General features: G+C 36.5%; 99 protein-coding genes, 5 long non-coding RNA genes and 4 pseudogenes across 143 annotated transcripts; 67 read left to right on the forward strand and 41 right to left on the reverse strand.

The window, feature by feature from the left end:
* Positions 1–23,796: 23,796 nt before the first annotated feature.
* On the reverse strand, positions 23,797–60,198 carry LOC148171843 (lachesin-like). The gene is made up of 8 exons (XM_088041859.1): positions 60,000–60,198; positions 30,726–30,863; positions 30,426–30,677; positions 28,490–28,762; positions 27,118–27,215; positions 25,287–25,408; positions 24,451–24,905; positions 23,797–24,401 (listed from the first exon to the last, which is right to left on the reverse strand). The coding sequence occupies exons 1-8, from the start codon at positions 60,061–60,063 to the stop codon at positions 24,256–24,258; spliced, it is 1,548 nt and encodes a 515-aa protein (XP_087897985.1). The 5' UTR covers positions 60,064–60,198; the 3' UTR covers positions 23,797–24,255.
* Positions 60,199–81,885: 21,687 nt separating this feature from the next.
* Positions 81,886–102,092, forward strand: LOC148171844 (histamine H2 receptor-like). Of its 3 annotated transcripts, none has more exons than XM_088042447.1 (6): positions 81,886–81,932; positions 85,601–85,672; positions 96,179–96,341; positions 99,166–99,423; positions 99,998–100,207; positions 100,255–102,092. In XM_088042447.1, the coding sequence occupies exons 3-6, from the start codon at positions 96,237–96,239 to the stop codon at positions 101,491–101,493; spliced, it is 1,812 nt and encodes a 603-aa protein (XP_087898573.1). In that variant the 5' UTR covers positions 81,886–81,932; positions 85,601–85,672; positions 96,179–96,236; the 3' UTR covers positions 101,494–102,092. The 3 variants fall into 3 exon arrangements, with proteins under 3 accessions (XP_087898573.1, XP_087898575.1, XP_087898574.1); XM_088042449.1 differs by having other exon boundaries at positions 81,888–81,932; positions 96,179–96,335; XM_088042448.1 differs by lacking the exon at positions 81,886–81,932 and adding an exon at positions 82,006–82,024.
* On the reverse strand, positions 86,352–105,342 carry LOC148171845 (uncharacterized). 2 transcript variants are annotated; one of them, XM_088042450.1, is made up of 11 exons: positions 105,252–105,342; positions 104,831–104,905; positions 92,287–92,354; positions 92,142–92,242; positions 91,910–92,095; positions 91,706–91,820; positions 91,597–91,657; positions 91,117–91,249; positions 90,555–90,837; positions 90,300–90,460; positions 86,352–86,545 (listed from the first exon to the last, which is right to left on the reverse strand). In XM_088042450.1, the coding sequence occupies exons 1-11, from the start codon at positions 105,268–105,270 to the stop codon at positions 86,368–86,370; spliced, it is 1,380 nt and encodes a 459-aa protein (XP_087898576.1). In that variant the 5' UTR covers positions 105,271–105,342; the 3' UTR covers positions 86,352–86,367. The 2 variants fall into 2 exon arrangements, with proteins under 2 accessions (XP_087898576.1, XP_087898577.1); XM_088042451.1 differs by lacking the exons at positions 104,831–104,905; positions 105,252–105,342 and adding an exon at positions 92,472–92,606.
* On the forward strand, positions 105,247–116,919 carry LOC148171846 (scoloptoxin SSD14-like). Of its 4 annotated transcripts, XM_088042444.1 has the most exons (11): positions 105,247–105,330; positions 105,403–105,456; positions 108,958–109,179; positions 114,886–115,106; positions 115,153–115,339; positions 115,393–115,590; positions 115,635–115,884; positions 115,938–116,128; positions 116,179–116,419; positions 116,538–116,651; positions 116,699–116,919. In XM_088042444.1, the coding sequence occupies exons 2-11, from the start codon at positions 105,404–105,406 to the stop codon at positions 116,843–116,845; spliced, it is 1,824 nt and encodes a 607-aa protein (XP_087898570.1). In that variant the 5' UTR covers positions 105,247–105,330; position 105,403; the 3' UTR covers positions 116,846–116,919. The 4 variants fall into 4 exon arrangements, with proteins under 4 accessions (XP_087898570.1, XP_087898569.1, XP_087898571.1 ...); XM_088042443.1 differs by lacking the exon at positions 105,247–105,330 and having other exon boundaries at positions 105,364–105,456; XM_088042445.1 differs by lacking the exons at positions 105,247–105,330; positions 105,403–105,456 and adding an exon at positions 105,473–105,652.
* LOC148171847 (uncharacterized) lies at positions 111,960–112,412 on the forward strand. Its single transcript, XM_088041050.1, has one exon. The coding sequence runs from the start codon at positions 112,038–112,040 to the stop codon at positions 112,233–112,235; it is 198 nt and encodes a 65-aa protein (XP_087897176.1). The 5' UTR covers positions 111,960–112,037; the 3' UTR covers positions 112,236–112,412.
* Positions 116,920–117,572: 653 nt separating the features above from the next.
* Positions 117,573–120,951, forward strand: LOC148171848 (uncharacterized). The gene is made up of 2 exons (XM_088042363.1): positions 117,573–117,951; positions 119,909–120,951. Exons 1-2 carry the CDS (start codon positions 117,609–117,611, stop codon positions 120,949–120,951), a joined length of 1,386 nt encoding a protein of 461 aa, XP_087898489.1. The 5' UTR covers positions 117,573–117,608.
* Positions 120,952–121,045: 94 nt separating this feature from the next.
* Srp68 (signal recognition particle 68) lies at positions 121,046–123,063 on the forward strand. Its single transcript, XM_088040558.1, has 2 exons — positions 121,046–121,220; positions 121,275–123,063. The coding sequence occupies exons 1-2, from the start codon at positions 121,130–121,132 to the stop codon at positions 122,873–122,875; spliced, it is 1,692 nt and encodes a 563-aa protein (XP_087896684.1). The 5' UTR covers positions 121,046–121,129; the 3' UTR covers positions 122,876–123,063.
* On the reverse strand, positions 122,944–125,357 carry Reps (RALBP1 associated Eps domain containing). The gene is made up of 3 exons (XM_088040557.1): positions 125,117–125,357; positions 124,656–125,067; positions 122,944–124,609 (listed from the first exon to the last, which is right to left on the reverse strand). The coding sequence occupies exons 1-3, from the start codon at positions 125,264–125,266 to the stop codon at positions 123,279–123,281; spliced, it is 1,893 nt and encodes a 630-aa protein (XP_087896683.1). The 5' UTR covers positions 125,267–125,357; the 3' UTR covers positions 122,944–123,278.
* Positions 125,358–125,422: 65 nt separating this feature from the next.
* LOC148171851 (uncharacterized) lies at positions 125,423–127,411 on the forward strand. 2 transcript variants are annotated; one of them, XM_088040559.1, is made up of 3 exons: positions 125,423–125,651; positions 125,698–125,849; positions 125,896–127,411. In XM_088040559.1, exons 1-3 carry the CDS (start codon positions 125,511–125,513, stop codon positions 127,235–127,237), a joined length of 1,635 nt encoding a protein of 544 aa, XP_087896685.1. In that variant the 5' UTR covers positions 125,423–125,510; the 3' UTR covers positions 127,238–127,411. The 2 variants fall into 2 exon arrangements, with proteins under 2 accessions (XP_087896685.1, XP_087896687.1); XM_088040561.1 differs by having other exon boundaries at positions 125,710–125,849.
* A 264-nt stretch (positions 127,412–127,675) lies between these two features.
* LOC148171852 (uncharacterized) lies at positions 127,676–129,416 on the forward strand. 2 transcript variants are annotated; one of them, XM_088040563.1, is made up of 4 exons: positions 127,676–127,768; positions 127,811–127,974; positions 128,019–128,883; positions 128,933–129,090. In XM_088040563.1, exons 1-4 carry the CDS (start codon positions 127,730–127,732, stop codon positions 128,996–128,998), a joined length of 1,134 nt encoding a protein of 377 aa, XP_087896689.1. In that variant the 5' UTR covers positions 127,676–127,729; the 3' UTR covers positions 128,999–129,090. The 2 variants fall into 2 exon arrangements, with proteins under 2 accessions (XP_087896689.1, XP_087896688.1); XM_088040562.1 differs by having other exon boundaries at positions 128,019–129,416.
* Positions 129,417–129,474: 58 nt separating this feature from the next.
* On the forward strand, positions 129,475–137,285 carry aPKC (protein kinase C iota type). Of its 3 annotated transcripts, XM_088040436.1 has the most exons (8): positions 129,475–129,636; positions 129,708–129,996; positions 133,918–133,968; positions 134,286–134,371; positions 134,424–134,679; positions 135,047–135,957; positions 136,114–136,229; positions 136,277–137,285. In XM_088040436.1, the coding sequence occupies exons 2-8, from the start codon at positions 129,723–129,725 to the stop codon at positions 136,362–136,364; spliced, it is 1,782 nt and encodes a 593-aa protein (XP_087896562.1). In that variant the 5' UTR covers positions 129,475–129,636; positions 129,708–129,722; the 3' UTR covers positions 136,365–137,285. The 3 variants fall into 3 exon arrangements, with proteins under 3 accessions (XP_087896562.1, XP_087896561.1, XP_087896563.1); XM_088040435.1 differs by lacking the exons at positions 129,475–129,636; positions 129,708–129,996 and adding an exon at positions 130,856–131,574; XM_088040437.1 differs by lacking the exons at positions 129,475–129,636; positions 129,708–129,996 and adding an exon at positions 133,502–133,711.
* A 20-nt stretch (positions 137,286–137,305) lies between these two features.
* On the reverse strand, positions 137,306–138,811 carry AQP (aquaporin). Its single transcript, XM_088040438.1, has 4 exons — positions 138,611–138,811; positions 138,314–138,504; positions 137,729–138,142; positions 137,306–137,562 (listed from the first exon to the last, which is right to left on the reverse strand). Exons 1-4 carry the CDS (start codon positions 138,673–138,675, stop codon positions 137,366–137,368), a joined length of 867 nt encoding a protein of 288 aa, XP_087896564.1. The 5' UTR covers positions 138,676–138,811; the 3' UTR covers positions 137,306–137,365.
* Positions 138,812–138,995: 184 nt separating this feature from the next.
* Positions 138,996–141,239, reverse strand: LOC148171855 (uncharacterized). The gene is made up of 2 exons (XM_088042364.1): positions 139,099–141,239; positions 138,996–139,050 (listed from the first exon to the last, which is right to left on the reverse strand). The coding sequence occupies exons 1-2, from the start codon at positions 141,003–141,005 to the stop codon at positions 138,996–138,998; spliced, it is 1,962 nt and encodes a 653-aa protein (XP_087898490.1). The 5' UTR covers positions 141,006–141,239.
* Positions 141,240–141,425: 186 nt separating this feature from the next.
* Positions 141,426–143,073, reverse strand: LOC148171856 (glyceraldehyde-3-phosphate dehydrogenase 2-like). The gene is made up of 3 exons (XM_088040431.1): positions 142,989–143,073; positions 142,370–142,614; positions 141,426–142,321 (listed from the first exon to the last, which is right to left on the reverse strand). The coding sequence occupies exons 2-3, from the start codon at positions 142,607–142,609 to the stop codon at positions 141,563–141,565; spliced, it is 999 nt and encodes a 332-aa protein (XP_087896557.1). The 5' UTR covers positions 142,610–142,614; positions 142,989–143,073; the 3' UTR covers positions 141,426–141,562.
* A 110-nt stretch (positions 143,074–143,183) lies between these two features.
* On the reverse strand, positions 143,184–144,957 carry Sting (transmembrane protein sting). Its single transcript, XM_088040430.1, has 7 exons — positions 144,818–144,957; positions 144,623–144,770; positions 144,267–144,571; positions 143,942–144,220; positions 143,705–143,873; positions 143,547–143,660; positions 143,184–143,497 (listed from the first exon to the last, which is right to left on the reverse strand). The coding sequence occupies exons 1-7, from the start codon at positions 144,854–144,856 to the stop codon at positions 143,403–143,405; spliced, it is 1,149 nt and encodes a 382-aa protein (XP_087896556.1). The 5' UTR covers positions 144,857–144,957; the 3' UTR covers positions 143,184–143,402.
* Positions 144,958–145,064: 107 nt separating this feature from the next.
* l(2)SH0834 (lethal (2) SH0834) lies at positions 145,065–145,776 on the forward strand. Its single transcript, XM_088040434.1, has 2 exons — positions 145,065–145,257; positions 145,314–145,776. Exons 1-2 carry the CDS (start codon positions 145,155–145,157, stop codon positions 145,748–145,750), a joined length of 540 nt encoding a protein of 179 aa, XP_087896560.1. The 5' UTR covers positions 145,065–145,154; the 3' UTR covers positions 145,751–145,776.
* On the reverse strand, positions 145,777–146,874 carry TFAM (mitochondrial transcription factor A). Of its 2 annotated transcripts, none has more exons than XM_088040433.1 (2): positions 146,713–146,874; positions 145,777–146,665 (listed from the first exon to the last, which is right to left on the reverse strand). In XM_088040433.1, exons 1-2 carry the CDS (start codon positions 146,778–146,780, stop codon positions 145,993–145,995), a joined length of 741 nt encoding a protein of 246 aa, XP_087896559.1. In that variant the 5' UTR covers positions 146,781–146,874; the 3' UTR covers positions 145,777–145,992. The 2 variants fall into 2 exon arrangements, with proteins under 2 accessions (XP_087896559.1, XP_087896558.1); XM_088040432.1 differs by having other exon boundaries at positions 145,777–146,671.
* Positions 146,875–147,910: 1,036 nt separating this feature from the next.
* Positions 147,911–149,505, forward strand: LOC148171860 (mitochondrial coenzyme A transporter SLC25A16-like). Its single transcript, XM_088040870.1, has 3 exons — positions 147,911–147,995; positions 148,042–148,394; positions 148,799–149,505. The coding sequence occupies exons 1-3, from the start codon at positions 147,935–147,937 to the stop codon at positions 149,333–149,335; spliced, it is 951 nt and encodes a 316-aa protein (XP_087896996.1). The 5' UTR covers positions 147,911–147,934; the 3' UTR covers positions 149,336–149,505.
* Positions 149,506–149,597: 92 nt separating this feature from the next.
* MFS3 (major facilitator superfamily transporter 3) lies at positions 149,598–151,493 on the forward strand. Of its 2 annotated transcripts, XM_088040868.1 has the most exons (4): positions 149,598–149,687; positions 149,747–149,877; positions 150,061–151,325; positions 151,374–151,493. In XM_088040868.1, the coding sequence occupies exons 2-4, from the start codon at positions 149,829–149,831 to the stop codon at positions 151,491–151,493; spliced, it is 1,434 nt and encodes a 477-aa protein (XP_087896994.1). In that variant the 5' UTR covers positions 149,598–149,687; positions 149,747–149,828. The 2 variants fall into 2 exon arrangements, with proteins under 2 accessions (XP_087896994.1, XP_087896995.1); XM_088040869.1 differs by having other exon boundaries at positions 149,598–149,877.
* A 2-nt stretch (positions 151,494–151,495) lies between these two features.
* On the reverse strand, positions 151,496–152,771 carry LOC148171862 (uncharacterized). Its single transcript, XM_088040871.1, has 3 exons — positions 152,453–152,771; positions 152,216–152,401; positions 151,496–152,169 (listed from the first exon to the last, which is right to left on the reverse strand). The coding sequence occupies exons 1-3, from the start codon at positions 152,560–152,562 to the stop codon at positions 151,545–151,547; spliced, it is 921 nt and encodes a 306-aa protein (XP_087896997.1). The 5' UTR covers positions 152,563–152,771; the 3' UTR covers positions 151,496–151,544.
* An 856-nt stretch (positions 152,772–153,627) lies between these two features.
* Positions 153,628–163,464, reverse strand: step (cytohesin steppke). 4 transcript variants are annotated; one of them, XM_088040802.1, is made up of 5 exons: positions 163,274–163,464; positions 163,100–163,173; positions 156,036–156,128; positions 154,469–155,068; positions 153,628–154,417 (listed from the first exon to the last, which is right to left on the reverse strand). In XM_088040802.1, the coding sequence occupies exons 1-5, from the start codon at positions 163,314–163,316 to the stop codon at positions 153,932–153,934; spliced, it is 1,296 nt and encodes a 431-aa protein (XP_087896928.1). In that variant the 5' UTR covers positions 163,317–163,464; the 3' UTR covers positions 153,628–153,931. The 4 variants fall into 4 exon arrangements, with proteins under 4 accessions (XP_087896928.1, XP_087896927.1, XP_087896930.1 ...); XM_088040801.1 differs by lacking the exons at positions 163,100–163,173; positions 163,274–163,464 and adding exons at positions 157,293–157,556; positions 160,367–160,493; XM_088040804.1 differs by lacking the exon at positions 156,036–156,128.
* A 458-nt stretch (positions 163,465–163,922) lies between these two features.
* INPP5E (Inositol-3-phosphate synthase) lies at positions 163,923–166,057 on the reverse strand. Its single transcript, XM_088040589.1, has 7 exons — positions 165,592–166,057; positions 165,421–165,547; positions 165,202–165,373; positions 164,724–165,154; positions 164,444–164,670; positions 164,175–164,398; positions 163,923–164,127 (listed from the first exon to the last, which is right to left on the reverse strand). Exons 1-7 carry the CDS (start codon positions 165,829–165,831, stop codon positions 164,016–164,018), a joined length of 1,533 nt encoding a protein of 510 aa, XP_087896715.1. The 5' UTR covers positions 165,832–166,057; the 3' UTR covers positions 163,923–164,015.
* Positions 166,058–166,202: 145 nt separating this feature from the next.
* Positions 166,203–167,851, forward strand: LOC148171865 (protein no-on-transient A pseudogene; annotated as a pseudogene).
* A 34-nt stretch (positions 167,852–167,885) lies between these two features.
* Agps (alkyldihydroxyacetonephosphate synthase) lies at positions 167,886–171,679 on the forward strand. Its single transcript, XM_088040588.1, has 5 exons — positions 167,886–168,280; positions 169,644–169,736; positions 169,782–169,983; positions 170,030–171,022; positions 171,070–171,679. The coding sequence occupies exons 1-5, from the start codon at positions 168,201–168,203 to the stop codon at positions 171,508–171,510; spliced, it is 1,809 nt and encodes a 602-aa protein (XP_087896714.1). The 5' UTR covers positions 167,886–168,200; the 3' UTR covers positions 171,511–171,679.
* Positions 171,680–176,094: 4,415 nt separating this feature from the next.
* Positions 176,095–227,169, forward strand: LOC148171867 (uncharacterized). 4 transcript variants are annotated; one of them, XM_088040917.1, is made up of 19 exons: positions 176,095–176,582; positions 184,540–184,591; positions 184,649–184,701; positions 207,501–207,826; positions 207,870–208,085; positions 210,692–210,882; positions 211,004–211,116; positions 214,378–215,165; positions 219,762–220,266; positions 220,312–220,646; positions 220,694–221,218; positions 221,270–221,663; positions 221,707–221,941; positions 221,990–222,133; positions 225,534–225,763; positions 226,136–226,315; positions 226,363–226,750; positions 226,797–226,932; positions 226,977–227,169. In XM_088040917.1, the coding sequence occupies exons 2-19, from the start codon at positions 184,570–184,572 to the stop codon at positions 227,026–227,028; spliced, it is 4,833 nt and encodes a 1,610-aa protein (XP_087897043.1). In that variant the 5' UTR covers positions 176,095–176,582; positions 184,540–184,569; the 3' UTR covers positions 227,029–227,169. The 4 variants fall into 4 exon arrangements, with proteins under 4 accessions (XP_087897043.1, XP_087897042.1, XP_087897046.1 ...); XM_088040920.1 differs by having other exon boundaries at positions 176,096–176,582; positions 220,312–220,604; XM_088040919.1 differs by having other exon boundaries at positions 176,096–176,582; positions 207,882–208,085.
* Positions 192,279–194,816, reverse strand: LOC148171868 (glucose dehydrogenase [FAD, quinone]-like). Its single transcript, XM_088040894.1, has 3 exons — positions 194,645–194,816; positions 194,383–194,598; positions 192,279–194,336 (listed from the first exon to the last, which is right to left on the reverse strand). The coding sequence occupies exons 1-3, from the start codon at positions 194,805–194,807 to the stop codon at positions 192,868–192,870; spliced, it is 1,848 nt and encodes a 615-aa protein (XP_087897020.1). The 5' UTR covers positions 194,808–194,816; the 3' UTR covers positions 192,279–192,867.
* Positions 197,712–199,686, reverse strand: LOC148171869 (glucose dehydrogenase [FAD, quinone]-like). The gene is made up of 3 exons (XM_088041195.1): positions 199,493–199,686; positions 199,233–199,448; positions 197,712–199,186 (listed from the first exon to the last, which is right to left on the reverse strand). The coding sequence occupies exons 1-3, from the start codon at positions 199,653–199,655 to the stop codon at positions 197,712–197,714; spliced, it is 1,854 nt and encodes a 617-aa protein (XP_087897321.1). The 5' UTR covers positions 199,656–199,686.
* On the reverse strand, positions 204,052–206,040 carry LOC148171870 (uncharacterized). The gene is made up of 3 exons (XM_088041118.1): positions 205,847–206,040; positions 205,587–205,802; positions 204,052–205,540 (listed from the first exon to the last, which is right to left on the reverse strand). The coding sequence occupies exons 1-3, from the start codon at positions 206,022–206,024 to the stop codon at positions 204,069–204,071; spliced, it is 1,866 nt and encodes a 621-aa protein (XP_087897244.1). The 5' UTR covers positions 206,025–206,040; the 3' UTR covers positions 204,052–204,068.
* A 38-nt stretch (positions 227,170–227,207) lies between the features above and the next one.
* On the forward strand, positions 227,208–228,934 carry LOC148171871 (uncharacterized). Its single transcript, XM_088042365.1, has 7 exons — positions 227,208–227,243; positions 227,322–227,406; positions 227,485–227,806; positions 227,853–227,992; positions 228,025–228,317; positions 228,368–228,679; positions 228,723–228,934. Exons 1-7 carry the CDS (start codon positions 227,208–227,210, stop codon positions 228,900–228,902), a joined length of 1,368 nt encoding a protein of 455 aa, XP_087898491.1. The 3' UTR covers positions 228,903–228,934.
* On the reverse strand, positions 228,900–230,239 carry LOC148171872 (alpha1,4-N-acetylgalactosaminyltransferase 1-like). Its single transcript, XM_088040975.1, has 2 exons — positions 229,572–230,239; positions 228,900–229,525 (listed from the first exon to the last, which is right to left on the reverse strand). Exons 1-2 carry the CDS (start codon positions 230,063–230,065, stop codon positions 228,979–228,981), a joined length of 1,041 nt encoding a protein of 346 aa, XP_087897101.1. The 5' UTR covers positions 230,066–230,239; the 3' UTR covers positions 228,900–228,978.
* Positions 230,240–232,411: 2,172 nt separating this feature from the next.
* LOC148171873 (alpha1,4-N-acetylgalactosaminyltransferase 1-like) lies at positions 232,412–234,137 on the reverse strand. Its single transcript, XM_088041908.1, has 3 exons — positions 234,006–234,137; positions 233,206–233,775; positions 232,412–233,161 (listed from the first exon to the last, which is right to left on the reverse strand). The coding sequence occupies exons 2-3, from the start codon at positions 233,727–233,729 to the stop codon at positions 232,618–232,620; spliced, it is 1,068 nt and encodes a 355-aa protein (XP_087898034.1). The 5' UTR covers positions 233,730–233,775; positions 234,006–234,137; the 3' UTR covers positions 232,412–232,617.
* Positions 234,138–237,030: 2,893 nt separating this feature from the next.
* LOC148171874 (uncharacterized) lies at positions 237,031–239,378 on the forward strand. 2 transcript variants are annotated; one of them, XM_088041023.1, is made up of 5 exons: positions 237,031–237,131; positions 237,182–237,295; positions 237,367–237,907; positions 237,967–239,162; positions 239,212–239,378. In XM_088041023.1, exons 2-5 carry the CDS (start codon positions 237,217–237,219, stop codon positions 239,361–239,363), a joined length of 1,968 nt encoding a protein of 655 aa, XP_087897149.1. In that variant the 5' UTR covers positions 237,031–237,131; positions 237,182–237,216; the 3' UTR covers positions 239,364–239,378. The 2 variants fall into 2 exon arrangements, with proteins under 2 accessions (XP_087897149.1, XP_087897148.1); XM_088041022.1 differs by having other exon boundaries at positions 237,032–237,131; positions 237,949–239,162.
* A 674-nt stretch (positions 239,379–240,052) lies between these two features.
* On the forward strand, positions 240,053–240,888 carry LOC148171875 (uncharacterized). Its single transcript, XR_015770521.1, has 2 exons — positions 240,053–240,737; positions 240,782–240,888. It is a non-coding gene; the product is annotated as an uncharacterized LOC148171875 (long non-coding RNA).
* Positions 240,889–240,935: 47 nt separating this feature from the next.
* Positions 240,936–243,225, forward strand: LOC148171876 (monocarboxylate transporter 9-like). Its single transcript, XM_088042471.1, has 6 exons — positions 240,936–241,799; positions 241,847–242,050; positions 242,102–242,353; positions 242,400–242,603; positions 242,648–242,933; positions 242,980–243,225. The coding sequence occupies exons 1-6, from the start codon at positions 240,936–240,938 to the stop codon at positions 243,132–243,134; spliced, it is 1,965 nt and encodes a 654-aa protein (XP_087898597.1). The 3' UTR covers positions 243,135–243,225.
* Positions 243,226–244,485: 1,260 nt separating this feature from the next.
* LOC148171877 (monocarboxylate transporter 9-like) lies at positions 244,486–253,975 on the forward strand. 4 transcript variants are annotated; one of them, XM_088042470.1, is made up of 5 exons: positions 244,486–244,834; positions 250,575–252,428; positions 252,489–252,771; positions 252,818–252,952; positions 253,013–253,975. In XM_088042470.1, the coding sequence occupies exons 2-5, from the start codon at positions 250,737–250,739 to the stop codon at positions 253,045–253,047; spliced, it is 2,145 nt and encodes a 714-aa protein (XP_087898596.1). In that variant the 5' UTR covers positions 244,486–244,834; positions 250,575–250,736; the 3' UTR covers positions 253,048–253,975. The 4 variants fall into 4 exon arrangements, with proteins under 4 accessions (XP_087898596.1, XP_087898592.1, XP_087898595.1 ...); XM_088042466.1 differs by having other exon boundaries at positions 252,818–253,975; XM_088042469.1 differs by lacking the exon at positions 244,486–244,834 and adding an exon at positions 246,344–246,447 and having other exon boundaries at positions 252,818–253,975.
* Positions 253,976–254,014: 39 nt separating this feature from the next.
* Positions 254,015–254,676, forward strand: Rrp47 (Ribosomal RNA processing 47). The gene is made up of 2 exons (XM_088042472.1): positions 254,015–254,387; positions 254,435–254,676. Exons 1-2 carry the CDS (start codon positions 254,082–254,084, stop codon positions 254,567–254,569), a joined length of 441 nt encoding a protein of 146 aa, XP_087898598.1. The 5' UTR covers positions 254,015–254,081; the 3' UTR covers positions 254,570–254,676.
* A 9,114-nt stretch (positions 254,677–263,790) lies between these two features.
* On the forward strand, positions 263,791–264,720 carry LOC148171879 (uncharacterized). The gene is made up of 4 exons (XM_088042001.1): positions 263,791–264,001; positions 264,047–264,240; positions 264,328–264,566; positions 264,622–264,720. The coding sequence occupies exons 1-4, from the start codon at positions 263,868–263,870 to the stop codon at positions 264,694–264,696; spliced, it is 642 nt and encodes a 213-aa protein (XP_087898127.1). The 5' UTR covers positions 263,791–263,867; the 3' UTR covers positions 264,697–264,720.
* Positions 264,666–266,254, reverse strand: tzn (hydroxyacylglutathione hydrolase tenzing norgay). Of its 2 annotated transcripts, XM_088041998.1 has the most exons (3): positions 265,923–266,254; positions 265,498–265,613; positions 264,666–265,453 (listed from the first exon to the last, which is right to left on the reverse strand). In XM_088041998.1, exons 1-3 carry the CDS (start codon positions 265,990–265,992, stop codon positions 264,731–264,733), a joined length of 909 nt encoding a protein of 302 aa, XP_087898124.1. In that variant the 5' UTR covers positions 265,993–266,254; the 3' UTR covers positions 264,666–264,730. The 2 variants fall into 2 exon arrangements, with proteins under 2 accessions (XP_087898124.1, XP_087898123.1); XM_088041997.1 differs by lacking the exon at positions 265,923–266,254 and having other exon boundaries at positions 265,498–265,831.
* A 66-nt stretch (positions 266,255–266,320) lies between these two features.
* PGS1 (Phosphatidylglycerophosphate synthase 1) lies at positions 266,321–268,411 on the reverse strand. Its single transcript, XM_088041994.1, has 3 exons — positions 268,150–268,411; positions 267,064–267,885; positions 266,321–267,017 (listed from the first exon to the last, which is right to left on the reverse strand). Exons 2-3 carry the CDS (start codon positions 267,878–267,880, stop codon positions 266,404–266,406), a joined length of 1,431 nt encoding a protein of 476 aa, XP_087898120.1. The 5' UTR covers positions 267,881–267,885; positions 268,150–268,411; the 3' UTR covers positions 266,321–266,403.
* Positions 268,412–268,440: 29 nt separating this feature from the next.
* Positions 268,441–295,441, reverse strand: stet (rhomboid serine protease stem cell tumor). Of its 2 annotated transcripts, none has more exons than XM_088041996.1 (9): positions 295,268–295,441; positions 294,860–295,131; positions 294,752–294,775; positions 294,543–294,707; positions 272,218–272,330; positions 271,682–271,799; positions 270,045–270,187; positions 269,602–269,870; positions 268,441–269,548 (listed from the first exon to the last, which is right to left on the reverse strand). In XM_088041996.1, exons 2-9 carry the CDS (start codon positions 295,088–295,090, stop codon positions 269,247–269,249), a joined length of 1,365 nt encoding a protein of 454 aa, XP_087898122.1. In that variant the 5' UTR covers positions 295,091–295,131; positions 295,268–295,441; the 3' UTR covers positions 268,441–269,246. The 2 variants fall into 2 exon arrangements, with proteins under 2 accessions (XP_087898122.1, XP_087898121.1); XM_088041995.1 differs by having other exon boundaries at positions 294,860–295,134.
* A 41-nt stretch (positions 295,442–295,482) lies between these two features.
* Exo70 (exocyst complex component 7) lies at positions 295,483–298,441 on the forward strand. The gene is made up of 12 exons (XM_088041993.1): positions 295,483–295,802; positions 295,846–296,011; positions 296,073–296,272; positions 296,320–296,431; positions 296,478–296,707; positions 296,752–297,111; positions 297,157–297,336; positions 297,384–297,618; positions 297,668–297,884; positions 297,934–298,042; positions 298,092–298,225; positions 298,273–298,441. The coding sequence occupies exons 1-12, from the start codon at positions 295,752–295,754 to the stop codon at positions 298,373–298,375; spliced, it is 2,097 nt and encodes a 698-aa protein (XP_087898119.1). The 5' UTR covers positions 295,483–295,751; the 3' UTR covers positions 298,376–298,441.
* A 29-nt stretch (positions 298,442–298,470) lies between these two features.
* On the forward strand, positions 298,471–299,476 carry LOC148171884 (uncharacterized). Of its 2 annotated transcripts, XM_088042000.1 has the most exons (2): positions 298,471–299,122; positions 299,181–299,476. In XM_088042000.1, the coding sequence occupies exons 1-2, from the start codon at positions 298,560–298,562 to the stop codon at positions 299,317–299,319; spliced, it is 702 nt and encodes a 233-aa protein (XP_087898126.1). In that variant the 5' UTR covers positions 298,471–298,559; the 3' UTR covers positions 299,320–299,476. The 2 variants fall into 2 exon arrangements, with proteins under 2 accessions (XP_087898126.1, XP_087898125.1); XM_088041999.1 differs by having other exon boundaries at positions 298,471–299,476.
* Positions 299,477–300,155: 679 nt separating this feature from the next.
* Positions 300,156–304,787, forward strand: rad50 (DNA repair protein rad50). The gene is made up of 3 exons (XM_088041334.1): positions 300,156–300,390; positions 300,479–300,551; positions 300,826–304,787. The coding sequence occupies exon 3, from the start codon at positions 300,829–300,831 to the stop codon at positions 304,750–304,752; it is 3,924 nt and encodes a 1,307-aa protein (XP_087897460.1). The 5' UTR covers positions 300,156–300,390; positions 300,479–300,551; positions 300,826–300,828; the 3' UTR covers positions 304,753–304,787.
* LOC148171886 (defensin, isoforms B and C-like) lies at positions 304,776–305,094 on the reverse strand. Its single transcript, XM_088042374.1, has 2 exons — positions 304,992–305,094; positions 304,776–304,946 (listed from the first exon to the last, which is right to left on the reverse strand). The coding sequence occupies exons 1-2, from the start codon at positions 305,092–305,094 to the stop codon at positions 304,795–304,797; spliced, it is 255 nt and encodes an 84-aa protein (XP_087898500.1). The 3' UTR covers positions 304,776–304,794.
* Positions 305,095–307,440: 2,346 nt separating this feature from the next.
* LOC148171887 (defensin, isoforms B and C-like) lies at positions 307,441–308,101 on the forward strand. Its single transcript, XM_088041580.1, has 2 exons — positions 307,441–307,699; positions 307,751–308,101. Exons 1-2 carry the CDS (start codon positions 307,621–307,623, stop codon positions 307,900–307,902), a joined length of 231 nt encoding a protein of 76 aa, XP_087897706.1. The 5' UTR covers positions 307,441–307,620; the 3' UTR covers positions 307,903–308,101.
* A 43-nt stretch (positions 308,102–308,144) lies between these two features.
* Positions 308,145–309,398, forward strand: LOC148171888 (alpha-tocopherol transfer protein-like). The gene is made up of 5 exons (XM_088041581.1): positions 308,145–308,294; positions 308,340–308,475; positions 308,511–308,775; positions 308,823–309,036; positions 309,086–309,398. Exons 1-5 carry the CDS (start codon positions 308,162–308,164, stop codon positions 309,232–309,234), a joined length of 897 nt encoding a protein of 298 aa, XP_087897707.1. The 5' UTR covers positions 308,145–308,161; the 3' UTR covers positions 309,235–309,398.
* An 83-nt stretch (positions 309,399–309,481) lies between these two features.
* Positions 309,482–310,565, forward strand: LOC148171889 (retinol-binding protein pinta-like; annotated as a pseudogene). Its single transcript, XR_015770431.1, has 5 exons — positions 309,482–309,626; positions 309,671–309,830; positions 309,876–310,111; positions 310,158–310,371; positions 310,416–310,565. The product of XR_015770431.1 is annotated as a retinol-binding protein pinta-like (transcript).
* Positions 310,566–311,248: 683 nt separating this feature from the next.
* Positions 311,249–312,596, forward strand: LOC148171890 (alpha-tocopherol transfer protein-like). Its single transcript, XM_088041396.1, has 5 exons — positions 311,249–311,611; positions 311,666–311,825; positions 311,872–312,115; positions 312,161–312,374; positions 312,419–312,596. The coding sequence occupies exons 1-5, from the start codon at positions 311,479–311,481 to the stop codon at positions 312,565–312,567; spliced, it is 900 nt and encodes a 299-aa protein (XP_087897522.1). The 5' UTR covers positions 311,249–311,478; the 3' UTR covers positions 312,568–312,596.
* Positions 312,597–312,911: 315 nt separating this feature from the next.
* On the forward strand, positions 312,912–314,005 carry LOC148171891 (alpha-tocopherol transfer protein-like). Of its 2 annotated transcripts, none has more exons than XM_088041574.1 (5): positions 312,912–313,044; positions 313,091–313,250; positions 313,296–313,539; positions 313,585–313,811; positions 313,856–314,005. In XM_088041574.1, the coding sequence occupies exons 1-5, from the start codon at positions 312,912–312,914 to the stop codon at positions 313,989–313,991; spliced, it is 900 nt and encodes a 299-aa protein (XP_087897700.1). In that variant the 3' UTR covers positions 313,992–314,005. The 2 variants fall into 2 exon arrangements, with proteins under 2 accessions (XP_087897700.1, XP_087897699.1); XM_088041573.1 differs by having other exon boundaries at positions 313,585–313,798; positions 313,843–314,005.
* Positions 314,006–315,244: 1,239 nt separating this feature from the next.
* LOC148171892 (retinol-binding protein pinta-like) lies at positions 315,245–316,432 on the forward strand. Its single transcript, XM_088041427.1, is given in 5 exon segments — positions 315,245–315,405; positions 315,450–315,609; positions 315,656–315,899; positions 315,944–316,193; positions 316,196–316,432. Coding segments are annotated over 5 exon segments (942 nt in total). The 5' UTR covers positions 315,245–315,272; the 3' UTR covers positions 316,351–316,432.
* A 2,696-nt stretch (positions 316,433–319,128) lies between these two features.
* On the forward strand, positions 319,129–320,350 carry LOC148171893 (retinol-binding protein pinta-like). The gene is made up of 5 exons (XM_088041676.1): positions 319,129–319,402; positions 319,446–319,605; positions 319,654–319,897; positions 319,944–320,157; positions 320,202–320,350. Exons 1-5 carry the CDS (start codon positions 319,270–319,272, stop codon positions 320,348–320,350), a joined length of 900 nt encoding a protein of 299 aa, XP_087897802.1. The 5' UTR covers positions 319,129–319,269.
* A 1,790-nt stretch (positions 320,351–322,140) lies between these two features.
* Positions 322,141–323,354, forward strand: LOC148171894 (retinol-binding protein pinta-like; annotated as a pseudogene). Its single transcript, XR_015770522.1, has 4 exons — positions 322,141–322,331; positions 322,375–322,534; positions 322,581–322,824; positions 322,874–323,354. The product of XR_015770522.1 is annotated as a retinol-binding protein pinta-like (transcript).
* On the reverse strand, positions 323,279–342,787 carry LOC148171895 (alpha-tocopherol transfer protein-like). Of its 4 annotated transcripts, none has more exons than XR_015770523.1 (7): positions 325,242–325,497; positions 325,031–325,190; positions 324,743–324,986; positions 324,586–324,696; positions 324,438–324,540; positions 323,478–323,758; positions 323,279–323,424 (listed from the first exon to the last, which is right to left on the reverse strand). XR_015770523.1 is itself a non-coding variant. In XM_088042502.1 (7 exons), the coding sequence occupies exons 2-7, from the start codon at positions 325,372–325,374 to the stop codon at positions 324,299–324,301; spliced, it is 843 nt and encodes a 280-aa protein (XP_087898628.1). In that variant the 5' UTR covers positions 325,375–325,415; positions 342,771–342,787; the 3' UTR covers positions 324,225–324,298. The 4 variants fall into 4 exon arrangements, 3 of the variants coding, with proteins under 3 accessions (XP_087898628.1, XP_087898627.1, XP_087898626.1); XM_088042502.1 differs by lacking the exons at positions 323,279–323,424; positions 323,478–323,758 and adding exons at positions 324,225–324,390; positions 342,771–342,787 and having other exon boundaries at positions 325,242–325,415; XM_088042501.1 differs by lacking the exons at positions 323,279–323,424; positions 323,478–323,758 and adding exons at positions 324,225–324,390; positions 325,561–325,650 and having other exon boundaries at positions 325,242–325,415.
* Positions 325,977–327,288, forward strand: LOC148171896 (uncharacterized). Its single transcript, XM_088042504.1, has 6 exons — positions 325,977–326,334; positions 326,384–326,543; positions 326,590–326,833; positions 326,880–326,990; positions 327,037–327,139; positions 327,187–327,288. The coding sequence occupies exons 1-6, from the start codon at positions 326,202–326,204 to the stop codon at positions 327,276–327,278; spliced, it is 843 nt and encodes a 280-aa protein (XP_087898630.1). The 5' UTR covers positions 325,977–326,201; the 3' UTR covers positions 327,279–327,288.
* LOC148171897 (retinaldehyde-binding protein 1-like) lies at positions 327,555–328,810 on the forward strand. Its single transcript, XM_088042503.1, has 6 exons — positions 327,555–327,800; positions 327,850–328,009; positions 328,055–328,298; positions 328,346–328,456; positions 328,505–328,607; positions 328,655–328,810. The coding sequence occupies exons 1-6, from the start codon at positions 327,668–327,670 to the stop codon at positions 328,744–328,746; spliced, it is 843 nt and encodes a 280-aa protein (XP_087898629.1). The 5' UTR covers positions 327,555–327,667; the 3' UTR covers positions 328,747–328,810.
* LOC148171898 (uncharacterized) lies at positions 330,151–331,686 on the forward strand. Its single transcript, XM_088042375.1, has 7 exons — positions 330,151–330,155; positions 330,211–330,234; positions 330,325–330,338; positions 330,430–330,681; positions 330,735–330,894; positions 330,938–331,395; positions 331,443–331,686. The coding sequence occupies exons 1-7, from the start codon at positions 330,151–330,153 to the stop codon at positions 331,532–331,534; spliced, it is 1,005 nt and encodes a 334-aa protein (XP_087898501.1). The 3' UTR covers positions 331,535–331,686.
* LOC148171899 (retinol-binding protein pinta-like) lies at positions 331,857–333,133 on the forward strand. Its single transcript, XM_088042508.1, has 5 exons — positions 331,857–332,169; positions 332,218–332,377; positions 332,423–332,777; positions 332,825–332,927; positions 332,974–333,133. The coding sequence occupies exons 1-5, from the start codon at positions 332,037–332,039 to the stop codon at positions 333,063–333,065; spliced, it is 843 nt and encodes a 280-aa protein (XP_087898634.1). The 5' UTR covers positions 331,857–332,036; the 3' UTR covers positions 333,066–333,133.
* LOC148171900 (retinol-binding protein pinta-like) lies at positions 334,746–335,859 on the forward strand. The gene is made up of 4 exons (XM_088042499.1): positions 334,746–334,941; positions 334,988–335,147; positions 335,191–335,648; positions 335,695–335,859. The coding sequence occupies exons 1-4, from the start codon at positions 334,803–334,805 to the stop codon at positions 335,781–335,783; spliced, it is 846 nt and encodes a 281-aa protein (XP_087898625.1). The 5' UTR covers positions 334,746–334,802; the 3' UTR covers positions 335,784–335,859.
* On the forward strand, positions 336,138–339,808 carry LOC148171901 (retinol-binding protein pinta-like). The gene is made up of 7 exons (XM_088042507.1): positions 336,138–336,189; positions 338,651–338,788; positions 338,836–338,995; positions 339,042–339,285; positions 339,331–339,441; positions 339,489–339,591; positions 339,636–339,808. The coding sequence occupies exons 2-7, from the start codon at positions 338,659–338,661 to the stop codon at positions 339,737–339,739; spliced, it is 852 nt and encodes a 283-aa protein (XP_087898633.1). The 5' UTR covers positions 336,138–336,189; positions 338,651–338,658; the 3' UTR covers positions 339,740–339,808.
* Positions 342,788–342,796: 9 nt separating the features above from the next.
* On the forward strand, positions 342,797–345,583 carry LOC148171902 (sodium-independent sulfate anion transporter-like). Its single transcript, XM_088042506.1, has 9 exons — positions 342,797–342,931; positions 343,146–343,319; positions 343,364–343,573; positions 343,974–344,194; positions 344,240–344,408; positions 344,460–344,624; positions 344,672–344,974; positions 345,019–345,326; positions 345,371–345,583. The coding sequence occupies exons 1-9, from the start codon at positions 342,892–342,894 to the stop codon at positions 345,548–345,550; spliced, it is 1,770 nt and encodes a 589-aa protein (XP_087898632.1). The 5' UTR covers positions 342,797–342,891; the 3' UTR covers positions 345,551–345,583.
* Positions 345,584–345,919: 336 nt separating this feature from the next.
* Positions 345,920–348,724, forward strand: LOC148171903 (sodium-independent sulfate anion transporter-like). The gene is made up of 9 exons (XM_088041616.1): positions 345,920–346,077; positions 346,122–346,286; positions 346,373–346,582; positions 347,056–347,279; positions 347,319–347,652; positions 347,698–348,000; positions 348,046–348,353; positions 348,428–348,578; positions 348,626–348,724. Exons 1-9 carry the CDS (start codon positions 346,026–346,028, stop codon positions 348,646–348,648), a joined length of 1,770 nt encoding a protein of 589 aa, XP_087897742.1. The 5' UTR covers positions 345,920–346,025; the 3' UTR covers positions 348,649–348,724.
* A 3-nt stretch (positions 348,725–348,727) lies between these two features.
* LOC148171904 (sodium-independent sulfate anion transporter-like) lies at positions 348,728–351,129 on the forward strand. The gene is made up of 8 exons (XM_088041615.1): positions 348,728–348,910; positions 348,953–349,123; positions 349,169–349,378; positions 349,563–349,783; positions 349,826–350,159; positions 350,206–350,508; positions 350,556–350,866; positions 350,912–351,129. Exons 1-8 carry the CDS (start codon positions 348,904–348,906, stop codon positions 351,101–351,103), a joined length of 1,749 nt encoding a protein of 582 aa, XP_087897741.1. The 5' UTR covers positions 348,728–348,903; the 3' UTR covers positions 351,104–351,129.
* Positions 351,127–354,283, forward strand: LOC148171905 (sodium-independent sulfate anion transporter-like). The gene is made up of 10 exons (XM_088042376.1): positions 351,127–351,175; positions 351,207–351,371; positions 351,416–351,625; positions 351,670–351,890; positions 351,938–352,247; positions 352,292–352,594; positions 352,643–352,950; positions 353,001–353,144; positions 353,405–353,413; positions 354,191–354,283. The coding sequence occupies exons 1-10, from the start codon at positions 351,127–351,129 to the stop codon at positions 354,281–354,283; spliced, it is 1,812 nt and encodes a 603-aa protein (XP_087898502.1).
* Positions 354,284–355,715: 1,432 nt separating this feature from the next.
* LOC148171906 (sodium-independent sulfate anion transporter-like) lies at positions 355,716–357,799 on the forward strand. The gene is made up of 8 exons (XM_088042377.1): positions 355,716–355,743; positions 355,788–355,949; positions 355,994–356,424; positions 356,469–356,754; positions 356,799–357,101; positions 357,151–357,452; positions 357,501–357,651; positions 357,701–357,799. The coding sequence occupies exons 1-8, from the start codon at positions 355,716–355,718 to the stop codon at positions 357,739–357,741; spliced, it is 1,704 nt and encodes a 567-aa protein (XP_087898503.1). The 3' UTR covers positions 357,742–357,799.
* Positions 357,800–357,920: 121 nt separating this feature from the next.
* LOC148171907 (sodium-independent sulfate anion transporter-like) lies at positions 357,921–365,030 on the forward strand. Of its 2 annotated transcripts, XM_088040697.1 has the most exons (12): positions 357,921–358,205; positions 359,812–359,996; positions 362,597–362,801; positions 362,848–363,068; positions 363,113–363,284; positions 363,339–363,665; positions 363,715–363,855; positions 363,904–364,046; positions 364,094–364,255; positions 364,302–364,455; positions 364,831–364,891; positions 364,946–365,030. In XM_088040697.1, the coding sequence occupies exons 2-12, from the start codon at positions 359,826–359,828 to the stop codon at positions 364,992–364,994; spliced, it is 1,806 nt and encodes a 601-aa protein (XP_087896823.1). In that variant the 5' UTR covers positions 357,921–358,205; positions 359,812–359,825; the 3' UTR covers positions 364,995–365,030. The 2 variants fall into 2 exon arrangements, with proteins under 2 accessions (XP_087896823.1, XP_087896824.1); XM_088040698.1 differs by lacking the exon at positions 364,946–365,030 and having other exon boundaries at positions 364,831–364,925.
* On the forward strand, positions 364,940–370,893 carry LOC148171908 (sodium-independent sulfate anion transporter). 2 transcript variants are annotated; one of them, XM_088040695.1, is made up of 7 exons: positions 364,940–365,103; positions 367,687–367,871; positions 367,977–368,172; positions 368,221–368,441; positions 369,465–369,807; positions 369,853–370,301; positions 370,349–370,893. In XM_088040695.1, exons 2-7 carry the CDS (start codon positions 367,695–367,697, stop codon positions 370,820–370,822), a joined length of 1,860 nt encoding a protein of 619 aa, XP_087896821.1. In that variant the 5' UTR covers positions 364,940–365,103; positions 367,687–367,694; the 3' UTR covers positions 370,823–370,893. The 2 variants fall into 2 exon arrangements, with proteins under 2 accessions (XP_087896821.1, XP_087896822.1); XM_088040696.1 differs by lacking the exon at positions 364,940–365,103 and adding an exon at positions 365,317–365,512.
* On the forward strand, positions 368,454–369,449 carry LOC148171909 (protein Nazo-like). Its single transcript, XM_088040701.1, has 2 exons — positions 368,454–369,099; positions 369,155–369,449. Exons 1-2 carry the CDS (start codon positions 368,940–368,942, stop codon positions 369,421–369,423), a joined length of 429 nt encoding a protein of 142 aa, XP_087896827.1. The 5' UTR covers positions 368,454–368,939; the 3' UTR covers positions 369,424–369,449.
* Positions 370,894–370,956: 63 nt separating the features above from the next.
* Positions 370,957–371,714, reverse strand: mRpL12 (mitochondrial ribosomal protein L12). The gene is made up of 2 exons (XM_088040700.1): positions 371,529–371,714; positions 370,957–371,482 (listed from the first exon to the last, which is right to left on the reverse strand). The coding sequence occupies exons 1-2, from the start codon at positions 371,588–371,590 to the stop codon at positions 371,002–371,004; spliced, it is 543 nt and encodes a 180-aa protein (XP_087896826.1). The 5' UTR covers positions 371,591–371,714; the 3' UTR covers positions 370,957–371,001.
* Positions 371,715–371,946: 232 nt separating this feature from the next.
* bur (GMP synthase burgundy) lies at positions 371,947–378,604 on the reverse strand. Its single transcript, XM_088042379.1, has 27 exons — positions 378,344–378,604; positions 377,908–378,291; positions 377,683–377,859; positions 377,356–377,635; positions 377,256–377,306; positions 377,164–377,225; positions 376,961–377,032; positions 376,826–376,929; positions 376,691–376,706; positions 376,564–376,599; positions 376,426–376,511; positions 376,301–376,376; positions 376,102–376,143; positions 375,986–376,037; positions 375,707–375,719; positions 375,502–375,625; positions 375,428–375,431; positions 375,322–375,365; positions 375,150–375,243; positions 375,065–375,101; positions 374,953–375,013; positions 374,599–374,902; positions 374,437–374,554; positions 373,209–374,270; positions 372,856–373,162; positions 372,473–372,661; positions 371,947–372,424 (listed from the first exon to the last, which is right to left on the reverse strand). The coding sequence occupies exons 1-27, from the start codon at positions 378,554–378,556 to the stop codon at positions 372,323–372,325; spliced, it is 4,110 nt and encodes a 1,369-aa protein (XP_087898505.1). The 5' UTR covers positions 378,557–378,604; the 3' UTR covers positions 371,947–372,322.
* A 2,242-nt stretch (positions 378,605–380,846) lies between these two features.
* Positions 380,847–381,911, forward strand: LOC148171912 (uncharacterized). Its single transcript, XM_088041183.1, has 5 exons — positions 380,847–380,958; positions 381,004–381,183; positions 381,239–381,373; positions 381,418–381,579; positions 381,626–381,911. Exons 1-5 carry the CDS (start codon positions 380,875–380,877, stop codon positions 381,875–381,877), a joined length of 813 nt encoding a protein of 270 aa, XP_087897309.1. The 5' UTR covers positions 380,847–380,874; the 3' UTR covers positions 381,878–381,911.
* Positions 381,912–383,676: 1,765 nt separating this feature from the next.
* LOC148171913 (uncharacterized) lies at positions 383,677–408,921 on the forward strand. Of its 3 annotated transcripts, XM_088041548.1 has the most exons (6): positions 383,679–383,910; positions 385,632–386,061; positions 392,110–392,223; positions 399,221–399,382; positions 407,768–407,914; positions 408,071–408,921. In XM_088041548.1, the coding sequence occupies exons 2-6, from the start codon at positions 385,659–385,661 to the stop codon at positions 408,526–408,528; spliced, it is 1,284 nt and encodes a 427-aa protein (XP_087897674.1). In that variant the 5' UTR covers positions 383,679–383,910; positions 385,632–385,658; the 3' UTR covers positions 408,529–408,921. The 3 variants fall into 3 exon arrangements, with proteins under 3 accessions (XP_087897675.1, XP_087897676.1, XP_087897674.1); XM_088041549.1 differs by lacking the exon at positions 392,110–392,223 and having other exon boundaries at positions 383,677–383,910; XM_088041550.1 differs by lacking the exon at positions 399,221–399,382 and having other exon boundaries at positions 383,678–383,910.
* A 438-nt stretch (positions 408,922–409,359) lies between these two features.
* On the forward strand, positions 409,360–410,978 carry LOC148171914 (putative inactive peptidyl-prolyl cis-trans isomerase-like 6). Its single transcript, XM_088042380.1, has 7 exons — positions 409,360–409,554; positions 409,598–409,798; positions 409,842–409,904; positions 409,946–410,244; positions 410,278–410,711; positions 410,793–410,815; positions 410,883–410,978. Exons 1-7 carry the CDS (start codon positions 409,360–409,362, stop codon positions 410,976–410,978), a joined length of 1,311 nt encoding a protein of 436 aa, XP_087898506.1.
* LOC148171915 (F-box/LRR-repeat protein 4-like) lies at positions 410,936–413,354 on the forward strand. Its single transcript, XM_088040925.1, has 10 exons — positions 410,936–411,238; positions 411,288–411,388; positions 411,434–411,634; positions 411,679–411,883; positions 411,931–412,056; positions 412,176–412,306; positions 412,351–412,457; positions 412,502–412,660; positions 412,710–413,137; positions 413,188–413,354. Exons 1-10 carry the CDS (start codon positions 411,005–411,007, stop codon positions 413,266–413,268), a joined length of 1,773 nt encoding a protein of 590 aa, XP_087897051.1. The 5' UTR covers positions 410,936–411,004; the 3' UTR covers positions 413,269–413,354.
* A 121-nt stretch (positions 413,355–413,475) lies between these two features.
* On the forward strand, positions 413,476–415,740 carry LOC148171916 (protein-lysine N-methyltransferase SMYD4-like). Its single transcript, XM_088040954.1, has 7 exons — positions 413,476–413,719; positions 413,763–413,934; positions 413,982–414,447; positions 414,483–415,016; positions 415,061–415,276; positions 415,321–415,530; positions 415,576–415,740. Exons 1-7 carry the CDS (start codon positions 413,537–413,539, stop codon positions 415,682–415,684), a joined length of 1,890 nt encoding a protein of 629 aa, XP_087897080.1. The 5' UTR covers positions 413,476–413,536; the 3' UTR covers positions 415,685–415,740.
* Positions 415,741–417,234: 1,494 nt separating this feature from the next.
* On the forward strand, positions 417,235–420,289 carry swi2 (Protein singed wings 2). Its single transcript, XM_088041419.1, has 5 exons — positions 417,235–417,313; positions 418,881–419,293; positions 419,335–419,813; positions 419,862–420,062; positions 420,107–420,289. Exons 1-5 carry the CDS (start codon positions 417,297–417,299, stop codon positions 420,287–420,289), a joined length of 1,293 nt encoding a protein of 430 aa, XP_087897545.1. The 5' UTR covers positions 417,235–417,296.
* Positions 420,290–421,707: 1,418 nt separating this feature from the next.
* Hsdl2 (Hydroxysteroid dehydrogenase like 2) lies at positions 421,708–423,843 on the forward strand. Its single transcript, XM_088041045.1, has 6 exons — positions 421,708–421,885; positions 421,956–422,119; positions 422,167–422,380; positions 422,426–422,631; positions 422,678–423,092; positions 423,575–423,843. Exons 1-6 carry the CDS (start codon positions 421,872–421,874, stop codon positions 423,795–423,797), a joined length of 1,236 nt encoding a protein of 411 aa, XP_087897171.1. The 5' UTR covers positions 421,708–421,871; the 3' UTR covers positions 423,798–423,843.
* On the forward strand, positions 423,842–427,601 carry PGAP1 (GPI inositol-deacylase). The gene is made up of 13 exons (XM_088041044.1): positions 423,842–424,050; positions 424,105–424,252; positions 424,297–424,520; positions 424,567–424,818; positions 424,868–425,041; positions 425,091–425,353; positions 425,400–425,816; positions 425,862–425,978; positions 426,029–426,247; positions 426,295–426,477; positions 426,522–426,684; positions 426,731–426,999; positions 427,044–427,601. The coding sequence occupies exons 1-13, from the start codon at positions 423,910–423,912 to the stop codon at positions 427,363–427,365; spliced, it is 2,892 nt and encodes a 963-aa protein (XP_087897170.1). The 5' UTR covers positions 423,842–423,909; the 3' UTR covers positions 427,366–427,601.
* A 7,955-nt stretch (positions 427,602–435,556) lies between these two features.
* On the reverse strand, positions 435,557–441,836 carry LOC148171920 (polycystin family receptor for egg jelly-like). The gene is made up of 7 exons (XM_088042381.1): positions 441,790–441,836; positions 441,601–441,741; positions 441,287–441,557; positions 438,411–441,241; positions 437,803–438,376; positions 437,551–437,759; positions 435,557–437,505 (listed from the first exon to the last, which is right to left on the reverse strand). Exons 1-7 carry the CDS (start codon positions 441,834–441,836, stop codon positions 435,738–435,740), a joined length of 5,841 nt encoding a protein of 1,946 aa, XP_087898507.1. The 3' UTR covers positions 435,557–435,737.
* Positions 441,837–442,006: 170 nt separating this feature from the next.
* Positions 442,007–443,733, forward strand: LOC148171921 (dietary and metabolic glutamate transporter-like). Its single transcript, XM_088042382.1, has 6 exons — positions 442,007–442,084; positions 442,128–442,665; positions 442,710–443,012; positions 443,059–443,297; positions 443,342–443,563; positions 443,680–443,733. Exons 1-6 carry the CDS (start codon positions 442,007–442,009, stop codon positions 443,731–443,733), a joined length of 1,434 nt encoding a protein of 477 aa, XP_087898508.1.
* Positions 443,734–443,766: 33 nt separating this feature from the next.
* On the forward strand, positions 443,767–447,178 carry LOC148171922 (DIS3-like exonuclease 2). The gene is made up of 5 exons (XM_088041707.1): positions 443,767–444,608; positions 445,035–446,107; positions 446,151–446,287; positions 446,336–446,769; positions 446,817–447,178. Exons 1-5 carry the CDS (start codon positions 443,895–443,897, stop codon positions 447,057–447,059), a joined length of 2,601 nt encoding a protein of 866 aa, XP_087897833.1. The 5' UTR covers positions 443,767–443,894; the 3' UTR covers positions 447,060–447,178.
* A 1,774-nt stretch (positions 447,179–448,952) lies between these two features.
* On the forward strand, positions 448,953–451,142 carry ninaB (neither inactivation nor afterpotential B). The gene is made up of 7 exons (XM_088041126.1): positions 448,953–449,160; positions 449,205–449,410; positions 449,458–449,816; positions 449,864–449,944; positions 450,007–450,102; positions 450,147–450,448; positions 450,495–451,142. Exons 1-7 carry the CDS (start codon positions 449,146–449,148, stop codon positions 451,044–451,046), a joined length of 1,611 nt encoding a protein of 536 aa, XP_087897252.1. The 5' UTR covers positions 448,953–449,145; the 3' UTR covers positions 451,047–451,142.
* A 2,341-nt stretch (positions 451,143–453,483) lies between these two features.
* On the forward strand, positions 453,484–481,058 carry LOC148171924 (putative G protein-coupled receptor CG31760). The gene is made up of 10 exons (XM_088040841.1): positions 453,484–453,602; positions 465,026–465,129; positions 465,398–465,508; positions 465,554–465,740; positions 471,393–471,762; positions 478,708–478,843; positions 478,893–479,013; positions 479,065–479,676; positions 479,723–479,861; positions 479,908–481,058. The coding sequence occupies exons 3-10, from the start codon at positions 465,416–465,418 to the stop codon at positions 480,338–480,340; spliced, it is 2,091 nt and encodes a 696-aa protein (XP_087896967.1). The 5' UTR covers positions 453,484–453,602; positions 465,026–465,129; positions 465,398–465,415; the 3' UTR covers positions 480,341–481,058.
* LOC148171925 (uncharacterized) lies at positions 469,106–471,223 on the reverse strand. The gene is made up of 3 exons (XM_088040842.1): positions 471,113–471,223; positions 470,239–470,589; positions 469,106–470,192 (listed from the first exon to the last, which is right to left on the reverse strand). Exons 2-3 carry the CDS (start codon positions 470,579–470,581, stop codon positions 469,141–469,143), a joined length of 1,395 nt encoding a protein of 464 aa, XP_087896968.1. The 5' UTR covers positions 470,582–470,589; positions 471,113–471,223; the 3' UTR covers positions 469,106–469,140.
* LOC148171926 (oxaloacetate tautomerase FAHD2B, mitochondrial-like) lies at positions 474,978–476,020 on the reverse strand (annotated as a pseudogene). The gene is made up of 4 exons (XR_015770348.1): positions 475,848–476,020; positions 475,584–475,800; positions 475,221–475,538; positions 474,978–475,172 (listed from the first exon to the last, which is right to left on the reverse strand). The product of XR_015770348.1 is annotated as an oxaloacetate tautomerase FAHD2B, mitochondrial-like (transcript).
* A 672-nt stretch (positions 481,059–481,730) lies between the features above and the next one.
* Positions 481,731–482,719, forward strand: crok (crooked). Its single transcript, XM_088040825.1, has 3 exons — positions 481,731–481,929; positions 482,075–482,233; positions 482,279–482,719. Exons 1-3 carry the CDS (start codon positions 481,863–481,865, stop codon positions 482,503–482,505), a joined length of 453 nt encoding a protein of 150 aa, XP_087896951.1. The 5' UTR covers positions 481,731–481,862; the 3' UTR covers positions 482,506–482,719.
* Positions 482,720–482,748: 29 nt separating this feature from the next.
* LOC148171928 (UPAR/Ly6 domain-containing protein crok) lies at positions 482,749–483,633 on the reverse strand. The gene is made up of 3 exons (XM_088040824.1): positions 483,443–483,633; positions 483,115–483,297; positions 482,749–483,068 (listed from the first exon to the last, which is right to left on the reverse strand). The coding sequence occupies exons 1-3, from the start codon at positions 483,510–483,512 to the stop codon at positions 482,860–482,862; spliced, it is 462 nt and encodes a 153-aa protein (XP_087896950.1). The 5' UTR covers positions 483,513–483,633; the 3' UTR covers positions 482,749–482,859.
* A 1,047-nt stretch (positions 483,634–484,680) lies between these two features.
* On the forward strand, positions 484,681–485,203 carry LOC148171929 (uncharacterized). Its single transcript, XR_015770350.1, has 2 exons — positions 484,681–484,855; positions 484,911–485,203. It is a non-coding gene; the product is annotated as an uncharacterized LOC148171929 (long non-coding RNA).
* Positions 485,204–485,254: 51 nt separating this feature from the next.
* LOC148171930 (uncharacterized) lies at positions 485,255–486,876 on the forward strand. Its single transcript, XM_088040902.1, has 3 exons — positions 485,255–485,386; positions 486,269–486,487; positions 486,547–486,876. The coding sequence occupies exons 1-3, from the start codon at positions 485,332–485,334 to the stop codon at positions 486,750–486,752; spliced, it is 480 nt and encodes a 159-aa protein (XP_087897028.1). The 5' UTR covers positions 485,255–485,331; the 3' UTR covers positions 486,753–486,876.
* Positions 486,877–487,684: 808 nt separating this feature from the next.
* On the reverse strand, positions 487,685–488,142 carry LOC148171931 (uncharacterized). Its single transcript, XM_088041594.1, has 3 exons — positions 488,091–488,142; positions 487,925–488,044; positions 487,685–487,875 (listed from the first exon to the last, which is right to left on the reverse strand). Exons 1-3 carry the CDS (start codon positions 488,137–488,139, stop codon positions 487,685–487,687), a joined length of 360 nt encoding a protein of 119 aa, XP_087897720.1. The 5' UTR covers positions 488,140–488,142.
* A 2,148-nt stretch (positions 488,143–490,290) lies between these two features.
* On the reverse strand, positions 490,291–490,943 carry LOC148171932 (uncharacterized). The gene is made up of 3 exons (XM_088041755.1): positions 490,810–490,943; positions 490,603–490,722; positions 490,291–490,550 (listed from the first exon to the last, which is right to left on the reverse strand). Exons 1-3 carry the CDS (start codon positions 490,853–490,855, stop codon positions 490,345–490,347), a joined length of 372 nt encoding a protein of 123 aa, XP_087897881.1. The 5' UTR covers positions 490,856–490,943; the 3' UTR covers positions 490,291–490,344.
* A 2,363-nt stretch (positions 490,944–493,306) lies between these two features.
* Positions 493,307–493,893, forward strand: LOC148171933 (uncharacterized). Its single transcript, XM_088041756.1, has 3 exons — positions 493,307–493,440; positions 493,487–493,600; positions 493,648–493,893. Exons 1-3 carry the CDS (start codon positions 493,392–493,394, stop codon positions 493,830–493,832), a joined length of 348 nt encoding a protein of 115 aa, XP_087897882.1. The 5' UTR covers positions 493,307–493,391; the 3' UTR covers positions 493,833–493,893.
* Positions 493,894–493,976: 83 nt separating this feature from the next.
* Positions 493,977–494,479, forward strand: LOC148171934 (uncharacterized). 2 transcript variants are annotated; one of them, XR_015770452.1, is made up of 3 exons: positions 493,980–494,054; positions 494,136–494,212; positions 494,270–494,479. It is a non-coding gene; the product is annotated as an uncharacterized LOC148171934 (long non-coding RNA). The 2 variants fall into 2 exon arrangements; XR_015770453.1 differs by lacking the exon at positions 494,136–494,212 and having other exon boundaries at positions 493,977–494,054.
* Positions 494,480–497,429: 2,950 nt separating this feature from the next.
* LOC148171935 (uncharacterized) lies at positions 497,430–498,551 on the reverse strand. The gene is made up of 2 exons (XM_088041592.1): positions 498,411–498,551; positions 497,430–497,949 (listed from the first exon to the last, which is right to left on the reverse strand). The coding sequence occupies exons 1-2, from the start codon at positions 498,457–498,459 to the stop codon at positions 497,606–497,608; spliced, it is 393 nt and encodes a 130-aa protein (XP_087897718.1). The 5' UTR covers positions 498,460–498,551; the 3' UTR covers positions 497,430–497,605.
* Positions 498,552–498,689: 138 nt separating this feature from the next.
* On the reverse strand, positions 498,690–499,788 carry LOC148171936 (uncharacterized). The gene is made up of 2 exons (XM_088041593.1): positions 499,655–499,788; positions 498,690–499,087 (listed from the first exon to the last, which is right to left on the reverse strand). The coding sequence occupies exons 1-2, from the start codon at positions 499,701–499,703 to the stop codon at positions 498,750–498,752; spliced, it is 387 nt and encodes a 128-aa protein (XP_087897719.1). The 5' UTR covers positions 499,704–499,788; the 3' UTR covers positions 498,690–498,749.
* A 1-nt stretch (position 499,789) lies between these two features.
* On the reverse strand, positions 499,790–501,608 carry LOC148171937 (uncharacterized). Its single transcript, XM_088042383.1, has 10 exons — positions 501,560–501,608; positions 501,337–501,510; positions 501,024–501,287; positions 500,908–500,971; positions 500,680–500,860; positions 500,514–500,618; positions 500,461–500,470; positions 500,309–500,398; positions 500,084–500,206; positions 499,790–500,037 (listed from the first exon to the last, which is right to left on the reverse strand). The coding sequence occupies exons 1-10, from the start codon at positions 501,606–501,608 to the stop codon at positions 499,844–499,846; spliced, it is 1,254 nt and encodes a 417-aa protein (XP_087898509.1). The 3' UTR covers positions 499,790–499,843.
* Positions 501,609–504,189: 2,581 nt separating this feature from the next.
* On the reverse strand, positions 504,190–504,922 carry LOC148171938 (uncharacterized). Its single transcript, XM_088041232.1, has 3 exons — positions 504,645–504,922; positions 504,468–504,593; positions 504,190–504,422 (listed from the first exon to the last, which is right to left on the reverse strand). The coding sequence occupies exons 1-3, from the start codon at positions 504,694–504,696 to the stop codon at positions 504,238–504,240; spliced, it is 363 nt and encodes a 120-aa protein (XP_087897358.1). The 5' UTR covers positions 504,697–504,922; the 3' UTR covers positions 504,190–504,237.
* Positions 504,923–507,878: 2,956 nt separating this feature from the next.
* LOC148171939 (uncharacterized) lies at positions 507,879–508,696 on the forward strand. Its single transcript, XM_088041227.1, has 3 exons — positions 507,879–508,016; positions 508,064–508,195; positions 508,244–508,696. The coding sequence occupies exons 1-3, from the start codon at positions 507,974–507,976 to the stop codon at positions 508,453–508,455; spliced, it is 387 nt and encodes a 128-aa protein (XP_087897353.1). The 5' UTR covers positions 507,879–507,973; the 3' UTR covers positions 508,456–508,696.
* Positions 508,697–510,506: 1,810 nt separating this feature from the next.
* On the reverse strand, positions 510,507–511,587 carry LOC148171940 (uncharacterized). Its single transcript, XM_088042384.1, has 5 exons — positions 511,546–511,587; positions 511,464–511,482; positions 511,229–511,369; positions 511,010–511,183; positions 510,507–510,963 (listed from the first exon to the last, which is right to left on the reverse strand). Exons 1-5 carry the CDS (start codon positions 511,585–511,587, stop codon positions 510,770–510,772), a joined length of 570 nt encoding a protein of 189 aa, XP_087898510.1. The 3' UTR covers positions 510,507–510,769.
* Positions 511,572–512,178, reverse strand: LOC148171941 (uncharacterized). Of its 2 annotated transcripts, none has more exons than XM_088041321.1 (3): positions 512,068–512,178; positions 511,851–512,021; positions 511,572–511,791 (listed from the first exon to the last, which is right to left on the reverse strand). In XM_088041321.1, exons 1-3 carry the CDS (start codon positions 512,111–512,113, stop codon positions 511,646–511,648), a joined length of 363 nt encoding a protein of 120 aa, XP_087897447.1. In that variant the 5' UTR covers positions 512,114–512,178; the 3' UTR covers positions 511,572–511,645. The 2 variants fall into 2 exon arrangements, with proteins under 2 accessions (XP_087897447.1, XP_087897448.1); XM_088041322.1 differs by having other exon boundaries at positions 512,071–512,169.
* A 503-nt stretch (positions 512,179–512,681) lies between these two features.
* Positions 512,682–516,039, reverse strand: LOC148171942 (uncharacterized). 2 transcript variants are annotated; one of them, XR_015770406.1, is made up of 3 exons: positions 514,813–516,039; positions 514,588–514,759; positions 512,682–514,531 (listed from the first exon to the last, which is right to left on the reverse strand). It is a non-coding gene; the product is annotated as an uncharacterized LOC148171942 (long non-coding RNA). The 2 variants fall into 2 exon arrangements; XR_015770405.1 differs by having other exon boundaries at positions 514,588–516,039.
* A 1,528-nt stretch (positions 516,040–517,567) lies between these two features.
* On the forward strand, positions 517,568–518,687 carry LOC148171943 (uncharacterized). Its single transcript, XM_088041320.1, has 4 exons — positions 517,568–517,627; positions 518,070–518,147; positions 518,209–518,376; positions 518,423–518,687. The coding sequence occupies exons 2-4, from the start codon at positions 518,105–518,107 to the stop codon at positions 518,614–518,616; spliced, it is 405 nt and encodes a 134-aa protein (XP_087897446.1). The 5' UTR covers positions 517,568–517,627; positions 518,070–518,104; the 3' UTR covers positions 518,617–518,687.
* A 7-nt stretch (positions 518,688–518,694) lies between these two features.
* Positions 518,695–519,474, forward strand: LOC148171944 (uncharacterized). The gene is made up of 3 exons (XM_088041319.1): positions 518,695–518,924; positions 518,970–519,134; positions 519,186–519,474. Exons 1-3 carry the CDS (start codon positions 518,879–518,881, stop codon positions 519,410–519,412), a joined length of 438 nt encoding a protein of 145 aa, XP_087897445.1. The 5' UTR covers positions 518,695–518,878; the 3' UTR covers positions 519,413–519,474.
* A 2,158-nt stretch (positions 519,475–521,632) lies between these two features.
* Positions 521,633–526,031, reverse strand: LOC148171945 (uncharacterized). The gene is made up of 3 exons (XM_088041420.1): positions 525,890–526,031; positions 522,502–522,663; positions 521,633–522,455 (listed from the first exon to the last, which is right to left on the reverse strand). The coding sequence occupies exons 1-3, from the start codon at positions 525,939–525,941 to the stop codon at positions 522,235–522,237; spliced, it is 435 nt and encodes a 144-aa protein (XP_087897546.1). The 5' UTR covers positions 525,942–526,031; the 3' UTR covers positions 521,633–522,234.
* Positions 526,032–526,563: 532 nt separating this feature from the next.
* On the reverse strand, positions 526,564–527,510 carry LOC148171946 (heat shock protein 27-like). The gene is made up of 2 exons (XM_088041476.1): positions 526,912–527,510; positions 526,564–526,858 (listed from the first exon to the last, which is right to left on the reverse strand). The coding sequence occupies exon 1, from the start codon at positions 527,432–527,434 to the stop codon at positions 526,961–526,963; it is 474 nt and encodes a 157-aa protein (XP_087897602.1). The 5' UTR covers positions 527,435–527,510; the 3' UTR covers positions 526,564–526,858; positions 526,912–526,960.
* On the reverse strand, positions 527,502–527,846 carry LOC148171947 (uncharacterized). The gene is made up of 2 exons (XR_015770425.1): positions 527,646–527,846; positions 527,502–527,595 (listed from the first exon to the last, which is right to left on the reverse strand). It is a non-coding gene; the product is annotated as an uncharacterized LOC148171947 (long non-coding RNA).
* On the reverse strand, positions 527,786–528,316 carry LOC148171948 (uncharacterized). The gene is made up of 3 exons (XM_088041477.1): positions 528,227–528,316; positions 528,025–528,174; positions 527,786–527,978 (listed from the first exon to the last, which is right to left on the reverse strand). The coding sequence occupies exons 1-3, from the start codon at positions 528,267–528,269 to the stop codon at positions 527,824–527,826; spliced, it is 348 nt and encodes a 115-aa protein (XP_087897603.1). The 5' UTR covers positions 528,270–528,316; the 3' UTR covers positions 527,786–527,823.
* A 640-nt stretch (positions 528,317–528,956) lies between these two features.
* On the reverse strand, positions 528,957–529,639 carry LOC148171949 (heat shock protein 67B3-like). Its single transcript, XM_088041181.1, has one exon. It carries the CDS (start codon positions 529,509–529,511, stop codon positions 529,014–529,016), a length of 498 nt encoding a protein of 165 aa, XP_087897307.1. The 5' UTR covers positions 529,512–529,639; the 3' UTR covers positions 528,957–529,013.
* A 1,154-nt stretch (positions 529,640–530,793) lies between these two features.
* On the forward strand, positions 530,794–531,592 carry LOC148171950 (heat shock protein 26-like). The gene has a single exon (XM_088040691.1). The coding sequence runs from the start codon at positions 531,083–531,085 to the stop codon at positions 531,509–531,511; it is 429 nt and encodes a 142-aa protein (XP_087896817.1). The 5' UTR covers positions 530,794–531,082; the 3' UTR covers positions 531,512–531,592.
* Positions 531,593–533,379: the final 1,787 nt, after the last annotated feature.

Raw genomic sequence — 533,379 nt, forward strand, 5'->3', positions numbered from 1 at the left:
AGACAATTTCAAACGTGGGAGGATTTTCCGAGGAAGTGCGCCGGAAGTTGGTAGATATTTCGACAATTTTTAAAAATCAGACTAAACTTCAAAAAAAATTAAACCGAATTTCAGACCCTTTTATAAACAGTTTGAATCATGATCAGGCCCGAGCCGAAACCTTCTTGCGCCCGTGTGTGAACCTAATGTGCCGCCCCTATCTCCCCCCATACAGTACTCAACCAAAATTTTAAAACAAAAAAACAAAAATAATGTAATTATAATTAACCAAAATTCACTGTTTAACGTTCAACGATCGTGATTGGCTACCGATTTTCGTGTTTCGCCTTTAACATTTTTTGTTTTAAAATTTTGGTTTCGTATTGCTATCTGTAGGTGTCTATTATCCATTCAATAAAATTTTGAAATTTTCCAGAAATTTTATAAATGATGGGCCAGTTTACATTGAGATTCACTTAATTGCGTATTTAATTTGATGATTGGCCACAGTTGATTAGCAAAAAACAACCAGGTCGTTTAAACACCAAAATTAATAATTATTAAATTTTAAAGATTCAGGAGCCAGTTTCATAATCATTCATTTAAAATTTAAAACGAATTTTTGCTATAGAAACAAATTGTTGTAACAATACTTTAATAAAAGACCTTTAGTTAAAGCCGCCTTTAAGCGACGATTATAAAACTGGCCCCAAGTTACCTTCGGTAAACCAAGCCCCGAAATTAGAAATATTTGCCTATTAATTATAAATAATTTTCTTTATTTTGTAAATTATATCTTTACTCTTCTTATTATTTATTATCTTATTAACTACAGGTGTCTGGAAAGTCGCACACCAGTGCAGCGTATCATCGGACAATGCCATAAATCACCAAATGTTTAAAAAAATCCATGCTTTCAATTTTTTGGAATCTGATGGATTGAAGAGTAAAAGTATAATTCCAAAATTAACAATTTTTGTGCAATAATTTCACGTTCAAATGAATTTGTTACGTAAAGAACATTTTGTGCAGAGGCAAGTTGCAAAAAAATCGAAAAAAAATTCGTGAAATAATGGCTGAAAAGTATTAAACAATATTTTTGAATATGACTTTAAAGACTAGAAATTTAAATTATTGAGGGAACAGTTTAGCAACTTTGTCATTTTTCTAATTTTATTTTAATCCTTTTTGGTACTCTCGGGAACCCCCAATTACCCTTTTTCAAGATGGTGCGCCACTTTCCGGACACCTGGATATCTAGGCACTGACTTAAAAAACATGCCAACGGAAGCAACTCGATATTCAAAGAATATTATTTGTTGCACGTTAAAATTGCACTCCTATTAGCGTCATTTGAAACAATTAAAAATTCACACAAAAATTTGCTGAATTTCAGAACTGATTTGCACGTACGTTTGTTTTTAAATGCTCTCACAATGAATAAGAGAAACGAAATATAATAGAAAAGCATGTCTTTTATGACAGTTTGCAACAAAATTGGTCATAGAGTAGTTCTAGATATACAACATATTAAAGCTATGAATAAAAATAATCGGAAATATATCTGTAATTTGAACGTTTTTTTTGTTTGGGCTTTTAAATTTTTTTGTTATGAATATTTTTTTAATAAACCGGTTATGTGGCCGCCCGCGTGCAAGGCACGCACATATGGACGGCTCGGGCCTGATCATGACGTACCTAATTCAGTAGAAGCTATTAAATCATTCAGAAACTTTGACACTGTCAATTTAAATTGTCTTTATGGTGCTCATCTATTTCTGTCTTCTGCAATCTAGAATTATCCTATTTTTGACTGAAGAATTAAAAAAAAAGAACACATTTTTTACATGAAGAAGTTGACAAGAAAAGGAGAGACAGGAAGTTAAATAGGTACAAGAATTTGAATTTTAAACAATTTAGGTATTAAAATAAGAAATCGTAGAATCGCCTCATCGCGTTCCTAGAGACCATGAAGTATTTAGAAACCTATTTTTGTAAAATCCAAGGCCTCAAGAAAAATCTCCCAAAGGCTGATGCAACGAAATCGTACAATATTTGTCTTTCTTTGAGTGGTTGACGAAAGAAGGCCTCTGGAGGTCCGCAAACAAAAATTTTCAATCGATAAGACGCCCAACAAAACAAACTTAACTAAGAAGATAACTGCTCGGACAGGAAGCCATAGAAAAACCGATCACATCGCAAATTATAATTTCCGTTTCACAGCTTCGCAGTCTGATTAAATCCGTAATATTAAAATGTAAAGAGATGATTGAAAGTTTAGAACCATGCAGAGACGTGAAGTTAATGTTCACTATATGTCTTTTCTCCTGACAGCTCTTCCTTAATAACACCGGCGCCAGTGATAATCGTAAAAACGATGAATGAAGACATTACCGGAGGAAGGAATTAATTAAACACCGAAATGTGTAGAGCCGTGTTTCCATAAAAATTTAAAGTAAAGTTCATACTCAAAATCAAGTTTAATAAATGGGAAACTTAGACACAATTTGGGTTCAGCTTGTTAAGGTAGGAACAATAAAGACAGAACAATGTAGCAGAAGTGACAGTGAAACACTCAGATGTTCCCGAGATCTGCGCTAATGTAGTCGATAAAGCATCCCACAAGTAGACAATAGAAAGTTAAACTAGTGAATCAACACAATTGTTTTTATATTTTCGTTCGGCGCTGGTGAACACAGCCATTAATCGTGTGAATCCCCCAATTTAAAACCTAATTCTTCAGTATTACCCGTTTTGTAAACAAAGATTTTCATGCTCAACTAAACAACGGTACAACGGATGATGAAATTACATAATGTACAAATGAGAATATAAAACGGAACTGCTAAATGCTGTGACCAAGTAGACGCTGCGGAATTGAGGAAATAACGAGATGGAGGTCTCAGACGTCGCTCTCATTTTAACTTACAAAGTTGCAAAGATATTGTGGTTAAAGAGGCGTGTTGTAATCTTCACGTTGCGATAAAATCGAACTGAAGACAATATGAGTTGAGACATAAATTTACAAATAAGCGTTCAAACTGCATTATGTCCACTACATAAATATCAGTGGCATTAGTTGGTTCGGTTGTTGTATTAATTTATGTTTGTGGGGTGTACACAATGTATCATCAGAACGGATCTAATAGCAGGGATCTAAATAAAAAAAATGTTATATTTATAAGCTAAGTGCTTATCCCTGTTATGGATCGACGTTAGTATTGGAAAAGCAGTTATTCAGACATAGAGCCATTACTTAGAGCGTAGAGCCACGAAGTAACTTACTAAGGATAAATATAAACGACTCGATTTTCTTTCTAAAGTGCGCCGGGTCAACGAAAATAGCTCCTTTCTCCCTCAGGTAGAAATAATCCACTGGTCTTATTAAATCATTGGAATTATTTGCACAGCAAACGCAAACTCTGGAAGTTTGTCAAAAATCCATCAGAACAACGCAAAGTAAATTCACGCTTTGCAAAGTTCTCCGAACAACTCCAACTCTTTCGTGTAGTTAAACCATAAATAAAATTAAAGATTCCTGCCAGTGATGTGTCTTTAAATTATATTTATATTTTAATCCTTGCGAGAAAACTCGGATAATTTAATAACGCCCGGAACTAAGCTCGGTTTCGGATAATGAAGGTGGATGCCCCGCTAAGATTACAGGGCAGGACTAGCACCTAACGCTGCAAAAATTAAATCTAATTAATTCAACTAAGAACAACGTGTCGGCACGCTCCTGAGGAAAATCGCAAGTCAAACAATGTTGATTAAAACCGGTCGGGAATTTTTCAAGATCCGTTCTAATTTGCCGAGGGTCGTGTACTGTGCGCTTTTTAAGCTGTAAACAAAATTACATAAAGCAAATAAACCTCAAAGATAACGCTTCAAAATTGTAAACGTAATAATGCCTTGGTTGATGGAAGATTTATTCACTCATCAGCTTAAATTTACATAATTCCTCAATTAGGAAAAAGCCTAGAATCGCGCCAGAATTAATCCTCGGATGTTAATCAAGCGTGGGCCTCAACAAATCATTTTTTTACACGACAAATTGAATAGTATTGTGAAATTTTGCTTTTTCAGTTCGTCGTGGATCAAAACTGGCACGTTGCCCGCACGCCACCTGCTTAGCGCCCGAAAGAACAATAAAATCAACTTAATTACCAATATACCCCTATTAAAATGTGGGCTAAACCCGTAAATAACGATTAACGAACCACAAACTGTTATAATTTACAATTATCCCCTTAAATATGCTTGTGAAAATGTTGCACTTGCTATTCAAATTTAACACCCTTGCTCTGCTGTATCTCTCGGCAATGCAACCAAATAAATTCCGCGCGTATATTTTTTCGTTCGTTTGGAGGCGTTGTTGAGACCAGATAACAATAAGAATAAAATACTGTATGAAAATTTCCTCTCTCTAAATCGAAATCAATAGATGCCACAGGGTAGAAGCTGCTTAGTTGGGGAAAATGTTGGTATTAACGAGTATCTATTGGACTCGGGGGAATAAAAATGCACCAACATTACAAGTGATAATGGTTTTAATTTCCTCGGAAAAATGCAGACGAGGTGATCGTTATTCTTAGAATACATGCACAATCTGCACCGAATAAGCAATAGAGGATGAATGCGGCTCTAGACGGCCAAGTTAAATTAAGTTTCCGAATTCAGTTAAGTGTAAATTGAAACTTATGGTTCTCCACAATTTGTTGGAACAGAACTACTTAACGAAACGTGGCCCGATTTCTACTTTTGAAATATTACGACGGCTTTTATTTGCGAGAAATGTTTAAATAACTATTAATCTAGTTTACAAGGAGTTCTAAGCTTCCATTCGCAGTGCTCAAATTAGCACAATTTTTACGAGTCTTGTTTGGCGCATCCACCATTTTCTACGGCGATAAACTTGCTCCAATTTTACTTTACTTCTTTCCAGATAAATAAAATAATATTTATAAAAGCGCTCTTTATTTAATTTTACAACTATATTAAAAAAGATATCGCTAAAGGAAGTACTCTTAATGAGTTTTTTAAATACGATGTTTTATGTTTTATTACGCCCTTGAAGATATCTAATTTGTTCGTTTTTTTTTTAATTTCAAGCATGTAAATCCAACGAACAAACAAAACATTTTTGATTGTTAATTTCACGCTACATTCGCATAAGAGCATCCCGATAATTTTAATTAAGTTCCGACTGTGTTAAATATGTGGTTTTCCAGACACTGAATACAAATCGCCAATATTTGCCTTGAATAATTATCACAGTATCAATAATGAACGACAATTGCAATTATAAGCAAACATTTAAATGTGCTCGTTCTAATTAAAAATCGTTGGTACCATTTAAGTTTGTTCCGTTACGCAATGGAATTGTGTAAGCAAGCAATTACTTAATTTTATTAATAACGTAAATCTCTTCTGCAAGAAATGTAAATTGTAAACAAACACATTCAACAAATGTGTCTGAGGCACCTGCTGTAGCTAAGTTTAAGCTTGTAGTCGCTGTATGTTCGTCGTCTCTGAACTAACTGCATAAATTTATGGCAGTGCACAAGTTTCACTTCCGTGAAAATCCAAACAGTAGATATGCAAATATGAGCCCAACAAATCCGTCAACAATATACATCGAATTGAAACAAAATGCAGATTTTTGCCTCCCCCAAATCGACTATTAGATTGCGTTTCTAGGAAACGTCTAACTAAATAACTCATGGTTTACCACATGCATGAACTGTGGAAGTATTTGCTGGTGTACTAATTAGAAATGCACCGCTTGTATGTCAGTCAAAGACCAACCAGCACGTTATCAACTGATAAGCTTTGGCACCGGTAAAAAATAGACGAGGGTTAGTCACGGAAGGGTGTGTTTCCTGACGCTTTCTACTAAACTCGATTTTATATGTCTCTTCGTTTTATGAAGAATCTGATTTAAAAACCTCGTTAAATTTATAATTGTAAAGACCGGATATTCAAATAGCCTATTGTTTTATGTTGCTTTAAAAGAAATTTAAGTGATTTTTTCGTCGAATCCTATTTTTTTAACGGAGGGGTAAAGTTTTATTACCCGTTTAAAACAAGAATTCGGGAACGTGACTGGGATCGAACGTTCGTATTTTGTATCATTAGTTGAAATTATATTTTTTGTTCACACTTTCACTCTGCAAAACACACCATTCAAAGTTTTATTACCCTCTTAGCTCCCGGTATTAAACCGCAGATTTCAGGTCCATCCTCGGGATATCAGCTTTTTGTTGTGGCTGTTTTATTAAATATAACTCTCGTAAATCCGTGATATATACGGGTTGTGTCTCTTTAAGGACCAACGTAGTAAAAATCTTGTGTTATTGTGAGTCATTGTAATTAGATTATGTAGCACCCGTGCGAGATTATAGACAAATTACAGCTCTCAGTAATCTCAACATTACTCTTAAGCTTGTAATGTCACCACACTTCTTATCAACATCCCGGCAGTTGGTGTGCATAATCCTGCTGCCATATATTTAGATATCCTGTAGCAGGATTACTTCGCCAATACAATTTCAGAACAATCTCGCACAAAGAACAATCTCGAATACTGACACTTTTTATGAAACAAAATTAATTAGAAGACCCCCTCGGAAAACACCTGTTGTGAAAGCTATAAATTTCACCTCGCAAGTATTATTTTAAAAAACAAATTTTAGAACCTCGTTCTTGTAAGTCAGAATTTAGAGCCTCAGGCAAGTGGTCCTTAGAGGAGCCTCAATAGATGAATATAAGATTTCGTAAGGACAAGCCGAAACAGAGATAATCTCAAAACATATTACACTCTCAACAGGGATTTGAAATATGACTCTGTTAGTATTCGCTTTGTTCGTGTGTTGCGCCTTTGGTCATTTCCCCGACTGTTCCTAAAGATTTATAAATTCAATATTTCTTCGTTGCGGCGATAATCGTGACATGTTGGAGGAGTAAATTAAATATTTTGTTTTGTTTGGAAAACACTGAACTTAGTTTGGAGACTAGCAGGTGCCTCTTTATTTACATTTTGTTGTAGCAGAGTTCGAGGTATTAATTAATTAAATTAGGTAATTGCTGAGTTGAGACTGTTTCGTCTTAGGTGATGGGTGGATGGAAATTTGATTATTTCTGACAAAAATGTCTCCTATTACTGTTTAACGAGACGGTTTGTTGCGTGGGCAAAGTAAATACGCTAATTCGTTTCAAATTCCTAGAGAATTTAAGAAAAGAAAAGAGATTTTTTATGGAAGTTATTTTCTTTGGTATACATATGAATTTCGCGTCCTTAAATCGTTGGAACTCCTCACTTTTTCTTGGCCGTTTCCGCAAAACGACGTCCAAGGTAAAATTAGTTTCTAAGTTTATTAGTCCAGCATTGTTGGAGGAAATCGTGCTCTAATTTCCGTTGAGATATTGAAATGATCCGCGTATAAATTTGGAAACTAATATGTACGGAAGAAATGAGGGTAAGTTATTAGGAGTCCGTTACCGCACACATAACTTACAAGAAATACGTGCAGAACGATCCATAGTGCGCACCTGAATTTAATATCAGAATTTCAGAAAGTTCCAGCAGTGACAAATGTTACAATTAATATAACAGTGGTTCTGGATAAATCACTCGAGTCTTGAGTAACATTCCACAGTTTCAGCTTTGCAGATTAATTATTGCACGCGTCTTCAGCTTCTCACAACAGGATGAGATGGCATCTTTTAACGAATATTGTTACCTGCTATGAATAAACAAAATTACAAGCACTTTACGCTAACAATGGCTGAGCACACAATGAACTCCATTTGCTAACAATGAAAAACTACTAGTAATGTCAGGAAGTTTCCATGATTGAAAACGTCCTCTCAAATTTCTGCAATAACTGACAAAGTTGCTTTTGTTTGTGGAGTCTGACTCGTTTTATGAGGATAAATCTTGACCGATGGTGGCAATCAATCGATTCTTAATTTCATAAAATCACAGTCTATCCTTTATCTCAGGAAGCCATCAATTATTTTATCAACGCTGAAAGATTCGAGCTTGACGTTAATGCGTTTGGTCATTTGATCCAAGGAGCGTGGAATTATGATTCCGTTCAGAATAAAAGTAAAATTCGGATATGTGAGCTGAAACTGAAATTTATAATGTAGCCTCTTCAAGTTTGTTTTTCAGAGGAAATTAGTCAACAATATTATACCTTCGTTTCTATATTTTCGCGCACCAAAGGGAGTTCATGACTTTCCATTAGTTAATTCGAATCCTTGTGATATATTAAGGAGATTATTCACAAAGACAGACTACATTATTTTCAGTTATGATTCGATTTGCTCTACATTAAAATGGTATGCTTAACTGAAATACGATACTAGTGATTACCGTCATAAATTATTCTCTAATTACCTGTAGTTATAATTTTAGGTTTCCTCACCTCAAAAAGCTATAATTTACATAATTTTATAGTTGCCGTGTTGTGTTCTTTTCATTACTGTGCCTACTTCTACATGAACCTTAACTTATCTCACGGAATTGTAACGTGGCGGTAAAAACTGCACAAATGACATGCTTTGAAATTATTGTGATTAATTTCGCAATTAGTCGGTCATAAATTAAACGAGGTGACAATTCACGTTACATTTACTTCAAACACATTTTAGTTTTAGAAGCTCTGATAAATGATAAGATTTAACATTGTTCGAAAGCGTTTCCGCAAATCTATTTTATCAGTACTATCACTTATATTCTCCTGAACTTCCTTCTGATTACATTATCACAAATAAAAGCATTTCGATCGGTTTCGAAATTCTTTTTCAACTTACTATAACTCATCTTTCATCATCCGGTAGAACAGTTACTAAATGACCAGCTAAAAAGACGACCACGATGGAATCAGTGACATGGAAAACACTCTTACAATTCACCGTAGCAATTTCTCTTTCAGTTACCGTCGATTGCTGACCATCCACTTCTTTTCATCGCTTTAGCAGCGGTTCTTCGTTTTGTTAAACTGCTTTTTCTCTAGATGGAACAAGATCAAAAGTTTTACAATGTATGGCGTTTTTTTTGGTGTGCAATTTTAGTAACTTCGGTGTTACACCGAGGAGATCTGTAGTGTTAATTAATAGCGAAGTTGTTGGTAAAGTGAAATTATTTGGTTTCGGAACCGAGACGTTTGGAGCATCTGTTGGAAGTTTCGAGCACATTTCATTAAAAAAAATGGTAGAATTGACAATTTTTAAAAGTACGAAATTACGAAAAATATTCTTGTAAAAACATTTAAAAATGGTGGATGCGCCGCGAAAACTCAACCGTGCATCGGTTGATGCATAAAAAAATTTAAAACTGCATCACAGCACCAAAACAAAATATTTAAAAAGTAATGCACCGTTTCTAAAACGACACATCACTAAACTGTTAAACAAAGTTATACAAAGACAAGAAATTAAACGGAAATTATTTAAAAATTAAAATTTCCGAAATTTGTGTTTTTTGTTCTATAATTTTGCAATTTGCTACAGTTAATACACAGCTTAAAAATAGAAACTGCCCCAAATATTATAGCTGTAAAACTAGAATTACTAATGTTACAAATTTTAGTAGAGAATCAAGGAAATTTTTGGTTCATCTTCAAAATAAAAATTTCTAAAATTTGTGTCTTTAGCTCTACAATTTTGTAATTTGGTAGAGTTAATACACGACTTTAAAATAATAACTGCCTCAGATTTTTTATCTGTAGCACTAAAATTACCAAAATTACGAATTTTAGTGAAGGATCTAGAAAATTTTTGCTTCGTCTTCAAAATAAAAATTTCTAAAATTTGTGTCTTTACCTCTACAATTTTGCAATTTGGAAGAGTTAATACACAGCTTAAAAATAGAAACTGCCCCAAATATTATAGCTGTAAAACTAGAATTACTAAAGTTACAAATTTTAGTACAAAATCTAGGACATTTTTGGTTCATCTTCAAAATAAAAATTTCCAAAATTCGTGTTTTTTGCTTTACAATTTTGTTATTTGGTAGAGTTAATGCACGATTTTAAAATAATAACTGCTTCAAATTTCATATCTGTAGCACTAAAATTACCAAAATTACAAATTTTTGTGAAGGATCTAAAAATTTTTGCTTCATATTCAAAATAAAAATTTCTAAAATTTGTGTCTTTAGCTCTACAATTTTGTAATTTGGTAGAGTTAATACATGACTCTAAAATAGTAACTGCTCCTAATTTCATAGCTGTAGCACTAAAATTACCAAAATTACGAATTTTAGTGAAGAATCTAGAAAATTTTTGCTTCGTCTTCAAAATAAAAATTTCTAAAATTTGTGTCTTTACCTCTACAATTTTGCAATTTGGTAGAGTTAATACACAGCTTAAAAATAAAAACTGCCCCAAATATTATAGCTGTAAAACTAGAATTACTAAAGTTACAAATTTTAGAAGAGAATCTAGGACATTTTTGGTTCATCTTCAAAATACAAATTTCCAAAATTCGTGTTTTTTGCTTTACAATTTTGTTATTTGGTAGAGTTAATGCACGACATTAAAATAATAACTGCTTCAAATTTCATATCTGTAGCACTAAAATTACCAAAATTACAAATTTTTGTGAAGGATCTAAAAATTTTTGCTTCATATTCAAAATAAAAATTTCTAAAATTTGTGTCTTTAGCTCTACAATTTTGTAATTTGGTAAAGTTAATACATGACTCTAAAATAGTAACTGCTCCTAATTTCATAGCTGTAGCACTAAAATTACCAAAATTACGAATTTTAGTGAAGAATCTAGAAAATTTTTGCTTCGTCTTCAAAATAAAAATTTCTAAAATTTGTGTCTTTACCTCTACAATTTTGCAATTTGGTAGAGTTAATACACAGCTTAAAAATAGAAACTGCCCCAAATATTATAGCTGTAAAACTAGAATTACTAAAGTTACAAATTTTAGAAGAGAATCTAGGACATTTTTGGTTCATCTTCAAAATACAAATTTCCAAAATTCGTGTTTTTTGCTTTACAATTTTGTTATTTGGTAGAGTTAATGCACGACATTAAAATAATAACTGCTTCAAATTTCATATCTGTAGCACTAAAATTACCAAAATTACAAATTTTTGTGAAGGATCTAAAAATTTTTGCTTCATATTCAAAATAAAAATTTCTAAAATTTGTGTCTTTAGCTCTACAATTTTGTAATTTGGTAAAGTTAATACATGACTCTAAAATAGTAACTGCTCCTAATTTCATAGCTGTAGCACTAAAATTACCAAAATTACGAATTTTAGTGAAGAATCTAGAAAATTTTTGCTTCGTCTTCAAAATAAAAATTTCTAAAATTTGTGTCTTTATCTCTACAATTTTGTAATTTGGTAGAGTTAATACACGACTTTAAAATAATAACTGCTTCAAATTTCATAACTGTAGCACTAAAATTACCAAAATTACGAATTTTAGTGAATGATCTAGAAAATTTTTGCTTCGTCTTCAAAATAAAAATTTCTAAAATTTGTGTCTTTAGCTCTACAATTTTGTAATTTGGTAGAGTTAATACACGACTTTAAAATAGTAACTGCTCCTAATTTCATAACTGTAGCACTAAAATTACCAAAATTACGAATTTTAGTGAATGATCTAGAAAATTTTTGCTTCGTCTTCAAAATAAAAATTTCTAAAATTTGTGTTTTTAGCTCTACAATTTTGTAATTTGGAAGAGTTAATACACGACTTTAAGATAATAACTGCTTTAAATTTCATAACTGTAGCACTAAAATTACCAAAATTACGAATTTTAGTGAATGATCTAGAAAATTTTTGCTTCGTTTTCAAAATAAAAATTTCTAACATTTGTGTCTTTAGCTTTACAATTTTGTAATTTGGTAGAGTTAATACATGACTCTAAAATAGTAACTGCTCCTAATTTCATAGCTGTAGCACTAAAATTACCAAAATTACGAATTTTAGTGAAGGATCTAGAAAATTTTTGCTTCGTCTTCAAAATAAAAATTTCTAAAATTTGTGTCTTTAGCTCTACAATTTTGTAATTTGGTAGAGTAAATACACGACTTTAAAATAATAACTGTTTCAAATTTCATATCTGTAGCACTAAAATTACCAAAATGACGAATTTTAGTGAAGGATCTAGAAAATTTTTGCTTCGTCTTGAAAATAATTTTTTTTTTAAATTTGTGTCTTTAGCTCTACAATTTTGTAATTTGGTAGAATTAATACATGACTCTAAAATAGTAACTGCTCCTAATTTCATAGTTTTAAAAATCATAGCACTAAAATTACCAAAATTACGAATTTTCGTGAAGGATGTCGGTAATTTTTGCTTGGACTCCAAAACAAAAATTTCTAAAATTTGTGTTTTTGGCTCTACAATTTTGAAATTTGGCAGAGTTAGTACACGTCTGAGAAATAGAAACTTTCTTAAATTTCATAGCTCTTAGCACTAAAATTACCAAAATTATAAATTTTAGTATACCTAAGATCTAAGAAATTTTTGCTTCATCATTAAAATAAAATTTCTAAAATTTGTCATTAGCTCCACTTTTGTAACTTAGTAGAGTTAATACATGACTCTAAAATAGTAACTTCCCCTAATTTCATAGCTGTAGCACTAAAATTAACATAATTACGAATTTGGATGTCGAAAACGTTTCGCCTTCAAATGAAAATTGACACAAAGGCTTTTCCTCTTTGTGGTCGCCTCAAACGAGTAAATCCCGATATAAACAGATGCAATGCATATCAATACAAAGTTAAAACATTTTTAGTTACAAATTAAACTTGATGTCTATTGTGAAATAATGTTTGATTGAAATCATGAATTATTTCATCAGAGAGCGAATTAGTAAACAATTAGCGCATTTTATGCAGTAATTTTGAATTAATTGAAAATGCATAGAGAGGACAAAAGGCGATTTGCTAAAAACTCAAATTAATTCTACTTTTTGTTATTTGGTTAAATCGTACATGACAGTACTGAAATTAATTATTCTTTGATGTGTCGAGTGCGCTAATGTGATAAAATTCAGTTCGGATTTGTTATTTTTAAATTTCATAGACGCTAAGATCTGAATTTTAAATGAGCGATTTGGGATTTGAATTTTTTCCTTTAATCCGTCGGTTTTGTATTTTCCTTTATTAATAAAGTCGTGGCCGCCATTTTCCCGTTAAAGCCCGGATGTAACTCGAGCATTTTCAAAGCAAAACTTAAATCCCTCAGCACATGCCATATCGCCATTACGCTAACTTATGGACATTTACAGATTATTCTGTACATATCGTTAGATTAGGTTACAGATTGGCCTGAAAGTCGTCTTCACGAATAAAATAATAAAAGCTAATGGCTAATTTTCCGTGCGCAAACAAACAGAATTTAATAGTCTGTCAGTTTTCAGACGACGTTGTTCGTTTCAATAACAGCTTTCAATTTTGTGAGCGAGTGTCTTGAAGGAAATTGGAAAACTACCAATCTGTTTGCGATAATATTCAAATTACGTTGCAAGTGGGAGATAACTGATGTACTGAAAAGTACATGATGTTGACAGAAATAGTGTCGTTTCAGCGATAGGTTGAGTTTTTCCTGAAATTGCAAACTGTAATTATATGGAGATTTTTGTAACGCAACCATGTGGAAAATCATGTAATTTATTTGGAGAGTGGATACATAATTTAATTATTAAAATCCATTTTCATATGGACCAATATAATTATTTCTCTCGCTGTAGTTAAATCCTGCCATAAAATCAGTTGTAAAATAATAATTAAAATAATTGCACCAAATATAATTCCATCATAATTCACTCATGAATACGCATCATTTAGTTGCGAGTTCTTTTGTACAATTACGAGAAAATTAAAAGTACATTATTTATGTGTGAGACATTAGAAAAAGATTAAGTTTGTCCACGCAAAAATGCATTCAAGAGTTTTAAAATTTCGCCATAAATTCCCCACTTTAATTAAGTCTCATTTGTAAATAGCATGTTTATTCCATGATTTGTGGTCTTCGCCGTCCCCGAAATAAACTAAGCAAACGAATTCCGGCTTCGACTTTTTGCGGTTTCACGAAATAATTAAATTTTTGGATCTGTCACCGAGCCATCCTGCTCCGTTATTTATACCAACCGCAAAAACGGAAACCGTTTGTTTCCCCAAGTTTAATTCCGCCACCCTTAAACTTATTCCGCCTGACTATAACAACAAGAAAGGACAATGCGCTCCGATAAGTTAAAGGTCAGTTCTGGGGATACTATCTGTGGTAGCGGATGTTTTCAGACGGACATTAACGGTTAACCCACTTTGCTTTAGCGGCTATCCAAGAAACTTCGCCAACTCTCTGGTCGCACCGGTGATGCTTTGTTAAACAGTTTGGTGGATGATTACAACGATGCTTTTTCTACCTCTGGAGACTATGAAGGAGTTTTATCGCTTGTGCTCGTTTCGTTTTATTTGCTCTTTTTTGGACATTTTTTGGCCAAATTTATTAACACACAACATTGAATCTAATGAAATTTCCGGCCGGTTTCCAAACATACACCGAAGGAACGGAGAACAATATATGGCAAAAAGTTTATATTTCAAGAAAAATTACTCAGACGCTGTATTTACTCACATAAAAGTAAAATAAGAGAACGACGCGCGACGCGTCGGTGGACTCGCTCATTTCAAAGAGATATGAACTGCCATTAAATGGACAATATTACAAAAATTAGGTGGATTTTGATAATTTGTTCCTGACAGTTTGCACCCGACAATTTGTTTCCGGCTTATTCGTTCCCCGTTTTTTTTTGTCCCAAATGCAATTTGATAATAATTTAAAAGTGTAAAATACAGGATGTTTCAACAACGGCAACTGAATTTTTGATCTTTTAAGAAAATGCAATACAATGGTCAAACAGTATTTGTTTGCCCATGGTAATAGAACAATATAAACCCAACCGCCGATTCTCTGATGGTGACAATTCCAAGAATTCCATTTGTGGAGCCTTGTCACAAATTAAGTTTTAGTAATAGTTATTTGTATACCAAGACCTAAAAGTGTAAATATAATAACAAGTAATAAATTATGAAGCACGAGTTATGTGCCGATTTTAAAGTTTCAAATTTTACAAAACCATTTGAATTCTTGGATCGATTTTCTTAAGATCCTTTATTATCTGAGATACTTTCAGTTATTTTTCCAGGTGTAATTAGGTCATTTCAAGTGGTCATTTTAGATCGTAATTTCTTGTAACCTGAGCCACGTGTACTTTAGTAGCAACTTGCCCTTTTTTTATTATTTTTCGATTCATTGTTAGCGCGGCATTGTCCCCATTACAATATTTCTCTTTGCAAAGAAGACAACCGCCTTTCTTTATCAGATCAGTCGCCCCCTGTACTGAACAAAACCCCTTATTACAGCGCTAAATCACGTCTTAGCTTATTTCCATTGCTTCATTTAGATAAAACCAAAGTAATGATTAATTTGAATGAAGAAGGTTTCATTTCCGTTTCACTACAGAGCTTAATAAGCTTTCAATGTTAACATTGTCGAACGCTGTGTATTAATACCTTGTCAAATGATTGAAATATTAAATATCGTGTCTAGCGACTGCCATTTCCATGCAGGAATTTCCGTATTTCTCTGCGACATTCTGCGAGAAATTTCCACTTTCCACCAACGACCTAATTTACACCGTCACGAAATAATTTGTCAACGGAGTTTCTTTTGATGTTTACAATTTACAAGAATTCACAAGGCTTTAATTTGATTACTATTTCGTCTTTCCGGAGTTATGGATAAAGTGTCGTTTAGATCAAGCTTTTTTTTAATTTTAATACCACAATGTTTTTGTCGCTGGAATGTTTTAAATAACAACATGTAATGTTGGTCGAGAGTTGTTGGAATGGCGAGATTATAACTTCCTTAAGCACAGTTTTAATTAAATGAGATATTTTAATTATGTGCAACTAGAGCGGGCTGCGTCCAACGGGAGCCATAAAATGATAATATCGGTGTTGAACTTTTTCGTTTTAGCCGGAGAATCGTATCAGAAGAAATATTGTCGACACATGTTTTTAACAACAGAGCTGGCTGCGAGGTCACAAAATTTACAATAAGCACGATCAGATTCTCCGTTCAAAAAAAGAACGGATCAAAGTCAGCGTGGAAGTATGTTTTTGATCTAAAATTTTTGAGAATAACATTAGTGACAAGTAATTATTGTGAAGGTCCACAGAGAAATTGCATGACGACTTTCTAATAAATTGCGTTTATTTTTTTAGTCTGTAAGTAAAGTGAGGTTAGGAATACTTAGTTTAGTCAATTTCATAAAAATAGGTGACCCTCGACATTACTACAAATGTGTGACCAATTTGCATCGCATTGCCATGGTGACTGCTTTTCCGCCAATCAAATGCCAGCAGTCAACTGATTATTGTGTAAAAAAAAAATGTGCGATTTGAATTTTTCAAGCGCCTTTGCGCTTATATAATTCAATCGGGCATTTTGTCTTGGTCTTACATGACTGACCGGGCGGGATCCGAAGATCCCTGACTGAGAGGAGAAATACTAGCGCAGCATTCGCCTAATCTCTAGAGGAAAACCTCTCAAAAACCTCTAGAACGCTAGGCGATTATTGTGTGAACCGGTCCTCAGTTTTTATATTTTCTTAAATCTGTGTAAACTCACCTTAAGCTCAGCTCCCCTCTGATTGGCTGGGTCGGGACTTGACGTTATGACGATTTTTCTGTTTTCGTTCACTTTTAGTCTCACAATCTCACTTTTGGTCTCACAACCTCACTTTTGGTTGAAATTTGGTCACCTCAAACTTCCCCAAAAGCTCCCTGTGCACTTTTCTTTTCCTGCCCTAACCTAACAATTTTTAAGGTTCACCAATAGTACAAACACTAAGAAACTGTTTTTGCGTTATGGAAAATCACTTTGGGTACTCAAAAGCCGAAAATTTCCCATGAAAATGGAAGAAAAACGGAAAAGTTGCACGTTTCAAACACGGCGTCACCACTTTGGATACATTCGGGTATGTTCGGGTGGTCACTTAGGGGTACCAACCTACGTTCTGTCATTTATAAATAATTATTTTCTTTGTTTATAATTAAATGTGACTATTACTTTTTAGTTTTAGTGGTATTGTCTTTGCTTTCTTATATTAATTAATTTTTTTCTATGTATTTATTACAAATTTTCAATTTTGGACGCCTTAAACATGACGTGGTTACCCGATGGCATCCGAAGTGGTACGAAATTTGCGAAATTTTGGATTTGTTGTGAATTGTTGTCTTAAATTTGTGTGTGGTTTTAAAGTGTTTTGTGTTCTCAGACGTTTCAGCAGTAATTATTACGTTCAGAGAGGAATAGAGAGGAAATGGTATTCACGCAAGGGTGAGTTTTTGAGTTTATACTAATAATGTGAGGTTATGTTAGTACCATTTTTTTCATTTTTTTGTACGGTATAACCATTGAATTAGGGAGCTATCGCCTGGTTTATTTAGTTCTTTGAATGGTTTTACTGCGAATAACAAGACGCGAAAGTAATTAAAAGTGCGAAACATCTCTGTTGATTGAAGTGCAAATTGCGCTCAACAGATGGCGCTACAAAGAAAAATTAGTTTTTTATTCTTAAGGAACTTATAAGAGATCCCTATGGATTTTGAGGAAACTTTTAGGCTTTCTAAGGATTTCTAAAAATTTTTACAAATATCTTAAGGTCCACACCAAACCAACACAAAGAAATTTTCATGTTGTGTCTGCAAGTAGTAACTCTCTGGAACCGTCAGGAACATTAGAGGAAGCGCAACAAAAACTCTTTGTTTGGTGGGGATGCACTATCCATTTCAAAGGGACTTTCAGGAGCTCCACTGTGTAGATGTTCTTGAAACGTCCCAAACCCTCAGAAAGACCAAAGTCCTGTCTTTAGGGGTAATATTTTCGCAGGAATTATAAATGGATATTTATGATTAAAGCCCGGACCCCATTTCCATAGCATGTCCCTCTAATAAAAGACATGCTCCAGGCACAAAAACCTGAATAAAACTGTCAATCTTTGATAAGCTAATTATTCCTGGATCGATATCTAACATTTTTAACACCACCAGCCTTTCACTTTCCCCGTTACGACACACCTGCTGTCATTCTCTGTAATTTTGCACCGGTTTGATAAGCCTCCCATTGAATCTATGTAAATACACGTCAACTGCTTTGATTTATCACGCAATAAAATATTAAGGGAAAAAAGGACCAGTCTGTGTAAATCCATTTAATAAATTCGAACAGCCACGCGAGGCGGTCCATTTTTTCTTTTTATGTTTTCTAAGTGTCAGAGATAATAATTTCCGGGGCAATTCATTGGAAGTTGTTATAATATGTCTTCTGGATTTTCTATAAGAGCTGCAAAGCCAGTGAAACCGCACCGAACTTAATAACTTTACATTAGCTGAACGTTAGATGGTTGGCACCGTTCTTAAGTTCGGAATTTAAGTGAGATATAGGATTACGTGAAGTTGGAAAGGGATGCTTGCATTAGACGAAATGACCGGGCGTGTTTTGTCGACGCTCAGGACAATCCTGAGAAGGACGAAAAGACAAATTGATTCCAGTTAAAGACTACTTCTATAGCTTTTTACTGTAGAGGCGCTTTCAGGAAAATAAATTCTTAAACAGTTTCTCTAGCCTTTTAGGTAGAAAAACCCAAAAAAATCACAAAATGTCCTTTGATAATTCATTAGAGATCCAACACGTCAAGCGGTCGTTTGCATGTGAGCAAATCATATAAAAAGTTAAAAATACCACCTCCCATTTAGTTTTATACAAAAAATACACGCATAAATGCTATTAAACAGATTGAATCGATTTCGTCAATCAGGAGCTCGGGTTTGTTTTCATTGTATTCTGATTAGTTCGCAGATTTATAGCTTGTCTTTTCACCTCAAAAAAATCATAAAACTTTCACGCCTACGAGTTATACTAATAGTTTAGAGAGTTGCTCGGAACCACTCTGGCAAATTTATAGGATTTTAAATAAGAATGTGGCACAAAGAAAGTATTAAAAATCTATAAAACCGTCAAACTTTGAAATTCAATTTATGATATGCAATAAACTTCGATTGTCAAGTTTGGCCGCGATGTCTAAATCAAATTGGGACGTTTCAATTTCCAGTTCTACTTTTGGGCCGCCTTTTCGCGATTTTTAAGATGAAATGAGCCGAGGGCGAGAAACAAATACAAAGGACCTTTAGTTACTTTTCGGAATCTTCGTCTTCATTTTTGTGTTACATTTTTATCTGTTGTTTGCACTTGGAAGAAGTAGAAGAGCGAGTTAAATAAATTTAATTTAGACAGACGAAGAATCGGTTTAATAAAAACTACTTTCTGAAGTTTAAAGTGATTTTATTAAGTCAGTGAACTTTAAAAGCTGTCTCTTTGTACCGAAGTCGGAAGCTCTCATACATACATTTCCGTAAATTTAAATGCCACAATTGAAACTTTGCGGAAGTCGTGCACTGAAAGTAATCTATAACGAAGAGTTCTCTATAAGTTTTGGAACAACTGATCGTGAGATTCTTGAGTCGATATGACAATTTTTAAATTTAATGCGACGCTCCGAGAGCAACGGAAATAAATCGTGGACATCCGAGCTATAATTTCAGTTCTTCCGGTAGTTCTGGGGTCATATTTTACAACCGACCCGAGCATCTGTACATGAAATATGGAACATTCAACAAAACCAAATAAGCAGTCGTTTCGTTTCTGCTCATTACTGTTACCTTAACTATAATAAAATAGTTAATTAACACAAGCTCCAGTTAGTGCTGCCAAAAATTACAATCTCAGCTTTGCTGTCGGTTTATTTCTTAATTATTTTACTAACTGCATTTTAAAAGCAGGCGAGCTCTTCTCGCGTTTATTCTTAATTCTAATTAGAGTTCTCATTAAGCAGGAAACCTTAATTATTGTAAATCGCCAACTTTGTTGGCATAACCGTCGACGATTTTTAATTAAATATTACCGGATTTCATGTACAGGATGAGCAATTTTAGGACAACTTAATACTAGTTTATTGCATTAAAATGAATTATTTAGGAGACGGTTACTGCGCGATTCCGGCGATGAAGAGGCGACATTGTCTCTGAATTGCCCACACTTGAGCGACATAATAAAACATTTCTAATTTAACAACGTCCTCTCAAATTTACCCAAAACTTCGAATAATTATAAATTTATCACGTTGCAACGTTAACAAGCGTCGATTCTCAAGTACCAATGTTTTCCCCATTTTTCGGTCGAGTGGTGCTCGCAAGCAATAAACAAGACCACAACAGCTGTATCTCTTTATTAAAATATATTCGGTTTCTTTCGTTGTTTCCGCTAAAATCATGCAATTATTCCAAGTTAAAATGAATAATGCATCATCTTGGTCTCGAGCGAATCCTTTGTGGTGATACTAACGAGACGGATATGCAAATATTCTGGAGGCATACACACGTCAAATAAGCTTTGTTTGTTTTTATGCGTATTTTGAACAACTGGGATCATTCGATGTTTTTGGACTTTATGAGAGGCCGGTTTTGTTATGGAAATGGAAGAAATTGGGCCGGAGAAGAATAAATTATTCAATGTGGTTTTTATGTAATCGGCCTTGTTTAACCGCCGAACCAAATCCGAATATAACTGTCCAAAAAAATTTGACATCTTCAGAATCAAAATTTTGTCCTGAGAATTGAACTCACCACAGATTTGACCAATCAGAGACATCCATTTTTTCAAATCAACCAATCACAACAAACTTTTTTTTGGAAATTTTATGAGTAAAATTTTTATAAATAATAATATAACAAGAGAGCTCGAAATTGTCTCGAGAAAAAAAACTGCTCGTCTGTCGGAAAATTTTCGACAATTTCGGACTCTCTTGTTATATTACCTACTTATGAAAATATGAACTTATAAAGAGAACATTTTTGAAAACTTTTTGAAAAAGACTGAACTAAATATCTGTGTAGTTTAATATCGCGAAGAAGTTAATAATAAAGCGTGCATTTCTCTGCCGATAAATGAAAACCGTTTCTAATATGTGCTGTGTTTTATGCGCAATATTTTCTCTTTGAGATCAATAAATTATCTCCGTTATTTGTTTTTTAGTACTCATTTGTCAAATACCTTCTGCATATTCATGTAACATTCAATATAATACCGACGGAAACACAAATACCCACTCACCACAAACTTACGATATCTCCTGACATGCGATGGAATTTTTATAAAATATACCGACAGGTGAGGGAGGTTATTGCACATAAATTTAGACGAAATAATGAAAACTTCAAGATAAAGTGGATTTTTGGGCATAATGAAACGTATTTTCGTGAAATATTTGCATTTTTGAGCAGCACAAGCACCTGTGCATGTGCTACTTCCGTAATCACCACGATTATTATATCGAAGAATTTTTTTACAAATTTATTCCATCTACAACGCCTCGAATTTTCTTTATATAATTCTGTTTCTGGGCGTCAATATTTTATTCACGAACATTGCGACTGTCGAGTCTCGTCACAACAATATTTTCTATTTCGTCGACGGAGGAAGAAAATTATTTACTCGGAAAAATGCAGGTCGGGGTAGATTTCAGCAACAAAACTTGTTAATCACGGTGAGTGTTCGAGCTGGCAGCAGAATAAGTGGGTTTCTCTCGGTTTAATCCCCAAAAGATTTTTAAAATGATATGAAATACAGAGGCGGAAAGTTGCATTGCCGAGGATCATTAATTGCGAGCTAAATTATGATTTATAACCTGTCTATCAAATTCTGTTTCCGCTTTGTAATTAAGCGGTAATTCACTCGGTTGTGATAATTAAAAACATTTTGATTTTGAGGTGAGAATTTATCCCCTGTTTTCTTGTTGCAATTTGCATGTCGATGCATTCAAACAATAAAAACAGTTTGTTGGGGTTACACCCGAGTTTGTGTTTGTTTGCTGGGAATTTTCACGTTAAAGTGTTACGTGGCGGCGGAATTACCACTTTTGTCCTTTTTGGAACTTAGTTACATGAAACCACGAGCTTAGCCAAGTAAGACCACGACGATAAAATACTTTCCAGCTTGAGCTAAATAAATAAAGTACGCAATTATTGTTGGGAAACGTGCTTTCCGGCCGATCGAAGCATTCCCAGGTAGAAGGGTAAAAAAGAGAAACCAGGGATTAGGAATTTCCGATGAGGATGATGGTAGAAACACGCAGGTGGAAACCGAATCCTACATTGTCCTTTTCAACGCTGCGATCGATCACTTGAAATCTGAAATGTTAATCATCTAAACACGAAATAATAACAAATCCGGTCTGATTTCGAGGATTCCAGAGATTTTGTCAATAAACGATATACATATTTAAGTCTCGGAGTTCGCTTACTTCGCTATTTAAATTACAAGGAGACTACGCATAAAAGCCAACAAAATCCCCACAAAGGAAACGTGAAATTTTAACAAATCGCTAAGCCTAAAAGGACCTCATCTAAAAACATATTTCCTGTATTCAATTTCAACTCTATCATGAAAGTATGAAATATGCTGAATCCATCTGAATATCGCCCTTCTTTCATCTGTAATTGAAGCAGATCGATCGTAAATATCTAGACAGGATAACACGACAGTTTTTTTTCAGTGAGTGATTTAGAATTCAGACAGGATAATGTCGAAAATGGAGCTCGCAAAAAGATCCAGCTATTAAAAATCACTGACGGAAAATTACGTACGATACAGGAGCGTTTGCTTAATTTACCGTCCAAGGAATGAAATGAAGCACGTCATTAAAACACTTAAGCGAAGGTTGAAGTACGGAAGACGTTTGTGAAGAGAGTGTTTCCGGACCCGGACCGGTAAACGGATTGTTGGCGTTAGAAATGCCGATTTGTCTGATGCTGATAATACGTGGCATCTGTTGGAGCTTGAATTTAACGGAGCTGTATTTCGTCACACAATTAAGGACATTTATTAAGACCGAAACAATGGGTTTATCGAGGATTTTACAAAAAATGCCGCAGGAGACGTATAGAAATGTGCACGTCATTATTTTAAAGGATCGACGATTTCGCCAACAGCGTTATCGTTCGATCAGCGACGGTTATTTCCACGACACTGTGCAAACACGCAATTTCCAAGCGAGGCTGCGGTCTTATTCTACTGAAAACAGGCCTAAATGTTGAGCGTTTTTCCAAAATTCTTTGCGTTGTAGCCAAATTAGCTGCTTTCCTTAGACCATCTGTAGTTTTTTATTGTCGACATTCTGTGATTTTCTAAATATTTTTGAAACACAAACGATTTTTTTAATTAAATAACACCGCCCTCGGCGCGTTTGTGTCAATTCCAAAAATATACGTTTTTCTCTCTGGAAATATTAGGAAAATGCGTCGCTTGTGCATTCGCAGAGATGAAATCTATATGAAAGTAGCCGCGTTTCATGGAACTGAACCTTTAGGCGGTTCATAGAAATTTAAATTTTATTTGGTATTCCACTTTTGATACGACCGCCATTTCGCCGACTAGCAGTCAATTTTTTTTCCATGAAAGTTTGTCCAATAATTAGAAATCTCTCTAAACATAATTTCAAATTTTGATGTTCAGTCTGCACTGAAATTTTATTGATTTAAGCTCACCCAAGTTTTTCAGGATTTAACTTTCCAAGCTTACACTTCAGAACTGAGATTCAAAGCTTGATCTAATTTTATGAAGCTTTTGAAGCTCTGACATAAAAAAATGAAAAATACTTACATTTGTGGTTAGCCTCCAACTCCAAGTTTCTGTATCATAAAAAAACAAACTTCCGTACTATTTAAGCTTTATTTACATGTTATGTCACATCGTTATTATTAGAACAGTTATAGAGCTAATTATTTTTATTGCACTCTTATAAAAATAGTTCAGTCTTTATATACATGACATTTACGTATAATATGTGCAAGACAAAAGCTGTGAAAATGATCGAAAGAACAATTCCCATCAATGTAAACTGAACACGTCTTATAAACAACAACGGGAGAAACATACCACTGACTTATAACGATATAGAGTCCTTTTTTTGACATACATTCTAATACAGTTTCAAAACAAAAGACCTCGCACTATCGATATTCTAAACGTGCATAGATGAATGTAACTATACATTTAAGAAGCAACATGGAAAAAAGACCTGTCAATGTACACTTAACTGTCACTTCTCACTCCACTTGTTATCACAAGGTTCGTAACATTACGTGGTTCTACCAAAAAAATCACACCACTTAAAAGAAATGAACGATTAGAACGATGACGAAAGTGGATAAAGATGTGAGGTGTTCACGTACGCCACTGCTGAAAGGGGCCATTCCGTGCTGATTCACCCCATAGACGGCGGGCTGGGCGGACGGCTCTACCATGTTCTCCATGTCTACGAAAATTTTAAGACAAAATTGACAAAAGAAAATATTGAAACCTACCATTGGATCTGGTGGTGAAGTGAAAAACGGGCGACAACTTGTTCCATCCGTGCTGATTCCGGGCCTGCACCCTTGCCTCGTAAGTGGTTCCAGGATGCAAAGACCTAATACTGTACCACATTCTCTGGCGGGTGACTCCTGGATACGGCGGCGGGAGTTGAATCTGCAGATTTGTGACTCCGGCTCCTGGGAGAACCACACTATTCCAGTCATTCCGATATATCAATTTGGAGTTGTTATAGATGAGTTCTTGGTGGTGGCTGTGATGGTGGTGGGATTGTTGTCTGTAGAAGAGACGGTACTCTGTGATGGCGGCGTGGCTGTTGACGGACCAGGAGATGTTGTACGTGTCTTTTTCCGGACCTAGAGGAGGGGAATCGAAGACTGCGAGACCTGCAGTTCCTGTTAGTGTGAGCTGGCCGCGGCCTTTTCCATGGGAGTTGCTAGCAACACAGCTGGAGGGATAATTAAAGATCGATAATTAATTTAGTTGAATGAAGAGACAAAAATAGAAGAGTTGGGATAAAAATTTGCACTTAGAGCATCGGTATTTTTAGCACGATAATAAAAATTTATTTGCTATTTTGAGACCAACAGCAATAATTCTTTCGCTGATAACCTCGCAATGTTTATCTTTTTGCATTAAAAATTAGCCCATAACTTTAAACCTAAGATTTTTACCTCCATATTTCACCATGAAAAATGACCCCAAACCACCCGATAAGATTATTAGTCCCATTTGCAATGCAAATTTGCTCAACAATGAAAAAATGTTTAACGGCCCGTTGACGACTCCTACTAATTGCGTCGCGACGGCGACGTCCTACTTTACAAACCTGTAGTTTCCAAAGTCAGCCGATGTAACATTCCGTATAACGAGGGTGTATCTATTGCCCCTTGCGTGTGCTGCATGTTGTTCAGTGGTACCCAATTGGGCAGTATCCTTGAACCAGAGCACCTGAAAAGAAATTTTTCCAATGTGAAAACTCAATTACTACCGTGCAGAACCGCTTGATTTACGCTTACTACGTTCGACGTTAATTACCTTTGAACATGCTCTAATAAAATGAAAATGCAGTTGCAGTGCCTGAACACTAACGTTGTTGAATGCACCTATAAAAGCCTTTTATCTGGTTTCGGAAACGGTTTTCCAAGCTCTGCATTACGAAAGTTGAAGTTTTAAAGCGTGGAAAAACTTTGCATTATGGGAAATAATCGGGTCATCGTTAGTTAAGTCTACGGATTTAATGAAGTGGAGAAAATGCAAGCAATAATAAAATTTTTGGAGACGCGTGAAATTCCATATTTTTAATTATTTCTGGCATCGTTTTGTGTAAATTAGAAGTACTTTTATAAGTGGAGATCAAAGGAAAAAAATAACGGAAAAACGAGAGTAAAGAAAAGATCGATAAAGCTCTTCCAGTTCTTTGTGCCGCTCTTCTCACCATTTATATTATCACGGTTAAACTTATTCTGATTTTTCAATTTTTAACGATCACTTTTATTTTTTTTTATTGTAGTTAGTATCAGAATTTTATCAGCATATTAAGTAGAACACTCTTTATTTTATTACCGTAACTAATAGAATATTAAACAGTCGATATTGAATCATCCCGTAATAGTCCTCTATTAATCCTATTTTTGTTGTTTATCCATTATCATTACTTTATTGTCAATATCTGTGTCATCCGTTCCAACTCTATCAGATTATCATTTATTTCCATGTTCTTTATGAGCTGGTCTATTCTAATCTATTGCCTCTTATTTGTCTTTCTGTCACTCACCGTGATGTTTCATTGAAGAAGATAAGTACCTACAGAAAAATAATCTAAAGAAGAAATAGAAAATTAAAAAGAAACGAGAGAATTTAAAGAAAATTTTTTGATAATTAGGAAACGATAAAGAAGTAAAGAAAAATAATCGAAATAGAAATAACTCAATAAAATCCTAAGAGAATTGAGAAAGAGTTTAAAGAAAATTTGAAGAGAAATTGAAGAAAAGTTCAAGGAGACACCATAAGGAAAGTCCAAACAAACTCTGAACAATCAAGAGGAATTCTAAAATTTGCTGTGAGTTTTAGGTACATTGACGTCTGTTATTACTTGCAATTTTTTTTCTCTGAATTTTGTCTTTCAACCAGAAAATTATTCACAATGAAATCTACTTAAAACCTTTTATACAAAAACAGCAGCTCTTCAATGTGAATTTAAAATTATGACGCTTTTATTATTATTGCAACGTACGCATTAATGCGAGAATTAGCTAAAAGGGAAATAAACCGTATTTATGAAAAGTAGAGTTTTAAAATCCGGGATATTATCAGTCGTTGTGATGCGCAGTTATGCAAACCAGTGCTACAAATTTAACAAAAATTACCACACTAAACGTGATTAATAAAGTCGAGCTGGTGTTATTTACCCAATATTTTATGGCTGCAGGCCGCACTGAATTTTTATTCAAACTTTGCGAACCTTAATACCTTGTCAAAGTTTGAAATTAAAAATGCAAGTGCGGTACTTCGTCAACGTTCACTTTAAAACAGTTTCTCTTTTGCTTTGACGCTCGACTTTATTTAGACCACGTAAAACGTTCGTAACGTAATAACAGTGGTGCTAACAAAATAACGACGTGAAACATGGTTCTTGATAAATATTTGAAGGAGTTTACCTGTGGAGATGGTTCAGCATGTACTATACAGACTAACTGTGCTTCAAGTCCAATTCCCGTGTGCACTGTCGCTCTTTCTGTTTCGACTTCAGGTCCATCTGAAAGAAATGTTCTTCTTCAGTTTCTAATGGAAAAGTTGGAGACTTATTATTGTTTTGTCAGCTGATTAGTTAATTATTGGGAATGCTCAGAAAGGTCAGGTTTTTATCAAAGATCGATAAGTGGGAATCGATGGGCATTAATTATTGGGACTCGGCGCAGGGGATGATTTTTTTATGAGAGGGTTTTGAGTTTCCAGTTTTGATGTAGTGGAGATTTTGCGCGTATTTTTATTTTTAGAGACTGTACTAAATTCTGTCTAGAATTATAGATGTTACTACAAAAACTTAAATTATCCGCGCGACGTTTGCGACGATTCAATTTCCGGCGCTACAATAAATATTGAACAAAAATTGAAATTGAAGGCTTCAGCTAGAAGAAAAATTGAAGTTTTTCAAACAGATTTTGACGTGTTAAAATTTTATCACGGATTTTGGTTGGTGCTACAAAAAACTAATTAATAAAAGTTGGACAAATACAGATTTTCTGCATTGTCTGCCTCCAGCGCTCGGTCTAAACTTTCCACATCCCAATTAAGGTTTCACGAAAAATAAAGCATTTGAACGTGTTATGTATAATTCGTCTGAGATAGTCATCACTTTTTCCGCGCGAATCCTCCGGAAATTCCGGTCTTGTTTCACAAGACAAGCAATACTTGCTTCAAGATAATCGTGTGCAGGATTCAAATCCGTCATAAAGTTGGATAAGGTGTACGATGTAGCGACGTGACGAAATTCCCTTGCTAACTGGAAGCATTGTTAGTTCAGCGCGAAAATAGAAACTTTATACAGGATCAATACTTTCCGGATTTTCCTATTTTCATCTCATTACATCTAACTGTCTTGACGCTTTCATCCAAATTATATTACTCTCTCAAGTAACTATTAACAGAAAAACACAATTACTGGAATGTAGGCAATGAAACAATTCTCCAGCGCGCCAAAGTTTTCCTTTCTCTTTATTAGGACTCGAAAACTCGCACTTTGAGAGCTTACACCTTCAGCCACGTGTATAGTAAATCACGTGGTTTCGGAGTTTAAGCGTTACATGTCTTAGATTAGTGATGACAAAGTTTAGCCCGTTTACGGGGTAATCCAGGGTCTGGAGTTAAATAAGTTGCTCCATTAATCATGTTTAAATACCGATAATATTATTACACCCTAAGCACAGGTATTTCGAACTCGATTTCATACCTCGACAGATCGGTAATTTCTTCCGCAATAAATGAGAACACGTTTTTATCTCCTTCCGACAGAAAGCTGCTTGTACTTACATAAAACGTTAAGGGTGATATGACGTGTGTCAGGTTGGCCGACGCCGTTATCGGCTGAGCATTGATATTGGCCTGCGGAATGACGGTCGGCATGTTGAATCACGAGAGATAAACCGGAAACCGAACGTTCTCCACTCGGTAAAACGTTGTTCTTTCGCGTCCAGGCGACTGTTGGCACAGGATTCCCCGATGCGCGACATTCCATTTTCACTGTAGCACCCTGGAGGACCTCCAATGGACCGGTGTGGGACACGTAATGAATCCGGGGAGGTACTGGAAAAAATACATGCAATATTTAACAGTTAATGCGGGCAAAAAGCTTGTGGTAATACCGCAACGGAAGGAATTTTGATAAGTTCATCCCCCTCGCTTGAATTTCTTTTTGGAGCTGTTTATGATAAGATGACCTGAAGCCCCTGAAGCTACGACCCATAGTCAAGAACAATTTATTGCGAAAAGGGGAGAACTTGATAAAAGGTCTATTTGTAACATGTTAGAGCCTTGTTGTTTTAGTTGTTTGCTATACATCGCCTTTTCGGTTGCGTTTTATATGTTGTATTTCGACGTTTCTACGAGCTTTGTGAACCCAAATTTCCCTAATACGCGTGTTATGACTAGCGGAAAATTTTAGTTCGCAACACTTTTAGCCTAATTTCTGATGGATAATTACCAAACGCAGGATGTTAATAAATAATGGTATAATTTGGATTAAAATAAGCTGGGATAAATCCCGGCGCATCCACCATTTTCGTTCAAAATAATTTCGCTCATTTGAACTCTGTTGTGTCTGTTGTGTAATTATGATAAATTCAATAAACTCTTGGAAAATCAGCTTACACCATTAAACTTCAAATAAATTTTCCAATTAGTTTCACCAATTTGAGGTTTACAGACAAAGGTAGCATTACTGACATATCTGTCATGATGTATATTTTATGTCAATCTGGCTAGACAACAGTGGTACCAACCGGATTCAAAATCCACAACCAACATCGATGCAGGTTTATCTACTTTGCCTGTGGCAAGACCAGGAAAATTTTTAATGACATCAGTCAACTCATTACTAAAGTTTCCCGGAAAATTACTTTGTTACAATTCATGTCCACATTCTTAAACATTCCTAATAATGCTTTGAGGATGTTACGTTAACTAAAATAAAACAAGTCAAGTTTCTTCCTTCTATGGAAACTTTTTATTTGCGTAAACTAAAAGTTTAAGTTTTACAAACAGGCACAAAACAAAAAGGAAAATCCTACTCGGATTACAACAATAATTCAAAACCATTAAAAAATAAATTGATTTTTATGACTATTGATTAGTAAATTGGTGCATCCCATTAGAATAAAAGTTTCACAATAACAGGAGTACATTTTAAGTTGTAATTCCACTAAAACCTTTGACAATAGTTTTTCGAGTTTTGTGTTAAATGTGGTGGATGCGCCGGGTAAAACATTCCAATCTTGTTATAAATACTCCATTTAATTATGGTAATGCACGGTATAAAAACTAGTTAGAGTCATAAAAACGAAACCATTAAGAAATCCCATTACAATACATATACACGTTATGTTGTTTATTAGGTGTTTGTTTACGTAAACTTCCTTAACAGCAATAAAGAAATGGTTATCAGCGATGTTATCAAAATTAGGTCGATCAATACCTAGCTCCTATACACAGAAAAATTGTTTTTATCACGTTTCCATATGAGAATTGAGTTTCTTTCTTTCAAAAGCAATGTCGCTAAAAATAGCTTTATAATAAAACTGACCTGAAACGTAATCCAAATCATATTCACACAAACAGAATGATTTTTCAAAGCTTGTAGATATAACTTCTTCAATTACACATCCCGCAGCGTAAAACACCTTTTTCGCGATACAAAGCCTCATTGTTCCCTAAATGGGAACCTGCCGCGTTTCATCAAACATGTCCTCACCCAATATCTCCAAAGTATGTGTAATTTCTCTTGGCTCCATTGTTCCAATTTGGCACACATAATCTCCGGCATCTTGCGGCCTAACATCCTTCAATTCCAAACTATATCCTTCTCCGGATAGTTCCGGTATTCCTGTTAAGCTCGAAGTGCTCACTGGGGACTGCAGCAGTCTTACCCGCTTATCCGGGGTCACTTTTACAGGACCGGCTGTCAAAACGGCGATTCCTCTTTTCCATGCTAACACGTACGCTCCTGAAGAAAAATTGTTAGGGAATAATCAATGGGAAATTATAGAGGTACCTGCAGGCGTAACTCTGCATGGTAATACTACGGTGCTTCCGGTCGCGATGCGGTAAGTTTGACCCGGAGTGACGAACGTCGCCGGCTTCCCTTCTTGAAGAAGGTCCTGGTCGGTTAGCCCCGGGTAGTTCTGCGCACCTGGAAAAAAAGGAATTTGTCAGATAGTTGTTAAAAAAATAGCAAAAATGCTAAAAGTTTGTGATTCCATGTCCATTACATTGATTCCCGAAATCCACATTCTCTCAATGATGGATTGACCTCGGTGCCGCACCAAAATTGCATAAATGTTACGGCTCTCATGAAAATTGGAGTTTAAATTTTTTATTTTCTTTGGATTCTTTAACCGCAACCGTCATAGTGCATTACACGTGCTGTACATTAGTAGCAAAACAGATTAATACAGAAATACCGTTTTATAGAAAAACATCAGATAATTTGATATTATGCTTGCTTAAAAATTGGATTTTTTCCATAGCAATGGATTAGTATCAATAAAATATTTAAACGGAAAACCCTTTTTATTTAATTTTATAGCCCCGCATATCAAAGTCCATTAAGCCGCCTATAGTATGAAATACCTCCGTTTTAAATTCCACCAACGTAATTCATTCTGTCAACTGTAATAAATCCATTTCATTGCAGTACCAAAAAATCGAATGCATGTAATTTACTGCGCTCATAAAAATCGGCTTTTTCAGCCGCCACAGTTCATTTTATTGACTAAAAACTTGACCCTAAAATTTTCTTGGAGTTTAAGAGACCTGAGACTCTCACTTTCTTTTAATGTATTTTGTTGCAAACTGTCTTCGAAATAATTTTCCCGACTTTCGATCGATTTATCGGCAGTTTATTGAATATTTCAACTTTGTACTTAGCACAAATATCGAAACATACTCTTTAGCGCCAATCTATTGTTAATGTTATTCGAACAAATCGCTGTAATTATCGGGAAACTTCCTTAACTTTTCCGTAATGTCAGTTCTTTGAATATCCATCGAGGGTTGAATTGATAAATGGGGGTTAATTAAAGAGTTTTATGTCGGGGATATTTTTTAAACGGTTTGGATAAGTTTTAATTGTGGCGATATATAACCAAAAAAACTGTATTAATTAAGGGGAGTTTATCTAATTTCTCATCACTAGAATAGATAATTAATATCTAAATTACATAACTCAGTTTAGTTGAATTTTCTTAATCTTTACTTGCCGCAAACATAATCGTCGGATGCGGCAAAAGTAATTATAACTTTGCGACGTTCGTTTCAATGACTCCATCATTGTTTCCTTCCATTGAGGATATGAATAAAGATGGAAGTCTTAACAAGTTTCCAGCTTGTTCCGCTTTTTTCAAAGACTTTATTTTGCACAGCACGAACTTTTGTTTTTTCCTGCTAATAAAGTGTTTTCTCTAATTTCCTAACTTCCAATTAAAATAAAGAACAGGCTGTGTTTTTTAATTAAACCAAATAAAGCGATCAATGGTCGTGACTTCCAACGTTTCTTCTAAAATTAATTAAATTCGAGGCGACGTAACTTACTATCGGTACTTCAAAGCACCAATTAAATTATCCTGTTTCAATTATTGTTACAACGGTATTCGGCACGAGTGCTTATTTGGTGGATTATTTTAGTATTTCCGGAATTATTATTGGTTTCCGGAGATTTTTAAGCAGGAAGTTCATTTCAAGTTGCAACATATGGTTTTGCTTCGAGATTCTCCAGCGGATTTCAGAAAGGTTTAATACATAACTCAATACCTAAGGGGTTAGATTTCGATGTATTGAATGTTGCCACTGAAGTAGAACACTTGAGCTTCGTAATTTTCCCGAGGATTTTTTGCACCGACTCAACTACACTCTATAAAATAAATAGGTCACAGAGCGAAACTTAATCAGGCTATATGAAAGAACAATAGCCATCACTCGCGTGTCCGATTATAATGAATTATAAACTTTAAATTGGAGTTGCGGAAGTTCATTCAAGTTCACTGTAAATTCATTAAAGTCTGCTAAAGCCTAGTTCCTTGTAATTGGATTCATAATAGATACGTTTGTGATCACCACCGCCGCATTTTTGGACAACCAATATTGATTTCATTACTAATCAATTATTGAAGAGTCAACAAACTGTTTAAACACTCCACTTTTAGTCTAGTGAAAGTGACATGAGGTAGTGCGGTTCAAAATGTTTGCATACTGTTTGAAGTGTCTCCAAGACGATGACGAGGGTTTCAAACACTGACTTCGATGTTTATTTTATAGAATGTTGTTCTAGAATTTTGCCGCTGCTAATTAAATCTCTCTGATTCAAACTTTACGTCCAATTTAGTTCTTGAAGTAAAAAGCGGTACAGAACAAAAAATGGTGGATGCGCCGGGTCAATATTTTTTTGAAATGCAGTTTTGAGTGCACTGATGTTACGTTATCAGTTTAATTTGTTTAATTTTTTATTGTTTTAAAGAGTTAAGCATTTCTGGTCGCTTCGGCAAAATTTCAGTAAAAAGACAAATTACGCTTAGATCAATATCAGTGGCGTATCAAAAAATCTACTACATCTAATTTACTGCACTCATAAATTGGAATTTTCTCCTCAATTCTTATACTTTTTAATCTCAGTCGCCATAATTTACAGCAAAAAAAAAGGGTCATTTGTCGTACTTTATTGCATTAAAGTCAGTGACGTGAAAGTGAACAATGGCCAAGAAACTAAAATTTTGTGCTGGAATATTTCTGCCTCTAAACCTTCTAAAAACAATTTTATAAATATCACTTTACACTATTTATGAATCACAGTGCCGTACTGCAACAATATGGTTGTTCTTATGCTAAAATTATAATAAATCACATTTTTCATTTTACTTTCTCCAAAGTTTTTACAAAATTGTTTAAATTCTCTATTATTTCTTACTTTTCTAACAAATTTTTGGATTCTATAAATCTAAAAAAAAATTTTTTGAGTTTCCCAAAATTTTCCAGGTTTTTTTTCGATTTTCTTGACTACAATTTTGTCGGATTTTCTGAGATTTTTTAGCAGTTTTGAGGATAATGTTAAATTTTCCAGGATTATCTAATATTTTTTGGAATTGTTAGGATTCTTTTGTAAATTTTCAGTTTCAAGACGAGATATTTTTCATTCGGACCTGTAATTTTTGTAATTTTGATGTTAGGGCAATAAAATTTGGAGAAGTTTCTATCTTTGAGTTGTTGTTAGTTATAGTTGTAAATTATACTAATGTTTTTTCGAGCTAATTTCTTATATTCTTTCCATTCTCTAAAATTCTATTTGGAACGTCTTTGAATTTTTTTTTCTCAATTTTTTCTCGATTCTGCACATCGTAGTAAAGATTATAAAATAATCTCAACAAAACATTTGTGAAATTCAACGATGGTAATATTGAATTTATTATTTAATGAACCTGTGCCGAATACATTTTTACCAGTTTTCTATACAAATGGTGGATGCGCCGGGTGAAGTTAATACAATTAAGCCCGCGTTTTATCAATTTAATTTGAAATTGTGTACAAAAATCGAACACAATTCTACTTTTGAAAATCGTAACAGCAGTTTTTTGGAATCGGTGATCATTAATATTCATTTTTGGTCAATTTCTGCTTGTTTAAACAACAAAGGGATTTTGGATAACAGGTTTAACTCTTTTTTAATGTTTCAACAAACCCCAATCAAATCGGCCCTCTTATTGAATTTTCGAACAAGTTGAAATAAAAACTCCACAAAGATCCGCGAGATTGTGGAAATGTAGTCTTAAAACCTAACAAACGCATCTGTTTCCACACTCTGGCTCAGCACGACTTTTTCTGAAAACAAATTATCCAAAAAACTTTGAAGCAGTCTGCGACGAACTGCTCTCATTTATCATGAAGATACACCTAAATTAGAAGTCCAATTTGTATCAGATTACCACAACTTGTGTAGATTTTTTCTATTTCATTAGTCGAATAAACAGTTTTTCTTTTCATGGTGCGTAATGACGTTTAACCTCGTAATTCCATGATAAAATGAGGTCATTGGTCAAGCTCCCCAAAAATGATTTTTACAGCTTTGCATTTACCGTCGAGGGGTGTGATACATTTACATTCGCCACAGTGCGATTTCACAGCTAATAAACTAAGGTAATATATCACATCAAACGCGCTGTTTAAAATGGGACGTCTGTCTGGCTATTGGAGAAAACCTCCACAATTCTGTCACGGATAGAAATAATGGATGTTGTAGTGTAATGGATAGGGTAGCCCTATAAATTGTGTACCACTGTGAGATCTGATATGGTAATTAGCCCGTCAAGTTGATTCGGAGTGTCCATATTTGGCCAGGATAAAGGGCGGATTTGGTCGAAAATCCCAAGTTTCGTACAAATCAAAGAATTTAAACAATCCCGAGGATTGGAAATCGTAAATTTTGTTACATTTTTCCGTTCTTTGGTGATTATAAAAAGTAAAAGTGCGTTTTTTGTTCCATTACCCTCTTAACTCGTTTTCGCGATTTTCTTTCAGCTTGAAATCCTGCTATTAATAAATAATGACATTCCTTGATGGTCTCTTTGATCGCATGCTAAAACCCACTCCGGCCAACAAAAGCGGTAATTTTTCTCTAGCTACATAAATCACTGTAAAATTTGAAGGTAACTAAAACTCATCAAAAGCACGAAAAACAAAGTGGTGTTTAATAAATAACACCCTTGTTATCTCCCATAATTATAGTAAATTATCTAATTTGTTTTTTACCGTTTTGTATAAATAATCAATCAAAAGTAAAAAGCCAATCGATTTGGTATAAAATTAGGATACAATTAAAAGTGTCGAGCAATCTCCCATCAATCAAAGCCACGTACACAGTAATTAAAAATTTATGACAAAATTACCTTCGCTCTTCATGGAAGAATACATTAACCTTTTTACTGTTGTGAAATATTTTTAATTTCATTTATAATTCAAAGGAAACAGTTCAGATCTTCTGCAGTGTTTTTGTAATTACGAGGAATTATTAATACCAATACTGAATCATTTAATAGTAGGCGTTAGAACGAACAAAACATGCACCAATTGGATATTAAAAAGTCTCTTCGAAAATTGCTTTTTGAATTCGTAATGCTAATGAAAGAGATTTCGTTTTCATCGGCTTGATTTTATCAATGTATTATTTTTTATTGATTTCAGGTTATGTTTCTTCGCATTGAAAATTCGAAAATCGTTTCTTTTTGTCCCTTGCTCAACACAGCTTTCCCAAGTTTAATTCATTCTTTAATGAGGAAACTTGAAGCTATAGTTTGTGGTCGAATGAAATCCGTTAATTTCCTGATAGTTTGCACATAAGTTCATTTAACTTTAATTTGATTCGCGTTAAATTTAGTTTGTAATTACAGCCGGCCAATAAGAGACTAACTAAAACAATTGTGTGTTTCAAAATTTAATAATTTTTCGAATTTGGTTCAATTAATTTCCTATACTTTCACGCTAATTTGATTGTATAATTGATCAATGACGAGTATTCCCTTGCCGTGGATTATTAAATTCCGAATATAATTAGTGATGAATATTAATAATACTTTAATCCTGATAATTATGGATGCGTCGAGAGCTTCGTGACCACACGCAAATGGGTCATGAATTACAGATAATGTTTACAATAAATCCTCGAATATCACACTAAAATCGGTCTTTTCTTTGTGACATATGCTCATGGGTAATATTTTACGTTTAGTGCCCATATTTCCTGGTCCCTCCAAAACAGTTCCATAATGCGGAATGAAAGAAATGTTATTTTCCGAATGGCCGGCTCTCATTTAGATCCCCACATAAAATAATTTCCCAAAATTATTGTCTGTTATGGCTTTTAAAGTGAGAATTTACGTTCGACAACGGAACAAGCGGGAAAAATATATCGACAAAAGCTTAATAAATTTTGAAAGCAATAGAAATAAAACGTTTCTGCGGTAAACAGGAAGCTTTGTAAAAATACAACATAGAATAAAAGATGGTTGGCCTTCTACCTGTCAGAATGAATTATAGAAGCAACGGCTTGACATCAAACACTGTGTATACAGAGAATACTGATACACGTCAGCACTATATTGATACATCACTATGCTAAGCTATTTTCTATAGAAAATCCTTTCAAGCCACAAAAGACGAAAATTTGCGCCTCAGGCGTACATAAATTAAGGTGGCTAATAAACCGGCTGCATTATCAACACCACAAAAGAAATTTTATCTATTTGGGAATTTATAAGTGATATATTGTTAGTCCTTGATTAATTCCAAGGCGGGGATTAAGTTACCTGTGAAGCTAATCAGGACTTGGAAATATTTTCGTATTCCGGGAACTCCTCAATGGTGAAACATTTCTACAATATTTATTAATTCGCCTGATTTTCTCCACCCTCACGTCATTTCAGTTGACCGATTTCCGGTCCCCTAGAATCTTATCTCACCTCGCACACTTTCTTCAGAAGCTCCAAATATTTGAAAAATATCCCTAACCAAACAAAATCAAATTTGTTCTGTGATGTTATTAAATGTCTCCCTTTGTGCATGGTTATTACGCAGTAATCCGGATAATTTTAATCGATGGTAGTTCAATAGGAAACAATATTGCACATCAAGCGTTAGTGGCATCAGTAAGGATTAATAATTGCTATTAATCCAACTTGGCAAACAACATTTACGAAGATAATTTGCGATTTTTAATGAAAAATCCCGTGCTGCTGCTCGCAGACTATTTCTCACAATTGTCACGTAACCTTCAGGTTCTTTCGGATTACTACTCCCCTTTCATTTTATTTAAAGAGCGGAGTTTTAACCCATTGTTCGTAAACAACACAAAGCAGAGCGGAAAAATATCATCTTTTTAAGCGAAAGCCACTGCTCGGTCAACAAAAGCTTTGTATCCAACCCCCGAGTCCATATGTAAGAAATGGTCCAATTAGCATGACCAAGTCCATTTTACCCCCGAAAAAAAGCAAAAACTCCGCTTATTGGCCGACCCTTAATTAAGAACACCATGATAGCAAGTGGTCGCTTATCGGATTAGTTGAAGGTCTGCAATACAGCGTCGGGGCCTCGCATGTTATCGGATGTTGTAAATCAGTAAAATACTCAGATGAACCTAGGAGATAAAGCAAAACCGGTTTAATTGCAAACAAGCAGTAAATAATGGTTCAGTTAAAGACATTTAGGGACGTATTGTCTGGATACAGGTCACGTGCCTGGGAGGAAATGTAAAGGAAATCTTTTTACATGAATCATGGGACATATAATAGCTTTGTCAAGGGTTGGTTGCTACAATCTTCGATAAGTGCAAAAAAACACGTGGAATGGGTATGACATTTACAAGAGCTTTGCAAATATTGGAGTAGTTTCGAATCGTTCGGCGATTAAAAAAAGTTTCAGGGAGTCTGGAAAGCTACTATGCCGGACAATGGCTTTCAGGAGGTCCCGGAAAATGGAAATATTTCGTGGGAGTCCTGATTAATTTTACAGGTAACATACACGTCTCCAAAAAGGCACGCCCGTGGTGCTTATTACATTTTTTGCACGATCGGACCAATAATACTTAGTACATTCTTTAACGAGCAGTTAATCAAGGCTCTTATTACATAAGGACGAAAAGTTCGAGTGTAATAATAGTCCATTACATGCGAATAAAAGACACTATTTTATCTACGACAAAATAAATAATTCAGTAATAATAATTTTTATTCTGAATTAAAATAGTTATTTGTGTACCAATTCTCTTTTGGTCAAGTCTTGATGGCCGAGGGCAAAATGGCATTGTTTGGCCGTGTTACACACAAGATTTTTTTTAGACGGTATCAATTAATTTGCAAGTTAATTAATTTTTATTTATGATTTATTGATCTAATCATATATAACACCTGAATAATTGTAAATATTTATGGATCCTTCAGAAAAAATTATATTTTCTTTATTTCCATTTTTAATTTCGGCGTGTGTAGCTTCACAATTTATTTGAACCAATTTTGATGTACTTTTTGATTTTGTTGCAGCAGCACTTTCGTCACTGTTAGACATGTTCATGTGCAATAATTCAACACGTCTTTCTTGCACTTTCCAGCAGTTTGTCGATTTGATTTTACCCAAATAATTATAAAATTGGCGGTAATATTGGTATCATCATGTAATTTTAAAAACTAACTATAGATGGCGCCACCCTAGTAGGCCCAAAATTGAAAGCGGTCAGAAAACGGTAATTTTTCGTCCGCATTTGAGAACTGAAAATTCATATTTTAGATATGCTCGCCTAAAAAACAATTTTTTACGCTTTAAAATGCAGTTAAGGCAAAACCAGTCATAGCAGAAGGTGTTTCCGCGTCTGAGTGAAGTTCTAGACGTCTCGTATTCAATTCTTTGCAAAGCTAGTTTTTGTTTCAGGCAGTAAAGATTTGTATGGATGCAGTAATGACTCGTATCGATGCAATAATATTACTTCCATGCAGTAGTAAGATACATCGTTAATTACTAAAATTTGTAGAAAGAATCTTGTTATTACTTAATGTCAACGTAAGTCAAGTCAAGTACGGTAATTTGCACAATTCTTCTGTCCCTAAAGTAAAAGAAGCGTTGTGGTTGCATGATTTTTTCTTACCGCCCTAGGGCCTCAAAGAGATTTACTATGTTGACGACCTAGTGACCTTCCGAAAAATACGTTATGTTTATAAAACACCAAACTGAGTTTCGTAAGTTGCCAACAAGCGTGGTTTTGGAACATTTAAGCCAAAAATGCCCGCGTTTTCCGCAGTAAACCATTTACATCAGAAAGTTCGCAGTTTGTAGTACACATCTTCACGTTATGATCAGTGTCCGAGCCGTTCCGTAAAACTTTATAGAGTGGTAAAAGTCATACGTGGATACCAAGTCCGCATAAAAGTTCCGGTCTCTCTAAACTCGGTTACTTTTCCAATTATATTTATTACTTTGGCAAAACTTATAATAAATTTCATCTCAATTTAATTCCCTTGGATTTCCTGTACCTCAACGCTTTTTTATCTTTTGTTCCATTATCATCCAATTACAGTTTTTATAGTTAATATACAGCTATAAGCCAGGAAGATGAGGCGATAAATTTCCATAACTACCCAGTATGGAATTTACGTTGTAAAATTCAATTAAACCGTCTTTCCGGGTTTCCTTCACAACAAAAATCCAACGAAATAATAATTACTGAAAACTCTTCTATCCGGTTCGAAACGACGAGATCATTCCGACCACGTTTCGCACAAACAAGCATATAAAACCACCCTTTCATACGCAACCCCTATACTTCAACGAAAAATGCAATTTTATTATAAATCAATTACATGTTGCGTGTCAGCCCCCGGCAAAACAGCTGGTTTACAATCGCCGCCTTTCGGAGGCGGCGATTCTCGAAGGCACGTTTTTACCCTCGTGTATCTTGCACGTGATCACCCTTGTGATATTACATCTAAAATTGGACACTATGAATATTTGAACTCCTTGAGAGGTCTCCTCTGGAATTGTTATCTTGTCATTGGATTACAACCGAAAAGAGTTGATTTTGGCTCTCGCTGGAACGATAATTGTGGATTAAATATTAAAATTGCAATTACGGTATTATTTTGTCATCAAGAAGCGATCAGAGTTTCGTTTGTATTGATGTTGTCAGGGACGAAATTAAATTATGATATTTTATTCCGATAGTCTTTTTCTGATGAGACAATGGCCATTCTTCTAATGTATATCAGTGTCACTATCAATTTTGTGTGGAATTTTGTTATTAAGCGCTAGAATAATAGCCACGCTATCGCTCTAATGGATTCATTATAAAATTAATCAAAGTTTAAGGACATTTTGCTGAGCTGCAGCTCGTGTCAAGTTCATTATAAAAAGTGTTTTCGTCAAACACTGTCTGCAAAATATGTTTGCACAATCGATTTTCAACATTTACGTATCAATTTCGTCCCGAAATTGGCCGACTATCTCAATTTTTAATAAAACATTTAACTTAGAATAGACAGGAAAGGAAAACAGAGCAAATTAAACAGATGGTTATCAGTCGCATGAACATACCTCCTACATTTATTTATTTGTTTAACTAACTGGATCCAATTAAACTTCCTTCATTATAGGAAGAGCACGAAACATTTCGGACATGTAAAATACCTTTTTATCATCCATTTTGTTTTATTACGAGGGTTCACATTGGATAAATTTATACGTTTTGGATGTGGTCTTTTAAATTGCTTGTTACATTTATTTACAGTTCTGTTTATAGCTTTGTTGGAAAAATTATTTCGATATGTCAGGATGACGTTTAATAATCCTCGCCTGGTGTTTTAACAAAGCCTCCATGTAATGAATGTGCATTTTATTTAAATGTCAAAACGAAGATAAACAGTACCGAAAAATTCCGACCGATGAATCTGAGAATTTTTATGGATGACTCTTGCGCGCTGTGGAAATCAATTTCTGCCTGTAAATTCTTTTTCACCGCTCTCTAATTTGTCGTATCCCCCAAAACAAGCAACCCTCCTGATAAATTTGTGCCCATGATGGCGGATCGTTTGCACATCGTCCCCATGATACATTCGCTTGCAACTAATCTAACAGCCTCGTTCTTGAGCAAATACGAGCTTTATATAATGGCCCAAAGTGTTAAGCATACAAGCGATATATCTAGTTCTAGTCCGTGTCATCTACAAAGTTACGTTAAAACCTACGTGGACTCCCGTTGGCATAATCATGTTAACCACGGGTGGTCCGTTTGTTATACCACACTAAATTACACTGTACCAAACTCGACCATGGAAATTTTTGGCATGTCATGCAGGTGAAACAAATTACACGTTTGTATTAGTAAATTGGAGTCTTTTATTTCCGGGAAATTTAGATGTAAAGTGTAAATCGTCGTCGGAAATTAAAACTTCAGCTGGAAATGTACTTTTCTTCAGCATTGACGTGCATTTAAATAATTGCGCTACGTTACCCTCCCCTAACACTCGAGAGTGTCTATTATTGTGCAAATATTCAATGTTTAATACACCACGCTCTCTTAGCACCGTTCATCCATGGTCCCCCTTTTTTTGAACACTCCGTATCTCTGTCGGAAAACCAATAAAACTTTAGAGTAGTATGAACTTTCATTGCGTCGTGTTTAGTCTAATAATCTGACCTAGTTTGGAAAATTTAAATCACTCTGGAACCATTCCGAGGATTATTACCGAAGACATCGTTGGTGCAACAAGCTCATTTAAATTCGAAACTTTACCGTGCGGTGGCGTTATATCTAAATGTCTTGTTCTATAATGAGATGGTTAGAAGACACTGCCTAGGGTTGTATTACATGGGAATTGGGGGGCTGGAGACGTGGCACTCAAAAATTTGATCGAGTTATGGAATATATCGAATGGAAAATATTGGAAAATTCAAAATTCAAAATTCAAAAATGACAATTTCTAAAATCCGTTCTTGTCGTTCAAAAAATTGGTATTTGGAACAGTCAAAAATCAAGTCAAAAATTGTAATCTCTCTGAAGTTTGATGCCCCAGCATCAAGGCTACACTAAATTACACGTCCGAATAAAAGAAATAAAAAGTTTCGGCTCATCTTGAAAATAAAAATCTTTAAAATCCGTCGTTGCTCAAAAACTTTGGTATTTGGAATTTGCAATACACAAGTCAAAAATATTAATTTACCTAAATTGCATTGGCGTAGTGTCAAAACTACCCAAATTACACATCCGAATGAAAAATATTAAAAAGTTTAGGTCGTCTTGAAAATAAATTGTTTTAAAATCCGTCCCTCTTGTTTAAAAAAAATTGGAATTTGGCACAGACAGTCGACAGCTCAAGAATAATAATCTCGCTAAATTTCATTGCCCTAGTATTAAAACTACTGAAATTACAAATCCGAATGGAAACTATTGGAAAATTTAAGTTCATCTTCAAAATGAAAATTTCTTAAATCCGTCCCTGTCGTTCAAAAAATTGGCATTTGGAATAGACAATAATCAAATCAAAAATTGTAATCTCTCTAAATTTTATTGCCCCAGAATCAAGACTACGTTTACACCCATCTGTCAACATCTTGTGTCACAAATGACATTTATTCTTTGGTTCGTTTTAGAAGGTAACAAAAGTCTTACTTGGCGAAATTGTCGCTTTGTCGATGTTAATTAACGATTTCTAGTGTCCAGAACGTGCAACATACCCGAGCTAATCAAAATTCACCTTCATATGAGTGAATGAAGTGACTTGTGAAATTTTGGTGTAAACGTAGTTTGTCACTGCACCGTCAAAATGTTGAAAACTAACTTGATAAAACAGCGTTTTTTTCGCAAATTTTAAACACCATTTGAAGTAGATTTAAAATAAAAACTCAAATATTTGTATTACAGTTATGTTGAAAAAAATGGAATTCGCTAATATTACCGCAAAAACCCAAAAATCGCTACAAATTAAACTTTTTAGGCGTCGCGACGCTAAAGAAACCGTGATATCAAAACAAATTTTTGTGTCAGCTTCTAGAGCCTTGTCAACAATAAGCGTATGCAAATTTTCAAAATTTTATCTTTAAAATTAAAGACGATTTTAGGGGTGGACACAAGTGTTGCCGGACCCTGTATAAAAAAATTGTGCTCCAACATTAAAATTCATGACTTTTATAAAATTTAAAAATAGAAAATCAATCTTTTAATAATAAAAAATCGTTATAAACAATTTTAAAAAACGTCAAAAGTACCAAAATTACAGGTGTGAAAGGCAAATATTGGAATGTTTTGGCTGGTTTTGAAAATGAAAATTTCTATAAGTCGGAATTTTGTAACTTTGGTTTAACCCCGCCCACATGGACAAATGACGATTTGAATTTGTCGAATCAAAGAATGGCTAGCCTTCTTTACCCAACATAATCAAAAATTTGACAACTCTAGTGTCACACTTGTCAAGAGGATTTGTAGTTTAGCGGGAATTCAATTAATCGTTAAATTTTCGTCGATTTAGATCGTATTTCGATTTCTAATGTGTGGATATTTCTACCCCGGGTTTGAACAGATATCAATGAACTATCAAAATGTTGCAGAGTAAATCAGACTTTCAGCTAAAATATAATGTTCATCCCTGTTACTCAAAAAATTTGGTATTTGGAACAGACAATCAATAAGTTATCAAGAGTAATTTCTCTAAGTTTTATTGGCTTTGTGATAAAACTACCAAAATTACAGGTCCGAATGGAAATATTGGCATTTTTTCGCTGGTCTTGAAAATGAAAATTTCTAAAATCCGACCCTGTTGCTCCAATAATTTGGTATTTGTAACACACAGTTAACAAGTTAAAAAGAATAGTTCCCTCAAGTTTTATTGCCCTAGGGACAAAAAAGTCCGAATTAAAAAATATTGGAAAGTTTTAGTTGGTTTTAAAAATGAAAATTTCTAAAATCCATCTCAATGGGTCAAAAAATTTGGGATTAGGATTAGGATTAGGGACAGACAATCTACAAGTTAACAACAGTAATCTCTCCACATTTCATTGCCCTAGCATTAAAACTACCAAAATTACAAATCCGATTGTAAAATATTAAAAGTTACAAACTTCTAGAGCAAAAAGAGAATTGGGGGGCTGGAGACGGAGCACTCAAAAATTTGATCGAAAAGAGGCGACCCTAGAAGTTGTTTCCCAAGCTTTTTTAGATAATTTTATATTTTTTTGGATTGAAACTGAGCATTTGAGACCATTTTTTAGTACTTAATTTCGCTCTCTAACTCCATCCACAGCGAATCTCATTTCCAGTTCTTGGAAACATTTTAAGAAGATTGCAAAAAATATGACTTATATCTATGTATAGACTTTTTATCATTACCGGAACGGAATAAAATCTTTTTGATAAAAGTAAACTTTGTCGAGCTTTAATCTCCCATCGATTCCAACTAAAGCTGTGGAGAGGAAATTATTAAATGTTCATAACGTTGTTTCTTAGCATTTTTTGATCCTTCCCTTAGGCTTTTATGTTAACACTGATATTAAATTCTCAAGGTCTGTTTGATGAAGTCCTTGCAAATATTGGTAATAATTAAAACGTTCTCCACTCTTGGCTTCAAACTAAGACTTTAAGTTTTAGTCTGGGAGACAATGAAGAAGTTTCCTTGAGTTGTAATGTAGAGAGATATTAAAAACAGAATTGCAACACCTGAGGTATTCACAGTTTCCCACTTTTCATGGAGAATAAAGCGTGTCTGTTTGGTAATGTGCGACCTCTGGGCAGAATTAAACGGATTACATCGCCGTCCGTGATTGTTCCTAGTGCAATTATTTGATTTAGGGCTATAAGTAAAATCGAAACGGTTATTCATGTCGCACATGCTCTCGCACGCGACACGACAATGAACAGATTGTTGCATGCGGTTGGAAATGCACCCCCAGTTCTCACACATCAAAGGGATTATTTTTCTAATTAGATGGAACGGTGATTTATGACAGAGTTAGAGTTCATTATGACCGCAATTGTGGTACGGTTGAGTTTTTAATTCAATAGTTTGATTGCTTTGTGAAAATTGAAACTCTCTAATAAATATTTATGAAAATTTGCACTTGATGAACGCAAACCTCTTTGCTATATTTTCCTCTTTAAACAGAGGATTAGTTTAGTTTGTGCTTCCTCCCTGGGGGCTCGCACTTAATTTCCTATCGCAATTACAAGTTACCGAGTAATATTGAAGTTATTATAGTGAGAATAACTTTGCAGCTTACCGTTCATCGCATTAGCAAAATAGAGCAAAAGCAATAGCAAATTAATTGACCTTTCGAGAGCGGATGATGAAGCTATAAATAAATGTTAGCGCTTATAAAACCGTGTTTTAGCTTAGTCAAACTCATTATAATTTTAAAATGTAAACATTACCCTTGCTCCTCCCAGATGTGATAACGCTTTTAGCAGATTTAACATGTTCACCAGCTGTTTTTAAATACACAAACTATTGTCAAGAGTGATTGACGTTGTTCATTAACAGACGGAAAGAATGCCCTTCGCAGTTGACCGTTAACTAATTAAATGGTGGAGGTCGCTCGGCCTTTAGATTACACGGAGGGGTGGGCTCAAAATTTCATTAAATTTTTACAGCCAGCACAAGATTAATTAGAAAAAGTAGATTAACTAGGAATAGAAGTCATTACGTTTTCAAGGAGAACCAAAAATGTCCAATTTTGTCAGTTGTAGTTCTAAAGCAATGAAATTTGCGGAGATTACTATTTTTGAGTTGTTTATTAATTAACTATACCGAATTTCAAAATTGTGAATTAAAAAACAAAATGAAAAATTTTTATTTTGAGGAAGAGGCTAAAATTTCCAACATTTTTACATAAAAATCCAAATTTTGTCAGTTTTCGTTCCAGACCGCTCAAATTTGCAGATATTACTATTTTGAGAGTTTTTTTTTAAATATATTAACTTTTAAAATTGTGGATCAAAAAACATAAAATTTAGAAGTTCTTATTTTTCTTATTCTTATTTTTGTCAAATTTTGTTCTAGTGCAATTAAATTTACAGAAATTATTATTTTTGAGTTGTTTATTAACTGTACCAAATTGCAAAATTGTAGATTGAAAGAGGAAAAAATTAGACATTTTTGTTTTGAGAAGGTGCCAAAAATGTCCAAACTTTTAAAATAAAATTTCTAATTTTGTCAGTTTTCGTTCTAGACCAATCAAATTTGTAGAGATAAGTATTTTTGAGTGGTTTTCTAATTGTACAAAATTGCAAAATTGTGGATCAAAAGACACAAAATTTAGAAGTTTTTGTTTTGAGAAAGCCAAAAATGTCCAACATTTTTAAATAAAACTCCTAATTTTGTTTTTGTTTCTATAGGAATCAAATTTAAACAGCTTACTATTTTTGAGTGAGTTATTAACTGTACCAAATTTCTAAATTTTCAATCAAACAACACGAAATTTGTATTTTGAGGAAGAGTCAAAATTGTCCAACTTTTTTAAATAAAATTCTTAATTTTTTAATTTTTAGAGCAATAAAATTTGCGGAAGTTACTATTTTTGAGTTGTGTATTAACTGTACCAAATTGCAAAATTGTGGATCAAAAGACCAAAAATTAAAAAAAAATATTTTCAAGAGCCCAAAAATCTCCAATATTTTAAAATAAAATTCCTGATTTTTGTTCTAGACCAATCAAATTTACAGAAATTACTATTTTTGAGGGGGTTTCTTAACTATACCAAATTCCAAAATTGTTGATCAAAAAACATAAAATGTAGAAGTTTTTATTTTCAAAAAGGAAAAAATAGTTCAACATATTAATTATTAAAATATAATTCCTATTTTTTTTCAATTTTTGGTCTAGGGCAATTTATAGAGATTATTATTTTTGAGGTGTTTATTAACTGCAGCAAAATGCAAAATTGTGGAACAAAAGACACAAAATTAGAAATTTTTGTTTTATGGAAGAGCAAGAATTCTCCAACATTTTTAAATAAAATTCCTAATTTGGTTAGTTTTTGTTCTGCAGCAATCAAATTTGCAGAACTTACTATGTTTGAGTGGCTTTTATTAACTACACCAAATTTTAAAATTTTGGATTAAAAGACACAAATTTAGAAATTTGTATGTTAGGGAAGAGCCAAAAAAGTCCAACTTTTTTAATTAAATTTTCTATTTTTGTCAATTTTAGTTCTACAGCAATGAAATTTGCAAAGATTATTATTTTTGAGTTGTTTATTAACTGTACCAAATTGCAAAATTGTGGATCAAGAGACAAAAAAATTATAAATTTTTATTTTGAGGAAGAGACAAAAATGTCCAACATTTTTAAATAAAATTCCTAATTTTGTCAGTTTTCGTTTAAGACTAATTGTACTAAATTGTAGAGCAAAAGACTCAAAATTTAGAAGGTCGAGTTTGTTATTATCGAGGAGACGATTTTATGAAAAATTTATGTGGTCAGCGTTTCACATTTGTATCGTACGTATTTTTATTATTCAACATATAAAATAAAATGAAAAATCAAACCTGTTGACATGGCCCATTGAGAAGTTCTGACAGATTTCTACCACAACTCGTAAAAACAATCAAAAGTTTGTGAGACTATAGAAATTATACAAGGGCCTGAAAAATTTATTGTTAATAAAGGATGTCTAGTTTTCAACACTTCGTAATATTGCAAGAAGCAGCGAGAAGACTAAAATAGAAAAAACGGCCTTCCAGAGGATAAAGTAATTTTCACCTGGGGTAGCAACCCCGAAAACACTTAAGAAAAGTGCGTCTAATAACAACACCCAAAAGAAACTGTGCGAAACAAACTGCAAGTGAGTGGTCAGACCTTTACACCCAGAGGCAGATTTAAAGGAGGGTTTTAATTATAAATAATAAAAAAAATAATTTAAAGAACTAAATTCACGTCAAAACTTACCGGACTTTTACCATGAACGAAGAAAGTAAAAGACGAGTATTTATATATAGAGTATTTTTTTGCGATGTTAAAGCTTCTCCCAATAACATCCAATATCTTTTTGCTCGTCTCAGACGGCGTGTTTATTTAAGGGTAAACTTTAGTTACTTTACTTAGTTGTGAATAGCCACAAAAGATCTCGGTACAATATCAGTCTCTTCGGATGACTCTTTTCACAGACATCCATTATCCTGAAAAACACGATCCTACAGTGAGTCTATAATATATTTATCAGCACCTCAATTCTCGGATGGCTAGACACATTCATTCAGCGATCTCGAAGCAAGTTTGCAACACAAGATGGGTGTTGACGAAGGACTACTTTTTTATGTCGTCACTTCATTAAGATCCCTACTCCATTAGCAAGACACTGATATATGCAAACACACAGGAAAGCTCTTTGCATACATTAATACCGAACCAGACCATGCAGAACTATGTCAATGAAGAAGAAAAGAAATGCACTGATTTCGTTCCTTAATCCTCGCAAGAATATTTTATGTAAAATGTAGATTCATGAATTTAAACCACTAAATCGATTTCTGTCGGCGTTCTGCTGCTTTAAACTTCCGTGTTTGTTCTCAGGTGGGTTGAAAGCTTAATTTTTAATTTGTTTTAGTATTCCGATCTGATCAGATTTTTCCTTTTGGGGTTTTACTGGAAATTGCAGTGTCTGTGTGTTTGAATTAATGCACGATCATGAAAAGCACATTTCCGAATATTAAGTGCCATTAGTTCGCTGGCCAAACTCAAATAGTTTAGAAAAGTAAATTAAAGGTGACACGTATGTACTTTCCACATTTATGAAATAACTTTTGAGAGAGCTAACGACCAAAGTTGGACATTTCGAGACGTGGAATTGTTATGGTAAGACGAGTCGTTTTGCAACTTGGCCGGATTTCCATAACCAAAGGACGCTTAGTCAATAGCTTGCTAGGCCCTGTTATTATCTTTAATTTACTACTGTTAAATTATACCCGAGGTATGGGAGCTCTGATGTTTATTATCAAAACTATGTTGGAAGCGGGCTGAAATGTGTGTTAATTTGCACTGCTTTTGACCGTTTTGTCAAAAAAAAACATTTTGTCGGTTTTATTTTTCAATTGGAGTTCAGCCCGAACATGAATCTCCACTAAGTAATTCAAATTTTTTATTTCCCATCGACATGTGGACACAGAAATAATGAAGCGCACTATTCAAAACATTCGTGTTGTAAACATCGCTGCATTCACACACAACGCCGCTGGAATTCCATATGTTATTCTCTTTCAGTTTTTCACTAATACTATCAGCACTAAATAAACAGCGTAAATGAAGAATGGTAAACTCTTGTTCTTTTTTTCCAAAGCCAAACAAGTGTTTTATCATTCATCACCTCAGGCTTTATTTGTTCAATCTCACGAAGCGTACTTTTCGCAATTTACGAGATTATATTTCGAAACAATGTATTTGTAAATATCCGACCCCATCGCATTTTAAAAATAACTTGAGGGTATGAGAATATAAGGCGTTTGGATTATGCACCCTCTGTGACAAAATCTATAGAGTTGTCACAAAGACTGAGGGTAAACGCCGATATTTTACACAATGATCGTTGGCCGTTATTTGTACATTTAATTCCAGCTGTGTGATTAACATCGCTGGAAAATGTAGAAAGGTCAAAGTGAACCACAAATTGAGATTTATAACAAATTTAATGCGTTTGCAATTGAATCGAGCTCAGAGGAATTAAAAATTAAATAACTTACAAACATATCTATCATACAAGCTCAAATAGAAATGCATTATATAATTGAAAATGACATTCTAATGAGGTGTTTTAATTATTAATTCAATCGATAATTGAAATTGTAAGGAGGATCGACAAGAATAATTGCGTGACAGTTGCGGTGATGGGTTTCATATATAAATAACTTATTCTTATTGATTTTGAACAAGTATTAATAATAAAGAAACACAATACACTTCTTTCCACCGCGCTTGACTTGGAGCTAAAAATAACAACGTAAATAACATATATGACGTTCTTATTTTATTGACTCTTGAATTATTTACATCTGACATAAAAAACAAAGACTCGCAATTTTAAATAAAATATAGTCATTAGATTTCCGCTGTGTCCACATTTCTCTTATTATTTATCGAAAATAAAAAAAATTACGTTGTTTGTTTACTAATATTGTTATCATTACAAGAGGAAATTTATTCATATTATAGTCTCTTATCAAAAAGCGAAACAGAATAGAGAATGAGAGAAGCAATGACTTATACAGTACCATGATAAATTGTGTTGGTTTGCTTAATTACATGTGGGCTCTTCTCCACTATAAAAAGCGATATAAATCATTAATATTAAAATTAAGGAGCACATGTTTCATAATTATGTGGTTAATGAGGGTCAGAGTACCACAAAGAACGAGAATTAAAGCTTTTAGAATAATTTAATTCATGTAAATAAATTCAAATAAATAATATATACATATGACAGCCCCACAGCCTTTGTTCCCATTTCTTTTAAATTCTTCATTATGATTCCCGTACTTGCTAAGTCTCTCTTTAACTCGTCCAGTCATTTTTTTCTCTTTTTCTTTTCCTACCAGCTTACTCTTTGTGCTCTTATTTTTTTGGCTGATTTTAGTTTTTTTGAACAGGTCCATGATTCCCGGCTGGTTCTTCTCTTCCATTCCTCGTCATGTGTCTTAACTCCCTCAAATATCTTTCGTAACAATTTTTTTCCTAAATTGCAAGTGTTTTCTCATCAACCTTATTGAGTGTCCAAGTATCACATCCGTATAGAACGACCGACCATATTATTGTTTCTTATGTTCGAATCATTGTTGCCCCCGATACGTTTTTTGCCTCCAGCAGGCGTGCTGCTTTACTTCCCTTTAGAATCCTGTTTTCAACTTCCCTTCCTTCTGCTGCATTACTTGTTAATGTTACTCCTAGTTTCACAAACCTACTTTTTCAGTATTCTGTGTATTCTGCTTTTAGTCAGTCTCTGAAATGCTTGTCCCCCATTTCCAGGTTCTGTTCGTTTATCTTTAACCCATATTTTGCTGCTTCTTGTTCCAATTTCTTACAGCTGTTTTCCAACACTAAATGAAGAGTTCTGTTGACAGTGGGTCACCTTGTCTTACTTTCTTTTTTATTGAAAATTATTCTGAAAATCTTCGTTCTATCGTTCCTTTGCTTTTTGTGTCCTTTACTGTCATTTTCAAGAATCGATTTTTTTTTGGGATTCCTTGTTTTACCAGACCTTCATACGCTGACAATCGAACTTTCTTACTTCTATAATTCTCGCACTTGATCTTGTCTCCTTTTTTTAGAATTTGTTTTGATATTTTTTTCCATATTCTAAGTATGATAGGAAGCTGAAGATGCATTCTTTGCCTTTTAACCATTTCTGCAGGAAATAAATAATACGGCTCTAAATAAAAAAAAATTAATTGTGTAATTCGTAGTAAGAAATTAATAGTATATTATGAAACGCGTTTCATAATGAACATTTTGCCGCAGGCACGACGAGCGCAGCGAGGAGTGTCGTAAAGTAGTAAGTGCGGCAAAATGCATTATGAACAAGTATCGTACGCTATTTTTTCTATTTCGCCTTATTTTAAACGAAAAAACTTGATTTTGAAATCTAGGGAATTTTAGGGTAGTTGGCATTTGCAAAATGTTCTGGAAAAAATTCGAAGTAGCCAAATCCAATTTCAGTCAGTTTGACAGGTGTGGCGTTTTGAGATTATCGGAGCGCAAGAGAGCCAAGAGAGCAAAGATGTTGATCCTGATCATGATAGTTCTCTTGCATCCAAAGAGTTTTTCTCTGATGAATTATTAAGCCAAGTACAACAAGAAATAATAGTGTATTGATCGATTTATCATGGTTTATCAAAACCAAAATCTAAATTGTCAACGTTGACGGCAGGTTGACGGTTTGTCTGCTGCAAACCAAAGAAAAATATAAGTTACTGGAAATATTGGCACGGGATTGGTCTATTACGATACCGAAATACGCTCAAACGCGTATCGAAATATCTTCATTATGAACGCGAAATAGAAAAAAAAATTAATGGGAAATAGCGCCTTAAACAGCTTTAATTAAAAAAAAACTGCGAAAACGACACACATGCAGCGTTAATTCCTCACAAAAATGCAATCAAATGAACACCTATCCGCTTACCTAAACGAATTTGTCAGCACTTTAATTTCGAAAGCTTGAAATAATTTGTGGAAAGCTTTTTCTTGTTAAACTTTAATTAAGTTTTGAACGCAAAAAGCTCCAAAGTTAGCAAGTATCCAATGTTTGCATACCAATGAAATTTCGTAAGAAATATTCAAAGTATGGAATTTTACACAGTTTGCTCAAATTTAATGCGTAATGCGATTTTTGTTAAGAAGCGTGTAAATTGGTAATGAAGTTTAATTTCTACAGCCGGAAAATGCAGTTTGATGTTTTATTTATTTATGACAATAACCATTGATTTTATTTAGTAGGTATTTTGGGAACAATTCCTTAGTTTTGTTGATTGGATTTTTCAGTTTTTCAGTTTTACTAGTCAACAACATTCTTTTATTTATATTTAAAATTTTAAGAATAAATAGAAACGGTTTTTAAATGAAATAAATAATTTTTGTGTACAACAAAAATATTTTTCAGTTGGATTGTTAATTTCAGCATCCATAAAATCTTGGTATTTTTTATATTCCATTTCGTAAAGTACCTAAGTAGCTAAGAAAAGATCTGAAAGCTTCTAAGCAATCCAAAAATAACGTAAAAAATAAATCCAAGTTTTAAACATCAATCCTAATTGAAAAAAAATCTAAAAAAAAATCTCACTCTTTAAAGGAAATAAAGTAGCAAATGAGCCATCTATTTATTATTTGTGTCAATTTAGTTCTATAAATTTTACGACCCCTAGTTGGACTAGCTTTAGCCGTTCTCACATTGCTATAAACGAGCCCCGGGAATAAAGCGTCTCTGACTATCGTAAATCCTTTCTTGATTCTGATTATAAAAGCACGCGACCAGTGGCAATGGCCAGAGCTATTAAACTTGGTAGAGAGAACCGAGATTTGATGGTCGAAGAATCTCCAACAGAGGTAATGAGATCAAAAGGGAATTAGAAGTGACTTTTGGTCAAGCTTAGAGCTATAAACTCGTGGATAGAGCTCTTTGGTCTTTGTTACTAATTAATTATATTTCGTAAAGAAACTAAATCTTTCCCTTAAAGTTTAAACATCTTTTTGAAATTCCTCGCCCGTTATAAATATCCCGAACGAGACTCCAATTCAATTCTCCACTCTCTTCGACAAGTCCATAATTTCTACATGTTTTAAAACGTCTTGGAAAATTCATTACCTTTGAAAAAAAATCCCACCGGTGTAAATTTTCGAGTATTTTTCTCAATTTCTAAAAATTACGACCGACATAAAAACGGGCATAACGAATTTACATGGGAGACGATCGGGAAATATGAAATGAACAGAAAGTGAAAGCAATGACTCATATAGCAGGGGCAGAGTTGCCACCCTTGGGACCACGCGCTTCCCAAATGAATAAATAATAGGTAACATTTTGTTGGAAAAGATAAGTACAACGCTATGATCTTGACGGGGTTCAAATTCAATTATCCAAACACGCAAATCAAAATAACTGGTTTTATTTTCTGGAATTATTTAGATTTATGAGTGTTTCTGAAACGTTCCGCCTTGCTTTTTATTTATCGACTGGGCTTTTAATGGGGTCTTAATCTTGAATAAATTGTCCAGGACTGCTTAAGAAACAACAGCTTTCGCGGTACCTGAGGGAGAGACATAAAAATAAAATTTAAATTTTGAATAAATTTGTTTTGCGTTCACCTCTCGTGTCTGCTAATTGAATCTATTAATTAATTTAATTAAAATACTGCATATTTTGCACTTTTATTAGACTGATTAATTTTGTAATAAGTAAATGAGGAAATTTTATAAAAAATTAGAACGCCTGAGCTAAAATTTCCTTCAAACCGTCTCTTTGAGCCCTTGACGCGTCTATATTCAATCGCCGCCTTGTCACGTAAAAGACACTTAATAAGATAATGAACACATCAAAACACGGATGGAGAGAATTGAATTTTCACTCTAGTTTCTAAGCATGGTGTGCACCGGAAATTAGGCGAGGAATGTCAGAAACAGACTCGATAAACTCGGCAGTATAGAAGTCGTGCTATTTTGCCTCCACTACGGCTGTCTGTCAGAACGCGTTTTACCCTTCAACTGAATAAAACCACCCACATCCACGCAGTTACCTACAAACATATGTGCTCAAACACTTTTCGCAAACGAAACTTGACAGAATTAATGAATTTTCTCTTTAATTTTCGTTTGCCTTGTGGTTATGCGCACGGGTCTTTGTTTGTATTGGAAAATGGTGCACTTCATATGATTGAAAGCAATTAAAATTGAAAAGGGGTTGGATTGGATGTGGACCGAGCGATTTCAGAGGCTAAAATTAGATGGTAGCGAAAGAATTTAGCAGTTTTTCGACATCTCAGTTCATCAAGAAAGTATCCGAGGAGTCGTTTCGACAAGATTTATTCTCCGGGATACAATCCTTTTCCTGGTTCTTCTGTTTTATTGAGATAACCCAATTGCATACTTAACTTGGGCCTCTCCATCTCTATCTTTCTATGAATCATGAAAATGTATCTACGTTATTGGCTATCTAATGGCTGCATTATGTCAAACACAAAAATCCTTTGTATTCTTTCACAAAAGAAGTTTTATCTTTACATTAGCTTTATTGATACATTATTATTTATTATAGTTCATTATGGGAACAAACAAACCTTACAACACATTTAATCGAACATTATTCAAATAAGAATACTTTGCAGTAATTACCTATTCAATAGAAAACTCGTTTAGTTTTTCCTCACCCGCCAGAATTCCCGGCCGAATTATTTCGGGAATGTGTAATGCGGAACCCACTGTTATATCACGCTCGCAACCACAAGCTTAAAGACACCATGCTTTCAACGTCTCTAATTAACCCAAATGAGTGACGTATGCGTTTTAGCGTTTCGGTTATCTTTTCCTGGAGGCGTGACAGCTTATAAAAGGATAGCTCACGATAGACGGACGTTCTTTAAGTGGCAGGGGTTAATTGATTAATTTCGGGCTACCAGTGATAGAGATCTTAAGAATTTGCAATTCACGCCGTTTCTATTTCTGGGGCTGTTTCCTCAAATTTAGCTTCATTGCCGTTAATTTAGAAGTGGAGCAAATGTGTGGGGTTTCCTTCTTAACTGTTAAATTTTCTACATCCGTAGAGCTTTAAATTAATATGTGTTTAAATTAATTTAAAAATATGTTTCCAAGTTTATTTATAGTTTAATTCGGATAAAAATATCTCCTAAAATCGATGGCTCTGCTGGACATCAAAGCTCCCAAAATACTCCACACAGCTTAAATTTTCTTGCCTAAATAACCACAAAAAGTACTAATAATAGCTCAAAATCACTCAGAATTGAACATGATTTATGTCATCCAAGTGAGACTTCCCGTGATATGAAATTATGTAACAAAATGAAGTGGTTAGCACTATCAAAGTCGTAGTTAAATGCAAATTACTGTTGCTGTTGCATATAAACTCTATCCAAACCAATTACTAATTTCATCAATAAACGCGAACTCTGGCGTTTCGTACAATTCATGCTACAGTAGACTCTCGATAATGTGAATCCCGATAACTTGAAGTTTTTCCCCGTTCCCTTTGATTTCTCTCGATAAATTGAAATAGTATATTATGAAACGCGTTTCATAATGAACATTTTGCCGCACGCACGTTTTTAGGACACGACGAGCGCAGCGAGGAGTGTCATAAAGTAGTAAGTGCGGCAAAATGCATTATGAACAAGTATTATACGCTATTTTTTCTATTTCGCCTTATTTTAAACGAAAAAACTTGATTTCGAAATCTAGGGAATTTTAGGGTAGTTGGCATTTGCAAAATGTTCAAGAAAAAAATTCGAAGTAGCCAAATCCAACATTTCCATTATTTCAGTCAGTTTGACAGGTGTGACGTTTTGAGGTTACCGGAGCGCAAGGGAGTCAAGAGAGCAAAGATGTTGATCATGATCATGATGGTTCTCTTGCATCCAAAGAGTTTTTTTCCGATGAATTATTAAGCCAAGTACAACAGGAAATAATAGTTTCAAAAGCAAAATCTAAATTGTCAACGTTGACGGCAGGTTGACAGTTTGTCTGCTGCTAACCTAAGAAAAATATATGTTCCTGGAAATATTGGCACGGGATTGGTCCATTACGATACCGAAATACGCTCAAACGCGTATCGAAATATCTTCATTATGAACGCGAAATAGAAAAAATGTATTTTAGTTCTCTCGTTAATTTGAAGTAAAATCTAGACTTTTTTTTTCTGCCAACACTCTATAATTTGAATTTTTCCCACCCGAACTCTCGTTAATTTGAAGTTCCTCGCGTGGGCGGGCAAAAAACCGAAAATTTTACATTTTTTGTCTCTTCTAATAAAAAGTTCTTGGAAGTTTTGTCGTAGCATAAATCTGTTACACCAGAAGAATCCATAGCTTACTATATTTTGAACTCTCGATAATTTGAACTTTTTATTTGGTCTCTTGAATTTCAAATTATCGAGAGTCTACTGTACAAACCAAATGGATCTTCCACTACCTTTGAAAAATCCACTAAATCCGGGTCTATTTTTAGTAAGCCCGCGATGGAATATTTATGACTATAAAGTGCGTAACTCTGCTAGAGCAAATATCATTCCATGTCTGCATCCTAACCAATTTTAATGGACATGTATAATGTATTTGCAAGGAAAGGTTAAAGGACGAGTTTTATTAATGAAGCAGACACAAAACCCACAGCGTGGTTGAAAAATCGCAGATGTTTGTCGGCGCTAATTCTCCAATACATTCGGTTTTAATCCGATACACAAAGGGCATTTTATACCATATACAAACATAGCCTGCATTGATCGGTTTAAGAGCACTAAAAAATAGTTTTGTGGGTATTTAAAGTGCCACTGTATAAAAACAGACTGTTCTTTTCGTGTGTGCAATGTGGGCTTTCTTGTCAACATCTGTCGTGACACGAGTCAGAAATTTCACGCATTTAGTGGAGAGAATGGCAGTGGTTGATGGGAAATTGCCAGAGAAACCACACACTGGAATGGTGTTAGCCTGTATCCGTTATACTGACACATGGGCGGACGGAAGTTCTATGCATTTATTGGGGTGAATAGATTGGTCAGGTTGGTAGTGTTACCTACATTTGCTTTATGTGATCGAACAATATTGAGTAATTGAAACCCTCCTGACTTTCGTCAACAATTATCGATTTCAAAGGCTGAAACTGATACGTTTAGGGGATGAAAAAATTGAATTATCTGTTTGATATTGTATCTCAGAGATGTGATATCAGATTTATACAGGGTGTCGCGAAATTGTTCGTTTTAATCTCTCGTTTTATAATCTTTGAGAGAATTACATTTCGTGGGTTAGTGGTTGCACGGATAATTTCCTCCAGAGAGTGGATTGTTGGGTCAGATGCCTTAAATATTAATTGAAATCATAGCCTGAGCACGCGTTCATTATTCAAGAAATTGTTATTACCGTTGAAAGATAATGAACTGTTCTAAAATTCCCCGTTGCAAAACGGAATATTAATGTAGACTGAGACAATAAAAACGGGAATTTTTATGATGAATAACATTGGGATAAATCCAAACAAATTTGCCTGTCAGTTTTCACGTATTAAAGATTTATTGCTCAACAAGGCTCGCACAAGAACAAGATTCTAAATAATATATTGCAAAATCAATACTTATATAGCGGAACGAGTATCTGTATCTTTGAAATTAGGTAAATATTTGATGGGCTGAGGTAGTGAGGATGTGTTTAAGGTTCCAAATCGGGTTATTTTACAAAAGATTTTTTTTAGAACGATTTATGTCGCTTTAGAATTCTTGTAATGCCCTCAACGATTTAGTGGCTTTGTTTTGTAAACGATAACTGCATTTTAAATAGAACTATCAGCATGAAATTAGAGAACAATTTGATAAATATTGAAATTCAATTTAAATGTAATATTACAATAGAAAAGGAATAACTAAATTTTTCAAATTAAACCTGAAATCCGTTTCTTTTAAATGAGTTTTAATTGTCTCAAGTTTAATCAGTTTTTAATTTAATATCTCAATAAAAATTGATAAATGACTTTGACCGTTGATATTAATTTCTATTATTATCTTCCTTTAGACGTTTTACAATTCAGTGCATTTATAAATTTTCTGGAATTTTCAATGCTCCATATTTCCGGAACTACGTCTGATAAAAAACAATCCAACTCATACGATGAAAAAAATTGAATTTTTCGTAAACTACTTGTCCTACCGATCTCAGATTTGGCCAGTTGCTAGATCTGAAGCTGCTCCTTCAACTTATGTAAACTATTGAAGGTATTAAACGTCATTTTCGCCCTGAAAAAAAATCACCCCAAAAAAATCTCCTAAAAACCGATTTCGGCTATTTCGCTTATTTGGGAAGACACCTGAACTTATTGATGCTTTTTTGATCCAAAACTGTAGTAATTTTTCACGTACGTCAACAAATAACTGAATTGGAAGCGATTAAAGTTTTGGGTTGTCGCCAAGGGGTAAAAATTTTTAAGCTCCGGAGTATTTATTGCTCGATATCTCCGGAACTATAACAGATAGAATGATACATATCCCGGATTCCAAAAATTGATTTTTATTTTCAAATATGTAAATTTTTTTCAATTGATCTCTCGTTCATTTGCGAAGCAAAATTAAGGTTTTGGTACTCACTTTACGTAGAATTTCACGCAGAATCCAAAACAACGTCTTACATTCCTATTCCGAATTTAATTTTTCGATTATCCAACAGTTATAATCGACCAGATTGGGCGTAAATTTGATAAAAAAATGTTTTTTATTAAATATTAAAAAAATTAAACATTTTTGACAAATTGGTATCTTTTTATTATTTAACATTTTTGACATAAACAATTTTTTTTAGTAAACCGCGTCAGAGCAGGCGTTGCGATCTCACTGGAGTGTTGGCAGCTCTGTTATCGATCAAGTTTGACTGACATCCTTGCATATCAATTAGTGTTTAACCTTAACCTGTCAAAGCAGAGATACCAACAGATTGAAAATTTGAAAGTCCAAAAAAGGCTTTTTTGCAAACAAATTTTGATCGAAGTTTTTTTCTTGAAATAATAAACTAGAGCGACATTAGTTAATATTCAAGCAACAATATTTGTGTAAAAATGTGGATATTTTCGTGATTTTTGAAATAGAAATGCATTGTTAACATTGTAACATGGTGAAAATGAATTGTGAATGAAAACCAAACAATATCATTTTAGCTACTTTTCTCTATACTATTAAACTCATTCTAGAGCAATTTTGTGTCCATGAAAAGTAGCAACGCCTTGGAGTGACATTTTAATTCAGGTATATGACTGCACTTCCAAATTACTTTTCCAAAGAAACTAAAAATCTAATGTAAGAAAACTTATTCTATCTTGAGACAAGGAAGAATGTAAAAAGAACCCTCATAAATTTGACTCTGTGAAGATTTATCTCCCACCTATTAGCTAAGTGATACCAGACATAATTTAGATTTCTCAACATTGAAAGGACCTCTTGTGTATTTTTAACCCCAGACTGTCTTTAGTTTTAATTAACACTCCATCAATGATATGTTTACGTCTCGTCTGTTGAAAGACATCCGCGTGATTTATGGCGCGTCTCCGATTGAATCAATTTTGCAACTTACCCACTGAAGTCAGCACCACAAAACTAACAGCAATGACTGTCCACATCTTCACAGTTTCACACATTCTCACTCACAAAGTCACACAAATTTTCACCAGTTCTTCTCGCAATTAGTTTGAAAGTTCGCGTGGCGCGCTTAAAGTTTCAAAGCTCTCCGATAGCTTTCAGACAAACGCCGGGGAAACACTGGAAGGGATGAATATCGCAAGTTGCGTTGGTTGGATATCAACAGTTGAAAGGGAGGCGCTTGCGCCTTAAAACTCATTTTGATAGTTTGTCACCTTGTTAAGTGGCGTTTTATGTGTAAGTGGCAAGTTGACTTTTGTATAACAAGTTCTCATCGTGTTAACACGATTTCCAGGCCGTGTGATAAAATATTGTTTGTTGCTCGGAGTATTGTGGAAAAAGAGTACAATTTTTTCGTTGTAAACTTCCACGATAAATTTAAATGAAGCTGCAATGGAAAAGTTTGAAAGTTGGAAGAAACTGCCTTTAATTTAACGTTACGTTGTCGCAAGTCATCGCGATCTGATACGTTGGGACTATAAAAGTAACGCTATCGGGGAAATGGTTTGTAAAAAGTTTCAAATATACTATTAAGGGTAGATATTGATGGTTATGGTGGAATTTATGTAAACAACGATGTTTTATGGTTATTAAAAATTGTAAATTATTGGTGGCGGCGGTTTCAATTTTATGCGAATTTTATAACAGGGAAATAAGACTCACGTTGGCCACAAAAAGAAAAGCAGACGACAAAAACGAATTCACGTTTTCTAGTTTTTCCAAGTTGGGACTCAAAAAGAAAATTGAATTTCCCATAATTGCTACGATTTTTTTGTAGTTTCTTGTTCTAAGCTCCCTTGTCTGACTTTTATTCTCTGGTACTTCATGGAAGTTTAGATAGTTAGAAGTCTTGGACAACAAAAGTTTTTAAATTCGTTTGATAATCACAATTTTGTTATTTCATTGGATTAAAATATAAATCTTAAGTTTCACTTTCAAGGTTTATGGACGATTGACGCAATTCAATTTACGTTTTTTTAAAACGCCGTAAATTTAACATAGTTCGATAAAACATCAAATTAGAGAGAGAAAATTATTATGAGTGCCAATGAATATAAAATAATGTAAAGACAAAAAAAGATAGATGTTTATTTATTTATTATTTATTGATTCAGTATGTTTCGTAATTAGATGGCAATCCGTGGACTGACTTTATAGAACGAGAAGACCCTTAAGTTGACCAATGAACGAGCAGTAGCGTACGGGTTGAAAAATAATGAATTAAGTTACTATGAATGAGCAGCTTTTCTAAAATGTCAAAAGTGAAAGTGAATTCAGTGCCTTTCGTGGAATTTTTGTCACCAAATAGTACACTTTTTTAATTTTTCAACTGAGCTAAGGCTATTTAATAATCATGAAATTATAACATTGAGTAAAAGTTAACTACTTTACAAAAGACGAAGATTTTGGGTTGTAAACAATAGGCAGCTTCCTGATACTTTTCTCCAGGTTCGAACAAGGCAAACATAATTTATTAAAGAGCGCGTTTCGCCTAAAAACCCCAAACTACCCTCAACAATGCAGATGGTTATTTGCGGTTAACAAGTTTGATGGGGGCCATATAGTCCTAGCTCAGTTTAAAAAGTATATCTAAAAAACCAAATCAATGCGTTTAATTTATAGTGAAGTGCACGAAAATTGTTTAACACCAAGCAGTTCGAGGATATCATGAAAATTTTTTCAGAAACCACATTGCAGAGTATTTACCAATTTTACCAGTATCCCAGTCAACAAGAACATCGGATATACGTGAAAAATAAACAAAATTCCAAAAGTTTTGAAATTTTCATCAAATGTGTATGTTAAAAGAATAATAAATCCCAGTTTGCAGCATAATAGGAGGTCTGGAAAAATAAACGCAATTTTTTCTTTACTGCGTGAATAAAATTTGAGAAAAAATTGCGCATTTGATACGAAAAAGTAGTTTTTATGCTGTGTTAAATTTTGATTTTTTTTTTATACGGAACATTCTGATCTTCGCTATTTCCAAAATTTCTGTCTTCTACTTTCTACTTTGAGATTTGGCAAAAAAGTTACAATAATAAACGACTCAAAATTAGTAATCTCCCCAAATTTGATTGCTTGGGTAGGTACAGTATATCCGGTGAAAGATTGGGAGATTTTGACAGTTGACGTATAGGTTGGCAGCAAATTATGCTACAAAATACACTAAAAATTCTAAATTCCTATGCGAACTGGGTTGACAGTAAGTGGGCTTATTTTATTATTTGAAATTTCGCTTCTATGGTAGGTACACTTTTTATCGCATAGATTTAGTGACTTTTTTGTCATTCAATCTCTCACTATACGAACTGTCGTAATTACGAATTTTACTAAAAAATGTTGAAGATTTTTAGTTAGCCTTAAAAATAAAAATTCCCAAAATCTGTGTCTTTTACTTTAGACTCTTGACATTTAGTGGATTTAATAAACGACTTAAAATTAGTAATCTTTCCAAATGTGATTGCTATAACTAGTACTAATATTGTCGGAATTACGAATGTTAGTAAAAAATGTGAGAATTATTGTTTGGTCTAGAAAATATTTTTTTTTTATCCAAATGCACTAATAAAGTAGTAGGGGAAACCGGTGTCAATTGTAATAAAGCCTATTACAAGGCCATTTTTTTGAAATTTAAAACATTGTTCAGAAATAAAGTTTAGATACATTATCTAGCTTATTACTATGCGGTGTGCACGCATGCTCTGTACATACCATGTGTGTTAGAGCCAAATGTCTAAAAAACGAGTAAAAAGTAAATAAATAGTGTCACATTAATTTCACTTAACTGGGGAAAATAACCAAGGAGATATTGCAAGATAAGGATCATTTTTTGTATTGTCTCTTCTTTGATTTTTTGTTGATTTGTGTTTGGGCTATGGCCAAACACATTAAATAATTCCAATAATGTTTGTATAAGTTATTTGGTGTCAATTGTAACACATGGTCTGGTTTGACACTAACAAGTTAAAATTTGTAGAAAGTAGAATAATAATTATTATAGACATAAGATGATCGCCTAACTGAACTGGAATGCAAATCAAACCTCATTGTGATATGAATTGATCAAAGAACCTAGTTATTTAATTTTTTTTTAAATTAAAAATAATACGTGTTGTTATTGCCAACTGAAGGTCTTCGGTCCGCGTTTTCTTTAAAGACACCCCACAAAAGCAGTGAAATAATGATGTAAGCCCTAGTCACGTTGTAGTAAAATCCTAATCAATGGAATGCAGTTAACACTGATTTTGTTACAATTGACGCCAGTTGGGTGTCGATTGTAACACTTGACATGGTCTTCTAAAAAGTGTCCTGGTTTTATAACTGAAAAGTTATTGAAAGTTTAGACTTCAGAATTATGTCTGTTAAGTTTTTCAGTTTTCGACTGCAATGAATTCAAAATTTTAAATAGTTAAATAAGCTTATTATAAACAAATATTTAAATTTTGTTACAATTGACACCGGTCTCCCCTACTTTATTCACTCATTTTAGACAAATAAAGTACTCTTTTATTTTCTGAACACTTTAAAGAAAATTATGCCACTTTTCCATGACAACCATGCAAGCATGGCTTTCTAAACGCTAAAAATTTGTCACTGCTGTCACTTCTGTCAATTCTTTTAATGCTTTAATTGCAACCAACAGAAGCTTTGGATAAAATCTAGTATTATATTCGAGTGTAAGGACAAATTATTCACTCCAAAAATCGTATTCTCTCGATTTACGATCTCGAGAATAACTGATTTTTGTCGTGAATTATTTGCATCGTTACACTCTTATATAATAAATATGTATAAAATCTGTGTTTTCTACTTTACACTTGAGATTTGGTGGAATTAATAAATAGCTCAAAATTAGCAATCGCACAAATTTGATTAATGTAGCACTAAAATTGTCGGAATTACGAATTTCAGTCAAAATTTTAGAGATTTTTTATTACACTTAAAAATAAAAATCTCCAACATGTGTCTTTTACTTTATACTCTTGAAATTTGTTGGTGTTAATAAACGATAAAAATTTGTAATCTCTTCTAATTTGATTGCTATAGTACTAAAATTGTCGGAATTTTAAAATTTAGTAAAATGTTGAAAATTTTTGGCTCGTCTTAAAAATAAAAATTTCTAAACTCTGTGTTTTCTACTTTCTACTGTTGACATTTGTTGGAATTAATAAACAGCTCAAAATTAACAATCCCACTAAATTTGATTGCTGTAAAACTAAAATTGTCGGAATAACGAATTTCGGTAAAACATGTCGGAGATTTCTGGTTACACCAAAAAAAAAATCCGAAATCTGTGTTTTTTACTTTATATTCTTAGAATTTGGTAGAATTAATAAACGACTAAAAATTATGAATGTCTCTAAATTTGATTGCTAGAGTACTAAAATTGTCGGAATTACGAATGTTAGTAAAAAATGTGGAAATTATTGTTACCAATTTGTGAAACAACCTGAATATAACTAAAATGCACATGTCTTGAAATAATACTTATAGAGACCAATAACTTGAGAATTTTTTTTAGTTTTCGCCGAAATCCTTGCAATTTCAGGTGTGATTGTTGGCCAAACATAATTACCATCGTTAAGCACGACTTCTGATTTGATCTACATTTACTTAGTCTTGTCACATAATACGCTAGTGATAGGATGCTAGACACGTCCTGGGCCGTCCTTCCATAATTGGCCCTATAAATGATGACGTCATAAAATCCTCGAAAATACGAAATTTATGCAGTCGATAGCAAGTAACCGATCGTTGGAATCTTTTAATACAGTTTTTATGACACTTTCTAGTGAAAATAAATCCGAGCTATTAATTAAAACAGGTAAAGAACTTAGGTAAACTGGAGAAAAAGCTCCATAATTATTGCTCGAATTGTCCAATCTTATTAAATGAGGGCTGTAATTAGAAACAGCACTTAAAGAGAGATTAACTCAAGGGATTTAATAATTCAAGAAAGAAACATTGAAAAAGAAAGAGTTTCCTGTACAATTCACAAATATTTGAGAAAACTTTTCATATATTTTACTGTGATCTTTAAGTGGAACTAATTAGGGTAGTTGTTGGATTTTTCTCAAGTTTTGATAAATATTTAACCTCCCTTGTAACAAAACGAATTATCCTCTTGTTCTCGGTTTCGTGGCTCGTAAACGCAACATTCGATAGCAATAAAACAGATCACAATGACAAGGGGTCAAAATTACTAGGGAGATATAGTGAACGCCCATAGATTCGATTTTAATTTCCAGTAGCGGATCTAATAATGTGGTTAATAACATTTCTTTTATGACCTCGGGGTCTTTGATATATTGCACTTGAGTACGTTTTTATATCTTGCATTGCGACCGCTACTTTTGTCGCACCTAACATTTTCCATGCAAATTGGCTGAAGATAACGTCTATTTATAAAACGGACCGATATAAAACAACATGATGTTGCATGCCCGGCCATGTCAATAATTTACGGTTATTACGCGCCTGTGTTGTACGGTGTACATGTGTCCTTATATGTTCTGTTGGCAAATGCGAATTCTTTTGCTAAAGCGATATATTTGTGCTATAAATAAGAGGTATTAGAACCATGCTTGGCGTAAAATATCGGGCTGGAGATTAAGTTTGCATTTTAAGCCAGTCGCACGTGAAGATGCATGAAAGAAACTCGCCTGGATTTTAAAGTTGGGCAAAACGCGATATGTTTCAGTTTTTGGAATGGGAAACTTGCGAGAGCGAAGCGAGACAATTCCCACCGTATCGACGGGATTCCTGTCCCCATTTCAGTACCTCGAAGCACGAGATTTTCTCTAAAAATTCGTTAATATAAAAATAACATACAACCTGTCGTCTTGTTCATTACATAACTGCACGCGCACATTCCGCCGTGATATTAAAAATAAAACCTCCCCTTTTAAAAAATAAACTTCCCCAAACAACGCAAAAATGTTGTTAAACTCCGTTAATTCCCGCCTCACTTCTAGCTAATTTGATTTTTTTTGAACAAAATTACGAGAATTTGTGGGTGGCGCACGTGTCAAATATTTGTCCTAACTGACTATCGTGGCCATTATGGGGTTGGTATAGCAGGGCGAGAATGTCACAAACATAAGTCGGCACAAGCGAGTGGCGTGCAATGTCGAGTAATTGCAGAAGCTTAATGAATTATTGGAAGATTTACGATTACGGTGGTAGTGAGAAGGTCGCACTTCCCTCGGGAACATGGGGTGACTTGGCAGCCACTGGTAATGGAACGCTAGTTGTTGCTGATGTCTGCTCTCCAACTATTACTAATACGGCCACTAATAAACACAGAAAACGTTTTAACACAAAGAAAAAGAGATGTTGTGCATTTAGGGAAACACTGGACTTTGTGGTAATAGAAAAATTCGTTGCGCAGGTCCTCGAGTTCTGAATCGGTTTATTCGATTGATGGTGTGAATTTACTCTAACGACCGACCAAATCTGGCAAAGTTTAGAATGAATGGGTTAGTTTCATACATTCGAATAGGCTGAATCTACAAATTAAGCCTAAGTCTGCACTTGAAGAGAATTTTATTGCAAAATTAGCGTAATAATAGTAAAAGTTAACCCAACGTAGGCATTATTTGTTGTAGTTTGTGGCTATAGCGACGTTATAATGAGCGTGTAAGAAATTCTTTTTCGAATTCCCACTAAAGCTTGAGATTATTTAATTTAATTTCTGCCATTAATTCTATTTTGTTCCCTGTCTCCTAACACAATTAGTACCTACCTCTTCCTTCACATTAGGCAAAAATACAATTACTTAACTACCACCGTGGGGATTTGTACGGAGCTTATTTTTATGCAAAAACTCCTTTCTAGGTATTAGCTGGAATCACAAACCGGTTCGTTGAAATTATTAAAATCAGAATGTTACAAATTGCAGTTGACGCCACCATCAAAATGCAAATTTTGCCCAAGCACAGTGACTCCTAATTGGGGGTAAATTAATACAACTCTAAAATATTATATATGAGAAAAAGGTTATTATACACAACTTGCCGCAGTGCATACAAATCCGTCTTAACTATGGTATCGTTCGCCCCCGCTTTGTGTTAAGTGCATATAAATTGCAAGCAGTTAGTTGAAAATGCAATTTTGCACCACTCTGATCTAATTCATTTAAGATAATGCTATCAATTAAATCTAAAGTGGCAAGTAGCATTAGGGGTTCAGTGCGAGCTGCTAGTTTAAGACCGTAATGAATTTTTCATAAATGGTACAATAAATTAGGATGTTGCTTGTGGAAAACAAACCCGTAAATTCTCCCCCGTCAAAGAAACACAAAAAGCCGAATTTTCTTCTAGCAACAAGTTTTCTCACTCCTTCATTTTTAGCCCCGTTTGTAATTTTCTGGGTTGTAGTCCAAGAGGTCGTGTGTCGAGCGGTCCCTAGAGCACATTTTGAAGCGGGGTTCACACTCCGTTTTACTCCTTACACTTCTGATTTATTCACTCTAATTTCATCTAATACTGCTACCATTAAGTTCTGCTTTATTAAAGCTATGACGATTCTAACTAATGAAGCTTTTATTGCGCGGTAGCTTTGAGTTATTGGTGTCGGTTTATGAAGCGACTCGAAGATAATAATGTTAATTAAGTGGTAGACATGGTTTTCCTTTTTTTCGTTTTTGGGCTAGTTGAATGGTTAAGTGGCGAATCTAAATACATTCCTGTAATTGCGGTTGTGGATTGATGCTATTTGTCAAAGACAAATTACGTGTTGGTGGAGACTGCGATACACGCAAACATGTGTCTAATTAAATTGGGTGTATATTCAAAGGATTTTTGGTTGATTGATGATTACATATCGTTTGCTTACTTTAATTAATTCAGTCTGATTGTTTTGTTATTAAATATTTATTTATACACATTGAGTTTTTTAGATTCATTCTGAATAATGTATAAATACACCGTGTTTCAAAATTATTTTCGTCTAGTCGCCTTATGCTTTTCGATGCAAATTAAAAAATGCCGCTTTATATACATAATGATCAGAACGTTAATTGCATAACCTCAAAATTATCAAAATTACAATTTATTCCCCAAACACCAAATTTGACAAAAAAAGCTGACGCGCGTTTCGATAGCAATGCTATCATCATCAGAGCGATGATTAAACTGATTAAACTGATGATGATAGCATTGCTATCGAAACGCGCGTCAGCATTTTTTGTCAAATTTGGTGTTTGGGGAATAAATTGTAATTTTGATAATTTGTCAACAACACCAAGAATTGATCCAATAAATTTTCTTTTAACCTCAAAATACTTATATAAATACTAAAAGCTGACTTAATCTCTGTCTAATTTTGCCCATTGTTGTTTAAATTTTTGCCTTGTTGGCAATTTTGACGTTTGTCAAGTGCCACTATTGACAGAAGTCCGAAGTTATAGAACTAGTTTAAACACAGAACAGTGCGAGCGGCACAACAAACATTACATTCCTAAGCAACTAGATGAAAATCATTTTGAAACACGGTGTATAATGTAATTCTTATAGAGTTGCCACGGTTTTCTAGGATTCTTAGAGTTCCCACGGTTTTCAAGAATTCTTGGCATTCTCTTCCTTGAATTTTTATGATATTTTATGAAATTGCTGAAATTTATTTGTAATTTTTAGGGAATCCTTTCTAAATAGAATAATCTGAGCTTTGAGACTATATTTTTTAAGTTTTTTGATACGATTCAGTGAAGCTTTAGGATTTTTTAAAATATCTTTAAAGTTCTCTGCGTTTTTATACTTATTATAATTTCTTCAATTCTCTAGTTACTAGAATTTTCTGGGTTTATTAAGTATTTTAAATCTCTAAAAAGTTTATGATTTAAAAATTCAAGAGGAATATTGCCTTACATTTATAGATTCTTTTAATATACGAAGATATGTAGTTTTTTTGTAAAATATAGATGTGAAATAAAACATGTAACTCCAATATTGATTCGCTCTTAAACCTCAATGAAGAAAGTCCCTACAAATAAATAATAAAATCGTCATACGTTTAAAATCATTGACATGGGAAACATAAATAAAACATAAGAAAAAAATTGAAACCCTCAAAATCACAGAATCAGCAGCGGGAAATCTGAGTATCTCAAATATTCTTGAAGAATCTGAAAGAAAGAATACACAATCTTCAGATCAGAATCTGGAATTTGGGGGCCCAGCTTTCAAATATTGAGAATGTTGCTGGCAAACTTTTCGAACCTGATACGTGACCAGCCAAGCCTATAATCAGTGGCAATAAATTGTGTAATTTTAGCTCGACCGCTATAAATTTCCCAAGAAATTCAATCAAGTGCTCAAATTTTGAACTTTCTACTTCACAAAACTCATTCATAACTGACGGAGTCTAGCTCTAGCTTTAGGCACTTTGAGTTGTTATGGTCATTTTACTGACTAATGTAATAATATCTGTCTAGTTCGGTTCAAAAGGAATTACTCACTAGAACATACACTGATAAGGTGGTACAAGGACGAGGCTGTACTTCCGGAGCTTTCGCAAACTGTTGCTTGTAAGGTAAATGCATTGTATGGCAGAACATGGAATATCAGCGAAGTTTAACCAAAAAAAAAACAGTTTTGCAACAAAATATTGATATTTAAAGTCCCTTCGTGCCTTAAATAACCCTCCATTATGCATACCAAGTTGTTGATATTTTGGTATCGCGCAAGAGTTCGTATTCACATTTCGTGTTACAATAATCAGATAAGTATGATACATGAGTTTTTCGTATCTTTGGACAGTGTTGGAATAAATTGCGCTTAAGGCGCACCAGCCCCCCATTTAATTACAATTAAATGAGAAAACACACGGTTTTAATAAAGCGGCAAATCTCACAAGTCGGAAGTTTATGTTTAGTTTACAAATACGAAAGTTACGTATACAGTCGAAGGCGTAAGACGTTCCACTCGTCCTGACAATAGATTTAAACAATCGTTTTCTTACTGCTTTCCCAACTGGGAAAAGGGAAGAACCATTGTGCCCTGTAATCGAGCCATCAGACCTGACTATAAAAGTAAGACAAGGCAGAAACTGATTGTTTCGAGTTAATTACATTACTGCTTTGACACAATTCCTTTCAGTTAACTGAGTTCACATCTGAGGGGTGTATATATTTAATACAAAATCAATGCTAATCATCTAAAACGTGTATATATCCCGGCGCATCCACCATTTTTGACGAGTGTCCCCCTTCCGTTTAATTAATTTAATTCCCCGTTAAATATGGTTAAGATATCAATTAATTTCTATCCCCCAACGCGGAAAATAATTTGAAAAAACCGAGCGACTTTATTTATTTTTCTCTCTAAAACCATTAATCTTCCGTTTACGTGATAAATAGTTTGAGGGTGTACACAAATGGAGGTCGCACGAGGCATTTTTCTGTGGTGGTCAGTTACGTTTTTGAAACTGGATCACGTTCTCCCTTTATCATTTCCGATTATCAATCTGTCTAGGCGCGCTTTGGTTGGCTCTTTTCTCTGCTTTTGCCCATGAGGCGTTCTGTCAAGGGAGACTGACAGATCGGTGGTAACCGAGACGATAATCGACCTTCTTACTCACTTATACATCTTTTTCTGCAACACTTCGAGGGTAATTTTATGATGTATTTATTGTTTTCTGATTTTATGGTGGTGATGGATAAAGCGAGGAGTAGAATTCCAACTCTTAAAAAAAAATTTAAAAAATTTGATAAAAAAAAACAGAATCTATAATTTATAGAGATTTATTAGATGTAATGAATTAATTTATTTAACACATTTTTTTAATTTAACAAACAAAACTGTGTTAATAAAAAAATACATTTTGTAGGAAAATTAAATATTAAAAAATCTGAACCAGTTGGATGCTACAGCCTCTATTTTATTTAATTAATTTTTAATAATTTTGCATGTTTTTAAACATAACAGCTCCATCCAATTATCGATTTTCTTCATGAAAATCATTTTAATTAAAAGTAAACAATCACTAATCAAATAACAAAAAATGTAGTTTTCTCTGAAATGAACTAAAAGTCGGTCAGATTTAAATAAAACAGTCTGTATAATAACCTGTTAAGAGATTTAATTGAGAAGTCGGTTCGAGTTTAACTTATTAATAAATAAATTATAAAGCAGTTTTTTCTCGCTCATTTTGGGTGTATTTTATTACAGCCGGAAGCTTTTTATTCTTCAGCAAACAGTAAAAATCAAATACTTCCCGGTGTCAAAAAAAGCCGGCCGAAATTCAAATTAAAGTAACTCGAGTTTTTATTAGCAATAAAACTTTTAGATGGGACGTGGCACGTTTCTGATTAAAATAACTCATGTTTGTGCGAAAAAACGTAATTTTGTGCGAGTGATAGATTTCGAACACGTATTATTATTTTATTAGTGAAGTACGCGCCTCTTCTGTATTCCGTGCATCTCCAGGTATCCTTCACCACGTTAATTGACTCCTTCACTGCCGTTTCCAAACTCTAATGACCTACGAAGCTCTCTCAAAGCTTACGCTGAGAAAATTGCTGGAATGCTAACAGGAAAATTTCATTTGAAGACACTTCCTCTGAACATATTTCTAGAGAATTCAAATAAAGGCTCAATCCTTTTTGCGCGTTTTTATAATGTTTCAGTTACATTCTCGTCGGTGACGTAACCCTTGCATATTCATTTAACGAACACGTATTAAAAATAAAAGCGCTGATAAGCCAGATGTGCTTTTCCATCTGTAAAAATGAAATTCAGAACTCACAATGGATGCTGGTAAGCGCAAAATTTGATCAACGTTATTTTTCCTATTTTTAATGAGACTTTTTCGGTGTTCAACTCTATCGTGGTGTTTTATTCGCTTCAATTTTTCATTTTTTTATCCGTTTCGGATTTATTTTATTGTAATTACTTTGGCTATTTTTTATTTTTGTGACTAATCTCGTCGGATAAATGGATGTTAAACATGGTCGTGTGTTTTACCGCTCAAATTAAACTGCGTCATGGCGCGATTTTATTATTTTTATATCGGTCTGGTAGAAAACATGTTGCACGAAAGGCCATGGAAATTACTTGAGCTATTTATATTAAGTTTCAAGACACATTAAATTATAGTTAAGTTATTATACATCAATGTACGCAGAATTTTCCGCAGATACCAAATCTGGGATTTAAATTTAGATTCGACAACAAATAACTGTGTTATGGTCGTTTGAATTTTTGGGTTGTCGCCAGAGGGCCAAATTTTTGAAGGTTCAAAACAATTCGTGCTCGATATTTCGGAAACTATTTCAGATATTGGGATGCGGTTTGCGCCATCGTTTTTCTCGCAATTTTTTACATAAGAAGTGGTTCTTTGGTTTTTTAACAGTCGAAATTTGCAAATTTTTGCAATAATTCATGACTAAAACTATGACTAAAACTTTTATTATCGATATCTCGCTTATATTTTAGAGTAAACTTGAGTTATTATACATCAGTGTACGCAGAATTTTCCGCAGATTCCAAATCTGGAATTTAAATTCAGTTTCGACAACAAATAACTGAGGTATGCCATCAAAGTCTCGGAAAGTCGATTTTCATTTTTCCTCCTTTTTTCTAATTTTTAAAGTGAAATATCTCGGAAACTATTTGAGATATTGAGATGCGGTTAGCGTCATTCTTTTTCCTAGCTCATTTTACGTTAGAAAATGTTCTCAAAAGCCCAAAATTTGAAAGTCAATTTTTTGCGAAAAAAAAATCCGACTAAAACGATGAAAATTTTTTAATTCTTTAATTTTTGGCCATAGCTTGTAAACTATTTGTCCGATCGATCTCAAATTTGGCCAGTAAATAGATTTCGAGCTCCTCTTTCGACTGATGTATAATTCAAAGCTATTAAACGTTGTTTTCATTTTGAAAACATTGATTGAAAATCACCCTGAAATGACGTTTTCAAAACAGTTTTTGGCCAATGCCTCGTTTATTTATTAAGCAAACTCAACTAATTTGGGTCTCATTTTACGCAGAATGTCACGCTGAATCCGAAAACATGAGAATTTTCAAATTTTGTCAACAAATAACGGAGTTATGGTCGTTTGAATTTTTGGGTTGTCGCCAGAGGGCCAAATTTTTGAAGGTTCAAAACAATTCGTGCTTGATATCTCGAAAACTATTTCAGATATTGAGATGCGGTTTACGCCATCGTTTTTCTCGCAATTTTTTACATAAGAAATAGTTCTTTGATTTTTTTACAGTCGAAATTTGCAAATTTTTGCAAAAATTTATGACTACAACTATGCCAAATTTCTGATATCGATATCTCGCTTATTTTTTAGAGTAAATTAGTCTGTGCAAAAATGCCTACTTACGCTAGTATGAGTAGAAAAAGTTAATTAACACTGCATTTTTAAATTCTTGTGCTACAAATAACTGTTCTAGTGTTAATATTTAAGTTTGGCGCTGTGTTTATCAACTTTAATCGTCTGATAGTGCAGAACTTAAGATAATCAAACAACGTGAAGTTTATTGTGCAAACATCCCCGAGCGTTACTGTGAGAGCTATTTTATTTTTCTAAATAAATACCAGACTAAAAGCAACATTTTTAGATTTGAAAATATGTAATCCAATCAATAAATCGTCATCCTGGACACCAATTTTGTTGTCACGTTATTTTGTGAAAACAACCACTTTGTTAACTCAATTTCCTTATTGGTTTTAACCGCACATTCTGTGCAGTCCAGTTTTAATTGACACTTTGAGTTAATAAACCAGTTATTAATGATTTAATGATGACTACGGAGAAAGGGGAACAGACCCTTCAACTCCAAACATTACAAACAGTGACTAAGCGGACTTGGATAAAAAATGTATTAATTGGGGGATTTGTGTCAAGTCTAGTATTATTACATTTTTAATATTGTTTAGTTGAAAAGCTACAAAATGATGTCAATAGATCTGGAAATATTAATAAGTTCGACTATGAAAGTTTTTGGTGTACAACATTACGGGAATGTGATTGTGGTTTTAATGTGAAGTTTAAAGTACAAGCTATAAAAGCGTGGCCTCTCTTATGCTTATGAGAAAACTTGCATTAGATAATGGGCTAATTTTCCGAGTCACTTGCATTTCAAAAGTTTAGAAAGGTTGTTGTGGACCGACGTGTTTCAGAGGCCAAGAAGCGGATTTCATAAAATTATATAGGATAGATAAATTCAAAGTGCAGTTCTGAACGAATTTAAACAATCGTTTTAAAATCATACAGAAGAATTATTTTGAAAATAAAACAAACAAATTGTAACACTATAGCAATCAGATTTGGGGACATTACAAAATTAGACTTGGCCACTTATTATACAAAATTTGCAAACTATAAAACAAGAAACAACAGAATTCACAAATTTTTATTGTTTGGATGAACTGAAAATTTCGATTTTTTAATTATCAGTTTAACTTTGGTAATTTTAACGCCACAGCTGTTCAATTTTAGGAGGGGACTAACTTATATTTGTTTTTTCAAAATTGTAAATCGGAAAAAAAATTGAATTTTCACAATCACATTTAAGGAGGATCCTAAATTAGACTTATTGACTAAATGTATCAAATTTCAAAATTATATAGCATAAACGACAGATTTCTCAAATTTTTATTTTTTGGATGAACCGAAAATTTTATTTTTTTTATTATCAATGTAAATCTGGTAATTTTAACGCCACAACAGTCTAATTTGCGAAGGTTATTAACTTATATTTGCTTTTTAATGGTGATAAATTTCAAAACTGTAAACCAAAAAACACAAATTTTGGAATTTTTTATTTTGAGAATAAACCAAAAACTTCTGAAAAACTATGTTAAAGGCTGTAACTGTCGTAATTTTAACGCCACAGCAATCACGTTTAGGAAAGTTACTAAATTAGATTGTACCAAATTTCAAAATTATAGGGCAAAACCGATTGATTTTAGAAATTTTTATTTTTTGGATAAATCTAAAATTGGGATTTTTTAATATGAGGGTAGCTTTGGTACTTTTAACGCCACTTATCAATCAAATTTGAAGTGGGTACAAATTTTTTCCTTCCTATAAGACACGCTAAAATTTAAAATTATAAACCGAAAGGGATAAATTTTGTAATTGTTTATTTTGAGAACAAAGCAAAAAATTGTTGAAGGATGTAACTCTGGTAATTTTAACGCCGCAGCTGTTCAATTTGAGGAGGTCACTAACTTATATTTGCTTATCAATCGTGCTAAATTTTAAAATTGTAAATCGGAAGACACAAATTTTGGAATTTTTATTTTGCAAATGAACCAAAAACTTCTGAAAAAAAAAGTCAAAGTCTCTAGTAATTTTAACGCCACAACAGTCACATTTGGGAAGGTTACTAGATAAGACTTGTTTACTAACTACCAAATTTTAAAACAATAGACCTGAAGCGACTGATTTTAGAAATTTTAATTTTTTGAGTGGGCCAAAAATTGCAATTTTTTTTATTAAGGATCTAACTCTGAAAATTTTAATGCCACAGCTTTCAAAGGAGAGGTTTCTGATTTAGACTTGTCAAAGGCTGTAACTCGGGTCACAACAATCAAATTTGAGAAGGTTACTCATTTCGACTTGCTTATTAACCCTACTAAATTGAAATTTCAATTTTTTATTTTGAGAACGAACGAAAACTTCTACAAAAATTTGTGAGATTTGAAAACTGCACACGCATTTTGAAAGTAACTCCCCAAGGCATCCAAAACAATCTCTTTGTATCGCAACGAAGCCTTAAATCTTTAAACCCCATCTGAATTCTTCCCTGATTTTTGTGTATTGATTATGATCGTCCATACCTCCCAGAATCAGGAATTAAATGTGGAATGAACTGTAAAGCGTGGATCCTTCTGGGTCAGCAACCGGTTAATATAGATCGAGGATTAGGACGGCAATCTAGCATCCTTTGGGATACCAATTTCGTCACGTTTCTCATGTGTGAATTAACAGCAAATCGAAGTGAAACACTTTTTGTGACAACACTATCCGATAACACGTAACGAAAATTGCTGGAAAACTCTTTTCAAAAATTGCGTTTAAGATCTATTTCCGGCGAGATGTCTGGTAAATATATTTATGTAACATCTGCGGAAAATTCGAAATGATATTTGAAGGTGATTTCATCACGATAGAGGTTATCCTTTCGGGTTTAAATTGATTAAAGCAGGAAATTCTTATGGTTGTAAACAATGTAGCTGTTGGAAATGTGGGGCTCAAGGAAGGCCGATTACATTCTTAAATAAGTCCCACGGCGCCCCTTAGGGACCTGTAAAGGGACGAGAGAGCGACTTGACGCCACCAGATCACACTTATTTAATGTTTAATACTGTACAGTCAATAAATTCTGGGGAATTGCGGGTAGGGTGTATATTATACGGTATCGGGGGTGTAAAGTATTAGTCATCAGTCGGCTCTATCTCGCTATAATATGCTAATTTGTTCGCTTTATATGGAGGATTTTAAACGCTCGAATTGTCGTAAAGAGGGAATTGAAGACGCTAACACACAACTACGGCCCTAAATAGAATGTTCACTGTTCGCTACATTTGAAGGGATGGCAGTTTGCCCATTGTTTGGCTAATTCACTTGCAATCTCATTATAACTTTGCTTTTCAATACTGCCCGGCAAACTTTAATTAAAATAAACACACAGTCTATCGTTTTCCCTTGAAAAAGTTTCAATTTTGACTGATTAGACGTTACAACCTATCATTAGCATCTTATCGTAAGAAAGCAGTTGTTTGCCTTTTCACCGCACTATTCCATCGACAATCGCGTGAGTTGAACCCCAAAGTCTACGTCTAGATCGCTTATATCCTCAGGCAACACCTAATTGATTTACAATTGTGATTGGGGACCTTGCGGCGAGCCAGCTCACGTCACACGCACGGCAAACACGGGGTTGTTTGCCCCCTTCTGGGGGATGATGCGTCACTATCACTTGACTCTTTAAAATGGATATCAGAGACATGCCAGATTTCAATCACCGGTGCGTCTAACTCAAAGACTTGAGCTTTGATGTTAGTATTAGTCCACTTGGGCGAAAAATTACCGGTTTAAATTTACACACAAGTGCTTGATCAGGACAAACGTATGTAAATTGGACTGTCAGGACAACATTGCGGTTAAGTGTATTGTGGAATATTCACGTATGCTAAATTAGAGATGATGAGGGTGCAAAGACGGAATCGTTGGATTTATGCTTTAATGGATTATAAGGACAGAGTAATTCCCTAAATTGTTATCAAGTATTAAAGTATCATTAGTTTCATGCCTGTTTGACGTTGAGACCAAAAGTTTTACATTCGTTTTTCAAAGGACTTACAAGCTCGACAAACATTTAGTTTGTAAGACATTTTACCACATGCAAACAGTTTCTCTGTTAAAACTTTCACGAAGGTTTAACGTGCTTCTCAAAGCACGAAACCATCGATAAGAAACCTCCCTTGCATGAACGACTTGGAAGTATTGCGCTAATTGGTGACACATTCTCAAAAAAAAAAAACTTCGTTCTTATTTCCTTCTTCCGTTGTATAATTTCTATTACTTCAAACAGTTTTTAGACTTCAACGTTCACTTTACTTAAACTCTTTCACGGAGTTTAGTTTAAATTGAAAAAAAATATTGAAATTAATCCCATTTTACCCACATTTTCACTGTTTCGCTCCTTCATGGCTATGTCCCTTAGTGCCTTTTGCATTTTCATTTCTTTTGTTGTTAAATCGCATTCTGTATTGTTTCTTTCCTCGCTTCAGTTCTTTAGTAATTTTTTTTCATTATTTTCACATTGTGATACAACCCGTTCGTCCATGACAGTTTGTACCCGTCAATTGGTCCCCGACAATTCGTCTCCCGGTCAATTTGTCCCCGGATATTTTGTCTACCAGGCCAATTCGTCGCCGGTTCTTTTGTCCCCAAAGCAATTTGTCCCCAGTCCAATTCGTAATTAAAGAATGGGAAAATTAACATCTGCAACACAAGGTGACTAGACACTAGACAAATTCGTTTTATTTAATCTAAAAGATCAAGTACATTAAAATTGTCACTGGCTTAAAAAACCATTTATGGCAATGGCATGTAAAAACTTGCAATATTAGCATCCAATAAATACGCATTGAAAATTTATAAATATCTGACGGAGAATTAAATAAATACTATACTTTTAGGGATATACAAAAAAAAATACAGGGTAGGTACCTAATTATGAAAAAGAAATGTGAAAATTAGTAGTTAATAAAGAAAGAGGGTAAAAAAAATTAATAATTAGTTTTATTAGTGAAATTATTAACTAAAGAACCTTAATCTATAGAGAAGTAAATTTTGAAACATACGATAAAATAATAAGTATAGAAAATATAAATAGAATAAGTATATTATTATATCAGTATAAATATTAACGTTCAGTTGATGCTCTAATTGTTACAGAGCATGCAAGCAAAGCTTTCAGGCACCAAATTGCAGGAGATGAAATGGCTAAGGACGAATTAATCGGGAGACGAATTGACTGGGGTCAAAAAAAGGGGGGATGCAAATATTTGGAGACCAATTGCCGGGGACAAACTGTCGGGTGCAAACTATCGGGAACGAACTGTTCGTATTGGTGCTTTAATTCCGATCTGGATTTTCAGAAAGTTTTTCGTTGCACTATTGTCTATTCTCCCTTTAACACCAGATTGTTTTCCTCTTCTTCTTTTTGTGTTTTTTCCATTGTTTAATCATAATAATTCATCTAATCATTTAATCATAATCATTTTTTGTTTAATCAGATCCAGTTCTTCTTTAAAGTTTTTATTTTTTTTTGATAATATATTCAATTTGTTGTTTATAAACGGTATTCTCTTCACTTATGCATCATTGATTTAATGTCTTCAAAATCTTTATTTTTCTTTTTATTTTATTTTACAATTTCATAATCATTACTTACTACAATTCAACGTCAACTGTTTGAGCATTTTTTAAAAATTCGTACTTTTTTTTAATTCTGTGAATTCTTGTTAGGAAATAATTGTTTCTTACCAATATAGACAGAGGAAATATACAATAAAATGATGGCATATTTTAAGGATTTTTATAATCTAGCAGTTTTTAAAAACTTTGGCTGGAAAAATTGGACCGGACGAAAATAACCGCATTATTACTTGCAATTTGAACCTATAAAAAAATGTAGAACCGTCAAATTTGGAGCACCCATTAACGCTTTGAAAGTTCGTATTTTTCTTATTTCTATAAACATTTGCAATGCTCCTCTTTTATACATTCGAGATTAAATTTCCTAGAAAACAAACACATTTAATAAAAATGAAGTTTTCCGTAAATATTTCAACGAAATTTAATAACAGCGCGCGATGTTCAATTTTTTTTAATTTTTCTTATTACATCTCTACACTTTACTTTGTATAAAAGGATCGGACTTAATTTAGTTAAACTTCCGATTTCTTCTCATTTCTCAACTTTTAATTAAAGACAAAAAATTCACTACTTCATAAGTCGATCAATAACTTTCTCCCAAGACATTTCAATAGACAACAAAATATACGGTTTTACTTACAGCTTTAATTTCCGGCAAGCTCATATTTCAATTGGAAATGGAAAAACACCAGGGCAACCACACTGTATAGATCATCATTATCATCACATGACATTAGGCCATAATGTCCCATGTTCCCTAAGGTAGAGGGTGAGGGTAAAAAACTCAAGTTATTCACTTACCCCTAACGATTTCTATCACGCATTAATAATTTCTCAGGTTCAAGTAAAATTTTATCTAGACCTAGACGATGGATATTATCACGGTAGTTGTTAATAAATAACGAGCTAAGGGACGGGATCAGGAGAGTTCGGACAAGTAAGTATTTTTTATGACTTCACGAAACACGAAAAATGGTGTTAAAAATTTAAGGGTACAAACTGTAAGTTTTTTTATAAAATAACACACGCAAAATATGTTTTTGTTATTTTGCATAAAATTATTCGTAACAAACTTTGTTAAAAATGTCCCTACTGTATTAAACTGTAGAATAACTAGTAATTTATGTATCCAAGGGGTATAGTATCGTTTTTATTCCCAAGAATGTAATATTCATTATGGATTAACAAAGTTTGCTTTTGGGAGGAACATCGTAAAATAATGAACGACCACTGTAATTTAGACGGAAGAAAATAAAATTACAATACATAATTCAAGCGGCAATAAAAAACACTTTCTCTGCTCCAATCAATAATATAACAGATTTTATTCACAAATTCAACGGACTATATCTAAAGATCTAATATTTATATCAACTTATCAATGATAAATTTTTGATCCTCTTTCTTTAGTTAAGAACGCTCTCTGTATTCCACGTGGCGTGTTAGCAGAGACTCCAACCAAAGCTCTCCTGGTCCCTGGAGCCTGAATATCGATCGACAAAACAGCTTCGAAAAACTGCTCCACAGAGCGCTCAGTGGCGCTACAGTTTCCATTTCTCCAATTTCTCTCCAAATGCAAAGATGGAGCAGCATTTGAACCTTCTTTCTCGCTAGACAGATAAATCATGATGCGTTTATTCCGAAATTTAATATTTTAGTCCGGCGCATCCACCATTACTTGTAAAAATTTATTTTGATTTTTAGAAATTCTGAAAATATCTCTCTATTTATCCCAATCGTTTGTCGCCTTGTATTTTCAAATCAAACAAAAAAGTATCGAGAAATCGGAAACATTCTAAAGCCAATAAACAATCTAACCAATGACAAGTTACACAACAAATAAGCGCTCGGATTTGTCGTCTTGTGCGTTTTTTGTTATGAAAACACAGTGATAAAGACAATGCCGGGCCATGAATTAATTTTAAGTGGTTGGGAGGTCCCAAGGTGGGCACCAATCAATCATTATCATTATTCCCGTTATCAGTAATGGGCGGACTTCTGACCATAGTTGGCGATAATAATCTTTGGTGTTTTTATTTAGGCAGTAATTTGTAGTCACGCCTTTTAAAAATCGACGAAAGAGATTTTCTTTCGTTGTGCTTTTAGCAGAATACAATTTCAGACTTTTGTGCAATTTTGTTTGTGCCACTTTGAAAATTCGTACCTGCCATAAAAATTCAAGTAACTCAGTTTCAAGATTTGCGTGTGATTGGAGAACTCTCGGAGTATCAAACTGGTGACGTTTTGCCAAACAAGACTTTGCACTGAATTCTCCGAAGTGCGCTTAATGCAGTTTATAAGCCAGAGCGATGTATGAATCCTGAGATTTTAGGATGGTGAAATCTGTTGATCAATACGCTAAAGAGAGTTGCATATTCACATCCATTTCGGGATTTTTATTCTAGAGATATTGTAATTTAATCTCCTGAAAACAAAAGGATCTGAAGATACCTGTAATCCATTTTAGTCCATCTCTTCGACGGAATCCTCTTGTCTTGCTTTTGTGCAATTTGCATTTATACTTCATTACGACTCGTGAGCATTCAAATCACCGAAGTGCAGTTCTTGAGCCACCACAAACCCGCAAGAGAATTCTTTAGTTTAACCTTGACATTACCCTTCCAGGAAATGACTTGTGACCACGTCCGACTTCATTTATTCATCTCGAAGAGAAGTCAAAGTTCACCAGTGGACTTGACGTCAGAATTGGTGTATTTCTTGCGGGAGAATGCGCGACGCCCGAGTCCAAACTGCACACTCGTCAGTTGGCGTCTCTGTGTTGGCGTCGTCAGGCGTCGAGTGCTTCGTCCGTCGCACCAAACTTTACGCTACAAATGCCGATGGAGTAAAGTAAGTTTGATGTTGTGCAAGTGCGGATAGTTACGTTTCTTTAATTTAGTTTGGTTGATCCAAGTTCAAGTTTATGGCTCGTGTGATCGGAACCAATTTAAACATCCGGTGGTAATATGTAAACTAATTTTAACTGAAAGTACTATGGTAACCCCTCCACCTGTAGGTCTCATTTTTCGGACCCTCATCGAGTTACGAGTTTGGTAACGAACTTGTCCTCACTAATAATAGTTGAAATCCCATTATAAAACTTTGGGAGACCCTATTTTGCTTGATTGGAAATGTAATCACTCAAAGCTTAAAATGCAAATAATCCCGCTCTGTGTCCTCTCAAGCAGACAAAAGCGACTTTTTCTTCGAGTTTCCATTTTGATTAATTTTTAGTGGAGTTTTGGCTTTGAGCCATTTCAATGCTTCTAATGGGCGAATAAATTTCAAAAATGGCCTTCATTTTTTTTAATTGTTTTACGTTGATTTCCGCCTCCTTCAGAGATTCTGAATATTTTAGGAGTAGCTTCCAAGCAAGGACGCACATTTAAGCCGACACGAAAAGAGTGTCAATATCCTGAAATGTGAATAATGTAGAGGATGAACCGCCGCTTTCAAAGGACTGTAAAGATTACGTTCATGTGTGAATGGTAAAGGAGATTTTTTAATATTAATAACGAAGAGAAAAAAACTAATAACGCCTAGACTTTTTGGTAAATATTTTGACAATCGTCCAATTTTAAACCAGGCGAAGTCTATTCTTTGCAGTGTCTATTTACATAACAAAATTAATGTCCGTCGAGCACTTTCATTGATTAATGTTACTTTAACCACAACAATCGATCGATGAATCTCCAAACCAATTAACGTTGTAAATCTATAGATAGGACCGACGATAAACCGAGCAAAATTGAGGTTTGTGCTGATCTTAAAAACTCGAATCAATAAAGTCTAACCTTTAACACTTTTTATTGCCTAATACGGAAGCAACGACAGCAGCCAACCGACACGAAACTTTACAAAAAGTAGCAATTTGCTCAATTAAAACCGTGATAAACTCGCCATCAAAGCGGTGGAAAATTAATTCGAGATTTCAATTTTCCCCACGTTATTAAGTCCCAATCAAATTTGTATTTAAATTGATTGCGTTGGTGCATTTGTAAGTTTTCGACGCAGGGAATTGTCTACTTTCAATTACTTTTTTGTGACAGCGAAACGACAATAATCCTGGCACGTTTTAAACAAGACAGGCGGATTTCACTAAAAAACGAATTAAGGTTCGGCGTATTTATTTTCTATTTATTATATTAAGGCACACATAAAATCCGATTTGATCTGCTTTATTTTCATTCAATTTTGAAACGATTAAAAGTTCACGGGGTGAATTTTATCGAGGCTCTGTATAATTTCCTATTTCCACTTTATCTCTTTGTTTTGACGGAATTATGGCTCAGGGTTACCCCCAACTTTTACTAGTTCTTTAGCATGCCAACTTCTAGATGTTTATTTTTAGTCCCACTGCAGATATCGAGCAATGTAAAAACATGATTTTAGAGAAGGGGCGACAGGGTCATTATTACACGATTTGTTGCAACACTGATCGATGGTCGGCAATTTCATCAATTTTTCCACAAACTTGCCATAGGACAATTTATTTTTTCCTAGTTATTTGAGGAAACTCAGCATCATGTCGTAATGAATCATAATTAGCCTCGTTACGACGAATTTAACGATCTTGTTTGACTGAAATCGAGCAGTTGAGTTGCAGATTCAATTAGATCCGAACTATTAAGTAAAATAGATGATGAAAGGTTTTCGCTAACTCTAAATTTAGTATTGCTAAAGTTGTTGAGGATATTTTGGTAATTTTCTAAAGCTTTAATTAGATTTGTGTGGTGACTTTAAAACAGTTTACTTACTGTCCATCTAATTGGGATAATTGAGAGAGATATTTGCATTTCAGATTCGTCTTTTGCTTTAGGCAAGAATATTTAACGGGATTTCAAGAGGTAGTTAAGACAGTGCGAAAATGTAAGTGGAATGTTTTAATTTTCGAGATGATTTATTAAAAATCTAAAAGTCGGTTGGGTGCTTTTTTTTTTGGGGAAATTTGTATTTTTCTTAATTTAATTAGGAGTTATAAAAAACACAAAATTCCCATGTAAAATAAGTATAAAGACAATTTATTAAAATAGGCGCATCCACCATTTTTTAACACTTTTAAAATATAAATAAAACGCATTTTGAAGTTATTCTAAGCTTCCCAGTACTTTTTTATCTCTAAGAATAACTTTCACACTCTTCAAATCGACACAATCTACAATAAAATAGTCGAATTCCATATAATCAGAAGATTTTGTAAAAAAATAACAAATTAAATATACTGAACGCATTTGCAAAGTTCTTGAATTGCGCGTTTATTCAATCAGATCCTAAAAGTGTTTCTCAATGAGTTTTAAAAGCAAATTCTGCTACGCAAATATCACACACCGTTTGAGACGTTTCAGTTACGATTTTCCTACATTTAAAGGAAATTTCTAAGCGTAATAGCTCGCATATTGGAAATTCCCATTCTAATAATTTTCCTCCCGATATCAAAATATGGTGGATGCGCCAGGTCAGCTCAGATTGCGACCAGCACAGATTTAAATTTTCTATTATATGTCCACCTCGTTTTACCGCCCATTCAATAAAAATAAAGCGTCCAATTCTATTCTTAGTTTCTGTCTAAAGTTTATCCAACGTTGTTTAATTTTCACTCCACTCGCAATTTTATCAATCCTGCCTACTTTGAATGAACGTAAAAATGCCATCGGCGTTTATTATTTCAATCCTGTCTTTCCTTTGGTTATTTTATATCGCGTATCTCATTTTTTTATGTCGAATAATCGCAAAAACGTGGAATATTTAGACTGCTGCATTTGTCAAAAGCTTGGAAAATGAGAGTTCGGGGAGCTCGTCAGGAGATAGACACTTTGATAATTTTAATCAAACAAAAAGGATTAAAAAGGATCGAAATTTAATCAAATTCGTAACTGAATTCAATTAAAAATTATTCATTGTTTCCCCTTGTGAATTTGTTATAAAAGTTGTAATTTCGAATTGTAAAAGTTCAGTAGTTTAAAAAGTAACATGTTAATAAGAAAGTCTGGCCTTTGTGATTTATGAGTGATGAATATAACAGACGTCTGGATGTTCAGAAAATTTCATTTTTATTAAGTTGGGAAAGTTTGGTATGAAATTACAACTTTGAATACGTTGGTTTTTATAGGATTTGCGGAGTCTTACAAGCTATTTATTTTCCGTTTCAAAATACGATAATGGTGAAGTTTAATAAAAGGAATTAGAAGACAGTGCCGTTAAAACTTTGAATCTAGCTCTAAAGACCGCATTATTTATACAAAGCCTAGATAAATATTTACGCAGAGATGTCCATTCATTCAAATATTTATACCAAAACGAAATGTGTTAATTTATCGCGTCGAGCTAAAAAAATCGTGAAAAATGCAATTATGGTTAGCTCTGTTGCTGCTTCCACTCTGATTAAAATGCTCGAATTACGCTCAGTCTATGATCGTTTAGAATTTAATTCATTCTATTACTCTAAGAGCTTTCTCGTTAGTCGGCAAAGGCTTTTTAGGTGGTGTTAGGAGATTGCGTTTTTATTGCGACTCTCCGAGCAACAAGTGCTCGTCATTGTAAAACATTAAATTCGAAAGACGTTGCTTACACTTAACAAAACTAATTAGCTAAACCAATTTAGAATCCTCAAGTAAAGTAATTTTTTCCAGGGTTGTCTCCACGGGTTCGACCAACTTGAATGCCTTAGAATGTTTTAAGTTGAAAAATTGCTGAAGACAAAGGTAAGTAACTTTGAATGCCCTTTTATCTCATAAAGGCAGACTGGGATTTCAAGCAAACACGCTTTGTCCTGTTATTCCTCCACTCACTCATTATGTCTGACTATCGGGGTTGGCAATTAGTGGTGCACGTCAAAGATAGACCCGAGTGAATGCAGCAATTATTCGGTCTTCCGTTTCAGTATTCTGTGATATTAATTTGCCGTTACCGTTGAGGTTTCCACAGAGGACGACAAGAAATGTGATCGAAAAAATGGCGGCACTTCATACAATGGAGCTTAGAAGTCTTGTCTGGAAGGTCAGACGAAATGTTTTGCGGATTTCGAAGAATTCTTATTTTTCTCAATTTTGTTAAATTCTTGAGAAATTGCCTGTTTTTACGTTTAGACAGGCGAATTAACGTGAAATCTCTCCGAACTTTTAAAAATTCACATTCACCCTTAAATTGTCATCAACTTCTACACCAAAATTACACGGGTTTCTTTCCACTAATCCAACCTCAAATCATCCCATTTCCACAACCAATTTGCGGTAGTCTTCTCATTATTCAATTTGATTTAGTGCTTGTTAGGGTGAGATATAAGAAATGTTGTTTATACGTCTGAAACATCGATCGCAGTAAAAAACCGTATTTCCTCCTTTGTGGAGCGATTCACGTGTAAAAACTTTAATGAAACAGACATTAGAGAGAAAAAAATTTAATCGACAAGTTGAGCGACACAATCGGTATTGGCGATGGCCTGTAATAGGGCCTCTTTGACGTAGGTCTCTAGAACATTTAAACCTTTCTGACGCAGGTGTCCAACCACCCAAGATTTCAATTTCGGGGTGAGCCAACTTAGAGATGCTAGACCGGCGATGTCGATGTCGATGTCTCTGCAAGAAATTCTTTTATCAAAGGATCATAACCATAGAAATAGAATTTATAAACCGCTGCACACTGTCAACAGGCAACGAAATCAGAAAATGAATCAACAACACGTTAAAAAACGTTTGCTCGTTAAAGTTACCACGTAAACAACACTAGAAATGCAAATAATTATCAATCTAAATCATGCACCCTTATAAAAACACGCTGGATGAAATTTTCGCTTAAATAAACATCCACGGATCAAATAAAATATTCAGTTTAGAATCTGAAGTGGTGCTAAATATTTATCCTCTTACAACACTCCAAATTTATTAAAGTTTGGGAAAAAAACTCCAAAAGCCATCCAGTCTTGATTGGTACTTTGAAAACGAGCTTTGTGTTTCGCAAACTTGTAGAGCTGTGTTTGCAACATTCACGTGATAACAGTATCAATATACAACGCGTGTGAGCGACAGAGAACTCTCGAGTTTAATTAAACTAGTCTTTGAAACTAAGTGTTATGTGGGGAGAAAAATCGACAAAAATTTTCATAACTGCTTAACTTAAACTTGTTCATAAATCTAAGAGTGTCTCAACTTTACCATTTTTCCGTGGGCTTAGAAAAATAGACAGATCTAAACACTGACGAAGTCAATTAATTTCATAATTTATGACATGAATGCGTCCTTCATTTTTTGGCTGCGTGTTAAAAATTCTGATTTTTAATCTGGGCCAAGACTATAAATATTTGAGCCAAGTTTGAAACAATGAGATTTCAACAAAAACTGTTGTAGTTCTCGGCTGCGACAGCAGACGTAAATATTTCTTTGATAATGTGCTAAATCTTGAAATATGTATCCGTTGATGTCTTCAGATCTTCTGTTTTTACAATAAGAGAATTTCCGCTCATTTTTTACCAATCTGATGGAGTTAATCTACTTTTGAATGTCTTGTCTCCAAGTCAATTATCCTTCCTCCTCCACGCGATTATCTTCTCAATTATTCTAATACGCGTTCGAAGAAACAGCTAATTTCCCTGTTTGATGGTTTGTCGTGGAGAGACTCCTAGCAAACCCCCTCTCATCGTTGAATATTTAAAATTTAATTTTTTGCCTCGGGAATTCCAATGTTGAAATGTAAATTCAACGATGTGTATTTTATTCAAATGGGTCTTCTCTTGTACCACCTGAGTGCATTTCAACTTCCGCGTAATTGAAAATAGTGGTTCGTGCTCGCACCTGATCGTGCTAATCAAAAATGTCTCGCATAAATTTATTTTGAGCAAAAGATAAGATCTTTACGCAAAAGACACGATCTAATTATTTTAGTTTGTTATCTAGGATAATCCTTGTTGAATTTGCATGAGGATTTAACTGAGAATTCCTACTCAGCCGCTTGTAATATGATGACACATCGAAAAATCTGTAATTCCTTTTGAGCTTCTCTCCCTTCAAATTCGCAATCAAAATAAAATTGAGGGATAATGAGCATATTTTACACCACAAAGGAACGCCGTTCTCGTGATTTTAGCGAAATTACGCTTTTTCACCGAAGATTATTTTAGAATGATTCACTCGTGCGGTATAAATAGTTTTGGGCACACTCGCGCGGCCAAGGTTGGATATTTCGTAAAACAATATAAACGAAAATAAAAAGTTTAAGATTCTTCTAGAGGATTTTTACAGGGCTTCAATTTTTTTTCACTCATTCGCTCTTCATTTTTGAACTGTCTCTAACTCGTGCGGTTCTAATTCCGCTGAATTCTAAAAAACCGTCCATCTTTATGTTCTTTTACTCTTTCGGCAACCTTTTGACGTTTTAGCAGAACTACCAACAGTTCAAAGTAAATCCCGCTTTTCATTCGCCCATGTGTAAAGGAAGGAGCATATTCGTTTGTGTCTAGAAAGCTGTTGCATCACTTCCGGAACTTCATTGCTGCTGCTCTATTGTAATTTCCGGAATTTCCGAACACTTTAAAGCTCAGCTTCCGAATTTCGAAGCTCTGTCGTGACTCATTTTTCCAGAATCTTAAAATCAGAATTTGGAAAAGTGGGCAAATCTTCATGTTTGTAAATTGCTCATCCCGTTCCGGGCGTTGCATTTAGAACGTCTATTAATAATGTATCAAGTCTGAGCTTTCAGTAATAAACCGTTTCACCCCTTTAAACCGCCGTCCAGTTCAGAGAGAAATTTTTGGAGCTCTCGCAATAAATATTTAATTCTCCCCGAAAGGGCAAGTTTCAAAGAAATCGTAAGATCCAATCCTGGATTATAGTACTATCATCTTTTATATCCAGTTATGACACCTATAACCGGAAATTGGCCGCGTGTCCGAAGGTGAGTTTTTCAAATAATATTCGATTGCGTGTCGTTGGAATAATCCGAGGAGTTTTATATAGACTCCGGTCCAATTAAATATGAATGGAGGTGGAGTAAAAGGGTTTCAACTTTGCATGGAATGTCTTCACTTTTATTGTATTCTTTGACTTTGAATATCGTAAAACAATTTGATGTCTCTTGACATTCCACATAGTTAATACGCTTCGTTACTTCCATGTGATGAATTTCCGACGGTATTTGCTGACAACCGTCAAGAACATTTCCAACGGATCTATTTTCACATCAGACTAATTTCTCTGTAAACAGAACGGTGAGCCCCAGGCTTTGATAACACGCATTAAAATGGAGCAGTTGTCAACGGTGTTTAACATTATCCGGAGCTTAATCTCTCAAGCTCGCCAATTTTTATTCATCGATTAGATCCGCGGGAAAAGAAAATAGTAAATAGAATAATATTGTTAAACCTCGCGATTGCTTTTAAGTAAATATTTACTTATTTGTTCGACAATACACGGAAAATAAACACTACCGAAATCAAATTAACTCAAGCTCGACTTTTCTCTCATTAATATTCTAATTATGTATTAAATCCGCGCTTGTACCAATACCATAAATTATTGCCATATTTTATGTAATCGTGTGTCCGATAGCGTGATTAATTGATCAAATTTCCGTACAAACGGACTAATTATCCTGCGGTGCAGAATTTCATAACTCTAAATCAAAATTCATTTGTGGCCACACGTGGAGTGTCGGTAATTATTCAAGAATATAATTTAATTACTTTATTGAAGTTTTCTTTCATTAGTTTAAATGGTGCAGTTTAAATCTCACTCACAAGCAAACGGATTCTAAATTTTTCATTAAGAGAGTGCTTTTAATTTAATGCAATTCTATCGATTTCACAAGAGTTTTAATCTAGCAGATCATGAAACAACACGGAGTGTTTATCTCGACCACGTCGCGGAAATGAAGCTCTGATTTGAAGACAAAATTGTAGTTCCACCAGCGCCAAAATATTGACCCAAAACCTGGAAAAAAAACGCAGAAAAAACTCGTTTGAAGTTTTGCTTACCTCGCCCACATTCAAACGAAGAGAAAATTTATTTAGTGTTGTGTCATTATTGAGCAATTTCGGTGAATCTATAGACATTACATTAGCGCCGAAGCGATCAAATATTCGTGGTCGAACTTCGCTTCGGAACAATTAAAAGCGAGCCAAACTGCACCGACCGACGCAAAATTAAAGTAAACTTTTATTTTTAACACATTTCCTTTCCTCGACAAGTTATTAAGACCGCGGTGTGCTATTTAAAGTAGGAATTTGCGGTGTTCTCTGACTTTATAATAAGCGAACCCTGAGGGAAATCGGTGGAAAATTGCGTGGGAGGACTTCAAAATTCAATACATCTGACAGTAACGAAGAATGGAAATACATACTGCACATTTGTGACTTGGACGGAATCTAATTGAGTAGAGCACCTCTCGCCTTCTTTCTTCACGGTGATTTTGAGAAAAATCTGATTTTTGTAGATGGAACTCTTGATGCTGCCCGTAACAATGGTGTCTTCGTAGGAACAAGTATAAGCTTCGTAGCCATGCTATTAACAAAATCCGATTATTTGGTTGTGATCCCCAATTAAAATTGTTGTGAAAGCAGTTCGAGGAAGAAATTATTTTATATTTTCGACTTACTTTGAACTCTCTCAAATTAATCTCTCCGTATATCGTGAGTTTATGTTTATCTTCATACAAACTAAAACTGTGCAGCCTCGTTAGAGTAGCGAGGTCCTGTAGGAACCCCTCTCCTGTTCTAACAGTTCCCTGTTGAACTCCCGACGCCTTCCCTTTGTAGACGACGTCGAAAGACGGCGTCGTTACTTCTCTCAACTCTTTAGCGACTAAATAGTCTTTGGCGGAACACAAAACGGAGTCTAGGAGTTTATTGGCACGAGTTGTTTGTTCTTTGGCGTATTCTCTAGAAATGAGGTTTTCCAAGTTAGAGCGAACTCCCTAACAGTATTTGTAATTTTTTTTGCTCCAATTATTACCAATTCCGTAGCGTTATCACGCATACAAAACGGTTAATGACAGCGTAAAAGTGCTTTTAGAGCGGCATTAAAAACGGTAATTTTGTTCCTAATCAAGGTAGAAAATTACCTTCGCCGATATCCGCTCTTTATGACACTGCAGGTCGTTATGACTTATTATTATGGCTCTTTATAATTGATTCTACCGATGGAGACAATTTTCTTACCGATACTCCTCGTCCTTGTCCATCAGAAGCTCCGTCACGGAAAACTCCACAACCACCTCCCCCAACTGCTTATGCAACAAACTAGACAAAATTTGCGTCAGTTGCACCCATACAGTTTTCCCTAAAGTGGCATCTGTAATCACCAAATTCGATTATTACGGGTCTGTCTTTTAAATTCATCGCATTAATCGGGGGCTTCAGGGGATTATTTTGTGATGCTTTTAAACAAATTATTTTCCCCAACGGGTGAGATCTCTTTGGGAAAAGAGTCGCAAGGAGACAATAAAGTGGGCAGGACCGGTTTAGCTTTTTTCAATTACTGTTAATCTTGTAGTGACATTTAGAATGCCGGAAATTGAGAAGCACGTGATGGATTCAGAATTGATTCTAAAGGACGTGTTGGCATGGGCGCGGCTAGATTTACAATGGGAAGATTTCCGAACTGAAGAGAAATTTTTTGTCATGGAGTAATTTTCTTACCCATATCCGTGTCATTAATTTCATTCTCCACAGTATTATCCCCATCCACATGATAGCCAACCTGAAACCAAACCGATATTCATCCCCCACATCCATTATTAACCCTCACCCTGACAAGGACATCACTTGGTTCATATTTAATGTCGTAATTTTGTGGAACGAAAGAATCTTGTTTGAGCATCAGCCCAATTTTACCATTAGCCTTGACATTGTTGAAGCCGATCCTGTCAAAAGACAGATTAGCAAACTCCATTAAAAATAAATCCCTCACGGGACCGGCAATAAATAAGAATTTATAGCGCTTCAAACTTACACAATACGACCGACGTGCGACACGGGCAACCATTTTTTGAGCGTTGTATTGTTGGCTTCGTATTCCCCTTCAATTCGGAGATTCCCGAGATTCAAGCTGAGGTCCAGACAGGACATGGGGAGGTTACAAGACATTTCTTGGATCCTGAAGTCAGGGATCCAGGGGAATTTCAATCCGCGCAACTCTCTGAAAAATGACGAGTTAAACCGGGATTGGAAGGATACGGACTTACATTTTTGTGTCCTCGATGGACAACAGGACGTCGTCGAGGTGGTGCACATATCTATTCGCGTTCTGCTTCCTCTGTAGTCTAACAGCCTCGTTCCTAAAAGCCTGAAGCCAATTACTTCCAGTGAATCCCCCGAAATCCCACTCACCCGCTTCAAATTCTCATCAAAATTCGGCGTCACATCCAGAAGGAGTTGTTTCATTTCGCTGGGCAACTCTGTGGAGAACATGATCGCGGGAATTAGTAAAACTCACATGTCTGCGATTTTTCTTCATTTCTACACTTAAGATTAGATAGGAGTGATAAAATTCAAGTGAGCGAGCAGAGATTTACCTTTCGCTTGCAGGTACAGAATTTGAATAACAAATAAAACAACAGATGACAGTTTTAAATTCATCTTGTATTGAGACTGAAATAAAAAGAGGTTATCGCAACGTCCACAGTTCAGATTTGTTTTTCAATAAGCTTGGATTTGACGGTTCCAATAGAGCTGTCGAGGCGAACTTGAAATGTTTTATCTATCAGCTGAGAGATATTAAGTAATGATGAAGTCAGTGACGTCACTGAGAACAAAGCAATAAATTACTTCTGTTTACCAATGCTGACATTTGCTTGACCCAATTAGTGGTTACCACTTTTTACTGAAAAATTAACGTGTTTAAACAACGCAGTTATTTATACCCAAAACCCATTGATTGACCCAATACATATAAAAATAGTTTTATAACAAACAAACTCTCATTTTGTTGCATTAGGATCAATAACAAAAAGAGAGCACTTCTGCAGACTATGTGACTTGAGACGAAACCACAAAACCATTAATTCTCGGTTGTGATTCCCATTTGTTACAATTCACCGAACAGAAGGAGAAGGTTCGGTTTATCAAATAATTTAGAGAGAAGTGAAACGTCAGTCTTGATTTACTGCGGATTCTTTGTGCTTGTACATTTTACAAGGGCGTTATAAGAGCATCAGGTGTAACATGATGTAATATGACTAGACAGCCCTCTTGGCAGCTCTTGAAATTGATAGAAATAATTAACATAGTGGAGTAAGGAGATTAAAGCTGAATTTCGAGCCTGATTTATGAATAGTAATGTTATCCGTTTGACTCCTCTTTGACGATCACTTTCATTTCAGTATTTTTTAATCTTCGCAAGTCCGTTTGTCAGTCGGCGTTCTTATTGTGTTTTACAGCCTTTGAACTGCGATTTCGCTGGAGCTGGTTGTGGAAGTACAAATTTTATCCACAGGGGAAATACTAGAAACCCTCAATTACATAACAAGTTACATAATTTTACGTGTCCGTTCTATAAAGTTGTAATTTGGTGCATTTTAACGAATGTTTATAAGATTTTTGAACCAACATCAAAAATCAAAATTTTGACTTGTTGGTTCTAGAAAGTTGAAATTTGGTGGAGTTACTAAACAGGGTTATGACAGTAATCTCCCAAAATTTTACTCCTCTGTAAATGACAAAATTGCAGCATTACAACGAATGTGGGAATTTTTTTTTTGCTTTCTCTGAAAACAAAAATTTTAAAAATTTGACTTGGCGGTTTTATAAAGTTGCAATTTGCTCCAGTTATCAAAAGAGTTTCAAAATTTGATTCCTCTAGCATTGCATTTAATAAAATTACAGTATTTTAACGAGAATTCACTCACCATAGAATCGACCAATAAGAGACATTTATTTTTTCAAATAAACCAATCACAGCAAACTATTTTTGGAAATTTTCACTAGTGAAATTTTAAGTGAAAATTTACAAGGCTTTTGATTCGGTTTAGAAGCAAAATTTTTTAAAAATTGACTTGTTGGTTCTATAAAGTTGCAATTTGGTGCAGTTAGCAAACACAATCAACACAGTAATCTCTTGAAATTTTATTCTTGTAGTGCTGTAGATGACGAAATTACAACATTGTAACAAAAAAAATTGGTTTTGGTTTGTCTTAGAAACAAAAATTTTCAAAATTTGACTTGTTAGTTCCATAAAGTTGCAATTTGGTGCAGTTAGCAAACAGGGTCAAGACACTAATCTCCAGAAATTTTATTCCTATAGTGCTGTAGATTACGAAATTACAGTATTTTAATGAAAATTTTTATAGCTATTGATTTGTCCTAGAAACAAAAATTTTAAAATTTGACTTGTTGGTTCTATAAAGTTGCATTTTTCTGCAATTAGCAAACAGGATCAAAACAGTAATCTCGCAAAATTGTCTTACTGTAGTGCTGTAAATGACGATATTACAGCATTTAAAGGAAAATTGGAATATTTTTCCACTCTCTAAAAAGATACATTTTCAAAATTAAATTTTTCTATTTTATAAATTTGAAATTTGGTGTGCCTATGAAACAGCTTTAAAACAATAACTTTCCGAAATTTGATTCCTCTGGCATTGCAAATAATGAAATTACAGCATTTTTACAAAAATTTTTTGATCTCTTCTAGAAACAAAAATTTTCAAAACTTGTTTTGTTTGATCTATAAAGTTGCAATTTGGTTCAGTTAGCAAACAGGGTCCAGACAGTCATCTCCCAAAATTTGATTCCTGTAGTGCTGTAGATGAGGAAATTACAGCATTCAAGGGAAATTTAAGATTTTTTTCCTCTTTTTGAAAACAAAAATTTTTTAAATTTGACTTGTCTGTTTTATTAAGTTGCAATTTGGTGTGGTTAACAAAAAGGTTTAAAGCAGTAACTTCTTAGAATCTGAATCTTCTAGCATTGCAGATAATGAAATTTATGAAGTTTTTGATTTGTCCTAAAATCACAAATTTTCAAAACTTGACTTGTTGGTTCTATTAAAATGCAGTTAACAAAAAGGGCCAAGACAGTAATCCCTCAACATTTGATTCCTGTAATGCTGCAGATAACGAAATTACAGCATTTAAAAGAAAATTTTTCGATTTTATTAGCTCTATTTAAAAACCAAAATTTCCATAATTTAACTTGTTCGGTCTATAAAGTTGTAATGTACAATTATCGAACAGGTTCAAGACAACAAGCTCTCAAAATTTCCTCCCTGTAGCATCGTATATTACGAAATTACATGGAAGTTTTTAAAAAACTTAAAAACGAAGATTAAAAATAGTAAAATTTCGTAAAATTTTAAAGATCTGAAATGTGGAGAATTTGTGAGTCTCAGAACCTGATAGTTAAAGAGCCAAAAATGCAAAGGGTTGAAACGGAAAAAACTTCCGCACTCCCCCCGGACCATTCAAAATTGTAAAAAACCCAATAATATATTCAACCCTCCTGTTTGCATTGTTTCCGTTGTCCAGTATTCCCTAATCGCCATTTCCACTGCCGCCATTTTATGAAAAAACTGGAACGGCACGTGACCTCCAATAAATAAGTGAAATGGTGAATTTTCCAAGGGAAATTGCGTGTGGGCTGATGTGACTTCAATAACTGATTTCCATGAATTTCATTACGGAAGACACTCCTCCAAAGACCTCGCATTAAAACGAGAGAAATGGATATTTGTAGTCGAGGTTTTGTGTGATGTGGATTTCTAATTGGCAGATATTACAATGTACAGTTTAAACTATGTCAGGAATGCATGGAAATTTCAACGCCGAAACTTAGCGTCTTCCTTCTTGCGGTGCAACTATAATTAATCCCGATGCAATTAAGATAGCCGCACAAGAAACGACAGTAATTCGATTAGCTGGTGACTAAATCAAGCACCGGGAATTAACATCCCCGACGTAATCAATTATGAAATAGTAAAGAATCGTTTCACGACGTCATCAAACGAAATCTGTATTTCCCAAATTTAGAATCCAATCGATGGACGACAGGTCAAGGATGTGCTCAAAATTCGAATTGATCGATTGTGAAAAACAATTACGGTTGCATATTTTATAAAGACATGAAACGTGTCGTGTACAACTGTAATGACATTTTGTTTCCTCTATAAATGAATTATTTGAATGTTGGCGGGATTGTTTTAGTGGGATTTGCATTTTTTACCGCTCATGTTGGTACAACCACAAACAGCACGGAATTTTATCGTTGCATGCTTTCTTTTTTTTAGATGTAGTGGCGGAACTGCGCGCCATGGAAGTCGTGAAGTAGCCCGGAACAGGACCGGAATGACATCTATGTTCCTCGACGTCCCACTAATACTGATTTCTTCATTGGGAATTCTATTCAACGGCTATATAGTGACCGCTGTCCTTCTCACCAGACAGGTAAATGTACGTGGGAACCCCTCGAAAACTTCCAATTAAACTTGGAACAATTTAGGCCAAATTAATTATCTCACACTCTCATTACTTTGTACATTGCAAGTTATTAATAGGCTTTTAACGTGTAATCGAGCGAACGCCCTGAAATTTCAAACTATTACCTCTGGAGGAGTTTCCAACTAGAGAAACCATTTAAATTTCTGCACAAGGGCGCCAACATGACAACGTTGCATTTCATAATAATTAATAATTGTGAGTTTGAAGTTTGGCAGATTCGTTACGATTAGTGGAAAGAGGAGTTGCGGATTTATTAACATTCTTCGGCGGGAAGTTGCATAATGAAATCGGGCTATGGCGAGGAATTTTAATCATGAATGATATTTTCAGATTAGGCGTAAAAATTGGGTGGAAAGAAAGCAGAAGTGGTATTACGTTTTTTGATGTAAATCGATAATATTTTTACTGCTTCTCTGTTTTTGTTTCATTCAGCGGTTTGGGGTGCAATTCCCAAGTTCATTCATTCATTTCGGGTTTTGACATGCTTATTTCTAGGTGCTCATGTTTTCTGTTTTTTTGTTCTTGTATTTTTAAATATTCTAGAATTCTCTCTTATTAAATTTTCTAGATTCTTGATTATCTTTAATTCATTTCTAAAATTCTAAAATGGCGTCTAAGATTGTAAAAATTAAATAATTTTAGAAAATCTTTGAGTCTCGGAAGCGTAGAGGGATCAACTTCGTTTTTTTAAAAATGGCATTGACAGAAAAAAAGTCGTACTGCCAGAAAAAATTCGCACTGCCAGGTAATAAAAGTGACTTCAACGTCCAGCACGATTTAAGAATGGCTCATTTCAGCACGATTTTTGATGCCATAATGAAAAATTACTAAAAAATGTTAAAGAAAGAAGGTTAGATATAAACTAAATTTTAAGCTAGCTTGACTTTTAAAGCAAAATTCGAAATAAAATTCCAGCACATGTTCGTTGAGTTGATGTTAGATTATAGGCCACTTATGCAACTGGGTTTAGAATCTCCTATTTTGTAAAGTTTGGAAATTCCTCGTCAAATTTTAATAATCTCGATGAATAAAATAACTCTGTCGATTTCAACTGAGATTTCAAATACAAGAAATTTACTTGAAATCAGCCCTATAGTTTAAATTTTGAAATCCAAACAAACTCTTATTGAATGTACGAACATTAATAATAAATTAACAGATAATTTGTTATTTCCTGAATGAATAATTGTCTGGAAAATTATTTAATAGTCTATACAGAACGATTCTTGGATGATTTGACGACTCTGGCGAAATTTTCAATAACAAAAACCTTTTGGTTGTGTTTTATTAATTATGAAATGCATTTTTCGGCATTTTAACCAGTTTATCCCCGACAGTTTGTATCCGTCAAATTGGTTCCTTGCAAATTCGTCCCTCGGTCAGATCGTCTCTGGCTTTTTCGTCCCCAGCTTTTTAGTCTTCAATGCAATTCACCTCAAGGACAATTCGTTTTACTGTTATTAATTTTGATAATAAAAGTGTAAAAACAAAAGATATTTTAAAATATAAATTGATATCTGTAACGCAATGCTGCTTTACACTGATATAATTAATTTTATCTCAATTAACATTTATAAGACATTTTGTGATGTATAAGTTTATTAGCAAACGAAAGATACACATAAGGAGTATGTAATAATGACCTAGCAGGGAATAGATTATTGTTAAAAAAAAATCATTTTTGAAAAATTAAAAAAGCACATGTGTGTCTAACAATAAGATCAAACAACTTTCACTGAATTTTCAACACGTCCTACTAAGAATCTGAGAAAACATACAAATTATGAAAAACTGATCCAATCATGTGCTCGCAAATAAATGTACGTTCAGATTGCAACAATGCATTCAAGCAAAGCTTTCATGGACCAGTTTGATGGGGGCCAATTTCCAAAGGAACGAAAAAACCGGGAACAAATTGCCAGGGACGAAGTGAAGGGTGCAAATTGTCGGGATCGAACTGTCCACAAATCGTAATAAAAGCACTCATGTTCCGTACTAAAATAAAGATTTGACACATTTTTATGACAGATTTTAGCAGTTTTATAACATTTATTTTTTCAAATTAACCAATCAAAGCAAACTTTTTCTTAAAATTTCAGTTCCTTGTCAGTTCGTTAAATTCTCATGACGAATCTAACCAGAGTGTTCGTAGTTTGTTTCCCCAGACAATTAATCGTCGAAACAAATTACTCGTCTGTCGGCAAAATTTCATTTTTGATTTCTCTCTGTTGTACATTTTTTTAAATTTTTGACTGTAATTGAAGCTTTTATTTTGGTACTTATATTTTTAAACAGGTATATTTTTTACTTTCTGCTTGTAACTGTAGCAACCAAATATGTTAAAAAATTTATTTGCAGTGAATTTTGCAGTGGAGTTAGTCGATTTTTTGTACTTTATTTGGCGGCAAAAATTACTATTTTGTGTTAATTTGTAATCTATGGATGAAAGCGTTACACCACTTCCATTTTTTAGTTTTTTAGGAATGTAAAAACTTCACGAAATTTACATTTCATAATGAAAATCCACATGAATAACGTATTACTTGTTGCATTTAAAGTTTGTTATGACAATAAAACAAAATAGAAGTGCGTTGTCCTCTCTACGCTTTCGTAGTGAGCTGTAAATTTCGGATATCAAAAGCTGAAGAATTAAAAATATTGAACTTACAAGATGCCCTTCAATGCATTCTAGTTTGATTTTTCCTGCTGTCTTCTCATTTCCTTAAGAAAACGACAAAGTTAAGAATTTTAACTGTGAGTGCGACTTTCTGATTAGGTGACGACAGCGAACAACATCCTTCTGTTGCATCTGGGCGCAATCGACGTGGTCCTCGGCATCCTTTTTCTGATCTTCACAGTGCCCGGTTTCTCCAAGTCAGAATGGTCAACAAACGGACTTCCGTGCATTCTTCACGGCTTCTTATACAATCTGTTACATCCCTTAGCATTGTGGACCATTTGCGGTTTGAATTGTGACAGATACTACGCCATCGCAGCCCCCTTACACTACAGCCACATCGTGAATGCCAAAAAGGTAAAACCGAGCTTTGAAGTGGTCACGCAAGGGAATTGTCTTATTTCATTTAATAGTAATGTCGTGGTTGATACAATCGTAAACAAAAATAGACTGGAGTAATGACATAAAAAGATCGATGGTAAAGTATTGATCGGGTTTTTCTCGGATTTTCATTATTAATTAAGCAAACATTTCTGGGGCGTTGAGTAAACGGGTGAAACAAAGGTATTTGCTAAGGTTAAATACCATTACTTTATGAATTATGAGTTGGAGCAGCAATTAGTGAAAAATTGACGCGAGCTCGGTGAAATTTCGTCGATAAAGAAAACTCCCAGCTTGCTTTTCCAGTAATTTAACTTTGCGGGTTCATTACGCAGTGATAGCATCGAGAAAGCGGAAGATATAAATATCTCCCGAACGATAGAAAATTTCCATTTTGCTAACGGGAGGACAAATATAATATTTCTAATTACAAGACATTTCTTCTTGTTATCCTAACGAAGTGACCATGATAACGACGTCGTTAGCGCGGACAAAAATAACAAAAATCTCATTAGGTGACACGTGACGTGTAGCAAATTAGTTCTTCTAGGTCCTCGCGGGCTTAGCCATCGGTTGGATCATCTCGTTCCTCCTCTGCTTACCACCGCTCTTCATGGTCGCTCCGTACAGCTACATCCACGGATTGGCTTCTTGCGCACCTGATTTTTCCTACGGTCCTGGTACCCTCTGGTACTCCACCCTCTACACAGCGTTCACTCTTCTTCTTCCCGCGACCCTCATCATCTGTTGTAATCTAAAGGTAACCCTCGAGGTACCACCTCAAGAAACTAACACTCCATCTTACAGATTTTGATGATAGCGCGGTACCACCGCCACCGCATCGCCTCGGCTATCTACGAAGTAACCCTCTCAGCACAAGTGACAATAACTCATCAAAGAAACCCATTTTTCGTCCCTACAGTAACCTCCCCCAACAACCCCCCGAAATTCAAGGGGCGCAGCGCGGTCTACTCAGTGTTCCAACTAGTCGGGTCTTTAGCCCTTTTGTATCTTCCGTATTACAGTCTGATCGTCTGGGAAGCTACGAGTGGTTCGTTCGAGCGCATCTCCAAATCGATCCATCCTCACTTTTTCACGACTGCCATGGCGCTGTTGGTTTGTTCGCCCCCAGTCAACGGGTTCTTGTACGGTGTTAAAAGCAAACCGCTCCGGAAAACCTTCAAGAACTACTGGAGGAAAAAACAGACCAAAAGCGAGGTGAATCAAGAGATTCAAGCGCGGACGCCGTCCACGTGTGGTTCCAGAAGACCCTCGCTCACTCCTCTTGGGTTCTTATCCAAACCCACGTTACAATCGCGGCTGTCGGAAGCCCTATTGGATGTACAAAAAGCAGTGAATAGCCCCCAGAAACACAAAATCAAAAGAATACCAACGGAACTATCCTGGCGCCCGTCGTCAGCCAACAGTCTGAACCTCATCACCAAAGACGAGGTGAAAAAAATGAAACAAACGTCCAGTTGCAACACCCTTCAAGTCCCTGCGAACGACACCGAAATTTCCGTTATAACAGAAGACCAGAAAACCCCCAAAATCCCCAACAGACTCAGCACCAACTCCTTCCTCCAGAAGATCTTCGGATCGGACGCCACCGAGAAAAAGAGCGAAGTCGTGCAGAATATTCTAGACGCAACACCGAAGCACTCCCCTAGGATCACCATCACGAGGACTTGTTCCGAAGAGAGTGACGGGTCGCGACGTGACACCATCACGAGGAAACATTCCTTGTCGAGTACAACTCTTCTGGAGCGCAAGTGGCGGCAGTTGAGGGAAACGGAAGAGAAGAACTCTCCAGCGACCACGACGAAGCCGTTGTTGGACAATTCGAGCAACGGAAGTGATTCTTCCGAAGCGTCGGAGACGTCGAGTGGGAAAATCTTCATGGCGTTGGATAACAAGCTCCAAGAAACCAATGAAAACCAAATATTATTGCTCACGTGGCCTCACAAAAGTGGAGAGGACAAAAAACCGAAGCCGGTTTTGTTAAAACAGAAAACAATACAATCACATGATGTTGTTCTGCATTAGGTTAGTTTAATGTGATGTTGAATGTGATAATTAGATTAATGTGAAGATGGACTGGGGTTATTTTATTACTGTTGGCTTGTTAGTGTCACCTGTTATAACGCGATTATTCAAGTTTTAAATGTCTAAAAACTGTTGAAGTTTAAGTACATTCCACGTCAAAGTATATACATGTAAGAGGTGCTTTCAATAAAACGGTAATTTGTTATTGTCAAACTTGAGGACGTGTCAGACTAATATGACAGATAACATATTACAAGACCATCAGCTTAACAGAATAGAAATTTCGCTTCAATTTGCTGAATCACAGGGTAACAATACAATCGTTTTGTACGGAACAATTGTCAAATGCATATCTTACATTAATAAACCGATCAGTATTAAAGCGACTCATAGGCGATAATTAAAATAAGGGAAGCTACTTGTACTAATTTTCACGGTGTACCTGTTACTTTGTTCTGTTATGTAAAAAAATCTATGGAATCTAGTCAATCTAGTCATTTTAGTGTCCTGTCGTTAGTTTTGTTGTTTTTTATTATTTACAAGCAACTGTAATAGATATTATTAGGAGTATAATTTTCTTAAATAAATGTTAAAAATTATGAGGTTCTTATTTCCCTGCATCCTCAGAGTGTAGCAATTTAATTAATTAATACGATGCATTCGTTGGGGTGTTCGCTCAAATTAAAATTCAGTTGGCAACACCCAAGGGAGTAGGAAATAAAATTTAGGGATAGGGTTCCACTGCTGGTAATTTTACATGGAATTCACAGGATTTTTTCCCTTGGACGTGCTATAAATTACAAGTGCTTTAATTTGAATTTTTTAAATCTCTTAGATTGTGAGGTTTTTAGTTTTTTTTTTAATTTTCAGGCTTTTCCGATCTCAGTTCAGTTGTCTGAGTTTTTCAAATTCGCGGGTTTCTAATTCACAAAATTTTTAGTTCTTCAGATGAGGTAGTCACTGCTTAGATTCCTTTAGTTTTGATTTTGCAAGTTTTAAGACCCAATTTTCTGGTTCTTTGGGTTCTAATTTCAAGTTCCTTCTCAAGATTTTTAGGTAATGGATCTGAGTTTTATATCACTAAAAAATCAAATTCTAATTTTTAAAATTTCTTCTTTGTTTTATGTGAGTGGGTGGGTACTAGTAGGTTCGATTTTTTCTTGTTTAAAACCTTGCACTTTCAAAATTAAACCTAGACAAAAATAAACCGGCAAACCGTAGGCTGATCAAGAACCCTATCAAATCAGAATCCTGAAGTGCTAAAAATATAGTAAAACTTGATGAAATTTCAAAATCGGGATTTTTTTTTGATAAGAACATGCTTAGAAAATGGTAAAAATCTTGGATTAATTCTAAAGTAAAAATTTCTTAAAAGTGTAGGTCATATTCGAAATTCGCAGTATTTAGCACAGATAATCAAATCAACATTTTGAAAGATGTTACGTCTCCAAATTTTATAGACTTATTGTTAAAACTGTCAAAGATACGGAATTTAATACAAAATTTTAGACCATTTTAATTCATTCTTAAGAATAAATTTTTTTTTAATTCTTATTGCTTGTCCTAAAATTTCGTAGTTTGGCGCAGTTTTTGATTATGGCGGAACCGATAACTTTGCCAAATATCATTATTTTAGTTATTTTAGCAAAAATTGAAAATGGTGGAAATCTTGGATTAATTCTAAAAAACAATTCTCAAATGACTCGTTTTTGTTCTAAATTTTTGTGATTTAGCACAGATAATCTACGTTTCAAATCTTACGTCTCCAAATTTTATTGATTTATACCTAAAGCTGTCAAATATACGAAAGTTAATACAAAATTTTAGGAAATTTTAGTTCATCCTGAAAATAGACATTTTTAAAATTTTTATTTCTTGTTTTGAAAATTTGTAGTTTTGTGGAATTACTCAGCATGTCGGAACTAATAACTCTGCCAAATATTATTATTTAAACTTTAAAACCGCAAAAGTTACAGAATAAAATAGAGAATAATAAAATCTTGGATTAGTTCTAAAATAAAAAATTCTTAAATGTTTCGTTGTTGTTCTAAATTTGTATGATTTAGCACAATACCAAATTTTATTCATTGACGACTAAAACTGTCGAAGTTTCGAAATTGAATAAAAAATTTTAGAAAATTTTAGCTCGTCATGAGAAAAGAAATGTTTTAAATTCCTGCTTTTGCTTCTAAAATTTGGTATTAAACATATCGACGATAATAACACCGCCTAATTTCATTCTTTTGACTTTAAAACTGCAAAAGTTACTAAAGACAGTACAAAATGATATGGAAAATTCTAATTTCTTGCTCTTGAAAAACTTTTCTAAATTTTATAATTTGGTCAAAAGAACGGAATTTAATAAACTAGTTAATTCAACTCAATTTATTAAATGTGAAACAAATTTAACGCCGTTTTGAAATTTCATGGATTTTAAAGATCCAGCTTTCTCCAGTTCTCAGCCTCGATCTCTTATAGATCTTCACGATATTAAATTTTTTTTATTTTATTTATTATTTCCAACTGAGCCGACATAATTTCAATTTCAAAGTCATGACAACCACGACTGCTATAAATGACCATTGATTCACACCTCATTATTTATTTACCCCATTTTTCAATGCGCATGAATTTCATTCCCAAAGAAATGCCACAAAAGTGCGACGTTTGAACAATGTTTGTGTCAAACTTTCAAAAATTTCGAGTCACTTTCGTGTAGTGTAACTTTTTGTGAAGAAATGGACGAAATGGAGTCGGAAACCACCAAATTATTGAAAGGAGAAACGGACGCCATTGAACTTGAAAAACGGCAGTAAGTGAAACTAGCTGTACTAAAATTGTTATCTTATCTGTTAATTAATTTGCATTAATCCGGTGAAATTGTAATTTTGGTTCGTGCGTAAATAAAACAATGGAGGTTGTCGGTATGCAACCAACAATACCGAGAAAATGCGCGATAAAAATTTCCTTCGATTCGGGGAGAAACTAATTTTCTTTGTACGAAATAAAAGAAATTAAAATTAAATTAAATTGAAAGGTAAAGAGGCGGGTGCTCGGACTGTTTTTCGTCAAATTAAAAAAAGGAAATTTCCGTTTACCATTCAATGTCATTCACCTTATTTCCCCATTTCCTCTTTCATTGAAACTATGAAATATGACCAACCGGAAGCGCGTATAAAATTATCCATATTACACTAAACAATTTGTGCATGGCAGCAGATGCAATCCCAATGCACTCTCAATTGGGTAATTACAGGAAATGGAACAAGTTCAAGGCATTAGATAATTGCCGCTTGAATTAACTCGACTCTCTTATCAAAATAGAAAATCCACTCACCCTTCAAAAAAATCATACTCTGAGGAACGGCGGAATTTTCGGATTCCGAACGGCTGGAGTCAGCCGAGTGAGTTTCTAAAACCACAAACTAAAATTATTACAAAGTCAACGTGGCTCAAGTCGAAAGCGATAAGGATAAGGCGGGGATTAGGCACATGAAATTAGTAAGACGGTGGATATTACTCTACCGAAACGGTGATAAGCGGAAATTGGAAATAAAAATTTTCAGAGTAATGCGTTCGTTCGAGCACCGCTCTTTCCACTCCCTCTCCCGAACGAATGCTCGAACGCTCACATGGAGGAGATTCCACGAATCTGTGAAATCCCGGCAGCCACAACCTTGGCAGAAAAGTCAACATTGTTGACCAGTGCACCGCGTGCTAGGCTCGCCCCCAAACCCGCCATCCTCCATCAGACTCACCGTCAGTCGAAGAACTCATGGCTGCAGGTGTGCCGCGTCAAACCTTACTATTGTGCGACTGACCGGAATTCTCAAAAAAGTGCGCAACTTTAACTTTCTCCAAAGAAAAATGAGCGTGTAATTGATAGATTACAAAGCAATTTTCTTGTAGGATGACCATCACGTCGCTCGATATTGCCGAAGGAACGGTCGGCCGAACTCGATTGTAAGTCACTTACTTAACTTAAGTATCTGATCAGCTGCTGCGTCTGTTGACTCTGATTTTTATCGCGGGAGCGTTAAATTACGGCGGTACGGGCGAGAAAAATGCCATTAAAGTGTCAGCTTTGGTGAGGGAAGTCATCGGAGATGACAGACGTTGAAGAACAGTATCGGATTGTGGGGAATCAGAATAAGAGACGGTATGTCTAGTGATTTTTGAGAAATTTTGGCGGGTCGCGAAAAAATTGCGTGCGGCATGAAGTCTCTTAATGATCAATAAAAAAGTTAATTACCAGTCATTTTATTGGCAAGGTTCTTCTATTCTTCTTGATGACTTGTCGAAAATTAAGGCGAACGAACGCAGTTTTTTTTTAAATTGAAATAATTTATGATTGTTTGAGTTGCTTTATCTGTTACCTTCGTCAAAAAGAAGCAGTTTCTACATTATAGGTCAGTTAAACTCTAATTTTTGAGTCGAAAAATACCCACATCATTCGCCCACATTTTGCCCACATCATTCGTCACTTTGTATCATCGTGCCCACTTAACTTTTGTTATCGAAAAATCTGTAAAATCAAGAACATGTCAATTGATAACAAAACTTTAGATACAATAATATCAAAAAATTCATCAAATTTTATAATATATGGAATAAGGACGACTCAATGTTGGTAGCTCTGTTGTCATCTCGGATGACAGCTGCTAACAGATTTCGGCGTCTAAAGGGTGCTTCAATTTTATACTAATTTTTTACATTCTATTTGAAATAACGCAAATTTAATTAGTATAAAGTTGTTAAAAATGAAAGGATGTTAACTCGTGAGGTCACTAAATTGCAAGTCTGTAATTTTAACCACATCCTGTAGCTCTCGTAGAACAAATAGAAAATGATGAGATTTTAGTTATAAATTTTACAAAGTAATTTTTTTAATTCTTATTCTAAAATGTTATTTAACGGTTCAACTATCAAAGGTACGGAATATAATGAAAATTTTTATCTCGTTCTGAGAATACAAACTTTTTATTTTGTTTTTTTGTTCTTTTAAAGTGTGGTTTAGCGTAATTAATAAGGACATTGAAGATCGTAATTTTCCCTAATTTCATTCTTTTACCTATAAAACTGCGAAAGTTACGCAGTATTATTAAACATGGTGGAAATCTTGGATTAGTTTTAATAAGAAAATTTCTTAAACGTCTTTTTCTTATTCTAAATATTAGTTGGGCCGAAATAATCAACTTTTTGAAAAGTGTTACGTCTCCAAATTTTATTTATTGATTTATTGTAAAATTTGTCAAAAATTCGAAATTTAATACAAAATTTTAGAAAATTTTGTTTCGTTCTGAGAAAAGATTTTTGCCAAATTAATTTTTTTTTCTAAAATTTTGAAGTTTGGCTCAATTACTTAGTATATCAAAACTAATAATTCTACCAAATTTGAAATTTCATTATTTTATTTTAAAAGTTACAAAAGTTACAGAATAAAATAGAAAATAATGAAAGTTTAGGGTTATTTCTAAAATACAATAAAATAAATATTTCTTAATTAATAGTCTCGTTCTTATTTTAAAGTTTTCACAGATTATCAACGTTTTAGAATATATATTCTAGATAAGAACGAGACAATAAAAAATATTTATAACATATGTTATGTCACCAAATTTTACTGATTGATTGTAAAAATTATCAAAGATTCAAAATTAAAACTACAAAATTTTAGTTTGTCCTGAGAATGCATTTTCTTTTCATTTTTAGTTCTTATTCTAAAGTTTTGTAGTTTAGCGCAGTTACTCATTATAAATAGTTTGATATCAAACTTTCGGAATTTAATACATTTAAAAAAAATTAGGTTCATTTTGAGAAGGAAAACTTATTATTATTTTTTCTTCTAAAATTTTGTAGATTGGCACAGTTACTTAGCATATCAAAACTTTTCATAATTTTATATTGAAAATTGTAAAAGTTACAGAATAAAATAGAAAATTATGGAATATTGGATTCGTTCTGAAATGAAAATTTCTTCTTGTTCTAAATTTTTGTAATTTAGCATAAATAATTAACGTTTCGAAAGGTATTACGTCTCCACATTTCATTGATTTATCACAAAAACTGTCAAAGTTTCGGAATTTAATACAACACTTTAGAAAGTCGGTCTAATTTCATTATTTTAGCATTAAAACTGAAAAAATTACAAAATTAAATAGAAAATGGGGGACATCTTGGATTAGTTCTAAAATATATTTTTTTAAGTGTCTCGTTTTTGTTTTAAATTGTTGTGATTTATATTTTCCAAATTTTATTGATTTAATATTAAAACTGCCAAAGAAAGGGAATTTAATACAAAATTTTTGTTCGTCCTGAAAATGGAAATTTTTGCATTGTTCTTCATTATGTTATTTTGTTCTAAAATTTCGTAGTTTGGTGCAGTTACTTTGCATATCGAAACTGATGGCTCGGCCAAATTTCATTATTTTAGCTTGAAAACTGCAAAAGTTATAGTAGAATAAAATAGACATTGGTGGAAATTCTTGGGTTAAATCTAAAATAAAAGTTTCTTAAATGTCTCGTTCTTCTTCTAAATTCTTGTGATTTATGCACAGACAATCAACATTTCGGAAAGTCACGTTTCCAAATAATATTAATGCACCATTAAAACTGTCAAAGGTTAGGAATTGAATACAAAATTGTAGTTTGTCATGAGAAGGAAAATTTTTTAAATTTCTGTTTTTGGTTCTAAAATTTTGTAGTATACATATCGACGGTGATAACTTTGCCAAATTTCATTTTTTTGACTTTCTAATTTCTCGTTGTTGGAAAATCTTCTCTAAATTTTATAATTTTGGCGTAAAAACTTCCAAAAAACTAAATTTAATAAAAGATGGTGAAATTTTTAAACTAGTGATTCAACGAGTTTATTCAATTATTTGCAGGACATACATCACCGAAAAATCCAAGGCTGAGCCATAATTATTAATAATCTCATAAATATTTGATGTGCTGCCTGCGCAATCTGTTTGATACGTCACTTTCATTCCCAAATATTTTCATCTAACAAAGTGTGCTTTGTTTCTAAAAACGTGCTAACCAGACGAAACACACAAACTTTACAATTTTAATTATCACAGAAATTAGCATTTCCCTATATTACCATAAACTAATATTAACATAAATCGTTCACGGTCTGGTTAAAAGCACAATTATCTCCATCTGCATCGAATTTACCGCCCTCAAAATCGCGCAAGTTTCCCTTGAAAATCGATCACCCTCGCCACCTCTTGCGTCAGTCAGTCACGATGTAGCACCAAAAACTAACCCCTAAAATGGTTGATTTTAAACACTTTTTAACTCCTGCAATTATTGGAAAACGGTCGGTACTAGTCCACCGGAAATGTCGCCGGAAAAACGATCTATCCCGGAAAAAATTACTAAATCCCGGACGAAACTGCGATAATAACAAGTATGCTCAGTTAATTTTTGACTTTTTATTAACTGTCTTTGTTTCTACAGTCCAAGGCTCAAGAAACGCTGCATCATCTTCATCGTCGTGGTAATCATCATCTGTGCCTGTATCGGATTTGCCTGGCATTATGGACTTTTCGGGTCGAAGAACGAAGATCAACTGGTACCACCAAATCCGGTGAAGAGTTTACCACCGTCTGCTTCCAGGCAGAGGAAGTTCCGGAAAGCCGCGGTTTGTGCGGACGGAGCTGCTTGCGCCGAGATAGGAAAGTGAGTTTTCAAGCGTTTTCCCGCAACCGATTGTACAACATTTTTCGCATCTAGTTCGCTTTTTATTAAGAACTTGTCAACCTTGATTTAATGCGTTGATACCGATCGCTGCAGATGGCATCTGGAGCAGTAACCTCAGTGGTCAAGTTGCAAAAAAATTGGGAAGGATTGTCTAATCAGACATCTGTAAAATTATAACGATGTTAATTGCCAAATAATTGGGATAGATTAAGAGACTGGGAATTGGTGACGTGTGGTTATTGGTTGTAATTTTGCTCTGTAATTTTGTACTTTGGCACAATTGATTAATAGGGGAAGAATAGATGACTTGTCGAATTTAATCATGATCGCGTTAAAATTACCAGAACTGCAAATTATAATTAGGCATTTTGCATTTTTTGGTTCGTTCTAAAAATATATTTTTTTTAAATCTGCTTCTTTGGCTCCACAAATTTATACTTTTGCACAGCTAATAAATAGGATAAAAATAGTCATCTTACCAAATTTTAATGTGGTGGCATTAAAATTACCAGAAATAGAGACTATTATAAAACAAATTAGATGTTTTGATTCGCCCTAAAAATAAAATTTCTGCAACTTGTATCTTTTGCTCTAAAATTTTATTCTTGGGCACAGTTAATAAATAGAACTAGAATAGTCAACTTACCAACTTTTAATTTGGTGGCATTAAAATTACCAGAAGGCCAGACTGTTATAAAAAAATTGGATTTTTCGATTCGCCCTAAAAATAAAAATTTCTAAAACTTGCGTTTTTTGCTCTACAATTTTGTTCTTTGGAACAGTCAATAAATAAGATAAGAATCTTACCAAATTTTAATGTGGTAGCATTAAAATAACCAGAAATGCAGACTATTATAAAACAAATTAAATGTTTTGATTTGCTCTAAAAATAAAAATTTCTGCAACTTGTATCTTTTGCTCTAAAATTTTATTCTTGGGCACAGTTAATAAATAGGACAAGACTAGTTACCTTACCAAATTTTAATTTGGTGGCATTAAAATTACCAGAAATCTTGACTATTATATGAAAAAAAAAGATTTTTCGATTCCCTCTAAAAATAAATAAAAATTTCTTAAACTCTCCTTTTTTGCTCCACAAGTTTGTCCTTTAGCACAGTTAATAAATAAGATAAGAATAATTAACTTACCAAATTTCAATGTGGTGGCATTAAAATTACTAGAAATACAGACTATTATAAATCAAATTAATGTTTTGAAATGCCCTAAAAATGAAAATTTTTGCCACTTGTGTTTTATCTTCCAAAATTTATTTTTTGGGCACAGTTAATAAATAGGAGAAGACTAGTTAACTTACCAAATTTTAATTTGGTGGCATTAAAATTACCAGAAATTCAGACTATTATAAAAAAATTATTTTTTGATTCGTCCTAAAAATAAAAATTTCTTAAACTCGCCTTTTTTGCTCCACAATTTTGTGCTTTGGCCCTGTTAATAAATTGGATACGAGTAGTTAACTTATCAAATTTTAATGAGGTGGCATTAAAATAACCAGAGATACAGTTTATTATAAGAACCATTGGAATTTTCGATTACTCCTATACATAAAAATTTCTTAAACTCGCCTCTTTTGCTCCACAATTTTGTCTTTTGGCACAGTTAATAAATAAGATAAAATGGTCGATAAGTGGTCGCATTAAAATTACCAGAAATACAAGACTTATTATAAAAAAGTTGATTTTTTGATTAGTCCTAAAAGTAAAAATTTTTAAGACTTGCGTCGTTTGTTCCACATTTTTGTCCTTTGACACCCTTAATAAATAGGATAAGAAGAGTTAACTTACCAAATTTTAATGCAGTGGCATTTAAATTTCCAGAAATACAGATTATTATAAAAGAAATAGATGTTTCGATTCGCCCTAAAAACACAATTTTCTAAAATTTGTCTTTTTTGTTTTTTTTTAATATTCCTTTACTTTTAAATAAAAATTAAGCTCTAGTATCTTAAAATTCTTAAAAATTCGAACATGTTTATAACAGTTTTAATTAACCAAGATAAGCGGTTTGTCATGTGCTCATGTGTTTCCTTGTCAAGCTGAGGTAACAAAGACAAAGATAAATAAAATGAAACATGAGCTATCAAGTTGTTCCGGGTGTCTCCTTTACTGTCGTACATTGAAAAATGATTTTGTTGCCAAGTGGCAATTTCAAAATTGCAATTATACTTCGGCAAGCATTTAATCAGGTTGAACAAACTCGGAGGCCAACCCCAAAACAAACTTCTGATTTCGATAAATAATAACAATAACCACGTCACAATAGTCTAAAACGCAATTACTGATATAGCATTGTTCGCGATTTTTCCATAGTGACTGACTCATCGTCATCATATTCAAGGTGTTTTTTGCGATAAAACTTCACCACCAAAATAAAATCATCAAATGCCACGTTCTTGAAAAACTCTCCTGCTAGCGTTAATTTATCTGTGACGTTTGTTTACCCTTACAAGGCTTTTTCCTGCGACCTTTCCACTCACGTATCTACATATTTATTAATCAGAATACGAAAAAAGGAGTTTTTTAATCATCAGGGTCATCCGATATTGACAATTAGAAAAAACGACCCAAAACCGTTTTCTCCTCAGGTGTGGTTATCGTAAAACCTCTCGCTCGCTTCTTTCTTCACATCAAGGTGATTGTATTGCGTTCTAGAAACGTGCGATTAAAAATGAATAAAATCGGAAAATATGAAAGACCAGCAGGAACAGCAGGATTGCAGCGCGCGTGCGTCGCCTTCTCTATATAGCAGGAATCGTCCCTGTTTTGTGTCAGTGTCAGAAAATTATCGACGTGTCTAATAACAAACTCCTTGTGTGCAAGATGTCTGAAAGCCATTTCGACGAATATGAACACTACAATTTCCAATACGACAAACATATCTATAGTGGGCATAGTGGAAAGCAGCGATCGAAGAGAGAAGTTAGCGAACACACCAACCATAACGACCCCAATGGACATTCCAGAAAAATCGTCACCAAGATGATGAACACTGAGAGCAACAGAAAGACGAAGAATTGAGTTCCTTGTAGTGATTTTTAATCCAAAGACGTTCGGCTGAGTTTGAGGACTTTTCGTTATGGTTGTGATTCGTTTGTGACGTCGCTTCTCAAGAATGAATTAGTTTTGTGATAACTAGAAGAAGCAATGTATTACTAATAAATTATTGTATTTTTAATAAATACTTTACGTTGGAAACTCGTTTTTTTTTCTGGAAAGTTTCCAGTGTTTCAAGGTCCACAGTGTTTGTTGTCGTTGGTCAAACCGATCGATGGAGGGGATAGATACAGGGTCAACGATTTCGCTTTTTTTTAGCCGTATTTTGTTGCATAAACTAATTTTAGGTAATTTTGGGGATCTTAGCGTTCAATGACGTCCGGTTCCAGAAATAAATGAGCTATTATTACGACGTCTGATCTATTTTCTGAGCTTCCTTTCATTGTTTCTATGTTGTTAAGGTTATCGGAAACTGGTAAACAAACCAACGTGTTTACAGAACGTGATATGATAAGAGGGATCTCGATAATCCGTAATCATAAAAAACATTGCTGAAACGGTTTGTTGTTTATGTTTCGACTACTCCGAGTTGAAGGATTTGGTGCCAACATTACATAATCCGTGTTGGTGTAAACACTCGAATTTTCATGCAACATTTTATCTAATTGTGCACCGATAACGATGTTTACAGAGGGGAAAATATGTAGCGAAGATATGATTATATTATTGTAGATTATGCAGAAAATGCAACTTCATTTTTATTCTTCAAATTCTGTTTAAAACTTTTTGGTTCTTCCGATTCCTGCTGATCCTTACTGCCCTCTGCAGAGACGGTTTAAATTTTGTATAGAATTTCTTAAAATTTGATTGTATTTAAATTCTAAAATTCTCTATCGATTTTTGTTTAGATTTGTCTGATTCTCTTCAGAGTGTCATCTGTTTTTTCAAGTTTCTACATTCTGCTTGTGTTAATCTCCTTTGCCTTATAATGTTGTCCTTTGCCACATTTAATTAAATAGGACCAGAATAGTTAACTTACCAAATTTTGATTTGGTGGCAATAAAATTACTAGAAATACAGATTTTTATAAAAACATTCGATTCTTCTTAAAAATAAAATTTTCTAAAACTTGCGTCTTTTGCTCTACAATTTTGATCTTTGGCACAGTTAATAAATAGGATAAGAATAGTTAACTGACCAAATTTTAATTTGGTGGTATTAAAATTACTAGAAATACAGATTTTTATAAAAACATTGGAATTTTCGATTCTCCTTAAAAATAAAATTTTCTAAAATTTGCCTTTTTTGCTTCACAACTTTGTCCTTTAGCACAGTTAATAAATAGGTTAAGAATAATACACTATTAGTAAATTTTAATGTGATGGCATTAAAATTACCAAATATGCAGATTATTATAAACAAATTGGATTTTTTGATTCGCTCTAAAAATAAAAATTTCTAAAACTTGCGTCTTTTGCTCTACAATTTTGTGCTTTAGCACAGTTAATAAATAGGGCGAGGATGTTAACTTACCAAATTTTAATCTGGTGAAATTAAAATTACCAGAAATACAGATTATAAAAAAATAGATTTGGCCTAAAAATAAAAATTTACAAAAAAATGTGTTTTTTGCACTACAATTTTGTAGGTTGACACAATTTAATTAATAGGGGAAGGACTATGAACTCTTTCAATTATGAGGATTAAAATTTCCAAAAGTACAAATTAGTATAATGAAACATTTAACATACATATGATATGATTCGTTCTAAAAAGTAGATTTTTAAAAATTTGTTCTTTCTTCTCTTTCTTCACATTTTAATAAAAAGGAAGGAATTTAGTAGAATTTCGTAAAACGATTTGATTGCATGTACATATTTAAATTCTTCTGAAATTCTCTATCGATTCTTTTTGGAATGTAGATAATTTCTTTCGATTTGTCTAATTCTCTTCGGAGTATTTGTTTTCTGAAAAGTCTAGATTCTGCTTTGTACTAATTACAGATTGCTTCAGGTTCTTTTTCGATTTTGTTAAGAATTGTTTCTGGATTGTCAATAATTTTTCTTTTTATTTTTCTTACATTGCTTCGTATTAAATTCTCGGTTTTAGATTTAGATTAAATTTTCTGATTTTTTTGAACTTCTTTTTATTTTTTTCTTCTTTTTTTCCTATTCCATTAAATTTTTCGGATTCAAAGCATCTACACTTTGATGATTTGATTTTATGCTAAACCCTAAATTTCTGAATTTACGAAATTAACTCTCACGACAGGGTTGTACTCATTTTTTTCCTCGAAAGGCTAACTACCAACACAATGCTTCATCTAATCAGGGCCGGATTTAGCACAACTGGAAAGTCACGGAAAACATTGGTTTCTCGGCATTTTCTTTGTTCTTCGAGTACATTTGCCATCGTCGTAGTCACGTGCGTAATGGTAATTATTTCCATTGTAACTCCACTGGGGAGGCCTATAGATTACTGAGCCAACCCGAGAGTTCTTTAATAAAACATTTATTGACTCCCAGTTACGTCATTATTTTTACCACCTTACAAAAGTATCAAGAGATAATTAAGGATGAACAAATGTCTAAAAATCTTGTCAGCTCTAAACCTGAATATTTTCACCAAAAAATCAACAATTAAGTCTTTTTTGAGTCAATTGTCTTTATTTCAGATCAATCTTGGAGCAAAACGGCAGCGCCGTGGACGCCGCCATCGCAACAATGTTCTGTAACGGCGTCTTCACCATGCAGAGCATGGGTCTTGGGGGCGGCTTCCTCATGACAATCTACATCAAAGAAAACAACACTGCTTACACTCTAAACGCTCGGGAAACAGCTCCTTCTAAAGCCACGTCGGATTTGTACAAAAACGACCCTCTCACCTCACAAAACGGTTCGAATTCTTCTGTTGAAATAACCCTTCTAATTAAAGATTTTAGGAGCTTTGGCCATAGCGGTACCTGGAGAACTCCGCGGGTATAAAGCGGCGCATGATCGTTTTGGGAAACTCGAATGGTCTAAGCTGGTAGAACCCACGGTTGAGTTGTGCGAAAAAGGGTACCAGATGTCCAAGCACCAGTTTACTTCATTGTTTAAGGCGAAGTTCTTCAACGACAGCAATTTCAGGTTTGTCATCTTTCTAAAGTCAGAATATAAGCGAAAGAATCTCCGATTTTTAGAGAGTGGTTTTACGACAAGGACGGCAGCTTCAAGAAGGCAGGATCAACCATCATCCCCAAGTCCCTCTGTGAGACTCTAAAACTGATCGCCAAAAACGGCGGAGACGACCTCTACACCGGCGCTCTGAGCGAACTTCTTCTGCAAGACCTCCAAACCATTGGCAGCATCATTACGAAAGAGGACTTGGAGAATTACCAGTGAGTCTTGACCATTGTCTCCACCAAAGTACACATAATTCCAGAGCGCAGTGGATGGACCCCATCGTCGTGGAACTCCGAGACCACAAGAAAATCTACTCAGTCCCGCCGCCTGGCTCTGGAGCTCTTCTAGGTTTCATCATGAGTATCTTAGACGGGTTTAAATTCAAGCCAAGAGACATCGAAGACGTTCCCAACACCATCGAGACATACCATAAAGTAACAGAAGCCTTTAAATATGCGTACGCGAAACGAACGGAATTAGGAGATACCGCCTTTGTAAATATAACCGAAGTGTGTTGTTCCTCCACTTACCATTCTTTGTATAACTGGTTGTATAATTGTAGCTACTAAGAAACTTAACATCGCCTAAATACGCCGAGAGCGTCCGCAAAGAAATCAGAGACAACAGCACCAGTGACGATCCTGAGGATTACGGTGCTAAATTTTACAGTAAAAGCGACCATGGGACGGCCCATATTTCAGTATTAGCAGAGAATGGCGACGCTGTGTCCGTTACCAGTTCGATAAATTTATTGTAAGTTGCCGGAAACCACACGAAATTCCATTATCCCCCGATTTTCACAGTTTTGGAGCCGGAATGACTTCGGAACAAACCGGAATTATTCTAAATAGTGTGATGGACGATTTCTCGTTTCCTTATTTCCGAAATTATTTCAATCTCCCCGGATCTCCGAACAACGAGCTTAAACCACGAAAACGCCCGTTGTCTTCAATGAGCCCAACTATCGTCGTAGACGAGAACGACGACGTTAAATTAGTCATTGGGGCGTCCGGTGGGACGAAGATTACCACTGCCGTCGCCCAGGTCAGTAAAAACTTCGCAATAACGCGTGAGAAATTACCATACAATTACTGGGAATCGTCTCGCTTTTCCTGTCGTTTTTGTGGTGATTTACCTCTTCCATTTCCGCTTTCCTTGTTAGGTCATCATGCGGACTCTGTGGTTCCACCAGAACATCAAAGAGGCGATCGACGCCCCCAGAATCCACCACCAGCTTTTCCCCATGGAGATCCAGTACGAGTACGGGGTCCTCCAGGTACTCCTCCTTATAAACACATAAAACGAAATTAACACTTTTTGCAGCAAGTACTGGACGGCCTAGAAGCCATCGGGCACAAAACCACTCGGTACCAAGACGCGGGCTCCATCATCTGCGCCCTTTTGAAAGTCTCCGACGCCATTTACGCCAACGCTGATTTCAGGAAAGGGGGCGACGTGTACGGGATCTGATTCCAGCGCCATATTGTTTTTTTGCACTGTAAGATATTACTTCCGATTTGGGTATTAATAAATTTTAATTTAGCGACGTGTGGTTTTGCTCCTTCCTGTTTAGCGCTAGATTAAATATAAGGACTGTGGGAAGTTCGCCCATCGCATAAAATTTGAATCTATTATTGCTATGATTATTACGGGAAATTCAAATTCATTTTTTGCCTCTCACCTTTTTATCAAAATAATTATAGCTCAGACGTGCCAGGCAAACTGTGACGCTAATTAACTGTAAAATCGGATAATTATCGGGCGCTCTGAAAGTACCTTTTGACGATCACAGTTCACATCTTCTATGATAAAGTGTAATAGTGAACGGGACTGACCGTTAGCCGACACTTATTACTATTATTATTATTACACTTCCCCTTGTTGCGCCATTAATCGAGGAGCCTCCCCTCCCGGCGCCATTAAATCACTTAGCAACCGTCGTTAAAACAACCCCCAGCTTCGATTTCCCCTCGCGTTGCTTAGTAACCGTTGCTACAACAACCCTCCTGCTGTGATTTTCGGTGCCTCCCCTCTCGGCGCCATCAAGTGGTGGGATATAAACGGCTATTTAAATGGAAATGATTGTGGGAAGATTAACCGTTGGCACGGCTCTATTTACACCTTCAAATATGACGTAATCTTGTCACCGTTTTCCCGTGCAGGAAGACCGCTATAGAAAGCAAAAGATTTTATTCCTTCGCTCAATTCGCAACTATCAACAAGTCGCGGTGTTATGCCAGTGGCAAGAAGTGCGCCGCGATTGTTGTCTTTCACTTTAGTCATCGGTGTCATCATTTGTTGCTTCGTTTTTCTCGTGGAAATCTCGGAGCGACGAAGGAGTCGGTACAAGAGGAGGAGTGAGATTGAAAATCGGAAAATTGTCGCGTTTTCGCTGTTGAAGCAGATCGAAATTGAGAGCGAAGAGTTTGATTGTCGCGGGAAATTCCAGAGAGGAAAAGAATTGGAAAGTGAAAATGCACAGTGGACGAAGGTTGGAAATGTTTTCGTTTATTCGGTGTACCATGATCGGAGGCTGTATCCTTATGGGTTTTTGAGGATAATCGCAATGGTTAAAGGTAAGATTGAAAAAAATTATAGCATCAGTTAAAAGCTCATAAATTATTCTAAGTAGCTATTCGTGCAGTCGCCAATTTGAATATAAATTGGAAATTCCTGAGCGCGCCCGAAGACACAAAATCGAGATCTGATTAGGGAATTTGAAATGAAACCAATTATTTTTATCAAGTGTTAAATCTTCAGTTTTGTTTCTGCGCTCGTGACTAATTCGTCGTCGATTAAATTCTCATTTGGGATATTCAATTGGACGACGCTCACAAAGCGTGAAGACTGAAAAAGCGCGCAAATGATTCTCATGCGAGTTTTTCTCAAAATGGCAATATAATGAGCCACACAATGCCCCGGCGTGACAATGCCGCCCACTTCCAATTCATTTAATCCCCAAACCGATAATTTATTCATTAAAATTCGTGATTTCCGGGTGCTCGCGTCATGAAGCAACAATTTTGTGCCCAGAACCAGATTTCTTTGGAATTTACATTTTATCTAGCGAAGTTTCCGTTTTTCTGTGAGAATCTTAACATCTTTACGACCGACACTTAACAAATAGCAGGAATATTTTGACGGGCTACAAGCTCGCTTAATGCATGGGAAGAGGATACAAAGAGAATTTGAATATGAATGTAAAGAAAAGCAGTATTGACAACATCGGCAGTGACATAACGTTACAATGAAATTACACATTAGATTACAGGAGCGGTAAATGTAATGAAGCTGCATTGTGATAACTTGCTGCGCCACTTCCATCAAGTTGAATTAATCGAGCGGGTAATGTGAGTTATGTGCGGAAATGCTCTTCATGCGAGGGAAAAAGTGTTTTCCAGAAGCGTATGGTTTTCCAGTTTTTCGGATTGTGCACTCTTGAAACACTTCTGAGAAGAACAGCTCGTAAATTGCGCTTATGTTGCCATGAAACTAAATAAGAACTGAAGATTTTTTGAGGGAAAACTGTTAAATTGTTTTATCCTTTCACATTCTCTTTTTCTGTTTCCTTCACTCGCTCTGAGAGTCTGTTTCCTTTGCTCCAATTTTGGGAAATAGATTCAGATTTCAACAATTTTTATGGACCTGTGGAAATTTTTCGCATCATGTAATTCAAATAAAACACTTATCTTAAGCGCGGGTTATAAATATTGCGAAACGAGGCGAGTCAATTACTTTTTACGTGGGTATCAAACTAGATAAGACTCGTTACAAAAGAGCAACTTTCCCTGTTTTTTACCTAAATAATTCAGTTGATTTTACCTAACAGTCCAACTTAATTCACTTGTCACGAATTTTATGTCCCATAAACCTCGCAAGCGCTACGATTTCCTTTTTAACTTATCGCCAATAACTTTCCCGGTGGTTTTATGACATAATTATAACTCCAGCAAACTGTAAAATCGCAGTGCCACAAACCAATCATTGAAATTACCGGCGCTATTTACATATTTAAGCACGGAAAAAACGAAACTAATTTGTAGTAAATTCGCTCATTTGAATTTTAATTTCGAACGCCTAAAAGTGTGGAAACGTGACCGCCTAGTTCTCAACAGCGCTCTAATGAATTCAGATTTTTCTGGCAAAAACCGCACCGCTCGGTTTGAATTTCCAATCAATGTTAATTGATTTTGCCACTTTAGGTAATGAATTTTGATTAAGTACAATCGCTAAATTCCTTACGCAAGTGCGTGGGAATAAAATTAAGAACTAGACACTAAAACTGAGAATGAGGGGCCCCTAGCTAGAGAAAATTACAGGTTTTGGATGTTTAAGATAATTGCTATGTGATCGGCGCTCTTTTAACAATAATAAGCCAATTGAGGGTTTTGGTGGAGGCGCCCCAGGCGCTGGTAATATTTACAATTATCTTCAGACTTGACTGTAATTAAAACTAAACGGTTTTCTCTTAAGACCACTTAAAATCAATGACACTCAATCAAAAATATGTAAATTCTCTTGTCTTCATTTCAGGTCCTTGGACAGAGACCTTCTGCCAGATCCAGTCTTCAGACACGAACTTCTACGTCACCAGGGCCAAAGCCACGAAAATCTGGTCGAAAACGTGGAATCAAAACGACACGCATGACTACTTCAACCCCTTCCTCATATCCTGTCACGTTCCTCTTCACAAAACCCCAATTCGTGTCTCTTTAAGTACCAAACCCTGCGTTAAAAACCCCCGAAATTTCCAAATTCCACCCCAAACCACTGAAGGAAACATCTCATCCTCCTTTACAGTATGTGTAAAACCTCTGAACTTCGTGAAGGACATCTCAGAGAAACTCTTACAGTGGTTAACCATGAACAGGATCCTAGGCGCTACTAAAATCGAACTGTACCTAGAAAGTCTCCCTAAAGCCACGAAGGAGTTCTTGGAGTTGTACCAAAAGCGGGAGCGACGAGTGAACGTCCACAAGTTCGAGCCTCTGGAGCCGCATCTTTCTAACAGAGCCATCCAACTCTGGCAGAAGAGACGCTACGAAATCATAACTTACAACGACTGTCTTTACCGGAACATCGCAACGTCACACTTTATAGTTCCCATTGACATTGACGAAATAATTGTACCACGACAAGTGAGCACGTGGGCGGAACTGTTACACGAGTTCTTGTCCGAGGGTGAAGACAAGTTCGCTTCTTATACCGTTAGAAACGCCTATTATCTTCGTCAGTTCAACACGAAAAGAAGAGGAGTTTTTTTCTTGGAAAATGTGGTCAGAAGCGAGTTTAGCGCACCGCGGGAGTCAGTCAAGAGTTTCATTTCCACAAGAAACGCTCTCACGGTCTTCAATCATTACGCTTTGAGGGCGCTGAGGCCGGGAATTAGAAAAAATAAGTTCCTGGAGACGGGAGTGGTACAAATGAACCATTATAAAGATAACTGTGATACTGAGGTGCTGCCGGAATGTGCCAAATATTTGTCTAGTCGGGTGAGGGTGGTTGATGATGTGATTTTGAAGTACAAAGGAGTGTTTTGGGGGGAGTACAAAATGGTGCAACCGCTCCTTCATTAATAAAACTTTAATTTCACTCATTGGAGTTTTTTTTGGTCCACAAAAATCCCGAGCCCGGTCCTGTCACCTTTCTTTTTGACCCTAATCCAGTAGATGTCGCCACTTCGTGACAAAACGTCAAACGTCATCTGTCACGTTTGACACAACACTTCTTTGAATTATCTCGTTTCTGTCAACGATGGTGTCTGAAGAGCCCATAGAAACACCTCAGCAAGACGATGGCAAGTCCTCTAAGAAGCCCGAGCCCTTGGCCCCCTTCAATTTAGAAAGTAAGATATATTTTGACCTAACCTCACTTTTTCACCATCTGTTACCTTCCCTAGTTTTGAAAGTAATTAAAAACGCCCAACAACAACACGGCCTCCGCCATGGCGACTATCAACGCTACCGCGGTTACTGTTCCCGTCGGATTCGGCGCCTCCGCAAAGTCCTCAAGCTTCCCCAAGGCGACAGGCGCCACTTCAAGAAACGCGACGTTACAGAAGTCCACATCAGCGACAAAAAGTCGGACGAGCGTTACTTGGAAGTTCCTTTAATGTTGTCCGAGCGTTGCTGGGCTTACGCTATGCAGCTGCGGCAAGAGGCGAACACAGAGCCCCGGAAAAAGTTCCATCTAGTGCAAAAACTACGCAAAGCGTCTGTCTATGCACTGCAATTGGAAGAGTTGTGTAAACAGGAGCGTTGCGACGCTCGTACAAAACTCGAATCGCAGGCTTACGTTGCCTGGATTCATGGCAATCTCCAGTTTGAGCTGCAGATTTGGACGAAAGCCGCGGAGAATTTGAAGGAGGCGCAAATGATCTATGAGAAACTTGCATCGGCGGTGGCTGAGGAGGACCAAGCGCCTTATAAGCAGCGTGTGGCGGAGATCGCACCAAGTCTAAGATACTGCGCGTATAATATCGGCGACGAAAAAGCGGTGGATCTTCTCGAGTTGCGCAGCCAAGGAATCCTGGAGAACTTCGACGCTTTAGTCACTCAATCAAAGCAGAAGACTGAGGCAGTCTTGCATGAAGTCCAATGGTTTGGGATTAAGATCCCTGTGAGAATCGAGCGCGTGCGGCTCTTTCTCTTAAGCATTGAAGGCTTAAACGAGTCTTTAGTCAACGCGGAAAACAACCAAGCTAAGATTAAAATTCTCGAGAACTTATTTATAGATCTCAGAGACATAATATCTTTAGCGCGCGACGTTGTGAGAACTGAGAAGCAAGACCAGCTGCTGCTATCTTATTTATTGTCCATCAGAGTCGAACGAACGTCTCAGCGACACTTGTTACTAATGCAACAAACAAGGAAGCCCCAAGATTGGGTCCGCTTACTCGACATCATCATCCAACAGACCGGAGAGTTGTCTCAGAACGAATCCATTAAAGACGTGAAGCTCGCACAGGATCACTACGACCAACAACTCCAAGCGTACAAAGCCCTCAGATTGTACTACTTGGCGCGGTCTCAAACGACCCAAAAACGCTGGAAGGAAGCAGCAGTCTTGTTTGATTCGGCGTCGAAAGCCCTCGCGAAGCTCCCGCCGAAGAATAAGTTTCTTCAGGAGCTGAACGAGCTCTTGAAGAATGTTAAAGAGAGCGTTGACACGGATAAGATTAACGCGCAAGCGTATAGCGTTCTGGATAAACAGGAAGAGAGCATTGCGGTGCCTCAGAAGGTGTACAAGAGCAAGAAGCCGCTCATTGATCGTCTGGATGAGTTCCGGGAAGAGCCGCAGTTGTTGAGTAAGAACCCGAATCTTGTGAGTTTGCCGCCGGCCATGGAGCCCATTCCTGCAAAACCGCTGTTTTATGATCTGGCGCTGAATTTCGTGGAGCTCCCGGACTTGAGCGAGAAACTGGATGGAGGGCAGCCGAAACAGAAGGGGGCGGGAATTTCCGGGTTTGTCAAGGGACTGTGGGGATGGGGGAAAAAGTAAGACGTTTCGTTTTTTTATATTTTTTATGTATCCGGGAGGGGAATAAAACAACGCAAAGGAAAAGCGAATTGTAATGATGTTTAAGTTTTATTTAATTTTAAAATACAGTCTTACTATAGCTACACGAAAATATAAGATCTTGCTGCTATAGAGCCGTACGATATAAATAAAATTGAATTCTTGAACAACAGTATAATTTATACATAATAGAAGATATTCAAATTTTATTTGATAACGTTATATTAAAAAAATATTCTTTCACTCAAATTAGATAATAATTGAACAATTAAAGTTTCACGATAGGCAGTTTATGGCACTGTCGGCCTTAATACCTGGAGATTCAACTTAAAATATTTCTTTGATTTAATCGAGGACGCTTTAGGGGACTTGATGCTAATCCAGACTATCCCATGTTCATTTGCTTTTCTAGTCTAAGTTTAAGCGTCATTTTCTCTTCCCGGATATCGGCCAACTCTTGACTCAACTCTTGGCAAATCCTCAACAGCACCGTGTTCTCTTCTTGCAACTTCTGGAAGAGCTCCCATTTAGCTTTGTCTTCGCCGCTAGGACTCTCCTGGTTTTTGGCCGGCTTCCTGTAGACCTCAAAAGCACCGTGTTTCCTAGGCATCTCACTGTTTCCAGCTGTAAACTTGGCGAAAATCTTCTTTCTTTCAGCTTCGTACAAATCTCCAGGAAAAATTCCCTCGTCCACATTCTCATACTTTTCGAAATCTTCAAAGTTTGCAGCAAAGGCGTTGTCCACCACCACCCCGCAGTCGCCTTCCGATCGCTGATTGATGAGTTTTTTCGAAGATTGGATGTTTGGACTGATTCTGGGCGGGACTGTAGGAGGAGCTCCCAGTTTACTCAACCTATTGAGATCGAGAGAGGAACTTCGGCCGTGACTTTTGAACGGTCGAGGCGGGGGAGGAGGCGGTTTCTCTTTCTTCGGCGGCGGAAAGGCGGGGAGACTCACAGGGCCTTCCTCCACACTACTCTGACTAGTCGGAGGAGGGGGTATGGCGCCAGGACCGGGTACACTAATTTTCTTCGGTTGAGGTCTCTGAATTGCGCTATTATTGTTGTTCGGTAGATTATTCGGCACGTCTATAAACTTCTTAGGACTGTGCGCCTCAATGCTGTCGACTAGATCTTCTCCTGCGGGCGCCACCGCCGACGTCTCCGGAGTCAGTCTTAACGGCACAGGATGCAAGATTTTCGAGTCTTTATCTAGAGTAATTTTCTGGAAATCGAAATTGACAGGTTTTGGACCAGGGGACGAGACAGAGCTCGTGGGGCTGTCCACGAATTTCGTCCACTCTTTGGCGGTGTCTTTTGTTTGAGGGGAGAGCATTGGCTCAGTTTCCGGACTAACGGAAAGAGGAGTTTCATTTCCGGGGATCAGAGTTGGGGGGAGAACATCGGGAAGTTCTATATGATTGCGTCTTAACACGACCAAATGCATGGCGGTGTTGAACTCCTGAAGGCTCAGCGCGCCGTCTTTTGTAACATCAGCTAGCTGCCAAATTTTGCGGAGTTCGTGAACAGGAAGGCGGGATTTTTCAAAAAACATGCGAGCGACTGGTCCAGCTAGTAAGGCATTGGTGTCCGGCTGGAGGGATCGGAATTGATTAGTGTAGTACTCGCGCTGCTCCGGGTTGATGGTCCAGATTTCCGAGCTGACTTCCGTGTCCTCTTCGCTGCTATGGCGGTCGCTGGACTCCTCTTCAGTGCCTGGGGAGGAATAGTTAATGAGTTGTTTGAGGGGGTAAAGTCTCACCTAATAACTGTCTTTGTTCTTCGGAGACTAACCCCTGCCACGCGCCGCCCACCGCCCAACTTCTATCTTGAACGCTGTTTGTGGGCGTTGGGCTATCAGAAGCTGTACTAGAAATTTCAGGTGAACCATTCCTAACTATACTAAGCGTATCACTATCAACCTCCGAGTCAGTACTATTCGCATCGATTTGTTCAATATAATCGTCGTTCCTTAGCTCAATTAAATCAGGAATCTGTGCCTCGTTCTCCAGATTATTCCAAGTAAACCTGGGCAAAGGCAGCTCCAAATTCGAAGTGACTATCTCAGATTGTATTGGGATATTAGCTTGGTACGCTGCTACTAATTTCAGAGCGGAAAAAAATTGCTTCCTACTCAAAGTGGTCGTATTTTGGCCCCAACAGATCTCTGAAATCTGACAGGACAAACGTCAGAAAGTTAGGTTAAATGAAGTGGGCGCTTACTTGAGATATGACGTCCTCCGGGACATTCCCGGATTTGATTAATTCCACGGTTTTGGTCAAGGAGGCGTTTCCGGATTTTTCTTCATCGCAACACAGGAAAACATCGGAAAAATATCGTTGTAAAGTTTCTGACAGCTGTAACTCTTCCATCTTTTTTGACAGCTGACGAGCCGTCGTAGAGGAGAGTGGGTTGAGGCCGACACAGCTGCGAAGGACGTCCGAAATTAGAAACGCACGTGAAAAAAATTAACTGCGATGACTTCACGTTCGACGAGGTGCGGAGGGCACTCTATTTCAAACACATTTTTTTAAATTTAAAAGAGATTGTCGTCGGTGGTTTTCGCACGTGTTCGGCTTGTCAGAAGTCACTTGACAGGTGTCAACCTCAAAATCCATGGAGTTTGCATACGGCGAATTTTTACAAAGTTTGTATTTTTGCTCCGACGAGTGTGATGAGGATTGTCTTGCAAGTTACGGTTACTCTGAAGAATTTAGTGTTCGCCCCCGGATGTACCGGTGTTACTGCAGACGTCGGGTATTTATAAAGACAGCTTTAGAAATCCGCTCAAACAAATCATAAGTTCCCTTTACAGCGCGAATCCAACCCTCTTTTCAGAGCGGTGTTATCTAACGATCTCGAGAGCTTGATAAATCTAGTTGAAGCTGGTAATTCCATTAATATCCAGAATGCAAAAGGGAGTTCCTTATTGAATTTTGTCATGAGGCGAAAAAGGTAAATATTGTGACGACACGTTGACATATTTACACTCTAATTTCAGAGTGGAGATTTTCGACTACCTGTTGAGTAAAAAGGACGTGGATGTCAACTTCCTGGATCGTTTAGAACAGAGTCCTTTATTATACCTAGCAGGAGTATGCTTTGATGAATATTTCGCGCTGGAGCTCCTGAAAAAAGGGGCTGATATCCACCTCACCGACGACTCAGGATTCTCCTTTTTACATTTAGCTGCGAAGACGGACATTGATGAGACTCTGCACGTCGGGAAGCTGATTATAGAGAGAGGAGCTGAAATAAACGCGCAGGGGCAGTACGGTGTAACCCCCTTGTACTGCGCGTGTGAAGTCGGCAACTTTGACTGGATATGCATGTTACTTTACTATGGTGCCGACGTCACCATCGGAAGCGACCGCGGGGTCTTACCTCTCGCCGTGATCTCTGAAGATCTTCCAAACTGTACAAAATTCCAACTTGAAGAGATTCTTTTTAATTACACCTTTGATAAGTATTTGACAACTGTAAGACTGCCGACGCTTGTAGCAGCAATGACGCAGACGTCACCTCTTTTTTTCCGCATCGTTGAACATGTTACCGACGTCGAATATAATAAGTTAGATCTGCAACATTTCGTGACATCTCTCATCCATGCCAATCCCCAGAACTTGCAGCTTTTTATCCAGAAGTTTGGGTATATCGTTGAAGATTTAATTTATAATTACCCGCCTCTCGACATTCTTGTTAAAATCGCCTTTGATTGCGGCATCCAGGGGTTGAAGCACATCCTCAACGTGTTCTTAAATAGTGCGTACGCCGCCGATTTCGTACAATCATCACTGCCTGCTTACTCCACCATTTCCTTGCTGTTTGAAGTGTTGAGCAATCAAGACCAGTCAGTCACTGAGGAGGAATTCACGGAAATGGTCACCCTGATGCTCACGTACGGTCTAACTGCCACTTCCAGAGACTTGGATACTGTGTACAACAGCTACGGATTCTGTGATTTATTTAGGATTTTACTTCACATGGACGTTGCCTTCATCAACACTGATGTTCACTGCATGGCGATGTTGTACTACAACCCGCGAGCTGACATTGACCATTTTAATCTCACGACGAGCCTCTGTGGCTCTCTTCTGGAATTTTACAATCATCCGAGACTCAAAATCTTCGCTTTGGAGTCGGACGACAGCGAGTTGGTTGAACGAGCGAAGAAGTTACCACAAGTACCGCTTTTAGTGGAGTTGAGTAGAAACGCCGCGCGGAAATACATTGTAGATAGGTTTCAAATTCAGAGTTGTATGCGCTTTAATACGATTCTTCAATGGCTTCCAATTGGGGGGATGAACAGAGAAATTGTCGCTTTGAGGAAGACGCTTTACTAACTTTAACGTGCCTTGTAAGATACTGTATATAGTTTAGGAGTTAAGATAATTTTTTGCTAATGTTTATATGACGCGAAGTTTTGTTTACATTTTTATGTGTGTCGGTTCCGACTTTCTGAATGTTTTTACATGAATTGTAGGTTGAGAGAGTAGAAATGGTGGATGCGCCATGAATTTTGGTGTTTTTTTCGAGCCCAAACTTCCATTTCGGTTTTTCGTTTGTTACCTTTGTATCCCTTTCTTTATTTCCAAGATTTCTATTCTCTTTTCCAGTTAAATATTCGTTTTTTTCCCTTCTCCGACAGCATTCCCCTTCTTCGTCCATCGACGTCATTATTACGTAACACCTCTGAGTGCACTGTTTGCACATGACTCATCTTATCTCCTTGATTTGATTCAAACAGAGATAAGCCGCTCAGTGACGCAGGTGCTCAGATCACTAATGTTATCTAGAATCCCAAATTTGGAGTTGTTTCCTGGCATTCCAGAGTCATGCAGCTTGAAATTTCGCTACGCCTCCGCAGGCGGCTGGTATTTATCCAACACCTTTCTAACACTTCACACTTCTTCTAGTTGCAGCCAAATACTCTCTTACCCATTCCACCTAATCCCCTGTTCGCGGCGGTGGTGGCAAACAACTTGGACAAGTTAATAAATTTAGTGGAGGCGGGTAACTCCATCAACGTTCATAACACCAAAGGCAGCTCTTTGCTGAATGTTGTAATGCGGCTAAAGAGGTAGCAATTGTTACGTTTTACCACATTTAACGGTGTTTCTTCAGAGTGGAGATGTTCGACTTCTTGTTGACGAGACCAGAGCTCGATGTCAACTTCCTTGATAAGTTGGAGCAGAGCCCTTTATTGTACCTAGTTCGAGCGTGCTTCAACGAGTACTTCGCTTTGGAGCTCCTCAAAAAGGGGGCTGATATCCACCAGCGAGACAGTTCGGAGTTTACTGTCCTCCACTTGGCTGCGAAAAGCAACGAAACTTTGCGCTTTGGGAGATTGTTAATAGAGAAAGGAGGCGATGTAAACGCGCGAGGGCATTATGGAATCACCCCCTTGTACATCGCCTGTGAAGCTGGTAACTTTGAGTGGATATGCATGCTGTTGTATCACGGCGCCGATACGACAATCTGCAACGACAGAGGGGTGCTTCCTCTTGCAGTAATCTCGCGGAAACTCCAACCGGAGGAGATCCTCCACCTCTTTTATTACACGTTCGATGAGCATTTGACCACAGTGAATCTCTCTACTGCGGCAGCGGCGATGACCCACGATTCGCCTTTATTTTCGATGATCCTCCAGCATGTTACAGAAATCCGTTGCAACTCTCTCACGTACTTCGTGAACTCTTTAATCAACATTCAGACGGACAATCTAAAGATGTTTTTGGACAAATTCGGGTACATTACTGAAGAACTCTTTTCTAACTTTCCATTCCTGGACACGCTTGTCCATTTAACGTCGTGTTACGGAGTTCAGAAGCTTAAAGAAATCGTGAAAATCTTCCTAGAGAGCGACTACGTGGAGGGTTTCGTGCAATCAGTACAGTTTTTTTCTACCTCCATCTCGGCTCTGTATGAAGTTTTTACAGCTCAAGATGACTCCGATGACTCTCTAACTGAAGAGGAGTTTACAGAGATGGTATGTATCATGCTCTCTTATGGTTTCCCAGTAACATCCAAAGACCTAGACACTGTTTATAACAACTACGGCTATTGCGAGTTATTCAAGATACTCCTTCACATGGATTTTGTGATTCTGAAGACTGACGCGCCCTCAATGGCTCAATTTTATTACAACCCCCATCTTAGCAGAGGTGAGGTCACTTTGACCACTGGGATATGTGCAGATCTTGTGGGATTTTACAATCAGAGTTGGATCAAAAAGTTTGTGCTCACATCAGAGGACGAGGAGCTTATCGAAAGAGTTAAAATGTTACCGGAAGTTCCTTTTTTACTGGAATTGAGCAGAGATGCTGCGAGAAAGTTTATCGTAAATCGATTTAACATACAGAGTTCGATGCATTTTTATACAGTTCTGCAGAGGCTGCCAGTAGGGGAGATGAACAGGGTCATTCTGGCTTTGGAGAGGAAGCTATATCAGTGATAATAAACAGTATTCTTTGTTTGTAATTGTTATAAGAAATAATAATACATTTATTTTTGTATTTGGAATGTATTGTTGGTTGTCTATATACCAGTATTAATTTTTGGTTGCCTATCTAGTGACTTTCCCCACTTTGACAGCTAAATTCCCCACACCCCAATCTAGCGTCTTATTTGGTTTTCTGATTTAGGTTATGAATCTCTTATCACTGTTGTGTTTACCGTTTAATTTACCTTAATTTTGTGTGTTTAATCCACTGAATTACGTAACTCCTTCTCCCCTCAACCGGTAAGTCATTTAATCCGATGACTAATATCCCCGCATGCTTCAAGCGTGACTAAATTCTTTAATTGCTTCAGATCAGTATCGAAAAAATGCCAACACAATTAGCAAACGACAATACGAACGAAATCCGTGCTAAAATAGCCTACAATGGTGAAATCCTCATCACTTACATTGACCACAACATAACGTTTGAAGATCTACTTCATGAAATCGTGGTGATTTGTCGCTTCGCCCCCAATCAGTTATTCACCATGAAATGGGTCGACGAAGAAGGAGATCCTTGTATCATTTCGACGCAGATGGAACTCGACGAGGCTTTGAGATTGTACGAGTTAAATAGAGACAATGAGATCACCATTCATGGTAAGTTTGTAAACGCCCTGAGCGGAATTTCGGGGCAAAAAAGTGTGTCTAAACAGATAAAGTTTATTTTGTTTTTTCATTAAGACTGTTTTATTACTTCATATTTAGCATGGGATTGTGAAATCTTGAACAACTCGCTCAGTAATTGAAATGACGTTATAAAAACGACTGCAATTGAGATGTTCGCATGTCGTAAGTGGTTTTTGTCAATTTTGTTATTTATAGCTGCGTTTTACTAAATATTTGCTCGTTATAAAGTAATTTTGTTGAATTGGGGTCAGTGGGTGCGTTGCACTTTTATTGCGACAGTCATGGTTCAGGGGGCCTGCGAAAGTCTAGTGTGTTGGCAGCACTGCTAGCGGCCGAGTTTGACTGACTGAAGTGTCAACAAGTACATTGCGGGTGCACTTTTCGATCCACTTTTGTTTGGAGAGTAATTTCTGTAAACACGATTTTAGAGATTTTGGATGTGAATCTAGAAAATTTCGAAAAAATTGACATGGCTTTAAAGAACTTGTGAATTGTGATCTAATTCAGGAATTTTTGAGAAAGGTGCCCGGCGCCTCCACCATTTTTATTCCTGAAAATTTCCCAGAATTTCCTTGTTTGAAACATTGAAGAACTTCCTACTGGTGTTAAAATTGTAGTTGCGCATTGCAATATTAAAATGTTTCGCGAGTTCTCCATCATAAAAGCGTCAGTTTGTCGGGAAACTTTTGAAAGCTGGTAAAAAATGCATGTCACTTGAATAAAAGGAAGTCGTGTTCCCGCCCTACCGGGCCACCTATGGGGAACCCGTCCAACTGACCGGGGCTCATCGTCGTTATCGATTCGGGGGCGCCACTGTAGCGTCCCGGTCTCCTCTCAGCATGATTGCCACATCGACGCCGTCTCGACGTCTCAGAATATGCAACGGCGTCGCGATGTCCGTGCCATAGCCGCCACACCGGCAACGTTGTCGCACGTCCCCCGTTGTTAGTTTTCAGTATACCTGTCCGCTTACTCGTAAAAACCCCGAAACCGGACCCTTTTCGCTTTAATTTAACCCCATCGTGCGTAGGTGAGTGTAATGGTGTAAAACTCGCGTCATGGCTTGGGGTTATTGGAGCGCCACGACGGTGTCTGACCGCGGTCGGAGCCCCAGACGCAATCAGAACGGTACCATCAACCACCAGCAGTCTATGCCTGTGACTATAGAAGACCGCCCTTCGGTCTCCCAGACTTACGCCGGTGCTCCTGTTAACTCCAACAACAACAACACTTCTTCGTCTACTAACACCACGATACAGAGTGATTTTGAGGAAGTGCCAACTTTCTCGAGGAGGCCTTCTTTGGACTTGTCGCTTGTGGGGCCGCAAGGGGCGCTCGCGGGGATTTTGTGCGCGGCGCATAGTAGTAAGCAAGGGGGCACGTTATCAGCCGGGAACACGTTAACGAGAGTCGGAAGTAAGCATACGGCGGTGGAATATGCAGTACCGCACCATCTGTACCATCATCATCCCACCTACATCGAGTACCATCACAAACAACTCTCGTTCTCGGATGATGATAGTAGTTCCGAACCTGGATATGCCACAGGTTTGTACCCTACATTTTTGTCAAGAAGGGCGAAGACGCATCCGGGTAAGATCGATCGTTGGATGTTGGACTATATGGGATTGAATTTAAAATTGCAAACAAGACGTCACCACGGTCTGAAAATCCAGGAAATGGCACATAAGTGCGATTTCATTTAACGTAAAATTTTACGAGCGTGTGATAAAGTTCGGTTACCCTCATTAAACTATTTTATAGCGGAAAACCGCGAAGAGTAGTAATTTCTACCGCCGCCTATTCCAAACACAAATTTTATCGCGTCAGTGATTAAACTCAGACAGCTCTCGTATTGAACTTTTCTGAATAGTCATTGTGTTCGTATGTTCATGCAAACTATTTATATCGCATTGTTGGAAAATCGGGTTTCCACATTGATAACTACCCACGTTCAATCCTATCAATTTTTTATCTGAAAGGTAATTCGATTAAAGCCGCTGTCGGATCGAGTTCGAGAATTTCCAACATTAATGGCAGAAAAACTGCGATAAAAAACGGCCTTGCGTTTATTTGTGGGTCGGCAGCTCTGTTTTGTGCAGTCGACTACCACTTTGTCAACGTGTGTCTGAACTTGACACAAAAACGTCAAATAACTGACAGATGTCGGTGAATGACAGATATCAAGACATACGTCCACAGACTAGATAAATGAGGCCTTAGAGTTTGAAATGTGTTGGCAGCTCTGGCTCGAACGTTACGCACTAATTGATAGGATAATTGAGTAGTGTTACGCAACAAAGATCCAGGCAGTGTCGTCTAAAATCACAAATCATAGCCACTCAAACCTTAATTTTACCGATTCTATGGCAAAAATTTCAGTAACAATGATGTTCGACCTCAGTTGGACTATTAGCTTAAAGACTTTTAGGTCTATGTATATGAGGGTGACACTTTTAATCGATTTAATAACGCGAAGAGGCACATTAAAAAAAGTTTGTGGGTTGGATCTTTCTTGCATAACACCATTCAATTGATTCTTTTGGCAGTTTTGAAATGTCAGTGCTACCACCATTTCTGGAACTCCAGATCTGAAATAATGCCTGAAATAATTAAACTAGTCAGAAGAAAAGGCGCAAATTTGTCGATAATTATAAAAGCCGTTTAGAAGTCACCTTTTTGTCTTTTCGTCGCTCTTCCAAATAGCTCATTATCAAAATCCCCGATCGCACAATGTAATTAGCACAGTCTTCTAATGGTGCTATTAATAATCCAGAAAATGCCTAACGGATATCCCCCGCTCCAACGCTCAAACTCGTGAATTCTTAATCAGATTAGACCCTCCGTTAACACTGGACACGGCAAACCCCTGAATCTCCCAACTTTCTCTAAACCGATAAATAAGAAAATTGCGTGGGCTCCGCGTCAATCAGCAAACAAAATTGCGTCGATTCCGGAAGAGCACCTGTCGGACTTTGGAATCCGGGACAATGCGCCAAACCGCATTCGAGCACGTCGCACCGCCCGGATTCCGCCTGGAAAGACAGAGAATGCTCTTTTATTCGAAAAAAACGACCACGACGTCCTGTCGGAATGAAAAGGGGCCAATCGTCAACAGTTGTGGCTTCTATCGTTTGACCCCGATTGTGACGTCACGGGCAATCGATAGGGCCATATGTCGGCGGGAGGGTTTGATTAAAAAGAACAGCCAGACCTGCTGGGGCGACCTAGACATTGAGAAGATGCTCATGCTGGGGATAAACATTTATCGTGTTTATGAATTTTTTGTTTAAATTGAAATGCTGCTGCCACGCACCTTGAAGTGTCGATTATTGCAAGGAAAGTGTGGTAATCTTCGTAATCAATGTCGATAGAAGTTACGGATTCCATTCAATTTTTGTCTATTGTTGGAGAAATTTAAACAACGTTATCGCGACCGAGATAATGCTTTATCTTGATTCGGTCGGCGTACCTGAAATATTTCTTCACAGTAAAATGTGCGTGTGATGAAGATGGGACTTGTTACGTGACCATTAACCCCCCGGTTTAATAATGGGTGATGGTAAACCTTGGTGGAGCAGCATTAAAATATGGCGCGATATGTGTGAGGCTGCAATTCTTTACTCTGTACTTCCAACCTCGAGCTATGACCCATCATCAATATTATCAGCGACTTTCCCCAGAGGTTGGTTGTTAAGAAAAAAACGCGCTTCGATCATTTTTCATTCATAAAGGGGGTCCCAACCCCCGCTTACGTCAACGCTATTTTATTCATTATTTTGAACACACCGTCACTGATTATTTTTATCTTATCTATTGGCCAATTCCCGTTTCGATTTTTTTGTGTTATGGACGAGACAAATTATTTATTTTCTTTTATTTTGTCCGCAGTTTTTCCGAATGTGCCACCACAGCCGGGAATGCCCTGCCAAGGGGAAGACAGTAAGTATTCCTTTTAACAATTCAAATTGTGGGGGCGGCCGCCACGCTCGCCAACGCTTAAAAAAACACGTTGGCAACGACACTAGTGCCATTTTAATTACAACAAAAACTCTTTCGGACTCCGACGAATGTTTTGCGAAAGTAATTATACTAATTAAATCCTTAATGCGTCATTTGTGTTGGCAATTCACCGTGGCAAAATGGCGCCAACTTCAAACTGAATCACACTAAAAAAAAGTGCTTTAAAATGGCGTTGTCGCTTCATCTCATCCCGAACTTTTTCTGGAAAAACAATAATCGTTGATTTATGATTCTAGGGAGCATCTATAGAAGAGGCGCCAGACGCTGGAGGAAGCTCTACCGAGTTAACGGGCACATTTTCCAAGCCAAGCGCTTCAACCGAGTAAGTAGCGCGGTTTGTTTTTGCTAAAAAGACTGAATTTTTTTTCCCCTAGAGAGCTTTCTGCGCTTTCTGCAACGACCGCATCTGGGGACTAGGTCGCCAAGGTTTCAAGTGTATCCAATGCAAACTCCTCGTCCACAAAAAATGCCACAAACTAGTACAAATTCCGTGCACAGTCGAATTAGTGGGGGCGTCGATTCCTGAGGAACACAATGGGGAGTCGCCCCTTGTCACGCAAGCCTCAAATAACGAGATTATTACTGAATTAAGGGATAGAGAGTATGCTGAGCCTCCACCGGACGTTACAGGTACACAAAACTAATAAAAAAAATATGATGACATAACCTCACTTTCGACCTTGGTACGGTAATTACCTAACTATTACTTTTTAATTATCGTCGCTTGGCCAGTAATGGTTTAGTTGCGATTACGTGACCTCAGTTTGTTAGAAAGGAGGTTTTTTGCCCTTTTTTGGTTAAGCTCGGGACACATAACCTCAAAGTCTTTGTTTTTTTTGTGTTGATCTCGACGGGCTGAATTGAGCTGAATTGACACAAATTTCAAGGTTTTTAGAAAGTTTGAGTTAGAATTCGAGGTTTTATGAAAAAGCGACGTAACCTCACTTTCGCCCCCTTGTATAACCCCACTTTTGATGCATTTTTATGTTGGATGCAGGCGAGTCGGTGGCTGTGGAGGACCCGAGCCGACATGCGGACGATCTAGAGGCTGGCTCGCAGCGCCAGTATTCTTTGAACGACTTTGAATTGATTCGAGTTATTGGACGAGGTTCCTACGCCAAAGTGCTGATGGTCGAGCTGAAGAAGACCAAGCGTATCTACGCTATGAAAGTGATCAAGAAAGCTTTAGTGACAGATGATGAGGACATTGATTGGGTCCAGACTGAGAAACACGTTTTTGAGACAGCCTCAAATCATCCGTTCTTGGTTGGTTTGCATTCGTGCTTTCAGACTCCGTCGAGGTTGTTCTTCGTTATTGAGTTCGTTCGTGGGGGTGATTTGATGTTCCACATGCAGAGACAGAGACGGTTGCCTGAAGAACACGCGCGTTTTTACGCAGCGGAGATTTCCTTAGCGTTGAACTTTCTGCATTGTAAAGGGATCATTTACCGCGATTTGAAGTTGGATAATGTGCTTCTGGATCATGAAGGACACATCAAGTTGACTGATTACGGGATGTGTAAAGAGGGGATCAGGCCTGGGGATACGACATCCACGTTTTGTGGCACCCCTAATTATATAGCCCCTGAGATACTCAGAGGGGAAGATTATGGTTTCTCGGTTGATTGGTGGGCCCTAGGGGTTTTATTGTACGAGATGTTGGCAGGAAGATCGCCGTTTGATATAGCAGGGGCGTCGGATAATCCCGACCAAAACACGGAAGACTATCTATTCCAAGTTATCTTGGAGAAAACCATCAGGATACCGAGATCTCTAAGTGTGAAAGCTGCCAACGTTCTTAAAGGTTTCCTCAATAAGAACCCGGCGGACCGACTCGGCTGTACCAGTCACGACTCGTTCATAGAAATCACCACTCACCCCTTCTTCAAGAGCATCGATTGGGACCTGGTAAGTACCCCCACGACCAAACTTTTCTACACTAATTCAAGTTGCGAGCTCGCTGTGCAACTCCACCGTTTTTGCCGGAAACAGCGTTCGACCCTCGCTTCGCCGAGGAGTCTGTCTCTTTCACCCCCATGTGAGTTTAATTCCCCTTTTTTGTAGCTTGAGCAGAAACAAATCCCGCCCCCGTACCGCCCCCGGCTCGATTCCGACAGAGACCTGGCTAATTTCCCGCCTGAATTCACGGACGAACCCGTACATCTCACCCCCGACGACCCGTAAGCCACCCTCTTTCGTCTAGTCGTTTTCTAAGCTTGAATTTTAGGCACGTGATCGAGAAAATCGACCAATCGGAATTCGAAGGATTCGAATATGTGAATCCTCTGCTGATGTCTTTGGAGGATTGCGTGTGACATAACGTTCTGTGTGCTTTACATCCCAACAATTTACCCCCGCCCCCTTTGCATCGCCACCCTCCACCGTTGTTCCCGCCGCCGCCGCCGCCTCCCGATATCGACGATTACGACGACACCGGATACTTACAAGTTGACATGAGGCCGAGTAAGTCCATCTTGCAAAATATTTTCTGCCTTCCTCTGAATTAAAGCCAAATGGAGCAGCACGGCAGCGATTCGTTGGTTCTTCCATGTTTAAAAAATACAAAAAAAATACAAGTGCGGGAAGTATTTCCCGTACGACATGTTTTGTTGCTAGCACAGTTGCAGTAGGTGTTGACGCCTTTAAAATAATATTGTTGCAAAAATAAGTTTACCAATAGAGAAATTGCCAACGAAGCTTTATAATAATAATCATAGGGAATTTTCTGCACTCAGACTTGACTAGTTGTATATAAGAGATGGGTGAGTAGGTTGGTATTACTTATGTTCACTTGTTTCCATTGTTCAGGTTTTTTTATAAAGAATATGACATTGTTTTGGTTGAAATTCTATTTCCGTTGTTGTAAAAAAAATTGTGTTAAAAGCACATTCCTTTGACGTGTTATTGACTTTAGTATTATTGAAACAAATCATTGACTGACGACGTCGCGCAGACCATTCGTGGTGGTCGCTAGAATTTTGTATAATATATACAAATTGAGAATGACTATATAATATTTAGAGTAGCCTCAAAATATATATCTCGCTTTACAACTTTATTATAACCGTTGGTATTCCTTCCATTCATTTATTTCTAAGAGTACTGTGTTAAGAGTTTATTTATACGAATTTTTAAGTATTATTTTTTACATTCCAAATACTTTGGGACTGTCCATGTTAGTTTCACTCTTAGTTCCACGATGTTTGTATTATTTAATAAAGAACTAATCAGAAAAAGTCTTTAAATAAACCCACTCTTCCAAAACAAAACGTTTTATTGAGCAGAGATATCACAATTCGGACTAGATACGTTTCAATTAATCGACTTTCGTCTTAAGACTCTTCAAGTAGTCTTGCACTTTTGCTGACTTGAATATCAACACGGAAAGAACCGAACCTATCGTTGCTCCGATCCAATAAACCACCAGGTGCTCCACGAAAGTATTCCCTTCACAGCCAAGTTTCAAGGATGTTGCCAAGGCCGGGTTGTAATAACCACCCGAGAAGTTGAAGGCTAAACACAACGTCAATCAAAGACACTTACGATAGTCTTGTAGAAATGTCAGTTTTCGTCCACTTCCGTGGCGTAAACTTTTCAATTTTTGCCGCGTTATGCTCTCATCTAAGCGTTAGCTTTAGATGAGTCTCAAGCGGCTTTTTCTGTCGATAGTTTTACTTACCGGCGACCACCATCATCGTGGCGAAGAAGGCGTCCAGCACGTTCCCGAACTTCGTTTCGGTTTCACTGAGAAATCTTGATGTTATTCTGCAAAGACAGGTTCCTACAGCTTCGATTATAGCCCCCACGATCATGTGAACCTGTAGATCTGCAACGCAATCTTCAAACGCTTTACTTCGATGGGTTTCAACCAACTCCATCGCCCATAAGATTTGCACGTACCGAAAAGTGACCAAGGCCCCCAGAATCTGGGAGAAAATTAACAGAGCTGTGTAGCTCACATCTTGGAAGCCTTCGACGAATTCTTCGACGGGGCTGTAGGGGCATGCTGTAGCGGTATCCCAGTTTTTGCCCCACCAGATTGTTAGTAAGAAGAGGTAGAAGGCGTAGGCCCAGATTCCCCAATTGTCTGCGACTGTAGGGAGTGTTAGTCAAGTTCGATTAGTGGTTGAGTGTAGTTAAGGTTCTTAACTGGGGCACAGGAGCGCCGCAGTTCTTACTTTTAACAATAATGTAGGCCTGGATACTCTGGACGAGAATAAGAGGAGATTCTGGTCCAGTCTGGATCGGCCAAATTTGGACTTACCGATGATCAGTTCGAAGCAAGCAGCGCACAGTTCCAAAGTCGCTAGGAACTCCAAGAGCATCCGCTTGAAGATGTTATCTCCCAGCACCGCATTGATCAATTTTCGAGTTAATGCAGCCAGAAGGAGAGTAAGAAGGATGTAAGTCGTCGAGATAATAAGAGGATGAATCCCGAAGATGTTCCGTCGTTTACTACAAAAAACACTTATCACTGCACCGAAACGAACCGATTACATAATCGGATTATGACGTTTTTGTTTGTTTGCTTTTAAACTATAGCGCCTGGTTTGAAGCTCACCTGTAACCAACTAAACCCATCCGTTTGAAGAATCTGGAGACTCTTCTGGCGAGACTAGCCGCCATGGTTTTATGATTACAGTGTTAAAGGTGACGATATATTAACTACACCATAATCAAAAGCAACCGGCCAACGAAATGTTAAAATTAGTTCGAATTCTAGGCTTGGGGTCTAATTTAAGCCACACGCACACGGAAGAAAAGACAAAAAATTACTGCGACATGTGGCCGACATCTGGAGGGGGCTCGCAACCTTGAAGCGCCAAGTGGAAATTATACCTATTTTAAATTGATTGTTTCCATTAAAGCCTTACTTGGGGTCAATTGGGGCGGCCATTTGAACATTCAGGAGCTACAAGAATTTATTGACAGTATTGGGACAGCTGTCATGGATCCACGGTGGGGAGCAATAAATAAGTTGAACAATTAAAATTATGATAACTTTTAATTGCAGCGAATACAGTGTGTTGAATAATAATCCCTTTTTACCGCGTGCGACGAGCTATTACCCTTCTTCTCTTCGGTTGCTTCTTCCTTTTACTCCTCCCCACAATGCAGTTGACTAGGATCTCCCCTAAAAACGCCATAAGTCCGAAACTGTTCCCGAATATTACAATAGCGAATGCTCCCTGAAGATGATCCACACTGAGTTTCTGAGCCGACCCAGTCTCCTCCTCCATCTCTGGAATCCTCCCCAGAATATAAGTATACTTAGCGATCATCCCCTTAATCACCCCATGCGTGAAAATCTTGCTAATAACCTCATTTAGTCGCAACAGAAACGGGAACCCTTTGTTCATAACGATGCTAACCAGGTACGTATAGACGTGCTTGCGCAAAATGAAAATTTTCGGTTTACCATTTTCAACGACGCTTTTCTCTTGCTCGGCAAGCATATATTTAATAGAGAACTCGCTGCCAAGAGCGCAAGTGTCGCGATCGTCGGCGACGCTGCTCAACCAAATATCCTGAGACTCATTCGATTGGAAAATTGCGTTGATTCTTGGAGAAACTGTATCGGATGGAGGGGTGTTCTCAAAGAGTGCCGCATACATAGGTAAGCCGCCGATGTCCCAACCTACATCCAGCACACCTTCAATGGTGCTAATTTGGTGTTCTCTTTGTGGGTATCTTAAAAATTGAATAAGCGAACTCGTGTAGACTGAACTGATGATGATACTAAACACTGCAACTGAAACGAAGACGATCCGGGTCAAATCCGAGCGAGGGTGTCTGGCGACAGCTGTTATAATAATAGTTTGGAATGCCACCAGGAAGTCGTAACCGAGGTACTTGTACGATGGGAGCTCCCTTTTGGTACGGGAAGTTATCTTTAGAAAGATGCCACACGCCACGAAGATACCAATGCAGAATAACCAAGAGTACCAACTGAAAATCGCGATTAGGACTCTCCATTTGGGGACGTACGCGGCGATGGGTACTATCCAAATCAACGAAGAGGAGAAATGAGGGAAGGTGAACCGGAAGGCCTCATCATAAGCGGGGTTGGATAAGAAGTTCCCGATCCCGAGGTAGTCTTTCTCTTGTACAAGACTTAGCCCGTTTGACCAGTTACCATCTTCATCGAGTTCGCCCCAGAAATCGAACTTTGAGATGTTTATATTGAGGGAGACGTTGATTCTTTTTGCGATTTCTCGGATGAAGTCGATTTCGAAACCATTGTCTTTGTCGATGACGAAAGGATGGACTTTGATAGCCACCACGTCGAAGGTACAGTTGTTTAAAGCGTGGTTAATTTTGCTGCGGTAGTACCGGCGTGGCCTAGTGAGCACCCCGTTGGTGCAGTTGTCCAAATCGCGCACTCCTGTAGCTGAAAGACAATGACGGCCGTGTCTGAACGCAAAGTCCATGGTGTAGAGCCCAAACTGTCTCAAAGTTTTTGGTATCAAGACAATCGCGTTCTTAATGAAGTTCTTCCAGAGGATTTCCAAGATCACTTTGGCGGTGCCTTTATGGTCTTCCACCAACTTCGAGTAGTAAACTAAGAAGTCGCCTCGCGGATTGCTACTGTTAATTTTCAACGCCACGGACATTTTCTTCCTCAAAGTCTTCACGTCATCCACCACGATGATACAGTACCTCATATACATTTCCACCCCAAACCAATTCCTGTCATCTTTAATCACTTCAGTGTTAAATTTCATCGCAGTATTAAGCCTCTTTAGCAAGTTCTGCTGGATGTTGTACCCCGGAGACGAGATTCCTTGAGTTACCATCACCGTCAACAATCTAATATTCGTCAAGTTAAACTGAGATGTAGCTATTTCTTCCAAGCACTTGATGGCGTAGGTCTCATGGACCGGACCTTTCGGGTTTAAAAAACGGAAACCGTGACCAGTGGTCATAATTACAGCGAGAATGAAGTGATTAATCATGTTGACCGGTAAAAGGTCTTCGTCGCTCTGGATTAATGGAATGGATTGCGTGTCAGGTGGTGATAACTTCTGGTAAGATAGGAAAACACGAATAACATTTTAATCTGAGATTCACGGAATCACGTTCTTGTGTTTTGTGGAAATGACGTGCAAGCGAAACAAACACATGTTCAGGAGGCCTCGGATTTCCTGCGTGTTGGTAGCACTGTCTCATTAGGATGGAACATGACATGACCCAGTGCCACCAACATACTTCAACTTCTAAAGCCTATAAAACTTAGAACCGGCGCATCCACCATTTTTCTCCAGCAAATTTGTTATAATTCCCATGCATGGAACCTGTCAAAGTACAGTGCTACCAACATTTTCCTGGATTAATAAAGCAGCTACTATTGATATGATTAGGTGGACAAAGTAAAGTTTCTACTTCAGCACATTTATTTAAATCGCGTTGATTAATAGAGAAAAATACAATAATAATAATTTTTTTGTGGATTTGACACAACTAGACTAGTCTTTAAAGGAAATCCACAAGACAACACTTATCCCAAGTCGTCTTAATCCTTGGTGGCGATGTACTTAATCAAATCCACGACTCTGTTGGAGTATCCAAACTCATTATCATACCATGAAATCAATTTAACAAAAGTCGGGCTTAATTGGATACCAGCCGCCGCATCAAAGATCGAAGACCTCGAATCCCCGTTGAAATCACACGATACAACTTGATCCTCCGTGTATCCCAAGATTCCCTTCAAAGGTCCTTCCGCCGCCGCCTTGACCTTAGCCTTGATGTCATCGTAAGAGGCTGGTTTTCCCAATCGCACCGTCAAATCTACAACTGACACGTTGGGTACAGGCACTCTGAAAGCCATTCCTGTCAGTTTTCCGTTGAGAGAGGGAATAACCTTTCCGACGGCCTTGGCAGCTCCGGTGGATGCAGGAATGATGTTTTGGCTAGCGCCGCGGCCATCACGCCATAATTTTCCAGATGGACCATCGACGGTTTTTTGTGTGGCGGTTGTAGCGTGGACTGTTGTCATCAAACCTTCGACGATTTCGAAATTGTCATGGATGACTTTGGCCAAGGGGGCGAGACAGTTGGTGGTGCAAGAAGCGTTGGAAATGACTTTGTGGGATTTGTCGTACGCATCGAGATTCACACCGCAGACGTACATGGGGGCGTCGGCTGATGGGGCTGAAATGATGACTTTTTTGGCACCGCCTTCCAAGTGAGCGGAGGCTTTTTCAATAGTGGTGAAGACGCCGGTGGATTCGACGACGTACGTGGCGCCGGATTTGCCCCAGGGAATGCTCTAAAAAGATAATTTTAAGTAACATAACCTCACTCTACCGGGGGGTACCTTGGGATCACGTTCGCAGAACACTTGGATTTTGTGGCCGTTGACAATTAAGTTATTGCCGTCGGCTTTCACGTCTCCCTTGAAGGTGCCGTGAGTGGAGTCATACTTGAAGAGGTAGACCATGTAGTCAACCCCAATGAAGGGATCATTGACGGCGACAACGGAGACCCCGTGCTCCAAGGAGGCACGCAGAACCAAGCGCCCAATGCGGCCAAAACCATTAATTCCAATATTCACCATTTTTTCTGAAATAACATCAAAATAGAAACGTCAAATTTCAAATGTTTTGATCAGCAGCAACTACAGGCCCCTGTCAACACCGACAGATTGAACTCAAGGTCAATCCGGTCATGCCGCTTATCGAAAAATTTTCAAATTTGCCTTAATTTTCACAATTTAATTGAATACACACCGAAAGTCCACGATTAATTAAATTAATAGAGCAATTTTCAACTCTACGTGACGTGCTATGATTGCCTGCTTGCGAAATGGCAATTTCCAGATGACGCCCAAACAATGAAACTGGAAGTTATTACAATGAAATAAAAACACAATAATATCCGGTTTGATTGAAACTTATGGTAAATAAATATGGAATGAATAAATTCTCAGTACTTACCGAATTAGGCTGAGATGAACTTCACTCGACCGGCAACAAAACAGAAATGTCATTTGAAGGGCGAGTGCCACCTTTAAAAATCGAAATGTGATCACGTGATATCGACTCTTGCGCCCTCTACATGCGTGATCATCACGTAGGCCCATTGTGGGGGTTTTTCAAAAGTAAAACAAGCCGATTAAGCTAATGAACGCATTAAAAACATAATTCATTTTTATTATAAACGTATGAAATGACTGGATATCACTGGGTAATATTACACAACATTGCACACAACTTACAAAAAATAAAGTATAAAACAATTGAATAAAATATGATAAGAAAAAACTATTAAAAACGGAACAGTGGAGTTTTACCACTTATGTCAATACGGTGGTGCTCACTACACCACGAAAATGGCACAGCCTTTGTTGACTAATTGGGCAAATCTGGAGACGACTTACGCAACTTCTTAATTCTTTGTAACAGTATTTGTCCCACGTCTTTATATTCGCCGTGTTCATCTTTGTCTGCAAAAAAAGAACGCCAAGGTTGGGAAAACTGAATTAAAAAAATTACCATCGTAGAAAATCAGTTCGCAAAAATTTGTACAATTCGCATTCTCCTTTAACACTTTATCCAGCGTGAGGTAGAACTGCAGAACAATGTCGTTTTTGTGTTTGCGGTAATAATCTAAAAACGGTTGTTAAACAACGAAAAGACCGTCTAAATCTTACTAGAGTGCTCGCCGTTGTTGGTCACCACATCCTTGAAAGTCTTCAGAGGCGTCGCGTACTCTGCCGCAACGTACACTTTCTTCCCTTTCTCAGATATGATCTTGTATACAGAATTTTTGTAAACCCGGTTCTGCACCCCAGCCACCGTGATCTCTTTCGGTCTTAAACTCTGAAACAAAAAACGTAGTCACGTGGTCACAAACACGCCTCATTGGTTGAGCCGGTCACGTGACTTACAGAGCTCTCTTCGATACTCGGAGAGATGTTATGATCTTTGAGACTAGTGGGGCAGTACAATGACTTTGGGATTAAAATAAAAAGCTTATAAAAAGCAAGTTTGATGTGATGTTCGTCTTCGTAGTCCTTCATTAACTCTTCTAAATTTTTTTCAGATGTTCCTGTCTTTGGGATGACGAGTTTGAGGTATCCGTGGAAGAATGAATGGGCCATTCCAGAGCCGTAGTCTAAACCGTTCGAGTTTTCGATCCATAAGGAGTCGTACAAGGGACCGGATTTCTGTAATAAAAGTTGCAAACTATGCTTTTTCAAGGGGGTGGCTTACTAGATTCACGTTGCGTTGCAGAAGAAGGATGCCCATTGTGGAGGACAACAACGAGGGGAGTCCCATTTCATACCACAATTTAAAAGGAGATTTGTCAAATTGGACTTGGATAAAAATATGGACAGCTCCACTTGTTACAGTTAAGAAAAACACACTAGAAGAGAAGTGGAACACATCTTTAAAAAGAGTAGAATAGTCGTTTTCATAACGCGTTATGAGGTGGCGCTTTTCTTCAAAAATGTATAAAAATCGGAAAAACAGTTCTATGGAAAATAACAACGGAACAAGTACACTGAACAACACAGCTAAAAAAAATAATAATAATAAAAAAAAAGTAGTTTAATGGGAGTACTTACAGATAGCTTCTGAGATCTTTTGATTGCTGTCATTGAAAACGATGCTAAGAATGAAGAAAATCAAACCGAACAAATAAATCAAATGACTGCTGCGTCCGGTCCTGACTCGGGGCAACGTCTTCCTGCGCCGACTGCAGTTAATCCGGCCCTGTACCAACTGTCAATAACAAACAAACAAAAAATGGAAATTCATACTTCTCTGTTTGCACCATCCGTCTCGTTATTTGCAGGCATGACTCCTTTTCGTTGGTAAATTTAAAATGATTTATTCCTCGTCGGTTTTCTTGCACGTTCCATCACAGCACTCACTTGCACACGTTGCCAAATTTCTGCGATACCACGTCGCACTTTGCTTCCACAATCGCAAAAATTGCCGATATCGATCAATTTCACTCCCGCAAAACTACAATAAGAACAAAGTAAACATCCTTGACCGTGAAAAGCGCATTTCACATTTACGTAATAGCCCGGATGACAGACCCGGCAACGCCGCCGCATCAAATTGTCAAATGACAGATGTTCTGTCAAAACAATGGATGATGTAGCAAAGCGTCGCGAGGCCCGAAGGCGCAAAATTTTGGAAAACTCGCAGAGTCGTCTTACTAGGATCTCAGGTGTCGAGCAAAAAACCACACGTAAGTCTGGGGGAAAAGTAGGGTTATGTTGATACAGAAGTGTGGTTATATTTCAGATTTTGTTTGTGAGAGTCATGAGGAAAAGACCGAATCTCCGTCCAGCGAGGAAGTTCGCGAAATTCGAGACGTGCAGCCGGAGAGAGTTCTGACACAGCCCCCTAAGCAATATAGGAAAACCGTCGTCAGCGCTTTAGCTGTCTTTATCAACGTTTTGTTGCTTGTAGTTGACAAGTTTTTTGGCGCTCATTCAACGCATTTGAATACGATTTTTCTTCCGTTACTAGTATTTGAAGGGATTGAGTTTTTGTCCAATCAAAAAACGGAAACTCGCAGCTTCATCTCAGCTCTCTTGATTGCCAGTGCTAAAAACTCTTATATTTCTTCTGTGATTACATATTTGGAGGCAATTTCCACTGTCCTCCAAGACCTCATGGTGTACTTCTTTGTTTTTGTGTGTTGTGACCTTGTACAATATGTCTTACAGGTGAGATGATAGATTAAAGTGCCTTCAATCCCAAATTAGTAATATTGGCTTTATTAAACACGACAAACTTAAAATAATTGGCTCAAAATAACAGTAAAAAATTAATAAAAAAACTTTCTCAGCTTGGATAAAATCCCCGTCTGTTCTTTACTGTTATTTTGGCTTTCCGCCTTCACTACCCCAAACTGAGATTCTCGTTCCGTGTCTTCACCCGTCCGGGCGGAAGCTCCTGGAGGAAGACACGAGTGTCCCTATTCTTTTTTTGGTTTGGGGGCCTTCCCGGTCAGAGTACTGTGGCGGACTAAATCGTCGTTTCCTTCTTGAATCATTCTAAGTTCCCACCGTTTCAATTCTGTCTCAAACTGTTCTTTGGCTTTAGCTGCTTCTTGGACAAAAGGGGCTTTGTCGCCGGCCGATAACTCCGACCATTTTCCCTTTAAATCTGTTAGTAACTGAATATAAGACTTCTTAGGGTTGGCTTTAGCTTGCGCTTTGACGTACAACAAGTAAGCCCCCATGGGGCGCTTCGGTTTGTCGTTCTCCTTAACTTTTTTCTTTCGTTCTCGCCGGACTTTCGACGCTCTTACTTCTTTTTTATAACTTTCTAGAGCCATTTTCTGGTCATCCGTTAAACTATTGATATACTTTGAGTACTTCTCCGCGTAGTCTTCCATTTGATTCTTATATGCATCTACGTATTTCTGCTTCGTCGTAGCATCGATGTTTTTCCAATCTGAGGCACATTGTACAGCTATTTGGGTGACTTTCCAATTGGGATTCTGCTTGATAATTGAAGGACGCTGGTCTTGGAAAAAACTAAAGTAGGGAGTCAACGGCCTCTTCGGCTTCTCCGGCACCTTGAGCTCCTTCAGTTGGTCCACCACCTTCTGTTTTACACCTGAGGTTTGGTTAAATTGGGGCAACCTAACACTGAGAATCGTTATGAAAAAAATACAGAAAACACACCTCACCTGTTGTTGAGTAAAAACCAGTTGTTCCTTAAATGGCACGTTCGGGAAAAAAAGCCTTGGAAGGCCATCACGATGGTAAAATGCCAAAAAAAATTGTGAAGAAAACTTAGGTTATGATCGCATGAAAAATGACGCCGATGTTCGGTGCATGCGCTGCGACTAGTTAACTCAACCTATAATTGGTTGCATACCTTTAGCAGAAATACAAAAAAAAAAAACATTTTTGTTAATTTTGACGATACATTTGTAAAAAAATGGATCCAGAAGTCTCAAGTTATGTTCAATCTAAACTCAAAAATAAGATTCAAAAAGTGATTATTATTTTATTTTAAATTAAGTTTTCTAATATTTAAATAAAAACCAGAGGTGCCAACTAGAATTTGGTTTTGGAAAAGCAACAGTGGCCGGGCTATAAATGGCCCAAGGACCGTATTTTTTAACTTACTGTACGAAAACGGGTTTCATGGATCAGTGGAAATCAAACTGTAAAATTACTCATAAATAAATAATCAAATTTAAAAAGTGATCGCGTCCTAGAAATAGCGCAATTTTCGTTTAGCGAAAAATCTCGTTTTTGGGGCCCCATTGGGGGCGTGCTCACTCAGATAACGTTATTTTATCAAAACGAGCTTAATTAAAAAGAACAATGGGATGCGGCGCGTGTTTTTTTCCACGGTTGCGTCCTCTAGAAAGCGTGTCCAAAATGGCGTCTAATTTGAAAGTGGGTTAGCCTCCCGTCGGTTTCGGCGCAATTTTCACAATTCAAATCGAAGTGTGGTCCCAGCAGGTGAGTTAATTTGCACTTCTCGTGCTTCGAATTTGCACGTGCAGTGGTTGTCGCGTGGCGTTTTCCTTTCAAATACGTCAAACGTTCTAACCTAAAATTTTCCACGGGAAACTTAAAAATAGCAACGTGTTTTTGAATTTTTTGTGTTTGGGAGTGAATTCTTGGCATTTGCATCACAAAGAGATATTTCCGTGCATCTCACGCAAGTGTGTTACAATGTCAGGGCCAAAAGGTCAATAACTTCCGTGTGTATTTAAATGAAAGTAAACAGTTGTCCGCAGTGGTGTCACTCGCGTCCAGTGCAACAAGTAGTGACGTTATCACTCCAATAAAAATCACGTCTAAAGTTCATAACTTTCAGAGCGCGGAGCTCAAGAGGATGCACAAAGAGAAAGTTCCTAGTCCCATTGTGTTTCACCTGTTACCTTAATTACCATGGCTCTCAAGACTGAAAACAAGAAGCTCGAGTTCGTCGTGAAAAATCTCCTCGCTGGAGGTAAGTCTTTCACTTGTCGCCCCCATAAATAACTAACAATCTCCAGGTGTCGCGGGAATGATATCAAAAACCACCGTAGCCCCCTTGGACCGCATCAAAATCCTCCTACAAGCCCACAGTAAACACCACGAAAGCCACGGAGTCTTTTCGGGGCTACGCCACATTATCAAGACTGAATCCCCATGGGCGATGTATAAAGGAAATGGGGCCCAGATGGTGCGGATTTTTCCCTACGCAGCGACACAGTTTACGTCGTTTGAGGTTTATAAGAGGTACTTGGATGGTGTTTTTGGGGCCACTTCACATATCGATAAGTTCATAGCGGGGGCCGGAGCCGGACTTACGGCCGTCACCTTGACCTACCCATTGGACACCATTCGGGCAAGATTGGCTTTCCAGGTCAGTGCTCTGAAAATGGGAAAGTGGTGATTTCACTTGCATGGTTCCTCGAATTTGTTTATTATCGGCGTGGCGGTAAAAATAGTGTTATCTATCCAAAGTTGCTGATCCAGAAACGTAAACACTTTACGACGCATGCATTTTTTCTTGACGTAATCGCCTTTTTAATGGCTCATTATTTTTTGCTGTTCCTGTGCGACTTTCTAATTAGACCGTATTTTCCGCAACACCTGCAATTAAAAGCAAACGTTAATTTATGATAATTAGACCTATTTCGAGGCCTTTTCGCAAAAAAAGAGTCCAAAAGGCATTGGAATTCTTTTTGCGTCATCAGCTTGCGGTCATAGGTCGCAATTTTCTTCTTAACTTTCTAAATACCTCACGTAACCGCTTTCCACTTCCAGATAAGCGGCGAGCACATCTACACCGGGATAGCCCACGCCGCCGTCACCATCTTCAAAGAGGAGGGTGGCACCCGAGCTCTCTACCGGGGCTTCGTCCCCACCCTCATGGGGATGGTCCCCTACGCCGGTCTCTCTTTCTACTGCTTCGAGTATTTGAAGTATGGCTGTATGAAATACCTCCCGAAATGGACGTGCCACCCTTGTGAGAAAAACACAGGAGGGTTGCTTCTATCATTACCAGCCAAGCTGATTTGTGGAGGCTTGGCAGGGGCTGTGGCTCAAAGTGTTAGTTATCCTCTGGACGTGACGAGACGAAGAATGCAACTGGCGTTGATGAACCCCCAAACGAAGCGGTTTTCCGCAGGAATGCTAAGTACGCTGAAGATGATCTACAACGAGAATGGGGTGTTCAGGGGGTTGTACAGAGGGATGTCGATTAATTACTTAAGGGCGATACCGATGGTCGCGGTGTCATTTACCACGTACGAGACGTGTAAACAGGTCCTGAATCTTGACACAGGGTTGCAAGTGAAGTAAGGGATGAAAATGACAAACATTCCAGCAGGAGTAGTATTATTGCGGCGAGTTTTTAGATATTTTTAGAGGGAGCTCAGTTTTTTATGTAAATTATTTTTTGTTGTATTTATTTAAAGTTACCAGGTTAGAAGCACAGTACAAATGTAAGAAATAAAAATGAGAAGTTGCAATTGTTTTGTCATTTTTTGACATATTTCACAAGTTCGCGACGCGTTGGGAAATGGGGATGCGGTCGATGCACGCCTTCAGGTCACCTTGGGAAGATTCGTCCGTAGAGCGCTAAAGGTTGTCTCAGAACGCGACCAGACTCCAACCCGGGCGGCAGTCTTATTTTTATTGTATAAATTGTGGGGTGAGTCATTCCCAATGTTTTTACTGAAAAGAATAAAATTCAACTCAAATTTGCTTCAGAGTGTTAATTCCTTTCGCATGCATTTTACTACATCGAACATTTCATAATTTACAAGAACTATCAGGAGGTTGAATTAACAACATGGAGGAACACCACGAAGAGGTCCCAGCCAAAGGCTCAATTTGTGGGCGTAAGTTCCTTAATTGATCTATTTTTACTTTTATTGCCCTCAATTTACGCGGTCTCTATCCCAAATCTGCACTCAAAAAACACGATATTTGGGAGGCCTAGTATTTTTATCACACGTTGGTACAACTGTCAGCTCATGACAATACGTCTATAGTGTGAGTCACGGAATGTCTTCTTATTTCAGCCAAATGCAAGGCGCGCTACGTGATGGCCATCATGGGCTCCGTAGGCATGGGTCTAATCTACGGTATGAAGGTAGCTCTCCACGTCACCATCGTCGCAATGATCAACTCCACCGCCACCACCAGCATCCACGATAATAAATCCGACTCCACTAGTAAATGTGGTTTCACGAAAGACAATGACACCAACGTGAAATCTCAAGACGGCCCCTTTATTTGGGATGCCACGGTCCAAGGATGGCTCCTCTCCTCCTACTTCTTGGGTTACTTTGTGACGCAGCTTCCCGGGGGTCGCGGCGCCGAGTTATTCAGTGCGAAATGGATGATGTTCTTCGCAGTAGCTCTCAACATCGTCGCCGTGTTGCTGAGTCCGATCTTCTCCAAACTGCACTGGGCGGGGCTTCTGTTTTTAAGAATTCTACAGGGAGTTGGGGGCGGAGTTACGTTCCCCGCATGCCACGTGTTGTTGTCGCATTGGGCGCCGCCGTTGGAGAGGAGTGTCATGAGTAGCATTGTCTACGCGGGGACGGCTTTGGGGACGGTGGTGTTCATTCTAGTCTCGGGACTTATAGCAGGCTCATTGGGATGGGAGGCTGTTTTTTACATAGAAGGTTCAGCTTCGGCGATTTGGCTCCTCCTCTGGGCATGGCTTATCTCAGATTACCCTACAAAGCAACGCCTCATTACCCCAGAAGAACGGGCTTTCATTGTCAACAGTCTTGGCGAAGAGGATGAAAAGGTACACCCACCGGTTCCGTGGAAGGACGTGTTTACATCAGCCCCCTTTTGGGCCATCCTTATAGCTCACACTTGTTGCAACTGGGGCTGGTACATGCTTCTCATCGAACTCCCCTTGTACATGAAGAACGTGCTCGAGTTCGAGATAAGTCAAAACGCGGTGGTTTCTTCAGTCCCGTTCTTGACCATGTGGCTCTTCAGTTTAATTCTTAGCGAAGTGTTGGACAAGTTGATGGAGAAGAACAAACTCACGACAACCACAGCTAGGAAAATTGCCACGTTGACTGCCACCATTATACCAATTATTTGTTTGACTATTCTATGTTTTATTGAATGCAATAGAATCTTGGCGGTGACGATGATGACGGTGGCGGTGACAGGCTGTGGGGGCATGTTTTCAGGGCATTTGGCCAATCACCTGGATATTGCCCCACACTACGCGGGGACTTTAATAGCGATTACCAACACTGCAGCGACCATTCCTGGGATAGTTGTCCCTATAGTTGTGGGGGAGCTGACTCACCAAGATGTAAGAGGCCGGAAAAAGTAAAATACGTAACTAAATTAAGCTTTTCAGCCGAGTATACACTCATGGAGGATTGTTTTTTACATCACCATAGCCCTGTACGGCGTCGTCACGGTGGTGTACCCCATTTTTGGCTCCGGAGTACCACAGTCATGGAACAAAATACACTAGCCTCACTGTTAATCAAAATCGAATTTATTCTGATTATGAAATTAATTGTCATTATTTCGTTTTTTTATTGAAGTTCTTCATTTTCCTCTTATTGCGGTTCTTGTCCCCTTTTAGTCTCTTCACGCTGAGTGCTCTGTACCGCGCCTCAGTCTTCTTAAGAGAGGGAGTGGCCAAATTCATACTTGTGTCAGTATCTAAATCAATGAAAGCCACCACTTCTTCGGTTTTCGGGGGGACGAACGCCCGTTGCCCTTCACCGAGGGCCCCCAAATGGTAATTTGTGTTCTCTTCCTCGTCACTGGAGCCCACACTTTTCCCGTCTTCAGAATCCGGAATCGTGATGGTACTAATACGGCCCCTATCACTATGAATATGATTCTGTGGAATAGGATAGTTCTCATGGATATTATAAACAGTCTGTTGAATGAGCCCCAACTCTGACTCAGGAGACACGGATTTATGTATAGCTATGGCAGCCCCCGCAATGCCGCATTTTTTCTTACACACTTCTTTTAATCCTTTGACTACAAGCACAGGAACGTTGTACAAAACCGCGTGCTCTACAATATGCTGGATGAGAATCCGGGGCTGTACGTTTTCTTCCAATAAGACAGCCCCTGCTTCTTGATTTTCTAGGAGTTTCGTTACGTCGTTGATCCCAAACACTAACTTTTTCCTAAAATGAGAAGTTAGCCCAAGTGGGGTGCTAATGGGGTTGTTACTTGTCGTTAGTACTACTAGCAGGAAGGCCCTCGTGAACGAAACTCTCCCGAAACTTCCTTCGCTCGTGCCTGGGAACGTTTCTAATGCTTTCATACGGTATGACTGGCTTAGTTATTGCAACTTTGGGTAGAAATTTTGTTAAAACTTCGTGTAGATTGTTGTTGTCTTCCGGGGAGATTGCGGGCCTGAAAGTGAGGTTAAATCGAAAAAAATTAAGGGAGTTTTGTAACACGTACCAGTAATTGCTAAAAGGTTTAGCTAAAACGTTTTTAATGACTTCTGTTTTCTTTTTTTTACCCGAGAGGGTCGTTTTGGCTTGTTTTTTCGTGATCGTCTGACTTTCCATTTTAGGTTAGGAATGTTAGTGTGACAGATCTGTTAAATTGCAATAAAAAGTGACACAAGAGTTGGAAACATTTGGATAGTGATAAAACTAATGCAACTTTGAGGCCACAAAAATGTAGAACCCTAATTAACGGAAAAAAAGACAATTTTTGGTTCGGTTTTTTGAATTTGACAGAAGAAAGTCAACCAATCAAATGCGTGGTTGGTCGGTGTTATTGGCTAAGTTCAGACGTACGACAATGACCTATCTTCATACAGAACAGTAAATATTAAAATTAAAGATTAAGTAAGCCGTGAATTCTAAATCCGAGTTAATATTCATTCTTCTGTAGTTCAAATTGACAGAGAGAGAATTTTTCTGCTTTTATGTGCGCCGAAAAAAATCAATACCAATACAAATTTTTAAAAATTAATAAAAAATTAAAGAAGCGTCACAGCGAAAAATCTTCAACAGATTCTTGTTCCTGAGCTTAAAATAGACAGAAAAAGTTGGTTTAGAAGAGATTTTAAAATTTGACCCAATTTCAAAATCCATGAATCAACAACCCCTGAGCAAAAAACATGAAAGTCTTCAGGTTAATACGAAACTCTTCCCACAGCATAATTTAGCACTCCTGAATCCATTTTCTTTGCCTGTTCCTCGCTATCTGTGAGAATTTCTGAGAAACTTTACATTTAAAGTCTCGAAAATTTGATTTCCCGGATGCAGTAAAATGTCAAGAGTGGCCTAATCTAAAACATACGTCAAAGACCTGCCCTGTCTTTAGTAGACCCATAATAAAACAATAACTAAAAGACTTCAGATTTGTTTTTCACGGATCCAAATTTATTTATTTCCTGCTTTTCGTTTTGCCGAAAAAAATCAAGTCAAGTAATTTTTTTTAAATCAATGAAAAACTTCAACAAATTTTTGATCCTGCTGAGGTCGAAATTGATGTAAAGTCTGTATTTAAATGTTTTTGAACCAGATTTCAGAACTGACACTATTTTTTTAAAACGGTGTTAAAATTAAGGGTGGATCGATCTATAGGGGACGTGCATCAATTGGTGGTGGAGATGGCAGCAGTTATCAATATAGAAATTTGCAAATTTATTTACACAAATCTATGATACAAAACAAAATACACCTTTATATACAGTGTTGCAACGAAATATACATATGTACAACTGCAACCACACTAATAAATAACGATTAAACAGGTGAAGCTCGCACGTATAAAACAAGAAATAAATAATATGCAGAAAGACTAGTACTTAAAAACCTAACTGAGATTTAGCAGGACCGCATTCAGAAAAATGACAAAAACCTTTTAATTTCATAGAAATTAAACAGATCGTTTTTGTTTCGACTGAACCTTTATTTGGAAACATTAGTTATGATGCTGAGCTTTGCGTTTTCTGTTTGCCAACATGTCATAGAAAGGATTATGGCTAATACTTTGTTTCAATCGCTGCATCCATTCGCTTTTCTCTTCTTCACTGCTCGCGGACATTCTATACACAGTGTGTTTACCTTCGACGACTTTTCCTTCAGAATCAGTCTTACAAGCTTTGATAAAATCCGCACCACCACTCGCGTATAATTCGAAACAATGCTGTTTTTGTCGGTCTGTGCACTCTCTCACTGATATGTTTTCTAAGGGGATAATTCCCCGAGGTTCCTTATCTGTGGTGTATTCGAAATAATAGAGACAGTTGTCGTTTAAGATGAACCAGCGCCGCTTCCAGCTCTTGTAGCGACCGCCTTGTTTCCACAACCACCCCTCTTTGTCGGGGTTAAAGAAAGTGTGCATCAAGTCGTTGCCGTCGTCTTCGGGGATCTTGAAAGGCTCGGCTTTGATACTCTCATACAAACCCTGTGAAAAGTCAATTAATAACAGAATTCGCGAGTTTCGCCGAGTACTTACCACTAATAACTCCCTCGGCAAGTCCTGCCCTTGATTAATCCCCCTGTTCATGTTAATAAACTGCTCGATCGTGGGTTTATCTTTGACACTCGGATTATGTAAACTCGTGTTAAGCATGATAATCGCGAACGAAAGCACGTAGCAAGTATCGGAGTTTTCAAAAATATTATTCTCCCCCTGGCAATCGCAGTATCTCTTCGCGAAGCACTCCATCATTCTATCAATCTTCTGCGCCTCCCCTGGTAATCGAAAGCTCCACAAAAACTGCCTCAACGCTTGGACTAGTATGAGATCAGTGAAATCGTGAAGATCAACAAACGCCTGGAGGACTTTCTCGTTGAAATCGTTCTTCTCCCCGAGATAGTCCCCAATCGCCGTCTTATTCAACCCTTCGCCTTTATGAAGGAACTGCGCCACGCTCTCGGGAGTGTTCTGAAGAAGGCCTTTTTCAATCAGGTACTCGATGCCCTTTTTCGGGTCCATATTGAACTTTTTCCTGCCGATGGACATCATTTTGGTCTTGTTGCTGTTCTTGCCGTCTTCCCCCGAGTCGAGAGACTCCATCTCGGAGACGACCTCCACGAGCTCATCTTTAAGATGCTGCAAAAGAACGAGCAATCACTACAAAGTCTAGACTTCCAGAAGCAACAGTGCGGTGTTGAGAAGATCAAGCGAGTGATAAAATAAACACTTGACTCAGTGGCGGAACCGTTACACGTAATCAAACATTCAAATGTACGTCGACGAACATGCAAATTACGTACGTTCTTTGAATGTGAAGGCGAAAGGTTTATGACTGCGAAAAAGTGTGCTACGCCACTGGAAGTTAATTTTGGAAATTTGTTCGAGCGAAGCACTTGCTGGAATTTCCATTTGGGTTTCTTTTTATTGAATGGAGCGGGAAACCCACTGGAAAACAAGAAAGTGCAAAGTCCTTCAATTGATCATAACTCTGATACGAGCCTGAGGAATTTAAAATATGTTGGTAATGCCATCAGTGCTACCAACATGCTGCAGGATCTGCGAATTTTTGACCCAAAATCAAACCACCGCTATCTCCTAAAAACCCAAAGAATTTTTGAACGGTCTCCTCGTAATAGAGAAAGTATGAAAAATCTCTTAATAAAAGCCCAAGGATTGAAACAATCACTTTAATTCAATCAATGCAAAATCCGTGCGTATTGCAATTGATATTTTGGGGTTATTGCAGGTCGCAGAGCGACCCCTAACCCAAAAAATTGTCGACAGAAGGTCAAAAACAATCACAATAATATGGTAATGAAATACCATTGAATTTCGCAGTAACAAGAATGTTGCAGAGCCTGTTAATATCTTAAGCCAACATGAATCAATAATTGTTACAACTGAACCTTGACGCGGCCTTGTTAATGCGGAAACTCGAGAAATAAAAATGGCGTCGCGACGCTTTGGGCACCTTTCCTCTAGTTGTTCGGTAAAATCCGCCACTGATTCGCTCGCAAAACAAGCGTACAAAGTTCAACAAACCACAAGGTTAGAGTAAACAATAAACCTACGAAGCTAAAAAATAAAATTCACTCATTCTTACCCCTGAAGAACACGAACAACAACAAGGGAACAAACCGTAAACAATGTACGAGGCACATATACGCACACACGAACACATGAGAGGACGGAGGAACTACAGAAGAGAAAAGAAATGAAAAAAAATAACACAACTCTTTCAAATATGCCTCTTCACGGGTGCGTTGTCGGCGATTGATTAAAATAGGAGAGCGATATTCGCGTTACATCACACTCAAAAAACGTAAAATTGAGGTTTAATTAAGTCGACTTACATAAACAAAGTGTCCTTCATAAAACAAAGGGTCGACAACACGATCGATAATCTTTACGGGAAAAAAACTTGTTCTGATTTAATTCAACTGTGATTTTTATTTTGATTAAATAATGAGCAGATGTTTCATGTGACCAATTAGGATGAGCGCGTGGCGTAAACTGGAGCGGCATTTTTACACGAAAAAACGGGAAATTCTACAGGTGTTCAATTGGCGATTTTTATAATGACACTCAGCCATGTGTACCTGCATCGCTGCGGCTGCAGGTGGCTGCAAGGGGGGCTGCCAACAGCCGCATTTTTATTACTTCGAAGATAAGAAAACGCGATCGTATAACACGTGGAAAGGATTATCATTATCAGTATTGTATTCATTGAGCGAACTGTTTCCATGTAAAGCAGTTTGGAATTAAGAAAGCTTTTTATTTTCACTTTTTCAACTCCAATTGCTCCTTGAAGTTTGAAGGTTCAACTAATCGACTTTAGAACGGATTGAGAAATTTTTGGCTCGCGGAATTATTTAGCACCATATTAAAGGCTAAAAATACATTTTTGAGTGAGCAATAATCAAAAATGATTAGTATTAATGTGATCCAAACAATTTACTTCAATTTTCATGTCTTTGTAAATATTATGTTTCCAAATACCATAAACGCGAGTCCCCGATAAAAATAGTTAAATAAACAATTCGACCCAACTTGAGGACACTTCCAAATTCGAAACAATTCGCGTAATCGACGCATTGGAGATACGATTTCAAAGAATTTCGTCACTTCACTCTTATCGCAACAAAATATTTTATTAGACTAAATTAAGGGCAAACAATACCTCGAATTTAACAATCTTATCTCCGATATTGAATCATGATAAGACGGTACTCCTAGTACCCGCCATCTGTAACGTATCATTACATACACCTAAACAACGTGTCGCAACGGTGCTAACTTCATTAGGGTGTTAGCAGATCAAACTTTACGGTCATTCACACTGAAAGTAAAAATTCCCTACCAAAGTTCTCGAGCTGGCCCAAATCGACAAATCCCAGGCACTTTTCGAAGTAGATTCAGTCTTGTGTTTCCCTTTTTTTGGTCTCTTCAAGGAGGAAAACCAACTGGCGACATTGTGGGTCGTACTCGTCACTGAACCTTTGCGATCACGGGCTACAGCTGTATACTGCATACTTGCATGGCACACAAAACACTTTACTTTGACAGTCTATCGTCAAAAGACGAGTAACAAGTTCATGATTTCATGTTGACATGTAATTTTGATCTGAAACGTCAGAGAAATTCCGGTAATTATCGCGATTTGCGACTGAATATTATCTGCTTACAAATATGATTTATTGGTAATAACGATAGTAAGAAAATAAATAGAGATATAACGAGCACGTTCTGCCAATGATGGCTTCTGATGAATTTAAACCACTTGTGCGCATTGTGTTCTAAATTTAGACGGCGTTTTAGGATTTGGTCTTGTTGCATTCTGGTGGCTATTTTCGTTGGGCCAGGTTAGTTGCAGACAGAATTTTTAATTTTTAAGGTGCGAGGAAATTCCCTTGTTGCGAAATACGCAAAGAACGGAAATGTTATTTTTACGTCTCGTTGTGGTCCTAAAATAACCAGAGACCATTGCGTGACATCTGCGAGAAACCTGTTGGTTATTCACCCGAAAATTACTTAATTTCTCCATAAAATTACCATACCGTTTTAGGGGTGGCTTCCACTACTCTTTCGCCTTCTCTGGCAGTTTTCCAAACAGAAAATCGAGTTTATAGAGCAGAACTCTTCGACATTACCGTTGGCGAAGAAGTAAACAACTGAGAGCTTGCCAACCTTTGACAAAGCTCACATTCAAACTCCGGTCGCATTATCGTAAAAAAGCAGTTATGGGAGGTGCACACAATAAGTGTTTTTGTGTTGTTCTCACCCAAATTCGAAGCGATCCGACATACTTCGACAATGAATCATTCGCTGTTTTAATTAAGAAACTAAAGCAATTTGAGGAAGCAGCAGATTGAAGAAAAATAAATGAGTCATTTGTCCTGACTTATCGGTCTAAACTGTAAAAAATGAAGAAAAAAGGCAGCGAGAGAGCGTGCTAGTTCAACGAAAAACGATACAAATGTTAAGTTAGCTCAGAAAGTGGAAACGCTAACAATATAATTATAGAAAATTGAGAAAATTAGTTGAAAATTACGATTTCCTGTGGATTTTTGCGCGGATCAACGACGAACTACTTATATGAAATGAGCGAAATAATTAGCACGTGACAATATCGTAAAAGAATTTACCTTTCTTGACGTAATAATTGAACCTTGCGCCGTCGTCACATTTCAACAAAGAAAAACGAGGTTAATTCGGATCCTGTTTGCAATAAATTCAACCGAGAGTGTGAGAAGCGTTCATTTCCCAACATTGTCTCGTTGGAAATGTTCCTTTTCCCATTGATTTAGGTACGTGTAAACAAATATTTGATCCATGGGGGCACTGCCTTATCGATCTTGCAAACAACACACCCTCATAATTTAATAAGTCTAATTGAAGGGACTTTTTTTCAGTCGGTAACAAAACACGCCAGCAATTGGCGTCATTATCCACAGGGGCGGAAACATCAAATTTTCCTTATAATGGAGCTACCTGAAGACGGAAAGTCAACCCTTTTCAGGGCCCAAAACTACTGCATTTACTGATACAATGTGAAGTTCGATCGAAAATAACCGAAACGCATAACCGGCAAATATAGACAGAGCAAGACACGTTCTGAGGCTATCGCTTAATTTAATGATGACTAAAAATAATTGTAATTGGGAAAAATAGTTGCTTATGTAACAAGCGCGGCGAAAGGATCTTCCGCGCGAGGGCGGAATTCTGCAGAACATCATTGATCGTCTAAGGTCAGCAGACGGTCGTCGACGGGCTCCAAAGATTGTTGTTTTGTGTGTTTTACGACGAGAACGATTCGGAATGCGGGATAATAAATAAATAACGCACAAAGAGGAATTAGATGAGATGAAACGCCACTGGGTTTTATGGAAGTGGCCTCGGAAAGGGGGTGGAGGACAGCGGCGTCGCGGTAAAAGCTCGGATGAAAAGGTCTTTTGTAAATAATCGAATTGTATTTCTGGGAATTATCCGGCTCAAAATATACAATAAAAGATTTTACGACAAGTAGTTTTCCGATTAAAAATCTCATTTTGAGTTCGAGCCAAAAATAAAATAAATAATAATAGTGTTATAACGAGATTAGCGAATTTATGACCGCAATGAAATTAAAACGAGTTTTTAAACATAACTCGGATTTTCATACATGAAGCTCAAAATTGAAGGACAAAATTTGCGATTTTCAGGATGTTAAAACATTCCTCATTTTTGAGTTTGTTGCTATTTTGAACTCTGCAATTTTTGGGCCTCGAATTCTCAGGATGATAAAAACAAAATTTCCAAGGTAAAATTTGGGATTTTTCTTCTGTTTTTTTTTTGTAATATTCGCCACAAAATACCACAAGGAAAAAACCTGTCAAATCTCAAGTGACAACACGATAACACCAGACAAACAATACAAATAATTGAGATAAACGTCGAGATATAACAAGAAACGAGGTTTAAAAAAACAGTGGAAAAAATAAAAGGTCAAGCTATATTTTTTTTTACTCAGTTCGGTTAAAATGCGGTTGACATCCACTGATAACATTATAAAAAAAACCAGTCGGTTACAATTACTCATGCAGAATATGAAATGTGCAGTGCACATTTGGAATAAGAATTCAGCCAACAGGCAATAATGTGCGAAGATATTTTTATTTTCACTGTAATTTTTCGATAAATAACTTGACACCTCTCTCTGTCGTAATGAGTCACTTTAATTACTTAACAAATTAATGTAAAAGTCACCTAATCGTCGGAAATTCTCAACATAACTTCAAAGGTCGATCTTAAGATCGAATGACGAAAAACACGATGTCGTCGTATTTTCACATTATCAACACAATTTGCACAAGATTAGCATAAATTTTTCAACATGGTGATAACAAATTGTAAGCAGATAATATTGTAATGAAGTACCACATCACCAAACAATACCTTTTGTCGTTTTTCTCAACAATATCACAATAAGTTAAGGCACAACACACCACAACCGGTCACAAGGATGATACTCTCTTATCGCTCGTCCGAGCAAAACTGAGCGTCGCTCCTAGCTTTTGCCAGTAGAATGGAACGTGGACGTCAGAAGCCACGTGACCGCGACTTGAAAGGACGCACCGAGTCCTTTAACAAGGATAACCGGGATCTAGCGAATTTCAAGATGATCCAATCAATCAACGATACTTCCGTGAAAGCAATTCGGTCATCGTAAAAATAAAACGACAAGACACTTGTCTTGAAACTCGACACCCGACCAGATGGCCCCTTGAAAAAACAACCATGACCCGCCCCTGGGAAGATTAATGGTTTCCTTTGGGATTGGAAACAGTGGTCAATTGGTAGAAACGAAAAAGTTCTTTATTTAAACGAAGCACAGATTCGTGGCGTCATTCTTGGCCGAGATTCAAATTATTTCGCGTTTGTCTTTCCTGTTTGTGAATCAACGAATTATTCCGCTTCCTGTTAAAGCTGATAAGGGCTTTTCTTTGATTGTGACGCGTCCGGTGGTGTTTGATTTGATAATGGAAAAATACGGGAAAGTACTGTGGGGGCGGTTTACGACCTTTCAAGGGTGTCGCTAATGACCATTTTTGCCTTCTCCACCAGAAATGTCAATTTGTTTGGGCATGAAATGAAACAGTGACATTTAGGAGTTGGTGATGGGAAATTTCAATTCAATTAGCGCCCAGTGTGGAACTGGTACGAAGAAATCTTCACCTGGATTAGGCTTAATAACATCATTAAAGAAATGTTTCGAAGATAAAACCATGATTAGTATAATTCCGAACTTTCACCTCTTAATTACGTGTTGATACTTCTAGGAACACGTCGACTCATCACTGAGGCTTTTGTTCCAAATATGATAATTAATTATTACAACTTTGAATAGTCGTGTGTTGTGGTTAGGCAACCAAATATACACCGCTTTTTATGGAGCAGTGCTCATGCACATGTGCCGCGCTCAAATAAACTTGAATCTAATTTAAATAAAAGTGTTTTCAATTCAAAAATAGTTGACGGAAAAATAAGAGAGCGCCCATAAAAGACGAAATTTCAATGCTTGTTTACATACACAAAACATAAATATAAACTAGCCTTCATCTATGCAAATAACATATTTTGGTGTCCGATGACGAGTCCTCCTACTTTGCATGCATAAAAAAGAATCCACGGTGGAATTTGTTCCAAGAAACGCATTCAATTAGTCAAAAAATTATTCCGAGAGTTTAGTTCGCTTTAATTTTATCAGTGGCTTTCAAATTACTGTAATGTCGAACAGTAAAACAGACTGAATGACTAGCGGAGATAATTGTTGTGCTGTCTGACATGCAACATGTGAAGGTTGCATGTTCTGGTAAATGAAAAATTGTGTTGGATGGAAAGTAGTTATTATCGCAAGCTGCAAATGCGCGTCGTTTGACAAAAGATAATCAATTCCGAGAGAGTGGAGAAACTAATAAATAAATTCAAAAGATAAAAAAGAATCAAAATTCCAAAGACTTTAAATTGCGATTGTATAACTTCCCTCCAACGACGAATTTCACAACGTTTACACTACTTCCGGACAATAAATTTTTTATGTAAAATCTGAACAGAACGAGGCATTCATCATTGTGGTACAGGTGGTACACATTACAACTAGATTTCCGCATGCAACTTGTTATCACGCAACTCCAAAACTGGATTAAAAGCGTCGTAACTTCGGAAATTAATCAAACTAATGAAAAAAATAATTGTCGATGGTGTGAGGTAAACAAGACGTAATGACGTAAATTGATAAAGCCGGAAATGACGTTGTGACGACATAGGTGAGATAATTGTTGCGAAAATGTGAACAAAAACTTACACATTCCTTTATGATAACGATAACGTGGAATTGTATGATAAAAACTTCAAAGGTTTGTTACAAATTGTTTATTAATAGGCGCACCCTTGTTTTGACGTCACCCCAAGCGACCGAAAATACTCTTCCATTGATTAGAGGGATGAAATTAAATTCATTGACTAGTCCGGGAGGCTTGACTCGCTTTTATAAGTTGGTACTCCTATTATAGCTAATCAGATCAGAATCAGAAGTACCAACAAATAAAAATGCTTCCTAGACCCGGATTAAATTAATCAATCAGACGTGGTTGAATAGCCTCAAGTGAAGTCATTATCTTCTCCAATTCTCTCGATAATACACACCCACGTTTATATTTCCATTAGTTCTATGCGCTGATCCAATAATAGGGGTTATGAGGGTAATTACGGTATGTCATCGGAACGTTTATTCTTGACTCAACTTCCTGCATGAAGACACATCAATAGAAGCTCTGTGAACCGCGGATGATTGGGTCAAGTGTATAAAGCGATAAAACGGACGCTTTGATGTTGATCGGGATAAGTCTGTCGCCAAGACAGTTCTACCAACTACGTCTTAGTAACAAGGCAGTTCTACCAACAGGTAATAATCCACAAGGCCGCTTCAATGTCCAAGCGATCGCACATTAGCTGAGTGTCATTACAGCCCCCAGAACTGTATATTTCCGTAATGTTGCCAATGTTTACAGTTAAAACCAAGCGAATGTTAGTAAACTTTCCACGTTTTTTGAGTTAGTAATGTTTTCCTATTACAATAGCCAATTACCGATTTAAAATCCCAGTGTTTCTAGGTCAGTAAACACTTACTTGTATCTGTAAAAGAAGTTCAGTTTTTCGTCTTCTGATGTCGATAAGAATTTTCTGCTGCTCTGGAGACAAGTCTGGAACACGCACAAAAATAGAAATGCATAGAAAACAAAGAAAACACGCGGTGTATAAATATTCCGTGCCTAAAATTATTGCTAATTGGAATATAATTACCTGATATACTAAATGCTTCCTGCGTGTGTGCAATTGTTCCCATTTCAAAAAGTTCGCTATCAAAACCACAACAACATAACAACTACACTTGAAAACGCACTAAACATGTTTTAAAGCAAACGTAAATATTGAGCTAACTGATAACAAAAGCGCCATTTTGAATCGTCAACGTTTCTAAATGACAGTAGAGCGCTTGCGCATGTTGCTCAATTTGAACTACTTTTTCAAATCTCGAACCGGCAACAGTTAACAACAAATTACAATTAGCGTTGTTATTGCACACCAATTTAGTGTAAACAATTTTCACTGCGAATTTGCGCAATCTGTATTTTTTCGCCGGATTTGTTAAAGTAGGTCAATTTTTCAATAGGCACTAAGGTCGAATATACGAGGTGTACAAATAAAACTCTGCTATGACTGGGTTTATTAACATTTATAACAGCTCTAAACACACTATCACGTGACACAGAGACGTGTCTTCCCAGAGACGGAATGAAAAAATATGTATTGATGAGTATCACTTCATGAAGGCGCAGATTTGTAAAGATTTGGTCACCCTGTAATCACATTCTAGGTCGAAGGGGTACATAAAATCCTACTCTACGGTATAATTTAAAAACTCAACAATAAAAAGATCAACAAAATGACTAGAACAGTAACTAAATTGTGCTATTATTGCTGACTAGAATCAGAGGTACACTTAGCGAAGGCGTCGTGACACTTATACTAGGACTTTGGTCATTTATTGGAGGGAACAAACGGCTGTTCCCGCTTTCTCGTCGTTCATAGTCGCCCGCCGCTTCAAACCCTCCAAGTAGACGTCGCGGTGAAAAAGCCCCGCCGCCAGGGGAATCCTAGAAAAAAAAATTGAGATTTCATACAGGGTGAACCATTAACATACGTGTCAAGCCCCGGCCGCAAGTGTGCCTTGAAAACCCCCCAAACCGGTTTATGATCCGACGTCGTAATGGAAGAAACGGAATCGTAAACTAAACACTGAAGGGGCGGAGTTTCCATTTGTCCGCTGAATCTCCGCCCCGCCCTCTGCTTGAATAAAATCCTGTCGGTGTATGCTGGGGTTCTCTGTTTGGAAGAAGAATCGAAATTTTGCGTGCCAGGGTCGTACTACAATTAATTATCAATAAACAAAAAAAAAAGTTTTGAGAGTACTTTGTAAGTCGGCGGAAATGTTATTTTGGCCTCTGTGAATCCTTTGAAAGCGGCGCCGTCTGCTAGAACCGAGCAGAGTTGGTCGTGGTGTAGATAGCCATGAGGGAGGTGATCAGGTAGAGGAAAACTAGTCTTTGAGAGCCATTCCAAGACTTTGCTTCTGGGGGTTGCGAGTCTGAAGTTCAAATCGCCGGACCAGAAAACGTAGTCAAAGTTTTGGGTCACATCTAGAAAAAAACCAGTGCCACCAACATACAAAAAGTTGAAACTGTAATTTTACCTTTGCTCTTATTCTTGCAGGGCAATGTTTTGGGGAGATCCAAAGAATTGACTATTTTTTTAACATCAGACACGCGTTCTTTGACCTTCTCTTGGTGGGCTGTCAAATGGGCGGTTACAAATAAGAATGACGTTCCAAAAAGGAAGAAGGAACAACCGACAGCCCCCTTGGTCCGGAAGGCGGTTCCTGGCCTGACTGATAAACTCGCGTCTTCTGCTATTGATATGTACCAAATCAGATCTCTTCTTAAGAACACCGCCAGGTGTAAAGTACCTAAAGATATGGAATGATACAAAAGATGGGAGGGTCCCAGAGTTTCTTGCAAGCAAACTTCCCATTCAAAGCGTTCAGAACAAGATTCCTGAGTTCCAAAAACTAGGATATCAGGCACGTGTTTGATGCCTATAGGAAGAACAAAGTCATTCAGTTCTCTGCAACAAAGACATGAATAAAAAGAAAGGGAAAAAGGCATAAATACTTTGGAGGCATGTGTCCATTCATGTTCCAAGTGCCCACAAAAATAGTGATTTCTCTGTTGGGAAACACCCTGTCTAGTTCCTTAGGGCCTAGGAGAGAATTCGCCCCAATTTTCCCCTGCAGGAAGTTCCTCTGTCGCGCTTGCATTGTCGGGATGAGGTACAAAACTTGGGCTGTTTAAACAAAACAAATTAAGAATCCAGCCAACTTCAAAACAAACCTTCTTTCAAGACGCTTTCATGTGAGATACACTTCTCCATCAAACAATTCTCCTCGTTAAAACAACTCGCTTCGGCCACGTTATTCTCAGAGACACTAGCCCCCCGATCCAGCGGCGAGCTCACTTGCTACAAACTACAGTGAGAAATAGCCCCCCAACTTATTCACTCACCAGAAAATTACTGCTTTCTTTCGTAGGACTCATATTGGAGACATTCAGACTCAAGGGGCGCTTCGAAATCGTCATCGAACGCTTACAATGGACATCTTCACAGTGGTCAACTCGCGGCTCTCGGGCACTCTGACTCCGACTGACTGCAATACCAACTTTATTGGGGATTTTATTCGGGAGGAGGTATCGGGAAAGGGACTTCTTCTGCTTGAACTTGGAACTGTTCTGTTCTATAGTCATTACTTTCAGTGTTTGTTTGTATTGGCAGGTCCCTCATATGTGAAGCTTGTTTCACGGAGCCCGCAGCTTGATAACGTCACACACATTTTTATAACGCGGGGCGATAAACGCCGAGAGGTATTATTGCGACTTGCTTAAAATTACGAAAATAAATATTGTTTTAGAACTACATAACCTAATAAATGTCAAACGGGCGGCTATGACAGCGCATCCTAGATCGAACCAAGAGTGATCGATAAATAATTGGTTCACCCCCAACAACCCACCCGAATCGTATAAACAACCCGTCTACCCCCACGAAAGCCACCCCCATCTCAATTCCATGCCCGAATAATTTAATTTCGTCGTTTTTTAGGTCGTGTTTTAGGAACTTTCACTTGGTGTTGGTACCGTACATCAGCTGTCAAACTACCATTTGTTTGTAGCGATGGTGGCCACGGCTTCTAACTACTGAATCCGAAGTTCCCATTAAAATGTCGTCTCCGGCTGTAAACTCGCCGCACAGCCAACAAGAAGCCCCCATTCAGGATGCCCCTCGCGACGGGAACGAGCCACCGAGGTTTGAACCTCCGAATCGTAATTTTATGAACCGGCAAAAGAGACGCGGTGGAGGTCCTCCGTTTAACCAGCGTTTCAACAATCCCCGAGGTCGCCGGAGTTTTGGTCGGATGGGTCCTGGGGGCCCTTCTCGCAGAGACGATCTGCGACCTGAAGAAAATGAGCAAAAGGATGGGCGATTCCAAGATAAGTTCTTTGATAAATTGGCGCAGATTTCGGGGCCTGTTGTCGAGCTACCCTCGTTGGAGACAGAAGAGAAGAAGTTCTCGGGACGGAACCGATTGTACATAGGGAATTTGAGCTCGGAAATTACCGAGCAGGACTTTCACGAGTTGTTTGGAAAATATGGGGAGTTCACAGAGTTGTTTATCAATAAAGAAAAGAGTTTCGCTTTTATTAAGTTTGATTACTATGCGAACTCTGAGAAGGCGAAGATGGAGTGTGATGGACACATTGTGAAAGGCAAAAATTTGAAAATCCGCTTCGCCCCCAATAACGCTTCGATTAAAGTGAGAAATATCTCGAGTTTTGTGTCAAACGAACTTCTAAGTTATGCTTTTTCCGTGTTTGGGGAGGTAGAAAGAGCCACTGTATGCGTTGACGAAAGAGGGAAACCCACAGGAGAAGGCATTGTGGAGTTTGCACGCAAAGGCTACGCCCTTCACGCCATCAAAAGGTGCTCAGAGCGTTGCTTCTTTCTTACGGAGTCTCTGCGCCCAGTTGTGGTTGAACCATACGAGCACACCAACGATAATGACGGACTCCCGGAGAAGTACCTCCCTAAAAGAAACCCGGACTTCTTGAAAGCCCGCAGCAAGGGCCCCAGAATGGCCGATCTTAGCTCATTTGAGCACGAATATGGACTCCGTTGGAAACAACTCCTTGACTTGTACTCCCAGAAAGATTCCGCGCTGAAGAAGGAGCTCCAAATGGAGATGCAAAAACTCGAGGCTCAGATGGAGTACGCGCGGTACGAACACGAGACTGAGATGCTACGGGAGGAACTCCGCGCCCGTGAACAAGACAGGGATAGACAGAAGCAAGAATGGGAAATGAAAGAGAGACAGGTTGAGGAACAGCGCCGTAGAAACGAGGAGCAGATTCGGCGCCAAGAAGAATCACTTCAAGCGCGAATGGTCCACCATGACGAAGAAATGAGGAGGAGGCAACAGGAAAACAATCTGTTTATGCAAGCGCATCAGCTGCATAACATGTTAGATGAACAAGAACAAGAGTTTCAGAAGCAAGAACCGTTTGAGGGCGCCTTCAACGTGAAAGCCGAAGAAGGAAATGTTCCCCAGAACAACAATGCGTTCCGACGTGACCGGTGGATCACAGAGCGTCGCGACGAGTTCGGCCCCAAACGACGTAGATTTTAAGCAAAAATGCAATTTTAAAATAGGAGTTCGGCTAGTTCTGTATTGTCTTGTAGATCTGATTACACAATAAACCCAATTTTGTATTTCCCGCGTTTTAATAGTACCCAACGCATTCCGTTAGAGGGCGCGATATAAATTTATTAAATCGCCTCGTAAATTGAGTAGGTGCAGATATACAAATTGTGGAATTACACTCAATACTTACGTCGAACTGCGATAAGGGGGCTATCATCACAACTTGACAACCTTGGCAAATTTCGATCGGGCTTAGTGACTTTTGGTGGGGGCAGGTGGTAACCTTGTGCGTCGGAACGCCTAGTGTGGGGGCTGTCGGCTGGTGGGCGGTATAGTACTAATTTTCGTTACTTCAAGTAATAGTCACATTTATGTTTGGCGAGAACTGGAGAAGAGTAATTCAGGAAATCTACAGGGATGTCAAATAAACCGGCACATAACCTACAAAAACAGAGAGATGCGGCGATTAATGTGAAGAGCGTTATACCTAAAAATCGGTAAGTTCGTTTAGTTTTGGGGTGTAAGAGGTACAGTTGGGTTGCAGTAGTAAATAAAATCAATTATTGATTTTTGGGATAATTGAGGTTAGTGGTCCATTCATTTTATTTTATTTGTTTGGTGAGTCATTGCGGTCTAGCACACAATTGGGAGGTTTTTGTTTTATGGAAAATGTTTTTTTGGGTGTGGTTTTAAATAATTGCATAAAAGGCTTATTTTTCAATGTTTTTTTGAAATAATTAATCAAAAAAAAGGGCTCAAGTAGGATTAAATTCGTCAAGAGGGTATAAAAAGTCGATAAAAATAGAATGACGAATGCTATCAACAAAAAAAGTAGTCATAAAGTGAAGTGTCTGAAAAACAGCGGCTTGCATTTTTTTTACTCGTTGGTAATCTTGATATCGATTGTGCGACGACTAAATAAAATCATATCGTCGGCTTAGGTCGTTAAGTTGCAAAGTCCATTTTGAATTTTTTTACCAAGGTCGAGAAATCTTAATTTTTGACATATTTGTCGTCAAATCTTCGATTTGATAATTTTGGGAATGAAAAATACAATGTTTGTTAATTCTGAAATAATGCATAAAAGGATCCTACGCTGTACCTTTCTGTTATCCTTTTTATATAATTTAAAACGCATTTTGTTCAAAAATGGACTTAGCAACTTAACAACCTAAGCCGACTATATGCTTCAGTGGTGTTTATAAGGTTTTTAATAATGTTTTCAGCTTGACATAAATAAAACTGGGCCTCGAACTAGTAATTTCGTCGTTAAAACGATTTCAGCATTATTTGCAATTGTAAATTCGGGTACTACACATATTTTACTTTTTTTTACAGAGTGGTCATATCGGTCGTCATTGAACTGCACTTACTTTAATGTTTTGCTTTATCAAAAGGTGTTAAATTCGTCATTGAATTGTACATCCAACAATAAGTACTAATTTTCAGTTATTATATTACCGTGTTTAACTATTTTGAGTACGTGTTATTTGCTCTAAGCATCACATTACGTTTCATGTTTCAACACGAGTCATGGCCACAGTAAAGAAAGGTGTGGATGGTTACTTAGGTTGTCGAAGAATGCTATTCTTATTATTTATTAACAGCGTGGCCGTTGTATTCATGAAACCGATTGATCGATAAAAAATCTATAAATAAGGTTAATGCATGATTTATCATGCGAGACGTTTTCTATTGTTGGATGATGGAAGTTAAATTTGGGCACCGTTTGTTCTCATGGAAGGAAATATTGCAATTCATTTTCTTATCAGCGAAGCGTTGGATTAAAGGTTTTGGTGGGGATTTATACGCGACTTTTAGAAACAACAATTTTTTCTTACACTGCTTTGTGGTTTTCAGAGAGGAGCTGTTAAAATGGAACGGCTGGGGCTACCACGACTCGAAGTTTTTGCACATCCCCGAGACCAACGAGGTGCGCTTCACCGGCCAGAGGTTGTAACCCTTCTCGCACTTCTTCGACTAACTTGTGCCCTTTAGATACTCAATCGGTGACCTTCGCCTCCCCCATTTAATCGGCTGGGTGAAAGAGACCTTCAACGTCGATTTCAACTGCGACGTGAGAAAAGCCCAAGAAATCCCGTCGGAAGATAAATACCCGCAACCTCGTCTAACCCCGGAAAATCTCTCGAAAATTGCAAATCTGGGTATCAGTTACTCTGTGAAGGGGATTGATCGGCTGGTATGTGAGTTTGAAAGTTTAAACGGTAATAAGTAACGTTCTGCAGGTTAGAGCTCATGGACAAACTCTCCACGACATTTACACTCTGCGGAACTCGTTTTTTGAGCGTATTCCAGACATAGTTTTATGGCCCACTTGTCACGAGGAGGTCGTAAAGTTGGTTCAGATCGCCGATGAAAATAACATGGTTATTATACCTTTCGGGGGCGGAACGGCCGTCTCAGGAGCTGTAGAGTGTCCCATTAGGGAAAATAGAACGATCATTTCGTTGGATACCTCCCAGATGAACAGGATTTTGTGGGTTGACAGAGAGAATCTCGTTGCATGTTGCGAGAGCGGAATTATAGGCCAAGACCTCGAAAGAGAGTTGAAGAAGTTGGGATTCACGACAGGCCACGAACCCGACAGCTACGAATTCTCGAGTTTGGGGGGTTGGGTGGCCACTAGAGCCTCCGGTATGAAGAAGAACACCTACGGCAACATCGAAGACCTCCTTGTCCACGTGAGAATGGTCACCCCTAAAGGAGTGCTGGAAAAGAGCTGCCAAGTCCCTCGTCTCAGCTGCGGGCCAGATTTCAATCATATAATCATGGGATCGGAAGGCTCTCTAGGAGTTATCACGGAAGTGATCATCAAGATCCGCCCGGCTCCGACATGCCAACGTTTCGGTTCGATCGTTTTCCCGGATTTCGAGTCAGGAGTGGAATGTATGAGAGAAGTGGCAAGGCAGCGGTGTCAACCTGCGTCTATCAGGTTGATGGACAACAGTCAGTTTAAGCTGGGGATGATTCTTAAACCTGAGGCTGGATACTTCGGGTTGCTCCTCGACGGCTTGAAGAAGTTTTACGTTACGAAAATCAAAGGCTTTGATGTTGACTCCATGTGTGTCATGACGTTGCTGTTTGAAGGGGATGAAGCTGACGTGAAGTTGCACGAGAAGAAGATTTACGCTATTGGGGGGATGTCGGGGGGGATGCCGGCGGGGCAAACGAACGGGGAGAGAGGCTACATGTTGACCTTCGTCATCGCGTACATCAGAGTGAGTGTAAAAAACATTGTAGGCAACACTTAATTTAATTTTTATAGGACTTGGCCCTGGAGTACCAGATCGTGGCCGAATCTTTCGAAACTTCAGTCCCGTGGGATCGCGCTCTCATTCTCTGCAAAAACGTGAAGCAGTGCGTCTCCGACGAATGTAAATCTCTTGGAATTAAATACTTCATGATAAATTGTCGCGTGACTCAAACCTACGACGCTGGATGCGTAATCTACTTCTATCTCGCGTTTCAACATGCCGATGTTGATGACCCTGTTGAAGTACACCACATCATTGAGTCCAAAGCTAGAGATGAAATTGTAGCGTGTGGCGGCAGCATCTCCCACCACCACGGCGTGGGAAAACTACGACAAAAGTGGTACCCGCGAACAGTTTCCTCCGTCGGAGTCGACTTGTTTTTAGCCACGAAAAAGGAGTTGGACCCCAACAACGTCTTCGGAGTTAACAATCTAGTGCAGGCCAAGCTGTGAAGTGTTGCCACCATTCGCACTGTGTCACAGTTTTCATCATCGCCGTGCCATTTTTTTAACCAAACATTTAGAGTAGTTACCATTCGATTTAGGTTGTATTTCGATTTCTGTGATATAGGGTGGCGTTGACTTAACCAAAAATTTTTCTTAATAAATGTCTTCAATTTTATTCGAGTCTTATTTACCTCTAATTAAAAGAGAACGTTTTAATGAAATTGCAAACATTTCGTTTTATTGGTCTTGGAGTGTTACGACCCTTCGTCTAGACGTTTGCAGTAAATGTGTTGAGCAATCCTTTTTGTGCTCATATTCCATTGCGGTTCAATGCGAATTTTAAAAGGGCGGAACGACGTTCGGGGATGCCGATGACCTGCGAGCGGGGGAAAAAGGGTGGATTTCAAGGTGTGGACTCGAGGGATGTTTTAAAAAGGGGTGGGAAAGCAGCGGTAATACGTTCAGGTAATAAAAATTATTAGTAGTGAAAAATGGTGGATGCGCCAGGAAAATTTTATAAATCCGAAATTAATGAAAGTGCGAACGAAAAGAATTTTGAGGAATTATTAAAGACTAGTTTGACCTAAGGAATCAAAGAGATCCAAAAGACTCAATAATTCAAAGAAGAAAATGTGAACGAATCTTGGAGAAACCATGAGAATTATTATCGAGAACAATCCTGCAGAATATCAAGGATTTTTGCAGGAGAATCTTTAAATTCGTGGTCTATTAACTCGTAAACTTGAGACTGATGTAAAACGCTGAAATTTGTCTTCCTGGACCAGTGCGTGACCCAACGATCCATCCAGAAACTTTCTTTCAAGTCACTCAACTCAATTTATATTAAAAATGACTATCATCATTCTAGACATATTTCAAGTGATTTTATCTCCACAATTTTAATTTTTTGCAGACTTTCCCTCCAAGTCAGCACAAGAGTGTCGTTTATTACAATTTCGTGTTTCGAATAGACAAGCAAAATTCCTCTCACGTCTTAAACGTATACATGACGCGAATAGATACGAACAGGATATTATCAACTTATGTCTCATATTATCGACAATTCCAGCCTTCTCTTCGGGATTAAGAGTAACAGAAGTGATGTTTATTGGAACCTCACAATAAAATTTTATTGTGCTGTAAATCCGTACGATGGAGTCGTTTCAGTACTGCCATCCTTATCAGAATGAAATAGTAATTAGAAACACTTTGTAGGTTTCCCACAAATCCTCGAATTCCCTCTTCCAAGAGCGCACTACACATACGCTAATACGCACAATTAGTGTCTTGTGGCGGTGCGATTATCATTCAACGACGTGTTACATTATCACACTCAGATGGGCCAATGTAACGTTTAAGAGCGCATATAACTCGACCCACGTGAAAACATCTTCTGTCTAAAATCAATATGACTACGGCTTTAAATGGACGTGCGCTATCATCCTATTTTAACAGTAAACAAGTCACTCAAAGGTCTTGAATTCTTCAAATTTCCTCTTTTTGCGTTTCAACTGGTCGATGATGTCCAGCACTGTAATTAATTCCAGCGTGGTGATTTATCGGCGGAAATTTAAGGAAAGGGGCTATTTCAACAATGCGCATTTCGGCAACAATGTTGTTTATGTAATTAGAGAGGCTGTGGGAAGTTGGAAGGGAGTGTTATATCTTCTTTAGGTTTATGGACGGGTCCTACTTAAGGGAACTGGATCATAACACTTGGGAAAGGCATGGAATTGTCCCAGAGTTTCCGGTTCAGGGAACTTGAAAGGTGGAAAGTAATATGCACGAGTGGACAATTTTAATTAAAAGATAGCGATTTTATTTTAAATTTTGCTCGTCTAGCGTAGAGAGCGATTTATTGTCATTGTTAGTTTTATTTATTTTTGGTTCTGTTTATATTAAAATTTGAGCGAGGCTGGGAAAATATTTGTTCGGCGCATCCACTGTTTCTATTTCATTACTCACTACTTCTATATCGATAGATAAGAATTCTGAAAAATGTCGGAAACTTACAGAAAAAGTCTCGAGAATGATTGTGCGAGAAATAATAGAGATTCAATATAAAAGCACCTAAAGAACAGATGCGTCAAGCTTCAACATACGTTATAATTTTGTGCTAATTCTGTGTAATTTGTGCTGCAATCTTCAAATTCTGTGCTCTTTTCGTTTTCAAGTTATACCAAAAAACAAATTTGAAAAGAGTTTGAGCATCATGCGTTACAAAATAGATTACAAGTGTTCAGCTATTCCATAATAACGGACAGGAAACTATGCTAATATTTTTAACATTTGCGTGTTGTTGATAACGGATGAGACATCTATACAAAGTTCAGCAACACTTGTGGTGACCCCCAAAATCGTCTTTAATTAAGGTTTACACGCGATTAAACTTAATGTCAATTAAATTATTGTGCAAACCGGCCTTAAAGCTCATTACTATCAGTTCACTCATTAAAAAGTAAAGTTGGCAGCAGTTTTTAACAATTTTTATCGTCTACAGTTGGCAGCACAAGAGTTTGACTTTGACGCAAATGTGATGTGCGTAAAGTCCGTTTTTTTTTAAAACCACCAACACCGCAATCTTTCCCTACTTTACAACCGGCATCGTTGCCTAGGGAGATTTTTGGTGAAAAAACAAATGTCAAATTAGTGACATTTCTGAAAATTACGCAGTTTTTCCGTTAAAAACGTCTCTTTGACAGTCTGTTGGATTGCACTTAAAAAAATTAAATAGTGAAAAGTGTCGGCACAGCCTGAAAGGCCGTTTTGTTTGATCAAATTGTCAATTAGACAACTAACCTGTTTAATTTTGTCACCAAAAAATCACCATCGACGACGTTGCCAGTTGTAAAGTGGTGGGAGAGTGCGGTGTTGGTAGTTTTTTTTTAAAAAAAAGACTAAAAAAAATAAGCTAATCATCAGCTCTTTGGGAACTCTCTTTAATTAAATTGAGATGTTGACGTGTTAATCTTAAAAATCACTACATTTAATTTTCATTAATTTTTTTCTCTTAGGAATTGAAAGCCTGATTTACACACAAGAATTTTCAAAAATTTACACAGGAGAGTGGACTGATAGCAATGAGCTGCACTTTTGATGTGTTTAGTAGATATTGTTCTGCTTTTTACGCTAAAGACAACCTCTCAGAAGCAAGACGATTTAGAGGCAGTTTTTTTAATTGACAGAAATGACGGCCAAATACTTTAAGTCATAGACCACAATTTTTCAAAAATTGGGCTGTGTGAACAGGTTTTTAAATTAGGCATAATAATAATTATCGTTGGCTTAACAATGACACTTACTTTTACTTCTAATTGCATTCACAACAATCTTCAAAACACGTTCAAATGGTAGGCACTATTTACCTCTTGTAGGTTAATAATTTTTAAGTGTCTAGTGTTGGTAGTTATAATAACGTCTCATTAGTAGTTCAACAGTTTAATTTTTGATCTGAATTACAATCGCGTTTAAAAACTTTACCGCTTTGTTTTGGCCGTCACCGTACAAACAACATTTTTTAATTAAAGCTTACAAAAACACATTTAAACCTCTTACTATGTAGGATTAACTACTTCTCGAAAATAGTGCGCTTCGAATTTTAGTTACCACGCCACTATAGTAGGTAATTATTAGATTGTTTAAAATGAACACAAAAAATGAGGTAGGTTAACATTACATCAAATGAATTTATTTAATTGTTCTATTGAACTACTAGGCTTGGGTAGTTGTAATGGCAATTTTTAGAGATTAAGTCCAAAAAAGTTTCATTTTACGTTCTTAAATAAGCTATTTTTGGGAACGTACACTAAAAATAAATGTACAAAACCTGTAAATAATACAAATAATAAGAATTCGATATAAGAGCATCTAAAAAATCTCTAAAATATTTAGAAGGTTTCGAGTCTGAATCTGTAGTGTGATGGGCGGAAATGATTTTCCCGCTCAGTGTGGTAGCACTGAAAAACAATTGAATGAGGCACATCCACCATTCCTCCATAAATTGTGAGAGAATCAAAAATTTGTAACGTTTTCCAAGTGCTCAATTAATCACAGATTTGAGATAATAATACCGCGTCTTTGCCATAGATTACACAATTGAATTGGAGTAAATACCATTAATTACAATATAATTGATTCGATTAAAGGGGTCATTTCCGTGTTTGTCTGTCATCCATTTCACAGTTGCTTAACACTCCAGTTTTATCATTATTACCGGAATTAGATAATTAATTGTATTCTGGAGTCTGTTATTTCTCGCGGCGCATCCGCCAATTTCTTGTTTAATTTAAAAAAAATAGTCAAGAGAAGTGCGCAATGAAAACCGCGAGTTATTTTTCATTTTCTCCGGAATGGTCTTGGGCGCATTTTCCATTTTTAATAAGAATGGCGTGGCCCGTGGCGTGAAATTTGTCGTGAAAAAATATTTGTCAAAAAGTTGTCGAAAGTTTTGTAGCCACAGAGTGGAGCTCTGGAATTGAGTTTGCACACTCTGGAAATGGAAGTTGGCATGCGCGGGCTGCAGAATCCTGTATCCGGGGGCATCTCCCGGAGTTTACTCCGGGGTGTCAGTGCGCGTGGACTCTTCTTATATCGACATATTGGTGCTACTAATTTAAATAAAATATACTTATAAATAGGTCAAATATAACGATTGTACATTAAAAGAGCGAAAGTATTATAAATAGAGAGAAAAAACTGAAAATATTTATATAAATTATTAAAATAAATAAAATAGAGTAATAAAGTCACGTTAAAGCGGCACGATAGTCGCGCTATATTAAATAAAATTTATCACTTGGTTAATTGTTGCCAACTTAATAGCACAAAAGTATCATTTGTCCGTATTTAAAGTACAATTCGTGCATATTGAAGATTACGTAAGTTGATGTATGTCCATTAGTAACCGCTTTAGTAGATTTTTGTTCTTTTGAATTCTAACGAAAAATCGCGGGGCCAATTCTTAGAAATTCTATTTATAAAATATTCTAAATCAAGATAGTGAGATGTGGTACAAGTAGATTTAACGTAATGAGAAGTATAGTAGGAATTTTTTATGTCTAATCCCAAAATAGCTTAAGGTAAGTCCACTATTCAATCTAATTATAATTTAATCTGACGAAATTTCATCCCTAAATAAATCCTGTGGTAACAGTCGATTTGATAGAAAATTGACACTAATGGCACTCTCACAAACTTTGTATTGTTTTGTATCAGATAGCAAATTTTTCCAATAATTAGTTTCGGTTTGCTTTCGAATTATATCTACGTCTAATTGAATTTAATTGGAGTACCTGCAATGAAATTCAAACAAATGCCTTCCGATTCAATTTTCTCTTGTTTTTGTTTAATTGAATTGGGCGTTTTCGGGTCTCGGACCGTTTTGTAATTACTCTCATTTTGGCCGAAATGAAGAAAATGGGTATGATATTATTTACCGACGGCTGATTATGAAATCTGTTTATATTAAACCGACGAGAATAAAAGCGTTTTAGAGCATTGCGTAGTCGTTCAATAAAAAGAAAATTCTGAATAAAATTTGAAAAAAAAATATTCTGGCGCATCCACCAATCTCTATTATGACTGTTCTGAAATACATATAAGACAAACTTGCTAAAATAGTTTGTTATTTGAGTATCCAAAAATAAATTTAAGAATTTAAGAACTGCTTAATTTACATATTTTAGATATTTGAAACTACACTAATCAACAAATTTTGACAAAATTTGTACTGGAATAGTGGAAAGTCATTTTTGAAGTAGAATTGTCTTCTGACTCTAAATCAGGTTAGGGCAGATATTTGTAAAATAGTTTTTTGCGTTCACTTTTGTTTTTTTCAGTTTTGCTTAATAGCTTGCAAAAGTATAAAACTATAATACATCTTTGAAAAGGCAATTAAATAATCTTGCCAACGAACTATAGAAGTTGCCGGGGGGTTAGGTTTCTTCAAGATATTTGAGAAAAACTGATAAAAATTTCGAAAACCAAACCACCAGATTAACAAAAAAAAATTTAAGCAACAATACTAACAATAAATTTTTAATGACATTTACCTTTTTATTTTGAGTTAACTTTCCGATAGATTGAATTGATATGTGTTTAATAATAGTTAGTCATTGTGTTTCTGAATTCTGAACAAATTCTTTCAAAGGTTTTCACCTTTTAATTTTGACCTATAAGGAAACTAAAAACACTTCATCATCAAAAAGTTTTTTAAAATTTATTATTCTGGTCTGCGTTAGCACTAAAGTTATTTTAAAACTCAATATGTGTTTAGAAAGTAAGATATTTTAAGAAATGGCATTGATTTTTTTATACAACCTCCAAAAAATTGAAAAAAAATATAATTTTTTCAAAAACTCCTCAATGTTTTTTGACCTGTAACTTCTAAACGATAAAAGGCATCAATGCATTTTTTTAACTCGTCAAAAAGGCATGATTTCAATCTTTTCAATGATACATTACAATAAAAAATCGATGTAATAATTCTTAAGTTACATGTCAAAGTTACAACAAAATCACCAAAAAGACCGATGAAATAAATAAATAAATAAGATTAGTTTTGCAAAAATATCGAGTAAAAGGGTACTTACCCTAGCGATGAGTTTTATAAGTCGTTGAAAAGCAATTTAATAACTGTGCTAGTTTTGAAGAAAAAGTGAAAAAACACGTTTTCGCACAGTTTAATCTAAAAAAATGTTTTTTTAAGAATATTTATTAATGCAGATCTGACGGAGCAAAACAGACTTTAGATTAGGAATTAAAAGACCATTCCACTTTAGAAGTGATTTTTTACTTTTTTGATACTTTTTTTTTCAAAATTTGTTGGCTAGTGTAATTAGAAATTAAATAAGTGCAAAGAGTCGAAAACGAAAAAACTAGAGAATATGAAATAAAAATTCTGCCAAATATAATACCGATATTTGAAGTAAGAAAAATTCAAGACACCAAGAACCAAAGAAAATTCACAGAACAAGATTAAAAATTTCGACGCCAAAACTATCGGTGATAAAAAACAAATTTTTTCGTCAGCTTCTAGAGCTTTATCAACTATGAGCGTATGCAAATTTTAAACATTTTATATTTACAATTAAGGACAATTTTGGGGGTAGACACAAGTGTTGCAGGACCCTGTATATAGATTTTCTTTGGATCATCTATAAATTCTCCCTAAAGTCTTGATTCTCTTTAAATTCTGTCTTTGATCCTTTCCTTATAGTAATTTTTTCTAAATTTTGTGTTGTTTCTTATCTGTATGTTTAAGAGAATCTGTTTACATTCTTTATTTGAATTCTTCTTTAATTTTCCTAAAATTTCCGACGAATTTTATCGACTAGACACGACTGGAACCATCAATATGAATTGAACGATGTGAAATGACAAAATTTCCGCTTTTAGAAGACCTGAAATTCTTCATAAACCAAATAATTCGGTTGACCAAAAATAAATTCTAACCTCCGAACCGGCGATTGCACATTTTCCACCAAATCCTGTTATTGATTGCGTTCTTTAAAATGCCCATTTGTTTGCATCCCTGCGACATCTCCTTTTATTCACAATTTTTAATACAAAACACGTTCGCATCCTTCCCTTTTAGTAACAAATGGATTTTATCCCTTTTTTCCATGATCCAAACAGGTAGTGTCCTGGGACACCAAACAAGATTGTCTCTCTTCCTTCCCACCAGCAAGCAATTTGTACTCAATAATTACGTTCGACAGTAAATTAATGGTAGAAGCAATATAACCAATTTACTATAAATTTAAGAGGATTTTCGAACAAATTGGTGGCCATATTCACGACAAAACCAGATTATTATTAGTCCTGAGATTTTCAAATCAGGTTTTAGGGCGCTCGCCGGAAATTGAATGAGCTGAAAAATGTTGGCTTGTGATTTTTGAATTCCTGTGGGACGCCGCGCTTATTTGTAAAAATCAATTCGGGAAACATCCCGCAGGACTGCAGCTAAATTAATCATTCATCTTTCGGAACTAATTCCCGTTTTTTGCGTTAATTTCGCGGAAGAGAGGAAAGACGTGTGGAGTGGTGTTATCCAATCTGAGCTTGAGCGACGGCACAATTGCGGCAGTATTCAATATCAGCCGCACACAGATCCTGGGAAATGGAAGAATTCGAGGAAAAAATCAGGTCGCCCAGCATTTTACACACGTATTTAGTACAATATTTTTCTCCACCTTGACAACTCTGAAAGATTTATTTGACGGCTCGTAAACTTCGATCAAAGATTAAAGCGAGGACAAATAAAATAAAACAAAGCTCGACTTGACAAGAACCAGCAAAAGGGGATTTAACTTCCGCTCACAACTCCGCTGCACTCGGAAGTTTAAGTAACCAGATATTGGGGGAATAACTGGCGATTATACTTTGATGAAATAACGATTGGCGAGGTTTTATACTCCAAACATGTGGAGAGTTAATTTTATTTTTAATGGAACAGTTTGGGGAAAATTGTCTTCGTTTGTGACCATAGTTGGTAACTATTCCGTAACAAACGAGCTCAGGGAATTATTCTACACGACAGACAATGTGAAATAATAACAGCAAACTTGCTAGACTAGGTGTAACTTTGACAGAAATCAGAAATTGCCAAAAGCTGGAATGTTGTTACGACAAACAAAGAAAATTTGGTGGATGCGCCGGGATAATTTAAAATTTATATTCGATTTTTTTCTTTAAAATAAATAATTATCAATAATAGCAACAGTCTTGCAAAAAAAATATGACTTATTTATTTATTTGCAAGTCAAATTTTTAAAACAACAAAGCCCTCGTTTTCTATATATTTTCCAATAACAGCTCCACTCTGCAAACAAAGCGCTGCTAAACCCAACAGAAAAATCAAATTACTGTTCCACTATCTCTCTATTTTACAGCCACTTTGTCGTATTAACCACAAAAAGTCCAAAAATGATTCCCACAGCTCTGTTACTGACACAACCGTTATCATGTTTACGAGCGAAAACTAGCGGAAACTATTTTCTGCTCTTCGAACAAATGCGAATATATGTAAACACATGTATGAGATTCGTAGCTACTTTGTATGAAACACAATCCGATAAAATGACGCTTGAAGGAGTATTTATTGCTGCTTTCACCGATCAATACCATCAATTATGCGCAACAATAAAATAGTTTTTCTCTCGGAGCAATTTCAGCAATTTAAGAGTTCAAATTCGGCGGTCTCTTGTTGGAAAAGCCGCGTTTCCGAGTGGAAAAGTCTTTTATTACAGCAGCAATACACATTCATCACTTTCCAGGTTAAGTAAAGCGTGAAATAAACTCGATTCGCCACATATAGCATTCTGAAAAAGCCCTGAAAATGTAGTTTTAAAGAAACGCTTAATTGCTTCCAACTTTGAAAGCTGGGATTTCCCACAGTCATTTATAAAAGAGATGACCTGTCTTTCACCAGATCAAGTATCGAGCTTTTTCTAAGAATCGGGATGTTAAACTTTGCTTTCAGCAACTTCCAGGGTTGAAAAGCTTTTAAAATACGCGCATGAATAGAGCTTTGTTTCGTTGCATACAAGTAAAAACAACTAGGAGCTTTGGAATATTTATAAGGAGTTTATGGAACGTGTGAAGAATGGAGACTTTTTCTTGGGGCGAGTTGCTAATTCAATCAAGGAGAGAGCTTTGTAATATCGGACATGTTGAAAAATTTATCGGGATAATTAAACTATCATTCTCGTCTTTATTGATTTCTGTGTCGCTGCGGACTCTACAAAAAGTGATAACTCTCGCTCATCTCTGACTTTGGCTCATTTGGGTTTAGAGTAAAAAGCGATGATCTGTGTTGTACAAATGTCATGAACACAGCTTCATGGGCGAGGGCTTTATGCATCGTTCATAAAGTTTGCATTTATATTGTGGTTTATTGTCAAGTTTATGCCTCTCAAAAGGGGTTCTCGCATGCAATGCTTTAATTTCGTCATTTTGGATACTTTATAATTCGAAGTTTAGAGAGGTTTGGGGCTGTTTAGCGGGCGATAAATTCTCATCCGGATGGAGAGAAGTTTAGGGCAATAGAATGTAAATGTCGTGTTCTATAAAATATTAGTTCTAGATCAGAGCAATAAAATTAAACTTTGAAAAAAGACACGAATAACGTTATTATAATTTTAAAATTTTCTAAAACTTTCTGAAAATTGTGCAATTTATTGTATAATTTTTTGATATCACGCAGTTATGACAAAGGTATAGAAAAATAATCTCCAAAAATCTCAAAAATGTAATCTGCAAATTAGTCAAATTATGAATTTTTAAAATAATGATTGTAAACTGCAAATTTTGCATATCTTTAAAGTTCAAAATTTTCTAAAAAGTGTGTCGTTTATTGTATAATTTTGTGATTTTACACAGCTATGACAGAGGGTCATAAAAGTAATCTCGAGAAACCCCAAAAATGTGGTTCTCAAACTACAAAAGTTATAATTTAAAAAAAAATTGTGGAAAATTGCTAATTTTGCAAGTAATCAAATTTCAAAGATTTCTAAAAATTGTGCCGTTTATTGTATAATTTTTTTATTTCATAGAGTTATGACAGTTGGTCAGAGAAAAAATTTTGAAAAATCTCACAGATGTGGTTCTCAAATTAGTCAAGTTATGAATTTTTAAAGAAATGGCGATAAATGGCTAATTTTACTGGTCCTCAAATATTAAAATTTTTTAAAAATTGTGCCGTACATTGTAGTCTTTTGATTTTACACAGTTATGACAAATGGCTAGAAAAGTAATCACGGAAAATTCCAAAAATGTAGTCTGCAAAGTAGTCATGTTATGAATTTTTAAGAAAATTAAGGTAAATTGCAAATTTTGTGTGCCTTCAATGTTCAAAAATTTCTAAAAATTATGCCGTTTGTTATTATAATTTTGTGATTTCTTATAATTATCACAGAAAGCCTTAGAAGTAATCTCGGCCAACCACAAAAATGTGGCTTCCAAAATAGACAAGTTATAAATTAAAAAAAAGCGGTCAATTGGTAATTTTGCAGGTCCTCAAATTTCAAAAGTTTCTAAAAATTGTGCCGTTTATTGTATAATTTTTTAATTTCACACAATTGTGATAGATAGCCAGAAAAATAATCTTGGTAAACCCCAAAGATGTAGTCCTCAAATTAGTAAAGTTATGAATTTTTAAAGAAATTGCTATAAATTGCTAATTTTGCAGGTCCGAAAACTTCAAAAATTGTGCCGTTTATTGCATAACTTTTTAATTTTACACAGTTATGACAGTTGACCAGAGAAATAATTTTGGAAAATCTTAAAGATGTAGTCCTCAAATTGTCAAGTTATGAATGTTTAAAGAAATGGTGGTAAATCAAAAAAATTGCGTGTTTTCAATGTGCAAAAATTTTTTAAAGTTGCGCCGTTTATTGAATAATTTTTTAATTTTACACAGTTATAACAATTGGCCTGAGAAATATTTTTGGAAAATCCCAAAAACGTAGTCCTTAAAATTGTCAAGTTATGAATTTTTAAAGAAATAGTGATAAATTCCAAATTGTGCGTGTCTTCAAAGTTCAAAAATTTCTAAAAAATGTGCCGATTATTACATATTCTTTTAATTTTACACAGTTATGAACGCGGGCCATAGAACTAATCTCAAAAAATCTTAAAAATGTAAAACTCTAAATAGTTGTGTTATAATTTTTTTAAGAAATATAGTAGTAAATTGCAAATTTTGTGGGTCCTCAGAATTTAAAAAATTGTGTCGTTTATTTTGAATTGTTATAATTTTGTACTATTATTGGAAGCAGCAACAAAAATTGACCAATTTCAAAAATATTGTTCTCAATATAGACAATCAAGTCATGCATTTTTAAATAAATGCTAAAAAATTTCAAAATTTGCTTCAACTTAAAAATTTTCTAAAAATTGTACCGTCTATTGTATCATGTAATTTGATACAATTATTAGAAGCAGTTAAAGAAGTAATTTAGGTCAATTTTAAAAAAACAAGCTGTAAAATAACTCAATTATAATTTTTTAAACAAATGGTAAATCGCAATATTTGCGGGTTCTAAAAGTTCACGATTTTTTAAAAAAGTCCTATTCAAGGTATAACTTTATAATTTCGTACTGATATTAATAAAAACAAAGAGAACAGTTTCTTGAAATCGCAAGTTTTCTCAACCCCACAAAATAAAATATTATCTTGGCGCCTCCACCATTTTTGATCTGATCTTAATTTTATTTGAGGCTCTTACGAGTAATCTTCTCCTCAAAAGATCTTTTCCTGATAGTTGCGCCTCTTAACTGTCCCAGCGGTAGCAACTTTTCTTATCAAAGTAACTAAAACAACCCCAACCCCCACAGTAGGCCTGCTGGTAATATTTGAAACATAAATTTCAATTCCCAGCATGATGTATCCATTAAGCGCAGTTATATATCTAGCTAATTATCAACGTACGCAATAACATGTGTTATTTTAATTATTATTCAGTCCCACCAACGACACAGATAAAAGCAGGCTGCAATCGAACACTGAAATTTATACAAAAATCCGCCACTCGCGCCCTATTAAAATTCAAACAATATGAATTCAGGTGCAAGACGAAAAATCCGAAAATTATGCTGAAGCACGAAGTGGAGCTTTAAGCGAATTGTTTTTTTAACGTGTTGTTTATTTATTCTGCTTTCAGTGCGTTTTGATTGTGGAATGAGCAAAACCATAGTGTGGTCGACACTATTGTCACTCGCAGGAAATTTGTTTTAGCTTATTTATAGAGATGAAATTCAAATTGAATTTAATTTAAGCTCGTTAATTATGCATGCGGCATCATGGTTTTATTGAAAACTAATTTATGAAGCTCAAGCTCAGCTTATGTCAGGGGAGAATAAAGCGACAGGTTTTTTCCGACAGAAAATCAAGTGGAAACACTTCATCCTTCGAGTTGGAGGAATGAAATGTGATTATCTTTTGATGGGGTTTTCATTCGGAAAATATTTTCTTAAGAGCGATGAAATGAGATACGATTGTGTTGTTATGAAATTAAGTTTGGGCTTTTTTTACAGCCGCAACACTTCCGTGGAAAGCGTCTCTGGATGGACAACATGGAGCACATTGGTAAGCAATATTTACCCAACTAGTTAGTTTTATGCGTAATGAGAGGTATTTTTACAGGTTATCTTGGGAATTCTCGTGTCGTACTGAACCATTACGATGTCTCGACTCAGGTGAGTGTTTTACCTTCTTCTTATTGAACTTTAGCTACTATAATAATTAAAACTTCCAACTCGAAATTTATGGGGCTGCTTTGTAATAAAATATTTAGAGGAACTTACAGTTTGTTAGTGCGACCTCTTGAAATAATAAACACCAAGGGAAACTCTATTACACTATTTAAAACAAAATGCATAGTGTCAACCATGTCGTTTTAAAATTTCGAGAATTAATTCATTAAGATTCCAACCTTAAATAAAAAAATACCTGTAGACACTTGCAACCTAAACCGACTGTAAATTGTAAATTGTAAATTGAGTTTTAGGGTAAAAGGCGATCGTCCAGGTTCTTTCAATATAATGTGTCAAAATTCAATTTGTTTATTAACGTTTTTAAACAGCACTTTACCTGAAGGAAATTTCACTTCACTAGAAATCTCTTTAAGACCTTGCACTAATTAATTAGGGACTTTTAATATACAGCAAATGTCATGTCAAAATTGACAAATGTCATATTCTGAGGGATAACAATGCCAACCTTGTCATCCTAATTCATCAAAATTCAAACTTCAAATAAAAAATAACTGTCAGAGTGGAAAACCTGCTGTAATTTTAACCCGTACCATAAGTGGAAGTTTAGACACGACTCATGTTTGTATTAAAGCAAGTTTAAGCTGCAAATGTCCACTCAAAGTCACAAATTTTAAAATTTTCATCGTGTAATGTGCTCCTGTTGCAAACGTTGCAAAGGCGGTGTAATGTGATTCAGGTTTTGGAGTACAAAAAAAAATGGAATAAGTTCTGTCAATGTAATTTGTCAGACTTAAATTAGTTTGTTACCATTTTTAAACAGTTTCACTTGGAACATTTTTAAAAACTTGCACTAATTATGAACGTAACCTTGATGCACATTGACAAATCGTCGTTTAAGTGGCAACTTACGCAATCTCAATTTTTACAAGTCAATAAAAAAACTGTTTTTTTTTAAATTAAATATATTTTTGGAATAGTAATCCTCTACATTTGTTTTTTATTGGGTTTCAAACGATTATTAAAAGTTTCAGTAAAATAAAACAATTTTCTGAAGAAATGCTTGAGATAGAGGGTGTTGCCTTAATTTTTGCCTGAGGTAGAGCAAGTTGCAGTTTTCGTTTTCAATACTATACAAACAACAAACAACTTTTTTTGTGTTAAGGGGATATCTAACAAACTGTAACGGTAAATTCTGCTTGAAAATTCTGCGTAAAGGAAAAATTATATGAAACATTTTAAACATCCAAACGTTAAATGTAGCATCTCCCTTCAACCCTCATTATTTGTAGATGGCACTCTTTTAGTGAGTTGCCCATGGTCAGTCTGCTTACTACGGTAATAAAACCATAAATAAAAACTACTTCTATTAAAACCCCAGCCCAAGTGGTTTAGATTATTACCATCATCTTGTGGTCAGGACAATAACTAATAGTTTTGACTGCACTGATGGCCAAATTAGTATTGCCCATGGCCAGTAAATCTTAAATACTTTGATAGTTGAGTCCGATACTTTACAAATTACACCCATGAAACTTAATAATTACAATATCTCATTATTATTATTTAATGTTTATCTTCATAAATAAATTAAATTTTTCTCGAAAAGATGAGATTTGTGTAATTGCAAAAATTGAAGAATTAATTGATGCACTGAGATCTTCGAATTTTGTCCAAGATTTTTGTAAATATAACAAAAAATAGTGAACATAATTATAAATAATTAAATTATAAATAATAATTATATTCTGTTGTTTTAGTGATTGATCTATCTTTTAAAACCTTTAAATTACGAGAAATTTTTCAGTCTTTTCACCACTCCAAAGTCATAATTTTGACAACAAGACGTTATACTACTGTCTGGTTGTTCTCAAAATACGTATGTGTGAATTTTGAAAAGTCTACGTATGTGAAATGCTAAAAATTATTTCGCTTTCAGCCAAGTTTTCGTATTTAATTAATGAAAAAGTCATTAAATATTTACTTTACAAAAATTGTATATAGCATTTAACATAGTGCACGTTGAACAGATTCATATGCAAAAAACAGAAAGCAATTTACTCAAGTAATTTTCGAGTAATCGTGTTTGGAAAAATACATTGAATTTGCCTTATATTGAAATTTGTTCGAAATCTCCTTAAAAAATAAAGATAAAGACAAATATTTATCACCTAAACTATTCTAAAACAATTTAAAATCCTAATTCATCAGATGTAAAGTTCAAAATTTTGAAATGATTATCCTCAAAGCTACGTTCAGTTTGAATGAAAGAGAAAAATCTTGTTTCAGGCAAATTTAAGATTTTGTGTGTTTATGGAAAAGCTTCAGTTGTAAACTATCCCTTCGGCTACAAAATTGATTTATGGTACCCGCATTTTTACCTACCAGACAGACCTCTCTGGTACAGAGAAAAGAGATGTTACTGCTAAACAAGGATAAGATGTTTCGAATTTGAAATTTTCGAAACACGATTTCTCAAAAACTATTAACTTTAAAAATAATCTGTTTGGTCGACATTATGTAAAATTAGTCTACGCATGTGGAATGCTAAAAATTAATTTGCTTTCAGCCAAGTTTTTGTATTTAATTAATCAAAAAGTCATTAAATATTCACTTTACAAAAATTGTATATAGCAATCAACATAGTGCACGTTGAACAGATTCATATGCAAAAAACAGAAAGCAATTTACTCAAATAGTTTTCGAGTAATCGTGTTTGGAAAAATACATTGAATTTGCCCTATACTGAAATTTGTTTGATATCCCCTTAAATGACAAATCTCATCCTTTTAACCATTTCAATTGTGAATATAGTGACCTCAGTTGACATATACCTAGTAAACATTTTATGGCTTAAGTCAAACCACCCATAGAAATAAAACTGGGTGTTGTAAGCTGCAGCCGACAAAGTTCTAGGTAGAGAGTTGACCGATGGTTGAATAGGCCCGCACTCATTTCGTGCTCATTTATGGTCTCCAATCGCAAGGATTAGTACTGCCCGGCCCTCTCATAATGTGGCCATAAAATTTACTAGGTATATGTCAACTGGGTTTACTTATACAGTTGCGAGCATGGAATTTCGGGTATTGCTGTAATTTATGAACGGACCACCGTCGACATCGACAACCTTCTGGCATCGATGGAGAGCATAACATAAATAGACAACTATTCCAAATTATTTTAAACATCAGTCATAATCACAATAAAGCTTAAAGTCCAATTCAATGTGACAGAAAAAGCTATAAGCGTTAATTGGAGTGAAAAAGACCGTATTAGTTCAGTTGGAACATAATATAAAGAGGCATTGGCTAACTTCCATTTTTGTGGATGTTCAATTAGGCAATTAGATTAGGTATAATTTTACAAACACGCCGTATGTTAAAAACTATGACATTTATCATGCTATGTTGATATTGTTGTAATAATAAAAAACGTAGACACTATTTTCATGCGTGTTCAAACCCTTGCGCTGACCTTTTTTACGAATTAATTACATTGCTTTAAAAAAATTGTTTTTTTTTAATATTATTTAATGATCTGTAGATTTATTACTTTAAAATAGAAATCTTATGGTTATTGATGCTATTAGTGGATTATTTTAAATCGAATTAATAATTTTTTATAAGAGGTATTGTTAACTTACGATATTTGCTTAATATGAAGGAACATAGGACGATCTATGTTGGAAGCACCATCAAACATTTTTCTTCTCGCTTAACACACTTTTAATTCAATCCGACATACACTTTTATTCTACCTTATTTTGAATTGAGAATGAAATAGCGTATGTTGCCTTACGTATTGAGATAACGGATGTTGTCAAATTTTCGCGTAGAGCATAAAATGTAGCGAAATTCAAAAATCCGTCACGACATTCCCCACAAGAAACAATTTGAAAACAAGCAAAAACGAAAAATCGTCAAAATTGAGATAGAGGCAGTTGCCACTTAGACGACGAAATATCAAATTTTTGAGGAAAAATAAGCCAACTTTGTTGTGTCAAAATTTCTAAAGTTAATTAATCAATATTCTAACCTTAATGTTGAACTATTCATATTTGAAGATAGGGCGTTTCAATGTAAAAGTTCGTACAAAATTGCACGAAAACGAAAAGAGCTATTTAGATGCGGTTTTTTGTGTTTGAAAGAGCACAAAAAGTTGTAGTGACGTTACCCTATGAGATTTATATCTTGGTTTTATAAATATTTTTTTTCGATTTTAGAAAGTTATATTTTTCTTTATTAAAATTTGACTTAGTATCAACGCTACACATTTTCAAAACAAATTGATTGGCGCAAAAAAAAGTCAATTTATTAATTAGGGCGGCTGTTTTGGTTAAACTTTTGAAATTTTAGCGATTTCGGAATGATGTCTGTCTTTTTCTTTCGCCTCAGGCAAAGACGACCCTCAGTGTAAAACCCTCAATAAAGGTTATTGCTACGTAATAATTTTCTTTTGTGTGCCGATTTGTTGATTTACAACATAGTTATGGTCAACTAACTTTTAACTAACTTTATTAATGAATGCAGTTCAATTTCCGGGCGAAGGCGGGTGCATTATCAAATTAAAAATCAAGAAAATCATCGCCACTCCTGATCCATTCTTGATGCCAAATTTGATAACAAAAGTGGTCAGTTTTCGACCCGTCGGCATGGATAGAAAACTATAATTCTACCTTTTTGGGTATTAAAAGTATTTAATTTTGAGGAAAAGAAGATAAAATTTTTAAAAGACTTGCGGAAAACACCGGAAAAAGTTTTAAATATTTCATTGACCACAACGGATCAAAGAAACAGTATGCACTGTAAACGAGAACAAAGACTGACGGCTAGTAATTTTGGTAGAATTTGACGACCAAGTACAAGTAGAGCGAAGGTGGCAGCAGAAATAATAAAAATCAAAATTTCGCGTAACAAATACACGTTTTGTGGCATTGAAAACGAACCCAAAGCTTTGGCTTGCGCGTAGGTATAAGTTATTAGAAGAAAAGGAGAAGGGATGTTGTCCAGAACAACTAAAAAATCTGAACCTGGACATTCACTGTGGAGATTCACCTCCACATAAACCAAAATTTCTCCCGGGTGGACTCTTTATATGTCAGAACAATCCATTTTTGGCAGCCTCACCAGATGGACTGATAGACGACGATAGACTCGAAAATTTGACACCGCAGGAAATAATTGTTGCAAAAAAATAAAATTTTGTTTAATCACTGGAGCAAACACGATTTCACTAAACAAAAACCATCAGTATTTTTATCAAGTCCAAAGACAATTGCTAGTTATGAGAAGAAGATACTGTTTTTTCATAGTTTGGACTCCAAAGGGGTGTTTATATGATATTATTTTCAAGGATGAAGAATTTTGTGATGTAATGTTATTAATCAAACTAAAAGACTTTTATATGTCATGTTTGTTACCCGAAATGGTAAAGAAATGCCTTTAGTGGACTTTTCACATATTTTTTGTTTTTTCTTTTTGTTTTTATGTTTGAGTAAACATTTCATGTTTTTTTCTGTATATTTTTATTTTTTTCTTTGTATTTTCTTTTTGTTTTAGTAAATTTTTTTTGGTTTTGTAGTTTTTTTGTGTTTTTTTGTTTTTTTTCATTATATTATTTGTTTTTATAAGTTTTATTACTATTTCAAATTTCTTTTGATCATACACCTGAAACTAATTTTGCTTATTATGTAAGCAAAACTTATTTATAAAAAAACAACATTTGTTTTAAAAAATGTGTCCCTTTTTTGTTTGTGAAATATTTGTGCAAAGAACTTTCAAGCTAACGCTGCATTTCTTCTCGGTTAGATTTATGGTTTATTTACTATTTTATGATCTGACCCTCGATTTGACCAAACTTTACCTCCTCAGAAGTGAGACGAGTGAGACCGATGCATAGCTGCTTCGAAACTGAAATTTACCGTTAGAATTTTAGCAGTTCAAATAACTGTCAAGTTTTAGACGTGGGAGTCTGTGGTGAGAGTAGAAAAACAGTTAAAGTCCGTTTTTTTTTTTAAAAAACCACCAACACCCCAATTTTCCCCTGCATTACAACCGGCAACGTTGCCCAGGGAGATTTTTGGTGAGAAAATAGTTGTCAAATTTTTGACATTTCTGAAAATTAGGCAGTGTTTTCGTTAAAAACGTTTCTTTTACAGCCTGTTGGATTGCAAATTAAAGGATTTAATAGTGAAAAGACTCGGCACAGCCTGAAAGGCCGTTTTGTGTAATCAAATTGTCAATTAGACAACTAACCTATTTGATTTTATCACCAAAAAGTCACCATCAACGACGTTGCCGGTTGTAAAGTGGTGGGAGAGTGCGGTGTTGGTGGTTTTTTAATAAAAAAACGGACTTTAAAAATGATGGATGCGCTCGGTTAAAATTTTAAATGACCGCAGAAACTTTAAAGAGCTTTTATCTCCGTGAAATCGCAATGAAATCTTTAGTATCGTAGTTGCTAATTGGAAGTTATAAAGCCCCAGTTAAATGAATGGCAGATATTACATAAACCCAACATTTAATTACCTTTCCCGAGTATAATTAAAGGCAATAAGGCTTCTCAGCTAACGTTGCTATTGACACACTCATCTTCCCTATAATGGATTTACACAGTTAGTTTAGCAAATCGCAATTCGACCATCCAACGCCTCTGGTATTATCGATCATCTGACCCGAAAGGAAGTCCTATAATCATCCTATGAATTCTGATTAAACAAGTTCCCTCCCGATTCCATTCCGACCCAAGCGAATTCTTTGATAAGTCATTAGCCGGGATTGTCTCATTTGCATTTGTGTGACATATTCAAGAGTGACCTTTTCGTCTGACGGAAATTTTCGGAGATATTGATTGATCCTCCACTTGAGTTCAAGATGTTGTTCTTTGTTATCGAAGACGACTTCGAATATCTTGTGAGCGCACACGCCTTTTTCTTGTCACTCTTCAATTATCCGAGATTATTTAATATCCGCTCCACTCTCTCGGAAACGTCTTTAATCCAATTTTTTATACGCACCACCTGCTATCTTTCAGCGATTCTCCTTTACGACTTTCACTGTAAAAACCGCAACATGTATACTAAAACTATAAATTATTTCAGGGTTTGTCTTCAGGATGCGAAATAACTCGGTTCGTTTTATGGCCAGCGTGATACATGTTTTGTATCTTCAATGTCGGAGAGATAAATTATTTCATTTCGTCTCTTTGACGCACTGGATATTACATTCGAAGGCTGGGGAATTAAAAGATAATCTCAGGGTCGTTAGAAGTTTATTTTTAATGCTATTTTGGGAGACTCATCAAAACAGAAGATGGGGTCCAATTAATTTACACAATATAAAAGAAAAGTGTCAGCGAAACATTTTGAATGGCTTCGAATAGACAGAAATATGTAAATGCGCGCGAACGAATTTTCCGAAGCAACTCTAAAATATTCATTCCAACTCCTAAACCCCCATTAAAGCAAATATTAACATCATCTGCCAGCTTACCCAAGAATTACATATACATAAACAGATCGAAAACTTGATTCGTGGCAGCTTAGCGAAGTAATCTTTTACGACACAATAAAGCCGTTCCAATTTTTGCATCGCGAAGAGCATCGTTATCGTCCGAAATTTACGGTTTCTTTTAACGACGAATCAAACCATTTATATTTGGTATAAATCCGTTTATCGGGCTCGCTTTTTCGTTATTAACCTGATTTGTTTTAATTTAGCGCTCGGTTAAGACTTTAGGAGTAAACAAGCGAGTTTTCCAAAATCAATAAATAAAAGCATGGAAAGTTGTAACTGTTGATAGGAGATGAATTGAAGATGGCGACGTCGTACGTTAAGATAAGTGCAAGTTTCTGCAGGTTTCAACTTTGAAATGATAATGTCCGAAAGTTATATCTTGAGAAAAGTTACAAATTGAAACAGGGATCACTGACATGTTAGATTTGAGTGCAAAGTTTTGGCATTCGGGAAATGGAACTGTTGTGGTTGTTAAAAACGAGATTTGATTTATTTTACGTTTTGATTGCACGCCAACTTCTGTTGTCACAAGCGACTAGCGTAACTTTTGGAAACCGAAGAATTGAAACTATTCAAATTTAGGATTAAAATATAGCGAAACCTTTATTTCTTCCTAAAACCAAAACCATTTGTTTTCCTATTTTTTTAAATATTCTTCCTTAACTAAATCTCCCAGTTGCTCTCCGACCATAACTGCAGGAGCGTTAGGATGCCCTGCTAAAGGTAACGGAAAGACACTAACATCAGCAACTCTCAAATTCTTAAAACCAAAAACTTTTAACTCTGCATCGACGACGGCACTTTTGCGATCTTTTCCTATGGGACAAGTTCCCATAGGATGGAATAAATTCATGCTAACTTGTCTTATAGCACAGTACCAGTAGTCTTTGGTGAGGTACTCAAACTCTTTACAAGCTCGCAGTGGTCCTCCTTGAAGAGTAGCGTTCATTGCTTTAAAAGCTTTGGTGTCTAGAAGCTTCAACACTAACTGGACGCCTTCGTACAAGACTGCTATGTCTTCGTTTCCCGGATCCGACAAGAAGTTGGAGTTAATCAAAGGATAATCGTACGGACTTTTACTTTTAAGTCGGATAGTACCGTGGGATCTATCATGAAGATTAATCAGATAGATGACGAAAGAAGAACGAATATCGTTGTACTTCCAGAGATCCTCATACGTCTGATCGTTTATTCCAAAGACTTTTTGGGAACTTGGACCCGTTGCGTTGGCAGGAACAAACTCGAGCTCGAAATCAGGAAGACCCGTTCCTTTAGTAAAACTAGATTCATAAAAACCGACCCCTTGGTCATTGCCAGCAATTGCCAGAGGCCCCACTCCGTTCAAGTAGTCCTTCACGTACTCTTCCATGGATTTTACTGGCTCGGAGAAGTTGGTACCAACCGTAATCCCGTAGAAAGCGGTATTGTCGCGAAGAGTCGTACCAACTTCCAAATCGGTCACCACGTCAATCCCCAGGTCTTCCAAGTGGTTCTTTGGACCAACTCCTGATAACATGAGAATCTGTGGACTTCCAATCGCTCCAGCGGATAAGATTACTTCTTTCTTAGCTTCAACGAAAAACCGTTTTCCTCCATGGTTAAACTCGACTCCTCTAACAATGTCTTTATCAAGTCTCAGTTTTGTAACGAAGCTCTCAGTGAGAATTTTCAAGTTGGATCTGTTGGTCGCAGGTTTGAGGAAAGCGGTGGCATCGTCGAGTCTTCTACCATGAATGGTGTTCGCTTGTGATTGGGAAACCCCAATTTTATTAGCGTTGTAGTCAACGAGTTCGTATCCTAATTCCTTGTTCGCTTCGAAGAAGGCAAATAATTGAGGGCTGTTTGGTTTATGGTACTCCACTCTTAAGTACCCACCAGTACCATGATAAGCAGCGTCATAAGGCGCGTCAGGATCGTTGTGAACGTAATCCTCCGACTTTTTGAAGTACTCAAGTACGGATTTGTACCCCCAACGTTTATTTCCTGCAATCTGAGCCCATTTATCAAAATCTCCTTCGTACCCTCTTGCGTAGAGTAACCCGTTGATTAGAGTACTACCACCGACGCCCTTCCCACGCGGATACAAGCAAGTTTTACCAACGAATCCTGAAGAAGGTAGTTTAGTTTTGGTACAACCACCTGAAGCACAAACCTTGACAACACGTGGTTTGCGGAATACTCTTAAAAGCCCAATTATAATCAGTGAACTTTACAGAAGCATCCCAGATAGGAATTTCAGTCAATTCGTCACCATAAGTCCCAGCTTCCAGTACCAACACGCTCCAATCGCTAATTTCGGATAATCTACTTGCAGCCACAGAACCAGAAGCCCCAGCACCAATTACCACAAAATCGTAGCTTCCGTAGTCTTAAATTAATCTGTAAAGACTGTTTTTTTGGTGTTTTTTACTTACTCTCTTCCTTGCTGTTGGAATAGTACTCTCGTGCGTTTGTTGGCCACTTATATGTTGACGCTTTTTTGGTACCATCGTCAAGTAGTTTCACATAGTAATCAATTTCTGATTGTTTTTGTGTTTGGGTTAGAACAACACCAAAAAGTAGAAGTACTAGTTTCATTGCTTTTTGGACAAATGAAAGTGTTGTATTATGTAACTTAGTTATGTACTTATTATGTACGTAATAAAAGACTTTTTGATAAAAGTTTACTGCTTACATTTAGGAGCAAGGGCGCTTCCTAAGTAGTAATAAGTACCGTAAAGCGTTATGCATATGAGCCAGCAACTAAAATTATTAGACAATTTACTGAACTTGAACTTGAAATGACGACTTTTTCTTGTTTCTAATATAATAGTACATTATGTCATTAAGAGAAAAAAATTAAGTTTTGTGTGCTGAGTCTGTGTGACTAGCCGAACGGAGTGAGACAGACATACAGGGTGTTCCAGAACTCGCGCCCCAGAACGAAAGGGCTTATGGAGGCAACAATTCTGAAACAAAATTTTAAAACCATAATTTTTTAACTCAAAAAATAACAGAGATAAGACAAAAAAACTGTAGCCAATCCCGAAGCTGAACAGAATTTGAAAAATGGGTAACTATAGACACATACTATCATCCATTGGTCAGTTAAACATTAGACTCTCGTTGCCTAGGAAATTGGGATGGACATTTACTCCACTTCTAGAATAAGCTTTTGGGATTGGTTGTTAATTTTTTATCAGTTCTCGAATACTATTAAACTTAGTCAATTTTTGTTTTGAAAATTACTATCTGTTTTGCTGTGGGCACCCTTCCTTGCTCTCTGGGGCGCGAGTTCTGGGACACCTGTATAACAATAACACACAATCCGATTTTTGTTCTGAATAGCATATATGTACAATATTTTGTTCAAATACTTAAAAAAAATATGTTGAATCATGCAGTGGAAACATTTCTACAGTTACGGTGTATTATAAGCATACAAATATTATGTAAAGTGCTTTATCTGCTTAAGCATGAAAATAAAACTTTTACCTTATCAATCAAGATAGACAAAGTGTCAATTGTTGTCGTTTAAAAAAAAACAATAATTTAAGCAAATTTAAATTGTAACAGTAATAACTTTATTAATGACACCATTAAAGTAATTTTATATCTTTTATTTTACTTGTTTAAAATGCGGTGACGTCAAATAGTTCTACGATAAAGTTCCTGTACAGTTCCAAGGTCACTTGAGGTGATAAGAAGTTATAAAAATATTACGCAACATTTTATAAAGTCTCTATTTTAAATTTTTGTTCTCCAGACTACATATCTCGAATTCGAAATTAATTCAAACTTCGATTTTTATGAATTAGTCAAATCTAAAATCTTGTAAATTTTACTAGTCAATATGCTTCGGGACAAAATTTGTACTAAAGAAATAAAAAATTACTAATTAATTTTATTTTGAATCTGGAATTTGTTTTGCACCATCAGGTCTGAATTCAAAGATATTCTTAAAAAAAAATATTTTTTTAAGTTCTACTGTATAAAGTTTTAATTTCTTTACTTTTTCTTGAAAACTTGCTTTATGGAATAGTTCGACAGTGATTTGAAAAGATAATTTAATAAGCTTTACAACGAGCTATAAAACTCATGAGTATTGTAAGGACTTTTCATGGTAAATGATACCATCTCCCAAAAAAAATACGATTCTTAGTCATTGTTATACAGGGTGTCCCAGAACTCGCGCCCCAGAGAGCAAGGGAGGGTGCCGACAGCAATACAGATGGTAAATTTCAAAACAAAAATTGACTAAGTTTAATAGTATTCGAGAACTGATAAAAAGTTAACAACCAATCCCGAAAGCTTATTCGAGAAGTGGAGTAAATGGCCATCCCAATTTCCTAGGCAACGAGAGTAGAATGCTTAACTGACCAATGGATGATAGTATGTGTCCATAGTTACCAATTTTCAAATTCTGTTCGGCTTCGGGATTGGCTACAATTTTTTTGTCTTATCTCGGTTATTTTTTGAGTTAAAAAATTATGGTTTCAAAATTTTGGTTCAGAATTGTTGCCTCTATAAGCCCTTTCTCTCTGGGGCGCGAGTTCTGGGACATCCTGTATACAAAAAAAGTTTATTTTTCATTTTACAAAAAAATGACAAAGAAATAACATTTTTTGCTTATTTCAAAACAGATAAATCTGCAATTAAAATTTCAAAATTATTAGTTTGTACTCTTAAAATTAATTTTTTTATTATTTTTATTTATTAAATTTTGTAATCGTATTTAAATAATAACAGGCTGGGGATTCACAATATCAAATAATGCGTTAAAAATTAAAGGAAAATTTACCCAATAATGTGTAAGTATTAAAAAATTGGAAAAGAAATGTAATTGCATCCTTAACAATAATTGAGAAAATTCGAAGCAGTCTTTAAGAATTCCGGGTTAGAATTGAACTATGTGCTAAAACAGGTAATGGGTCAATCAAATATTGGAAATTAGTTTGAGTTATGGAACAAATGTCATTTCTTTGACATTTTTTGCAAAATTAAAAATAAAAAAGTTTTAGATTATTTTTTGTTTTTTTCGATCTTAAGAACACAGCTTGATAATATTAAAATTTTTATTAAAGATTTATTTATTTTAAAATAAGCAAAAAATATTATTCCTTTGTCATTTTTTTGTAAAATAAAAAATAACGTTTTTTTTCCTCTTGTGAACTCAATCCGGGGACATACTGTAGAGAATTATTACATCGATTTTTTATTGTAATGGATCATTGAAAAGATTGAGATCTTGCTTTTTTAATGCACTAACAGATGCTTTGCTATCTCTTATCGTTTAGAAGTTTGAAAACGAAAAAACATTCTTTGTCATGTAACTTCTAAATGCCAAGAGGTAATAACTTGTTTAACAAGGCGTTAGAAAGCAAAGACATGTTACATTATAAAATCTAAGTACCAATTTTAGAAAATTCTATGCAAAAAAGTCTCAAAAAAGAGTGTAAGTTCACATGGTAAAAATGAAACTAAATTTTTACTCTACATTTTTTATTTCTTTAGTTTATGATAGTTTTCCTTCACTATATCGCCCAATTGCTCTCCGACCATAACCGCAGGAGCGTTAGGATGCCCTGCTATAGATAACGGAATGACGCTAGCATCAGCAACCCTCAAATTCTTAAAACCAAAAACTTTCAACTCCGCATTCACGACGGCACTTTTGCGATCCTTTCCCATGGGACAAGTCGCCAAAGGGTGGTATAAATTCATGCTGACTTGTCTTATAGCACAGTACCAGTAGTCTTTGGTGAGGTACTCAAACTCTTTACAAGCTCGCAGTGGTCCTCCTTGAAGAGTAGCGTTCATTGCTTTAAAAGCTTTGGTGTCTAGAAGCTTCAACACTAACTGGACGCCTTCGTACAAGACTGTAATGTCTTCGTTTCCCGGATCCGACAAAAAGTTGGAGTTAATTAAAGGATAATCGTACGGACTTTTACTCTTAAGTCGGATAGTACCGTGGGATCTATCATGAAGATTGATCAGATAGATCAAGAAAGAAGAACGAATATCGTCGTACTTCCAGAGATCCTCGTACGTTTGATCGTTTATCCCGAAGACTTTTTGGGAACTTGGACCCGTTGCGTTGGCAGGAACAAACTCAAGCTCGAAATCAGGAAGACCCGTTCCTTTAGTAAAACTAGATTCATAGAAACCGACCCCTTGGTCATTGCCAGCAATTGCCAGAGGCCCCACTCCGTTCAAGTAGTCTTTTACGTACTCTTCTATAGATTTCACCGGCTCGGAGTAGTTGGTACCAACTGTAATCCCGTAAAAAGCGGTGTTGTCGCGAAGAGTCGTACCAACTTCCAAATCAGCCACCACGTCAATCCCCAGGTCTTCCAAGTGGTTCTTTGGACCAACTCCTGATAACATGAGAATCTGTGGACTTCCAATCGCTCCAGCGGATAAGATTACTTCTTTCTTAGCTTCAACAAAAAACCGTTTTCCTCCATGGTTAAACTCGACTCCTCTAACAATGTCTTTATCAAGTCTCAGTTTTGTAACGAAGCTCTCAGTGAGAATTTTCAAGTTGGATCTGTTGGTCGCAGGTTTGAGGAACGCGGTGGCATCGTCGAGTCTTTTACCACGAATGGTATTTGCTTGTGATTGAGAGACTCCAATTTTATTAGCGTTGTAGTCAACGAGTTCGTATCCTAATTCCTTGTTCGCTTCGAAGAAGGCAAATAATTGAGGGCTGTTTGGTTTATGGTACTCCACTCTTAAGTACCCACCAGTACCATGATAAGCAGCTTCGTAAGGCGCGTCAGAATCGTTGTGAACGTAATCCTCCGACTTTTTGAAGTACTCAAGTACGGATTTGTACCCCCAACGTTTATTTTCCGCAATCCGAGCCCATTTATCAAAATCTCCTTTGTATCCTCTTGCGTAGAGTAACCCGTTGATTAGAGTACTACCACCGACGCCTTTCCCACGCGGGTAGAAGCAAGTTTTACCAACAAATCCTGAAAGAGATAATTAGGTTTCGGTACAACCACCTGAAGCACAAACCTTGACAACAGGTAGTTTGAGGAGTACTGTTAAATGCCCAATTATAATCAGTAAACTCTACAGAAGCGTCCCAGCTAGGTATTTCAGTCAATTCGTCACCATAAGTCCCAGCTTCGAGTACCAACACGCTCCAATCGCTGATTTCTGATAGTCTGCTTGCTGCCACAGAACCAGAAGCCCCAGCACCAATTACCACAAAATCGTAGCTTCCGTAGTCTTAAATTAACTGTGGAGACGTGTTTTGGGTGTTTTTCACTTACTCTCTTCTTTGCTGTTGGAATAGTACTTTCGTGCGTTTGTCGGCCACTGGTATGTTGACGCTTTTTTGGTACCATCGTCAAGTAGTTTCACATAGTAATCAATTTCTGATTGTTTTTGAGTTTGGGATAGAACAAGAAGAAAAAGTAGAAGTACTAGTTTCATTGCTTGTTGGAGAAATAAATGTGTTGTATTATAATACTTAGTTATGTATTATGTACCTAATAACAGACTTTTTGATAAAAGTTTACTAACTATACTTAGGAACAAGGACGCTTCCTAAGTGGTGATAAGTACCGTAAAGTGCTATGCATAAAAGCCAGTATGAGATAATTTGCAAAACTTGAATTTGAAATGACGTCTTTATCTTTTTTCTAATATGTACAATAGTACATTATGTCATTAAGAGCAAAAATAGTACATTATTACACGTATTTCATAAGACGAGTATTGTAGCACGAATGAGTTTTGACCACGACGAGCGCAGCGAGGAGTGGTCAAATAAAATGAATGCTACAAGTCGTCTTATGAAATGAGTTTAATATACTATTTTTTCTACTTTGCATTGTTAATAAATTTAAAAATTGTATTTGAAAGAAATTATTTTCGATTAGGGATTTTTGGCAAGTTAGGTTGGTGACAAAAGAGGTAATGACATTTGTCTAACAAAATTTCAATTCAAATAATTACTGACGTTTTCTGTTTAATTTCGCAAAATTAGGTATTACAACGTTTGTTTTTCTTCTGATTCATTATTCCTAAATTCACATTTTCGTGATCATGATGATCATCATTGAGGTTTTGATTTAACGTTTAAGGAGATATCAAACAAATTTCAGTATAGGGCAAATTCAATGTATTTTTCCAAACACGATTACTCGAAAACTATTTGAGTAAATTGCTTTTATTTCTGTTTTTTGCATATGAATCTGTTCAACGTGCACTATGTTGAATGCTATATACAATTTTTGTAAAGTAAATATTTAATGACTTTTTTGATTAATTAAATACAAAAACTTGGCTGAAGCAGAATTTACCGTTACAGTTTGTTAGATATCCCCTTAAGTGTCGGCATAATAACATAGCCAACATAACCAAAAAAATTACTGTTTTGCGTGCTATAATAAAAACAATTGTTTTTATTAGGAAACGCGTTTGTTAACGCAAAGTAGAAAATAGTATATTATGAAACGCGTTTCATAATGAACATTTTGCCGCACCCACGTTTTTAGGACACGACGAGCGCAGCGAGGAGTGTCATAAAGTAGTAAGTGCGGCAAAATGCATTATGAACAAGTATCATACGCTATTTTTTCTATTTCGCCTTATTTTAAACGAAAAAACTTGATTTCGAAATCTAGGGAATTTTAGGGTAGTTGGCATTTGCAAAATGTTCAGGAAAAAAATCGAAGTAGCCAAATCCAATTTCAGTCAGTTTGACAGGTGTGACGTTTTGAGGTTACCGGAGCGCAAGGGAGCCAAGAGAGCGAAGATGTTGATCATGATCATGATGGTTCTCTTGCATCCAAAGAGTTTTTCTCCGATAAATTATTAAGCCAAGTACAACAAGAAATAATAATGTATTGATCGATTTATCATGGTTTATCAAAACCAAAATCTAAATTGTCAACGTTGACGGCAGGTTGACGGTTTGTCTGCTGCAAACCTAAGAAACATATTTGTTCCTGGAAATATTGGCACGGGATTGGTCCATTACGATACCGAAATACGCTCAAACGCGTATCGAAATATCTTCATTATGAACTCGAAATAGAAAAAGAAACATTATGTACTAAATCTGTTTGTGTGTCTACCGAACGGAGTGACATTAATAAACGCACAATTCGATTTACTCTTTTTTACTTTAAAAAAAGTATCTATATTTATGTTGAATCATGCAGTGGAGAACATTTCTTCATTCGGTGGAGCTATAAGCATATACAGGGTGTTATGGAAATGAGTACACAAAATTAAACTGATAAGAGAACTCACCATTTGCAACAACTTTTCTTAATAAATTTTTTTCGAAATCGCATGTTTTTAAACTAATTTGTCCCCCCCATATTTTGACGAGTCGCCCACCTACCACTGAATTGCTTTAAAATTAAAGAACAAAAAGCACAAAAAACTCTGCGTTATCAGTCCGCCCGTAAGAAACTTTATTAATGACTATTCTAAACTAATTTGGGGGGCGGGGGGCGGTGGTGTTTAGAACTATTAAGTTTAAGATAAACTAAAAAAAATTGGGAATTTACAAAAATTTTATTCAAAAAATTCATAACACTGTTATGAAATTAAATACACAAAATTTAACTGGTTAGATCGCATCAAGATATCCAACTTTTCTAGGTATTTTTTTTTCGTAAACGCATTTTGGTTTTCGCCTTTTCCCGCCCTTAATTTGGCAAGCCATTCGATGTCTCTAAATAAATTTACTTTCATTTTCGCAACGAGGTTTTTTGACTTAAACCTTATCACAACTTTTTGTCACAAAAACGACTGATCAGCTGTAGTTTAATTAAAAACGCTCAGTCTGTCGTGAATTTTCAGTGTCAAAGCTATTAGATTGTTCTTAAAGTGCAAAAGGTGCTACAAAATGGTTTATACCAACATGGAATACACGGATATGGTGCTTCTGTATGGGGAAGTTCGGGGCAATGCCCGGGAGGCAAAGCGTCTGTACAGTGCCCGTTTCCCAGATCGACGAAGTCCAAATGAACGTACGTTTGTTGGAGCAGTCCAGCATTTGCGTGATTTTGGAAAATTTCAAACTCCTAATCATAATCGTGGCCGCCAACGGGCTGGTGGATCTGGAACCCGCAATTTTGGATGCTGTTGCCGAAGAACCCAACATCAGTGTTCGTCGATTGGCACTTCGTATGGGTATTTCGACCTTTATTGTATGGAGAACGCTTCATGAACAAGGTTTCCACCCATACCACGTACAGCGTGTGCAAGCACTGGAGGCTGAAGATCCCCCGAGACGGTTCGAGTGTCAACGAGTTTCAACGGTGGTTTCAACGGAAATTGACTGAAGAGCCAGGTTTTCTGAGCAACATCATCTTCACAGATGAGGCAGGCTTTACACCCGATGGTGTTTTTAATATCCATAACACACACATATGGACCGACGAAAATCCACACGAGATTATTCAAAGGCGCTTCGAACGCCGGTTTTCTATTAATGTGTGGGCTGGTTTACTTGGAGACCAGTTAACTGGACCGTTTAACGAGTGCAGCGTATTTAGATTTTCTGCAAAATGTATTTAATGATCTCCTGGAAACTGTGCCGCTAGCGAGACGTCGGGATATGTGGTTCCTGCACGATGGTGCCCTCCCACATTATGCTAGAAATGTGTCCCAATGGCTAAATGTGCACTTCGAAAACAAGTGGATCGGTAGAAATGGACCAGTGTTGTGGCCCCCTCGTTCGCCAGACTTAAATCCCTGTGATTTTTTCTTGTGGGGGCATATGAAACAGTTAGTGTACGCAAACCCCGTGGATTCTGTGGAAGAATTAAGTGAACGTGTAAGTGCTGTAAGGCATGCATTGATAGAGAAGGACGGCATTTTGAGCAATTTTTATAAACAAATTCGGCACTCCTGTACAATTGTGCTTTTGTGAATTTATTATTGTTTTTTTTTTCGTACAAACAAATGAACGGCGAAGTATCAACTGGATGTAAACACTCGTTTTTATGAAGCATTGGTTTTTGTCGCATAAATGAAGGTTAGTATCTTTAATGCATAGGCGGGTAAGCAAACTTTCATTGATTTTTAATTCGAAAACGAAAGCATTTTGGAATTTTTTTTATTAAGAAAAGTTGTTGCATATGGTGAGTTCTCTTACCAGTTTACTTTTGTGTACTCATTTCCATAACACCCTGTATTATGTAAAGTGTTTTATCTGCTTAAACATGAAAATGTAACTTTTATCTTGTCAAATCAAGGTAGACAAACTGTCTATTCTTTGGCGTTTGAAAAAAAATACATTAATATTAGCAATTTTAAATTGTGACAATAACAACTTTATTAATGGCACCATTAAAGTAATGTTATTCTTTTTGTTTGACTTGTTTAGAAAGCAGTAACGTCAAATGGTTTTACGATAAAGTTCCTGCACACTTCCAAGGTCACTTGAGGTGATAAGAAGTCATATTCCAAAAAAAAAATACAGTTTTTAGTTATTTTTATAAACAATTTTGCATACAACTCAAGAATTATCACATCGATTTTTTATTATAATGCATAATTAAAAAGATTGAGATCTTGCTTTTTGACGCGCTAACCAATACGTTCTATCTCTTTTCGTTTAGAAGTTCCAAGACAAAAAAGATTCATTATTTTGTAACATGTTGAGCAAAACTGAAAAATGCTAAAGTGAACGCGTAGTACTCAAGAAAAACGTATTTTACAAATATCTCTGAATTCTGATCTGATGGAAGAAAAAAAATAAGAACGCAATTTTACTTTAGAAATGACTTCACTCTGCATGTGTTTCTACTTTGAAAATATGGAAAAAGCAGTCTAAAAATGTCTACGTGTTAACAATGAAATCAAATTTCTGCTCTACATTCTTTATTTCTTTAGTTTATCAAAGTTCTTCTTCACTAAATCGCCCAATTGCTCCCCGATCATAACCGCAGGAGCGTTGGGATGCCCGGCTACGGGAAACGGAAAGATACTAGCATCAGCTACTCTCAAATTCTTAAAACCAAAAACTTTTAATTCTGCATCGACGACGGCACTTTTTCGATCCTTTCCCATGGGACAAGTTCCCATAGGATGGTTCGTGTGCGTTGTAACTTTTTTTAAAGCACAGTACCAGTAGTCTTTGCTAAGGTACTCAAACTGTTTACACGCTTGTAGTGGTCCTCCAAGAGTAGCATTCATTGCTTTGAAAGGTTTGGTGTCTAGAAGCTTTAATATTAACTGAACGGCTTCGTACAAGACTTTAATGTCTTCGTTTCCAGAATCTGACAAAAGATTTGGGTTGATCAAAGGATAATCGTACGGACTTTTACTTTTAAGTCTCAGAGTACCAAAAGACTTGTCGTGAAGATTGATTGCGTAGATGACCAGTGTGGAAGAAATATCGTTGCCTTTCCATAGATCTTTGTACGTTTGATCAGACATTCCGGAAGTACGCTGGGCGATTTTGCCCGTTGCGTTAGCTGGGATAAACTCGAGCTCTATGTCTGGAATTCCGGTTCCTTGAGTCCTACTAGATTCATAAAAACCAACTCCTTGGTTATTATTAGCCATAGCTAGAGGCCCAACACCGTTCAAGTACTCCTTCACGTACTCCTCCATTGGTTTCACCGGCTCCGTGTAGTTGGTCGTAATTGTGATCCCATGGAAAACTGAATTATCGCGTAAAGTCGTACCAACTTCCAAATCGGCCACCACGTCAATTCCCAGTTCCTCTAAGTGCTTCTTCGGACCAATTCCTGATAACATGAGAATCTGTGGACTTCCAAACGCTCCAGCTGATAAGATTACTTCTTTCTTGGCTTTAACAAAGTACCGTTGTCCTTTATGGTTAAACTCAACTCCTCTAACTGTGTTTTTATCAAGTCTGAGCTTTGTGACGAAGCTCTCGGTGAGAATCTTTAAGTTGGATCTGTTTTTCACAGGTTTAAGAAACGCGGTACCATCATCAAGTCTTCTACCACGAATTGTATTTACTTGTGATGGTGAAGCCCCAAGTTGATTGGCGTTGTAATCAGCGAGTTTGAAGCCTAATTCTTTATTGGCTTCGAGGAAGGCGTTCAATTGACGACTTTTAGGTACATGGTACTCTACTCTTAAGTACCCACCAGTACTATGACAGGTAGCATCGTACGGCGCCGTACGGTCGTTGTGCACAAAGTCCTCAGACTTCTTGAAGTACTTTAGTACGGATTTGTACCCCCAACGGTTACTCCCAGTGACTTGAGCCCATTTATCATAATCTGCTTTGTATCCTCTTGCGTAGACTAACCCGTTGATGAGAGTAGTACCACCTATGCCTTTACCACGCGGATATAAGCAGATTTTGTCAACGTAACCTGCAAAAGAATGTTAGATTTTCTTAAAAGAAACAGAAGAACAAACCTTGACAAATCGTAGTTTGAGGAGTGCTATTCAAACCCCAGTTATATTTCGTGAATGCTGCAGGACCAAGCATGTTAGGAATTTCAGTCAAATCCTTACCATACGTCCCAGCTTCGAGTACCAACACGCTCCAGTCGCTGATTTCTGATAATCGGTTCGCAGCAACGGAACCAGAAGGGCTAGCACCAACAACCACAAAGTCGTAGCTTCCATAATCTTCAACTTAACTTTATAGTCGAGTTTTGGGCTTCTTTACTTACTTTTTTTGTTGCTGTTAGAATAGTACTCTCGCGCGCTTGTGGGCCACTGATATATCAGACCATTTTTGGACGCTTCATCAATTAATTTCACATAATAATCGATTTTTGATTGATTTTGACTTTGAGTTAGCCCAAGAACTAGTAGTAAAGTCAATAGTTGCATTTCGTTTGGTAACATCAACTGGTGGTACTTAATGTTAGTGTTTTTAAAATAAATTCTCTTTGATAAGAAAAAAATAATAGCGAAAATAATGACAGTAGTTTTGAACTAATTAAAGTGTAGTAAAATAATAAGTAGCATGGAAATAAATTGTTAAGTGCTCAATTTTGAGAACTGTAAGGTCATATTTCTTTGTATGGCATTCACAAAAAACAACTGTAAAACCGCTAAAATACACCCCAAAATTAAAATAATTATTATTTTATAATATAATAATAATAAACATCTCTAAAAAAGTAAATCTAACAAATTTCATTGTTCTAATATTACAGAATATTTATTTTTAAATTTTTCTCAAAATAAAATCACCGAAGGATCATATTTGATTATCATAATGTAACAGTAAATATCAGTAAAATATACAAAATTAACAATTTCCAATAGTTTTTCCTTTTTCTCAAATTCAGGCTTCTAGCACGCTGAAATCATAATTCAACTTAAAAAAAATCTAAAATGAAATTTCAGAGTTTGTGAACATTTTGTGACGTCCAAATTATCCACCCGCCCTCATCCAGATGAAATCAGCAACCCCAAAACATCACAATAATCCCCCAAACGACCACAACTTCGCGAATAAATCTCGTGGGTTTTAACGTAAAAAATTACATCATCTCGAGCCCACGTGGGCGTGAAACACCCACCTTAAAGAAGAAAACGGATAAACAATTATATGAGTGCAATTTTTTCCGAACATTAAGCGGCGGAACTTCCGTTTTTGTCAGCACGATATGAATTCCGTACGAATGTAGTTTATGCGTTTTAATCTCGACAGAGGTCAACGGTTAGCTTTCTTGAACATTTTTCGCTTTTATAGCCGCTAAGTTTTGTATTAAATATAGAGAAGTTCGTGGAAGCTACTTTGTCTTTAGGGGATGTAATATCCTAGTAACTCGTTTCCAGGAGGAAGTGTCGACATTAACATGGGAATATTCCATTTTTCGTGGAGCAAAAATGGTGGATGCGCCGGGAAATGATTTTCAACTGATTCGAATTGATCTTGATTAATTTTTTTTGGTAATAAAATTTTACAGTGAAGCTTTTTTCTTTTGAAATACAAATTTTGCGGCACTTTTAATTATTTATCGTACTAAATTTGTTTGCACAGACAAGCTTCAGGGCTTATTATAAACAAGTTCGCTTTTGTTAAAACTCTCTCGTTTTTTTGTTAGTTTGAGGTATTTAATTAGTTTTGAACATCCTGAGGTGGATTATTAATTCTATAATTGGAGTTTAAGCACAACTAAATAACAAATTAAAAGTTGGCTAATGAAAATAGCTCGCGGAGTTGGAAGTTACTTATTAAATTAATTGATTTGTTGTGGAATTTGAAAGTTTTGTAATTTAGGTAAGTTTCGGAGGTCGTTTTTTTGCTTAAAGGGTGATAAGTTTGTGCACGCATTCAAATTCTCAGACAATTTTGTATTTCATCCCCAGGCGGATATTCAGCATGTGGCGCTCTCGTACGAATCCGAAGACGAAATCATGGCTCGTATGTACAACAAAGGCCGCCGTGGTACCGCCCATTACAGCAAACAAGACATCCGCGAGCAGTACTGCATTTCTGATCGTGGTCTTGGAGCTTTAGAATCAGACAGACAAAGTTTATTCGGGTGTTTGTCGTCGCATCAAAGCTCTCCTTGCTCAAATCGTGCTTCTTTCCTCACCGCTTGTGTTCGACAGAAAGTACCATCCGATGAAAATTTGTACGATTTATATCGAAGACATCCAGCGGAATACGCGCCGTATCCGAGGAGAAGCAGGTACTTTTGGTGTTTTTTGGTTTTATTTAAAAGTGTAGTAAAGGGAGTTTTGCAGGTATCCTTGGGGTCCTTTGGCTCCGGAGATTTATCGCTATGATGAAGACTTGAAGAGTTCGTATTTTCGGAGAAAAATTCCTACAGATCCGAGTAGATACACGTGGATGCCTTCTGATGACGAATCGGTCCGCATGGAGAAGCCGAAATCAATACTAGAGCCGTATCATTCGAATCCGGTTGCACCTTCGACGCCTGTACCGATGTAAGTGCAGTTTCTAGGAATTTTTAAAATGTGAAATTAAAGAATTGAAACTTTGGAGATTTATTATTTTTCTAAAATTTTATAATTTTCTAAAGCAATGCATTTACAAAATTTTATTGCCTCAACATTAAAACCATTGAAGTTACAGAATTAAGTCATGGAATATATTGAATTTTGAATTCGATCTCTAAATAAAAAATTCTAAAAGTTTTATTTCTTGTTCTAAAATTTTGTGCTTTAATATAATTAATTATCGTCTTTAAAGTAATAATTCTACAAATTTTCAGAACTCTGACTCTAAAACTATCGGAGTTACAGAAATTTTTGAATTTTCTGATTGTTATTATCAATAAAAAAATCTAAAATTCATACTTTTTGTTTTAAAATTTTGTAATTTAGTACGCTTAATAAGCGTTGTTAAAGTAATAAATCTTCAAAATTTCATTGCTCTAACGTTAAAACCGTTACAGTTACAGAATTCAGTCATGGAAAATATTGAATTTTAAATTCGTTCTCCAAATAAAAAATTCTAAAATTTTTATTTCTTGTTCTAAAATTCTGTAATTTGACTTAACTAATAACTATTTTTAAAGTATTAAATCTACCAATTTCCATAAATGTAGCTTCAAAACTATCGGAGTTTCGAAATTTAATCAAAATATTGAGTTTTTAGATTGTTATATCAATTAAAAAATCAATTATTTATACTTTTGTTCTAAAATTTTATAATTTAATATAGTAAATAAGCATCTCTGAAGTAGTAAATTTACAAATTCTAGGCTCCGACAGTTTTAATCTTAGAGCAATTAACTAAGATTAAAACTGTTGGAGCTGCAAAATTAAATATTGGAAATGATTAACTTTTGAATTCATCCTCCAAGTAAAAAATTCTATAATTTAAATTTTTGACTACATTTAATAAGAGTTTTTAAAGTAATAAATCTACAAAATTTCAATATTCTAAAAGTATGGAAGTTACAGAATTTAGAATTTTGAATTTGCCTCTCAAAAAAAAAATTAAAATTCTCATTTGTTGATCAATTCAGTAATTTAATACAATAAATAAAATTTTCTTAGATAATAATTCTACTAAATTTCATTGCTCTAATGTTAAATCTGTGGGAGTTACAAAACTAATTGATAAAAAATTGATTTTTGACTTCATATTTCATTTCAAGTGAAAAATTCTAAAATTTTAATTTTTTGTTCCAAAATTTTGTAATTTATTACACTTAATAAGCGTTTATAAAGTAACAAATCTACAAAATTTCATAGCTCTAATGGTAAAACGATCGAAGTTACAAAATTAAGTCATTGAAAATATTGAATTTTGAATTCGTTCTCCAATTAAAAAAATTCTGAAATTCTCACTTGTTGTTCTAAAATTATGTAATTTAATACAATTAATCAGCATTTTTTAAATATTAAATTTACTAAACTTTATTGCTCTAAAGTTAAAACTATCGGAGTTGCAGAATTTAATAACGACAAATTTGAAATTTTGAATTTGTCTCATTAGAAATATAAAATTTTATTTTTTTTTAATTTCAATAATATTATATTTACAATTAATAAGCATCTTAAAACTAATAAATTCACCAATTTCATTGCTCGAGAGTTAAATTTACATAAATTCCAAAATGTAGTGACAAATTTTTATTTTTTTTTAATTTGTCTCCCAAATACAAAATTTCTAAAATGTATTTTTTTTTCTATATTTAATTATTTAAAACGTTTAATAAGTATCTTTAAAGTAGTAGATCAACCAAATTTTATTCCTCTAATGTTAAATCTGTCGGAGTTACAGAATTAAATAATGGAAAACATTAAATTTTGAATTTATTCTCTAAATTCTAAATTTTTATTTATTGTTGTAAAATTTTGTAATTTAACACAACTAATAAAAACATCTTTAAATTAGTAATTTTACGAAATTCCGTAGCTCTAACTTTTAAACTATTAAAGTTAGGAAATTTAATTGAATTTTTTATTTCGAGTTTGATCTGAATATTAAAAAATTGCTAAATTTCTAGTTTTGTTCTAAAGTTTTGTAGTTTAATGCAATTAAAAACTTTAAAATCTACCACCAGTCTCAAATGTTTAAATTATATTTCTTAAAATCCAGGATAGATAAGTTAAAATTTCGATATAAAAATGGTGGATGCGCCGGAAAAATAAAAACTTAACTTTTAAGCTGAATATTAATATCTGTTCTAATTTTAGAAATAACAAAAATTGGGCATTTTTTCCGCATCCCACTTTAACTTAACGAGGGTAAAAGCATTCTTTCGTATTTATCACCCTTTTGCTCTCCCTTTCCACATTTTTTCACACAATCAACAGGTTTATTATGCATCACACACGATCTCCAATTTCAAACCCGTTTTTTATTCCTCTATTTTTACTTCAAATCTAACCGAAAATGAGAATCACGAAAAGGTTGTTTTCCCCTAAACAACTTGTTTGTCTCGATAATGGTCAAAATGAGATTCCTCCTTCCAAACTGGGTTAGTGGAGTTTCACTCCGAACACAATTGAATTGAGAATCCTGGGGAGTTTTAATGAGACCCGAGAAAAGAATGAGCAATTTTTAATGACTGTTCCAGCAAAAAACACGTCAGTTTTGCCCGTTCTCACACCATGGCGTCCTTCGACGATGCCATTTCCTCTCTCAGTTCTTCATCCAGTCACCTGAACCGCATGACTCGCAGTCAGGAACGTCTTCTGGACATGCGAAAAGCCGAAGGACTTCCGATAACGCGCCAGCCGGAACCCTCCGATAATCTATTAATTATAGGTAAGTCGTTTTTTCTGGCCTCAAGTCCTCGTGAAATTCTGCACAGACAGAGCAACATTTGTCATTTCGTTTCTGATCGCTTTGTTAAACCCCATCCATTTCTCATCGATTTCTTTTTCAGATAAAGTGAAAAGAGCTCCGATGAAAACTCAAGCAACTCAAACTGAAGCTTGTTTAGGCAGGAAGCCTCTACCACCTAGCAACATCAATTTAAGCCCCCGCACTATCCACAGGGTAAGTTTCCCATTTGAATTAATAATAGACCTACACAAACAAAACGTTTAATTGCCGATGTCTTATAAAAATATCAGTTAGAGCGTTGGCGGCGCGTGGGTGTATGACGGATTAATAAAAGTATTGAAATTTTGATTGGAGGAAGGCTTTGTTCTTTTGTCTACGCATGAATAAAAGATGGCTGCGGTGTCTGGTCTTTATCACCTGATATTTCCGAGAGAATCGTTATCGTATTATGGAGGAATCTTGTTAGGATCTGCATGCGGATGATTGAGCGTGGGCTTCTAAGAATGGGGAAGAAAAGTTGGGGATGGATGGAGGTGCACTGACCAAAAAGAGAGAGTTTATAATGGAAGAGAAGATTTAGGGCGTCGCGGCGCATATACCATGTTTATAGATATTTATAGATTTAGTTAATAAAAATAGTGGATGCGCCGGGTTATAAAAATTTTTAGTATATCAGAATAGGACATTAAATAAAATTATTTTAAAATTTTACTGGTTTAAACACAGAAAACGAGCAATATTAAAATGCATAATGTCTTCACTTTTTACTTTTTTTAAACGTTAAAACTCACAGGAAAATAAAAATAGTAGGAGTAATTTTTTGTCTTAAAACTTAGTATATTCTTAGCAAAAATTAAAATTTCTAAAATATTCTAATTTCACAAAGTTAACAAGCAAATCTCAATAAGCCACCACTAAAAATTTAACTTTCTATGCTTTACTAAGAGCTGACGGAGGTATCGAATTTAATATAAAAGTTTTGATGTTACATTTACACTAAAATTAAAAATTTTCAAAATCTGTCTTTGTTGATTTAAAATTTTGTAATTTTATTATTTAATATGTGAGCTACTAGAATTAAAAAATTAAACACAAATTCGGTAATTTTTATTTTTATCAAAAACTAAAATCTTATCTAGTTGTTTTAAAGTATTTATATTTAACAGATGTTTGAATAAATTTAAATAAATAATAACTAAAAATTTGATTTTTTTCAGCATTAGAACTGACGTTGATATCGAATTTAATATAAAGTTCTCTATATTATCTTCTCAGTAAAAATAAAAATTTACAAAATCTCTTTTTGTTGTTCTAAAATTTTGTAATTTGATCGAATCTAGAAACAAATCAAACTAAATTACACGTCAAAGTTTTAGTGCTTTGACATTTGAATTACTGGAGATATTAAATTAAACAGAAAGTCGGTAATTTTTTATTTGTATCAAGAATTAAAATATCTAAAATTTATATTGTTTGCTCTAAAATTTTGAAATTTGGTAAAGGTATTGAACAAATCTAATAAATACCTGCTAAAAGCTTACAATTTTTGGCATTAAAACTGACGAAGATATAGAATTTAATATAATTTTTTTTTGTATTGGATTCTCACTAAAAATAATAAGTTTCAAAATCTGTTTTTGTGAATCTAGAATTTTGTAATTTCATCGAATCAACAAACCAATTAAATTAATTTACACGTCAAAATTAATACTTTGACATTTGAACTACTGGAGATATAAAAATTAAATAAAAATTTGGTAATTTTGTATTTGTATCAAAAATTAACATTAAAAAAAAATCTGCTTGCTTTAAAATTTTGGAATTTGGTACAACGTGTTTATAAATGTTTCTAGCATCAAGGGTGGCTATGAAATGTCAAAGAAATTTGCTCATTACAAATGTGGGTTTCGATTTGTCAACTGACATTTGCAGTTAACCTCAAACATGAAGCAAAGTAAGTTTTGAGAAATAAACTGTTCCAGTTGTAGTTTAAAACCTGAAAATCGAAAACTTGGGCATAAAACCGTAACTAAAACGTCATTGAAGTAAGTAACATTATAAATAATTTTCCTGATATTTATAGTCACTATGAAAACAAGGCGGCAAAATAATGTACGACATAAATTCCAAAGCCACGCTTGATGCTAGAAACATTTATAAACACCTTGTAGAAGTACATATTAAACTAATTTTAACAAATAACTTCTAGAAATTTGATCATTTTACCATTAAAAATGATGAAGGTATGGAATTTAATATAAATTTCTCCATACTACATTTTCACTAAAAATAAAAATATTTTCAAATCTCTTCTTGTTGATCTAAAATTTTGTGAGTTAGCTGAGTTAAATTGAATAACACGTCAAAATTTTATTTTGACATTTAAACTGCTGGAGATATAAAATTAAATAGAAATTCGGTACTTATTTATTCGTTTCATATCTCTAAAATTTTGAAATTTAATAGAGGTATTAAACAAATGTAAATAAATAATACCTGGAAATTTGACCTTATTGACTTTAAAACTGACGAAGATTTGGAGTTTAATATAAATTTCTCAATATTATATTCACATAAAAATTACACTTTCTAAAATCTTTTTTTGTTGATCATAAATTTTGTAATTTGGTCGAGTTAACAAACGAATCAAACTAAATAATACGTTTAAAATGTACTTTTGTTATTTTGATATTTGAACTACTGGAGGTAGTTATATAAATTAAATAGAATTCGGTAATTTTTATTTTTATCAAACTTTTTATTAAAAATTTGCCAAAGTTATCAAACGAATCTAAATTAAAAACTTTTAAAAATTTGACTCTTTTAGCGGTAAAACTGTCAAATATATTAAATTTTGTTAGAAAGTTTTAATTATAATTATTACATTTTCACTAAACATAAAACTTTTTTAACTCTTTCGGCTTTGATTTAATTTATTGTTATTAGGCAGAACTAGCAAACAAATCAAAATAAAAAAACGTTTTTAATTTTCATTCTTTTAACATTAAAGCTCAAAGAGAAATATGCAACTTGAATAAAAATGGTGGATGCGCGGCGCACTAAATTAACCCGTGGACTGTAACTAGAAGCTGCTTTCGCCGGAATTCATTAATAAGTCATAAGTTTAATTAACTTTTTATACCTGTAAAGCTACACAGGTTTCCACAATAATACATCCAGAATTCGTAGAATTACAAAGTTTCTTCCGCGTTGAACAGCTCACTTTTTCGTCCTTGATAATTGAGCACGTGGCGCTCAATGAATTTGTTTGCTTAGAAATTACGTTTATTAATTAAAACTTTCTGTCGAGTTATTACTCAGCTGTCACGGTTCGATTTCATGAGGGAAGGAAATTACCTATTCGCTGTTGTTGGCAACAAATCAAATTTAACACGAATCAGATCTGAGATGGAATTCATTGCTATAATTAATTAGTTTTGCTTGTTAGCCAGTCTGACTATTCTGTTTTTTTAGGTGAAAATGGTTTCCCAAGGGGCTCAAACGAACGGTTTTCTCGTGAACGGCCGCAAACTAATCAAATCTTTCTCAGAAGCTGGATCCAAATTCGAGTATTCTCCATTCGAGCCCATTATTGACCACGAGCCCCTCCAACGCACGCAGTCCGATGAACCCCCTCGTTCTCCGTTTATTGTAACGTCGCCCCCTCATATCCAACTTCCGGAGCCCCCAAGTTCTTCTTCGTCGTTGTCGCGCGAGTCCGAAGACTCCGAAACGAAGAAAGAGATTTTCATTGATTTCAAACCACAAGTACCGCCGGTTCAAGGGAAACTCGTGAAGAGGCCGTTGACGAAAACAGTCTCTGACGGGGAGATGTTGATCGAACAACGAAAGTCTGTAAAGATCGAGGAAATTCCGATTGTCTTAGAGAAACCATTGACGAGTTTCAGCCATGAGAATATCATAGTGACGGACGAGGAGCAGCGAACATTCACGCCGTATTTTCAAAAGGCTCCTATTAGACATGAGGGGATTTGTAGGCCTTTGGAGGATAACGTGTACTCGTCGTTATCCTTTGAGGATAATAATTTTCACACACAGGATTCTATAGATGAGGAGTTTCACGAAAATCTGATTTATAACAGAATGTACATGCGACACGAGGCGAATGAAAATGAGGTCGCCCTGAGGATGGCGGAGAGTTATTCGCCGAATGATGAGTGTGTTGTGCCCTCGGTATGTCTTCTGCCTGATCGGAAATTGTCGCCGTTTGCTTCCACGGACTCGCTGGCGAACGATCTGAGGTAAGACCCAATTTCTGGTTTGTGAAGACTAAAGAGTAAATTGAAAATAGTTCAAAGTTCGCTTTTTTACCATTCAAACTACCGAAACTCAGCAAAATTTAAGGGGCAAAACCAGTGTGACCGCTTAAAAAAAAGGTGATTTTTAGAGTTCTTTTAAAGAAGATTTTTTCGAATAAACTTAATAAGTGTACGTAAAATTTTACGCAGATTTCAAATCTGGGATTTAAATTCAGATCCGGCAACAGATAATTGAGTTATGGCCGATCAAAGTTTCGGAAAGTTGATTTTCAATTTTTCTCATTTTTCGTAATTTTTAAAGTTAAATATCTCGGAAACTATTTGAGATAATGAGATGCGGTTTGCGCCATTTTTTTTCTCGGCTCATTTTACGTTACAAAATGTTCTCAAAAGCCCAAAATTCGATGGTCGATTTTTCGCGAAAAAAAAATACGACTCAAAATGATGATGAAAATTTTTCATTTTTTTAATTTTTGCCCATAACTCGTAACCTATTTGTCTTATAGATCTCAAATCTGGCCAGTAGATAGATTTCGAGCTTCTCTTTCGACTGATGTGTAATTCAATGCTATTAAATGTCGTTTTCATTTTGAAAACATTGATTGAAAATCACCCTTAAATGATGTTTTAAAAACAGTTTTTGGCCAATACCTCGTTTCTTTATTAAGCAAACTCAACGAATTTGGGTCTCATTTTACGCAGAATTTTACGCTGAATTCAAAAACATGAGAATTTTCTATTTTCGTCAACAAATAACTGAGTTATGGTCGTTTGAATTTTTGGGTTGTCGCCAGAGGGCCAAATTTTCGAAGGTTCGAAACAATTCATGCTCGATATCTCAGAAACTATTTGAGATATTGAGATGCGGTTGGCACCATCGTTTTTCTCGGAATTTTTTACATAAGAAACAGTTTTTTGATTTTTCTACAGTCGAAATTTGCAAATTTTCGCGAAAATTCATGACTAAAACTATGCCAAACTTCTGATATCGATATATCGCTCACTTTTTAGAGTAAACTTAAGTTATTATATATCAGTGTACGCAGAATTTTACGCAGATTTCAAATCTGGGATTTAAATTCAGATCCGACAACAGATAACTGAGTTATGGCCGATCAAAGTTTCGGAAAGTTGATTTTCAATTTTTCTCATTTTTCGTAATTTTTAAAGTTAAATATCTCGGAAACTATTTGAGATATTGAGATGCGGTTTGCGCCATTTTTTTTCTCGGCTCATTTTCCGTTAGAAAATGTTCTCAAAAGCCCAAAATTCGATAGTCGATTTTTCGCGAAAAAAAATTACGACTCAAACGATGAAAATTTTTCATTTTTTTAATTTTTGGCCATAACTCGTAAACTATTTGTCTTATAGATCTCAAATTTGGCCAGTAGATAGATTTTGAGCTTCTCTTTCGACTGATGTGTAATTCAATGCTATTAAATGTCGTTTTCATTTTGAAAACATTGATTGAAAATCACCCTAAAATGATGTTTTCAAAACAGTTTTTGGCCAATACCTCGTTTCTTTATTAAGCAAACTCAACGAATTTGGGTCTCATTTTACGCAGAATTTTACGCTGAATTCAAAAACATGAGAATTTTCTATTTTCGTCAACAAATAACTGAGTTATGGTCGTTTGAATTTTTGGGTTGTCGCCAGAGGGCCAAATTTTCGAAGGTTCGAAACAATTCATGCTCGATATCTCAGAAACTATTTGAGATATTGAGATGCGGTTGGCACCATCGTTTTTCTCGGAATTTTTTACATAAGAAACAGTTCTTTGATTTTTCTACAGTCGAAATTTGCTAATTTTCGCAAAAATTCATGACTAAAACTATGCCAAACTTCTGATATCGATATATCGCTTACTTTTTAGAGTAAACTTAAGTTATTATATACCAGTGTACGCAGAATTTTACGCAGATTTCAAATCTGGGATTTAAATTCAGATCCGACAACAGATAACTGAGTTATGGCCGATCAAAGTTTCGGAAAGTTGATTTTCAATTTTTCTCATTTTTCGTAATTTTTAAAGTTAAATATCTCGGAAACTATTTGAGATATTGAGATGCGGTTTGCGCCATTTTTTTTCTCGGCTCATTTTCCGTTAGAAAATGTTCTCAAAAGCCCAAAATTCGATAGTCGATTTTTCGCGAAAAAAAATTACGACTCAAACGATGAAAATTTTTCATTTTTTTAATTTTTGGCCATAACTCGTAAACTATTTGTCTTATAGATCTCAAATTTGGCCAGTAGATAGATTTCAAGCTCCTTTTTCGACTGATGTATAATTCAATGCTATTAAATGTCGTTTTCATTTGGAAAACATTGATTGAAAATCACCCTAAAATGATGTTTTCAAAACAGTTTTTGGCCAATACCTCGTTTCTTTATTAAGCAAACTCAACAAATTTGGGTCTCATTTTACGCAGAATTTTACGCTGAATTCAAAAACATGAGAATTTTCTATTTTTGTCAACAAATAACTGAGTTATGGTCGTTTGAATTTTTGGGTTGTCGCCAGAGGGCCAAATTTTCGAAGGTTCGAAACAATTCATGCTCAATATCTCAGAAACTATTTTAGATATTAAGATGCGGTTGGCACCATCGTTTTTCTCGGAATTTTTTACATAAGAAACAGTTCTTTGATTTTTCTACAGTCGACATTTGCAAATTTTCGCGAAAATTCATGACTAAAACTATGCCAAACTTCTGATATCGATATATCGCTTACTTTTTAGAGTAAACTTAAGTTATTATATATCAGTGTACGCAGAATTTTACGCAGATTTCAAATCTGGGATTTAAATTCAGATCCGACAACAGACAACTGAGTTATGGCCGATCAAAGTTTCGGAAAGTTGATTTTCAATTTTTCTCATTTTTCGTAATTTTTAAAGTTAAATATCTCGGAAACTATTTGAGATATTGAGATGCGGTTTGCGCCATTTTTTTTCTCGGCTCATTTTACGTCAGAAAATGTTCTCAAAAGCCCAAAATTCGATAGTCGATTTTTCGCGAAAAAAAATTACGACCCAAACGATGAAAATTTTTCATTTTTTTTATTTTTGGTTATAGCTTGTAAACTATTTGTCCGATCGATCTCAATTTTAGCCAGTAGATAGATTTCAAGCTCCTCTTTCGACTGATGTATAATTCAAAGCTATTAAATGTTGTTTTTATTTTGAAAACATTGATGGAAAATTACCCTAAAATGACGTCTTCAAAATCGTTTTTGGCCAATGCCTCGTTTATTTATTAAGCAAACTCAACAAATCTGGGCTCATTTTACGCAAAATGTCACGCTGAATCCAAAAACATAAGAATTTTTAATTTTCGTCAACAAATGACTAAGTTATGGTCGTTTAAATTTTTGGGTTGTCGCCAGAGGGGCAAATTTTTGAAGGTTTGAAACAATTCATGCTCGATATCTCAGAAACTATTTCAGATATTGAGATGCGGTTAACGCCATCGTTTTTCTCGGAATCTTTTACATAAGAAACAGTTCTTTGATTTTTCTACAGTCGAAATTTGCAAATTTTCGCGAAAATTCATGACTAAAACTTGCCAAACTTTTGAGATCGATATTTCGCTTATTTTTTAGAGTAAACTTAAGTTATTATACATCAGTGTACGCAGAATTTTCTAATTGTGTTCAATTTTTTATAAGAGAACTCTTTGTAATTTGAATCAAAAATGACAGCGTTGTCAAAATCGTTCATTAAAATTTTCACAAAGTTTCCATTTTGACAACGTCAAATTACTCAACAGAAAAAAAAGACTGTTTATTTTTAAAGGTGTGGACTATCCAAATATGCAAAATAAAATTAATCGATTTTTCAAAATTTCTCACTGGTTGTGTTCCTTAAAGACACACCTTTTCTCCACAACAAAATGAAGAATGTGATTAAACCCGAAAATAGAATGATTTGATTGGCTCGCATTGTCTCGGAGCACAGTAGTTTTTATAACAAAAAACGCAACAAACAACCAACACGAGCGATTATTTCCTACGTAACTTTTCATTGGTTAGATACATCGAACTGTTGTTTACTGCCCAATTTCCAAACCAATTATATCATGGGGAACAAAAGAGAATCAATGTTTGTGTTTTTTACCTCATATTGTGATCAACAATTGTTTAGTCTTTTTATGACAAATGCACTGAAATGTTTAAAGACAATAAAGCTATTATGAAATAATTATTATTGTTGGTACATGATAACTCCTTTTCTCTTGTCGGCAATAAATCGCTTCTTAATTAAACAGGGAGCGAACCCAATTTGAGCTTCAATCGAGTTTATATAATAAACAACGTTGATTAATAAATCTGAACGTAACTTTTGGAGGCAATTTTCTTCCAGCCGTCCCAGTTAATTAACAATTAAAACCTTTTTAATGAATATGAAACTGGAGGGATATCGGCGTTACAATTTCTTTTTTATATTCATTTTCAAATCCTTCACCATTAGCCTTCGAGAGGATTATAAAGCGCTTGAAATTAAATTTAAATTTATCTCAAGTGCACTGAATTTACATTCATTCGAAAAGTGGCGAAATTATCCTAATGGATTTCAGGGACCATTCAGACGGGATATGGAACGAATCTCAAGCCACCGTCCTCCAAGTGGACTCTGGAACTGACAATGGCACCGCTCTTAGCAGCTCGGAGATGACATCAGTGACGTCTCCAGGATCGGCCATTCTGCTCACACCTTCATCCAGACGCAAGCACCTTTTGATGATGCAGCATCAGCAGAGGTCCTCCATGGACACCGAAGCACTCGAAGAAGAGTTCGTCGACCAAAGTAACACGTCGCCTCGGATCATAATCGAAAAACCGATGAATCTGGAACCTTCGAAACAATACTTGACACCTCAGCGGACCATTTCTCCGACGTGGCGACGTCGTACCCCAGAAACTCCTTCAGAATCGCCGCTTCCAGCTATCGTCCCCGATCTGCTTCTTGCTCGTACAGATTCCTGTAAAACCAATACGGACGTGAGTGAAAGTACTACGACCGACGACTACATCACTGCCAATTCAGGAACTGACAGCTCGCGGAAAAGCGGGTCGACCAAGGTTTGTATGGCGGCGGCAAAAAAGAAGTTTGAAGAGTCTTTCCAGGGCTTGGAGTTTTACAACTTGCACGCCCACTTGCAAGACGGCAGCTCGTTCGAGAGCAACAAAGGCGACATCTTCGGCGATGATATGGTGGTTCCTTCGTTTTCTCCCCCTTTAATCCTCGAAGAAGCTCATAGTTTGTCAAACACCCCAGTGCCTGAGGTACGTACTGGCCGCTCGACTCCGTCCGACACGAGTTCTTCGTGTGGAAGCTACAGCGTTGACGGATCCTGCCCTGATCTGCTCGAAAGATCCAAAGTGCCTTCAGCTTCGAAAGAAGACGAGAGGAGCACGCGGTACGAATCTCCAGTTTACCACGAATCGCCCATCGATGATGGGTGAGTTCTTGGGTCGCCCCAGTACCACACTATCTTTCTGTTGACAGATGGAAGAACGAAGAGTTCACTCGCGAGCCTGGCAAATCCAAGAGGAGACCTTTTACTCTCGATATCAACAAACACCAAGACACCTACACACTCTCGCCCAACAGCAAACACAAATGCAAGAAGGAGCCGAAATCGTCGCCGTCGAACGAAAAGTCCAAGAGAGCCAAAGCGAGGACCAAGAGTCCGATGCAAGCGCACAAGAAGCACTACCAGATTAAGAAGTCTGGGACTGTACAACTGACAGAGGAGCGGTACAAAAGCGGACACGATGAGAGTAAAGCGACTTCGGATGAATCCAGCTGCGACTTCGGGAAGTACGCCTCCAATCAAACCTCTCCACGGAAAGGGAAGAAGGTCAAGGATAATAACCGAAGAAAGTCGCTGCCGAGGTCGCCGAACGAACGCTCCAAGAAGAATTTCGAAGAAAAGCCATCGAGTTTGCCGGGGAGTCTGTCGCGGCGCAAAACTCCCAAGAGCAAGGGGCTGCAGGCGGAGGACGCCAAGAGCACTCTGGCACTATACAGGTGAGTACCTACAATTCTAGTTGTAGTCCTGCAAAACAAATTTTTTTGTAGCCCCGCGAGCTCCCCCTGCAAGAAGCGCAGTCCGCAGCGCAGCCCCGACACCGCCAAACTGAAAGCCCTCAGCGCCGAGTCCCTCCGTTCCGTAAGTCCAGGCAGCGACAGCGTTTTCTACAGCGACCCCAGTAGCCACACCGCCGACCACCAAGTCCATTGCCTCCACTGCGGAAAAGAAGTGGACATCGTCACCACCGACGACCCCGATAAGAGTCTCAGTAGCAACGGAAACCAGCACGACATCGTCCAACCTCCTGCAGGTTTCGAGGATTCTCCTCGAGCGAAACATCCAACGACACGATTATACAAGAAACTCGATCGCAGATTCCGGTCTGAAGACAGACAAGCGGATTACCGAAGACACAGGTACAAACCGGATGTTCGAGCGAAGGTAAGTTGAGGAAGAGTTGAGGGTGAAATTGAGTGTGATGTAGTCGGAGGAACGCGGGGCGAAGACGTACAGAGCGAAATTGAGGCCGATGGCAAAGTCGACGGATAATAGTCAGGAAGTGTTGAAAGCGACGGATTCGAGTCCGAGTGTGCTGCCGGGGGCGCCTGAAGATGAGGATGATCAAGGGATTTATGATGTGCCTTACATGGAGGGGTGCTGGATGTATATCGATGAGAGGGATGAAGTGCAAACGTGGAACAAGGGATTTACGCCCACAGGTAAAATCCAATTTCTTTGGAAGCGAATTCGATAATTTTTTTTAACAGAGAAAGAACCGTCTCGTCGCGAGTCGGTCTCCAGCACCGAATCCGAGCAAGAATTCCGAAAACGGTACCAAGCCGTCACACATCGAATGGTCCATCGAAAATCTTGCCTCGAAATGTATAAACGACAAACATCGAGATCGTTTGGTGAGTCGATACTTAACAATTTTCTTCTTGTCAGAGACAGAGCAAAGTTTATTAAAATGTTTCTGACATTTGCTTAGTACGGAATTGCTCATTTTCCACTCTCTTGCGTCTATTTTCATGCGTTTCTTGAACGCTCATGAGATTTCGGGTCACCTGTAGCAACTTATTAGAATTTATAGCACTTACTTAATTAAGTTTGTTTATTTTCGAATTTAATTGTTGGGTTTACGATGGCAAGAATAATTTATTTGTGCCAACTTGAAATTAAATTAATTAAATTATGGTAATCTCCAGTAGAGTTGAGCGTAATAACCGGAAAACTCGCACTTTTTTGACAAGCGGGAGTTTTTAAAGTAAACTTCTTTGGTCTCCATGCAAATAAGAATCGATTCTCTCATTTAATTTTATGTTGGGTGGAAGACATTGTCATAAATTCTAGAAGTTGTGTACATACTGCAGCATCCAATATTGTTACTTGTTATTACCTGTCTTGAGAACAAGATGCATGGTCTGGAGCGAAGCTCTTGCAAAAATTGAGAACTTTCTATTGAAACTATGAAATTTATTGTTGTGTTTTTAGATAAATTATTCTATTTAAGCTCAAGCGGTCCAAACTTAAATTGAATATTTAGGGAAACATTTTTTTATTTGGGACAGTCAATTAGCAACTCAAAAGTAACAAATTGTCTAAATGTTATGGCTCTAAAATTAAAATTGCTAAAATTACAGAATTAAATAGAAAATGTTAAAATTTCGGGTTCATTCTAAAAGTAAAAATTTACAAAATTTCTCTCCGTTGCTCTAAAATTGTCAAATTTGAAATAGTAAATTAGAAACTTAAAAGTAGCAAATTGCCTAAATTTTATCTATTTAGCATCAAGACTACCACATTTACAGGTGCAACTACAAAAAGTTGAAAATTTCTAGTCCAATGAATATTTCCAAAATTTCTCTCTGTTATTCTAAAATTTTGACATTTGGAACATTGAATTAGAAACTGAAAAGTAGCTAATTACTTAAATTTAATCGTTTTATCATGAAAACTGCCAACATTACAGGACATAACAGAAAATGTTAAAATTTCTAGTTCATTCTATAAATAAAAATTTTCAAAATTGTTGTTTGTTACTCTAAAATTTTGAGATTAGGAACAATAAATATGGAACCCAAAAGTGGCAAATTGCCTAAATTTTATCACTTTAGCATAAAAACTGCCAAAATTAAAAAAAAGTCTATTTTATAAATACAAATTTCCAAAGCATGTTTCTGTTATTCTAAAGTTTTAAGATTTAGGTTAGTTAATTAGCAACTCAAAAGTAACAAGTTGTTTAAATTTATGGCTCTTAAATTAAAATTGTTAAAATTACAGCATTGAATTAAAAATGTTAAAATTTCTGGTTTATTCTAAAAATAAAAAATGACAAAATTCCTTTCCGTTGCTCTAAAATTGTAAAATTTTGAATAATAAATTAAAAACTTCAAAATAGCAATTTGCCTAAATTTTAACTATTTAGCATGAAAACTACAACATTTACAGGTGCAACTACAAAAATTGCTGGTCCATCAATAAACATATCCAAAATTTCTCTCGATTATTCTAAAATTTTGAGATTTGGAACATTGAATTAAAAATTGAAAAGTAGTTAATTACTTAAACTTTATCGTTTTATCATGGAAACTGCCAACTTAGAGAACATAACAGAAAATGTTAAAATTCCTAGTTTATTCTATAAATAAAAATTTTCAAAATTGTTTGTTACTCTAAAATTTTGATATTTAGAACAGTAAATTTTAGACTCAAAAGTAGCAAATTGCTCAAATTTTATCGCTTTAGTATGAAAACTGTCAAAAGATCGGAACTTAATAAAAAATGTAGAAAAGTTTTGGTTTATTTTACAAATAAAGATTTTTAAATATGTTTCCGTTATTTTAAAATTTTAACATTGAGATCAGTCGATTAGCAACTCAAAAGTAAACAGTTGTAAAAATGTCATTGCTCTAGCATTAAAACTGCCAAAATTACAGGATTTAACAGAAAATGTTAAAAATTTCTGGTCTATTCGGTAAATAAAAATTTTTAAAACTTGTTTCCGTTATTCTAAAATTTTGAGATTTGAGACAATAAATTAGCAACTAAAAAGTAGCAAATTGTCCAAGTTTTATTGCTCTCGTACAAAAACTGCAAAAAGTACAGGATTTAATAGAAAATGTTAAAAAATTTGGCCCATTTTAAAAATAAAAATTTTCAAAATTTGTCTCCGTTATTCCAAATTTTTAAGATTGTAAAAAGTGAATTAGCAATTCAAAAGTAACAAGGTGTCAAATTTCATCGCTCTAGCATTAAATCTGCACAAATTACAAAATTGAATAAAACATGTTGAAAATTTTTGATCCATCCTATAAATGAAAATTTTAAATTTGAAGATTTAAGACAGCAAATACGAAACTTAGAAGAAGCAAATTGCTCAAATTTTATCGCTCTAGCATTAAAACTACCAAATTTACAGGCGCAACCCTAAAATGCTGAAAAATTTTGGTACATTCTATAATGAAATTTGTTCCCATTTCTCTAAAATTTTGAAATTGTATTATTTAATTTATTTATCTTTGTCAAAAATGCCGCAAAATTTACTCGACACCTTCCCACCATCTGTTGAGCATCCATAACACTCTCCAGCACAGAAACCTTTTTTTGTACCAGCTGTATGAACAAAACCAATTCAATTAAAATTCCATTTAATCTCATTCTGCACGAGACGCTTATAAATACCCAGCAAACCATAAAAAAGAATGATTCTTCATAACATTTATAAATAAAGAGTAAACTGGAAGTATTTTTAGAAATGTAAAGAATGCCAGGCACTGAAAATAACTCGTTCAGTATTCGCGCAAAAATGTTGTAAAGTGGAACTAAAATCCGTTGTGGTGGTGCATTTTGGCTGCAAAACGTGTTTACACAAAATCCCGACACTTCATTAATGGCATTAGGTATGATCTGTCCATTTTGTAAAACATTCATTCAAATTCAGTCCATTAGCAAATGGAATATCAGAAAATGCAGAGCCGCCACCCAACGATAACACCCAATTACGCAATAAATTAGAAGAGATATTAAAGCTAATGTTGGTCATTTGGTGTCGAGAGAATCAAGCTTTAAAGCTCGTGTCGGCGCAGCGAAATGGTATTTTTTCTTTCAGGAAATTTTCTACATCACTAACGCTACACTAATGCGATGCTATTACAGTGATACGAATTTTCTTCGTAATAATGCTAACTTCACGAGGGTGAAAAATTACCTTAATTTGCTTTTGAGGCCAAGGTTAACCAGAGGTGCCAATTTGGCCAAGGACGCTTCGCTTCTAATACCTGAAATAACCAAACTAATCAAATTTTTTTTTAGAATGCGACAAAACCGTCGTAGTCCATCGCGAATCCGGAGAGTTCGGATTTCGAATTCACGGTTCAAAACCCGTTGTGGTTTCAGCAATCGAACCTGGAACACCAGCTGAAACTTCAGGACTTGAAGTCGGCGACATAGTTTTAGCAGTAAATGGAGTCAGTGTATTAGATAAAAGCCATTCTGAAGTCGTGAAGATTGCTCATGCAGGAAGCGACACATTATCACTGGAGGTAATATACACTTTTACGTGCAAACGTTCGCTTTGGCGGTTTTTGTTCGGGGAAATAACAGGTTCCATTAGGTTAAGTAGCAATATTTGTTTGGAAGTAACACCGTGAGGCTAAAATAATACAAGAAGTTCCTGGGGGAAATAAAGTCGGGTGGAACCGTCGGAGGTTATTGTTAGAAGGATTCGGAATTTACTTTGTTAAAATAATCAAAGGAAAGTCCAGAGAATTCCAAGCATCCGAAATATTTACAGAGAAAACTCCACAATGAAATTTAAAAAAATAATCTTAGAATCTGCAAAATGCAGGAAATGAGAGGAATCCAATAAACAGTCCAAAGAAATACTTTAAACATTCATAAACTCCTTTTTCCAGGTAGCTCGAACATGCTACGCCCTGAACACCCCCCAAGAAGAGCATTCCTCCAGCGCCCTTTACAGCGGTTACTTATGGAAACTTAGTGGTTACGCCAGTGGTACCATCACCAACAAATGGATCCGCCGTTGGTTTTGTCTCAAACAAAATAATTGCCTTTACTACTATAAGACTGATTCTGTAAGTACTTCAATTGCCACAAAGTCGTACCAATTTTCTCGTTCCAGGAAAAACAACCAGTTGGAGTGGTAATGTTGTTCGAGCACGACATCAAGAAGCAAAGCGACGACGACGAAGGACTATCAAAATCGTACAGATTCGTAATATACAAACCGGAAGCGGTACCGCTGTATCTGGCTGCTGACAATGGTACTTCTCTCAATCGATGGGTTGAAGTGATAGGACGGGCGATTAGTGATAGTCAAACTGTTGATGAGTTCTTGGAAAAAACCAAGAAGAATTTGTCTTCGTCGCCGAGTAACATAAGTAATCCTGATTGCTTCGGGTACTTGGTCAAGTTAGGGACGCAGTGGAAGTCGTGGAGTAAGCGGTACTGCGTTTTGAAGGACGCTTGTTTGTACTTCTACCAAGACGCAGCGGCTAAGACAGCCTTCGGTGAGTTGTTGTGAGGTGGTGACATTATCACAAAAGATTCTTTTAGGTGTTGCGTACCTCCAAGGGTACCGGGTTCAACAGTCCATCACCGGCAGCAAGAAACACGCCTTCGAGATCATACCGCCGGATCCGAGCAAAAAGCAGTTCTATTTCCACACAGAATCCGACGGTGACAGAAAGAGGTAATAACTTCGGTTGGTAGTACCGTCTCTAATACCATTTTCAGGTGGATCGCGGCATTGGAATATTCCATCGACAGGTGGCTGAAAATCCAGTGAACATATATCTGGGGAAATCGATGTTTACAATATCACTAAAGTAGATGCATGTTTTTATTTGAGGAATACTTATTGCTCAACTTCTATGTAAATTGATTTGTATTTTTGTTTATAATAAAACTGGTACTATATGCACTGCCATTACGAGAATAAAGACACCTTGGAAACACGTTTTTGACATGATGAAAAATCCAAGAGTCCAAAGAGTTTACAGTGTTTACAAGAAGGAAAAACACAAAAAAAAGTCGCGAAAGAACCAAAAACAGAATTAAGAAAGGCAGAAAAGATCCTAGCACGACGTGTTTTGTCGTACCCTCAAAGTCGCCCAATTTGCTCATAAGCTAAAAACGGTCGAGTTTTTCTATGAAAGCGAAAGTTGTAATTCGCTCACCCTCGCCAAAGAACTCGAAGGAAAAACTAATTAATCTCTTCCTCGTGTCTTGAGTAATTTGGTAGTGCTAGCATTTTTGAAAATCGAAGACTGTTTTGGGGATTTTTTCCCATGGAAACGCGTTTTGACAATGCCTCTCCACGACGAGGAAATTTTTACCAAAACCTCAACAGAGACAATCCAAGACCATGATGACTTCGAAAGGAAATCCAACAACGTCCTCCGAATCACCTCTATGGCGTGTTACTTCTTGAGAATGCCCTTCCAGCGAAAACTAACATTCATGACAGAACTGTCACGGAGAATCCGCAGTCTGGGCACCATTGCTCTTTTAATCAACACTCTCTACTCCACCACCGGTAAAATCAAGTCGTACTGCTTAGTCTCGTAAGTCTTTTCCTTCACTTAAATTGGTACTAAAATTTGGTACCAGGACCAATAGTATCATTTTCGACAAAGCTCCGTACGACCACTACAGGATGGTGGATCCGGTGATTCTAAATGAGTTCATCGCGGCGGATTTGCGGTGGTACGAGACGTTAGATGATCGAGAACAAGTCGCTTATTTGATCAGTAAGTAGTACTAGTGAGTGGTACTTACTTAGGTTTAGTTTTGTACCGACACTGCGGAGGAGCTCTGTGTCGATTGTTCTACGAGCGTCTTCAGAAGATCTACGCTTGTCGTTTACGCAAAGTGTCGGGGTCCCAGAAAAGTACCACAAAGACTGACGAGGAAAAAATCGAAATTGATTACACCGACTCCAAGCAAGAGAAAGTGACCAAGTTGACTGCAGCTTGGAACGACACTATTGCTGCGATGAGAAAAACCCTGTCGCCACCAAAAAAACCGAAGAAAACGAAGAAGAAAGCGAAAGGAAAAGAACAGAGTATTGACTGGGTACTGGGTATTTGCACACTTAATATGTTAGTCTCATGGTGGTACCACAGATCCAGTTGATGCCAATTCAGATCGTTAAGAAAATCTTCAACTATCTTGACAAACACACTTTAAAAAAAGCGAGCAAAGTCAACGCGTACTGGAAGTGGGCCATCAAGGAACTCCTCAAAGACCGGAAAACCTCCAAGAAACTAAAATTATTTTCTGGCACTCTTCCGGTTGACACCACCGTGAAACCCAAACTGAGCAACAAGCAACGACGTGTTAAAAAATTAGAGCGACGTGGAGCCATCTTAGACAGACTGCGTCTCGCAGACATGGAAGCAAACTTCTCTTCTGCTGTTATACTGGAGGCGATGAAAGTACGTTCTTTTACTCCTTGGTGTTGATTGAGTTAACTTCTAGAAAGACGAGATGTGGTGTGCTGATCGTCTGACGATTTTTCCAAGGGTGGTGCGGGGGAAACCTCTGATGGAGAAGAAGCCGCGGTATGTTGTTAAAGACGTGAATCTGATCTATGAGACGCAGGAGGATTCCGAAGAAGAAGAAGGTTCTATTTGGTTGAGTTTTAGTAGCAACACGTGAAATAAAAGAGATATTTATAAAATTAAAGGCGATCAGTATAAAATACGAGTACGAAAATATGCAAGACATTTATATATCAAAATTCCCCTTGGCATTGCGCGTAAATATTCGGACAAAACTCCTCCGCGAAAACGGCATAAGGCACTTTTTCCCCACACTTGACTTTCCTCTTGGAACTAAGTTTGTTCCACATGTGAATCACGTAACTCTTTTCCACCAATTTCCACATCTCCGGGAGATAACTCTCGTTAAAATAAGCCTCCCATTGGGGCCACTCCAGGGGGAAAAAAGTCTCGAGGGGGTAAACAGTGAAGTTCCCTCCACACTTCTTCTCACTTAGCTCACTCACATTGTCACTCCCACACTGACTTTTCGCCAAGTACGTAATAACCTGCGGACCATTAGCCCCCCAGACTTTCCCATCGAAGTTGTCTTTTAAATAGTCTAGACAAAATTGTGCAAGAATGTGTCCATCTCCTGTTGGTTCAAAACTGAGAACACTCGAACCAACGCTATGGTCAGACTCAGCTCCCGCAAAGTTAAGAGGTAAGTTTTCCAGGGATTTCAAGACGATGACGTCTAGGTCTAAGTAGATCCCTCCGTACCTCCAAAGAGTTAAAAATCTGAGAAAAAAAAGCCGTAATGACGATCTACCAACTTCTTTCGTACCTTAAAACATCACTGAGATGTGACACGAAGTAGGAAGATCCCTGAATTCGACCACTTCTCCACAGGTTTTCGACAGGACTCCCAGAGAAGTACTCCTCAACGTCTGCATGGCGGAGTCTCACGTTTTGGTACGACTGCAACACTTGGAGGAGACGATCCGATTCAGTTCCTTCGTGTTTAACAGTACCGGAAGATAAGTAGATGAGGTACACTTCCAGAGTTGGATTTTGTCGAGCTGCGGATTCAACAGCACAAGCTTCGCGTGGGGTAATCACGGTTTTACCACTTTTCTCCGAGTTTCTGCTGGTTTCGAGGAAGAAGATTGATTTACCTAAGTTAGGGCTGGAGTTCATTATGGAGGGTAAAAATTCGGCGTGCGAGTCGTAGTAAAACGTGTTGGTGCGGAAAATTGGTAAGATGTGGTAGACGGCAGCGATGGTGATAAAAAGAGCGAGGAATGTTATTGTAAACCGAGTTTTTAATGTGAGTGCCATTTTTGAAGTCTGTATTAGCACTGAGGAGAATTGTGTAAATAAAAGGAGTGGTAGTGATAAAGTTATCTTATCTCATATTTTGACAAAGATTAATAATCTGTTTAGATCAAGAGAGGAAAATGAAGTTTAGTAAATTCTTTTCCGAGCGCAATAACCCGCTTGTTCGATATCATCTAAATTATGCACGCTTCCTCTTACACGCGATAATCGAAGTTTACAAGAAAACGTCTCTATTAGCCCATTTATAACGAATCGGTGACCTAATATTTCCCACAGTGCAGCTGAAATTTAATATTCTCTTTATCTAGCTGTTATTACACAAATAACATTCTCTCTATTTATGTTTTTTATTGAACTCTGCTTTATCCTGTAAAGTAAAGACACGTCATGAACTTTACAGTGTCATTATAAAATCCATACATCCAGGCAAAGTTGATTTCAGTTGTTGAGAATTTTTTGCAGGATGATGACGCTCAGTCAGTTTTATCTTCGAGTTTATTTAATGAATAAAGACATTTTATGAGCGGAGTTATTTACTTGGAAATAGAATGGGTGGCTCCTTTTATTTTTTCAGGTTTTCAGGGAATTTGTTACTAAATTTGAATAAAAAAGCGATTTTTTTTTAATAAAGAGATATGTTTTTTTAATGGAAAATTTTCAATCGTTTCAATTTTGAAGTGAAACTGTTTAAATAGTAAAAATGAAGATAAATAATCGTAATATAGAGATGTAGGACAAAAAACACAAGGTAAGTTCTAATAAAGTCTAGAAAAAGGAAGGTGAGACGTGTTTACTTTTTTTCTACAAATAAAATAAAAAATAACTGTATTTGCTTAATGTCAATGTTAGTCCGACACTTTGCTTTGTTTAATTTTGGTTTGGTCAATATGTGAACCAATTCTCAAAACTGTGACCTTGCCATTTATATTCTGACGCCATAATTCCTACATTTGCTATCTCATGACTGAAAAATTTTAAAGGTTTTCTACGATTGATCCGTTTTTTGGAAATACCTGAAACCAAAGCGGTAATCTTGTAAACACAACTTGTAAATTTTCGAATTGTTTTTTCTGAGTGCTAAATCTTTTGAGATTTGTCATGTTGTAGATTTGGCATTTGACTAATTTACTAATGTTAAGCTGTTCTTTAAATGTCTCAAAAACCAAAACTGTAACTTTCTAAATATACAGTAAATACTTTGATTTTTCCAAACTAAAAAATTTTCTGAGTGCTATAACTTAGAGAGATGATACCTCATATCGTTGAAATTTAGTACATTTACTAAAATTAATCTATTCTTTAGATGTGCCAAAAACTAAAGCTCTAACTTTATAAATACAAATTTGGCGGTACATATTTTATTTTTAACAAATTCAAAAAAATTCGGATTACTTTTTCTGAGTGCCATAACGCAATTTGTCATCTTGTAGCTTTGACATTTGACAGATTTATTAATGTTAAGCCGTTTTTTAAATGTGCGAAAAAACAAAACTCTACCTTTCTAAATACTCATTTTGAAGTGTGTACTTAGATTTTGCCAAACTCAAAACTTTTTAGACTACTTATTCTGAATGTCGTAACTTTGTGAGATGACACTCCATAACGTTGAAATTTAGCACATTTACTAAAATTGATCTATCCTTTAGATGAGTTAAAAACCAAAACTCTAACTTTATAAATGCAAAATTAAAAAAAAAATTCTGAGTGCCATAACGAGATTTAACATTTTGTAGATTTGAAATTTGACAGAATTACTAGTCTTAAACTGTTTTTTAAATGTGTCAAAAACCACAAATCTAAATTTTTAAATATGTATATCTTTAGAGATATGTACGTACTTAGATATTGCCAAATTCAAAAATTTTTAAACTATTTATTCTACATGCCATAACTTTGTGAAATAGCATCTCATAGCTTTGAAACTTGGGTCATTTACTAAAATTAATCCATTCTTTAAATGTGCCAAAAACCAATACCACAACTTTATAAATACAAATTTGGGTGTGTTAATTTTTGACAAACAGATTACTTAATAATAACTGCCATAATTTCAAAATTTTATATGTTGTACATTTGATAGGACAAACAAACAAAAATTTCCCTATTACTTATATTTATATAAATAGAAATGAAGCTATAATTATTATGGGTGGGAAAATAAAAAAAATAAAAAAAAATGTTGTTGTCAGACAGAACACAAAGTTTAGTGGATTGAAAATGGAATTAATAAATCCGAAAAATTTACGTGACCACGATTTCTATTTATTTATTTAGATTTTTGGAACGAAAAACGGAATTTACTATAAAAAGTTAACAAAAAATAAGGATTTCCAAGCAATAAAACTGCAATCAAAAACTTTTTATTGCTACTGTTAACAGAACTAGTACAAAACCTAACATCTTCCCCTCCCTCTTTAACCCTATGATATAATAACTTTACAATACTGTTTTTAGGTAATCAGATATGTAAACCTTCTAATCTACAACAAAACTGAGCAATAAAACTTAACCCTACAGATATGATTCACAGATATGAAATCTCTTTGAGCACATTAAAACAAACTCCCACAATTCTCTATAACTCTTGGACAAAACTTCTGAGCAAAAACTGCATATGCAGACTTCCCTCTTGCTTCAACTTGTGTGTGAACACTATGCTTATTCCACACGTGCACCACATAACTTTTGTGCGAAATATTGAAGACTTTCTGGCTATCATCTTCATCGAAATACATTTTCCAATCCCACCACGATATGGGATAAAACGCTTCTTTTGGAAAAACTTTGAAACCTTGGCAATTCCTATTTAACATTTCTTTAGCTGTTTTAACACCACATATGTTTTGGAGGAGACGAGTGATGACTCCAGGACCATTATACCCCCAGTCATACCCCCGGAAATTTTGGCTAAGATCGTTGAGACAACGTTGAGCTAAATCGTGGCCGAGACCTTCCGGACTGAAATTGAGCACTCCTGCGGCTACGTTGCGTGAAGATTCGGAGCCCGCGTAGTTGGCAGGGAGGGACTCCAAGGGTTTTACGACGATGACGTCGAGGTCTAAGTAAATTCCTCCGTATTTGTACAGAGTCAAGTACCTAGAAGACAAATCAGAGTTGTGGTATTAAAAAGTGGTAATTACCTTAAGACATCGCTGGCGTGGGACTGCGCGTACCACGACACCTCGAGGTCTCCTTTCTTGTACAGGTCTTCAACTGGTGTTCTCTTGGTGTACTTCTTGTAATCCACGTGGTGGATATACACGTTGCTATAACTCAACAAAGCTTGGAGGAACCGATCAGATTCCGTTCCTTCAAATTTGAAGATTCCAGGAGATGCGAACAAGAGATGGACCTCGAAGTGAGGGTTGAGTCTTGCAGCGGATTCAACAGCACAAGCTTGACGTGCTGTTATGGTGATCTTTCCGTTTAAATGAGAGTTGCAGGAGGTTTCGTGGAAGAAAATTGACTTTCCTTTAGCAGGTTGGCTGTCTGATATGTCTGGAAGAGTCTGAGACTTGGTGTGATAGCACTGGATGCTCTCTCGAGGGTACAAGTAGTAGTAAAAGTGGTTGAAAATCGTGTGGTTCTTGGGCTGAATTACGTAAATCGTTGCTAAAACTAAACATGTTGCCAGAAGAGTTCTTCTTTGAAGATGGTGGAGCATTCTAGGAAGCGAAGAGGTTTGTGGAGAACGTTCTCAGTGGCCACATCTGGAAGAAATAGTTCGGTCAAAAGGACGCGCAATAACATGACAATCCAAAGTCCATAAACTAAAGGTTCTTCAATCTGATAAAAATGAACAAAATTTTAGGCGCAGAAAGACTTTGGAGTTAGAATTCTGTTGGCAACCCTGTTTGAGAGGTAGAGGAGACCTCAAAATTACATTAAAAAATTAAAGCTTCTTAGTAACGTTTTTTGATAATAAAATTTATATAGATACCTTAAAAAACAGTTCCTCTCTTCGTGCTTAAATATGTCTTCTAAATATGCACATTTCTCAAATTTTGAGCGTTTGAGAGCGTCGCGGATGCTCCCCACATCCGTGATAACGCATTCTTCTGTCATTCAGAACTCATTAAAGCATCGTCAGTGCTTATCACACCACTTCCTGTAAATAAAAACTCAGAATTACAGAACACAAGTTACGAGATTCTAACCACTCACTTCGTATTGTCATATTTGGACGAGACTCCAGATCGGTCTGAGGTATTTTATTGATCTGAGGCACCCCTAGCACGAGAGGATGATGTAAAGGTTGCCACAGATGCAGAGTTTGCCTCGCTATATCTCCAAATATTGATTTTAAAAGGGTAATTAAAACGAAGGGAAGTTTTCTGTTTGATCGGGACAAGAAGATGAATGATATGAAGGTTATTAATTTTTGAGTTAGAATGTTGACAAATGGGATGTTAAATATTTGAGAGGGTGGGATTAGAGAGATCGATGATTGGGGTAGTAAATACGAGGAGTGTGAAACAATAGTTTTTAGTTTGTTCTTTCTTAGATTTCCAAATTTTCTTGTATTTTTATTTTTATCGAATGTTTATCTATTATATGTAGACTTTATGTGACCTTCAACTTTTAAGATATTATCTTCCTTTTTGAATATAAAATTTTTTGATTTTTTTTTCCAGAAATTATTATTCTCAGATTCAAACTTTCCAAATCTTAGATTCAAGATTTTCTGATTTTTAAATTTACGTAAGGAGTTCAAAAGTCTACGATATCCATTTTTAGATTTTATATCTGAAGATTTAACATTTCTGTATTCGTTACTCTCAATTTTTTGATTCTTAAAATATTTACTCTCAGATGTTTCAAAGTTTTTTTCGGGTTTTTTGTAACCGTTTAAGAGCTGGAAGGCTTTATTTGTCACCAACCAAAAATCAATTTGCAAAGAACCACCAAATTTTGAATCAAAGTCATCCTAAGAAATTTTGTATTATTAAAAAATTATATTAATTTTGAACATTTATTAAAAATTTGTTTCCTCTTCGATTTTTAAACGAAATTCTACTGATTTTAGTGACAAATGCATCTCACAAAGTGTAAAATGTTAAATTTGAACTTATCTGAAAAGTGTCTTTCCATGCAGTCAGTAGATATTAATTCAGCAGTGGCGTTTTAAAGACTTCAAAGATGCTTTACTGCTTTGTTATATTAAGTGCCGCAACAATAAAATTTCAGGAAGATTCTATTTTAGTTTGCTTTATTAACAGATCCAAATTACAAAATTATAGCACAAGCAAGTCATTTTTTACAAATTTTTATATTTAACCCAAGCAGAAAAATTCCAAAAATTTTCTCTTTAATGCTGTAATTTTGTTAGATGTGGTGCTATAGCATTGTGATTTGGGGAAATTGTTGTGTCAAAACAGAAAAATTTTGGGAAGATAATATTTTGATTTGCGCTATTATTTGTGTCAAATCAAGAAATTATAACTCAACCAAATCAATTTTTAGACGTTTTTGTTCTCAAGTCGAGAAAAAAATTAGAAAAATGCTTCTTAAATGTTGTAATTTTTTCCATTAACTGTCACAACAGTAAAATTTCGAGAGGAGTCTAATTTCATATTTTTTTAGTAATTGTACCAAATTACAAAATTATTGGACAAGAATGTAAATATTTAGAAATTTTTGTTTTCGAGTTAAGCTAAAAAATTACAAAATTTTTTCTTAAATGCTATAATTTTGTAATATATGCAGTGCTACAACAATGAAATTTAGGGAAAATATTATTTTGATCTTCTTTATAAACTCTTTATTAACTTACACAAAAATTACAAAAAATTTGCTTGTGCGCCACTGATTTTAAATTGAACAAAACTCGAGTTGCTGGTTGCTTAGGAAACAAGTCATTACAGGTGCGTTTTTGCCAGTGGTATAGAAAGTGCTTTTAAAAAAACACTCTGTATATACAGGGTGATGAAAAAAGCGCCCATGAGAGGAAGTACTATGTTCTTTTTATTTAAACCATCTCAGAAGTCAAAGCAAAATTAATTTAAACCCATTCCTTTTTACAATATGGATTTATTTCAAAGAAAAAACTTGGCAATGCTGCCTCAACCCTTTCTAATAAAATTTTACATTCGGCAGTTTTCTTAACTAAGCAACTAATACTAAGAGCTTTACAATGTTGCAACATTGAAAAAATTTCTGTAAAGCCAAGAAATGGAACTTTTAACAGTTTAAAAACATGGTTTAAAGCACTTTTTGTTTTTTTTTTATTCAGAATTTTATTAACTGTAAAAAATGTGATGTTTAACAATGAAATTGTTAAAAAAGTTTATCCAAACAGAGTTTCATTATTTATAAAAGAAAACTTCGAATTAGCTGCAACATGTTAGATAGAGGCGCCGTTTTTTCATCATCCTGAATAAATAAATTAAAATTTTAACATTTTACAATTTCTGCCTGATACATCGGTTTTTGGGCTATTTTTACTATGAAGTTAGCTTCTGCGATCGACAATTAATACACTCCTTGCTTACTTTCTGTTAGTAAACAGAAATACAATTTTTATTATTTTTTTTTACATTTTTAACGTTTTCTGTACCTAATGGTATTTTAGTAATTTGTTAATATTTTTTCAAGCAAGACTACTCAGGTTACTTTAAAATTGATCTTTAAAAATAAACTTTTTTAATTAGAATTTAATTTTGACAAAATATTCTTATTTATTTTGGATCAGTATAGATCGAAAAGTGTTTTAGTGAAGCAAGTTATGAGACGCAACCAATAATGTGTATTGTTAGTAAAAATGACCTAACAATCTTCCGCTATCTCTAAGATTTCGCCACCTTTCCAACACCCAAAAAGAGCAAAAAATTCCTATCAATTCATTGAACTCTGTCCCTGAGCACCACATTTCGGCATGTCTGATTGTTGACATCTTGAACTTTGTTCATAAAAATCGTCCAATTTTTTCTAACAAACAAACTCAAATCTGTACCATCGAATTAGAACTAATTCTAGTAACAACGTGGGAATGAAACTAGAACTAATCAAACTACCCTAGTTCAATAAGACGATACAATATTAACTTATAACATTCCTAGGAGCATAGGTCGCTTCTGATAACGTTAATCGCACATGTCATAATTTTTATTTTAACAGTTCCACTGAGTGCTTTCGTACCATTTTGAGGCAAAATGTTGGATTTCTTTGCTACTTTCGGAGTCTTTTATCTCACCGCCTCTTTGCTGCCTCTCTTGGCTATCACGTACCTTGGTAAGTTATAATCAAAGTTTTGCGTCGCATTTCAGGAGCATTACTGGTTGCCTACATCACATTCTTTACAGTTCTTGGTGTTAGTCACCGGCTCTGGCTCTTCAGCATCTCGATCCTCCACCCCCAGGTCGAATTCATCAAAACGATAACAGTGCGCACTCTTCTTGATACCCACAGGAATCAAGGGATTATTTCCGTGCTTCTCTCTATTAAAGGGCAAGCGCAACCTGAAGCGGTGCGACGCCACCTCCAGGAGGTCGTTCGGAGACGCGATAAATCCGGGAATCTCGCCTTTCCGAGACTCCGCCATTGTTTGATTGCCCGTTGCGGAACATACGCGTGGGAAAGAGCGAAGTTTGATCTGGACCAAAATGTTACTGTCGCTCCTGTGAGTTATAAAGGTCGCGCCGTCACCGAGTTCAACATCCAGGAGTATGTCAGTGAGATTGTCTCAAAGTATCTTCCTCAAAGTACGCCTCCATGGCAAGTTATCATCATACCATCATCAGAGGATCATCATTACATCTTGTTGAAGTTGCACCACGTCCTGTTGAACGAAGGGTTGAATATTGGGGATCTCTTACCGTTGATACCTCCAACGAGACAACCAGGGTAAGTTGAGCAAGTCGAGGGGTAATTAAAAGGTGTTGTAGATCTTTCACGTCGAGCAGTCCCTTGGTCGAGGTGCTACCAAAGTCCGAAGCCATTCCAGAGTTGAAACAACGCGTCAGCGAAGAAGTGGCGAACTTTTGGAACGAATTCGTCTCGAACTACGACCCTCTAGAATGCACGGAACTGCTCAAGACAACTCCAGGGGTTTTCCAATTCCAGGCGATCTTCTTGGTGGCTGTCATTTCCGCCATGAAGGAGTCGCGAAAAGGGTTTCGGGTTATCCACAACGACGTCTTCTCCAAGATGAGATTCGTGGTCCTCACCCTCAAACGCGAATGCAAGAAGAGGAAGATCACACTTGGTAACTTCGGGAAGTCGATTTTAGTCACGTTGGACCCTCGCAGTGTCGTGAAGATGCTCTTCAAGTTTTTCAAGGTTGTGTTAACATTACCGATTCGCTTCAATTTGAGGCTCTTCAGAGAAGTGGGGGCTCTCTACTCCTGCGCGGTGTATTCGTACTGTCAGTACAACGACACCATCGTGGGGGCTCTCTATAACTACATTCCTTTGCTTTATCTTTGTGCGAAAGAGGTTCTCTTCTATGGAACAACAGTGTTCAAAGCTCCTCGTACCATCATCGAAGACATTCTCCTCCAGAAGGAGTCCTTCCAAACTATTACTCTATGTGGAAGAAAGTCAGTCGCGTGGTCAGAGCCTGTTAAAACCGACGTCATCCAAGCCATCTCCAAAGCTACAGGAGTCTCAACCATCGAGATCATGTTAGCGGCAATCTCCGCTTCCATCTCAAGATACTTCATCCACACCAAGCATCTCATCCCTGATTCTTTGCCCATGGCGATACGCAACATCAATTCTAACTATATCTTTGGGACGGGTCCTCACCTCAAGCCTGAGGACTCCGTCAGCGGGATTCTTTGTATAAACCTACCAATCCTGGACCCGGAGAAAGAAGTGTCAATTCTGGAGAACCTCGTCGATATTAAAAGTAATTTCAGAGCGTCTTTGGACAAGCAGGGGCTCTCTCATTTACTTAGTCTCGCGCAGACCAAGTTCGGGTTCTTGACTAAGATCCTCCCATTGTCCCTTCTGGGAGTTTACCTTCGCTACCTCTCGAGAAAATACGCTGTTTCTGTGACGGAAATCACCAGCAGGTACCCCAATGTGAGCCAGAGAACCCTATGGGGCCAAGAAGTCTCCAGTGTCATCTACTGGAGGCCCCCTCAAGCCAACTCTAGTATGTCCCCTCCAACTGTGTTGATTTGATCTCTTGTTTTTATTTTTAGGTGTGTCTTTATGCCTCAACGAGTACGCTGACCACGTCAGATTGGGGGTGATGTGCGACTCCCAATTAGCCCCCCATCACCCCATTCTAGCTCGTGGATTCCCGGAGTACATCCACGACTTATCCCGCTCTGCCGGTGTTGTACTTCCCTAATAAATCCTTACAAAGTTACAAGTCTTTAACATTTTGAGAACCACTGGACGAGTCGACGCACTCATTTTTAACGTTCGTCGAATATTGACACAGTCGCTTAACATGTGAATTGTAGAAAGTTGGTACAATTCTTACTAAATTATATAAGTTGGTATTTCTAATTTACACGAATTCCGATAAATCAGTGGTGCCAATTGGTTTTTTTTAGGTGAGAATTAACGTTCAAAGTGGGTAAAATGCGCAGAAATGTGGATTTTTTTAAAGTGCGGTAAAATCCAGTTTTCACTAGATTCTACACGCAACATTTTTAGACATTGATTATCAGTGGCGGAGGTTTAAGGGTAATAAAAGGGATTCGTTTTGACAGAAATGACTTTTTGAAAGTGCGATAAAGAGAACGATTGTATTTTCTTATCTCAGTTGCATAAGTGTTATTGGATAGAGCGCGATAAAACTGTTTGCGGCTGTTAAAACTAAACTTGATACGAACTACATAATTATTGCACTTTTCTGGGAATTTGTATCGCGCGATAACGTTTTTACGCGTGTTTTACCCATTTTCGTTCCATATAAACAAGAGATTAAAGAATTATGTTGGTAGCTCCGTCCCTGTGGATTGAAACTAAATATTCTTGATACGCCTCTTTTTATTTTCTGTCACGGTAAGACTGAACCAACTAGCTAAGACATACGTTTATTTTCCCGTGACGCACTTACGTCAAAAAATTTTTATTTGGGAATTTAAGATTTTAAAACACTAGCTGCGACATACGTTTTTTGCGCTCTGACCTACTCGAGTCTTATTTTAGGTTTAATTAAGTAATTACTAATTACATTCACCTTGAAATTTGTAAACAGAGGAATGATAACAAATTTGTTGAGTAATGTAGAGAACCTCATTAACGAAATGGTTAAAATTGTAGCATAACGGAACCGCTCGCATTTCTGTTTCTTTCCATGAATATTCAATGAGGTCTGCAATTATCGATAGATTCCCACAACCTTAATTTCACCTAAATCCAGTTCTAACTGGTGTTGGATCTAATCCCGTCGCTTTGATAAAACGATGAAACGATGAAGGTATTTGATAATTTGAGCAACTCAGCGGAATCTTAGCTTGGGAGACAATAAATTATGCTTATGTAATTTATTACGGTAAATTTATTGTTCCCCGAAACTCTTTTATAACGTAATTCTGACTGGATATCACCGGTGTGACGAGGACGACATAAAAATAAACCGATATGCTCCTATAAATAATTTTTCAAGTCAAGTCCAAGCCTGAAGGCCAGAAACTAAACCAGTCCCCAATTTGAATGCTTTCAGAATGCTGCAGTAATCCAGTGCCTTCCAAGAGCCTGAAACTACAACAAGGTAAACTCTCGTTGCTTCTTCACTTGTTTTAACATTTCTTGTAGTGCCACGGCGAAATGCCTTTTTAGACTTTTTCGTCCAAGTGTCTTATCTTCCGGTAATTGATGAAAAAGCACGTCAACATTCGTTCTACTTCTTCACGAGCCACTGAACTAAGTAGAGATCCCAGATTAAGACACCGTTGGTCAAGACGATAAAATGACACATGTGGCTGTTTCTTTAGACGATGTTAGTGAAGAAGACTCTTGTTTAACGAAGAAACCAAAGATCCCCGACGGAGGATGGGGATGGATGGTCGTGTTCTCATCTCTGGTCATGTCTTTGATCCAAGATGGAATCAGTTTTTCGTTCGGCACCCTCTACACTGAGTTCGTTGATGAGTTTGAAGCTTCCAAGTCCACCACTGCATGGATCGGCAGTTTGTTCCTCGGAATTCCACTTCTTTCAGGTCCTTTAATGAGCGCCCTCGTAGATAAATACGGCTGCAGAGCCATGACGATCCTCGGCGGATTAATCTCTGCGTCTGGTTTCATCCTCAGCTTCTTCGCGAGGAGTATTGTAGTCATGTACTTCAGTTTTGGAATCGTCTCCGGGCTGGGGCTCGGATTGACTTACATCACCGCGGTGGTGTCCATCGCGTTTTGGTTTGATAAGAGAAGAAACTTGGCTGTGGGGCTCGGGGCTTGTGGTACTGGAATCGGGACTTTTGTCTACGCTCCCTTTACCACGATGCTCCTCTATGAGTTCGGTTGGAGATGGACTGTGATCCTCCTCAGTGGTACCTTACTGAACATGTGCGTCTGTGGGGCTCTAATGAGAGACCCTGAGTGGATCATCGAACAGAACAAATCGAAAGCCCCCAGTAAAGCGAGTTCTATAGCCAATGTCTCCATGGCCAACCAAAAGCTCGAACTCGACACAATTCGTAACTTCTTGAAGAACGGAAAGGATGCTGAGTACGTGTTGCAAACACTCGTAGCGTCCGTGGAGAGAGAAGATAAAAGCCAAGAACACCACCAGTCAGTTATTAATTTGCCAACGTTTGTTAAACAAAACGAAACTGTGAGTACTCGGCGCAAGAAGTTGATGACACGAGTGGTTTCTTTTAGGTACCTGCAGAAGTTTTGGATCAACTCCATGACAACAAAAAGTTGTATAATATCATCGTGGAAAACTACCCAAGTCTTCTTCACTGTCGGAGCACTTCAGAGAATGGTCTTAACAAAATAAAGGATCGGAGGCTCAGCGGGCGCGTTCCTGTGACCTTTTCTTTGAAAGTGAAGAAGACGGAGAAGCCTAAACTCACTCATCAGGTACTTTTAAGGTGTTTTAATTGAGGTGTCTCAATTGACTTGAGATTTTAGACTTCCTTGCCTGAGCAATCCACTCTGGAGCCTCTAATGAAAAAGGCTGTGAAACCGGACACGACTTCATGGCTGGTAAAACAATTCAGTACTACCACCCCTCAAAAAAATTATTTTAAAAATATGAGGTTTCCCAGGCATTCTATACACCGAGGAACTGTGTTGAATAGAAATAAGTACACGCTGAGGGCCTCTAGCTGTCCTAACATATACAGAGTGTCTATGACTTCCCTTCTGAGAGATCACGACGAGGTAAGACAAGTTTCTTTGTCTTCTCTTCTGCATCTTACCATTCCAGCCATGGTACTCAGGTGTAATTAAACAAATCAATCTTTTCGACGAGTTTCACTTCTTTCTCATGTCTGCTTCGACTCTCGTTCTCTTTGCTTGGTTCATGACGCCTTACTTCTACTTAGTGGACCACATGGAGTCAGTCGGGTACACCAAAGACGAAGCTTCTTACGTTTTGTCTTCAATTGGTGTTGCTAACACCATCGGAATGGTAAGTTGTTGGTAAGTTTTTGAACAATGGTAACAGAGTTGCAGGTGATTCTGGGATGGGCCGGCGACCAGTCTTGGTGTAACGTCTCCAAAACTTACGGAGTATGCCTCATTATCTGTGGGGGCTGCTGCTCAGCGTTGTACATCTTCACACACAACTATGTTCTAATACATGTCTTCGGCGCTCTATATGGGTTGTCTCTAGCCAGTTCTTTTTCTTTCACGCCCATGATTTTAGTTGAACTACTTCCTTTGGATACTTTCACTAAAGCGTACGGACTGACTTTGTTGTGTCAGGGCTTGGGACACTTAGGGGGGCCCCCTGTAGCAGGTAAAAGCAACCTAATAGAAGTAAAGTCACCAAATTTTGTTTCCAGCGCTAATAGCTGATATAACTCATAGTTGGAGCATCTCTTTTCATCTATCGGCAATTTGGATCGTAATCTCAGGAATTCTTATTTTGGTGATTCCTTATACAAGAAATAGGAGGATGTTGGGGAGCGGACTGGTCGAGAAAGAAGAGAACCCATGACGGCTTATTCTTTGGTACTTAATTTCCAGTATTAACACTTGAAGCACCTTTAGATTTTGAAACTCTGTACTTTAATAGATATCTAAGTTGAGTTTTTCTTTGACTTTGACAAGACGTCAAACTTAAACGTAATGAAGAGAGTAATCTTTCTCCTGTGTGCTTTTTCCGCCACCGCCTCTCCAGTAGCCTACATCATCCAGAAGAACCAACACAATCCCATCAATCTCTTCGGAACCTGCATAATCCTCACCGAGAAGCTCGTTCTGACAACAAACCATCCTCTTTCAACCTCCGTCGTTTCCAATCTGTGTATTTTACCAGCGCTCAACATCAAAGACCTCAAAGAAGATTATATAAGAAACTTCTGCACCAGCGTCAAAACGATCCACTTCTCTTCGAACCTCGCTCTCATTGAACTTGAAAGCGACATCATCTTCTTGTACCAAATTAACACAGCCATTTTACTACCCTCCAACACCTCTGAATCAACTTCTTGTAAAATTGTCTACCACGAGCGTGACCATCGTCTTCGATACGTGACAGCGCAGAAGTTGGAGCCTGTTAAAATATCCGGCGAAGATGAGGTTGTCTTGAGGACCGGAAGAGATTTTTGCGTTCAAGATAACGGGTTGCCTGTGTTCTGTAATTCAGCGGTTGTGGGATTGTTTTTTTACCAGAAGGAGGCGTCGAATTGTTGTGTTAATATCTGCAGCAATATATCGGTAGTGACTATTGTTAAATTGGGGGAAGAAGTTTGGGAGTTGTTGAAAGGGCGAATTGAAGCGAGGGGAGATAATGGATTCGGAAAGTTTGGAGAAGTTGAGGGTGTTCATTAAAGTTGAATTGGGGGATGGGGGTAAATAAATTAACTTTCAAAAGTGGTTTTTGCCTGGAAGATATGCAACCCAAATTATGCCTATGACGCATAAGATCCTAAGGGTCGGTTTATACAACAATTTAATTGAAATTAAGTTAATGTTGCAACTAATTTAACGATTGCTGACATTTGATTGACGGAAGAACGTGATTTTACGAATTTAATCGCAATTAAAGATAAGATTTAGCTTCTGTAAAGCGGCCCTAAGCGTTTTTATTTTAATTTGTAACAAAAATTATGACTATAGCCCATTATTAACTTAAGTTATGTCATTATGTCTGTAAGTACAACTCATGCATGTCTTAAAACAGAATGACTGTAGTTGAGAAAATCAACAAGTGTGCCTTGTTCAATTGACAGCCTGTAATCAAGTCGTTCAATTCTCCACTTTAACTTTAATACAGGCCTACCAACTTGTTAACCAAACGAGCATTTCTGTCATGACGTCATCCTCGACTAATCTGAACAGTTTGAGGACCTCTGTTCGCGCATCCCCACCACACGCAACGCTCGTCTGTTGTCTTCTGTGACGTTTCTCGAGCAGTTTTCTCGAAACTCGTCGCTAATTCGTTGTGAAGGCTCGTTTTGCTCGTTTTGTGTGAAATCTCCATTGATAACATAACCAAACATCGTTGAAATTTCGTTTTTCGTGGCGATTCCCACCGAAATCAAGTGTGCTTTGTGTGGTTTGTGTGGTTACCATCACAGCTCACTAGATCTGGTTTTCAAATTCGGAGACAAGAGAAAGCTACTTTTTGAGACAAGTTCCATGACGATGGTTGCCGTTTTTTAGCATCGTTTTTGGAGAAATTTTACATTTTCGGTAAGTTGAATTTTCGTACTAATGACTGGGACTGGGAGGTGAAATTTTTGGTACAAGGAGTTACGAAAAAACGTTACGTCGTTATGACGTCACGACGGATTTGTGACGTCACTTTTTTTATTTTTATTTTTTATTTGAGCTTGAAGGTTTTGTTCCTCGCAGAATTATGACGTCCAAACCAAGAGGGGCTTTGCCCGTTTCCCGGATTATGACTATAATGAAGAGTTCTTCAGACGCTGAGAATATTGGTAAAGAGTCTTCGCCCATGATGGCTAAAGCGGCGGAACTCTTTATAAAGCTTTTGGCCCATGAAGCTTACAATTTGACGAATAACGGGAAGAAATTAGACTATAAACACATTTCGGAGGTTGTGAACAGGGATAACCGATATGAGTTCCTGAGGGACATAATGCCGAAGAAGATTACATACGCGGAGTATAAGAGGTTACAGGGCGTCCAAGAAAAGGAGGAGAGCACGTCTGAAGAAGAGTCCGACTCTGACGAGACTGGGAGTGATAGTCAATAAATCTGATTTTTGTATGATTTGTTTGTTTTTTGAATCTCCCGCCATTCTGGAGCGCGAAATAAGAATCCTGAAAGAACGAGAAACTGTTGGTCTCTTCTTTTTCAATGCGGAACGTCCACGTGTCGCCGCCTCCCCCCTCCCCGCTCATTCTTGCAAACAACAAGGGCGGAATTTTCCCTGCATCGAACGTCCCGGCCCCGCCATTTCGCTATCGATTCGTGGTTTTCAAGGTTGTAAGCTGCGGAAGCAGCGCGCTAAAAAAGGGGCTCAATGTGTTTTACAAGACATCTGTAGAGTTGTCAATATTGCCACTTTGATACCAACGGGGAGATATGAGCTGACAGTTTGTCGATAGTTTCACGTTACCAGCAGACAGAGCAGATGGAATTACATTGGAAGAGGGGTCATAAAACCATGGAAAGTCTTTTAAATGCTCGGAGAGATGAAGCCTTTGGAATGGGTACAAATCAATTGAAGCGATTTGGGGGGCACTTGAAGGACGGTATCTATAATAAACATGACATCAGGATTTGTTTCGAAACGTAAACCGTAAAATGAAGAGCCATCAATACACAGAGAATTTATAGCCACTTTGAGGAAACTTCTGCGAAATGTGCTGGCGCGGTTATGACGCGTATTTATGTTTTCAGTCTTTTTATGTATTAGATTCGGGTTTTCTGCCACTTTATCGGAATGAAAGTCGTTTTCCTCGCATAAAAATGATCAGATTTTAATGTAAGCGATGGTGGATGCGCCGGGTTTGGTCCTTTTACAAATAATTTTGAATTTTTTCACTTTCTTCAATCTCTAGTTCTGAACTAATGCAAATGGAAATTGAGCTTTGCATCAAACTGGGTGCATATCTGCACACTCATTAAGATAACTTTTATTTTGCCCACTTCAAGTGCGTTAAACCGTGCCGTCTAACGACACAATTTTCTTGGCTATCGTTATCTTTCCAAATTCCAACGTAAACAAGCTCGTGCAGAAACGGCACGTTTCTATTTCAGACCAGATATCTTGCAATGTTGGCTTAGCACACAGTTCTAATTAAATTCAAAGTGTCCACACGTGGAAAACTAGTGACGTAAGTAGTGATGTCAAGATAAAATGTCAAAGGACACGATAACGAATCAATCGTTATCTTACGTTTTAAGGAAATAGTTTTTGTTCCAAAGTGCCGTGATTAGGCTGTTATCAGCGAAGGACGTTACTCTTTCTGAAACCAGACGAGAGGTGAACCAGTGTAGTACCACATTCCGTGGTAACACCAGGATGAAATCTCGATAAAATCCCCCAGAAGTCTCAATCTTGAACTTTATCGTTTCGAGAGGGACTTGACATAGCTCGGGATCTCTTTTAATCTTCAACATTGTGAAAAAGCCGCGTTATCATGCCCCCACCACGTCCACGCCACTGCTCTCCTAAATGATAACACAAAAGAATATAAGTGGAATGGATCTAGCATATCAGAAGACACATGTCCGTTCTGTGTAAACAGGGTGCTAAATTTCCGCCGAAAAACAGTGCCAGTGTTGTGACGTTATTGATCTCTGCGAGTTTCGGCGGCGGCGACTGGGGGTGTTTTCAAAATGGATGATGTCAAATTGGCGGTCAGTACAAATCGATTTGAAACATGAGGTGCGCAGTAAAAAGGCTTTTGTTTGCTCGTTGTTGCGACAATTGGGTTTTGTCGGGCAGTCATTACTTTATCAGGGTGTTTGCGGAGGAACTGGAGCGAGGATTGTGTGGAAATTGAAAGCGTTTTTGGGAAAATCGAACGCAGGAAAGCCTTGGAAATGGACTGAATTTAAGGTCGAAGTCGTATATTATTATGCGGAGCAGGAAATCCGATTGCGGAATTTTTTATCTATTTTCAACATTGTGTTTATACAGGTTTACAACAATGAAAATTATCATTGTGATCGTAAATGATGGAATTTATGATACGGCGGACGATAATGCACTCAATAAGGAATCAAAAATAAATCGTTTAGTATCTACAATGAGTTGTCACAAGGTGAAATCTCGTAATTTATATCCTTGATTCACAAACAATCAACTGTGAAGTGTAATTATTGTGTTTAGAGTATTTCTAGTTTTGGCTTTCTTTGGGATTTCTTAGACTTTCCCCGCACTTTTGTTAGTAAGAGTTTGAATTAAACATCCCGAATTCGTATTCATGTAAAATTTATTTCGGTCGATATCTTGCTTATTTGTGGAACAAACTTAAGTTACTGGTACTCATTTTTCGCAGGATTTCTCGCAGAATTCAAAACTATTTTAATTTTTCTCATAGATCAACAAATAATTGAATTTGAAGCGATTGAAGTTTCAAATGGTTCCGATCCTTAAAAGTGCGATTGATAGAAATATGCGGTTTGCGCTATCGGTTTTCTTGCGCTTTTTTTGCTCCTAATCCGCTGTCAGATGTCCAAAGTTCGATGGACGTAATTTTTAGAAAAAGTTGACTTTTTTGTTTTTTGGCCGTTTCTTGTAAACTACTAGTTCTATCGATTTGAAATTTGACCAGTTGATAGATCTCGAGTTGCGTTTTCGATTGTTGTATAACTCAAAGTTGTTAAACGTCGTTTTTGGTCTGAAAGAAATCCTTGAAAATTACCCCAAAACGACTCTCTGACAACCGAATTCGGCCAATATCTCGTTTATTTGTGAACCAAAACTAATGTTATCGTGCCTATTTAACGCCAAATTTTGCGCTGAATCCAAAACTGTTCTAATTGTTCTAATTTCTTCCGTGGATCAACAAATAACTGAATTTGAAGCGATAGAAATTAAATGGTGTATTTTTTTCGATTCATAACTCCGAAACTATGATAGAAAGATCCGATTTGCGCTATCGTTTATTACCCGTATTTGCTGCTCATAATTTACTCTCAGATATCCAAAATTCCATTGTTTTCGAAAAAATATCCGACTTAATCGAAGAAAAATTTTGAACTTTTGATTTTTTGACCGCCACTCGTAAACTATTTGCCCTACCGATCTGAGATTTGGCTAGTTTATAGATCACGAGCTGCTTTTTTTATTGATAAATAACTCAAAAATATTAATTTAATAATTTCGCTCCCAAAAAGCTCTTTTAAAATGATCCCAAAAAGACCCTCTGATAACCTAATTCGATCAATATCTCGTTTATTTGCGAAGCAAACTCAAGTTATTGGTGTTCATTTATCGCATAATTTCACACATATTCCAAAACTGTGTGAATTTTTAACGTGCGGTAATAAATAACCGAATTAGAAGCATTTGAAATTTTGGTTGGTCGCCAAAGGGCAAACATTCTGAAGCTCCGAAATATTTAGTGCTCGATATCTTCGTAACTATGACAGATAGAAAGATGTGGCTCATGCCATTGTTTTTCTCGTTCTTGGATCAATAGGAAACTTTGGAAATTTTTTTCAAAAAATTGTGCATGTAAACCTAATTCGGTCGATATTTCGCTTATTTATTCAGCAAACTAAAATTATTGGTGCTTATTTTACGCAGAATCCAAAACTGTAATTTTTCCCGTAACTCAACAAATAACTGAATTAAAAAAAAAAGTTACGGAGAGTAAATTTTTAATTACGACAGATAGAATTATGTAGTTTTCGCCATCGTTGTTTTTCTTGCACTTTTGCTGCTTACATTTCGTTTGCAAATATCAAAAATTCGATGGACTGAAATCGATCGAATGAAAATTTTTGAATTTTTGGCTTTTAGGCCGCTATTCGGAAATTAATTGACCTACCGATCTGAAATTAAGCCAGTTGGTTGATCTTGAACTGCTCTCTCGATTGATGTATAACTCAAAGTTATTAAACGTCGTTTTTGCCCCGAAAAAGTTCCTTGAAAATCACTCTAAAACGACCCTCTAAAAACCTAATTCGGTTTCGTTTAATGGAGAAGCAAACTTAAGTAATTAATGCTCATTTAACGCAGAATTTCACGGAGAATCCAAAACTGGATTAACGATTCACACACGTCAACAATTAACCGAATGAGAAGCGTTTGAAGTTTTGGGTTTTCGCCAGAGGGCAAAAATTTTGAAGCTTCGAAATATTTCATGTTTGATATCTCCGGAACTACGACAGATAAAAAGATGCGAAAAAAATACTCCAAAACCTGGAAATGTTTGAAAACCTGACAATGGCCGAGTTAGGCCAGTTCTCTTGAAGAAATCCAAAAAAAATGATGAAACCTGACAGTATTGCAAACCAACTCCATCTGAAAGATCTGAATTTGTCGACAGATTTTCAACAACATCCGCCTGGTTTCAGTGTCATTCATTAATGCTGTAACCTACATTTTGTTGCCACATCGAATTGACATTATATTTTAACAATAAATTCTAATCAGTGCTCAAACGAAGCAGACACTTAAAATTAGTCGGGATTATTAGCTCCGTTCTGGAAGAATTTCGAGTGAAATTTTCCTGCAATTAAGTCATGTGAGTAAGAAACTCATTAATTAGTTCGCGTGTGGCCATTTTCGTTTGAATTATAATTATTTCGAATGAATAATAAATAATAAGAAAAGTTGGACGACGCTCAAGGAGAAATTTCTGTTTGGGTCAAATCAGTCATAAATAAAAGAAAAATATAAATAAAAGCCAAAATTACGTCAAGCTTATTTACACTTTTTTCATGGAAATTCTAAAATTGTCTGAGGTTTCACGTAAGTAAACAGAGAAATTACTACAAGTCCCACTTTTGTTCCAAATTCTGTCAAAACTTTCCACTCTCTTGCAGTATCTACTAAAAATAAAATCCTTTACCTATTTCCATCCAATTTACGTCGGTGGTTCTTTTTAACCGACTCTACCACTCTGCCAAGTTATTTGACATTGCTGCGTCGTACGTAGGTCGCTGCAATAATCACAATTAAAAGTGATTAGTTTAAGATTATTTAATTACTGTGTTTGAAGGCACGCATCTTAAAAATTACACTTGATGTGTCGGTGGTATTGAGCCGGTTAGTGTCTTTAACCTTTCCAAACAAGTTCCGATTGTATTTTCAGTCTGGTGATAGTGCCTTATCAGAAATAGATAACACAATAGAATGAGTGATTTGGGTGTCTAAACGACGTAATGGGCGTATAGATAAAGGTAAACTGTTCAAGGGGTACCACAGGAATCTCATAAGGGACCTTTGTTGTTTGTTAGAACTCGTCGTTTTGACTGTTTGAGTGATTTGTTTGTTTTTTTTCAGATCAACCTCCAACCCCCGTGGTTGCAGCGCGCCCCGCATGGCACCACACCCCAAACCATCTGATCATCGGCACGTACCGCCCCCAACCCGCATGAAACGCATCGCAAGCGCAACGTACCGTCTTGCGATTTTACGCAGGCAATTTTCTAGAGACTTGCAAGAATGGCCCAACACACCTCGGACAAACAAACTTTCGATAAAGACACCAAACAAAACGGCACAGTGAATCATCACGATAGTTCAGTAGTGAAAGTGTCAAACGGTGGCGTTGAAGAGAACCGACCGCTCCTCGAGGACGTCTTAAAGAAAGCCATGGAGGAGGAAGAAGAGGAAAAGCCGGTCCTCCACGTCCAGTTCGACAAAGGACGCAACGCGAGTCCCGTGGAAAGTTCGAGTTCTAGTAGCTCAAGTTCGAGCTCTAGCTTGGACTTGAGCGAGGCAACGCCGCCGGATGGAGGTTGGGGGTGGGTTGTGGTGGCGGCGTCGTTCGTCGTCAATCTTATAGCGGATGGTATCACGTTCAGTTTCGGGGTCATCTTCGTGGAGTTTTTGAAGTACTTTGGACAGAATCGAGGGACGACGGCGTGGATCGGGAGCTTGTTCATGGCAATGCCGCTGCTGTCAGGACCGGTGGCGAGCTTCCTCACCGACCGCTATGGGTGTCGGAAAGTTACCATTTTCGGCTCCATTTTGGCGTCCACGGGGTTCATCATCAGTTCCAGAGCGAACAGCATGACGGTTCTGTGTATAACTTTCGGGATTTTGGCAGGGTTTGGTTTAAGTTTGTGTTATGTGGCGTCGGTGGTCATTGTAGCCTACTACTTTGACAAGAGACGGTCGTTTGCGACGGGGCTGGCGGTATGCGGGAGCGGCATCGGCACGTTTATTTTCGCCCCTTTCATCCAGTTTCTCCTCCAAGAGTACGGATGGAGAGGTACCACTTTAATTCTAGCTGGATTGTTTTTGAATCTTGCCGTTTGTGGGGCCGTCATGCGGGATCTACCATGGACTTCAAAGAAGGTGAAAAACCTAGCAAAAGAACGAAAGAGGAACCGGAATCTGAAACGAAAGAACAAAGGATCTTCAGCGGATTCTTTTTCTGTTAGCAATAGTACCAACACTGCGTCGGTGTTACAACCAATCATTGAAGTCACCAATGAGAATGTCGAGACCAACGACCGGCTGTCGTCCTCTTTGGTAAACTTACCAACTTACGTAAGGAATGGAGAGAAAGTCCCCATTGAAGTCATCGAGTTGTTATCACAACATCGCCACGTCTATAACGTGCTAATGGCGAACTACCCCGGACTGTTAACTCCTTCGAGGAGCTTCAGCGACTCTGGTCGTCTCAACGAGGTTCACATGCAACCAAGAGCGCCTCTTCAACAGCCAAACAGTCAAGAAGCAGCCTATGTTTGGTGGCTCAAACGCAACCAGATTTCTCCACCTCGCATGAACCCGAACAAGAAGCTCCCAACTGCTTTCTTGAAGGATCTAAGAGTTCATAGATTGTCGGTGACGTACCGAGGCGCAATGTTAAACATCAATCGCTACAGACTAAGAGCTAGTTCCTGTCCGGATATTTATCGCAACTCCATGACGACGATAGCGAAGGAAAAAGTCCAATGGTATGCCGGATTATGGGACTTCTGGGACTTGCTAGTGGACATATTTGACTTCTCTCACTTTGCTGATATAAAATACTTACTCTTTGCGATTTCAAATTTTTGTTTGTACACGTGGTACGACGTACCCTACGTCTACCTGACAGACCACGCGACGACTTTAGGCTACTCAGAAGAAGACGCGAGTTTACTCATTTCCATCATTGGCATCATCAACATGTTCGGTGAGGTAATAAAGTCTCCGGTAGTTCTTCACAGAGCGACCGAAGCTCTAACTGGTGTCTTTCAGGTGATGTTAGGATGGCTGGGGGATCTCCCGTGGGCGAACGCCATCATCATCTACGCCGCTTGCATGGGCTTCTGCGGAGCGGTTACTGCTATAGTCCCCTTGATCAACAGCTACTGGTCTCTTTGTGTCCTCTCGGGTGCCTTTGGCTTCTTCATCGCAGCTAACTACTCTCTCACTTGTATTATCTTGGTGGAGCTGATCACACTTGACCGCTTCACCAATGCCTACGGTCTCCTTCTTTTGGTGCAAGGAGTGGCTAATCTAATCGGACCTCCTCTTGGAGGTAATCATTTAGTTTGATTCTTCAGAGTGTTAATTTAGTTTTTTAGGTTGGCTGTGCGACCAAACGAAGAACTACAATCTGTCGTTTTACTTGGCTGGTCTCTTCATTGCTCTTTCTGGGCTTCTTCTGATAATTGTGCCCTCGGTGAAGCTGTGCAGACGGCTGACGAAGCACAATGAAGGTGATTTTCCGGTAGATAATAAATTTCATACTATAATAACTTCTTGTCTGTCCAAAACAGTTGAGAAACCTGCAGGTGGCGCCAGCCACATTTAATTCACAAGTGAACTTAAGTATTGTAGGTTTTTTAGAAGTTTTAGTAGTGTAACAAATTTTTCGAAAGCTTTTTTCGTGTTCTGCATGCTATTGTTGAACTTGTGAGTCCAGCTCAACTTGTTATCTTAGATTAGAGCTGAAGAAAGTTCAATTATGTAACCGATATTAGTAGAATTTTCGAATCTCAGGTTCAAAATTGTAGATCTGTAGCGTCCCCGTTTTTTAGGAATGTTACCAAATTCTCCAGGAAACAAATTCTTATTGTATATAAAACTGTAGAGGCTGTGTTTAAATAGACTAGAATAGACAGATGAATAAACACACAGAATATACAATCATGCACCATTTTTCAATACTGTTATTTTTTAAAGTTTGTTATTCAGTGGGTGCAAGAAGAGGTCTCGGACACGCTCCGTTCTAAAGTCTTATGAAACCTAAATAAAAATTAAATAACCATTTTCACGTAACGAGTCCGAGATGTCCGTATCCATTTGAATTATAAGCATAGCTGTGATTCAAAGTTCGAGTTGTTTTCTTTATCGACTACAAATAACTCAATAGGTGGAGTTTTTTTTTTTATTTATTTTTTTAAAGGATTTTACCATCAAATAGTGGCAGTTTTCAGTTGAGTAGACTAGAGTTTTTGTTATCAGTATTTCGTTACCTTCTCAGTATGTTGTTCCTGTTGTGTTTTTTAGAGTCCAAGGTCACTAATAGGGTATTAAATGAGTTCTTTTTGTATATAGTATTCTCTGTCAATAAATTAATGCCTTTAGATATTATCGTAGGTCTCTAATACGATGAGGTCCCACTTTGAAACATTCTAACTATAATCATTATAATCTAGGGTCGCACGTCGATCGTAATTTTTAATATATTTACTGTATTATATCTGTAGACAGTAAGTTAATAAACCATTGCAGTAGCACCTGTTGTTTGAATTTCGTTCGGGAGTTTCATTTTGAAAGTTGGTATGGTGATCACGTCCTGTGATTAACAGTTATCGCGATTCTGTCAGTCAGTTTTTTTAGGTTATGTTATTGAAAATGCAGTCCGAAACGGATTTCGGGGATTTAAGTGAAGACAAATCTATTCAAACGAAACTGACGAACTTTCGCAATAGTGTCAATAAAATCTCTAAAATTTTAGAAGTGTCTTCAAACCCAGAATTGTACGAGAAGTTGACGACAAAGGAAAAAGTCGATTTTGATCTTTTTATGGCCTACACTCTCAACACTTTGTTTTGGCTGTTTATGAAGACAAAGGGACAAGACCCTAGTAAAAGTGAGATTAAAGACCAGTTAAATAGGGTAAAAGAGTATATGGTTAAAGCTAAACAGGTAATTTTGTGGGAAATGGGAATTGTGGATTAATTTTGGCGTTTTAGGCACATGAAAGGAAGACTTTGAGGCCACGGCTAAACCAGGCTGTTGCAGGAAGGTTTATAAAGCATGGAATTCGTCATAGAGATGATGGGGAGCGTGAAGAGCCCCCTAATAAACGAATAAAACTATCTGATTAGAGTTGAACAGTGTCCAATTGAAATAAAAGTGCCCCCCTGTTTTGTTACATCCTTTATAAATTGGAAAATGATTTGAAAATAAAAACATCATTTTGACACTTTAACAACTTATGCACCGAACACACTACTACAAAAGGTGTATTACTGATTGTATGCAATAAAAATTTACAATGTAGGCAACCAACAATACGGTTTGCAACCATTCAAGTTATACAGTGAGACTTCCCTTAAGTGGACAAAGATGGGGGTCAAGATTTTGTCCTCTTCATAGAGAGAATACAAATTTTCAAAAACGTTTTTGTAATAAAAATCTGCACTTCATAAATAATGGCTGGTTTTAACCCACCGACAAATAAACGCGAAGGACAATTTTTTGCCCAATTACCGAAGTTTCGTAATTACTTAATCCCTTGAATTTAATTAGTTCAGTGCTGTGACTCGATGGAGATGGACGTGTGCACGTGAAGTGAAATTGTGCCGTTTTGGATTTGAATTGAAAGGTAGGTGGTAAACAGGTTTATATTTGAGAACCTTTCAGTGTAGAAACATTTCGTGTTAGTTTCTTAGGGTTTTTCGATTATTAGTTTTAACAATTTTGGTTTCGTTTAAAGTTTAACATGTTTAAGTTACTCAGTGATCAGCATAGTTGATTGAAGCTTCACGCGTTAGCCCCTCTACCTACTAGTGGTTAGATACAGTAATACAGGGTGTTATGGAAATGAGTACACAAAATTAAACTGGTAAGAGAACTCACCATTTGCAACAACTTTTTTAATAATTTTTTTTTTGAAATCGCATGTTTTTAATCTAATTTTCCACCCCCCTACATTTTGACGAGTCGCCCACCTACCATTGAATTGCTATAAAATTAAAGAACAAAAAAGCATAAAAAACTGCGTTATCAGTCCGCTTGTAAAACACTTTTTTATTAATGGCCATTCTAAACTAATTTGCGGTGGTGTTTAGAACTATTAAGTTTAACATAAAGTAAAACAATTTTGGGAATTTACAAAAATTTTATTCAAAAAAAATCATAACAGGTTATGACATTAAATACACAAAATTTAACCGGTTAGAACGCATCAAGATCTACAACTTTTCTAGATAATTTTTTCCGTAAACGCATTTTGAATTTCGCCTTTTTCCGCCCTTAATTTGGCCAGCCGTTCGATATCTCTAAACAAATTCACTTTCATTTCCACAACGAGGAGATTTTTTGACTTAAACCTTATCACAACTTTTTGTCATAAAAACGCCTGATCAGCTGTAATTTAATTAAGAACGCTCAGTTTGTTGTGAATTTTCATAGTGTCAAAGTTATCAGATCGTTCTTAAAGTGCAAAAGGTGGTACAAAATGGTCTATACCAACATGGAATACACGGATATGGTGCTTCTTTATAGGGAAGGTCGTAATTTTTTTTTATTAAGAAAAGTTGTTGCATATGGTGAGTTCTCTTACCAGTTTAATTTTGTGTACTCATTTCCATAACACCCTGTATAGCAATTAGGAAATTACATATTAATCTCATTATTGGAATCAGTTGTGTTTCGTCTTTTGATAAAAACGGTCGTTTTGGTGAAGGTAAAGTACTACCCTATATTATTCAAGAGTTTTCAATTCAGCGAAACGTTAGGCGCGTTTGATCGTCTATTTTTTCAGTTCATTGGCGTTGACAAAAGCAGTTTAATATACAGAGTGTTTATGCTTAATAATAATCGGAATTTAAAGGAAGTTACATACATTTAAACTTTTTTGTTCTTACAAATGTTTATCTAAAATCTGTGTTTGACTGTTGAATACAATGAACAAAATTAGAAGGTTGCTCAAAGAATTTTGGAAATTTTTCATTTAGACGAAAACATTTCTTAAAATTAGCCACCCAATTATTAATTTTGCGATTTAAATTTTATTTGAAAGCACATATGGAACTCAACTTTATAATCGTGTTCTGTACTAGAAATTCTGTTTTCTTTGCTTGGATCTTTTGTAAAAATTTCCATAGTCGTCTCACGCCACCGTGCTGAAATTTACTTAGGTCTCATGTATTCATTTCATCCTTCAATTACGTAATTAGTTGAAGGTTAGGCAAGTTAAGCAGTACCGCACCATCGACGAACAATTCGTTTTTTTGGCAAAAAAATAGTTAGATAGCAATACTGATAACTTCGCTCTTATTGTGCTCAATTTCAAGTATAATTATATGAAAAAAGGCCACACTAATAAACCTTTGTTGAAATATGCCTTGATTGATTTTCTTTCTGGAGGAAATATGACAAATTCGCTAAAAATCCTGATGTGACCCAGACGTCTTATTGCATACTTAACAAGGAATCAAAATCAGCGTCTCAGCGAAAATCAAATGAATAAATTTTGTGGCATAGTGAAATCAGTGCTTTATTATTTAGGCGTGTTCGGAGTTTCGTTTTAAAAATTCGAAATTTGGTTTAATCTGCAATTATTAAATCTGATTATTGCAAGCAGTCTAAATACAAGTTTATAATGTAAGGGAACAGTTTTGACAAAAACTGCATTGCATTTTTTGGTAAATTTTCTAATTGATTGGTTTTAATATTGCCGAAATGATATTTTCCGCAAGTCTTGAAATGAAATGTCTTTTGAAACCGCGAAAACCTGATTATTTTTTGTTCGCTCAAGAAAAAGGTAGTTAGCAATTAGGAAATTACATAATAAATCTCATTATTAGAATCAGTTGTGTTTCGACTTTTGATAAAGACGGTCGTTTTGTGCTGTCCTGAGAAAATATCTTGCAAGGTAAAATATTACTCATGTAATTTCAGTGCTACAGTTACGAAATTTCGGGAAATTAGTAGTTTTTAATCAAATATTAACTCTGAAAAATTGTAAAATTGTAAATCAAAAGACATAAATAGAAATTTTTATTTTTAATGCCCAAATGCTTCACTAAAATTGATAACGCTCGTAGTTTTAGTGAAATTTGAGGAAGTTACCACTTTTAAGTCGTGTTTTACCTCCAAAACTCGATTGTTTAAATTAGAATGTAAATCAATTTTGTGGACCTATGACAGATTGAAATATGCGGTTTTCTCTATCGTTTTTCTAGTACTATTGTTGCTACTCTTTCATTATTAGATTGAAAATTTTTAAAATATGTAAAGTTGCAAAATCTGTTTTGTCCACCAATCGTATATTTGGATTTATTTTGGAACTCGACCTTCTGAAAAATCGGTTATGGCAATAGCGCCACCTGATTAGGTACTTTTTGTTCGCTCAAGAAAAAGTTAAAGTTTTTGTTATAAGGAATTAGGAAATTAATCTCATTATTGAAGACAGTTGTGTTTCGACTTTTGATAAAGACGGCCGTTTCAGAGATGTGTGCTACAGAGTGCTGTTCTGATAAAATATTTTGTAAGGTAAAGTACTAACCTGTATTCATTTATAAACACGTTAGGCGCGTTTGATTGTCCATTTTTTCAGTATGTTAGCGTTAACGCAAGCAGTTTAACATACAGAGTGTTTATGTTTAGCAATAATCGGATTTTAAAAGAAGTTAGATACATATTGCAAGGCAGGCTAGATACAATAAGTTTTTAATGTAAGGGAACTGTTTTAACCAAAATTGAAATGAAATGTTTTTTGAAAACGCGAGGCGAAATAGTAACGAAATCTCATAGCAATTTGATAGATTTCCTATCAGGAGATATATTTTTGACCGTATGGCATTTTTCTGTACGTTTTAGTCTTGTTTTTTAATGCAGATTACGTAATTGATGGAACTGCATTGTTCCTAATTAGTAAAAGGTCAGTGCAATCACAAATAAATTGGGAGATTTTTTTTAAGAAAAAAAAAGTTAAATCATCGTTATCTAATAACGTCCGTAAAGCCATTATTTATTTAGTTGTACTCCGAGTTTTGAGTAAGAAAGACGTGCTACAGTGACTCGAAATTTATTTTAGTGTAGTTTAGTGATTGCCAGAGTTTAATGGTAGGACTTGCATTGCTACGATGGTTTAAATGCAGGCGTGTACTATTTTTCCATACATATTTGACTTTTTTACTTATTCGTATTTATTTGTTACAGATATCATCCTAACTTCGGAATTTTCACTCGAAATCTTGGAACATCTTGAAAAATGTAAGACGAAGGATTAAGGTAGGACAGTTTAATTGCATCTTTCTAGTTTACTGTTCTTGTTGCATTTTTGCATCATTTCTTCATTTACCAATTTTATCTTTTTTATACTTTTTCTTAGTCTCATGTCTATTGAAATGAAATTCCTCCTTTCTATGACGTTTTGCTCTTTTACCACATGAACTTCTATTTCCTCTCTTTCTTAATACTGGAAAACTCTGTCCAATTATTTTATATCAACACGACCATGAACTTCTATTTCCTCTCTTTCTTAATACTGGAAAAGTCTGTCCAGTTCTTTTATACCAACACAACCATGAACTTCTATTTCTTCTCTTTTTAATACTGGAAAATTCTGTCCAGTTCTTTTATACCAACACAACCATGAACTTCTATTTCCTCTCTTTCTTAATACAGGAAAACTCTGTTCAATTCTTTTGTACCAACACAACAATGAACTTCTATTTCCTCTCTTTTTAATACTGGAAAATTCTGTCCAGTTCTTTTATACCAACACAACCAAGGGGAAACAAATAGGTAGACAAAATTGGGGAATTAGATATACACACATTTTGCGTGAGTTTATGGAAACATCCATGCATGTTCTGTATTCTGCACATAATTTAACATCACTACACTTGCTGCCACCTACCCTGTACACTTAAACATACCAACACTAGAAAGGGGACCCACGTTCATCCACGTAGGCACACAAATTTAGGAAATTAGGTACCTTTTGCGTGCGTCTATGGAAACATCCATGCATGTTCTGTAGCCGACACATTAGTTTGTCAAGTTACGGCATTTACGGAGTCTTCTAAAGGTGTTCAGTTTGTGTGAGCTAATGATGCGACGGTGTCAATCCGATACCGACCAGCAGACGTCGGGTACGAATGACTTCATTTGCAGCTCTAAACTCTCAGAGCGCATTTAGTTGAAGCTGTATCTGCATATCTCCACGATTTGACTTTAGGGGGGTGGATGAACCTTAAGGCGGGGGGACTTAGCTAGAAAGCCGAAGGAGAATTCCGGTCGCATCACATGCTAACCTAGAAACAGGGCCAATGTTAGTCATTCAATACCCCAGGCTCGGACTGTGTTATACCATAATGGTTGGAACGGAACTATTGAGGTATTTTGCTTTCATTTCTCCAACACTGGTTGGACAGTATTCATTTGGCACCACCGAAAAACTGGCCTCGACTGGACAATTGGTAGCCGACAGACCTTAGTATGTGGGCGCGCGATGAACGAACATCATGTTGAGGGGGACGAGGACACTATAGGGACGGGAGTTTAGCTAGCTGTCGTTTGAAAGCACAACTGCCCTTCGAATCAAAATTTACCATAGCGTTCAGAATAGGTTTAGAATCATTTTGTGTAATTTATTTTTCAAGGCGGTTAGCTAGGAGTTGGTTTGAAAGTAAATGTCCGGTTAGTTTTGCTAGAAGGGTGGACACACTTTACGGGACACCTTGGTCAAGATGCTCACTCACGGGATAAACTTTTGTTTCGTTAAACATGGTGGACTTCTGGGAGCCGAGTTCATTTTGAATCCACCAAGATCCCCTACGGTGTCTGTGTTCGCGAAAGGGGTGTATTTTGAGACCAAAAATGGGGGGAGAAACACCCGAATTTCAGTCATTTTTTCTTGCCACTTTACACTTTTTAACTCCAACTTGTGCCCTATTTGTTTAATTTTCGATGAGTCATTCTGCCCAACCACCCATTCATTCCCCACCTGAACACTGTCATTTTATCTATTTCAATGTTCTCTGTTTTTTCTTATTAAAAAATGGGGGAGAGTCACCCGAATTTCATTCATTTTTTCTTGCCACTTTAAACTTTTCAACTCCAACTTGTGTCCTATTTGGTCAATCTTCGATGAATCACTTTGCCCAACCACCCATTCATTCCCCATCTAAACACTATTTTTATTAAATTTTCCTCCATTCCACCATTTTACGACGATCGTCATTTTATCTATTTCAATGTTCTCGTTTTTTTCTTATTAAAAAATGGGCGGAGAGTCACCCGAATTTCAGTCATTTTTTCTTACCACTTTACGCCTTTCAACTTCAACTGGTGTCCTATTTGTTCAATCTTCGATGAGTCACTCTGCCCAACCACCTATTCATTCCCCATCTGAACACTATTTTTATTAAATTTTTCTCCATTCCACCATTTTATGACGATCCTCATTTTGTCATTTTATCTATTTCAATGTTCTCGTTTTTTTTCTTATTAAAAATGGGAGGAGAGTCACCCGAATTCCATTCATTTTTCTTGCCACTTTACACTTTTCAGCCCAACTTGTGTCCTATTTGTTCAATTTTTGATGAGTCACTCTGCCTAACCACCCATTCATTCCCCAACTGAACACTATTTTTATTAAATTTTTCTTCATTCCACCATTTTACGACGCTCCTAATTTTGTCATTTTATCTATTTTAATGTTCTCTTTTTTTTCTTATTAAAAAATGGGGGGAGAGTCACTCGAATTTCATTCATTTTCTCTTTTCAACTTCGTGATTACTTGAGTCCCATTTTTATTGAGTTTTCCTCCATTCCACCATTTTACGACGTCCCTAATTTTGTCATTTTATCTGTTCCAATTTTCTAATTTTTTCTTATTACTCCTCCTATTCTTATTCCACCATTGATTGCGAGTGTCGAAACTTTTAGTGCGCGAGATAGTTCAGTTCAGTTTCAGTAGTGTCTTAAAAATAAAATAAAATTAAAATCGTCCTTAAAAACAAAGTGAGTGAGTGAGTGGTTCCTGGTTCCTAGAGGAGAATGCAGAGGTACAAGCTTGGCGACACAGCACGTGGTCAGGATTAAAGGGTAAGTTATTTCATCCCTCCAAAAATGTACAAATACTCATATTTATTTCTTTAATTCTAGCTACCATCGTAGAAGCCATAAAGGTAGGATGTGGGTTTGTTGGGCATTTTCCGAAACTGTTCATCGTCGTTCGCCACTGTAAAATTTCCTCTCTTGTACATCTTCGTAAATTCGGTCCCGCGATCGCGAGTGTTCAAATTCAGAGTCGAGTTTCGCAAAACAGTGCCAAAGTACTTTTAGTGCGCGTCATGTGAGTGGTTTCTGTTCCTCGAGGGGGATGCAGTGGTTGGAGCGCAACGATACTGCTTAGGAATCAGGATTAAAGGTAGGTCCGTGTACGAAGACGATGGCGACGTTGGATCTCACAAGGAAGGATTTTTTCCTTCTGGGTGACGGGATTTGAACGACGATGGACCTCGCGATGGGAGTTGTTCGCGGAGTGTCAGTGCATTCGTTTTTTGACAAGTGGTAGTGGTAGTGACACTGTGCAAGTTAATATGCAGGTAAGACAAAACTATGTTTACCTAAATGAACATAATTTCACCTCTCTACAACTCTTCGTAAATTCGGAACTTCCGCGAGTATAAAAGTTAAAAGTCGAGTTCTGAGAAAAAGTGCCGAAGCTCTTTTTAGTGCGCGAGCTACTTTAGTGTCTTAAAGCTAAAATTAAAACCGTTTTTGAAACAAAGTGAGTGAGTGCTTCCTATGTCCTAGAGGGGGATGCAGTGGTAGGAGCCTGCCGACACAGCTTCGGGATCAGGACTAAAGGGTAAGTTAATAAAATTCGTAATTTTTGTAATTTTAGTGCTGCAGCTATGAAATTTGGGGAAATTGCTAGTTTTCAATCGTTTATTAACTCTGCCAAATTGCAGCATTGTAGATCAAAGGACACAAATTTTAGAAATTTTTATTTTCAAGGCAAGCCGAAATATAAGAAATCCTCCCTTAAAACTCGCAATTTTGGTAATTTTAGTGCTACAGCTATGAAATTCCATCGTCAATTTTAAAATGCGAGTAAAATGACTAATAAAACATTTCTATTGCAGTAGGTCCGTGTATGAAGATGACGGCGACGTTGGATCTCACAAGGTAGGATTTTCTTCTTTTTGGTATTGGGATGTTGCGATTGCGGTTTTTCGCGGAGTGTAAGTGAACCCGTTTTTTGCGCAGTGGTAGTGTTAGTGCTGTTGTGTTAGTGTGTGTTAACATGCAGGTCAGAGATCAACAGTCGCCTAAATGTAAGACACAATATCTGTATCTGTCCCAAATTTAACTAAATTTCATTTTTTTCAATTTTTTCAATATAAATTTCATAATTGTCACTAATTGATTCTATACAAATTTTGAAAACACCTTCGTGATTTACAAGTTTTTATTTTATTTATTTAATAAATAAATTAAAAGCTTATAAATTACGAAGGTGTATATATATATATATATATATTATGGCTATTATTATTATTATTATTATTATACATATTTATCATTAAATTCTTATTAATTTTATCTTCCATCGAGCTTTTTCTATTGCTCCGAAAATTAGGGTTGACTGCAGATGTCAGATTTTGCATTTAAGCGACTCCTATAAGTAACTGTCTTTTTCACTTCTTGCAAACGAAATTGTTAGGTAAAAGACAATTATCTCCAGGTAAGCACACCATTTTATATTATTTTATCACATAAATAAACACTTTTTTTTTAGGTTTAACTCCGCCTGCAGCGTCCTGGGGTCTGTTTCATAAAACTTACTCTGCTAATTTACAATTAGTATTATAAGTTGATTAGTGTTTGAACTAAAGACATCTTAGTAATTTATTATAGTAAGTTTTTATGGTACAAACCCCCTGGGGTACATTCTGTATCACTAAGGACGCTGTTGCCGGTCCCAAGCCCGGAAAAAGGAGGAGGGTTTTTCGGCTATTTTAGGAAGGAACCTGTCATAAGGATTATTTCGCGGTTGGAGAAAAAACTGGAAACATAGATGACACCGACTTGTCTATGATTATGGAAGCCAGTTTTGTCATGGGGGAATGAAGATGAAGATGGTGAGACAAAATATGAGAAATCCTTCACTAAAAATCGTAATTTTAGTGCTACAGCTATGAAATTTGGGGAAATTACTAGTTTTTGATCAAATATTGACTCTGTCAAATTCCAACATTGTAGATTAAAAGACACAAATTTTAGAATTTGTCATTTTCAAGGCGAAGCAGAAACATGAGAAATCCTTTCAAAAATTCGTAATTTTGGTAATTTTAGTGCTACAACGAACTTGATGGTGAAGCTAACTTCACACAAGTCACATAACCTCAAATTTCGCAAAATTGTTGTCAAACAAAAATGATGTCTGATGAGTCCGAGAACGACGCGGTTTTTGCAGACAGTTATGAAAACGATGTGTATTACAAAAAGTACAAACTGCTTTTGGACGAATGTGCACAACTCCAAAAATCCAACGAGATTCTAGTGTTTCGGTGAGTTTGTTTTTGTGAGATTTCTCGTTATTTTTAGGGTTTTAGGATCCAGGAAGTCAACAAAATTGTGCGGCGACGACAAAAAGAAGTGAAGTTCTTTAAAAAGAGGCTCCAAAACAATTATGGGGAAGACTGGGCCGTCATACCCAACCTTGACATTGTTAAAGAGGAAGAAGACAGTAAATCTGTCGCGTATATGATGATAAAGGATAAAATCAAAGAGGAAAGGATTGATGAAAGTGAGTTGGGCTGTTTTTAACAAATCTAGTTTGTGTGACAAAACAGGGTTACCAACACAACAGCCTAATCAACACGTTTTATTACAGGTGAGAAACCTAAGCCTGCTAAAAAAACAACTAAACGAAAAAGCGCTAGAGGCGAGAGGGACCCGAAGGCCCCTAAGCGTCCCTCAAACCCCTTTTTCCAATTTTGCCAAGAACAAAGACAGATTCTCATGGAACAGCTAAACGCGGAGTTAAAACCAGGCGAAGCTGAGCTCACTAAGCAGGAACTAACGAGGCAATTGGCGATAAAATGGAAATCTCTCTCAGGATCTGATAAAAAGGTCTGTTTTCTGTGAACTTCGCTCACTCACAATTAATAATAATGCTCGTTTTTAGGTCTACGTCGATATGTATGAAAGGTCTAAAGAAAAATACGCTGCTGAACTATCAGAATATAATATGAAAAAATAAGAAATACAATGCACATCCACCGATTTTCAGTTCCTTAGCCCTTGAAAGAATCCTTCTCTTTGCGAATCGCCCGCATGGTCTCGATAGCATCCCCACACTTGGCGTGTTTCTGCACGGAATTTTGTCCCACTCGCATAAACGGGTTGGTTTGTTTCTCATCGGCGATGGTTGAAGGCACTGTGGGCTCCTGCTTATCTCTCTTCGCCTTAGCCCACTCAATCCTGCTCAAAATATCGGGATTATCCGGCTCAACATTCTTAGCAAACTTCAGATTCTGCTCGGTGTACTCATGTCCACAGTAAACTTGAGTATTATCCGGCAAATTCCCCAAAACATCAATTAGAGCCGCGTGCATCTGCTCGGCTGTACCTTCGAAAAACCGTCCACATCCAGCCACAAACAACGTGTCCCCTGTGAAGACCGCAGGGGGCTGCCCATTCGAATTAACAAAATAACAAATATGCCCCTTGGTGTGACACGGCGTGAAAAGACACTCCACGTTAATATCCCCGATTGAGAACTTGTCTCCGTGTTTGACGTGGTTGGTAAGAGCTCCAATGCGTTCGTCGCCCCCGAAGACTTGTAGCGCGTTTTTCGACTTTTTCACCAGATCTTCATTACCCCCAGCGTGATCCCAGTGGTGATGTGTTGTTAAAACTTTAGTGAGGTTGACACCTTCGCGTTCGACGGCTTCTAAGACAGTTGCGGGGGCTACAGGGTCCACGATCGCTGCTTGTTTCGTTTTCTCGTCGACGATCTACGGAAGAATGAAAAGGGGGCGAAACAACTTGAAGCACTTACTAGATACATGTAGTTATCGGACAGAGCCGGGAGCACTACGACTTTCATTTTGTCAAGGAGTATAGTCGACTGGGTGCTATGAGAATTACTGAAGCCGTTGGTTCGAAGTGCTGACACTGAAAACAGAGATGACATAAGGTGACATAACCTCACTTTAGGGTAAAACGGAGTTTTGGGGCTTAAATAAGCGTGACAAGGGGAAATGATGATATATTTAAACAGTTTGGAGGACATGGAAGCCTTTTCACCAGAGGACAACCTTGAAAAGTTGAGATTTTACTCAGGGCGCCTCAAACAAAAAGCATCAAAACATAACCTCATTTTCGAACAAAAAAATTGAAAATTTTCGAAATTACGCCTGAAGAGGATGCAGTTACATTGGATTTAGCCCCTTGAAACAGTAGAATAGCGATAGACGGACTCACCTTTAAAATACGCGGCGGTGAGGCCTTGCAAGACCCTGTTTGGCAAGTAAGTAGTTGCAAATTTAAGCATTGCAAGTTCACATTATCATCATAATCATTAATTAGATGTAATGAAAGTCGTGATAAGAATTTAGTCGTGTCATTACAATGGTAATTGTTTACGTACAAACATAACCTTGAAAATTGTTACAAGCGGCATTCGTTCCAGTCAATTATTCTGTTATCAGCGCTTTTATGCCTCCCTCATTATCTTTATTCAACCTTTGAAGTCACAATAAAAGTTCGTCAAAAAAGATTTATGGTTTTCAAAAGTATGAGTTATGCAACCAACAATTCACTACGCGCAGTAATTTGTGAAGCAAGGACAAGAAATTAACCTTTTTCTCAACAGACATAATTTATTCTAACACGGAACAACCAATAAAATAAATAACAATAAATTATAAAACAATACTGTTAAAATCACGCGTTGCAACTTAGCTCAGAAAAAGTTCCTAAACAAAAAAACAAATGCATGCACCCACTTTGGCACCTCCCTCTCGGTCTCAGCGGGCCTCCCAAAACTGTACAAACTCTGGCACTCTTCGTGAAGTTTTTTTCTAAATTCCCCGTTTTCCGTCACAATCGCGAGTTGCGTTTCCAAGTCCCTTTTCACAGATCTTTCCCCGAAATTTGGGGAACCTATTAGCGTTAAACAAGGATGGGGGTTGTCTTTTGGGTAGTACCACAACCCTTTCCCGTGATATGTCCAGTCATTCCTAAGATACTCCAGGAGATTTATCCTGTTTTCTTGATGACACTTCTCAAATTCTTTTTTGAATTTCTTGGCGATGAGGGAGTAAGCGAATGGAATGCCTCCAGCAGCGCCCTTGGCTCCCAGAAATCCGTTAGCTTTGGGGTGAGCCATCAAAATTTGGCAGCTTGCTTTGGTTTGGTTTATTAAAGTGGTCATGTATTGCGACGTTAGGTTGAAGTAGCCGGTAGCTACGCAGAGAGCGGAGTCTTGGGGGGCTTCCGCGAGAATACGGTCTGTGGTCTGGGAGTCTTGCTCTATACCCAATTGCCCCATCTGCACAAGGGGGTAGATCCAAGTGTCTAAAGAGAAAAATAAATCAGTGGAACTAAAGGAGGTTGTTCTCACCATATCCCTCCTCCTTATGGATATTTCTTTCATCTTTGGTCTCCACAATGTAGTTTTCAACGACATCCCCGGCTCTTTCGATGAACTCGTTTTTACTCCCTTCGTACGGTAGCAGCCCCCATTCCTCCACAAGCCCCACGTTGTCATCTTTATCCATTTTTAAACTAAACTTCTGCACTCTATTAACAAGCCCACAGTAAAAATTACAGAGTTTCTTATCCTGGATGACGAAATAACGATCCTGCCGATTGGTGAAGTAATCATTGGAGAGATTCGCCCCACTGATTACCAACGTGTCGTCAAAAATATATAATTTCATGTGTTGTAACCCACAGAGCTCGTTCCACCGATTTGGGGTAACTTTCTTGACCACCCCCCTTAAATGGGGGGTGTGATACAAAGACACCTTACAATTCTCATTCCGGGATTGCAACAGCGGCCGGAGCATCGTCCTGGAATTGTCTTTGAAACGACTCCCCCTCATGTAATCCAACAAGACATTCACAGACAGCTCCCCCTTTTTGAAGCTCTCATTCTCCTGTATCGTGCTAACAAGGCTCTTCTCCAACTGCCCAGTGCCTAGGTACAAACTGACTAAAACGACCCGTTTCTTCGCCCCCGCACAACCCTCTTTTATCGCTTGATAGAAGTGCTGGGGCTCTGATAGAATTGTGATATTCCTAGCATTGATAGGGAAACAGGGGGCCACTGATGACAACCAAGCAAACGGAATCGTCTCAGCCCTCGTAAACGGAATCGGGTAAACACTCTCCGCCACGGTTGTCTCAATGAGACTGTTGAAGACACGTCGAAACATTTTACCTAGAAAATGAGGTTATGTTTGAAAAATTTCCATATTATTGGTGTTTATGCAATAACGTGGTGTTGGGCGCACTTCTGGCAAGACAACACGATGTTTTAACTTGCGTGTTCGTGGAAATCTTACGCAACGTTCGCAAAAATTGCGAAAGTTGTTGCAACAAAAATGAGGTTAGATTTCTTTTTTTTACTTAGACACGCGAGTTTGGAGTGGAAAATGAGTCCGGACTATTAACTTGGGATTAAAACGTTCGTTTTGGGGCTTACCTGGGGCTGTTAAGGCGTAGAATGGATTTTATTGTAATTTGACTTGGCATGGACTGTCACTTACCACGTTTACACGGGCGTTTTATCAGTTCGTTTAATTATTGTACATATTTTTGTAGTTTATTCTTATCGCGGTGTTTTAAAAGGAAAAGCAAAAAGGTTCGAGATAAAGTTTTTTTTTAATGGTGTTTTAGTGCGTTTATATGGGTTTACAAATGGGTACGTTTATACGGAGAGTGGTGTTGATAGGGGATTATGCGGGAATTATGTTGGTAATGAATAATAAAAGAGTTCGTTTCGTAAATAATTTATTCCTATTTTCTGTTGGAAGTAATTTGTAAAACAGTGTGAAAGACAAACAACAAAACAAAAATGGAATAAAGGTATTATAAAAGAAATACCCGGCTATCAGTTCTATTTTACAATATGAGTGAACAGTGGTCTACCTGAGTGTAAAAAAATACAATTTCTTTGTGATATACATTGAATCGTCTACCTATAAGGCTTCAAATACATTATTGTGTAAATAGAATTAACTAGCACTTTCTTTGGTAGGCTTATACTTACGTTTATGACTAGTTTAATAATATCACTCAGAAAATGAAAGAAAGTAACTTAGGCTTTCATCTCATTTCGTGGTGTAGACTGAACCTAAGTAGTGGTGCTTAGAAATCATTGTCAAAGACCTGTTTCTAAATGGAATTACTGGAGAAATGGAGTTTGTTCGCTCATTGTTGTTCTACGTATTTAGGAACTCGATAAATGCTAATTTGACAATAATTTCCCCAATAAACGTAACAAAATTGATTTCAGTCTTTGGTCTAGATTAAATAAATATAAATATTTATATACAAAAAATATATACAAGCGGGAGTTTCTCGAAGATTTATTTTTGGATTAGTAATAGGTTCTGTACTATCTTGGAATGGATCTGTTCATGTAAGTTTCAGTGCGTTGAGAAATAAATCTCCAAGAACTTGAAAAAACTAAATGCCCGACTCGTCACAACGTGACGTCGTTCGTTTTTACACCGACGTTCACTAACTCCCTAAATCACACAATCTCAGTACAAATTCGTGGTTTCTGTACAAAAAACGCTATACTCCGAACCTATTATACACATACTGACTATTCACACCGTCGCCTAAATTCTCCACCGTCTCCACCGTCGGATTCATAATGTTGAAAAGTATAGCGAAGATGGTGCAAGCAGCGTACACACCCAACGCCACCCACCACAACAGCTGTTCATGCAACTTCTGCTCAAAGTTCTTCAGAACCAAGAGACCGATGGTCAAACCGGCCAGAGCGCCCGTCAGATGGGCCACGTACGACACTGGCGGACCCATGGTCTCAGCGGCGTAGCGCGAGTAGATCGCGTAGCCCACATCGCACGACGCTGCAAAAATCTGTGTTTAGAACCTGAGGAAAAAACAGGAGAAGAGGGATTACCGATGGCGAGGATCCCAAAGAGTCGGAGGATCCCACACTGCATGTTATTGTAGTTGAGGAGGACGTTGGCCAAATGTGCGGCCAAGAGAGCATAGACGCCACCGGAGGCGCCCACGAGGTAGACGTCGGTGTCGAAGACGGAAGTCCCTAAGGAACCCGCCACCACGCCCGCCATGTAGATTAGCGCGACGCGCCCGGAGCCGTGCACCATCTCCAGGGGGAGTCCCACCAGCATCTGCACCACCAGGTTGAAGCCCAAGTGCAGCCACCTTGAAAAAGAAAAAAGATTGAACTTTGTCCCCAACCAATCTCGCAGGAAGTGTCTTATTGTTACTAAACAGGATGGCGTCGATTACGCTTGTTATACAACAATGGCGGCTTTCTCAACCAATCGTGTGATCGTGAGAGAGTCACGTGCTTGTAATTAACCAATTGACACTCACCCTGCGTGTAGCATCATGTAGAGTAGAAACCTCCATATTTCTATTCTTTTGTCGGGTCTGTAGATGAAGATGGAATCGATGGGTACTGGTCCTGCTGGGTTTAGTTCGCCAGTGCTGACACTATAATAAGTGAAAAAGCCCAACTGCAACAGAAAACAACACAGGTCATTAAGACGTTTAATGATTTGTTTATGGCAATTTTTGAAATTGCGCCTTGGCGGCCACGTAAGCAGCGATCCGTCTCGTGATAAGCAAAAAATTCTTTTAATAAGCTCTTTATGATCTCCTTTATTGCATTATCTCGCAGACGAAGGTTATCTCAGATTAAAGATTCCTGTAAGTCTATCGGAAAGTCGTCGGTCACTTTATCGATCGGGGTGGAGTTAATTTAGGCACATTTCCCCTACGATTTCGCCCTGTCCCCTTCGTAAAGGGTAAACAGTCGTTTTCTTCGACTTTTCCCCCAGATAATAAAGAGGTCGTTGTGCGAAATTTGAATGGTTTCCCACGTTCCTGTTTGTATTAACGAGTTCTGTAAGTATACTTCTTGCACAGGCTGAGCAAATTAGTTACATTGAACCCATCTAGAATGTGTACAAAACTACGTCTAAATAAAAGAAACACTGGCTAAATTTAACCACGGACGCATTCCATTTGGAACCAACGCCAAGGTAATTAGAATGTTTTGACTGTTTCCTTAGACGGGGCCCAAATTTCCTGTCATACCCAACGAGAAAAAATCAAGAATTTTCAGGAACGTTAGGGGAAACGCGCCTAGAAGCGACGCGCCGATGAAAAGTAGAGTAGATGCAGCGGGTAATTTCACACTTGATCCGTTCTAGAACGCGATTTTTTTCTCAAAATCAGTTTCCCACACTCGCTTCTAATTACCCGTTTATGTAACCAGTAATCGCACCCATTTCTCCATTGCAAAACCACTTATCTACCAACCCACAAGAATAACGAAATTGGGTAGTCTGGACTCTTATTTGGGGGATTTCATCTAAAATTAGTACACCATCTGGCACAGTTTCACTGGATCGGAAGTAATCAATTCACGTGACCGTAAGTTTCTGCATTTGGGGAAACACATGGCGCACGTGCCTGTGGGGCGTGCTACCCTAGAAGCTTCGAATGAACTAATTTATGATAAGTAGTTGTAATGGGCGAGATATGTTGGTACCAGTGTTGCCAATCTAAGTAAGTAAATTCTTGAAATTTCTCGTGGTAGCCCAAGAGTTACGTCAAAAATAAACGTAGCAAAATCCCGTTTAAACGTCGCGACCGCATTGGAAAGCTTCACCGCAACCGTATCAGCAATGTAATCGGAATTTAACATTTAAAATCGATTTACTTTGTTTATAATCGATCGATTAAAAAGAGGAACCGGCGCGGCGCGGCGGGCTCGCTTCCAATTTTCGTGGCGATGTAGTTTATGTGTGACCGCACCTTAAGCCAGGGGCGTAGACTATGTAATATAAACAGTGTAAAAATCGCAATTCCATCGATAATTAGAAATTGAATTTTCGCTCGCAACTGTGCCGTGCACCATCCGTATGTTGGTATGTGTAGTGCGAGAACTGAGCTGTTTTATAAGTGGCAATAAATAACGATACACCAGACATATCTGTAATTACCTCGACTAGAGTGATGATTATAATAAATAGGGGCGGGGGGCAGCAGGTGTAGTGGTCAGCGTAGTACTTCCGGTCTCTTTCGTCCGTTAGGAATTCATCCGCCACTATGTTGACCATCCTGAAAAAGACAAGTTTTAGGGAGTTTTACCACTGGGGGTGGTAGCCCCGACTGATATCAAACGGGGCTACTCCAGATTTAGCCGACAGGAAATCGGCAAGACGGAAACAATCGGAAAAAGAGCAAAACCTCGTCTGTGACAGTGTCCAGAAATAGCGTAGACGTCGTTCAAGGCGTCGGGACGCTCGCTTTGGATCCAAACTGTCGCTTTTCAAACGAATTATTTTCGTGGTTTCATATTGAGATATTTTTGACGAGATTGAGCAATTTTTTCCCGGCTGCTCCGTAAACAGACATTGGAATTTCAGTGAGGAATTCGCGGCAAAAAATAGTATCAATTTTGACAGTGTCAGTGTTACAAATGAAAACTCGGCTCAAGTTCAAAAGAATCTAATTTTACTACGAAGATTTTCCTTACCTGCGAAACAGGGGCGGCTCGACTAGAAGCAGATGGAAATCGTTTTCAGAGGAAACCTCCCGGTCTCTGTGATGGACCGCACATTTAAAACTTCTTGATCTTTTACCGGTCATCTGCAACAAAACCAACATTGATTTTCTCCGATATTTAATTGATCCCTCATCTCATTTACATCGTTTCAATTTATTTAGTTGGAGGGCGTGTTTCGTAATCTCTTCGCATTCCGATCTAATCGAAATGAATTATGAGGACACAGCCCTCGTATATACAGGGGGTGTCGCTAACCCTTTCAAACGCAGTGGCGGCGGGCTCCCGTTGCGCCTGTCTACGGTAATTATTCATTATTTCATAAAGCGCCGCCCTTTGATGCTCCCATTAATTCAAACAGATGATGGATGTGGCCGGGGAAAACGTTGTCAAAACTAACGATCGGCATTTTTTCAACCTCAAACTGTCAAACTGCCAAAGTGACGTTTTGGGGTTGACAACCAGAGCTGCCAACGCACTGGTAGAAAAATGAATAATTGAAGCCGCCGGATCCAGTTGAAAAAATCGAAACGGGATCTAGTTCTCTACCTCTGTTATTTATCGATTGCGTACTGTTAATAATACATATTTAATCGAACCATGTATTTTCGCTATGAATACTAGAAGCGTGTAATAACGGTGATAAGGTCCAGTCGGTCGGAATCGCGTAGATTCTTATGCAAATGCGAAATAGTTAAATGAGAACGTGCCAGATCGTAATCGTTTTGTTGTACTTAAGGACTCGTTTAATCTAAGTTGGCAGTACTGGTTTTTCAGACACAATTTGCTAACCGCTCATTACAGTACTACCAACGTTGCGAAAAAATAAGGATCGATCATTGGCTAAAAAGAGCGGTTTTATTAGGTTAAATTGCTGGTAATCTGTGTAATTATAACCTGGATATTAAATTATCGAGGATGATAACCATCGCAATTTCGTTATTCTAATTGGAAGGAAAAGCGACGGACGCCCGCGCTTGCCCGTTTTACAACGTTAATTACCGACATGATTGAGTTTTGATGACAGTTAGTTGAGGAAGCGACATCTAGCAGGCACTAATTTAGTTAGGGTTTTTATCTAGTGGGCACTGGAACGGAAAATCTGTTACATCACTCGTCGTGTTACCAACTTCGAAAAAAATATATCTCTGGATAGTCGTCTGATCTCTGACCCGAATTTTGCGAAGCGAATCTTTTTTGTCTTTTTTCTATTCTCACAAATCTAGATATTTCACAATAGTATTTTCACTCTCATTGTTTGGTACCTACTTTCCAATTATATGCAAATTTCATGGTCAACTTTCGCACTTAACCGGAATAATAGTGTGAAAAATGAAAATAACCACCAAAAAAAGCAATCTTATTTCGTTCCAGCCGCCATCTTGCAAGATGGCGTCTCTCCGTGCCAATTCCCAGTGAAAAATACCGTATTTCCAACGGAACGAAACAGTTTCCACGGCGTGCCAAATTGTCACAAACAAATGCCTATTAGAGCGCACAGCCTCCTCAGACTGTTGACCGCCGTTTGGACAATCAAGTGGGCTGGTTATCGTGCTCTATTTGCGGCTCCCAGGCAACTCGAAATGTTGTTAAATTTTGTCTCTCTAAAAATCCATTTTCCAGGCGGGGCGATGGAACCGGGCCTCTGGCAAGTTAGTTATGACCTGGGTAGCGGGTTCGTGGGCGCGCGTAGGTTCAGTATGGAACCCACGCGGTTCCATTGGTTCCCACGACACTGATGCAGGCTCACCTTGTCGGCTCTATAGATTCGCACCAGAGGTTAATGTCATCGGGCGGACACGCGTCGCAGATGAGCCCAAAAATGGAAATCCACATGCACAGGGGCGGATTCGGGAATTTTCATCTGGCGAGAGAGCCACTTTCACTTTCCTCCCTTGAGCTTTCTCTCGGAATTCTCCAGTTTCCGGACGCTCCGCATTTCATTGTTTTTACGGATGATTAACTGTTGATAATTGGACAAAAATACCACCGGATAATCACCGAAACCGGTCGAAGGAAGCCGTTTTGAACGAAACAAGCGGTTTAATCAATTCCGTTCGAAAAATCCGTGATCACCGATTCATCACGCTTCTCACAAAATACGGGCCTGGATGCGTTTCCGACGAATACGGTTCTGCACATCAGCTGTTTTCCATAAATTTGAATAAATTTGACGTAAGATTTATGACGATGCCGAAATTAGCTATACAGGGTGTTTTTTACCAAGCAATGACCGATCTATTTATGGAGCGGTAAATAAAAACAATTGAAGGTCGAACGCGGCGGACGCGGCGGCTTCTTTGTGTTTGTTATTGGCGAGGTTCGACCAGACTATTGTTAGAAAGCGCGGATTTGGCAAGTTCCTTCCGCGAAAAGCCATATAGGAGCAAGATGGGCCCTCGAGGAGACCCGTGCGGCGCGCCTCCATGAAATCTCCACTGATTATAAAATCGGCATGATGTAGGTGCGCTTGTGAGTTCCCGACATCAGGTATCCACATCGAGTGAGAGTCTAGGGTCATTGAATGGCGCTCCACACCTAATAACACAGACAACGTGCGGTTGGAGCCCCCGCATTTGTCTCGCCTCGTCGTGGAAATCCGTCCCGACGCCACTGCCAGTGATTCAAATCTATTTCGGCACCGGTGCGGACCCCCAACGGACGCGGTGCACTGACTCCTGCATTTTTGCGGAGCGATCAGCTGATTTTAGATGGAAGAAAGAGGTGTTTAGCGCCGGGTAAATTTAGTTTGGCAGTCGCGAAAGTGGTCGACCATATGTCGCGTCCAACGCAAGGAAATTTGAACCGCTTTCGATCCCAATTTGTCAAGACAACGCCTTTGTCCTGAATATTGATTCTGACCACACTTTGAATAATTTAGAAAGAATCAATTGCGCAACGTGGATTATGGAAACGGAGGTTTTTTACCAAACAGAACGGATCAGAATATGCGGAGATTGGGATCTTTTGATATTTTTAATTGCTTTCCTTCGCAGATCGCACGTTCTGGAACAATGCCTCAAAATAATTAAATAGTTAAACGTGAAAGCTCTTATCGTCGCTTCTCCGTTCCCCTGTGAATTTTCTCTTGTTATTGTACGCTCTATGCATTTAATTACGTAAGTGCGTGGCCTTAAAAATACACTTTACGGTAAATGTTATGCATTTCTCATTATCAGATACCAAACCGTGCGACCGAAGCAACAATTAAAAAAAATGTGGGAACTTTTATTAATTGTCGGCATGCGATAATTGCCGCAACCCGCTCATTTTCCCATGTATTACAATAAAAACGAGAAAAATGACAGACCTTTAACATTTCAACGGAAGAAAACTGCTCGAGTAAACGAACAACGTTTAAAAATAAACTTGGGCCCCCCTGGGAAATCGGGATTAGACGGTGAGTGTAATTTCCACGACTAGGTGGCGGCGAAAGTCGCCGCGCCAACGCCTCATTAGATAACAGATAAGAGTCCGCAAACTTGTCACCTTCTAATTGAGCTGTATTGCCACACACATGATTCACGAGGCTCTTCCAAAGTGACGATTAACATTAATCAGAACCAGAGTCTCAATTCCGAGTTGGGGCGACGCGACTCCTGAAGCTGCGCCAAGATTTTTTCGAAAATTAGTGTATAATTTTCTCTGGAGTTTTTTCTTTCCGTGCAGACGCCACCGTTCGCATCAAGCCGGCAATTTCGGTTCAAAACTCTTTGCATACAAGTCTGTCCTATAATTTTCGCGTGCGTTTCGGCACACTTTGGTTCGTGTCTGAAATTCGTGTGCCGCTCAACACGCAAACATATTATTGATCCGTACGACCGCATCCAAAACAAAAGAAAAGCGACGTGGAGTCGGTATGGTAGTTTTCTTTGGATTTCCGTCGCCAACCTTGATATACTTTTACCACGGCCTTCTCGATTCGAATAAACAGTCGGATCGGGTAACATTCCGACGTTAACGTGGCGGAAACGGAACTGTAGTGCGTGTACGCAATTGACTGGATCGACGTGAATCATCCGGTTGTCCTCGTCTGTGATGTCATCGAAGAACCAGACAGGTTCTTACAAGTCGCTGACATTTTCGGGGAATTAACTAGGAGAAAATGACGGAATTCCCACTATCGGTGAATCACTGTGTAGATATATCCGTGTCGTGACGGAAACAAAGGGGGGTAATTTGATCCCCGGATCCCCGGACTTACCCATTATTCATCCGTTCTCGTTTTATCCACTCAAACCACGACACAATCACACGAAAAAATCAAAGGCGACTCAAACAAATGATTTTTACAACCAACTTCACACACCTAACGTGACAACTACCGCCGGTACACTGACAATTGGCAAACTTCACACCGACTTTATTTTCTCCCACCCTATATAGTCCAGTGCGACATCACAACAGAACGGTCAGGGAACTCCCTCATTTTCACCACGCCACCTCGGATCTTTTGCCGCTCCCTGTCATACTACACGTGACTACAACCAATCAGAAGCTTGCCACAGCTAAAGTAGGGGAAAGTAGGCGGGACTTTCGTTTGATTTGTTCCTAGGTGCAATCAATTTGTTGTATTTTGGTTTTTGTTTGCTGAAATTTTCTTGTTGGTCTTTGACCGATTTTTTCGACGTTTTTTTAGATTGGGGTAATTAGGAGCTGGTGCTTGTAGGGTGGTCATGAAGCGTGACTTTAGAGGAAATGTAGGAACACCCGTTAATTCAGTTGGGTGAAATTTTTATTGCGTAACTTGTTGAAATTCATGATGCGAAAGTTTGGGGAATATGTGAATGCGGAATTTGCATTTGTCACGAGGCAATTGTCGGAACTTTCAAAGAAGTTTTCTCTGAATTTTCGAGCAATGCTTTGCGAACCGGAGGCTTCAAACGGAAGTGTCGGCGATGATTCTCAAGTAAATGCAAAACTTCTAAAATTCGATTGCGGTTGATTTTTTAGTCCTGAGCTAGTTTTAATGCACGAAACGTAGTTCTCAATGTTTTCAAAATGCAAATAAAAACTCTCTTGCATTCATCTAAACCTGATTTTTCCTGCAGAGAATGTTTTATATGCGTCAAATTTAAAATGCGATTCTGTGATTAGTTGCACAATGGGGATTTTTTTAAAAGTTGGCAATTTATTCGGAATGACAAACAAAAAACTGTCACATTTGTCAAATTGTCACCAAATTGTAGAAGCATCGGCAATATACAGAGTGATTCGTTTTAATATTAGGTAATCAACGGTTTATTTAGAACTTAAGGGAAATGTTGTGGATCCTTCTCAATGTAGAAATTATAAATTTTTTAATTTTTCTCGAATAAACTAAAATTCCAGTAGAATTCAAAACTTTAAAATTGAACTTTTGACATTAGAAACGTCAACTGCCCACTTAGTTACCACTTTCGCCAACTGTCACGTTTAGGATGTTTACTTTTCGCCAACCCTAGTAACTTTTATGTGTTGAGAATGAATATTAGTTGGTTTTGTGTAATTAATAGACACTCAAATCAGGCGAGCACATGCGATGAAGACACTTTTCGAATTTGTTTAATGGTGCAATGTTGCTTCATAATACTTATTGTCTCCGAAGTAACTTTCACTGATCTGTCATCAGTCAAATTTAATTTGCGACTACTACAAGATTTTTTTGACTCTTTTCGCGGTAATGTTTTAAAATTGTGGCTGAAGACAAACCACAAAATGACATTTTTACTAGTTAGTTTTATTGTTTAACGGTTGGTATCGCACTGTCATCAATGGACAAAAGACTACTGAACAGGAATTGGATGTTTTTATTTCCAACATAGTCGCTAGACGAGCAACTTTGTAGACTAAAAGTCACTAGATCTGTTTTTTTTATTTTTAAAATTATATTGGCCTAAAAAATGTTGTTATCACACGTCCGAAAATGCTTTTGGAAATCTTCCTGTTACTACAACTCGGCTCTGCCTCGAAATAACATTTTCCGGTCTTGTAATCCAAATAACTATTGTCTTTGCGAAAAATGTAGTTTTGTCTAATTTGGACAAAAGAAAGGACATACCCAAAAATTTCAACGCCGCCTTTGATAAATATTGCCTCTGCAGGAAAAATTACGTATATATATACCTACATATTTCGGAAGTTTCTATATTTTCAGATTCAAAAATTTCCACGATTTTCTGGTCGGAAGAATAAAAAAATGTAAAAAGAGGATAACAATTTTTTTAAGATTTTAAAGATCTAAAATCGGAAGCATTGGAAAAACATTAAAATATTACAGAGAATGCAGAAAATCTGTATTTTATTCATGTAAATCGAAGATTTAAAAAATTATGAAAATATGTATGATAATAAAGAAAAATAGCTATTTATGTAAGAATTACAAAATTTAGGTCTTCGTGGAGGAGCTTAATTATGTACAAATTACATACAAGGCTTTATATTCGATTGTAGTGAAGATGATTTCTTTCAAAAGAATGAAATTTGGCATCGAAACTTGTAACGACTTCAAAGTGCGTTGTTTTTAGTGTTATACTGACAAGCGGCCGTTGTATTTTATCATTACGGACGCCGTCTATAAAGAGCCACTTTATGGACGCTAAACGATATCGTAAACCATAGATTATTATACAATTGAACATAAAAAATAAAGCCAATCGCAAAGAACCCGAAAATTTCATTTCTAAGAGCAAATTAAACGCTGCTTATTTGGACTGTCAACATTACAGGTAGTACCAACATTAATATTCCATTCATGGCAATCAATAAGACGTGTAGTGACCCTTCATTCTTGAAACAATTATAAATCATTCATACCGTCCCCGTTTCGGGCACTATTAACCTTTCAACTCAAACCAATTAAGCCATCGACCGATTACAAAACTCTTATCTACCAAAACCGACATTCTCCTTACATTGTCTTAACCCATTTAAACCGCCACATATCCTGCATATAAAAGCAAAGATGACGCATATATCCGTGCCACGTTCAGAATACCCGATTAAAGACTCTCTCGTCCCCTGTTTTATTTTCCCAAGGAAGCACTTCTTGGAATTGACATTCGCGCAAGAATGCTAACACGAAATCGATCTCATCAACCCCATAAACAGGAGCTGTCGATCCAGATGACATGTGCGAAGCGTATTGTTTTGGGGGTCTAGACCCATCGTCTGTCTTTTGTTGAAAGATGGGGTGGTAAATGTGATGGACAGGGAAAGAAGGCGGATACCTCCAGGTGGAGGATACTCGATCTGATGCCCGGTGCACGTGATAACAACCATCTGCTGGGGCGCGTGCTATGGGAGGGTGGTAATATCTTCATGGGGATGAAATGAACGAAAATTCGGTTTGGAACGACCGTACCGCCGTCTTTTGGTTAAAACAAACATTTAGACAGGACGCGTGCCCTTTACATCTAGCAGGTGGTGGATTAGCATACCGGAAGCGTGTCCTTCGGATGCAGGAAATGTCTTATTAAATTTCAGCACACGCGCCACAAGGGAAGAAAGAAGCGGATGCGAGATTTTTCCTTTTGGATGGAGATATTTTTTAGCAGTAAATTACATCACTGACGTATTAATTACTATTCAAATAGGATCGATCGGTTCCTCAAGTCGGTTACGCCCTCTTATGATGCAAAGCGATGATTTAGGTTATTCCCTTAATTTATATTTATTAAGGCTTCTTAACCCTTGGACGAGCCCCTGCCAACCTTTTTACTACCGCATAATGGACCTGTCGGAATGCGTGGCTACGATTTTTTCGGCCTATCGCTTCTAAATTATTAGATAATTTAATCCAAAATACCGATCGTTATCTTTATTGAGGAATTTTAAACTGGAAACTGGGATAATGATTATCGAATTTGGAGCAGAACACGACACCTTGAGAAAAACAGTTGTTTTCAAATAATGTGACTCATCTCTAATCTGAGGCGAGGAAGAATCGTCCATAAAAATTCCTTCGCGTTCGTATTGCACATTTTTCTTACGACAATTTGAACCATCATATGGGTGGGTATCAGATTTTCCCATAACTTATCGTGAAATGCGTCAAAAGTAACGCGGGCGCCGTCATATGACTGATAACAGCCCGTTACCAAACAGTTTTTACGAATTCGTGTCAATATTGACCGAGGTAAAAAGTCAACTAATATTTACCGGAAGAATCACTAAGACAGCAGTAGCTTTCATTTTCTGGCGGAGATCTCCCGTAAATCGCAATAAATTTTCTGGATAATTATTGAGAAATTCGCTCAGAGTTACAATTCATTACCAATGCCACTGATGCATGGCATAATGTATTATTTAATTGGAGATAATTATATTAATCTTCAGGAATTGCCAGTGAATAAAATACGATACAAAGTCGCTGATATTACCTGTTTGGCTTATTTATTATTAGTGAAGTAATTGGTGATAAGAGGACATGATTTGTTAAATGTAAATCGAACTTTATCTTTGAAGCACACGAGACAAATTTTCAGTCAGGGCAAGTTAAAAATTGCCTTTATTTCTTGACTAATTTGGGATCTTATTGAAAATGAAAATTTCTAAATTTTGTGTCTGTTATTCTACTATTTTGACTTTTGCTGCAGTTAATAAACAACTCAAAAGAAGCAACTTCCGCAAATTTCGTTGCTTTAGAACGAAAACTGACGAAATTAGGAATTTTATTACAAAGTGTTGGACATTTTCGGCTCTTTTGGAAAATAAAAATTTGTAAATTTTGTGCCTTTTATTCCACAATTTTGCAATTTGCGGAAGTTAATAAGCAACTCAAAATTAGTAAACTCTGAAAATTTCATTGCTTTTGAGCGAAAACTGACAAAATTAGGAATTTTATTACAGTATTGAACATTTTTGGCTCTTCTTGAAAACAGAAACTTTTAAATTTTGTGTATTTCATGTTACAATTTTGCAATTTAAGGCAGTTAATAAACTACTTAAAATTAGTAAACTCCGAAAATTTCATTACTTTAGAACGAAAACTGACAAAATTAGGAATTTTATTACAAAGTGTTGCACATTTTCGGCTGTTTTTGAAAGTGAAAATTAGTAAATTTTGTGGTTTATATTCTACAATTTTGCAATTTGGGGAAGTTAATAAACAACTCAAAATTAGTAAGTTCCACAAATTTCATTACTTTAGAACAAAAACTGATGAAATTATATAAGAATTTTGTTGGACTATTTTGGCTGTTTTTGAAAATGAAAATTTCGAAATTTTGTGTCTTTTATTCTAGAATTTTGCCTTTTGGTACAGTTAATAAACAACTTGAAAATAGGAATCTCTGAAAAATTTCATCCCTTTAGAACCAAAACTGATAAAATTAGGAATTTTATTACAAAGTGTTAGACATTTTTGGCTTTTTTGGAAAATAAAAATTTGTAAATTTTGTGCCTTTTATTTCACAATTTTGTAATTTGGGACAATTAATAAACAACTCAGAAATAGGAACCTTCGCAAATCTATTGCACAAGTACGAAAACTGACGAAATTAGGAATTTTATTTCAAAGTGTTACATATTTTCGGCTGTTTTTGAAAGTGAAAATTAGTAAATTTTGTGCTTTTTGTTCTACAATTTTGCAATTTGGGGTAGTTTATAAACAACTCAAAAATAGTAATCTCCGCAAATTTCATTCCTTTAGAACGAAAACTCACTAAATTACGAATTTTATTACAAAGAGTTAGACATTTTCGGCTCTTTTGCAAATAAAAATTTGTAAATTTTGTGTCTTTTATTCCACAATTTTGCAATTTGCGGCAATTAATAAGCAACTCAAAGTTAATAGTCTCCGCAAATATCATTACTTTAGAACGAAAACTGACGAAATTAGGAATTTTATTACAGTGCTGAGACATTTTCGGCTGTTTTTGAAAATAAAATTTGTAAATTTTGTGCCTTTTATTCCACAATTTTGCAATTTGCGGAAGTTAATAAGCAAATTAAAATTAGTAAACTCTGAAAATTTCATTGCTTGTGAGCGAAAACTGACAAATTTAGGAATTTTATTACAAAGTGTTGAGACAATTTCGGCTCTTTTTGAAAATAAAAATTTGTAAATTTTGTGCTTTTTGTTCCCCAATTTTGCAGTTTAGGGCAGTTAATAGACAACTTAAAGTTAGTAATTTCCACAAATTTCTTTACTTTAGAACGAAAACTGACGACATTGCGAATGTTATTATAAAATGTTGAACTTTTTTGGATCCCCGTGAAAATAAAAATTTGTAAATTTTGTGCTTTTTGTTCCCCAATTTTGCAGTTTAGGGCAGTTAATAGACAACTCAAAGTTAGTAATTTCCACAAATTGCATTACTTTAGAACGAAAACTGACGACATTCCGAATGTTATTATAAAATGTTGAACTTTTTTGGATCCCCGTGAAAATAAAAATTTGTAAATTTTGTGTCTTTTATTCCACAATTTTGCAATTTGAGACAGCTAATAAACAACTCAAAAATAGTAACCGTTGCAAATTTCATTGCCCAAGAACCAAAACTAACGAAATTAGGAATTTTATTAGAGTATTGAACATTTTTGGCTTACCTGAAAACAGAAATTTCTAAATTTTGTGTATTTTAATCTACAATTTTGCAATTTAAGGCAGTTAATAAACTACTCAAAATTAGTAAACTCCGAAAATTTCATTGCTTTAGAACGAAAACTGACAAAATTAGGAATTTTATTTCGAAGTGTCGGACATTTTCGGCTCTTCTTGAAAATAGAAATTTGTGAGTTTTGTGTCTTTTATTCCACAATTTTGCAATTTGGGGCAGTTAATAAAGAACTCAAAGATAAGAACCTCTGCAAATTTCATTGCTGCAGAACTAAAATGGTCAGAAATACAAATTTTTGAAAAAAAAATACAAATTTTTGATTCATTTTAAGACTTTTTTAAAAATTTTGTTTTCCGCTCTATAATTTTGCAATTTGTTAATCAATTAAGCTATCAACAGTAGAAGTGGTACGATTAAGATTGAAGTGAAATTTTGAAAATTTCCGGATCATCCTAAAATGAAAGGTCTAAAGCGATCCTATCGAAGGATGTCTGAATGAAAAAATCGCGTTATGTTGTCTTCCAGCTACCACCATTTCCGATGAAATGTTGTATTGCGCCGTCACGGACCTGAAGAGCAATTCCGAATCCAATATCGGGTGCTTTATCTTCTAGCTCAAACGGAGCGGTCAATTATGAAAAATCAATTATAATTGGGAAGATGACCGAGTAAGATGAGGGGAATACCTGTCGGCGCCTTGTGGCGTCTGCAGCGCCTTGGGTGCGATGGGTTGTCTGGTGTTCAGCGGTGATTTATCGCCTGGCCAAACACCATCGTGTTGTATGTCGATGGGTTTCTCAAACACTCTCTATCTGGATCGTATACCTAACCTAACACGGCCGCATTTGTCTACTTTGCTACATCACGACATAAATATTATAGTCAACACGACACTGAGAAAAAGTCCTGGGAACAGAACATGTTAATTAACTTACCCCTCTTTCTATTCGCTTTATCATCGAATTTCCAGAGATGGTTCATTTAGATTTCTTTAAGGTGGCGACAGTGTAGGTGGTCTGTTTGTAAAGAAAAATTCGTCTCGCTTAATGGGCATTTCATGATTTGTAGAATATTTGTGTTGGATTCTGTATAGAGATTTCGCTGCGCCAAGTGTGTAAATTATTTATTCAAACATAACGGTTTGTCGTCGGTAGATACTACGGGCATTTTTATTTTATAAATTGCTTCATTATCAATGCGGGATTTTCAAAAATATCCCGCTTTTGTCGGTAGCGCATTCCGTTCCTTTTCAACGGGAAACGCATAATCACACGACAGGCGGATGCCGAGACAAAAATCACTACATTACTGGAATCTCCGCTTTAACAAGGCCTTAGATTTGAACGTGTGGTGGTGATTTGAATGCCTCGACAGAAAAGACGCATTTCACCAGTGTCTCTATTAACAAATTGTCTCGATTGGTATTCCATCTAGCTACAGAACTACACATCCTTCGCCTTTCCGAAAATGCAGTCGAAGAATTCCATTCGAGTCACGCCAAGCTATCAAACTGGAAGTGGAAGCCACTCCGATGAAACTTTAAACACTTTAAAATATTTAAAGACTTTGAAAAGCAGCAGCGTCGCACGCGTCAATTATCCACCGGACTTGGAGGATAAATTATATAATTTTCCTTAATGGGAGTAGGCATGTAGACTCATTGACCAAAAGCAACACCGGAAGCTCTTCATTGACCATATCCGGTGGTGTCGCAATATCCTTTGTCTTTACTATTATCATTCATCGCCATACCCACTACCCACAGAGCGATTCATAAATCTATCCATTCATTACCGGTCAGTGTGGGAAGTTCACTATTTCGAAATTACGTGTGTGGTTAGTGAAAGTAATTTTTTGTCACTTGGTGCATTTTTACACGAGTTCATTGTCTTGAGCGCAGCTCTGCAGTCGACCGAAAAGCTGATTTCCGACACGAGCCAACTTTAGAAACGCTACGTTGATCTTTATATTTCCTTTACAATTGCAAGAGGTAATTAAGGAAATGCGCTGTCGCACCTGCCGAGGAAAAGTTTGGGGGATTTTCCACCCTCTTGGAACAAAGAGTGTTCCACATGAAGGGCCGCGTCACGGTCCCAATCTTTCTCTTTGTGGGGAGGACGAGGGCCACCTGTCGCAAGGCACGCGTCAACACCTGGTTTCGCTCCGTCTACGACGCAAAACAGGAAACTTAATTATAGACAACTGTTCCCGACGAACAAACATTTTTTCTTCAACAATTCCATACAGCGATTAACATTAATTGGACACGAAGAATTTTTAATTCTTCTTTCCAGGAATGTCGTTTACTGTTAGATGTATGACATACGGTCAGAACATGCAGGTGCAGAAGCCGACCGATTTCTTCTTCCTCTGCAAAGTTGAGTTCAATCGACGCATGTTTAGAAACGGAGAATTTGGTGCTTTGCACTTTCCCACGTCCCAGACAATCTACTCTTGCAACAATTATCTGTTATCGTCTTTCATATCCACGATTATCGACGACACAGGTGTAAACCGATAAAACGAATAGCTCTTTGATATCGGTATCTCGTCAGCAATATCTGAAACTTTCCACTTTGATGGCCACAAGGGCTCCCACCTGCCACTGCCGTCGTGCTCAACTTGACCTACCGCTTACAGACAGAAATCAGCTCAGCAACTTCATAATTGCGCTGTACTACAATTTCACTCCAGGTAAAGCTCGTCCTCCAAATCCCCAAAAGCCTTTCCCGAGCACGTGTTCCGTGAGAAAACGCGAATCTTGGATAGTTTTTCTGTAAATTTCTTCAGGTAAAAACGTGCGTTTGGGACCGAATAATCTTGAATTAGTATTCGGTGCGAGGTTCTCCGACACTTTGCATTGTAAAATTGGAATTTTATTTTATTGTGTGACGAGATAATGGAAAAATAACATTGTTACGATGGTGTGGCGGTATGTTTTCTTTTAAAATGAGGCACGTTTGCGCGTTGTTGCTTCTGGTGTCAGAAGGAATTCGTTATGCTAGTCGAATTCGTGCCACCTACCAAGAATCCGAGGATTTACCAGAAATTTTCGCTTTCGACTGGAAGGTGTGCTACCGCACGCACCCACCCTAGTCTGCATTTCTCAGTGTCAAACCGCCCTAATCGAAACATTTACCTACCACCGACAGGTTTTAATCTAAATCTAAACAAACACAGCACAAAAAAAATCGATGATAACAAAGGTGGGAGTCGGAAAAAAGACAAATCAACTAAATAAAACCGTACGAATGGTGTCTACGTTCTCACGACCGGCACCACATGACTCAGACAATGAATATATAAAATAATCATTTATCGTGGGCGGCTGTGTGTGTGTTCTTTGACCAAGCCCAAGCAAAAAACCATAACAACCACCGACTCCAGATCAGGACTGAGTTATATGTGTTTACCAGGACGGAAATTTTGGGGTTCGTCCCCGACAGTTTGCCCCCGGCAATTGGTCCCCGACAATTTGTCCCCAATGCAATTTGCCCCCAGTTTAATTTGTCACGGTGTGATCTTTGATAATAATTGAAGAATGTGATTTACATAATTTGTAATGTTCGACAAATAGGTACATCACCTACATACAAAACGCAATTTTCCCGAAAATTCATGACAAAAACTGTATGGGTGAGGGGGGCATAGTGGGGTACCGGGGCATAGCGGGGTAACACTCCTGCTGCTCAAATCAAACGCCGTGAAAAAAGTCGAATAGCGTGTTTTGATTGGTTGTTAGTTGACAGTTAACCACGTGTGTTTTATAAAACAAAATGTGAAAACCTATATGTTTTATAAAACAAAATGTGAAATTCAGTGTTTTCGTTAAAAAATTCGCGAAGTTAGGGAGCAAGTTTTTTTCAAATCTAGTCATACAAATGTAGTGGCTAAATATGATGAACCTGCTCATTTATGTGCAATATGCATTGATGCCTAAGTAATTTTAAAATGTTACTTTTTCTAAGTAGGTACACAGTTATTCAAAAATTTGATTTCCCCATAGGGTATCCCACTTTGCCCCTATGTGCGGGGCAAAGCGGGGCAAATCCCATTTTTTAAAATAATGCTCACATGTCATAAGTTTTTTATGGTAATCAAACAAAGTACAACAAAAATCATCCGCAATACATTAGTCTATGATATTTAGTAAAAAAAATTTGTTAATTTCTATTATTTTAACATGCGTGGCTAATTGAATGTTAAGTACCCCACTATGCCCCACTCTCCCCTACCAAACTTCGGATATCAACATCTCGCTTATTTTTTCGAGTAAACTTAAGTTATTATACATCAGTGTACGCAGAATTTTCCGCAGACTCCAAATCTGGGATTTAAATTCAGACCCGACAACAAATAACTGAGGTATGGCCGATCAAAGTTTCGGAAGTTGATTTTCATTTTTCCTCATTTTTTCTAATTTTTAAAGTTAAATATCTCGGAAACTATTTGAGATATTGAGATGCGGTTTGCGCCATTCTTTTTCTCGGCTTATTTTACGTTAGAAAATGTTCTCAAAAGTTGAAAATTCGATAGTCGATTTTTCGCGAAAAAAAATTACGACTCAAACGATGAAAATTTTTTATTTTTTTTATTTTTGGCCATAGCTTGTAAAGTATTTGTCCGATCGATCTCAAATTTAGCCAGTACATAGATTTCTAGTTCCTCATTCGACTGATGTGTAATTCAAAGCTATTAAACGTCGTTTTCATTTTGAAAACATTGATTGAAAATCACCCTAAAATGACGTTTTCAAAACAGTTTTTGGCCAATTTACAAGTTTATTTATTATGCAAACTTAACAAATCTGGGCTCATTTTACGCATAATGTCACGCTGAATCCAAAACCATGAGAATTTTCAATATTCGTCAACAAATAACTGAGTTATGGTCGTTTGAATTTTTGGGTTGTCGCCAGAGGTCCAAATTTCTGAAGGTTCGAAACAATTCGTGCTCGATATCTCGGAAACTGTTTCAGATATTAAGATGCGGTTTGCGCCATCGTTTTTCTCGCGATTTTTTACGTAAGAAAAAGTTCTTTGATTTTTCTACAGTCGAAATTTGCAAATTTTCGCAAAAATTCACGACTAAAACTATGCCAAATTTCTGATATCGATATCTCGCTAATTTTTTAGAGTAAACTTAAGTTATTATACATCAGTGTACGCAAAATTTTCCGCAAATTCCAAATCTAGGATTTAAATTCAGATCCGACAACAAATAACTGAGTTATGGCTGATCAAAGTTTCGGAAAGTTGATTTTCAATTTTTCTCATTTTTCGTAATTTTAAAGTTAAATATCTCGGAAACTGTTTGAGATATTGAGATGGGGTTTGCGCCATTCTTTTCCTCGGCTCATTTTACGTCAGAAAATGTTCTCAAAAGCCCAAAATTCGATAATCGTTTTTTCGCGAAAAAAAATTCCGACTCAATCGATGAAAATTTTTTATTTTTTTTATTTTTTGCCATTGCTTGTAAACTATTTGTTCGATTGATCTCAAATTTGGCCAGGAGATAGATTTCGAGCTCCTCTTTCGACTGATGAATAATTTAAAGCTATTAAACGTCGTTTTCATTTTGGAAACATTGATGAACAATGATTGAAAATTACCCTAAAATGACGTCTTCAAAACAGTTTTTGGCCAATGCCTCGTTTATTTATTAAGGAAACTCAGCAAATTTGGGGCTCATTTTACGCATAATGTCACGCTGAATCCAAAACCATGAGAATTTTCAATATTCGTCAACAAATAACTGAGTTATGGTCGTTTGAATTTTTGGGTTGTCGCCAGAGGGCCAAATTTTTGAAGGTTCGAAACAATTCGTGCTCGATATCTCGGAAACTGTTTCAGATATTGAGATGCGGTTTGCGCCATCGTTTTTCTCGCGATTTTTTACGTAAGAAAAAGTTCTTTGATTTTTCTACAGTCGAAATTTGGAAATTTTCGCAAAAATTCACGACTAAAACTATGCCAAATTTTTGGTTTGCGCCATTTTTTGTTATTAAAAAGTGTTATTAAAAGCCCAAAATTCGATAGTCGATTTTTCGCGAAAAAAAATTCCGACTCAAACGATGAAAATTTTTCATTTTTTTTATTTTTGGCCATAGCTTGTAATAATTGCCGGGGACAACTTGTCGGAGGCGAACTATCCGCAAATAAAAATTTTTTGACCATTGGTACCACTGCGTTTCGTCTTGGCAGCCCTGCTAGAGAGAAAAAGACGGCGACTGGACATTCCTGGCGCGGCTATAATGTCACTCCCTATCTAAACGTCTTAATTTTGTGACACCACTTATAAACTAGTATTGTCTTATCGCTGATCCGGACTGAGTTTAGAGGCGCTCTCGTGACCACTAGAACCGAACCAGTCAATTATTTCTTAAACTGTGACAACTTTAATCTAATTAAGGTTAGTTCGGCCACCAACCGTAACTGATATCGAGAGAAAGATATCCCAAGAATCCATCCAGGTCCTTATAAACATGCCCAGCTTGAGACGATTTTTTCACGTTTACAGAGCTTTCCATTAGACGTTTTATCTGACAAATTGATGGGAGAAGTGGCGGCGTTTTTATTTCACAGTCGTTTGAATATGATCCTCGAAAGGCTTAACGATTCGTGAAAGACTACACTGAAAGGTTTATGGGGTGATTAGCAAAACAAGAAGATGGTTTAATGGAAAAATTGGTCTTGATTGTCTTAAATTCGGCTGCCTACATATACTGTGATGACCCGTTGTTGAAATTCGGTCTTTATATTGCTACTGTCTGGAATGCGGTGAAACCACCGAAAAATCCCAAGACATTTTCAACAAAGAGCCGATTTAAACGGCCCCCGAAGAGCCCTCCGACAATGCCCTTATAAAAATAAGACGTAAATCCTGCATGCATTCATCCGATTGTTACACTTGTTAGCAAATAGTCCGTGTGGAATTTTCGAGCTAATGACACGGAATTTTTAGTGAAAACGTCAAAACGTCTGTGGGTAACCGGTGTGAGGACAAAAGATCCCCGCAAATACGTTTACCGAAATCGGATGAGGATGCGGCGGTCCGAAAAATTCTAATAGCATTAAGTGTCATTGTTATATTTATCCAGGGAGCCCCCTAATTACGAATTTGCGTACTCGCCTTGGGAAGTGCCCCCGGGGCTCCCGTCCGCTTTGAGGCCCCCAGGCGGTCGGCTGGTCGTACAATTAAAGAGGCAGGGAGAGGAGTGTCGGTAGGTCTGGATGGCCGGTTGTGTTTTAAAATTATAGCGCACTTTCGGTGGCGAGGAGAGCGTTTTTGTACGGAATGATGGGATGGGGCGAACGTATGGAGCACCTGCCGCATCTCGTTACTCTCCTTAACATTTTTCGCTTCTTGCCGTCTTCTTCTTTCTTGTGCCAAGAATCAGATCGCGACCACACCGGGATCGATTAGCATTCTTTACATACTGACGCACATCACTTCGTAACTGCGCCGATTAATGATGGAATCTTGGGCCGAATTTACATGATGGGTCTGACATGGGCACAAAGATACGAATTTTTTTCGAAAAAACGCTGCTTGGTGCTCTTGTTCGACCAGTTGTAATCCCATCCGTCAACAAATCGAAAATCCGACCGCAAAGCTCGATCGATAAATTACAAGGCCTCTAAAAAATCAACAATAACACATTGATCTACACCCGACAAAAAACTGAATAATACCGAAATGACAAGCCTTCCACTGAGACATTCTGATGTGTTATTTATTGATATGCTGGAAGCGTTTGTTCAACTTTTCAATTCCATATTTTTCATAGGACGACATGAATAAACCATTGCGTGTCGTTCGGCGACTGTTTACACAAAAAACGCGGAATTTTTGGGGAACACAACCGAAATATTTATCTCGAAATTATAACTGAACCCGCAACTATTTACAATATTCCAATATTACCATCGCATGCCCAAAAAACTTCGAAAAATCTAACGGAAGAAACAAAACTGGAGAACACGCGTTGAAATTAAACTGAGTCTGCTAGTCGATGATTATCCTTTTAAAAATTCTAGCAAAAACTGGTGTATAATTAGAGAATTATAATTTAAAAGATGTTTGAAATATTTTTAAACGGGTCGCTATTAACAGAAACGCGATGGGGTTAGTGCCTCAAGTTTTTTTAGAATAAAAGTCTATTAAGTTTAGCACGCTCTCGCCTGGAGCCCCCATATTCTATTTATTCAGATTCACCGCCTCGGCTGTGTTGGCATTGATCACAGTGTATTTCTTTGAATCACTTACTCGCCGACCTCGCCTATAAATTTTTATTTCCACCCCAAGACGCGCGTCAACCTCCACGTTTTATGAGTCGGCATAAGAGATCATGACAAAAGCAACGCCTAATTTCCGCCTGTGTAAAATCGCAAAGCAAACACGATCCTGTTTACCATCACAATAACAAACAACAAAACGAGAACCAACAGAGAGAGAGGTCGTTTAGCGTTTAGAAACGCAAATAATTATAATTCGGCTCTGGACTGATTACAGGGTGGACCATGCCAGAAGTCGGCGGTGCAATCAACAAGAGTAGGCCGTGACCAAGCCGTTTTTTGCAGCTGGAAATTGCTTATTAGGAAATGTCACAAATCTCAAGTCAAGTTGCGTCGCCGCAAATGTGAAAATGCCATTTGGCATTCGTGGCGGTTCCGGGCTAAGTAGTGGCTGTCAGCGCTAAACGATCGTTTGCCCTATTATCCTAGTGCGGTGTCCTTGATATAGGTGGTCTCTGGTCATTAGTAACAATTGCGAACGGTGTGTTCATCGCCTCCGACGGCGGCAAAAGGAAATGCCTTCTTTCGTTTGTCCAAACCGCGCCGCTGTGTGTAAAGGTGCTATTCCCAACGATTTATTCTTACCGTAAATGATGAAGAAATTAATCCAATAAATGATTTATCATTCTTTTTGGAAAGGATAATTGAAACTGTCATTCTTAATTTCGGCCAGAAAACTAATTTATTTACTTATTTATTTATTTATGTTGCCCGCTCACTTCAAAGAACTGCACTTTAATTAATTTCTGTAATTTTTTTCTTTCTTTGGTACAGCACGCACCAATCAGATGACGGGAAACTCGATGCAATTATGTGCGAAATTTAATTAGGGAATATGAAATTTACATATTTGAAGGAAACGATTTATTTTATCTGCTTCTCCGGTCGATAATTAAATTAATATGAGAGCAGGAAATGCGAGGATAAAGTACGGGGCTTGTTAACGGCTTGAACTTTGATGAAACAATAAAGGTAAGAGCAGAGGCGGCTAGAGTGCTTTACGAGCCCATATTCTAAATTTAGAATGTCAATATTTTGACTTGGGACCAAAGATCCTTCAGTCTTTCCCCGGATTCGTTTGGAAGGCGCTCTTTGGTGCGAAGGGTGTATGGTCCTGGTGCCGGCCCTGCCGTCAGTGAGTTCTTTGTGTAAACAGCACAAACTCAAAATCATCGTCGCCTTGAGATCTTCCTTTATCGTGAAACCGTGACAAAAATAAAAATAAAATCACATAATTAACGCCCAATTTCACGTGGCCACCTTTCTGAAAAGAAAGACATCCACGTAAAAAGAACACACAAATTGACCACCCAAAATCCAATAAAAGGGCGGTACCGTTCCATTTGTCCTGTTTTTTCAAGCGCCCATCTCTCTTCAACCCAACAAATTAGTGTTATTAACCATCTGACTCGCTATGGTACCAATGGTAGGATAGTACTCTTACTTTCTGATGAACCCATGATGATGTCTAGATGACACGGACACAAAAACGGGAATATTTCGTCTGGGACAGGGCGCCGATCTGACGATAACAAGTGACAAACGTGCTGCACCCATGGCTCCCATGTTATGAATACAAATATGCCGTTTCCATAACACCGCCGACAACCCACTCGTCATCGCAGTTGCCGTGGATACTATGCCGTTCCACGGACCACTTTGATGAAGGCGAAGAATAACAATAAGACACATTTTAATATTTTATTAATGTTCTTTTGATACCGGACCTGACTTCTTCTACATATTTCTTCTTTTAAGGGACCGACAGAGGCGACGCCGGACCCCATCGTAAATGCCTTTTTTATTAATTTGTTTTCGCGGGCAGACTATTTATGGCCGTGCCGGTGATACCAAAGAACCCAAAAATATTACCACATTGTCCACCAAAAATCAACCAAATTCCTTTGTCGCAATTAATTACCGCCTCGCCGCCGGTAGCGCCACCATCGCGATCTCCTCGGATTATCCCCTCATTATCTTTCCGCTCCGTTGCTCCTTCGTCCAAATCTATTCTCTTCGTAAAGATGAAAATTAAAATTGACTAATCGCCGGCGTTCATCTGTTTTTATTTTTTGATCTCTCTCGTTCCTACCACAGAACCGAAACCAGTTCCTGAATGTCGGTGCAATAATTTTCGCAATGAGCTTATCGACTGAGTTTCAGGTAGGTAGTGGGCCTCCTGATGAAGGTGCACCACCCGCGTTCGGCCTTGAAATCGACCGTCGTCGCAATGCGAAGAATTCGCCAAGTTCATCGCGACAAAAACAATCAGTCTTACTTTCGACGGGTTTCTTCTAGTGTAATCTTCCGTTTTTTGGGAAGGGAAGTATGAGAAGGAGGCGTTTTTGCACGTCTGAGATCATTTCGGGACAATTCTCGGAAACGTTTTCAAGTAGAACACTTTTGGGGCCACCAGAAAGTCACTCAAGTGCCAAAACACAGCGCCGGCAAAAAGTTTTACCTCGGTTTTGCTGCTTTTTTTACTTGCGGTCAATTTTTCACTCCAAAATAATCTACTAGATGTTCTTCAACCCTTTAACTGCACAATTAAAACGTGAAAAAAAATTAAATTTTCGCTCAGTGGCTTCAATGTGATCAGCGTTTCTGAGGGTTGTTGACTTTAGTTCCGTTAATTAATTCGAACTAAATTAGCTAAAGATTTCAGGTAGCTATAGCACTGCTATAACCGCTTTAATCTAATTACGTTGTTGCGGTTCGAAGTATGTCACTCTTAATTACGACATAACCATTTGTCCAATTGACGTAAATACCGTTTCGCCATGATTAGTAAACTAATCCATAACCACCTCCAATTACCTTTTTTTGTGTAAAAACCGCATTTTTACCTGAATAAGACGTCATGCCCCTCTGAGAGCACCACACACGGTGACAAAAACCCCCCGTCGTCTCGTCCCCTTTCACCCCCATCGTGTCGCTGAACAATAGTCATTTGAAAAAATATGTCTTTCACTAGCCGAACTAACTCACTGTTGTGACTACTTTGTCGGTGTGAAACGGGCATAAAGAGTACCGGATTTGACCATGTTATTTATTGCTTGTCATACTAACGAGGAATTTGAAAAATGTCATTATCGTGGGCGGTTTGTTAACTTTATGGTTAATCAAACGAATTAGGTAGACAATTTGTTAAACGTGGCATCTTCCACATTTTTCATTAGCATAAATCAACGGTTTGGGAGGAACCGAAGAATCGAAATAAACGTGTGATTATAAACAAATTAACCGGAGGATAATGGAAATATAATGAAATGTCAAGGGGAATTTAAGTGCTTTTCGGAATTTGCAATAAGACAATGTCTTGGTAATGACCCCTTAAAAAATCGCAGGGGGCTTGGGATAATACCAACCGAACGGCACTGATTGTTCGGAAACAATCAAACAACAGCGCTTTGTTCTACTCATTCTTTTTAACTTCCCTCTTTAACAAACAAAAACTCACCACGTTGACAAAGTCTTGAAATGTTATCGCCGGTGTTGTGGCAGTCCTGGCTTTTTCTAATAAAATCTCGCGTTTTCCGGTTCCCACTCGGTGCCGGAACTCGGGCTCGGACATCGCCGAAATCAGATCGGACCATGGGATTTCCCCGAAACCTTCCGGGTCGTACTAAAACCATCTTTGTACAAACATTTCAACCTTTCCTTACATACCTTGTCGAAGAACTGGCGCCATTGCTGAAACACAACAATAAAAAAAATGACTTGAGAATCCCAAAAAATACAACCAGTGGTGCCAACTTTACTAAGAAATTTAATTACATCTCTGAGCAGGACTCTCCTTAGCTCGGCCTCGTCGGACTCGCTCCCTAGATCCGTGTGATCGGTGTCGTAATGATCCGGGTCGTGATCCGGAAACGAAACCAAAGATCCGGTGATTGTAGCAATGTGTCCGGGTTCAATACCGGATTCTTCGGATTGTGCATGCGTCAAGTTCAAGATGTGGGTTGTAGAGGGCGACACTCGATGGGGCCACGCGGAGTGCGATAGCATAGTACCGGAGCCTGCATATGCCGGTTTGCGCCGCGGCTAAACTACTGAAAATAAATTCGAATTTAAACAAAATTACTCATATAAAACATTAGTCAATATTGTAAAAAAATCTGGGAATGATTTTCAGTCAGGTGCGTGCATAGGTGCCAATTTTAAAAGAAAATTACTCGTCCTTACCTGCTAAAATGGTCAATATAACAAAATTTTCGCTACGAAACTAAAAAACCGCGCGATTCCTCAAAGAAAAATTAAAATAAATCAACAAAAACACACTTCTCGTCGACGCTTTCCGCACTGTCGCGATTTCCACTTTTCCCTAAACGTCAAACGGTGGAAATTCATCCTAAAGTCCCTAATGTACTGTTCTTTTTAGGGAGAAAATCGTGTATCCACTCGAAGGGTTTCATCGATTTTAATCAGCCAGTGCAGGAGTAGCAAATTCACCCCTGTGATAAGGGTGACTACTCCACAGATCCACCCTAGAAATGAGTCACTCTAATTAAAACGACGTGTTTTTCCGCACGGAATTTGAAAGTCCGCCCCCGCTTGGGAGTTTAGTTTCTTTAAGTTTGTTGATTGTTTTTTGTTGTGACGTTTTGGGTTTATCTCAAGATTACAAACGTCAATAGTAATTTGTTAGAAATTCAATACTTTATCAATTATGGACATTATTGAGGAGCGCACTTTTGAAATCACCAACAAATTAGAAAAAGTAAGTGAAAAACGAGCTGACATAACCTTACTTTGTTTTGTAGGAAAAAACTAATTTGGCTTTGTTAACGGAGCGGCTCCAAAAAAGCTCTCAGATCACCAAAGGAATAGATACGATTTTAAATACGTTCGAGGAGAGACTATCGAGGCTCCAGGACACGATTCTGCCTGTTTACAATGATACAGAGAATCTACAAAAGTCTCAAAAAAGTAAGGAGGCTGAGAATGTGTTTGACAGGTTGGCGACACTGTTTTACTAAATAATTTCTAGACATTGATACCACGCTCGGGTTGTTGGACAATGTAATAAGCTACTATAATGTCACCAGTGAAGTTGAAAGCGTCATTGAAAGGGGGCCTGGCGAAGGCGGAATTGAATTAGAGCAGTATTTACACTCTTTGAACAGACTAGCAAAAGCTCAGAAGTATTTTGAAAAGCACATTCCTCAAAGCGTGGAATTAGAGAATGTTGTATGTATCAACACTAACGCCTCTCTTTTTATAACACTTTTTTGAAGAGCACGTTGTTCCACAAAGGCAGTGATAAGCTCAACTCGGAATTTAAGACAATTTTGGACAAGTACAACACCCCCATGTTACCCGTGGTACTCCTCGACTTGATCCACGATGGTAACTCTTCACAGATTTTGTCATGTTAATTGAGAGACTCTTCTAGATTCAGGCAACAAAGAACTGAAGGGCCCCCCAGTCCAAATCCCCGAGCACATTAAGAGCTATCTCATCAAAATCGCCAATTGGTTATTAGACAATAACCGCGACGAATACTTAACAGTTTATGGTAAAGTCAGGGGGGCTGTCTTACAACGTTCGCTGACAATGCTTAGAAACCACCAGAAATCCGTCAGTGGAGGCAGTGTCCACGGCATCGCAAGTTCTCCCATGCTGGTAACCCCCCAAACTGAAGTTTCTTTATCCAATTGTTCATTTAGAGGCCGAAATTCCAAAACCGCCACGAAGCGACAAGAAAACCCTCCACGAGGCGGCTACAGAACGCCATCGAACGGAAAGCGAACAGAATGCTGCTCAAAGCCTCCCAAACTTTCGAATACTCAACGGGGTTAAACTTGGGGGGACGCAGAGCCTCGTCGCATTTAGACCCATCGTATAATGGCGAAGAGTACGACAACGAGCAAGAAATGGAAAACTACCTCATCTGCGTAGTGGCCCTCCACAAATTAATGCAAATTGAACAGGGTCTGATTAAGGGGATAATCGCCCCGACGCACCAACCGCGCGTTTTTGAGTTGATAGTCAGGGAGGCTATGGATACCATCGTCCAAGATGGAGAGGTACGACAAAATGGCGCTTTTTATTAAACTATAATTCGTTTTTAGAACATTGTTGCGCGAGCGAAAAAATGCATAAGTCGGCACGATTTCGGCACGGTGCTTGTGGTTTTCCCCATTTTAAAACAGCTGCGGGCGTTGAAGCCCGAGTTTGAGCGCACGGTGGAAGAGTGTGACTTGAATGTGAAATCGAAATTTGACGCCATCTTGTTGATGCTTCACTCGACGGTAAAATGGCCGTTGTGACGTCACCACAATACTTAAGTTTGTTTAAGGGGGCGAAAGCTCTGGAGGATTTTATTGAGAGTTTGAGGTCGGACTCTGTGACGCAGCTGCCGAGTGATGGGACGGTGCACGAGCTCACAAGCAATGTTATCATGTTTTTGGAACAGTTACTAGACTATACTGATACTATCGGGATAGTACTGGCTCAGGACCCCACTTATTCAAGACAGTTGGATAAGTTGAAAGCGACAGACACGAATAAGGCGCTACTAGGACTATACATAAGTAATTGGGACACTCTGTATATTAAAATTGTAATTCCTCTGTGTTGTAGAGAAAGTTTTAGTACAGTTAAACCACTCTCTTATTAGCAAAAGCGAGCAGTACGGAGACGTGGCTTTGAAGGCGATTTTCCGACTAAATAACAATAATTACGTGTTGAAATCGCTTCAAAGAAGCTCTCTCTTGGAGTTGTACTTAATATCAGAGCCGAAGTGTGAAGAGTACTACTACAACTCCATTCAAGAGCACAAAAAAGCGTACTCGCAAAGGTGGGGACGCTGCAATCACTCGATTTTTTCTCAGGTGTGTTTCTTCCAGTTGGGGCAAACTTCTCAATTACATTTGGTGCGACGACTCCCCCATTAATCTCCTCCATGGTGACAAACTGAGAGACCGGGACAGGGCCGTAATCAAGGAAAAATTCGCTGTGAGTAAGCGGGTGTTATTTCAGGACTCCCTGTATATCGCATTTTCAGGGTTTCAACAAAGAAATTGAAGACATTGCGAAGGTTCAAAGAGGGTACTCAATACCGGACGTGGAGCTCCGGGAGAGCATCAAAAGAGACAACAAAGAACTCATTATACCGAAATACAACGCTTTTTATAATACGTAAGAACAACTCGAACTGTGACGTAAAGTCACGTGGTGTTTTGCAGATATGCGGGCGTTCAATTTACAAAGAACCCGGAGAAATACATTAAACACAAACCGGACGAAGTCTCGGCGGTGATCGACCGGTTTTTCGATGTGGCTGCATAAATAACGATCTGTCAAAGTGACAGCTGTCATCATTTTTATTTGTAATAAAACAAACATTGTTCAAAGTGTCGTTGTTTTATTTAAATTTCCTGTAAACGTAGTCACTGCTGCTTGTTTTTACCCCATATGGGGGCGCCTGGGGGGCTCGGTTGAGAAGCTGCTGTCACTATGACCCTAACCTCAAATGTCGGATGAGCTCTTCCAAGTGTCGTATGTTTACGACAGCAGTGCTAGCGAGCCGTACCAGTGCCCCCCATGTGGGGCCAGGTTCCAGACCAAGCGTCTTTTACAAATCCATAAAATGGAGCATTTGGACGTAGAATGTTTCTCTTGTATTAAAGAAAAAGACTTGGGGGTGCGCCTCCAAGAGAAAAACTTCGCCTGCGAGGTGTGTCGCAAAGCTTTCAAAACGAGACAACAGCTCACAATCCACCAGACTATTCACAGCGACGAAAATCCCTTTGAGTGTGAGCTCTGCCACAAAGCCTTCAAAAGGAAACCTCTTCTAAAGTCGCACATGCAGAGTCACCGCGACGTGCGAGACTTCCAATGTGATCTATGCACCAAACAGTTCAAAACAAGGCCACAGTTACTACAACACGTCACGTTGGTACACTCCGACATTAAACCGTTTTGTTGCGAACACTGCGGGAGGGAGTTCAAACTCAAACAAACTCTTCAGAACCACAAGAAAATCCACTCGGAAGACAAGGAGTTTAAATGCAAAATTTGCTCGAAAGAGTTCAGGTTGAAGCAGCAGTTAGTTAACCACCTGAAGATGCACACTAATATTAAACCTTTCAAGTGTGAAGACTGCGAGAAGAGTTTTAAGTTTAAGCAACAATTGCAGAATCACCAAGTCAGTCATTCGGGGTTCAAACCATATGAGTGCGAGTGCTGCAGTAAAGCGTTTGCTTTCAAGCAGCAGTTGCAGGTGCATCTGAAGATACATTTAAATGTGAAGGACTTCCAATGTCGCGACTGCTTCAAAGAGTTTCGGACGAAGCAGCAGCTGCAGGTGCACCAGAAGATTCACGCGCGTGGGTTGGAGGCGTGAAATTTTAGTTTGTTTGTTGTTTAATAAAGTCTAGGTCTGTTTTATTGGGAGATTTTTTTCGAAATAGTGGAGGCGCCGGGATAATACGCTTCTCGTTCTACTAAATCTATCAAATTTAAAGAATATAGAGGCTCCGGAAAGTTAAGGAAATAAAAATTAGTTAGAAAAATGGTGGAGGCGCCGGGAGCAATCCGATCAAAATACGGCGTCTCTCGAGTTTGTCAAATATTTGTGGCATAACTTTCTTCAGTGATAAAAACCAAACACACATCAAAGGTCAGCGTCATTTCCCAAAATACACCAAGTAATCAGTCTGCGCTAAATTCAATGGTCAACAAAGCAGAACAGTTCTAATTTTTAATAGACAAGCATGAGGCTTTTCAAAGTCTTGTTTCTCTTCTTGTTTTACTACTTTGGAGTGAAAAGTCGCCCCATTTCGGAAGTTGTGACTATTCGTAGATCTGCTTGTGACACCATCAACTACAATGCGTCTACGAACATGATAATTTTGGATAATTCCAACTGTGCTCGCCTGTGTTCGATTCATTTCAAGTCAACGGGATTCTGTGATGAACTGGGGGCTTGTATATGCAAGAAGAACACGCTCAATGAGATTTAGAGTGTTAATGTAATAAACGTTAGTGTTGGATAGTCCTGTCTTTTTTTCTAGATACTTCAAAAAAGGGAATTTAAAAAGGAAAATGCTCAAGCTGTGTCAGTCGAAAGGACCGAATTTACATTGTTTTTATTATATCCAAATTCGAATTTTGGGTTATGTAAAACGTCAAAGTCACGTGTTGGTCACATGTTACATAAAAACAATCTAATCGTAGTACAAAATCGCTCAACTGTGACAACTGACAGATAATAACCCTAGATTTATTTGTGGGAAAATTTTCAACACATAACCTGTTTAATCTTTTAGAAAACGTTTGTTAGGAAATATTGGGAATTACAGGTGCGTAGAATCGTTTGAAAGTCGCAAGTTGGTAGAAATGTTGTGGTAATATTTGTAGCATCTTTTGTAAAAAGTGTCATTGTTTCAGACGCACTTTTTTTCAAGTTCAAAACCGGCCAAGACCACGGATTTCTTAAAAGCAGAACCAGCGTTCCAGAGAGGTAAATTGCGTGAATTATTTTCAAAGTATCTCTGAGAATCTCAATCTCAAAGAAAGGATTTTCTTAAATCTTTAAAATTCCATGCAAAATCTTTGGGAATCGCAGGATCTAGAAATCTCTTTAAAATCTGAGCGTATGTACTTGAAGAATTTTGAGAATCTCAAAAGTCTTTCCAAACCTCAGCAATCTCTTGAGCATTTGAAGAACTTGCAGGCTTTGCAAATCTTTAAAATGCTAAATTCGTGACTTGTCTGAGTATTTTTTTATCTTTCAGAAAATGGCGACTCTGACAAAGCTTCAAATCTCCGGCATCCGGAGCTTCGGCCCCCGCGATGACCAAATGCAAACCATCGACTTCAAGCATGGCCCTGTGACCCTCATCTTGGGGCAAAACGGTTGCGGGAAAACCACAATAATCGAGGCTTTGAGGTTTGCTCTCACTGGGGACGTTCCCGGTGGTTCTTCTATGGGCCAAGGCTTTGTGAACGACCCCAAAATGTCCAACGCCATAAGTTGCAAGGGCCAGATTAAGTTAATGTTTAAGGATGTAAGAAACTCACAGGTGGTTGTTTCCAGAGTGGTTGAAGTTGTCCGCTCTGGTAATACTCTGAAGTTTTCAAGTAAAACTCCATCTTTGAGGTCTTACCGAGCTGATGGTACTGAGAATAGCATTTCTGGTCGATGCGTGGATGTTAATGCTGAGTGTTGCCAATTGATGAATGTCTCTCCTGCTATCATTAACAACGTGATTTTTTGTCACCAAGAAAACTCGTTGTGGCCTTTGGATGAGGGGAAGAAACTCAAAGAGAAGTTTGATGAGATTTTCGACGCTCAGAAGTACAACAGATGTGTGGAGGAATTCAGGAAAGTGGCCAAAATGAAGGTGGATCAACTCAAGACTTTTAATCTCCATTTGTCTTATAAAAAAGAGAAGAAAGATATCGCGGATCAGAAGCAGACTATTTTACAGGACAAAATTGGGAAACTGGAAGGTTTTAAAGGCGATATAACCACCAAAAAACTCGAATTGAACACCATGAAAGACCGCTTAAAAGAAATCCACACTTTGGAACAGAATCTCGCAGACTTGCAAAAAGATCTCGGGACAAAAGAAGCGACAAAGAAGGCAATCATTGAAGAGCAAATCACCCTCAAACGAGGACTTGCGTTTGAATTCGAAGGCTCCGATGAAGAGCTCCGAGGCAGAATCGAGAGGTTCGAAAACGACACAGAGAAGCAACAGAGTTTGATCGCTGATCTCGAGGCTAGAAAATCTGAGATCGAGGCTAAGGGTCGAGTCCTCATTGAGACCACTCAAACTGCCATCACTCACCTTGGAACGTTGAAAGAACAGAAGAAACAGTACGAGAAGAAATGCGAGGAACGCACGACTCTGATTGAAGACGCGAAGAACATTTTGGATTTGGATCTGAACGGATTTGAGGATAACGCCGGGGCGCGCCGAGTCGTCCATGAGCTGAAGATGGAACAAGAGAACCAAAACATGTCTTTGGCTTCGTTGATTGAAGAGAAAGACCACCAACAGAAGCAGTTACAAGAACTCATTGATAAAGCCAGAGAAAGAGCGGTCAGCGCCAAACAGAAGCTCGTGTCTAAAGAGAAAGAAACTGAGCAGGTCGAGAAGAAGCTCGAGGAGGTTTCACGCGAGCTCTCTTCGTTGTCCACGTCCGATACTGTGTTGAGCGACCTCAAGAAGCGCATCGACAACATCGACAGAACTGTACAGAAGTTGAGCGGCACTTTCAAAGAACAAGAAGAGACCAGGAAGGTCGAAACTTACAAGCGCGACATCCAAGTCAAAGAAAACAAATTAGAATCGTTGACTTCTGAGTATAGGATCCTCCAACAGAACGACGTCACCGAAGGAAAGATCGAAAGCGAGAAGCGCCAGATCATGGAAAAACAGAAGGAAATTAATAGAATCAAGAACAAGCATTCGTACAATTTTCGACAACTATTCGATGGCGCAGTCCCGGAGAGGAACCTCAAAGAAGCCATGTTAGAGAAACTTAAAACCGCCGATCTTACCGTGAAGAACTTGACCAACGAAATGACTTTGAAGCAAAAAGAAGTGACCACTCTGGAAGTCCAGCGTAACAACCAACGCGAGAAAATTTCCTCTTGTGAAGCCGAACTGAAATCCAACCGCAATAAGATATCAAAAGCTTGCAATGGAAGAGACTTCAATGAGGTCCTCAACAGCACCTTTATGAAAAAAGAGCGTCTCCAGGTAGACAAGGGGCAGTATAACTCCGTGAACATCATCTACGGCGAGTACATAAAGAAGTTCGAGGAGCAGAATCCCTGCTGCCCCGTCTGTGAAACCGACTTCAAGAACAAAACGAATGTTGTCCAGAAGATCATTTCCACTCTTAAAACTAAGCTGAATCGGGTTCCTCAGGAGTTGAACCGCGTGGAAATCGAACTGAAGAAGGAAGAAGAGTTGTACAACAAGTTACAACACTTGAAAGTTGTGAATGACCAGTCTGAGACTCTGGCGAAGGAAAAGTTACCAGAGCTACAGAAAGAGTTGGAGAAGATCCTCGAGAAGCTCAGTAAAGGAATGAGCGAGATGAACGCTTTGAAAATGAGCCTTGTCCATCCTCAGAAGATGGTGGACATCGCGAATACTGTCATCTCCGAGGTGGGATCCTTAGATCAGAACATCGCAGACGTGGACAAGTCACAGACAACCATCAATGAATTGAAGAAGAATCTCGTGCAAGTCGCCTCCAAGAAGTCGAAACATGAAGTTGAAGCCGAGATCGACAACATCAAGTTGGAAGTCAGTGAATTGAGGAACAAGATTGAGACCACCACGAAGAACATCAACAATCATAAAGACCGAATCCAACAGTTGCTAGAAGAACGTAAAGACACTGTTGATAGACACGTACATTTGAAAGACACCGTTCAGAGTAAGCCGCTTTTGGAGCAGCAACAAATTGAGCTGGAGAACAAAGTCGCGGCTTTGAAAGACGAAGTGGAGACACTACGAGCTGAGCTACCGATCAAACAAGAAGAGTTGGAAAGAGCTACGGCGACTAAAGAGAATGTTAGTCTTCAGAACAAGCAACAAGTGGATGACCAACGCGAACTCATGAACACTTTCAATAAGACAGTCCAACACATCTTGAAGTTACAACAAGAGATCGATGGCTATCTCAACAACGAGGTTGATCAGAAATTCAATCGTCTTGAAGAGAAACTCCAAGAGTACCGAGATAAAGAGAGCGCTTTGGAGGCGGCAAAGTCAAAAGTCATCGATGCCATCTCCGAGGCGAAAGAAAACATCGCGAAGGAGGAGTTAACATTCCGTACCCTACAAAACAATGTTATTTTGCGCGAGAGAAAACCCATTGAAAATCAACTGGATACAGAAATCAGAGCTTTGAAGAACCGCATCGGAGGGTACAACTACCGCCGGGTGTACGAAGAGAAGCAGAATTTAGAGAAACTCCACATGAATCTCGACCGCGAAATCAGCAACCTCGAAGGTGAGAAAACGGGGCTCGCAAACTCCATTAGAGAACTGCGTGAAGAACTGGACCAGCCAGACTTGAAAAACGCCCACGCGAACTACATGGAGAAGCTTTACGAAGTGAAAGTCACGGAGATGGTAATACGGGATACCCAAAAGTACATGATCGCGCTTGAGAAAGCTCTTCTGGAGTTCCACCAGTCGAAGATGGTCCAGATTAACCGCTCGATCCGACATATGTGGAGGAACACTTACCGCGGTAACGACTTAGATTATATTGAAATCAAAACAGAACATGGCACCACCAGTCACTTGAACCGTCGTTCGTACAATTACAAAGTCGTCCAGGTTAAAAAAGGAATCGAATTGGATATGAAAGGCCGCTGCAGCGCTGGACAGAAAGTCTTAGCTTGTTTGATCATCCGAATGGCGCTGGCTGAGACGCTGAGTGCGAACTGCGGCATTCTGGCGCTTGATGAACCCACGACGAATTTAGACCGAGCTAATGTGTTAAGTCTTGGGGATACTTTAGCCGCGTTCATCGCGTCGAGGAAGAAGGAGAAGAATTTCCAGTTGTTGGTCATCACGCACGATGAAGAGTTTTTAAATATTCTAACAAGGGCACAGGGGATATCTAACTTCTACAAGGTCGAGCGGGATGGCGATGGGTTTTCTGTGATCAAAGATGAGAGGGTTTAAGTTTAAAATAAAGTTAATTTTTTGCAGAAAATTTAGTTTTATTTAGCGGCACACACAAACGCCTTTACCATTGCAGTATCCTCCTCTCTTCTTCAGGGTTAAACAGTGAGAAGCACAAGCCGCGTGGTTCAATTTCACTCCAGCTATTTCCACGCCGAGGACATCGCAGGTGAAGCGTCGGACACGGACGTGTTCTGAAAATTACAATTAATGGTGGAGAAACTAACATTTTTGGGTACCTTGAAGGCTGTCTTCGTTCACGGGCGAGTCTTCATCGAGAGGGAAAGAAGAGACGCACGAAATGGCGATTATGGCAATAGCAAAAGCTAGCGAGAATTTCATTGCGATTTTAGTAATGAAGTGGGATGTGAAAAAGTCTTTTATATGTAGAGTGAAGAGGACTGCGGGGATTTATTTGTTCCATTGTCGAGAATCTTGTGGGACTTCCCAGCAAAGGAGCGATATCGTGCTAAAAAATTCTAGGAAAACTTTTTACTGCTCGCGATTTTTTACATAAGAAAAAGTTCTTTGATTTTTCTACAGTCAAATTTAGCAAATTTTCGCAAAAATTTATGACTAAAACTATGGCCAAACTTCTGATATCGATTTCTCGCTTATTTTTTAGAGTAAATTTAAGTTATAAAACATCAGTGTACGCAGAATTTTATGCAGATTTCAATTCTGGGATTTAAATTCAGATCCGACAACAGATAACTGAGTTATCGCCGATCAAAGTTTCGGAAAGTTGATTTTCATTTTTTTCTCATTTTTCCCAATTTTTAAAGTTAAATATCTCGGAAACTATTTGAGATATTGAGATGCGGTTTGCGCCACTCTTTTTCTCGGCTCATTTTACGATAGAAAAAGTGCTTAAAAGCCCAAAATTCGATAGTCGATTTTTCGCGAAAAAAAATTACGACTCAAACGATGAAAATTTTTCATTTTTTTGTTTTTTGGCCATAACTGGTTAATTATTTGTCCGAGTGATCTCAAGTTTGGCCAGTAGATACATTTTGAGCTCCTCTTTCGACTGATGTATAATTCAATGCTATTAAATGTCATTTTCATTTTGAAAACATTGATTGAAAATCACCCTAAAATGATGTTTTCATAACAGTTTTTGGCCAATACCTCCTTTATTTATTAAGGAAACTCAAAAAATTTGGGTCTCATTTTACGCAGAATTTCACGCTGAATCCAAAAATATGATAATTTTTTAATATTTGTCAATAAATAACCGAGTTATGGTCGTTTGAAATTTTGGGTTGTCGCCAGAGGGTCAAATTTTCGAAGGTTCGAAACAATTCATCCTCAATATTTCGGAAACTATTTCAGATATTGAGATGCGGTTTGCGCCATCGTTTTTCTCGCGATTTTTTACATAAGAAAGAGTTCTTTGATTTTTCTACAGTCGAAATTTGCAAATTTTCGCAAAAATGTATGACTAAAACTATGCCAAATTTTTTATGTCGATATCTCGCTTATTTTTTAGAGTAAACTTAAGTTATTATATATCAGTGTACGCAGAATTTTACACAGATTTCAAATCTGGGATTTAAATTCAGATCCGACAACAGATAACCGAGTTATGGCCGATCAAAGTTTTGAAAAGTTGATTTTCATTTTTTCTCATTTTTCTCAATTTTTGAAGTTAAATATCTCAGAAACTATTAGAGATATTGAGATGCGGTTTGCGCCATCGTTTTTCTCGGCTCATTTTACGTCAGAAAGTGTTATCAAAAGCCCAAAATTCGATAGTCGTTTTTTCGCGAAAAAAAATTACGTCTCAAACGATGAAAATTTTTCATTTTTTTTTATTTTTGGTCATAACTCGTAAACTATTTGTCCTATAGATCTCAAATTTGGCCAATAGATAGATTTTGAGCTCCTCTTTCGACTGATGTATAATTCAATGCTATTAAACGTCATTTTCATATTGAAAACATTGATTGAAAATCACCCTAAAATGATGTTTTCAAAACAGTTTTTGACCAATAGCTCGTTTACTTATTAAGCAAACTCAACGAATATGGGTCTCATTTTACGCAGAATTTTACTCTGAATTCAAAAACATGATAATTTTTTAATTTTTGTCAACAAATAACCGAATTATGGCCGTTTGAAATTTTGGGTTGTCGCCAAAGGGTCAAATTTTCGAAGGTTTGAAACAATTCATGCTCGATATCTCGGAAACTATTTCAGATATTGAGATGCGGTTTGCGCCATCGTTTTTCTCGTATTTTTTTACATAAGAAACAGTTCTTTGATTATTCCATAAACGAAATTTGCAAATTTTTGCAAAAATTCATGACTAAAACTATGGCCAAACTTCTGACATCGATTTCTCGCTTATTTTAAGAAGTAAACTTGTAAACTTGAATTTTCCGCAGATTGAGATATACATATTTTTTCGGAATCAATTTTGTAAAGTATTTTTTTGTAACTTTAGCCTTGGAAATTCAAGTTATGGATAAACATTATTTCTAGATTTCCCAATAGATTCGCCTAAAAATTTAAAAAACTCCCTTTTCCATGGAATACTTTAAAAATCCCTAGATTTTGGGAAACTCCCTAGATTTGACAACCCCGAATAAAAAAAAAGTTGTGGCGCTATATGTATTAAAATTTGAATAATGGCCCACAGTCAGTTTAACATTAAAAAATAAATTTCGTCTTAAATATTAATTTAAATAGCGCAATCTTTTAATTAGTGCAAGAGTCATGTCAACAAATCCATATCAAACGATATACGAATTACGATTAAGATGAACCATAAACACTGTGAAGTCCCGTTTCCACTCGTTTAAAATTCCCCGTCAAAGCCATATAAAACCGCTTGACTCGCACCAAAAGTCAATCACAACCAAAATGAACACCTACATCGTTATTTTTTGCGCATTCTGTATCATCTACACGCAGAGTTTTCCACTAGACTCTAGCAACGAAGGTAATGCAACAACTTCCGTCATTTTTCCTGTTAATAATCTTTGATTTTTAGCCCACGTGCGAGTCCGAAGATTCACGTGCGATGTCCTCAGCGTCGAGGCGAAAGGTGTAAAGTTAAACCATTCCGCGTGTGCGGTTCATTGCCTTTTCAAGGGGAAGCGAGGGGGGTATTGTAATAAAAAGCGAATTTGCAATTGTCGATAATAAATTTTTTATTAATTTACAATTGTTTTAGTTTTTTTATTCCTTCAGAGTGTAAACCTTCAGGTGTTAAAATGTGGCACTTGAGGACGCAATCAATTAAATACATCGATTTGTAATTAAACAACATTGAAGTTCACCCCCAATTAAATGAGAAACTAACAATAAAAAATGGAAAAACCAGCTCACCTCATCGTAATTCTGTTCTTATAAATATGATTTTCACCGCTCGTCTCTTAGTATCTTCATTTAACGCCTCGAGATGTTTGAGCCCTGTGAAGCCACAAAGCAAAAACTGTACAAAACCTTCGAAAGATACGAAGCGGTGGTCGAAGACGACGTTCGCATTCTAAAAGATTGGATGAAGACCCAACTCCACCTCCCTGAAGTCATGGGTAAATTGTCCATTTAAACTGTCTTAATCTTCATATCCTTTCCAGAAGACACCAAAATCAGGAATTTCCTCAACTTGAACAAGTTCAGTATCGAGAAAACTAAAAGGAAAATTGACATGTACTACACAATTCGCGGTTTGATTCCCGAGTTTTTCACCTCGTCGAGGAAAGCAGAAGTGGCGTTAGAAACAACGTAAGTTTGCATCTAAGTTTTAGACATCTTAAGTGTGAATTTAGGTACGTATCAACTTTACCAAAGCTCCTAGACGATACGCATCGCGTTTATATAACGAAGCAAAAACGACCGAATAGTTTTGACGCTTTGAACCTTTGCAACATCTGGTTGAGGATCTTTGAAATTCGCTTGTGCGAAGATTTCATGGTTGACGACATCATCATTGTCGATATGGCGAATTACAGCGTCAACGACTTTGCTAAAATGACTCCAAGTCTCGTCGCGAAGTTCTTTTCTGTTTATAAGGTAACAACGACACTTTTATCCCGTTGATAACAACAGGACTTCTTCAGAACGTGTACGGATTGAGAATGAAAAAAATGATTTGTTGCAACGCTCCTTCGTTTCTTCCCGCTTTTTCCGCACTGTTAAAGTCTGTTTTACAACCGAAAATCTTTAAGAGAGTCGAATTTCATACCGATGATGCCGTTGTGAGGCGGGTTCTTCCCAAGGAGTCTCTACCGAGGGATTATGGGGGTGAAGGGTCATCGTTGGACGAACTTAATGGTAAAAAAGAGTTGCAACGAAAAAAGATGAGTTGGGACGGTTTTTCTAGAAATGCTCAAGACGAAACTTCGGGAGTTTCACGACCGGTTTGACTATTTGGACGGGTTGAGAGTTGCAGAGAGTTTGAGACCTGAGAAGTTGGATAATGATGAGGTGTTGGGGTTCTATGGCAGTTTCAAGAAGATGAATGTGGATTAAGGGTGAAGGGTGAAGTTTAACAGCGAGTAATGTAATAAAAATACGTAATTAAATTCTATTTTCAAATCCGTTCAATGTTCAATATATGAAAGTAAACAAATTATAGTAATAAATTACATACTACACTTTAACTTGACTTTTCGCATTTATATTACTTTCTTCCTGATGGTTAAACGAGTCGTATTAAGTCATGTCACTTTGACACCTCTTTCGCGTGCAAGCTAAACTAGATTTGCGATTCACTTCAATCGCCTTCGTCATGTACAAAGTTACTGCAGACACAAAGCAAAAACTGTACGAAACGTTTAACACAACGGAGCAAATGGTAGAAAATGACGTTAACATCATCAAAACATGGATAAAAACACAACCGCATCTCCCAGAAATGATGGGTAAGTTCCTCCTCAAAACAATGATAATCTTACACTACTTCCAGAGGATGTTAAAATCAAGAACTTTCTCTGTTTGAACAAATTCAGCATTGAGAAGACAAAATTGAAAATCGATATGTATTACATGATGCGGAGTGTCGCTCCGGAGATTTTCGAAAAGAGTAATCCGAAGTTGGATAACATTAAAAGAGTCTTCAAGACGATGTAACTTGAAGTGTCTTTTTTTCTTTCTTTGACGTCGATTTTTAGGTACATGTCAACGTTTCCGGTGCTGCTGAACGATACTCATCGCGTTTACTTTAATAAAGCTAAAATACCGGATGTTTATAGCCCCCAGGATTTGGCAAAATTGTACTTTGCCATTTTTGAGGTACGATTGTACGAAGAGCTTATGATTGACGACGTTCCAATCTTTGATATGAAAGGTCTAAGTCTGAATGACATGAAGATCACTCCGACTATTTTGGCAAAAGTCTGTTTACAAGGTTACCATCTTTAGTTGTGTGATTATTTTCACAGGTTAAATTGTAGAAAGTCTACGCTCTTCGTTTGCACAAGGTGGTTTTTCTTAATTGTCCTTCGTACGTGTTCATCTTGGTCAACATACTTAAATTTGTGGTACAACCGAAGATTTTTGAAAGAATGCAGTTCCATCAAGACGATGCTGCTATGAAGAAGATGTTCTCAAAGGAAGTGCTACCGAAGGAGTACGGAGGTGATGGACCATCGTTGGAAGAACTCAATGGTAGGAGTCAGCGGTGGTAACGTTACAATGACTGTGAGTTTCAGAAATAATGATGAAGAAGCTCGATGAGTACCAAGAGCGGTTTGATAAGTTAGATTCGTTGAAAGTTGATGAGAGTTTGAGGCCCGAAAAGTTGAATAATGATGAGATTTTGGGGTTTTATGGAAGCTTTAAGAAACTAACTGTGGACTAAATTTGTTAATTTATGTTTTTACTGATAATACCGGTAAAAAAGTTGTACTTATAATAACCGTTATTACAAATTAAGTCGTAAAATAAAAGCGGGTTCTAGAAGGTCTTGTTTTCATTCCAATAAAAAGGAGTTTTATTGTCCGATAAACTGAAATTTCTCGCATTTTTATATTTTATCTTAAAGTCGCTTTAAATTTAAAATCATTCCAAACAACTAATAATGCTAGTGCGAAATAAATATTTACATAACAAGTGCGGAAAGTGGCCAATTTCGCACGAGTGTGAATGTAGATGCACGAGGCGTCAGATACGGGTGCAAAAAAACACTTTCCAACGAGTTATGTACACTTTTTTTCCCACGACCTTCACAATTGCCTTTCTGTAGATTCCTGAAAACTGGAATCTGAGGAATTCAAGAAATATTAGAAATATAAGTTTCTAGAGTTTATATAGCAAAATAGACACATTTTAGATTGTTTTATTTAATGACCCTTCCTTCTTTCATAACAAAATGAAGAATATTGACTACATGTCCAAAACAATTGTGGTAATGCACAAAAAAAGGCAATCTATTGGAGGTGCAAAACAAATGAAACCGGGCTCTGAATTTGCGGCGCCACTTTTTCATTGGTTGTTATTTATTGGACGGAAAATGTGCCCAATTACAAAATTCCTTAGCAAAAGAGATAAATTTAGTCATCTCAATTTATGGGGCAATGAATAATTATTTTCTAGATTATATTTATCACTTCAGAAATTTCGGGACTTGATGATAACAATTAATTAATAAACAAGATTTTTCGCCATCCACCATGGTCAAACAAGTTATAAAACCATGACACCATTTTTACCCACAAGTTTTTAAATGACTAGACCGGCAGAATACATCAATTTAGATCATTCACACATTTCGTCATGTACAAAGTTAGTGAAGATGCTAAGCGAAACTTGTACGAAGCCTTCAATAGAACTGAAGAAGTAGTAAACGATGATGTTAACACCATTAAAACGTGGATAAGAACGCAGCAACACCTCCCAGAAATCATGGGTAAGTCCCTCCTCAAATAAACTCATAATCTAAACTCATAAACTCTTAAACCAGAGGATGTTAAAATCAAGAACTTCCTCAATTTGAACAAGTTTAGCATCGAGAAGACGAAGATGAAAATCGACATGTATTATACGATTCGTGCTGCAGTACCCGAGCTCTTCGAGAATAGCAACCCGAAGTCGAACAACATTAAAAGATTATTCAAGACTATGTAACTCGCAGTGTTTTACTTGTTCTTTTGCTGATTCGATTTTTAGGTACACGTCAACGTTTCCAGTGTTATTAAACGACACTCATCGTGTTTATTTCAACAAGCCTAAAATGTCGGACGTTTTTAGCCCCCTGGATTTGGTAAAACTTTTTTTTGGTACTTTTGAGGTACGACTGTACGAAGATTTTATGATTGACGACGTTATCATTTTTGACATGGAAGGTTTTACTCTGAATGATTTGAAGAAAATTACTCCGACAGTTTTAGTCAAGGGTTTAGCAGTTTACAAGGTACTATCGTCACTTATATGGCAATTTTCACAAGTTAAATTATAGAAAGTCTACGCTCTTCGCCTGCACAAGATCATTTATCTTAATTGTCCTTCCTATATGTCCATCTTGGTCAACTTACTAAAACTTGTGTTGAAACCGAAGATTTTTGAAAGAATTCAGTTCCATCAAGACGATGCTGTAATGAAGGAAATGTTCTCAAATGAGGTACTACCGAAGGAGTACGGAGGTGATGGACCATCGTTGGAAGAACTTAACGGTAAGAATCAGCGGTGGTAACCTTACAATGAGTGTGAGTTTCAGAAATGATGATGCAGAAGCTCAATGAGTACCAAGCGCGGTTTGATAAGTTAGAAACGTTGAAAGTTGATGAGAGTTTGAGGCCGGAGAAGTTGAATAATGATGAGATTTTGGGGTTTTATGGAAGCTTCAAGAAACTAAATGTGGACTAGATTAGTTAATTTATGTTTTTGGTGATAACGTGGGCAAAAAAGTTGTAATTTCTTTATTAAGTAATGAAATAAAAGCGAATTTTGGGAAAGTCTTGGTTTTCATTCATAACAATTCTAATGAAATAAATAATAAAAAAAAATGTTTTAACAATCAAAAAATTTAATAACAATGTATAAACAACAATAGTAATAAATAATTAATAAACAATATTTTAATCCCACTCAACCAATTAGTTGTACCGATGCTAAAACGAGTTATAAAACCATGACACCATTTTTTCCGCAACTTTTTAAATGACTAAACCGGTAGAATATTTCAATTCAGATCATTCACATTTCTCGCCATGTATAAAGTTAGTGAAAACGCTAAGCAAAAATTGTATGAAACTTTTAACAGAACTGAAGAAATAGTTGACGATGACGTTACCATCATCAAAACGTGGATACGAACGCAGCCACATCTCCCCGAAGTCATGGGTAAGTACCTCTTTAAAACATCACAATCTAACTCTTCTAAAACCAGAGGATGTTAAAATCAAGAACTTCCTCAACTTGAACAAGTTCAGCATCGAGAAGACGAAGTTGAAGATTGATATGTATTATACGATCCGTGGTGCAGTACCCGAGCTCTTCGAGAATAGCAACCCGAAGTCAGATAACATTAAAAGAGTCTTCGAGACTATGTAACTCGCAATGTCTTCTTTTCTTCCGCTGATGGTCATTTTTAGGTACATTTCAACGTTTCCGGTACTACTAAACGACGCTCATCGTGTGTACTTTTCAAAACCGAAATTCCCTGACGTTTTAAGCCCCCCGGATTTGTCAAGACTTTGGTTTGCGATTTTCGAGGTACGACTATACGAAGATTTTATGATTGACGACGTTGTCATCTTTGATATGAGAAATTTCACGCTCGGTGATGTTAAGAAGGTCACTCCAACTATTGTGGTAAAGTTCTTGGCTGTCTACAAGGTACCATCTTCATGTATCTCTTCAATTTCTCAAGTTGAATTCTAGAAAGTGTACGCTCTTCGTCTGCACAAAATTATTTACATTAATTGTCCTTCATACATGTCCATCGTGGTAAACATGTTAAAACTTGTGATGAAACCGAAGATTTTTGAAAGAATTCAGTTCCATCCAAATGATGCTATTATGAAAAAGATGTTCTCAAAGGAGGTACGACCAAAAGAGTACGGAGGTGAAGGACCATCGTTGGAACAATTAAACGGTAAGATTCCATGGTGATTACTTTACAATGATTGTAACTTTTAGAGATGATGATAAGGAAGCTGGAGGAATACCAAGCGCGGTTTGATAAGTTGGACTCTTTGAAAGTTACTGAGAGTTTGAGGCCGGGAAAATTAGATAATGATGAGATTTTGGGGTTTTATGGAAGCTTCAAGAAAATCAGCTTCGACTAGTTTAGTTAATTTATGCAGTTTTTGCATCAGTTATCTTAAGTATTATTTTTGCTTTATTAATTAGTAAAAAACGACGGAAGAGTTTTATTGCAAATGTTCAATGGAACACTAGTGACAAAAATAGTTAAATTAAATTAATTAGGAGTATTTTATCCTCCGATACATTTAACTTTTTACCTTCATTGTCACTCAAAGTAAAAACTGGGTCACTTATTAGTGGTAATACTGATTAGATCACCTTTTACTTTAGTAGTCTAATATGTGTAATGTTCTAACTCAGATTATCATGCCTCGTTTCTTGAGATCTGTTCTTCTGTCCATCTTGAGCATTGAGGTCCACAATTGATTTTTTTTTAATGATTTTCCATCTGTTTACTTACCGTATGTAAATTGATGTTTTTAGGAAAATCTGAGTTAGAAGCTAAGGGTTAAAAATAAGAGTAAAAAGTCAAATTCAATGGTGTTTTTGATGTTTTGGTAGAAATACGGGTTTTTGTTGAAAAAAAAATGCTTAGAACATGGGAAAATGGCCAAGAAATCTGAGTTAGAACATTACACATATTAGACTACTAAAGTAAAAGGGGATCTGATCAGTATTACCACTAATAAGTGACCCAGTTTTTAATAACACTTAAGATAACTCATTTTTTTCGCAAGATTACCAAATTATGTTGTAAACAAAATTTCGCTTCTCTCTGAAGACTTTCATGTTTGCCGTCAAGAAATTATCAAAAACTGAGTTTTTTCATCAATTTCGACTCCAGAAGCAAGAATTTTCGATCGATTTTTCCATTTGGCGCTCCGTTGAGTGTTCATAGATGTTTCATGTTGTTAATTTTGACTTCCGGGGAAAAATCTGAACTCTAATTCAGTGCCGAAAATCGGTTACGCAGAGAAAACCGACTTTTTTCATTAATTTGAACCCTAGCAATAATGCCATCAGTTTTTCGATTTGATGCTTAATTTTAGCGCTAATGATCCAGTTTTTATTTTGAGTTGAATCACATAGATTTAAGTGCATAAAATAATTAATTAAATGTAACTTTTTTTTGTGTTTTTTGTCATTGGTGTTCCATTAAACATTAAAGGAAAAAGTTCGTCTTTAATTATTTTTCCGTTTTAATAGATTTTAAATAGGTCCCACTTAAGTTATTTTTTTCACAATGGTAAAAATGGTTTTTACCAAGACACGTTGTGCCATAAAACCAAGACAATCCGGTTTGCCCACATTTCAGATAATAAAATCAAGAGAATTTCATAATTTACTTTCTTCTCTTCACCATGTATAAAGTTAGTGAAGATGTCAAGCGAAAATTGTACGAAACTTTCAACAGAACTGAAAAAATTGTAAACGATGATGTTAATATCATAAAAACGTGGATCAAAACACAACCACACCTCCCAGAAATCATGGGTAAGTCCTCACCTTAAAAAATAGCAATCTAACTCTAGAACCAGAGGATGTTAAAATCAAGAACTTCCTCAATTTAAACAAATTCAGCATCGAGAAGACGAAGTCAAAAATCGACATGTATTATACAATCCGTGCAGTGGTTCCCGACATCTTCGAGAACAGCAACCCAAAGTTGGACAACATTAAAAGAGTCTTCGAAACCATGTAACTCGCAGTGTCTTTTTTTCCTTTCGCTGAAGTCGATTTTCAGGTACATGTCAACGTTTCCGGCGCTATTAAACGACTGTCATCGCATCTACTTCAACAAACCTAAATTCCCGGATGTGTTCAGCCCCATAGATTTATCAAAACTGTGGTTTGCAATTTTCGAGGTACGACTATACGAAGACTTCATGATTGATGACATTATGATTATTGACATGAAAGGTTTCACTCTAAGCGACGTGAAGAAGATCACTCCGACTGTTCTGTTAAAGTGCTTGGCGGTTTACAAGGTACCTTTGGACTTCTGGTGTTATTTTCTCACGTTGAATTGTAGAAAGTTTACGCTCTTCGTCTGCACAAGGTGGTTTATCTTAATTGTCCTTCCTACATGTCCATCTTGGTCAACATATTAAAATATGTGGTACAACCGAAGATTTTTGAAAAAATTCAATTCCATCAAGACGATGCTGTAATGAAAGAGATGTTCTCAAAGGAGGTGCTACCGAAGGAGTACGGAGGTGATGGACCATCGTTGGAAGAACTCAACGGTAGGAGTCAGCGGTGGTAATTTTACAATGACTGTGAGTTTCAGAAATGATGATGAAGAAGCTCGATGAGTACCAAGCGCGGTTTGATAAGCTGGATACTTTGAAAATTGATGAGAGTTTGAAACCCGAGAAGTTGAATAATGACGAGATTTTGGGATTTTATGGAAGCTTCAAGCAGATTAGCGTGGACTAGATTTCTTAATTTAACTAAAAGTCAAAAGTTGTTTAAATTAGCCACTTTTAGGTAACAAGTTGATTGTTAAAATTGTGTAATAAATGCGGATTTTGGAAGGTGATATTTTTCATTCCCAACTAATATTCTAAAAAATAAATAATAGTTATTTGTGTACCAAGGCCAAAAAGTGTTTCTTTTTTGGCCGAGCCTTTTTTTAATGGCCGAGGCCAGAAACAAGGCGAGGGCAAAATGGCACTTTTTGGCCGTGATACACACAAGATTTTTTAGGGGACATTTTTAAATTCACAAGTTAATTAATTTTTATTTATGATTTATTAATTTAATCATTTATAACAACTGAATAATTGTAAATATTTATGAATCCTTCAGAAAAGTTCATATTTTCTTTATTTATATTTGCAGTTTCGGCATGTATAGCTTCACAATTTGTATGAATTAGGTTTGATCTGCTTTTTGATGTTGTTGTAGCAGCATTGCTATTCATGTTCATTTTCAATAATTCAACACGTCTTTGTTGCACTTTACAGCAGTTTGTCGATTTGATTTTACCCAAATAATTATAAAATTGAAGGTAATGTCGGTATCTTTATGTAATATGCAAAACTATGGATAGATGGCGCCACCATAGATCGGCCAAAAATGTTTGCGGCCAGAAAAGAATTACTTTTAGGCCGCTTTTGAGACCTAAAAATTCCATTTTCAGTTTAAGTCGCCTAAAAATAAATTTAAAACAATGAAATTCAAGAATCAAACACGATTTTAGACAATTGTGATGGATTTGACAGCGGAGAATCTGGAAAACTTCTAGAAATAAGTAAAGTTGCAGTAAATTGAGAGTTTTTTTTAGTTCTTAATAACTTATTAGCCTTGAAAACATAAATTCAAAAAAAAAAAATTTACAGCCTCCAAAGTCAAAAAATATTGTTATGACGTTGTAAACAATAAGAGAGACCTTAGTTCAAGAGAATAAAATTTTTGGAGTAAATAATTTGCCTTTACACTATAATGTAATACAAAATTTTACCCCCTCAAACTAAAATAAAACATTAAAAAAATCAGGGCAAAAATCCAGCGAAGGAAAATTTCAGAGTAATTAAAATGTCATGTTCTTTATTAAGGTATCAATTAGTAAATTAAATTGTCGACGCGGAAAAAAAGTGAAAGTTTTTGTGAAATTAACATAAATAATCCAAATCTATTGAAAATGAAAAATGGTGCACCGAACGTGGTTGAAATTAACGAAGATGCGTATTTTACGGACGCCGCCCAAAAAGAGACACTTTATGGATGCTAAACGATATCGTAAAACATAGATTATTATACAGGGTCCGGCAACACTTGTGTCCACCCCTAAAATCGTCTTTAATTTTAAAGATAAAATTTTGAAAATTTGCATACGCTTATAGTTGACAAAGCTCTAGAAGCTGACACAAAAATTTGTTTTGATATCACGGTTTGTTTGACGTCGCGAAGTATAATTTTTAGCGATTTTTGAGTTTTTGCGGTAATATTAGCGAATTCAATTTTTTTTCAACATAACTGTAATACAAATATTTGAGTTTTTATTTTAAATCTACTGCAAATGGTGTTAAAAATTGGCGAAAAAAACGCTGTTTTATCAAGTTAGTTTTCAACATTTTGACGGTGCAGTGACAAACTACGTTTACACCAAAATTTCACAAGGCACTTCATTCACTCATATGAAGGTGAATTTTTATTAACTCGGGCATGTTCCACTTTATGGACACCAGAATACGTTAATTAACATCGACAAAGCTACAGTTTCACCAAGTAAGACTTTTGTTACCATCTAAAACGAACCAAAGGATAGATGTCATTTGTGACACAAGTTGTTGACAGACCGGTGTAAACGTAGTTCCCAAACTAACTTGATAAAACAGTATTTTTTCCTCACATTTTGAATACAATTCACATTAAATCTAAAATATCAACTGAGATATTTTTATCACACTTATATTAAAAAAAAAATTAAATTAGGGGTTGATTTCACAAACCTTTACAATTAGCTAAAAAATACATTTTAAGGTGCGCGACGCCAAAACTATAAGTGATAAAAAATAAATTTTTGGGTCGGCTTCTAGAGCTTTGTCAACTATGAGCGTATGCAAATTTTCAAAATTTTGTTTTTAAAATTAAAGACGATTTTGGGGGTGGACACAAGTGTTGCCGGACCCTGTACAATCATACTAAAATTATAAAAATAGTTATTTGTGTACTAAGGTCAAAAATGGCCGAAGCGATAGATTTTTTCTTTAAATTTACAAGTTAATTAATTATTATTTATGACCTATTGATCTAATCATTCATAACAACTGAATAATTGTAAATATTTATGAATCCTTCAGAAAATTTGATATTTTCTTTAGCTTCACAATTTGTATGAATTAGGTTTGATGTGCTTTTTAATGTTGTTGCAGCAGAACTGTTAGACATGTTCATTTGCAATAATTCAACACGTCTTGGTTGCACTTGACAGCAGTTTGTCGATTTGATTTTACCCAAATAATTATAAAATTGGGAGTAATGTCAGTATCTTGACTTAATTTAAAAAATTAACGATAAATGGCGTAATCCTAGAAAGGGCAAAATGAAAGCGGTCAGAAAACGGTCATTTTGATTATTACTTCTGCGTTGAATATAATTTATGAAACTAATAAATTATTATAAAATAATATAAAAACATGAAAGAAATATATGTCGGCCTTCAAGTAATAAAATTTGTAAACAACACTTTAACCCCCGTTTCACGTTTTTCCACTACCCATAGAAAACTAGTTATATGTTGTTACATGAATGTATATAAATCCTTTAATAATTGATTAGCGATACCATAACTTATTTTCAAATAAGAGAATTAGCAGAAAAAATTCGACTTCGTTGAAACCACCGTTCATCATGTACCAAGTTAGCGAAGAAGCGAAGCGAAAACTGTACGAAACTTTCGACAGAACCGAACAAATAGTAAATGATGACGTTAACATCATCAAAACGTGGTTAAAAACGCAACCGCATCTCCCTGAAGTCATGGGTAAGTTCGCCTAAAAAAAATCGCAATCTAACTCTGAAACCAGAGGATGTTAAAATCAAGAACTTCCTCAATTTGAACAAGTTTAGCATCGAGAAGACAAAGGTGAGGATCGACATGTATTACACGATCCGTGGTGTAATACCCGATATGTTTGACAATAGCAACCCAAAGACGGATGATATTAAAAGAATCTTCGATACCATGTAACTAACACTGAAGTATTTTTTTCTTTCGCTGAAGTGAATTTTTAGGTATATTTCAATTTTTCCAATGCCACTAAATGATGCTCATCGTGTTTACTTCGCCAAACCTAAATTCCCAGATGTTTTAAATGTTCAAGGTTTGTTAAAAGTGTGGCTTGCATTATTTGAAGTGCGACTGTACGATGATTTCATGATTGACGACGTCTTCATCTTTGATATGAGCGGTCTTACTCTCAACGATGTAAAGAAGATAACACCGACGATTATGGCGAAAGGTTTCGCTGTTTATAAGGTACCATCGTCACTTGTTTGGTCAGTTTTTTCAATTTGAATTCTAGAAAATCTACGCTCTTCGTTTAAACAAGCTAATTTATCTTAATTGTCCTTCCTACGTGACGATCTTCACAAACATATTAAAAGTGGTGGTGCAACCGAAAATTTTTCAAAGAATTCAGTTCCATCAAGATGATGCTGTTATGAAGGAGATGTTTTCGAAGGAGGTGCTACCGAAAGAGTACGGAGGTGACGGACCATCATTAGAAGAACTAAACGGTAAGAGTCAGTGGTAGTAACTTTACAATGAGTGTGAATTTCAGAAATGACGAAGAAGAAATTTGATGAGCACCAAGCGCGGTTTGATAAGTTGGACACGTTGAGAGTTGATGAGAGTTTGAGGCCAGAAAAGTTGAATAATGATGAGATTTTGGGATTTTATGGAAGCTTTAAGAAGATTGACTTGGACTAGATTAGTTAATTTATGTAAAAATGAAAAGTTGTGATGGATAAAATTGTTTAATAAAAACGGGTCTTGGAGGGTTTCATTTTTCATTTCTAAATACTCCAACAAGTGAAGAAATCTAGAATTTTTTGTAAGATGAGCTGAACAATTCAAATTCAAGAAGCATGTAAGGATGGTTTTACCAAAAATGTGCATCCAAGATTGAAAGTCGACTTTTTTTACTTCATACCCAATAATTAAATAAATACATATTAATTAAGTAAACAAAAACTTAAATGAGAGTTCACATTCTTTCTCCTGAGCTCCAAATTAATACCTAATAAAACGATTTTTTTTTAAATTAACAAAGAGTCGAATCGAAAAACCTTCGACACATTTTGAATCCGAGGTCCAAATTGATGGGCGTTGTTTTTAAAAAGATTTTAAATTTCGACTAGATTTCCTAACTAACCCATGAACCTCTTTGGTGTTTTGTTGCCAAGAAACTTAAAAATTCTGTGATCAACATGAAACTCAGCCTGCAGTATTATTTGACAGTCTGAAATCCATTTCTGGTGTCAATTCCTCGCTATCTGTAATATTTTCGGAGAAAATTAATTGAAAACCTCGAAAATTTAATTTCCTGCGTTGAGTGAAAATGAATATTACCAAGCAGACATACGCCAAGAACCTGTTCTATTAATAGACACAATTTTAAATATTAAATTAAGTACTAATCAAGTCGTGGATGATCAGACTTCAGATTCTTTGTCCTGAGGTCTAAATTGACAAAGAGAGCATTTTTCTGTGTTTATTTTGGCAAACTTTTTTTTTAGTTCATTAAAAGTTAACATAGCGTCGCATTAAAAAAAACTTTTCTTTGGCAACAAATTTAAAGCATTGTGAAGCTTATGAAGCCTATTTTAACTTCCTAATCCGAAATCAATATAAACATTGGGTACCTCATTTTGCCTGCGTTTACTTCAAAAATACTTCAGAACATATTAATATCTTTGTAACTTGAATCTTCAACAACTTTGTTATTATTATACGTAAAAATTATCAGAATAAATCCTAAGTGATCTTAATTCTCCTACAAGCAAAAGAAAATGACTAAATATTTATTTTTGGACTTGATTTTTTATTATTTTAAATTTGTATGCTATTATTCTTGAATTAAAAAGACTCCGATGTTCAGCAAAAAATAATCTGATTCTACTTTATAATAAATTTATGAAAATTCAATCATGTATCTTAAAAATTCGAAAAAGTGCTGTGGTTTTTACAAAAGCAAACTTTGATTGAAAAAAATATGCCGAAATGATGAGCGAAAGTGAGACTAATTGTTATCACAAACCACCTCAGCTGCGTCTTCTAGAATCGTAACAGAGACCTTCTCACAGCTATTATTATTATTCGTCAGACATTGCAAATCAAAGACGCAGGCAGGTACCAAAAATTCAAAAGTTCAAAAGTCATTTTTTTATAAATTTATAAAGAATCCGCGATTTAAAAAATACGCTATGACTGAAAGTTTCCATTGTGAGTTAAAAAACAAATAAATAATGTCGCGTCTTAAATCTGGTGGAGTCTGCGAGGCCCGGTCAACGTATTTTATTATGAATTTTATATTTTTGCACCCTCAATTTTGCCGGATTTGGGTTTTTTGAATTAATTAGTGTATATTAGAATGCAATGCTTTTTTTCCACCTTTTTTCCACCAGACAATTGAAAGGTTAAAACGGATTTGGAAGGTCACATTTGTAAAAACCTGCGATGTAGTTCGCTTTCTGAATAAATTATAATGATAGCTAGTTTACCTTCAAGTATTCAAATTAAAACTAGTAGACGTTTGAATAATTTGTTACCATCAACATGTATGAAGTTACTGAAAATACAAAGCGAATTTTCTATCAAACTTTTAATAGAACCGAACAAATAATAAACGATGACGTTAACATCATCAAAGGGTGGATAAAAACACAACCGCATCTCCCTGAAGTCATGGGTAAGTCCCTCCTCCAAAATTCGTAATCTAACTCTTAATCCAGAGGATGTTAAAATCAAGAACTTCCTCAATTTAAACAAATTCAGCATTGAAAAAACGAAGTCAAAAATCGATATGTATTACACGATTCGTGGTGTGGTTCCCGAGCTCTTCGACAACAGCAACCCGAAGTTGGATAACATGCAAAGAGTCTTCGAGACTATGTAACTCGCAGGTTCTATTTTTTCTGCCTCTGATGTTCATTTTTAGGTACTTGTCAACGTTTCCCGTGTTGTTAAACGACGCGCATCGTGTTTTTTTTGCAAAACCTAAAATCTCCGACGTTTTCAACGTCCAAGAGTTGTCAAAACTCTGGTTAGCAATTTTCGAGGTACGATTATACGAAGACTTTATGATGGACGATGTTATTATCGTTGATATGAAAGGTTTCACTCTCAACGACTTAACGAGGATCAGTCCGACTCTTTTGGCGAAGGGTTTTGCTGTTTATAAGGTACCTACCATCTTCACCTGTGTAGACAATCTGTTAAACTGAGTTCCAGAAAGTCTACGCTTTTCGTATGAACAAGATGATTTTTCTTCATTGTCCTTCCTACATGTCTATTTTGCTAAACATGTTAAAACTTGTGATGAAACCAAAGATTTTTGAAAGACTTCAATTGCATCAAGATGATGCTGTGATAAAGGAGTTGTTTTCGAAAGAAGTACTACCGAAGGAGTACGGTGGTGAAGGACCATCACTGGAAGATCTAAACGGTAAGAGTCAGCGGTGGAACATCAATGAGTGTGAATTTCAGAGATGATGAAGAACAATCTCGATGAGTACCAAGAACGGTTTGATCAGTTGGATACTTTGAGAGTTGATGAGAAGTTGAGACCGAGGAAGTTGGATAATGATGAGATTTTGGGGTTTTATGGAAGCTTCAAGAAAATTAGTGTAGACTAGATTATGTCATTTATGTTTTTTATTAAGAGTAGGAAAAAAATTGTAGCTCTATTTAACCCAATAAAACAGTGTTTGCAAAAAAATCATTTCTCCGGTTTCAAACTTTCATCGATTTTCATCGTGTCAACAAGTTCCTTTCGGTAACCTCTAAAACGAATTCTAGTTTTGAACCCAATTACCCGATTACTACCACAAATTACCATTAAGTTTGTCCAAGGAAGGCCCATTACCGCCATAATCCTTGGGAAGGACATCCAATCGAAACAAGCAACGGTTTCGGTGCCAACGAATTGCAATAATTTTCAAAAGAACGAAACCACCAACCATAATAGAGCCGAAATAGGCTTCTAGAGGTTGAAATTAGTCACAATAAAAGACAATAACCAGAAATAAGAAACGTCAAAAACAGATGTCTGGGATGTCCTAAATTGCCCTTGATTTTTAGCTCACATATTGGGGTCGAAAGTGTTGGGTGGATCACCTGTATAAGATAAATAAGTACAACGTGTTTATAAATGTTTCTAGCATCAAGGATGACTATGAAATGTCAAAGAAATGTGCCGCTTCTTACAAATGTGGGTTTCGATTTGTCAATTGACATTTGCTGTTAACCTCAAACATGAAGCAAAGTAAAAAGTTACAAAGTTTTGAGAAATAAACTGTTCTAGTTGTGGTTTACAATCAGAAAATGAAAAACTTGGACACAAAACCGTAACTAAAACGTCACTGAAGTAAGTAACAGTATAAATAATTTTCAAAATAGTTATATTCACAATGAAAACAAAGCGGCAAAATAGTGTACGACAGGAATTCCGAAGCCACGCTTGATGCTAGAAACATTTATAAACACCTTGTATAAGGTAAATTAGTAATAAGATTGCAACATTGTTGCCGGAGAAACTTGTAATATCTAACACAATCTTATTTTTTTATCTTGCAGACGTCTCTTATCTTTTTATCATTTTATTTCTACAAATAACAATTTAACATTCAACAAAATCTATATTTATATAAGATATTTTCACTTCTTCGGTCTCAAATTTTCATCAACTCTCATCGTATCCAACAAATCGTACCGATCTTGAAACTTCGCAAAGTTCCTTTTGGTCACCTCTAAACCGCTCTTTTGGTTTTAAACTTAATTATTTACCATAACTTACCATTAAGGTCGTCTAAAGATGGCCCATTACCCCCATAATCTTTTGGAAGATCGTCTAAAGAAAAAATTTCTTTAAGAATCTCAGCGTCGGAAAACACCTTCACCTAAAACAGTATAAAAAATGATTCAAAAATTACCATAAAACCAACTCTCTTGAAGATTTTCGCTGGTAAAATAAGCCTCGCAACTTTCATAAAAATCGTGATGTAAGAAGGACTATTAATGTTGTAAAGTCCGTGAAGCCTCAAGGAATAAACTGCCTGTAACAAAACTGTGGTTTTGGGTTGGTACAACTTCAATAAACACCTTGTAAGTGTTGAAAATCTTGTACAACAGAGGAAGAGTAAGTTTGCACATGTCTTTTAAACTGAAATTAGACATGTCAACAATAGCAAAGTCATCAACCATGAAATCTTCTTGTAGCCGCATTTCTAACGTCGCAAAGCCCAACATAGCCGTACCTTTAGGATCTAAAGAGTTCGGTTCTTTAGGCTTCACGAACATAACTCTGTGAAGGCCATCAACCAGATGAGGATGGTTCGAAATGTACCTAGAAAAAAAGACATTTCGTGTCGTCACTTCTTCAGTTCTCACGTTGCTTCCATGACTTTCTTCAAGCGTTCTGATCTTGGATTACTTTCCTCGAAGAGATCAGGATATTTACTTCTAATACTGTAGTAATTATCAATTTTTTCCTTTGTTTTCTCCAGGTTGAACTTACACAGATTTAGCATGTTTCGTACCTTTCGCTCGTCTTTATTGTTAATTAATTAATAGACTCTGGAAAGAGTGCGGATTCACTTACCCATCATCTCCGGGAGATGGGGCTGAGTTTCCAACCATTTTTTTATGGTTTTGACGTCCTCATCGACCATTTCTTCGGTTTTATCAAACATTTTATACAATCGTTGCTTCGTTTCATTGTCGACGTGGAACATTGCAAGTCTCTTCGATCACTAGCGGATATTCACAGGAGCAACTGAAAACATTATCAATTCATTACGAGATAAAAGATAAGTTTCAAGAACGAAAAGTGCATCCAACTGTTATCAAAGAAACAGACTGACCTGCAGCAGTCTTGTCAGTGGAAATTCAGGAATCGTTTGGAAAAACTGGAAACTTACAATGTTGCCAAGAACCTTGAAATTTATTGCATTTGTATCGGTCGCAATAAAGAATGTGAAAATCTGAAGACAATTCATCGAATCATTATAAGAAAATGAGAAAGGGAAATATGGTAGTCTTACAGGAAGTTGATAATTTCAAGGGCTTTTTCTAGACAAACATTCTGATAATGATAAGATTGTCAACATTGTTGCACGACATGTTAAGGGTCATCGAAACAGGTTTTTTTATAATCAATTTACAAACAATAATAAAAACTGCATGCACATAACTTTTTCGCGATAAGAAATTTTTAATCTGACAAATAAAAGATAATTAATTTCAACAGTCTTCTTCTCCATCAAATCCAAGAGCTTTTGAAACTCCACAAACTTCTTTTTGGTCATCTCTACAAAAGTCTTTTTATTTTGTCCCATTACCAATATTATCCTAACAAGACAACTTGTGTGCAAACTTCACAGGTCGTTTTTTTAGACATTTCTTCGATCCGTTGCTTTTCCATTAAATAAATTTAGAGAACCACGGCGAGAAATGTAGTTTTATGTACTTGAAACTTATCGCTTTTAGTCCGAGATAAGTTTCAAGTACAGAAAATTTAGATAATGGTTTAGTAGCTGCCGAGAATTAGAATAAAATTGCAATGTATCACGTCGACAATGAAACGAAGCAACGACTGTACAAAATGTTTGGTAAGACCGAAAAAATGGTCGATGATGATGTCAAAACCATCAAAAAGTGGCTGGGGACTCAACACCATCTCCCGGAGGTCATGGGTGAGTGGTTTCGTCACTCCAACCATAGTTTATTGTTAATTCCCAACAGACGAGTGTAAAGTTCGAAACATGCTAAATCTTTGCAAGTTCAACCTTGAGAAAACAAAGGAAAAAATTGATAATTATTACAGTATAAGAAGTAAATATCCTGATCTCTTCGAGGAAAGTAATCCAAGATCAGAACGCTTCAAGAAAGCCATGGAATTGACGTAAGAACTGGAGAAGCAACGACACAAAATGTTTTTTTAATTATAGATACATTTCGAACCATTCGCATCTTGTTGATGGTCTTCACAGAATTATATTCGTGAAGCACAGACAACCGAACTCTCTAGATCCTCCAGCTGTAGCTATGTTAGGCTTGGCACTCTTAGAAATGCGGCTAAAAGAAGATTTCATGGTTGATGATTTTGGTGTTGTTGACATGGTTAACTACACTTTGAAAGACATGTTCAAGATCACTTTTCCATTTTTGTACAAGATATTCAACACTTACAAGGTGTCTATTAAAGTTGTACCAACTCGAAAATGTTGTTTTTTTGCAGGCAATCTATTCACTGAGAGTTCACAGGCTTTACATCATTAATAGTCCTTCTTACATTACAATATTGATGAAATTTTTTCAGTTGATTTTACCAGCGAAAATCTTCAAAAGGGTGAGTCTGGTGCTAGTTTCAAAAGACTTTTTATACAGTCAATTAGGTGAAGGTGTATCCCGACGCTGAGATTCTTAAAGAAATTTTTTCTTTGGAAGACCTTCCAGAGGATTATGGAGGTAATGGGCCATCTTTGAGAGAACTTCATGGTCAGTTATGGTCGATAATTGAGTTCAAAACTAAAATACGGTTTCAGAGGTGACCAAAAAGAACTTGGCGAAGTTTCAAGATCGGTTCGATTTGTTGGATACTATGAGTGTTGACGAAAATTTGAGGCCTAAGAAGTGAAAATGGATTATATGGGTTTTATTTAATCGTATTTTTGATTTCAAAAAAAAATAAAATGATCAGAAAATAAGAGAATTTACATTTTTTATTGTCGTCTCCACGATATAAAAATATCATAATCAATTCAGTGTTGACTTTCAGAAATCTAGAACTGAAATTCAGAGGACTAAAGTGCAAAAAATTTCAAGGTTCCCATGCGACATTTCCAGTTTTACCAGAAATAATTTTAATTGAACTAAAACAGGTATTCTTACTCGTCCTGAATGTCCACTGAAAGTCATACTTGCAAAACTGGACTGTTTGTTTGATAATAGTTGGTTGCACATAAAACTTATCTTTAACTGAAGTGATAAATTTTTTATTGCTCTTAATGATCGAACAGAATTACAATGTTTCACGTTAATCAAGAAACGAAGCAAAAACTGTACCGTATGTTTGATAAGACCGAGGGATCTGTCAATGAAGACGTAAAAACCATAAAAAAATGGTTGAAAACTCAGCATCATCTCCCGGAGGTCATGGGTGAGTGGTTTCGTCACTCCAACCATATTTTATTGTTAATTACCAACAGACGAGTGTAAGATCCGAAACATGCTAAATCTCTGCAAGTTCAACCTGGAGAAAACAAACGAAAAAATTGATAATTATTACAGTATAAGAAGTAAATATCCTGATCTCTTCGAGGAAAGTAATCCAAGATCAGAACGCTTGAAGAAAGCCATCGAGTTAACGTAAGAACTGGAAAAGTGACGACACAAAACGTTTTTTATTTGTAGATACATTTCGAATCATCCGCATCTTGTTGATGGTCTTCACAGAGTTACATTCTTGAAGCAGAGACAACCGAACTCTCTAGATCCTACAGCTGTAGCTATGTTGGGCTGGGCAATCTTAGAAATGCGGCTACAAGAAGATTTCATGGTTGATGACTTTGGTATTGTTGACATGTCAAACTACACTTTGAAAGACATTTCTAAGATCACTTTTTCGTTTTTGTGCAAGATCTTCAATATTTACAAGGTGTCTATTAAAGTTGTACCAACTCGAATATGCAGTTTTTTTTGCAGGCAATCTGTTCACTGAGAGTTCACAAGCTTTACATCATTAATAGTCCTTCTTACATCACACTATTGATGACATTTATTAAGTTAATTTTACCAGCGAAAATCTTCAAAAGGGTGAGAGTTTGGTGCTAGTTTCGAAGGACTTTTTATACAGTCAATTAGGTGAAGGTGTATCCAGACGCTGAGATTCTTAAAGAAATTTTTTCTTTGGAAGACCTTCCAGAGGATTATGGAGGTAATGGGCCATCTTTGAGAGAACTTCATGGTCAGTTATGGTCGATAATTGAGTTCAAAACTAAAATACGGTTTCAGAGGTGACCAAAAAGAACTTGGCGAAGTTTCAAGATCGGTTCGATTTGTTGGATACGATGAGAGTTGATGAAAGTTTGAGGCCGAAGAAGTGAAAATTGGTTTTATTTAATCTAATTTTTGATTTGTGAAAATTAAATGATTAAAAGATAAGAGGAATTACACTTTTTGTTGTCGTCAGTAAGATAAAAAAATGATATAAAAAGTTAGTATCTCGTGCAGAAATGTTGCAATTTTATTATCAATTTAAAGTTGACTTCTAGAAATCTAAAATTAAAATTCAGAAGACTGGGAGAAACTTGGATCACATGCATCAAATTTCAAGGTTCCTTGAAACAAGTTTTACGAGAACTAATTTTAATTGAACTTAAAACAGGTATTCCACTCGTCATACTTGCAAAACTAGATTGGTAACAGTTGGTTAAAACCTAAAACTTATTTTTTACCGAACTGATATTTCTTTTTTGCGACGATTTAATAAATTTCAAAGTTTTTGATCTTAGTTCTAGGTCATTTTCGTAATTTTACACCTAAAGGTATGAAATTTGAAGAGGTTGTTAGTATTGACTTGTTTTTCAATAGTTTCAATGGACAAAATTAGAGATAAAAACATTTTTGAAATTTTTATTCATAGGAAGATGCAGAGACTTCCAAATTTTTATTCTTAATCCGTCATTTTCGTTTATTTTAAAGTCACAAGTACGAAATTTTGAGAAGTTGCTATTCTTGACTTCCTTTCAAGTGTTGGCAGTTTGGTTTACTGTCTTCGAAGAGATCACGATATTTAGCTCTGATCGTATAATAATTATCTATTTTACTTGCAAAAATTTAGCAAATTTGGTATTCTGCACTCGTCTGTTAATTAACAGCGAATTATGGTAACATTGACGATGATGAGCCCACCCATGATCTGATGATCATTTTTTTTTGTTTTTACGTCTTAATTCGCCGATTCTTCGGTCTTATTAAACATTTTAAACACTCTTTGCTTCGTTTCTTGATTGCCGTGGAACATTGCAATTCTGTTCGATCATTACGAGCAAATACATATTTTTTTTCTTAGTTTGTCTTTATTGAACTATAATTTACTACTTTGGCCCAATTAAAAAGCAAGTCAAAAACAGCAACCTCGCAAAATTTCATACTTGTAACTTTAAAATTACGGAAATAACAGAGCTTACGGTCAAAATTTTGAATAAAAATTTCTAAAACCTGTCGCTTTTTATCTATAAATTTTTCCTTTAGAACAATTGAAAAACACGTCAAGAGTAGCAACTTCCCCAAATTTCATACTTCTAGCTGTCAAATTACGAAAATGACAGGCCTAGGAACAAAAATTTTGAGAATTTTTAAATCCTTGTAAGAATATTTTTTTCTAAATTGGCCATTTTTGATACATAATTTTTGACTTTTATTAAATTAAAATTACAAAAATTGCAGACATTACAATCAAAATTTGGGAGTTTCTGCATTCTTCCAAGAAGAAAAATTCCTGAAACATGTCGTTTTATATCAAGAATTTTGTCCTTGGGAAAAATTGAAAAACAAATCAAGAGTAGTAACCTCAAATTTTATACCTCTAGGTGTAATACTAGGAAAATAGGAAGCCTTAAAATCAAAATTTAAAAATTTTTCAATTTTTCCAAGTATAAAAATGTAATAAGCTTTTTCAGTCAAATATTTCACGGTTAAAAACTATGCAACCTTAAAGGATTTCCTCTGACTGAAAACTAACCACTCGTTAGTTCAAAACTCAGAAAACTGAAATTTGTCCACAGAAAAAACAGACAAAATTAGACTTTATGCCAACACTTCAGTCCGCAAATCTTATCTCTTGCTGATACTGCGTTTGCTAATCGTGTTTGCACCAGTCACGTACCTACCAAATAAATCTGCAATGAATAACATTGCCAATGAAACGAAGCAGCGAGTGTACAAAACGTTTAATAAAACTGAAGAAATGGTTGATGAAGACGTTGAAACCATAACAAAATGGTTAGAAACTCGGCACCATTTACCAGAGGTCATGGGTGAGTGCATCATTGATAATGCAACAATTTTATAGTTCAATGTCAACTAACAGACGAATGCAAAATACGGAACATGCTAAACCTCTGCAAGTTCAACTTAGAGAAAACCAAGCAAAAAATCGATAATTATTACAGTATAAGAAGTAAATATCCCGATCTCTTTAAAGAGAGTAACCCGAAATTACCACACCTGCAGAACGCCATGGAATTAACGTAAGACTCAAAAAAACAAGACACGAAATAATTCTTTTTAAAGGCACATTTCAAACCACCCACAACTTGTTGATGGAGTTCACAGAGTTTCGTTCTTAAGACCGAAAGAACCGAATACTTTAGATCCTAAAAGTGTTGGCAAATTGTGCTTCGCACTCTTAGAAATGCGACTGCAGGAGGATTTCATGGTTGATGACATCGCGGTTTTTGATATGGCTAACGTTACTTTCAGAGACATAATCAAACTTACCCTTCCTATAACTTACAAAATTTTTAACACTTACAAGGAAATTTATTCACTACGACTTCACGCGGTTTATAACATCAACAGTCCTTCGTACGTTTCACTTTTTATGAGAGTTATGCAGTTTATTTTACCTGCGAAAATCTTCAAAAAGGTGAAGGTGTGTTCCGATGCGGAGATTCTTAAAGAAGTTCTTCCTTTGAAGGACCTTCCTAAGGATTATGGGGATACTGGACCATCTTTGGACGAACTTAATGGTAATGTGGGCGTGAAATTGGAGACAAAAACGAGAATATTCTTTTAGAGTTGTCCAGAAAGAGGTTTGTCAAGTTTCAAGATCGTTTCGATTTGTTGGACAGGATGAGAGTTGATGAAAGTTTGAGGCCGAAGAAGTGAAAATTGGTTTTATTTATTAATCTAATTTTTGATTTGGAAAATTAAATGATTAAAAGATAAGAGGAATTACACAAAAATGATATAAAAAGTTAGTATCGTGACGCTTTTAAAATGTTTATATAATTTGTCTCTACAATAAAAAATAAGAGAAATACGACTTCTTATTCCTCGAGTTTTCAGATACTTCAATTCGGATTTTCTACATTAAAAAGAAGGACAAAAAAAAACAAATTTTAAACAATAAAAAGTAATCAAAACACCCACAGAATTAAAGAATTCTTAAGATCTGCTAAAATGCAATAAACCATGCAGGATTGTTTAACTTTCCAGTATTAAATTTTAATTGACTTAAAACAGGTATTTTACTCGTCCTGAATGTCCACTGCAAGTCATAGTTGCAAAACTGGGCTGCTTGTTTGATAACAGTTGGTTGCACTTGAAACTTATCTTTTACTGAAGTGATAATTTTTTTATTTGCTCTTAGTGATCGAACAGAACTGCAATGTTCCACGTCAATCAAGAAACGAAGCAAATACTGTATAAAATGTTTGATAAGACCGAAGAATCTGTCAATGAAGACGTAAAAACTATAAAAAAATGGTTGGAAACTCAGCACCATCTCCCGGAGGTCATGGGTGAGCTCTTCATCAATAATGTTACCATAATTCATTGGTAATTAACAGATGAGCCTAGGATACGAAATATGATAAATCTTTGCAAGTTCAACTTAGAGAAAACGAAGAAAAAAATTGATAATTATTACACCATCAGAACTAGATATCCTGAACTCTTCAAAGACAGTAATCCCAACTCCGAACACTTGAAGAAAATCATGGAAATAACGTAAGAACTGCAGAAGTGACGACACAAAACTGTTGTTTTTTGAAGGTACATTGCGAACCATCCGCGACTTGTTGATGGACTTCACCGCGCGCTCTTCATCAAGCCTAAGAAACCGAACACTTTGGATCATAAAGGTGTAACAAAATTAAGTTTGGCGGTTTTAGAACTGCGGTTACAAGAGGATTTTATGGTTGATGACATCGGTATTATTGATATGACTAATTTTAGTTTGAGAGACATGTGTGGGCTTACTCTTCCTCTCTTGTACAAAATCTTCACTACTTACAAAGAAATCTATTCTTTGAGACTTCACGCAATGTATAACATCAACAGCCCTTCTTATATCACTCTTTTCATGCGGATCGCCAAGTTCATTTTACCGGCGAAAATCTTTAAGAGGGTGAGTGTGGTTTTGGTGGAAAACGATTTTTTTTATTCAGGATGTAGGTGAAAGTGTATTCAGACGCTGAGATTCTTAAAGAAGTTTTTCCTTTGGAAGATCTTCCCAGGGACTATGGTGGTAAAGGACCATCTTTGGACGAACTCGCTGGTAACTCATCGTGGTGATTGGTATTAAATTCAACATGTCGTTTTAGAAATGACCAAGAAGAAGTTTGAGGAGTTTCAAGATCGGTTCGATTTTTTGGATACCATGAGAATTGATGAGAGTTTGAGGCCAATGAAGTGAAAATTGTTTCCATGGGATTTGTTAAGTGTAATTTTTTATAACAATAAAATGACTTTAAGATAAGAGAATGCACTTTTTATTGTTGTCTATAAGATAAAGAAAAACTCTCATGTGCAACATTGTTGACAATCATTTTATCAATTTAAAGTTTGTTCAGATTGCTTTCAGATATGAGTTTTTAAAATTTTTAACATTTGTGCTTTGTGTTCAAAATTGATGCAATTTGGTGAAGTCAATATTCAACTCAAAAATACAAACTTTACCAAATTTCATTGCTATAGCACAAAAATTGTGGAAATTACGAATTTTAGTAAAAAATTTTGGAAACATTTATTTAAAAATCAAAATTTGTAAAATTTGGGCCTTTAGCTCTAAAATGTTGCAATTTGATGGAGTCATTAAACAACACAAAATTAGTGACATTACTACATTTTAATGCTTTAGCAAAAAAATTGCGGAAATTTAGAATTTTAGTAAAAAATGTTGAAAAGTTTGTTTTCTCTTGAAAATAAAAATTTCTAAATTAGTACCTTTTGCTCTAGAATGTTGTAATATTCTGGAGTTAATAAACAATTCAAAATTAGTACCTTTATTAAATTTCATTGCTGCAGCATTGTGAAAATTACGAATTTTAGTAAAAAGTATTGAAAATTTTATTTTTTTTAATAAAACTTTCTAAAATTTGTGCCTTTTGCTTTAAAATCTTGCAATTTGGTGGAGTCAATAAGCAGCCTAAGATTAGTAACCTTACTATATTTCATTGCTGTAGCACAAAAATTGTGAGAATTACGAATTTTAGAAAAAACTTTTGGAAATTTCATTTTCTTCAAAAAATAAAATTTTTTAAAATTTGTGCCTTTTGCTCTAGAATGCTGCAATTTGGTGGAGTCAATAAGCAGCCCAAGATTAGTAACTTTACGAAATTTTATTGCTATAGCACGAAAATTGTGGAAATTTTAGTACAGAAATTTGAAAAAAAAAAGTTCACCTAAAAATTAATATTCTTAAAATTTGTACCTCTTGCTCTATAATGTTGGAATTTTGTGGAGTCAATAAACAACTCAAAATTAGTAATTGCCCTAAATTTCACTGCGATAGCATAAAATATGTTAAAATTATGAATTTTAGTAAAAAATTGCGGAAATTTTAGTACAGAAATATGAAAAAAAAATGTTTACCTAAAAATTAATATTCCTAAAATTAGTACCTTTTGCTCTAAAATGTTGGGATTTTGTGGAGTCAATAAACAACTCAAAATTTGTAATTGTCCTAAATTTCATTGCCATAGCATAAAAATTGTTGAAATTACGAATTTTAGCATAAAATTTTGGAAATTTTATTTTTTCCTAAAAATAAAAATTTCTAAAATTTGTGTCCTTTGCCTTAGAATGATGCAATTTGGTAGACTCAATTAACAACTCAAAATTAGTAACATCACCAAATTTCTTTACTGTAGTACAAAAACTGTGAGAATTACGAATTTTGGTAACAAATTAAATTTAGTTTTCTCTCAGATCAAATCAATTTAATATTTATTTATTTAAACCAACTTTATATGCAATGCAATACTTTTATCTTTGTAAAGTCAACATTTTATTCAAAAAGTGGCTTATTTGCTTAAATTGATAACTTTACTTGGGATCAGCGAGCAATTTCAAGTACTCAAAACTTATCTCTCCTACCAACCTGATAATCTTTTTCTCGCCTGGTGCGACTTTCCATCAGTCATTAAACAGAATGGCGATGTATTACGTCGACCATGAAACAAAGCAACGAGTATATAAAATGTTTGAAAAGACCGAAAAAACGGTCGATGAAGACGTCAAAACCATCAAAAAATGGCTAGAAGCTCAACATCATCTCCCGGAGGTCATGGGTAAGTGGATCATTGTCAAAGTCACCATTTCAATGTTAATTAACAGACGAGAGTAAAATACGCAACATGTTAAATCTCTGCAAGTTCAACCTTGAGAAGACGAAGCAAAAAATTGATAATTATTACAGTATAAGGAGCAGGTATACAGACCTGTTTAATGATAGTAATCCAAAGTTGGAACGTTTAAAGAACGTCATGGAAGCAACGTAAGTTGACGAGAATGACTACACGAAATGACTTTTTTTCTAGGCACATTTCAAACCATCCGCAACTTCTTGATGGAATCCACAGAGTGATCTTCGTAAAACCGAAGAAACCCAACTCTTTAGATCCTAAAGGTGTCGCCAATATGTGCTTGGCTCTTCTAGAAATGCGGTTACAAGAAGATTTCATGGTTGATGACATTGCTGTAGTTGACATGGCCAACATCACCTTCAGAGATATCTGTAAACTCACTTTCCCTTTGATATACAAAAGCTTCAACACGTACAAAGACGTGTATTCGATAAGAGTCCACGCGGCTTACCACATCAACAGTCCGTCCTACATTTCGTTTTTTATGAGAATTATTAAGTTTGTTTTACCCGCGAAAATCTTTGACAGGGTGAAGGTGTCGGCAGACGCTGAGATTCTTAAAGACGTTTTTCCTTTGGATGTCCTTCCTAAGGATTATGGGGGTACTGGGCCATCGTTGGACCAACTTGATGGTAATGGGTGGTCGAAGTTTGGTACTGAACGAAAATTTTGTTGTAGAGATGACCAAAAAGAAGTTGGAGGAGTTTCAGAAGCGGTTCGATTTGTTGGATAAGATGAGAGTTGATGAAAGCTTGAGGCCGAAGTGAAAAGGGGCGACTTGTACAGTTTTCTTGGTTTTTTATTTTTGTATTGGCGGTATTAAAAGGTTATCTGAGGTCTTCATTTTCACAGGTTATCAATACTTTCCATACTGTCTCAGGAATTTTAAAAACACTTTGAAAACTTTTTGGACTAGTTTTCCTACTTGTTTCCTTTCGTGTGTTATGTGGAACGTGACTGAATCCTATTAGATGATTAAACACGATTTTTGATAATAGTAAAACATTATTATAAAAATTAAACGTTGCCGTTGTAATGTCGTTGAAGGCAAAGGTTGGTTTGGTCCTTATATCTAAATTTTAAGTGTCATATTTTAGAGAAAGTTTGAGTTATATTTTTAGAAAGAAGACAACGAGATTAGCAAGATTTTATCCGTAAAAATCAGAAAAAGAAGTAAGTAATGGTAAAAATAATCTAATACATACACAGCCCATTTTAAGGCTTAGGGAATTTAACCCGGCGCATCCACCATTTTTCCAGCGCCCTATAGAGTATACTATGGGACTAAAATTAATCAACTTCAGTTAGAACAGAGCTTTTACATATTTCAATAAGTAATTCAAAATTAGTAACTTCACCAAATTTAATTGCTATGACACTAAAATTGTGGGAATTACGAATTTCAGTAAAGAATGCTGAAAATTTTATTTTCTCCTAAAAATAGAAATTTCTAAAATTTGTGTCTTTTGCTCTAGAATGTTGCTATTTGGTGGGGTCTATAAACGATTGGATATTAATAAGTTTGCCAAATTTCATTGCTGTAGAACAAAAACTGATAGAATAACGAGTTTTTGTAAACAATTTTGGAAATTTTATTTTCACCTAAAAATAAAAATTTCTAATATTTGTGCCTCTTGCTCAAGAATGTTGTAATTTAATGATGTTAATAAACAACTCAAAATTAGTAAATTTACCGAATTTCGTTACTGTAGCACGAAAATTGTAAAAATTATAAATTTTACTAAAGAATTTTGAAGATTATATTTTCTCCTCAAAATGAAAATGTATGTCTTTTGCTCTAGAATGTTGCATTTTGGTGGAGTCTATAAACGGTTACTTCACCAAATGTCATTTCTGTAAAACTGGTAGAATTACGAATTTTAGTAAACAATTAAAAATAAAAATTTCTAAAATTTGTGCCGCTTGCTCAAAATTGATGCAATTTGGTGAAGTCAATAAACAACTCAAAAATACTAACTTCGTCAAATTTCATTGCTATAAAACGAAAATTGTAAGAATTACGAATTTTATCCAAGTAAATTTTAAAAGTTTGTACCTTTTGCCCTAAAATATTGCAATTTGGTGGAGTTAATAATAAACTTAAAATTAGCAAATTTACCGAATTTCGTTACTGTATCACGAAAATTGTAAAACTATGAATTTTATTAAAGAATTTCGGAAATTTTATTTTCTCCTCAAAATAAAAATTTCTAAAATTTGTCTCTGTAGCTCCAGAATCTTGCAATTTGGTGGAGTCTATCAACAACTCAAAGTTAGTAACTTCCCTAAATTTCATTGCTATAGCATTAAAATTGTGGAAATTACGAATTCCAGTTAAGAAACTCGAAAATTTTATTCTCTTTTAAAAACGAAAATTTCCAAAATTTATATCTTTTGCTTTAGAATATTGCAATTTTGTAGAGTCAATAAACAACTCAACATTAGTAACTTACTCAAATTTGTTTACTGTAGAACGAAAATTGTGTAAATTACGAACTATACTAAAGAATTTTGGAAATTTTATTTTTCCTCAAAATGAAAATTTCTAAAGTTTGGGTCTTTTAGTGTAGAATGTTGCAATTTGATGGAGTCTATACATCATTCAAAGTTAGTAACTTTACCAAATTTTATTGCTATAACAGTAATATTGTAGGAATTTCGAATTTTAGAAAAAAATATTGGATATTTTCTTCTCTCCTAAAATAAAAATTTCTAAAATTTGTGTTTTTTCCTCAAGAATGTTGCAAATTGGTGAAGTTAATAAACAACTCAAAATTAGTAAATTCACCGAATTACGTTGCGGTAGCACGAAAATTGTGAAGATTATGAATTTTACTAAAGAATTTTGAATTTTTTTTTCTCCTTAATAAAAGAAAAATTTCAAAAATTTGTGCCTTTTGCTTTGTTGTAGGTACTTTGGTGGAGTCTATAAACAATCAAAATACTGTAGTTAATATAGATTATACAATGAGACAACTAAAACTACTTATACATATTTTGTTGATTATTCTTTGATTCAAGATATTTTTGCAGAATTGCAAAATAAACATTTTTGGAAATTTTGATAGTTTTAGAGTTTTGGAAACTTGATATCTCCGGAATTGAGACAAATAGAAGCAAGCGGTTTGTGCCATCAAGTTTCTCAGATGTTAATCCATATGAATCCGAACTTGGCTTCATTGTAAAAATTTCGTTATTTTAAGAAAAAAGAAAAAGATTCACAAGGGTTAAAAAATTCAATTTTTGTCTTTTGCCTACAACTTGTAAAATACTTGTTTTAAAAATATCAGGTTTGATCCACTTGATTTGACAACGTTTACCTGCCGAGAAGAACTATTTTCATGGCAAATCTCATGCGATTTGTCATTTTACTCAAAATTTCACATAGAATCTAAATCAATTTTTAAACAACAAATAACTTCCAGCACACACTAATAAACGTTAAAGTTTAATCATCAACTTTATCCTGTTCCTTTTTTACAACTAACCAACCGTGAACTTTGCTTCCACTGATAGCGACTGACCCAAACATACTCATATCTCCCAAACAATTAGACATTCTGACAAGTCCTCCACAGTTATCAATAATCTCAGTTCATATCTCAATATTTTCATTGTAAATATAATTTAACAGGTGCAAGGATGTTTGAGGTCGACGAAAACGCCACCCAAAAAGTGTACGCATCGTTTGGAAAAAACAAACAAAAAGTGAACGAAGATATCAAGACTATTCAGACATGGGCTAAGAAGCAAAACCTCCCGGAAGTACCAGGTCAGTACCCCTTTTCAAATTATTGTTTATTTCAATTGTGGCTCTAGAGGAGGCCAAAATAAAGAACTTCCTTCAACTCAACAAGTTTGATATTGAGCGGACAAAGGAGAAGATCGATGCGTATTATAGCATTAGAAAGAAAATTCCGAGCTTCTTCGCCGAGGGTAATCCAAAATTGGAAAACATCAAATCCATTTTTGACACGGCGTGAGTTCAAACTGGTTCCAATTCTTGTTGTTAAGTTAATTTCTAGTTATTGTTCCACTCATCCAAAGGCTGTTGATGGTGTCCACCGAGTTATCTTCCTAAGACACAAGCAACCGAACGTCTTCAGACCTGTCGATTTAGTCAAACTCTGTCTGGCGATTTTCGAGGTACGATTATTCGAAGACTGCATGATTGACGATATTATCGTCTTCGACTTAAGCAATCTAACTCTAAGAGACGCCACGAAGATCTCCCCAAACTTTGTGATCCGAGCCTTCGAAGTCTATAAAGTAAGTACCGATTGAGAAGTACCCCCATTGTATTGTTGGTTGCAGAGCGTCTTTTCTCTCCGCCTCAAAGCTCTTCATTTCCTCAACAGTCCCTTCTATGTATCAATCTGGATGACTCTGTTAAAATTCGTACTCAAACCGAAAATTCTAGATAGAGTAAGTACCGTGGGTGTGATTTGCGAGTTTGAATTAGTTAAATGTAGATTCAAGTTCATCGTGGTACTGATATAGTGAAAGAACTTTTTTCGAATGAAGACTTGCCGAAGGATTTTGGGGGCGAGGGACCATCGCTGGAGGAACTCAACGGTAATTTCAAGCTCCTCTGAACTTTTCTGATCAATTTTTTTAAGAGATGATGAAGAAGAAAGTTGAGGAGTACCAAGACAGATTTGACCAAATGGATAATCTGACGGTCCATGATACTCCTCGTTCAAAGTCGAAACGAAAAGTTTGATTGTTTTACTGTTTTATAATCGGATTTGGTTAAAAAAATTGATTTAGTTAATAAAGGTACTTAATTCAATTCCACGTCATAGCACAGGGTCCAAGACTGTTCCTTGTGGTAGCGTGTTTATTTAGCTTGACCCCATTTTCTTATCTTTCAAAGAGATATAATAAACTTTGATTAAAAATAATAAAAACAAGGGTACTGTTGTCCGCAAAAATGTCTAGTACACAATAGGATTAAACTAGTACCTTCTAATCTGATATTTGAAGTTGAAGAGCGATGGATAAAAGAGCCTGGAAAACTACAAAATGTAGATTTTTATCTCTTATCAATTGTCAGTTTTTGTCTAATCTTTTGTCGTTTTCAATTCGTAAAAAACAATAAAATTAAAAGGCGGAAACTGAGGGAATAAAGAGAGAGCTAAAAGAAAAAAAATTAAAGCATAGATAAAAAATAAAACAAAATGAAAATGAGGAGAAAAACAGAGAAATGAACGAAGAAACAAAAATTCATAAAAAGACAACTAAAAATAGCGAAATAAATATAAAACATGAAAAAATCAATAAAATAAAGAGACGATAAGAAATAGAAAGTTGAGGAGTATAAATGCGGAATTTAACTTTTTTTTGTGACTGGGATTATTTTTTTTTATTGAAATATTAAATTTAGTGGAGCGATATCAGTGTACATGACCAGCTTATCACTTATATAATAACAATTACTTTATACTTCAATCAGTTTAAGTGCCATTCTAAGCAATAAAAGAAATCCGCTGTTATATCCCTTGATCAATCATAAAATAATTTCAATTCTGTTGTTTTTTGAGGTCATAAAATTTGAGCTTATCTCAGACAAAATATAGAAAACGCAATTAAGTTTTGATTTTACATACAATACAATCGTAAGATATCCATTTTTTTTTATTGTAATCTTCAAATTTGAGGGAGAAATTATCTGGTTTTATCTGCAGTTTATAAAATGTGCGAAATAATTATGGTTTATTAACAGAAATTTCAGTAATTTAGACCTAATACAAGTTAAAGTAAATTTGAAATCCTAGCAAATAAAAGAGCTAGAAATTTGATAAATTGAGAGATTAAGAAATTAGGCATGGACGTCTAAAAGCAAAAGTTCTTGAAAATTTGGAACGTCGTCAACCTCAAATTAGATTTGAGAGATACAAAAACGAAATTTGGAGGCATTAATTACTAATTTTGACACGTTTTTTAACTCAGCCAAATTCCAAAATTTTAGAACCAGAAACAAGTTAAAAAAATAATAATTCAGAACGAATTAAAAATTGCCAATATTCCAGATTAAATTTCGTATGTTCGCTAATTTTAAAAATCCAAGAATGAAATTTGAAGGCATTATTACTTTTGAGAGGCTTATTTACTCTGCCAAATTTAAAAATTTTAGGACTAGAAACAGATTTTTGGAAATTTTTTATTTTAGGACGAACAAAATATTTCTAATTCTTCATATCAAATTTCGTATTTTCGCCAATTTTAGAAATACAAGAATGAATTTTGGACACAGTACTATTTTTGACACGCTTATTAACTCTCCCAAATTCCAAAATTTTAGGACCAGAAACAGATTTTCTGTTTTTTTTTTTTATTTTAAGACGAACTAAAAATTGCCAATATTCCAGATTAAATTTCGTATTTTCGCTAATTTTAAGGGTCCAAGAATTAAATTTGGAAGCTTACTACTTTTAACATGCTTATTTACTCTGCCAAATTCCAAAATTTTAGGACTAGAAAGAAATTATTTGTAAATTATTTATTTTAGGACAAACAAAATATTTCCGATTTTCCATATCAAATTTCGTATTTTCGGTAATTTTATAAATACAAGAATGAAATTTGGATACAGTACTACTTTAGACACGCTTATTATCTCTCCCAAATTACAAAGTTTTAAGACCAGATACAGATTTTTTGTAAATTTTTTATTTTAGGACCAACAAAATATTTCCAATTTTCCATATAAAATTTCGTATTTTCGCCAATTGTAGAAATTCAAGAATGAAATTTGGACACAGTACTACTTTTGACACGCTTATTAACTCTACTAAACTCCAATAGTTTAGGAGCAGACCCAGACTTTTTAGAAATTTTTTATTTTTATTTTTCATTTATTGCCAATATTCCATATCAAATTTCGTATTTTCGCCAATTTTAGAAATACAAAAATGAATTTTGGACGCAGTACTATTTTTGACACGCTTATTAACTCTACCAAACTCCAAAATTTTGGAACCAGAAACAGATTTTTTTTAATTTTTTATTTCAGAACGAACTAAAAATTGTCAATATTCCAGATTGAATTTTGTATTTTCGCTAATTTTAAGGATCCAAAAATTAAATTTGAAGGCTTACTACTTTTGACATGCTTATTTACTCTGCCAAATTCCAAAATTTTAGGACTAAAAAAAATTATTTGGAAATTTTTTATTTTAGGACAAACAAAATAGAACGAACACAATATTTCCAATATTTCAAATTAAATTTTGTATTTTCGCTAATTTTATGAATACAAAACTGAAATTATTATTAAATTAGAAGTAGAGCAAATAAGTTGTAATTAACTGCCAGTCCAAATGATCAATACTAGGAGCGAGAAAAAAAATGAATCCGATGCAGCGACAATTGAGAATGACAAGCATAATAATAAAACGCGACAGGTTGACCCAGTTAGGTCATCACGAGAAAGTAAGGACAAATCAAAGTCTGCTCAAAACTGTGCAAAACTCTCAAACAAACAGAATACCCAGCAAACCACTTGTCCCTTATTTGTTTCGGTTATCTAACTTCCTACAAATGTAACAAAACACGACAAGCAGATAAGTAGCGTTCTAAGCTACTTTTCAACAACCAATAAAAAACAGTTGATATGTAAGTAATCAAGGCCAGTGTCATTATTCCGTCCATCAACCTATTCTCCAATTATCTCAACACGAATGCAGCATATTTTCCATTTATGGCTAATCATCAAAAAACGATCGCATTCCTGAACACAACACTCAACTCACCACTTCGAATTATTTCCGACATGATAACTGGGAAGTCCTAAATCCAGCGATCTTCAGATAAGAAGAGTGTATAAAACCAGCCGAACCTCGACTTTGCGACAAACTTTCATCAGTGATAAAAATGGAGCAACCTCGTGACAACTCATCACAAAACCGAAGAGGTATGCAACTAAACTCACAAATCCTTGTAAATAAATTAAGTTGCCAGCTGCTCGGCCACTTAATAATCCTTTGCAAAGTTTTAGAAATTCAAAGTTTTAGAAAAAGACCGATTCTGTCGTACCAACCACACAAAAAAGTTGTAAGTAGCATGGAAATTGAAGCAGCCAATTTTGTAATTCCCTTTTCTGGGTCTTTACTGATTATTCTTTCCAGTTTCAGACTGGTTGAAATTCCGATTTAATCGGAAACAGTTCGTTAAAAGACATTTTCCGATAACCAATTGGTTACCGAAATACACTGTTGCCACCCTCTTGCAAGATATTTTAGCGGGGTTTACAGTGGGATTGACTGAGATTCCTCAGGGGATAGCATTTGCGGGGATTGCAGGTACGACACTTTTATTTCGTACTTTTTCTCATTTTTTTTTTCAGGTTTAACTCCGGAATATGGACTATATTGTGGGTTCATGGGTGGTTTCGTTTACGCGATTTTTGGGAGTTGTAAAGATATTAATATCGGTCCAACGTCGATCATGGCTTTGATGCTTCAAGAGCACGTTTCGAAAATGGGACCAGATATGGCTGTTATTATGACTTTTTTTGCCGGAATTATTATTTTCGTGTTGGGGATGCTGAATTTAGGTAAGTGCTATCTGTGTACCTGACGAGCTTATCACTGATAATTACTGAAATTAAGTGCTTGAACCAATAAAAGCTCGATAAAATCGTCTTGCGGCTTATCTTATGAGGAAAAATAAAGAAATTGCAAGTTTTATTTACCATACAATACAATCGCAATCTATTGTAAATTGTGGGGGCCAAAATTATCGGCATTTTAGATACGCGAAATAATTTTTGATTACACGTCGCCTTCTTTAAATGAGACTTTGGAATTTAAAATCGGTTGGTAGCCTTGCTAATTGACATTTCAAGGACTGTCATCAATTCATTTTTAACCTGTCAAAGTGACATAACTAAGCACTGTTACCAACGGATTCCAAAAACATACAAAACAGAATTCAATTTAAAATTCCTTCTTTAGGTTTCGTGGTGGAATTTTTCTCCTACCCCATCATCGCGGGTTTCACCTGCGCAGCGTCCCTCCAGATTGCCTCCACCCAAATCAAAAGTCTGCTGGGAATTTCTGGACAAGCCGATTCGTTCCTGCCGGCGTGGGAAGCAGTATTTAGCCATTTAGACCAAGTTAGACTCTGGGACTCCGTTTTAGGACTCCTATCCATAATTTTTTTGTTCGCTTTGAAGGTCAGTTCCCGGAATTTTTGATCAAATCAAACTCGAATTTTCCAGGAGATTCGACGATGGGGAACGCTCCAGCGCCGGCCGGAATGGTCCCGCAACAGAAACATCTTCGGGATCTTCATTTTTATGTTATCCTTAGCGAGGAACGCCCTCGTGGTTATCATTGGTACCACAATTTCTTATTATCTCCGTGACAACAATCCCTTCAAAATTACCGGTAATTTGGGGGTGCAATTTAGGGGTGGTTTAATTGTCCTCTTGGTTTTAGGTAATGTGAAAGCGGGTTTTCCCCCATTCGATGCTCCTCCGTTCAGTATTAACCACAATGGTACCGAGTACAACTTTGGGGACATTGCGCAGAATTACGGTCCCTCCATCGCCTTCATCCCTTTGGTTTCAATCCTGGAGGCAATTTCCATCGGGAAAGCCTTCTGTAAGACGCCACCATTATAAAACAATAATCCTGAATTTTTTCTTCAGCGAAAGGAAAGCCCCTGGACGCTACCCAGGAGATGTTAGCGCTGGGTTTGTGCAACATCATGGGCTCCTTCGTCCGCTCGATGCCCATCACCGGTTCTTTTACCAGAACGGCGGTTAATAACGCCTCAGGTGTTAAAACACCACTCGCTGGCATCTTCACGTCCTTCCTTGTTCTGCTGGCTATTGCTTTTCTTACTCCGACGTTTTATTACGTACCGAAGGCGACTCTCGCCTCTGTGGTAATCTGTGCGATGTTTTACCTCTTCGATTTTGAGGCCTTCGTTCTGATATGGAGATCCAAAAGTAAGAAGTTGTCTCAAAGACAAAAATCTAACTTCTGGTTTTAGAACTCGATATGGTACCGTTTTTGACCACGCTCCTCTGTTGTCTCTTCATCAGTTTAGAGTACGGGATTTTGATCGGAATCGGTGTTAACTTGCTCTTCGTTCTTTACGCGAGCGCAAGACCGAAGTTCGATATAATCAAAGAAAAAGATACCAACCACCATGGGGCGGTTTTTGTTATCAGGCCAAAAGACACTCTTTATTTCCCCGCGGCTAAGTACCTAAGAGACACAGTATTAGAGTACGACGTTGACAGCGTGGTCGTGGTCGATGGGAAGTTTGTGCGGAACATGGACGTAACTGTCGCGAAGGTAAGACCATGGTACTGTTGATGGCTCTTCAATTCTGGTTGCAGAGCATGGCGGTGTTCGCCAATGAGTTGACGGAGAGGGGCCAAACCATTGCGTTCTTCAATTTCGATCCGGAAGTCGTTGAAGTTTGTACCAAGGTTGATAAGAATCTTGGAAAATATTTCACGGAGGAAGACATTGAGGAGGTGGTTGGAGGGCCTTCGGAGAATACGATAATTCAATGAAATGTAAAAAAAATAAAATGTTTTATAGAAGGAGTTGGTTGTTTGATTCGTGGACTTGATGGCGCGATCTTATCGAGAAACAGTTATCTAGACTGAGAACTCGAGTGGACAAAGTAGAAAGCGGTGTTCGTTAGAATTCGAAGTGGAAGAGAATTTTCGGAAAAAATGAAAAGATGTCGTGACTCTTTTTTTTGCAAGAAAATTGTTATCTGAAATTTAATAAAAAGAAAGATGTCACAAGGTACCCTCTTGAGGTGGTACCGAAATACACGATCATATTGCGACTGATGGTACTCTATGGTACGTGAAGAGACGAGTACTTCTTTTTTGAAGCTGTGGAGGGCGGAAAAATCAAACTAGTTCCAACTGTTATCTGATAACTAATTGACGACTGGTTTCAGGCTTCAAAGAACAATGCATAATTTTTATTTATCATGAGTAGATTATCAGTGCAATATAAGGGACAATCGGGGTCATGATAAGACTCTCCACGATGGTACTACAACATAACTCTGTTCTTAGCTCAGGTAAGTAAAAAAAAATTGTGGAAGTAGCACCAGTGTCTTTGCAGCCAAAAATTTCTTCAAACTTGACAAGGCGTTGGTGAAAAAAAGAGTGCCAATCACGCAATGGTTGCCCAAATACAAACTATCAACATTTCTAAGAGATCTTCTTGCGGGGTTCACTATAAGTCTCACGGAGATTCCTCAAGCTATAGCATTTGCGGGTGTGGCAAGTAAGTGAAAAAGAAAGAAAAAATTTTCGTTTTTTCGATGTCAACGAGATATTTATCTTTAGATAATGATGACGAATTTGTTTTAGGTTTACCACCTGAATATGGTCTTTATTCTTGTATATTGGGTGGTGTCGTCTACGCGGTCTTCGGAAGCTGCAAAGACATTAATGTTGGACCAACTAGCATCTCGGCGATTTTACTGCAACCGCATGTGGCGAAGTTTGGGGCTGGAGTTACACCCCTTTTGTGCTTTATCTCGGGGATGATTGTATTTATGTTGGGACTATTGAATTTAGGTAAGAAAATATGGTTATAAAAACTAGAGAGAATAATTATTTGTCGCCATATAAATTAAAATGACTACATTTTATCTCTTTTGTTTGCATATTTTCCATCTAATAAACAACAACCATTGAAACAGTTGCGCCGCAAATCCAAAGCTAGACTCCTTTTGTTTTGTACGTTTTTTCTCATCAACTCCCATAAGGTGACTCTTTTTTGTTTTCGTTTATTATTATCGGAAAGATAATGCAGTGCCGCCCCTACAGCAAAAATAGAAAAAAATTGAATATAACATTAATTTTCTAAACCAATAATAATAATAATAATTTAAGTTGTTATAGTTCGTACAGTGAGAGATTGAATGACACTAAATTTACGCGCAAAATTTAAAAAAACAAAATAAGCCCCACAATACAATTCTAATTTCTCGTTTTCAGGAATCTACAGAAAGACAATTTTGAAAGAAATAAAAAGTATTGTTTCCCAGGCTTCATCATAGAATTCTTCTCCTTCCCCGTCGTCGCCGGCTTCACCTGCGCGGCTTCCTTGGAGATCGCCTCCCTCCAACTAAACCACTTCTTCGGCATCACCAACGGAAAATCCGAAACCTTCATCAAAGCCTGGCAAGAACTCTTCGAACGACTCCATGACGTCCAACTCTGGGACACTGTCTTAGCCTTCGTTTCGCTCCTCCTCCTAAGCTTCTTCAGAGTGAGTTTTTGATATCTGCACGTCAACACACTCTCTTAGGAAATTAAAAGGTTTGGATCGCTAAGATACAACTCAGATTACTCTACGACTCGGAACGTGGTGCGGATCATCGTCTTCTTCATTTCTTTGACGCGCAACGCTATTATAATCTTCGTGGGTGTAGGTTTAGCTTACGCTTTTCGAAACGAGCCGCCTTTCGTGGTCACTGGGGAGGTCCATGGAGGGTTTCCTTCTTTCCAAGTCCCGGAATTTTCCTCCACGAAAGATGATACAGTCTTTGAGTTTACTGAGATTTTGTCAGGGTTGGGTGCTTCCATTCTGTTCATCCCGTTAATCGCCATCTTGGAAACGGTATCCATCGCCAAGTCTTTCGGTGAGTAAAATGCAGAAGTGAGCTTAGTTAAGCGCGTCTTTACAGCTAATGGGAAGTCTGTCGATGCCACTCAGGAGATTCTAGCGATCGGACTCACAAACTTGTTGAGTTCTTTCTTGGGTTCCATGCCAGTAACTGGTAGTTTTTCGCGCACGGCCATCAACAACGCCTCTGGTGTTAAAACACCTCTCGGTGGAATCTTCACCACTCTGGTTACTCTTATAGCCATCGCTTTCCTCGCCCCTGTGATTTACTACGTGCCGAAAGCTACCATGGCTGCTGTCATCATCAGTGCTATGCTCTACCTCTTCGAGTACCACGCCTTTGTCGCTCTTTGGAAGAACAAGAGTATGAAAACCACGCAGGGTTAACACCTCTAACGTGTTGTTCCAGAGCTCGATCTTATTCCTTTTCTGGCCACTTTAATCTGCTGTCTTACTATTAGTCTAGAGTATGGGATTCTCATCGGACTTGTGATCAACCTCTTCTTTGTGTTGTACTCTTCAGCGCGTCCGAAGATCATCATTGAGCATTTACAGGTGTCTAAATACCAGAGCAGTGTATGTGTTGTGCGACCGGTGGATAATTTGCATTATCCTGCAGCGGACAACATGCGCGACCGGATTTTGAAGGAAGTGGAGTGTGACATTGTCGTCATTGATGGGGAGTGTCTTCGGACGATTGATATAACTGTTGCAAAGGTAGGGCGTTCAACTTGTGGTCCAAATTTCGCACTGTCTTTTTACATTTTCCCATTGCTTGAGCTTTGTTTTAGAGCGTGGTGACTCTTTCCCAAGAGCTGGAAAAGCGAGGAACTCGCCACATCTTCTGGCGCTTCAAGCCATCAATTACCGCGGTTTGTCTGGGATTAGATAATTCCATTCACGCGTACTTTAAAACCGGCGAACTCGAGGAGATTATCCAAGGTAATCCACTAGAATGTTTTTCCAACTGATTGTTTTAATCTCCACAGATTTGACGGACAAGGATGTCTGAATATTAGGTTTAGGCTAATTATGTGTGTGACGTGTCCAAGCTCGGACTTGTTTTGAATAAAACCGTGTTATTATAATTCAGTTCTTTTATTCAGTGGTAGTGGAAACCGTACCGGTTTAACATTCAGTGTGTAATCCGCGACCATAAACCACGGAATTACTTTACAACACTTTAAACCATTCGAAGGTGCAACGCACCATCGTGATAACATGTAAAATAAAAGACACGTTAATCTCTGTCTGGTGATACTCAACGATGACAGGTAAAAATATCCACACTGAATCACCTCTAAACTCTATTCCAGTGATAACAAACCGTTCTAAAATGGACTACAAGAGTCTCCTCAAAAAACGCGTCCCGATCTTCGCGTGGTTCCCACACTACACCCTCTCGTTATTCCTTCAGGATCTCCTGGCTGGGATCACTGTGGGGATGACAGAAATCCCTCAAGGGATAGCCTACGCGATCGTTGCTGGTAAACATAAAGACACACGAGACGGTTTTACAAAGAAAATTGTAGGTTTACCCCCCGAGTACGGACTGTACTCTGGACTCATCGATGGGTTCATCTACGCGATTTTTGGAGGGTGCAAAGATCTGAATATTGGGCCCACATCGATCCTGTCTTTGATGTTACAACCGCATGTTACAAAAATGGGGCCGGATGCGTCCGTTTTGATGACATTTCTCTCCGGGATTATCATTTTCTTGTTGGGTGTCATGCATTTAGGTAAGAAAGTTTCGTATTAGTAATGAGCTAATGAGGCGATAAAAGTCAAGGTGAATAGTTTCACGGTTTCCTGGTAATATTAATGTTAAAGTTATTTTAAAAGAAGAATTGAGGTTTTTTTTAATGGTGTCATCATTATTCTTAGCACGTACGAAATGGAAATAACTCCAAAACCGTTTTCTAGGCTTCGTAATCCAATTTTTTTCTTACCCCATCATCGCCGGCTTCATGTGCGGCGGCTCCTTACAAATCGCCTCCGGCCAACTTAAAAGCCTCTTCGGAATCCCCGGGAAAACCGACAACTTCTTAGACAGTTGGAAATCGGTGGTTAACAACATCTCCCAGATCAGACAATGGGACACTATTCTGGGAGTGACCTCAATCGTCGTCCTGATAGCTCTTCGAGTAAGTCCCTCAGCATCACAGTAAAATTATTTTTTTTGTCAGGAAGTCCGTGTCTTCGGCAGCCTTCAAAGCCGCCCTGAGTGGTCCAACCGGCGCAACTTCCTCGGGAAAATAATCTTCCTTCTATCTCTAGCAAGAAACGCCCTCGTCCTAGTCATCGGTACGATAATTTCGTACTATTTGCACGACCAAGCACCGTTTAAAATCACCGGTAACGTGACGGGAGGGTTTCCTCCGTTCAAACCGCCTCCGTTTAGTACTGTCGTTAACGGTACCGACTACAGTTTCGGAGATATGGCGAAAGGGTACGGAATTTCCTTCGTTTTTATCCCGCTGTTGTCGATTCTGGAAGCCGTGACCATAGCAAAGGCCTTCTGTAAGTCCCCCAGCTCCAATTCTTGCCACTAAAAACTCGTTTTTAGATAAAGGCCGCCAGTTGGATGCGACCCAAGAAATGTTAGCTCTGGGCCTCTGCAACATCGTGGGCTCCTTCGTCGGATCCATGCCAGTGACCGGTTCTTTCACCAGAAGCGCCGTTAATAATGCGTCAGGAGTCCGCACGACTCTCGCAGGTGTCTTCACCTCCCTGTTGCTCCTCTTAGCCATCGCGTTTCTCACGCCGACGTTTTATTACGTGCCGAAGGCGACGCTGGCGTCGATTATCATCTGTGCCATGTTCTACTTGTTTGATTTTGAGGCCTTCGTCTTGTTGTGGAAGACCAAGAGTAAGATTAACTCCCCGTTGGAAAAAAAACCAAATTGGAGTTTTTAGAGCTCGATTTGATCCCGTTTTTGACCACGTTCTTGTGCTGTCTTTTCCTGGGGGTGGACTACGGGATTTTGATAGGAGCAGCCGTTAATTTGCTCTTCGTGCTCTACGCAAGCGCGCGTCCCAAATTTGACATAGAAAAAGAGAAGATTTTGAATGATCAGAGCGAGGTTTATGTGATTACACCGAAGGACACGCTCTACTTCCCGGCGGCGGAGTTCCTGAGGGATACTGTTCTGGAAATCGAAGGGATTGACGTGACTGTCATGATAAACGGGAAGTACATCCGGAGCATGGATATAACAGTGGCTAAGGTTAAATCAAAGAGGTATAAAACCAAATCTCATATTAATTTTTAGAGTATTTCTGTGCTCACAAACGAACTCTTGCTAAAGAAACACAAGGTGTACTTCCTCAACTTCAAAGGATCTCTTATTAACATTTGCGTGGGCGTGGATAAGAAGCTCAGTGACCACTTCGTGAGCGATGACTACTACAAGAGTCTTCTCAGAGATCCTGAGGCAGCGAACGTGGAAAGTTCCCAGTTGTAACTAATGTAAATAAATCTTAAGAAATGCGAGTTTCAATTCCTCGTCCCCTTGTTCCTAATCTGCGCAATAAAAGTTAATTGCGCCATTATGATAATCAGTCTAGATTTAAACACGATGAGACTAAGTTACAAGTTTTTAAAAAAGAGGCTTCCAATCACCTCGTGGTTACCTTACTACACCCTTTCAACTTTCCTTCAGGACCTCCTAGCTGGTTTAACAGTGGGCGTGACTGAAATTCCCCAAGGAATCGCTTATGCTACAATAGCAGGTAATTGAACACCTTCTTTTCCTCGCGCTAACTGGTTTTCGCAGGTTTACCACCAGAGTACGGTTTGTATTCCGGTTTACTAGACGGTTTCGTTTATGCGGTCTTCGGAGGATGTAAAGACCTCAATATTGGTCCTTCGTCGCTCCTCTCGCTGATGGTACAACCGATAGTTGCAGCTGCAGGTCCTCCAGCTGTGGTATTGTTAACTTTCCTTTCAGGGGCCATCATTCTGGTCCTTGGAATCTTAAATTTGGGTACGCGTCCTCTGAATAAAAGTAAAACTAAAAAGAAGTTGTAGGTTTCATCATTAACTTCTTCTCGCAGCCCGTCACCGCCGGTTTTATCTGTGGGGGCTGCATAGCGATCGGAATGGGGCAAATCATTGCCATTCTTGGAATTTCTGGAAGAACTGACACGTTCTTGAATTGTTGGACGACTTTGATTGAGCACGCCCATGAGGCTAGACTCTGGGATTTGATTCTAGGGGGCACCTCCTTGGTGTTTTTGATATTATTGAGGGTATGTATTCCAAAACGTCGTTCTTGAAGTGGTAAATTCTTCGGTAGTCACTCGGAGGTCTCGGAGGGTTGAAATCGGACCCTCACGTCTCCAAACGAAGGAACTTCTTCAGGAAGGTCTTGTTTATCGTGTCGATAGCCCGGAGCGCTCTGACTCTCATCATTGGTACTTCTTTGTCGTACTACTTTCGAGAAGCTCCTCCTTTTAGAATCATAGGCAACATCGCGGCTGGTTTTCCGACACTACAGCCTCCAGACTTCAGTAATTTCCAGGACTCTCTCAAAGTCTTCGGGATCTCTCTAGCGTTTATTCCTTTGATCTCAATTCTGGAGGCTCTCACAATATCGAAGATTTTCGGTCAGTTACCAGAAGCGCGACTAAATCTAAAGTTAAGTTTCCAGATAAAGCGCAGAAGTTGGATGGAACCCAAGAAATGTTAGCTTTAGGTCTTTGTAATTTCATGGGTGCTTTCGTGGGGTCCATGCCAGTGACAGGATCTTTCTCCAGAAGCTCCGTGAACCACGCATCTGGTGTTAGAACCACATTAGCAGGAGTCTTCACTTCTTTAATTTTACTCTTGGCGATAGCTTTCCTCACCCCGTCGTTCTACTACGTGCCAAGAGCCACTCTCGCGGCCATCTTACTAGGCGCTTTGATCTTCCTTTTCGACTATCGAACTCCTCTTCTGATGTGGAGGACCAAGAGTAAAGAAAATCGGCAAAAAACTTAACACCAAATCAGTTTTTTTGCAGAGTTAGATTTTATTCCCTTCTTCACCTCGTTCTTCGTCGGGATTTTCGTTGGATTCGATTACGGTATCCTCCTTGGGGCTCTAATAAATGTGACTTTTATCCTCTATGGTGCTGCTCGTCCCAAACTTAACATCTTAGAAGAGAAGGACGAGCTCGGGAATGATATCTTCAGGATCACACCAAATGACACTCTGTACTTCCCCGCGGCGGAATTTTTGAGGGACACAGTGTTGCAACGTAAGGGACAAAATGTCACTGTTATTATCAATGGAAGGAATATTCGGAGTATGGATATTACAGTCGCAAAGGTAATTATTGAAATAATCTAAGTCCGTAGCTCCCCGGTTTTATTTTGTAGACGTTGGTCACACTGATCCAGGAATTGAAACTGGGGAATTACACGGTTTTTCTTCTGGATTTCAAGCCGTCCATTGTTAAAATCTGTCTGCACGTCGATTCGTCTTTGGAGCATTATTTTTACAGCGAGGAGGCTTATAATATTGCGAAAACTCCCTGAATTTTCTTTTAGCAAATTATGATTGTGTTGACATTTTATAAATTGCAAAAAATTTAAATATTTGTCTTATTAATATTGTACATACAGGGTGTTCAAAAAATAGCGGACCAACTGATAAGAACGTCAAACTCTAAGACGCTGTGAATTGGAAATGCTGTTTAAAATTTTTATTTGAAGCTTTGTACGGGAGCAAAATAACTTTAAATATTGCGAAAAACGGCAACAGTGTTCAATTTTTTCGGTAGTTATTAGGAGTAGGTATAATTTTGAGACCAGAGCAACGCTTTGGTAGTTACAATTATTAATAAATCATGTAATTGGTTACTATGGTTTGCAATTAATTTTGATAACACCTGACCAGTAAAAGTCACAAAGTAGATCAGGAACCATTTGTTCTCTTCTTGGTGTGCGAATAGTCTTGGGTCCTCCATGATCCTGATAAATTTGGTTCCAATCAGCCCGTTTCACGTACCTGTTGATAAACTCGTTGAAAAGTATTCTTGGAGGGAATTTGCCAGTTAGGAAATTCACAAGCCTTACTGCCCCTTACTGCTTCTCGACTGTTTCCTTCATGTGTCGGTATATTCAGCAAAATTATACATCAATAGAGAAATAAACTCCTCTAGTTTGTGACACCTAAAAAATGTTTGACTTTTCTAAAAAAATGGTCATTGTCAGGCATTAGGCAACAATTAATTACTGAATTCTTGAAGTGAAATGTTGCCAGATTAATTTTGCGCTTTTGAGCTTGATTTTAAAAGTGCAAAATAACGTTTTGCATCAACATTTAAGGCATTTAAAGACTGTAAGTATGTAAATGTCAATCAAAACATGAACTCTAGTTGAATTTTGTAAACCTTGAGTTCATTATAAGGAAAAATTTGTGCCATAATTAGCGCCCCTCTAAGTGGCTGTAGATTTCCAACGAAGCACTCAATTATTGAAAAAACTTAATTTAGCTACTAGTTATTATCTGAAGATTCACGTAGTGAATAGTTGGTCCGCCATTTTTTGAACACCCTGTATATTAGGTTTTTGTTGACGAGCCCTATAGTTTAAATAAGACGGGTCTACACAGTCTAATTATGTACGAATTACATACAAGGCTTTATTTTCGATTGTAGTAAAAACAATTTTGTTCACATGTGAAATGTAAGTAAAGAAAACCTAAACCGTGCATAAAATGAAAGAAATAGCTGAAATGGCATCGAAAACTAAAGAATCTCTTCTTCTTACCAAGTCCAGAATGTGCATGAAGAAACTTGCGACGCATACAGGAGGTGAAATTGCATTTGACATTAATTTAATTATAATTATTTGACATAAAGAGCCACTTTATGGACGCTAAACGATACCGTCAAACATAGATTTATTATTATACAATTGAACATAATAGTTATTTATGTATTAACAATAAGTCAGTAAAGTGAATCTTTATCGAACGCGTCTGAGATTCGATAAAGACACTTTACTGACGTGGTGCGTACAAACTTTTATCACCAACCGTCAACAGTTTGGTAAAAAAGTACCTTCATAACCAATACATGCAATAATTAATTAATGCATTTACTTTTATTAAAGATGTTAAATCCATACTTCGTTCTGTTTTTTGTTGTTTATCTCAAAATTTGGAATTTGCGGCAGCTAAAGATTTTTATCAACGACTTATATTCCTAATAAAATGATCATTAACCATTGGTTTTGAGTTATAAAACAAAACGTTTATTATATAACTAGTGTTATAATATTAATATTCATTTTTGTTTTAATAGTGAATAGCTTTCTTAAATTGTCACAATCTTGTAAAATTTGCAATTCGAAAGATGGTTTACAAGTAAACCATGGTCATTTATACCTTATTATGTACATACTTTGATTTTTTGAATTAAAAAAGTAGGAGACTAATTTAATAGATAGTCGTAGATAAAACGTTGTATGTCACACGTGGGATAGTGACCTTATAATACTCGTTTTCTTACAAGTAACTCATCGTAATTATAATAATGCCTTTACCCCACTAGTAACATAAATAATACTTTATTGTACAAGTACAATAAAGTCAATGTTTATTTCCGGAAATCACTATGATAATGCTTCGATTTCTAGACGCTCGGCGATGAAATTAATTTGCATTCTCTCAAACCAAAAATGAAAAAAAATAACAATAAGTAATAAAAGAAATAAAAAAACCACCGAATCCGAAAACCGTTTGTATACGAAGTTTAAACAAACTGAGGAACTAGGAATCCCAAAAAAAACAAATTTTGAAGACTTTATTGTATGAAATGCGAGTCAGTTTTTTAATGTATGGAATAATACAATGCAACGGCTTATCTCTGATATTGCGAGCTAATAAAAACAATTGTGTACACACAATTAGGTGAAGTGCAGATCTGTAAAGTGCTCGAGCCACTTGATTATGTTCCCATTAACTCAATAAGGGTCTATCATATTCCTATTTCCACATTAAACTCGCAAAAAAATGAAGACACTTATAACGACGCTGATGAAACATCAAAATTATTTAGTGCTGTTTAGTCCCGTGAAAAGGAGAAGATGGAGATGAGCGATCCAAAACTGGAAGGTAAATACCCGAGAGTTACTTATCTCCTCTAACGTTTCTTCAAGGCTCAGTTAAATGCGACTGGAAAAGCACAATCAAAAGAAAAATTCCGATAACGGAGTGGCTCCCTGAGTACTCTACAAATTTCCTCTTCCACGATCTCTTGGCGGGATTTACCGTCGCGTTAACGGAAATACCGCAGTGTATAGCGTACGCCGGTATCGCAGGTATGTCAACTCCACGTTTCTCCAGTCTCCTGTAGGATTTTCAGGACTCCCGCTGCAGTACGGGTTGTACAGCAGCTTCATGGGAGGATTTGTCTACGCGATTTTCGGCAGCTGTAGGGCCATCAACATGGGCTCCACCTCCATCATGGCTCTTTTAATACAATCGTACGTCCGGGACTTAGGAGTCGCGGCCAGCATCTTCATGTCACTAGTAGGAGGGATGATAATTCTCGTTTTCGGGCTACTAAACTTAGGCTTCGTCATCGACTTCTTTTCTTATCCGGTGATGTCAGGATTCACCTCAGCCGCAGCCCTCACCATCGCCTCGTCCCAAATCAAGAATTTCCTAGGAATCGCAGGTCAAGCTGTTGGTTTCTTACAGTCGTGGCAAGATGTGTGTAAGAACGTCGGGGAAATCAGCAGGTGGGACACTGTCTTAAGCTCGCTTTCGCTGCTGGTGCTCTTCGCTCTCAAAGTGAGTTAAACAGCATTCTGACCGATTTTCAACGTAGTTTCTAGGAGCTTGGAAACCTCTCTGAAGACGGCAACACCTGCATCAAACGCCTCGTGTTCTTCGTTTCAGTAGCCAAGAACGCCATCGTGGTAACTTCAGGAATCCTCCTCGCGTATTACCTCGAAAGTAAAAACCTCAAGTACCTGAAGCTCACCGGGAGTGTCCATGGAGGATTCCCTCACTTTGAGTTACCAAGTTTCGATTTCAACATCTTCGGGAAGTTTGGGGTTTCCTTAGTGTTTATCCCCGTGGTGGCAATCCTAGAAACCGTCGCCATAGGAAAAGTCTTCTGTATGTTCACCACGTCGTTTTATTCATCTCATTTTGAGTTTCAGATAAGGGAAAATCACTGGATGGTAGCCAAGAAATGGTAGCTTTGGGAATGGCAAACATAATGGGCTCTTTGGTACAGTCGATGCCCGTGACGGGTTCTTTTACCCGCACGGCTGTTAACAACGCGTCCGGAGCGAAGAGCAACATGGCGGCAGTCTTCACCGGAAGTTTTATTCTGGTGTCTTTGCCGTTTTTGACCTCAATTTTTTATTACATTCCCAAGTCCACTCTGGCCGCTGTTATAATCTGTGCGATGTTTTATCTGTTTGATTTTAACGGTTTTGTCACGTTGTGGAGAAGCAACAGTAAGTTTCTCTGATTTACCACGGCAAATTTTAAAATTTGGGGTGTTAGAATTGGAGCTGATCCCGTTTCTGGTCACCCTCTTCAGCTGTCTCTTCCTCAGCTTGGACTACGGGATCCTCATCGGCATCGCAACTCATTTAACGTTCCTCCTGCACTCATCAGCGCGTCCTAGCATTAAATTCCAACAAGTCTTACATAATCCTGACGTGTACTTGTTTGCACCGAAGTCAAATATTCGGTTTCCTGCAGTTAACTACGTCAGAAATATCATCCTGAAATGCGAAAAACCGAACTCTTTGATTATTTTCGACGGTAAACGCGTCGATCACATGGATGTAACAGTCGCCAAGGTAAAACCAATCATCACATTACCATAATGATAATAATTGATTTTTCAGAGTATTGGGACTCTCGTCACAGAAGTGCGAATGAAAAACCAAAGAATCGTTTTTCTGAATTTCGAGAGACACGTCAAGGCGTTGTGTATCAATCTTGATAGAAATTTGAAGAAATACTTTAAAAATGGAGCCATTGAAGATGTAATTCAAGGTAGAGTTTCAAGTTTGTGGTTTTTCTTCGAGTGAATTTTTTCTTCCAGAACCTTCATCGAGATTGGAAGCGTTCTCTATACAACTGTAGCGACTTTATTATGTGTGCTAATTTACAATGTTTTCGCAACAAATGTTTATAAACAGTAAAGCCCAATAAAGTTAAGACTACTGTACGATTATATAACATCCTGACTCCCAGAGCACGACACTCGTTACCTTGTTAGTGAAGAAGGCCATTGGTCAATGTAATCACACTACAATAATTGCATCGTTTTTGATGGCAAAATACATTGAGTGTGACTAGCAGTGCTCGCAAAATAAATGGAAACCTTCATCGTGGTGTTATAAATTCTCGACAAGTTTGGGTGGTGCGAGAGGTGGAAGCTCACAACCAAGTCGGTGATAATATTTAGCTACTGATTCATACTTGGCGATATTGCGATAATTAGATTTGTTGTTATAAGTGGTAAATTGGTGTTGAGTGATACTACGTGTCTGTGGTGCAAGCGGCTCGTTTGAGAAGTTACCAGTGCAAGTTTTTTAATTAAAAGTGTGAGTACTCGAGTGGTATTATTAATAAATCTCATTTTTGTTCTTAATCTTAGTCCTTCATGACTGTTTTTACCACCTTTCACAAATTCCTTTTCTTAGATATTAGCATTTCATTGTCGTAATAGAGTAAAGTTGGAAAATTTTCCTAAAAACGGTGATCACATTGAAACCACTAAAATTAATATTCTCTTTTTGGGAAATTCAGGATTCGGATTCGAAAATTTTAGGAGATATTTTACCAATCTCTAAATCTCCAGTTCTCAGATTTTCGGAGATTTCTTACAATTTTTAAGATGAAAATTCCGTTTTTAGTATGCGGTACCAAAAACAGCTCTTTTACCGACTCATTTAAGTCCTTGAAATGAGTCTTTTTCGTACTCAATCCCAAAAAGTTGCCATGACATCTAATAAAGCAGTTAAACAATTATTCGAATAGGTACATCAATATGAATAAATTATTTGATTAGTATGTAAATATGACACAATTCCTTTCGCGTTTTCGATCGTTTTTACGGACTCATATTAAAACAGCAACGATCAGTCCGTAAAAACTGTATTTAGTATCTGCTCCCCAAAATGAGTCTTTTTTGGACTCAATCTCAAAAAATTGTCATAACAGCTAATCAAAGCATAGTGGTTTAATATAACAATTAAACAACTATATTTTTTTTTTGCGTTTTCGGTAATTTTTTCAGGATCTACATTTTATGTACAAAAACACATTTTTTTTGTGTTTATTTTAAATAATTTGATGGTTACTATGTGGCACAGTAAGTAAAATTTGAAGCGCACAATTTTCGAGAAACAATTAATTATACATACTAAAAGGTTTGAACGCGCGTGTTTTTGGGAGCTTTAAATAAAAAATTTTGTTTGTAACTCGTACTTAAAAAATTTCTCTAACCGGACCCGCAATGATTAGTCCATAAAACCTGTATTTTTTAGGTACTTGTAACAAAAATAGCTATTTTAGTATCTGCTCCCAAAATAGGTATTTTACAGACTCATTTAAGTCCCTAATATGAGTCTTTTTCGGACTCAAGAGTTGCTATGACAAATAATGGTGGTCCAATACTAAAATCAAACAACTTTATTTTATCTAATATGTACATCAATAACAATAAATTATTAGGTTTGTAAGTAAATCTAACACTTTTTTTTTCGTGTTTTCGGTATTTTTTTCAGGATTCTGTATTTTATGCAAAAAACGTTATTTTATATGATTATTTTTGACATTCTGATGAGGTTTGAATCTGTTTTTGAGAGGTTAAAAAAATGTTCGTAACACCTAGCTAAAAAGTTTTTACAGACTTCTCGTCCGTAAACAGCAACGATTAGTCCGAAAAAACTGTATTTTAAGTACTTGTAATAAAAATGATTATTTTCAATCAGGTCCTGAGCTTTTCCATTTTAAAATTTCTGTCTTCGGAACTCAGATTTTTAAAATCAATTTCTCAGATTCAAAGATTTACTGATTTTGACACAATGAACTTAAAACGTTAAAAGCTTTTTTAAACTGTGAAGCGAAATAATTTTAAGCAAACGGAAAAAATCAGTGGTTGCAGTGTGATCAATGCGATTCACTCGTTAATTTACTCTCTTCTAGAGCGTTTTTTTGCCATGATCTTGAACCTAACCGACCGCCTGAAAAATGGACTTCCTGTGCTAACCTGGTCCAAAACCTACACCTTCGAGAAAGCCATAGCGGACCTAGTGGCAGGAATTACCATCGGCCTCACTCTAATTCCGCAATGTATAGCATACGCTTCTTTAGCAGGATTAGGACCGCAGGTAAGTCCGCAGCCTTAACCTTCGCTCAATAAATCATTCGTTCCGGTCATGATACTGCCAAGGTAAAATTATAAGTAAAATTGTTCTTAGAGTTATTTTACATGTGGTGACTGAGCAAAATTTAAGTGTTACATATTATGTAAGAAAAGTATGTTTTGGGGTGTGTAGTAAGGTTGGGCCACCCAAAAACATACTGACATAATAATGTCAAGTAGAGTAATTGCAACAAGAGTTTAGTGAATAAATTCTAATGAAATTGAAAGGCGAATTGAATTGGCGAAGGTTTGATAATTCTTGGGTAAACATTGCTATTGGTCCAAAGGTGGAGATAGGTATATAATTTCTACAAATGGACGTGAGAATAATTGGAAAAGAATAGAATTAACAGAATAATTATTGGTTTTCCCCGATTACCTAATACTAATTCGATATGATCTTGAAATGACGGTACAGTAGGACCTCGATTATTCGGGCGTCGGATTATCCGTACAGGGCAGAAAGTGTTATTAATATTATCTTATTGCATTCTGAGTGAATCTGCGAAAAGAAATTTTCTACACTGAGATTTTAAATTAGAGCCATAATAAGTTAAATAACACTAACTATGTTGCTAAATAACTAACAATAAATATTCGAAAACATTAAATTCTCGTAAATTTTACAATCTAAAGAGATTTTTTTCCGGGAATTCACTTTTAGATTGGAAGTTAAAATATGTGGTCCTTCGCTAATTCTGGGATACCTGTATTTTTCCAGATGTTATTTTGTAGTACAGTAGACTCTTAATAATTTGAACCTCGATAATTTGAATTTTTAGATAATTTGAAGTTTTCCACCGGTCCCCTCGATTTCTCTCGATAAATTGAACAATTTTAATGTATTTTGGTCCCCTCGTTAATTTGAAGTAAAATCGAGAAATTTTTTCCCACCAACACTATAATTTTTCCTTTCCGAACTCTTGTTTATTTGAATTTTTTCTTTTCTCACTCTCAATTATTTGAATCACACTATATTTTGAACTCGATAATTTGAACTTTTGCCACGTCCCTTGAACTTCAAATTATCGAGAGTCTACTGTAAATACTTAAATTTTAGCCTTTTTGGCCGCATAATACTTAAAAAAATAGATACTTTGTATATCCTAATGAACTTCCGGAATTTATGATATCGCAAAATTTTTCCTGCAAATTTCGCATTAGCAAGCACTTGAGCGTGCAATATTTGAATAGAAACGACATAATTAGTACAGTACAAACTCAGAGCCTGCATGGATAATCAAAAAACACGTATAATTGAATTGACAAATAAACATGCATTTAAGACGAGAGAATTTTTTGGAACATTTTTTTAATTCAAAATATAGAAAAACGTTAACCAAATTCATCATCTTAACAGTAACAATTTTAAATATCAAAAGAAATTTAAATAATCAACTCTTACCAGATATTTTACATAAAAGTAATTACATTATTAAAAATTAGTAAACAAAATTTTGTCTCCCACTAAATTTTTTTACTTTTATTAATCATGATGGTTTTCTTTGCAATAGAATTTATTTCAAGCATTTTCGTTAATCATAATTTTGTTTATGCTCTCTGAACTAGCTAAAATGTCATTAAACTACACCAACCATTACTTGTGAAATTACAAATTTTCAGTCTCCATACTTTGGAAGCAAAAATACGAAACAGTAGATATTAGATTTGTAATGCACGGATACACACTTTTGCACGGATAATCCGCAGTACAAATAATCTGCACCCGGATAATCGAGGTTCTACTGTACAAAAATGAGATTATTTAGTAAACAAAAATAAAGCAAGGTGTCTCATTTTTTTAAATACATGTTAAATCTAAGCTTATAAGTGCAGTTTAAAAAATAATAATTCAATGCAGATGATCGGTTGCGACTCACCCAGATAATCGAGGTCGAACTATCATGAAAATTATTCTACCTATAAGTTAGTTATGCAAGCATTCTTTGAGCGTGGTATTGTGGGTGGACTATAAAACTTTCACGATTTTAGTATTAGTAATCGCTAAGTAAATATTATTGTTGAATTTTCTTTTTATTGTCCAAATTTTAATTTATTTTAGTATTTTTAGATTCTTCTTGAATTTTCTTTGGCCTCTGATTTTTTTATTCTTTTTAGATTCTGTTTAAAGTTTCTGTTTTCTTTAAATTTTGATTGTAGATTATCTTCGTAGTTTCTCTACATTTTTAAATTTGCGCTCAAATTTTCGAACAATTTTTCTTTCAATGTTTTTCATAATCTCTCAAATTCTCCGGCTCTGTATAAATATTCTAGACACTCCTAGAATTTTTCAGATGAGCTTAAACTCTTTTTAAATCCACAGTCTGGCGTCGCGACGCGTCGTTCAAGAGCTCTCCAATAAAACATTTATGAATCCCAGTTCCGCCATTGTTATTACAGCATTTTTATTGTCTTAAATTATCTATTTTTTAATATCCGTTTTCGTATTAAACAAAAACTTGTTTTTTTTTATGTAAAACCGGGCGCCTCTGATATAATTACGAAAGCACAGCCTCATTTCCACCACCAATGCGCAACAATAAAACTTTTCCCCCTTTTTTTTAGTACGGTCTCTACTCGTCCCTCTTCGGCGGAATAATCTACGTTACCTTCGGCACCATCCCCGAGCTCAACATCGCCCCCACAGCCCTGGTGTCGCTCCTTACATTTACTTTCACCCACAGCGTCACGTACGGGAACGCACAAGCAGCGATCCTACTCTGCTTCCTCTCAGGAATAATCGAGTTAATCTGCGGAGGATTACACCTAGGTTGAACTCAACTCTTTTAATCTCCTCTTCTTAACAGTTTTTATAGGTTTCCTGGTTGATTTTGTCTCCACCCCCGTGGTGGCGGCGTTCACCTCAGCAGGCGCGCTCACAATCGCGTCGTCGCAAGTTAAGAACCTCCTCGGTTTGAAATTTTCAGCGGAGTCCTTCAGTTCGGTGTGGAGCAACGTTTTCTGGCACATCACCGAGACGAAGAAATGGGACGCCATTCTTGGGTTTTCCTGCTGCGTGGTCTTGTTATTAATGAGGGTAATTATCGGTATTTTGATGAGATTCCCGTATTTCTCCCATAGAAATTGAAGGATTTTGGCGCTCCCCCGCTGGAAGATTCCAAATCCGCTAAGACTACCTCCCCAGTGAAAAAACTAATTTGGTTTTGTTCAGTCGCGAGGAACGCCTTCGTTGTGGTTATCTGCGCCCTTGGCGCCTACCTCCTCGCGGAAAAAGTCCCTTTTTCATTGACCTGTGGGTATGTGGTCGCCTAATTTACCAAAATGTTTGATTGGGTCATGTTTTTAGCCCAAGTCCCTGAAGGTTTACCGAGTTTTGTCAACCCGGTAGCGGAAGCCCACAACGGGAACGCCACCGTTAGCGTAATGAACATGATGAAAGAACTAGGAAGCGGCATCATCGTCGTTCCTTTCGTTGCAATCCTCGGCAACGTAGCCATAGCCAAAGCATTTTCCAAAGGAAAAATCATGGATGCGTCCCAGGAGATGATCGCAGTGGGAATGTGCAATCTCATTGGTTCGTTGTTCGGGTCGTACCCAATCAGCGCGTCGTTTTCGAGAGCCGCACTAAGCAATGCGAGTGGTGTGAAGACACCTTTAGCCGGGATCTACACGAGTAAAAATCAACACACTGTATATACGACTAATTGTTTTTTTTTCTTAAGGTGGAATGGTACTATTAGCACTGACTTTTCTGACTCCGTACTTCTCGTACATCCCGAAAGCCACGCTGGCGGCGGTCATTATCTGTGCGGTCATTTTCATGGTGGAGGTGACTCTTATGAAGATGATCTGGGAGATTAGCAGTAAAAATAACGAAAATTTCGACTGACATTTCAGTGGTTTTGTTTCAGAAATGGATTTGGTTCCGTTTTATATAACTCTTCTGTCTTGTCTTTTACTGAGCATCGAAATCGGCATTCTTGTGGGCGTCGGCATCGACATACTCTTCCTGTTGTACACTGCGGCGCGCCCCAAAATCCTAATCGAAAAAACGGTAACGAAAAATCCGAACTAATTTCAAAAATTCAAAAGTAATTCCAGAACGGCCATCTTAGGATCACCCCAACGTCCGCCATTTTGTTTCCCTCCGCGGAACACATCAGAGACAAGATTTTGAAAAACAAAGAGCTCCAAAGTGGGGGCTATACAGTCGTGGTGTTCGACTGCCAAAGAATAAACAAAATGGATTTTACAGGGGCAAAAGTGAGTGTACCGGAAGTTGATTTCTCTCTAATTTGCACAATTTCAGTGTCTCTCGGCGTGCATTTCCGACTTGAAGAAAATGAAGAAGGAAGTGGTGTTCTACCGGCCGAAAAAACCCGTCGCGAAAATGGTGCTGAAAGTGACTGAAGGCGAAGCGAAGGTGGCCGAAACGGAGGAGAGTTTACGCAATTTTCTTCGGGGTTGGTAATTTTTTAAAAGACAGGAACGGACTAAGGCGAGATAATCGGACTTTAAAATTGCTGAGTAATTGCAGATAAACTGAAATTATCGAGTTATGTCTGGGCAGAAATCAGTCCCCGGATAAAAAAACACGATTAAGATAATAAACTAATAAAAACATTTTATTAGTAATAAATTAATTCAAAAAATTGTGATTTCAACACGCAACCTTTCATACTCAATTATCCGTTTCCTAATGCGGTAGCGGAACGGAAATGCACTTGACACTTTGGTAATTAGTCCTGAAACCGACCCTGGCCGAGTTGTACTCGGATTGGTCTACATATTATCGATCTTTGTAGGTGGCAGCACTGATAACGTTTTTGACGTTTTAGATGACATTTCCGCGACGGCCAGAGATGTGGAGATCAACATCGACAAAAATACAACACAGCTGTAAATAATTGTAATAGTAAATTTTTTAAGTATACTTAAGTCTATTATTCTTAGATATTATAGTAAAGTGAGCACTTTAAAGAGAGTGGTGTTATCAGTTTAGACGCTATAATTTGGCGTGATAAGAATTGGCCTTAAAAATGTGGAGGGTTAAGGCTAAGCATGAAATGAAGAAAATAAAAGTTTTAATATAACTTCTGGTTTCGTCAGTGGTAAGTACTTTCGGCCATTTTTCTTACTTAAGTATGTTATGATATCAAATCACACTTCCCGCTAGTTGTGAAACACTGCAAACTCAGTAAAAAACTAATATTTTACGTCGATTAGTCACACATCATTCAAGGATAAAATATATCACGAATTATCTTCCAACAAAATAAATAATAATAAATATTTACACATTTTAACATTCGTAGCGTGCGAGCAAAATACAAAAAACCAACACCTCAAGAAATTTAATTTAAGTGGTCCATGAAGAAGAGAGAAGGGATAAACTACTTAATTGCACGTGATTTGAAATCGCTTAATTTTAAGTCATTGGCAGTTCAGCGTGCAGTTCTATTGGTTCTTGTTTGTTTGGTAGTGTTGAATTTATGTGACCGCTAAAGTGCGCAAAAATTGGTACGTTATTTGTTTGCTCCTTTGACTTACATTACTTTTTAACAGAATTGTTGGGTCAGTTGTGGTCGTTATAAAAATCTGATTAGATAAAACGGGAGATTTGGTCATTATTAGCCTGTCATGTCGCTATAATTATTCTCGAATTAATTGTAAAGTGCGAAGCGGCGGAAGCATTTTGTCTCTCTGGTGAGTGGGGAAAAATTTGCGAGGGGTTTTCTTAATTTAAAAAAATAAAAAAAAAACGAAATTGTTGTTATTCTAGGATTTTTAATGTTTTCTTTTGCTGTCTCGTTTTATTTGGGTTCCGCATCGTGAGTTTGAAGTTTTTTAATTGTTTTCCTTCAGTTTTTTTGATGTTTGATTGATCTTAAACTATGATATCTAGGAATTACTTGGATTGCCCATTTTTCGAAGTCCTCCAACATCCCTTAGATTTTTAGCTGTTTTTTTTTTATTTTCATATTGCACAAATTCCTCAGATTTTCTGACTTCTGTTTTATCGGATTTTCCAGATTTCCTAGTTTCTTTCTCAAGATACCCAAGTATCCTCCAGTTCATCAGATTCCTGATTTTCTGCATTCTATTGTTCTCTGCGTTTCCCGACATTTCTTTTTTCTCTGATTCTTCACCACAATTTTATTTTTTTAGATTTTCGCTGTTTATTTTATCATTTTTAGATTCCAAAAATTCCTCAGATTTTCTCTAATCTGTGGAGTTTCAGATCGTTTTATCGGATTTTTCAATTTTCCCAGTTTTATTCTCAGATGCCCTAATTTCCTCCAGTTCGTCAAATTCCCGATTTTCTGCATTTTAATGTTCTCTGGATTTCCCAACATTGCAGTTTTCTCTGATTTTTCATTACAATACATTTTTTAGATTTGATAGATTTTCGCTGTTTATTCTATGATTTTCAGATTCCACAAATTCTTCAGATTTTCTCTATTCTGTGGAGTTTCAAATTGTTTTATCGGATTCTTCAAATTCCTCAGTTTTTTTCTCAAATACCCCAATTTTCTCCAGTTTGTTAGAATCCTGATTTTTGCATTTTATTGTTCGCCACGTTTTCCGGCATTTTCGGTATTTATTTTATTATTTTCAGATTCCACAAATTTCTTAGATTTTCTCTAATCTGTGGAGTTTCATATAGTTTTATCCGATTTTTCAATTTCCTCAGTTTTATTCTGAGATGACCCAATTTCCTCCGGTTCGTAAGATTCCTGATTTTGTGCTTTTTAATGTTCTCTACGTTCCCCGACATTTCAGTTGTCTTTGATTCATCACAATTTTTTGTTTGATTCGTTAGATTTTCGCTGTTCATTTTATTATTTTCAGATTCCATAAATTCTTATTCTATGGAGTTTTAAATGATTTTATCGGATTCTTCAGATTCCCCAGGTTTTTTCTCAGATGCCCCAATTTCCTCCAGTTCGTCAAATTCCTGATTTTCTGCCATTTAATGTTCTTTACGCTTCCCGATATTTCAGTTTTCTCTGATTCTTCATCCCTTTTTTTTTAGTTCGTTTGATTTTCGCTGTTTATTTTATCATTTTCAAACTCCACAAATTCCTCAGATTTTCTCTATTCCGTGGAGTTTCAGATCGTTTTATGGGATTTTTCAGATTCCCCAGTTTCACTCTCAGATGATTTTCATTTCAGTTTTCTCTGATTCGTCATCACAATTTCATTTTTAGGTGTGTTTAAATTTTCTCAAACTTCTTTTGTTTTCCGTAAAATTTTGAATGCTCGGACTGTTCAGATTCTTCTTTTTCATGGTTTCTTGATTGATTCTTCTGAATAATGACATTTTCGATTTTTCTGCAGTTTGGAACGCGCCGCAGTGTCTAGACACTGATTCATAAAAATGTTTTGAGTAAAATCACGGTCAAATTCCGCACCAATATCAATGTTTTGCAAATTTTATCAATTTTTCCCGCGTAGACTCGGGTCATTCCCCTTGACCATATCACAATTCGTACAATTCCCACACACTTGCACCGACACATTTCATCTACCTTCAAAACCAACGCAAAACCCGAACTTTAACCTCATTGAAGTGAAAGTTGCGCACTCAAATTTCACTTTTCTCCTGTCAATCCCTAAAAATAAACATTAAAAAAGCAGTCACGTATCGCCAGAGCCGTTATCTAGCCACACAAACTAAAAAAACTGTTAAGTTCCAGAAATGTCCATCGCGAAGTTGGTCAAGTCCACGCTCCTCCAGCGTGTCCCGATTTTGGGATGGGGGCGGAAGTACACTTCGGAGAAGTTCATCAGTGATACCATTGCTGGGATTACTGTGGGGTTGACAGTGATGCCGCAAGCTTTGGCGTATGCCACTCTCGCGGGATTAGAGCCCCAGGTAGGTTTGAAGAAACCAAGCGTGAAGAGTTTTTTTAAGAGCCTTGGTACTTGTGAGTGGTAACCTTCTAGTTGTGTAACTACCCTTTTTGTCTTCGTTTTTCAGTACGGACTCTACTCCGCTTTCGTGGGCTGCTTCATTTACACCATTTTTGGAACATGTAAGGATATTACCATCGGACCCACCGCGTTGATGGCGCTCATGACGTACCAACAGATCGTGGGGCGCAACACTGACTATGCTATTCTTCTGTGTTTTTTGACGGGGGTGGTTCAGCTCCTGATGTCGATTCTACATTTAGGTAGGAGCGTCTAGCTCCAAAAATGTCGTTCTAACGTTGTTTTTTTAGGAGTTCTCATCGATTTTATTTCGATACCAGTGACAGTCGGTTTTACTTCAGCAACGTCTGTGATAATTATGACTTCTCAACTTAAGAGTCTCTTGGGGTTGAAGATTTCGTCGTCCGGGTTTTTGGACACCATTACCAAAGTTTTTAAGAATTTACATGAGACCAAGCTGCCGGACTCTTGTCTGGGGGTTGTCTGCATCGCCGTGTTGATGGCAATGAGGGTGAGTTTCCCATTTTTGTTAATTTAACACTGTTTTTTATAAACATTTACTGTGACAGCGAAGGCTTTTTCCTAATTTTATCAAATTCGACTGATAACAATCACGAGATCTCTCAGTATCATCTGATTCTTTAAATTCTTCCCGATTTGGATTTTCTTCAGATTCCCTTGAATTTTCTGGTCTTCCGATTCTTCAGTTTCTTTCTAAAGATTTCCCACTTTTTCTTTCCTTAAATTTAATCTTCTCTAAACTCGTCAGCGTGCGTATTTCCTTCAGTTTCTTTACATTAAGTTTTTTCTTCGGTGCATGTTTTGTGGACTTTTTTCTCGACATATCATAAACACCGTCTTTACCATTTTTTTTAAGTTAATTATCTAGTTTTATTAGCTAGTAGTAATCGATTCTAATCTCGTCCCAAATTATATCTAACTCACTCAATAATAAATATGATCTAAATAACAATTAGATAGCAAGGGGATTCACTCCCCATTAGCAACCATGTCTCTCGCGAGTTCTGAAGTGTTAACCTTTCTGGCCCGTTTTTCCCAACACGAAAACATCAAAGTTACCATAACGGAAAGTTTCAAAGGGGCTGCAATTACCGGAATTGGTGCTTTGCTAGGCGGACTCCTAGGGGGCCCCCGCGGACTGGCGATAGGTAAAATTTAACCTCTAAACCACACGATTTTGCTCAATCATCGTTCATACAATAGGTGGTGCAGCTGCAGCTGTTTTCGCCGGTCTCCATGGACAGGATAAGTACAAGTCCTTGATCGAGGTGATCCGAGAAGACTTAACAGAAGAACAAAAACAAGAACTCGTCGAGTCTGTCAAGGCCCTCGTCCGTAGAATTGCACCAGGAGTCGCTCTAAACGCCCCGGCTTTGCTCGCGATGGCTACCCAAGACAACGCTTTCGGGGGGGCGGTTACTAATTTGTTGCAAAATTTGTTTAGTACCTGGGGGATGTCCCTATCTGTCTAAATATATCTATTTCCTGTATTATCGTTTTTTTTTATTTTCAGAAACTCAAAGACTTCAAAGTCTCCTCCAAAGATACAAAACCTACCAAAAAACAGCGCGTTACTGCCAAAGCTCTGTGGTTGATCTCCACGTCTCGAAACGCATTAGTCGTCATTACTTGTTCAGTAATTGCTTATTTTTACGAAACCAAAGGGCCGGGGTCTCCTTTCCGGTTAACAGGAACCGTGCGTCCCGGACTCCCGGAGTTCAAACCACCACCTTTCGAAACAATCTTGAATAACCGCACCGTGGGTTTGGGGGAGATGGTATCAGACCTGGGAACCTCCATAGTTCTAGTCCCAGTGATAGGAGTCTTAGGCAACGTCGCCATCGCCAAAGCTTTCGGTGAGTTTTCACACTTTTTCTTCGTTTCTTCAACTGTCTTTGTAGCAAGCGGACAGATGATTGACGCCACTCAAGAACTCTTCACTCTATCAATGTGTAACGTCTTCGGATCGTTCTTTTCCTCCATGCCCATCACTGGGTCCTTTTCGAGATCTGCGGTGAACCACGCCAGCGGCGTCCAGACGCCTCTTGGTGGTATCTACACGGGAGTTATGGTGCTCTTAGCTCTCGGTTTTCTAACACCTTACTTCGCGTTCATCCCCAAGGCGTCTTTAGCTGCTGTTATCATCAGCGCAGTCATCTTCATGATCGAGTATGAAGTGGTCAAACCCATGTGGAGGTCCAGTAAAAAGGATCTGATCGCGACGTGCGCCACGTTCGTTTTCTGTTTAGCCATCGGGGTGGAATACGGGATTCTTGTAGGGGTGGGAATCAACATCATGTTCCTGTTGTACCCATCAGCGCGCCCCTCTGTCCACGTCGAGAAGATGAAGGTAAAATTCAGTAGTACGAAAACACGCGTCTTTATTGTAATTTCCAGACCTCCAATGGTATCGACTACATTATGATCACCCCCGGGAACAGTCTTTATTTCCCAGCTGTCGATTTCATCAAAACCAGCGTGGAAAAAGCAGGGAGCAGTTGTAAGAACCTCCCGGTGGCCATCGACTGCAGGTTTATCCTGGGGGCGGATTTCACAGCAGCCAAGGGAATCTCAGCACTAATCAACGAGTTTTTGATCCGGAAACAAGCGCTGTACTTCTTGAACACGAGGGAGGAAGTCGTCTTCGTTTTTAGGGGCGTTTTTGACAATGATTTTAAGTATTTTGATTCCAAGGAGGAGATGGAGAAGGTTTTAGAAGACAACCAAAAAGAGAGCGAAAATGAAGAGACTCTTCTACTGAATAATGGGACGATCTGCCACAACCAGTGGAGGAACTCCATGACGGAATTACAAGAAATTACGTGTGACAACAAGAATATTTGCTATAGGAAAGTGCACGCCGAACCGTGAAGTTTTTGTACCGATTTATGTATCTTTATACTGTGTATAATGCTTTTAATAAACTTTTTTCTTAGAAAAAATAGTTTAAACTGAATGGAAGTATTTAAACGGAGAAGGAGATGGAAGATTCAATTTGAAAACTCTTCTAAAAATCAACTTATTTACTAAAAACTCACAATGAGGTACAATTATTCCACTTCTACAGTGCCTCCGACTTTCTCAATAGCCGCCTTCAACTTCTCCGCCTCTTCCTTTGTCACATCCGCCTTAACCACCGTCGGAGAGCTCTCCACAAACTTCTTCGCTTGCACTAAATTCATCCCTTCTAACAAACTCTTGATCTCTTTAATCAGCGCCACTTTCTGCTTCTCATCAAACTTCATCAACTTCACCGTAAAAATCGTCTTGACTGCCTTGGGTTTCTCATCTTCTTCCTCCGCGGCCGCAGGAGCTGCAAAGCCCCCAATGGGCATAACTGGAGCATCGGGAAGATTCAGCCGTTTCTTGAGAGCCCCACTTAACTCAGACACTTCCAATAGGTTAAGTTGCGAGATTTCTGTGACAAGTTTCTCGATTTTTGGACTAACAGGCTTATCGACGTTGCTTGGGGGCGGTATGGTTAGTTTTTCAGGGGGAGCCGGCTGAGCCTCGGGGTGTGAAAGTGAGGCGCTGAAAAGCGTGGTTAGAATCGAAAAAAAGTTAAATTAGGGGTTACCTAAGAGTGAAACAGCGCCAGTGTTTAGGGGACGCCCGGATAATTATACGAGCAGAGTTCATAGCGAGATTTTAGTGGTATTTTCGCAGAATTCGAGGTTAAGTAACCTAAATTTGCCGATAAGAGAGTCGGTAATTTGGCGATCTGTAATCAACGAGGACGGGCCAATCAGATCGCAGGGTTGATAAGCGAAAGTGGGTAAATTCGCGATCTGTAATCTACGAGAAAGCGGGTTTTTTAAACTAATTATTAGTTTGTGATGTTTTCACACGCGTGTTTAACAAAAAACACATCCTTTTGTTTTTGTTGATAATTTAACGGAGGCCGAGTCGTCTGTTTATCATGTTTATTAAGGAACAACAAAGTGTTACGCAATGAAAAACAACAAATAGGAAGTACAAATAATAAAACGACCAACTTTGGGTAAATATGGTTTGAAAAACAGTAAAAGTCCGGTCAAATAGAATTGACTTTTATTAACACAAGGAGAAATAAAATAAGTTAAATATAAAGTGCAACTTGCCAATTTAATATATAAAAGTAACTGACTCCATAGCATATAATCGCGATAACAATGTTTTTATAATAATTTGTCTTGGAAAAAAGTGCACAGTCAACATAATACAAAATTTTTTGAGCCAAGTGTATTAATTAAAATCAAATCGTAACAAAACACAGTCGCCGTTTTCAACAACCATATACAATATATTTTAAAAGAATAAAACAGGAAACCTTCTTATAGTCTGTCCATACTAACAAATTACACAGTTAATAATTTATGCCAATGTTGATTATCATTCCCATTCCGTTGTGCCTGGAGGTTTAGATGTCAAGTCATACAAGACCCTAGAAATGCCCGGAACTTGTAATATTTCTAAGACCATTCTTTGAACCACCTGTGAGAAAAACAGTAGAATGACGACAAAGAAAGAGGTTTGACTCACGTCGCAAGGCAGTTGTTTTCCAGGTACTGCAGGCATTCCTGTCATAAAGTCGCGTGTACAAAACGGTCGCAACACTATAGATCTTTGACAAGAAGGAATTCTTAATGCCTGGTCCCTATCAAAGTGTAAAGGTAGCAGAATCACAGGCATTTGACTCACTGAATTCATGTGACCACTGTTTTGTAACACCTAAAACAAACCGAGTCAAATCCCAGTCACACCAAAAACGACTTGTTTGTTGAGATGTAGCCTCGATTTTAAGCTCCAAAAACTCGAGACTGTTCTCTCAACACTTTTGCTCTAGGAAGGCAGTATCGAAGGCTTCGTGATCTAGACCGATAGCCCCCTTCTTAACCTTCCATGTAGCTAAGAGTGAAACTTACCGTGGTGGCAACGTCGTCACATTGTCTTAAAGTCGCTAATACGTTACTAGTAAGGTATGTGATGGTGAGGTCTATGATCGGTTCTTTGACGAGGCCGCCGAAGACGTAACAAACTCTATTGATGTTTCGGCAAATTCTTGGGATAAGGCAAGCGAGAAACATGAGGTCGTCCCAGTCGGGATCTTTTTCACTTGAAATACCTACGACGTAACTGTACGAGCGGCAATCGCCTTGCACGCCCACGCTTCGTATCGGTAGAAGAGTCGCCGCGAGCTTTTGTTTGCTCGATATTGTTCGTAATTGAATCCTGAGGAAACAAAGAAATACTACCAACCAAACAAAAGAATCCTCACCTTTCGTCGTTATTCGTCACGGCCTCTACCCTATTCAGTAGCGCGTGCTTTTTCTGCAACATTTGATCGAACTCTACGATGATCTTCACCAAGACTTGCGTCTCGGAGAAGTCCCTTTCCATGTAGGGTTCCTCCGCGCACAAGACTCTGATAGACAAGCCAGGTCCTGGGAAAGGGTGCCTCATTACGAGCTCTGTCGCCAACCCCAAGTCGCGTCCCAACACTCTGACTTCATCCTTGTGGAAATCCTTCAGAGGTTCCACGACCCTGCCTTCTGTCCTCAACTTCCTCACCATTTCCGAGTCGTTATGATGAGTCTTGATCGTGTCAGCCTTCGCCGAGACTAAAGCCGACGCCGATTCTATCAAATCCGGTCGCAAAGTCCCTTGTCCCAGTATAACCTCCTCCGGTTTCAAATTCAAATCAGCTATAATCTCATCCGAGATCTTCACGAAAACATCCCCAATGATCTTTCGCTTTTCCTCAGGATCGCACGTCTTGCACAACATACTCGTAAGAGTTGTACGTAACGTCGATTCGTGTTTATCTACAGGAACCACCGTGGTACCCTCTAGGAAAGTACTCGCAGCTTTGACTACCCTCAAATTCAAACCGATTTTTTGTAACGACTCGTAGACTTTCTCGCTTTCGTTCTTCCTCATGAAACCGTTGTCGATGTGAATAGCGATGATTTGGTCGGGACGTAGCGCTTTGTGCAACAGAGCCGCCGCCACAGTGCTGTCGACGCCGCCGCTCACTAACAAAAGGACTTTATTGTTCCCAACGGTGCTCTTGATGTATTTGATGCATTCTTTTTCGCGAGTGGGAATCGTATAAGTGCCGGTGAGACCGGCAACGTCGAAGAGGAAATTCTTAAGAATGGTTTTGCCGTTCGCAGTTAGATCGACTTCGGGGTGAAACTGGAGACCATAGAGACGAAGTTTCTCGTTGCAGATGCCGGCGCAAAATGAAGAACTTTGGGCGATGGGTCGGAAGTTTTCGGCGACTTTGTCGAGGGCATCGCCGTGGGTTAACAATACTGTTTGGATTTTATCCAGACCCCTGAAAAATTGGGGTGATGACAATAATTTACATAATCTGACGACCTTGACCGCGGGGTTAGAAAACACGATAAACGTTAATTTACAAAGACGCAATTAAGATCAATTTAGACACTGATAAAGTTGTTACATCACGTTTTACCCAATAATTATCACCATTGACTTACTTAAATAAAATGCTTTTGGTATTAACTTCTATATTATATTGACCATCTTCTCGGCTTTCCTTCCTGATGACGGTACCGCCGAATTCTTTGTTCATCATTTGCATTCCATAACAAATTCCTACAATGAAAACTTAGGAAGGGAAGATTGAGATTTGGTTTTACCTAAAACTGGTAAACCTATTCGAAATATGTCAGCGTCGTATCTAGGTGCATCTTCCGCATAGACTGAACTTGGTCCTCCCGAGATAATAACAGCCTTATAGCCCCCTTCTGTGATGTTAAACGCTGGAGTGTCCAGTGGTAAAATGTGGGCTTCCACATTCAACTCCCTGACTTTGCGATCAATGACTTTCCCATATTGTGCTCCAGCGTCAAGTATGACAACTCTTTCTGCGTTGGTAGCCCCATTAGCATTCGTGTACTGACCTTCCAAGTTTAGACTTTGCATAGCTTTGCGACCACAGCACTGAAAATAACCTCAAAATCAATAGAAAGTTGTGTTTGTAGCGGTTTTACCAAAGATAACAAGTTCATGTCCTGGATGCAGGCATAATAAGTGTTGGTGATTTGCAAGTTTGTTTTTTATTTGGGACTTTATCCAGACTGTGTTGGATGTTCTAAATATAACTTAGGGAAAGGAGGGGTTTGTTGCCAGTTTGAAGGTTCTATTTATTGTTTACATCGCAAAAACACGAATTCGGGCACAAACACACCAATTACATAATAATCAAGGGAGTTTAGCCCCTCGGTAATTGACAGGGGTGCGATCACATGGTCGCACAACCGGTAGAGCCATCCCTCGTGTGACTTTTACGGAAAACTCGCCAAAACATTCGAAATTCCCTGAATAACAAGAAGCGAGCGCGAATTGTGAGCGGACGATACATATTTTTTGCAAAATGATTTTTTTTTCATAGACAAATCTTGACCTACAAGCCTGCGGCGTATTTTAATTAAAGCCGGGTTGTGGATGAGGATTAAGTTCAGTTACCAAACTTGGAAAAACGCAGAAATATTATAAGTAAGTGGGACTTACCACAGGGTTTGTAATAATTAAATAACAACAATCGTGATGAAAATTTGTTGATAGAAAATGTCAATCACATCACTTTTATAGACAAAAAGAAACTGATTTACCGGCCGAGGTGCCGGCTGATTGGGATAGGTTGAGTCAGAGGGCGCCACTTCTCTAAAAAAGGGGGCAAATACGAATTTTTAAATCAAAAAATAGATACAATTTTAATTAATTAGAGGACAAAAGTGGAGAGACACGAATTTAACTACTAAAATTCCACACAATTAGAGTCAGCAAGGCTAAATTAGTTGAAACACTCCAACCACGGGCCAATTCAAGTTGATATTTGAACACTTTTTATAAGCGGAATTTAATTAAAATTAATTAAACTTAGAAAAAAATGATTCAAAATCGAGTATTTGTGCAAGTTGTGCTAGTAGTTACAAAAATTCAAGTCAAATCGTTTTTTTTTGTTAATAACAATTTATTGTTGTTTTGGCTCAATTTTTATTCTAATAATTGCTGGTTGCCTACTCTTGATACAATTATGGAACGATAGAAAAAAAAACATGATTCTGTTAGATTCCTGTTACATCATCGCACTATCTTAATTTATTATTACATTCTCAAGTCCATCATAGGTCATCAACTTCCAAATTTAGTAAATTCGCTTTATAGCACTTTTCTATTTTCTATTTGTGGAGCAAATTAGTTATTGGTGCTCATTTAACGAAGAATTTCATACAGAATTCAAAACATATGTTATTTATAACGTAGGTCTACAAATAACTAAATCAAAAGTGATTAAAATTTGGGATATTAAATTTTGAGTTCTGAAAGGCTTCATGCCTCCGAAACTAAAATTAGATAGAAAAATGCGTTCTTTGGCATCGATTTTCTCGCGACTTTGTTGCTTAGAATCCGGCTTCAAATATCCAAAATTCGATGATCATTTTTTTTTATTGATGTATAACTAAAAGACATTTATCGTAGTTTTCGCATGGAAAACGTTCGCTAAAAATGGCTCGTTTATTTCTGGAGCAAACTTAAGTTGTCGGTGCTCATCTAACGCAGAATTTCAGACAGGATCTAAAACTATGCCGATTTTTTACCAAAAGTAACCAAATTAGAAGCGATTCAAATTTGGACTGATGCCGAGGGTACAAATTTTAAATTTTTTTTGAATAGGTATTAATCGTCGTTTTCGCAACAAAAAAGTTTGGTAATTACCTAAAAAACCTCTGAAAAACTAATTCTGTCAATATCTCGTTAATTTCTGGAGCAAACTTTAGTTATTAGTGCTCATTTAACGCAAAATTTTACACGAAAACCAAAACTGTGCCAATTTTTCGTTAACAACAAATGTTAACAAACATCGGAATTAGAAGCGACTGAAGTTTCGGATTGTCGCCAGAAAGCAAAAATTTTGAATTTTTGTTGTTTTTTGCCGCCACTCGAAAACGATTTAACCTACTGATCTAAGATTTGACTAGTTCATAGATATCGAACTGCTTTTTCGCCTGACGTAAACTGAAAAGTTTTCGCACCGAAAAAGTTCGTTGAAAAAGTTGGAAAAAACCTCTGAAAATCTTATTCGATCAATATACATCGTTTATCTCTGGAGCAAACTTAAGTTATTGGTGCTGATTTAACGCAAAATTTTATACAGAATATAAAAATCTTTCAATTTTTCACGTACGTCAACAAATAACTAAATTAGAAGCGATTGAAATTTCGGATTTCCGGATTATTCGGATACTCCATATCTCCGGAACTACGACAGATACAAAGATGTGGTTTTTACCATCGTTTTTCTCTTTTAAAATTGATGAAGACATTGAAGGTGCGACACATTCTGAGCCATTTTAATTTATCGTTTATTTACACCTAATAGTACAATCATTTCGAAGCTTTCTTATTCCCAAACACAAGGAAAGCAAGGTCGCTATTTTCATCAAAATCGAAGTTGTCATAACTTAAAAACAGCATCACATCCCTGGTAATGTAGAAATATTCCGGATCTAGAATAACTCTCCATTTGTACTCCGGATAGTGTTTGTTGTACCGAATGGCCAATTGCTTCGCCATTTCCTCTCGTGGATATTGATAAGCAACTTCGGCGGCAAGTTGTGGAGCCTCTGCAAGCATCTTATCGGTGGCTTCATAGTTCTCAATTACGTAACCCTATAAAATCAAATTAATTTCCTTCCTTTTCATTGTAAATTTAGTACCAAATATTGTGGTTTAATGACGGATTGGTCAGGTATCAAATGACAATCAACGTCGTACTTCAAAACTGAGGGCTTCCCAAAGAACCCTGGCTTAAGGTTGGTAATGAAATCGGTCACATGTTTCTCGTCAGCGACTTCCGTTTTGTTGTACAGAGCAAACCGGTCTACTAGGGCGTACTAAAATAATTGTAGTACCAATGGAGTGGTTTCGTACTGAGTACTTACGACTTCATCACAGTCTAGATAGATCAATCCTTCATGTTCTCCATCGCCATCAAATTTCTCGTAAGTGATACTAGCAGGAATACCAAGTGCCTCCATTGGTGCAAACGTTTCTCTCATCTCCTCAATATCATCATGTGGGAGCTGATATTCGTCATCGTCGTCATCGTCATCATCATCATCATCATCCACGATGTTATGAGGAGCGTTAGGATCTAGCGGTTTTGGAGGAATAACCAGTTGGATGGTACGCAATTCCGCGATTTTTCCTTCCCCATCTAACACTCTCTGCCACGCAACAATCGTTAGATTAGTATCCGAGTCACTCATTTCTTCAAGGAAGCCTCCAAGGGTTTCTAACTTACTCTCCTGCCATGCCACCGCCATCTAAACTCTTATTATAAAAATCTTCGTTTGCTATTACCCCATTTTAACTTACAAAGAATTTAGCTAGTTCAACCAGATCACCATCTTCATCAGAAGTCTTGTTGTCTTCAACATCTCTTCGTCTACGGACATGATTGGAGACTTTTTGGGGTAGTTTGAAGTCGAGGGACGACAGGGCTTTTTGGTGGGCTTTTTTTAAGAAGTTGTGAGCTTCGATGGTGGATACCACCATCAAGCCGATGAAAAGGAGGAGTTTGAGGGACATGTTCGCGGGATGAACGAGGGACGATGAGTGAAAGATTAGTCTTAAGCGAATTTATTAAGTTCCAGATGGGGGTTATCATAACCTGTGATGAACTTGAGAAGTGGGATCATGGAAGAAAACAACAATTTAACTTATGTAATGGAGATAAACTGGTTCAAGGTAACGAATGGATTTTAAAAATTGAAAATAAACGGAAAATTGTTTTTTTTTAATTTCTTTGATTGGAGTTTCGTATTTCTTCAATTTGTCACGAATTTTTCTAGAAAACTTAAGTTTTTCAGAGTTGTTTTAGTCTATTATTAAAACATTGAGGTTGAGTTTTGAAAATTAAATTCCTCAATTAATAGAAATTAAATGTTTGCCCAGTTTTGTTTCTTATACAGGGTCCGGCAACACTTGTGTCCACCCCTAAAATCGTCTTTAATTTTTAAGTTACATTTTTGAAAATTTGCATACGCTCATAGTTGTCAAAGCTCTAGAAGCTGACGCAAAAATTTGTTTTTTATCACGGTTTGGATGGCGTCGCGACGCCTAAGAAGTACAATTTTTTGCGATTTTCAAGTTTTTGCGGAAATATTCGCGAATTCAATTTTTTTTCAACATAACTGTGAAACAAATATTTGAGTTTTTTGTTTAAATCTAATGCAAATTGTGTTTACAATTTGCGAAAAAACGTCGTTTTATCAAGTTAGTTTTCAAAATTATGACAGCGCAGCGGCAAACTACGTTTACACCAAAATTACACAAGTCACTTCATTCACTCTTATAAAGGTTAATTTTGATTAACACGGGCATGTTGCACTTTATGGACACCAGAAATCGTTAATTAACATCGAAAAAAGCCACAATTTCACCAAGTAAGACTTTTGTTTCAATCTAAAGCGAGCCAAAGGATAGATGTCATTTGTGACACAAGATGTTGACAGATGGGTGTAAACGTAGTTCCCCGTAATGAAATTGGAAACTAACTTGATAAAACAGCATTTTTCTCTCAAATTTTGAAGACAATTTGCATTGAATCTAAAATAACAACTCAGATATTTTTAACACATTTATATTGGAAAAAAATTAAATTAGGGGTTGATATTACAATCCCCAACAATTAACTAAAAATTACATTTTTAAGGCGTCGCGACGCCAAAACTATCAGTGATAAAAAACAAATGTTTGCGTCAGCTTCTAGAGCTTTGTCGACTGTTGAGCGTATGCAAAATTTCAAATTTTTATCTTTAAAATTAAAGACGATTTTGAGGGTGGACACAAGTGTTGCCGGACCCTGTATATTTTTAACTCATCTTTTTAAACACATTAAAAAAAATTTAATCACTCTAATCACAAAGTCAGCAGGTGTTATCAAAAGTCTTTTCGTTGCAAGGTCTTAGACCTCTGACACCTGCTAACTTTAACTTATTTTATCCTATTTTTTGTCTTCTAATAATCAACAAAACTTAATCATTGACCTTCTTTTAATGTGTTTATTTACACAATGTGATCAAAAATGTTCTTATTTATTATTCAAAATAATTTCTTCAGAAATTTACAAAATTATTGTTGTAAACCCGCACTTCAATGCGTTTTTTCGTTGAGAAATTGGAACTCAAAGTTGAAAAAAAAATTTGCTACTAGAACACAATTTTTGAGATAAAAAATATTCTTCAAATATTGTCTTAGGATGGACGCGCCTGAAGAGTTCGTTGGATTACCGATAAGACTGTAAATACTTTGGGCCCTTGTCAAATGTAAGAAGGAACATTTGGCCAACACGTTGGAAAGTTTCAGCAATCTTTATCCAATTTAAAAAGTGATAGGCTGAGAAACTGATAAGCCAAGAAAGATTAAAAGATTTAACAATAATTAAACACATCAAAGAAACTGAAATTAGATAAAATCATCAAAAAAAGACGAAAACTCAGCGCATTATAAGGGAAAGTTCAACGAAATTTAGACCATCGTAGAAATGAAGTAATCAAATCACAATATCTAGATTTAAATTCTAGATAAAATTAGATAAAAAAAGATATAGTTGACTGAAAAAGCATGAAAAGAAAGAAAAAACTGTAGAAAAATAAAACCATCAATAAATAATAATCGCCGGTTGTTGATATTTTCGTTGTTTTGACCACCAAATAATCTAAATCCATTACTGCCCGATAATTATGTCCATCTGCCCCCAAAAATTACAAAACGACTATCACCCAGGTCAGCTCCTCTGACCTGTATTATATAACATATTTATTCCACTTTTCCAAACCTTGACCCTGTGATAATCATTAAATAAAACCGCCAGACTGTCATCTCCGTGAGCACAACCCGTCAGAATGTCCATCCGAACCTCCACTTTCATCTTCACGTGCCTCCTCGCTTACGCTTTGGGGACATACGAATTCTCAGAATATCGTAAAGTGAGTAATCCATCACTGTGACATCAATAAACGAAGAAATTTCAGACCCTCGAGGAATCCGCCTATCCTCACAACGTCACAAACTTTGAAACTTTGAAAGAGTTTGTAAGATTGGTGGAGGAGCGGAATCTCAACGTTTCGTTGATCGTGTCCTCTGGGAAGAATTATGAAGATGGTAACTTGAAGGAGGCGATGGCGATGACCATCACGTTTCCCGTCAACGAAGTGAGTAATGCTGTTCTAGTAGTGTCAATGCTTCGAAGCTAAGAGGGTGTTTCAGGAAAGCGTCACGAAGCCCACGTTGACCAAAGAAGATTTTGATAAGTTAGCAGAAGTGGGACTCAAAGAAGGTATTACAGTTGGGGGAAGTATCGCCACGAATAATAAACTGAAAGTTGTGACAAACCACAAAGAGGTGAGTTTTGATGAGGAGAAACGCAGTTTGAGTGGTACTTCCAGGGTTTGCCCATCACCAAAGCCTACAAGATCTTCACAGGGATCAAAAACGGGAAAACAGGTTTTGTCTTCGACGAAAAAGACTACGTAGCGCAGTACACTTTCATATCTCCTGGTGCCGACGGGAAAAACCACACCACCAAAGTCTTCCACGGTGATATCGACGTAAGTCTCTTTGAGTCGTGTTTCAATAGCTGATGATGATTTCCAGGTCGAAGTCGTCGAAAAATCAGAAAACTTGAAAGACGATCAAGTTGAAATCATCAAAAAGGCGGTCGTCGACGCTTTGTTCACTTTCGAAGACGAAGAAGTTCCAAGAGGTATAATCGCGTACCTCAAGAAAGGCCTTCCGGAGCATGACTGGGATGCTGCGACAGAAGTCCGAGAACCCAGCTATGTAGATTCAGACACATGGGCTCTCATAGCCGTCGAGAATCTGTACTATCTTGCCTTCGCCAGTTAAAAAATAAATTTTAAATAAATTTCATCTACCTTTACTCGTCTATTTCATATTTATGGCGACCATAACTCGATGTCTGCAGCCATTTAAAAAATAATTAGCGGTAAATCTGTGGTTTACAGTTTTATTATCTACACAACATTTTCTTTGCGGTCGATGCAAGTTCCACTTTACAACGACTTATCCAACGTTTAACCGAATTTTATGTCATTTCATCTTATGGAGGCGTTGACAATATTTATGCGAGTTGTAAAGTTTTTATTTTTAATGCGAGATGGTATGGAAGCTTGCGACAATGTTGTCCACACCTAAAGAGATAAGAAGTTTATCAGTTTGTTGCATTTTCATTTGTGCTAATTCAGTGGGGGCTTCGAGGAAATGTGACGCAGGAAATTTATTAAATTCATAAATTCATGACGAAGAGTTTTTCCAAGTGTGTCATTGCTGGAATTAATTCGAGTTTTGCTGGAGATTCTTCAGAAGATGAGGCAAAAAAATACGACGTGACTGCTAGTTTTTTGATTTCTTATTATTCTTCGTCCTTTCTATGTTATTCTTCCATGTATTTTTTTCTGGTTTTCTTTAGCATCTTTTATCTTGTTTTTCATTTTCATTATTGTCATTTCGTTTGGTTTTATTTTTATGTTAATTATGCCATCCTTTCTTATTTCTATTTATTTGGTTGGCTTTCATAAGATCCTCTTTTTGACTTGGTTTTATATTGTCTGATTCTTTTATTTAGATTCATGCTGCATCTTTTAAAATGCTTCTAAAATGCTTTATTATTGTCATTTTGCTTGGTTTTTTACATCCCAATTTTTACTCCTTCCTGGATTTTTAAAAATTTTCAAATAATCTCCAGACTTGATTCTCTCGATCCGTCGGAGGTTTCGAGTTCTTCAATTTCTTGATTTTTTGGAATAGATTTTGTTGATTCTTGATGATTCTTCAATTTGGACAGATTTTCTAGTTCTAGATTTCAATTTTTCCCGAGTTTTGCAGTCCTTTATTCCTTGTTTTGTTTCTTTTCGTTTTCTTCATTTCATTGTTTCTTTGCATTCTTCTAATTCCATCGATTTCAAGTTTTTTTTAACCACTTTATTTTTTGGATCCCTTTAATCTTCAGTATTTTTTCTTAATTTTGAATAAATAAGAAACACAAAAACTACTTTTTCACATATAAACCTGACCCAGACCAAGCTAGCAAGCGAAGGATTTAAACTATAAAAATAAAGTTCCAATATAATAAAAAAATAATTTTTAAATTTTTGAGAAGATAAAAAATCTTTTTTCAAATTCTTCAAAATTGTCAAAAAAATTAATATAGCGTTGATAACGCACTAGAAAGCGAAATAAAGAAAGATAAGAATGAGAAAAGCGTAAAAAATAAAGCGTATGAAGTGGAATTTTCAAAAATCTCGCAAGGAGAAGTTTAAGAAAGTAATTTTTTCAGCCCACCTCCCCGTTGCTTGGCACCCCTCCCCATCCGGATGCTGATATCTGTATATCCCGTCCCCGATAAGATCCGACATCAAAAATCAAGCAAACCACTATCAAGTCCACTAACAATCACCAAGTGGCATAAATAAATTACAATAAACACGGTATGATATCAATTTGCGGTGTAAAACCCCGCCTCCGACCGCCTCTTCCGGTCCAAAGAATCGCCCAAACGTCCCGGCAACAAGGCTTACAATCGCCTCCCACAGGATAAAAACAATAGCCAACCTTAAAGCCGCGTTCATATGAATCAAGCGTGCCGTGGAACCGGCCTACTGCGACGCAATCTACCTCTCGCTCTGATCAAACCATAATCAAGAGCTCTGTCTTCGTCGCTATGTTTGCCTGATCAAGTACGCTTTGAATGACTATAACGCGTTAGTCGTGGTCAAACAATCGACGGTGTGGTGTGCGCGCACCGGTGGTACTATAACTTCACGTGCTCGCGATTTTTAACGGGTGAAGTTTCGGACTTATGAGACTTTGAGGAAATTTCAGTGCGCGGACACGGTACTGGGATTTTGGATGGTTTTCACGTAAGTAGTTCAAAACACAAAAAAAAACAGAAAAAAGACAGTATAGTATACAGAGCGATTTCTTAATTACGCGCACGTCCCACTTACATATTTATAATTCCGTGTCTGAGGCATATTGATTCCACCTACTCTTCTTAAATATTTATCTAATTGGTTAATGAACTTGTGGTTTGTTTTCCCTGCAATGTTTTTTTGAAACACATGTTACCACTGTATCAATAAAAATATAAACACAGTGACACAATAAATTTTCAAAATTTGGAACAACACCCTGTATATCATCTCAGGTAGTATTTTGAAGGAATCCGGAAAGGATCTCGTCGGTTATTACAGGCATGTTTGATCGGACGATATTATTCCAAGAATAAACCGTTGATGGGATAATATTTTACAAAAACACAATACCATGAAAAGGCTTTCAATGGGGCTTTAATGACGTCCATTGTTAATAAATCACATCTCGTGTTATAATTTTAAGGTATGAAAAAAAGGAAAACATTTCTATGTAATTTGAAACACCATAAAAGCAATCTAGATTAATTTATTAGGAGGATCACGGATGAATTCAGATTAATTTAATAAAATGATTTAATTTAACTTTACCAACTACCTTTACAAGAACAAAGCACCGCTAGTCATAAACCGAGATGTAAACCAATTAAAGCAGAGAAGTGGTGTCCATTTGCGTCAACCTGACAAGTATGAAACTAGCAAAAAAACTTAGTTAATTTAATTACGAATTAGTGAGAAAATTAAAATTTGTTACACGAGGTAACTCGGTAATTACTTCCCTGAAGTGTGATGAGGACTGATAGAATTTTTATCAATTAATTTCACATGTTTTCATGTCGGTAATAATTGTTTTTCATTTTGAGGATAAACGTTGCGACGCCTACGTTTCATCATCAGAACATAATGGACGTAGTAAATGTTTCGTGAAATTGAGAGTGTGAAGATCGGAACAACAATTTATAGGACAATACTGAGTGTGGTATCAATTTTTACCTCCCACGGTACTCGAAACACACTGCAGGAGCGACTTTTTCCGGGGAATAGTTCGTTGGGTCAAATCTCAAATTGTCATAAAAGTTGGAATAGACAGTTTTTTTTTGCTCTCGAATTTTTTAATTGGCCAATGAAGAAAGTTGCAGCAAATCCAGAGCTCGTTTTTTTTGTTTTGTGCGTGGTTTGTTAGAAACAATATCCAATGAATTGATTGTTTTTTGTGCGTGAGTTAAATTAGCTTGAAGATTTATCCAATAAACAACAGTTTTGGGCATCTAGCCAATGAACGAAAAGCTATGATCGAATTGGTTATTTGACTGCGTTTTTTGTTCTAAAAACTACTGTGATAACGACAATTCCAGCCAATAGAATGAATTCTTTTTTGGGTTTTAATCACATTCTCCATTTTGATACGAAGAAAGGTCGATCGTTAAATTAAAATTCTAAAATTTGTCCCTTTTGGTCTAGAAGTTTGTAATTGGACACGATTAATAAACATGTCAAAAATAGTAGTCATGCCAAATTTCCTTAATCTAGCATTAAAATTTCCGGAATTGAATTTTTTTTTCAAAATTTTTGGTAAGAATTTCCAAAGCTCGCCTCTTTGTAATTGGACACGGATAATTTTTCAATATATCTTTAGACTTTTCTTAAGGTATTTATAAGAAAACTATAAGTGAACACTCTTCCTAAAATTTAAGTCTCTTTGTTTTCAGTACTCGCGCCTTCTCCGCCTAATCCCCATGCATCTCCCAGTCTCCCTAACAACTTGCAACGTTTCGGAAGAAGCGTGGCCCAAATCGACGATGTGCGAGCCATCTTCAGGGTACAACATCAGCAACCAAGACATTTGGTGGACCGAACATTTAATCCACGAATATCAAACTGAACATCCTGGAGAACTAGTCAGAACAGGAAGTCCTTACTTCTTATGTTCTGCTTTACCAACACATTGGCGTAGCAATAAGACTTTACCAGTGGCGTTCAAAGTTGTAGCATTAGGGGACATTGGGGACGGTACTCTTGTGACTGTACGGGCGGGAAATGATGAAAATTGTTGCGCCGAGTTGAGAAACTCCACTGCGGTGATGAAGAATCAAGTGGCGAAGTTTAATGATTTGAGGTTCGTGGGGAGGAGTGGACGGGGTAAGTTTCAAAGAATGAATTTAGAATGCTTGACCAGTGGCGGCGCCCGGAGCGGGTGTACCTGTTCGTGAGTCATTTTCTGGGAAAACTGCGCGGAACTTGTCATTTTTACTAAAGTGGTTCTTTCATACACTCATACTCAATCACCTTTATGAAGAAACGCTGCAGAATTTCCTAGATTCTCGGATTTTGCCTTAAAACGGAATTTGAAAAAGTCCCCTTCGAATTTCTCTAAAAATTCGTTTCTTTGAAATCTCAAAGTCGATTAAATAATAACAAAGGAAATGAAAAAACCAAACAAACCTTGCATAATTCGCACCAGATTAGGTAACGTGCCACTCACTCGCAACAACCAAAAAACCGTTTATCTCGTACCAACAAATAAAATCCGAAAAAGTTCCATTCATACGTGCAAAATTCTGCGCGAAAAAATGTTTGTTTGTTCAGTTGAGCAGACGTTCACGAAAAGACGTCAGTCATTGTATGACTTGTATTTTAAGACGCTCAACTCCTGGATTTGAACGTTAGACTTTTTTTCTTTATATACAAAATTTCATTTTTACCGTCACAGTTAACGTGCGAACAAAAAATGTCAAATATGATTCCAGTTGCGCTCCAAATTTCTTTTGAGGAGGAGCTTTTGTTGGCGTCTCCAGATGGAATCCGGCAGAGTCATTCAGATATTGAGAAGGTGATCCGTTACATATTCAAGACAAATAACGAGGCGAATAATAAAGAAAAAAAATTGTAATAATTACAACAAGCGTACGCATTGTCGTGGATAAATCAAACGGACTGAAAAATGGAAAGTGTGTTTCTTTGATTTCAGTGGACAAGTAGGAATTGTAACGGTGCGATTTTCCACTTGAATTGGCAGGATTTTAACTAAAATAATAGAAGAATGAATGTAAATCAAGGATTTTGTACAATTTCACCGTTTTTATGTAAGCACTAGCTCGCTGATTTTTCATCCGACCTCAATTTTATGGAAAACATAAATAGCGGCCAGTGGTATTGAGTACACATCCGAAACGCCAATAATAAAATATATGAAAATATTAATCGCATTTCCGATTTGCTGTTGGTTTATTTCAAATAGGCAATTACCTGAAATCTGTCAGCGTGACAAGTTTACAATTACACAAGAGCGGACAATTTACTCGTTTAAACGGTAAAATCGCAGTAAATGTCGCGAAACGAACCCTGGAATATAGTTTCAACTTCAACTGCCACGGATACCAAAAAAAAACAAAAAGAAAGTGATGGAAATTTGTCTTTTATTGCCCGCGAACTCATTGTTTTTGATGAGTTCCGCTTTGTTCGAGTATTGACTCAATTTACACATGTGCACATGAGTCCAGAATCCCCGTCGATTTATTAATACTGTAGTTGACTAGATGACTAGATCACCCCTAACAATTACCCCCGTGTCGGAATCAGCCCTGATATTCTCGTAACCAACAGTACCATGCATTTAGCCCAAACATGACGGCATTTCAGGAGAGATGTTTATCGAACAGATCACTAGATTTGATGAGTAATTATTCAGTCCAAAGATTGGGCAAAAAATGCGGTCGCGAAAAAATGTGGGGATTCTGCTCAAACTCATCAAACTCTGAGAAGGGTAAAATGAATTCTTAAATAAAATTTAGGAATGTAACTTCCTGGATTCTGAAAAATTCAGCTTTAGAATAAAAATTAAAAGAGTACCAGGACTAAAAAATTCAGAAATTTGAAGATCTATGATTAGATTAGTCGACAAATTGTAAATGAAATTCGTATTGGAGCGGTGGAAAATCATATCTGAAGAAGAATTGCCTTTTGATTCTAAATCCGCAGCCCGCTTTGCCCTGTCAGGTTCGGATTCTAAGATATTTGTAAAATACTTTTTTTAGCACCCCACGTTCACTTTTGTTTCTTTCAGTTTTGCTTAACAAATTACAAAATCATGAAACTTTATAATATGTCATTGGAAAATTAATTAAATAAGCTTTCCAACGAACTATAGAAGTCCCCGGGAAAGTTAGTTTTTGCCAAGATATTTGAGAAGAAAACTAATGAAAATTTCGAAAAACAAACGGTTTTTTGTAAAGAACTTTAAACTTTGTACTTTTATTATAATTTATTTTTTATTATAATATGTACCTCATTAATAAAGGTTGAGATATCTGATTTCTAATGCAAGTTATTCTCTTGCTATTTGGAAGTTACAAAGCAAAGAATATGCACCGTTTTTAAGAAAAAAATTAGGTATGTTTTGCTAACTTTTGAAGATTTTGTAAAAAATTTAATTTGAATACTCACAAATATGTAGTTTTTTGATCAATCTCGCATTTCTAAATGATTTCACTGATCAGAATGGAATATCATAGATAAAAAATATGCGGCAATTATTAAAAAGTTGCTGGCCGAGTTTTTTTTACAATTTAAACAAATTTAAAGACGTTTTCGTATAAATCTAGATATTTTTTCGCCCCAGATAAAATTGATGATATCTTCTAATCTGCTACCAGATTGTGCGGAAAAACAGTTCAAGTAAAGATGCAAAAATTATATTTTCAGTGACACCCACCTTCCCATTTTGTGTTTACTTTTCAACATATTTCCGAGTATTTGTAACAACAATTTGTAACAATTTCTTTCAATGATATCCACTCTTTAATTTTTTTAGTCTATAAACAAACCAAAAACTGACTTTATCATCAAGCAGTTTTCTAAAATCTATTATTCTGGTCTGCGTTAGCATTAAAGTCATTTCAAAACTCAATCTAAAACACTGTTTCTAGACCTTTTAAGTGAGCCGCACCTTTTTGAAACCTGAAAATTGGTCTCCGCACCCCATTAAAAAATGTGCTTCGTTTTTTCTGTTTAAAAAAAGGGTGACATTTTTCAGCACGACAGATAATATGAAATTAACGATGGAAACAATTGAAAAATCGACCAAAATTGAACGACCTGAAATTTTATTTCCCAGTAAAATAAAAAATCAAAATTGTTTAATAACTTCAACGACAGAATGCAACTATGGCAGACTAAAGAATTTTTTAACGACATAAATTTTAATTTCTCGACAGGCACAGCAGAACAACAAAATAAAACCAGCAAACGGCCGAACGTAGGAGATAGAAAAAAACTCAAAATCAGACAAACAAATTTTCAAAATATCTTGCACGACAATTGGAAAACATTAGTTTGCCGTTTAATAGATTGCACGACCGGTAATTTATTTACTTGTTGCGTGGTGAAGTTTGTTCGACGCCGATTTTAGCCATTCTGTCAAAGAAAACATTAACAGTCGTTGAAAACAATAATAAGTGTCGATCACATATTTTTTTGTCCCTAAAATTATTATTAATGTCTGACATTCACCTTTTTTTATCGGTCATATACTCTGTCGTTCAGTTATTTAAATTTGTCGTTGATTAACAACTAATCAGTCGGGGTTTTTCTATCGGGAAAATCTTTATATTTGTCGTGCCCTTAAAAAAATACATTTTAAAAGAAATTTAGTGTTTATTTAAAAAATTATACATTTTATATAACAAACAGCTTCTCCCGCACCCCCAGGGATTCGGGCGCCCCGGTTAAGAATCACTGATTTAGAAATTCGGATTTTTAAGCATTGGCATTGGATTTTTTTAGTGAAATCGACAAAAAATAAAACTTTTAATTTTTTGAAAAATATCTGTTTTTTTTTGTCCTGCAACTTCCAAACCATTTTTTATATTTTATCTCAAACGGTAGAAAATTTTGGTTTGTCCGAAAACAAAAATTTCTTAAATTTTAATTTCTTGCTCTAAAATTGTGTAGTTTGACATAATTGATAAGTAAGTCAAAAGTAGCAATAAAGCTTCCAAATTTTACTGTCTAACGCCTGCAATTGCCAAAATTACAGAATTTTATTTAAAACGGTAGAAAATTGTGGTTCGTCCGAAAATAAAAAAATTCTAAAATTTTAGTTTTTTGATCTGAAATTTTGTAGTTTAGTACAATTGAAAAGCAAGTCGAAAGTGGTAAGCTTGCGAATTTCTGTGAGTCAGCGCTAAAACTGCAAAGTTTTTGATCGATTTTTATTGATAAGCAAATCAAAAATAACAAAGATCTCAAATTTTACTATCTGACAGCTAAAACTATTAAAGAAAATCACTAGAAACTTCCCCAAGCGTTTTGTAAGTCATTGGAAAGTTTATTAAATTAGCTTTTAAAAACACTGTCGAGCGATCCCATAACTTTGCAAGATTTCAAAAAAAAGTGAAGAAAATAAAAAAATAATATGTCTCAAGAATATCCGTGAATACGTGACCTTATGGAGCAAAACGCACTTTCTCCCAAATTCCGAATTTAAGGAAGGATAGAATCGCAAAATTTGAATAGAAGACGACGGAAAATCTAAGACCATACAAAACCGGAAAACTGCGAATTTAAAATAGAGAAAACCACCGACCCAAAACGTCTTTTCCAGGAACTTTCCAAAAATGATTTCCTCACTCTCTCACCTTATCGCTCCTTCTGTATCCTTATCATTACAGAAACGAACATTATCGCAATTTGACGGTTGTGGTGACAAAGAAATATACACAGTACCTGGATGTGGTCATCTTATCTGTTCAAAAATACATTTTTCCACAAAATCCCTATTCGTAATTCCCACAAAGCATTTTGATTAACATAAAAATCAGAAAAATTAACGTATCTATTAATCAATTCCACCACATCCGTTAGTTACGACATACGTTTTTTTTTTGAATGAACAGTTGTTGACTGTAGAATTTCCCGAAGAATTATTGTCATTATTGTCTTGGCACGCGACTGTAGTTCGTGCTAAGAACATTTAATTGTCTTACAAAAGAAGCCACTTTACCATGTGGTCAGTGTATTTAAAAAAAAGTTCGTTTTGGCAATTTTTCGATCGTATTTCATCACGAGTTTTAAATCTTGTCGACGTGAGGTTTGAATTTAATTTCTTCAACTGACAAATTACAATAGCGTGTAGGAGTTAAAACAGTAATAAATTATTTTACTTTATTTGACACAATGCAGTTTTACGAGTCGTGAAATTAACGTATTTCGATCATTGCTTACATTTTAAGTGTTCGCTATGTGGACAATTACCGTGTTTATTTCCTTATAATTATTACAAAGTAGGTGGTCGAAGGAATTCAAAAGTGCGAAGAATTTTCGCACTGTCACATTGTAAAATTGCACTACTCTCAGTCCCAAAACAAGAACAAATTTCTACATTTTTTTACAAATGAGGAAAAGGTGCAAGTCATTTCAGTTTATGAGAAAATCAGTTCGAGAAAAAGTTTAATGTAAAGCTTGGAAAAAACTAATTTGGTTCGTTTGATTTCCGGCAGAAGCTCGATTTTGAATTTGTACTTCGTCAACACAATCGAGGTCGTTTTTTGACGCCGAAGGTCATAAATTTTTCAGGTGACTAATGTAATTAACTTTGAGTGACAGAAAAATGTAACCGTAAAACACGCCCGGCACGTAAAAACAGAACTCAGCCACCGTACGCGCCAGATTTGGCCCAACTTTTTACTCCTTGGTGTAATTTAAATCGTCTGAGCATTTTCCACGAAGAAACAAATCAATTTTGATTCGAATCGCTGAAATCCAGTTCGAGATTTTCTAGTGAGCTGCACATTTTACTGTTCAATCACTGTGACGCACGCTCGCTGCTCCGCATAATTTCATAGTTTTTGCCCCATCTCGTCGAAAAAATGATTATGAAAATTACAGTTCCGACCGCAGATAAAAAGTCAAGAAAGTTAATTTTGACATTTAATGCTAGTTTTGAATAGTCCCGGGGTTCATCCATCAAGTTACGTTTCTATTACACGTCGGGAAACCACAGAGACAAAAAAATCCTTCACACTTTGGTAAAAATGTCAACGAGTGTAACCGCACGGGCGAAATATTGGTTAAACGCTTGGGTTTTAGTGATTTTAAGCTCGTTTTGTTAACTTAATTAACTAAGCGTTTGTTTATTTTCATTGCGGTCACATCTATGGGGTGAGTCAGCTGAATTTTTCTTTTTTCCAGGGAAATCCTTTTCGATTACTATAACAGTGTCTACATCGCCGCCGCAAGTCGCGACGTACACGAAAGCGATTAAAGTCACAGTGGATGGACCCAGAGAACCAAGATCCAAAACAAGTAAGCCGATTTCTTTTTTTTTTTTTGGCATTTTATTAATTTATTCTTGTGAGAAATGATTAGATTTTTTTGGTCACCTTGTTAACTATTACTACCATTGTTGGTAGTCAATACCTGGAAATATTTTAAATGAATTCAGTGGACTTAAGATGGTTAAATTAGAGTCGACATTTTCTAAAGCAGTCACCTTGGATTTCACAGATTAAAAATTTTTAACCGTGGATAATTCTGATAGAAAAACAAATCAATAATTAATTAAAATTTCAATCAGAAAAAATTGTAATTTGTTATTTTTTAGCGGTAGTGAATGTTGGTTTGTGCTGTTTCATCAACTGTCCATGGCAGGGACGATTTTGATTAATTAAAATGGGTTTGGAAGGGAAAATTGTTCAAATGTACAATTACGCGATCCATTTATTCACCCAGTATAGATCAGGATCACCGGAATCCCCGGAACATTTCAATATGACCATCAAATCTGGATGCAAATGGTTCTAACGTGATCATGAAAAATGAAAATTTTAGTTATAAGTGGCTTGAATGTGATAATTATTTTTTTGCCGAAAGCCCTTAGAGTCAGATGTCTCAATTTGTTCTTTTTGACCACAACAAGTAAACTGACCATTCCACCTAAACAAAAACGGCAATTGGCCATCTGTCATTCCTTCAAACTCCATCAATCTCGTCAACCTCCCCTCTCGTCAATTTTAAGCTCATCATCCCTCCCCTAACGTGTTAATCAAGAGGACGCTGACTTTCCCGAAAAAAAAACCGAAGCGATCAAATAAAAAAAATTAATAACACGACCATGGAAACCGAAAACGGCCCGCTTCGATATATCACTCGGTAATAATTTGTAAAGTCGCTTGTAAATTGGATTTCAGGATTCGTGATCGCGGCCGTCTATGATTATGACGGATCAGAAGCGGGATTCTATTAGCCATCGAGCTTATTTACTCTATCATTACTGAGCGGTTTCGTGGGGCAATTTACTAACCCATCTAGTTGCTACTGGATGTATTTTAAAACTCGCGTTTGTTTCTCGCTAAAATCCGTTATGTGGTAATTACCAAGCGAAATCGACGCTTATTAAATATTTATTCGGAGTTGTTGCCATAATATTGAATGAAGAACCGCAAATGAAATTGATGTATTGTGGTCCGGTGTCAAAATGGAAATAATCATTTTTCGTAAAATATTCAAACGGATTAAAACAATAATTACACATCCGAATGCTAAGTGTACAGTCCTTGCATGGTTGTAATTTGTATGCACACAATACAGAAACCGCGCACATGTTCCTGTTATTAAACACATGCCATTTCGACAAAAAAATATTATGGTATTTTCAATAAATACACCCAATTTCGTGGAAAAATGTGACTTTTGTCTCGATTTTCAACCTTACTGAAACACGATATAGAGACAAGTGTTTTGCACCCCAAAGAAAAATTTATTCTTCAAATTGCTATAATTTTCGACACGCAAGAATGGGCCGTGTTTTGTCACGATCGTGGGGAAACTTCGTTCGTGTCAAAATAAACAAATATAGGGGGCTGTGGGGGCTTTTATTGGTGCCGATTCACGGCAAAATGGAGAATAGGAAAATGGCCAAAACCATTAGGAAAGCAATTTTCCTTAGAATTAAGTGAAAAAATAAATTAGAAAGCTTTACGTTTTACAAAATATGCGGTCTTTTTTTTTTGGAATAATTTCTTTCTTTTGATGCTTCAGGTTCAATTCTTCAAATTCCAATCTTGAATTCCTCTCTTTTCGTCATAATGCTTAATGCACTTTTTATCAGATTTTTTCTATTCGTCGTTTTTAGACTTTTTAGGTTTCTTAAATTTTATAAACTGTAAATTTAGAATTATTTGGATTGCTTAAGGTTGTAGATTAATCCAATTTGGTCCCACACATTTATTCAGCTGTCTTTAACGAAGTCTTGGTACGAAATTATAAAAAGTGGCTTCAATGTGATCATAAAAAAATTACTAAATCGCCGGGTCTCAATTTTCAGATCTAGAACTTCCAAAGTGCAGAACTCCTGAATTTTCCACTTTTATTCTTCCAAAATTTTTCCAGCTCTTTGAAATAGTCCTTGAGTTATCCTTTTAAGATTGGATAAAGGAAACCTAAAATTTGTTTTAGTTTCGCAGGACATTCTTCTGATTACAAATTTTATAGGTCTTCACTGCGATTATTAATAATAATTTAAATATGCAGAATATGTAAATAAAATCTTCACAAATAAAAATAAAGAAGAAAATAAAAAATTCGGGTCTCGTATTTAGAATTCCTGTGTTTTCAAGTTTTTTTTCTTTCCGAAATTTTCCAGTTCTTTGAAATAGTCCTTGAGTTATCCTTTTCAGATTAGGTAAAGGAAACCTAAAATTTGTTTTAGTTTCGCAGGACATTCTTCTGATTACAAATTTTATAGGTCTTCACTGTGATTATTAATAATAATTTAAATACAAAATATGTAAATAAAATCTTCACAAGTAAGAATAAAGAAGACAATAAAAAAATCCAGATCTCAATTCTTGTATTTAGAACTTCTGAAGTGGAATTCCTGAATTTTCAAGTTGTTTTTTTTCCGAAATTTTCCAGTTCTTTGAAATAGTCCTTGAGTTATCCTTTTCAGATTAGGTAAAGGAAACCTAAAATTTGTTTTAGTTTCGCAGGACATTCTCGTGATTACAAATTTTATAGATCTTCATTGTGATTAATTAATAATAATTTAAATACAAAATATGTAAATAAAATCTCCACAAGTAAGAATAAAGAAGATAATAAAAAAATCCGGATCTCAATTTCTGAATTTTCCAATTCATTTTCTTCCCGGATTTTTTAAGTTCTTCAAATTTGTCCTTGAATTATCCTTTTTAAGCTGGGTAAAGGAAACCTCAATATTTTTTTAGTTTTGCAGGAAGTTTCCTGATTATAAATTTTATAGATCTTCACTATGATTAATAATAATTTAAATATGCAGAATATGTAAATAAAATCTTCACAAATAAGAATAAAGCACAAAATAAAAAAATTCGGGTCTTAATTCTCGTATTTAGCACTTCTAAAGTGCAGAATTCCTGAATTTTCAAGTTTTTTTTCTTTCCGAAATTTTCCAGTTCTTTGAAATAGTCCTTGAGTTATCCTTTTCAGATTGGATAAAGGAAACCTAAAATTTGTTTTAGTTTCGCAGGACATTCTCGTGATTACAAGTTTTATAGATCTTCATTGTGATTAATTAATAATAATTTAAATACAAAATATGTAAATAAAATCTCCACAAGTAAGAATAAAGAAGATAATAAAAAAATCCGGATCTCAATTTCTGAATTTTCCAATTCATTTTCTTCCCGGATTTTTTAAGTTCTTCAAATTTGTCCTTGAATTATCCTTTTTAAGCTGGGTAAAGGAAACCTCAATATTTTTTTAGTTTTGCAGGAAGTTTCCTGATTATAAATTTTATAGATCTTCACTATGATTAATAATAATTTAAATATGCAGAATATGTAAATAAAATCTTCACAAATAAGAATAAAGCACAAAATAAAAAAATTCGGGTCTTAATTCTCGTATTTAGCACTTCTAAAGTGCAGAATTCCTGAATTTTCAAGTTTTTTTTCTTTCCGAAATTTTCCAGTTCTTTGAAATAGTCCTTGAGTTATCCTTTTCAGATTGGATAAAGGAAACCTAAAATTTGTTTTAGTTTCGCAGGACATTCTCGTGATTACAAATTTTATAGATCTTCATTGTGATTAATTAATAATAATTTAAATACAAAATATGTAAATAAAATCTTCACAAGTAAATAAAAAAAAAATAAAAAAATACGGGTCTCAATTCTTGTATTGAGAACTTCTGAAGTGCAGAATTCCTGAATTTTCCAGTTTTTTTTTTCGGAACTTTTCAATTCTTCAAATTAGTCCTTGAGTTATCCTTTTCAGATTGGGAAAGGAAACCTAAAATTTGTTTTAGTTTCGCAGGACATTCTTCTGATTACAAATTTTATAGATCTTCACTGCGATTATTATTAATAATTTAAATATGCAGAATATGTAAATAAAATCTTCACAAATAAGAATAAAGAAAATAAAAAATCTGGGTCTTAATTCTCGTATTTAGCACTTCTAAAGTGCAAAATTCCTGAATTTTCAAGTTTTTTTTTTCCCGAAATTTTCCAGTTCTTTGAAATAGTCCTTGAGTTATCCTTTTCAGATTGGGTAAAGGAAACCTAAGATTTGTTTTAGTTTCGCAGGACATTCTCGTGATTACAAATTTTAAAGATCTTCATTGTGATTAATTAATAATAATTTAAATACAAAATATGTAAATAAAACCTTCACAAGTAAGAATAAAGAAGATAATAAAAAAATCCGGATCTCAATTCTTGTATTTAGAACATCTGAAATGCAGAATTTCTGAATTTTCCAATTCTTTTTCTTCCCGGATTTTTTAAGTTCTTCAAATTTGTCCTTGAATTATCCTTTTTAGGCTGGGTAAAGGAAACTTCAATATTTTTTTAGTTTCGCAGGAAATTTCCAGATTATAAAGTTTACAGATCTTCACCATGATTAATATTAATTTAGATATGCAGAATATATGAAAATAAAATCTTCATAAATAAGAATAAAGAAGAAAATAAAGAAAAGTGATGTTATCACAGCAGGTCGAGAACACCTCAAATGACCTTCGTAGTATGTTGCTACCTGTACCGTGTGATACAAACATTTATAATTAACCTCTTACAGTACCTTACTACGTTTCATGAATTATGTTGTCTGTAACAAATCGTTGTTATGGGCAGTACGAATTACAATGAGCAAACTAATTCGAATTTTTATTCAATAGTTGATTAGCTTTTATGTACGACACAGTCCTTTAGTGCTCGTAGTGACTCGGGCAGCAAATGGGGTAATTACTTACAAAATAATGAGCTAGTAATTGCAGCAATAGCAGATTTGTAAATTGCTAATCTGACGCATTTGTCAGTGGATTGGTTCTGTATGCGTAGTGTGTCTCTGTAAATGTGTGAGTGTCCATCACTGCAACGTTGGTTTAATGAAATTTCAACCCTTTCACATCGGATTCCGATATTTTTAATTCAGCGGACGTAATGATGGCAATAATAAAAACCAAAACATCGAAATCTGTTTATGATAATTTGAATAAATCGAGATTTAGAGAATGAAAATTACACAATGTAATTATAATAAATGGCCGCATTAATAAATTCATTTAAAAGTGGAGGATAGTGGAAAATTTATGACACTATTACAAACAACGACAGTACATTATTTATGGATTACTGGAAACGGTTTTAATAAGTCACACTTTTACCGATTTTGTCTATGAAATTGCGTTTTGTTTATTGATTTGCAGGAAGTTTCTCAGCGTTCTTACCTTTATTTACTTAATCTTTTAGTCGTCAAAGAAATTCCAAACGCAACTTTATAGTATCAATATGTGAATTCTCCCCAATGTCAATTTATACGGAATTTAATTAAAAGCAATTCGCCCGAAAAGTAGCGAGTAAGATGCTGTGAGAACTTTAGTGTTTTTGCTGATAACTAGTGATTTCCTGTTGTGTTGATAACAAAACGTGAACTAAATGCGCGTGAGAGCAAACAATTAGGAGGTTTTCGATAGTGGTCTGGGGAATTTGGACATTATCAGTTGGACTGATCATTTCCATTGATAAGAAAAGCTTCAAAATTACAGAAGCTCTTGTGTCTGTCCACGAGGATTCTAAACTAAGTAGGAACCGTAAATACTAAAATTAGAAAATTGAGTTTCAAAACCGAAAAAAAATTAACCGACAAACCCTTGAACTTGGACATCTGAAAACCTCAAATTTCCTATAAAATAACAAACGAAGGCATTATCACAAAATAAAACTTGAAAAAAAGTGGTTGCAATGTGATCAGTGCGTTTCCGTCGCTTCCAATTTTAGTATCTTCTAGAATTATCATATTTCACACATTTTCAATTACACAACGACATTGTGGAATAAATTCTTGCGCTTCAAAATTGCCCCAGTTTCAAAAATCTGTCGAAAAACTGGTTTGAATGTGATCAGCGCTTGACTATTTCCAGTCATTGTGAAATATTTTAAGTTGTCTTAAATCAGGCAAGTAAGAAGGCTGGTCATACATCTTCGTCTTCTCAAAAGTTCTTCCGTAAAGATCTAACCAAACAAGGAAGTTCCAGTTTTCTGAGAATAGTACCTCCAAGAAACACTGATATAAAAGTTCGATTCAACTCTTAAAACAGGAAAACACGTTGGTATCGACAGAAATTTGAATCACATTTCTCTTAATCGCCTTCTTTTGCTTTATCTTCATTTCCTTTTGACGTCATTTCCCTATAGACATCCTTTTTTGGTATGGTACTGTCTTGCTCTTGGTACAACTCCAGCCATAACTTCTGAGAACTTTCTTATTATGATCAGAAAAGTACCAATAAGACTGAAGGTAGTGGCGAATTTTGGTACCATCCAGAAAATTTCGAAACCTCTTGGAGATTCGATTTGGTTTCCAGAAATAGTCTGTAAACTTTCACAAGAGTGTGTGTTTTAGCTGAATCATATATCAACCTTGAAGTGTGAAAGCAAAGTTGTATTTTCCCGTTGATTCCCATTTAGACAAGCAAAAGAAAGAGATGATTCAGCCAAACGAGTGTTTTTCCTTCCAACTCTTTGGCTCCCTTGAACAGAAAGGGCAAATTCCGACGTGTTGCAACATCCAGCGTTCAAGCGCTAGGTGTCGTGGTGTGGGTTAATTAGGACAAATCATTAACAGATGTCGGGTCATCAGTGGACGCAAAATTCTACAAATAATTTAGTATTAATGGTGGCGGAAATGGTGTAGGCCGGAAATGATTGCATAGCAGACCTGATGGCTTCCTGTATGCACCAGCGTGCGGATTATTCTGCATTGTCCACCCTGTCCCTTCCCCCAAATGCGTATTTACGCTAATTTTTCGCCCTTTTCAGCCGGACAACATACTAGTTATCGAGCTATAGGTCTCCAGAGGCCCTTCCTCGATGGACCTTTTTCTCCGCATCTTCGGGAGTTTGAATCTTACAAAAAAAGAGGAGGACCTTCTTCGCAGAGCAGCGACGGATCACAGAACTCTTACAAACAGGATTCGCAAGGTAAGACAAAAAAGTGGGATTGAGATGTCTTCGTTTAGAACGAAGAATTTACGGTTATTTTTGTCATAAATCGATTTGCTGGGAGTGGAACCGCTTCCGTTTAGTGTTTTCAATTGTTTGAAAAACTCGGAGCTTTTGTAGGCTTTGCAATTATTCGGATGAATATTTGTGAGGAGTTCGCTGAAGACGCCAACAATAGATTTAGAGAACAATCACTTTTTTCTAATCATGGTCCTTCGAGCCGGATAGAAAAAACTCCCGTTTCCACAAACGTAATCAATTCTCGAAACAAAGTTGCTTAATGGAAATTTATTAAAATGCCATGGTCAGCGGGGTTAAAAATACTCTCTTGACGTAAAAAGGGGGATTCCCGGAGATCCCCATGACTAAACACTCCTTCCCTTGTGAAAGGGCCTTTATTAATTGCATTCTGTTAAGTTTAGCAAAATCGCAGGCTGCTGTGACCACAGTCTCCAAGGGTGTGCTAGTGACACCTCCGTAATTGGTCCGTAACGTAGATATTTTGACATTGACAACCTCCTCTCTCCAACGCTCTCTTGATCTTTGTTATTAATGTGTCAACGCTTCTTAATTAATCTAACTTGGCCGGCTCCGATAATACAAAGAACGTTTCGAGAAAAATCACCGAAGATGCGTAGGGAAATCGGTTGGTAACATAAAAAACAACAAGCGCAATGCTTCATGGATTCTCTCAAACTTTCGATTTTCATGCTTTGTAAATCTTTAAGAAATCGACAAACTGTGTAATCAACTCGAATGATTGTAATATTTACAGTTTTCATTTTTTTTTGTTTATTTAGCGTAATTGTGTCAATTTTATAACCTCCCACGATTCCACGACTGATTTCAATAATTAGAACGTAAAGTTTTTATCGCTTCTGGGAATGGGTTCAGATGTTTTATTAACAGGTGGAAATTCTAAAGAACGTGCGTCATTTGGAGTTCCTCTGAGCGGGGAGGGGATTCTAAAAAAGTATTTAGATGATTATAAAGGATAATTTAGTCAAAGCAACTGTTTGTTTTGCATATTTTACTCTCAATGGAGCTATCGCATGTTGGTATAAAGTCAACATATAAAAATGAAGTGCAAGAATGTAAATATTAAGCGAAGATCACGGCTAATTCCATGGGAAATTTCTTAGTTTTTTCTAATATTTTTTAAATCTAAAATCATCTCTCGGACTTCTTTTTTAATTAGGATTTGTAGTTTTAGAGGTTTTAGATTCTTGGATTCTGAAATCATCATCTTTCTACCTGTCGTAGTTCCGGAGATATGGAGCACCGAAAATTTCGGAGAAAAATCGATTTAAATTATAAATTAAAAAAAGTGAAATTATAGGTAGTATAAGAACGTATCCTGCGAAAAAACGATGGCAAAAATTATTTAGTACTCTGGTCAACAAATTTTGGACTAAACTTGTACTGAACCAGTGGAAAGTCATTTCTAAAGTAGGATTCCCTCTGGATTTTAAATCTGAAACCAGGTCAGAACTCAGAAAAAGTAAAATAAGTTTTTTTTTATATCCTGCGTTCGCTTTTTTTTTTTAATTTTGCTTAACAACTTACAAAATCACGCAACTCTATAATAAATATATCATCATAAAGAAAGGCAATTAAATAAGCTTCCCAACAAACTATAGAAGTCGCTGGGAGAGTAATAATTTTTGAAGTATGTATGTATGTATATAAAAACTTGAACAAAATTCTTCAACATCTTAACATCAATAATTCTAAATATCGAAAAAAAAACAATCAACTATTACATAAAAGTAATTATTTTGTGGTAAAAACAATATTTTACTTTCATTTCTTTTTTGTCTCAAAATTTTCTCTCCCACTTGATTTTTCAGTTTTCTTTCTTATGATTCTTATTTACATAAGACTCAGGAAAATAAATTATTACTGACGAGGCACTTCCTGCCAAGTATTTCAAGGCTTCGAGTCAGGTAAGAACTTTTTACTGAGGAATCATGTATTAGATTTTTTGACCATTAAAATATGATAAAACACTATATTAAAATCCGAATCCAAATTTATCAAACGTGCGGCAAAGCCGCGAGTTTTATACTGGATGAGTGCCTATATGGTCTTATGAACAAGGTTTTTATACTATTTTTCCTAATTTGTTCTTGTGACAAAGTTATTTTCGCTATTTCCGTATTCGTTTTCAGTGCTATAATATCCTATTTCGATACGGAATGCTATAATAGCTTTGTTTCCATAGTAACTTGCAAAATTCAATATCAAAATTTGGATTTTTATGTCATTGTATTTCAATCGTTTCTAAGATTAGAGAAAAAATAGGTTACAATCAATAATTATTGTTTTTCCAACGTTTGTGTCCAATGTTTTTTGCGAAGAAAAAATACAGAGGAGGTTCTTCTCACCAGCCAAGAAGCGACAGTAGCAGCCGTCGCAAATCTACTCCCACAAAAAACAAAAATGAGGGACAATTTGGCTTACGAAATTTTCAAAGATTGGTTTAAAATCAAGAAAGTTATTAGCATATCTGAAGACGTTCTTCTAGTTTACTCCTCGAGTATTGCTGAGGGTTAAAAAAAATCATTTATACAGGGTGATGAAAAATTGGCGCCCATGCTACCTATCATGTTGCAGCTAATTCTTTCCTGAGCCCAAAAATAAAAACCAAAACGAAATTTGTGCTTTTTTAACTAATAAATTTCTTTTATAAACGATCAAACTCTGTTAAGATAAACTTTTTATAACAATTTCATTGTTAGACGTTTCACATTTTTTACAGTTAATGAAATTATGTATCAAAAAAGTGCTTTAAACCAAGTTTCTTAAACTTTTAAAAGTAGATGTAGAAAAAACCCTGATGTAGAAAATTCATTTAATTAATAAACTCGCGCCTGCTAAACTGATAGTGAAAAAAAAATGGGAAAAATAGCTATGGAATTAAGGAACACGGTGTAATTGTTGAAGGTTGTGCTTTGTCTGGAATATCAATGTTCATAATGCGACTATTAATATTAATATTAAATAAAATTTTAAATAAATTGTGTAAATGTAAATTAAATAAAAATGAAAATTGACAAAATCTTCAGGGAAATGTAACTTTAATGTGCCGTTTTAGAAGCGAAAATAGCACAATGATAATTTTCATTTACATCCAAATTTCGAGTTTTCTTACATGGAAGCAAAAAAATAAAGTATCTAGTAGGTCCTTAATTTGTGTGCAATCCTGTTATGCACGGATATAATCCGCACCCGGATAGTCGAGGTTTTACTGTATTAAAATGATGGTGGTCAGTTGGTAGTGGTAAACTTCCCTTTTAGTCCCTTTTAGTCTAACCCTATGTCACAAATTTCAGATTGCAGAAGTCTGAAACTTATCCTCGAAAAATAGAGACAAAAGTTGTTTAATTATTTTTCCCAGTATTGTACCACGCACCGTTTTGTTTTCCATTACATAACATAATCGGATTTCCCCGCGTCTTTACAGTACTCATTTACTTTATGTCTCTTTTGAATTTCCATGCATTGTTTGACCGTCTACAATATCTTGAGAAGGCACCAAACCTTGAACATCATCTACATACAATATGCACTTAAAAGGAGCAACGACACATTTTCATATTCAATAATGAACATGTTGTCAACATGGTAGCGACCACATTACGACAAAAACAACAAAACAACTTTCAAGTCTTTCACTAAACGTTAAATGAAAATCTAATGTACTTTTATCTTGACAAATCCTCCACATTATTATTGTTGGCGCATTAAGAAACAATGAGTGATTCATTGAGTGGCATCGTCCATGTGCTTGGCAGACGTCAAAGCTATTTAAATATTCATTTATTGTGTGATTCACGAAATAAATAATAAGCGTAGGCGTTTTACTCACTAGAACCGAAAAAAACGAGACGGCATGTGCTTGATTCGATTAATTAATCTCATCGTATGATTCACATTCGCGCCAATTTCGGGCGGAAGTGACATCAAATTGATTTTTTCTGGTGAAACCCGTTATCTAGCAGTCACACGTTCTGTTGAAAATTATAGATATCTCAATCTCGTCTCGAATTAGCGTATTTCTAAGAAAGCGTGACGAGAAGAATTGGTAAATTTTAATAGTGCGTGCAAATGTCGACAAAAACTTACCGAAATATCAGAAAAAGGAATGAAAATTTCCGCCAAGAGAGAGCCCTGTGAAAGGGGCTCCGGTTACGTAAGGTACTTAGCAAAGTATTAATTATAAACAGCACAATGGTCTAAACGAGGCGAAGCCTTGTCGATAACCATAGAGCGAGTTTTGTGGTTTATTGGCCTGGAGGAAGGTCGACGATTAAAAGCAATTGATGAATGAAGTTGCGGTCTCTCTTCACAAAAACCGAAAGAAATCCAAGTTTTTCGAGAAAAGCGAAGAACCGTTTTAGATGAGAATCTCCGATCCCATCGGAGCCGGAAATGATTAGTGATCACATTGAAACCCTTAAAATCGGCAATCCCATAAATTACCCCGATTAGCTTCTGCGTGTGTGGCACGGATCCTCGGACACCCATAACAGGTATTAAACCTACCAACTAATTAGTCATCTGTTCCACAAATATCAAGGCAGTGTCGCAATCCTACATTACCGACCCACCCAAAAAATTCACACTATAATTTCGGATCGGCCTAATGTCCTTTTCGGAGAATCCCGGTGCCGCGAAATTGTTTAGTATTTCGTCCTTGACACATGACTGTCTATAAGAGAAAAAACAAAGCGATGTGACCAGCATGTTGCATTGTCTCAAAGAGAATATTCGGCGAAAATAAGATCGAAGACATGAAGAGTAATTTTTCTTTGATATCAAATTCCGTCATGTCTCATTCATAATTTATGCAAATTTCTAGATCGATATGTTTCTTCTTTCTGCATTTATATCGGTATGAATTTTTCAGAGGCGATTCGATTTATAAAAATTGTGGTTTGGACTAGTAAACTGATTGGGAGGCAGTCAAGCAGCAAATATATCTTACATTACACAGTAACGGATAGTAGACTACGGATTGAATTTCGGTTGCAGCCTTTACACATCAGCGACTCGTCAAATAAGATGTGATTCAAAAATTAGCTACAATTACGATAAACACGGCCTACTATCGCGGAAAATATGCAAGGTAACGCGAACGACACTTATAGCCCACATTCAGTATTAAAATTCAACAGAAAATAACCAAAACTTAAAGACCTGCCACCCAAAATATACAATTTCCAATACGTAAATTAATTCGATGAGGGAATAATTCATTTTTCTCCGATTTTAGATCTAGCTTGACCTTCCTAACGACCCGCCTCTGCTCCTTCTACATGCCGTGGTTCTCTGAACACCTGATGGTGCATTTCATGGTACTCACGACTAGAAATTTCCTCCCAAGCGAGCACATTATCAATAAAAAATCTCGCATATGCTCGAAAAAATGACGCGATTTTCCCATGGCTTATGAGAACGTCGCTCCTTTTTTTCTTCCTGAAAACAAGAGATTCCATCCGAGTCCATACCTGTAATTACGAAAACAAAAAGTTGACAAAAAGCGACTTGTATTACGTTACGCATGAACACTCTGTATTTTTAGTTCGGGTCAGTATTTCATTGTGAATGGAAGAGCGAAACTTGGAGATGACTGGACAACTTTTAATAGGATTAGAATAATAAGCTTTGGAATCGAATGTAAGATGCTTAATGTTGAATTTTTCTTTTCGGGATGTTAGATAGGACGCGTGCGGGGCGATATGATCGATTGGAGCCCAAAACCGCGTGTTTTGGTCTGTTTTCCTCTAGTAGCAGGAATGCATGCGAATTTCGCAACTTCCGCGCCTTCCTGCCTCGCCTTTGCTTCTTATCTAATTTCAAACCTCGAAAAAAACACAGGCACGTATTGTCCAGCAATCATCCTTTAGATTTATGAATGGGAACATACCCAAGACCATTTCCAATGTAATATTCAACAGGTTGATGGGCCTCAATTTACGTCTGATTATGATGTGGAAGCAGTTCAGAAAACAATATTCAGCCAACCTATCATTATGCGTAATGTGCCAAGCCAGGATATCACAAATTACAATATACAGCATGATCGAAACACAATGTAAACAACAACACTCGGTATAACAGTTTCAATTCGCAATATTAAGTCGGGTTCATAAGCGTGAGTGCAACTTCACTTGCATATTTATTTGGACAACTTCCTTTTCAGTCGCTCGAGCTTTAAGGCTTCGGGATTGGGTTTCGAAATCGTTGCACTTCTTAAAATTCTCATGAAATTTAAGCTGGAACGAGCAAAAAGTAACGAGCATTGTCGGTGATGAGATTTAATCGGTAATTGGAGTGAATTTTCCTTGTTGATAGAGCGCTTGCAGTTCTAGCTCAAGGCTCAAGTGAAAGTGGCAGGTGTTGATGCTGGTTTTTAGCTGGAAATTAATCGGAAATGAGGCGGCAAAAGTTAGAATTTTCACTCCGAAGCCCAAAATTTACAGCTGGATTGAGAGAACCTAGGATCTGGAATTGAATTTATGCCCCCCAAACTAAGTAGCTTGAAAATTGGACACTTGCACCATCCGGAAATTGAGGGCCAAAAATTTGAGAAATAGAACCTGAAAATTCCAAACCTAGGAGCAGGAAATTTGTAATCTATAGCAGGATTTGTTTAAAACCTAATTACCTAGTTTTCTCTCGTCATCAGAATCAATTTGAACGCCGTCAATCTGTTCCATCAAAAGTTACATAAAACAGAATTTTGAGAATTCCACGTTCAATTTTACAGCTTTTTTATGGAACGTACCGTTGTCGACCTGTACGAAAGAATATTTATATTTCTTTTTCAGTACTTATTGTTATTCTCGTCTTGACAATAGAAAAATACACAAAGCCTCAACTCGTTTATTATGCAATAATGCAATTTTTCCGAGACTAATTCCGATCATAATTTCAGCTACGCAACATTCAAAGCGATTAGTAATAAAATTAGTGCTTTCAATTGAAAACCACAAAAAATCTAAAATGCCAATCTCAGTGCAATATTATAGATAAATGTACGCACGTTATGTCGAAATAAATGAAGGAAATGTTAACTTCGTTCCGCAGTGATTATTGTTATTAGCGCGATGTGTTTATTTGTTCATGTCAAATTAGGAGTTCGTTGCTCCTTTTTGTCAAACCAATTATCCAAATTTTATTTGCAAGACTGTTTTAAAAATCGTTTTGGCTGAGACAGGAAAGTAACCAAACACTAACAGCGTTAAAGTTACTACGGCTTCACGTTTGTTCCGTACCTGTTCAGAATGCACCCATCACTTCAAAAATTAATCACACCCATCATACGTGCCCAGCAACATGCGTCGGGAAATCCGACAATGACACTGACCAAAACTTTCGACGTCTTGCATATTCTATGAGAGGTATCCAGAATCGGCACATCAAAGCCGAAAATCTCCAAAAAGCGGAAGCACAATTTCGCTAAAAACTCCAAACCTATCATTAGCGTGATTCTGTAAAAAGGCCGACGTTAATCGTAGACAGGACCGGGCGCGCAAATTTGGGGCCCGGCTGGGAGGCAGCTTCTCAGAAATCAATAACCGATCGCGAAAGAAATGTTTTTCCCTCTTCGGTTCTGGAAACGTTGCAATTGGACGGTTTTTCCCTCATTATCACCGCTTTTCCTGGTATTTTTGTTTCGTTGTCTCCGCAAGATATTTACATTTATTCAAGGCCGACAGACGCTAGAATTAGAAAACTAGAATCTAATAATAATCTTTTTACTTGCACCATACCGGACCCGCGAATTTCATAAGGAAGTCAGCGGCGCCCAAAAGTCGGGGCAAATTGAGAGAAAAATTGGGCTCCCATGAGATTAATTCTAGTAACTCCGTTTGTTCTGTAGAAAAACTAAAGCCTAGCCCACACCACGTACCTCTCAAAACAACTGTAACGGAATCATAATAAAAATACTTCCACGTTCGCGATTTCTCTGATCTTGATGAACAGTTTTCCCAATCTACATTTCGCGGAATTCTGATTCAAAATTGAACGTAATTCCAGTGGCGTAGGCCATATGCCGTCTAGCGCAACCTTTCATTACTTCAGTAGCTGTAGGACATGTCACACTTTGCGACAATGTGGGGCAACGACTCATCAAAACTTTTTTCTTGGATATGAATTATTAGTTTATGAACTACATAATAACAATAGTAGACACATTAATTTGCATACAATAAGCCATAATGGTCAAGAATACTAATGAGGTGGTAAATCCGCGTAGCAATTTGGTGTTAGTGTCTCTTTTATTTTCTTTTATTGGGTTATTGTGTCTTTTTTTGGTGGTCCCGTTGGTTGTTAAAAAAGTGTTTTTTTCAGATGGTTCGTTGCATTCTAATGGGCCGCCACCACATTGTCCTACCACAACGTGGGGCGATTATTCGTACACCCCGTATACTCCACAAGGTGGTTACTACGACCAGCAACAAGACTCAGCGCACAGTACCTCTCTCCATTTACCCACAGGTGAGTTCTTTGACTTTTCTTATATAAGCAAAGGATGTGATAAAGGGTCCCTTTATGGTACCATTAGAGATCAATACCCTTCATTATCATATCCTCCAAAATCGGAACCTGATTAGCATACATTCAAAGATTATTGACCCTCCAACTTTTTCGCAGTTATCACCGATCACAACGAATTCATCAATACTTCGTTGACATCCCCTACGCCCATGCTTAACAGTGCCAAATCGGAAATCGACCCTATGGTCTGTCCCAGCACGCGATACACAGACAGTACTTACTACCCTAATAATTGGAGTACCAACACAACGTACCCCAATAATTACAATTATTATAACACGCCGAACAATAATCAGCAGTACACCAGTACCATGGTACTGTATCCCCCGCTGTACTCGACAGTGAACCAAAATCAGATCCACTTCCACCTTCATGGTAGTACCGAAAAAATCGACCAGTATTTAACCCCTGATGCGAGTTTAAACCCAACAAGAGCCGCAGAAATAGCACAAACCGTGACGTCCGACGCTGCGCAAACCCATAAAGCTCTTGATGGTACTGAAAGAACTCAAGAACCCAATACTGATCCCTCGAGCGTGTGGAGGCCGTACTGATAATATCAAAGTTTTTCAGATAATTTATTCCATTTTGTACAATAAAGTATTGTATTATAAAAAAGTATTAGTACTATTCTAAGAAAGATACAGTAATAACGTTATTATTTTTCTACTCGCTTTACTAGATTTAGAGATTGTTTTACCAAATAATTTTATTATAATTTGACAATGTGTTAGGTAAGATTTGACAGTTCATGTTCGCAATAATGATTTCATGTGACCTTTCTCAGCTCTTGTCAATTATAAAATAAGTGTCAACTACTCAATGTCAAATACATATCAAAATCTATGTGATTTTAAAGTAATGAGAGGGCTCGTTTCAGCCCAAATTGCAAGTTATTTATATTGTATTATTGATAGCTTAATCAAATAAATGATTAATGAGTGTTACTTTTATTGTGTCCTTCCCCTAACTGCCAACTATACAATCAAAAATTTAGAATTCCCAAGTTTACAATTCAAAAAACTAAAAACTAATCTGGCGTTCGCGTTGCGTAATTTCTACAATTCTGTCTTTAAGAATTTACATAAGAGTTGCGACATTGAAGATTCAGGATTAGTGGCTTCAATGTGATCATATTTTTTTTCTCTTTGCAACAGCGTAAATCCCAGAAAGTGAAAGTTATTATTAAAACAGAAATTAATCATAGCCCTATCATTTTTATTTATGAGTAATTCTGCGCGGCTCAATTTATGTAGTCAATTTCCGTTCCCAGGACTAATCTAGTACTACTAAATCCGGTATGCGCTAACATGCGTCATCACCTCTACGTGAAAAAAAGCGCGTAACAATTAAGACGAACGTCATTTTCAAAACAAACTGTCATAATGGACAACGAATTTTTTTTGTACAACCGTCACACAACTTTATCAAAATTCAAAATTGTGGGCTTTCTTCCAAGCACGGAGTTCCAAAAATGTCGCTTTTTGGTAGAAAATCTCCACGTTCATTACCCGAAACTCTACGACAAACCTAAGATTAGAGCCTTGCTGAATTTAGATTGGGACGAATTTTTGACTGAGGTAAAATCACAAGAACTGCACTTGTTTGATTTGATTGAATTAGATGAAACGGACTGAAGGGAGAGCGTACTATTTGCTGCCGAGTCCTGTCGCTGTATACTTAAACGGGGACTTCCTAGGGGGTGACAAGGAATTGGTTGATTTCATGATGGAAAGGTACCACTTCAAAATGGAGTTGAATTTTGATGAGATCGTAGAAAAGGAACTAATAAAATACTTTGAAGACTACATCGACAACTACAAGGTACGGATCATGTAAAATTTATGAAACTAAGTGAAATTTTCAGAGGAAGTTCGCATTCCTGACTATTTCGATAGATGAGCATGTCGTCGGCTCCATGCTCTTCATGGTAAGTACCAACATTACCAACTCCTTTATTTCCCATTTCAGTTGTATAACGACTTGGTTCCCGCAACCTGTGACAATTTTTTGTACCGTTGCTCGAACCCCCAGTTGGGACAAGGATATAAAGGTACCAGAATCCACAGAATTGCTAAATACAGCTGGATTCAGTGTGGGGGTCACAAGCTTGAAGACCCTTCTATGATTTGTGAAAACTTCACTGTGCCCCACAACCGAAGAGGAGTCCTCTCAATGTGCAATAAACAACATCACGAAAAAAACTCAAGCCAGTTTTTCATAACCCTAAACCCAACTTCATGGATGGACTACAACTACGTCGCTTTTGGGTACTTTTCCTAGAACTTCCGTCATTTTTTCAGTCAACTTATTCAAGGTGCCGAGATCCTAAATCTCATTGAGAAAATTCCAACGAACCACGAGAACCCAACTCGAAAAATCGAAATCGTGAATTGCGGGGAATTTTCTCTTTGTCCCATTCCTGATGATGAATACATTAATGTTTTGAATCCACCGATTGAGAGTCTCTTTGAAGCTCCGAAGAGTGACGACGTTGATTCCGTCCTGAACGAGGATGGGTACACTTCTGGGAAGTACTGCCTGAAGACCGATTTGAGAGGATATTTTCCGGTTTCGCGGTATTCGCAGATGTTTGACGATTACACAAAACATATACACGAAGACGTGGAGGAGCAAGAAATCGGTCAAATTAAGCCGACGAAGAAAAAAACGGTTGCTCATATGGAACCCGAAGCATTTTTCACAGTTGAGGAAGCCACCAAACACGCCAGAGAAGGCACTTCTTACGTCAGAAAACATGTAATGATCTGAATAAATTTTTAACAATGAATAGTATTATTATTTTTTAATACTTTAGGGCTTCTGGTCTCTAAATTTTACGTTATATTGATCTTATTTCGGTACACCTAAAATCCAAATCAACTTCAACGGTTTTGTTAATATGCAGCCCGCGATATGTAAAATTTTGAGGACCGCCGACACATGTTCATGGTCACTGACTTTCACTGACGTTTCCAAATGTCACCTTGACGTCTCGAAGTGAGGTTAGGAACTGTCAAAAAAGTCACAATGCAGACTCAAGTAATCAAAAAAATTCGGACACTGAGAGACGATGAAAAACAGTTTTTCCCTGTGGAAATGATGGTAAAAAACATGAGCAGTTTGGAGCAATACGCTGAGAGTGTCATTAACTACACTTCAAAATATAACATAAGCTTCAGTATTTCTTACGCCCCTGAGAATTTAGTGGGGAAATACGTGAAATACCCCTCCTATGGGGACTTTGCGGAGACCTACATTTTGGTGGGTACACCTCTCATTTAGCTAAATAGTCCCTCATTGAATTTTCTAGAGATCTTATGGTACATGGTGGAAAGAAAGTGAGGCCTACCAACAAGAATACATGCCCCAGGATGTCGACCCTTTGGGGGCTGAAGACTACGTTACTTTAGGGTAAAAAACATACCAAAACAAACGGCAAACTCACTTTTTTTTTAGATTTGAATATGCGGTGGTCCCCCGCGATATCTGCATTTATGAAACTTACAACCCTGGAGCAGTGGTACGGATCTGGGGACGCTTTAGCCACTTGGAGTTAAGTCAAAACTGGCATTTACTATGGGAAGGGCCCCCACAAATCTGCCCTGAAGAATCTCGAAAATTTCACCCAACAATACGAAAATTAAACTGTCTGATTAAGTGAGTTTCGTCCCTTTTTTCTTAGTTCTAAAAGATTGTTTTAGCGAAGTACGTTTAGAACTTAATCAGAGTCATTTGAAGTATCACACTTCTATTGATGCCGTCCTTTTGGGGGGGTTTGAGCCGCAACGTCCTCTCCAACAACAAATTCTACAAAATAACTTATTGAAATGGGGCGTGCAAAATGAGCCGGTGGAAGAACAAGGTGAAGGTAGCTCTGAAAATTGGGATTTTTTCGCGCGGTTGCCTGTACTGTAGTCACCTCAGTGCTACCAATTCTAATCTTTGGATTTCAGCATGAGGTGATTTTACACATTTTCCAAAATTTGGATTTGAGGTCGTTGAGTAGGTGCGCCCAAGTCAACAAACAATGGAATGAGGCTATTGAGGATCCTATTCTCTATCAAAATTTAAGTTTAAAGGTACCAAAAAAAAACGACATTTCGTAGGCCTTGCACTTTTTTTCATGTTGGCGGCAGTGTTCAAGGGCTATTTAGCCGCAATTTTAATATGACAGTTGGCAATAATGACATTGTTTTAGAGGTACTGGCATAAAGTGAACGCCACAAACTTACAGTACTTCACTAAGAGATGTAAAGGAGTGAAAAAACTAGATCTGTCTTGGTGCGGAAACAATGATAAAACCCAGAAATTTTGCGTTGCATTTATTCAGTAAGTAGTTGGTACCCCTGACAATGAGTGATTGTAATTTCCAGGTTTCTCAAAAAGTGTTGCCAACACTTAACTCACTTGTCCCTATGTCACTGCGATTTTGTAAATAACAACGTTTTAGCTAGAATTGTATCGTGTCAGGATCTAACAGGTGATAATTCCTCAATTTTTATTAAAATTCACGTCTTTTCGTAGAGCTGAGATTAAGAGGGACAAAAGTCGACTTTTTCGCATTCCAAGAGTTGGCAAAACTGTCAAAGTTAGTGACTTTGGATTTGTGTTTCACTAATGTAACCGACCACGATTTAATCTCCATTCTTAAGGCCAATCTTGGCATAAAACACATAATATTGGGTAAGACCATGCGGCTCAAAATTGTGTTGTTGGTAACACTGAATTGTAGATTTTTGTGAGAGCTTAGAACATTTGGACCAAGTGGTCGAAACTGCTGCCAACTTTAACAAAAACTTGACCACGTGGAGCTCGTTCAAAACCACAACGCTAACTTCGACCGGTGGTTTACATTTCGCCAAGTGTACCAACCTAAAGGAACTAGATCTGGGGTGGTGTTTTTTATTTGCTCATCCAGGCGATTGTTTAGAAAGGATCGCCGTGAATTGTGTGCAATTAAAAAGGTTAATTATATCGCAATGGAGAGGTGTCACCGATCAAATGCTCTTGCCTCTACTCAAATACTGCAGAAACTTGACACAAATCGATTTATTGGGTATTAAAAGTATTACTGGCGACATCTGCGAAAAGATGTTGATTTTGCTACCGAAATTAAGATTACTGGATATCAGTTTCTGTGATTGTATTGTAAACGAGCAGGTATTTACACGGTTGGTAGTACTGGATTTGGTGATGTTTTTGTTTTGTAGGTTGTACTGTGGCGCCAAAAGTACCCTCACGTGACCATTCAAAGAAGCTGCCAATATGTAGTCATGGATTACCTGAATTAATTGTGATTAGACTCTAATGTGATATGTATTTAAGTACAATAGAAAAGTATGCTAGTGCCTAATACAAAATTCCACAGAGCTACCAACAGATTTCTCATTCCAAACCCTCCTCAAACGCATCACACTTTTATGTCCCACAGTGATACCAATCTTGTTGGAAATAAAAATAAAATCTGCCGCAGTGTTTATTTTTATGTCCCCACATCAGTTCTTAAAATACCTATCTAAAGTTAGCCGCAGTTGAGTTCGACCACGTGAAATTCTGAAAATGTTTTTTGATCCACAATACATGCAATTATGTAGCGAAAAAACGTTACAAACCAACAAAGAAGGTTTTTTCTTGCAGTTTGCACAAATGGTTGCTGAAAATGTGGGGGAAAAATGGGTCAAAAACTTTGGTAAATTAAAAAATAATAAAGAAAGAATCAGGAGAGTTTATGAAGATGATAAGGTAAGCCAAGACTCGACTTCTGGTAATTAAATGCTGTCTTCAGATCAAGGAAAGTGTCTGTGGTTTTCTGAGCAATGTTCAAGAAGTGTATCGAAAGAAGTGTGGTCAAACTGCGAGGACACGTCTAGGGGAAGCTGAGTCGGCTCACAAAAACGGGGATCTAAAGAAAGCTCTCAATTTGTACAGTCAGAGTATTCTAAAGTGTCCACCTACAGGTAGATTCAAAACGAAACTCTAAATTCCTGACGCCGCAAAATTTCAGATCCAAACTTGAGCCTCGCTCTTTTAAAACGAGCGAAACTCCTCATTTCTTTGAACGAATTCAGCAACGCCCTCTCCGACATCCAATTATCTCTCAAAGAAAAACTCCCTAACACCTTCAAATTCGAAGCTTTCTGGTCGATGGCGATCTGCTACAAAGCTCTAAAAGAAGAAACCAAAGCTAAAGTTTCCCTCAACTTGGCTGAGAAACTCAGTAGCCCCAAACTCCTGACTCTGTTACATCAAAGCATGCAAGTACCGTACCAACCGGTGACAAAACAACCCAAACAACTCCCTCTAGTTATTTCCTCCCACAAACTCTCCCAGAAAACCTCCCCAGAAATGGGTCGCTACGTCGTCTCTAACGCTTTTATTAAAACCGGAGAGACTCTAGTGGTGGAGCCGCCGAGCGTTGCTTGCCTCTTTCCTGAAAAATTCGGCACGCATTGCCACCACTGTTTCGCTAGGTGAGTTGGAGGAGCAGTTTGTGACACTGTTACAGGTTTCTAGCTCCTGTAGGTTGCGCCGACTGCGCGAGCGTCGCATTCTGTGACGCCTCCTGTCGGGACGCCGCGACGCCTTACCACAAATTCGAATGCAAATTTCTAGATTTGCTCATCGGATCGGGGATGAGCGTCCTCTCTCTTGCCGCGCTGAGAAGCATTACCCAGAAAGGGGTGAAAGAGTGTCTTGAAATTTATAAGAAAAAGAGCTACTTGAACGAGTTCTGTACGAATTGGAGTAAAAGACCAGCGGGGGATTTCCTCCAGAGGACTTTAATGGCGGCGTTTTTATTGAGGTGTTTACAGAAGAGTGGGTACTTCGGGAGGGATGGAGCAGTACTACCAACCGAGGATGAGTACAAAATTGGGGAGATGCTTTTACTCCACTTGCAGGTTTTACAGTTCAACGCGCACGAGATCTACGAGACACTCTATGGCGAAAATTTGAAAGTTGGCAGGCCTGCGGACATCGGCGTGGGAATTTACCCAACTGTATCGCTCTTCAACCACGATTGTTACCCGGCGGTCACGAGGTACGTCCCTAACTTTTGTCGTCCAGTATAACCACAAATTTTAGGTATTTCGTCGGGAAAGACATCGTAATCACCGCTCTGCGCCCTTTGATTCCTGGCGCCCTAATCGCTGAAAACTACGGCCCTATATTCACCCATCGTAAATTAATCGACCGCCAAAGGTCTTTATCGGCTCGATATTGGTTTAATTGTCGCTGTAATTCCTGTGTGGAGGATTGGCCAACTTTGAATAATGAGTCGACCCTTGTTAAACGTGTCAGGTTGTCCCAGTTTCCTTTAATTGCTTGCGAAAACCTTAATTTAGGTGCCCCACAGGTGATTGCCCAAGACTGTTTAATCTGGGCGTTGATAATGAAAAATGTTCGAAATGCGGAAAAGACGTTTCTTTGGAGGATCACATCGAGAAGTTAAAATGGTGTGAAGAGAAATACGAAGAGGGTAATAAATTATTTGAGGGTGGAAAAGTAGAAGAGGCCATTAGCGTGCTGGTGGAAGCTTTGGATGTTTTCCATAGGTGCGTTTGTACGATTTTGGGGTTGAATTCAAGGTTTGTTCGTAGGGTCTCCGCGACGCCTCACAAAGAGACGCATTTGGCCGAGGAGGTTTTAAGGGGTTGCTTCGCAAATCTCGGGAATTCTTCAGAAAGTTTGGTAAAAACAGAAAAATGAGCTGTTTTGTTACACAATTCACACCAAAGTGATTATTAAAGGTGTTTTTACCGTAATTGTTTGTCTTTTTATTTCGTAACTTTTGTAAGGTATTACTAAATAAAGATAAAATATCAAAGAACATAAATAGAATAAAAAGCAACTGATAAATACTTTTATATTAAATTTCATATGAAGTGATTCCGACGACGAAGCTCCTTACTAAATGAAGAAGCAACGTCCAACGCAGACTTCCACGAACTCCTCTAAAGTTTAAGCTGCAGCAACTTCCATCGTAATGAATTTTGATTAAAACTCCAAACTAAAGACTAGTTTAATGTAGAATTGAAGCTTAAGCTCATTCTGTAAATTTGCCGTGTCTTACCGAACTGCATCGTCTGTTTTGAGGTTTATTATAAATACGTTCGTTAAATTTAATCAACAACCTGACGATGACAGAGTTGTTAGAACATGTTAACGTAATAGAAAATCCCTGTTTACCTTGTTGCTAATAGAAAAAATTATGGGGCAAATTGATGATCATAACGGAATTAAAATAATGAAACGATAAGTATTCCACGTGGACCTTAAGAAAGGCGAACTCTAATTACGCCAATGAGATTATCCGCAGATTCATGTAATCCACACTTACCTCATTACAGCTCATCTTGTAGCCATAACGAGCGATTCTTATTTCTCTGTTCAAGGTAATGAAGTCCCATTTTACCTTATTTAGCTTGTTTTTTCCATAACAACACGAAACACAAAGTGACGTTTCAATGGAATGAAATATGAAAATTATTATGTAAATTGGTTTCTCCCTTACTCAAAACACATATAAATAGGAATAGGAACTCGTTGGGCTATTTAAATATTTATGGGCTTAATGTAGTGCAATGATAAAAAGACTGACGTCACGTCGGATTCTAGTGCAAAAATAGGCGAAGGACATGAAAAGTAATAAAATAAAAAAATTAGTGAAGTATTCAACTTGCTACATATTGCTAGCATGTGAAAAAAGTTAATAAAGTTTCTCCAGGAAATGAAGTTTCTCGATAGTGCTTTTATTTGTTTGAAACTTGGGTTATTTTCATTCCTATGTTTTATTCGAGGGGTATAAAAACGTTTATAATTTGTGACTCAAAATCAACCGTTTCGTTGCAATTAAAGGAAAAACCAAAATAAAACTGAACAAATACTCCCCATGCACTCAACTTCTTCATCAAAGCTGTTAATTATCTGAGAGACTCTCAATTTCCCCGATTAAAGCAACAGAGCGAATCTGCAATGTTTATTTTTCCCAGCATAAAAGTGGTTCTTTCGTTTTCAAAAATTTCTACGAAATCCATGGACGCGTCAAGATTAAACCCAAACAAATCAATACCAGTGAACGGTCGCGAATTTTTTTCCCCCCAAAAACAACTTTCCCTTTTCATCGCTCATATCACATGTTGATCTTGATCTTGAAAACCGACGTCATTTCGCGCAATTAGTACCCATTTGGTTCACCTGAGCACATCACCTTGATTCTCTGAAATCTGTACGCAGCTACCAACGGTGAAACACCGGTTTTCAGTTTTCAGTCACTGAAACTTGAGCGGAAAGTGAAAATGTGTCGGCGCGCTTCCACAAAATGTTAATGATATTTTGGTAAGTGGACGCAAATAATTGACCCGATTTAAGATGCACATTCAGATTCGCGACGTACGTTCTAATCCTGATAAGGTTTTTTATAAAAAGTGAATAAACATTGGGTAATTTGTCGGGATTAAGTTGGCTGCCGTGTTCGGATTATGTGGGAATTCTTCTACAAAATTTTCATGTAATTACAAGATTATAGAAATTCTTCGCGTTTTCACTAAACGATTTTCTTTTATTCCGGAGATAAAAGCAGTCGTGATTGAATTTCAAGAGATGAAAATAGTTCATTTCGATTCAATCAATGCTGAATTACGGTTAAAAATTGCAAATGAACACTTGTTTCTAAATCACGGTTTGCGTATGTTCAACTTCAACCGCTCATTATTTGTACAAATTGAAACGGATAATTAACATTTATGCGCAAAATGCATACCCAAATATAGTGACGTCAGCAAAATTTAATCCACAACACAACACAAATAATTTATTCGTGTGTATTCAACAATATTTTAGTTATTGTTTGCTAGGATCAGTAATTATTGGTTTATTAACGCTGCAACGCCGAGAGAAATGTTCATATTTTTAGTATTATTTGTTCTGCAATAACGTATTTTTTGGTTGCAATGCGTTTGTTTGTTGCTTCGTCTATTAACAAATATTCCGCTTGAAGTTAATTTTAATTGCTCTGGAAAATAAACGGGCGCATGATTAGCAATTTTTCGATAATTCAAGCTTATAATTCTCTGAACTAAACTAGAAAAAAAGAAGAATTCTAAATTTGGTGCCAAAAATACTTGGTTTATTGTTAAATCTTCCCTATGCCAGAATTCATATTGCCTTTCTCTTGCACGTTCCGTCAAATTTAATATTTCACTACGAGTTTCGCCACTGAAAATGGAAAAATTAAAATACTTCCAGCGAACGTGGATTTCAAGGATACGACGCCAGGAGCGCTCTGGATATTAACGTGAAAATATGTTTTTATTTCAGTAACCTTCTCCAGTTAAGCTGCGGAAAAGCTTTTATCTAAATCCTGCATTGTTTTTTTATACAATGAAAATAGATTTACTACGCACATTGAAGTTTTACCCTCCCATGTGATTTATTCCCCGTTTTCACGCAACCCATCATGGTTACAACACCCAACCGCACCCAAAGATTCTTTTAAATTCTATCATTGCACAACAATTTCCATCGATTCGTGATTTTAAAAGCATTTTTGTTCCGTGAGTCGAATGCATTTATCGTTTCAATTTGGTTATAAAAATCCATTTGGGAGTTTCCTCTGATAAAAAGAGCGTTTGATTTTTTATTAAGAAGCGATCGAACAATATGTAGCCTGGATATTATTAAGGACAAGGCTGCGCAAAGAATATAATTAGCGAACATGTAATTATATCTAATAAATGGAAAATTCGTTTAGAGAAAGTACCACAATCATTGAAATATTTTCGTGACGTTGAGTGCAAGACATCCTCATGAATGAACTGAAAAAACCTTGACCCAAGGCAGTCTACTTCAATCTCCCACACTGGGCACTGACCTAGTAGCCCATTTTACTTTACGACTTTTTCAGGATCCTCTTTCTTGACCTAGCCCGGACCAAAAGCGAGCCCAGGAGTTGCTACCTCCAGAGTAAAGAACACTTGACCTGCGTTAAGTACCTCAGTACTGAAAACTTTCCCGACGATCTAAAAATTTTAGAGTTTCATGACATTCAAGACGAGGAACTCGATTTGAGGTACTTCCTCAGAAAGTACCGACAAGTTGAAAATGTCTCGATCTACGACGGCAACATCAGCAGGATCAAATCACCGGCGTCAGACAATAAGATAAGAACTTTACAGTTGGTGAGGGTCGGGGTCGAGAACATTGGTAACACTTTCTTGAAGAATTTTCTCCAATTGGAGACACTGGATCTACAGGGGAATTATTTACAGACTTTGGAGGATCTGTCAATACCAACTCTTAAGACGTTGTATCTGAGTGGTAAGTTGTACGATGTTTTGGCTCGCTATAACTCTATCAAGGTAACAGATGGAACTGCTCTTTGGACCTCGCTTGGGTGCTCAGGTTAAGCGACACCGTCGTCAAAGATCTCAAAAATTTGACTTGTTTTGGACCTGTCCATGCTTCGAAAAGTCTACAAACAATAGCACGTTTCTCTGAAGACCTCAAAGAAAAGTGCCCCTCTTTGTGCATCTGCACCATTCCCAAAGTCGTGCATTTAAAAATGAACTCCAAGCACTTGGAGCCTATTATTGAAGTCAACTGCTCGTATCGAGGTCTCACCCAGTTGCCTTTGAATTTACCCCCTAAATCTAGGATCATAAGGCTTGAAGGTAACGAAATTGAAGATCTAAAGGCCATAAAGAACGACTCCGTTTACAAACAGGCCTTCGATGTATACCTAGACAATAATAAGATTGATAATATTCAAGAACTGGAAGGATCCTACTTCTTGCGGCATTTCCGAGTATTTTCTTTGAGTGGGAATCAACTGACTGAGGTAAACTTGTAAGTGGAATGATGTTCAAAGTAATAGTAAGAATTTCAGGTACCGACTTACGCCCTGGATAACGCTCTGGAACAAAACCCCCACGCGCTAGGATTATTTTTGGGAGGAAACCCTTGGAGGTGTGACTGCATCTTTACGCCAGTTTTCCAGGAAATGCTCCAGAAGTTTGCTTCCCAAGTCCGAGATCTCAGAGAAGTGAAATGTTCCTACGTGGAAGGAGACGAAAATTCCCTACTACCGGTAAGACAAACCCACAGAAATGTTCCGTACAACATTTTTTCCAGATTATCGAACTCTCAAGGAGTTCCGTCTGTAGACCACCGTCAGACTACTCGGTCCAGGCGCTGGATCTCCTCAACGGATTTCTAGCAAGCTTGATTTTGCTAATTCTGGGGAAGCTGGCGTATGATTATTATTATTTTAAGAAATCGGGACGGCTTCCTTGGATTGTGATGAAAATGCCATAGTTTGAAAGTGATAATTATGTATACAGGGTCCGGCAACACTTGTGTCCACCCCTAAAATCGTCTTTAATTTTAAAGATAAAATTTTGAAAATTTGCATACGCTTATAGTTGACAAGGCTCTAGAAGCTGACACAAAAATTTGTTTTTATATCACGGATTCTTTGGCGTCGCGACGCCTAAAGAGTTTAATTTTTAGCGATTTTTGGCTTTTTGCGGTAATATTAGCGAATTCAATTTTTTTTCAACATAACTGTAATACAAATATTTGAGTTTTTATTTTAAATCTACTTCAAATGGTGTTTAAAATTTGCGAAAAAAACGCTGTTTTATCAAGTTAGTTTTCAACATTTTGACGGTGCAGTGACAAACTACGTTTACACCAAAATTTCACAAGTCACTTCATTCACTCATATGAAGGTGAATTTTGATTAGCTCGGGTATGTTGCACGTTCTGGACACTAGAAATCGTTAATTAACATCGACAAAGCGACAATTTCGCCAAGTAAGACTTTTGTTACAATCTAAAGCGAGCCAAAGAATTGTGACACAAGATGTTGAGAGATGGGTGTAAACGTAGTTCCCAATTTTGACGTAATAAAATTGAAAACTAACTTGATAAAACAGCATTTTTTCCTCAAATTTTGAATACAATTTACATTAAATCTAAAATGTCAACTGAGATATTTTTAACACATTTATATTGAAAAAAAATTAAATTAGAGGTTCATTTCATAAAACTTCACAATTAGCTAAAAAATACACTTTTAAGGCGTCGCGACGCCTAAACTATAAGTGATAAAAAATAAATTTTTGCGTCGGCTTCTAGAGCTTTGTCAACTATGAGTGTATGCAAATTTTCAAAATTTTATCTTTAAAATTAAAAACGATTTTGGGGGTGGACACAAGTGTTGCCGGACCCTGTATAAAAAATGTTTATTTGTAGATTCGACTGCATTATTTAATGAAATAAATTATCTAATTGTAAATATGTGGTAATAAAGATAAGTTTTCTTTGTAATTTAGCAAATCATTGTTTAGCGTAAGGCGCCAGTTTCGTTAATTTTGCAGGTCATATTCGATATTTTTTTTTATAAATATGAAACAAAAATTGCGATTAGGTAATTATAATTAAAGTCCTTGGCACGCATCCTAATTAACGCTTGTAAAACACAGTAAAACCATTTCAATGATTCTCATTATTGAAATTTACGACAATGCATGTAAAAACAGGTGCTAAATTATTTTCAGACATTAATAAAAGCAATAACAGTTAAGTACATACTTGAAAAGAATGTAAATATTAATTTAATTTTGTACTTTTCTTGTTAATAAATCATTGAAGTTTACAATCTAAACCAGTCTGAAACACTGAAATTCAAAAAAAACTTTTACCGCAGTTCTGATCTACCGCACTAGTAGGTCCAACGACCCGCTCCGTAGTCCAACTGTAAACGTCAACATGACAGTACATTGCAGTGTCACTCAACCTAATTGAACTTTGAGTTCTGTTAACTTGTTATGTTTTAAACTTTGAAACTTGTTTTATTTACAGTTCTAAAGTACACCAATAAGTTCACATCATCATGATCAACACAGGGTGAGTTGAAAACTTGACATACTAACCCAATTACCCCTAAAAATTCCACGATTAATCGTTTTTTACGAAGGAAACTAGCAGGCCGCACTGTTTTTATCACAGGCGCAAGCCGCGGAATCGGCAAAGCCATCGCATTGAAAGTGGCCAGAGATGGGGCCAACGTCGTCATCGCAGCCAAAACGGCGGAGCCACATCCAAAGCTACCAGGCACCATTTACACTACATGCAAAGAAGGTATGAAGTCCATAGAGCGGTGGTAAAAAAATACAGTTGTTTTATAGTGGAGGAAGCTGGGGGAAAAGGACTCCCATGTGTCGTGGACGTAAGAGACGAGCTCCAAGTCCGCAAAGCTGTTGAAGAGGCTGTGAAGAAATTCGGGGGGATCGACATCGTGGTGAATAACGCCTCTGCTATCTCTCTGACGCCAACATCCCAAACTGATATGAAAAGATATGACTTAATGCACCAAATCAACACCAGAGGAACCTTCTTAGTGTAAGGGGTCTTCAAATTTGGGTAAATCTAATGGTACTCTTGTAGGTCCAAGGAATGTCTTCCATATTTGCAAAAGAGCAATCACGCTCACATTTTGAATTTGTCGCCGCCTTTGAGCATGAAACCCATCTGGTTTAAAAACCACGTCGCGTATACTATGGCGAAATATGGCATGTCCATGTGTGTCTTGGGAATGCATGAAGAATTCCGGTCACTCAACATCGCAGTCAACGCTCTCTGGCCCCGGACAGGTAACTCCCGGAAAATAAAACCAATTTTCCAACACTTTTCTTCCAGGGATTCACACCGCAGCTATTGAAATGCTCACGGGTGCGGACTCTGCTAAATACAACCGGAAACCTGAAATCATGGCCGATGCAGCCTATGCTATATTGACTGCAGACCCCAAAACAACAACTGGGAACTTCTTTGTAGATGAAGAAGTTTTGAAACAGCAGGGAGTCACCGATTTCGACAAATACTGCGTGGATCCCGCGTACAAAGACCAACTTTTGCTAGACTTTTTCCTTGATGAGGCCATCGCGGAGCCTGCAACTGACGGGCGCCCCTCTCTTGCAAACCCAAAAATTCAAGGAGATGGGCAGATACCTAACATTTTTAGGGCGATTGAACAGAATTTGTCCCCTGACACTGTACAGAAGACCCAAGCTGTGTTCCAGTTCGTGGTCACGGGCCAAGAAGCCGGAAAATGGTAAGACATCTAGGGATTTTGTGGCGGTGATGTTGCTGGCGATGGCTATGAAAGTGCGAAAATGTTGCCACTCTAAATAATTTTAAATAACTTTTCTAAATTAAGAAGCGAAAAACACAAAAACACGAGTTTCACGGTTCTAAAACGAGTGCTATGGAATCAAGTCTGCTAAGGCTAGAAATTAAAAATTCGCTAGAAATTTTGCACTAACCTTAAATGTGATGCTTCAAATTGCTTGAAACACTCCAGGGAACACTTTGAAGCACTACAATTGTTCACCATTCACTAAAAGCACACTTTTCCGGTAATTTGAAGCACAAACTCACCTTAATTGAACACTTGAACATTGGCGTCTACAGCGCCGCAGATTCACAAATTATCCGCAAAAAGCCAACTTTCAAAAAAAAAAAAAATCAAAAATACCGAAAACTAAACAATAGGCGCGAAATTCAAACCGATTTTCATAATCATTTAATTTACAGGTTTGTAGACTTGAAAAACGGAAAAGGCTCGTGCGGCCGTGGCGATGCCCCGTCTGCCCCCGACGCGACGCTTACAATGGACAGCAAAAACTTCTTTGATTTGTTCAGCGGCAAGATTAAACCGGCCACTGCTTTCATGATGGGGAAACTGAAAATTAGCGGAAATATGCAAAAGGCCTTGAAACTAGACAAGTTGATGTCGTCTTTGAAATCAAAGCTGTAATTTAAGCGAAAGTTATTTTTTTATTGCAATAAACTTTTTTTACAAATTTCGATTTTTTACCAACTTGACACCTGTGATGTCAAATGTCACTAAACTAAAAAAAGTGTGAGTTATGTCATCGATAATAAATGGATTTATTATATTTTCTCTGATTATAACATGCGGCTACTTCGTGGGGCTGCTTACTTTCATCAACGACCATGAAGACAACAAGTGTGAAATGACGTACATGTTCGAATATCCTCAATATGTCGTAAGATGTGATTTTGGAGGTTATGTTTACATTTCTCAAATCCTCAATTTTTAGAGAATCTCGCAGGAAATTGATGAGAACTACCCCAAATATGGACTGTATGCATACAGCGAAGGGCGCTTTACTGAAAGGAGCAGAAACATGTATTTTGATGGAACCCCGGTATTGTTTATACCGGGAAACGCGGGGTCACACCGCCAAGGTAAAAACAACGACACCAAAACAACATTTCATTGTTCTTTTTAGCTCGGGGGCTGGCTTCTATTGCATTACGTAAAGCGGTGAACTCGCGGAGCCCCTACCACTTTGATTATTTTGGAATTGATATAAATAATGAGTTTAGTGGGCTAAATGGGGCTCTGTTGCATGACCAACTACAGTACGCCAACGCGTCAATTTATAGAATCTTAGATTTGTACAAAGATAGGAAGAATCAACCTAAGTCAATTGTACTTTATGCTCATTCTGCAGTAAGTTGTGGTTTTAGTTAGGTGGTAGCTATGACGTTTTTTTAAGGGGGGCATCATCGCGCGCCGTTTAGTGGAGAGCCTCACCGACGACTCTTTAATCTCCATTGTATTAACGCTAGCGACACCTCACAGAAGGCCCCCATTACTGCTTGACTCGTACACCCATGACTTCTACAAAGTCTTGAATTCCAGTAGATCTTTTAACACCACTTTTGTTAGTTTGACGGGAGGCTTTAATGATTTTTTAGTGCCTTCATATTTGACCACTTTGACATATCAGGGGGCTATCAATGTCGCTGTGAGTATCATCTATAATACCAACGCGGGCTTAAAAAAATGATTTTTAGAACACCCATGTTCCGTTGGCGTGGTTGCCCGTGGACCACATTGGTATCACCTGGTGCAAACAGACTCTGCTAGCCTTAAACAGAGCTCTCTTTAATTCAATTGACCCGAAAACCAAGCAGATATCGACAGACCCCGAGTTCCGCCGGGCGATGTTCCAACACCATCTGGTCAAAGTGAGTCAAAGAAGTGTTAACAACTCTAAATAGTAACGATTTTCTTTAGCACAATGGACTCAATCCCGTTTTGAGCCGAAACTACCACAACAGTATTGCCAACATAAGAAACCACGGCGAGTGGATCGAGCACCTCGGTCGCCAGTATTCCATCCGGGTGCCCCGTGATATTAAGATCCCCCACTTTTACATGTTGAGACTCTTAAACCAACCGCAACACCAAGTGGCTACTATTGTGGTCCTCAACTTAGAAACGGTAGAATGGGCTTTTGTTTGTGGGGCCCACATCCCTAGAGAAAACACACGAGTTTGGTAAGACTCCGCTCTGTCTCTCCACACTTCTATTGGAAATTTTCAGTGAAGAGTTCACTCATTTATCGCACTTATCTGAGATATCCCCGTCGCACCACTACAAACGGCGCTCGCTGAAGGTGGATATGCACGAGCTGATGAGAACTAACCCAGACTGGAGCCACGTGGTACTGCGGGTACTACCGAGCGACGACGAAGTTATCATAAATGTGGATATCTACAATGCCGACGAACGCAAAATTGAATTGGAGTTACCGAGGTTGTTCTCGTTTAAACGTCATGTGATAATCGGAGAAACCCCGGAGAATGTCGTACACTATCAATTGGAACTACCTCAACTGCACCAAGTGATACAGTCGTACCAATTGTACGTAGACTCACTACAATGTAAGAATGAGATGAGACACGCTACAGCCAGCTTGATCGTACCGTGGAACAACCAAAACCAACACAAACATTTCGTGTAAGTTTTGTACTTTGGTTGGTTTGAACTCATCGGTTGTTTTAGTCAGAGTGAAGACAAGCCTTTAGATGTTAGACTATATGAACCTCGGCCGCAGTGGGCTGCCAACCAATCGGCTGTGATACAACTTACGCTTGATCCGAATTGTCGGTACAAAATCAGGTTTAACCTACTTTAACCAACTTAAATCGAATTCTAAAATCTGTTTTTAGTATTCGAACATCATTCCCAGGAGTTTTGGCCCAAATGGCACGATTTTACTCTCCTCTATTAGTAGTGAATATAGCCGCGGTGGTACTAATGACTCTGAATGCCCAAATGAAAAACGTCGCGGAGAACCGCGACTGCTCGCTCTTTTTCGTCGCAATAAAAGAAGGAACTAAACCGTACTACATCCTAACAAGTGTCAAAGTAATTTCTAGATTTCTCAGGTAAACTCGACTTGACTTAAGTCAGGAACTAACGAATCACATTGCAGTGCTAAAGTTTCGGGTAATTTTCCAACACCTGATTGGTTGATGATGTCTCAGGAAGGAACCGACTTCTTCTTGTTGCCGCTTCTGTTGTACATCTGCAGCGTTGGTATTGTTTGGCTCTTAGGAATAATCTTGTCTATTTCGTTGGTCGTTTGTGAGACAACAGTTCATAAGCTCACTTTAAAGTAAGTCGACTTAAGCTGCGATTCCAATGCTTAAATTTCTTTAGGTTCTTGGCGAAAACTGTGAGTTTCACTGTTACTTGGTCGGATTATATAATGTCGGCTTTACACAAGCTCCCGTTCGTTGTCGCCGCCGTTTTGGTGTCTCTAAGTTTGACTACTACAGGAAGCTTGGCTTTGTGCGTGGGGGCAGTGTTCTATTTTATGAGGGTGAGTAGTCAAAACAATTGGAACAGTACTAAAACCCCCACTTCAGTTGACGCAAATGTCGCAAGACTATGTAGAAGAACTCGTGTGGTACTACCTTAAAAAAATCGCGCGGAAATTTAAACGTGGGGCGCCTCCCCAAGAAACACCACCAAGTACAAGTAATGAAAAAGACGACAAGAAAGACCCTAGCAATAATAACAACAATGAAAACACCGCTCACAACGCTGTCTTTTTCCACACCACGATCTTCTTCTTGTGGTGTCTCCTAACGATAATCAACGTCCCTTCGGTGTTGACCTGGGCACACAACTTCTCGTAAGAAGCCCAAATTCAAAGACTTGAAATAATGGTGATTTTAGGTACTCTACTATGCTAACACCAGACCCGGCGTTCGTCCCAGGGCTGGTTCTCAGTATTTGCGCTTTGCCGCTCTGGCAGATGGATCTGCCGAAAATTGAAAGGAAAGGGTACAAAGAAGTGGGGCAATTCATCTCGGTTTTGGCGGTGGTTAGTTTGATCTACGCCCCCATTTCAATCTTTAGGTTGAATTACACGTTGACTGCTGCTATTGTTGTGGTGACTTTGCACCAGTTAGTAGCTCCAAATCGGGATCTTACTGTACCGAGTGGTCCCCCGGATCATATGAATTGGTATGATACTATTAAAGCTAAACTTGAATAAGATTCTACCGAGTGTTTATGAATCTAGTCATGAGAACGAGTGCTTTAATTCTCTACTTAGGGAAATTGCTCTTTTATATACAATTTTGGAAGTTTTTACGTTAACTTAGCAAGTATTCGAACAATTTTTATAAGGAATCAAATTGATGTAGGATTTGTTAGGAAAGTTGAATGTTATCACATTAGTTCACTCTGCTTTAATTGTTTTTATTAGCAAATAAAAAGCACAAAATCTAATATGTTGTTTTATTTATCCTGAATTCATTGAAAGATGTTTGCTCATCATCATACGCAACTTCAAGTCGAAATTTGCAAATTTTCGCGAAATACCAAACTTCTGATATCGATATCTCGCTTATTTTTTAGAGTAAACTTAAGTTATTATACATCAGTGTACGCAGAATTTCACGCAGATTTCAAATCTCGGATTTAAATTCAAGTCCGACAACAGATAACTGAGTTATGGCCGATCAAAGTTTTGGAAAGTTGATTTTCATTTTTTCTCATTTTTCCCAATTTTTAAAGTTAAATATTTCGGACACTATTTGAGATATTGAGACGCGGTTTGCGCCATCGTTTTTCTCGCCTCATTTTACGTTAGAAAATGTTCTCAAAAGCCCAAAATTCGATAATCGATTTTTCGCGAAAAAAAATTGCGACTCAAACCATGAAAATTTTTCATTTTTTTAATTTTTGGCCATAACTCGTAAACTATTTGTCCGATAGATCTCAAGTTTGGCCAGTAGATAGATTTCGAGCTCCTCTTTTGACTGATGTACAATTCAATGCTATTAAACGTCGTTTTTATTTTGAAAACATTGATTGAGAATCACCCTAAAATGATGTTTTCAAAACAGTTTTTGGCCAATACCTCGTTTATTTATTAAGAAAACTCAACAAATTTGGGTCTCATTTTACGCAGAATTTTACGCTGAATTCAAAAACATCATCATTTTTGAATTTTTGTCAATAAATAACCGAGTTATGGCCGTTTGAAATTTCGGGTTGTCGCCAGAGGGCCAAATTTTTGACGGTTCAAAACAATTCGTGCTCGATATCTCGGAAACTATTTCAGATATTGAGATGCGGTTTGCGCCATCGTTTTTCTCACAATTTTTTACCCAAGAAACAGTTTCCTTAATTTTTCTACAGTCGAAATTTGCAAATTTTCGCGAAAATTCATGACTAAAACTATGGGCAAACTTCTGATATCGATATCTCGCTTATTTTTTCGAGTAAACTTAAGTTATTATACATCAGTGTACGCAGAATTTTACGCAGATTCCAAATCTGAGATTTAAATTCAGATCCGACAACTAATAACTGAGTTATGGCCGATCAAAGTTTTGGAAAGTTGATTTTCATTTTTTCTCATTTCTCCCAATTTTTAAAGTTAAATATCTCGGAAACTATTTGAGATATTGAGATGCGGTTTGCGTCATCGTTTTTCTCGGCTCATTTTACGTTAGAAAATGTTCTCAAAAGCCCAAAATTCGATAATCGATTTTTCGCGAAAAAAAATTGCGACTCAAACGATGAAAATTTTTCATTTTTTTTATTTTTGGCCATAACTCGTAAACTATTTGTCCGATAGATCTCAAGTTTGGCCAGTAGATAGATTTCGAGCTCCTCTTTTGACTGATGTATAATTCAATGCTATTAAACGTCGTTTTTATTTTGAAAACATTCATTGAAAATCACCCTAAAATGACGTTTTCTAAACAGTTTTTGGCCAATGCTTCGTTTATTTATTAAGCAAAGTCAACAAATCTGTGCTCATTTTATGGAAAATATCACGCTGAATCCAAAAACATGAGAATTTTCCATTTTCGTCGACAAATATCTGAGTTATGGTCGTTTGAATTTTTGGGTTGTCGCCAGAGGGCCAAATTTTTGACGGTTCAAAACAATTCGTGCTCGATATCTCGGAAACTATTTCAGATATTGAGATGCGGTTTGCGCCATCGTTTTTCTCACAATTTTTTACCTAAGAAACAGTTTCCTTAATTTTTCTTCAGTCGAAATTTGCAAATTTTCGCGAAAATTCATAACTAAAACTATGGGCAAATTTCTGATATCGATATCTCGCTTATTTTTTCGAGTAAACTTAAGTTATTATACATCAGTGTACGCAGAATTTTCCGCAGATTCCAAATCTGGGATTTAAATTCAGATCCGACAACAAATAACTGAGTTATAGCTGATCAAAGTTTTGGAAAGTTGATTTTCATTTTTTCTCATTTTTCCCAATTTTTAAAGTTAAATATCTCGGAAACTATTTGAGATATTGAGATGCGGTTTGCGCCATCGTTTTTCTCGGCTCATTTTACGTTAGAAAATGTTCTCAAAAGCTCAAAATTCGATAGTCCGAGATTCCGACTCAATCGATAAAAAATTTTCATTTTTTCTATTTTTGGCCATAACTCGTAAACTATTTGTCCGATAGATCTCAAGTTTAGCCAGTAGATAGATTTCGAGCTCCTCTTTTGACTGATGTATAATTCAATGCTATTAAACGTCTTTTTTATTTTGAAAACATTGATTGAAAATCACCCTAAAATGATGTTTTCAAAACAGTTTTTGGCCGATACCTCGTTTATTTATTAAGAAAACTAACAAATTTGGGTCTCATTTTACGCAGAATTTTACGCTGCATTCAAAAACATCATCATTTTTGAATTTTTGTCAATAAATAACCGAGTTATGGCCGTTTGAAATTTCGGGTTGTCGCCAGAGGGCCAAATTTTTGACGGTTCAAAACAATTCGTGCTCGATATCTCGGAAACTATTTCAGATATTGAGATGCGGTTTGCGCCATCGTTTTTCTCACAATTTTTTACCTAAGAAACAGTTTCCTTAATTTTTCTACAGTCGAAATTTGCAAATTTTCGCGAAAATTCATGACTAAATCTATGAGCAAACTTCTGATATCGGTATCTCGCTTATTTTTTCGAGTAAACTTAAGTTATTATACATCAGTGTACGCAGAATTTTACGCAGATTCCAAATCTGAGATTTAAATTCAGATCCGACAACAAATAACTGAGTTATGGCCGATCAAAATTTTAGAAAGTTGATTTTCATTTTTTCTCATTTTTCCCAATTTTTAAAGTTAAATATCTCGGAAACTATTTGAGATATTGAGATGCGGTTTGCGCCATCGTTTTTCTCGGCTCATTTTACGTTAGAAAATGTTCTCAAAAGCTCAAAATTCGATAGTCGATTTTTCGCGAAAAAAAATTGCGACTCAAACGATGAAAATTTTTTATTTTTTTTATTTTTGGCCATAACTCGTAAACTATTTGTCCGATAGATCTCAAGTTTGGCCAGTAGATAGATTTCGAGCTCCTCTTTTGACTGATGTATAATTCAATGCTATTAAACGTCGTTTTTATTTTGAAAACATTGATTGAGAATCACCCTAAAATGATGTTTTCAAAACAGTTTTTGGCCAATACCTCGTTTATTTGTTAAGAAAACTCAACAAATTTGGGTCTCATTTTCCGCAGAATTTTCCGCTGAATTCAAAAACATCATCATTTTTGAATTTTTGTCAATAAATAACCGAGTTATGGCCGTTTGAAATTTCGGGTTGTCGCCAGAGGGCCAAATTTTTGACGGCTCAAAACAATTCGTGCTCGATATCTCGGAAACTATTTCAGATATTGAGATGCGGTTTGCGCCATCGTTTTTCTCACAATTTTTTACCTAAGAAACAGTTTCCTTAATTTTTCTTCAGTCGAAATTTGCAAATTTTCGCGAAAATTCATAACTAAAACTATGGGCAAATTTCTGATATCGATATCTCGCTTATTTTTTCGAGTAAACTTAAGTTATTATACATCAGTGTACGCAGAATTTTCCGCAGATTCCAAATCTGGGATTTAAATTCAGATCCGACAACAAATAACTGAGTTATAGCTGATCAAAGTTTTGGAAAGTTGATTTTCATTTTTTCTCATTTTTCCCAATTTTTAAAGTTAAATATCTCGGAAACTATTTGAGATATTGAGATGCGGTTTGCGCCATCGTTTTTCTCGGCTCATTTTACGTTAGAAAATGTTCTCAAAAGCTCAAAATTCGATAGTCGATTTTTCGCGAAAAAAAATTGCGACTCAAACGATGAAAATTTTTTATTTTTTTTATTTTTGGCCATAACTCGTAAACTATTTGTCCGATAGATCTCAAGTTTGGCCAGTAGATAGACTTCGAGCTCCTCTTTTGACTGATGTATAATTCAATGCTATTAAACGTCGTTTTTATTTTGAAAACATTGATTGAGAATCACCCTAAAATGATGTTTTCAAAACAGTTTTTGGCCGATACCTCGTTTATTTATTAAGAAAACTAACAAATTTGGGTCTCATTTTACGCAGAATTTTACGCTGCATTCAAAAACATCATCATTTTTGAATTTTTGTCAATAAATAACCGAGTTATGGCCGTTTGAAATTTCGGGTTGTCGCCAGAGGGCCAAATTTTTGACGGCTCAAAACAATTCGTGCTCGATATCTCGGAAACTATTTCAGATATTGAGATGCGGTTTGCGCCATCGTTTTTCTCACAATTTTTTACCTAAGAAACAGTTTCCTTAATTTTTCTTCAGTCGAAATTTGCAAATTTTCGCGAAAATTCATAACTAAAACTATGGGCAAATTTCTGATATCGATATCTCGCTTATTTTTTCGAGTAAACTTAAGTTATTATACATCAGTGTACGCAGAATTTTCCGCAGATTCCAAATCTGGGATTTAAATTCAGATCCGACAACAAATAACTGAGTTATAGCTGATCAAAGTTTTGGAAAGTTGATTTTCATTTTTTCTCATTTTTCCCAATTTTTAAAGTTAAATATCTCGGAAACTATTTGAGATATTGAGATGCGGTTTGCGCCATCGTTTTTCTCGGCTCATTTTACGTTAGAAAATGTTCTCAAAAGCTCAAAATTCGATAGTCGATTTTTCGCGAAAAAAAATTGCGACTCAAACGATGAAAATTTTTTATTTTTTTTATTTTTGGCCATAACTCGTAAACTATTTGTCCGATAGATCTCAAGTTTGGCCAGTAGATAGACTTCGAGCTCCTCTTTTGACTGATGTATAATTCAATGCTATTAAACGTCGTTTTTATTTTGAAAACATTGATTGAGAATCACCCTAAAATGATGTTTTCAAAACAGTTTTTGGCCGATACCTCGTTTATTTATTAAGAAAACTAACAAATTTGGGTCTCATTTTACGCAGAATTTTACGCTGCATTCAAAAACATCATCATTTTTGAATTTTTGTCAATAAATAACCGAGTTATGGCCGTTTGAAATTTCGGGTTGTCGCCAGAGGGCCAAATTTTTGACGGTTCAAAACAATTCGTGCTCGATATCTCGGAAACTATTTCAGATATTGAGATGCGGTTTGCGCCATCGTTTTTCTCACAATTTTTTACCTAAGAAACAGTTTCCTTAATTTTTCTTCAGTCGAAATTTGCAAATTTTCGCGAAAATTCATAACTAAAACTATGGGCAAATTTCTGATATCGATATCTCGCTTATTTTTTCGAGTAAACTTAAGTTATTATACATCAGTGTACGCAGAATTTTCCGCAGATTCCAAATCTGGGATTTAAATTCAGATCCGACAACAAATAACTGAGTTATGGCTGATCAAAGTTTTGGAAAGTTGATTTTCATTTTTTCTCATTTTTTCCAATTTTTAAAGTTAAATATCTCGATAACTATTTGAGATATTGAGATGCGGTTTGCGCCATGGTTTTTCTCGGCTCATTTTACGTTAGAAAATGTTCTCAAAAGCCCAAAATTCGATAGTCGATTTTTCGCAAAAAAAAATTCCGACTCAATCGATAAAAAATTTTCATTTTTTCTATTTTTGGCCATAACTCGTAAACTATTTGTCCGATAGATCTCAAGTTTAGCCAGTAGATAGATTTCGAGCTCCTCTTTTGACTGATGTATAATTCAATGCTATTAAACGTCTTTTTTATTTTGAAAACATTGATTGAAAATCACCCTAAAATGATGTTTTCAAAACAGTTTTTGGCCGATACCTCGTTTATTTATTAAGAAAACTAACAAATTTGGGTCTTATTTTACGCAGAATTTTACGCTGCATTCAAAAACATCATCATTTTTGAATTTTTGTCAATAAATAACCGAGTTATGGCCGTTTGAAATTTCGGGTTGTCGCCAGAGGGCCAAATTTTTGACGGTTCAAAACAATTCGTGCTCGATATCTCGGAAACTATTTCAGATATTGAGATGCGGTTTGCGCCATCGTTTTTCTCACAATTTTTTACCTAAGAAACAGTTTCCTTAATTTTTCTACAGTCGAAATTTGCAAATTTTCGCGAAAATTCATGACTAAATCTATGGGCAAACTTCTGATATCGGTATCTCGCTTATTTTTTCGAGTAAACTTAAGTTATTATACATCAGTGTACGCAGAATTTTACGCAGATTCCAAATCTGAGATTTAAATTCAGATCCGACAACAAATAACTGAGTTATGGCCGATCAAAATTTTAGAAACTTGATTTTCATTTTTTCTCATTTTTCCCAATTTTTAAAGTTAAATATCTCGGAAACTATTTGAGATATTGAGATGCGGTTTGCGCCATCGTTTTTCTCGGCTCATTTTACGTTAGAAAATGTTCTCAAAAGCTCAAAATTCGATAGTCGATTTTTCGCGAAAAAAAATTGCGACTCAAACGATGAAAATTTTTTATTTTTTTTATTTTTGGCCATAACTCGTAAACTATTTGTCCGATAGATCTCAAGTTTGGCCAGTAGATAGATTTCGAGCTCCTCTTTTGACTGATGTATAATTCAATGCTATTAAACGTCGTTTTTATTTTGAAAACATTGATTGAGAATCACCCTAAAATGATGTTTTCAAAACAGTTTTTGGCCAATACCTCGTTTATTTGTTAAGAAAACTCAACAAATTTGGGTCTCATTTTACGCAGAATTTTACGCTGAATTCAAAAACATCATCATTTTTGAATTTTTGTCAATAAATAACCGAGTTATGGCCGTTTGAAATTTCGGGTTGTCGCCAGAGGGCCAAATTTTTGACGGTTCAAAACAATTCGTGCTCGATATCTCGGAAACTATTTCAGATATTGAGATGCGGTTTGTGCCATCGTTTTTCTCACAATTTTTTACCTAAGAAACAGTTTCCTTAATTTTTCTTCAGTCGAAATTTGCAAATTTTCGCGAAAATTCATAACTAAAACTATGGGCAAACTTCTGATATCGATATCTCGCTTATTTTTTCGAGTAAACTTAAGTTATTATACATTAGTGTACGCAGAATTTTCCGCAGATTCCAAATCTGGGATTTAAATTCTGACCCGACAACAAATAACTGAGTTATGGCCGATCAAATTTTGGAAAGTTGATTTTCATTTTTTCTCATTTTTCCCAATTTTTAAAGTTAAATATCTCGAAAACTATTTGAGATATTGAGATGCGGTTTGCGCCATCGTTTTTCTCGCCTCATTTTACGTTAGAAAATGTTCTCAAAAGCCCAAAATTCGATAGTCGATTTTTCGCGAAAAAAAATTACGACTCAAACGATGAAAATTTTTCATTTTTTTTATTTTTGGCCATAACTCGTAAACTATTTGTCCGATAGATCTCAAGTTTGGCCAGTAGATAGATTTCGAGCTCCTCTTTTGACTGATGTATAATTCAATGCTATTAAACGTCGTTTTTATTTTGAAAACATTGATTGAAAATCACCCTAAAATGACGTTTTCTAAACAGTTTTTGGCCAATGCTTCGTTTATTTATTAAGCAAACTCAACAAATCTGTGCTCATTTTATGGAAAATATCACGCTGAATCCAAAAACATGAGAATTTTCCATTTTCGTCAACAAATGTCTGAGTTATGGTCGTTTGAATTTTTGGGTTGTGGCCAGATAGCCAAATTTTTGACGGTTCAAAACAATTCGTGCTCGATTTCTCGGAAACTATTTCAGATATTAAGATGCGGTTTGCGCCATCGTTTTTCTCGCAATTTTTTACATAAGAAATAGTTCTTTGATTTTTCTACAGTCGAAAGTTGCAAATTTTCGCGAAAACTTATGACAAAAACTATACCAAACTTCTGATATCGACATCTCGCTGATTTTTTTGAGTAAACTTAAGTTATTATGCATCAGTGTACGCAGAATTTTCCGCAGATTCCAAATCTGGAATTTAAGTTTAGATTCGACAACAAATAACTGAGGTATGGCCGATCAAAGTTTCGGAAAGTTGATTTTTATTTTTCCTCATTTTTCGTAATTTTTAAAGTTAAATATGTCGAAAACTGTTTAACTATAGAATAACAACTTTGTTTATTTAGAAAGGCATTTCATTCAACTTCAATATTCGAAACAATCCGCACTGCAACATCCAGCATCTGCTGAACAAAATCCAACTTCCTCATCATTCTCTCCATCGCAATGTTCTCTTTTTCTCTGTTTCTAACCACGTCGTAATTTAACGCAGCCTCTGCAGCAGCTGCTATCATTTCAATTCTACTATCATGGATGATTTTAATGTACCCCTTTTCTTTTAAACTAAAAAAAATATCAATTCTGTCTTTACTAAACAGTCCGTGGACTATTTTCCCCATCCTCTTTATTTTCTCGCTCTTCGTCATTTTTCTCTTGAGCTTGCGAGCCATAATACAGCGCATCATTTCTAAAGTCTTCGCTGATAGAGTCAAGCAGTCGGCATATCGTAACTCGTTTGATTTAGGTGTAATTAACCGTTTTTCGATACCACCTCTAAGACGAGATAGATTCATTTTGAAAGAGGTTCTATAGAAGTGGTACTCGTTGTAAACAAAATCACGAATAGTCTGGAAAGTCTCAGAAGTTGTTTGAGCCTTGTAGTAGAACATCATCAAGACGCAGATGTAGATGGTGAGGAACCACATAGTCAACAACATAAACATGGAGTAGTAGAGTCTACCAGAAGTAGGTTTTAACTGAAGAAGACCATCAAGATCAAAATTATTTTCCATACCGATCATTAGAAAGAGTAGAGACACAAAACTATTCGGGACGTTCCTAAAGCTTTCGATCTCAGTACCAAAAACTAAATACCCAGAAATAGCAAAACCACTAACCGCAATCATGTGAAGAATAAAAACGTGAAAAATAGAAACGAAAGACAAGATGATTGTTCTTTCCATGATTCGAAAGACTGTACCAAACCGACACATCTTCCACAGCCGGATAGTGGCTACAAAAACAAGAAATGCTGCGATGAGAGTAAACACAGTCTCTTCATACAGTAAATGAAAGTAGTTGATGAACTCATTCTTCTTCGCGTGCTCGATTCTGTCTAAAAAAACCTTCACTGACTTACTTCTGTGGATAAAAACAGTGAAGCAAGTGTAGCTCAAAGCGACGATCAAAAGATCAAGGAAAGTCCACAGGTCTTTGAGTACTAAAAGTTTTCCTTCCCAGAGTCTCACGAAAAACTTCATAGTAAAGATAAAGACTATAAGGATAAAAGAACCGAAAATCACTCTTTGAACGATTTGTTCTTCGTCTTGAACGAACAAGAACTGCGCGGTATTCAACTCCACGACATTGTGGACGTAACCAGTGACACTTCTTTCAAAAACCATCTTAACAACATTGAATAAGTTCGTGTTGACATTATAAGCAAGAAACTCGATGATGACGACGCTGGTGGTACCATCCAACCAACTGTGGTTGCTCAAGTACAACAAATTCGCGTAGGAGTTGTACAAGGTACGACCTAGAGGTGCCACGAAACCACCGCCGTAGTAAATCCCGAATTTACCAACATGGATGGAAATCCCAGCTTCTTTAGAGTCCGTGTAGTTCCACACTTTGGTTAAACGATCGAAATTGTTGTAATCAAGTCCAAAGTGTTGTTTACTGTTTGGAGCAAACCATGCTTCCGATTTACAATTGTTTCTTGGTACCATGGAGGATGGGTTACATGGTCGTAGTACGACGCGACGTTGACGAAGACGCGCGACTCCTAGAAACTTGTTATGGAAGTCTGCCATCATTCCAGGGTCGTGCACTACGTACTTTCCATACCACTGACTGGAGTGAAGACTTGGAATTAGAGTGTTGTTAATGTACGAAAAGATCCTGGAATTTGCGATGAGTCGTGGTAACTAGATTTGGTGGCAGTACTCAGGAATGGTACTAGCGGTGTCGTAATTTTCCCTCCGCAGGTACTTCCCAGAGAGGAGATCTAAGATTTGGTAGTGATTAGGGATGGTCATCGGATTCTTGTTGGCAAAGATCGCCGAGTAGAGTAAGGTGACGTAACAGATAAACATGAAGGTGTCTTCGAGGAGCGCCAACAACTTTTTTCGTCGTTCCAAATGGTACTGCCGTTCCTATAAAAAGTTTGAATAAAAGTGTAACCTCCTGGGACTTTACCTTGATGTCTCGCGCACCCAAAGGTTGGTACAAAGACTCAAAATAAGGTCTCAATAAGTCTCCTCCAAACTGTCTAAAAAGATAAGTTCGGTACTCTTCTATCGCCTCTAAAAGTTTCTTCGGGTTTTTGTCCCATCTGGGGGGCTTAGTCATGAAGAAATTCAACGCAAAGTCAAGCAAATTCTCGAGGATGAAGATGTAGACCACGACTCCAATCACTGCAGAAGTGAGCCAGAAATAACCTTCCATAGTTGGTACCCAGAAACCATAAACCACCAATATTGCCAGGGTGGCCGTAACAGAACAGAATAAGAGGAACCAAGACAAGGGCTCGAATTTTCTGAAGAAGCAAGTCATGACTAAGTGGCATCCAAACGCAAGAACAGAACTCGCAACTCCAATCCAAACCGTCCCAGGATCAAAACTGTAGTTCTGAACGTGAGTAAACCCATCTTTCAGAGTCAGAGTTGGCAGTCCATGGAGTACCAAACAAAACAAAAAAACTCCCAAGGTACCAGACATCATTATCGTTAGTCTCGCAAAGCCACTGAACCCTTCCTGAAGAGTACTGAAGCTGGAAGTTAAAAAAACAAATCTCGTAAGTTTACCGCTTGGGCCAAAATCTGAAGATAATCTCTCTGGAGCGCTTCACTGAGCTTGTAACAGACGCTTGGAGTTGATGAAGATCGAACCACCGATTCACGTTAAAGTACCATTTTTTCTTACGCTGCAGGTCGTAGACTGTGACGTCAAGACAAAACCAGCGAGGATGGCGCCCGGAATGGTCAGACCACAGCGCGATTTCCGTCACTTTACCGAGGTGGAACAAAGTTGGTATTATGAACCAGTCGGTGTTGCCTCGTTGCAAAATTCGTTGTTGAGGATCCGGGAAATTTAAAACATGACACTCGCTTTTGTTGGTGTCTCCGAAGACTTGGACGCAGATGTTGGACGAAGTCCCTGATGATGGTTTTCTCCCCGTGCGGATGGCGACTAAGTAGACGTAACGTGAAGACACCGATACGTCGGCAGGGAGGAAAACGCTGTAGCTCTTCAGTTTATTATTCGTTACCACCAGCACCACACAATAAATACCGAAAGTTGTTGCGACGGAGATGATCACCACGAAAGAGTTGATTAGTACGATCTCGAATTCTGGTTGTGTGAGTACTACATCGACTCTGACAGGGTTGTTATACATCACCCCTGCAAGGATGGATAAGTGGGTGCACGGGCATTTTATTGTCACTTCGAGTTCATCGAGTTCGCTCCCGCACCCAAACCTCCAGGCTTTCTGGGTGCTGTTCCACGTGTAGCACGACTTGGTGAAGACACTTACCCAGAATTTAAAGGGTACGTTTTCCGCTTCCGGAATTACAGTGAGGTAGTACCAACTGTCGAATTTGTTGTTTTCCATTTGGTACATAACATTTTCGGTCTCACTAATGATGATACCATCCTCCATAACTTCCTCCGGTTCTGGTTTGCGGAAATTGGTAACCAAAGCGTGGAGCACCGTCGTTGTCTCCACATTCAGAAAGTGCACGACAAACGACTCGCCGGGCTTTACCACTATCCGAAGAACTGTCTGGTTGATGATCTCATGGATATTCTCTTCTAGTCTCGTCTTCATTTTGAAAACAATAATATTCGGTTTGTTGAACTTTGATATTTCCGTCGTTGTCTTGACTTTGACCAGTACTACGTTTGTTACGACGGCCCTCTTCTCGGGGTTCCACCAAAAAGGGTCGCGCTTCCAAGAGCACATCATCACGTCTACCACTTCTAAACTCTTGTGAAAATCACCCGAAAGCGAGAAGAAAGTTGTCTGGATCTCAATCTGCGTCTCCATGAAGTCTTTTCCAAGCAATCTGGTGACCTCGACAGCGGAGTCACTCGATGAAGTAACCAAAGTCTCTTCACCTTCTACAACCGTCAGACCCAACATCTTCAAGCTGTTTTCACAAATGTCCACGACGTTGTTTGATATTGTTTGGTACTTCAGCTTTTTGTCGGTAACAGAAGTGTCGGTTTCATAGTCTGGGTAGTCCTCTACTATCACTGGTACTTCCAGAACAGGAAAAGGAGTGGTAATTTCAAAATCCAGCGGTTCCGGCTCAAGCATCTTGAAGTTCTGCGTGCTGTCGATTTCACCACACTTGGTCAAAAGTTTGGTTGTCTCTAGCGCATCGTTGGTTAAAGTCGTGGGGTAGTACTCCTCTCCTAAAGATGTTAAAAGAATCTCGGAAGACTTCTTACACATTTGTGTGGCTACTTCGCCTTGGTAAGGGTTGGAATCCGCACTGGGGTCATTAACGACTCTTGTGACGATCGCAGTGATGTGACGCGCGTCGTCTTCAGTTACCAAACTTAAGTTTTGGAGACTTTTAACAAGCTCGTTCTTAATCTCCGCTTTTTCGGAAGCTGTTTTCGTATCAATGGCTTCAATAATCGCGTTGGTGGTCTGGATGACTTTGTCTGCGTTCCCTTGAGACACTAAGTTTTGCAGAGATTCCAAAAATGTTGAAACGTTTTTAGTCAGAGGTTTAACAACGACGTTCAGGTGGTGGACATCTTGGAATCCGTCGATATCCGAGATTTTGATGTAGAGGTCGGAGTTTGGGGATAACAGTACGTTAATTTCATTGAGTTTGTGGGTCTTAGTCAAGAAAGTACTTTCTCTGTTTTTGACAGTGAAGACCTCGAAGGTGTACGCAACTCCAGTGTAGTTACAACCGACTGTGAACCTCGTCTCTAAACCTACGCCTTCAGGTGGTTTGACTTGACAACTCTTAATTTTGATTGGTGTTCCGACAGTTAGAAGACAACTAGCTCCACCCTTCCGATTTTTCACTTCAACACTAACGCTGTAGTTTTTTCCATTCTCCAAAGACTTTCCTTTGATGACGAATTTGGCGGTGTTTCTTCCAAACTGGGTCTTGGAGTCGTAGTCAAAATTTCCGTCGACACTCCACTTGTACTCATCATCAACACGACAATTCTCCAAGCATTTGACGCGCAGAAAGGTAAGGTGTTGGCTGTCGGTGAAGGCAGCCGCCGGTGGACAGTTTTTTTCGCAGATGATCTTCAGTACCACCACGTCTGTTAGGATTAAAACAGTTTGTTCTGAAGACGCCCAGGTGGTGGAATCTTGACTCCTGACGCTCAAAGTGAAGAGATATGTAAAGTTGATTTTCGCGTGATTTTGTGGTACTTCAAGGGTAGTTCCTTCGTGTTCTTTGGTACAGAAGCCAGAGTCCTCCCCTTCAAGAAGTTTGCACTTCCATAAGTACGTCAACTTTCCCGTTTTGGTCGGAGGAACATCTCTATCAATCGATTTAGATCCATCCACTACAAACTTATGGTTGGCTTCAACAGTTCTTTTACTACCACCGTCAATCACTGGTATCGGATCAAGTGCTTCCATCTTAAATCCACACTGCGAAGAAACCTTAGTACCAACAAAAAGAGATTATGGTCGTACCGTAGCTTGGATGACATCCACGTCTGCCCCATTTCTTATGAGTATTGGAGTTAGGATAATACCATAGATATCTTTTTTTAAAGAAAAGGGAGCAATGACAAAACTGTTGTTGGTTTCTTCGTCTATGACGGGTTCGTCATGGGACGAATCATAAATACTCCACTTGTAAGTTACCGAGTCAAATGTACAATCAGTTTCGAAGTTTGCAATGAGTTGGTTTGCTTTGATGCGATAGAAAGTGAGGATTTTTTCGGTCCCATCGTCTTCTCTACTGGAAATGACGTTTCGATGGGGGTACAATTTTTGTCACTTACCAGTCTCGTATTTGGAATGCGTCTATGCATGAAGCAGTTGCTAAAAGTTGTCTTTGGAAGAGAAATGTAACGGGAAGAATTAAAAAGAAGATGTTGTAGTTTGACATTGGTTTGACGCTGCTTGTCAGTTTTAGAATATTTCTGGAAATTTTTGAGAAATTCAAAGCATTGTAAAGACTCCGAAGTCACAAGTGATGTCCGACACCAACAATGGAGCCGGTGAAAAAGGACTCCATCACCAAAAAACGAAAAGAAAAAAGTAAAACTCTTCTTTAGCTTACAAACATAACTTTATTTTCCAGGCTGTCTTCCATACCGCTACTTTATAATTTTTCTTTTGGGCATATGTGCCGTTATAGCGTATGGCACTCGTGTCTCGTTCAAACTGTCTTTGCGCCACATGACCATGTATATGGCAATAAACAAAAATCGACACCCTCCAGGTTGCGGCGATCATATACCTCAGAACTTCACTTACATTCCTGTTGGTACTCATTGTTATGAAACCTATTATACTCAAGTTTTAGGTGACCCAAAAAATTTTCAAATGGCCTAGAAAATACTTACCAACATTCTCTGACATTTTCATTTATTCGTACATTTTTGCCCATTTTCCTGCTGGGATAGTCTCCGTGAAGAACGGCGGGAAGACGCTTTTGACCGGATCTTTGCTTACTTTGTGGACTTTCACTGTTTGTACTCCTTCGATTTTGCTTCATGTGACGGATAGTGGGTATTACGTGTTCTTTTATCGTGCGGTAGCTGGAGCGAGCTGTGGAGCTATATTTCCTTGTTTTAACTCACTTTTGAGTAACTGGACACCAGCTCAAGATCGAGGTAAAATGGGGTCGATTATTTACGCCGGGAATTCGTTAGCTACTGGTATAAACCTGCTGGTTGGAAACGCGCTCATTGTGAAGACCAACACTTGGTCTTGTGTCTACTACTTCTATGGTAGTTTTTTGCTGGTATGGCTCATCTTATGGCAGCGCTATGGTTCTTCGTACTACCAACACAACTTCCGAGTTAGTACCAAAGAGCTGAGATTCTTGGATCGGAAAATGAGTAGGATCAAACCGTGACTACCCCAAAAAACGTTAATTTTGTAGATGCTGTCATCACGTTTAGACCAAAGACTATCCCTTGGTGGCAGATGTTGAAGTCGCTCCCATTGTGGGTCTTGACGATCAACGAGTTTAGCCACCAATTTATTTTCAGACTTATCAGTAAAGAACTTCCTAATTATCTGAGAGAATCTCTAGGAATTGAGACTAATCGAGCCTACGTGTTGTCTTCCATCCCCTTCTTGTTGTTGGGGTTCTTCACCATCGTCAACGGCTTTCTCTCTGACTTTATAATAAACAGAGAGTATGTTCATACGACCACAGTCCGCAAAATCTGTACAACTCTCGGTACTATTCTCTAACTTTTAAACAAGCCTTTGAATACGACTTCTAGGTGGTATTGGTCCTTGTATGAACTTCGTGACTGCTTACTACGCTGGGTGTAATGAAAAAACCGCCATCTTCATCCTCTTCTTCGGAATCTGCTTGATGAGCTTCTACTACGCGGGTACTCGAGTCAACACGTTGGATCTTGCTCCAAATTTCAGTGGGTTGGTCATGGGGATCTCAAGCGGAATTGGCTCGCTTTCTGGAGTTTTTACCATGATCATGATCCAAACTTTCAATTTGAGGGTAAGACCATTCAATTAGGGTTGTTACCACGAATTGATTTTTAGAACAACTTGGTTGGATGGAAGAACCTATTCTGGACGTCTCTGGCTCTCCTCGCTGCATCGAATCTTTTATTTTCGTTGTTTGGAACTGGAGAAGTGCAAGAATGGAACCATGTTCCAGATGAAAGAGAAGAACAAGAAGAAACAGAAGAAGAGGTTTTAACTCGACCGAACATTCCGCCCCTACAATTTGCGTATTATGGGCAGCCGAGGGCAGAGCCGCGGGTAGACCCTCGGAACAGTACCCGAATACGGATGGCGAATTAAAGAGAAATTTTGACCAATAATCCCCCAAATCTGATTATTTTAATTAATTAACAATTTTAAATTACAAGAAATAGAATCAAATTTTTGAATTAACCGCCATTAAAATAACTAAGACTCCTTTCATATAATTGGTTGATGGAACAACAGAGAGATCCTATTGGTCCATTCCGTTGACACTTTGGTATGCATAACCAAACTTTTTATGACACACGAGTCAAAGATGTGACGTTTAACCATATTTCGCAATATTATTTTAAACCTTCGTTCATCTATTAAAAAAATCACACAAATGGCAAATTCCCCGGGACCAAGTTCATCAACTATAGACCCCCCCAACGAGGCAGCCCCCCCGAAAAAGAAGAGAACAAGACGTAAACCGAGACATAGAGACAGGAATAGGGTGAGCTCTGCCCCTGATGAAAGCACAGACGCTGAGTTTACCCCCTGGATTCCGAAATTTATGATCCAAGCTGTGACAGAACCGGCAGGGATTTTCTACCGTCAACGGGACAAGGCTGGGGGGCCTATAAATTTGAAGTCTTTCATACAGAGCAGCACACTGCCATGTGTCTTTCAGACTGAAATCTCAAGTGAAACCATCAGCGCTCTGGAAGTGTTGGAGAAATTTAAAAAGTTGAAATTGAATGGGTTGATAGATGGGGGTGGAAAGGGGAGCCCTTGGAAGAAAAAAGGGACTCCTAAAGGGAAGAAGAGGAAGAAGAAGAGGGTTTTGTTCCAGAACTATCTATCCAAGGAGGAAGTTTTGGAGAAGTTGAAGAGTGGAGAGTTTATAAAAGGCTTTGTTAGGATCAATCCTAAGAATAGCAAGGAGGCTTATGTGGGGAATATTGATGTGTCTAAGACTGACTATATAATTGGGTCTGTTATGGACAGAAATCGAGCTCTGGAAGGCGATGAAGTTGTCCTGAAATTTAAGAGCGAGGAGAAGAATTCAAGCGAAGAGAACAAGAAGATTGTGGAAGTCGTTTACATCACCCAAATGGTAAATGAATTGTAAACTAATGCGCATTTTATGTATTCCCGATATCATAATGATAATAACTGATAATAACGATTCCTTTATCTTGTCAGTTTCGTTCTAAAATGCAATCAAAAAACGGGCGGTTTTTCCCTAAATACCCCCCGAAATCCTGGGTGGCTTTCGGGCTAAAAACCGGCGAATTAGTTAAAGGCACCCTTCGTATAGACCCCAATTTTTCCAACATATCTTACGTGGAGCACGCAAACCCCCGAAAACCCGACTATATCATCTCCTCAGTGATCCACAGAAATCGCGCCTTAGAAGGGGATGAAGTTATTTTAACCCTCCTCCACGTAAGAGAGGACAAAAGATTGATCATGCGGGTCGTACACATTGCAAAAAAGGTAAAAACTTCCTCTTCTTGATTAGTTTGTATTGTCTTGTTAGATCCACCCTCGGACAGCGGTTGGGTATCTGGAACCCATGGAACACAACCGGGAATACGCCTTGTTCACCCCCCGCGACAAGAGAATCCCCAAAATGAACATCCCTAAAATCAGCTGGCCGAGTGGGTTCTCTTCCAACCCCCAATTGTACAAAGACATCCTTTTCTTGGCACGAATCTCCGAGTGGAACAACGTTCATTACGCTCTGGGCACCATCACTGAGAATCTCGGTTTGACCGGCGATCTTAAAGTGGAATCTCTGGCGATTTTAAAGGAGTTTTGCCTGGACCCGACACCTTTCGGTAATGACATCAAACAATTCCTTCCGAAAACCACGAATATCCCACAAAAGGAGTTTTCGTACAGGGAAGACTTCCGCAAAAAGTGTGTCTTTACGATAGACCCTTTGACAGCCCGCGATCTCGACGACGCTGTCTCCTGTAAGGAACTCCCAAACGGGAATTTCGAAGTCGGAGTTCACATCTCCGACGCCTCCTTCTTCCTCAAGGAAAAAACCAAGCTAGACGAAATGGTGAAGATGAAAGCGGTCACCATCTACATGACAGATAACGTCTACCACATGCTACCGGTGGATCTGTGCCTCCATTGTTCTCTTCTTCCGGGGCACGATAAGCTCACATTTTCGGTAGTCTGGGAGCTTACCCCTGAAGGAACCATCGTCAATCAACGCATCACGCGAAGTATCATCAATTCTTGCGTCCAATTAGCGTACGAACACGCTCAGATGATGATCGATGAACCCACGAAGAAGTTCGCCGCTGAGGATCTCCCGGAAATTCACCACGACTTCACCCCTGAAGACCTCTCTCGTGTCGTTAACAACCTAGAGAAGATCGCCGTTTGTTTGAGGGAGAAACGATGCCAAAACGGATCGTTGAAGATCGACCAGGTGAAAATCTCCTTTTCTTTGGACCCCTCAACAGGGGAACCGAGTCAATTCTGGATCTACGAGAACAAACCCGCGCATAGACTCATCGAGGAGTTCATGCTTTTAGCCAACATGTCCGTCGCGGAGTTTATCAACACCGCGTTTCCAGATCTGGCGTTTTTGAGGTAAGACCAAGTTTGAAAGGTTTTAATTCTGTTGGTTGCGCAGGATGCACGAGCCCCCCAAGCCGACGATGATGGTGGACCTGCAGAAGAACCTCGAAACTATCGGACTTCACATTGACATTTCTTCGTCAGGAGGCATCCAATCATCTCTCAATAAATACGTTAGTTCCGACTACTTAGGTAATCAACCAATGAGAGTCTTGTTGTATTTTAAGTTTGAGATTGCAGGCCAATCACGTATGGTCGTTTTGAACCACCTCGTGGCGAAACCAATGAAAAGAGCCCGATATTTCTGCGCGGGGGCTCTTGAGAATGAAATTCCATACACCCACTTCGCGCTCAGTATCCCGATTTATACCCACTTCACGTCTCCGATTCGTCGCTACGCTGATATTATGGTCCATCGGCTGTTGGCTGCAGGTCTTCAGTACTGTGATAAACCCAAGTGGAACGCCGAAGAAGTCGCTTTTATAGCCGAGACGTGCAACCGACAGAAATACAACTCGAAAAGAGCTTCTGAAGCGAGCTCGGATCTCTACTTGGCTCATTTCATTGAGAAAAACCAGCCGTTTATACAAGACGCCGTGGTCGTGGATACTAAAGAAAGGTCCATCGATGCTATCGTCCTTAGTACCGGGAGCGTCGTCAGACTCTACACCAACGTAAGGTCCAACGATCACCACATCTTCTTATTATAGTTACTTTTCAGAATTTCGGCAAAGACGTCAAGAGCGATGTTGAGGAAATCAAAATACAAAGAGACGAAGGTGAAGACAACACGAAGAAGATGTGGAAGATCCGAGTGACGTTCCCGAGGAATCAAACGCAAAGCGAAGTTTCCATAGTTCTCGAGATTTTTACTCTTGTTAAAGTTGCACTGACTCGGAAGCCGAAGAGCAACAAGTTAGAGGCTACTTTGGTTAGGCCTCTGCAGCAAATCAGTCTTTTGTGATCATTCTAGTGCTCAAAATTTTGTAATGCGTGATTTGTATATAAAATATGCAATGCGGTTTTATAAAGATGCGAATAGGCATGGACAAGATTCATATAAATAAAAATATACACCGACAAGTTTTGTTGTTATTTTACGCGTCACGTGAAGCGAAATCAAACGTTCCATTGGAGAATGCTTATGAAAATTCGACACGATTGGTGGACAAAAGTCACGTGATCTAGATATGATCAGTAGTACCCTGATTTTCATCTCCTCTAACTATTTGGAGAAGAGTTATCATAACTGAAGAATTTTACACCGCGCTACAGTAACAAAATTTGCCGTACTTACGACTTTTAACATGCTTATTAATCGTGTTGAATTGCAAACTTCTAAAGCCAAAGAGGCACTCTTTAGAAATTTAACATATACTTAAAGATCCACCCTTTCCTAACAACAAAATGAAGAATGTAATTGAAATCGGATTAAAACCAAAAAACGAATTCACGCGATTGGCTGGCATTCTCTTTATCAAAGTTTTTAAAGTAAAAAACTCACCCGATCAACCAATTCCACCGTAACTTATCATTCATTGGCTAGATGGCCAAAACTGTTGTTTATTGGATCGTTTTCTTAGCTAATTAAATCATGCACAAAAAGTGTCATTTATTCAAAATTTCTAAAATTTGAGTCTTCGTTTTATGATTTTGAAATTTGGTAGAGTAAATACACCATTCAAAAATAGTAACTTCTCCAAATTTCGTAGTTGTAGCCATAAAATTACTAAAATTACAAATTTTACTGAAAGATCTTGGAAATTTTTGCTTGGACTTGAAATAAACACTTCTAAAATTTGGGTTTTTTGCTGTACAATTTTGCAGTTTAGTAGAGCTAAACGACTTAAAAATAGTAACTTCCTCTAAAATTACCAAAATCACAAATTTGACTGGAGTCTGGGATACTTGGACTTGAAAATAAACATTTCTAAAATTTGAGTTTTTTACTCTACAATTTTGCAATTTAGTAGAATTAATAAACGACTTAAAGATAGTAATTTTCTCAAATTTCGTAGCTATATCTCTAAAATTACGAAAATTATAAATTTTGCAGAAAGACGTTGTAAATTTTTGCTTGGCTTCAAAATAACCATTTCTAAAATTTGAGTTTTTTGCTGTACAATTTTGCAATTTAGTAGAATTAATAAACGACTCAAAGATAGTAATTTTCCTAAATTTCATAGCTGTATCCCTAAAATTACCAAAATTACAAATTTTACTGAAAGACGCTGAAAATTTTTGCTTAGTCTTTAAAATATACATTTCTAAAATTTAAATTTTTTGCTGTACAATTTTACAATTTAGTAGAGTTAATAAACAACTCAAAAATAGTAACTTGCCCAAATTTCTTAGTTGTAGCTCTAAAATTACCAACATTATAATTTTTACTGTAGGACATTGAAAATTTTTGCTTATGACTTCTAAAATTTGAGTTTTTTGCTCCATAATTTTGCAATTTGGTAGAGTAATACAAGACCCAAAAATAGTAACTTCCTAAAATTTCGTAGCTGCAGCTGTAAAAATACTAAAATTACAAATTTTACTGAAAGGTGTAAGGAATTTTTGCTTGAACTTCAAAGAGAACATTTTTAAAATTTGAGTTTTTTCGTTCTTACATTTTTCGAAATTCAAAATTAAAAAAATCCTACTCAAACATATTGTATCTCATTTTACGCAGAATTTCACGTAGATCCAAATCTTCTCGTAGTTTAGAACTGGGCATAGCACCATGTTTTAGAAGAAAGAGAGAAAACTAGATTTTTATTTTCTTTGATGATGCAACTCCTAAAATCAATACTCCAACCTTGAACTACTTCAACTAAATTTAATTAAATATGTAACGCACCGCCTCCTAGATAAAGATAGACTTTTGTCTATCCGGGTTCGCGCGTTCCAATTATTTTGTCACTTGACGGTGCATTTTAAGGTCACTAGATAAAAATTAATGGCTTTTATAAAAAACAAATTTTTATCTATGACCACACGCGAAACCGGTGACTTTTGTTAATAGGAGGTATTGATATAACCGCTACCACTCAGTTCCAAGCATGTCGAAGCAACACGTGTAAGTCACCCCTATCACTATAAATTTAATTTGGATTTGTAGCCGACTGAGGGATGCTACCCCTACTGTGATGTCAATGTCTGGTTGCGTTCATGCGAAGAAGAAATCAAAGAACCCCTCGAAGGTACCCTCCGCGGTATCATCCCCATATGGATAAAAGGTTCTTTGTTGCGAAACGGACCTGGGAGCATCAAAGTTGGAAATGACTTCTTCGAGCATTTATTCGACAGCTCTTCATTGTTGCACCGGTAAAATTACCAGAAATTCCTCCAGTACGAATTAATTGAACTTGAAGGTTTTGCATCGGAGAGGGAAAAGTAACTTACCAGTGCAGGTTCCTCCAATCCGAAGTCTGGAAACGCAACCGAGCAGCCAATAGAATCGTTCTTACGGAGTTTGGGACGAAAGCTGTGCCGGATCCTTGCAGGACGATCTTCCAGAGAGTGGCGGCGGTTTTTAATCCGAAGATGGAAGATATTTCGGATAATTCCATGATTTCGGTTTATCCTTTCGGGGATGAAGTTTACGCGTTTGGGGAAATCCCAGTGATCCATAGGGTGGATCATGAAAGTTTGGAGACGGAAGAGCGCGTGGATGTCAGCGAATTTGTTTCGATAGTTCACCACACTTCGCATCCGCATGTTATGGCCGATGGTGCTGGTTTTACAAATTTTTAATTCCTTTTCAAAGTTTTTTTAAAGGTTCGGTGTACAATATGGCGATGACGCTGTATCCTTCAGGACCTCACCACACCATCGTGAAGTTTCCGCCAAAGAAAAGAGGTATAAATAAAACGAGTTGATGAGACGAACAGAAAGTGTTACAATTTTTTCTTTGTGTTGAGGTTGTGGTTCGACCAGCAACATGTTCAAAGAAGCCAAAATCACCGCAGGGATCCCTGCAAGATGGACCTTCCATCCTTCATACATGCACACATTTGGTAAGCCGCAAAAGAAGCTAAATCTCTGACTGCACCATCTTCAGGCATCACCGACAACTTCTTCGTTATCGTGGAACAACCTTTGAGCATCTCCGTGGGCGGCATGATAACCAGCAAACTAAAGAACGACCCATTGGCAGGATGTTTCCGGTGGTACGAACACGAGAAGACCCAAATCAATCTGATCAGCAGAAAAACCGGAAGTTTATTTTTAAAATTCTACGCGTCCGCTTTTTTTTATTTACACATAATCAATCAGTATGAGGTGGGTGATTTTGTGATCCTCGACATCTGCACGTATCGAGATCCTGGAATGTTGGAGTGCATGTATATTAAGGCCATGAAGGTAGTTGGTTCTTTTGGTCAAACCTCTGACCGTTTTTCTCTTCCAGAACATGCAAGAAAACGAAAATTACGCCGAAATGTTTCGGTCAAAACCTCTCAGATTTGTGCTTCCCTTAAAACCTGATAAGTCCAAGTCGAATTTAGTTTCTCTGGAAAACACTAGAGCCGAAGCGTATTTTTTGAACAACGAAGAAATCTTCGTGAAGCCTGAGAAACTGTCTGATTTAGGTTGCGAGACTCCTAGAATCAACTATGAGAGATATTTAGGGAAAAAATATCGATATTTCTACGCCATCAGCGCCGACGTGGACGCACCAAATCCTGGTACCATCATCAAAGTCGACACCTTCTCCAAGACCTCAAAAACTTGGAGCGAAGACAACTGTTATCCGAGCGAACCGATTTTTGTTCCTTGCCCCAACAGCCAGTTTGAAGACGATGGTGTGGTCATTGCCTCCATGGTTTGGGGTCGTGGCGACACCAACAGAGTCGGGGTAATCATCCTCGATGCTGTTAGTTTCAAAGAGCTTGGAAGGGCGGAGTTTAACACTCCTGGACCGGTCCCCAAGTGTCTTCACGGCTGGTTTTTGAAAAAATAATTTTTTTTTTAATTCTGTTTTTTGTTCTAAAATTCTGCAATTTTCTAAACTGTCACTGCTAACAAAGTCTACATGATTTATTCCTTTATGATTAAAGCCACCAAAGTTAAAGAATTTATTACAAAATTCTTTAAAAACTTATTCAAATAAAAATTTCTAAAAATTTTTTTTTGTTCTAAAATCTTGAAATTCTGTAAAGTTTACAGAACTGTCACATCTAATACAATCTTCAAGTTTCATGGCTTTATCATTGAAGGTATGAAAATCAATTAATTTATTACAAAATGCTGAAAAATTTTAGATTTTATTCAAATAAAAATTTCTAATTTTTGTGTCTATTGTTCAAAAGTGCTGTAATTTTGTACACTTAATAAATTTGTTTCTACGAATAAAGTTTCCAAGTTTTATTGCTTTATCATTGAAGCTTCGAAAATTAACGAATTTATTACAAAATGCTGAAAAATTTTAGATTTCATTCAAATAAAAATGTCTAACAAATGTGTTTTTTGCTCTAAAATTTTGAAATTTTGTACAGTTAATAGAACTGTCACAGCTAATACAATTTTTAAGTTTTATTGTTTTATCATTGAAGGTACGCAAATTAAGAAATTTATTACAAAAAGCTGAACAATTTTAGATTTTATTCAAATTCAAATTTCTAAATTTTGTGTTTTTGTTTTAAAACTTTGCAATTTTGTACACTTAATAAAACTGTCCCAACTAATAGGCTTCAAGTTTCATTGCCTTATCATTGAAGGTACGAAAATTAAAGCGTTTATTACGGATGAACCGCGAAAAATCAAGTCACCTTCCAAATTGACAAAAAAAAGTGAATTTTGAACGTTTGAATCAAAAATTAACATAAAAGCAAAGTTTCTAAAATTTTAATGGAAAATCAAGTTACATTCGAAATTGACAAAAAAATGAATTTTTAACGTTTTAAAAGGAAAATTAACAAAAAAGCGAAATTTCTAAAATTTTAAGAAAAAATCAAGTCGTCTTCCAAATTGACAAAAAAAGTGAATTTTGAACGTTGCAAAATAAAATTAACAAAAAACGATATTTCTAAAATTTTAATGGAAAATTAAGTCACCGTCGAAATGACAAAAAAAGTGAATTTTAAACGTTTCAATCTGAAATTACTAAAAAAACGAAATTACAAAAAAAACAAAATTTTTAAAATTTTAAGGTTAAATCTACAAAACCACCAGTTTTTATCAAAAACATATGAAATCTGCACAAAATCAGCAAATTTTTAGAGAAATCCGCATATTTTGATGCTAAACGACGATTTCTCGCTGATTCTCGCCATTTTCTGGCTTGAATTTGCGAAGAAGAGCTCGAAATCTACAAAACGACCAATTTGTATAAAAATTCAACGGCTGAATCGCGAAAAATCAAGTCACATTCCAAGTTTACAAAAAAGGTAAATTTTGAACGTTTTAATATGAAATTAACAAGTTTCTTAATTTTTAAGAAAAAAAATAAAGTCACCTCCCTTGACAATAAAGGTGAATTTTGAACGTTCAATCTGAAATTAACAAAAAATTTCTAAAGTTTTAAGAAACAATTGCTGAAAAATGTTAGATCTGATTCAAATAAAAACTTTTTGTTATAAAATTCTGCAATTTTGTACATTCAATAAAACTACCACAACTAATAAAGTTTCCAAGTTTGATTGCTTTATCATTGAAGGTACAAAAATTAAGGAATTAACTACAAAATACTGGAGAATTTTAAATCTTACTAACTAAAAATTTCTAAATTTTGTGTTTTTTGTTCTAAAATTCTGTTATTTTGTACACTTTATAAATCTGTCCCATCGAAAAAGTTTCCAAGTTACATTGCTCTATTATTGAAGGTACGAAAATTAAGGAATTTATTACAAAATACTGAAAATTTTTATATTTTATCCAACTAAAAATTACTACATTTTGTGTTTTTTGTTCTAAAATTTTACAATTTTTTTAAACTTAACAGAACTGTTACAGCTAATAAAATCTTTAAATTTCATTCATTTATCATTGAAGTTACGATAGATAAAAAATTTATTTGCAAAAAATGCCAGTTATTTTTGACGTTCTGTTCTGTTCTGTTAGGACGAGCAAAGTTGACCAGTCCTATCGTCAAATGCCTCCACGGCCAATTTAAAAAAAAAAATAAAACCGAATTGAACGAAAGGAATCTATTCATGGTGAAACAAACCCCGCCAGATGTCGGTCGCCGCCTCCACAGCCTCCGCCGCCCATTTCCATTCTCATTCCTCCAGAATAATCCTTCCCGCTTCTTCCCACATAAATCAAGTTTAATTCCCGAGCATTTCGCCTGTCTCCTTAAAAACATGCAACAAAACACTTAATTCAACAATTTCCTGGCAATTCCTGCACACGAACCTCTGCGCATGGCTTTCCTGCAACCGTTAGCCGGGGAAACTGAAAATTCAGTTCGCGTTTACAGGTCTGGAGCACAAGGCCTGCGATCTCGCCGAAAAAACGCGACTTTCTCAATCATGAATATAAGTGACAGTGAATGAACGTGGCCCCAAACTCGAGGAAGGTAAGAACAGAAAAAACGGCATATTCCTGCGGTAATTGGGTTCAATTGAAAGGTTACGAGAACAGCACATCAACAGATGGTTTTAATTGAGCGAGAAAAGACAGCTTGGCTTTAATTATCGGGTTTCTTTACTTTTATCGTCGCTTGATATCCACGATTTGTTTGCAGGTGGTGCGATTAATGTCAAGAGTTAATAAAATTTCTCATTAATTTTGTATCGATTAGCGCTGTTTTGAAATCAAAGTTGTTTTTCTATGCGTACAAAATAGTGAGGATTTGTAACGACAGCTATTACTACGAGGAAGTTGTGGTTTTATTGTGACGAAAACAGGAAATGGCTATGATGGATATCAATAGTTTTATAGGACTTTCAGGAGCTTTTTCACGTTGTGACAGCTGTCGTAAATCCTTTTTGTCCTTTAATATTTAAAGCAAGTAAACATAACTGTAGGCACGTGTACACAATACATTGGAAGTAGACTCGGTAACCAATTTTCTTTTCATCTGATATCGATTGATTTATTGTTTTTATATTGTGTGTAATTTTGCTGTCGGTTGTGTTTCATTTTGAGAGAAATCAAATTAAATGAAAGTTTTTGTTGGATTGGATTCGGCGCATCCACCAAAGTGAAAAAACATTTTTCAACTCAAAGAAATGAGAGCTGCTCGATTGAACTTTTTGATTCTAATTGTAGTATGTAGTAACTTTATAGTTTTTTTTTCAATCGTCGAGGAATTGTATTCGTTTAGTTCTCCAAATGCTTCAAACTTGCGAGAGGTGATGTATTGGATTTTCAAATTAAGACAGAAATGGAACGTTAACGAGAAATTCAAATATCTTTCGTTTTGAAAAAAATTTAAAATTCCTAAACTAAAAATTTTCAGAATTTTTTTAATTAAATTTTTTTAACTTTTGTGGTCCCACTGTGAAACTTGGAGATTTTATTAACTCTAACAGTTCTGTTAGAATTTTAGGACAAAAAACAGAAATTTTAAAAATTTTTATTTGATAAAAAAATCTAAATTTTTAACATTTTGTAATAAATTCCTTAATTTTCGTTTTTTCAATGAGAAAGTAATTAAACTTGGACACTTCATTAGTTGTGACAGTTTTATTAAATATACAAAATTACAGAATTTTAGAACAGAAAACACAAATTTCAGAATCTACATGATTTTAGGCATTTTGTTAAAAATTTATAATTTTCGTATTTTTAATGATAAAGGAATGAAACTTGGAGATTGTATTAGCTGAGGCAGTTCTGTAAAGTGTTCAAAATTGTAAAACTTTAGAACAAAGAACAGAAATTTTAGAAATTTTTATTTGAATAAGATCTAATTTTTTTAAAACATTTCGTAAAAAAATCCTAATTTTCGTATTTTCAATGATAAAGCAATGAAACTTGGAGATTGTATTAGTTGGAACGGTTCTGTTGAGTGTACAAAATTGAAGAAATTTAGAACAAAAAACAGAAATTTTAGAAATTTTGATTTGAATATAAGATCTAAATTTTTTAAGTTTTGTAAAAAGTTTTTAATTTTCGTATCTATAATGAAAAGCAATGAATTTTGAAGATAATGTTAGTTGTGACAACTTTGTAAACTGTTCAAAATTACAGAATTTTAGAACAAAAAACACAAATTTCGGAATCTACATGATTTTAGGCATTTTGTAAAAAAATCATAATTTTCGTATTTTCAATGATAAAGCATTGAAACTTAGAGATTGTATTAGCTGGAACGGTTCTGTTGAGTGTACAAAATTGAAGAAATTTAGAACAAAAAACACAAATTTTAAAAATTTGTATTTAAATAATATCTATTTTTTTAAGCATTTTGTAAAAAAACTTCCGTAACTTCTTTAATAATGCAATGAAACTTGAAAATTTTATCAAATGTAATTATTTTATTAAGTGTACAAAATTACAGAATTTTGGAGCAGAAAACACAAATTTTAGAAATTTTTGTTTGATTAAATCTACATTTTTTTAAGCAATTCGTAAAAAATTTCTAATTTTCGTACTTTCAATGATAAAGCAATGAAACTTTGTTGACTGTATTAGCTGCAACAGTTCTATTAAGTGTACAAAATTGTAAAAATTTAGAACAAAAAACAAAATTTAAAAAAATTGTATTTGAAGAAGATCTAAATTTTTTAAAGCATTTCGTAAAAAAATCCTAATTTTCGTATTTTCAATGATAAAGCAATGAAATTTGGAGATTGTATTTCCTAGACCAGTTGTGTAGAGTGTACAAAATTGTAGAAGTTTAGAACAAAAAACACAAATTTTAGGAATTTTTGTTTTAACAAGATCTACTTCTAATTTTTTTCAAGCATTTCCTAAAAAATTCCAACTTTCCGTATTTTCAATAAAACTTGAAAATTGTTTTAGGTGGGACAATTCTAAAAAGTGTACAAAAGTGCAGAATTTTATAACAAAAAACACAAATTTTAGAAATTTTTATTTGAATAAGATATAATTGTTTTAGGCATTTTGTAATAAATTCTTTAACTTTAGTGGCGTCAGTTATAAAGGAGTTAAAGTTGAAGACCTTGTTAGCTGAAATGGTTTTGTAAAGTGTATTAAATTGCAGAATAATAGTACAAAAAACACAAATTTTAGAGATTTTTATTTGAATAAGATCTAAAATTTTTGTTGTAATAAATTCCTTCATTTTCGTACCTTTAATAATAAAGCAATGAAACTTGAAGACTTTATTCGTTAGGACAGATTTATTAAGTGTACAAAATTACAGAATTTTAGAACAAAAAACACAGAATTTTTATTTAAACAAGATCTAAAATATTTCAGTATGATTTAAGCATTTTGTAATGAATTGCCTAATTATCGAACCTTTAATGATAAAGGTTGAAACTTGCAGACTTTATTAGTTGTGACGGTTCTGTTAAGTGGGGTAAATAATTATAGAATTTTAGGACAGAAAACAGAATTTTAGATTTTTCTTAGTTTTATTTGTCTACAGAAATCGAGACAATTTAACAAACTTGAAATTTCTAATGAATGCAAAAGTATTTTAATAAAAAATATACGAAAAGTATTAACAAATTTTTTCACTAGGTAAAGAAATTGAATATTTAATTGGAAATTATCAATAAACTTGACCTGAATCCTTCCTGCTCAGTTTCTATCAAAGTTTTAGCATAAAACTCCCTTGAATGAACATGACCTCAATTATAAAAAATCCCCAGGCGCCCCCATCGTCGACATTCCAGGCACTATCTCAACATGAAAAGAATTTATCATTTCTGATTCACCCACATATCCCCTTTAGGCATTCTGTAATTAAACAAAATTCTTTAATGCATGATATATGAGTTTCACACTTCCATAGTGAAGTTCCGGTCTAAAGGAATTTCTAATTTTCCTCACTAAAAGCTCTATTCAGGTGGGAAATCCGCGGTGACTAAAATTCTGGTAATATTTCCGTAGATGTTAACGTCAAAAATCCATTGAAGACTTATCATATTAGAACATCGATCCGATACGTGTCTGATCATATATTGCTGCGCAATACTTCCACCACAAAAGAGTACTTTTCGATAAGGACGTGCCTGTCAGACGTCAAATTTGTTTGCTGGGAGCTTTATTGGAGTTCTGCCTCTTGATTGGTGCTTAAGGTGGCCTTAATGATGCTCGCAAAAATGATGACGCCATTTTTTTCACATTAGAAAGAATTTTGACTAAATTGACCCAATATTTACCTTTTTTCCCTTCTCATTTCGGGCGTTATTATCACAGCCCCCAACATCGGCTTTGTTCCGGGATGATCTGGATGAGTTAAATGGAGGGAATGAAAAGCAAACAAGAAATCCTCTTCAAGCCTGAATTCGATTATTTCTTTCCGCGAGCGTGATAGTCCGGGAAGTGGATTTTTAACGTCACTTACGTTTCCGGCGTGAACGCAAAATTATTATTTCAGAAAAGTATGAGGTGAGATTCGTCGACAGTCACGTCTCTGAGAAATGGGGGTTGAAAACGCGCGGAATGTAGAGCAGGAGGGAAAATTATTGACTATTTTTAAATCTCGCCCGGCGCCTCCACCATTTCCTTAAATTAAACTAATTCTCCAATCATTTTAATTACTTTCGCATCAATAAAACTGCCATCACCGTAATTACGATCAACTGCATCCGCCATAATTTGAAGCCAATGAATATTCTGTTATAATTGCAACTGCAATTAAATTCCGAGTTCGACGGCGCAATTTCTCCAACAAAAAACGATTGGGGACGTGACAGTTACATTTCATTTGCGTCAACACTGCTCGGGAAAAACGCCCTGGAAAAATATTTTCTCGTGTCGGAAGAGCCGGGAGCGAAATGTATTTCTTTGTGGAAAAACCAATCAGCTCCCGAAAGAAAATAATCAGAAATGAGGTCTTTCTAATGCGGGATGCGGAAAATGTAAAAATAATAACATTGAAGAGGCAGAGCTAAAAGAGTGCTTGTCGCGTGACCGCGAAAGGAATAAACAGCTTTTTATTGGTCACTAAACATGATAGTTGACCTGGCGCATCCACCATTTTTAATTTACATTTTATGCCGACTAGATAAAAGAGCGCTGTAATGTTTTGTTGTGCTTTTAAAATTGTGCGCAAACTTTTAGTTGGATTATCCAGATTCTGTAATTTTCTAATCTCTAGATTCCTGGATTTTCTAGATTTATTCACATCCTGCGGATTTCAAGCTCCGGAATTTTCTCATCCTTCAGTTCCCGTGGAACACTTTAAGCTCCTCAGATCCTTCGCACGTTTCTTAGATTTTTCAAGCCATTCTTGATATTTTAAGAGACGACTTTCTGATTCTCGAGATTCTGAATTTTAGTTGTCAAACATCGAAGATTCGATCTTCTTTATTTTCAGATTCTTCTTATTCTTTAAGTTTTTCTAATTTTTCTGTTTTTTTTTGTATTCTACGAATTATTAATTTTATTTCGGATTTTTTTGGATTGTTTTTGTATTTACGAACTTACTTTTGTTTCGATTTTATTTCTAGAAATAAATTCGACAGATAACAGAAAACAAATCTTAAAAAAGAAATGAATGAAGACAATAAAAAAATTAAAGAAATAGAAGGTAGAAAAATTCAATGGAGTTCGAAAAACCAACCAAAAGCGGAAAAAGGACTCAAAATACCGACAACAAAAAGAAACAACAAGAAAGAAGAAAAAATAAGAAGCGAAGTCCGCAAAATTTAAGTTGGATTATCCAGATTCTGTGATTTTTTAGCCTTTAGATTTCTCTGGATTTTCTGAATAATTTGGATCCTTTTTATTTATTATTTATTCTCGAGAGTATGAACTTTAATTTTCAAATATCGGTGATTTATCTTCAACTTTATGTTTTTAATATTCGTCCAGTTTAGCCAATTCCTCAGGTTTTTTGTATTCTGCAGCTTATCTATTTTATTTTTTACTTCTTTTGGATTTCTCCGTCTTTACAAACTTACTTTTCGATTATGTGCACGTTCAAGTTCAACAACCAACCAAAAGCAGGATTCAAAACCCAGAAAACAAATAAAATAATTTTTGAAACTCATTAAAAACTACAACAAAGAAGAAAGACTAAGAAGTAAAGTGCGTTATTTTTTAGTTGGATTATACAGATTCTGTAACTTTTTAATTTTTAGACTCCTAAATTTTCTGGACAATTTAAATCCTATTTATTCCCATTCTGCGGATTTCAGGCTTCAAATTTTTTCCACCCTTCAGTTTCCTTTAGCTTTTACATTTTTCAAGTCATTCCAGATATTTTAAGACACGACATTCTGATTCATTAGAGTCTGAACTTTAATTTTTAAACATCGGAAATTTATCATCAGATTTAGATTTTTCATATTCTTCAACTTCTGCCAATTTTTCAGGTTTTTCGTATTCTTTAAATTATTATTATTTATTTTATTTCGAAATTGTTTTGGATTTTTCCGTATTTACTAACTTACTTTTCGCTTCGATTTCATTTATGGAAATAGATACTAAAGTAAACAGAATACAAATCTGAAAAAAAAAATGAAAAAAAAGGACGAAAAATAAAAGGAAAAAATTATCTGCAGTTGCAAAAACCAACAAAAAGCGGAAAATAAACTCAAAATACAGAAAACAAGTAAACATGATTTTTGGAATGCGAAAGAAAACAACAATTCTGTGATTTTCTAATCCTCAGATTCCTGGCTTTTCTGAATAATTTAGAATCTTTTTATTTACATTCTGCGGATTTCAGGCTCCGAAATTGTCTCATTCTTCAGATTCCGCGAAACACTAAAAACCCTCAGATATATTTTACATGTTTCTTAGATCTTTTAAGTCATTTCAGACATTTTAAAAAACGTTCTGATTTTTTAAATTTTATTTCGGAATTTATTTGGATTTTTCCGTATTTGCTTACTTATTTTTCGTTTCGATATCATTTATGGAAATTAATACGAAAGTTAACGAAGACAAATCTGAAAAAGAAAATGAAAGAAAAACGACCCTCATTCCAAAAAAACAACCAAAAAAAGCAGAAAAAGGACTTAAAACACAGAAAACAAGTAAGTAAAAATGATTTTTGGAATTCAAAAAAACATCAAGAATAAAGAAAGAATAAGAAGCAAATGTGATAAAGTTTTTAAATCTTCAAATAGGAAAAACAAGAAGGAAATAAGGTTTCAAATAATTACACAAATGGTGGAGGCGCCGACTATTACCAATAAAACTCCTATTTGAGTCTCTAGTATCAGCTATTAAAGAGCTTAATTTGAGTAATGCAACACCACTTGCTATTTTTGCTTGATTAATGACGACAACCCGAGAAATCCAGTAATTCCCTCCCACGGCAACGATCACTGATACCAACCGAACCGACATAAATTCGCATAATTAATAAACATCACCGACACAGACAAATCTCTCTATCCCCGCATTGCGTCATTTCACCGAAAAAGTGCGTCTCCATCTTTATCGTATTCTTCAAAGTGCAATAAGCTCAACTTCAATTAACTTTTCTCCCGTTCCAACAGCTCGTTGAAAGCGATTAATCTCGGCGAAATGAACATTTTAATTCTACCTTGAAAAACTGTCTCGCGTTTATATCAAACAACAAGGTGCATGTAATTAAAGAGGTGATCCAAGAGGAGAGAACAAACAAAAACTTTGAGATCCTGCGGGACCCAACCCTTAAAGTTTGAAACGTGTCTATCATCTCTGAGGAAAAATCCCACAGGAGCGAGGCGAAGCTTCTGGAATTGAGAAAGTCGAATTGGAGGATTGTTTATGGGTAATGTAGTTTGGGAAAAACGGGAGTAAATAATTCAAGTCATTTAAATTTGGCCCGGAATGGAGTTATAAATATAAATCTGATTTTACAGCAGCTTGAGGTGTCGACGGCGGTTAAACAATACGACTTTTTTATTCGCTGGTAAAAAATTCCCTCAGGATTTTAAAATCAAACCAGACTTGGCGAGTCGCCCGGATTTACGCCCTTGTTGACAAACTCGTGTCAAAATTTCGAAAATTCCAGGGGTAATCCGTTAATTAGAGATTTCTGTTGTCAGACTTCCCACGGCGTGTTTACACGTCTCTCTCAAAGAGAATATCTCTCTATTATTACATCGTTAATTGTTCTGTCAGTTTCATACTTGGCGTAAACGCAGATAATTCGCGTGAATTGGGAATTGGAAATCGCTTAAGCAACTCTTCAATGACAGCTCGTTAACTTGGAAAAAGTATACCAGATCCGGCTCTACCCATTCGTGTCAACAGCGTCGCGAAACTCGATCCTGCTGTTTGCCCAGTCTCGTTTTATTTGCATTCGAGCATTTGCATTCAACCGAAAAACATCCGGGGGGCTCTAACTGTTCATTAGAACGCAGCTCACTGTCTTATTGATGTAGAAAATTGAGTCGCCACCGTTTTTTTATCAATTTTAATTCGCCTGTGGTAGTTTTCCGGGAATCCTCCGGGCCAGTAGTCCCGGAGCTCGCTTCCCTCCTCCCCTTGCCGCCGGCCGTGGGCGGGAGACATCGATTCCACGTTGTGTACCTACAGCGGCACTCAACAAGTGGTGCCAACATTGTTGCTTTCACGTCAATTAAGATTTGATTATAAAAGCAATGATGGAAGATTGACGTGCAATTAAATTAGGTTTTGACTGTTTGCTACTGCTGGAAGCCTGAAAAATGTTCATCAAGCACTTTGTTCTTTTATTGGGTTTCCGCGGCACAAAGTGCTTTGTTGACGGACTTTATGTAGTCAGCTAATTAAATTTTGATTTGAATGTAACCGCGGAGTCATTTTTTCGTGGCTTTGACAATCAATAATATTTAAATTGCATGGCAGAGAAAGAATTTCGTTTCCACGGTGCCCCCACAACACCAGCTTAGCTAAAATTCATCACAAACGTGCTCTGAATTTTAATGTTGTCCATAAAAAAGTTGCAGCGCCCGTTTTTTGAGCACACGAGTCTGAATTTAATTCGAATTAATTTTTCTCGGACCGGAACATTTCATAAAAGTGGTCGCGCTGAAAGAAGGATCAAAGGTTTTCCCCATATATCATAAGCAGCTTTTAGGCAAAATCAAGCTTTTAAATGTATACACATGTGCTTTCATTCACGAGGCTTGTTAATTAAAAATGAATTGGCAGCAGCGCGTAGAGATCGGCTTTAAATGAATAAAGAAATATTTGGAGATTAACAAGAACTTGAAGCAACAATAATTAAGATCCGCCCACAATAACGCTAACTTTAATTTAAAATAATTTATTTGCAGTAATCTGAATTTTAATATAATTAAAATTGGTGGATGCGCCGGGCTAAAATTATAATAACTTCGAGTTTATTAAATTTTATAAGTAAAACTAATACAACACAGAGATCTGAATGCCGGTTTATTAACTGACTTCGAATCTCGGCAAACTATTTAATTTAAGCTTATTTTGTGCATAATTTCACGTGAAAGCTCAAATTCTACCTGCATCAGCAGAAACCTGAGAGAGTTGCATCAAAACAGCTCAAATTTTATTATTTCCGGTGCTCAAATTTCAGAAACTAGAGCAGAGATTGAAAATCGTAAAAGGAATCGGATTTCGGAGGTCTTAAGTAAATGCAGAAAATTCAGTTTTTGTTTGGCGTGGTTTTAGGCATTGTTGGGCGCAATTTGGTGTTTATTTAGTATTTTATAATACAATTTTGCATGCAACCACTGAAAGTTTAGTTAGTTGAAATCAATATTGCGGAAAGTTGCATTTTACAATCGAAGCAGCTGGAATTGGAATTTCTGGGTCTTTCGCACATTATATCCGGAGCGGGAGCAAATTTCGAGAAGTAAACTAGGATGAATTTTCAAAATATTAAACATTGAAAATCCACTCAAAATAATAATTTATAATTCTAAGGTAGAATTGCTTCCTGATTCTTATTCTGAAGCCCGTTTTGCTTCAATAGATCAGGACTTAAAAATATTTGTAAAATAAGTTTTTTTTGAGTACCCCTTGTTCATTTTAATGATTTTTCAGATTTGCTTAACAATTTGTTAAATTATGAAACTCTACAATAAATCATTAAAAAAGGAAATTAAATACGCTTTCCAATGAAATAGTTTTTGTCAAGATATTTGAGAAAAACTGATAAACATTTTAAAAAACGAAAGACTTTTTGACACTTTTTGCAAGAAACTTTTAAATTGGTAGGTACACTAATTTTTTATTGTAAAATGTCACTCTATAGTTTGAGATTTTTGCTTTCTAACGCGGTGTTAACCACGTTATTATCTCTTGTCCTTAAGAAGTTACGTAAGAAAGAATATGGACTAATTTAATATGGACAAAAAGAAAATTTCTAAAAATTCTGTGTGTGTCTCTAAAATTTTGAAATTTTGCACAGTTAATAAACATGTCAAAAGTAGTGAAACCTCCAAATTTTATTAATTTAGGGCAAAAACTTCTGAACTTACGATATTTAATAGAAACTTGTGGATATTTTTGGTAGTCTTCAAAATTAAAATTTTTAAAAATTCTATGCAAGGCTTTAAAATTTTGGAATTTATACAGTTGATAAATAAGCGCAAAGTAATAAAATTTTCAATTTTTTTTAATTTAGGGTAAAAATTTCCAAACGGTATTTAATATAAATCGATAAATACTTTTGGTTTGTCTTCAAAATAAAAATTTCTAAAAATTCTTTGTATGGCTATAAAATTTTGAAATTTTTTACAATTCAACAAGTCAAAAATACCAAAATGTCCAAATTTCACTGTTTGCAAAAACTGCCAAACTTACGGTATTTAATACAAACTGGTGCACATTTTTGGTTTGTTTTCAAAATAAACATTTTTAAAAAAATTGTGTGTGGCAATAAAATTTTGCACAGTTGATAAACAAATTGAAAAAAATCCAAACTTCCAAATTTTACTGTTTTAAGACAAAAACTTTCTAACTTACAGTGTTTAATAGAAACTGGTGTACATTTTGGGTTTGTTTTCAAAATAAAAATTTTTAAAAAATTTGTGTAGGGCTATAAAATTTTGGAATTTTGCACAGTTGATAAACAAATTAAAAGTGGTTAAACCTCCAAATTTTACTGTTTTAAGACCAAAACTGTCAAATTTACAGAATTTAATAGAAACTGATGAACATTATTGATTCGTCTTCAAAAGAAAAATTTCTAAAAATTCTGTTCTTTGCTCTAAAATTTTGGAATTTTGTACAGTTAATAAACAAATTAAAAGCAGTAAATCTTTTAAATTTTATTGTTAAAGAACGAAAACAGACAAACTTACGGTGTTTAATTAGAACAGATAAACATTTTTAACATAGTTTGTCTTCAAAATGAAAGTTTTAAAAATTAATTTCTAAGAATATTTTTTAATCTGGATCTTAAGAAATAAGGAAGACATTCTACTTTAGAAATGAATTTCGTCCAAAATTTTTTAACCACCGCAATTAATCGTGTCAAACTACAGAATTATACAACAGAAGAGAAGTTTTTTGAAAATTTTAGAGGAAATATGTATTTATCCTTTTTTTGCATTATTTTTATTCCGACTTAGTATTACAAAGGAACTCGAGTGAAAACAGCTAAAATGGTGATTTCCGATTGTCTCATATCCCCGGAATTCCGACGGAAACGAGACTAGATTTCTGATTTGATGTAGCCTCGATTTTGTAAATTTTACTTTGTAGAATTTAAACCCTCTTTGTGTAAATTCTATAATTACAACGCTTGGTTTGTCACTCTATTAGCATAATACGATCAATCTGATAATTCAATTGTAGCGTGTGATAATTAGAAATTACAATATCGATTGGAAAAGCGATGTCCCGAGAAAGGTTTCAGCAGCTACCTGAAATATAAACAATCCTCCATTTCTAAAATTAGAGTTTCCCTTGAATAGTCTTTCATAAACTAATTAAAAGGTTTTTCCACAGGATGGCGAAACTGAAACAGCCCCAATTGGTCACGCTTTGAAAAACTCCTTCATGGTGTCTCCTGCAACACCCGTTCAATTTCAGCAAGGCATCTGCCTTCATAAGTAAGCACAATTGATTGACATATATCATAACACGAACAATGTAGCTTTGCTCACTGAACCGTGTGATCGCTTGGGTAATTTTCCTGCGTGTGCTTTTCAAGCTTACCTCCACTGTTTCAGATAAACCGAGTGTGAAGGCAACATCCGACCGCACCGATGAATCCCTTCGCCCCTTTTATTTCAGGTTGATGTGCGAATTGACCTTCTTTACACGGAACTCTTTTTTTAAATGCCAGAGCCACTTTTTCAACAAAGTTTTTCTTTTCAGCACCAATGAGGATGCGTAATGGAGGAAGGATTTGTCTGGAGGACTCTGACATTCGTCATGGGAGTGGCGATCGCTCTGGCACCTGTCGGAGGAAGCGAACACGTGAAAAAGGTAAAAATCGCACAAACCACACCGCGACTCCAACATTTCTTGTAGGAAGATCTAGAAGACAGTCTTCAGGCCATCCACGACGTGGCGACGAACAGTCTGGGCTCGCTTTGTGTCACCGAGAAATTCCGATCGTTAAGTGTACCTTTAGCAACGGCGCGCTTCGAATCCGCGAGGCAAAAAGCGGACTTCGCCGCCGTCCTGCTGCAAGAGCTGGGGGTGGCGCACCACAACGGTAAGACCAAAAAATTGCCCGGCGCCTCCACCATTTTTACCTCTCCAAGTTAATTTTATGATAATTGTGTTGAAAGAAATTCCACTCCTTTTCCTTGCAAATCAGTTTTTTTCTTCTTCATTTTCGGTTCTCTTTGACGGCATTACTCGACACGAAATCCCATTAGAACGCGTCCTCAGTTGAAGGAACCTTCAACAAGCATTGTATGGTTGAAATAACTTTGGAGAGCTTCCATAAAGCTGTCACTAATCACTAAAGTCCTCGACGCTCCCGCAAATTCCCGTGTCTGTCTTGCAATTCCCTCATTAACGTTGAATGGCAAAAATAAATTTTGATTTTCAAACTAGAAATATCTTAATTTATGAGTATTTTTAGGACGTAACAAGCACAAAAATGTTTCGAAATTTCTCGCTTTATTTTTCTCTCGATTTATAGGTCATAAAGCCCGCATGAAACACGCTGTTGAGGAAAAATCTTTTTATAACGTAATTTGAGGATTTATTCTGTTTTCAGAGCTGTGATTACGTTAACAAGATTGTTTTAGTTAATAAAGTTGATATAATTAAAGCGAAAATGCCATCACCTTAGCATTAAGATAATTGAGTTTAAAAAGCTTCTCTTGTCCGGAGTGTTTTTTACGAACAATTCCATTAGAACGTCACTTGAAAAGCGAACTAAATTTCAAGCAATAAATTCACTCTATTGAACTGGAGAACACCTGTTAAAGGGCACCCGTTTTGCATGTGGTTAGAATAAATCGACTGTATGTTCAGTAATTTAATCAAACTAATTTAGAAGACATTCAGGCCGTAATTCAAGACACGGAGCGTTCGAGAGGCGAACGCCACAAATATGCTCTTGCGATATTTTATTTTCTTTTTATTTACGCCACAGCGAGGGGAAAAGCGAATTTGTTTTATTTAATTTTGTACCTACATATAAATGTGAGAACGACGCATTTTGTATTCAGAGGAAATTATTCGATTTAATTTACTTTGTTCTTGTGAGCTTCCGTTGAATAATAAGCGGCTAGTTTCTGTTTGCTTTGCCGGTTGTGCTAGAAATAGATCTGTTGCAAAGGATCTTAAAAATGGAAATTGCAGAGGACTGGAAATGCTGAGAATTCTAACAATAATTTGTCTAGGTTCGCTAGTTTTCTTGTATATTTATTATGGGCTTTTTGGCTTTTTTCAATTTGATTTTTAGGATTTTTTGGATTTTTTGGATTCTCTGGGTTTTCTGGATTCTTTGAATTATTTGCATTATTTAGATTATTTGGATTTTTACAAGTTATTTGTTATTTACGGCTTTAGCTTTGAGACTGAAAACCTTGAATGATGATACAAAAAAATTGAAATTTTTGTTCGTCGTCGAAAAAAAAAACTCTAAAATTTTCCTCTTTTAATCTAAAATGTTGTAAATTACCAGACTCAATAAGCGCATCCAAAGTGAAGAGTCCAAATTTTGTTGTTATAACTTTAAAATTGTCAGATTTACAGAATAAGTTAATAATAAGAATAATCAAACTTTTTTTAGTTTCTCTTTAAAACAAAAATTATTTTCTTTTTTGTTATTGTTTCAAAAATTTAACACATTTAACAAACGTTTTTAAAGTAACAAGTAATTTGTTTTTCACAGCTTTAGCATTAAAACTGTCAAAGTTGTAGAATTTAATCGAAAATTCTCTTTTTTTTCTAAAATTTTGTAATTTGATACTCTTAATAAACGCATTCAAAGTAAAAAGCTTTAGCATTAAAGCTGTCAAATTTACAGAATTTAATACAAAAGTTTTATTTTTAGTTCGTCTTGGAACTCAAAGAAATCTAAATTTTTTCATTTTTGCTTTAGGATTTTATAATTTAATACACTTTATAAATGCAATCTAAAAGTAACAAAACCAACAAATTTTATTCTTGAAGTTATAAAACAATCAGATTTATATAATTTAATATAAAATTTTTAATTTTAAGTTTGGGGGGGGGCATTTAAAAAAACTTTAAAATTCTTTCTTCTTTTTTTAAAATTTCGTAGTGTTACACATTTAATAAACGTTTCTATGATTATAAATTTATAAGTTATAAGTATTCCGAATTTCGCCGCGTTAGCATTAGAACTGCAAAATTTAATAGAAAGTTTTTGAATTTTTATTTCGTTCTGAAATTAAAAATTTTTTTTACTTTACTTTTATATCTTTAGCTATAAAACTATTAATATACAGAATTTAATATAAAATTTTGTCTTTAGCTTTAGATTCTTTAGATTCTTTAGATTCTTTAGATTCTTTAGATTCTTTAGATTCTTTAGATTCTTTAGATTCTTTAGATTCTTTAGATTCTTTAGATTCTTTAGATTCTTTAGATTCTTTAGATTCTTTAGATTCTTTAGATTCTTTAGATTCTTTAGATTCTTTAGATTCTTTAGATTCTTTAGATTCTTTAGATTCTTTAGATTCTTTAGATTCTTTAGACAACTCTTCAGAAGATTTTTTAGACGATTTTTTAAACGATTTTAAAGACAATTCTTTATAGACGATTCTTGAGACGATTCTTCAGACAATTCTTTAGACAATTCTTCTGACGATTTTTTAGACGATTGTTAAACAATTCTTTAGACGATTCTTCAGACGATTCTTTAGACGGTTTGTTAGACGATTCTATGAACAATTTTTCAGACGATTCTTTAGACGATTATTTAGACGATTTTTTAGATAATTTTTTAGACGCTTCTTTAGACGATTCATAAATGAAAAGAAATCCAAAATTAGAGGAAAACTAAAAAATCAAGAAAATCAAACAATACTAGTAATTTGGAGCACATACTCATCTAACATCGATAACAATTTTCTATCTACAACTCAGTATCAAGCATCTTCAAAACCTGATAATTCCAGAGTAAAAAAATCAAAAACAAAAATAGTCCCATTACGAAACCAACAAAAAATTTAGAGAATCTAAAGAATTCTCAAATCAAAACTACACATTCACAAACGTCATTGTGTCGATTACGTCAATTAAAACTAGGAGAACTACTCAATTTCTTCTCGAAAATCCCACTAAAACAACAATTTTTAAGTTTTTTACGATTTTATTGTACTTATCTAACAATACAACTTAATTGTTTTTTACACCTAGCTTAACAACAATCTAAAATTGCTATGACGATAACACTATAAATCTCTCCATGGCCATCGATTCCTGCTAAAATTATCTTTTTTGACTCACAATGTCTAAAACCACAAAATTCATGCTTCATCTATTGTAAAATGTTAGCCGCATCAAAAGATCTCTTGTAGCATTCCAAATAAAGCATCAAACAAATTCATCGATCGCTAACACAGCAGGAAAAACTTTAGCAAATAAAAACACTGATATTAAAAAAAGTTTATTACTCCCAGCTACAACTAACTCCCGCTAACTTCGTCGTGTTTCTCCAGCAAGTCCTGGAGATTGTTGCATTGGTTGTAGGGATTATCGTCGGATTGTTTTCTTTGCCGCAGGCGGAGTTCGTCGATTAGATCCTGGTTACCTACGCGGAAGCTCTCGTTCTTTTTCAGTGCGGGTTTCGGGGTGTTGGAGGAAGGGTCGTAGTAAACAGGGGGGTAATGGTACAGATGGGCGTACGGGTCCACCTGGGACGCCCTTCCGTACTTTTCATGGACTTTATTGTAGCCTGTGGGAGTTGGTGATGGTTGCACCTCCAAGTGTTGTCCGGAAACTGATTGTCTATAGTCGTCGTTTTCGCTGTGCTGCCTCCTAAAGTCGTTGGGGTGTTGTCTTCTTGACGACGACCTCGAGAGATCATCAATCGTGGATCTTGAAACTCCGTCTAAAGTTCCTCTGGAGATGTTGTCAGCTGTGGACCTGGAGATGTTGTCGCCTGTATATCTAGAGATGTTGTCCACAAGACTGTCTTTACTCATGATAGAGTCTATGGATTGGGCGTCAAAACCGTGTACTTCTTCTTGGTGCTTCTTCTTAATAATTTGTTGGATTTCTTGGGTCACCATTTTCCCATCGTTGTTGTTGGGTTTGGGAGGCGCAAACAGAGCAGAATGTGGTGTTATGGTCCCCCAGATGTGCCCAGAGTGGGTTTCAATAACTCCCCGTTCTTTCCCATTTTTGTTGACGACTTTGGACACCTTCTTCGTGACCTTTTGGTAGATCTGACCGTACGGACAGTCGTTCTCATGGCCCCACAACTCCCGACCGAACTTCATACGAATGGCGCAACCTCTTAACCGATAAGTACATGGAAAAATCAAAGAAGTGGCTATAGTTTCGTAGGAGAGGTTCCTAATAGCGCCCTTAGGAACCCCATTGGAGTGCGTGCATCGGTGACAAATATTCTTCCCATCGTACAGAAGATACACCGGACTATTGCACAAGTAACTTTCACAAGAGACGCACTTCAGTTGCTCCAGAACCTCCTCGGTGGCGTGCTCTAGGTGGATTTCTACCAAAGAAAGTCTCAGTATTGCAACCACCATCGTTCGACTTACCAGTGGTATTAGGTAACTTCCTCTCCGACTTGAAAAACGTCGCGGGTCTCGAGCAAAAGACATTACAACCGCTTTGGAAGAGACAATTTGCTTCGTGCTTCAGAACTTCGTCCCAAAGAAGCCGCTTGTTGCAGTGCTTCGGCCAGTAGTAGCAGGGATAGCGATACATGGAAGCCACGACTTCGAAGGCCAAGTTTCTGTACATTTGTTTGGCGAAGCGGGCGCAGCGCCCGCAGAGGATGCTGCTGTCTGGAGTGACGTGGACGGGGCCGCAGGTGACGAATTTCCGGCAGTGGCCGCATCGCAGGTTGTTCAGGATGGGGATGGGGAGAGGAGGTTTCATTTCTGCAGCTGAAATTTAGACCAATTTTAGAAGTTGGAAATATTTTTGAAAATCCGGGAATTCGCTCAGGAATGCTACATCAAAAGATACGAAAGATATTTCTTTCTGAAAATTCTAAAACAATTAATCGAAGATCCTAATCGTACTATGACTCCATCTGATTCTTTGAAAAATTCCGACGAAATGAGTCACAGCCCATGATAACAAGTACCCTTATCACTTTCTTAACGTCGTGACGTCAGGACCCATTTTCTTTATCGGCAGTGATAAATATGCAAAAATACGCTCGCGACCTAAAACAGTCCTCTGTGGTATTCGACACATTACAAAAGTGACAAGATTACGATAAATCTTATTATCATAACAATGGAATTTCAATGTCATTGTTTCAAGAATTTGCGAAGGCAAACGTGAGCTAATCCACGAAAATGTTTACAACGGATTAAGAAGATCGTATCGATTTTATTGGGGGAGTGGGCCCTAATTAAAACGACACGTTTCAGGGGTGAACTGGTGCGAAACTGAACTTACTTTTTTTTCCAGGACCGAACGTTAAATTTTTTTGGAAAGAGACATTTCCACGGTTGGTGTGCTTCACTTTGCGGCGTATCACTAACTACAAGTTTCAGAGATTAACCGTAATACAAACACAAAGATAAGAGTTGATAAAGTTATCTTAATATCTGCACTGTATTGAAAATTTGATTTGGTTGGGAAATGAGGCCTTTTGTTTGAACAAATCAGCGTAATCTCAATATTTACGCTCGTTCTAATTTTGCGAAAAAAAGTGGATAACAAAACTTTATTGCAGGTCTGCAAGGCGCCATCTCCAAGAACCTCCTGGTCTCCGACCAGAGCGTCCTTTCAGCCCGCGTTCTCACCATGAACGCCACCACTGGGACTCTCCTGAATTGCGCCTGGTGGCAACGCCAAGGTCTGGAAGTCGGGGAACCGAGGAAATTGCGCTGTGACGAGTTCCTGGAAATGGGTCGAAGACCTGGAGCTGAGTATCCATGGTATGAAGACGCGGGCACTAGTCCGGGCCTGCGCTCGCCCAAATTCATGGAAAGTTTGCCCAATGTTTCGTACAGGGGATGGTGGACTTATCCCTATTATTCCTGCAAATCCAGGAGGTGGCTCACTTCGTACAGCGTTCCCATTCCGCCGCCGGGACGTGGAGGGTAAGAGATAAGATAAAGTTGTTTGTGTTCTATTTTTTGTATTGTTTAAGTAGGTTGTTTTAAATTTAAATTAGTGTTAAAATTCTTGACTGGTGGCTAATCGTAGATAAATCTAATGGTGAAGGATGATAGCGATAAGGATTATCATCACAATAGAGTAGAAAAATATAACTCATAAAATGCGTGACGAGCGGGGTCAAGAGAATTATAATTTACCAAAATTGGTCGTAATTTCAGGGCGTGTTACAATAGGAGATTAAATAAATTTATGTCGGATTATAGCCAAAATTCCAGGGTCCTACTCAGAGCAAAATTTTCTTGGAAAATAACTCTATTCTTAGTTTTTATTTGTTGCGATTTCGTAATAGTAGAATTCCGAAACGAAAGCTTTAAATGCCACAAACTAAAATACGAGCAGAAAACTAGTTATCTTTTTTCAAGGCCACAGTATCATAATTGGAGATTCTACAACCTTGTATTTGAACTTCTATATTTATTTATGTAATAATTAAACTGTTTGCTAATGCGTGATGATAAAAACTACAGTAATTGGGCACAATTAATAAATAAACCGCAATAAAATAGTTACTCAACAAATACAGAGTTTTGTTATCAACTTCCATTGTAATGATTCATATTTGTGCATGAATGAATTCGGTTGGCAATTTATCTAATAAACAACAGTTGTGGACAGCCAATGAATAAAAAATTACAATCGAGTCGATTGTTCGGGTGCGTTTTGGGATTTAAATTCAAATCCGACAACAAATAACTGAGGTATGGCCGACTAAAGTTTCGGAAAGTTGATTTTCATTTTTCCTCATTTTTCGTAATTTTTAAATTTTAATGCGGTTTGCGCCATTCTTTTTATCGACTCATTTTACGTTAGAAAATGTTCTCAAAAGCCCAAAATTCCATAGTCGATTTTTCGCAAAAAAAAATTCCGACTCAATCGGAGAAAATTTTTCAATTTTTTTTATTTTTGACCATTTTATTTATTAAGAAAACTTAACAAATCTGGGCTTATTTTACGCAGAATGTCACGCTGAATCCAAAAACTTAAGAATTTTTAATTTTCGTGAACAAATAACTGAGTTATGGTCGTTTTAATTTTTGGGTTGTCGCCAGAGGGCCAAATTTTTGAAGGTTCAAAACAATTCGTGCTCGATATCTCGGAAACTATTTCAGATATTGAGATGCGGTTTGCACCATCGTTTTAGTCGCGATTTTTTACATAAGAAATAGTTCTTTGAATTTTCTAAAGTCGAGATTTACAAATTTTCGCAAAAATTTATGACTAAAACTATGCCAAATTTTTGATGTCGATATCTCGCTTATTTTTTAGAGGAAACTTAAGCTATTATACATCAGTGGACGCAGAATTTTCCGCAGATTCCAAATCTGGGATTTAAATTCAGATCCGACAACAAATAACTGAGTTATGGCCGATCAAAATTTCGGAAAGTTGATTTTCATTTTTCCTCATTTTTCCTAATTTTTAAAGTTAGATATCTCGGAAACTATTTGAGATATTGAAATGCGGTTTGTGCCATTCTTTTTATCGACTCATTTTACGTTAGAAAATGTTCTCAAAAGCCCAAAATTCAATAATCGATTTTTCGCAAAAAAAAATTACGACTCAAACGATGAAAATTTTTCAATTTTTTTATTTTTGACCATAGCTTGTAAACTATTTGTCCGATCGATCTCAAATTTAGCCAGTAGATAGATTTCAAGCTCCTCTTTCGACTGATGTATAATTCAAAGTTATTAAACGTCGTTTTCATTTTGGAAACATTGATTGAAAATCACTCTAAAATGACGTTTTCAAAACAGTTTTTGGCCAATGCCTCCTTTATTTATTAAGAAAACTTAACAAATCTGAGCTAATTTTACGCAGAATGTCACGCTGAATCCAAAAACATGAGAATTTTTAATTTTCGTGAACAAATAACTGAGTTATGGTCGTTTGAATTTTTGGGCTGTCGCCAAAGGGCCAAATTTTTGAAGGTTCGAAACAATTCGTGCTCGATATCTCGGAAACTATTTCAGATATTGAGATGCGGTTTGCGCCATCGTTTTTCTCGAGATTTTTTACATAAGAAAGAGTTCTTTGATTTTTCTACAGTCGAAATTTGCAAATTTTCGCAAAAATGTATGACTAAAACTATGCCAAATTTTTTATATCGATATCTCGCTTATTTTTTAGAGTAAACTTAAGTTATTATATATCAGTGTACGCAGAATTTTACGCAGATTCCAAATCTGATATTTAAATTCAGATCCGACAACAAATAACTGAGGTATGGCCGATCAAAGTTTTGAAAAGTTGATTTTCATTTTTCCTCATTTTTCGTAATTTTTAAAGTTAAATGTCTCGGAAACTGTTTGAGATATTGAGATGCGGTTTGCGCCATTCTTTTTCTCGGCTCATTTTACGTTAGAAAATGTTCTCAAAAGCCCCAAATTCGATAGTCGATTTTTCGCGAAAAAAAATTACGACTCAAACGATGAAAATTTTTCATTTTTTTTTATTTTTGGCCATAACTCGTAAACTATTTGTCGACAGATCTCAAATTTGGCCACTAGATAGATTTTGAGCTCCTCTTTCGACTGATGTACAATTCAAAGCTATTAAACGTCGTTTTTATTTTGAAAACATTGATTGAAAATCACCCTAAAATGACGTTTTCAAAACAGTTTTTGGCCAGTGCCTCGTTTATTTATTAAGCAAACTCAACAAATCTGGGCTCATTTTATGCAAAATGTCACGCTGAATTCAAAAACATGAGAATTTTCAATTTTCGTCAACAAATAACTGAGTTATGGTCGTTTGAATTTTTGGGTTGTTGCCAAAGGGCCAAATTTTTGAAGGTTCGAAACAATTCGTGCTTGATATCTCGGAAACTATTTCAGATATTGAGATGCGGTTTGCGCCATCGTTTTTCTCGAGATTTTTTACATAAGAAAAAGTTCTTTGATTTTTCTACATTTGAAATTTGCAAATTTTCACAAAAATTCACGACTAAAACTATGTCAAATTTCTGATATCGACATCTCGCTTATTTTTTCGAGTAAACTTGAGCTGTTATACATCAGTGTATGCAGAATATTAATTATTAAGTTTTTGGTTAATCTCTATAAAAAAAAAACAAAAATTTGTCTCTTTTGCTTTATACTATTGCAATTGTGTAGAGTTTATAAGCAAGACATAATTGCTGTGATAGACTTATTTATTTTTTATCACTTTAATCACTTCAGATCACTTTATTTAAATATTTTCCAATTCCCTCAATCTCACTCTCCACCAAATCCTCAACTTTCAACGCCTCCGGAGGACTCCTGAAAAACCCAACTCCACTCGGCGTCCCCGTCATAATCAAAAATCTCCAGGATACAACGTCATGTACCTAAAACCACCCCATTACAACCCATCACTGTCCCAACCACAAACTCACCTCGACAAATACTCGATGAGTTTATCAATACGATGCACCATTTCTGAGGTTGACCCGCTTTGCTTCAACACTCCATTAATCCACGTCTTCAATTTTAAATCATGAGGATCTTTTTTTTTGTAACGATGCAAGGACCTAGTGGACAAAATGTGTCCATGGACTTTCCTAGTAAGAATTGACCACCGTTTTTCTGCGGAGTGACTAAATCTCGAGCTGTGAGACTGTGTATCCTAAGATGTGGTCAAACGCGGCGTTTGCGGGAACATTTTTCGCGGTTTTGCCTATGACGACGACGAGCTCGACTTCCCAGTCAAGGGCCTAGAATGACAAGATACAGGGTGTTCATAGTACGATTTTATTTACCTCGGTACAGTTCGGAGCGACAATGTCATCGTACGGCCCGACTATTGTCGAGGAAAACTTGCTGAAAATGATGGGTTCAACGGGATAAGCCTGCTTAAGTTCCCTACAATGCTCTTTGTAGTTCATGCCAACACACAAAACCTTGTCGGGCTTTGTCACCGGGGCCTGAAGCTTCACATCAGTTAAAGGAAAACTTGTTGTTGCTGTCGTCGCAAGACTGAAGTCATCACAATCATTCATAAAGTCACACTTTCGTTTTCTTACCTAGTGAGAGTCTCAAGACCTCTTTCACGAGTCAAAACTTCCACGAGGGAGCCTGAGACTCCGAGGTCCACAACTTCGTCACTTTTAAGGAGTCCCACTTTGGTAATTGTTGGTGTTTTCTTACTCAAGAACTGCACCAGGCGCATTGTAAATATCACTGAGTTAAGTCGACTTAATTGTGACCTTGATGTGATTATTTTTATAAATAATGATAAGGCGTAATCGGGAAAGCACTTGAGTTCGGTTTAAACCTTGATAAAGGTCGCGACAAGACGAGAGTTGACCTTAGAAGTTCGAGAGAATTGTCAACTTTTCAATGGGAATTTTTGTTTTGTTGTAGAGATAAAAAGGAGACGAAAGAAAAATTTCAAAATTTGTTTCATTTGCTCTATAACTTTGTAATTTGGCAAAATTAATAAGAAAGTCCAAATTAGTAACCTCTACAAATTTCATTGTTTTGACATTAAAATTATCAGGCTTACAGCTTTCAATATTTAATGAGTTTTTGGTTCATCCCCAAAATATAAAATTCCAAAATTTGTCTATATTGCTCTACAATTTTACAATTTGACAGAGTTAAGAAGAAAGTCTAAAATTAGTAACCTCCCCAAATTTCAATGCCGTAGTGTTAAAATTACCGAAGTTACAGGCGTTAATGTTTTTTTTAATTTTTTTTGTTTGTTTTAGAATTAAAAAATCCCAAATTAATTTTTTTTTGCTCTGTAATTGTGCTATTTGGCAGAGTTAATAATCAGATCCACATTAATAATAATAACCTTCCAAAATTTCATTGATTTGGCGTTAAAATTACCAAAGTTACAATCTTTATTGAGTTTCTTGGACATTTTTGGTTTGACCTCAAAATAAAAGTCCATTTTTTTCCTTTGTTCTATAATTGTGCAATTAACAGAATTAATTAAGAAGGTTCAGATTAGTAACCCCCCAAATTTTATTGGATTGCGTTAAAATTACCAGAGTTACAGGATTTAATAATTTTTTTGAAATTTTTGGTTTGTCCTCAAAATAAAAAAAACCTAAAATTGGTCTCTTTGCTCTATAATTTTGCAATTTGGCAAAGTTAATTAGCAAGTCTGAAATAATAATCTCCCCAAATTTGATTGCTGTAGCGTTAAAATTGTAAGAGTTACAGGCTTTAATATATTTTTTTTAATTTTTGGTCTGGCCTCGGAGTAAAATATTCCAAAATTAGTTTCTTTTACTCTATAATTTTGCAATTTTGCGGAGTTAATAAGCAAGTCCAAATTAGTACTCTTCCCAAATTTTAATATTGTGGTGTTACAACTACCAAAATTACAGGTTTAAATGTTTTTCTTTCACATTTTTTGTTTTAGCCTCGAAATAAAAATTCCCAAAATTTTTGTTTTGTGTTCTATAATTATGCAATTTTGCAGAGTTAATAAGCAAGGCCGAATTAGTTACATCCGAAAATTTCATTGATGAAACGTATAAATTACCAAAATTACAGCCCTTAACATATTTTTAAGGGGTTTTTGGTCCATTCTTAAAATAAAAAAAATCCAAAATTTGTTTTCTTTGTTCTATGATTTTGCAATTTGGCAGTATTAATAAGAAAGTTCAAATTAGTAACCTTTTCAAAATTTCATTACAATGGCGTTAAAATTATAAAACTCACAGCCCTTAACATTCTATGTTATTTAAGGAGTTTTTGAATTATCCCCAAAATATAAAAAAATTCAAAATTTTATCTGTTTTGCTCTATAAATTTTCAGAATTTAAAATTAGTAAACTCCCCACATTTGATTGCTGTGGCACTAAAATTACCAGAGTTACAGGCTAATGAAATTTTTTGGAAATTTTTGATTTATACTCAAAATAAAAAAAAATCTAACATTTGCTTCTTTTGTTCTACAATTTTCCAATTTGACAGAAGGAAATTAGTAACCTTCCAAAATTTTAATGCTGTGGCGTTTAAATTACGAGAGTTACAGGCTTTAATGATTTTTTATTGGTTCATTCTCAAAATAAAAAATTCCAAAATTTGTCTGTTTTGCCATATAATTTTGCAGAGTTAATAAGTAAAAATTACCGGGTTTCAAACCCTTAACTAATTTTTTTAAGAGCTTTTGGTAAATTCTCCAAAAAAAGTCTCCTTTGCACTATAATTTTGTAATTTGGCAGAATTAATATTAAGGTTCAGGTTAATTATTTTTCAAAATTTCATTGATTTGGCGTAATTGGGAAAGCACTTGAGTTCGCTTTAAACCTCGATAAAGTTCGCGACGAGACGATATTTGACCTTGTAGGTCCGAGGGAATTGTCAAGTTTCAATGGAAAATTTTCCTTTGTTGTGGAGATAAAAAGAACTCGAAGTGGATTTAATGGTAAAAGCTGCAAGCAACAAGTCACATCCTTCATGGACCTAGAAATAGATTTCGATAACAAAATGGTGGATGCGCCCCAAAATATTGATCCGAAAAGAATGAAACATGATCTAAATTTTGAACCTCTGTGGGTTCCTTCCGCCCATTTTCTTTAGAAAAACTTTCCACATTACCCCACGCGCCTTGCCCAATCTCTGAGAACAGCACAGCTGCCCCAAAGTCCAGTAAGTTTCCAGAAAGTGAAAAGTGCCGCCACTTAACTTCAAACTTCCAAATCGCACCTAATTTCATTCCCGTTAATGAATCACGTTGAAAAATTCATGAGCAATAAAAGCCCCAGAAGATGCAAATCTCTCTCTTAATTCCTAAAAATCGATGGCACTCCAATACACAAAAACAACGGAAATCCAAGAAGGTGAAAAAATTCCCTCACGGAAGAAGCGTGCAACTATCGATTCCTAATAAAGTTCAACTTCATCAATCATTGTTCATTTCAGACTGAAGGGTTTTCTGAGTTTGGACGTGGATGTTTCGCACCTGGAGGTCAACCAATGTGAAGTGGTAGCTTCGTCGAGTCCTAACGAGATATCAATCTTCCATGGCACGCACAAATGCCACAACACAACGTCTCAGGTGAGCTTGAAAGTTCCCAATCGTGGTAATTAATTCGTTGGCGTTTTAGTGCTTTTATCGACCGGAAACGGCGTCTTCGAATTGGTCGCGGGGAAAATATCATTGCGTTTGTCGGCCGGGGTTTTACTCACCCCACTATGGAGGGGTGTTCAACGGCACCCTCGTCGAAGGTACTACAATTTCCTATTGAAACTTATTCACCACTTCAGGTCTTGTTCCAGTGTCGTACCAAGACGAGATTGAAAACAACACAGACTCTTGGTCTTCTATTTTTCGTTGTCTTCAGTGTGCTCCAGGTTGTCATTTCTGCACAGACCCTTCTCCATGTCTGGCGACGTATCACTGGCCCTTCCGAATCACTCTTCTTGTCTTCAGCGTGACGTGCGCTCTCTGTACTATGATCATCAATATCTACATGTTCCAACACCGGAAGTTGAAGGTGTTCAAAGTTGCCAGTCCTATCTTCCTGAGCATCACACTCTTTGGATGCGCCATCATGTACTTGGAGATGGCGGCGATTTTCCCAGTTCTGGATACTTACTCCTGCGTGGCGACTAAGTGGTCGCGCCATCTCGGTTTCTGCGTGACTTACACAGCCCTGCTGATGAAGACATGGAGGGTCTCTTTGACTTATCGGGTTAAATCCGCGCATAAGGTGAAGTTGACGGATAAGCAGTTGTTGCAGTGGATGGTACCTATTCTTCTGGTCATGTTAATCTACCTGGGGACGTGGACGTTGTCCGACACCCCCAAAGCCGAAGATATTGTCGACAACGAAGACTTGAGATTCAAGCAGTGTGTTTACAACTGGTGGGATCACAGTCTCGCCATTGGTAAGTTGAGGAGCCTCCAGGAGAGTTAACAGTTGATGTGTTGCAGGAGAGGTCCTCTTCTTAGCTTGGGGTATCCGTGTGTGTTACAACGTCCGCAACGCCGAGTCGCTCTTCAACGAGGCTCGCCTCATTAGCTACGCGATCTACAACATCGCCATCGTCAACATCCTCATGATCGCCTTCCAGTAAGAATCTCTTCGGTCACTTCTTCGTTTACCACCTCAATTTTAGCTTGTTTATCTTTCCACGCGCCGGTCCTGATATTAAGTATTTGCTCGGGTTCATCCGCACCCAACTCTCCACCAGCGTGACCGTTGCTTTAGTCTTCGCCCCCAAAATCATCAGAGTGTTAAAAGGCCAAGGCGATCAGTGGGACAACCGCGCCCGCTCCCGAGGCGTCACAGCGTCTTTCTCTCTTAACGGCATCGGACTGGTACCGGAAGAAGCTCCAGATTTGTACCAAGAAAACGAAGAACTCAAAGAAGAAATCCAGAAGCTCGCCGCGCAAATCGAGTTCATGAAGATCGTCCACATGGAAATCAATAACCGCCATGTGAAACCGAAAAGTGGGGGCTATTTCACCACCCTGAATGCTCCTACTGTGGTGCACAGCCCTTTAGCACGCCAAGGATGCTTGCTGAGCAAACCACCAGAAGAACTGTGACGAGGGGTTTTTGTATAGTGGGGGGTCTTCCAGTTTGTTTCAAAGCTCAAGTTTTGGTTCTTAGATCAAAGCGGAGCACGGATTGTAGGACTGACACCCTAAAATCCCTTTTCCGCTCGCCATGACTGATTTTATAGAGATGCTTCTCTCGTGATAGTAGGAAAAGAACGCTGATTAGTCTTAGGACGATCAATTTATTACAGCAACCATGTTTGATGTCAAATTAATGTTGCTCTATGTCAAGAATTTATCAATGTTGAGGATGTACCGTCTTTTTGGTTGATTTCTAGATGTGTAGATCAAAATACAAAAGAATTTTTGTGATAGATAACTAGTCGGTGAACGACAATACAATATATCAATTACTCGCCAGTACAGGAAATCAAAATTTCGTACCAAGAATTCAAATTTGATCAGTAGAAATAGCTCTTGATGTAACTTGATGTGTCAATGTTTAGTGTCCCATGTCTGGAGTACAAAAATATTAAGAATGAGCCCTCAATGTCGAAATTTATAAAAGCTTTTATAAATTTCAAGTCGATTTTTGAACTGCAGACACGCACCCTGTTAATGTCGCACTTAAATTTTCGATTTGAATTGTTGGTGTTGAGCTGGGTACTGGCGTTGTTCTATTAAGTTGATTGTTGATTTATTCTCAAATGTATTATATATTTGTATTACAAATAAATGTGTTTATAGAACATTGCATAGTTTGCAATCTTATCGTATTCTTTTTTCCCAGAAATGTACATCTGTACGTCTGCAGCATTTTTTGTAAAAATAAAATTAAAAATGAAAAATTTAAAATTGACCACGTAAAATAAAATTTAAATTATGTCAGGCTAGGACATACGTCCAAAACCTATCCTATCTTTAGACACAATATTAAAAATTAAATAAAACGATAACTAATTCGTTAATGTTAAGATTCGTTTTGCTGAGATCCAAATTTACAAGTGAGATTCATGTTCCTGGGGTCCAAATTGATAAAAAAAGTCGGTTATAAAGAGATTTTGAATTTTGACCAGACTTTAAAATCCATTAAATTTGAATTCGACAAACGACGAAAACCACGTGCATGCCTAACTTCAACTGAATATTTCATAATAAAATTAATTTAACAATAAGCGACGCCTAAATTTCAAAACAGAGTTCAGATTCCTTTTTTGTCTAAATTCATAAAGAGAATATTTTTCTGCTTTTATTTTCGCCGTTTTGTAATAAATTGTATTTTCTCCTTAATAACAAAGAAAAATCAATTTTCACTATCAATAATATAAAATAAAACAAATTTTCCTGCGTTACTCTTATTAATTTTTTTTATCTAAAACAACCCCTTGGACAAGAGCACAACTTCAAATTTAAATTTTCCGCTGTATCTAGGGACTTTTGTCTCTCCCACTCTGACAGATAACACCCTAACTAGACATCGCCTTCTTTTGATGACAAACAAACACACCTGCAATCAGCAATAACCCCCAAAATCCGTTATTTTAAATTAATTTCGGTCTTTCCCCACAAAATGCGGTTCATATCGGAGATTTCGTGCCTTCTAGTTGCCTTCATTATCTTCATTTTTATCCAAGACGGTGAGTTTAATTAATTAATAAATCAATTTAGGAATTAAAGAGTCGGAGCCTCGCCCTGTTGTGTTTTTTACGCGTTTTTAGACTCAGCAACTTTCGTTGTTGGGACCCTAATCGCCAAAAAATTGATTTGAGGTTATGTTTACAGGAGAGGCCATAAAATGCTGGGACTGCCGATCAGACGCTGACCCCAAATGCTCAGACCCTTTCGATAACACGACGTTTGCCATAACTGACTGTAAGACGCAGCATTTGGATTTTATGCCTAATGTGAAGGCTACAATGTGTAGGAAAATCAGGCAGAAATGTAAGAATTTTGATTTATTTTCTAAATTTCAACTTTTTATTTCAGTCCATGGGGTATGGAAATATATTCGTAGTTGTGCCTACTTAGGGGAGCCCGGAATCCAAGGAGATGAAAGATTTTGTTTGCTTAGAACAGGCACTTATAACATTTTTATGGAATATTGCACCTGTAACACCAAAGATGGGTGCAATGGGGGGCACAGAGTCACAGTCTCGCCGTTTATCATCGTTTCAACGATTGCGACAATTTTAATGTTGAAAATCATGCGATAACTTGATTTTTCAAAGGTGTATATATTTTTTATATTTTTTATAGTACAATTGTTTTTATTGTCGCATTTATGTAAGTGTAGTGGCAGTTTTGCCAACATGACGCCAGATCTGCATGACTTCAGACTTAATGATATTAACTTGGCTCCGTCCTTCTTGTATTTAAATTTTTCGAATATTTTTATAGTTATTGTTTTAATAAACATATTTGAGTATTTTTATTAGTTTAAAAACAAAATCCTGGGCTATTTAAATAAAAAGTTTATTAATTACATGTTATATAAAATTCGACGTGGACGGAATTATAAAAAAATTGTACAAATATCAACGAACGGCAAATAATGAGATTCCCAACAACTAAAAATAATTATAAACAAAAACAATAAATATAGGTAATAGCCCTATCGTTCCTTTCAATCTCGTGGAACCGTTACACTCATCAGCGGAGCAATAGCACTCCTCCCAATAAACCCCATTTTCATAAACCCCCCAATTACAGACACCTGTAACTCCAGTGTCCGCCACTGACGCACATCGCCTTATAACCTGTCTCCAGCGTCCATCCCCTGCAAAAACAACATTATTATAGCCCCCTCACTCCCGCAAACTTACAAATAAACCCTCTGGGGCTCTGCTGAGTCAACTTCATACAGAAAGACCCGGGCATATGACTATCCTCACTGTTACACTCCACCGCGATGTGATGAGTTTTATCGAATTTCCTGTAAGCCCCACAACTGTCTTCACCTTTAGGGTCTTGATCGGAGCTGCATTGGTAGCACCGGACAGCCCCCACTGGAAAAAACATAAAAATAAAGGCACGCCCATGTTTACAGTGGACCATTACAAACGTCAGGGGTTTAGTAATGACAACATGACGAGAAACGAATTGGATTACTGGAATTTAACCTAGTTGTCATAACAAAAAAGTGTCGCGTACCTGTCATTATATTGGTGGTGATGAAAAGGCAGATTGTGGCTGCGAGGACGGCTCCGTTGATCGTTGTCATGATTTTAAGGCACTTTTAAGTAATTAATTCGAATTAGAGGTTGAGTCAAACTGTCATCTTGTTTACGTAAAATGCGATGGTGGCGCCATCATAAGGAGTGGTGGCGGGAAATTTGAAAAATTAGGGAAAAGTTCTCTAATTAGATTCAAGTTGCTAAAATGTTTAGGAAAAGTGAGTCATCGTGGTAGTTTTTGGCACATTTACAACCAACGTATCTGAATTGAATGCTAACAATGCCATTATAATTGTTTACCCACACTAAAGGCAAGATTTAATTAAATAAGACTTATCAATGTGGAAAGAACTGATTAGTATAATGTTAAATACGTGCGGCAATTATTCCTCGTTATTGTTCGCTCAAATCGGTTTCAAGGTTTCAACGTTATTTCACACCGTCGTTTTTGCTAGAATTCTTTGATTTATAACAGTTAATAAAAGTTGTATTATGATTTCTAGTGCAGATGGAATTCCAAATGAAGCGAAGAAAAGCAGGTCATAGTTGGAAAGTTAAATTGAAGCTTTTGATAAGACACTGCTGCTTAAGAGTGAAACTTCCTCTTTTGGTATAATTTAGTGACACATTACCACACCTGCTTCCTCCGACACGTTGCGCCCATTTACTTATGCTGCGGTAAAAAACATCATCTAATGAATTAGACCTTGAACTAGTCCGGCACGAACCAACCCAAAACAATGCAAATACAATAACAAAATTACATTATTAAAACGTGATGAGAAAAAAACGCGAAGAAGAAAAGTTTGAGTTTTCGTGGTGTTTTACTAAAAGCAAAAGTAAACTTTTTTCAGTTTAATTTTATAGTCCCCTTGTGTATAAATATTTATATATCAATTGTTCACCTGTGCCATCTATGATGGTCATTTCATGCAGATCTGTATCAACAAGGTTGAAATAACGCGGACAGAATTTATTTTAGAACGAGTTTTCGGAACGCGGATAATTTGTGGCTAAAATGGCTGAGACAGTTTTTTCGTTCGAATCTCACGTTTCATTTCTCTAGATCTTTTAAGAATTTTAACTCAAGATAATCCAAAGAAGGACTTTCATGATTTCTATTTCTTTAGATAGTGTATCTACAAATCGAACACACTTTTCATGTCAAATACAAGATAATTGTACCTGTTTACTGGAAACAGCACAACTTTATTTCCACTTTTTGCGACCTTATAGATAATGGTTCAATTATAAATGTTATTCATATTCCAGGGACTGAATCACGATGACACATTAACTGAGATTTTTTCTGTTTTATAATATTCCACCTTGGCACATCCGTGAAATAATCCCAAGCCGTCTCTGAGCTCCAGACTCTGTTAATCTAAAGGTCAATTATTTAATCAGCAATTAGGCGAAGTAAAGTCAAATGAATTAACCCACAGGAGGAAAACGAGAAAATTCGATTATGTGTCCACCCTCAAAAAAAGGAACCTCGACCCTCTTATTCCGACATTGTTCCATATTAGTAGAAAAATGCAAACCGCAAATAAACGGGGCCACACTTCAAAAAAGAAAATGGGCTTGTTTTGAAGGTGAATTTTCTGATGATCGTAGAGCTATTTCCGTCATCCTAAATGATGAAACCTCTCCTTGTTTATATCTTTTCATAAAAATTCTCCCACGTCTTTTCGAATTTTCATTACAAGCTACCAGCATAATAATATTCCGACTGTGATCTAAGACAGGGAGGGGACGCCCAACAAGGGGGGCACCTTAAAACACGCCATCGGAGACCTTTCCTACTATTTGTCGAGTCGATTCCATCGTGTTTACATCGCGCAAATTTTGCAAAGTGAAGTGACGATGGTGTACTACGTTGGACTTTTCCTAACACTTCTCCTGGCGTTCGTGCAGAGCGGTAAGTTGGCGCCACAATGGCCCCCTCAGGGCCCACATCTCTCATTGTTATCTAATCAGTCATCCGTAATCAGTAATCAATCGGGCATTGTCATGTCAAAAAGTGTCCCAATTTAGTCGCATTGGTAGTACAACCGCGTCCATACCGTGAGGAACAGGATGTCTTGACTCTTAAGCGTGAGAGTCATGTTTATAAACAACACGTTACGTAAGCGGCCTTTAAAACCAGAAGGTGGAAAAAGATAGATGATGACTTTCTGTTGCGAAATACCTGTAATTAGAGTGGACCAAACAATCAGTCGCGGTGACAATGAGACGCAGATTTTCGAAAAAACGACGAGCGAGAAGGAGAGTTGTAGCGTCGCGTCCTGGGCACGCCCAAAGAGAGAGGCAGAAATGTTGTCTTTGAACTGTTTTCGTACTATTTGGACTATTTTTGCTGTTTTGGTGTCGTTTTTTGCTTTGCTAGCTCTGGAATCTTCGAGCGTTGGTGGATGACACACCTTAATTCCGTGAGAGAGAGATATGTAGTCGTGCGACTTGACTTTGGACTTCCAGTGGAAAATTTGCAGCCGCGTTTTTGCGACTATTTTCCAAAAAAACGGCCATTGTACAAACATAATTAAAAGGCTGCAACCTTGGGGCGCCGGTGTCTGCTGGACGCGCCCTAAAACGAATCGTATTCGCTTCGACACTTTGAAAGACTAAACTGGCAACTTCTAAAACATTTTTGAAAAATTTGAATTGAGTTGGTAGCCCTGGCTAATGACAGTTCTGCGATGGCAGTGCTACCAACATATTCAGTATTCAGATTGCTGGATTCCCCCAATAAAAACCAATCTTTGGAATTAGTGGTTTCAAGGTGACCATCGCGTTTTTGCAGGTTCGGCCCTGCGGTGCTGGTCGTGCTCCTCCGACCTGGACGCCAGCTGCCTGGACCCCTTCAACGTCACGAAGTTGACCCAACAGCGCAACTACTTCCAGCAGGTGAACTACAACAACCAGTACCAAAGAAACGACATGCCCATCTTAAGAGAATGTACCAACGATCTGGGTCAAATCTACAACCAAAGGCAAATGTGCGTAAAGCGCGTGATTAATGGTAAGTGAAAGTCGGCGATTTCTAAGCCTCTTTAATGTTTAAAAACGCGTTTTCTTCAGTGCCATACGGGAAGAAAATCATCACCAGAGAGTGCAAATCTGTGAGTACTAACCAAGCTGCTGGCACGTGCTCGGAACGTAGTAACAACATTGAATTCTGCGAATATTGCGACTATGACGGTTGTAATGGAGCTTCTGGAATGAAAGTTAATGTCTTGGGGGCGTTGGCGGTACCGAGCTTGTTGTTGTTCTTCCTGCGTCGATAATCGGAAATGTTGATTAGATGTACAAAAGAATGTTCACACTTAGAGTTAAGTTACGTAGTGAAGGTTACATGTAAATAGCAAGTAAGTTTTAACAGCAGTGAAAATAAAGTTGTTTTTTAAGGAATGTCGGAGTTTTATTATTGTACCTAAAAAAATAGTCACGGATTTGACCTGTGCGGTATTTTGGAACTATTCAACAAACGACGAGCGACTGTGGACTTTCCGGTCGAGTAGTTCCAAAAGAAGTTAAAACACATGAAATTATTGTTTTTCTCGTCATAACCTTGTGAAAAACAAATAGAAATACATATGTTGTCATTGGTGTGAATGAGTTTTTATATAACCTTGGACAAATGTTTATTGGGCCACAATTGTGGTCGATTCAGATGGAAAAGAAAAATTCCTCGTGTTTATTCAATCTTTAGCAACAGCACCAAAGAGTTTTCTCCCAAAATTTGTTTATCGTTTTATGAAGTGCCAATAAAGTTTTTAAGAAGAACACTTTTATAACTGTTTATAAAATATTTTATCATAATTTGTAACGTAAATATCACGAGAACAAAGTTAATTAATTTGATATAAGAGCGTCGTTAAAATGTTAATTATAAACACGCCCAGATGCGATGGCGCCAAAAAATTTCATCACAAAAAATCGATTTTTTTAAGTCAAGATAAATTAGGTGACTCTAAGAAGATCCGAGAAAATCTAACAGTGTGCGAAAACATTCTGAGAGAATAAACGATTCAAACTGAATAGAAAAGAAATAAGTAATAAGAATCCAAAAATTCCAGGATTCCAATAGAATCTAAGAGTTTAAGTTTAAATTACTTGTCAACACATTTTGGACGACTTTTTCTTTAAATTCTATCAAGTGCTACATATTTAAAATTGTCCTTTGCAAATCAGAAAAGAAAAATAATTAATATACTTCTTACATGTAGCTCAACAATAATTTAGTAAACGCTGCTAATAAAGCCATGTTGGCACCGAGAATCGACGGCGACGCTGCGTTGCACAAATCGGTTGTACAAGACGTACACTTCGACGTAGAAGGACAGTCTATTTCTTTTCCTTTCAGGGTAATCTGACATTTACGGATGGCAGTTCCCGGAATTTTGGAATCTGGAAATATAATTCCACTGCATTTTTTTTTAACAAAAAGAGGACTAACCTTTGGGGATTTCAGTAGTGCAATACGTTTCGTGGTTGTCGTTAAATTTCAAATTTCCACATTGTACAATTTTTTCCGGTGTGCAAGCGTCCCGGCAATAATAACATTTTAGAGCTTCACCTGGAAGAAGAATTGAAATGAAGAGAAAACTTGGAAAAGGACTTACATTGTAGCGAGAACGCCACGGTGACTATTAAAACTGTGAGATATTTCATGTTTAGAGTCTAAATGACAATGTCCGTGTTGTTCTTTGAGTTCAGTTATTAGCTAAAAAGGTCAGCAAATCCAATGGGATATCAGTCACGAATATGTGTATTTTATACTATTTAGGTATATTTTTAAATTGTATCAAGTTTGTAGTTAGAGTCACGCCTTTTGTCCAAGATAAGAAATTTTGAGAATTATTACAGAAAATCAAAAATATAGATCACTAAAAAAACACTTTTTAATATTGAAAGAATCTCAGTGCAATGAAAAAGTCATTTCTACGGTGGAATTGTCTACTTATTCCGAATTCGAAGCCCGTTTCATCAAGTCAGGGAATATTTGTAATTTTTTTTCGACACTTTTTTTTTGCTAAACAATTTAAAAAATCATGAAACTCTATAATACATCATTGGAAAGGTAAGTAAATGGGCTTTTCAACGAACTATAGAAGTCGCCGGAAGAGCTAATTTTTCCCAGGATATTTGAGAGAAACTTACGAAAATTTTAAAAATTAAACCGTTTTTAAAAACTTTTCGATACTTTTATGTGAAGAACTTTCAAATTGGTGTTTTGATTTTTTATTTTAATACGTCAATATAAAGGTTGAAATCTCTGCTTTCTAACGCGGTGTTAATCAAGTTATCATCTCTTGTTATTTAGAAGTTACATGACAAAGAATATGGAGTGGTTTTTAGAGAAAAAATCAATTTTTGCTAACTTTTGAAAATCTGTAAAATTTTTAATTTGAATGGTTACAAAATTGTTGTCTTTCAATAAATCTCGCATTTCTAAATGATTTCACTCCTCAGAATGGAAGATCATTAATACAAATTATGCAGCAACTGTTAAAAAGTTGTTGGTCGAGTTTTTTATAATTTAAGTGAATTAAAAAATTCTTTCGTATCAGTTTAATCAAATTTTTGACCTACATAAAATTCTCGTAAAAGTGATGATACTTTCATCGGTTACTGCCACCAAATTGTCCTTAAAAAAGTTAAGTAAAAGTATAAAAAATAAATTTTTAATGAAATCCAACTCCTCATTTTGTACTTTTCAATAAATTAACGAATATTTGTGTTTAATACTTACTCATTGTAATTTTTAATAAATACAGAAAAATTTCTTTCAAATATTTCGATCCTCTATTTTTTTTATGCATAGGCAAACCAAGAACGCCAGATCATTAAGACATTTTTTAAAACTTATTATTCTGCGTTGCGTTAGCATTAAAGTCTTTTTAAACTCGATATATTCCTAGAAAGTAAATTTTTTTAAGCAATAGCATTAATTTTTCTATGAAATCGTCAAAAAATTAAAAAAAAGTTGTAATTTTTTGAAAAATTGTTTAATGCATTTTGTCCTGTAACTTCTAAACAATAAGAGATAACAATGCATTTGTTAAAGCATCAAAAAGACAAAATCTCAATCTTTTTAGTGATACATTACAATAAAAAATCGATGTAAGAATTCTTAAGTTATATGCAAAATTGAAGATGAAAATCACTAAAAGCAGCGTTTTTTTATGAGATTAGAACAGCTTTTCGCGAATTTAAAGAAAATTACTTACCCTAGCGATGAGTTTTATAGGTCGTTGGAAAGCTTATTGAATTGGCTTTCTAAAACATTGTTGAACAATCTTATAACTTTGCAAGTTTTCAAGAAAAAAAAAGAAAATAAATTTTTGTATGGTAGAACCTAAAAAATATTTTTTAAGAATATCTCTGACACCGGACTTGATGGAGCAAAACGGAATTCAGATTTAAACTCAAAAAGACATTCACTCTTTAAAAATTAACAATCAATTTTCAGAGAATATGAAAATTAAGATATTTAAGCCTGCAAAACTGAAATTGTACGAATCTAGCACATAAAATCTAACAATGACACATAAAATTGTTGCCACATAATTAATCACTCGATATCATAATCTCAAATATAGTTTTATGGGTAAATGGCAATAAATCGCGAAATGGTAGAATTATTAAAAAAATTTATTCACAACAATACAGTGCTACAGTGCCACAAAACACAACTATATAAAGTGTTGCCTACTTCACATTCCTTCGAACGCAAACACACCTATAATGTTTCCTCTTTGACCTCCTTTAATTAGCATTGAGTCACAAGTCAACTGAATTAAACCCAAAACGCAATACCACTCAATTTCATAACAATATATTTACAAAATCAAATAAACAAAAGGTACAAAGTGTTCAACAACAAAAAAATCGCGACATCACCAGCGCCAGCATTAAAAAGTAAAAATTCGTCGTCATTTTAAACCCGGAATTGCAAAAATCACTGTTACATTGCAGACACTGTATTGTATCCCCGCTGGGTAAATCCGTGCACTTAAAAGGCGTCGATTTTTCCTGGACGGCACACTTTTTAATAGTCATGGAATCGGCGGTACCACCCGCTAAAAATCAAATTTAAAGAGCTGTTTTTTTTCCGGGGGCTCCCACACTTACTCCGGATTTTCTGGGTAAGACAGAGACTGATTTGCGTCTCTGGATCCACATTTTTGCAGGTTTCTTTAACAGTGGACGCCGTCTCGCAACCATTGCATTTGTAACACTTCAGGGCCGATCCTTGAACAAAGAAATTACACGCACTTTCCGCCAAAATGGCGATGTAAACAACAGGTGTTATGTAAGGTGGTTCCAGGTGTTACGTACCTGAATGGACGACGAGTAAAACTGTTACCAAAAGTACGCTTTTCATCGTGCGCTTTTCCGACGACTGTAAACAAAGCACTGACTTCCTGGTTCTCGAGAGTTGAGGCACTGAAGAGTGTTGCGGTCAGAAGTACAAGGTCACATGGTACACGGTGGACACCGCCTGAAATTCTGATGGGTTACGCTGAGAGTTACGTTTTTGCGTTTTAATAAGACCGAAACGTTGTTTGCACCTGAGGAAATGGACACAGAAGGAAGGGGAATTATGTAATGGTGGAAATGTCAGTTGGCGATGTTGATCACCTTCAGGAGGTTCCACGCAATGAAATGTAAAACGTAATTATAGTAATGGGGGCCCGGCCTTAGAAAAGTCGATTGAATGAGGGAGGGTTGAGTTTATGGCGTGATGTGGGTTTGTATTGATCAGGGCGAAGAAATGGGAATTTGTATTACTGTTGGGGATAAAAAATGTCACGGCTTTTGGTGATTAACAGAGCGAGAATTAGAGTGTTTGGGAATAATAGAATTTAGCCTGTGGGGGGCCGATTGGTACATAGGCGTTCTGCACCAGTTATTGTGGAAATGCTGAAGTAGTGGCTGGAAAGTGATCATCAACAAATAACTCGTCCTTTAATTTTGTAATTAATTATCAAATTGGATTTATTTAATTAGATTTATTAGATTTTCCCCGTCTATCGTAGCCGAGCCAGGTTCTTCAATGTCAGGTTTAATAAAATAACACTAGTCAACAAATTTTGAAATGAGCTTCTTATTCCGAATCTGCTCCGTCAGGTCCGGATTCAGAGTTATTCTGAAGAAGTTATTTTTTTGGACTACTGTATGAAAATTGATTTTCATAATTTTTTCTTGAAAACTTGCAAAGTTATGGGATTGCTCTTCAGCGTTTTGGAAAGCCAATTAAATAGGCTTTCTAAGACCCATAAAACTCATCGCTAGTAACTACTTCCCGTGATATTTTTGAAAAACTGATGTCATGTCCCAAAATAAAGCGTTCTTTTTAGTGATTATCATATGCAATTTTACATATAACTCAAGAATTATTACATCGATGTTTTATTGTAATGCATCAGTGAAAAGGTTGAGCTCTTGCCTTTTTGACACCGTGACAACGCATTGATATCTCTTATTGTTTAGAAGTTACAGGACAAAAAGCATTGAACAGTTTTTCAAAAAAATAAAAATTTTTAAATTTTTTCTCACTTTCATAAAAAAATCAAAGCCATTGCTTAAAAAATACTAATTTGTAGACCCACATTGAAATTTATAATGACTTTAATGCAAACACAGCGCAGAACAATACATTTTAGAAAACTTCTTGATGATAAAGAGATTTCAGTTTGCTTATGAACCAAAAAAATTAGAAGGTGGAAATCTTTGAAAGAAATTGTTCAGTTTCTTTTGGAAAACACAATAAGTAACTATTAAACACAAATACTCGCAAATATGTTGGAAAATTAGCACAACATGATTTTATCTGGGGTGAAAAAATGATCAAAATTGGTACAAAATCGTCTTGAAATTCATTTAAATTATAAAAAACTCGACCAACAACAGTTGCTGCAAATTTTTTATGTATGATGATCCATTCTGACCAATGAAATCATTTAGAAACGCGAGATTTATTGGAAAACTACAATTTTGTGGGTATTGATATTGAAATTTTTACAAAATCTTCGAAAGTTAACAATACTTAATTTGTGTAAAAAACACTTTATATTCTTTGTCATGTAACTTCTAAATGGCAAGAGATAATAAATTGTTTAACACCGCTTTAGAAAGCAGAGATCTCAACCTTTATAATGACGTATCACAATAAAAAATCAAAATACTAATTTAGAAGTTCTATGCAAAAAAAATATCCAAAAGTGTAAAACCTTTCGTTTTTCGAAATTTTCATAAGTTTTTCTCAAATACCTTGGCAAAGACTTCGATAGTTCGTTGGGAAGCTTATTCAATAACCTTTTCATTGATTTTCATTGAAGTTTTTAAGCTAAATTGAAAAAAATAAACAAAAGTAAACGAGGGATAAAATTATTTTACAAATATCTCTGAGTCCTGACCTGAGCAAAACGGGCTTCGGATTTAGAATCAGGAAGTATTTCCACTTGAGAAATAACTTTCAACGGCTTCAATACAAAAATCGTTCAAAATTTGTTGACTAGTGTAATCTAAAAATTCTTAGAACTCTTTAGAATTATGTAGTCTTCATCGGATTCAGGAGTTCTTGACATTTTGAAGATTGATTAAGTCTGTTTAGACTTTCGGAAATCTATTGGAGTCTTTAGGGACTCAAGAATATGCAGGAAATTGTCAACTTTGAAATTCTTAAAAATTGCTAATCGCTAAGAGACTCCCTGCATAAAATCTTCGGGTTCGGCAGAATTCTTATCTTGGTACAAAACTTGACCCCTCACCCCAATTACGAACTTGATAAAATGTTAAAAAATGTAAATATAAAATAAACATATTCGTGACTGCTGATATCCCATTGGATTTGTGACCCTTTTAACTATTAACAAAACTCAAAGAGCAACACGTACATTGTCAATTACACTTCAAACATGAAACGTCTCACAGTTTTAATATTTACAGTGGCATTCTCGCTACAATGTAAGTAATCTTCCAAGTTTTCTCTTCATTTCAATTGTTCTTCTAGGTGAAGCCCTAAAATGTTATTATTGTCGAGACGCCTGCAAAGCAGAACAAACTATACAATGTGGATCTGCAACTGGAAATTACGAATCTGTTTGTATCACTGAAATCCCCAAAGGTTGGTACACTTTTTATTAAAAAAAGGCAGTAGAACCATGTTTCCAGATTCTAAAATTCCCGGAATTGCCATCCGTAGATGTCATATCGCCACGAAAGGAAAAGAAATAGAATGTCCTCCTACCTCGAATTGTGCGTCTTGTAAAACCGATTTGTGCAACGCAGCGCCTGTTGTTGGTGCCAACATGGCCTTAATGGGAGCCATTACTATATTATTGTTGCATTACATGTAAAAAAAACTATCAATTATTTCTTTATTGCAGGTAGCAATTCAATAAAATTCCATAAAATTCTTATGTTGGTACAAACCTGACTCCTGACCCCAAAAGCGAACTTGATAAGATTTGAAAAAAAAACATATAAACATCTGCTGAGTGTTGAAACTAGTAATTTGACTTTAAACATGAAATGGCTCATAGTTATAATTATTGTAGCAGTGGCGTTCTCGCTACAATGTAAGTGTCTAATTTTCTTTCCATTTCAATTCTTCTTGTAGGCGAAGTTCTAAAATATTACTAATGCCGGGAGTCCTGCAGGGTTGAAAGAAGCACACAGCACACAATGTCCATCTATTGTAATTGATGACGCTCACGAATTTGTTTGCGCTATTGAAGTCTCTGAATCTTAGTACTCTTTTTTAATTAAACAAGCAATAAAACTATGTTTCCAGTTGGTAAAATTACCGGAACTGCCATCCGCAATTGTGCACTCGTCGAGAAAGGACAAGAAGTACCATGTTCTACCTCGAAGTGTTCTTCTTGTAAAACGGATCTGTGCAACGTAGGGTCGTCTCTCAGTACCAACGCAACTTAAATTACGTATTACCAGATGAAATGATTTGTTTTTACGAAGGAATCTTATTAAATATTATAATATGACAGCTCTTCAGGCCTTGTAGGCTCATCGCAACTTTTCCCCAATTCGTCAGCCATCTTTTCCTTGGACGACCTCTTTTTTTTCTCCAACCAGTTTTTTCTTCCAGACATTTTTTGTGACTTTCTGATCGAACATTAGCATGATAGGTTTTAACCAGCTTTTTCTTTGTGCTCTTATTTTCTGGCTAATCCTTTTTTTTTAACAGGATTTGTAATTTGGCACACTCAATAATAATGTCAAAGACACTTCGCTCTCAAAATTTCATTGCCATAGAGACAAAATTACTAAAATTACAGATTTTCATAAAAAAAGTTCGAAATTTTGCTTCACCACCAAACTAAAAATTTCTATTATTTGTCTTTCATTTCCAAAATATTTGTAATTTGGCACACTTAATAATAATGTCGAAGACAGTTCGCTCTCAAAATTTCATCGCCATAGAGCCAAAATTACTAAAATTACAAATTTTCATAAAAAAAGTTCGAAATTTGGTTCGCCTTCAAATTAAAAAAATCCTAAAATTTGTCTTTTATGTACTAAATATTTGTAATTTGGAACACTCCATAATAATGTCAAAGACAGTTCGTTCCTAAAATTTCATTGCCATAGAGCCAAAATTACTAAAATTACAGATTTACATAAAAAAAGTTCGAAATTTTGCTTCACCCTCAAAGTGAAAATTTCTAATGTCTTCAATGTCCGAAATATTTGTAATTTGGCACACTCAACAATAATGTCAAAGACAGTTCGCTTATAAAATTTCATTGCCATTACTGAAATAACAGATTTTCATAAAAAAAAGTTTCGAATTTTGCTTACCACCAAACTAAAAATTTCTAAAATGCGTTTTTATGTCCGAAATATTTGTAATTTGGCACATCAATAATAATGTCGATGACAGTTTGCTCTCAAAATTTCATCGCCATAGAGCCAAAATTACTAAAATTACAAATTTTCATAAAAAAAGTTCGAAATTTGGTTCGCCTTCAAATTAAAAAAATCTTAAAATTTGTCTTTTATGTACTAAATATTTGTAATTTGGAACACTCCATAATAATGTCAAAGACAGTTCGTTCCTAAAATTTCATTGCCATAGAGCCAAAATTACTAAAATTACAGATTTACATAAAAAAAGTTCGAAATTTTGCTTCACCCTCAAAGTGAAAATTTCTAATGTCTTCAATGTCCGAAATATTTGTAATTTGGCACACTCAACAATAATGTCAAAGACAGTTCGCTTATAAAATTTCATTGCCATTACTGAAATAACAGATTTTCATAAAAAAAAGTTTCGAATTTTGCTTACCACCAAACTAAAAATTTCTAAAATGCGTTTTTATGTCCGAAATATTTGTAATTTGGCACATCAATAATAATGTCGATGACAGTTTGCTCTCAAAATTTCATCGCCCTAGAGCCAAAATTACTAAAATTACAGATTTACATAAAAAAAGTTTGAAATTTTGCTTACCACCAAACTAAAAATTTCTATTATTTGTTTTTTATTTCCAAAATATTTGTAATTTGGCACACTCAACAATAATGTCAAAGACAGTTAGCTCCTAAAATTTCATTGTCATAGAGCCAAAATTACTAAAATTACAGATTTACATAAAAAAAGTTCGAAACTTTGCTTCACCCTCAAAGTGAAAATTTCTAAAATTTGTCTTTAATATCCGAAATATTTGTAATTTGACACACTCAACAAACATGTCAAAGACAGTTCGCTCTCAAAATTTCATTGCCATAGAGACAAAATTACTAAAATTACAGATTTTCATAAAAAAGTTCGAAATTTTGCTTCACCACTAAACTAAAAATTTCTATTATTTGTCCTTCATTTCCAAAATATTTGTAATTTGGCACACTTAATAATAATGTCGAGGACAGTTCGCTCTCAAAATTTCATCGCCATAGAGCCAAAATTACTAAAATTACAGATTTACATAAAAAAAAAGTTTGGAATTTTGCTTACGACCAAACTAAAAATTTCTATTATTTGTCTTTTATTTCCAAAATATTTGTAATTTGGCACACTCAACAATAATGTCAAGACAGTTAGCTCCTAAAATTTCATTGCCATAGAGCCAAAATTACTAAAATTACAGATTTACATAAAAAAAGTTCGAAATTTTGCTTCACCCTAAAAGTGAAAATTTCTAAAATTTGTTTTTTATGTACTAAATATTTGTAATTTGGGACACTCAATAATAATGGCAAAGACAGTTCGTTCCTAAAATTTCATTGCCATAGAGCCAAAATTACTAAAATTACAGATTTACATAAAAAAAGTTCGAAATTTTGCTTCACCCTCAATGTGAAAATTTCTAAAATTTGTCTTTAATGTCTGAAATATTTGTAATTTGACACACTCAACAATCATGTCAAAGACAGTTCGCTCTCAAAATTTCATCGCCATAGAGCCAAAATTACTAAAATTACAGATTTACATAAAAAAAAGTTTGGAATTTTGCTTACCACCAAATTAAAAATTTCTATTATTTGTCTTTTATTTCCAAAATATTTGTAATTTGGCACACTCAACAATAATGTCAAAAACAGTTAGCTCCTAAAATTTCATTGCCATAGAGCCAAAATTACTAAAATTACAGATTTACATAAAAAAGGTTCGAAATTTTGCTTCACCCTCAAAGTGAAAATATCTAAAATTTGTCTTCAATGTCCGAAATATTTGTAATTTGGCACACTCAACAATAATGTCAAAGACAGTTCGCTTACAAAATTTCATTGCCATTACTGAAATTACAGATTTTCATAAAAAAAAGTTTCGAATTTTGCTTACCACCAAACTAAAAATTTCTAAAATGCGTTTTTATGTCCGAAATATTTGTAATTTGGCACAATCAATAATAATGTCGATGACAGTTTGCTCCCAAAACTTAATTGTCACAGAACCAAAATTCCCATAATTACGGATTTTCAAAACAACAAAATAGTTTTAAATTTTTTTATTAAGGAGCATTTTAATTGTCACAACACGTTAATCCCACTTTTGCCACCACAAAATAAATCTAATTAATACGTACAATAATTACAAGATCATATTCCCATATATCACATTAATACGTAAGCACTAATTAAAACAACAATCTTCATTACTAATTCGTTATTACAAAAGTTTCTGTACCAACAAAGCTGCAACAGCAACAAAAGCCACAGACCCTAAACTAACCCTAGATGCTCCATTCTCATTACAGAAATCTTTATCGCATGTTGTACATTTAACTTCCACTTCTTTGGTGCTGGCTGGAACGCACTGATAAGCCTTACCTTTCCCTGACATCACACATTTTCTTTCAACAATTTCTTCTTTCGATTCTGCACTGGTCTTGTAAACGTGGTACAAACAAGCAACATCCTGATTGGCAGTGTTTGCAGGACAAGTCTCATCTTCCAACTCTTTGCAGGATTTGTCGTTGGGGTTTTTGCAGATTTTGCATTTCAAAGCGAAACCTACAAGGTTGAGTTCAGTTATCAAGTTTGTAATTCAATGACACTTGTTATCGGAATTATGCGCGACAGTTTTTTTTTGCTTGGCGTGCTTGGCATGCTTATGACTCGCTACCAAAAAAAGAACTTTGGCATCTGGTATAATATCAATGACGTGGAAAAAATCCCAATGATTCATTCATTAAAGATTACCACGAGAAGACAAACATTTTTTGTGCGAAAAGATAAACCAAATTCTCGCGGTTTTTACGATGAAAAGTAAAATTTTACGATCCGTAAATACACTCAAGGCTGATTAATTATTGTAATTATAATGAGAATATTGTAAATTTAGGAAATCCTTCCCAGTATCGGATCTCGAAAACTTCCGTTATAATCAACAAAATTACGTACCCACAACAGCAATGCCAAGAATCGCGGTCACTAAACTCAATTTTTATTTTTATATACAAAAAAGTACTTACTTGCTTCAATAGCAGCCAGGCATACCAACAAAAATACAAATTTTGCCATTTTTGAACCCCGAAAAGTGTTACTTTTTTCTGGATATAGACAGAGACTTGGAGCGACACGAAATGGCGGCCTATCAATTCAACGAAACCTCTCTTTATTTTTCGTGTTGGTTCGTTAGCTGCTGCGTCGAGACCGCGAGTTGTGGTGTTGGTCACATAGCACACAGTTAAACTTGAGGAATAACATGTGGAGAAGAATCGAATTTCAGTCTGGGAGAGGGCGGGACGACGGAAATTCCATTTTTTATTCATTCCCCTCTTGTCGATTCAATTACAAAAACTGCACAAATTTTATTGTAACAATCTTGTGAACACCCATAACAAGACACTTAAAACTACCACCGGCGTTGCAGCCCCTAAATTCCGCCCCCCGTTCGTGTTACACATGTTCTCAGTACAAACATCGCATTTTTCTTCTTTTCCCAGACTTTGGTCGCACCGGTACTTCCCAGACTCGTCCAAAATCACACATTTCTTATCAATGACAGTGTTACCACTATTATTTAAATAAATGTGGACTAAACAAGCTGCCTTGGCGGCCGCACTGGGTACGGGACAAGTCTCCGGGTCCACCTCGGCGCATTTGAAGTCTTTGGGGTCTTTACATTTGTTGCAGCGGAGGGCCTCACCTACAAGAAGTTGGCGCCAGTGTTATTGATCTGACGAGACTTTGTGGCGCTAGGAGGGTGGGATATTGTTTGGTTTGTGTGTTTTGGGGCGCCAGGGTGGAGTGGCGACAATGGGGGAGACGGGCGCGCCTGGAAGTAGGCAACACATAAAGCACAAGTGGACATTAAAATAAGCAGTGTGTTGGCAGCCCTGAGAATCAATTGGATGTTGAGATAATAACAGGATTGCCAACATGCTCTATTTTAAAAAGTACAATTCCCCTCTTCTTGTAACAAGTTGCACAATCAGCACAGACAAACACAGATTAGTCTTATGGTGTCTTTGTTTGCTCTACCAGATAAACTTATACTTACATCAGGAAATGGGTTCATTTTTCTACTAAAAAAATTATAATTCTACAATTTGTCACAAAAAAGAGAAATTATGGACTTTTATATTCAAGCCTGGTTAGTGGGCACTCAACTCTCCGCCACTGGCAACCCCAGCTCACTAATTTAATCAACCACGTCTTTAAAACTTCCCCAAATCAAAGCCAAAATGTCTACAAACACAAATTGAATACTTACAGCACTGAAAAACAAATAAACTCGCAAAAATAAGACAGATTTTCATCATTTTTTTAAGAGTTGAAAACCGGCGACATTCGCATCGATCGTCGAAAGAACAGTGGCGCCACCTCGAGGTAGAATCTACACGCAATAAAATCTTAAACCTACGTAATCTTTATTACTTTACAGTACTGTATTATCTCACATTTAGTTTAACAATAATTTTGCGAAGACGACGCTGGCGACGGCTCCCATCAATGCCATGTTAGCGCTGAGAGATGGCGCTGCGTTGCACAAATCGCTCTTACAAGAAGTGCACTTAGCGTTGGGAGGACAGGGGGCGTCCGTCCCTTTCTGTACAATTTGACATTTCCGAATAGCAACTTCTGGAGTTTTAGATTCTGAAAAAAAAACTTAGCGAGTTTTGAAACCAACAGAGTAACCAACCTTTGGTGATTTCAGTGGTGCAAACTGCCTCCTGGGAATCCCCGATTGTGGATCCGCATGACTTCACCTTGTTGTCGTCAGGCTTGCAGGCGTCCAAGCAAAAGTAGCATTTAATAGCCTCACCTAGAATAGTATTTGTATGAGTTGGCGGCGTGGGTGTGCACTTTGTTTGGGTTAAAACGCAAAAAATGGAAAAAATCGGGATAATTTGAGGGAAACACTCACATTGGTGTAGCGAGAACGCCACTGCGACGACGAAGAATAACAACCCTTTCATGTTTAAAGCCCGGTTCACAACGTTTCGCGCTGCTGCTCAAATCCAACTAACAGATTCAACGGTCAGCGAATGTGCTAGAATTCAATGGCGGGGCACTGACGGTCACAAGTCTATTTACACTTCTTTTTACATCACGTCCTATTATTAAGAAACGCTGTTTATATCGAATTTGGAGATTGAGGTCAGGGAGTGGGGTTTTGTGCGAAAAAGGGCATTTCTAGTTTGCTTAGACACACTCTTGGGCTTTTCCAACTTTACCTATTTATTAAGGTAATTTGGTTTGGAAAAACAAAGAAAGATTGATGAGCCAAGGACGAACAAATTTAAAAATTAGCGAGTGAGAAGTTGATGATGTGAGAAAATTGTAGTTTTCTTTGTTCGTGAAGGCTGTGGAAGTTGGTTGATCTTTCAGGGACAAAAAAATTGGACAAATTTTTGTCGGTGCTTGACAGAGTGGAAAACCACGTCCAAGAGGCTCTGCAATTTTATAATGTTGGTAGCTTTTTCGTGACAACCAAAAAGGGAAAATTTTGCCCGTTTACTTCACCTATAAAGCACCGCAAACTCATAAAATTTTACTGCCATTTTGTTTATTTTCTTTTGGCAATTATCTGTTTTTCATAACATAACATAAAGAGTAATAAAAAATAATAAAAACCAAACATCTGGGGCACTTTATCCGAAAACAATTCCCATCACTAACTGAAGAGTGCCTTTCCGTCGTCGTTTCCTCAGTCTCTTTGGTCCAAAACTTCTTCAAAACTTCAACGTAGTTGCACCCATCTTCTTCGCATTCTTCACAGTCTACGTTGCCCATAGCATCTTCAGAAACTCCTCCTTTGGTCTGTATCATCTGCTTGAAGACCTTCACCATGTTGTTGCACATTTCTTCAGGGATGCACCCTTTGAACTCCACATCCATGTAATCTAAGTACAAGAATTTGAAGTTAGACTTAACAAAAAAAACAGTTTTCACCTGCCGCAATCGTGAAACAATGTAACGTTTCTGTGACATTTGTTGGCGTCACTGATAACTTCGATACTTCCTCAATGTAATCATTACAATCTTGAAGTTGATGTTTTGTTAAGTTTTCAATGTTACCAGTCATCAAACTTTCGAAGTTTGACGTGTAGCATGTCAGATTGAGTGCTGAAAATGTAAAGTTGAGAGCGAGAGTTGAGTGATGGATTTTTTTCACCTTCGTGGATCACGATGAACAACACCAACGAAAAGAAAGGTTTTAACATTTTTGCTAATGGCGGATTCGCGACGGTCTGGATCACTAAAATTAGAATAGACTTTTTGTTATAGATTATGATAGAACGCAGATGGTGGAGATTATTTACATTGGAAAATTGAGATTTTTACGCGCACGGTTCAATTGTTAGGAAAAAGGAAGTGAAAGAGAGAGGAAATGGAATGATGAAGGAACATGCAAAAATAATATTGTTGGGACAATTGGAACGGCAACCTGTGCGATGGCCTGATTTGAGTTTATTGACTTGTTTGAACTAGGGGAAATTTCGAAAAGTGGCACTGGAATTGGGTTGGTAACACTGTTATCTGTCTTGTGTTTTTGTTCAAACTGTCAAAAGACGCAGTGCTACCAACAGAGTCGAGAAAACAACAGCTGAGCCGCTTGTTTTCGATCGATTGAATTCATTTTTTGATTAAATTTTGTGATTTCGTTATTTACAGTGCTATAGAATAGTTATTTTTAGAGGTAACTGCGTTTGACTTATTTAACAACTGTACCAAATTACAACGATATTGAGCAAGCAATTCAATTTTTGAAAGTGTTTGTTTTTAAAAATAGCTAAGAAATTAAAAAAAATGTTCGAATGCCGTCATTTCATTATCTACAGTGCTACATGAATCAAATTTTAAGAGGTTGCTGCTTTGAACTTGTTGAAAAACTGTACCAAATTACAACGATATTAAACTATCAAGTCAAATTTTGGAAATTTTTGTTTTTGAAAAAATCAAGAAAATTAAAAATTTTGGTTTAAATGCCGTTAATTCGTTATCTTTAGCGCTGCAGGGACGAAATTTTGAAGAGTTATTGCCTGGAGCCTGTTTAAAAACTGTACTAAATTGCAACTTTGTATATCAAACAGGTAAAATTTTGAAAATTTTTATTTTTAGAAAGAGCTGTAATGCTGTAATTTCGTTGTCTTTGATGCTACAGGAATCAAATTTTGAGAGGTTGCTGTTTTAAATCTGTCTAAAAAATTTACCAAATTAAAACTTGATACAACGAGCAGGTCAAATTTTGGAAATTTTTATTTTTAGAAAGAGCCAAGAAATTTAAGAATTTTGGTTTGAATGCTGTAATTTCGTTATCTGTAGCGCTACAGACACAAAATTTTGGAAGGTTGATTTTTCGGACCGATTTAAAAACTATCAGATTACAACGTTATTCAACAAGCAAGTCAAATTTTGCAAATATTTGTTTAAAAACAGAACATGCAATTTAAAAATTTTCGATTGAATACCGCAATTTGATTATCTTCAGTGCTACAGGAATCAAATTTTAAAAAGTTACTGCTTTAAATCTGTTTAAAAACTGTACTAAATTATGTTATTGAACAATCGAGTCAAATTAAAAAAAATGTTTTTGAAAGAACCAAGAAATTTAAAATTTTTGGTTTAAATTCTATTAATTCGTTATCAGTAGTGCTACACTTACAAAATTTTAAAAAGTTAGTGCCTGTGACTTGTTTAAAAACTGTACTAAATTACAACTTTGTACAACAGGCAGTTAAAATTTTGTAAATTTTTATTTTTAGAAAGAGCCAAGGAATTTAAGAATTTTGGTTTAAATGATTTCGTTGTCTTCAGTGCTAAAGAAATCAAATTTTGTTTGAGAGGTTACTGCTTTGAACCTGTTGAAAAACTGTACCAAATTACGTTATTAACCAATCAACCCAAATTTTGTAAAATTTTGTTTTTCAGAGAACCAAAAAAAAATAAAATTTTTTGATTAAATCCTATTAATTCGTTATCTGTAGTGCTACAAGAACAAAATTTTTTAGAGGTTGTTGTTTTGAATTTGTCTAAAAAATGTACCAAATTACAACTTCATAGAACGAGCAGGTCAAATTTTGGAAATTTTCATTTATAGAAAGAGCCAAATAATTTAAGAATTGAGGTTTAAATGCTGTAATTTTAAATGTTAATTCGTTATCTGCAGTACTACAGGAACAAAAATTGGAAAGGTTGCTGTTTTGAGCGGGTCTAAAAACTGTATCAAATTACAACGTTATTCAACAATCAAGTCAAATTTTGTAAATATTTGTTTAACAAAAACAAGCAATTTAAAAATTTTCGATAAAATATCGTTATTTTGTTATCTTCAGTGCTACAGGAATAAAATTTTTAGAGGTTACTGCCGTGGGGCTGTTTAAAAACTATAAAATTACAACTTTATACAACGACCAAGTCAAATTTTAAAAATTTTTGTTTTTAAAAAAATTTACATTTTTTGTGAAGGTATTTAACTTCATATTTTAAACCCTTTTTTACATATGACATGGAAAAACATAATAAATAAAGAGAGATAAGCACGAAACACGTAACAATGCAAAACAGTGGAAAATTTGCAACGCGACATAGATAAAAATAGACGACGAAACAGAACCATGAAGAAATGAAACTACAAATCTGGAGACATAAAAGTGAAACATCATTTAATATTCACGTCCCGTTAATTAGAAACACGGAATTCTACTTTCGCATTGATTAGTCAATATTTGCACCTTCAAACGTGTGATGCATTCGATTATGACTATTAAACTAAAATTAGGATCGGACGTCATACACAACATCTTCAATGCATCTTTTATTAACACCAATCTATATAAATAAATAAAAAACTCAGTACATATAGAACAAGGTAAACAAAACTCCAATCAAACTCCCCCACGCGAATTTCAACGGAGAGCCAGAGTTACATAAATTGCTATCACAGTTGTGACAGGTGTATCCATCAGGACAGGGAATTTGGCCGTTCGTTGGAGGAACCACGCATTTTCTTATTGCTTTCTCTTCGTCGGTTGACCCTGTGGAAACAATTAGAAACAGAAGGAAGAAGAAAAAAATCGTACCTTTTTTGATCTGTTTGCTACATTTGGCCTTTGACACCACGCCACATTTCACTTCGACGGCTTTATCAACTTCACATTCTTGTAAAACGTTGCTACATTGGTAACACGTGAGGGTGTCGGCAGCGACTAAAATAAATTCTCAAGAAAAATAGAGCGAAAATAGATTTTTGTACTTACAAGTTTCGCTCACTGCAAGACAAACGAGTGTTAAGATAAGAATTCCTTTCATTTTTCTTGGAGTATGCGAGGCGACTGTTTTGGTTTCAACCTACTTAGAACTGGGAAAACAGAATAAATGGGGGGGATTCATGTGACCGTATGGTCCGTTTTTAGTATTTTACAGGATGGTATTGGAAATAATTGAGTGCTAACTAAAATAAGATTTGATTTAGATGTATTGATGAATTTACAAGGGCACGGGTGAGGCCTACTCTGTAATTGATGGGTGATGTCATTTTTGTATTTTTAGAACGAAGAAGTGATGTAAACTGTTTACGACTCTGTTTACATAATAAAGAGGAAGTGGGTCAGCAGCTAACGTTGCGCAGATGCCCTGGAAGTTGCCTACGGGATGTGAGGGAATTGGAATGAAATTTCAAGCGATCCACAATTTTAGCTTACAAGAAACTGACGCCAAATTTCAAGCAAAAGTTTGAAATTTGATAAAAGTGGCGACTCCGCCAACATTAAGATACATTTTTTCTTAATTCTGTGCATATCTGATAAATGGCTCGTTTTTGTGTTAAAACTGTTGAAAGCTACAAGAAAATAACAGTTTCCAATTCTTTTTTTTAATTCTGTAGATATTTGGAAAATGACTCCTTACGTTAAATAAGTTGATATTTACAACAAACCTGTGCTATTTTACAATATCTACGCTTCCAGTAAAAGTTTGAATTTTTTTTGAAATGAATTGCAATTGGCGCCTCCACCACTTAAAAAAAAAAAAATTTCTTAGTTCAATAGATACCTGGAAAATAAAGCGTTCTTACGTTAAAACAGTTAAAATCGACAAGAAACAAGTGTTATTTTTATAAAATTCAAGCTTCCAGCAAAAATGTGAAATTTTATTTTGAAATAAAATGGAATTGGCGATTCCACCACATTCAAAAAATTCTATTTTTCTTAATTCTGTAGATATCTGGAAAATGACTCGTGTTTACGTTAAAGCAGCTGAGATCTACAATAAATCAATGCTATTTTACAAAATCAAAGCTTGCATTTAAAAGTTAGAAATTTTATTTGGAAATATTGGAATTGGCGTTTCTACCACTTTCAAAATATTCTATTTTTCTTGATTTTGTAAATATCTGGAAAATGATTCGTTTTTATGTTAAAACAGCTGAAATCTACAAGAAACCAAAGCTATTCTATAAAATCCAATTTTTCAGAAAGTTTAAAATTTTATTTTTAAATAAATTGGAACCGGCGCCTCCACCATTTTCAAAAAACATTTTTATTTTGGAGATTTTCAGACAATAATTTTTTTTGCGTTAAAACGATTGTAATCTACAAGAAACTAACGTCGATTTTGTAAAATTCAAACTTGCATTAAATGTCAGCAGTTTTATTTTGAAATAAAATAGAATTTGCGCCATCACTACTTTCAAAATTGTTTTTTAATTCTGAGAACACTTGGACAATGAGTAAATTTTTCGTAAAAACAGTCAAATTCTACCAGAAACTGATGCCATTTTGTGATATTCAAGCTTGCATTAAAAGTTAAAAATTGTATTCCAAAATACTCAAATTATTATTGTCTCCACTTTCAAAAAATTATATTTTTTTTAAATCAAATTTCCTATTTGATAATTAATATTTAACTGAAAAGTAGTAATGTCATTGCTTTACAAAAAATTTGGAATTTTATTTAAAAATGTTGAACATTTATGGGCTATTAAAAAAAATAATTTTGTGTTTTTGCTCCACAATTTTAGAAATAGTAACCTTTCTAAATTTTATTGCTATAGAATTAAAATTGTTAGAAATACAAAAAATTGTACAAATTTTAGGTTCGCTTTAGTATATTTTTTTTATTTTTGTTTTCCGCTCTATAATTTTGCAATTTGTTTTAGTTAATAAAGAATTCAAGAGAAGAACTCCCTCAAATTTATTTGTTAGAATGATTTTTGACAAAATTACGAATTTTATAAAGACTTACAATTTAAGTAAAATTTTGAAAATTTTCACATCGTCTTAAAATGAAAGGTTTCTGGTGTAAAGTTTTTATATTAAAATACTTGAAGTCTACAAGAAAGTAATGCTATTTCTAAAATCCAAGCTTTCAATAAAATTTGAAATTTTATTTGTAGCTAAAAGGAATTGGCGTCTCGGCCAGTTTCAGTATTTTTCATTTTTTTTTTAAATCTATAGATACTCGGACAATGACTCTTTTCTGCTTAAATACAGTAGAAATCTACCAGAAATTGGTGTCATTATGTGAAACCAAGCTTGCATTAAATATTACAAAATTTATTTAGAAAAATTGGACATGGGCGCCTCCACCACTTTTAAAAAATTCTATTTTTTTTTGTTCTTTAGATATCTGAAAAATAACACGTTAAAACAGTTATGATCTACAAGAAACCAATAAAATTATACAAAATTTAAGCTTCCAGTCAAAAATGAATTAAAATAAAAAAGATGGAATTGGGGGGGTTTTCATTAGTTTAAAAAAATCAATTTTTCTTAATTCTGTAAACATCTGAAAAATGATTCGTTCTTACGTTAAAACAGTTGAAATCCACAAGAAACTGTAGTCATTTTGTGAAATTCAAGTTTGCATCATAAGTTAGAAAATTTATTTGAAAATATTGGAATTCACCATTTTCAAAAAAAAACTATTTTTTTTTTAATTCTGTTGATATCTGAAAAATCACTCATTTGTAAGACAAACAGTTGAAGTCTACAATAAACCAGTGCATTTTCTAAAATCCAAGCTTCCACTAAAAGTTTGAAATTTAATGTTGAATTAAAATAGAATTTGCGCCTCCACCAGTTTCAAAAATCTTTTTTATCTCTTTATAGATATGCGAAAAAAAAAACGTTCTGGTTTTAAACAGACAAAATCTCGAAGAAAGTAATGTGACTTTTCTGTGAATTTGTGCGTGATATCTAGAAGAAAATAATCAGTTTCTTTAACGACAAAAAAGTGTATCAGAATTTTATTTTCGCATGTCAAGCGGCGTGCACTTCAAAGCACATTTATTTCCCACAGTCATAATTCTTTTCAATGATTTATTGATGCTTTGCGGGCCAACTTGTACTCCTAATATTTATGTTCTTTGTAAAACCTAACATTAACGCATAAATCTCCAAATCGCGAAAACCCGCCATTTTCCCTCATTTCCACCTAAACAAACCAGCTGTGAAAATACTACTCTAACAGTGCAGATCCACGCAATCACATGACCTTCCTTCCACTCTACGAAATTGAATTTACAAATAGTTGTCGCAACGAAGTAGCCAACAAACGTGTGTCGAAAGTCGTAAAATTAGCCGTGAATATGAACAAATACGTTTGTGGTTTATTTTGCATCGCAGCCTTGAGTAAGTACTAAATTCAAAAATAAGTTCCGACTCAAATTTCCCTTTAGTTGCACTTTCTGCAGCTCAATTGCAGTGTTATCTATGCAATCCTGTCTCCCAAGAATGCGAAGACAACAAAGCTGACGTCGTGACATGTGGCGAGGTTACCACATCCAGATGCAGTCGACAAGTGAAGAAAGGTCAGTGGAGACGAAGATCGTTTCTTTTTTTACCCAGTTGAATTTCAGACGCCACTGATAAGACCAAAGCGTTACGAAAGTGCGTCATTGTTGATTCCACAGGGAAAGTCAGCTGTCCTAATGGGTACGACTGTTTCAACTGCAACAAAAATTTATGCAACGCAAATCCAATTATTACAACTACAGCACCTGATTCTGCTTTCAGTGTGAAATGTGGTTGGATCTCAACAGCGGCAGTGTTTGCTATTTTGTATTTATAAAGTTGACTATTTTTAATTTGAAACGAACGAAGCTAGTCTTAATGTTTAGTTTGTTGTAGATCAATGTTAATTGTTATCGGACCAATTTAGATGATGAGATTATGTAAGATAGTTTTAATTAGTTTGGAACAGTTGTGGTCTAAAAATGAGACGTGATGTCAGAATTGCAACAGTTTTGAGTGTAATTTTTTGGTTTTAGATCACGAAAATGAATAAAGTATCGTTGGACCATTTTTTCCAATTCCTTGTTCTATTTTTATCGCTGCTGGTTGAATTAATTCTTCGACGTCGAACCGGCCTTTGTTGTGAAATGTGTTGGCAGCGCTGTCGACTCCTTTTTTTGTATTCCCAAATAATTTTCCAAGACGTTTTAAAGATCGTCCAGTTTTTCCGAGTTTCCTAAATTATCTAGATTTTTTGAATTTTTATAAAGCATTGGAGTTCCACAAGAAAATATTGTCGTTTTATGAAATTTAAATTTCTAGTGAAAGGTTGAAATGTTGTTTTAAAATATTGGAACCGGCGCCTTTACCACTTCCCATTTTTTTTTTTGTAGACATCCGGAAAATGACTCGTTTTTTTGTTTAATACAGTTGAAAACCTACAAAAAATTGCACTATTTTATAAAATCCAAGTTTTCATTAAAATTTAGAAATTTTTCTTTTAAAATAATGGAAATTGAAACTTCCATTACTTTTAAAATTTTATATTTTTCTTAATAATGATGGTATCCGAAAAATTTTGGTGTTAAAACAGTTAAAAGCCATAAGAAAATATAGTCGTTTATAAAATTCAAGCATCAGTGACAGTTTGAAACTTTATTTTGAAATATTAGAATTGGCGCATCCACCACTTTTAAAAAATTATATTTTTTTATTTCTGTAGACATTCGGAAAATGATTTTTTCGTTGAAACAGTTGAAATCTCCAAGAAAATAGCTCTATTTTATGAAACTTAAATTTCTATTAAAATTTCGAAACTTTTTTTTAATTAATGGAAATTGACGTCTTCATTTATTTCAAAGTTTTATATTTTTCTTAATATCGCAGGTATCCGGAAAATGACTCGTTTTTGTGTTAAAACAATTGAAAGATACAAGAAAATATGAAATTGAAGCTTCCAGTGCGAATTTGAAATATTTGAATTTGCGCCTCCACCACTTTAAAAAAAATCTATTTTTTTAATTTCTGTAGATATCCGTAAAATAACCCGTTTTTTTTGTTTAAAAGTAGCACCACTTTATGAAATCCAAATTTCCATTAAAATTTAGAAATTTTTCTTTTGAAACAACGGAAATTGGTGTCTCCATTACCTTCAAAATTTTATATTTTTCTAAATAATGCAAGTATCCGGAAAATGACTCGTGCTTACGTTAAAGGAGTTGAGATCTACAATAAATCAATGCTATTTTACAAAATCCAAGCTTGCAATAAAAGTTAGAAATTTTATTTGGAAATATTGAAATTAGCGCTTCCACCACTTTCAAAAAATTCTATTTTTCTTGATTTTGTAAATATCTGGAAAATGATTTGTTTTTACGTTAAAACAGCTAAAATCTACAAGAAACCAAAGCTATTTTATAAAATCCAATTTTTCAGTTTAAAATTTTATTTATAAATAAATTGGAACCGGCGCCTCCACCATTTTCAAAAAAATTATTTTTATTTTGGAGGTTTTCAGACAATAATTTTTTTTGCGTTAAAACGACTGTAATCTACAAGAAACTAACGTCGTTTTATTTTGAAATAAAATGGAATTGGCGATTCCACCACATTCAAAAAATTCTATTTTTCTTAATTCAATAGATACCTGGAAAATAAAGCGTTCTTACGTTAAAACAGTTAAAATCGACAAGAAACAAGTGTTATTTTTATAAAATTCAAGCTTCCAGCAAAAATGTGAAATTTTATTTTGAAATAAAATGAAATTGGCCCTTTAACCAGTTCCAAAAATTTTTATTTTTCTTAATTTTGTAGATATCCGGTTTTTGCGTTAAAAATGCTGAAATCTACAAGAAACTGGTATCATTTTGTGAAAATTCAAGACTCCCGTAAGTGTTAGAAATTTTATTTTATATTACACAATAAAATTGGCATTTTCAAAAATTTATAATTTACTTAATTTTGTAGATATTTGAAAAAACCTTGTTTTTGTGGCTAAACAATTGAATTAACAAGAGAATAGTTTCATTTTATAAAATTTAAGGTTCCAATACATTTATTACAAATAAAAACCAAACTTAATACAAACTATTAAGTAAAACTTTTCCGTAAATTTTGACAATTAAATTCAAAAGTAAAGAAAACAACTCAAACTACAAAATAAAAGAAAGCACCATCAAAACCAACCCAAGAATACCAAAATGAACACTTCCCCCGTTGCAATGGTCGTCGCTGCACTCCCAACACGAAATATCAAGTCCAGTCTCTAGACTAGACTCAATAACTTTTTTCATGAGCCCACAACCATTTTTCGGAACACATCCTTTGACAATAACATCTTTTGAACCTAAGAAAAAAATTATATTTGTCCAAAAATCAAAAAAAGTTCGTACCTCCACTAGCCTTAATTTTAAAACAATTCAAAGCGACGTTCTCGTACAGATAATTCTTAATTCCTTCCAATTCAGTGAATTGTTTTAAGTTCTCCTCACAGTTCTGCGTGATTTGTTGTAAATTTTCATTATTTAGATGTTTTAGATCCGTGACGTAACATTCGAGGGCACAAGCTACGAGAAGCAGTTCAGAAAAATAAGAATGTTAAGTTTATTTACCTGTGGTTATGATTGTAATGAAGAAGTACAAAAACTGCATTATTACCGGTGCGTAACTGCGAGTTAAATGAAGTCTCGCTGTGAAGAATTGTGGTTCAGGAGTCAAGTGGTTATAATTAATACAAATAAGAACGTGATGGTCTTAAAATTAAGTGCAGTTCGATAAAATCATTTAAAGGATCTAAAAAAAATTCAAAATTCTCTTCATATTAAATAATTGACCTGGTTTTGTGACAGTAATTTGTCACTTTTTCCTTTGTAAAAATATTTATTTAATGAAAGCAGATTAAAAACATCTGGTGAAAAAAATTCGCAACCTTGACCCCTGAAGATAAAAATGACGTCAAATAACAAAGCATTTATTCAAAACAAATTCAAATTTCTACACAACAGACTATTTCTGTTTTTCTATTTTTTTTACAAATTTTGATTGCAGTTACTGTGGGTGCACTCCTCGCACGTAACTCCTTCAACAAATCCCAAAGACGTTTTCATAATCCGCTTCATAAACCCGCAGCCACTTTCGGGGATACATCCTTTAACCACCACAGTTTTTGAAGCTCCTATAAAAATAACGAAATTCAATATGGAATTTTACATAGCACAGTTGTCAAAACTTTACCTGTGGCCTCTAGTTTGTAACAACTCATATTAATTTGATCGGTGCTCTGTCCGCTTAGACCATGCGCCACCAAAAGTTTTTTAATGTGTTCAGTACAATCTTGTCGGCTTTCCTTTACGTGTCCACTCTTCAGAGTTGCCAAATCAGTGACTTGACACTCGAGAGCGTAAGCTGCAAGAAAAGGGTAAAATTTCTGAAGATTTTGAAGTAAAATTACCACTGTGGGCTAGGATTGCTAAGACGACGAAGTAGAAGAGATGCATCTTGACGACTGATTAAACTGAACTGAAATTTTTGAAGGTCTGATTTTGGTAAAATTAGAAGAGTCAGATAAGAATATGACTTGACCTAGAGAGAAGTGATAATGTTGAAAATTGCACGGATTTGCTTTAATCGACGGAGTTGCAACCAGTCGTACTATGAAAAAGTAAAAGTCGTCCAGTGGTCTAGTTCTCACGTTTTTTATACCAAGGTCGATTACTCGAGTAAAACGGGAAGCGCAGGTGGTTGGACTGGTTGCACGAGCCACCACGAAACGTAAAGAGATGAGTCATCAGTGGAACGTTTTTTTGCAAGTGCTTCTATTTTAACAGTTGTAAAACTTGAAACACGTTGGCAGCACTGTTTTCTTTATAGTGTCATATTTCAGAACTGTCATGAAAAGCCTGCCATCTAAAGAGAATGTTTTTAGAATTTTTATCCTGATATTAAAAACAAAAATTTTATTTTTTTTCTCTGTGCAGTTACAATATTGTAACTTGGGGTGTCTAATGAAAAGACCAAAACTAGTAAATCCTGAAAATCGCAACTTTTTAATCCGAAAACTGTCAGATTTACAGATTTTTTGGTGAAAAAATCGCTCTTGTCTCACTGATTCGGGAATAAAAAAAAAAAAATTTCTGTGTACTTACAATTTTGTAATTTAGTGTGTCTAATAGAAAAATCAAAACTAGTCAATTCTGAAAAATTCGTCTCTTAAACCCAAAAACTGTTCAATTTACAACACTAAAAATAATAACAAAATTGCTACTTTTTTCTCGATTCTGGAATATAAATTTTTCAATTTTCTTTCTGTGCAGCTATACATATTGTAATTTGGAGTGTCTAATGGAGAGATGAAAACTAGTAAATTCTGGAAATCTCAACTTTTTAAACCTAGAACTCCCAAATTTACAGAACTAAATAGAAAGTTTTTAAAATACCCTGGTCTTAATATCAAAATTTTTCAATTTTCTACCTGTACAGTTACAATATTTTAATTTAGGGTGTCTAATGAAGAAATCAAAACTAGTAAATCCTAAAAATCTCAACTTTTTTAACCGAAAACTGTCGGATTTACAGAACTTTTGGTGAAAAAATCGCGCTTTTCTCCCTGAATCTGGAATGAAATTAATTTTTCTTTTTGAGTTTTTACAATTTTTTAATTTGGTGTGTCTGATAGACAGATCGAAACTAGTCAATCCTTAAAAATTCTTTTTTTTAAACTAAAACTGTTTAATTTACAGGACTACATTTAGTAACAAAATTGTTAGGTTCTTTTTTCCCCATTTTCGAATATAAATTTTTCGATTTTCTTTCTGTGCCGATCCAATATGCAATTGGGGGTGTCTAATGGAGAGATCGAAACTAGTAATTCCTGAAAATCTCAACTTTTTAAATCAAGAACTGTCGAATTTACAATTTTTTTGGTGAAAATTCGCGCCTTTCTCCCTGATTCTGAAATAAAAAAAAAAATTTTTCCTGAGTACTTACAATTTTGTAATTTGGTGTGTCTAATAGAAAGATCAAAACTAGTCAATTCTAGAAAATTCGTCTTTAAAACCCAAAAACTATCAAAATTGCAGGATTAAATAAAATTTAGTAACAAAATTGCTACATTCTCCCCAATGTTGGAATACAAATTTTTCAATTTTTTGCTTGTGAAGTGGTTACAACTTTGTAATTTAGTCTATCCAACATAAATCATAGAAATTAGTAATTCCTGAAAATTTAAAATCTCAAAGAAATACGAGTTAGTTTGTAATTTCAAAAAAACGTACTCTTGGAGTTGTTGACATTTCAAATGGCAAAAGTTCAATTTCTAAGTTTCAAACTCGATTAGAATTTTACGTCGTGCGAGAAAAATAAAAGAAATTTATAATTTCAACATATAGGGGTTTCAACTGGATCCTCAACAGTTCCCTTATAAAACTTAAAATAATATCAACAGAAAAAAAATTCGATTTATGCATATCGCTAAGTACACTCTAATTTAACAAAAATCTACGAAAATTTGATTTTTATGTTTTGTAAATGGATAATATGAAAAAATTAATAACGAAATTGTTTTCATTATGGAAAAAATATTGATTTAATGAAAGCAGATTAAAAATATCTACTGAAGGAAAATTCATTGGACAAACTGTACTTTAGCCTTGACTTTCAGATCACTCTGTGTCTATAACCATGTAGATAACAATTACGTCAAAGCACAAAACTTCTATTCAAAACAAATTCAAATTTCTACCCAACAAACTAGTTCTGTTTTTCTAATTTTTAGAAATTTTTATTGCAGTTATCATTGCTGCACTCTTGGCACGTAATTCCATCAACAAATTCCAAAGACATTTTCATAATCCGCTTCATAAGCGCACAGGTATTTTTAGGCATACACCCTCTAATCACCACGGTTTTGGAAGCCCCTATAAAATAATAAAATAAAACTGAATTTAATATAACTCAATTGTCAAAGGTTTACCTGTAGCCTCCACTTTGTAACAGGGTCATATCAAAATTATCAGTGCTCTGTCCGCTTAGATCTTGCGCCGCCATAAGTGTTTTAACGTTTTCAGCACAATCTTGTTTGCTTTCCTTTACCTGTCCACTCTTCAGACTTGCCAAATCAGTGACTTGACACTCGAGAGCGTAAGCTGCAAGAAAAAGATAAAATTGCTGAAGATTTAGAAGTGGGATTACAATTTACAATTACAGTGTGGGCTACAATTGCTAAGACTAAGAAATAGAAGAGATACATCTTGACGACTGATTAAACTGAACTGGAATTTTTAAAGTATTGATTTTGGTAACATTAGAAGAGTTAGATAAGAATTTGACATGACCTAGAAGAAAGTGATAATGATAAAAAATTTCATAAAATTTGTTTTTAATAGACTTGGTTGCAACCAGTCGAACTACAAGCGTGACGTAAGAAAGAGAAAGTGGTCCAGTCGTCCAGTTCCCATACACGAAGGTTGATTACTCGAGTAAAACGAGAAGTGCAGGTGGTACAAGACAAAATAGAAAGTTTTTGGGATTTTTACTCTGGTTCTGAAAACAATTTTTTTTATTTTTTTTTGTGCAGTAGCCATTTTGTAACTTGGTGTGTCTAATATAGATATCGCAACTGGCAAATTCTGAAAATTTCGGCTTTAAAACTTGATATCTGTCTAATTTACAGGACTAAATAGAAAGTTTTTCAAATTTTCACCCTAATTCTGGAAACAAATTTTTGAACTTTTCTCCTAAAGTAATAATAAGAACAAAGTTAGTAATTCCTAAAAATCTTATTTTTTAAGCTCAAAAACTATTCAATTTACGGGACTAATAAAAATGTTTTAAAATTTTTACTTTGATCCAAAATCTAAGTTTTTAGATTTTCTCTCGGAGTAGCTACAATATTGTAATTTGGTGTGTCTAGTACAGGGATTAAAACTAGTAAATCCTAAAAATCTCAACTTTTTAAACTAAAAGCTTTCGGATTTACCGTACTAAATATAAAGTTTCTAAAATTTTTATCCTGATCTTAAAATCAAAATTTATTATTTTTCTCCCTGTGCAGTTAGAATACTGTAATTTGGAGTGTTTAATGGGGAGATCAAGGCTAGTAAATTCTGAAAATCTCGTTTTCTGAACTTAAAAACTGTTCAATTTACGGGCCGACTAAGTCGAAAGTTTCTAAGATTTTCACTCCGATTCAAAATCTCAATTTTTAAATTTTTTTCTCTGGGTAACTAGAATATTGTAATTTGGTAGGTCTAGTACAGAGATTACAGCTAATAAATCCTACAAATCTCAACTTTTTAAATCAGGACCTGTCGGATTTACAGGACTATTAATAGACGGAATTAAATAAAAAGTTACTTTCACTCTTATCCAAAATCAAAATTTTAGATTTTTTTTTCTGACCATATTGGAATGTGTGTCTAATAATTTAAATTCAAATTAGTGAATTCTAAAAATCTCAGCTTTTTAAATTAATAACTATTTGATTTACAGGACTAAACAGAAAGTTTGTAGAATTTTCATCTCAATCTTGAAATCAAAATTTTTCAATTTTTTTTTCTTTGCGTTACAACACTGTTATTTGATGTGTACAAAGATTATCACTTGTAAATTTTGAAAATCTTAACTGTTTAAACCGTGAACTGTCGGATTTACAAGACTTTTGGCAAAGAAAATCCTACTTTCGCTCTGATTTTAGAACAATTTTTTTTTAGTTTAGTTACAATATTGTAATTTGGTGTGTTTAGTGCAGTGATTAAAGCTAGTAAATCCAGAAAACCTCAACTGTATAAGCCGAGAACTGTTCGATTTACAGGACTAAATAAAATGTTTTTAAAAGTTTCACTATGATCCATCCTAAAATCAAAATTTTTCAATTTTTTCTCTGCGCAAGTACAATATTGTAACTTAGAGTGTCTAATGGAAAGATCGAAACTAGTAAATCGCTTGAAAATTTCGTCTTTTTAACTCGAAAACTGTCTAATTTACGAAACTAAATAGAAAGTTTCTAAGATTTCAGATTTTCACACCTATCTAATATCTAAATTTTTAGATTTTATTCTTGGGCTGTTACAATATTGTAATTTGGTGTGTTTACTGCAATTGTTAAAACTAGTAAATTCTAAAAATTTCAACTTTTTAAACACCGAGAACTGTTGCTTTTACAGAACTTTTGGTGAAAAAATTGCTCCTTTCTCCCTGATTTTGAAATAAAAATTTTTAAAAACTTTTCAATTTTTTTCTGTGCAGTTTCAATATTGTAATTTGGGGTGTTTAATGAAGAGATCAAAACTAGTAAATACTGAAAATCTCATTTTGATAATTTACGGAATTAAATAAAAAGTTTCGAAGATTTTCACTCTTATCCAAAATCAAAATTTTTAGATTTTTTTCTGGCCAGTTACTATATTGCAATTTGGTGTGCTTAATACAAAAATTAAAACTAGTAAATCCTGAAAATCTCAACTTTTTAAACCGAAAACTATCGGATTTACAGAACTTTTGGTAAAAAAATCGCTCCTTTTTCCCTGATTCTGTAATTCTGTGTATTTACAATTTTGCAATTTGGTGTGTCTAATAGAGAAATGAAAATTATTCAATTCTGAAAAATTCGTCTCTTAAATCCAAAAACTGTAATTTTTAGGACTAAATTTAGTATCAGAATTGCTACTTTCTTTCTGATTCTGAAATACAATTTTTTCAATGTTCTTCTTGTGTAGTTACAACTTTATAATTTTATCCAACACAGACATCAAAGATCCTGAAAATTTTAACTTCGTATCTCTAATACAAGACTATAAAAAATCCGAAAAATTCTCTAGAAATCTAAACGTAAAGAATGCAACCAGTTATACATACTTTTACATTTTTGCAATAAAAAAGAATTTTGATCTATCTGTAATAAGATGCGTCACCTAATGTGTTTACTATATGAGTAGAAAAATTCGCCCGGACCGAGCAAAATTAGCACTGCCAGGACACATCGAAATGCATCAATCACTGTGTACATCCTGCTGGTAAGTCTTTGTACACTTATCTCTCTAATCTCAGTACACGACCAAACACAGTCCAATTCGATTTTCCAAACCGCGAACATGTGCTTCATATTCACTCAACTATTATTAATAGGGAGATAATTCAAGTGGTTCCGCGATAACCCTCAATTGAAATTAATAAATTTCCGGTGAAACTCCTCAAACTTTTGCACCTTCATCTCCCACCTCATTCTAAACACTTTTATATACTCAATGTTTACTCAATTTCCTATTAATATTCCTCGGCCTTCACATGATACCTCACTTAGCAATGTTTGACTGAAAATTATGAACTTATCGTGCATTAATTTTATTATCGTTGGCGATCAATCACGACAATTAATTGAATTTCCCAAAACCAAACACATTCGGAAAAAACGCACCATATGTGTTGTGTTTAGATGTAAGCCTTTAATCTAATCAGACCGTTTGGAATATCGCCGCTCATTGCCGACGAAGATGTCCAGAAACGTGCTTTTTCTACTTTTCGTCATCGAAACTTGTAAGTTCCACAAATATTATTAGACAAACAAACGTCATTCGGTCATTGTTTACTCCTCCAGGCTTTGCGTTGAAGTGCTACACTTCCAACTTCAAAGAAAAGAAGATTATTCCCGGGTACACCCTCCAGGAGTGCGACATCTATATCAACGAGATTCGCAAACTCCAGAAGAAGTCGCAGGGCAAACCGAACTTCCAGATGAGTTGCTTCACAAGTTGGATCACTAAAGGTGCGTTCTAATTGTTTATTTCTCATTTTTTTAATGGTTTTTTTAGGTGGTAACGAAGCGGTAGTCAAAGGGTGCTTCCCCAAGAACTCGTGTGATAAACTAGAGGGGATTCTAGAAGACAAAAGTGCGGGCGCCGTGCGGTGCGTGCAGTGCGACGACGACGGGTGTAATTCGACGGGGGTGGCGACTCAGATCACGTTTCTACTATTTGTGGGGTGCATCCTCCTCCACCAAGTCTAGTGAACACTTTAATAAACGTATTGAGTTGGTAGCACTGTCGCAGGGCTACCAACCGATATCAAACACCTCAGGCCGCTCGTTTTTTCTCTCCACACCCATGGTCGAACCCATTCCAATCAATCCATCTCGTTCCGCGACATCAATTAAACTTAATTGAAAAAGTTACTGAAACTCCAAGAAACAAAAATAGATTTGGAATGTCCATGAAAAATTTAACATAAAGTTAGTAGTATACAACCTCCCGTCCGCTCGGTTCGCAGTAATGAAAACCACCGTCTTCATCGGCGTTCTTCTTTGTTTCCATGGAGGTAAAAACGAAAATTAAGTGCACAAACATTGTCGAATTGTTGTAGCAACCGCCTTGTACTGTTACGTCAGTGAAATTGAACAAGATCCGATCACTGGGCTTTTAAAGAAGACAGTAAAAGAAAGGAATTGTGAGCACAGTAAAAATTTGCCACCGCTAGATATCGATTTGCCTGAAAATGGAGTGAGTTGTTTCACGCTTGTGGGAACCAGTAAGGTTAAACTGAAATTGGTTGTGTTTTTATTCAAGTGTACAATTCTAGATGCGTATAATCTTGAAACGTCAGTGAAGGGTTGCATCCCTAACGGAATATGTAAGTCTCAAGATTTGTGGAGGGTTAAAGACTCGATTGGAATCGTTGCTGCTGATACGTATTGTTATGAATGTAGCAGCGATTTTTGTAATTTTGGCACGAAGGTTGGGAGCAGTGGGTTGCTTTTATTAGCTTCGATTTGTGTTTTAAACGTTTTGTTTGTTTTGTTTGCGTAATGATACACTATTTTGGAAAATCTGTTTGTTAAGATAAGGTCACAAATAAATACTTTTGATAAGCACAATTGCGAGTTTTCGTTTGAAAGAACACTTAGCGGAAAGATCTAAAGAAAATAATCAGAAACGATTTTCTTAGAAAAACAGGGGAGAAACTAAATCAATAAAGAAATGATAAGTAAATTATTACCCCAGGTATGCAACCAATTTTACAACTCAGTGTATAGCGTGGAATTGGTTGTCTACGCATTCTTTTTTAATTTGTCTTGTATCTGAAATTGTAAACGGACGTGATCAAAAATTTGAGAATATTGGTGCATCTAATCTATGGACTAACAAACTCTGAAATTTTTAAGTTGCTTATCTAAAAAGTGTCAAAGTTATGGCATTAATTAGAAAGTTTGTTAAAAAAAACTGATCATGCAATTACTTTTTTTTAATTACGCCACTGTAAAACTGTAAAAATCGTAATCAAAGGCTTATTTTTACTTTCTTTTTTTTTGTTCAAAATTTTTAATACTTGAGTTTTATAACTCCAAAAATGTGAAATTTGTGAATCTAGGAAGTTGCTAATTTATAATTTATTTATTTAGCTATTATGATATCAGATCTATTAAGTGATATGGTACTGATAACAATTAGAAACGTAATAGTAACAGCCGCCTCCGCTGATATCAATTTATTTATTGCGGTAATATAAATTTATTGAACTAATTAAATTTTTACGTAAAATAAGCAATATTTATTAAATTATTATTATCAAATGTTTATTTGATTCTTACTCAATTTTATTATGTATTAAAGCTAATAATATAAAAACCGCAATAATTTAGAATAATTTAAAACTGGATTAAAATTTTTGCAGATATTTTAGACGTTTCTTTTGAAAGATTTTTTAATTTTTATTATTTCGAGGGGGTTTTGGGGGATTTTAGGGAGAATTCTTTAAAAAATTTCTGCTATACATACATATGTATTAATTAAAATCAATTTTGTAATGATAAAATGGTACATCTAATTTTTTAAATTTGTGGATTTTTAACATTTTGCAGATACCGTTTTTCGATTTTTTTGTAAAAATTTTATATGATATTTTTGTAAACATTTTGCAGGATTCTTAAGGGCTTTTTTGATGATTACACAAGCCAACAAATTTTGGAATGAAATCCTAATTCCGAAGTCTGCTTTGCTCTATAAGGCCCAGATTCAGAAATATTCTTAAAAAATTTTTTTTTTACTTTTTGGCGATTTTATAAAACAATGCTTAAAAAATTCTAATTTCTAGGCACATATTGAGTTTTAAAATTACTTTAATGCTAACGCAACGCAGAATACTACATTTTGGAAAACTTCTTGAGGATAAAGAGTTCTTAATTTGCTTGTAGACCAAAAAAATTAGAGGGTGGAAACCTGTAAAAGGAATTGTTCAGATTTTTTGGAAAACTCAATGAGCAACTATTAAACACAAATAATTGCCAATCTATTAGAAAATTAGCACAAAATGGGAAAGTGTATGTCACCGAAAATTTTTTTTTTGTTTCTTCACTTGAACTTTTTTCCGGGCAATCCGATGGCCGTAACCGATGAAAATATTATTTAATTTAACGAAAATTTTATCTGAGGCGCAAAATTGTCTAAATTTATACCAAAACGTCTTTAAATTTACCTGAATTATAAAAAAACTCGACAAACAACTTTTTATCAGTTTTTGCATATTTTTTATTTGTGATCTTCCATTCTGACTAGTAAAATAAATGAGAATCGCGATATTTATTAAAAAACTACAATTTTGTGGGTGTTCATATTGAATTTTTTACAAAATCTTCGAAAGTTAACAACACATGATTTTTGTCTAAAAACCACTTAATATTCTTTGTCATGTAACTTCTAAGTGGCAAGAGATAATAACTTGTTTAACACTACGTTAGAAAGCAGAGATCTCTATCTTTTTATTGACCTATTACAATATAAAATCAAAGTACTAAATTAGGAGTTCTATGCAAAAAACTGTCATAAAAATTTTCAAACCCGTTCGTTTTTCGAAATTTTCACCAGTTTTTCTCAAATATCTTAGCAAAAATTAACTTTCCCGCGGACTTTTAGAGTTCGTTAGAAAGCATATTTTAAATGATTTTCCACAGCTTCTTATTAACGCTAATAACACTGAAACTGGAAATGTAAGCTGAAAACGATTCAAAGAAGGAAAATAAATTTAATTCGACGATAAACAGTTGTATTTATTTACAAAAATAATGTTTTACACCTGTTTTACATTTTAAAGAATACAGAACTGTATTGAAGACCAAATAATATCCGAGTTTATGCAACAATTAATTCACTAGAATTGTGACAATTTCACTAATCGGTGAAAAATTGGTTGCCTAACTCCTCATATCTTTTACAAAACTATTTCTAATCTTTATTGTAGTTCTTCTCAAGGAAGTAAAAAATAGAGTTTTTTTACAAAATTTTATTGCAACAGCACTGTTGAAAATTACAAATAAATTCGTATACTCCTATTTGGTCCGGACAAACTAAATCGAAAATATCCTTACAATATCAATCTAATAAAAATGAAGCTTCTAATTTCACATCGAGTACTATATTCGGTTGGTTATTGTTTCTACTCTAATCTAGCAATAGCTAACACTTATAAAAAGCAACATTTGGAAACTCTGTAAAATACTAACATGAATATAACTCAGTTGAGTAGCTAGTTCATAGAAAAATAGTCCTTTTCGGAAACTACAGAAATTTCAAAGGCATGATACACAGCAACAAATTGTAACCTTCTGGTAACTAAAACACCCTCACACAACATCTTAAAGCAAGAAGACGAAAGCAGCCATAGCTATCCCCAGGAATGTAAAACCAGTGATCCTACTAGCAGGATTACACTTATCGCTGTCACAAGTCGAACAACTCAAATCTCTAACACCACCATCGACATTAGAAAAGAAGTTCAATGCTTTAGCGATCGCAGTACACGCTCCTCCGGTGTGCGGCATACAACCACGGGCGATATACTCCTTACCATCATTGTCTAAAAATAAATTGTAATAGCGCGTTAACACAATTGAGGGCCTCACCTTGAGCAACGAGCTTGACACATTGTTTTGGAATCCAGCTGGTCAAAGATCCGCCTCCAATATCTTCATTGCAATCCACGGAACTGTAGGTGAAACTGCTGATGCCATAAGCGCAGAGTTTGTTTTCGCTTGAATCGCATTTGTAGCAAGTTAGAGCCAATGCTGGAAAAAGAATCAATGGGTGAGTGAACTCTGGAAGAATCGAAAGCGAAACCAAGGTTGACCTCGGCTTCTTTGGTTTTCACAATTGGAGGTAATTCGCGTGGCATCGATTTGAATTAGAAGCGTTATTTCGGGACAGCGCGGGAGCCAAATAGTTAAATTTATTCTTGGTTTCTCGAAGGGGCTCTAAACTTCATGACAGTTATTTTTCTAATTTATTCGTTATGATTCAATTTCCTCCAATTTCCAGGAAGTTAGACGAAATCACAAGGAAATCAGGGGAAGTTAGACAAAATCACAAGGAAATCAGGGGAAGTTGGACGAAATCACAAGAAAATTTGAAAAGAAATTAGGGAAAGTTGGACGAAATCACAAAAAATCCGGAAAAATTAAACGAAATCACAAGCAAATCAGGGAAAGTTGGATGAAATCACAAGAAAATTTGGAAGAAATCAGGGAAAGTTAGACGAAATCCCAAGGAAATCGGGAAAATTTAACGAAATTGTAAGGAAATCAGAGGCAGTTAGACTAAATCACAAAAAAATCAGGAAAAATTAGACGAAATCACAAGGCAATTAGAGGAAGTTAGACGAAATCACAAGGAAATCAGGGGAAGTTAGACAAAATCACAAGGAAATCAGAGGAAGTTGGACGAAATCACAAGAAAATTTGAAAAGAAATTAGGGAAAGTTGGACGAAATCACAAAAAATCCGGAAAAATTAAACGAAATCACAAGCAAATCAGGGAAAGTTGGATGAAATCACAAGAAAATTTGGAAGAAATCAGGGAAAGTTAGACGAAATCCCAAGGAAATCGGGAAAATTTAACGAAATTACAAGGAAATCAGGGGAAGTTGAACGAAATCACAAGAAAATTTAGGAAGAAATCATGGAAAGTTAAACGAAATCACAAGAAAATCTGGGGAAATTACACGAAATCACAAGAAAATCTGGGGAAGTTAGACAAAATCACAAAAAAATCAGGAAAAATTAGACGAAATCACAAGGCAATTAGAGGAAGTTAGACGAAATCACAAGGAAATCAGGGAAAGTTAGACAAAATCACAAGGAAATCAGAGGAAGTTGGACGAAATCACAAGAAAATTTGAAAAGAAATTAGGGAAAGTTGGACGAAATCACAAAAAATCCGGAAAAATTAAACGAAATCACAAGCAAATCAGGGAAAGTTGGATGAAATCACAAGAAAATTTGGAAGAAATCAGGGAAAGTTAGACGAAATCCCAAGGAAATCGGGAAAATTTAACGAAATTACAAGGAAATCAGGGGCAGTTGAACGAAATCACAAGAAAATTTAGGAAGAAATCATGGAAAGTTAAACGAAATCACAAGAAAATCTGGGGAAATTACACGAAATCACAAGAAAATCTGGGGAAGTTAGACAAAATCACAAAAAAATCAGGAAAAATTAGACGAAATCACAAGGCAATTAGAGGAAGTTAGACGAAATCACAAGGAAATCAGGGAAAGTTAGACAAAATCACAAGGAAATCAGAGGAAGTTGGACGAAATCACAAGAAAATTTGAAAAGAAATTAGGGAAAGTTGGACGAAATCACAAAAAATCCGGAAAAATTAAACGAAATCACAAGCAAATCAGGGAAAGTTGGATGAAATCACAAGAAAATTTGGAAGAAATCAGGGAAAGTTAAACGAAATCACAAGAAAATCTGGGGAAATTACACGAAAACACAAGAAAATCTGGGGAAGTTAGACAAAATCACAAAAAAATCAGAGAAAGTTAGACGAAATTACAAAAATATCTGGGAAAGTTAAACGAAATCACAAAAAAATCAGGGAAAGTTAGATAGAATCACAACGACATTAGAAGAAATTGGATGAAATCACAAGAAAATCAGGGAAAGTTAGACACACAACGAGATTAGAAGAAATTGGACGAAATCACAAGGAAATCAGGTAATATTAAGAAATTACAAGAAAATCAGGGAAAGTAATACAAAATCACAAGAAAATCAGAAGAAGTTAGACAAAATCAAACGGAAATCAGGGAAAGTTAGACGAAATCACGAGAAAATCAGGGGAAGTTATACGCAATCACAAAGAAATCAGGAGTGGTTAGACTAAATCACAATAAAATCAAGAAAAATTAGTAAATTACAAGAAAATCTGGGAAAGTTAGACAAAATCACAAGGAAATCAGAGGAAATTAAACGAAGTCCCAAAAAAATCAGGGGAAGTTGGACCAAATCACAAGGAAATCAGGAGAAGTTAGACGAAATCAGAAGGAAATCATGAAAAATTGGACAGAATCACAACGACACTAGGGAAAGTTGAACTAAATTATTAGGAAATCAGAAGAAATTAGACGAAATAAATCACATTAAAAATCAGGGGAAATTAGACAAGCAAAAAAGGGGAAGTTAGACAAAATCACAAGAAAATCAGGAGAAGTTAAATAAATATACAAGGAAATTTGCGAGAAAGTGAGTTTATGCCATTTTTAAGAAGTGTTAACCCCGGGCCAAAAATTATGTAAATTATTTCAGCGCGAATTACCCGCAAACTTTTCACATTTGATAAATTGACATAACGAAACCATTTCAGGATGTGAGTCAATCAACCACGCAAATGAGTTTCAAAGGCTGACTCAGCTCAAACATTTTGATTAATTTAATGAAGATAATATTCACGGTTTTCGATAAAGAGTTTCATGGTCGTGCTGAAATTCCCTAGGCTCTTTAATTAATTACTTTGGCGTGAAGCAAGGAAAAATTCAAAAGCAGAAAGTGCTGATAAGACGCCCATTTAATTAATTTTATCAAACAAGCATTTTACGGAAGACAAACAAAACGTTGGATAAATATTTGTCGGCGCGAAAATTGATCAGAAAGTGATTCTTTCGTTTATGACGAGCATAATTTCAGGTCAAACCTGCAGACTATAAATATTCCCACAATATTAAAATGATTTAAGACGCGTTAATGACGGTGATAAAGACGTGATTTGGATTTATTCGGAAAGACGTCGTAAAAGAGTCAGCTCATCCACAGATGGACAATTTTATAGCCTGTTGATGACTGTTGGAACCTCTGAAAAAATTAATTAGAAGCCCCCGCACTTTAATTAGCTTTAGCTTATCTCCCCCATCTCAATTAACATAATATTTTTCCCTCGTGAGATCATCAACAAACTTACCATCACCTTGAATCCCCGGCAAATTCCACAAAGAAAAAACCTCGAAATCTTACCTGAGCTGATGGCCAAAAGGAAAAGAACACCTTGCACGATTTTCGCTGCCATTCTTGGTATTTGCACTGAACAACGCCCGTTTATCGATTCAACACCAACAGAGCAACGCTTCTTTCTGCAACTGCAAGCAGGACGGTAATAAAGTGGACTCCGAGCCGCCGAAATAAAGAAGGGGTCTGGCGAATGAACACGAACGAAAGTGGGGTGAATAGATAAAACTAAGAGAAGTGACCTGAAAGGGGGTGCAGATCGAAGAAGGGAGTGGAGGGCCAGACAAAGGGCCGCCGAACCAAAACAGGGTCACTGTGAGGAATTCCGTTGCGAAACTGCCCCGAATACTAGAGATAATTCTGTTCTTTTGGTTCTTTTGAAGACGGCGTCACTGCTGGATTGTGATAACAGTGATAACGCAGATCTTTGTTTCCCGGGGATGTGTCAAGGGCGAATTTTATTATGACTACTGGAATCAATAACACAGCATCCCCTAGAAACGTTTTACGATGGAATTTTTCCAAGCAATTTACAATGGTCGTACAAATTACTTTTCCAATTAGCAGGAATCATTTTTGTGGACATAAAAAGTTACAGATTTCGTCGGTAATGAGTCAGTACAGGTTAACAATGAATCAGATCTATTAAAATTTGTATAATCAATAGGTTTTACGACCTCATTTTTACTTTCGTGTTCAACACTTGCTACACTAAAATTGAAGCAATTACCGGAAAGTTCATTCTGTAACCTACTTCTTTCTGTTTTGTTTGATAATTGCAGGCGTAAGAGTGTGAGGAACAATATTTGTTAAAGTTATCGCGCGGATAATAACGAAGCAAAGAAATTGGGCAAATATTTGAGAAACGAAAAATCTATTTTAGTGGATTAGAATTAGAAATAGTGAGAGTTAGGCAACACATTATACACCCTATTTCTTTATTTTTCGTATTATGACAACTCCAAGAAAACTCAAGACCTGAGAGTGACTTTTTATTGATACTTTCTCCACAAATCGCTTATTGTACATACCACCCACTGATACTTCTTTAATTAACAATAAAGTACCAATTGTCTGTCTTTAATTCGACGATTCCCCCGTCTGAATCACCGGTATCACTGTCACTCCCGCCTCTTCACCACCAGCAATCCTCGGCGCTGTTACATTAAGAATCCCATCCGAAGACAACCTCGACTCCACTCGACCCAAATCAAACTCTTTTCCCACATTATACTTCCGAACGAACTGTTTTGCAATCCTCCCATGCTCGTCTTCTCGTTCCTCAAACTTCCCTTCAACCACGATGGTGGTGTCCACCACCCTAACACTGATTTCCTCCGGTTTGAAGTCCTTCACCTCCAAAGACGCGCGAAATTCGTTCGACGAAACTGTTGGAGAACTCACAGGGCATCTTAAATATCGCGAAATTAGCTGTTGGAGCTCTGGAGGAAGCAATGAGTACATGTCCTCCAGGTACAGGCGGAGGGCTAATTGGTGATCACGCATCTGCGAGTTGCAGTGGGGGAAAGGACGACCGAAGAAGTTGATGGGCATTTTGGTAAGACTGAGGTGGAGATGGTCGTGGCTTGGTTTTATAGGTGTGAGAGGATTCGAGAATTTTCGATAAGAAATGTTGTGGTGAAATGTTACAATGGGCGTTGGAGGATTTGCGACTCATCGAGACGTAAAGTTATGCCACCAATTATGCAGAAATCCTAAATTGCGCCTCAATTTTTTACTATGAATTTCATATTACATTACACACCCCTTTAGATGATACTAGTAATTCTAAGTTTGTGGAATGAAACTCTACAGAACCGGAAGCCTTCGAGCAGCCATCTTTCTTATCTTCAAACTTAGAAATGTTTCTTCTGCTGTTGTTATTCATAACTCTGAGGACCGAAATGACGGCAAAAGACAAGTTTATTTAACAGTTTTAATAATCACACGTTACAATTGTCATCGGGACATGTAAAACAATCAATCTTTTCTATTTCTGGGCCTTTGGTAACTTTCCGAAGAACACCAATGACAGAATCGCAAGTGGTGTTAACGTTAGGTGCACAAGCTCGAGTGACGTCCTCTGAGTCATCCTTACCTGTGCTCAGAATCAGAATCTGAAGAACAATAAAGCACACACTCACCTCTGGTAACAATTTTAATGCACTGAAATGGCATTAATCCAACGGGGCCTTCGTTACAGTTTACAGAAGGAAGACTGCCGTTGGTGATGTTGCTAGAACCGCAGAGGTGGTGATTATTGGACGTGCATTTGTAGCAGTTTAGAGCCAGTGCTGTTGAGTTAGAAACGAGATTCTGCTAGTTTGTTTTGAAGTTCGAGCTTACCTATGCTGATTGTAAATGCCAAAACTAGGAGTTTTGCTGGCATTGTTAAGAGTTGTGGTGGTTCTTTAGCTTACCAAACAACTGATGACGCTAATATAATTAAATTCTTATCAGTAGCGACCTGCGTGACCTTAGAAGGAATGATAATAATTTCCCAGGAAGATAAAAATGAAAATAACAGAATTTGTTTTCAAATAAGGGCATCAAACTGAAAACTTAGATTTTTTGAAAAATTTGACGAAAGAAATGGAATCAGCAGCACCGTTACTTGTTGATCTGAAGACTTTCATTTTGAAATTTAGTATAAAATTTCTTGAAAACCGACTTTTCCATCAATTTGAACTTCAGGAACAAAAATCTGTTAAAGATTTTTGATGCGTTCCTTTGTTAATTTTTAATTATTTTTTTTTAATTTTTATATGGCTGCAATTTCTCTTTGTCAATTTAGATCTCAGGAGAAAGAATCTAATTTTTAATTTGAGATTTGAACGTCGGTTGTTGTTTAATTAATATTTATTTAAACATTAAACCTGAAGTTAGGCATGCCGTATGTCTTAACTTGGTTGGCCCTTTTAACATTTCACTCGACGCGGGAAATAAAAATGTTTGAAATTTTTACAGAATGAGAATGTGAGGAAGAAGGGAATTAAAAGTTGTCAACAAGGAAGATAAAAACTGCATTTTACATTTAAATAATAAATATTTATTATTGTTTACCTATATACCCGTATTTAACATACATAACTAATAGTAATAGTAATATTTGATTACATAAAATTAACAATATTCACTGCTGTTCTTCGCTAGCTGCTTGTCCCGTCTGGATGACCGGGATGACGGTGGCTCCTTCCTCATCTCCACTCGTAATCTTCGGCGCCGTCACACTAAGAACGCCATCCGAAGACAACCTCGACTCCACTCGACTCAAATCAAACTCTCTCCCCACATTAAACTTTCTAACAAACTGCCTAGAAATCGTCCCGTGTTCATCCTCTCGTTCTTCGTGTTTTCCTTCAATCACGACGGTGTTCTCCACCACCCTCACACTGATTTCCTCCGGTTTGAACCCTTTCACATCCACAGTCGCTCGAAATTTATTTCTGTCCGATGAAACGTTCGACGGAGATCTCATGGGACATTCCCCTCCTGCGTATCTTGAAACTAGTTGTTGGAGCTCTGGAGGAACCATTGAGTAGAGGTCTTCCAGGTACAAACCCCAAGCCATTTGGTGGTCCCGCATCTGGGAGTCGGAGCAGCGAGGACGAGCGAAGAAGTTGATAGGCATGTTGGTAGCGTTGTGATGACACTGAGGTGAGATGGATCGTAGTGGGATTATATAGGTATGAAGGTGTTCGAGAAGTTTCGATAAAAAATGGCGTGGTGTAATCGAACAGGGCGACTCATGCAAAGATCTGGAAGATTCTGGAAGAGTGACGACGTGAGTTTTATTGTTGCGCAATAATCAGAAAAGCGTCTGTAAAGTCTAAGTAACGTGGGCTTTCTTTTGGGGTAAAAGAGACCCAAGAGGACCACATCCATGGACGAATGCGAATTGTCCGAAAAGCCGTAGAGGCGGCAGGAATGATCGTGCAGATTTCCTTCCTGCGCTTATAGTTGCAGAAACGCAGGAGTGTTTAACTGGTTGTCTAAACAAACTAAGTAATTGGCAATGACTTTCTATCAACCAGTCAGTGATTGTCGAAGAGCCCCAAAAGCACCGTCGAATTCCTCAGAAACTTCTTCATTATCATTAATCATTTCATTATCGAGAAATTATTGACCGCGCGGTCACGCCGAGTCCCCTCTCTACGCTCCCACTTCTAGAAATTTCTAGTCGCAACTCGCTTGTCATCCACGACGTTTCGAACCTGTCAAGTCTCTAGGAATTCGGGAATTCGGGATGTCCCTCCTCCTTTTCAAAGACTCATTCCCACATTCTTCCTTCCCTTCGGATTTCTTCTCTTCGCCTCGACAAACTGAAGACTTCTTCGAGTTGAATTTGAACGCGAAAGACTTTAAACGTGAGGACCTCAAGATCAAACTCACTGAAGATGGTGTCGTGATTGTTGAAGGAAAGCATGAAGACAAGAAGGACCGCGATGGCACCATCTCGCGGCAGTTTGTGAAGAAGTGTGCTATTCCTGATGGTTTCGATGTGGAGAAAATTGAGGGTAAACTTTACAGGGATGGGATTTTAACAATTAGGGTGCCGAGGGTGAAGAACAGGGATAGGAATAATAATCCGATTTGTAACATTCCAGTGACCAAAGTGAAAGGGGATGGGGGTGTAGTTAGATCCAAGTTGTAAAATTGCATGGGGGTGGGTTTGGCGAATTCTGGGGTGGTTGACTGAATATTTGTGATAATAAACGTTTTTACCATACAATTGTGTTTTTATTTATCGTCCTGTTTACGTGTTTTGGTCGGAATTGATAAGAAGTCTTATCAGCATTTAAATTGACTTGTTTAAAGGTGAGAAATAAAAATAGACTTGCATTCAATTCAGTGGTTTCAATGTGAACATTCACCAAAATCAAAATTTTAAATTTGTTTGGAAGAAAACGGGACTTTAAAAAATTAATACAAATAAATTTTGAAAATTGCTTACTGATCCAAAACTCAGTTTTATTGTGTTTTTTTGTAATTAAATTTTCGTAGATATGCAACCAGTAAAACATTATATAAATGATTTTTTCCCCCTCACAATCTCTTGCAAATTTTGTAAATAATTTCTAGAAATCTCCAGAGGTAGAATCTCCGCGGCTTCTAGAACTCTCCCGAACTCCTCTCCGTCGTATAAATACAGCTCGAAGCGCGCTCTCGCCAGTTCGATCCAAGCGCCGCTCGCATCGAAGAATGTTCTACCCAGTGCTATCTCACGATTTCCGCCACATCCTCCGCCTGTGGAGACCGTGGCGCGCCATCATCGCTCACCACGACATCGACGCCTCTGTCCGTTTCGGCAAGAATAAATTCCAAGCGGATCTCGACGTGCAAGAGTTCAAACCGGAGAACATCACCATTAAAGTAACAGATGATAACATCGTCACCGTTGAGGGAAAGCACAAAGAGAAGCAAGAAGGTGATGGCTACATCTCCAGGAGTTTTGTGAGGAGATTTGTGCTGCCGCAAGGGCACGATATGAGTAAAGTTGAGTCGAAACTGTCTTCTGATGGGATTTTGACGATTTCTGCGCCGAGGGTTGTGGAGGAGGAGAAAGGGAGAGAAGTGCCGATTTTGAAGACTGGGAAGCCGTACGGGGGCGAAGAAGGGGAGAAGAAGTAAACGAAGAAGAGACTGAGGCTGTTTTGTACATAGTTGCTTTTATTTATGTAATGAAAAGGGAAAAATAAAGTTTTTTCATTTAGATGGTGTTTCTTTGCGACAGGTTGTGCAATGTTGGCCCACGTGAGTTTGGCTTAAAATAGTTCGCTCACGTGGGGCCCTCTAAATCGGGAATTTACCACCACCCCTTTGCGGGGGTGTGGATGAAGTGAATCGGATTGGGTGCTTCTTTTTTTGTTATGATTTCGAACCATAGAAATGAGTTGTTTATTTATAAAAGATTGTGGCTCAAGGCTCGCCCTTTTGCTCCAGAAGTAAGTGCCCTTTCTCTTTAAAAGTTAAGTTCTTCATTTAGTCTTCAAGATTTTTGACCTCCAGAAGGTCCAACTTAACTTTTAGCTTTCAAGACTTTGAATTTTTTATTTTGTGATCGAATTAGGTGTCTTTGTCATGTCAGTCAGTCCGTCTTGCCTTTTCCCTGACCCCAACATCTAAATCACCCCCTACATCGCCACCCTTATGTAGCGAGGGTGAATAGACCCTCCAGTCCCCTCCAGTTAAAGATATCTTTCGATAATCTCTAAAAAGTCAATAATTTCTTATCGAAACGAAGTTGTCTTCGCCTAACAATAAGCACAATTAATTTCGACTTATTAGCTCCGGAAGATAATGAGAATTTAACGGCTTTGTAAACACGCTATTGGAAACAAACATTAACATTTCTTCATTTCTACGGCAATGGACTTGGATGAACATTCATTGGTGACCACTCTAAAAGGCGAAATTAGTCTGCTGCACTCTGCAATTATTGGAGAAAGGTACGACCACCACTGTTAATGTTATTCTCTTTCTTTCCATGATTTTTTCAGGTTGTTTCTCGTGGAGGTCCAACTATAGCACCCCGAAGACGTGAATCTTTTAAACATGAATAATGAGACTCCTTTGATGGCGGCTGTGAAACTCCCATTTGAAGACACTGCCATCCATCTAGTCCGGAAGCTGATCGCAGCTGGAGGTGACCCCAACATCCCTGACAACAAAGGCGACACTCCTCTTCACGTGGCCACCACTAAGAAACTCGTGGAGTTGCTTCTGTCCTACAAAAGTGATGTCCACGCGAAGAATTACTTGGGAGAAACGCCTTTGCACCTCGCAAGAAGTTCGGAAATCGCGAGGATTTTAATTGAGTATGGTGCTGATACCAACGCCAGCGACACCAGTGGGAACTCGCCTCTTCACAAGCACGTTGGAGATGTTGAAACTTGCAAGATTCTTGTCCACCACGGAGCTCGAATCAACGCTCTCAATATTAATAATAGAACGCCTCTGCACGAAGCGCTGGTCAACAACAACCAAGAAACCGCACTCTTTCTCCTCGACAGCGGCGCCGAAGATGTCAGCGAAGTGTCAGCGCTTTACCTCGCTTACGTCCATCGGTGCACGAGAAGAATCAAAGATTTGTTGTGGGAGAGGACCAAACCGGCGCACTTGGTTTTCGTTATTAATTTTGACGCCTTGAAGAGGGACGAGGTGCTGAAAATCTGGTCAAAACACACGGGCGAACTTATGGAGTTTCTCTTTGAGCTGGTGGAACTGTTGGAAAACTGTCCGCTTGTGTGGTGGATACCTTCCGCAAAATTAGTCGCAGATTTTTTCTATGGAAAAATAGCAGAGCTTTCACCGAGAGACTGCAGGTTTTTCATGTGGCGCTTCTCCAAGTACCTCGGGCATTCCGTACTAAATTTCATCCTGCGTACGACGGACTACGCGCGTGTGTCTTCCAAAGACCTGGAGGAACTCATCAACGTGTTACTTCTCCACGGTGAAATCCTCAATTACTCCGATCTGGAGGTCATCTTCCTCCAGAA

This window comes from Gnatocerus cornutus, chromosome 7 (assembly GCF_029298725.1).
Source record: "Gnatocerus cornutus isolate USDA-ARS CGAHR chromosome 7, icGnaCorn1.1, whole genome shotgun sequence".
Lineage (NCBI taxonomy): Eukaryota > Metazoa > Arthropoda > Insecta > Coleoptera > Tenebrionidae > Gnatocerus > Gnatocerus cornutus.

Coding starts and splice junctions, on each gene's coding strand:
- LOC148171848 (XM_088042363.1), top strand. CDS start 117,609: ATGCCAGTGGCAAGAAGTGCGCCGCGATTGTTGTCTTTCACTTTAGTC. Junction 117,952..119,908: donor GATAATCGCAATGGTTAAAG/GTAAGATTGAAA, acceptor TCTTCATTTCAG/GTCCTTGGACAGAGACCTTC.
- aPKC (XM_088040435.1), top strand. CDS start 131,085: ATGGCTTGGGGTTATTGGAGCGCCACGACGGTGTCTGACCGCGGTCGG. Junction 133,969..134,285: donor GCCCTGCCAAGGGGAAGACA/GTAAGTATTCCT, acceptor TTATGATTCTAG/GGAGCATCTATAGAAGAGGC. Junction 135,958..136,113: donor AGAGCATCGATTGGGACCTG/GTAAGTACCCCC, acceptor CCTTTTTTGTAG/CTTGAGCAGAAACAAATCCC.
- LOC148171891 (XM_088041574.1), top strand. CDS start 312,912: ATGTATAAAGTTAGTGAAAACGCTAAGCAAAAATTGTATGAAACTTTT. Junction 313,251..313,295: donor AAAAGAGTCTTCGAGACTAT/GTAACTCGCAAT, acceptor GGTCATTTTTAG/GTACATTTCAACGTTTCCGG. Junction 313,540..313,584: donor AGTTCTTGGCTGTCTACAAG/GTACCATCTTCA, acceptor GTTGAATTCTAG/AAAGTGTACGCTCTTCGTCT.
- LOC148171896 (XM_088042504.1), top strand. CDS start 326,202: ATGTATCACGTCGACAATGAAACGAAGCAACGACTGTACAAAATGTTT. Junction 326,544..326,589: donor AAGAAAGCCATGGAATTGAC/GTAAGAACTGGA, acceptor TTTTAATTATAG/ATACATTTCGAACCATTCGC. Junction 327,140..327,186: donor ATCTTTGAGAGAACTTCATG/GTCAGTTATGGT, acceptor ATACGGTTTCAG/AGGTGACCAAAAAGAACTTG.
- LOC148171871 (XM_088042365.1), top strand. CDS start 227,208: ATGATGAAAAATCCAAGAGTCCAAAGAGTTTACAGT. Junction 227,244..227,321: donor GAGTCCAAAGAGTTTACAGT/GTTTACAAGAAG, acceptor AAAAGATCCTAG/CACGACGTGTTTTGTCGTAC. Junction 227,407..227,484: donor TTTCTATGAAAGCGAAAGTT/GTAATTCGCTCA, acceptor GTAATTTGGTAG/TGCTAGCATTTTTGAAAATC.
- LOC148171847 (XM_088041050.1), top strand. CDS start 112,038: ATGTCTGAAAGCCATTTCGACGAATATGAACACTACAATTTCCAATAC.
- LOC148171851 (XM_088040559.1), top strand. CDS start 125,511: ATGGAGTTTGCATACGGCGAATTTTTACAAAGTTTGTATTTTTGCTCC. Junction 125,652..125,697: donor GGTGTTACTGCAGACGTCGG/GTATTTATAAAG, acceptor ACAAATCATAAG/TTCCCTTTACAGCGCGAATC. Junction 125,850..125,895: donor TTTGTCATGAGGCGAAAAAG/GTAAATATTGTG, acceptor CTCTAATTTCAG/AGTGGAGATTTTCGACTACC.
- LOC148171897 (XM_088042503.1), top strand. CDS start 327,668: ATGTTTCACGTTAATCAAGAAACGAAGCAAAAACTGTACCGTATGTTT. Junction 328,010..328,054: donor AAGAAAGCCATCGAGTTAAC/GTAAGAACTGGA, acceptor TTTTATTTGTAG/ATACATTTCGAATCATCCGC. Junction 328,457..328,504: donor CAGCGAAAATCTTCAAAAGG/GTGAGAGTTTGG, acceptor ACAGTCAATTAG/GTGAAGGTGTATCCAGACGC.
- LOC148171913 (XM_088041548.1), top strand. CDS start 385,659: ATGCATCTCCCAGTCTCCCTAACAACTTGCAACGTTTCGGAAGAAGCG. Junction 386,062..392,109: donor CGTGGGGAGGAGTGGACGGG/GTAAGTTTCAAA, acceptor TCTTTTTTCCAG/GGAAATCCTTTTCGATTACT. Junction 399,383..407,767: donor TTACAAACAGGATTCGCAAG/GTAAGACAAAAA, acceptor TGTTTTTTTCAG/ATGGTTCGTTGCATTCTAAT.
- LOC148171940 (XM_088042384.1), bottom strand. CDS start 511,587: ATGCTTTGTTATTTGACGTCATTTTTATCTTCAGGGGTCAAG. Junction 511,184..511,228: donor CATTACAATCATAACCACAG/GTAAATAAACTT, acceptor TGCTTCTCGTAG/CTTGTGCCCTCGAATGTTAC. Junction 510,964..511,009: donor TAAAATTAAGGCTAGTGGAG/GTACGAACTTTT, acceptor TTTTTTTCTTAG/GTTCAAAAGATGTTATTGTC.
- LOC148171886 (XM_088042374.1), bottom strand. CDS start 305,094: ATGAAATTCTCGCTAGCTTTTGCTATTGCCATAATCGCCATTTCGTGC. Junction 304,947..304,991: donor GAACGAAGACAGCCTTCAAG/GTACCCAAAAAT, acceptor TGTAATTTTCAG/AACACGTCCGTGTCCGACGC.
- LOC148171946 (XM_088041476.1), bottom strand. CDS start 527,434: ATGCCCATCAACTTCTTCGGTCGTCCTTTCCCCCACTGCAACTCGCAG.
- LOC148171874 (XM_088041022.1), top strand. CDS start 237,217: ATGTTGGATTTCTTTGCTACTTTCGGAGTCTTTTATCTCACCGCCTCT. Junction 237,908..237,948: donor CCTCCAACGAGACAACCAGG/GTAAGTTGAGCA, acceptor AAGGTGTTGTAG/ATCTTTCACGTCGAGCAGTC. Junction 239,163..239,211: donor GCCCCCTCAAGCCAACTCTA/GTATGTCCCCTC, acceptor TTTTATTTTTAG/GTGTGTCTTTATGCCTCAAC.
- mRpL12 (XM_088040700.1), bottom strand. CDS start 371,590: ATGAACTCTGCTCGTATAATTATCCGGGCGTCCCCTAAACACTGGCGC. Junction 371,483..371,528: donor TGGCGCTGTTTCACTCTTAG/GTAACCCCTAAT, acceptor CACGCTTTTCAG/CGCCTCACTTTCACACCCCG.
- LOC148171846 (XM_088042442.1), top strand. CDS start 108,771: ATGGTTGATTTTAAACACTTTTTAACTCCTGCAATTATTGGAAAACGG. Junction 109,180..114,885: donor GCTTGCGCCGAGATAGGAAA/GTGAGTTTTCAA, acceptor TCTTTATTTCAG/ATCAATCTTGGAGCAAAACG. Junction 116,652..116,698: donor ACGAGTACGGGGTCCTCCAG/GTACTCCTCCTT, acceptor CACTTTTTGCAG/CAAGTACTGGACGGCCTAGA.
- LOC148171852 (XM_088040562.1), top strand. CDS start 127,730: ATGCAGCTTGAAATTTCGCTACGCCTCCGCAGGCGGCTG. Junction 127,769..127,810: donor TACGCCTCCGCAGGCGGCTG/GTATTTATCCAA, acceptor CACTTCTTCTAG/TTGCAGCCAAATACTCTCTT. Junction 127,975..128,018: donor GTTGTAATGCGGCTAAAGAG/GTAGCAATTGTT, acceptor GTGTTTCTTCAG/AGTGGAGATGTTCGACTTCT.
- LOC148171868 (XM_088040894.1), bottom strand. CDS start 194,807: ATGAAACTAGTACTTCTACTTTTTGGTGTTGTTCTAACCCAAACACAA. Junction 194,599..194,644: donor TTCCAACAGCAAGGAAGAGA/GTAAGTAAAAAA, acceptor GATTAATTTAAG/ACTACGGAAGCTACGATTTT. Junction 194,337..194,382: donor GCAAACCACGTGTTGTCAAG/GTTTGTGCTTCA, acceptor TACCTTCTTCAG/GATTCGTTGGTAAAACTTGC.
- LOC148171898 (XM_088042375.1), top strand. Junction 330,682..330,734: donor CCATTTACCAGAGGTCATGG/GTGAGTGCATCA, acceptor GTCAACTAACAG/ACGAATGCAAAATACGGAAC. Junction 330,895..330,937: donor CAGAACGCCATGGAATTAAC/GTAAGACTCAAA, acceptor TTCTTTTTAAAG/GCACATTTCAAACCACCCAC.
- LOC148171884 (XM_088041999.1), top strand. CDS start 298,560: ATGTCGGATGAGCTCTTCCAAGTGTCGTATGTTTACGACAGCAGTGCT.
- LOC148171907 (XM_088040697.1), top strand. CDS start 359,826: ATGATCTTGAACCTAACCGACCGCCTGAAAAATGGACTTCCTGTGCTA. Junction 362,802..362,847: donor CTGCGGAGGATTACACCTAG/GTTGAACTCAAC, acceptor CAGTTTTTATAG/GTTTCCTGGTTGATTTTGTC. Junction 363,856..363,903: donor GATGATCTGGGAGATTAGCA/GTAAAAATAACG, acceptor GTTTTGTTTCAG/AAATGGATTTGGTTCCGTTT.
- LOC148171876 (XM_088042471.1), top strand. CDS start 240,936: ATGACACATGTGGCTGTTTCTTTAGACGATGTTAGTGAAGAAGACTCT. Junction 241,800..241,846: donor TTGTTAAACAAAACGAAACT/GTGAGTACTCGG, acceptor GGTTTCTTTTAG/GTACCTGCAGAAGTTTTGGA. Junction 242,604..242,647: donor TTGCTAACACCATCGGAATG/GTAAGTTGTTGG, acceptor ACAGAGTTGCAG/GTGATTCTGGGATGGGCCGG.
- LOC148171856 (XM_088040431.1), bottom strand. CDS start 142,609: ATGGTGAATATTGGAATTAATGGTTTTGGCCGCATTGGGCGCTTGGTT. Junction 142,322..142,369: donor TCTGCGAACGTGATCCCAAG/GTACCCCCCGGT, acceptor TTATCTTTTTAG/AGCATTCCCTGGGGCAAATC.
- LOC148171939 (XM_088041227.1), top strand. CDS start 507,974: ATGAACAAATACGTTTGTGGTTTATTTTGCATCGCAGCCTTGA. Junction 508,017..508,063: donor ATTTTGCATCGCAGCCTTGA/GTAAGTACTAAA, acceptor ATTTCCCTTTAG/TTGCACTTTCTGCAGCTCAA. Junction 508,196..508,243: donor CAGTCGACAAGTGAAGAAAG/GTCAGTGGAGAC, acceptor GTTGAATTTCAG/ACGCCACTGATAAGACCAAA.
- LOC148171925 (XM_088040842.1), bottom strand. CDS start 470,581: ATGAAACCTCCTCTCCCCATCCCCATCCTGAACAACCTGCGATGCGGC. Junction 470,193..470,238: donor GAAGTTACCTAATACCACTG/GTAAGTCGAACG, acceptor TTTCTTTGGTAG/AAATCCACCTAGAGCACGCC.
- LOC148171928 (XM_088040824.1), bottom strand. CDS start 483,512: ATGACAACGATCAACGGAGCCGTCCTCGCAGCCACAATCTGCCTTTTC. Junction 483,298..483,442: donor CACCACCAATATAATGACAG/GTACGCGACACT, acceptor TGTTTTTTCCAG/TGGGGGCTGTCCGGTGCTAC. Junction 483,069..483,114: donor GAGCCCCAGAGGGTTTATTT/GTAAGTTTGCGG, acceptor TTGTTTTTGCAG/GGGATGGACGCTGGAGACAG.
- LOC148171916 (XM_088040954.1), top strand. CDS start 413,537: ATGTTTTTTGATCCACAATACATGCAATTATGTAGCGAAAAAACGTTA. Junction 413,935..413,981: donor TCTAAAGTGTCCACCTACAG/GTAGATTCAAAA, acceptor GCAAAATTTCAG/ATCCAAACTTGAGCCTCGCT. Junction 415,017..415,060: donor TGTTACCCGGCGGTCACGAG/GTACGTCCCTAA, acceptor CACAAATTTTAG/GTATTTCGTCGGGAAAGACA.
- LOC148171844 (XM_088042447.1), top strand. CDS start 96,237: ATGACATCTATGTTCCTCGACGTCCCACTAATACTGATTTCTTCATTG. Junction 99,424..99,997: donor ACATCGTGAATGCCAAAAAG/GTAAAACCGAGC, acceptor TAGTTCTTCTAG/GTCCTCGCGGGCTTAGCCAT. Junction 100,208..100,254: donor TCATCTGTTGTAATCTAAAG/GTAACCCTCGAG, acceptor TCCATCTTACAG/ATTTTGATGATAGCGCGGTA.
- Hsdl2 (XM_088041045.1), top strand. Junction 422,120..422,166: donor TTACACTACATGCAAAGAAG/GTATGAAGTCCA, acceptor GTTGTTTTATAG/TGGAGGAAGCTGGGGGAAAA. Junction 422,632..422,677: donor CGCTCTCTGGCCCCGGACAG/GTAACTCCCGGA, acceptor CTTTTCTTCCAG/GGATTCACACCGCAGCTATT.
- MFS3 (XM_088040869.1), top strand. CDS start 149,829: ATGGAGGAACACCACGAAGAGGTCCCAGCCAAAGGCTCAATTTGTGGG. Junction 149,878..150,060: donor CAAAGGCTCAATTTGTGGGC/GTAAGTTCCTTA, acceptor TTCTTATTTCAG/CCAAATGCAAGGCGCGCTAC. Junction 151,326..151,373: donor GGGAGCTGACTCACCAAGAT/GTAAGAGGCCGG, acceptor TAAGCTTTTCAG/CCGAGTATACACTCATGGAG.
- LOC148171869 (XM_088041195.1), bottom strand. CDS start 199,655: ATGAAACTAGTACTTCTACTTTTTCTTCTTGTTCTATCCCAAACTCAA. Junction 199,449..199,492: donor TTCCAACAGCAAAGAAGAGA/GTAAGTGAAAAA, acceptor AGTTAATTTAAG/ACTACGGAAGCTACGATTTT. Junction 199,187..199,232: donor TCAAACTACCTGTTGTCAAG/GTTTGTGCTTCA, acceptor TATCTCTTTCAG/GATTTGTTGGTAAAACTTGC.
- LOC148171937 (XM_088042383.1), bottom strand. CDS start 501,608: ATGTTAAAACCTTTCTTTTCGTTGGTGTTGTTCATCGTGATCCACGAA. Junction 501,511..501,559: donor GTTCATCGTGATCCACGAAG/GTGAAAAAAATC, acceptor TTACATTTTCAG/CACTCAATCTGACATGCTAC. Junction 500,038..500,083: donor CACCACTGAAATCACCAAAG/GTTGGTTACTCT, acceptor TTTTTTTTTCAG/AATCTAAAACTCCAGAAGTT.
- LOC148171945 (XM_088041420.1), bottom strand. CDS start 525,941: ATGGCAGCGAAAATCGTGCAAGGTGTTCTTTTCCTTTTGGCCATCAGC. Junction 522,664..525,889: donor CCTTTTGGCCATCAGCTCAG/GTAAGATTTCGA, acceptor TTCTTTTTCCAG/CATTGGCTCTAACTTGCTAC. Junction 522,456..522,501: donor TGTCAAGCTCGTTGCTCAAG/GTGAGGCCCTCA, acceptor ATTTATTTTTAG/ACAATGATGGTAAGGAGTAT.
- LOC148171890 (XM_088041396.1), top strand. CDS start 311,479: ATGTACAAAGTTAGTGAAGATGCTAAGCGAAACTTGTACGAAGCCTTC. Junction 311,826..311,871: donor AAAAGATTATTCAAGACTAT/GTAACTCGCAGT, acceptor TTCGATTTTTAG/GTACACGTCAACGTTTCCAG. Junction 312,116..312,160: donor AGGGTTTAGCAGTTTACAAG/GTACTATCGTCA, acceptor GTTAAATTATAG/AAAGTCTACGCTCTTCGCCT.
- Reps (XM_088040557.1), bottom strand. CDS start 125,266: ATGGAAGAGTTACAGCTGTCAGAAACTTTACAACGATATTTTTCCGAT. Junction 125,068..125,116: donor CGGAGGACGTCATATCTCAA/GTAAGCGCCCAC, acceptor TTGTCCTGTCAG/ATTTCAGAGATCTGTTGGGG. Junction 124,610..124,655: donor AGAACAAAGACAGTTATTAG/GTGAGACTTTAC, acceptor ATTCCTCCCCAG/GCACTGAAGAGGAGTCCAGC.
- AQP (XM_088040438.1), bottom strand. CDS start 138,675: ATGGCGGCTAGTCTCGCCAGAAGAGTCTCCAGATTCTTCAAACGGATG. Junction 138,505..138,610: donor ATGGGTTTAGTTGGTTACAG/GTGAGCTTCAAA, acceptor TGTTTTTTGTAG/TAAACGACGGAACATCTTCG. Junction 137,563..137,728: donor CACGATGATGGTGGTCGCCG/GTAAGTAAAACT, acceptor CGTTGTGTTTAG/CCTTCAACTTCTCGGGTGGT.
- crok (XM_088040825.1), top strand. CDS start 481,863: ATGCGGTTCATATCGGAGATTTCGTGCCTTCTAGTTGCCTTCATTATC. Junction 481,930..482,074: donor CTTCATTTTTATCCAAGACG/GTGAGTTTAATT, acceptor TTATGTTTACAG/GAGAGGCCATAAAATGCTGG. Junction 482,234..482,278: donor TAGGAAAATCAGGCAGAAAT/GTAAGAATTTTG, acceptor TTTTTATTTCAG/TCCATGGGGTATGGAAATAT.
- LOC148171895 (XM_088042502.1), bottom strand. CDS start 325,374: ATGTTCCACGTCGACAATGAAACGAAGCAACGATTGTATAAAATGTTT. Junction 325,191..325,241: donor CCATCTCCCGGAGATGATGG/GTAAGTGAATCC, acceptor TTAACAATAAAG/ACGAGCGAAAGGTACGAAAC. Junction 324,987..325,030: donor AAGAAAGTCATGGAAGCAAC/GTGAGAACTGAA, acceptor CTTTTTTTCTAG/GTACATTTCGAACCATCCTC.
- LOC148171908 (XM_088040695.1), top strand. CDS start 367,695: ATGTCCATCGCGAAGTTGGTCAAGTCCACGCTCCTCCAGCGTGTCCCG. Junction 368,442..369,464: donor CCGTGTTGATGGCAATGAGG/GTGAGTTTCCCA, acceptor TTTTATTTTCAG/AAACTCAAAGACTTCAAAGT. Junction 369,808..369,852: donor CGCCATCGCCAAAGCTTTCG/GTGAGTTTTCAC, acceptor CTGTCTTTGTAG/CAAGCGGACAGATGATTGAC.
- LOC148171931 (XM_088041594.1), bottom strand. CDS start 488,139: ATGAAATATCTCACAGTTTTAATAGTCACCGTGGCGTTCTCGCTACAA. Junction 488,045..488,090: donor CGTGGCGTTCTCGCTACAAT/GTAAGTCCTTTT, acceptor TTCTTCTTCCAG/GTGAAGCTCTAAAATGTTAT. Junction 487,876..487,924: donor CACTACTGAAATCCCCAAAG/GTTAGTCCTCTT, acceptor TTATATTTCCAG/ATTCCAAAATTCCGGGAACT.
- LOC148171943 (XM_088041320.1), top strand. CDS start 518,105: ATGTCCAGAAACGTGCTTTTTCTACTTTTCGTCATCGAAACTT. Junction 518,148..518,208: donor ACTTTTCGTCATCGAAACTT/GTAAGTTCCACA, acceptor TTACTCCTCCAG/GCTTTGCGTTGAAGTGCTAC. Junction 518,377..518,422: donor CACAAGTTGGATCACTAAAG/GTGCGTTCTAAT, acceptor TGGTTTTTTTAG/GTGGTAACGAAGCGGTAGTC.
- LOC148171906 (XM_088042377.1), top strand. CDS start 355,716: ATGGAGATGAGCGATCCAAAACTGGAAG. Junction 355,744..355,787: donor GAGCGATCCAAAACTGGAAG/GTAAATACCCGA, acceptor CGTTTCTTCAAG/GCTCAGTTAAATGCGACTGG. Junction 357,652..357,700: donor CATTGAAGATGTAATTCAAG/GTAGAGTTTCAA, acceptor TTTTTCTTCCAG/AACCTTCATCGAGATTGGAA.
- LOC148171873 (XM_088041908.1), bottom strand. CDS start 233,729: ATGCTCCACCATCTTCAAAGAAGAACTCTTCTGGCAACATGTTTAGTT. Junction 233,162..233,205: donor CACGCCAGCGATGTCTTAAG/GTAATTACCACT, acceptor TTTGTCTTCTAG/GTACTTGACTCTGTACAAAT.
- stet (XM_088041996.1), bottom strand. CDS start 295,090: ATGCTATCGCACTCCGCGTGGCCCCATCGAGTGTCGCCCTCTACAACC. Junction 294,708..294,751: donor GGCGCCAGTTCTTCGACAAG/GTATGTAAGGAA, acceptor AGATGGTTTTAG/TACGACCCGGAAGGTTTCGG. Junction 271,800..272,217: donor GAGCCGCCCCTGTTTCGCAG/GTAAGGAAAATC, acceptor TGTCTTTTTCAG/GATGGTCAACATAGTGGCGG.
- LOC148171915 (XM_088040925.1), top strand. CDS start 411,005: ATGCAGACTCAAGTAATCAAAAAAATTCGGACACTGAGAGACGATGAA. Junction 412,057..412,175: donor ATCAAAATTTAAGTTTAAAG/GTACCAAAAAAA, acceptor ACATTGTTTTAG/AGGTACTGGCATAAAGTGAA. Junction 412,458..412,501: donor ATCGTGTCAGGATCTAACAG/GTGATAATTCCT, acceptor GTCTTTTCGTAG/AGCTGAGATTAAGAGGGACA.
- tzn (XM_088041997.1), bottom strand. CDS start 265,731: ATGTCCTCCAAACTGTTTAAATATATCATCATTTCCCCTTGTCACGCT. Junction 265,454..265,497: donor CCGATAACTACATGTATCTA/GTAAGTGCTTCA, acceptor ATTCTTCCGTAG/ATCGTCGACGAGAAAACGAA.
- LOC148171932 (XM_088041755.1), bottom strand. CDS start 490,855: ATGAAAAGCGTACTTTTGGTAACAGTTTTACTCGTCGTCCATTCAG. Junction 490,723..490,809: donor TTTACTCGTCGTCCATTCAG/GTACGTAACACC, acceptor TCTTTGTTCAAG/GATCGGCCCTGAAGTGTTAC. Junction 490,551..490,602: donor TCTTACCCAGAAAATCCGGA/GTAAGTGTGGGA, acceptor TTTGATTTTTAG/CGGGTGGTACCGCCGATTCC.
- LOC148171900 (XM_088042499.1), top strand. CDS start 334,803: ATGGCGATGTATTACGTCGACCATGAAACAAAGCAACGAGTATATAAA. Junction 334,942..334,987: donor TCATCTCCCGGAGGTCATGG/GTAAGTGGATCA, acceptor GTTAATTAACAG/ACGAGAGTAAAATACGCAAC. Junction 335,649..335,694: donor ATCGTTGGACCAACTTGATG/GTAATGGGTGGT, acceptor ATTTTGTTGTAG/AGATGACCAAAAAGAAGTTG.
- LOC148171914 (XM_088042380.1), top strand. CDS start 409,360: ATGGACAACGAATTTTTTTTGTACAACCGTCACACAACTTTATCAAAA. Junction 409,555..409,597: donor GGGACGAATTTTTGACTGAG/GTAAAATCACAA, acceptor TGATTGAATTAG/ATGAAACGGACTGAAGGGAG. Junction 409,905..409,945: donor TCGGCTCCATGCTCTTCATG/GTAAGTACCAAC, acceptor TTCCCATTTCAG/TTGTATAACGACTTGGTTCC.
- LOC148171855 (XM_088042364.1), bottom strand. CDS start 141,005: ATGATTAATCACTTCATTCTCGCTGTAATTATGACCACTGGTCACGGT. Junction 139,051..139,098: donor GTAATAGCTCGTCGCACGCG/GTAAAAAGGGAT, acceptor TGCAATTAAAAG/TTATCATAATTTTAATTGTT.
- PGS1 (XM_088041994.1), bottom strand. CDS start 267,880: ATGTTTCGACGTGTCTTCAACAGTCTCATTGAGACAACCGTGGCGGAG. Junction 267,018..267,063: donor CCATAAGGAGGAGGGATATG/GTGAGAACAACC, acceptor TTTTCTCTTTAG/ACACTTGGATCTACCCCCTT.
- LOC148171933 (XM_088041756.1), top strand. CDS start 493,392: ATGAAACGTCTCACAGTTTTAATATTTACAGTGGCATTCTCGCTACAA. Junction 493,441..493,486: donor AGTGGCATTCTCGCTACAAT/GTAAGTAATCTT, acceptor TTGTTCTTCTAG/GTGAAGCCCTAAAATGTTAT. Junction 493,601..493,647: donor TATCACTGAAATCCCCAAAG/GTTGGTACACTT, acceptor CCATGTTTCCAG/ATTCTAAAATTCCCGGAATT.
- Rrp47 (XM_088042472.1), top strand. CDS start 254,082: ATGTTATTGAAAATGCAGTCCGAAACGGATTTCGGGGATTTAAGTGAA. Junction 254,388..254,434: donor ATATGGTTAAAGCTAAACAG/GTAATTTTGTGG, acceptor TTGGCGTTTTAG/GCACATGAAAGGAAGACTTT.
- Srp68 (XM_088040558.1), top strand. CDS start 121,130: ATGGTGTCTGAAGAGCCCATAGAAACACCTCAGCAAGACGATGGCAAG. Junction 121,221..121,274: donor GGCCCCCTTCAATTTAGAAA/GTAAGATATATT, acceptor TACCTTCCCTAG/TTTTGAAAGTAATTAAAAAC.
- LOC148171879 (XM_088042001.1), top strand. CDS start 263,868: ATGATGTCTGATGAGTCCGAGAACGACGCGGTTTTTGCAGACAGTTAT. Junction 264,002..264,046: donor AACGAGATTCTAGTGTTTCG/GTGAGTTTGTTT, acceptor TTAGGGTTTTAG/GATCCAGGAAGTCAACAAAA. Junction 264,567..264,621: donor TCTCAGGATCTGATAAAAAG/GTCTGTTTTCTG, acceptor GCTCGTTTTTAG/GTCTACGTCGATATGTATGA.
- LOC148171904 (XM_088041615.1), top strand. Junction 350,509..350,555: donor CTTGTTGTGGAAGACCAAGA/GTAAGATTAACT, acceptor TGGAGTTTTTAG/AGCTCGATTTGATCCCGTTT. Junction 350,867..350,911: donor TGGATATAACAGTGGCTAAG/GTTAAATCAAAG, acceptor ATTAATTTTTAG/AGTATTTCTGTGCTCACAAA.
- LOC148171845 (XM_088042450.1), bottom strand. Junction 91,821..91,909: donor TCGCACGTCGGTCGTATTGT/GTAAGTTTGAAG, acceptor GTCTTTTGACAG/GATCGGCTTCAACAATGTCA. Junction 90,461..90,554: donor TTAATTTGAGAGAGTTCAAA/GTAAGTCGAAAA, acceptor TTTTGTTAATAG/CATGGCTACGAAGCTTATAC.
- LOC148171903 (XM_088041616.1), top strand. CDS start 346,026: ATGATAAGACTCTCCACGATGGTACTACAACATAACTCTGTTCTTAGC. Junction 346,583..347,055: donor GTTGGGACTATTGAATTTAG/GTAAGAAAATAT, acceptor ATTGTTTCCCAG/GCTTCATCATAGAATTCTTC. Junction 348,001..348,045: donor CGCTCTTTGGAAGAACAAGA/GTATGAAAACCA, acceptor GTGTTGTTCCAG/AGCTCGATCTTATTCCTTTT.
- LOC148171909 (XM_088040701.1), top strand. CDS start 368,940: ATGTCTCTCGCGAGTTCTGAAGTGTTAACCTTTCTGGCCCGTTTTTCC. Junction 369,100..369,154: donor CCCCCGCGGACTGGCGATAG/GTAAAATTTAAC, acceptor TTCATACAATAG/GTGGTGCAGCTGCAGCTGTT.
- LOC148171938 (XM_088041232.1), bottom strand. CDS start 504,696: ATGAAAGGAATTCTTATCTTAACACTCGTTTGTCTTGCAGTGAGCGAA. Junction 504,594..504,644: donor TCTTGCAGTGAGCGAAACTT/GTAAGTACAAAA, acceptor AATTTATTTTAG/TCGCTGCCGACACCCTCACG. Junction 504,423..504,467: donor TAGCAAACAGATCAAAAAAG/GTACGATTTTTT, acceptor TTGTTTCCACAG/GGTCAACCGACGAAGAGAAA.
- LOC148171944 (XM_088041319.1), top strand. CDS start 518,879: ATGAAAACCACCGTCTTCATCGGCGTTCTTCTTTGTTTCCATGGAG. Junction 518,925..518,969: donor TCTTCTTTGTTTCCATGGAG/GTAAAAACGAAA, acceptor GAATTGTTGTAG/CAACCGCCTTGTACTGTTAC. Junction 519,135..519,185: donor TTTCACGCTTGTGGGAACCA/GTAAGGTTAAAC, acceptor GTACAATTCTAG/ATGCGTATAATCTTGAAACG.
- LOC148171930 (XM_088040902.1), top strand. CDS start 485,332: ATGGTGTACTACGTTGGACTTTTCCTAACACTTCTCCTGGCGTTCGTG. Junction 485,387..486,268: donor CCTGGCGTTCGTGCAGAGCG/GTAAGTTGGCGC, acceptor GCGTTTTTGCAG/GTTCGGCCCTGCGGTGCTGG. Junction 486,488..486,546: donor CGTAAAGCGCGTGATTAATG/GTAAGTGAAAGT, acceptor CGTTTTCTTCAG/TGCCATACGGGAAGAAAATC.
- PGAP1 (XM_088041044.1), top strand. CDS start 423,910: ATGTCATCGATAATAAATGGATTTATTATATTTTCTCTGATTATAACA. Junction 424,253..424,296: donor CGCGGGGTCACACCGCCAAG/GTAAAAACAACG, acceptor TGTTCTTTTTAG/CTCGGGGGCTGGCTTCTATT. Junction 427,000..427,043: donor ACCTGGGCACACAACTTCTC/GTAAGAAGCCCA, acceptor TGGTGATTTTAG/GTACTCTACTATGCTAACAC.
- LOC148171950 (XM_088040691.1), top strand. CDS start 531,083: ATGTTCTACCCAGTGCTATCTCACGATTTCCGCCACATCCTCCGCCTG.
- INPP5E (XM_088040589.1), bottom strand. CDS start 165,831: ATGACTATAGAACAGAACAGTTCCAAGTTCAAGCAGAAGAAGTCCCTT. Junction 165,548..165,591: donor AAGAAAGCAGTAATTTTCTG/GTGAGTGAATAA, acceptor TGTAGTTTGTAG/CAAGTGAGCTCGCCGCTGGA. Junction 165,155..165,201: donor AATGGACACATGCCTCCAAA/GTATTTATGCCT, acceptor TCTTTGTTGCAG/AGAACTGAATGACTTTGTTC.
- LOC148171888 (XM_088041581.1), top strand. CDS start 308,162: ATGTTTGAGCCCTGTGAAGCCACAAAGCAAAAACTGTACAAAACCTTC. Junction 308,476..308,510: donor TCGAGGAAAGCAGAAGTGGC/GTTAGAAACAAC, acceptor TCTAAGTTTTAG/ACATCTTAAGTGTGAATTTA. Junction 309,037..309,085: donor ATCGTTGGACGAACTTAATG/GTAAAAAAGAGT, acceptor CGGTTTTTCTAG/AAATGCTCAAGACGAAACTT.
- LOC148171877 (XM_088042466.1), top strand. CDS start 250,737: ATGGCCCAACACACCTCGGACAAACAAACTTTCGATAAAGACACCAAA. Junction 252,429..252,488: donor TCATCAACATGTTCGGTGAG/GTAATAAAGTCT, acceptor GGTGTCTTTCAG/GTGATGTTAGGATGGCTGGG. Junction 252,772..252,817: donor AATCGGACCTCCTCTTGGAG/GTAATCATTTAG, acceptor TTAGTTTTTTAG/GTTGGCTGTGCGACCAAACG.
- LOC148171872 (XM_088040975.1), bottom strand. CDS start 230,065: ATGGCACTCACATTAAAAACTCGGTTTACAATAACATTCCTCGCTCTT. Junction 229,526..229,571: donor CATCTCAGTGATGTTTTAAG/GTACGAAAGAAG, acceptor TTTTTTTCTCAG/ATTTTTAACTCTTTGGAGGT.
- LOC148171935 (XM_088041592.1), bottom strand. CDS start 498,459: ATGGCAAAATTTGTATTTTTGTTGGTATGCCTGGCTGCTATTGAAGCA. Junction 497,950..498,410: donor CCTGGCTGCTATTGAAGCAA/GTAAGTACTTTT, acceptor TCAACCTTGTAG/GTTTCGCTTTGAAATGCAAA.
- LOC148171893 (XM_088041676.1), top strand. CDS start 319,270: ATGTACCAAGTTAGCGAAGAAGCGAAGCGAAAACTGTACGAAACTTTC. Junction 319,606..319,653: donor AAAAGAATCTTCGATACCAT/GTAACTAACACT, acceptor GTGAATTTTTAG/GTATATTTCAATTTTTCCAA. Junction 319,898..319,943: donor AAGGTTTCGCTGTTTATAAG/GTACCATCGTCA, acceptor TTTGAATTCTAG/AAAATCTACGCTCTTCGTTT.
- Exo70 (XM_088041993.1), top strand. CDS start 295,752: ATGGACATTATTGAGGAGCGCACTTTTGAAATCACCAACAAATTAGAA. Junction 296,012..296,072: donor TCTACAAAAGTCTCAAAAAA/GTAAGGAGGCTG, acceptor AATAATTTCTAG/ACATTGATACCACGCTCGGG. Junction 297,885..297,933: donor AAAAAAGCGTACTCGCAAAG/GTGGGGACGCTG, acceptor TGTTTCTTCCAG/TTGGGGCAAACTTCTCAATT.
- LOC148171922 (XM_088041707.1), top strand. CDS start 443,895: ATGGCAAATTCCCCGGGACCAAGTTCATCAACTATAGACCCCCCCAAC. Junction 444,609..445,034: donor TCGTTTACATCACCCAAATG/GTAAATGAATTG, acceptor TTGTCTTGTTAG/ATCCACCCTCGGACAGCGGT. Junction 446,770..446,816: donor TCGTCAGACTCTACACCAAC/GTAAGGTCCAAC, acceptor GTTACTTTTCAG/AATTTCGGCAAAGACGTCAA.
- LOC148171924 (XM_088040841.1), top strand. CDS start 465,416: ATGGAGGAAGGATTTGTCTGGAGGACTCTGACATTCGTCATGGGAGTG. Junction 465,509..465,553: donor GAAGCGAACACGTGAAAAAG/GTAAAAATCGCA, acceptor CATTTCTTGTAG/GAAGATCTAGAAGACAGTCT. Junction 479,862..479,907: donor ATCCTCATGATCGCCTTCCA/GTAAGAATCTCT, acceptor CCTCAATTTTAG/CTTGTTTATCTTTCCACGCG.
- LOC148171901 (XM_088042507.1), top strand. CDS start 338,659: ATGTTTGAGGTCGACGAAAACGCCACCCAAAAAGTGTACGCATCGTTT. Junction 339,286..339,330: donor GAGCCTTCGAAGTCTATAAA/GTAAGTACCGAT, acceptor TGTTGGTTGCAG/AGCGTCTTTTCTCTCCGCCT. Junction 339,442..339,488: donor AACCGAAAATTCTAGATAGA/GTAAGTACCGTG, acceptor AGTTAAATGTAG/ATTCAAGTTCATCGTGGTAC.
- LOC148171887 (XM_088041580.1), top strand. CDS start 307,621: ATGAACACCTACATCGTTATTTTTTGCGCATTCTGTATCATCTACACG. Junction 307,700..307,750: donor ACTAGACTCTAGCAACGAAG/GTAATGCAACAA, acceptor TTTGATTTTTAG/CCCACGTGCGAGTCCGAAGA.
- LOC148171920 (XM_088042381.1), bottom strand. CDS start 441,836: ATGGAGTCCTTTTTCACCGGCTCCATTGTTGGTGTCGGACATCACTT. Junction 441,242..441,286: donor TGGATGTCATCCAAGCTACG/GTACGACCATAA, acceptor GTTTCTTCGCAG/TGTGGATTTAAGATGGAAGC. Junction 437,506..437,550: donor ACCGCTAGTACCATTCCTGA/GTACTGCCACCA, acceptor CGCAAATTCCAG/GATCTTTTCGTACATTAACA.
- LOC148171867 (XM_088040916.1), top strand. CDS start 184,570: ATGGACAACATGGAGCACATTG. Junction 207,827..207,881: donor CCGTATCCGAGGAGAAGCAG/GTACTTTTGGTG, acceptor GGAGTTTTGCAG/GTATCCTTGGGGTCCTTTGG. Junction 226,751..226,796: donor AGCGGCTAAGACAGCCTTCG/GTGAGTTGTTGT, acceptor AGATTCTTTTAG/GTGTTGCGTACCTCCAAGGG.
- rad50 (XM_088041334.1), top strand. CDS start 300,829: ATGGCGACTCTGACAAAGCTTCAAATCTCCGGCATCCGGAGCTTCGGC.
- LOC148171870 (XM_088041118.1), bottom strand. CDS start 206,024: ATGTTACCAAACGAAATGCAACTATTGACTTTACTACTAGTTCTTGGG. Junction 205,803..205,846: donor TTCTAACAGCAACAAAAAAA/GTAAGTAAAGAA, acceptor GTTAAGTTGAAG/ATTATGGAAGCTACGACTTT. Junction 205,541..205,586: donor TCAAACTACGATTTGTCAAG/GTTTGTTCTTCT, acceptor ATTCTTTTGCAG/GTTACGTTGACAAAATCTGC.
- swi2 (XM_088041419.1), top strand. Junction 419,294..419,334: donor TAAGACGTTGTATCTGAGTG/GTAAGTTGTACG, acceptor AACTCTATCAAG/GTAACAGATGGAACTGCTCT. Junction 419,814..419,861: donor GTGGGAATCAACTGACTGAG/GTAAACTTGTAA, acceptor TAAGAATTTCAG/GTACCGACTTACGCCCTGGA.
- LOC148171905 (XM_088042376.1), top strand. CDS start 351,127: ATGCGAGTTTCAATTCCTCGTCCCCTTGTTCCTAATCTGCGCAATAAA. Junction 351,891..351,937: donor TGTTTTTGATATTATTGAGG/GTATGTATTCCA, acceptor ATTCTTCGGTAG/TCACTCGGAGGTCTCGGAGG. Junction 352,951..353,000: donor TGGATATTACAGTCGCAAAG/GTAATTATTGAA, acceptor TTTATTTTGTAG/ACGTTGGTCACACTGATCCA.
- LOC148171921 (XM_088042382.1), top strand. CDS start 442,007: ATGTATATGGCAATAAACAAAAATCGACACCCTCCAGGTTGCGGCGAT. Junction 442,085..442,127: donor AGAACTTCACTTACATTCCT/GTTGGTACTCAT, acceptor CTCAAGTTTTAG/GTGACCCAAAAAATTTTCAA. Junction 443,013..443,058: donor CAAAATCTGTACAACTCTCG/GTACTATTCTCT, acceptor TACGACTTCTAG/GTGGTATTGGTCCTTGTATG.
- LOC148171941 (XM_088041321.1), bottom strand. CDS start 512,113: ATGCATCTCTTCTACTTCGTCGTCTTAGCAATCCTAGCCCACAGTG. Junction 512,022..512,067: donor AGCAATCCTAGCCCACAGTG/GTAATTTTACTT, acceptor CTTTTCTTGCAG/CTTACGCTCTCGAGTGTCAA. Junction 511,792..511,850: donor TTACAAACTAGAGGCCACAG/GTAAAGTTTTGA, acceptor TTATTTTTATAG/GAGCTTCAAAAACTGTGGTG.
- step (XM_088040801.1), bottom strand. CDS start 157,463: ATGCAGTATACAGCTGTAGCCCGTGATCGCAAAGGTTCAGTGACGAGT. Junction 156,129..157,292: donor GGGCCAGCTCGAGAACTTTG/GTAGGGAATTTT, acceptor TCTCTTCTGTAG/TTCCTCCGTCCTCTCATGTG. Junction 155,069..156,035: donor GTTGTTCGTGTTCTTCAGGG/GTAAGAATGAGT, acceptor GTTCTTTTGCAG/CATCTTAAAGATGAGCTCGT.
- bur (XM_088042379.1), bottom strand. CDS start 378,556: ATGTCCCTCAAACTCCTCCTTTTCATCGGCTTGATGGTGGTATCCACC. Junction 378,292..378,343: donor TTGAACTAGCTAAATTCTTT/GTAAGTTAAAAT, acceptor ATAAGAGTTTAG/ATGGCGGTGGCATGGCAGGA. Junction 376,377..376,425: donor ACTACGATAAATGTCTTTTA/GTTATACATCAA, acceptor GGATATTTGAAG/CCGGATTCTAAGCAACAAAG.
- LOC148171948 (XM_088041477.1), bottom strand. CDS start 528,269: ATGCCAGCAAAACTCCTAGTTTTGGCATTTACAATCAGCATAG. Junction 528,175..528,226: donor GGCATTTACAATCAGCATAG/GTAAGCTCGAAC, acceptor CTAACTCAACAG/CACTGGCTCTAAACTGCTAC. Junction 527,979..528,024: donor CATTAAAATTGTTACCAGAG/GTGAGTGTGTGC, acceptor TTCTGAGCACAG/GTAAGGATGACTCAGAGGAC.
- LOC148171949 (XM_088041181.1), bottom strand. CDS start 529,511: ATGCCTATCAACTTCTTCGCTCGTCCTCGCTGCTCCGACTCCCAGATG.
- LOC148171899 (XM_088042508.1), top strand. CDS start 332,037: ATGTTCCACGTCAATCAAGAAACGAAGCAAATACTGTATAAAATGTTT. Junction 332,170..332,217: donor CCATCTCCCGGAGGTCATGG/GTGAGCTCTTCA, acceptor GGTAATTAACAG/ATGAGCCTAGGATACGAAAT. Junction 332,378..332,422: donor AAGAAAATCATGGAAATAAC/GTAAGAACTGCA, acceptor TGTTTTTTGAAG/GTACATTGCGAACCATCCGC.
- Sting (XM_088040430.1), bottom strand. CDS start 144,856: ATGCCTGCAAATAACGAGACGGATGGTGCAAACAGAGAA. Junction 144,572..144,622: donor AAAGATCTCAGAAGCTATCT/GTAAGTACTCCC, acceptor TATTTTTTTTAG/CTGTGTTGTTCAGTGTACTT. Junction 143,498..143,546: donor CGAACTGATTTTCTACGATG/GTAATTTTTTTA, acceptor CTTTTTTTGCAG/ACAAAGATGAACACGGCGAA.
- ninaB (XM_088041126.1), top strand. Junction 449,411..449,457: donor AGCTCTTCATTGTTGCACCG/GTAAAATTACCA, acceptor TTGAACTTGAAG/GTTTTGCATCGGAGAGGGAA. Junction 450,449..450,494: donor TGTATATTAAGGCCATGAAG/GTAGTTGGTTCT, acceptor TTTCTCTTCCAG/AACATGCAAGAAAACGAAAA.
- LOC148171843 (XM_088041859.1), bottom strand. CDS start 60,063: ATGTGTGAAACTGTGAAGATGTGGACAGTCATTGCTGTTAGTTTTGTG. Junction 30,864..59,999: donor TGTGGTGCTGACTTCAGTGG/GTAAGTTGCAAA, acceptor CTTTTTTTCCAG/GTGCGCAGAACTACCCGGGG. Junction 24,906..25,286: donor GCTGACTTTGGAAACTACAG/GTTTGTAAAGTA, acceptor TTATCCCTCCAG/CTGTGTTGCTAGCAACTCCC.
- LOC148171936 (XM_088041593.1), bottom strand. CDS start 499,703: ATGATGAAAATCTGTCTTATTTTTGCGAGTTTATTTGTTTTTCAGTGC. Junction 499,088..499,654: donor TTTATTTGTTTTTCAGTGCT/GTAAGTATTCAA, acceptor AACTTCTTGTAG/GTGAGGCCCTCCGCTGCAAC.
- LOC148171902 (XM_088042506.1), top strand. CDS start 342,892: ATGGAGCAACCTCGTGACAACTCATCACAAAACCGAAGAG. Junction 343,574..343,973: donor GTTGGGGATGCTGAATTTAG/GTAAGTGCTATC, acceptor TTCCTTCTTTAG/GTTTCGTGGTGGAATTTTTC. Junction 345,327..345,370: donor TGGACGTAACTGTCGCGAAG/GTAAGACCATGG, acceptor TTCTGGTTGCAG/AGCATGGCGGTGTTCGCCAA.
- LOC148171862 (XM_088040871.1), bottom strand. CDS start 152,562: ATGGAAAGTCAGACGATCACGAAAAAACAAGCCAAAACGACCCTCTCG. Junction 152,402..152,452: donor AAACCTTTTAGCAATTACTG/GTACGTGTTACA, acceptor CCTCACTTTCAG/GCCCGCAATCTCCCCGGAAG. Junction 152,170..152,215: donor GCTAGTAGTACTAACGACAA/GTAACAACCCCA, acceptor TTCTCATTTTAG/GAAAAAGTTAGTGTTTGGGA.
- Agps (XM_088040588.1), top strand. CDS start 168,201: ATGTCAAATAAACCGGCACATAACCTACAAAAACAGAGAGATGCGGCG. Junction 169,737..169,781: donor GTGCGCTTCACCGGCCAGAG/GTTGTAACCCTT, acceptor TGTGCCCTTTAG/ATACTCAATCGGTGACCTTC. Junction 169,984..170,029: donor TGAAGGGGATTGATCGGCTG/GTATGTGAGTTT, acceptor AACGTTCTGCAG/GTTAGAGCTCATGGACAAAC.
- TFAM (XM_088040432.1), bottom strand. CDS start 146,780: ATGGCCTTCCAAGGCTTTTTTTCCCGAACGTGCCATTTAAGGAACAAC. Junction 146,672..146,712: donor TGGTTTTTACTCAACAACAG/GTGAGGTGTGTT, acceptor AACGATTCTCAG/TGTTAGGTTGCCCCAATTTA.
- LOC148171912 (XM_088041183.1), top strand. CDS start 380,875: ATGTCCATCCGAACCTCCACTTTCATCTTCACGTGCCTCCTCGCTTAC. Junction 381,184..381,238: donor TCACGTTTCCCGTCAACGAA/GTGAGTAATGCT, acceptor AGGGTGTTTCAG/GAAAGCGTCACGAAGCCCAC. Junction 381,374..381,417: donor TTGTGACAAACCACAAAGAG/GTGAGTTTTGAT, acceptor TGGTACTTCCAG/GGTTTGCCCATCACCAAAGC.
- LOC148171860 (XM_088040870.1), top strand. CDS start 147,935: ATGGCTCTCAAGACTGAAAACAAGAAGCTCGAGTTCGTCGTGAAAAAT. Junction 147,996..148,041: donor GAAAAATCTCCTCGCTGGAG/GTAAGTCTTTCA, acceptor AACAATCTCCAG/GTGTCGCGGGAATGATATCA. Junction 148,395..148,798: donor GGGCAAGATTGGCTTTCCAG/GTCAGTGCTCTG, acceptor TTCCACTTCCAG/ATAAGCGGCGAGCACATCTA.